The sequence below is a fragment of the Coturnix japonica genome, chromosome 1 (genome assembly GCF_001577835.2).
Source record: "Coturnix japonica isolate 7356 chromosome 1, Coturnix japonica 2.1, whole genome shotgun sequence".
NCBI lineage: Eukaryota > Metazoa > Chordata > Aves > Galliformes > Phasianidae > Coturnix > Coturnix japonica.
Genome location: NC_029516.1, coordinates 35399824 through 35919267, shown reverse-complemented (window position 1 = coordinate 35919267; position 519444 = coordinate 35399824). Strand labels below are relative to the sequence as shown.

At 37.9% G+C, this 519444-nt stretch overlaps 2 protein-coding genes and 1 long non-coding RNA gene across 4 annotated transcripts; 1 reads left to right on the top strand and 2 right to left on the bottom strand.

Moving 5' to 3' along the window:
- Window positions 1-4515: 4515 nt before the first annotated feature.
- Window positions 4516-70656, top strand: PAWR (pro-apoptotic WT1 regulator). Its single transcript, XM_015857174.2, has 6 exons — window positions 4516-5110; window positions 40326-40454; window positions 53267-53301; window positions 60206-60353; window positions 61733-61837; window positions 65898-70656. Exons 1-6 carry the CDS (start codon window positions 4643-4645, stop codon window positions 65982-65984), a joined length of 972 nt encoding a protein of 323 aa, XP_015712660.1. The 5' UTR covers window positions 4516-4642; the 3' UTR covers window positions 65985-70656.
- A 20414-nt stretch (window positions 70657-91070) lies between these two features.
- On the bottom strand, window positions 91071-422415 carry SYT1 (synaptotagmin 1). 2 transcript variants are annotated; one of them, XM_015857161.2, is made up of 11 exons: window positions 422116-422415; window positions 346235-346345; window positions 304759-304820; window positions 210850-211041; window positions 178546-178730; window positions 166485-166598; window positions 164053-164220; window positions 160781-160948; window positions 142500-142617; window positions 98990-99123; window positions 91071-94207 (listed from the first exon to the last, which is right to left on the bottom strand). In XM_015857161.2, the coding sequence occupies exons 4-11, from the start codon at window positions 211019-211021 to the stop codon at window positions 94001-94003; spliced, it is 1266 nt and encodes a 421-aa protein (XP_015712647.1). In that variant the 5' UTR covers window positions 211022-211041; window positions 304759-304820; window positions 346235-346345; window positions 422116-422415; the 3' UTR covers window positions 91071-94000. The 2 variants fall into 2 exon arrangements, with proteins under 2 accessions (XP_015712647.1, XP_015712628.1); XM_015857142.2 differs by having other exon boundaries at window positions 166485-166607; window positions 422116-422414.
- A 489-nt stretch (window positions 422416-422904) lies between these two features.
- LOC116653187 lies at window positions 422905-444788 on the bottom strand. The gene is made up of 2 exons (XR_004306652.1): window positions 444163-444788; window positions 422905-425477 (listed from the first exon to the last, which is right to left on the bottom strand). It is a non-coding gene; the product is annotated as an uncharacterized LOC116653187 (long non-coding RNA).
- Window positions 444789-519444: the final 74656 nt, after the last annotated feature.

The window sequence follows — 519444 nt, the reverse complement described above, 5'->3', positions numbered from 1 at the left end:
ATAGAAAAAAGAGGGAGTGTTGCTCCTCAACAAACTGCTTCAAAGCTCTGCTGGCTGAACTCTATCACAAACAGCGAGGAGCTGTAGATAAGCAGAGTCATAAGGTCTCCTTTCCTCTGAAAGCACACGGTACAGAACATGAGGAGCAGCAACAAAACATCTTGCAGAGTGAGACTGCGAACTGGGGCAGAAAATGTTCTTTCCCAATACACCTTTGAAGTCATCTCTACTGTCATTCTTATCCACAGCTGCACGCTGGAGGCAGATGGCAATCTCTGCCTGCATTTCTCATAGTATGTGCTGAAAAATAAAGCTGACTTCCTTCCGTAAGGTTTTATTTTCCTTTCCATACTGCACTCCTCCATCAGTTTGATTAACAAACTTGGCTGCAAGAGACAATACCACATAGCCTGTAGAAACCATTAGTTTATTTATGGTCGAATGATAGCAGAAGTTCAAGAAGAGTAGAAACACAGACAGAAACCAGACTAGAAGGTGTGCCCCTGGGTCTGATCTCCAGCGCTAACACCTGCTGATAAATCCAGCTATTACACAAAGCTCTGTTATTATCACTTGCAACATCCCACATCCGGACCTAGCACCTAAAAAATGGTCTAAGCAATTCGGTAACGCAGCAAATAGTATAAAGCTGATACTTCAGCAGAGAAGAGACTGTCAGGTTTGTATGAGTTTCCAGGCTGACCCACTGACCACAGTGACTCAAAAGATCACCATTAGCTGTCAGCGCATTACAGAGGTGCACCTTGCCAGCAGGTTAGCACTGCAGCACTAAGATCCACGGAGGGGAAAATAGGAATAATTTAATTAAATCCTGGAAGAAATAAGAAAATAAGAATAATGCTAAGGCAGCATGAGTGATCTGAGACGGGAAAGAGAGAATTGCTGCCAGGTGATGTGCAAGAAGAGGTTATAAGGAAGAGTCAAGAGGGACAACAGTGCTACGGTAGAGGATTATTTTGCTTTTACAAGGAGATTTGGCCTCAGAAATATCTTGGAGCGTAGATGGGATTTTATAGAAAGATTAAAGAGGAGCTGCAAGAAAGTGGCTTGATGGGAAAGGTTTAAAGAGAAGGCTCTTGAAATTCAATGGATAAAAAGTAGAGCGGGTATTTCTGTGTAAAGGTGGTGGTAAGACTTGACAGAATTAAAGAAGTTTTAAGCAATGGCTTCTGTGGAAGAGCAGCATGTAAAGAGGCAGTAGTGAGATGGTGTACTACGAGGTGCGAGTGAGGATTATCCAGTGGGTGAAAGGCAAAGCATTGGAGTGAGTTGAATACATTTTGCAAGAGTGATAGAGCAAGTAGAGCAAGCGTGGGGCTGAGCAAATTTGCACCGGGAGAAGAAAGATGAAGAATGTTGGCTTCCAAGGGAGGGGAGAGCAGCAGGTAGTGCTTTGAGTGGGAGTTTCAGGGAAGCTCAGGTATGACATACACAGTTGGGGTGAAGTCAGATGCTGACATCAAAGAATGGGTGCCATTTTTTTCTGCCTGGAGTAATTCTACAACACACCTTTGCTTCATACACACTTCCATGTCAGATGCCATTCTATCAGACTGCCCCTCTGCTGCCATCTGTCAAATAGTGACAGCATGTAATGGAACACTGGTGGGAAGGTTCAGCCTCTACTGTCATACCACCAGCATCTGCCTCTGATGTTGTGGGCCAACATAATAAAACAGGAGGCATTACTTTCGGAGCAGCCCTTGTACATTACTGCATTCACTACTTTATTTTCCAGCCCTTGCAAAGGTCCGCTTCATAAAAGATTGTGGCTGCAATAAAGTTGTATGCAGAACCTTAATAAGACTGGGCAACTGGTTGGAATCTAGAGCAAGAACCATGATAAGCTGAAGCAACTTGCAGCCAAAGGAAGCAGCTTTAACGTGCTCAGTCCTAAAATGAACTTCATTTCCTCAAGATTTCGGGAATAAATGTTGGTTTCTATTCTAAACTGAAAAGATGAAATGTTTGCGCTCTGCCTGGCAAAGGAGACCGCGATCGTCCCACCATGTCCTGGTGGTAATTTTACCTCAAGGGGAAAATCTCATCCCATAATAATGAATAGATAAAAAACAATATTTTAAGGCTTACGGACCCTCATCGCTATGCCAGCCTGAAACGTAGCTAATAACACCAACTGTACCTCCAGGCCTTAAGAATGTCCCCGAGATGGTTTTATGTAAGAAAAGGGAAAACTGCAGCTCTGAAAACCGTTTGCAGCTCACTCAGCTGTTCTGAGTTGTGGCTGAGGAAAACATGCAGTGCAATACTTCAACTATTTGGGACTTTATCCCTGAAAGCTCTCCAGCGCACACAGCTTATTGAGATGCAAACATCTGACAGTCAGCGTTTTCGCATTGGGCACACTCGGGTCCGGCCCCGCTCACCGCAACATAACTTCTGTTAATGTATAACAGACTGCGAGGAACGCAGCCTTTATTTATTTCTTTATTTATTGGGGCACACACACACACAAAAGCCAACACAAAACAATCAAACAAAAAACCACCACAATGTTTTAACAGATTAAATACTAAGAAATGTGGCAGCAGCAGCCCTGGCTGTACACCCCAGGTCCTACAGGGAGGTGGGCAGATGAGAGGCTGCATGAGGTCAGCACCGATCGATACCTGGGAATGGAGAAGGGGCTGCCCTGAGAGCTGCAATCCTGGCTGTGCTTCTCCACAGACACATCATGATACAAAGAACAGCTCTGGAATGTGATTTTTACACACTGATAGCCAGGTGTGCAGGGGTGAAGCACCGGCATTGTCACACCAGTGTGATTCTCTCAATCTTCATCAGGTTGAGTATTAGGAAACATTTCTACTCAGACAAAGTGGGAGGCAGTGGCACAGGGTGCCCAGGGAGGTGGTGCAGTCAGCATCCCTGGAGGCGTTGGAGAATGTGTGTGTGTATGTTTGGTGGCCCTGCCAGGCAGGGGGTTGGAACTACATGATCCTTGAGGTCCCTTCCAACCCGGGTCATTCTGTGATTCTGTGAGAACTGTGTGGATATGGCAGGGAGGGATGTGGGCACGGCGGGGCATGGTGATGGCTGGACTTGTGATCTGGGCAGCCTTTCCTAACCTTAATGGTTCTGTGGTTGATCGTATTGAGAACTGACACGATGGGTCCTTTCACCTAAGTTGCTTTTTCTGCAAACAGAGCTCCGTGCTTTTGTAACTGTGAAGGTAAAGTGAAGGTTAAAAGGTTTTTCTGAGGATAGGGGGGAGCTCAATCAGAACTTCTCTTAAATCAGCCTTTTGTTAATCAATCTGTTAGAGTGAAATACAACCAACTTGGCTCTGCCAAGTCATCCTTTCCACCTGCTGATGGCTTCCTGGTGTCACACAGAACAACAACCTGCTCTGTTTGGGCCATGCTGTCAGCCAGCAAGGCTAGAGGTGTCTTCTGCATGGAAAAGCCCAGCATCCCAGGTGCTCCAGGCACTGAGCAATGCTTTAGAACAAAACTGCTGCACCCAGAGAAGCCCTAAGCACCAACCAGAGCAGAAATGAGACAGAAGCAGAAAGTCCAAGCGAAGGAGCCATCAGCAGAGGGGCACTGAAGGTCGGTGGGGTGAGCACAGGGCAGAGAGGCGCAGGGCTAAAGCAGCCCTGGCCATGGATAGCACGGCAGGTTGCAGGAGCCTCCCATCAGGCGCTTGGGGCTGTTGTGCCGCTGCAAATTCAAGTGAAAGCAGAGCTTTGCAGACAGGTTTTACCGTGTCTTCGCCCATATAACGAATACTTTCAGACTTCAGCCCCACTCCTTCTTTACACGCGTTCTCGCCGTTTCCAACCCAGCGACATTTGTGAGCCGAGGGCTGCAGCGTCACCAACCGAGATCCCTCCCGGACCCCCCCTCCCCATGTCCTCGTTCCAAGCCACAAAACGAAGACGCGGAGCCGCTCCGTTCCCATCCTCCTGCCTTCAGACGGGGACCCCGAGTGCAGACGTGTGGGGAGAAGCGCGTACAGCGGGGGGCAGCGGGGAGGTGCGGCCGGACTCAGGTGCAGCGCGGCCCCGGCCGAGAGCCGGGGGGCAGGTGACGGGCCCGGCCGCGGGTCACCTCGGCACTTTCCGCCCTCGCTTCGGCTCCGTCCGCTCCGCGATGGAGAAATGGGAGGGCGAACGGGGGGGAGCCCGTGGCTCGGCGCCGCTCCTTCCGGGCGGGCGGGGGGTGGTGCCGCTCACCTGGTGCCGCCGGCGCTGGGGATCGGCCGCCTCGGGCCGGGCGGGAGGTGAGCGCCCCCCGGACCCGCCTCGCCCCCCCCGCCGCGCCGACCGGCCCCGGCAGCGGCGTCGGGCGGGCACGGCAGCGGGCGGCGCGGTGAGGGCGGGCGCGGGGGGAGCCGGGGCGGCGGTGATGGGGAGCGGAGCCCCGGGCGGGGAGGGGGGGCTCGGCGGGAGGCAGGGCGGGACGGGCGGCGCGGCGGGACGCCTGACGGCCCCTTTTGTCTCTGCCCAGGGTGTTCGCGTCGCTCCCGGCCTCTCTCCCCGCCCCCGTCTCGTCCGCCCCGCCGGGAGCGCTCCTCCGCGGGCAGCGGCACGGCCGCCTCGGGGCGGGCGGCGGCGGAGGCGCTGCGGGGCGCTCCCGCCATCCACCCCGCCGCGAACATGGCGACCGGCGGCTACCGGAGCGGCAGCACCACGGACTTTCTGGAGGAGTGGAAAGCCAAGCGGGAGAAGATGCGGGCCAAGCAGGCGCCCACGGGACCCGGCGCTGCTGCTGCTGCGGCGGCGGGGGCCGAGGCCAGGCCGGCGGCGGGTCCTACCACGGCCGAGCCGCACCAACACCTGCCCGCCGCTCTAACGCCCCCCGCCGGCGGGGCCAACAACTGCCTCGGGCCGGGCCGCGCCGTGCCCGGCAAGGAGCCGCCGCCACAGGGCCCCGCTGCCGGCAGGGAGCCCGCCAAGCTACCGCCCGCCGCCGGAGCGCCCGGCTCCCCCGAGGGAGAGGAGAAGCCGGCGGCCAAGGGGAAGAGCTCCGGCCCCAGCGCCAGGAAAGGGAAGGGGCAGATCGAGAAGAGAAAGCTGCGGGAGAAAAGGAGATCCACGGGGGTGGTGAACATCCCGGCTGCCGAGGTGAGCGGGGCGGGGAGTGAGACCCGAGCGGGAACGGGGCGCTGCGGGGCAGCCCAGGTGTGCGGCGGAGTCAGGGCTCCGAGTGGGTGCTCAGGTGTGAACAGCCCGTTGGAACCCCAAAATATTCCCTTCTCTGGAAATAATGTGGTTGAAGGAGCGTTTTTTGAGGGCAGAGGAAGGTATTTTTTATCAGCCAACACCGCTGTCCTCTGCGGCTCGCTACTGGCGCTGAGCTATAATGCTCCTAGAGGAATTCGGAAGAATGATAACCGAGCCGTCAGCTTTTCTTTTGCTTCCCCCCCCCCCCCTCAGTTAATAGGAAAACTTGAAACAAAGTTGTGTTTTACTCGCAGTGTTGCGTTAATTCTGGTGGTTTATCTCACTGTAGGGAAAACCGTGCAATCTGTTTTCTCTGGTTAATGGTACAGATGGTCGGAACGGCAGTAAAAGTGCTCCTGCAGCAGTAGCAGGGGGTGGAGTTGTGTTCTGCAGCCCCGGAGTCATTAACACTTGTTTCAATCCCATAAACGCGCTCGTGGCGATCGCTTCAATGCAGGGAGGTGCTGGGAGATGAACAGTGAGTGGTACGAGCAGTGGCAGTGTTTGGAGCTGTGTTTCGCAGGGGTTGGTCCTGCACTTGCAGAGCCTACTCTGGGATGTGTGGGTGTGGGTCTTCCTGCTTTGGGAAGGAGTGTGGTGAGTTTCTCAGCTCTCTGGCTTCAGAACCTGCCAGCTGCCCAGGCTCAGATGGTTGATGTGCTCTGTGTGCTCCCCTCTACCCACCTTGTGCTCCTAACTAGCCCTGCTCTATTTCGTAGGGGCTTTGCACACTGCAGCCCCTTCTAGGGCCTCTTCTGCACCCCCAAACTCCAGTCACGGCCTTTCCCCTTTTCCCCTCTCCCCGTGACTGGTGTGTCCTGCTGCTTTGAACTTGTGTTCTGAGCTGCTGTTCTGTGGCTGCGGGTGGTGCGGTTTGGGGTGTGCTGGTGGTTGGGTTTCATGTTTGTTTGTTGGGTTTGTTTTGTTTTGTTTGAATGTTGCTCTGAGGATTCATTGCTTTCCAGGAATGCACGTTCCTTGCTCAGCAACCATTGGAATCATCCGTGTCAGTTTGTTGCTGTAGCTGCTGCTGCCTTGTTAGGATGGCTGTCGTGGTTGAGGTACTTGGGCACTGAGAAGCCCAACTCTCCTCAGCCTTGTGTTTCTGAGGCCTGACTCCTTGCAAACTTCTCTCCATATCGCTGCTGTCTGAAACCAGAGATTAACATCCCCATGGCCTTTGTAGGGTCCCGTGTCAATAAATGCAGCTGGTTGTCACACAGGGTGTTACTGGAGAGACTCGCTGCTACTAAGTGCTGTGCCTTGACAGGCATGGCTTTACACAAAGCTCCTTCTTTTAAGTATTTTACATTTATTAGATGTTTTTAATCATTACTGCCTGCATTCCTGAGCGTTATTTAACTATGGACACCAAGTCATTCCCAATGGTACATAACTTCAGAAGCCCACTGTCAAATATGAATAACTACTTAGCAATGAATGTCTTATTTGCACTGTCTTTCTGTTTAGTCACAGAGGGAATGCTCTAAAGCACTGATTCACTACGCTCAGTTTACGTTCACTGGACATTCTGATGGTGACACTGAATTTGGACAAAAGAAGGCTGTGGTGTAGATGATGACTTGGAATAACTGAGCATGCAGTCTACAGCACTCCAGTTTCATAGAGTCATAGGACGGTTTGGGTTGGAAGGGACCATAAAACCCATCCAGTTCCAACCCTCTTCTGTGGGCAGGGCTGCCACCCAGCAGCTCAGGCTCCATCCAGCCTGGCCTTAAGTGCTTCCAAGGATGGGGCATCCACACCTCCTCTGGGCAGCTGTGTCACTGCCCACTGAATAAAGATTCTTCTTCTAACACCTGACCTAAATCTCCTTTATTTAATTTAAAACCATTCCCCATTGCCTCATCACTATCAGACTATGTAAAAAGTCGGCTTCTCTTGTGATTTTAAAGCTCCCTTCAGGTACTGGAAGGCCGCTTGTGGGAGATGCTTATTGCCCGGGAGCTTCTTGGCCTGGAAAAGAATACAAGAGTGGTTTTCACCACTAATGAAACAGAACCTAATTTCTGTTGTAATACATTTGGAAACTTGAACGTTATGAAAAGTGATGGAAAGTTAAAGTTTAGGTTGTCTTGTATTGTTGAAATAGGCATTAAAAATGTTAGTTCTTCATTAATGATGAATTTCTGTTCAATAGGAAGGTAGAGTAGGTAGAAAATAGGTAGAGCTGGGTCTTAAACAGTTCCAGGTCTTAAAGTTCTTTTGTATTGAAGTCATTGGAGGTCAGAAATCGAAGGGGAAGCTGTGAAAACAAATGGCGACAGGTTGGGAGCAGGGGCAGTGCCGTGTGTTTGGAAGCTGTGGTGGTAGAAGTAAAGAATGGTTCCTATTTTCACAGCACTGGTGCTTATCTAAGTCCAGACGGCTTTGGAAGTTGGCTTCTGAAGTATTTGCAGCCCATTGCCTTCTTGGTGACTGTGAGGAGTTTCTTGGTAGCTGGTTGAAACTTAGTAATTTGATTTGACTCTGTGGGATTTGGGCCTCGGTGCCTTGCAGTAGGTTGTGAAAGGTAACTCAATTGCATCTAATGATCATTACTACTAGTTTAGCTCTCTAAATACCGAGCTTAACAGCGTGCCCCAAACAAAGTGTTTTGTTCAGTATGTAGGTGTTCAGTTGGTGCAGGTGCGAAGTTCTGTGTGTAACGTTCTTCTCACTTGGAGCAGTGCTCCTGTCTGAGACACACACAGAGTTCCTGTAGTGCTACGCTCTGCCTATACAATGAAAGTGGTGTTTCCTATTGTAACTTTGCTGTCCTGCTGTGCTGCTGAAGGTGCAGCTCTGCTTCTGAATGTGTTTACACTGGGGGATTCTGCTGGCAGAGCTGTTTCTGAATCCCAACCAGACCAACAAGTGCTGTTGGTCCATCAGGAGAGGGGTGGTCAGCAGGGATAGGGAGGTGATTGTCCCTCTCTACTCTGCTCTTGTGAGGCCCCATCTGTTGTACTGTGTCCAGGTGTGGAGCCCTCAGTACAAAAAAGACATGGAGATTTTGGAAAGGGTCCAGAGGAGGGACAGGAAGATGATCAGGGGGCTGGAGCACCTCCCCTATGAGGACAGGCTGAGGGAGTTGGGTTTGTTCAGCCTGGAGAAGAGAAGGTTGCGGGGTGACCTCATTGCAGCCTTTCAGTACCTGAAGGGAACTTACTCCCAGGAGGGGAGTAAACTCTTCGAAAGGGCTGATAATAGCAGGACTAGGGGAAATGGTTTTAAGTTGAAGGAGGGAAGATTTAGGTTGGATGTTAGGGGGAAGTTCTTCACTAGGAGAGTGGTTAGGCCCTGGAACAGGCTGCCCAGGGAGGTTGTGGATGCCCCGTCCTTGGAGGTGTTCAAGACCAGGTTGGACAGGGCCCTGGGCAACCTGATCTAGTAAATGTGTATGTTTGGTGGCCCTGCTTGGCAGGGGGGTTGGAACTACATGATCCTTGAGGTCCCTTCCAACTCGGGTCATTCTGTGATTCTGTGTGATTCTGTGCTGTTGTGGTCACCTTTGTAAGAAGGGGTGCATGTGCAGTCAGCATCGTGGCTGTTCTAGCGGGGCAGTTCTGTGGTTGGTTTTGGTGTAGTGTGCTTATGGCTGAAGTTTACATTTCTCACTTAACCAGCTGCAAGTCATCTACATTCAGAAGTGTTCTTCTGTAAATAACGGGGTGATAAATGTTTTAACAAGGTGTAAAGAACTTGGATCTGCGTATTTTGCAGGTGGAGCTGCCATACTTAAGACACAACAGTCTCCTGACCTGTTTTGTAGGAAGTATTAATACAGTAAAAGACCTATGCTGTTTCCAGTGTAAGCTGTACATCTTATGCTGAACAGAAGCAGCTCCTGCTACTGGGGGAGCCCAGCGCTGAGCTGTGCCACTGACAGAGGCTGCTGCGTTCCAGTTGGAAGAACCAAAGGAAACTTTAAATGCCAAATGTGTCAAGCGTAGCGATTACTGAGTAGGTTGTAAAGCAACTGAAAGCCTTCTCTGAAAGGCTGGAAACTAGAGAAGAGTGCGGAGTCCCGTGCTGGTGATTGGAGCCTTGTGAACAGAAGTTTCCCTTCAGTAGAATCCTTTGCAGCAATTCCCTACCTAAGGATTAAGTTAAGTGGAAGAACAGTTCTTGCCCTAATGGGAAAGCATCTTTGTATTGGCCAGCGTCTCTGAGCATTTTCCTTTAAAGCAGCTTGCTTCTTTTTCACATATGTTGGGAGAAAAATGTCTTAATAAGACACGTTCAGGAAAAGACTGGGGGGAAATGCATATTTCCCAACCACTGATCCCATCAATGCAGAATATTAACGTTGTGGCAGAAGTCTGTAATGTATTTATTTGACCTGGATGACCTTCCACCACCATCCTCCCACTTGCTTTGTCTAGTGAGCACATTCATTTTACTGCTGTTCTATTTGCGGTTCTTCCTTCAGACGTGGATGGGTAAAAGAGGCATTACAAACATTTTCAGACTCTTCTGTGAAGATTATTTACATCCATTCTGCTTCTTCATCAATACCTTTGTGAATTCTGATTTTAACTTTGCTTCTAGGCAGCCTGTGCAAAGGGCACATTCTTTATCTTTTTCCCTCTCTTTTTTAGCTTTAATTCTTTTATATATTTATTTTTTTTGCTTGTGTTTATAGGCATTTAATATCCTGTCTCTTAGCTATGCAAGGGGAGGTTTTTGCTCAAGTCAGTCATGTCATGAACATAGAAAAACCTTCCAGATTTCTATCAAGAGCCCTTCCCACTCACTGTTCATACATTACTTTGGGATAAGGCTGGACAGTGCAGTGGTTTTCCATCTGAAAATATACCCAGAAATAGCTTGATTCCTTTTTGTATGATAGGAATAACTTTATTCTTGCTATTTTCATAGAAGGTCAGACCATAGGCCAGTGTCTACAGCTGGAAATCACAGGACTTAACCGGAAAGAACTGATTCTTTTATGCATATAGTTCATAATTCCAGCGCCTGTTCCTGCTGGAGTGGGGAAGAGTGATGGAACACATTCAGAAGCCACCAGTTTCCCCTCTGATTCTCTTGTCTGCATTTATCTTTTAAATGCAATTTTGGGAAGGCTGGTTTGTGAAATGACCCTTTAATAAGTAGGTGTATTTGGAAAACGTTATTGTACTCTCAGCTTTTTTTCGCTTTCCTGGTTTTGGGATGAATCATCTGAAATGATACCGTTATTAGGTGGAAATTAAACGTAGAATAAGTAAAGAATTCTTCAGGAAGTAAGAAGAGTGCTTAGCTTGGGTTGTAATTGATGGTTGAAGGCATCTTACTTATCTGCCTTGCCAGTTACTGCCTTTCCTTGCCAGTCTGTCAATAGTCCTAAATAAATGTCGATGTTGACTGGTTGAAGAGAAATATTCCTCTGTGTTCTTTCTAGGCTGTTTCTCTTGTACTCAAGGCTGAAATGTCCTGTCCAATTGTTGCTTGTTCCTAAAGCCTGCTTACAAGACAAGATACATCTGGAGCAAAAAAAATTGTAGGGCAGAGAGGAAACAGCCCATCAGCTGTGGGTTTGTCCACTTCTGCCCTGACATAAACATAGGAGCATCTTGCTTTTCAGTGGAAATAGGCTGACTTCAGTCTCATTGCGTAGCAGAGGCAGAGAAATGCAGGTATGATCAGTTACATCACGCCAAAGCAAACATGCAGTTGGCAGTCAGCCCTTAAATGAGGTCTAAGAGAGGTGCAGCCAGGCTCCATCCCTTCCAGTAGCACAGGTGAGTTGCATTCATCTACGCTCCCAAGGCTGACCGGGTCTTTTGAACACTTAGGTGCTCAGTCAGTGGTTCAGGCCGTGGTGCAACAGTTCCCATACAGTAGCAAAGATGTTTTCCAGCATTTGTATGTAATACTAATGGGCACAGAATCACAGACAGTTATATCAGCTGGAAGGCGTCTCTGAAAAAGTCATCTTGTTCTAATGCCCTGCTCTTAGTGGGGCCAGTTCTTGTCAGGTTGGTTAAGATTTGCCTCATTGAATTTCGAGTATCTCCAGCATATTGAGGTCTGTGGTGTGAGCAGTTCTGCTTACCAGCCTCTCTACCACTCTCCACCTGTTCTGTATCCACTGCAAACATCTTGGGAGTACCGTCCATCCCATTTTCAGATCGTTAATAATGATACTGTACGCTATTGGCCCAGATGCCAACTCCTGAAGGATGCTGTTTTCCCCAGCTGCCAGATGAACCTTATAGTACTGCTTAAAACCTGCCAAGTCTAAAGATGCAGCCAGTTTTCTGCCATTTTTTTGTTCACTTATGTGGCCAATATTTAACCAGTTTGGCTTTAAGGGTGCTGTTGGACACCTGAGTCAAAGCCTTCCTTCTCTCCTAAGTATTTGAAGGAAACGTTCAACATTTCTGGAATGGTTGGTGTAGAACTTTTTATGAGAGCTGCTGTTACCGATACAGCCAAGTTGTTGCAATTGCTGAGTGAGAGAAACTGCTTAACATTTTCTAGTTTTTAGTGACCGCACAAGAGATGAGTATATCGTGTAGCTTTGTTGCGTTGTCTCAGGCAGATGAGTTACTTGGAAGAGTAACTTGAGATAGAATATCATGTCATATAATGGGAGCTGGGATTCTTCGGTCTGGAGAAGAGGAGGCTCAGGGGTGACCTTATAGCTTTCTACAACTGCCTGAAGGGAGGCTGTAGTGAGCTGGGGTTGGGCCTCTTCTCCCACGTAGCTTGCAATAGGTCTAGAGGGAATGGCCTCATATTCCACCAGGGGAGATTAAGGTTGGATGTCAGGAAATACTTCTTCAATGAGAGAGTGGTCAGGTGCTGGAATGGGCTGCCCAGGGAGGTGGTGGAGTCAGCATCCCTGGAGGTGTTCAAGAAATGTTAAATGCTGTACTGAGGACTGTGGGATGTATTGGTGATAGGTGGATGGTTGGACTGGGTTATCTTAGAGGTCTTTTCCAACCTTGGTCATTTTATGACTATGGTCATATGTTTTCCACAGAAAATCTCATATATAATTAAGGAGCAATATTATAAACCCAACTAAAATTGAGAGTATTCTAACACAGCCATCCTGAGTGAGGAAAAATGGGATTCAAGTAGAATCCAGCTTTGCCATCTCATCTCTCTCATATACCTCAGTCAGCTGGGGTGATGGGTTCCTTTTAGTACCAGAAGGAACAAATTAGAAATCTGAAATACATATCATCCATACGCTGTGGCTTGGCTACTTGTAGTGAAACTACACTAATTCTACTTGTTAATTCCCAAAGCTGTAAGTAAATTATAATTAATTCTTTATTTTTTCTACCGTAGGTTCGGTTGACTGGAAAATATTCCTCTCAAAAGAGGGCTGCTGGTGTTTTTTTAATAAGAGTCGGATTTGCCTGAATTGGAAAGTGTGGTTTATTGGTGATTTATATATTTATAGCTGTATATAAATGTATATATGTATAAACACACGTACTTATGAGAACTACTTTAATATATTACATTTTTCCAGCACTTTTAGTTAATTTCTCTTAAAAAAAAGTACGACCCTTCTTCCTTTGTTTTGTAGATGGAGTTTTTTGTGAGGGTACAGAGCAGTAAAAAGAATGAATGGATTAATTTCAGCAGTCACCAATAAATCACCAGAAGTCTTGTGAATTAGTTTATGATTTCTCCAGACTTGTGTTACTCTTTTCCTTTCCAGCAGCGTTTCTATACTTTGAACATCCTATATCCCAGATGTATTACTTTCTAAAGAGCCAAGGTGAACAAACCAAACAGCCCTCAGACCAACTAAACTCAACTCCTCCTGCTCCAGGCAAGAAACAAAATGCTTCCTGCACCTCCCAGCTGCTCATCTCAACTCAAAATTCAACTTGTAGATGGGGCAGACTGTCTTGTTTCATTTTTTGCTTTTCGTGTTGCAAATGCTCATGCTTCTTTGATGACAGTTGAGTTTGAGCACATCTTTCTTATGTTACTTTACCTTTTGGTGGGATTTTTTAATTATTATTTTTATTTTATTTTATTTTATTTTATTTTATTTTATTTTATTTTATTTTATTTTATTTTATTTTATTTTATTTTATTATTTTTTATGTCCCAGTAAGAGTTGGTGGGTAATAGATCCCTTTTGCAAAAGAAGAGATTAAAACAATCTCCCCTCACCCCCAAATCTTAAGTTAAATACGATAATGTGAACTGATGCAAAATTGGCTCAAACTTCACTTTTATTTCTCAATTGCCTCTTTAAAACCTACATATTTTCTGCATCTTTCTGCAGCTCCAAGCGTGCAGGGGATTTACTGAAAGGTCGCTGTCAAGTGTTCAGTTCCGAGGAAGTTTGCACTGATTCCTTAACACTGCCTTTGTGTTGTCTGGTTTGTTACATCTATGCGAACTTTTTATGGTGAATGTTTTTCTCTGCTGCTTTTTTCTTTAAGTTGGAGCTGTGTATTTAAAGACTTCTCAAATGGAGGACCGTAGGTGGATGACTGTTTGCAGTGCTTTACAAGGTCATGGGAAATGAAAAGAAAAACCACAACTCTAATGTTTTGTTTGGGGATTTCACTGTGTCTGATCTGAATGCATGTCCTTTTTGGAAAGGATTCGTGGAACTTTCAAGTCTCACTCTAGGCCTGCAAATGCCATACACAGCTCTGTCTTGTAGCTGTTCTGTACAGCAGTGGCATCACCTTATAGCTGCCAGGTTTTGTGCTCCTCGGAGGAGGTGTGCTTTAAGAAAAACAACCATCAACAAATACACTGAAGTAAGAAACCTGTAGTGAGGCAAAATACGAGTCAAGAGCATATTTTACCTGTCTCAGCTCTTGCCTGTTTTCAAACCAAACCACGAAGCAGACATGTAGTAGCATAGGCTTTATGCAGTATTTGCTATGCAGTCCTTTGTCATCAATGAGACAGAATACTTTTTCTTATCTGAAGGGCTCTGTACATTATGTTCTGAACATCTCGAAGCCACAGACTTGTTAGTAGATGAGAGACTTGCAGAAGTGTGGATTGGGGCAGCACTGTGTGCCTCCTGCCTGTAGACAGTGAAGCTCTGTTGAGGTTGGGAGGAGCCTCAGGAGGTCCTGTCAGACCTGGTTGCTCAAGTCTTAATCCAGTCAGACCTTGAAAACCTTCCAGGGTGAAGACAGCACGGCGTCCTTGGACTACCCTTCCAGTGCCTCACTGTCCTGATGGTGCAAATACTTTCTCTTCTGTTTGATCAGAACCTCTCATGTTTCAGTGTACGTCCATTGACTCTCGTTCCCTGCCACGCATGGAGCCTAGTTCTCTGCTCACCGGCTGCCTGAGATGACTGGAAAAAAAAGATGCTTTTGTTTTTTTTTCAGAGCACAACTTATTCTGCTTTATTCTGTGGGAATAACAGGTGCTAATGGGATTTGAGGCACAGAGGTAGGATAGCAGGGTAAAGTGCTCAGATATGGAAAAACTGTTGTGAATAACTACTCTCTGTATGGCAGCTCAGCCAAATACATTGATCACCAGAGACCAGAGTGGTAGGCAGCGGAAACTTGAGATGACTTCTAACTGTTCATCTTCACAGTCACAGGAACCTCTGTGTGTCCTGCCTGTCTGCTGCTTTTATGTGTGAATTACATTGCGTGCAATTTGTAATTCAGTGTTTGTAAGAACATGGAGTTTCAATCGATACCTGTGGTCATCTGGATCAGCCTCTTCCCACTGAGGTTCACATAGTCGCTTTTTAAAGCTTCAGATTGATTCTTTCAGTACACTGCAGGAAGCAGTACTGATTATAGTGGGTCTGACCAAGGAGCTGCTTAGCTCAGTGTCCTGCCCCTACAACATATAGATAGGTAGTAAGGAAAAATATTGCAGAAATGTTGGAATTTCCCATGAATTCGTGTCCTACCTTCTTGACGGTTTTCATCTTGAAGACTTGGAGCATCTGATTCAGATCACTAAATAGACAGAAATTCTCTACCAAGTACTTTTCAGTCTTCCTTTAGTGCATGAACTGTTAGTATATTCAGTACATGTTTGGGCAGGGAGGTCCACATTTCTAGTAGCCAGTACTTATGATGAGCCATGCTTTTATGATTATTATTTCACTGTCATGCCCCTAAAACCCAGCACATTATCTGCTACCCTCATTTCGTGACCTTTGCACACTGGTTACTTCTACAGCAAGGTGAAGAGTTGTTTTTTCTGATGTATTTATTTAGGATTGCTGGGATTTCAGATCTATTCCTGTGTTCCTATTTGACAAGCTGTTATTCACTGTTTGTTTTTTGTTTTGTGCTTTTTTTTTGTTGTTGTTTGCTGTTTTTTGTTTTGTTTAGTTTTAGTATGTGGTTCATCATTAAGGAGTGTGCACTATCTGATACATCTCATGCTCTGCCAGAACTTCGGATTAGCTGAAGGTGCTAGTGAAAGCATACATGGGGATGAGTTTTCACCCTGCAGATCAGCTCACATGCACGTTCCCTTCTAAGACTTACTTTTGGAAGTATTAATTTGGGTAGATTTAGAGGTTTTTTGTATCTTCTTCTGGTTTGTTTGTTGTTTTTTTTCTTTTTGGAGACGCATGCCCCAACTCTCATAGCACTTTGAATGAGAAGTTTACAATCCTCATCATACAAGTTCTCGCACAGCCAAGTTCATGCTTTACTGACCTTATCCTTATCAGAATTTGTGCTTTTGAATTAGCTATGTTGTTAAAGACCTCCTTTAAAATGGAAACCTAGTTATCTTTCTAACTGGATCAACTTGTGGTGCTTTAATACAGACGTCTTTTTCAGTTACCAAAATCCAACATCCCAGTTGTTTAGTGATTTGGTTAACAAGTCTGTGTACTAAAGCATCCAGAAGTACCTGGGTTGTTTTTTTAAATCACGTAAGCGATTAGCTTGTGCTTTAAACTGTCAACACCCTTTTTCCTTGTGTATTTTACCTTTTACTTTCTGTGTTGTGTTCTGGGCAGAGCAAGAGAAAATTGACATAAGCATTTGCTGATTACTGATGGATTTTTTTTTTTTGCTTGCTTCTATGTAAAAAAAATAAAATGCTAAGCATAGAGACTGAGGGTTCTGCGTTTACAAACTGTATGTGTGTAAAAGCTGTGTAAGAAGTCAGTTCCTAATGACTGAGGTAGTAGCAAAATAAGCGATTGCAATATTCATCCTTGAATGGGTCATTAATTTTAAATAGCTTTTTAATTGTTTACATAGCGCTTCTTGTCTTGTTCTACTCCCTTCTTTAAGCCAGCAGTACCAAAGGAAACTCAGCTGACCTACATCTCTTCTAATTGGTAAATATTATGGGTGTATTTTTTACTTGTGCTGCTGTGCAAGTTTTGTCTGTTAAATCCTGTCTAAAGTAAATGTTGTGACTTCAATCTGTGTTCTTTGTGAAGCTGGTATCTATCAGAATTGCCTCTAGAGCAGAAAGTCAAGAACGTGTCTTCCTCTTATTTTCCAGGAGCGTGGTAGGCTTTTGTGTAAATAGTAATGTTAACCTCTTACATACTGAAATTAAAGTTTTCTGTGAAGCCTGATTTGAATGCAGCCCCTCTGTACTTTAGAATGTGGGAGGAAGTGTGGAACGTGGCAGATCTTGGTCCTGCTGCAGGTTGTGTTCTAGGCCCAGCACTAAGTGGGGCTGCTCAACCTCTGCTTTGATCAAAGCCTGTTGTACAGCCAGGTGTTGCGTCTAAAAGTTCTTAGATCCAAATGTGCGGAAGCGCTGTGTAAATTGGACTGCTGACTCCAAGATGAAAGATTTAGTTTTTAATGTGTGCGATGTTGTGCTTCAAAGAAAATGGTATGACATTGTCATTTCAATTAGACCAAAGCTACAGATATCTGTAACGTAGTGTGACGTGCTGAGTGATTTAAAGTGTGAAAGAACAGAGAGATTTTGTGGAGAAGTCTTTTGGGTCCATCCCTAAAGGAAAGCAGTGAAGCTGTGGTTGGATTGAGATGCTGTACGTTAATACCTGATGCTAAAAACTTTATTTGAAACAAATAAAAAAACTAAAAACCGACAACATTAATTTCTGATATATAGTGCTGCAATGAGATAAATGAATGTTTGGGGCTTACCCCATCAGTTTGCAGGCTTGTAATTTTTATTCATGGTTTGAATAAAAACCATGAGCACACAGAATAGTGAAAAGCAGTGCTGGAAGTCCAGCTGTGAGGTGCAACGTGAATGAGGCATTGTAGGCAGGTTTCTTTCATGAAGTTATTAAATGCTATTAGAAAACTCAGAAATGTGGTAAATTGTCAGATTTGGGAAACTACAGCTGGATGTGTAAGGAGTTTGATGTGCTAAGTGCTGTAACGAAGCCTTCCAGCAACGTGTACTAGGACCGAATGTTTTGACATGCTTGGCAATTAAATCATATACATAGGAGCCTGCATTTCTGGATCAGCATAGCTGGAGTCCTCGCATATCTGAGAGGATTTCCCATTCACTCAATTTCTCTACTCTTCATTTGTTACTAATCGAGAGAGCCTTCAATCCCACATAATGAACTCTGTCTAGAAATGCATAGAAACCCTAAAGGTAATTCTTTGTCAAAAAGAAGGTAAACTAAAAATGAGGAACACTCGTACAGTAAGTGCACATAAACTTGTAGCCTGATGAAAATGGGGTGCATCGTAATTATCCTGCATGAAAGAATGGCACCCAGGGCAGCTAAGTTTTACAGCAAAACATAGCGCTTGTTTTAGCCGGAGGCAGAAGCCCATTATCTGTCAGTTTACAGACAGTGTGCACAGTCTAAAACATAAGTAGGTGTTTTAATATAATCTCATTTTGCGGGTTCGCTTCTTTCAATTAGGAAAAAAAAAAATTGGGCTCGTCAGATGTCAGATCAGTTTTTGTCAAACCTGGCCAGAGGCAATTTGAACGCAGGTGTTGCTAAGCAGCTAAACACTAGAAACCACTGCTGTTAGCATGTTACATTTTTTATAAGATGCAAGAATGTTTGTGAATCAAAGCAAAAGGGATTATAAGGGGTATGTTAATGTACTTATGCATGCATGAACTGTTCCCTGCTGTCATTCTGCTTCCCTTTTTGATTCTTCATGAACTTCTCTGTGTTCTGTTTATTGAGAAAGATTCGGGGGTTGTTTGTATGTTCTAAGGCTTTCAGTGCTGTTAGCTGGCTCACAGGGACTGGAAACTGAAATGTGAAGCCTCAATTCTTTATGTGGTAAGCTTTCAGTTTAGTTGTCTGTTTTACTGTGATGGGGGAGTAGACATCCCTATCGCTTTTTGTAAGTTGGTACAGCTTATTAATTTAGATTGAAGCTTGTTCTGCTTTGGGATCCCAACTGCGTGGATCTGGGAGGACTGTGGTGGTGTTCATGCACTGCTGAACCTCAGGGCTGCTAAATCCCTCTGACCTGACCTGGCTCCATCTGGAAGGTCTGGGAAATGGGATGCACTGATGTTCAAGCTGACTGTCAGATCTTTGGATGCCAGCATTGCTTCTCATTTCCAAGAGAGTTTAGTGCACTTGCTATTTGATTGCATGAATATAGTGATGTTTTTAAATCTGTGCAGGTTTTTCATTGAGTCGTGCACCTGAGGAAGTAACCATGGACTTCACCTTGGAAGAACAGTGTTAAGAAGAGTAGGTTTTGTATCACCAAATGGTGATAAGGAACAGTAGCTGACTGTAGCTTGACAAATAAGAAGCATTTCTCATTTGTTTCCAAGTACAGCTCTGATCTTGCCAATAGCAGTGTTAAAATAAGAACTTTAGGACACTGCAAATGTATTCTACGGTAGCAGGTAGCTTTTAGTCATTGATACAGAAGTAGGCTTGTGAAAACTCTAATGAAATATGAGAGGGGTATCTGACAGGGGAGGCATGATGTGTTTGCTAATTAGCCTTGCATTTGTAGGAAAGACTGGACTTTTCCCCCTTTAAATCAAGCTCAGTACTCAGATGTTTCAAATGTCTTACTGGGATCTTCTAGTTGCTGAAAGCTCAAAGCTTGTTTGACTTCATGTGATGGTGAAAGAAAGGCCGATCTTGCATTTTAGATGCACCTAAATGAATTGCATGGGAGTAGCTCGTGTTGTAGCACCTTAAAGAGGTTGCCATGAAAGGACCCAGCCTTTATCTGTAATTTAGGCTGGAGAGTATTTTGTTGATTTTTTTTTTTTCCTTTTGTGTGAACTTCCTTTTGTGTTTTTAAGTCAGCATTGCTCTTATCCTAGAAGATGAGGAGAGCCGTGTAAGGATGGGGTTGCTGTGGAGAACCCAGTGTGCTGAGGGATTAGGGGCCTGTGTGGGATGAGATGCGGCCTGTGATGCAAGGGAGCTCTAGGAATGCAGTGCTAGGCCATGGGTGTTTGTGCACAGAAACCTGCCTCTGAAATCTGCTCTGCAGCTTCACCTAAGTGAAGGTGATTCAGTGTGGAAGGGCCCAGGCTTTGAGTCACCCGTGGGTACATGCCATAGGTAGTTCCCCCCCAAAAAAGGCTTTAAGTAATAGGTTCTGTCTGCTCCTTTTTGATACAGAAGCAATTCATTTGAAAGCAGAGTTTCTGCAGTTCACTTGGTAGTTACAGAAATCTGCTCCCTAAGGCCTACTGGCCTTACAGACACTGGGACAGATTACCCAGAGGCTGTAGTTGCCCCTCTGTGGAAGCATTCAAGGCCAGGCTGGATGGGGCAGTTGGCTGGAACCAGGTGATCTTAAAGGTCCCTTCCAACCCAAACCATTCAATGATTCTGCCTCTGTAAGAGGACATTCCCATCATCAGTTGTAGCTGCAGGTTTCATTTAGAGTGATCTCAGAGTGGCATGTTCAGTCATGCCATAACTGTATGACAAACAAAATGCCTGAAGCTGATAGCAGTGACAGCAAATGGGGACTATCTCCTAGCAAAGAGGCGCTGGCTCGTAAAACAATCATGTTTCACCCTTTTGTCTCCCATTCTTTTGTTTTCTTTCTTTCCTCAGCATTCTGGCACGGTGAGATACAGGCACTGGTATGCACTGGTAATTAAGAGGAGAAGGGATGCGAAGCCTATATGCCCAAACAAGTTCACTTGAGCAGGTTCTTTATGCAGAACTGGCTTATTTTTTAATTATTATTTCTGATTTGTCTCCCAACCTGTTCATCCAATTCTGTAAGCAATTTGTTTCTGACTAATTTTTCATAGCCTGTTAGTGACAGCGTCTACTTCTCTAATCAATGCATGATTTGTTGTTGTTTGTTCTCAACTATAGCATCCAGTTTAATTAAATGAAGCTGATTGTTTTCATTAGTATGTTAGCAATTTAATAATTAAATTCATTGTGAGTCTTGAGTTTATACTTGAGATTTATTTCTTATTTGTTGCTTCAGGCCTTCATTCTTAGCACGAGTTCGTAATGTTTTGGAAAACTATGCTTGTTAGTGAAATTTAATATTAATTACCTCTTGAGGTTTTAATGGATTGGGGTTGGTTGGCTTTTTTGAGGTTTGTTTTTTAAAAGACCGTGCCCTGGGAACTTTGAAATCTGAAATAAAGCATCCTTTCAGACTGTGAATGCATATTGCGTGCCTTTTACTTTTTTTTTTTTTTTTGTCTCCAGGTATGTCTGAGGTAGAGCAAAGGTCAAATGTTAACCATCTCCTCAAGTTACGCTTCAGATTAAGAAGACGTGAATGTCAGGAATTTGGAGGATTGAGTTTAGTGAGGCCAGTAATGTCAAAGTATTAGCTGCAAATGTGAGGAGGGGAGAAGGGAATGTAGCGGGAGGGGGGAAGTGGATGTTTTAGTGGTATTTAAATACATTTCACTCAGAACAGGCAGTGCATAACAAGGGAACGCAGACCTACAAGTGTTGGGATGAAATTATGTGTTTGGATTTTGCTTTTAAAGAAAATATCATTAATTGGGAAATGTTTTCAGCGTGAACTAAAACGTTTGCTGTTGTTCAGTGCTTCTTTTTTTTTTTTTTTTTTTTGTGGTTGCTCTTATTTTTGCTCAGATGTCTTAACACCTCTGAAATTCTGCAGATTGAATAGTGGAACTGTGATTGAGGTTTACTAATTTTTTTTGTTTAATTGGGAAGCTTCCCAAGAATGTGCTTATTTTCTGCCTAAATGCATTTGCTGCTTATAATTTTAATGAGTTTATAGATGAGTGAGTTTTACTTTCAAGACCAATCTTCTTCAAAAGATGGAACCATCCTTGAAAGGTAGATTTATTTCCAAGAGCTTTGTAAAAAGCCATTTATCTCTAGAAGCCTCTTTTCATTGTTCAGAACGTAATCCTCTCCTTTAAATACTTCATCTGTCAGTCAGATTGTTTTATACGCAGCAGTTAGACTGAATCCCTTGGTTTTTAGGGAGCGCTGTATTTGAAGGTATTACTGTGGCTGAGTCAAGTTTTGCTGCAGTGTGACTAGATGTCTACTGCTGCTGTCAGCTGATGTCCAACAAGAACTTATCAAGAATTCAGTCTGTGCAGTTTTTACGTTAAGTTTCCTCCTTTGTTGGAATGACTTATGTGGATGATTCCCACTCCTGTAGTCTTTAGGAGAACTGCATAGCCCCTTGATAGTATGTAGTGAAGAGGAAGGTGCTGTGAAGCCTGTGCTTTTTTTACTTGAGCTTAATATTTGAAGGCAGTCACTATTCCCAAGAGAGACTTCAGTGGTTTTATATGTTGCTCTGTGTTGGCCAGATTTAGTCTTAGTTCCAATTTATTTATATATTTATTTTTTTGAGGGGGGTGGGGGGGAAAGAAAGGCTGTATCAGTTAATTTCTGGCATAGATCTTACTGTGTCCATATGCACTGCCCACTGTAGTTATTGACTCCAGGTGTATTTGTTTTAAGCAAACAGTTCTTTCCTATCTAAGTGGAGCTTTGGGGAAAATGATCTTGAGAATAACCTTGAGAAGTTACTTTTTAATGAAAATAAAGTTGGCTTCATATGCCTTGTTGGATATCCAGGCATTGTGGAAAATAACTTACTTTACTGGCGATAGGTGAGTTTGTACTTCAGTAATCAACGTTTTGTAGACAAATACAAATCCAGTTTATTAAACTCAGTAAAATTCGTATTTGTGTTGCTCTTATTTGTATCATACTTCATCAGAAGTCCTGCCCTAGTAAAACATACTTCTCAGAACTGGGGAGAAATAGGTTTGAAATCGCTGCAACTGCGTGTTGGTCAGTTACAGAGCTGGGTTTTACACCTGTGCCAGAAAGGCAGTTGGACGTCATCATAGGTACTGTGTAACTTTCCAAATGGCCTTCATTGGACTTCAGTGCAATGTAGAATGAACAGTTAAAAGCTTCACTCATGTCTGTTGTCTTCTTGCTAAGATAGTTCACTTTGTCTGTTATCTGCATGAAAAGCATGCATGTTTTCTCTGTTTTCCTTACAAGATGAGTGTCCTGATAGCTTCTGGTTTTTTGTTGTTATAGGGAAGGAGTGCTAAAAGTAATCTGTTATCAACATTTTTCTTCTGCAGCTTTTAATTTGTGTTCATTTCTTCATTTCTGTAATTTAGGGAAGTAGTGAGTTGTGACTTGGCTGTATTGCGCATACAGGTGCTTGTAAATATACGTGTGTGTGTGTAGTCAGCAGAGTAAGAATTGAAAAAAATCAAAGCAGGAAAGAAAACTATAATAGAGCAGCTCTCTCTTCAGAGCTTGCTAATTTATAAAGCAGATTTTACGGGAAGAAGCATACATTTATTAAATATGTACATTTTAAACAGTCTGTCTTTCTCCGTTCTCCTAGTGAATTATAGACTATCAACTTGCTGTGTCAGAACCATAAAACGTGAGCTTTCACAAGCTTTTCCTTTTGTGTATTCAGGACCATTTTCCTACGTGTTCTTGTTAATAAATGTGTCTGATCACATTTGCTTTGATTTTCTTTGTTTTTCCACTTTTTAGATACTTTTTTGGATTTGTGCCTGAGTTCTCTGTACAGAGCTTTGAATTGCAGAAGGTATTTTTCTGGAATTAACTTAAGAAGGAGACATTCATATACACTGTGTCCAATTCTGGACTCTCCAGTTCAAAGAAGACAGGGATCTCCAAGAAGGAGTCCTGCCTTGTACCACAGAGATTGTGAAGAGCCTGGAGCATCTCGCATGTGAGGAAAGGCTGAATAACCTGTGTCTGTTCAGCCTGGGGAAAAGAAGACTGGTAGGAGAATCTGATTAATGTTTGCAAATATCTGCAGGGAAGTGGGAGGCAAGTGGATGAAGCCATGCTCTTGGTGGTGTACAGCAACAGGACAAGGAGCAATGGCTTAAAACTTGAGCATAGGAAGTTCCATAAAATATGAAGAACTTCTTTATGGTAAGGTGATGGAGCACTGGAATGGGTTGTCTGAAGGGGTTATAGAGTTTCCTTCTATGGAGATTTTCAAGACCTATCAGGATTCCTACCTATGTGACCAGTTGTAGTTGGACTTGATGATCTCTTGAGGTCCCTTCCAACTCCTGGAATTCTGTGATTTTGATCTCTTTTGAGTCCATTGTCCATAGTTAGTCATCTGCTGCCTGCAAGAGGAGCCTGAATCATTGTCTGTAACTAACCTTCATGTAGGTCTAGGTTGCTGTTAAATTGCTCTTTGACTCGCTCATCTGCAGATTCAGCAAGCCCATCTCCTCATCTTCCCCCATAGGCCATGTGTCTTGTTTTGTAAGCCACTTTAGTTTCTTCTCATGGTCTCTTGGTTCTTACTTCAGAAATTCTTCTCATTGCATACTTAAGCCATCTTTTAGTTTGAGTAAGGGGAGTATAAAACATTATTTATTATTTTTGTTGTTCCTCCCTACCATCAGTTGGCTGAAGCATATCTGAGAGAATCTTCATTGTTTGCTCTCCTTGCTCAAGCAGCCAGCAAACAGAAGCGTATCCGAGGAAGAGATTTGTGGTTGTGGTTGTTGTTTTGATTTCCTTAAAAATAAAATACATTGAAAGAAAAGTGATTCTTTATCAGAAGTTAAGGTTTCTGTGTTTCTCAAATTCATTTTTCTCTCCAGAACCTAAAAGGTCCTTTATCTGTTCTTTTGTGGTTTAGCAAGCAGCTCAGCACCACACAGCAGCAACTGAAATGTGCTATCAATATTATTCTCATCCTAAATCACAGAATCGTATGATATCCAAACAGAGCGTCATAACAGCTACAAGGAAGAAGAGTCACTCTAACAACTGAAATCAGAACATCTTCCAGTGATGCAATCAAAATGGAACCCAAAAGGATATTTCCAGTACAGTAATTCTAAGGAAATATTTTTTTAGGTCATACTTCGTTCTTCAAACTGAAGCATTTTAATTGATACCAGAACTGAGAGTATTTCTAGTAACAAAAGTAGACAATGTTTATTTGGATAGATATGTATTCACATATTTCTAGTATTTTAAAGAGCTCTGCTGTTGCTTACAGCAACCAATAAAGAGACTCAATCTTAGTGAAGGGAGGAATGCAAATATAAATATGTCTGTTCTCCGGTTACAAATAGCTTATGTTCAAATTTGAATGTGAAACAGCATTAACTGTTTATTCTGACTGGTAGAAAAATGTTGTTATTTTTTCAGGTCCATCCCAACATCTTAATCATTCCAATGGTGTTTGTCTCCCAAAATATTATTTGCCTTCTTTGTGCTGATGAGATGAGGGGGAAAAAAAAAGAATGTGGAATTTTGAAATGAGCATTTGTTCTTTCTTGAAAGTTCTAAGACATTTTAGAGATACTATGCACTGCATATTGTTTCTTTACAGGGCAGTTTTGAGGTCCGAATCCCACTTCTGTTTGTGAAGCTTCGCTTACCCTGGTGTTTTCAAGGATCATTTTATTTCCTTGGTTTCCTCTCAGAAAGCCAAAGTCGAAGTAATGTGTCCAAATAAATTATTCCTGCTACTTTTTGGCTTTCTGTAGTGGACAGCATGAATCCTGAAATATGTATTTCCTGTTGCTGAAGTCCTTCGCTCTTAAGTTGAGAAAAACCTCCATCTTCTGGTTATGACTCCTCAATTGTGCTAATAATAAACTTTTACTTGGGCAGCACAAAAATGAAATCTGCTCGTGCTCTGTTAATAAGACTGATGTGGAGTGACTTGTTGATGTACAAAGTGCTTGATCTCTGCATAGTTGTGAAGCCAAAGAGCAGCTTGGGGAAAGTTCACAAAGCCATTTTGTCATCCTAGTACTTGTCAGTGTTACGTTTTTATTTATCACTAAAGCACGTGCTAGGGAACAAGAGCATAAACGTGAGATGCCTACAAGTCATTTTCGTTTACAGATTGAGGGGGTTTCTCCAAAGGTGTAATCACATTGGTTGACTATCTTCCCCTAATGAATGTTTGAATTATTTGTTGGTGCATAAGTATGATTTGGCATTCTGTAAGGGATAAGCATTGAGAGTAGCGTTCAATTATAATAGTAGAATGGTCATAAAATCCATAGGATTAGGTCTCCTTTTTGAATAATACTAAATAAGTCGTTACCCCTCCCCTGCCATCACCTCCTTTTCTTTCTTTATGGCTTGGTGCATAAGAAGAGTTGTTTGATTTTTAACTCCTTTGCTTTTCAACTAAAGGTCATGTGAGAATCCGCAGGAATCGGCCATTTTCCAAGAATGTGACTCCTGGAAGATGGCCTATGCCAGCACGCTGCTCCTGTAAGGCATGGTGTGCAGCGTGTCGGGGTAAATTAGCGCTCAGCTTATTCATTCTGCGGTTGCTTCGCAGGAGCTGGATTTTGCATACCCATTCCTCTTTATTCTTCAGACTTCATTAATGGTTTCGGTGCACGAGTAAAGTTCTAGGTCAGTGGCCCTTTCCCCGTTAGTGTTAATGGAGGCCTTTTTAAGTCTCCTGGAATGCTAAGAATGAAGTTTTACTTCCTTTTTTGGGAACTCCTAATTTTTGCCAGTTGTATGATTACTTCAGGCTTCTATGTTGCTTTAAGCAATAAAACAGAATCGCTAATTTATTTACTATGAATAATTAGAATTTACAACACAAAGACGTGACATTTAAGCCTTACCCTTTCAGTAAACTAATTATCATGTATGTGAAGATTCCCTGGAAGATGGGAACTGAATACTGAGATTTAATGAGGTTGTTTCCAGTTTCCTTTTTTTTTAATGTTAAGGGCTTTTTTTTTTTTTACTCTGGTGTCCTACTGATGGGCTGAGGGGAATAATCAGATTGGAGTGAACAAATAAGAAATGATTTTAAGACAAGTGTGTCTTAAATGCTAGAAAAAATGACTCAGGAATTGCAGTTAAAGTCAGAATGTACAATTGAAGTCCTTAATGCCAACTTATCCTATTGCACTTCAGTTTAAACTGTCTGCTTCAGCTTTAAATAGTGGGGGTTCCGCAAAGTTAGGTTCAGTTGTAGGAGCTTTAAGAAGTACAAACGTATTTTATTTATCTTAGAAGCAGTGTTGCAATAAGTATTTTTCACTTACCAAAAAAAAAAAAACACCAACCCCTCTTGTTATCTTGTTAAAACAGACTTTGCATATTGATGGTTGTGTTTTTCAAGGAAAAAGATCAGGAGGAATGAGAACTCTCTCTTTTTTGTGTGTGTGACTGTATCCAAGTTACTATCTGTAACCCAGGTTTTGTTCGGCAGCAAACTCATTTAAATCCTCCCAGGAATGCACAGGATCCTTGCCAAAGGGTTTCACAGAGCAATTGAAAGCTGTGTTTCAAAATAGGCATTCTTTACAAATACTTCAATTAAAATTTTGTCTTTCAGAATAGACTATAGTAGTGCACGCACTTTGTAGCAAATAGAGGTAAATGTTTAGTCTGCATTGATGAATAGCTCAAAGCTCAGCATGTTGGCTTTGCCTGTAGTGCGGCTCAGTGGAGGGTGGCATGTGAAGAAAACCACAAATTAAATCACTGTAGGAATGTAATAAATAAATTAAAAGAAACTATTGAGTAGATTTAAAAAACAAAAAATGCCAAAAAAACATCAACAAAAAAACCTAAACCAACCAACCTTGTCATTACAACTCTAATCTCTCTCTTTTTCTTTTAAAAAATCATAAGTAATGCATCGAAACCAGTGTAGTCAAATAAATCCCCCACATTCTCCAATGTCTGTCTCAGTGTATGGATGGTTTGGTTGGTGACTTCCAGATTTCCCTCTGGATGAGCATCGTTCCTAGAGCTGTGAGTACTGTGCATTGGGTTGGACTTAAGGCACTTCCAATAGCGTCTGCATTCATCTGCATGAGGGACCCATGAGCGACTGCTTCAGACCTGAGGCTGTGGTAAGCCATCATCTGTGGTGGCGATTGTATTCTTGGTGCCTGACGTTGCTCACCTTTCCAGCACAAGGTAGTGTGTGTGCTGGTAACCATGCAAAATAAGGAGTATATGTCAAACAAACAGTCGGTTTGGGTACTTGAAGGGAATCTTATCAGTTCGCCAGTCTGGTAACATGGCTGCAGCCTAGTGCTATGTTTTACTTGGAGGATCTGACCTCATTTAGATGTTCTTGTCCTCAAACAATTATTTGGTCATAATCTAAGTCGTGTTGTTTTGTCTTTCTTCTTAGGTGAGTGTTATCATGATATATTATCAGATGTTTGCCATTAGCAGTATAAGAAATATTTGTTTTCTGCCCGGAGAAAACAGGATAATGTATTCATGTTAAAAAGGGATTTTCTGGGGAGTTCATCTCTGGTAAGAATAAACATTTGGAACTGAGCATGTCCAAATAAATTTCCCCCAACTGACCAAAGCAGTGTGTGCTATAAATACTGATTTTTAAGAAGCCTTGGGATAGTGGGAAAACATTCAGAAAATTTGAATATAAGGTTAGGGTTATAATTAAAAAGAGCCAATCAAGGAGCATAAATCTACATCAACAGACAGCAGCTGGATAAATGATAGTCCAGGTAAAATACTGGGAGATTTATTTTAATTCTCTTTTGTGTTTAATTCATCTTTTTCCTACAACTTTATCTGAATCGGAGAGCTTATTCTCAGAAGTCTGTTGTAGTCTGTAAGTCTGTAAGTTAATAGCTTAAGTTAATAGGTTGTAAGAAAGATTGTAATTTTGACTAAAAGAATCAGGTAAAAGTGGATGTGGATCTCAGCTTCTTCACTGGATAGGACAGGCTATTACTTGTTGGAGACAATTTGATCAAGAAGGGAAAAACTGTAATTTAAGATCTGGTTTTCTGTGCTTTTTAAAAAATAATATACATATATATATATATATATATATATATATATATATATACATACATAAAAAATAATATATACATAAAAAATAATATACATATATATATATATATACATATATATATATGTATATTTACCCTGCAATGACAGAAGATGGAAGATGGAACAGTCATCATGCTCATTCAGGGATATGGGTCCAACCATCTCACCATACTTTTTTTTGCTGCGATATGCAGCAAGTGTGTAAGGGCAAAGCAGGTACAGGACAATTTTCTTCAAGACCGGGTTGGACAGGGCCCTGGGCAACCTGATCTAGTAAAGGTGTATGTTTGGTGGCCCTGCCAGGCAGGGGGGTTGGAACTACATGATCCTTGAGGTCCCTTCCAACCCGGGTCATTCTGTGATTCTGTGAGTTCATCCAGTGTGGGCTGTTGTAGCTGGTTCGTTCTTTAAGATACCCAGTGATGAAGATTACTTTCCTACTCTGCCTTGTGAGTGTGTGTGTTTAACTTTATGTGCAATGTATTTGTTTTTGCAGCAAAAATTTTGTGTGGTTCTCTGCGAGGCACAGAATTGAAGTTTGATGTGACACTGCATAGATGTGCTTAAATTTTCTTTCTCTCTACACATTGTAAGAACAGCCTTCAAAGACAAACCATTATTTGAAAAGCAGGTGTCAAAGAGAGCCAAAGCCTTTTATTATTGCAAAACCCAATAAATGTACTGTTTTTTTTTATAAAGAAAGATGGCCAGTTATTCTTACTTTCAGACTCACCACTGGAAAAGATCCTAAAACAGGTTTATAACTTCAGGCATAAATTACTACAGCTTAAATTTAGAATATTTTATTTTTAGCTTATTAGTTCCTTGTCAAAAGTATAATAAAATATAATGGAACTGTATATGGAACTCCAATTGTTTTAATAAAGGGGAGTTCCACTTAGCACAGTGGAAAATGTTGCTTAAAGTAGTAATAAGGGAATACTGGAACCATAGAACTTAGAGTAATGGCTGTGTTAGCATCTCTGTGGTCTTGATTTAATTAGATATTTCTTTCCTACAGTTGCCTGCATACATTAACAGGGGAAATTACTAATGTGAGGAACAGCATGTATACAAGATATATGAATGTTAATAACAGTTTTTAGTATCTGTGCTGAGAGGATACTTCAGTACAAATTTCACGAGGGCTGAGGCCAAGTTCAGCGGTTCCTGACCTTGTTCCATCCCTTTTGTTGAGCTTGGACACCTATTATCACGTAGGAGAAGCGGCAGGTCTGAAAGTTTTTGGTTTCTGATGGGTTATTTTTTAGGAGGATCAGCTTCTGTCCATTCGAACCAGCACAAACAGAATGGGCAATGTAGATTCCAGAGTGAGCAGAGGATGAGGCTGGGCTGTTTGACTACCCTCTGTGGGTATTTTCAAGTTCGTGCTGTTTGTGGTGGAAAAGCTGGGTTGAGGAATCCATCTTATCCTGTCTTTATATTCTGGTTATTTGTACCTGCATTGCAGCTTACTTTTTTTTCAGTTGTAATGACTCAACTGCATTGGAGCACAGGCCGTAAGATGGATGTTAATCCACTGCCTGTGACTCTTGATGGGCGTTTCTACCTCTGGAATCCTAGGTACTGTGACTTAATGTGAAAACTCACAGCAGCTGGGTGAGTTCTGTCATAGACCTCCTGCTGAGTTTTCCAGGGGTAGCAGCTGTGCAGGTTACAAGGAGCAAAGTGTTGGGCAGGTCTCGCAGACTGTAGATTGAAGAAGTCACCATGATCCATGTCCACGGGAGAGGAGTTTCAGGTATTTTTTAATACTTTGATATAGATAGACTTTACCATTAGCAGGGACACCACTCAAATCACAAAGTAGTTGATTTGAGTATGTGAGTGTGGGCTTTAGATGAATAATTCAGCAGTTCTTTGGTTTGAATTGCTGAGATCTCAGTCCTGTGAGAGTTAAGAGCTTCCGTGTCAGGGCTGCTGTGGATACGTGCTCCCACCTGCCTCACCCCTACTGACTCCAGCTGTGTTTGATCCTGTAGTTAGCTCAACCAAGATGATTGATGTTTTATAGGGTTAGCTTTCTGTTAGTGAGTTACCCTGACGTGGCTTGCCTGACATAGTAGTGGTGCAGAGGACTAGAGAAGCTCATAGAGAGAACTGGGAAAGGGGAAGACTTGGAGTGTGAGCGAGTGGATGGCGCTGCTCTGGTGCCTCAGCCCTTATCTCTCATGCTGCTGGGCATCATAGTGGAGGGAAAGCAGTCTTGCTTTCTTGGCTGGAGAAAGCAATTATGGAGTGGCATGTGAAAGAGAAAAAAAAATACAAAGTAAAAATAAAATCGAAGTAATGCAGTTATTTCAGTGTCCATATAAAGTTTGGCTCAACTTTTGGGTGAAGGTTCAGTTTTAGAGCAGTTTCCTGTCTTTAAATTGTCTGGTGCCCTCATACAGTTGATTACAGATAGGTAGAGAAACTTCTTATTTCTGCTTTATTTTTACAGTGTTTGAGAGATCAGGGGATTCCTTACATTTCAAAATCTACAGATGAAACTCATGTTCTGGGGTGGGTGGGGGGGTGAAGGGTTTGAGGTTGTTCCTAAAAATTAATGTTGTAAATGCAAAGCCTCCCACTAATTTTAGTATCTTGTAGTGCAGGTGCTGGAAGGTCAATTGCTAGCCTATCGCTTGTGGTGGGCCTGGAGGCTTTTTTCTAACCTAATGCAACGTTAATGTCCATTTAAGGAAGAATGTCTGCAGGAGCCAGTGGTATTTACTAACTGCGCCTGTGAAAACATTCCTCCTCACCCTCAGATGCTCACTCAGCCTTCTGTTCTCCAAGTGACATTATTACAGGCCTTAGCCTGTGGTCTGAGAAATTAAAAGCACGTTTTAATAACGTGAACAGCAGACTCTGCAATCTGGAGTCCACTGGTGCTTCCTCTCTTGCTCACTCCTAGTTTCCAGCGCAAGGGGCTGGGGAATTTGGGGTTTTTGTTTGTTTTTTTCTGCCTACAATGTGAGCATCCCTTCTGCAGCATTATTTTAGTTGTAGAAGTTTTCTGTCCCTGGGATTCTCAGAAACAGACTTTTCACTGGTGTAAGTCATAATCTGTCCGTGTGGCAGGTTGCTGCGGCCCCCAGCAGCTCCTCTCCCCACTTCCCACAGGACCTGCCTCAGGGGTAGGGAGGCTGCTCACCTTCCCTCTGCTGGGCATGGCCAGGCTTGGATTACCTTGTATTCACCACAGGCACAGACTGGCTTACAGAAAGCAATGCATATGAGCAGTTACCATGGAGAGGATGATGCATGTTAATTCCTGTGTCAGTCTTAACCTTTCCCTCCTGCTCTCCATGCTCAACGGGACATGGAGTGGGGAGGTAGGGCCCTTTCATTCTGCACATGGGTGACCCAGACCCTTACCAGTGCACTGCTACACTGCGCCATGCACACACAGGGGCATGTTCAGGGATCCCTGTCTGCATATAGCCAATTTTATCAACTAACTGTTGTGTTTCTGAGCAGTTCAGAGCAGAGGACTTCAGCCTTTATTCCTGATACATGGTTGAGATATGCATGCATAGTTCGTGTTTTGAATCAAAGTAACAAATGCTGTGTGTGAGACCTTAATGACTTGCTTGAGCCCTCCAGGCTGAGAGGGTAGACCTTTTGACATGGAAGGAACCTCTCAGCTCCTGAAGACCTGGCCAAGATCTACAGTGCTGCATATGACTAATAGCATAGCTGCAAAAAAACCCAACCAACCAACCAAACATAAAAACCCCAACTTGACAAATTTGAGAGAAAAAAAGGAAAGAATATATATTTTTGTACAAACTTGCAGTTACAAGAACAAACTTTATCTGTCAAGTGTTTTCCCTGCTTTCCTTGCTTCTGCCTCATTCTGGTCTGCTTTGCTGCAAAACACCATAACGAGTCAGGGTAATGTAGGGCTCCAGGGAGTGCAGTTGTTTTGAACCAGTTTTATGATGTGACTCATCCCCCCCACTATCCTACCGCACATTTCCTCACACCTAGATTGATCTGTTTTTGTGTCTGTGCATGTTCTTCGCTGTTCTGAGGTCACCATATGCAAATGCTGCTGCTGTACTGAAACGCTTGAACTTGCTTGTACTGTTTTGTGGGCTTCAAGTGTGCGTATGAAATGCTCTCAAGTGGTGAAGTCTTGCCTATCCACACACTCCAATCCTGAATCCCTAATATTCCTTATCTTCTAGAGGAAGCACACTGTTTTAGCCCTAGTAATCAAAATGTCATGATTGGAGGTGAATGCTGCGATGGAAATAAAGCAGACCACTCTAACAGTGATGGAAAGATCAAGAAAAAGCCTCAGAACAAGTGAAGCCAGTGGCGTCTTTTGCTGCTCTAGTTGCTCACATGGCCTATGGAAGGGAAGAGCTGAGCACACACACACACACACACACACACTGGGCTGGCTTCAGGCTGTGTGCAGTGCTGCTGCTGGGTGGGAGGTTTCATGCTGTCTGCTGGGTTATTGTGGCAGCTGATCTTCATCTTGCATTCATAACAGACTTGATTTTCAAAATGCCTTGTGTAAGTTTCAGATCTTCAAGATATTAAGCCAATATTAATATTCTGCTATTTATGCTATCTGGAAACGACTTCCCTTATCTGGTGACTTAATTAAAATATGGCTACAGAGGAACTGTGGTTTCTGAGCTCTGTTTCCACAAAGAAGCTGGGGCACAAATGCTGGTGGTAGAAGACCTTCATACTGTTAGGATGTGGAGTTGTACCATGAGAACCTAGGCAGGATTTCTGCCAGGAGCCTTGGGCGATGATAAGAGCATTTATACCAGAAGTTTGTTTGCGTAGCCCCTGAGGAGGAGGCCTTCCTTCCAAATAGCAGAGCTGAAGGGTGATCTCAGAAGTCCAGGTTGGGAAGCAACTTCACAGTATTGTTGCTAGGATTCGCTGTAAGGTCTTTCGTCAAGAAATAATTCCAGCACCGACTGCAGCAGCAACTTTAACTGTTTTGAACTTACCTGGGCATTGCCATCCAGCCAGATACCAGCATCGGGGATATGCTTTGTCTGCCCATATGGCTTCTATCAGTATGTTCTGTCTATTCCTGACATCACTTATGGGGGCTTCAAAAGTGATTATTTATTGTGTGGAGCACCAGATTTAACAGTTGTTACCAGATATGTGCCTGTCCTGCTTAATATGATTTTTTTCAATGTATTCTTCCCATTCTGCCATGCAGCTGAGAGTAACATCCTCATCTACCTGGTAAAACAGTTTGTGTTAAGGCGAAAGGAAACAACTGGGAGAAAAGAAAAACTGGTTGATTTTTTTATAAGTTTTTCTAAGGATTCAGAAGATCCCACTGCCAAATTAGAAATGCAGCACGAGTCTCAAAGAAGCATTGTGCTGAAGTTTTCTTTTTCCCTTGGAATTGGTTCTGGTGCTAAGTCTATTGTCACGACTTGTCCATGCGCACTTGGTTGTAAGCAGCCTCTCTGGCTTTGTTCGATTTGACCAATCCCACAGCTGCTGTCTGTAAACATTGAGTGAGGTTCAGCTGGGTGGAAAAAGCAAAATGACAATTAACCTGGTAAGCAGGGGAGCAGAAACCTGCAAAGGCATTGTGCTATGTTTTTAAAAAGCCATTCTAAATGCAACTTGACAGTCAGTATGAATTGCTACAAACCGGGTGGTTAAGAGGATAGTTAGAAACACGGTACACATTAACCTGTTTGATCTCCTTTTAGAACATTCCTCAAATACCGATCTCATCTTTATTTCTTTTTAGAAATACCGTATTTAATTGAGGGAAGAAAACAAGAATTAGATGCCTCCCACAGCACCTTTCTCATGAAAAGGAAATGTTCGTTTTGAAAATAGTGTGCTAGTCTTCTCTCAGGTTTGTTTCTCTCACTGTTTTGGCTTTAAACAGAAGAATGCTTCATCTGCTTGTTCTTCATCAACGTGGAGATAGGTCTTTTTTTTTTTTAGGGCTTTGTTTCTATTTGTTTAGTTTTGGCATTGCAGAGGAAGGCAAAACAGCGGTGTTTTTTGACTCCATTAAAGTCTTCTTTGGGTTGCTTTTGTTCAGCCATTATTGCAGTGGGAGAACAACTCTAGATCCAGACAGTTTACATTATCCATAGTACCAGTATCTCTACAATTTATATCTAATAGTAGAAGAGATTCTTTAGGAAGAATAGGGGCAGGCAGGCACTGAGTGTGTAGACTCTTGTTTTCTTTGTATCCAGAAGAAGTTCTCCTTAACTTTTGCAACCCCTGAGTGTTGTTTCCTAAAATACAGGCCATGATGTGAATTGTGAAATGCTCCTTCCACAATTGGTACATATACCCTCAGAGTTTCTCTCTTTTTCCTCACTATGACAGCCAAGGCTCGCTTTGCCAGGTTTCTTTGGCTCATTCACTGCTCTGCCATCTTCCTATTGGATAGGATGGGTCATTTTGAAATGCTGAGAGGATAAGGACATGGGTTTGGCAATTGACTCAACTTTGAAACAAAATGCCATTTTTTCTTCTGTTTTGTGTGGTTTTGGGGAACATTGCTGTGACTTGTATATGTTTATGTTCAGTGCTGTTAATGATAACTCTGTAATAGATGGAACCAGCAGCAGAGAAAAAGATGTATTTTTTTTTTTCTAATCAGCAAAATGTGGTTGGAGACAAGATTTGAAAAGGAAGGAAGATTTTGGTTTCAGTCTTCTGGTATATAAAGCTGTGCTGTATTTGAAGTTTGGGTTCTGTAGTTCTGAAGTGAGACGGGATGGATTGTGTCTGCTGGCAAGAGGAGGACAAGGATGCTTTCTTTTCTTCTAGCTCCTTTATTTTTTTTGTTCCTTTTTTCTTTTAAGAGTAGAGCATCAGTGCTTTGGATGAGCAATTATTATATTTATAATGATTTCCCCATGGAATGAGTGTCAGCAGTTTGACTTCTTTGCATATTGATCTTCTGCTTCTGTTCTGAGATGGGGATCAACCTGAGGACACTTAAGATACTAAGTCCAAGCATAGAACTAAATAGATTGGTGTTTAATTCTAATGGCTTGTCTGTCCTCATTTTTGTTACCTTTTTCTCTTTTCTAGGTTTCAAGTAATTCTAGGTGGCTTTTTCCCCCTGTTTTCTCTTGTATCCCCTGGTATTTTCCTCATTGACTTTAATATCAATATCACGTACTAAGTAGCTAAATTGAGCATTTCCACCAATCATTCATGACAAGCCTTGTGATAAAGGATTTTTTGGCGATTAGTTTAAGTTAAACATTTGACTTTTGAACTCATTCTTGTGGTATGTTTGAAGATAGTGGTGGCCAAACAGTGTATTTTGCTGAATAACAAACTGCAAACATAGCTGCTTTTTGTTATTATAATAGAGGAATAATTGACATTCTGGTTTTGATGTAGTTGATGTTTTACTTAACTTTAAAAGAATTCAAAATACTTTGTTATTGTGCGCTGATACAGACAAATAAGGTTGGGTCCGTTCTCCTCCCTCATTTCTAAGTGAGTTTTTAAAACTATCAGGTCGATACAAAGAACACAAATTGTATTTGGTCTGGAGTAGAATTGAGTGTATAAAGTGTGTACTTCAGAGTTCTTGTTTTCAGTGAGAAAGGGATAGACAGAATGTAGTCGTGACATTGAATTGTGAATACCAGGAGATCTTTGGAGCAAGATGTGCAACTCTGTCCTCTAAGCATTGCCTGTCCCTTTGCTGCTCTTTGTTGGCTGAGTGGATGGGATGAGTGCATCCCAGGGCTGCAGTCAGCTGTGTTCTGGCCCACCTGCTGTTCGCTGACCCAGTGCTGTGCTGGGGTCTCTTTTGATCTCAGATACCAAAGATTCCTGTCTTTATCCCTTCTCGGGGTTAAAAATCTATTCTTGTTATCACACTAATTGTTGATATTGGACTGCTCCATTTGGGTATGTGGTCTTTCAGAACCATGCAGAGATCATTCAGGTAAGGTGTCTGAGTCCAGTATCTTTTTTTTTGGACTCCTTTGAAAATGTGATAATTAAGGTCAAATATTCTTTTCAAATGTACACATCTTTTTCTGGGTAATCCGTACTCATAGCACTGTCTGTAGATTTTGTTGTTGTTAATTACTGTGAATAATTTTAGCTCATTGAGATGTGGAAAAAACCCAGGCAAACTGAGCCTGGTAAAAGGCTTGTGTAGTGAAAAATATGTAATTTTTCCAATTAGACTATTGTTCCAATGTAAGATTATATTACCCTAAGCCCATTTCACATAAATACTTCAGGTTCTGAAGTGTTACGTAGTCTCAAATCACTGAGATTTGGGATTGTTGCTTGTTCTGTGGGGTACATCCTGGGGGATGATGACAGTAAGGTTTGACGTGTGCAGAGATGGGATGGTGGCATTTAGCAAATACTACAGCTCTGTGTGATAAAGACAGAAAGCATTTGGTTCTCCATGCTGTGGAAGAAAAGTGATTGTAAAGAAGTGATGTGTGAAATAGCCTTGTTTGCAGAGAACTCTCAGGCTTTTCTGAATGGTCAGCTGAGGGATAAATGCTGTTGATTCCCAAAACGCACTTCATTATAGTCAATTGTCTTGTCACATTTTAGTGCGGAGTGAGAAGGAATTCTTTATCTTTTCTTGCTTTTTCACCGGGTAATGTTTTTAAGAAGTGTTTAAATTTAATAGAAACCTTGGCACTTCTCCAACATCTTGATAAGAAATTATGATCGTGTACTTCAGACTTGTACAAAACACAGAAGGTGTCTATACCTTATTTTAAATTGTTCAAAGCTGTTTTAGTGCAGTGGGAAGAAACCTAGATTTATTTCTTCTCCTAAATTGTTAGCATGCTTAAGGAGCTGAAGAAATGCCAGGGTAACTGATGGTGCTTATGTTGTGGATGTTCTGTTTATTGCCCGAATGCAAAGTTGAATGCAAACTGAGTTTTACTGACTGTATATCTCTGCTTGCACGTCTTGCTGGACTGTTTAAATACGTTACTGACTCAAGTGCTCACCATTTCTGAAAAACTGATTTATTTCAGCCATCCTGGGAGCTGGGTGAAGTAAACAGTTCGAACACACTCGCATCTGGCTCAGGGAGATTAACCTGGGCTCATTAGAACTGCTGAAACCAACCTGAGAGATTTCTAGTGAAATAAACAGGGAAGCTCGCAGAGAGGTGCTCTGCCAGCGGAACTGTGAGGCACAGCAGGGGGGGTGGGGACAGGGACATTTTGCATCAGTGCAGTTGTGATGAGAGTTGCTCTCACCCGTTCAGTAGCTGATCTCTGCATTTAGAAATGCTGCTTGTTGCTTTTGGAGAAAACCAGTTCGTGTTTGTTGCTAGCGATGTTCAAGTGTTCATAGGAAGCAACCCAGCGAACCACTTGAGATGTTTTTGTACTGCATTGCTTCGGCTGCAGCCCGGCGGTGTGCTGGAATGTAGGGCTGTCTTTGGGGCTGTTTCCTTCATCCTCCTGATCCTTTTGAAAGCATCTTATTTTGCTTGTATTTTCCATACTAGAGGTTTACAGAGAAATGTTTATACTGCAGCTTCAAACATATACCGAAATGCTAGAAAACCTAAAGAATTTCTGTGGATTCCCTATATTAAGATCAGATGTGGGAATGTCACATTGAATGTCTGCTGCATAAAACTCAGATGATTTTAATGGAAAATAAGAATCTGCGATGGTATGTGCCTAGCAGGAAAATAAAAACCGGGGGAAGGGAGCTGAAGGGGGAACTGTCTAATGGATTAGGCTTGTACCTCAGTCCATTCTCCTGCTGCTCTGGGCAAGGGACATCCGTGCTGTCATGCAGAGTACTTGGGCCCCAGCTCGTTGGGGGCCTGCTCTGATGTCAGCTGAGGTTCTCTTCTTCATCCTGTTGATTTTCTCCTTGGTTTATTAGAGGCTGATCTTCTCCAGTTCCACTCAGATTGTCTCTTTCATTTGAATTTATCTGAGATCTTAATTCTGCACAGGAACAATTTGGAGGATAGAAGAGCAGTCCAAAAGTTTGTTCTGCTTTTCAAATAGAATATTATTCTTCACCTAGTCTGAATTAGTGTGAGACCACCTTCTCTGAACCTCGTAGTTCTTTGTGAACAAGGCTGGCTTTTCAACAGCAGAAGATGGCTCAATTTCTTGTTGTGGCAGAGGCTTAGGTTTATTTTTGATACTGAGACTTCAGAATGGGCTACCAGAACTGTGGGGATAAAATAGGATACAGACTGAAGGTTCTGTTACCAAAACTTTTCATTTTTTTACTGTTTATAGAAGGTGGAGGATGTTGCTTTAAAAATCAGCTCCTAGGATGTATTATTACTGTTCTTTAAACTCTCTGTTAGTAATGGAACTGAGGCAGCAGTGTGAAATATTTGTGATTTATAATCATTTAATGTGACGAGATCACTTTTTGAAAACATTTTTGAGTGTGTGATTCAGCTGTAATAACCTTTAAAGTGCGCCTTTGCCTAGCGATAAAAATAGGCAGGTGTACAGTAATTGCATTAAGTTGTTGATTAAAAGTACACTGGTGAAACTGCATTAGGATTCTGCCTTGGGTTGCAGAGAACTTAAATGGCCATTATTTGGGTTCGCTTATGTTTGCTTTTAGAAGTGTGTGCCTTTTTAGTTTGCTTTCTAGCACTTCTGTCACTGCAATGCTTGTTTTGCAGCAGCCAAATTTACTTTGTTGTGCACTAGTGTGATTTTCAGTTACTAAATAACACCTTTTTCTTTACCAAAAAAATGCTACATTTCAGCATTCTTTGTGTAGGCTTTTGTCTACTCGTCTATCTCCTAGATAAGGTAATGTGAAAGATTGTCAGTATCTAAGCCTCAGCCTAGTGATTTATCTTTCGTGGGTGTCAGAAATTGGAATTCAAATAATTTTACATTCACCTCTGTTGCCCTCTGCTTCTCAAGCTGTGGCACATTCATCTGGGAGTTTTCTCAGAAGCCTTAGAATTGCTTATTTGCTGGGGTGGTGTTTGAACACTGAACACTAGCCAACAGTTTGTGATGTTGCGACAAATGGAGCTTCATGTCTGCCTCGAGATGGTCTTCCAAATAGTTTCTGTAAATTTGTATAAGTTAAACTAATACAGACCAATCTAGACACAGCTGACCTAGTGCAAAACTGGCTGAGCTGTTTCATCCCTGGCCTCAGCATGACTTTGAGTTAGCGCAAGGGCAGTGCTTCTGCCTTCTGTTCTCATAGTATTTTTTGGATCTCATTTATCAGCAGTCAGTGCTTTAGAAATGTAGTCCTTTTGAACTCAGCATTTCAGTAAACATGGTATGAAAATACAATTACACATTTGTGTAAATTATTAACTTATATGAATACCCAGCTGACTTTAGAATGACCATTTTCTGACAATAAATTTTCAAAGATGAACTCGAAAGTCAAGGAGAACAAAGGTAATATGGATGGTTCAGCATGATACTCATTTTGCACCATGTAAAAGAAAAGAAAATAAATAAATAAATAAAAGGAAAACACAAGCTGTTGAGTTGAGAATAGTATTAGTTCTTTATTTTTGCCTTTCTGTACTTCTTTCAGATTAGTTATGTAGAGGTAAAATTACTGCCTAGGATGAATGGGGCTGTAAAATCATAGAATCATTCATGCGGAAGGTACAGTTCGAGCTCCTGCTCAAAGCAAGAGTAACATTGAACTCAGACAATGTTGCGTAGGGTTCTGTCAAGTTGAATCTCGATTATTTCTTTTTCGTAATTAAGAAAAAGCAGTTGTCAAACTTCATTCTTGTACTGGAGATATCAAGATCCATTAAAAATTCAATTAAACTTTTTTTAGAAATTAATCTTTGAGACTGTTTCTTCACTGATGCTTGAGTTCTATGAAATATGAAAAGCATGTAAAGCAGCATAAAAGGATGATTTTATAACTGAACATTTTTGGTTCTAGAGCCTTGATGAATATGAAGATGATGAAGCAGGGCAGAAGGAGAGAAAGAAGGAGGATGCTATCACCCAACAGAATACGATACAAAATGAGAGTTCAAGTGCAGATTCCACTGGATCGTACTTAATACAGGTGAGATCCTAACACTTCAGTTTGGTATTTTACTCAGTTTTTAAACTCATGTTTGAAAGTTTTTTGTCTGACTTTAAAAAAATAATAATTATTTATTGTGCTCTGCTTTCACTTTCTCATTAAGTATTCCAAAAGTTGTCACTTTCCACTAGTGGTATTATTACATAACGTATTGGCTCTATTCCCATTTATTCATCCATATAGCCTATTCTTCTTGATCAGCAAGCTAAATTTCTGTTTACCAGGCTGTCTGCATTAATCGTATCCTACAGAGTTTCAAGTTTGTTGCCTCCACATTCAAACAGGCATTAGTTCTTCTTTGCTGACGGAGCATAGCAGGGATGTCTTGTCATTGATGATACAAAAGAATGTCCCAGTCTTTGTGTCTGGCAACGACCCAGGCTGGCACATGTACAGAACAGATGGAATATTAGAAAGTTGAAGCTGCTAAGACTTAATCAGTTTATTACTGATGCTGTCAACTTGCTTTTCACTAGAAAGCTTTTATAAATTGCCCAAATTTAACAGAATTTGTCAGCAGTATTATTTCAGCTTTGACTTAGTTTCCCTTTGATGCTGCTCTAGCGGTTGAGCCTTGTTCTCTTCTTAAATGTTGAGTTTATATTGAAGATCTAAGAACTCAGTCAATTCTAGTTGACTTTGGCTAATAATTATTATAATTCTACCTATTAGGTGAAATAAATGCATTTCTTTAGCTGAAGACATGTTCGCTACTTGTCCATTCCACTGAAAGTTGAAAATAATTACTGTAACATTTATACGGGGAGCAAGAAAGCCGATACTGGCTTTGTGTCTGAGGGAGAAATGTATTGCTGAAGAATATTCTCTTGTGTCTAGTTTTTCACCTGATCTTTCATCTTTATTTTAGTGTTGTCAGACATCTCTTTTCTCTTTATTTTGAGGAAAAATACAGTTTTTGATTACAGATTTGAGTACTTAACTGGCTGAATTTGAAGCCCTTGATACAAAACACAGAGATAAGAGATTTGTTTAAGGGTAGAGTATTTTTTCCCGAAGCAGAATTTATTTTGGCTGAAATAAACCTAGGTATTTTTGTTTATTTATTTAAAGTGTTAGAAATATGGAAAGTGATGGGTCTGGCAGCTTTATAAACATTGAAAAAAATATCACAATCAGAACTGTCAGTTAACTTTAACAAATGCAAGTGTGGAAAGCCTCACTTGGCCAGGTGAATCAACACTAAATCCACTCCCAAATACAGAACAAGTGTGTTCTGACTTCCTTGCTTTGTTTCTCTCCTATTTTTAAGGCTACAACTCTTAGCCTGTGGGTCACTGTGCTGTGGAGTGTTCACTGATATGTATGGGGGGGGGATGCAGGCTGATGTAGTGCTAAGGACAAGCAGCAATTGCAGCTGGAAACTGGCAGTCTGGCAATTAACTCAGGCCTATCTCATGTTTAGCAGAGATGGCAGAAGAAAAAGTAGTGCCGTAGTATTTGATAACAATGGCTTTCTTGATAGCTGGGCAGAAATGTTCTTAAATTCAGGGTGAACATCTCAGTTGAAGGTATTAATATAATAAGAATAAGGATAACTTGCATCAATCAATATACAAGGGTTGGCTGAAAAAATGATGTCCACGGAAGATATTAAGATATTTATTAAAGTCACTTAGAAGACTCACTGGATTCTACAGGGTGTAAAAATACAACTGATCTGTTAATACTCAAATCCAGTATATGTATACAAGGTCTTATCTTTTTACATCAAATAATCAGGTTATGCTGATACCACTGACAACTGCTTTCTGGAATTCCATTATTTGGAGAATATTTTTGGAGACTAGCTGCACAGATATGTGCCCTTTTTGGTGCAAAACTTCTTAAGAAAAATTAAAATTGTTTCTTAGTCATGATAGAAGTGATACTTGAGTGCAATACCAAGTTGTAATGTTTGTAAGGTGAAATAATACAAAAAATGGTAATAATACAAGAAGGATGGTGATAGATATGCAAAAGGTTACCTGTAGGAAAAACTCGCCAATATGGATGCCTTCAGTCTGGCTGGAAAATGCTGAGGCTGGCTATCTGATCTCCACAAAGGAGCAATCTCCAAGAGATGCTGCCTTAGTGGTGGTCAGCCCTTAAATGAAGTCTAGGAGAGGTGGAGTCAAGCTCCATCTCTTCGGGAGCACAGCTAAGTTACCCTCACCTGTGCTCCCACAGCTGACTGACACTAGCCTCAGCTGATTAATCAGAGGTTCAGGCTGTGATTACCAGTTTCCCATACAAATGTCTGTATTATAGAATGGTTTAGGTTGGAAGGGACCTTAAAGATCATTTAGTTCCAACCCCCCACCAGATCAGGCTGTCCAAGGCCCCATCCAGCCTGGCCCTGTTACACCTCCAGGGATGGGGCATCCATAACCTTTCTGGGCAGCCTTGTGCCAGGACCTGACCACTGAGTAGAAAATGACTAGCCTAAATCTCATCTCTTTTAGTTTTAAGCCATTCCACCTTGTCGTATCACTATCAGACCATGTAAAAAGTTGTTTCTCCTTCTGCTTGTATGCTCCTTTCATGTACTGGAAAGCTGCAGTGAGGTGCCTCCAGAGCATTCTCTTCTCCAAGCTAAACAAGCCCGACTCCCACAGCTCAAGTATAACTTGTGGTGTTTGTGGAATACTGGAGAGAAAACTGGGCAAGGCTGAGAAGATTAATCCAAAGTCAACAGAAAGACTTGCTGTGGTAGAGAGGCTTGGATATATGTACACATATATGTGCACACATGTATGTAAATGCACACAGGCATATATATGTGTGTGTGTCTTCATTTATTACAAAGAAAGAAGAGCGAGGGTTGATGATGGTTGTATTGACGTAGGGTTGAGATACAATAAATCTTTCTCAGGAAGAAAAATGAGATTAAAAAGTGTCCCTAAGGCAAATAAAGCTCACCTTAAAATTAAATATTATTTTTTTCACACTGTGGGCAATTTATCACCATATGAAACAGAGTGTAGATTTTCTGATTCCTTAAAACCTTCCAGTCTGTTGTGGCTGTGGGATTTTTGTTTTTGTTTTGGTTTGGGGTGGGTTGTTGGTTGGGTTTTTTTCTTGTTTTTGTGGGATTTCTTAGTCAGTGTGGTTGTTTGTTTTTGTGGAAATGATGCCATTATCATGCAAAACTGTCATTCTTAACATAGGAAGTAGTTTGAAATCCTATATTTCATATTAGCTTCCTTTCAGCTCATGTTTTATTTTGGGCGTTCTAGTGTATGTGAATGCTAGCTGTTGTGCTGAGCAATTCTGTGAACACACCACAAAAAATATCATCTGCTCTGAACAGTTTGACATTTAAGTATGGGATGTGGGGATAGTTCAGAAAATATGCATTGGAAAAAGTGCCAAGAAACAATAATGTATTTAAGATCTCCAGAATTATGTTTTTATTTTGGCATTGGGATGGGGTGTATTGTATTCTAGATACATGTTTTTCTCCCTAGTGATGACAAAAGGAGTCTGACTAGATCAGCTGTAGACATCTAAAATTACATGGGCTGAATCATTTTCTCTCTCTGACAGACTTGGACCGGGCATATCAGAAGGTTTTGATTCTAAAAGAACTATAAGTAGGTATGAAATCAGAGATAGGGTGAGATACCAGATTGTGCCTGTAAGCATGAAAAGGGTATACTTCATGTCCCTCTGTGGGGGTTAGCCTTTGGGAAATAAATACTGTGAAAGACAATGATTTGCAAAAATCAGAATGTTTTTAACATATCTTACTGTAAAATGGGAATGCTGATCTTTCTTCTGGCACGCAGAAGCACAAGTTGTCTAATTAATTTCTTAATTCCTAGTTAAGGAACAGCAGCTGTCATTTGCTTCAGATGAGACCCAGCACGTGGTGGTTTTCTGAAGCAGCTGTGCACGCCAGTGTTACAGCACTGTAAATGTTTAATAGAGGCACCTCACAAGCTATGCTGAAAGGAGTAAATAGAATTAAGTTAGGGAATAAAAGTCTCTGGTGACTTAGCTGTGTGAGAAGTGATGAGGAATGCAGGGAACAGAACTATTACATGCATCTCCATTAGGAAACAGAGCTGGAAATCTGCTTGGCACAAGTGTCCCCTGAGTTTCCTTCTTGAATCTTATGCCAAGAATATGCTGCCAAATACGTTTCTTAACTCATATCGCAGTTAATACCTGTCTATTTTGCACTTGCTGGCTTTTGCGCAACAGTGTAATGTCATGCAGCATCATCCTGTAATTACTGTTATCTGAAGTATACAGTGATGGTGTTTCTATCTATTCAGATACAAGCAGCTTTTCAGTGATGTTTTCCATCAGAGTTTCATGTCATTCTTACAAAGGAAGACATGCATTTAAAAGCCATCATTCGCCTTTTTAAAGTCTATTCTTGTGATATTGCTTTCTGTCTATTGAGACTACTCAGCTGTGCAAGGGGGAATGCCCAAATGTATTAACACATACTTCTTTATGCTGTATTTGTTCAGATGTTAGGCCAAGTACTATTTTACATGATAATTTAATCATAGTATTGCTTAAAAAAATAAAAAGAGCAAATAGGACATGTTTAAAATACAGGACATATGTAAATTGAGAGGAGCTGGTTTTGAGTAAATTACATTGCATATCGTTCTGCAAAATCAGACTGGTATTTGACAGTTGGATTACCAGATAATGTTGGAGTTTCTATTTGCAAATTAACAGCATGATCCCTCATGGAGGTGGTGCAAAGCCAGTCATTAGTTTCTGCAGAGCACTTAGGCACTAATAGTGGATGCTATAGAAAGATCCATTAGGAAATTTCATTGTATTTTGAAAATGTTTCCATAAAATGGATTAAAAAATCATTGAAGTCCAATGTTTAAGTATCGAAGGGTCTGTGGTTTTAAGGTAAGTGACATCAGGTGCAGGGAGTTCGCTGCACTGCATGGTTCCTGACATGAACCAGGTGCTTCCCATGTTTAACGAAGATGCTTGGCATGATTTGGGAAATCTGTTTTATTCCTGTGATCTTTATAAGGGAAATATGAACTCAGGAATTCCACCTTTCTGTGATCATGCATCATCAGTTAATCATGCCAGTTGTAGTACAGGCACATATCCAGAGCTGTTGGAATATGCCAACTTCAAAAAATAAGTCAGAGAATGGCCAATTCTTGAATATTTAGCACATGCAGAGCACTGAGCAGTACTCACAGAAAGCTGCTGTTTGTGTTCCATGGAAGAATACATGGAAAAATATGACAAGGCACGGTATCATAAGAGGCAGTGTCATGGAGCGTGTAGCTGTAAGGATTTGAATGAAAGCTGCCTGAGTTACCAGCATTCTGGCATTTCTGAACTGGTTGACATTGCAGTCTTAATATTTTTCTTCTATTGCTTTTTATCTGTGATATGGGAGATAGTAGGAAAAAAACCCTCAAAAAGGCATTCTAACCATAAATTATTCTACAGTTTCTCTGAGTTTAGGAGTAATAATGTTGTGCAGTGGTCTTGGCTGGTATAATTGAAGTCCCTGAACAATATTGAAGTCCTTAAGCAAAAATGAAGTTACATTTTAATTAAATTGTCTGATTGTTGGGTGTTTTTTTTAACGGAAGCTCCATTTAAAAACAGTGAAATCCTTAGCAGGATGGACTGCATCACAGTGACTGCTGTACCAGCTACAGGCTTCTCTGCTAAAATCTTCCTCCTGTCCTTTCCTGCAAGCACATTTTGTGTGGGGGGCTGATCCACAGCAGTTCAGTAAATGCTGTCTTCCCAGAGGATCTGCATGCTCTCAGCAGATCTGGTTCAACTGCATTGCTTGTGTGCTCTCTGACGCAGCTGCTTGCAACAAACATTTTAGACATCTGTGCTCAGTAATGTTTAATTTCATGAAGGAGTTGTTTAAACTTAAAATCCTGTTTCAGGAATGTGTTTCATGCCTGGTAAATAGAGTCTGTGTTTTATAATTGAGTACATGTTTCGATGTGCCCATGCACCTGCACAAGAGTGCATTGTAAGACCTGCATGAAAACAGCATGAGGAATCAATCAAGCCTAAGGTCAGGCAAGGCAGAGTGGGGCTCCTTGTTCCTGCTTCAGGTTGTCCCTGCGAGCAGCTCCAGGCACATCAGCACAGCTTGTGGGACAGCACTGCTTAATCACAATATCACAAAATTATTTGGGTTGGAAGAAACCTTAAAGCCCAACCAGTTCCAACCACCTGTCTTGGATAGGGAAACCTCCCATTGAATCAGGCTGCCTGGAGCCTCATCCAGCCTGGCCTAGAATGCTTCCAGAGATGGGGCATCCACAGGTTCCTCAGGCAGCGTGTTCCAGTGCCTCATCACCCGCTGGGTAAAGAATTTCCTTGTAACATCTAATATAAATCTCCTCTCCTTTAGTTTAAAACCGTTCCTCCTTGTCCCGTCACTACCAGACCATGTAAAAATTCAATCCATCTCCTGTCCTTCTGGCCACAGTGAGGCCTCCCAGGAGTCTTCTCAAGGCTGAACAAGCACAGCGCTCTCAGCCTTTCTTCATAGGACGGGTGCTCCAGCCCTCTTTAGTCCTTTGGCAGATGGAATGGGAAGCAAAGTGTGTGCAATATGGTTACTTTATTGTAGCTTATGTTACACTTGTTGCCATTCCCTCCACTACCTTTTTTTTGCTTTGTTTACTTTTTTTCCTCTTACCTGTTGCTGCCATGTACTCAACTTCTAGGAGCAGGGCTTTTTTCATTGTTGCTCTGTTTGTTTCTTACACTTCTGACTTCATGAAGTTGTGTTCCAAAATTGCATAAGCTCGTGTTGTGCCAGTTCAGAGCCTTTATACACTGACGGAAGCAATTCCTGCCTAATGTTTGGAGCTGTCAGCAGGGGCCTCCTGTCAAGGAATTCATTTTTCTGCCACGTGCTTTCTTTTTTGGATTGGCATCGCTTTTAACTCAGATAATTGAATGTTTATTTGGAAAATGTTATTCCCAGAAGAGTTGGTATGGAGATTCTGTTCGGCTGTTGAAAATGGTCGTGCCTAAATGGGTATTTCCTCCTAATCTTCTTTTAGGACTTCTTGAATAAAAATGGTCATCACACAGTATGCTCTCCAGCTGAGGCCTCTGTGGGAAGAAGAGTCCTCTGCTAAATATAGACTTACTGAGAAGTGCAGGACTTCCTACCATATCTGCTTGTGGAAATAAATGGCCCAGCATGACTGATGGCAAAAGCGCCTGTAAGATAAAGACTCATATAATCTTTTGAGCTGGAAGGGTCCCTCGTCACCTTTGTTCTCTGTTTTGTGTGCCCAACTGCTTCTCCTGAGCTCTTTGGAGTTGAACTCTGCATGGGTATAGACATGGAGAAAAAAGATTAAAGAAAAAAACTCCGTTCATGCATTTTAGTATGTAAAATTTCCTTATTTAGAAGCTGTTTTCTTCTTGATGGCTCTTGACATGCCCAGTAGTTAACTGATTACCTGCAGGTGTCTCTTTTAATTTTTTCCCTTAATGCCCTTGGTACTTTGCCGGTGGTAAGAACTGAGGGTACTCACCTCCCATTACACATCTGATTGGATGCACTAGACATTCTTGCAGCATTTCTCAGTGGCCTCCTGGCTCTGTGCAAGTAAAGAGATGACTCAGAACTCTTTCAGCTTCATGACAACAATCCCTATTACTCGCACCTAGGTGTTCCAGCATGTTAGTTCTTGTTTGAAGTCTCTTTTAGTTATGTAGTAATTAAAAGTAATAGTTACGGGTGTAAAATTAATTAAATAAATAAAATACAATCATTTTAGTGTAAATTCCTATCCAGAAGTGAGGAAATTTAACTTTTCCCTGACTTAAATTGTTTTTTTCCAAGCAGTTTCTTTCTCCCCACTCCTTGTTCAGGTACACTGTACCTGAAGTAATCTCTTCTCTTTGGATCTTGTTCCATATTACTCCATGCATGTATCAATATATGTATGTATAATACATACACATATGTATACTACAGATATATACACATGTATGTGTATGGAAAAGATTATATATATGCATAAAGGAAATGTATGCAAGTAAAGATGCTTGAAGGCTGATGTTCTACTATTATACTCTATTTACATATCGAACTTAGCTTTATATTTTCTTTCAAAGGTTCATTCCTAAAGAAAGCATTATCCTTGTATAGATCTATAATGTCAGTATCTTTCCACTTTTATAAATAACAGCCTAAATAATAGAATCATAGAACTGCTTAGACTGGAAGGAGGAACCTTAAAACACAATCAACTGTTTTGGGCAAGGCTGCCCCCCACCAGCTCAGGCTTCCCATGGCCCCATCCAGCCTGGCTGTGAGCTCCTCCAGCTTCTTTGGGCAGCTGTGCCATGGCCTCACCACCCTCTGAAAGCAGAATTTCATCCTCACATCAAATCAGTCAGACAATATTTAAGAAATATGTGGGTAAAATTTTATTAACTTTATTTTTTTCTATTCAGCATAGATAAAAAAAATAATGTATTCCTCTTCTTCTCTCTGACATTTTTGTTAGGTCTCTATCAGCTGCCTCACAGGGAAGAGACTGTTCATTATTGCTGACCTGGGATTAAGTTCCTGGGTGCTTCATGATCAAAACTGAATTTTCATTTCCAGAATACAGAAACGTCCTTGTCCTGCTCATAGATTCATTAAACTTGTGGCATGTTTTTAAAAGATAATTTGAGTGTAAATAAAAGAAAGCTCTTCTGAACTGTATTGGGTCCCATTTTACAGTACAAATCAAAGGAAGATTAAAATGCGATGTCAGGCTACATAAGAATAGCAGGTTAACTTTTATTTCCACTTGATCCTACCAGGTTCCTGTTTCAGTTTATTCTGTAGATGATTAATAAGAGATGATAACATCACACTTTCTTAACAGTTCTAGAAATAAAAGCTCGTTTTTAGAATGGCTGCTTATAAAAAAGGTTTACTGGGTGTGTAAGGATTGTATAAGGTCATCCAAACCAGGAAGAAATATAATGCAGTGAATGTAAGCAATAGATGTAAACTCTTGGCAGCTAGGAGAATAATGGGAGGGGAGGAAGCCTGGGCTGTTGTTGGATGTATAATCTTCTGTCCAAGCAGAGATCTGGAAGTCACACAGCAACGGGGGTGCAAGTAGCTTAGTAACGTAACTTGCTACTTTAAGAAGCTTGGAAGCACGTTAGGATGCTTCTAAAAGGAATGGTTTCAGTGGGAAAAAATGAATGGTGATGATTTTTCCTCTGAGAGGTGAATTGGTAGCTGTGTTCTGTGGAAAAGTTCTAGAAATTCTGAAATTGTTTAGACTCAGGAATGGAAGGTAAATGGTACCTTCATGACTCATCAGCAGTCAGATGGTATCTCACTCCTGATATCTGAATGAAACTTAGGCTGCACTGCAGCAAATGTGCAACTGTTGTTTCAGTGGCGATGGTACTGTACAACTGAACCTATAGAGAAAAGAGATGGAGTTAAGATGTGATTCCAGTAGGTTCATAAAGATTTGAAGTAACTTGATAGATCAGGTGAAGATAGAATCCACTTGTTCCTTGGTACATAAAGAAGCCCCAGAGCTCAGTAGCAGACCTGCCTTCTCCAAGCAATGTAGTTGATCTACCTGCATCTGGGGGAACATACAGGGTTCTTGTTTGGATTGCACATCAAAACCTAAATTGTTTTGATGGTTTGTTTTCAGTCAAAATGTTACCTTGCATGTTGCAGGAATATCATTACATGGTCATAACTTGAGTTAGCACCAGTGTTAAACAAGTTCTAATCAATCAAATTCTAATACACTGTACATATTGCGCATACTGGGGTTTATACCAGCATACCCCAGCAGTCTGTTTTAATCGAGGCAATTATCTTTGATTGTGAAACTTTCAAGTAGGGGTTTCCAGTGAAGAATTTTCATACTCTGGTTGACTCCAGAGCTTGTAAGTCTTTTGAAGTAATGTTTGTTAATGCATTTTTAGCTAACAGATTTGGTTTAACCTCTGGAAATCTTTATCAGACACTTGTAAACACAGAGAACTCTATTTATTTAAGCCTTGATGACCAGCTTTCTTATGCCCTCTGCACTGTCCGCCTGAAATGCCAAGATGAACCAGGAAGGGAATTAGCAGAGTTACTTACATCCTAGTTGAACAGAAATTCAATCGGCAGTAAGAGGTATATTCATAGGAAGTACAGTTGTTGTGTATTTTTAACTTTTTCTTCATTGTTATTCTTAACTATAAAAGTAATAAAACCTACTGTAGAAGGATCTGTTACAAAGAATTTTTAAGTTTTAGCAGCTGCCATTTGTGGCAAATGAGAGTATTTGCTGTGAACTTTGTTCCTAAGCATGTATTTTCCTACCTCTCTTTTTCCTGAAGGGCTGGCAGATCTGAATAGTACTGGCAAGCTTTTAGATGCCTTTCATTGAGGTGCATGCACAAGTCTATGTATTTAAGTTGCTTAACAGCCTATATTTGCACTTACTATATGAAAATGTCTCAGGAAATTTGTGCATATAAGATGTATCCATTGCATCCTTTTGGTATCTAGTGTAGGGTGCAGGCACCCAAAGTCCAGGGATATCTTTGTACAAGGAAATGTTCTTCTCTACAGTGTAGCATGATGTGCAAACTTTCCCTTTGTTTTTGAATTTTCCCTTTTCTAGTGTGTTCACTGGGGAGTATGGCCATGACCTTGAGGCTTCAGCATCTTCTTAGAAAAGAAGCTGTTTCAAAATAAGTAGAACATGGCTGAATCTCCCCTAGCACAACTTGAGGCCATTCCCTCAAATAACTATTGCTAGTTATTTGGGAAAAGAGGCTGATCCCTACCTCACCACAACCTCCCTTCGGGTAGTTAAAGAGAGCGATAAGGTCACCCCTGAGCCGCCTCTTCTTTGGACTAAACAATCCCTGCTCCCTCAGCCTCTCCAGACCCCTCACCAGCTTCATTGCCCTTCTCCGAATGTGCTCTGGGGCCTCAATGTCATTCTTGTAGTGAGGAGAACTTGACCCAGCACTGCAGCTGTGGTCCCACTAGGGCTGAATAGGGAGAGGGGAAGGATCACCTGCCTCATTCTGCTGGCAGTACTCTTCCTGCTTCTTGATGCAGCTCAGGATTCTGTTGCTCTTGCTTCAAGGGCTCACTGCTATTTATGTTCCACTTGGTGCCCACCAGGACCCCCAGACTATTTTCTGCAAAGCTGCTGTCCGGCGCATCGGGCACATCTTGATGCTTGAGTTTATTCCTCCCCAGGTGCGGTTTGCATTTTCCTTTTTGGAACACCATGAGATTTCTGTTAGTCCATTTCTCCAGCCTGCCAATGTCCTTCTGCATGGCAGCATAGCCTGCCCTTATAGAGGCAAAATTAAAGGCACTGTTGCTTTGTGTATGTAAATGGCAGCTTTTCAGATGCTATTATCAATCATAAGTTATCCTTGTTAAAACAGCAATTTTGCACCACTTTATGGAATTCTTTAAATAATTCCCGTGTTTTTTAACAGCTTTGTTCTGGCTTATAGGAGGGAAAGTGTGGCATATGTTGCAGAAGTTGAAAATGTTTTACAAATTGAAATGGACTTTAAGATTAAGTTTTGTTTCTGTAAAACATATTATTTACCAACTTTATTTTCTCTCATAAAGAAAGTCTCATTGTCCTCGTTCTTAGCTAGTTTATTTTTGCTTACAAAAGCATCATGACACTGACTGTTAAAGGCAGTGTAATGATTCATAGAATGTTTGGAGTGGAAGAAAAAGTCTCCTGCATCTTGTTTTGAAATCTCATTTCTACATTTCTCTGTAATTAGTGTCATAAACAGAGAGAATTTCATGTTCTGCTGTTATTTTTGGTTTTTTTCCACTAAAGGCAATTGTTCAGTTCCTTAACTACTTAAATATTATTTTCTGCCTTTTTACCTAACATTTACTGATGCTGGGGGGAGTTCTGTGTATGACTAATAAAATAATTGGTTCACATCCTTCTTACAACATCCTAAAAAATGTTTGTGGATTTACTGTCTAATCTGAGCTATCTTTTAACCAGCTGAAACATGTCTTATTTTTTCTTTGTGATCAGGCAGTTACTGAAACTACAAGTGTAGTGTTATGCTGAAAATAAATTGCTTCAGCTTTTCTATTCCTTATTTGTACATTTGAGGGCACAAAACATCTGTGTCAGGACTTTTGGCCTACCTTTTTTAACAGCAAATGCCAAGAGAATACCACTTCAGTGAATCTGAGGTGAGCCAGGTTGCAGCACCTGGGTTAGCATGACGAAGGGTGTACCTGTAGATAGTCACCATCACACAGCTGGTAATGCAGTAACTTGATTTGGGTCTCAACCCGTCACTACTTGCCTGTTTCCATTTTCTTTCTGTTCAGGACAGCAGTGGTTCCAGGAGAATCAGAGCACTTTTCCTCTGTTACTTCCAGATGAAAAAATTAACAAATAGCTGATTAACAGGTATCAAAATGCACAAATGTTTTCTAATAGTAGTTATAGTTACAATGTACACTGTTACAGTAATATTTGAGACACTGTAGGGCATGGCGAGTGCATCACATTTTAAAAAATAACCAGAGATTGTCATTAAGGCTTCAGAGCTGGTGTTGAAAAGCCATAATACAGTGACAGTAATACTAATATTCTGTCTGTCCTGACAGCAGAACAGTGCAAAACTGAGTTGTACAGGAGCTGGTTCAGGCTTGGGCCTTCTCTTAACTGCAGGGTTCATTTTCTTTTGGGTGATGAAGTGTTACCAAAATACAAAAAATAAAATGTTATTGATGAGTTTTTACCTTCTGTTTCTTTCAGGACTCCTCCAGGATGGTTTCAAGCAGATATAAAAGGTATGAAATCTTTGTACTCAACACAGTTATTCACATACATAGTTGTCCCAGAAATAGGCTTTGACCACCAAGTCAAATGTGAGCTACTGATGAGTTCTTGCCACTAAGGGTGCTAATGGTGTTCTGAGCTGCATTAGGGAGAGTATTGCCATCAGGTCAGGGGAGGTAATCCTAACTATCTGTTCAGCATTGGTGAGGCCATACTACTAAAGAGCTCATTGAAGGATCACCAAGATGATTGAGACTAGAGTAACCTCGTTATTACAGAACTGCTCTGCCTATGGAAGAGTTATATTGAGCATGTCTCACTAATGTCTATAAATACATGAAGACCACAGAAAGGTTGGAGCCAGACTCTCTTCAGTGGTGCCCAGTGCTAGGACAAAACTCAGTGGGCACAAGCAGGAGCCCACGAGGTTCCCTCTGATCACTGGGAAGCTCTTCTGTGCTGTGTGGCTGACAGAGCACTGGCACAAATTACCTCAGAGAGGCTGTGGTTCTTCTGCTTGTGTATCTTCAAAAGCTGCCTGGGTATGGTCCTGGACACCCTGCTTTAGGTGTCCCTGCATGAGCAGATGTTGGAGCAGATGGACCCAGTGGGCCCTGCCTACGTGAATCCTATTGTGAAAGCTAATGAAATATGTTTTTTGAAAGCATAGGCCATTGTACTACTGCTGCAGATATGTAGCCTGATTTGGGGTAAGGACTGGAGTGATGGACCAAACTTACAAAACCCTTCCTGGTATATCACTATTTAAAAACAAACAAACAAACTCAGGTAATATTTTATTGGGTCTTACTAGTGCTGAGCAGTGTTCCAAGTCAGTATTTGCATATTTTAGTCTATGCATAACCTAGGAGCCAGCAGTTTAACAGTTGAGTTATGAATCTGAAGTTTAATACAGGTAATTTTGTTGCTTTCCGCAGTACCACTGAAGGTACTTATATTTAGGTTACTGGATTTTGGTAAACATGGCAAAATGGTGCTTTTCATTGCTCTAGGTTTTTGGTTTTTTTAAAATCACTTTGTTATAGCAGAATGGGTGGACTTACTTTCACAGCAGTTTTGTTCATACTTAGGTTTTCAAAGTGTACCAAGAGAGCAACAAGTTATAACTTCTGGACAACCACTCTGAGATCCCATTTGAAGCTATTCCTTGCACTGCTGTAACCACAGGTGGTCAGTACTTCCTGGACAAGGAAGAGAGAGGCTGTGCTAGCAGACTTTACAGGCAACTGACAGCAAAAGTTGAAACACAGTATTTTCTTGTATTTTCCTTGCTCTGTTATAGACCCCCATGGGAAGAATATATTATTTGTCAGAAATTTTCCAGTTGTTTTCCCCCATCTTTATTGCACATACTCTCTTGCTTTCTCCATCTTTTCCAGTTGTTCCTCACCAGAACTGATATCTCAGCATTTTTGTTCACTTTACTCATTTCCATTACCTGGCCCAGCTAGACAAAGACAGCCTTTCCCCTCTCTCCCTTTTTCCTGTTTAAGGGAAAGGTGCTAGACTTCTCTTTGTCTCCATCTTCTGGCCTCTAATCTTGGATTGCTGATACCATCTCAGACCTCCAGTATGTTCCTTTTCCCTTCCCTTGTAGCTGTTTTCAAGTCTACTGAAATATTCATCCTCCTGGATCTAAAAAGACAAGAGAAGTATCAGCAGCAGAGAAGGAAGGGTGTGTGCTGGTCTGTTCTGTTGGAGTTCCTGGTCTCATCGTTTGTTCTAGGGCTCAAGGAAGTGCACACATTTTACTACCTATTTAATCAGGCATACTGAGTACTTTGCCTTGTATGGATGCAGTGATACGTGGTGAAACATTTATATGGTATTCCTGAGAAACCCATTTCACTGAGTGCCCCTTGATGGGGAGACATGTTTACAAATGAAGTCTGCTGGCTGCTCTGTTATTCTACTTATGTTCTGGCTGACTTGGACAAACTGAGCCTGTCTCCTTATACAATAAAGTAAATAAACGCTTGGGATGAGAATCTTAATCTGTAACTGTAGTCAGTCTACTGAGTTTGCTTTAAAATCTTCTACACTCCCACCCTGGAAATTTGTATTTGGGTTCCTTTGTAGTTGTATGAGTTAACCACAGAAAATATTTTCAGAATGAAGTGGTGGTTCTGTTGTGATTTGGAATGGTACTGTAGGATGTATTCAAAAACAGGACCTGTATCTTCAGCATTGTGCTTACACGAAGGCCACAGGACACGTTCCTAAACATATTTGGGAGTTGTGACCAGTCAGCTGTGCTGATCATCAGCTACATGTGATTTAAACAACCAGGTGTCCTTTTCTGGCCCATATCTATTTCCTCATCTTTAGTTTTTCCCGAAGCTTTTCTTGACATGAAGTGCTTCATCTTGACCATTCCACCTACTATTACTATAGCTGAGTATACCACACTTAAAGGTTTCGTGTGTTGTTCTTTTAAACCAGGAGGAACATTGCCATTATTAAGCATGGTTTTCCAAGTCAGTTCTGATGATATCAGGTCAAGGGAGGTGACTCTGTCCCTCTGTTCTGTACTGCTGAGACCTCACCTGGAGCACTGCGTCCAGATATGGAGTGCTCAGTACAGGATAAACATGGACCTGTTAGAGCACAAAAACAATTAAAGGGATGGGGTCTTCTACTTTGTAAGTGGTGAGGCACTGGCACAGGTTGCCCATAGAGGTGATGGATGCCCCATTCTTGGAGGCAATGAAGGCCAGGCTGGACCATGCTCTGAGCAACCTGGTCTACCTGTACATGTCTCTGTTTATTAAAGGGGATTTAAAGGTCCCTTCCAACTCTTAAGATTCTATGAATGACAAAACATATTCTGTTTCTTGAATTAAGTGCAATCTACACGTAAGCATGAATTATGTTTCTCTTGTATTATGTGAATGACTAAGTTTGCAAGTAACAGCAAAGCAGGGTGTGTATGTGGACATCGGATTTTTTTGAGAAATACAGAGGGCTTGTCTTAATGGCTTATTTTAAAGACATATCTTAAATTAAAACTGAGACTTTGCAGGGTAGGGTTAGAAAGTAATTCATAAATTTTGTATGGTTCATGCAGATCAGGCTGGATCAGTTTACAGAAAGAGATTAAAATCTCTTAGCGGTTCAGGGGTGTGTTCCCCTTATAAGTTAGTTTATTAGTGGAAATGAGTACAATATGGTGTGGCTTTATTGCTATCAGGGAGATGTCAGAGGGTTTTTCTCCTTGCTTGGGGCTGCACTGCACACTGACATGGAATCCGGTAGGTGCAGACCCTGCCTTCTGATGCCTACAGATTGCGTTGTGCTCTGGTTCAGCATTCCTGCAAGAGCAGGAAAATAGTTGAATTGTAAGAGATCACGCATTCCTACATGGACATGCAGTGAAAGAGACGTTAAAGCCCTGCTGAGATTCTCTTGTTCAGTGTTTTTTTGATTACTAAAAAAAAACTGAAACTACACTGAAAACATAGTAACTCTATCAGTTTACAGCTTGATCTCATTAATTGAGTAAGAACGCAGCTGCAACATGTTCTCCTAACAGTGTGCCCAGACTTGCCTACTTGCCTGTACCTGGGATCAATATGGCTGGGCCTGTCCAGCTCAGGGTGCTCACTGAGCTGTCTCACCCAGCCTGCCACATGCGGTGCAGCAACCAGCTCTTAAGAAGGCTGGGGAAGGGGAGGGCGGTCACTTGAGGTGCTTTTCTTTGCTATGACAGCTGTCTTTTTTTTTGCTCAGATTGATGTTATAAAGCAGCTGAAGCATTTTGGGTTTGTTTCTACAGAAGCTTAGGATGGCGTGAGTTGATTGTGCCGGAGTTCCTCCCTGTCCCTGGTGCCTCAGGCAGCCACTGTAGGTCACGGTCAGGACTTTGCTGCTCTGTCATCTCTGGCCAGGGCCAGGGAGGTGGCTGGGAGCTGCAGCGGTAGGGGCCAGGCCTGCTCTTCTCTAGCTCAGCTCTGACAGGTGCCGACATGGCCCCATAGACCTGAGTAGCAGCAGTCCAAGGTAGCCCATTTAGAAACATTGTCTGCCTCTCATTCTTCCAAAGAAGCTGTTAGCAGCTGGCTGGATTCCAAAGTGACACAATTAATCACAGATTTCCAAATTAAGTGCAGCTACAAGGTGCTGGAAATCAAAATAAATGTGTTATAGTTGAAATCAATCACATTTGGTTTTGACTAGGTGATACTAATTGGATGAAATTGCCATTTGGATGGTGCTTAAGGAAAATATTCGAACAACCAAGAGACACTGGAAGGAACAAGACTTATTCCACCTTTCTGCAATAATGCTGTTAAAGCTGACCCTGTCTGAATAGCAGGTTGTATTTTCTTTTAAAGGAAATGAGTAGGTTGTCATTCTAAAACAGGGCTATTATTTCATATAAGACCTGTCAGAAACTGTGGTGTGGGTTAATTTCTTTGCTGTTTTGTTATAACAAGCAAAATTACAAACTTCATTTCTGTTACTTCCCTTGTATTAGGTTAAGCAAGGAAATAAGCAAGGAAATTTTTTAGTGTGATTTGGGGAAAATACAGAACATGTCTTAATTTCTAGTATTAATGAAGCCTTTCTTATCTAGTTATTATTTCTCTTAGCTTTCCTTTAGGAGCACCTTCCAAGAGCAGTCGGTGGAGATATTCCACTGTTGTCAAAAGGGGTCATTTCTGAGTGACAAAAAATGGAGTCTTTTTTCACTTGGTCAGTTCTTCTGACATTAACTGCATGACACAACACATCTTTCAAATGGCGAAATAATCTAGAATTTATAGAGTTAAGCTAAAATATTTCTCTTATGTTGTGTTGCAACATGCGTATCCGGTCCTAGAAATGCTTTCAAAAAAATCTTCTAGATGGAGAATAAACAGTTCTAAATATGGTAATAACATTAAGCTACAAAATTCCTTACAATTGTGTCAGTGTGCCTTGGAAACTTCACACGTACCGGGGCAGAGCAGTATTTGTATCCACGAGAAGACATTCTTTTGCCAGATATGCCTGCTTTTGATTTGCACTGAATCCATCTAGATTTGCACATTGTCAGCAGGGGTTTTCTAGAATTATGAAATGCAAAACTGTTAAACAAAAATATTAATCATCTGATTCCTGTGTTTTAAAGGAGATGTTGTAAGGATATTTGAGGTGCTTTTATTCTTTCCGTGAACTAAAAATGCTAATCAGTTAAGAATCCATTGCTGTGCTTTTAAGAAATACATACATGATCTGAAGCAGAAATCACCTTTTAGTCTGTCTATCACTTCAAATGATAAATAGGCTATAAAATACATGCATTTTTAATCGGAGGAACTTTACTCCAAATATTTTGTGCTTTTTTTCCCCCATGGTGTTTGTAACCTGCTGTACTTGGTCTGGCTGGAATGCAGCTGACTTTCTCCATAGCAGTCAGTATCCCACTGTGTTTCTCCTGTGAATGAAGATTGAGAGAATTGGGCTTGTTCAGAAAAATGTGCTCTGGGGAGACCTTATTGCAATATTTTGATATATAAAGGGAGAAATACTTTTTAGCCTTTGCCTTTACTAGACAGGATAAAGGGCAACCATCTTAAACTGAAAGAGGATAGATTTAGATTGGATATAAAGAAGGGATTTTCTGCTCTGAAGGCAGTAAGGCACTGGCAAGGGCTGCCCAGAGAAGCTATGTGTGCTCCATGCCTACAGGTCTTCAAGGCTGGGCTGGGTGGGACTTTGGGTAACCCTATCTATCCCTAGATGTCCCTTCCACCAGATGGTTTTTGGTCCCTTCCAGTCCAAACCAGTAATTGCACAGTATCAAGAGCTTTTCTCCTGTACCTTCACATCTACCACAGTGGGTGTGAAAGTGAGAGTGGACATGGATGGGACATTCTTATCATACAGAGTCTTGCTCAGTGATAAAATTGGAGTAGCAGAAAAAGAACTGCTGGGGGTTTCTGTTGTCCTCCAAAGCGGGCTTGGCACTTGTCTGGATGTGATGAGTGATTGCCTTTGCATTGCTTGTTTTTTACCCCCACCTCCATCTTGACTTCATTTACCAAACTGCATCTTGCCCCATTTTGTCCTCATCTGGACAATGGAGCGTATGGATAGGGAGCTAGGAGATATGGTTTAGGGGTTTTTCTGTAGGTATGGTAAAGGGAGGATGGTTGGACTAGAGGATCTTATAGGTCCTTTCCAACCTTGTGATTCTATGATTCTATGATCTTGCTGTGGGGGCAGTGAATGAGTAACTGGGTTACGTAGCTGCTGGCTGGGTCCCCCACCACACCTGGCTTTGCTCGAGTTCTGTTGAGCTATTTTGTTTGTTTGCTTTCAAAGGGTTAATGAAAAAGATTAAAAATTGCCAGTAAAAAAAAACCAAAGAAGCAAGTCAGTACCCTCTCCTGGATTCTTAAAGGGTACTAAAGAGCTATTTGCTGTACAGATGTTTTGCTGTAAGGATTCAGGCTATATGCATCGTGAATTTTTAAACTGAAATGAAATAATTTTGAGGCAAACGAGTTCCATTTCACAGGAATACAGCTTTAGAAAAGATCAAAAAGTTCTCTTCAGTAAACTGGCATTTGCTGCTGAAGTTACTGTGCTCAGAGAAGAAGATATTGCATAGTAATCGAATCAGACAGACTACTGTAAAATGTTAATCTAAGAAAGTTGGGAACAACATCATTTTATGATAAGGAGATACACCCAAGTTTCTTAATACAGATTGTATCTTGAGACATTCTTGTGTGTGATTCCCCAAGGCAATGAAGTTAGTGAGTTCTCACCAACACAAAGCTGTGAAATGTGCTCTGCAATTTATTGTACTGACCTCTTAAGAGCTTTGGAAAGCACTTTGTTGCTCTACCTTTTCTATTTTGTTAAATCTGTAAATAAGTGTCTGCTTTGCTCTATGCCTTTTAGTACAGGTAATGCTCCAGAAGATGATGCTGTAAACAGGTATTCCCGAACGGAGAGGACAACTTACAGCAGATACAGCAGGGATGCAAACTCTTCTGGGAGTTCTGTACCAAGTAATGTTTTGGAAAAGAGGATTGAGGAACTTGAAAGGGTGAGTACCAAGTAACATCTGCATGGTATACATCTGAAATAAAGAACCTTTGAAACCCTGTGGGGAAATCAGAAATGAGTTAATATAAAAATGATGATTGATGCTTGAAGTGCAGCTGCTTGTGCCTAGAAATATATGTAAAGAATCAAGCAGACAGAAGGAATGTGAGCTTTCTAATCATCATAAATGTTTAGTTTTCATTTGGTGTGGATGTGCAGAATAGCTGAGGTAAAACTAAAGCAGTCAGAGAGCCACCTGTGCTGTGTGAATTTGTCCTGGGTACCTCATGACACACAAACACAGGGCAAATAACCCGGGGGGAGATGGGGCTCACTGGCTGTTCAGAAAATAAGCAATGTTCCATCTGATTTACTTCTTGTTTTGGATGTGCTGAAGTGTTATAAAACTTAATTATTACCTTGTTGTTCATTGAATTCTTCAGCACCTAAAATATATATTTCAAACAAAGTTTTCTTTATTCCAGCCATTTTTAGTACAAACATTTTTGAAAGAACATAGCAATGTTAAAGCTGTATTTTTCACTTAAAACTTATTTGGCTGAGTATGTCATCTGTGTACCTTATTATGAGCTTCTGTTTCTTCTTCTGTAGTGGACTTTTATGGGTAACTAGCCAAAGTTTTTTGAGTTTCTATGGAAAAAGTTATTATGGCCTGCCCTGCAGAAGTTGACTGAGTAAATGCAACTTGAATAAGCTTTTAGGTTTTTTTAAATGATGAAAATGGAAAATTTGCTGCTTTGTTGTTTTTTCTTCTAAAGAATTAAGGAAGCCAGATTTGAGTGAAATATGCTGTAATCTTCCAAATTCAAATCCTTTTTCTTCTAAGATAATTCGATTACAAATAACAGAAAATAGACGAAGATTTAAGGATCGCTTTTCAGAGTCTCAGTCTCTGATTTGGTGAATTTCTAATGGACATTTTCATTTTAATTTTCTTGAAGCCCACATATCTCATGAGATCTCTGTTCCCACATTAACTGGTGTCAAACAAAAAAGAAAGGAAATATATATATATATAAAATGTGGAAACCGAGACTTTACATTAACACATTTGTCTCTTAGACTCCCGCCCAATTTTGGACTGATGTGTAAGTGAGATATTAATTAAGCATCTCTAGAATAGGAGATATCACACAGGTTTGATGCGAGTAAAATATTTTCTTAGATGTGATTCATTAGCTCCTTGCAACGTAAAGGCTTGAAGGCTTTTGGGTTTGACTTGCTGTAGAAGCGGAATTACAGGTATGTGTGTGGTTTATGTATGTGTGTGTGTAGTGAGGGTGTGGTATTTGAATGGCAATAACATAAAACTCTGTCTTTAAAACAATTATATTTGACACCAGCATATTCTATTTTTAGGAACTTGCAAAGGAGAGACAGGAAAATGTAAGATTAATGAAGATCACACAGGACAAAGAGGAAGTAATTGGAAAACTGAAGGAAGAAATTGATTTATTGAACAGAGTAAGCACATACTCTCTTACCTGGTGCTTTATAAAGAGGGGATAAAATCCTCTGCATTCTCAGTGCTTTTCTTCAGGTTCTTGTAACCACTTGGCAGGGTCACAAGAAAATTAAGTGTTTTTAGGTTTTTCTGTTTTTGAAGCTGTGTAATTTTCAACAATCTTGTTAGTAAGTTATATTTTCCCAGGTGGCTTCTGTTTGTCGTAATTAACTTCCAGAACTTTTTAACTGTTGAGATACCTTCTTATTGCTGTTTTGTTGTTGCTGGTTTGTTGTACAGTGAGGTTACAAAAGCATGTGTTCCTTAAACAAAATGGCCCTGGTGAATCCAGCAGTAGAGGGAGGCAATAACTTCATGTGCATTGTGGTAGACTCTGATTTTGTGGCATTTGCTTAAAACAGTGGAGATCAACATACACAAAAGATAGCAAACTAATCTACAGGACTAAAGCAGCTGTCTGTTACTTCTTTTTATAAAGAAAGATGGAATGTATAGGACTAATGAAATATTGTCTGTTTTGGAGAGATTTGTTGACCAATTGAGGAATTGGTCTTCATGCCATTTTTACGTCTGACAAGGAATCTCTTACATCTAAGCTGACCACTTCAGTATTAATCAAGGAGTCTGTTCACTTCAATGTAATGGGTGGCAGAGCTACTTCATACTGCTGGTCATGTCTGATCTTTCTCAGAGATTAGAAAGCAGAAAACACAGAAGCACCCAAATCACTGCAGTCCTGTGCTTTAAGACCTGTTTTGACAGTTTCTAAGGCCTACTGACCCAGAAGCAATGATATTTTCTTTTCCTACTGTATTTGAAGGATAATGTCCTAAATTAAATCTATAATGTGTCTGATTAGAAATCACCTTTAAACATTCATAGTAAAGTCAAATAGGCCTCATGTACTGCCTGCATTTAGGTATGATGACAATTTCTGTTTGTTGTGTGAGAAAAAAAAAATCAAAACATAGTAATTCCAAAAACCTCTTTAGTACAGAACGACTAAAACTGCAATGTTCAATGAGAATTGTGTACATGGAACTCCCTAGACAGTCTCCATTAAATGTAGGAGATAATATATAGAGAGATTTTTCTCTGCCAGGGCTGCATTTATAATAGCTATAACATGATGTATTGGCTTTATTGCAGTGCAGCTATTAATGCTTGAGTCCCACAGGTTTTTCTTAACATTGAAATAGCTGCCTTTTGACTTTCAGACCATCTTAATAATTTGTTTTACAAAAATTGAAACCAGCACGTGTCAAGTGATACTTCCATTAAAGCAGATACAATTTCACTTTCTTTTTTATTAGCTTTTGGATTTTTGAATGCTCTTCTATTAGCAATCCATGTGAATTTAGAAAAGGGAAAGCTTTAGAATAGTAAAAAACCAAAAAAATTACAGAAGTATTACATCATTCCCATGACAGAAGGGCATGAAAGTTAATGTGGCAGTCATATTTGCCTAAGGCTTATGTTTGCAACTGCGATCATGAGAGCGAGCGCTTAAACACCCATCTGTTCTTCATAGAACGTGGCTCTGCAGACCTGGCATCAGGATTACATGCTTTACGTGGAGGATAAGAGAAGGTCTGATGACTTAGTGAGCTTATGCAGTGATCTTTTTAAAAGGTTTTGCTTGTAGAGAACCTAAATGGAAGTCTTGAAATTTGACCATCTATGCATTTGTGGTATTGCTCTGTCTTTCCTGTTAATCAAAAAATGCTGTTATTGCATGTTAGATTGCAGTGACGTGGAAAGAATTTCAGGTCAGATAGCCTAAATGCCATTTTATTGCCTGGCTTCCTGACTTCTCAGCCCTCACGTTTAGAGAAATGCTCTTTCTAGAAGTTTTGGTCAGCTTGTGACTACAGATGCATCCTTCATTGGCAGAGACCTTGTGTTACACCTAAAAACTATTTTTACAAGAATCCCAAAAGCTTGTTGGCAGACTTTCTTTTCTCCTTTTTAGTAAATACATTTATTTAATGTGAAAATGTGATTTTACTGAGAACAGTCAGTACAAAGATGCTTAAAGAATGTTAGCAGCATTTATACTGAGAACCAGAGAAGTCTTTCTGCCTTAAATAACATATTTTCATTCCAGTAGATTAACTACTAAAGTGTGCCTGCCACCTTTCCATAAGAAAGGAGTAATTGCTTCATGAGCACCTCAAGGGAAAGGCATCTCAGGATACTTAATTTAAATGTTTGTATGCTATGTTCAGCTGTCAATTAGATCACACTCATTCATTTCTGGCCTTACTGTCTCTAGAGTTAAAAACATGGATTTGGATATAGTCTGTCAGTGAGAGTTCACAATCCAGTTAGTGTCAATGCTGTGCGGTTATTGGTTCCTTCTATAGTCCGGGCTTTCCTACTATGACATCTTATTTACTAATAAATGTAAATTAGCATTGCAGTTATTAATTTCGAATAAGAAGCCTTAAATTGCAGAGCAGCATAAACCACTTTCTTCTCTCAGTCCACTATTTCCTTAGACACTTAAACTGATTTAGTTATTTTTCCTGGGTCATATTCAAGAACTTCTTTGGAATGTTATTTTATCATCATAAAATTTCAAAAACTATTTATATTCTATTTTGAGCAAATAACAGGTATTTTTCTATGGAAAGCTGTTAGGTGAGCTTTAATTGAGCTACCTCATGGCTCTGCTAAAAGTGTGATCAAGCACGGTATTACGTTCCCCAAACTAAAAAATACAATCGTACTGATAATAATATTTTCCCTTCCACCTTATTATTTATCTGTACAAGAGATAAAACAAATTGTGTTTTCTAAAATTACATAGAAAACTGTATTTATGGTAGCTGTTCGTCAAAACTTTTGCACATGTAGATGTTCAGCAGTTGCATGTGTTACAGCAGGCAGCTGCTTTTCCAGGAAGTCATTCCCGTGTGACACAGTATTACCTCTGTTGATACAACAAGGAATCTCTGCTTGTGATTTTCAGTTCTGCGCTACAAAAACAAAAGATTAATTGGAAAGGTATTGGATTTGGGTTTGGCAAATTGAAGAGGCTTTTAAAAATCACAGAACTGATCAGCGCAGTCTCTAGAATGCACTTCTGGAGTGATCCCACTGAAAAAAAAAGATAAGAAAATAGGTTCCTTATGTTAAACAGCACTTAGCATCTAAAAGGAATAAGAGAAAAACATCTTTTCTCTATTACTGTTTTATTTTTAATCTAGCCTGACAACACCAGGGATTTGCAGAGAGATCAAAGGACATCTAATTGCTGGTCAAGGTCCTGGTTCTTCCCGCTTCTGCCCGCTTTTCATTTTTCTTCTCAAAGAAGAAATGTCACTATGGCCTCAGTTTTTTTGTTCTTATTCTGTTTGTTCCTTACTATTTTTGCAGTACAATTATTTTTACAGAACTAATGCTTACAGCAACAGCCAAGCTCATCATTTTCTCACTATAAAGACCTGGGAGAATTTGGTAGGAAATCAAGCACCGAGATTGGAAACTAGTTAAATACATTAGGTGGTGCAAGAGGGATGGACACTTGTGGTAGGAGCAATCTATTTTAAGGACACATTTTTAATGTGCATCCTTTTTTTTTTTTTTTTTTTTCAGTAGGAATTTAGGTAGAAGTTGTAATATACCTTTTAATAAAATACAGCAAGGATACTTAATTTAAAATATACAAACTGACTTTACTGCAGTAATAACCAGCGATGTGTATGTATGTATGTGGGATACACGAGCACAGTCTAGGGAGCAAGGGTGTTGTAGCTAATGTATAAACTCCATGCCAAGTAATCACACCCATTTTGTTTTGTTTTCCTGTTGCATTAATTCGTGCTGTAGCTTCGGTTTTGCTCATACGTTCCCATTTCAAGGTACTTGTTGTGTATGTGAATGCAACTCTAAAGTTTTTTAATTACCCTAACTCTTGGAGTTTAACAGATTGAATTACAGCGACACTAATTCATCCCAACCCCAACTTCTTGGCTTTATAGATAAGATGTTAAATTCCCGCTGCTGCTAATTGTGTTTATGTCCACAGAAATGTTTCTCATTCTTCTTTCACAGGACCTAGATGATATAGAAGATGAAAATGAACAATTGAAGCAAGAAAATAAAACCCTCTTAAAAGTTGTTGGACAGCTGACAAGGTAGAAGATTCAAGCCTCAATGAGGAAAGATTTAAAAACTACTGATTGAACGTTAAGGTCAATATAGTAATACTTCCTGTGTTGCAGTATGTTATAATAACTGTCTTTATATTTATTATTAGGAAACCAGATGAATGTTTATTTTCGTAGTACTTTCTTCTTGCAATGAATGGCATCAAAACCGGGGTTATATCTTTCGATTTCATTTCACAGAAGAATGATTAAAATTTTTGTCATATCACAAAATCCTAAATGCAAAAATTTGGGGGTGTTCTGTCTTCAGATGGCATCGGTTTATACTGGGTAATTTAAAACTCATAGCACCAAGATCACTTTCAGTCCACATGGGTGTATATTTTTGAAACGAATGAAAGCAATACAAAGAAGCTTTGTTTACACAGATCCAAAATATATTTTTTGTGAAATATTTCCTTTTTTTGTTTCAACAGCTGTAAAGTGGATGCCTTATTACTGATGTGTAACATTTTGCAGATTGATTACTTGCTCTAAAAGCTCTTGTAATGCTGAGGGTTTTTTTTACTGTATCTGAAAGACTGACGTTAGTAGAGTAGTAGCGATACTTTTCTGTATAGCAGTATTTTGTCAGGAGGGGGAGTTTTTATTAATAAAATAAATCACCTGTGGTATCAGCATTAATGAGTTCTTAGAATCATATTGAAGTTGTGCACTGCAGTTTATTTTAAAGCTTTTTGCTTTAGCAATGGAATGCAATTTTGCTATCAAACAGTAAATTTGTGTGCTGTGAGAATACAAGCAAAGCCTGGAGCTTTCATTTTCCCAAAGGCACTTTTGCAACACGTTTCTATTCAAAAGCTGTTGTTTTAAGATTTGTAGTGATCATTACCAATGTGAGGTTTTTCCTGTTTCCATTTCGAGGCTGGGTCAGATTTTTTGTACATACGTAATAAAGTAGAAAGGAATACAGGTGGTTCGCACCCTTCTGAAACATCAAATAGTTTTATAAAAAAAGCCTTTTATACTTGATTTTAGACTAACAGAGTGTTTAAGAAGTGCCTGTTTTAAATGTTACAGTCCACTTACAACTGCATACTGATTCTCCTATAATCTGACAGTAAATTTTCATTTTATATAAAACACAGATTTAATTAGCGGTTTACTTCTTAAAATTCTTTTTAAGCTGAAACTTGATGTACTTTATTTCATTTTAGTACAACATTTATTTCATTTTTCATCAGAATTAGTATTTCATTTGAGTCTGAAGACCTGAAAGAAAAGCATTTCAAAGAGCCAAGGCTTTTTCTTGCCAATTTTGAAGTTTGGTGCATGCAGGTAGCTTTTGTTACATTAAAACTTAAAGGCAACTTTAATACATTTCAGATTTGCCAATTCTTTCCATGCAATAAATAGCTGTAAGAGATTCTTGAACTTCAGATTCAGGAATTACTGTTATGCCTTGGATTGTTTTGACTGCGGGATTTTACATTTGAGTAATCTAATGAGGAAGAACTTTTTAGAACCTTAAAGGATTTTTCAAGAAGTATTTTTGAAGATCTTCCAGGTTACCTTCAAGTTTTTTCTTTATAAAGGAAGAGATATCCCATGGGACATAATTTAAAACGTTATCTAAAGTTTTTGTATGGAATGGAGGGGGGAGGTGTATTGGCCCTCTAAACTATGATATTCAGCAGTGAATATTTGTCTTAATATTAGCCAAGGAGTAAGAAGTCCCTTCCTTTATCACTTCCATGAAGTTAATTGAAAGTCATATAATCATTTGAGTTGTATGCCTTCTGAATAAATACAGAACTTTCTCTGGAAGAATATTTGATTTCCTTCTGCATGTGCTGAGTAGGAAATACACATACAGGTCTAAGCTGTGGGATGTGTAACTTGTTGAAAAATCTTTGAGGTCTTAATTCAGAAAGATAGATGGTATTCTGAAGTTGTAAATCAGGTATTTCATAAACTTCACATACATTTTAAACCAAAGAACAATGATGACAAAGAATACAAACAAGAACTGTCATCATATTTACCTCTTTATGGTTTGCATGTGTATTGAATGAAACTTAGCAGCAGAAACCCCAAAATCAGTGTTTCTTTTTTAACCTGGACACGCTGATGGTGTTATTTGGCCGAAGACTTACAATACCATACCTTGAAGGTGCAAGGGAAGTGTCCAGATATTTGAAAGCTGTAGTCCTTCAGGCAGGAAGTGGTAACAGTGGAACTGTTGGGAACTCACACCTCAAGTTACTTCAGGACATCGTTGTTTGATTTGTATACAGATGTTCTGTATACAAATATAAAATGCTTCATAGTAGTGAAAATACCAACAAATTGTATCTTTAATCATAACATTTATGCTGATCTTTGTGAAGAGCTGATGGCTTCTTGAAAGGCCTGTGACAACAATAATTTCTTACTGCTTGTGTTATCAGTCTCTTGGGAGAAGTTTAGTAGACTCTAGAATTAAACGGTGTCTTACTTAGAACATTATTAACCACCTAGTCATTGCTTGCCATTGTAGTTTTATTTCAGTAGGGTGTCTTTGTTATCAAGTTCAACCATAGAATAAGTTTTTATCCTAGGTGATTGAAATATGTTAACTTGGCTACTTTGCCAGCAATTCAGTAACGAGCGTCCCCACGCTCTCCAAACCAACACCTCAGCTGTTCTCAGCAGATACGCTGCTGCAAGCGGGAATCCATCTCATGTGGGAAAGCTGTATGATTCCTGGATCATACCTAGTCTAAATTAACATACCTAATGTCAATTAGGGCTTTTGTTTTTGTTTTTGGAAGGGGCATTACTATGCAATATTTACTGGATGGATGACTTTCTTGGAGATTTCAAAACTTTCCTATCTTACAATTTGTACCAGACTTGCCTAGGTCTAGCATCTGTATTTCTAGGTACTTGAATCATCTAGGAAATCCCTGTTGACTAAAAGAAAGGACAGAAAATGATTTACTAACAAACAGCACACAACACCTGTTTAAAAAATGCGAGATTGTACTCTTTGTATGGTCATGTACTGTTATACAGAAGACAGACGCTGTGAGAGCTGAAGGTTAAAATTCTGCAAAAAGATACTTTTATTGTTGATTAAACACTCCAATTGGTGTGGGATTTGTTCTTATAAAAGAAGATTAAGTATATATAAATGTTGATTTTTACAAGGAAATTCAACATTGTGCATTTTTTTCATTTTAAAATAATTAAGTGGCCATGTTTAAGTTTAATGTTACTTGCTATAAATGTTAACCAAAAGAGTACAATATTTGCAAATCAGTGTCTTTTTCTGTCTTAAAAGCAAAAATTGTGTGCTAATTACCCGATTCTGAGTTTAATATATTTCTCTTGGCTCTGAATCTGAAAGAGTGAAAAAAAGAGGGTTACGAGAATCCAATGAGGGAATTCCAAGGTATGGAGCAGAACCAAACGATTTGGTGTTTTATTATTCAGCTGTACTGAGAATTAGCTGAGGAAGGACCTGTGATTGGCATAAGTGCTACAGAGACAGGGATTTGAGTACATTGGAAAATGAGGGATTAATCTGCATCAGAGTTTTTTTCCTATGTGTCACATAACATTACAACTTGGAAACTTGCTACTGTAAGACCAGAAGGAATACTGGAGGTCAGATTACTTTTTAACCCTTTGCTAGGAGAGCAGAGTTACGCTGACTCCAGGTATTTCCTATCTTTATGATTTTTGTGTCAATTTCCAGCTTGAATTCAAACAAATCAGTATTAGTAGCCAAGAGAAAGGGTAATTATTGGCAAAACAAACAGACTATACACACATATGACTGGTCAGTATTTCTTGAGTTTAAACCCTTTATGAAGATGTCAGTTCAATTCGTCCATTTTCATCAGTATTAATCATTATAAACATCTGTCAGTTGTAGTAACAGCCATTTTAGTTAAACAGCCATTGCAAGCCATGACTTCCACGTACACAATGAAATAAATCTGTGCTACTACCTTAGTGCTCAGACAAAGGAGCTAAGACTGTATTTAAAAAATCTGTTAAGACAAGCAAGAAAATGAGTTATACATCTTGTAGATGTAGAATATCTACACAATGTGATATGGATCCTCTTTGCTGAAAGTTCACTACAGATCTGTTTCAAGTCAATCATTCCAGTTTCAGTACTTCCATATGGAGCATTTCTGCTTGTATTATTAAGCATTTCTATGTCATATGTCCAAGGTATAAAGGACTTTGATATGTGTTTTCTATACCATTCCTGATCTTCCAAGTATGGTGACTTACTGTATAATTCTCCACCTACCATTTTTCCTTGTACTGCAGCACGTTTACATTACACTGTTAATTTAATCCTTTTGTTTTTATTTCTGGACTTGTGGTGTAACTGTTCTTGTTCAAGGTTTTGGCTTAGTTGTAATTTTCCTGTTCTGAAAAAATTGTGATAGTTGACTTTTCCTCTGAAAATAATCTCATAATGCAGAGTCATTTTTATAAATATCCTTTTTATGCATTTAAGACGTTGAAGCACCGTTAAATAACTGAACACCCGTTTTAGTTTCGAATACTGACTAGTTGTAATATCTGTGGTATCAGATGAAATTTGATGTTGAGATTTACTATTGCAGGTAAAAGATAAGCATTTAATCTAACAATAAAGACTGTGTGCCTTTGTCCAAATAAAAGAAAATTCTTTTTAATCCTGGCTGACTATTTGTTGTGTTTACAGGAGAATTAATGGTATCTGACTGGAATTCTAACTGAATTTGTCATCAGTGTCAGGAAGCACCTGAAGTGAGAATTTTTTCTAACATTCAGATGAAATTATTCAAGCGTGCATGTCTACATACATGAGAGAAATCTGCTTTTACTATACTAACTTCCTGCTCTCACTCTGCCTTCAGAAATGCCGTGAGTGCATCCTATAATCAATTAGAGGGACCTGACTGTTTCCCATGCTTCAGAAGTTAAGCGTAGTTTATCCCAGGAAAAGTTTATGATGCTACTCCTGTAGAAACAAACTGAATTGATTTCACAATAGATTTATTTTCTGTTTGAATACACGTTCACTTCTTCACAGGCAGAACCATTAAAGACAACCTCCTTCTTATTACTTGCTGTAGGTAATAGGTGAATAGTACTATGGATCATCAGTGAGCACTGAGTAGATTAAAAAAATATTATATATATGTTATATATTACAAATTATTCTTAAAGTTTATAATGTTGCCTGGCCAAAAACAAAGAAACAGTTTAAAAATAGAAGCATGAACATTGCAAGAAACCATGCATCCAACACTGTAATTTCTGAATAAGCCCTAATGAGCATTTGCACAGTTAGTTTCAGAATACGTTGAACCAGTTTTAAAATTGGGTTCAAGATCGTTACTCCCATGATCTGCATTCTTTGTGAAGGCCTACTAGTTTGGCTTTAAAATACAGAAGTGTGTCCTTCCTCAGTTTTTGTCTTGGGCATTTTAGGTTCTTCAGTCTTGTTGGGAAATGGTAAATCCAGGTACAAAAGTTTGCATTCTTTTCTTCAGTTGCTGGATGTGTCACACAGTGTCTACCTTCATACCACTTGGTATGCTTTTCTTTGGATGTTCCAGTCTTTTTCTTACAGCCCATCTCTTCATTTTCCTTCTGCCATTTTGCTATCTTGTATTTTCCTTTTTCTGCCGGAAACCTGAAGAGGTATTTATTAAGTGTAACAAAGTCCATGAATTGTCCACAGATATATATATATATTTCCTAGGCAGCTGTTTTCCTTTATTGCTGTGTACATGACTGCTGCAGTCAAAGATGTTGCCACCCCACTACCATTGCTGTACTTTCCGTTGTGTTATAGCATTTCAGCTCACTGAGGATTGAGTATCTGTATAGATATGAGAAGATTCATTATTCTAACGATACCATAAGAAGCTCTATTAAAACAGAAATCTTGGAGGAGTATCACATGTAAGAACAGTGAATGATGATAGCATACGGAAAGCATTTGGGCAGAAATCAGTGAGAGGGACATTCTGATGTAAACCTAGTAGTTTCAACAGTGGTAGTTCCATATGAAGGTCTAGTGTTTCTTTCACCTACGCTAACGTGTTTAAAACAGTTTCACTCTAGCAGCTGGCAGCCTTTCAAGTATGGAAAATGATGCTCTAATTTTACTTATCAGTACATGAGCAGGAAGGTATCCATAGTCTCTTGCTAATATCTCAGTTGGGTTTTCTGTTTAAGCATAAGTGACAGAACTTCTAGATCACTGAAGACATCTGAAATAATAATGAACAGTTGACCTGCTAGACCATTCAGTTAGGAAATAGACTGAGTCTTAGGCCACATGAAAGGATGACACTTCATTTTCTTAGGCAGTGTCAAGTCTCCTAGGCCTTTTATTTAAGCAAAAGTTGTTACCTTCATAGAAGACTTAAATCTTCTCAAAGATTCTTAAAAACGCAATTAAATAGAACTCGTTTTACAGTCTGATCAGGATACTTGCTTTGATGAAGCCAAAAGTTCCAGTCCTTTTAATGAGAACTAGAAGTTTATACTGGAAGTTTTCTAGGAGCAGAATTGAGATTTTAAGCACTTCAGTATCACGGGAAGTCTGTAAGTCTTTGTTTCCTTCATCAAAGAAATCTTGCTGAAGACAGAGACCAGCAGTGTTTCCGAGGGATTACCTCGGTAAGAATGGATGTCTTCTGTGGAAATCAGTTTCTTCTGCACATTAGAGACCTGCAAGTGCCATGATGTATAAAGTAGTAACAACAAAGTTCAAGAAATGAATGACTTGCTTTTTTAACTAGTTTGGGTCTAATTATGCAAAACGCGGTTAGTAACCTGCAAAAGAGCTGTAGCTGGTGTTGCTAGTGGAGAAGGAAAAAATGAGATTGTCTCACTTTTTAAGTTATGTTTTTTCAGTTTTCTTTGGGAGTGTTTTTTACTTTCATTGCTGAGTAATTTAACAGTAAACATGGGTAGTAATTGTGTCGGTCCTTGAAGTAGGAGCTGCTGTCTTAGGAGACTTTAATATCTTTGACCTTTAGGTATTTGATACATTATAAAGCTTGATTACAGACAGTAAGAGAGAAAACCTATAACTATAGGTTACAAACATAGACATCAATTTGTTATGAGATCTGGAATTCCTTCAAAAGGGAGGTAATGAAAATGCACACATCAGGGCTAATTCTCTGCCTTTTTTTTTCTTGTAAACAGAAGATGGTCATGTTTTGTAATTAATCTGCTCATTGTTGACTTCATGTTATGACTAAGAAACATCTGAGCTTTGTGAAACAGCAGAAGGACACACTTCGAATCTAGTGACAGCACAAATGAAAACTCTTCTTTGTACCAGCATATCTTCTAAAAACCCAAAGCATGATTATAAAGAAAAATGGTGTTTTTTCTCATGCATGAGGTTGTGTATCAGAAAAGCGCAGCCTGATAATTGGCATCTTGGCACAAGCTCCGTAAGTATTTATCTCTGGAAGTCAGGTTTTGTAGACCAAGAACGTGTGGAATGAACCTCCTCTCTCTTCCCCCCCTCCCCCACCTTAGAAATGTTAATCTCTGTGTTTGCCTGAAGGCTTCTTATAACAGTGATGCATTTTAGAGAGTTTAAAATGTTGATTGCTACAGTGTGAGTGTGGTTACAGCCAGCTACCAAATATATTTAATGGGTGGGGACAATAAAACCACTGAGGCTCTGCAAGTTGAGACTGTCTAGAAATAACTCTCATATTTCTCTCTGAAGCAATTATTTAGAAAATGTTAATTGTTCCCAACTGAGTCACTCTTTCTACCCGTTTAACTGCTTCTGTTCACTACAGCTTGTCTAAAACATCACTCACAAAACTCCATAGTGTGTTACTCTGGCTTCATACAGAGCCGTGACATTTAAAAAAAGACTGACTACTTTCAATTCTTATTCAATGGATGACAGGATTTATCAAGATGGCTACAACAAGGGAGGAAGTTGTGAGGAACTGCATGGGGTGAGACTGTATGGGAATGAATACCAGGGAGAGGAACAGGTGTTTAGGAATGAAGAAAACATACAATATCTCCAATAATTTTTCATGCAGTTCATAACACAGAAATGATGACAAATTGGGTACCGGGCTGTGAATGAGGAGGCAGTAATTTTGCACCTTACTTTCTGCATGTTACCTAATTTGTGGTAATCAGCTAGTATATCTGATGCATATGGGAATGTGTAGGGCTGTCCCACGTATTTAGATCTCTAGCAGAAACATGGAACAGCTTAGCATAGGGCTGCAAGTCCCTTGCTAAAGCCCAAAGACTTTATGGAGGACTTCTGATTTGCTTCTGAGCTCCCTTTTCGTTGCATCCTGCAGATTTAAATATTACAAAGCCCCATCCAATAACTGAGATTAGTGAAAAACAAATGACACAGCTGCTTTTTCGTTATACCAGATAGCAGAACGCAGGTGTTACAGAACAAAACAAAAAGCTTTTAAAAAGCACTCTGAATATTATGTTAGCGGGTAGTGTCATTAAGTACATTCTAATGTACGCTATGCCTATTCTAATGTTGCGGTGCTCGTGCAATGTTTAATAGAATCATTAGAAATATAGGCTTACTTTGCACATTTAGAATGACATTTTATGTATCAAGGACTGTTTTCAGATGCTTCCTGAAGTACAACCATTTAACAGCTGTACTTATTTGAAAAATTCTGCTATAGGAAAGGCTACCTGGCATTGGCAGCTACCTGCTGCTGTAAGAAGCAGTTACTTTTATTTTTAATGTATTAAAAATTGCAACCCTAAAATTGATGCCTTGAAAGTCAAGCTCCTGCAAGAAGTGCAATCGTTAATAAGTTTATTATAAGTAATACGTAAGACTATGGAAAACTTGAGGTTAAAAAAATAATTCTCCTATTGGACTTCATTTAATATTCAGCATCATCCGTTACTTACCTTCTCAACTTCATCTATTTCTCTGAGATTTTGTATGTATACTTTTGGCCCATCTACATAGCAGCAGGAGAAAAACACTTCTCCAGATGCACCTGACTGTAAGAGCCCAGAACTGGTGAGAATCTCAAGAAAGGTACTTCTTATTATGAATAAAAAGGCTGGTATGGCTCAGTAGTAAGGGTGTTCTTTATTCCTATTCCTTTTAAGCAGCTGTCAGCAGTCTCTCGAGAAACTGTCTACTTAGTACTCAAATCCCTTTTATTTTACAACCTGCCCACTGAGTTTATGAGGCTTTCTGAATGCTGTTAATATTTTAGCTGGGACAGTTTTGAGTAGTTAGAAATGCATTGGCTGCCTTCTGTGGGATTGTGTTCCAATACTTGGAACCCATTACTGGCAGTAATGAACTCACTTCATTATAGAAAGACTGGTGCATTGCTATGTGGAAATGTTCATTGATGCAGAGGCGTTGGTGGCTGGCTACAGGGCTCATAGGGCTACAGAGCAATATTCTGAATTTTGTTAAAAGAAGTCTGCAGAAAGGTTGTAAATACTGTGTTAGCTCAATGACAGATTCATAGAATCACAGAAAGGCCTGTGTTGAAAAGGATCATAATGATCATGTAGTTTCAACCCCCCTGCTAATGTGCAGGGCTGCCAACCATCACACCAGGCTGCCCAGAGCCACATCCAACATCCAGCCTGGCCTTGAATGTCTCCAAGGATGGGGCATCCACAACCTCCTTGGGCAACTTGTTCCAGTGCATCACCCCCCTCTTTGTGGAAAAACTTCTTCCTAATGTCTAAGCTAAAGAGATGTATGAGGATTCTACATAAGAAGAATGTAACTGTATTTCCATAATTTCATTTCCCTCTTTTGTCTTGTTTCATCTTGCTGAGACACCTCTAGCAATTTTTACTGATGAAGCTGAAATACAATGCAGTTTACACACTAAATCAAAGGAAGGTCATCCCAGAAGATTACTGTTTTCCATTGAAACTGGATTGTTCTGTTTATTGTGCTGGATTTTTTTATGCCACACGCTGCAGTCAGAGCTGTGTGATTACAGAAATGAAGCAACTGAAAGTACCTACACAGGGGGCAAGTTGCAGGTAAGTGCTTTCTGCTGGGTTTTTTTTTTTTTCCTCCCTTAGTCTGTGCACCAGGCTGTACAGTGTTGTCCACTAAGCTGCTGTGACCAGGCAGCTGAACCAATGTATTTCAGGGCAGTGTCATTTACCAAGTGCTGATAGGGAAACCTACTGGACAGCACAAATCAGCTTCCATTTCTTTGCAAATTGGCAGAATGTCACATTTCTCCTCAATACTTCCTCTATGAAATCCGTGCCTGCTTTTCCCGCTGTTCTTTTGCAAATAACAGCCTGTTCTGATACCAAGAAACAGGGAGGTTTAAAGCAAGTCTCCTCTTGATTTGTCAGCCGCCCTGCTCGGCGTCGAGGCGCTGAGACACAGGATGCAGTTTACGAGGCGTTGGCACTACAGAGAATTTTCCTCCGTGTAATGTGGCAAAGTGCCATATCTCCTCACCAAAGGGGCCGAAGCAGAACACATTTCTCCTCATAATTATGCAAGAACTACAATAATAAACTGGTTTGTGGTCTTGGCAAGTGGTGCTCTGGATTTAAATGAAGTTTAATCACCTCTTGTGAGAAGTGATAATTAAACTACTATGTATAACGCATCCTAATTTGAAATCATGGGCAGAGCTTTCTTCTTCCTGTTCTGTCCCCTGCACAATGTTACATTATTTTGCTTGTTACACATTCTTGGCACTTATGAGAAGAGATAAAATGACTTTCTGAAGGTTAATTTTTTTTTCAGTGCTTAAGAAGTCAGATCTCTAAAAGTAGCCTAATGAGCACAGAACTCAGCTAAATATTAGGCCTTTATCCAAAGAGGAGATATCTTTATTTAGTGTTAGTTTTTAGCAGTCTGTGTTCTGCTTGGTGACCTGTAAGGACTGAATGTATGTGTATGGGAATGCTCTGGGTGGTTTACCTCTGTTAAATGTGTCCGAAATGCATTACCCTGAGCGACTGGCCAAGGCAACTACACAAGTGCACATTAAGCATGTAGGGGGCTTTTCCTGCTCACATGGCTACTTGCTTGCAGGCCTGGGGTGGGAAGCTACAAGGCCTTTGCTTAGCCGTACAGCTGAGGGAAAGGCTGGCTGTAGTTTGTAGCCTTTTGGCTTCTATCTAATGACACTTCTTGTGCTGCCTGCCTTCATTGTGGCTCAGCTGCTGGTTTTTGCTGTTTGAATGTCACAGAAATGTGGGTGTGTCAGTCGGAGCTCGAGCAAAGGTCGCGCTGGAGAGCAGGTAGGGGCTGAGGAGTGGCAAGCACACCCACAAGGAGTGCTTGTGTGAGGTGATGGTGTTTGGCTTGGGAGGGGAAAAGACAGCACTGTTTGCTTGGCATGTTGGCATGGAAATATTTATCAGGGCAGCTAGGCCATGCTGGGCCTGTGGAAAGTATTATTTACACTTTCTAATTTGAAAATAAGTCCTTGCGCATGCTGGTTTTTTGTATTCCCTCTTATTTATTCAGTGCAAAGCAGAACAATAGCTCTGGGATGCAGGGGAAGTAGAAAGGAACAGGCGAGGGTCAGAGTGTGAAAGAACTGAATGCAGCAGAAAGGCTTTAAAGCAAACAGGCAGGGTGAGGCAAATGTGAGGGAGGGTGGTGGCGGCGCTTTTGCCAGCAGACAGCCTGTCCCAGCACTCAGCAAAATAACAGCAGTCAACCAGAAAGGCATCCCGTCAACTTAGAAAGGCATCCAGACTATGGGCTGTGAAAGGTGAGAGCCGGAAGGTTCTTCCTTTTGGGGCTTTTGGTCTTCTTAAGGCTGCAGCTTTAGTCAGCTTGCACCTGCGAGTGTTATTAAGCCTGTGTGTTCCTCAATAAACAATGCAGTATGAAGCTGAACACATACATTTGCAGATATCTTTTGAAAGCATATTTGGGAGCTGTAATTAAAACAATGATCTCGATGTGCAATGAAAGGAGAAATGAGAGAATACTCACAGGCAGTGAAGGCAGTCTAGCAAAAGCAATAGCAAATTCTGAACAACAGCTGTGCACGTGCTTTATGCTCTTAGTTCTTTTCTTGAAATTAATGTGTGGGTGAATCTCTGCTGTCAGCAAACTTAGTTTGGTGGATTACAGAGAAATCTGAGAGTTTCCAAACTCTGCAAGAGGAAGTCAGGATATAAAATACAGTTTATGAAGAGAGGACAAAGTGGTGGGAATGTGACTATTTCCCCATGCACTGAAGGGGAATTTTGGCAACAGGTAACATAAGGGCAGCAGTCTGCACACTCTACACACCTGTGTCACCAGCAGTAATCTGTGCTTTTGAAACAGCTGAAGTAAGAACTGCAAGGGAAGGTGAAGGAGAGCAGAGGGTGATAGCGTGGGTTGGTTTATTTATGTTAAGAAATGGAGCAGCATCAAGTCCTTAGAAATTTTAGAAGGAAGAAGAAATAACACTGTTTCATTTGTAGGGCCAAGTGCATCTGAAGGAAGAAGAGCTTACCTTTCATAACTCTCTGCTCTGCTACAGGAGTCTGATTTAATGGGTTTTTGTGTTACCGGAGAGCTGGATGTTTTGGAAAGTGTGCCAGGCAGGACTTAGGATGGCCACTCCGGAGTCTGTTTTTAATATATTCCCAAATTAGGAATTAGATTACAGCACAAGATTAACTTCTCCCTGTACCTTCCCTTGTCACCGTGCAGACTTTCTGTGAGTGCTGTATGCCGGAAAGCCAGGAAGAAGGCAGTCTTACCACAAGTAATTTCATTGTACAGGAACAAAAACTATTTCCCAAGTTTCCTCTCAAGTATAACCATGTTAAATAGACGATGTTCAGAGTTGCCTAACTACTCTAGCAATTACAGAAAATGCCTATGTGGAAAATGTGTTTCCAGCTTGTCTGTGTAAGGCTTTATTTCCTTTTCTGTTAATATAATACAGATACAACTGCAGAACCCATTTTTCTCTTCAGTGCTTTTTTTTTTCTCATTTGTTGTTTCTCTTAGAAAGAGAAATGACTAGAGTCAGCTTGACAGAGCTGGCCAGCTTTCTGTAAACCAGGGGCATGTGATTTGTGGCCCATCGTTGGGAAACCACTGGTATTAAGTTGTTTATGAAAACTACTTCTGCAGCACGATGACTGGAGAGGCACGTCAGCCCTTAGGAGGGACCAGACTTGATGCAGTGCTAAAGACAGGGGCATATCCTGCTTGCCCACATGCTAGCACTCAAACTTCAGTTGAAACATCAACCTCTCTGCACAATTAGTAGTAATCCCCTTCCAATGACTCTCTCTACTTTGCTCTTTGACTTGCTTTTGAGGAAACAGGGTCTCTGTCTTGTTTGTTATTATGCACGCTATATTATATACAAACTCCATCCTAAATCAGCATTTTTGCCTTCAATACCCTAGTTACTCTTTAGGCACACACCTCTTTAGTCTCATCTTTTTCTTTTTCCTTTCATTCAACTGTTTGCTTCCTAGAGACTTTGCTGTATGTGTCTTCAGTCCTGGCTGAGTTAAATGATCTGACCAAAACTGGCTACACTTGAGACAATGAAGGATAAAAATGGAGCTGTGTACAAAGACTAACCCACCGTGACATGTTAAGAGACCGAAGGAACTGGTACATGACAGATGTCGAGCTCTATCTGTATTGATGTCTTCTGTTTGAATTCTCATTGTGAAATGAAGACTTTTGCTGAGACCAGGTCATTTAACAAGAACTGAAGAGACCAAAATACTCTGAATAAAAACTTTTAGGTAGTAGCAGCAGGTCTTGGAAAGTATGACTTCCTTTCCTACTATTTATATTAAAAAATCTCTTTACACTGCTTTTCAGGAACATTTGTTCTATATGTCATCTGTATTTTTGCAGGTGTAAGAGCTGTTCTAATTCCAGCGTCAGACATACAGAACTACCGAGGCTACATAAAAACAAAAAACTACCAAAACAGAGCCATTAAAAGAACCTAATGTTATCTTCATGGAAAAGTAGAAGGGACTTTAACTGGAGGACATGGCAGGTTTTTCTCAAAAGGAAGAGGTGGGGCTTATGTTGTTTTGCCTGGATGATGACTCACATGCCAATTTAATTCAAAGGACAATAAAAATTCATAGTCTTCCTTTCCCCTCATACAGAACGTTTTAGTGCAATGCCATTTTTTTCAGAACATATTCCATAAAGTTCAAGTTTAACCTCATTCTTACAAGTGGATCCCTGAAGGTGTGTGATAACTCAAAGTGCTGCTCTCCCAACCGTTAAATTCCAAGGTTTTGATGAAGTCATGTCTCTTGGCCAGTCTGTTTACTGTCTCCCATTTTCAACATTCTTCTCTTGACCTGCACTGTTAGCTTATGAACTCTATTAAAAATTCTAATACTCCAGGTCAGTAGCTGAGTAGAGGTTTTAAATAATTCAAGGCTGGTTTGGCATGAAGTAGATAAGGGTGTGTGATTGAATCAAACTCAAGTTATGTGCAGTTTATCATGATTTTACTCAATTGAAACAAAATGACAAGGAAAAAAATCCTGATACAATGGTGATCAACTTCTGCAAGGAATGGACAGTAAGTGTCTACATCAGTGTTGCAGCTGCAGGAAACTAGAAGATATATGAAATGAAGTATTAGGGCTCTGTCTGCTCTTGCCTTGAAGTGTCCAATACTTTGCAAGATAGCTGAATAAGTACACCACCTCCCTGGGCAGCCATTCCTATGTCTGAGGGAGAAAGTTTTTCCTTGTTTAAAATCTATAGGGGGCTAAGCTTGCTCAGGCTCTTTCTGCAGGTCACTTACATTAATTAATTAATACATAAGTAAGTAAAAATTTGCAACCTGGTATCTAGATGTTGTCAAATTCATTGGGATTTCTCTTCAGTTATACTGCCAGTTGCTACCCACCTAGCATCAGCCACCGGGCTGAAATGAATCCATATGAGCGTTTTTATTGCTCCATTTGTCATCACTGTACTCAGTAAAGATTATAGATGGCTGTAAGGAAATAGAAAAGAAGTCACAAAATGTTTTCTAGTGAGATCAAAAGCCAAAACTGTACTCTTATATGTCGTAAACCTTTAGGTCTGCAATATGCTGAACTCTGTTCTATTCTTAGTAGTTCGTATCTCCCCAACACTAAAAGAGAATTTGCATGACGAAAAGGTGCGCTGCTCAAACACGTTTCTCCCTGCATCAAACCGTTTTGTCTCCCGTGTTTCCCGATTTGATGCTGTCTCACGACTCGCGATCACACCCCGTGTATCTCGGCTTTCATCGGGCCCTTCCGAGCCGCTGCTCAGCCGGAGCCGTTCTCAGTCCGCGCCTGACACCTGCCGGCGGCATCTCACTTACCTCTTTGGGACATCTGTCATGTAGCCGCAATACTTAACAGCAATACAGGCTATGGAAGGTCAGAAATTTAATTTCCTTAAGTAGAACTGAACTTAGAGCAATATTTTCTTGCCTCTGTCACTTCCCAGGACTTTACTGAGCTGCTGTGCATATATGAAGCAGTGGGAAGATAGGTATGTGTTTAATTTTAAAAAGGCTGATGGCTGTGTTTACAGGAATTACATTCTAGTCCTTCATCTTCATTCCTTTCTGCATTCCTTTCATTCAGAGGCTCAGACTGTTTACATGGTCCTCTTCCCTGGAGTTATGCTAAACCCTAAAGGACAGCATTTTGAATTATAATGAAGTTTCCTTGGGAAACTTTTCCCATATGAAGGGTTGGTGTAGTCAGCATCAGCACAAAATGTATTTCAGTAGTCCAGAATGCCGTTCCAGCCTCAGCTTTGGCACTGATTTCTTCTCTTTCACCAAGAGCAACTGCTGTGCCCATGTGCAGCCATCAGTGGGAAGGCTTTAGGCCTTGTCTTTGCTATCCCTCAAGACCTTTCCCTAGGTTGTACACATACAAGTGAGGTGCACAGGGCATCACCCAGCGTTCTCACGTTTTTCCTTCAGACCATTGTTGATTTTTCAGTGCTCTCCCTGCATTTGTTAGGGTTAATGCATAGAGCTGTATGCTGTTTTGCTGCTGTGTCCCCCATACTGATGCTACTAGCAGGCTTCAGAGCTCCGCAGGCAGTAGATGTTGAACTGCCTTTCTCAGCACTTTCAGTATCACGTAAAATATCTTGAAACTTGTTTGCCGTTCTGGAAAGACCTGAATCTGTTTATGAACATTCTTCAGACCATGTCTGTCAGTCTCCTGCTCCTCACATAGACCTGGGCCTTTCCTCAGACAAGGTCATCCCCAGGATGACATTTCTGATCAAACACTCACAAGGGTCCATTTAAAAGTGCTCTAGCTGCTTTCACTTCCTTTGCAGGGTCTGAATCGAGTGCGCATGCGGCCTAAAGAACTTTAAAGGCACTGGCCCCTGCCATCCAAAACTGAGACAGTGCTCTCACCTACTAAAAGGATAGTCCAGTTCCTCTCTCTTCCTGCTATTTTGATACAGCCTGTGGTTTTGATCACATTGCTGTGATCAGAATTTAGGAAAGCTTTACAGTTCTGTCAGATCAGCATGATCTGACATGACACGCACTTGCAATTAAGAGCACATGCTCTGCTGAAGCTCAGAATGGGGCCTGTGGTGAGAAGGGGTTCCTAAAGCACTTCAAAAATCTCTTCAAAGCTAAGTGCCAGAATGCTTTATTCTATGCAGAGCCAAATTGTGAGAGGGCAGCTCTGGATGTATTAGAAGGAATTTATTTTGACACTGACATTAAATTGAGATGCCTACTTACACTCTACATGAGCACTGGGCATCTGAACTTCCACAGTAGTCACTGGAGCTCAGAGAGCAATGGCATTCCCCATGCACACACTAATATATAACCTGCTCCATCTGTGGTGGCCACTTGGGATAGCACATCAGGTGTATTTAATATACACCTGTGCGTGAATACCTATAGTCAGGTGTTTTAAACTGAATGTCCACACTCATTACAAACTGAACTTGAAAACTCACTTCAGTTCTATGCCATCAATAATTAGCCATGTCAGAAAGCCAGTCCTCTTCCACTGTACGAAAAACACTTAAGATAGTATCACAGAATAGTTTGAGTTGGAAGGGACCTTTGAGATCACCTGGTTCCAACCCCCTGCATTTGGAGGGGAAACCTCCATCTAGGCCAGGTTGCTCACAGCCCCATCCATCCTGGCCTTGAGTGCTTCCAGGGGGAGGCATCCAGCCATTCTAGAGAAGGTTTTAACTTTTTTAAAGATTTTTTTTAGTAATTAGTTTAATACTGTTGGGAGCATTCATGACTGTAGCATCTGGACACTCACCAGCTCCAGATTAAACTAAAAAGTGGAGAACTTCCAGAGAGATGCAACACAATGAGCTCTATCAGAACATCCAGGCTGAAATACCTTCCTTTTTTATTAGCAAAAATGAATCTGTGGTCAGGCAGTTTCCACAGCTCCATATCTAGATATATAGGAAAGACATTTGCATTCAGTTTTTAGTCTGTTGCATTCTATAGTTGATTTTGTTTTATTGCAGCCGGGTAGAAGAAAGAAACATAGCAAAGTGTTTGGAAATATTTGAGTGCCCTTCATGCTGACAAAGAATAAGAAACATTCTTATTGCTTGGTAGTCTTTGCTGGCTGATTTGGAAGACCCGCATCTCTTCTACATCTGCTTCCCACAGAAATCCTCCCCACAGTCCTGCAGTCAATACACCTGGCTCACTCTCTGCTTTCTTCATCTTCCACAAAGTGGAGCTACAGCTGCACTGAGAGGAAGGGATGTGGTAAAGCGACTGAAGCATAAGGAAACAGCGCTCTGTAAAGTTGAAACTTGACAGTTGCATATGAAGGAGAGCTAATTCACTAACCCAGCTCCGCAGTGCTCTAGGCCCAGAAATTAGGCTTCTCAATCCATCTTGATTGAGAGGGAAGTGTTTGCACATGGCACACCTCTTCCTTACCTTGGCACAAATCTGTTCTGAGTCTGACTGGGATATGTTTCTAAGGAAAACATCTGTTATTTTTCAATCAGTGGTTACACTTACAGGTAGAAAACAACCAAGATGATGCTCATCTCTAGAGTGGAAGTTCATGGCAGTTTTAGTCTCCTCCCTGGGCACATTCAGATGTACTTTCATAGTTTTGTCAAGTTCTCTGAGAAAGATATAAATGTGTGGTGGTGTGTGAGGGAGGTGAGTAGCTTCAATGTGATGCCCCACGGTTCTGCACAAGTTCTGTGTAATCTCTGAAGGCTATTTAGTGGTTCCTTACTGCTGAGTGAAAACATACAGATGGTCCTGGGGCTGGAGCTGGGCTGGGACCAAAACTCTAAGCACTGCTGCAGTCCTGTGTGGATTATAACTCATCTGAAGTCAAATTAGTAGCGTTCGCTTTCTGCCTGCAGGAGAGGAGTAATACTGCTTGCTGACTCCTGGCTGACTCAATCCTTGAGTCACAACGGTGAGGATTTATACGGTGCCTTGAAAAACCAAGGAGTCATATAAATCTTAATTAGGCTTTAATGGTGTTGTTATTGTGTAACTATGTAACATGCTACCTACAACACTTTTTTCTTCAACTTCTTATTGTTTGCTTATAACGTTGTATGTGGAAATAGAGGTAGTAGAAACATAAAGTAAATTATATGAGATTCCCTGTTGAAAAAAAATCTATTTGTCAGAGTTAGGAGTAAAACCTGATCATCCCAGTGTAGCATTCTGCCCATCAGGCCAGCCATTAATTAGCCCCTAAACACATAAGAACATATTAACTAGGATAGTGAGTCTGACAGAAAAAAGCAACAGCTGCAGCTGTGGTTGGAATCAGAGAAGGTTTGGGAAATGCAGCCCTGGGTTGCTGAGTACAAAAGAAAACAGTGTACATGCAGCTGCAGGGTAGCAATACTGCCAGTGCTGTGATTCGGGAACATATATAAAGGCAGTGATTCACCCAGTTTCTATCTTCAGGATCAGTGCGGTTCAGAAGATGGATCAGCCACGTCTGTGTCTGAACAGACTCCCATTGATCTGAAGGTGAGAAGCTTGTGGAGGTTAAGCTAACACTTTGGCACAGCCATCGGTTGAGAGACAGTGGCTGATGGGTTGTTGGCCTAATGGGACTGATGCTGGACATCCCAGAGGTACAGATAGCCTGGCTCCTTGCTGTTGCGATTAGTTGTAAACCTGCACACCAGCACCTCTGTATGTGTGGGAAAGGGGAATCCAAGAGAGCTGATGCAAAGTCCAGTTCTGCCCAACCTGAAGAACTTAAGTGATCCTCAGCATTGTCTCCCTGGATTCATTCTGTTCTAGTGGAGGGGACGCCTGACCTAAGGTCTTTGCTGTGTGCCCCTCTACTTATTAAACAGAGGGAAACTGCCTGCCTGGCTGCATCCACAAGATAAACAAGCAGCTTACTCCTTGATTTCTTTTAGAGCTAATATTGGGCTGTCTTCTTCAGACGGTCTCCAGGAGCCATGTGTTAGGAATGGGTTATTTCATGGTATTTTCCAGATCAATAGTCTCCAAAGTGTTTGTTTTTTTTTCTCTTGACGAGTGCCCTGTGGCTGTGTTATGAGACATGTGCTGAATCATATTGCGTAGCGAAGAAGGGGCCGTGTTGCTGCTAATAAGACCAAATGCACTTCATGGATAGCTGTTTTAGATAATTAACAGGATCAGATGTTTTCGTACATTCTGCTAAGTAGATCAGATGAAAAGGATACAATTCTTGCAGGATTTTAAAAACTGATTTGGCTCTGAAAAGCCATGTCACAGTAAGTGGCTGTTCTACAATATAGACATATATTGTTAATGAGATGATCAGAACATGATTTCTCTTTTCTTTTCCTTCTTTTTACTCTGTTGATAAGGAAGAATACAGAGATCCAGGGGACTTTTTATTAAGATGATTTGATTGACAGTAACGTGATTGTTTAGCAGATTGTGTCAGTGGTGATTTCAGATCTCTGAAGTTAAAAGCCAGGGATCTTGAAGGCCTTGACTACAAGTCTTACATATCTAACATTTGTTGCATAGTAAAACTCTGCTGCCCAAAATGTGGACCATCATTCTGCGTGGGGCGCATTATAGGAAAAGAAAAACATGGCAGTGATGTGAGCGTAAACGAAGTTGGAAGATGTTGTGTATGCCATGAATACACTCAGCAGGGAATGGTGTGTTGCTTCTTACTTGTGGAGGAGGCCTACTGTTTTAGGGGTGCTGAGGAAAACAATGTGCCAGTGCATATTTGTATTTTAACAGCTGCTAGTCAGGGAACATGCTGTGTAACTCTGTGGGGACATGAAATAGTCTGTCGTGAAGGAGCTCCTCATCAATCCTCGGACGTACCAAGAGCGTGGGAGGATTTATGGAGCTGTCAACCAGGCAATAACTAATGCACATGCATACTGAAGAAAGAGAAGATGCTATAAAACAGATAGCCTGGCTACCAGGAAAATGAAAAGAGTTCCCCTTTGATTTGCTAATTCTATCAAAACGTTTCAAAGTTTAGATTCCAGTGTACTACTGTTTTGACATTCTGTTCTGTGTCTGTGCTGTTCTGTATCATGTATGTTTTGCTTTATTCGAAAACTGGAAGTGGACATGGACGGAGACGTGACCAAAAGTTTGCTCCTCTTGAAATGCCCTAAAGGGTGGACTCAAATCAAAGCTTCTGAAGTCATCTCAAAAGCAGAGATAGTCCCCTTAGAATGTGTTCAGAGGAGAAGTATTTGTGCTGCCAACGTCAAGCAAGGCTGGAAGGAGATGAGTTGAGGCTAATGTACAGTTCATATTGATTGTTCATCAGCCTTGGATATAATGAAATGCACGTGTATTATGTTGCTAAGCAGAGTGTTTGCTCTCTCTTAAGGAGAGGGTTACAGGAGATTTGATGAAGGCACTTGAGATGATGGACGTCTTGGTGGGAAATGGTTTAGAATTTCTGGTGCGGGGAAAAGAGCCCTCAGTATCACCCAGTCCATCTCATTTCTTCTCCATCAAAAGTGCCACTGTGCTTCTTTGAAGTGCTGGTATGACTCATCATTGCTAATGAGGTATATAATAAGATAATGGAGAAAGCATGCTTTACACTGCACATGTACAGAAAGGTTTTATTTTGTGGGAAGGATTACAGGTTGTAGTGTCTTCATACCTGGATACTTTGAAGCACAGACGAACTGGCTGTGAAGGCTTTTGTGGCTCAGTGTTTTTTCCTTAATCCGTGTTCCTAAGAGATTGTTAGTTGCCTATTGTCGCAGGGTGAGCAGTTCAATAAACTGTAGAAAGGAAGGAAAAGTTGGCTAAGCAGAGGTAGAACACGAGAAGGAAAGCCAGAAGACAGTCAACAGTCAAAGAGTTTGTGCTCAGCTAGAAGAAGAAATGCAGTAACTGCAACACAAAGGGAGCAAACATGGGATCAGTTGAATTTAGTTGAATAGATCTTGTCGCTCTTTTGAGATAACAGGGACATGGGAACAGAGTGTGGATAGAGACAAAGATATGGGCTCCTGATCTGCAAATTATTTATTTTTCTTCCTGCATTTTTTTACCCATGTATTCCCCTGTATTATCTGTACTTAAAATGTCAACTGGAGAAGCTAGCAGCTTTTCTTGCTTGCTGTTTTTAATGCATTAATAATTACTGCAGATTTAATTATTGTCACGGTGCTCAAACCTTTTGGGCAGCTGTTTGTTTGTTTGTGTTAAATCCAAAATGAAAGTAGTAAGCAGTTCTCCTTATCACTGGGCTGGAGTGGGAGATGTCATTCTTTGTGTTAGGAAATAAACAGACTCTTTTCTGAAGCATGGAGCAAATTAATGACTGTAACCTGAATCTTTCCAGCATTTAATCTGAGAGACTTGGGAGGCTTAAGCACAAAGTGATATGTGTCCTAAATAGGAATCATCTTAACTCTGGTACAAATCTATAACCAGGTGCTCTTTCTCTACTTCTGGTATGGTTGAGGTCTGCTGTAAGAACACATACCTATTCATGAGCTGATTAAACAATTTCAGTTGCTTATTATTGACTTTGAAGAGGTACCTTAGAAATTCTGAGTTAAACACTAGAGGTAACCTTTCATATGAAGGAAAGAAAATAAAGAAATTTGACTCTGGAATATCACAGAAAATATTCCCCTGTCAAAAGTTTGATAACATTGCCAGTTTTATGATGAAAACATACATCCTGAGCAGGATGCAAGTTACTGAGCCTCAGAGCTCACCAGGATGATAATGCTTCTGACTAGGTGCGAGTTAACTGACTTCTGTGTCACAATCCATGCTACAACCTGACAGGCTTTCCATCAGGATTTGCAGACAGAGGTCTTCTTGTGATGAATGGTCCAAGGGAGTAGACAAATACAGCCTAAGGCCAACCTGGAATTCTTCAATGACAGATTCGTGTCACTGTTCTGGAACAACCATTTAGTGGGTGCTGCTGCTTCTTAGGAAGAGCCTCGAAATCTGAAGCACAATGATATCAGTACAATTAAGTACAAAAACTGAAGTGTCTCTGGACTTTGAGAGAATACAAGCAAAATTTGAGGTATCTGTGAAGGATTGTGGGACAATCTTTACTGTCAGATCAAGGAATATTTTGCTGCAGAGAACATTCTGTGCACTGTTCATCTATTTTTGAGAAAAACTGACATTGGTTCTGTATGGTGTGTAGCATCAGTGCATTGCGTATGGAGTGCTCTCCTTGTTGTAAGTAATAAGAGTATACAAAGATATGAAACATCTGACGGAAATTAAATGTCAGCTGTCAAGATGGTGAGCCTGATTCTGTCAGAAGATGAAATTTATTAACTTTTTTCTTCTTTTTCTTTCTTTTTTTTTTTTTTTTGTCTAAATGATTGTTTAGACTCTTGGTCTGTTATTGCGTGGTGCATGTCTAGAGGAAGAATACTAAACCACCTGCCCCTTTGTTCCTTAGCCCAAAAGGTTGGAAGAACTGTCTTTTGCCTCCCCAACCTTTATGCCCTCCTCATAAGCAATATCGTGCAGGTACAGATCATTCTCTTGCTCAGAAAACATTTTTTTTAAGTGTTGAAGAAGCCTCTTAGTGTGGCTTTTGTGTTTCAAAGTGCTGCTGCAGGTAACAGTAACACAGCACCACTGATTCTTCTCTGGACTCATACTGGCTCTGTCTCATACTACTTTTTGGCAAGACATTAAAACTATTCTCTCTACTGATAATAGGAAGATTTACTGCATGCAAAGTAAATATAAATAAGACCAAGTAACAGTTCCTGTGGTACATACAGAAACCCCTTTTCCCATGCTTTCTTTAATACCCAGGTGAGCAAGTGTCCGAACTGACAATGAAAATAGACTTTGGTAGATGTGCATTATGAAAAGCAGGGCAGCATGTGTACCAGAAACCAAACTGGAAGCCTGGAGTGAAAATAGTAGTGCATAAATAAATAAAGAAATTGACTGTTAGGGTTATCAGAAAATACAATGTTCTAATCCTTGCTTTGCATAACTAACAGGCAATTAACTTTCATCAACTCATGATGTGAAAAGTGATCAAGAGATGTGAATCTTTTGCTTTGGTAACAGACTGTCAGTTGGGAAGAATGTTTTTCTTGACAGCTGATTAGGGGTTAAATGAACTGAATATAATTGGTAATTTTTGCTGCTTTTCCCACTTAGTATAACAGCTATTATGCAAAGCATTTTTCCTTACATTAGTTGTAATAACTGTCTTTAACTGATCAGCCCTGTTGGAAGAACTGGTCTTGATTGACAAAGTTGTTATTTTGTTATTCTCAAGAGCAGCCAAAAGGGCTGATACATATGGAGCCAGGATCAAAGTATTTTTACTGCCTTCAATACATTTAGGTCTGTTCAGAAGCAAACTGATGCTCTTAGGGAAAGTACATGCTTGGTCTGAGCAATGCCACAGCTTAGAATGTGAGGAAAGGAGCAGCTGCACCTCACGCCTCCACAACATGGCACCAGGACACACTGCTAGCTCATATTCAGCTGACTCTCCATCAGTATCCCAAGGTCCCTTTCCATCAGGCAGCTTTCCAGCCACTCCCCCCCAAGCCTGTAGGGTTGCCTGGGGTTGTTGTGATCAAAATGCAGGACCCAACACTTGGCCCTGTTGAAACTCATACAGTTTTCTTTGGCCCACTGATCCAGTCTATCCACGTCTCTCTGTAGTGCCCTTCTCCCCTCCCAGCTTGGTGTTGTCTGCAGACTTACTGAGGGTGCACTCAGTCCCCTGGTCAAGATCATTAATAAAGAACACACTGACAATAGAAGCAGCACCAGGCCCTTTGGTGCTCCTTGACTCAAGGTGAAAAAACAGCTGGGAGAAAAGAGCAGCTTCTGAGCAATGGGAAGAGGGAAATGGGTGAACTGAAAGTTATTCCAGTGAGCTCCTGATGCAGCAACAACTGTGGTTAAAGTGGTACATATCAGTAATTGTTGTGGTTCCTGAAAGGAATGGGTAAATTTCTTTGGAGACGGGGAGAAAAAGCAGTAGCAGAAAGGGTTAATGTGGAAAATGTTACATGTTTAAAACAAACGTGGCTATGGGTTTTTTGTGTTGTTGCTGTGTTTTGTTTCGAATGGATTCTCTCATTAAGCTCAGGATATTCAGTCATTTTGAAGTACAGTGCTGTTCAGTCATTTGTGGATTCAACTCCTCACAGAACATTTTTTCCACTTTTTAGTCCCTTAGTTTTAGTCCCTTCTCTAATGACTTCTAGTCTACAAGAGGCTTGATTTTTATGGCCAGCTTGGAAGTAGCTCTCAGATATAAGTTATAAGGCACCATCTTTCTCCAAACAACAACTGCAGTTGTCTGGAGGAGTACTGATTGCACAGGCAACTGCTTGGTGTTTTTGTCATGGTATTGAAAATACTCAGTGTTTTGTTAGAAAATCATGTTTGGAAGGCAAATAATCAGCCTCCTTGGGAAAGCAGAGGAATACTTAATCTGTAGGGCAGGCAGAGTTTGCCTACTGGAGAAGCACTGGCTGTGACTGCCTTGTGACAGACCCCATAAAGGCCTGGTGACAAGGCACTTGCACTACTACTAAGTTTGTGGTTGTACTAAGGTCTATGAGAAATGTTTTTTAAGTTTTAGATCGAAAAAGAAAAACACGGAAACATCAACAGGAAATAAAACATTTTTATTGAATATCTGTGTAATATGTATGTTAATTTAACGACAATTGGAAAACTCTACTGTGGGAAGTCACTACACAAAGTGAAACAAAATATAAACCACCTCATCAAAAATGAAGGTAAAATACGGCTAAAGTTGTCAGCTCGCGGGCCACGAGCGATATGGCAGGATAAAACACCCCAAACATTTCTACAAGATACAGAGAAAACCCACACAGAGAAACACTCAAGCAGGCAGTAAATATACACAAAGGCAACTAGGATCTTTCTACAGCATCAGATTCTAATACTTCACACAGCTTTGTCAGAAAGGTACATGTGGCTTCTTTGAGGATGAAAATGTCATCTTGGTCAAATAGCAGGTTCAGTCTCTGAGAATCGTAGTACCTTACAAACCAATTCTACGGTGACATTCAGTCTGGCAGTGTAGGAAGAAAAAGCATTAAGAATACCTTAACACAATGAATCAGTTCTGGCAGTTTGAACCTGCAGCTATCCCGAATGAACAACTGAAAGCTAAAGACCATGAAGCTGAATATCCGCTCTTATGCTGGAAAGCTGACTGTCTCGGTCTTTTCTTTGGTGGGGTTTGGTCCTCAAGGTTAAGATTTTAAAGCATTCCAGCTTGATGCTTTGCATGTATGTGCCTGTTTCTATCAGATGTCTCACTTGTGTATTTTCCATGTTTCATGTAAAAAAGAAAGAAAATGGGCCTTGCTACTTACTTTTGGAGGTGAGGAGAGATCCATATTTTTAGTCTCCTCTCACTTTGCTGCTCCTTTTTCCCACTATGCACTGAAAATGGTGGCGTGTGGCCATCACCACACTGACCTCAGGCTGTCACAGCTCTCTCAGCAGCAGAGCCTTGAGGGAGGGTATAGAATTTCATCTTCAATCCACAGTTCTCTGACCACATTCATCGTTTTATCTTTTTTTTACAATAATTTCTTTTAGGTACAACTGAGAAAAGCGTTAGTAGTCTCAGGTCTCCCTCCAAAAGGTATAGCATTTCCACATTTCTGGGGTAGTTCGCATGGATGAAAATAATTCACTTTTCAAAGCGTTATAAATATATTCACAGCATGGAAAGACAAGCGAGGGGCTTCAAAGGACTTCAAAGGACGGTACATGGGATAGAAGTGATGCCCTAAATGACTTGATGAGATGGTACAAGCCGAGATGACATGCTGGCTAGCTGGAAGATGGCTATCTACAGTAAAGCAGCAGGGGGGCAAGGGTGAGGGAGGTTGGGAATGTGAAATATTGCACAGGGTTTGACAAAATGCTGCGTGGTCAACCCATTCAATATAGCCTCCTTGTCTCCTGCATAGCTCTCCAGTTCTAAATTGGTCCGTCATAACTAGAACTGCTTGTGCTATGCATTCCTTCGGCAGTGCAGTAGAAGGGAATGGCAGTATTATTACAATATCACTACGGAATAAATTGATTGCTATCCACTGAGAAAACTACATTTCTAAGCACACACGGCAGTCACAGTGATACACAGAGCAGTCTTTCAAGACTCTTATGGAATGACTAATAGCTTCATAATAGTGCCATTTACTACATAATAACATTGAAAACATTTAAAAACTCCTCCTGAAACGAGCATCTAGTATACAGAAGAGGTTGCTTCAGTTTTCTAGAACTTGTTCTTTGTTTTCACTTTTTTTTTTTTTCTTTTTAAAGGACAAATTAAAACTTAAGTATAAATAGTATATAAAAGGTCACTAGCTGTTCTCTTTTGGCTTACTTTGAAGTGCATTTAGAACTATGGCTAAATTTTGTCATCTTCTGATGGGATTACAATACTGTCCATTTACCATGAAACTATTTTGTATAATAAACTCACACGGCTGTGTCTAAAAAATATTCTGCATTCCTTCTAATCTGAGTTAGTATAATAAAATATTTTGTTACAAAGTCTAATGTGCAAACTCATTATAACGTGAAATCGTGGATGGAATTCACAGTATGCAAATTTTGTATAAAGGTGATAACGGAGAGCTACTCTTGATTTCATGGCAGCATTTTGCGACTGCCGCGTCTCCCCCCTCCCGTCCCCCCCTCCCCGCATAACCACTGCAATGTTCTTACTTTTACGTGAGATGAAACTGTTTCCTCCTATGGAACTGCTTCCTCAACTTTCAATCGAAAACCATTTCGGTCTGTAACGTTTGCGTTTTGGAATATATACATAAAAATGATCTCATGGCTTCTGGCTACATCTCCTTGAGGTCAGCCATGGAGCTGCTCAGATCATGCTAAGTTGCCTGTCAAAGAAGTCTACCAAATTGGATGTGCCCCTCCAAGATTCACTGTGTACACGTAGCTTGTTATCAGGATGGTCCAGTTGAAAGCTCAGATTTAAGTTGTCCTTTAAGATGTCAGTGTAACACTACTAGTGCCTTACAAGTTGGAATTTTTTTTTTCTGGAATGCAGACGATACAATAGTTACCCTATAATATATTATCAGCTCTCCTATATCTCAGTCAATTTACATAATTTAAAATAGAACATCTTATTAAAAACATCTAGATATACACAGATTAGGAAACGCTTACAACATACAAATACACAAACTAGAAATAAATTCTCAGCATACTGGTGTATATATACAACTGTGTGATACAATAAATAATTTCTGTCATGCTCTATCTACACATCATATTGCTTAAAAGAAGAGTAGATCTGGGGGGCAGTGGTGAAATGAAGCGCCGTTAGAGGGCTCTCTACGTTTAAGGTTGTGCAAATTAAAACAGGAATTAATTTAAAAGTACAACTGATCTGTGACAGGAACACATGGCTGGAAATGAAAGGACCCATATTACTGAGGTATTTACAGATACTGGCTAAAGAGCACTATGTGGGCAAATGCAGAAAGGCTTCTTCTTCTTCGTACTTTAATTTAATTTACTTCTTGACTGCCAGCATGGCATCTACCTCCTCCTCGGGCTGTAGGGTGTGCCACTGTGCGATGGGCCGCCTGGGGTTGGCCAACATGTCTGACCAATGCCGCAGCTCTGCTCCAGTGCTGTTGTAGCCCACAAAGACTTTCCCGATGGCATCGTTCTTGCCAATCTTGTCATAGTCCAAAACAGTCACAACAATTTGCACTTTCTACAATGAGACAGAGAAAGACCAGTGAGGGGAGGAGGGCAGAGAGGAATTTCAGCACACACAGTTACAACTGAGTCTCCATAGACACAAATTGAGCAGATGCGTGACTGCCAGAGGAGGCTCCCCCAAACATAAGCAAATTCAAACATTTGTCTTTGCTTCTTGTGAGCCTTCAAGATGTATTTCTACTTAGAACCTCACAGTTAACCTGAAATTCACCCCCTCACATCAAAGAGCTTCATGTGGGAATTAAAGTTGATTTTTTTCCCTTAACAGGTTAACAACGTATATATATATTTTTGTTGCTACTGGAGAAGCAGGCTACTTGAAGTCTGCAGGGCTAATGGTAAGATCTTCAGAGAAACTAAGTAAAAAGTAGTTAAATCAAACACATCATTATTGTATAAATAAATGTTAAAAGGTAGAATTCAGAAATGGCTCTACACCAACTTATCATCTCCAATGTTGCACTCAGTTCTTTCTACTTTGAAGCAACTCCTTATTATCTGTCCTGCATGCAAATCTGCTGTTTTCAAAAATAATTCAGAAGACAGCACACAGAGAGCATTGGTGCTCTGGCACAGGTTGCCCAAGGAGGCTGTGGATGCCCCACCCATGAGACATTCATGACCAGACTGGATGTGGCTCTGGGCAGCCTGGTCTGGTGGTTGGTGACCCTGCACATAGCAGGGGGGTTGAAACTACATGAACATTGTGGTCGCTTTCAACGCAGGCCATTCGATGATTCTATAATTCTTTAACAGCCCTTAAAGCTGCTGTCTACAGATATGTGTACATAACTGTGTGTACAGACACACATACACACACTCATATGTATGTGTACATTATAGGTTTATACAACAATAAAGCAGCCAGGAAAAGAGACTGTAACCCAAGGGAGCCGGAAAAAAGAAGAAGCTGTGGTGTCTTGGGGCTCTGGCACAGCATCTCTATTAGGCACAGGGAGGTCTGGCCTGCAGCCACACTGGTGCTGCAGTCACTTGGCTGTAGGAGCAGTAAGCTCTGGCACACAGAATTGTGAGAGCCCATCTCTCAGAGCTCACACACCAGTTCCTGCTCACTTGGGCTGGGGCACGTTTAGAGGCAGAGTTCAAGGCAGGTGTTTGTGTATGCGTGCACATGTTCCCCTCCATCAGGTTGTTAAGATTTAATGAAACAGTACAAACAGCTTTGTCTTCAGTGGGATGATATTCTTAACTGTATCTGAGACATTAAACAGCCTTGGGCTGATTTTATTTAACTGTAAATGCTTCTCCTTAGGGATTTGCCAGTTAAAGTTGAACATACAGTTCTTTTCCTGACTTCTTCTATCCCCTGATAAATATATATGGTTCCCTACATGAATGTGAGCTTCCTGAACTCACTGAAGAAATGCACTGTAACAGATTTCTTTAATAAACAATCAAACAAACAAACAAATAAATTCTCAAATATCATGTTTTTTAAATTTCAGGTTTTAAATATGTGAATAGTCTGGATTTCTCAGTAGCACAATTAATTTTATTGCTTGCAATAGGATTTATCTTTTTAAAGTAACCCTTAAGCATCTCTGCAAGACCGGACTCACGTGGTCTGTTTTATAGGGTCCATTCACTTACACGACTCTGCAGTTCACTGAGCCAGAGAAAGAAATAATTCCAGCAAGCACTAAAGTATTTATATAGTTGCTGATGACAAAAGGGTGCATCAAACTCAAGATTCTGTCTCCCCAGAGCACTCATGATATATAGCAATATCCTGAAGCAAGTATTCCTAGATGCCAAAATGATGTTTCATTTTTGCTGCTTGCAATACACTCACTTTAATGTTGATGGTACCTCCCCAAATGAACATTTATGTTTTAGATGTATGATACAATCACAGATCTAAAACATAGGCATGAGTACTATTTTTCGGTACAAAAAAAGTTGCCTGCTGCACCTAGAAGCTCGGGGCTAGTTATTATTTGGTTTTTCCTTTGTTAATCATAATGCAACAGTGAGCACTGAAAGGACACTTTTTTGATCTATAAAGATGGAAGAAAATGTAGCTCAGATGGTTAATGCCAAAACGATTTTCACTGTATGGTTTTTGACTTAGACCCGCAGAGAAATGTACTTTTCATCACAGTACTTTTGTACCACATATTAAAGGAACAGCACTGCAAAATCCAACAGGTGCAGCGGAACTCACCACCTCTGTTACTACATACTTGGATTAGCAGTTTCCTTGGCATGATTAGGCATTCTTTGTAATGAATGGGAATGGAGACTTTGGTACCTCTGGATGTGGTCTTCCTTGAAGGTGGTGAAACGTACTTAATTTGACTGAAGGAACAGGATTTGACTTCCCAGTGGTATTCTCCCATTGCCTTTCAACATACCACCTTTTCCTTGTCTGCCCATTTCACTTGAGACCCTAAATCCATTCTTACTGTAACTTAAGTCTAAACAATATTTAAAACACATTTTTTTTTTCTGATGATGAAATTACTACAGTGACTTTAATGAAATCTCTTCTAAATAGTCTTTCATAACTAATTCCAAAATACGCTGGCACAGTACCACAGTCCCTAACTACCGATCATTAAATTGAGGCTATATCCTGAGGTAAACAGCTATAAGTTGCTCTAATAAACTTATCATAAAAGCAGTAAAATTTTAGACAGCTAAACCACAACACTTTTTAAAATGCCTGTGTCCACCTCACTAAGCTGCTTTAGGATTAGAAGGCAAAATGGCCAAGCACCCACAGAATAAGTGTTAAAATGCCAAAGCTCAGATTTGATAACTTGGAGGTATCCATTCAGGTTCCCCACTCCTGTCCCTACTCAGAAATCAAGATGCTTCAGAGAGGCTTTATATGATAGAACTTCTTTAGCTTCTGGTCCTTTGATGCTTGTTCTGAGGTGTTTCACCAGCACAATGAACAGCTTTCGTTAAAATCACTGTGAATTCGCCCCTGTTGGATTTCCTCTTTAGGTCCCGTCCATAGACATTTGTATCTATGCTGTGGGGTATCATAAAGCTCCTAGGAGGGCCAGTCCTGCACTCTAATCACTATTCCTATTGCCTCATCTTATTTAGCTTAGTTATCTTTGTCAGAACCAAGCCAATAAAAGGCAAGCACACAGCCTTTGTTGAAAGGCAGGCCTTAGCTTCTGGACTTCTTTCCAGTTCAGCTGTTATCAGAATGGAAGATGCAGATTCCCAAAGCCCTTACCATTCTCTCTCCTAATCAAGAGGAGTCTGCCTTGCAGTCTCTACTGCCTTGCAGTTTTCCCTAACAATGTCAGCTAGCTGCACATCTAACTAGTGCCATTTCAACCCCCATTGCAACAAGGAATCTGATCTGTGGTGTAAGACCTCTCTTACAATCTAAAAAAGCACATAATCCCAGACTTTTAATTATTGTCTTTCAAACTGAGAAGTCCTTAGAAGTACACTTTCCATACTGAGATCTATCCAGAAAAGAATTTATCTTGCTTAACGTCTGCAGGGTCACAGAGCCTCCTGGGAGGCCAGGAAGTTGACTTACATGCAGCTCTTTTTTTTGGGGATATTTAAACCCATGCATCTTGCCCTGGCAATGAATACTCTAACAAATGAGCAAAAGAAGAAAAACGACTTAACGCTAATGGTTAAGGCTTAACAAAAATGGAGGCAGTTTGTAACAACTGATCTTTACGTGACTTACATTACATAGATCAGATCAGAGATCCAAGTCACGCCTTTTCCAAGTGATTCGTTCCACAAACAGGTGAACTGATACTCTCTGGTCTATCATATACTTGGCTTTTTATGGAACAATGAGTGTTGCACTCGCAGAACAAGTCATAGTCACAAGTGACAAGAATACTTGTGAAAACATTGAAGATCAGGTTTCAAATTCAGTTAGAGATGGCAGTAAACTCACTGCACGTTTCCCATATGCCTCCTGAGATGGTTAAGAGGACCATCAATCTTGTGAGAAAACCGTTAGCTAACATGAAGAAAAGTTAAATCTCATTCACATGAACAAGAGACGATTCGCCTCCCAGTAGCCCAAAGGTAGGTACTCAAGTCCCTGAGGAACACTGATGTGGTCACTTGTTATTTTCCATGCCTGGGGGAGGCAACTCCCAGCTCAGTGAGCTGGTTTCTGAGCCTCCTAGTTTTAGGAACTGAGCTCCTCAGGAACTGCTGGAGCTGCACTGAGCCACCAAGAAAACAGATACCCCTAACATCCTCAAGTGTGTTTTTCAAAGAGAAGTGGGAACTGCTGAAAAGGTTTTCATGGTAAGATGGGTAAGTATGAAAAAAAAGAATTAAATAATGTATTTTACTTGACAGGGATGCTGCAGTACTTTCAACAAACAGTTCCTAAATACACATAGGGAACACAACTGTGATCAATGATACTGATCTAGTATTTTCAATAATGTGGGGGAAATTATATTATACAACATTTCTTTTGTCCCTATACTTATTTTTTGCCAGCACATTCCTTTGCTATCTCCCTGTAGATGTTTTTTTTTTTTTTTTTTTTTCCCCTCCAGAATCCATTTCTGTTAACATAAAATGTCAGTTATCCATTTCTCACTGATGAATCAAAGCTTCATAAGTACTGTGCATTTTCTCATTTCCCTCTTGAAGCAGTCACACTCATCTCCTGCAGCACAGGCCTGGCACCTAGGTGCTAATGAAGGCATGCACACGTGATAATTAACATGATTCCTGTTAAATATTTATAAGGGCTGAGAAATAGAATGCAGAGAGAAGACAAAACACTGTTTGACATTACCTGAATTTGCTCAAATGGTACTTCAAAGCTGAAAGACTCGTTGTAATAGGGATTCAGAGTATTCTTCTTAATTGTTGTCTTTTTCTTCTTCAGCCTCTTACCATTCTGCATCAGATGGATTTTCACATAGGGATCTAGGTAATCAAGAGAAGAGGTAGAGGTAAGAGAGGTAATTCACTGTGTTTTCTGTAGAATTTAATCTCACAAATTCAGGACTCAAGAGAAAAAAAAGAAAAATCTTCAACAACAACCCGCTTGTAATTAAACAGTCTTAGTTTCCACCATAGGAAAACTCCTACACAACTGCAAAGTGCTTGCGATGGAAAAGGTACAATATATTTGTTTCCACCTAACTTTGTTCTGCAGTTCATTAAGCATCCTGTAAACAATCCTGTTGTTAATTAGCAGTACCTTTGCTGAGCTCTGTTGTATTCTTCTGTTTACCATAAAACACAATTTGAAATCTCAGGCTCCTCTTTTTCAACAGCCTGTATGGTACTGTCACAAAAAATTGGGCAGGTATCTTCTTTGGCTTTAGGCAGATATACTGTGATGAAGAGTGAGGCAAACCATCCCTCTAGGGAGTTGTATGGAACTACGGAAAACGTAAGTCAAGTGTTGCGTAAATTAAGAGAACCTGGCTGTAAGCTGTCTCTGGAGAGGGCTTCTCATGTCCCTCCTAAGAAAAGGATGGAGCTACAGAAGAATGGTAAATACTGAAACTAAATATTATCATTATGAACAAATCATGCTTTACTCTCCAATGAAATTCTTCGTTGAAGGGCCTGAGAACAATAACTGCATTCTGCTACAGTCAGATATGTGCCTAGGAACATAGGAGTTGGAGACAGTTAAGTTTTGAAGAAACATGATTACAACCTTCAATATGTCTGAAGAGAAAATAATTCCACTAGTGGACTCTTCCAGACAGCGGACAAGGGCCTAATAACATCCAATGTGAGAAGAAACTAGATAAATTTTAGCTTAGAAATACACACATGCTTTAGTAGTGAGGCTACTGATCAAGCTGGAATAGCTTCTCAAGATTTTGCGGTGAACTCTGTCACAGAGGGTTAAGATTCTTTCTCCCTCAAACGACACAAATACAAATACAAACTAAATCTGGGTAGTTTTATGCCCTAGGCTAGATAAGGAATTGCAAGGGTTCCTTTTCACTGCACAGTGTATGAATTAAGGGCAGAGCAGAAATGTGAAGAACAGAAATGCTAGCAAAAAGACAACAACATTCTTTATTATTATTATTTTTTTAATACTGTTTTCGACATCATGGTGTGCACTGTTTCGAATGTGGACAACTGGCAAACATGGACTCCTTTAAATTAGTTGATACTTGAGAAAAGGCTCATCTACCTGACTGCTTTTGCAGAGGCTCCATGCTGAATGCATAACAGTTTTGACATGCAAAAATATGATGTTTTAGGTATAGCTAATATATTTATACTAAGAAAGTTTAGTAGTCAAGGAGCCAGCAACAGTGCATTAAGACACAGAAATGATAAGTACTGCTGTTGAAGTATAATCTGAGTAACTAAGGCAGGCTGGGAGGCTAAGTAGTGCAGTAATTGATCATTATTGAGGGGATTAGAACTGAAGAAGTCTATTAAAATAAATGTAATCAATATAAGCCAATCATTTAGTGACTTGTGCTTGTACAAAGACAGCATAAACAGATTTGATGATTATTCATATGTCCATACGGAACTCTATTGTAATGATTTATATAGCAATGCAGATACATTGTGATCTACAAAAACATTCCATATTTTTGGGGGCAAATACTTAAACCTAGAATTCAAGTGTGTCTTCAATGTTTGAAGACTATGCACATTCAATTTAAATTACTTGCTTTGCATTTAACAGATTTTCTATCTTCCTGCTGGTACTAGAACAAAATTTGACCCCAGATAACTCATGCCCATGGACAAGACAAGATAAATAAGCCTAGATCTTTGTGGCTTCTTTTTCACATCCTATCAGTTTCTTATGCTTATCTGTCAGAGTATATGAGTTTGGCTGAGGCAAATGCCAGTTTTTTTCAGTAGGAAAGATCCAAGTGGTACCATCTTACCACTGTTGTGCAGAAATGTCAGTGGCAGAGGTCCCAAACGAAGCACAGAAAGGTACATACCATGTGATTCAATAGCCTCAGTTTTTTCATCATATAGTGAAACTGCCAAGCCAAACTAAATATGAATTTAAAAAGTCACCTAACTGAAGTCATGTTCCTTCTTTTCCAGTTTTAGAAGAATGCATTAAATAACTTTACTAATCACAAAAACAGCACAGATCAGAATAGGGTGTCCAACTCACATACACGAATGAGAGACTTTAGCTAAGTTCATCCTCATTAGATTGCACGTCCACTTTCTGTTTCTTGAAGCACCCTGGCCTTACGTGATTCTCCTCTCTCTTTGTTCTTCTGAGTCCAATCCATGACCCCTTCAGTTAGACTGTCCCGTAACCCACCTCACCAGCCCTACCACCATCAGCTCTCCAAGATTCTATTTGCATGCCACCTACACAGAACTCCTTGCAACTTCACAAGGAAGTGTCTCAAAAAGATGGGTTCTTTTCCACCAAATAACAGAAGCTAAAATGCTCGGAATCAATTACTGGAAGAAGGGAGGATGATCAAAAGCAAGCAGAACCTCTGAGAAGTTACAGTATCCAGTGAGATAAGGCACAGTGCTAATGGAAACCTCTCTTCTATCTACTTGCAGCATAACCTCAGTGCTGGCACCATTACTCATGCTGAGCAATGCTTTAATATGTAAATAATCTCACAGAATAACTAAGACTAGAAAGAATGACAGCACTGATATTAAAACCCATCAGTGATAAACTATAGATAAGTGCATAGCGTGGGCACAGAGAGCAGAATTCTTTGGACCACATGTAAATGTCTACATCCAATGCCAATGAAAATGAGAAAGCTTTTCCCTTTGTGTACTCTGGATAGTTATCTAATTCCAGAGTAGATACCTGTCTTTTGTCAAGTAGACTGTATCCCAAAAGGCAAGGTAGCCTATTAGCTTGGATGTGAACTGTTATACTGCAGAAAGCTACAGTTAGAAGAGGTGCACATCACTCTGTTTTTTTCCACCTGACCATCTGGAAAAAGGGATGTTGCATCCAGGGTGCTGCAGATGTCTATCAGCTAAAGAAGACAGAATAGTTGCGTGTCCATTGCTTAATAATTCATACTGAGCAACGTGTGGGATTTAAAAAAAAAAAATTATGTTATTTATTCACTCATTAACAATCATCCACAAATGCTAAAAAGCTGTAAAATTCATAATGAATCGTGCACTATAGATTTTACAACATCTCAAGGGAGAGCGGCTGAACAGCTTTTAAAGTGCTGGGTGACAAGCTGACAAATTTTGTCTTCCTGAAGTTTGCAGCAAGATGCCAATATGTTATTTAAAGGATAACTGAAATGGCATGCGATATCAGGTAAACATGTCTTGATTCATGTGGACTGTGAAGCATACATAAACAATTAGAACCCTCTTAATATAATGACTATTTCATCATCATCATGCCGTAGACAAGATGCTCTTATTTATCAGGGCTTTAGAAAAAGCAAACTTGGCAGTTAAAAGAAAATACTACATTGCAAAAGAAGAAAATTGTGACTAATGACCATATCTAAGGAAAAAGTGCAACTCAAGAACGACTGTTTGACAGTGAGTTTTAAGATGAAAATTGTTTTACACGGATCAGTAGTTAATGAAAAAATCATTTTCCAGGTAGAATGCAGCACACAGATTTCCACTTGTATGGATCTTCAGCAGAATAATGTCAACAAAGTACTCAGCATGGCATGGCTTTACTACAGTGGCTTATTCTGAATGCAAACATAAGGATGGTGCTGATCTTTGGTAAATATTTGTAAGGCTTCTGTAATATGAAAAGCAAGCAGCCAGAAAGTTGACAAATTTGAAATATGCTTCAGGGGAAACACTGGACTTGATTAGGTGTGCAATTATAGTGCAGAACCCATGTGTGGGGAGAGTAACAGTTGGAAGAAAAAAATCCCACACAGCCCTGTGTGCTGGGATCAGAGAAAACCCTCCTCAAGCCTCAAGGAATCCTAACATGATTAAGAGGAAAAAGCTGAGCCAGAACAAACTAGTCACGGATACAGCTGAGTAATGTTTCATATGACAAACACTTTAATATGAAGATGTACTCAAATAAAATGTAGAAACTGAAAAGAAATAGAGTGCCAGAACTGCCTCTGGCTGTATTTTTGTCTTCAGACTGTTCAGGCTGAGTGCTAATTAGCACTCACATTTTCCCCCACCAGAAGAAAAGCTATGCCAAGCCCATGCCAAAACACACATCACTGACATTTAGAGCAAAGGTGTCAGCAGACAGTGGTGTTTCCATCTTGGGAAGTAGAAGACATTCTTGAAGAACTCAGAAATTGATTCAATAAGAAAATCAGATTTGGAAATGTAGCCTCAGAAATGGCTCTGCACTCACAGTTAGGGCCGAGGTGACTTGCGGGGAGGGCTGTCAGTTCCACTATAAAGAGCCAAGATCACTCGCATCCTACAGCAACCAGCAGGGTGGGAACACAAGGCCAGTGCCTCTGAGCAAGGCAGGAGGAGGGCTGGACTCAGTACGGCACGCACAGAGCACAGCGGGACAAACTTCACCAGTAGTTCCCACAGGTTTGCTGATTCCTCCCTCTGTGGGCCTATAAACCCTTCTCTCCCAGGAGAGCGATGATGCACATTATTCCTGTGGCTTTCAGGCCATGGTTAATTTGCCTCAACTTTTACTTCTTCTGTGTATGAGATGAGTGGGAATAATTAAAGTCTGTGACACAATGAGCTTGTGGTGATGCTGTGCCTGGACTGTCTAAGTCAATATTTTTCAGATGAAGTGTAAGCCAGAGGAGGAAAATGTGTTATCTTGAGAAGAAGCAATGTAAGATACCACTACTAAAAAAGAGTGCAAGTCCTGTGGTACATTCTATACTGGCTTATATTCATTGATACAAGCTACTGGACATTCTATTTTCCTCCACAAATAAGCACACAGAAAGTGGAATGTTATTTTTAAGCAGCAACTGACATCCCAAGAGAAACAATGAAAAACATTCTCATCAGGAGGAATTCACTTGGCATAAAATATAGGTTTTGTGGTTTTCTTTTTTTTTCTTTTCTTTCTTTCTTAACCACAGCATTTCAATGGAAATGGGATTGTTGAGTCTTCCTTAAAGTGCTACTTAATGTCCAGTTCTCAGCTAGCATTCCCATTTAGTCACCAGGGACATTATTGGAGTTTCCATAACCCCACTGGGTTGTAGAGCACTTGATGTTATCAGCCAGATCTTGAGCTGCAGCCAGTACTTGATCAATGCACAAGGGAAATGTGGGTAGTAAAAGTCTTTTGCTGCAGTTTCCGGTGGTGGCATCTGCCCCAGTTCCAATCCCAGCAAAGCACTTATAAAAATCACTTTATTAAGTGGGCTGAGGATTCAGCTGCTTGCCTGGGAAGTTCTCCCAGCACCACCCCATGGCCATGAACTGAGTTCAGAAACTGCAACCAGCCCAGGCAGGGTGACAGATGCCACCGATAGCTGTAACCAATTTAGTCAGAAAGACTGATACTACATGTGCTAACTTCCATCTATTTGTGCCCTCTGGGTGGACTGCTCCAGATGCAGCTCAAGGCCCTTTTTTAATCCTACTTTGTGTCATGGTGAAGCAGGTTAGATGATTTTGGTTAATGTATTTCCATAAGCATCTTTAACAGAATAGTGCATAGTTTATATAGCTTATCCAACGAGTGGATAATTTATACATGAAAACATCTGTCCATTCATGTTCAGTAACAGATTGATTCTCATAGGAATAATGGATTCCATTTAAAGTTGGGGAAGAGGGATCAGTATTTGGAAGAACTAACAGTAGCTCCCTGTTATAACGAAAAAGATGAATGGCCGTGTAGCAAAGCTGTCTCGGAATAACAGCTGTGCAGTTAAATGAGCATCAAATTGTTACTGAAATTCTGAGTTCAGAGAAGCAAAGAGCTCTGGGAGGATCGGGGTGTTGTAAAACTGACAGCGGAGCGAGCAATTCCCTCATCTGAGAATCCCAAACTAAGACGGCTGAGCATGTAGAGCTGACAGTAGAAACAGAAATGTTCACAAAGGCCTAAGGGCTATTCAGCCATCAGATGAGTCTGTAATTCCACCCACAGTGCTTCCAACTGGAAAACAACAAATGTTACAACTCCAGATGGGGGAAGTAGTATAACACTGAAAAAATGAAGAAGCCAAAAGTCTTATTTAAAAACAGTGCAAATTAGAGCTTATGAGATTATGATTAAGTTTGCTGCCAGAGTAAGGGCAGTTGAACTGTCTCTCTTGCATCCAAGCAGCTCACTTCAACATAGCAGCAGAGGCAAAACACATAGTTTTATGAAGCGCACCGAGTGTGTGTTGAACCAACAGAAAAAAGCTCCTTAAGATTTGGCTGTATGTAAACACATAATGCCCTGGTGAAAAAGCAAAGCAACTTAACCAGGCACTCTGTAAATGCGATTACATGCAAACTACAAGCATCAAAGCAGTCAGTCTCATTCCCCTGTATTTGCACCAGAAAGGGAGGAGCTGACTGTTCATAGAGCTTGAATTTAGCAAGCAAATACAGTGTGGCACTGTAGAGCTTTTAGCACACTGGGAAAGGGTAACAGATATTAAATAAAAAGGCATACAGTAATATGAAAAATGTTGCCATGAGTATCATTGTATATGACAAAATATACAGATGGAAAGAACACAATAACAACAAAGATGTTGCTGGCATTAACATCAAATGGTCAAAAGCTATTAAGTGGGATTGCTGATGCAGGCAGACTGTCCAGTAAATGAATTCAGATAGAAACCAAAGCTAACTGGCAATACTTCAGGCAGCACATTCCTGCAAACTGCTGAGTCTGAGTTTATGTAACGCATTTGGATGATACAGAGAAAAAATTAATTACATTTATATTTATTAAGTTGGCGGTACTGGAAACAGCAGAAAGAGGATAATATGTAGAAGCTTAGAGAGATTCAAAGTACTACCCTGAAGTGGGCTGAAGAGGAGGGAGGGGGAAATACACCCTGACTGAGAAATAATGGCGTACAGAGGAGCAGATAGAGAAGCAGAAGCACCTTATACAGAAAACAAAATGAAACTGAGAATAAAGAACAGGTCATATAAGATGCTTTATCAGAAAAAGACAGAAACTGGGTGAATAATGGTGTGTCTATCTGGGCCACTTGTGAGTGTCTGGGGGCCCTGCAGAACTGGGCTGCCTGTCTATCCATGTCATCAGCAATTTTGGGATGGGGGGACAAAGTGCATTTCCTCCCTCTGAGGCACACACTGCCCCTTGTACCTACAATTCAAGCATCACAATGCAAAAGCGAGGTTAAACTCCTAACATGATTGAGGAGATGTTCCTCAGCTCTCTCTGTTGGCTGAAACCATCTGAACACACACACAGATGTCTCGAGGTTGAGACAAGGCTAAAAGACACAACAAATAGGTTCTCAATCTGCACCATTGAGCAGAACACTGCATTTTGAGTACTACTGTCATTTAGCAGAGCCAAAGCTGGTGCTGTGCCTCCTGCCTTTGATGGAAGTGCCTTTGCCCACCTTATTTGTGTGATCCTCACCTTTGGGCTTCTGTCAGATCAACTATCTGCTCCTGTGAGTATTTGCTGCAAATAGCTTCTTGCTTGTGCACTGGATGATAATGTGACTGGCAAGATTTTAGGGGACTTACTTGATTGAAAGAAACCTAGAGGGATTTACCAATTTTTGTTAGCCAAGAATTTCCATTTCCCTGGTGATGTTTCTTTGTGCTTCCAGGCTTAAATGTGTGGGATGAAAGACTCGAGGAAGACCGCTGTGCTAGACAGAGACAAGAGTGAGGAAAGGCACCTGGAAATAACTGGGTGGAAGCAAAGAAAGCCATTTCTTTCATGTAGTGGAATGTTGTGCTCATGCTAAGAGCTAACTGAAAGGTAATGCCAATCAGAATGAAGTTTAGATAATAATCCAAAAGAATATGTTGCCAGAGCCAAGTGCTGAAATACCCCTACTTAGGACTAAAGTCCTAAGTGACTGCAACGGGGTAGGAAACAGCCTTCCATTTCCATTTTCTTCCTCTGAAAACAGTGGATACAGATTTCCCTTTAATGTCTGTGCGCTTCCAGCAATGCGCTGACTGAAAGCAAATGCCTTTTTTGGTTGTTTCTCCAACCCCCACAGCAAAACAAGCAAATAAATAAGTCAAAAAACAAACATTAAAAACCCAAACCCTGTAGCTATGAAGCAAAACAAGTCCTAATCTCAAATTGCACAGAGGACAGATAGGAGTTCCAGTATTACTGGATAATAAAGAAAACTGCACTGAAGTGAGTGACAGTATTCACTGAAAGGAATTAATCAACCCTGAAATAGAGAGAAACTCTATTAAAAGCAAAAAATGTTCTAACTGGTTTATTAACGATTTATTGTAGCAGGGACAGACATTTCTGTGGTTCAGACTCTTCATGTCAGCATTTCCACAGTAAGGATTCATGGCGTGACTGCTTATCAGCAGCTTGTATATAGAGGGAGCCCACAAACACCTGTTTTTCAACCTCAATTTGAAATAAACTTCCTACCACCTTTTCAGCCTGAGAAGTTTCTATCTGTATGAAGTCCAATCTTCATTTTGTCTCCATTATTTTTTCCTATTAGATTTAAGCATTAAGAAAAAAGTGTAAATGTAAGTAAGGAGCTACATGATTGCAGTATGCTTTTAGCCTACAAATATTCATTTAGAATAACTAAGAGAAAATAGATGTCTCTCTTTCTCCTCCTCCTTGTCTCTCCTACTCTCCAAGAGATGAGCTGTCTTTTCAGCAGGGTTTTGCAGTGTTTTCTTGTATATTCTAACAGGCCATTTTTGGTACCTAATTTTAGTGTGATTCACAAGATCAAAGTCTTTGCTGCCTCAACCGATGTACGACCAATCCTCTACAAGAAACCTAAAGCAACCCATGATACAGACAATTGTTTGTACTCTTTTAGACACTAAACCTTTCCCTCTTGTCTGCCCAAGACAAACAGTAACGACAGCTCCAGTCAATTTGCTTTTCAGTGGTGAGAAGGAGACTCCTGGAACACTGCAAGGCAAGAACTGTGTCTGCTAAAGGTGTGAGCACGGCCATTCTGAATGGTGCTCCCCACTGGAAGACTGTCTTTGTCTTGGATTAAATTTAACAACAGTTAGGAAAAGAAGATCAAAAGCAGATATTCTTGGGACAGGAAACATCTTCATCTCAGCCTCAACAAGAGAAATTACAATGTAGGCTAAACTTCCCAGCAGTTTCAATTGAGCTCAACCAAGTTACATCTGTTGAGCAAAGAATGACAACTGAGTGAAAACCTATTTTGCAGTACAACAAAACCACAAAGCTTTGAAAAGCCTGAAGGTCAGTTTTTGAACATGGGTTTTTACAGAGCAAGGGCTGGGGGGCTCCACATAATGAAAAGCAGTGACCTGGAACTCAAGGCAAATTTTTGCATAAGCAAAAGTAACATCAGGATTATGCCCAGAATTATGGGAGTGCTGAAGACCTTGGCAGAAAAACAATTTACCTTTCTAATGTGCCACAGACAACTCACAGAAAAAAATTCAAGACCTGGAGATCACCATGTCGCAAACACAATACAGTGGGCTAATGTTCAAAATCAAACTACAGAACAAGCATTCAAGGCCAACAGCATTGGCAGTAAGAACACTCTGCTGCCAAGAATATTATTCCTGTTCGAAGACGAGATAAGACAACTTGACAAATGGCATCATTAGATGAAAGACAGAAGTATTTCTGAGAACATGACCAATAACCCATGCCTCAATGTACCCCAAGCTTCTTCAAATTCCCCAAGCCATTTAATGGTAGAAATGGATATTTGACTGACATGTTATGATTTCATTGCCTACTGTACACCACTTTAGCTTAAAAGTCAGTCAAATGTGACACAAACGATCAGAAATCCAAAGGTACATGATAGTTTTCAGCTTGGATACCTGCTACAATTTTATACAGCTGCTATCCAATTTGGTACAAAAGTGGTGGAGCAATCTGATCTTGTACTTCACTGACAAACCAGATTGCATCTGCGCACCTCGGCATAACTTTGTGTGCTGCTCCATTGAGACAAGAACTTGATGTAGTCTAGTCAAGGATCGTGTTCGGTAATAAAATCAAACAAACCAAGAATCCAGAAAGCACATATGAATTTCAGAAATCCTTTAGCTTTCAGAATTGAAAGTAGGCATATTTGAAAAGACAAGCCTGGGTGTTTGAGGTTATTAGAAGATGAGGAAGAGGATGACACAGTAGTGAAATAGGTAAGTGTTGCTATTTGGAATCAATAGACTGATACGATAATAAGGGAAAGGTGGATGACACTGCTTCCAAGCCTAGGCAATGTTTTATAATTGAGAATATAAATAATTCCAGCAAAACTAAGATGGTAAAGCAAAACTGTTTCCAGTAAATGTTCACAAAATATAGATTTTCTAAGGCACTAAGTTTTTTAAGATGCCGATGGGTCCATTTTCAAAGGCACCTAGCTCCTGCTAAGAAATGCTGCTAGGAATGCAAAGCGATTGATTCCCCAGAGCTTCTGGCTTCAGGTTTCTTCTGGAAACTCCTACTGAACACTTTCCTGAAATAGTCAATACCTATGTGACAAAAGGCCTTTTATGTGCCTCTGTGAATAATAACAGCCAAGGCAGTCACTCAACAGCGATAATAAGAAATAGTTAAAATTCCTTCTTTTACATGTGCATAGCAGTAATAACAACTAGCAAGCAAGTTCATGCATTTCAGAAAGACAAAATATTCTGCCGTCAGAAAAGGAGATCACAAACGTTAAACAGACTGACCTAAGGAGAACTGTGGTTTTAATTAAAAAAGCCAGGTTTAGCAAACAATAAACTTGCCTTTAGGATACCCTCAGAGGAGATAAACAGGGAGAGAGAAAGGGAGTGCCTCCAGCTAGCGTGCCATTAGCACAAAGGAAAACAATTGCAGGGCTTAGGGAGGATTTAGCTCTAACAAGTGCTTATCACAGAGTAATGTCATTGCACACCATTGTCCTGTATTAAGAATGAAATTAATTTCCAACTCTATATTAACCTTTTAGATACCCTGCTTGATGGAGGAATAAAATCCTTTGGATTTTACTACATTACCAGAAAAGGCCATTTTGAGATTTGGTGAATTTGACAGCCCGTTTCCTGTAGAAAGCTATTGAAATGAAAAAGAAATATATAGAAAATCGGTTTCCTCCTATAAGGGACAGCAGGTATTTCAGAGCATTGAAAACTTGAGCATCCAGAATCAGTTCAATAAGGAAAATAAAACAAAGGGGAAAATCTTAAGTTCATTTTTTTTTTTTTTTTTTTTTTTAATTTCCAGGCCATTTTATTCCTGTGTTATAATTAACGCACTAACACTGTGACACACACCGTGCTTTCAAGCCAAACAGCAGTATAATGAAAACTCCATTGTGATGGAGTAGGTGTTTTCCACAAGAAAGCCTGTTCAGCGAGGTAACAGGAAACAATTTGTTGCCTTACCATAAAGTAAGACAAAAGCGGTGAATTAGAGAGTAGTGAAAGCAGAAATTTTAGCACATGTGGGGAAGCCCATTTTCTGCTCTTTATTAGTATTAGCTCAACAACTGTCGTCGTTCATCTCTGCAGGGCTCCTTTCTCGCTGCATTCCCCAAGCTGAGAGGAGCCCTCTGGAAGTCGCACAAAATTGGCTTATGCTACCATATTAGGAATCAAACGGAGCAGCAAAAGCCCCTGGCTGAGTGGGGATAAATCAACAGGGAACGCATTTGCCTTCCAGTCAAGTGAGTACAGCAAAGTGATTCAGGAAACAAAATAAATAATAATTAAAAAATGAATCCCAAGCAGTAAGCAGTAGGACTTAAAGCTTCTTTATCTGTTTGACTTTCACCATACTTCCTACTGAAGTGTAGAAAGAAAGCAGATTTCCAGATACAAGAAAACCCTGTGCCTTAAATTTCTTTTTGCTGCAGAGTGAAATAATACCAAGACACATATCAGTGCTCAGCAGTAAATGTTTTTTACACAATATTTTGTGCTGGACAGCCGTCATACCACAGTGCAGCCATTGTACTCGAAGTACAAGCTTTGCTGGTGATTCAACAATGTGTGTGTGGAGGCATGGCAGTATGTGTGCATTGCCATATTCTGAAGAACCTTTAATAGAGAGGGTCTGTAAAATATTTAATCCATTTTTCAGTTGGTGAAAGGATGAAGTTCCATGTAGATGTGATCAAAATCTATAGGTCCTGTGTAAACAAGGCAAAGCCAAATAACATAGCCAGCAAAATATGGTAAACACATACTTCTGTTGTAACACATTTTACTTCTATCGTAACACATTTTGGGAAGACAAACGGTAAAATGAACTCATCCATACTTTGTTCTACCCCACAGCTTGTCTCACACAATCAAAATGAAAGAGGTCATTACCCCACGGAATTTAATCAAAGGGTTATGAAGATAACAGCAGAAATCCTATTTTGCCCATGGAAATGTCAGCACCTCTTCTGAGAGGGGTGGCTTGTGGAAGGAGGTAACGATAAAAAAGGAGATTGTATGTATGCCTAGCATTTGTTCAGAGGAAGGAAATCAGCAGGATTCTGTCATCCAGCATGTTGTCACAGTACAAAAATAAGCAATGACTGAGGGACTGCAGAAAAAGGATGGCACTCGTGGCTTTCTATGGCTTTAGAAACAAGAAAAAAGCTGCTGTTTTCTAATTACATAGTATTCCTCCTCCAGCACATTGATTTCAATGCTATCTTTTATCCTTTCCTGCTCAGGCTTTGTAGCTGCATGTTGTTGTCTCCTCTGAGTGCACTGATTTTCCGAAAGCCAGTCCTAGTCAGTCAAGTAGCCACAAAACATCTGAACATTAGCAAACAAGACTTGTATATATTTACACTTTTGCTTTTCCTTTGCTCCATAATTACCAAAACTGACATTTTTTCCCCTGCTCACACTCTGAATCCTCAACTTGTGAACCAACAGGAAGGTCAGAAACATGCCGGGTGTCACAACACTGAGCCCTCGTCTAACCTGGGGTTTGGGACAGCCCTGTGGTTAAGGCTGAATTCAGGCTGATTGAAGGGCAGTACAGTGACACCCAGTGTATGCAGTCAGATAACAGCCTACAACAGTGCTGAGAGGGAATTCAGTAGGAACAGGGGATAGTGGGGCTTAAAGTCTTGTTCCCTTCCAGTCCAGGTTAGGGGATTTGAATCTATACTGTTGATTGAAAAGAGCAGAGCAGGGTAGAATATAGGGCAGAGAATTTATAGAAGATTCAACTTCACATCAAGTTGATTTGGTTCTCCTTTGCAGGACAGTTAGAACATCTTCTGTAGTAAGCAATATTGTTCAATTAAGAGCTAAATTCCTCAAATCAACTAGAAATGAAAGAAGAATGGATGGGATATACTCTGAGTCTTTCCAGCACGTGTTTGGTAATTCAATTAGATTTTCACAAAATAAAGGCTTAAGGTGCCTTTAAACCTTCAAAGTGAGCTCTGATGTACAAATTTGCCTACAACAAGTCCCCCACTATACTGCACCACAGCATTTCAGGTTTGTTTCTCACAGCATCGCTCTCACTCTAACCATGGCGAATTTGAGACAGGGCTGTAAGCAGAGCCCACAGAAGCTTTTGAAAGGCTCAGTATCTTTCTGCTTCTCCTGGAATTATCAGTACCTTTGTTTCATAAACTTTTGAACTGGCCATAAACACATCCCAGCATGTTAAAGGACTGTCCTTCACCCAATGCCATACATTGAAATTACAGCAGATTACAAAAGATGTGACATTTATTTACAAAATACCCACATACCACAACTTCAAACATTTTACTTTTTGTAAGTAAAGAGGTGACTTTGCCAACCATTTCTAAAGGATTAAAAAGCCTGCTGTGTCATCTCATATATCTTCGTTCAGTCTCTAATGCAACCAGAGAGCACAAAGGCTGAGAGAAAACCTTTTATCATTCACAGTTATTGACTGGTCCAGAATACAGTATTAGGAACCTCAGGAAACTTTTAGCTAGAACTTGCTTGCTTTGAGAAATGTTTGACCTCGTAAGTGAATGAAAGCAAGCATTCTCATGTCAAAGAGGTCACTCTCATCCAGAAATCCAACACATTTTAGGGGAAAATTGTTGGGGGTACCTGAAATAACAACATATTTTCTACTACATTGCTACAAGAGTCCAAAAGTTTTTGCATGTTCTAAATCACTTCATACACTTGGCTGAAAGTTGCTTTGGGAGAACTTTAGCTTCAACTGCAAGGTCTTTTCTATAAAATATATATATATATACTTCAGAAGGAAAAGGCACTTCAAAAAAAATGCTGCTTCATTGGGGAGAAAGGCAGCCTTTTGTTCTACAGCTTTTTGTTTGAGGTGCAGCTGATCTTAATGTTATGGGTCTCCAGCAAAATGTTGGCAGAAGCTTCTCTCCTGCCTTCATTAGATCAGCAGTGCTGGCGCATCTTGGCATTCACAAGCTAGAAGTTGATATTAAACACTGGAGCAACAGTCTATTTAAGAAGTCATTTAAAATTATATATCTTTACATATAAATGTGTAACTCTTACAGATAAACTTTAAATACTTTTCTTTTTGCTTATGGTTCTAGCAGGTAGGTCCACTTTTGCATCTGACTTCAGTAGAGATCAGAACCAGGACATGTCTATTTACTGACCAGAGACAATGTACTGAAAGCTCTGGCATTGATATTCACGCCATCAACCAGCTCCTGTAAGTACTGTATCATTAAAGAAGGTAGGCTATAAAATCATCTGTATGCAAACTTTACAAATATTGCACCCCCACCAACTCCCATGATTTTATTACAGTCCCTGAGGTATACAGTGTATTTCTTGAAGCTTTTGTTTCTCTGCTTTAATTTCAAATCAGAAATAACATCTGTAACCCTTGTGGCTAGAAATCAGATCTGAAAGCGCAAGAATCCAAAGCTTCAAGTCAGGAATCATTCATTCATTACTACTTCAAATGCATTTATTTTTAAGCAGAGAGAAATAATTTTGATGCTGCAGTCCTCTGATCACCAACAACATACCATAATACTAAGCTCCTTCTGACCTCTTTTCCTCACATCTTCTTATAGTTCCCATGTCAGCCACCATCAATATACAGTGCTAAAAGCTTTAAAAGCATAGTTAGGAAGACCTTTTCCCTGCAGTTTTTCCCGACATTTCACCCAGAACACTTTCAGAATGGAGTGAAGTCAGAATCAGTCAAAAGGAAGGCTTCAGAAAATTCCTCCCAGTGTCCTCTGACGTAGGATGCTGACTCCCCTAACTGATGCCTGCACAGAAACAGGAAGAGATTTAATACGGAAGGAAAACAACCAGAGCTACACTGGTTACTCGCTGTTGGGTCAGCAGGAACTCCCTAACACAGGTGTTCTCACAATTTTGGTCAATATTTGTCTAGCTGCTGCAGTCAGTGTTACAACCGTATTTACCGTTGGGAAAACATTTATCACTAAATTTCTTGTAGCCTTCTTCCAGCTGTAAGTGTGATAGAAAGCTCCTTTGTCAATGATTATTTATGTTTCCTCCTGGGGAGAAAATAAAGCAATTTAGAAGACTAATCAGACAAAAGTAGGGTTTTGAAATGCCGGACTGAAGAAATCTCCATACAGTTTTCACAGCAAACTGGCTGTGCTGTGTAATTCTCAGGTGGTACTTTGTTTGGATCTAGTTTTGTTAAAACCCAACTTGGAGCTCTGGTGAGTGTGAAAGCAGGGTGCTAAGCACGGAGAATGGATATGGAGGAGCAACCGCTCCTACCTTGAGGCTCCTTGGGCAGCTGCTCCCATCAGCCAGAAGCAGAGCAGCACTTGGGCTGTGCTCCTACTCAGAATCAGTTCTCTGCTAGTCAGAAAGGGAGGTAAGGGGGAAAAAAAGACTTTCTACTGATCAATAGTTATCCTAAAGATTCCTGACTCTCCCTCATCCCAATGTACAGTGCTCATGGGACCTCTACAGTTTATTGTGCTCAACGAAGAACACCAGGTCCCTTGCCCCAGTCTACTGAAGGTTTGGATCAGCTTAGCCATGTTTCTCATGCTTTATATTTATGTCCTGACTATAGATGGTAGCTATCATCTCCTATCTGTTTGCATTGTGCTCAATACAATCAGATCCACCTCTGAAAGTGACTTTGATTGTAGATTAAATATAATTTCATTTCCTTGGTTTATAGCATGGGGCAACTGACTTCCACCGACAGTGGCCAATGACTGAATCAAGGCATTTCCATCCACAGTTCATTGCACAGCGTACCTTGTTTATTCTTCATCAGAATTTATTTATACATTTAAAGCAAAGCAGGAACACACAAAGCAGCCAATCTGGTCTTTAGCTTACATGTGCACTATTTCACCAAATGATTATTTCATCAAGTTTGTATCTCTTGGGATGACTCTCTTATTGCCTACATTATCAACTCCCCACACTGCTCTGAGGTGCTCTGATAGAATTTAAAAGAACGAGTGAACTCAGAAACCTCACAGTAGCTGCAAATATCTCTCATATCTATCTATCTATCTATCTATCTATCTATCTATCTATCTATCTATCTATCTATCTATCTATCTATCATCTATCTATCTATCTATCTATCTATCTTTCTATCTGTCTGTCTGTCTCTGTCTGTCTATCTATCTATCCATCTATCTATCTGTCTGTCTGTCTATCTCTCTCTCTCTCTCTCTATCTATCTTATGCTCTATTCCTATCATCTACTCTTATCCTATCCTTCTCTATCTCTATCTCTATCTCTATCTCTATCTATCTCTATCTCTATCTATCTGTACCTATATCTATTTCTCTATCTGTATCTACTTATCTATCTCTATCTCTATCTCTATCTCTATCTATCTCTATCTATCTCTATCTATCTCTATCTATCTCTTTCTCTATCTCTATCTCTATCTCTATCTCTATCTCTCTATCTCTATCTCTATCTCTATCTCTATCTCTATCTCTATCTCTATCTCTATCTCTATCTCTATCTCTATCTCTATCTCTATCTCTATCTATCTACCTATCTCTATCTATATCTATTTCTCTATCTGTATCTACTTATCTATCTCTATCTACCTGTCTATCTCTAGCTATCGAATTATTCATATCTATCTACCTACTTATCTATTTTTTCTCTTCTGAATTAACTCTGGAAGTTTTAGCTCATCTGGTAGCACTCACTAATGATTTGGCATTCACCACCTCATGTTAGGAACTGAAAACAGTACAATAGCACAGCTACTGCTGAATACAAAAAAATCAGCTATACATTACATAAAGTAATGCCTTATAGAAGTCTTGCAGCTATTATAAACTAGATGAAAACTTGATTTAAGTACTGGAAGAATTAACCAAATAGAATTGGAAAAGAACAGCGACCCATTAACATCCAGGCCTAGAGTAAATAAAACCAGCTGACTGAATTTACATGTGACACTTCAGGACTGTAAGAGGCTAGCCAGCAAGTCTTCATATCGTTTTTTCAGTAGTGTAAAGAAAAGGGGTTGTGGAGATGGCTGTCACAACGTATTTTGTCTTTTCTTATGATAAACAGAGTGAGAAAGCAGAGGTAGGAAAGGAACACTGAACACAGCGGTTAAATGTACCTGAAAGGTGACTACCCTACTCTAAGTGAAGTTTGCATCCTCCAAATGCTGAATTTGAAAATCCTTCTGTCTGCATTTGTTCCAGGGAATAGAAGCTTTTGTACCCATAAGGTGGGAAGCTTGTAAGTCAAGTTTTGAGGAACTCAGAGGAGCCAAGAAGTAAATTGCTGTCTTGATTTCTTAAAAGCTTCACTGCAAACACTTTATTTTTTCATGCTACTCTTTTCTATAATGGATACAGAAATTTCCTTTCCTCAGGCAGTGTTTAACTATCCTCCACTGGCATGATAAAATAAGTCTGTGTTTTGCACAAACAAGACATCCCAGATTGGATTTACTGGCAATTAAAAATACTGCATACAAAACCTTGGTTAAACCGAGAAACAAGAATTGGCTGAGACTGTTGCAGACTGTGGAATAACAGCAGAACAAACATGGGTGAGCTCTGAGGAATCTGTGAGAGGTGAGTCAGTGGAACTTTTGTTTGTCTAACATCTCTGTATGACACACATAAAGTAAAGACAGGACACGTTTATAGCTTTTCCAGTCACGGAAGCACAATTCTCCAGCTAGTGCTCAATAGACAAAGACTTCTGATCAGTGAAAACTATGTGGTGCTCACTACCAAGAGAAGTGAAGAACATTGTGTTTCATATTCAGATACTAACCAGCACCCTGCTAACTCCCCATTGCAAACTCAGTTCCCTGGAAGTCCCTGAACCACAAAAAACAAATGTGCTGCCCCAAACTGCCTTTGAAGCAACCCCAATGAGAAAAGAGTGAGAAACTGATTCTAACAAAACAAAGACAAAAAGGCACTTCAAACTACATCAGATAACTTAAAATTGTGCAGAGCTCCCTGACAGAATAAATGGGAACATCACCATCTTTGGAAGAATTTTATCTGTTCAGATAAGCAGAGAATTGGGCTGATAATGCCCTACCAGATAAAATTACGTAACCACTTATCTGTAAAGGTTACCTTGGTTTTCTTTATAATGGAAATATCTCCACAAAAACAATTATTTAGCCGCTTAGTTATAAAGCCATGTGGGAACATCACAATTGCTATCATCAGTTTATGATTCTCTTTCATTATTATTAATTCCAATAGTGCTATATAGTGATAATGAATCACAATGGGGGCACTGCTCCAGTTATTGTAGCACAGCACAGCCACCAGACCTGAACAACCTCCTGCTACTGCAAGATAATTCTGACACACTCTGTCTTGTTTTCCTCTAATGCTTTTGCTCTCTCTTTTATTTTCTGGGCTCTCAGCTTCCTAATCTGAGCAAAACCAATGATAATATTTTCCTCTTTGATAAATGCCCTAGTGACGTCTCAATTTTTATTCATATCAGTCTGCCTGTTTCAATTCAGATCAATAGTCAGATCCACCAGACATGCTGAGACCAGCATGTAAAAAGGTATACTTATAGAAGCTTAGAAAGTCAGCCCTAAACACACCATCCAATAACTTAAATATTGGGAATGATGTGTGAACAAGCAACACAGTGTGCCCAGTTGTTCAAAATAACAGGATTACATTATCTTAGACCCGATCTCACTGCTTTGCATCTTGCTAAATTATTTACACCTGTGCTGAATGGGCATAGAGTTGTGCCTTTACAGTTTGGTTGCACTTTACTTCATCTTTCAGATACAGCTACAAGATTGAACAAGTCTTTTGTTGAACTAGAAAATCAGGCTCATGCTCAACCCTACACAAATTCCTTGACAATGATTTTCCATCTTGCAATCTGAAGTTCAATTCAAGGACAGGCAGGAGATGAAAACTGACTTTTTCCTCATGAGAATATGCCCAGTTCAGATCTGAACATCAACAAAATGTATACTAAGAATGCACTGTTTTCATTCATACGTGAATAACTGTTTACATGCTCTCTCTTTATTTCTTGAGGATGGACTGTGTTTCTTTCCTGTATCTGAAATCCCTGCTATTCTCTTGCACCAGATAAGTATTTACTGTTGACAGTAACCTCTTTTTTTTTTGTAGTCTACTGATCAGGCATATTAGGCACAATAGATTCTGCAAACACTTTTCACACCCTGACAGCATCACTCTCAAATCTATAATAAGTCTGCCTAGGTCTAAAGCTGATTGATTTTCAGAAGGATACATTGCTAACTTCCACACGCTCCTAATTTTCTTAGCACATATTCTGTAAGAATAATGCTCATTTGACTAGGATCATAAAATGCTAAATTAACTTAATATGCTCTAAGAACCTTATGTTTCATTTCTTTTCAATTTGAATACTTGACAATATTGAAATCAAGTTTTACCACAATATTCAAAAGACAACCTAGTGGCTGTTTTCTGTATCTCCACAATATTTTGATTACAGCCAAATGAGCATTTCCGTAGCTGTTTTATTAAAGCCTGAGTGGGGCAGAGTATGACATCCTTTTCAGAACGGTTAAGATACTTGTTAGTTCCTGAGGGATCTCAGTGCTAGAGCATATTAATCCAAAGACTGTTGTTACCTCAGATGTTCTTGTCATTCTTTTCCTATCTTCAGATAACTGCCATATGTAGCCTCATCTTGCTGCCTGGTATTTTCTCAGATATTTTGCACTCCCAAGAGGGCAGTCTAGAATATGCTTGGCACAACCAGCAGAGCAGCCTGAACAAAAGGAATCTTCAGCTATTTCCTAATCTCATTTCTCTTAGTCGTGTCATAATAAGAAATTCTTATTCTCTATACTCAGAGGTTAAGTAAAGATTGTTACAATTCTCAAAGATGATGTATTTCTCTTTTCTTGGAAATCTTACCCATGTACATAGAATGTAATGAAAAGAGCCCATTTTAGCTGATGGCCATCTTCTTGACATACATATCAGAACAAATGACTGTGGATTTTGTCTTCTGTTTTTTTTCCCTGTTCAGATTGCAGCCCTAAGCTCTCAAGTATTCTTTATTAGGAATAAAAGAAATGGTTTTTTTTCCTTGTTTTCAAAATTCTTTTGTGGTACATGATAAGCTTGAACAATGCTCTTTTCAAATGATGTTCAGAAATCTGCTCGGAGGCTCATTTTGAGACTAATACAATTCTAGAAGGGGACTGTGTATATTTTAGCTTTAGTCATTCACATACAGAAATGTCCTTTTCATCAAATTTCTTTCAATAGGTTTCATTTTCTATGCACATACGATCAGAATAATAGATGATCTTTGCCCCAGTCAGGCAGCAATACAAACACAGCCTAAGACTATGAACACTTTTATGTGTATACCACTTCTCTTCCATCTCACAGACTACAATCAGAATATCAATTTAACTGATTTCTCTGAAAATATTCAGTGGTATTCTGTCTTTTATTCAGTAATGAAATTAATAAAATCTAGTAGTTAGCAGCACTCTGCCACGAGTGAAACAACAGAAGTATTTATTACTTAATCTGGGAAGATACTTCAGTACTGAATGTACTTACAGGCAGAAAGAACAATTTGAGGTAAGTAACCCTCTTTCCTTCTGCCAAAACTGTCATCCGATGGATCCTTCAATTAGCATGGCAATATTTACATGACATGAAAGTCAGAAATTACTCCCTGCTGGAGGCTAGTGTACAGAACACTGCTAGCTTACCATCATTAATTGTCTCTTTACACAGTTTAACAGAGTTGGATTCTGATCCATGACCAAGACTACTGTGCACAAATAAACAGTAACAACATGATGGTTGCATTGAAGAATTATAGGCTAAGCTGTCAGGATAGTCTCAACTGCTATTGCATTGTAGATTTTATTTTCTGTATAATGAAGATGAGATGTTTTTATTTTGCAGTCCTGGGCTAAGGCATTCATTAGAAGCTCTCAGAGCTATGCTGAGCTTAGTCCAAGTTGGGTATGCAATGTTGGCATTTCAGACTTTCCATAAATAACTCTCTGAGGATAATAATAAGTTGTAAAAGGAGATCAACCAAGCAATGTTTCAGAATTGTGGCATTAAACACCTTCTATACAAACAAAGCAAGAAAAATAGTGTGTCTACTTCAGGAGAGTGCCATTGAAGTGTATGAGATAAGAAGTTACACACTTCTTTCACACATGCCATGAAAACAGAATGGATGTGATAAAAATGTTTGTTGCTTTTCCAATTCTGTATTGGTTCAGTACAGTAAGGTGTGTTAAATTAGCACCACAAAAGGTGGATACAGAGTTATTCAACATCAAAGCATGTTTATACTAAAACTTGTTTTCATTCTTTCACTCACAAGGTAGTTTTTAAAGTGATAAGAATTCATCCAGAATAATTGAATCGTGTATAAACTGCCATAATTACTGGAGAATATACAAGAAAGAGACAAGGAGGGAAATAAATACATAAAAGCATTAAAAATGGTTTGTATTATTCTTTTGTAAGCCACCCCTAGCCAAAATAAATGAGAAAGCATTTGCAATTACTGGAATTAGGAATGATGGATTTGACCACTGAATTAAATACTTACTATTTAGTCCTCTTGAGCAGGGAAACCACTGCCAGCCACAGCTGCATGTAGAGGTGTCACTGTGGAAGTGTTCAGCCACCAAAGAGTGCAGCCTGCACACCTCCACAGAGCACAGTCCCCATAGCACCCTGAACAATACCTGCAATCAGCCACAATTCCTGCCAGTTGCAAGCTGCTGTTGCTCAGAGAAGCAGCAGGTTTCCAACATACACCTAACAATATACTGAGCCACAGAGCTGCTTCATTTTCCCTAACTGCGATGCAATCATGTTGTTTACCACACAAGAGGCCACCATGTGGAACCATTTTTTTTTGTTAGATAATAGTATGGTATGATACCAAGTACGTGGGCATAGATGACTTTTTTCCCCCAAATAATGAGTCCCAAGCATTCACGGACCAGTGAAATACTGTGGATTTCTAACTATATTGTAAATCATGATACAAATCTCGCATAAATCTTATAGCACTTTGGTAATATGCTTACAGTCTTCCTTTTATTTCATTTTTTAATCCTAATTCAGAAATTTCCAGTTCTTTTGCTGAGATACCATCCAGACTTTAAGACTGAAAGACTCTTATTTACAAAAAACCTCTGCATCCATGTTTAGTAATCCTATGTATGCATATACGTATTCTATACACATGCATATGCCTTGTCAGGTTGGCCATAGATGATTTGGAATGCTGTTTTCATGTTATATGGAGGGAATGTTTATTCACTTCTTCCAGGCTGCCTTGGTTATAAGAACCACAAATTATTCTGGTTTGGAAACAGCGTGGGAGTGGGGGAGAACACCACCTGTTCACTGTTCACACTCCTGCAGGAGCATTACTCCCACACAGAGGATTTGCATAGTAATGAAAAGCAGCACTTACGGGTTTTTATTTACTACATAAATAGCTGCACACTGTAGATTATTGACCAAATCACTGACAGTAACGAACTGGGACCCATCTTTCTCCTCACATCTTCATTTGTCATGATGATGAATTCCAGTTGTCATTCCTCTTGGGTTTTTTTTTCTACCATACTCACTCTTTTACTTTCACCTGTTACTACAATAACAAGGAGTATGCTGTAAGGTACATGTACCAAAAAACCTTACATATGACAGGATTGGTCATTTAAAACATGAAATGAATAGCATTACAGGATTATGCTCGCAGATATGATTTAGCAGAGGGTTATTAGAGTTAGGCTGCCACTGGACTTGATGTCAACTTTAAGGTCTTTCCCAACCTGAGTAATTCTATGATTCTATGATTATCCCTATTTCCTATGTGAAGTTGTATGTATACTCAGAGAGGCACAGTGAACCAAAACTGCCTCAGAAGGGCTAGTTTTCTAGATTAGGGCTGCTACGAAAGTAATGCCTCCTGTTTTATTATGCCGGCCCATAACGTCAGAGGCAGATGTTGGTGGTATGGCAGTAGAGGCTGAACCTTCCCACCAGTATTCCATTGCATTTTGTTGCTGTGTGACAGATGGCAGCAGAGCCTGATATAATGGTGTCTGACATGGAGGTGTGTATGAAGCAAAGATTTGTCACTGAATTCCTCCATGCAAAAAAAAGTGGCCCAAATCGCTGAATGTTTATAAATACCACAGGGTGCACATGAGCACAGTGAAGCAATGGGTGGTGTGTCAGCAGCACTGACTGCAACATGAAAGACAATCCACATTCCAGACAGCCATGCAGATTTTTATGAGCATGGCATGCAGGCTCTTGTTCATCACTGGTGAAAATGCACAGCTAATGGTGGTGACAATGTTGGAAAATAGATTTTCGTATTTGAGACTTTTCTCTGTCAAACAGTATTAGTGTGCTTTTTGAATTTGTTGTAGTTTCCATGGAAATAAATAGGAGGCATTACTTTCAGAGCAACCTCTGCAATTCAGCAGCATTTGTTCTACTGAAATGTCTTTGAAGAATATTTTCTTGTCAGTTTGCTAGATGCCTGTTTGGCATCTTTACCACTACTATGGGATCCAAAATTTCCTACCTCTGAGAACCAACTCACTAGAACCTGCTGTTCCTTTTCTATATCAGAGACAGGACTGCAACTGATTTCTCAGGAAGAAAACAAACCCAATTAACACAGTTTTAAAAAGCATCAGCTCTTCAAACGTTAGTTATCTAAACTTAACCTAAAGCAAAGCACTTCCTACCCGAAATAAATGACCATCTTGCATACTCAGATCAGTAACAGCACCGATGCTTCCAGTTCAACCCAGTCAAAGTCTTCAGACTGTTCTGTGTGGAATAAAATCTACCAGAAAGACAGAAAGTCATCCTGCAGTATGGGGAGAGTCTGACAGCAGCTTCTAGAAGGTCACAGAATCACAGAATCACAGAATGACCCAGGTTGGAAGGGACCTCAAGGATCATGTAGTTCCAACCCCCCTGCCTGGCAAGGCCACCAAACATACACCTTTACTAGATCAGGTTGCCCAGAGCCCTGTCCAACCTGGTCTTGAACACCTCCAAGGACGGGGCATCCACAACCTCTCTGGGCAGCCTGTTCCAGGGCCTAACCACTCTCCTAGTGAAGAACTTCCCCCTAACATCCAACCTAAATCTTCCCTCTTTTAATTTAAAACCATTTCCCCGTGTCCTGCTATTGTCAGCCCTTTTGAAGAGTTTACTCCCCTCCTGGGAGTAAGTTCCCTTCAGGTATTGAAAGGCTGCAATGAGGTCACCCCGCAACCTTCTCTTCTCTAGGCTGAACAAACCCAACTCCCTCAGCCTGTCCTCATAGGGGAGGTGCTCCAGCCCCCAAGGTCCTCATGTCTATGCCCTCTGTGGGAAGGGAGTCGGGCAAAGGCTGCAAAAGTTCATACCATCCTTCTTGCTAGTAGTGATCTTGCAGGTCTGCACGGCTTCTTGTATAGCCTGACTACAAGCACATTCATCCTATGGCTGGGATATTTTCTGTCCACAGCATGAAAAGAGGTGATAGGAAGGAGATACTGGCACTTTGGCCATGTGGTGAGCATATTTTCAACTGCATGACAGGAGAAAGATTGCAGAATTTAAGCCCTGCTGTGCTAGCTGAATAGGTCTTCATTGCTGCTTTAAATTACCTTTTCAGCTTTTTGGGAGAACTGTGAATATATGAAAGTTTCAATGCAGCTGTTTTTTGGTTTTCCAGACATTTTGTATTTCACTTTCTAACTTACCTTGTTACATAAACTGAGCCTATCCTCACCCACCATTCAGATTCTAACTTTGGGCTATTTTATGTCTGGGACCTTCAAATATATTATTGAGACTGTGAACAATTTCAGTCACCTTTAAAACTTTCACAGGTTGTTTCATTTGGTTTAGGTATGTTGGCTAATAACTAATTATTTTCATTAATAACAAACTGCTGCTACTGAATGAAGTATTATTTGCCATACATGTGCACGAGTTTGCTCCATGCTTACACGTAACTAATAACACAAGTCTTAATTGCATGGATTTGAAATAGTCAAACCATCAATGTGAGCCAATCAATTTGTTAATGTTTGAATCTGTTTGTATATTGTTATGGCATTTGGGTATCTCCTATAAGTAAAATCTAGCAGTAAATTAATGATACCCACAGAGGTTTGTCAGGCCCAATTGTTTGTGTGCTGCTGCTGTCACTAAACTGAGTAAATAGCCTGTGTTGCAGTACAGACAGTGGAGATGATGCATTGTAATGCGTATTCCAGCTCTGTGCATTAGCACAGCGGCTCAGTGTACGAAGCATTTATACTGTGCTAACTTAAAGAATCATCTTCATTCCCGTGTAATACACAACTAATAATTACACTGAAAAGCCTCCAATTAAGCTCTATCTGAAAGCTTTCCAGACCCGCTGAATCCCAAACAAGAAATGGTCAATGTCAAGTAAAAATTAAATTAAAAAGCATTTGATAAAAACCTTAATTAAAAGTGTGTCAGAACAAATACACCTCACTTTATGTCCTGAAGCACATTAAATTTCAATATGACAAAGTGCCACTAGGCGTGAATGTCAGAGATTCAGTGTTGTTAAAGAGATTCAGTGCTGTTTTCCCCAAAGCCCTTATTGGCCTGAAAACTTCCTCCCTTTCCCCAGGAATGTGCATCTCAGGAAACTTATCTCTGTTTCAGCCAGCCTCAGGGAGGCGGTGGGGAATGGACACAGGTATTAAGTGTTCCAGCTCCTGGCATGCAGCATGATACCAATGTTATTTGCATCAGCTTCTGGGGAGCTGGCAAAGACAAATAGCAATAACAGTATTGGCCTTCACTCCTTTCTGCATTGAGATGCTGTGTGCGCGTGAGCAAACAGACATAGCTGGCTGTGCCTCCCAGTTCTGGCCCTGAGCTGAAGGACAGAAGCCTTAAGAGCCTACATAACTTTAACCAGCAGCAACCAGGACAATTCCAAACTGTTTTCCAAAGAGCAGGCATTATACCCTATGGTCAGCAGAGGTAATCAAAATAAACCCCTGCAAAATACTCTACAAATTTCACCCTACTTTTCTTGTCTCAGCCTAATCTTACATGGGTCACACCTTTTTGAGACCTATATTTTGGATACTGAAGAGGAAGGCAGGATGATCACAGAGGCTAATTGTAAAATACATGTTGCAAAATATTAGGTGAGTTTTCAGGCCATCACAGCCAGAAATTTAAAAACAAACAAAAAAAGAAAACACGTGATTAAGCAAAGTATTTTCTATTACAGGTAAAGAACAGATAGCTTTTATTCAGTTATTTCTCAGAATTAATAGACTAATGCAATTGAAAATCAATGCAATTTCCATACATTACCATTTTTGCAAACAAGGGGTATCTTGACAATTTTTTGATAACCAGATGTTGAATACTGAAGTTCCCTATTATAAAAGCTATGGGAGACATAATCTCCAGACCAGTGGCAAAGCCCTCAGCGAAGAAACACAATAATCACCATAACACTATATAATTACCTTATGATTTTATCAGTGTGTGTGTTGGCAGGAGCAAGTAAGAGACTGCTCTTCACAGAGACAATTCTATCACAACAAGGCTTACAAAGATATTAATGTAAAAGCTTCTCATTGTCTGAAAATCCTTTGCCATGGCAACTTAAAATCAGCTGCTTCCAAGTGATTTTAAAGCTTAACCGTCCCTTCATAACCCTTGAGTTGCAGACCTGATATTTCAGCCACAACTATTAAATCTTCCTAACAGGTGTATATATTATCTCTACAAAGACCTGCATGATGAGCAGGTCCATTTACCCTATAGGGACAAGTAATGATTATGGGTCTCATTCGTGACAGAAATCCCGTATTCAAATCACTCAAACTCTTGCACACATGCTCCCAGGATGGCTAAGGCTTGGAGATGGTTTTTGCATTACAATTAGGCTCCTTTTTGCAGAGCTGTATTTTTGTTCTGCTCTGCACTTGCTGACAGCACTGATCCTCTTATCATCTTCAGGGATATCTGATAAGAATTATCTGATTCGCTGGGAACTTGAGACAGTTTCAGCTACAGATGTACCAACATTTACTTTGGAATTTACAGATGTTCCTCCATTCAATTGGTGAGACTGAATACACAGATAAGTAAAAAATAAATAAAAAATCTGTTGCAAATTTGAACTACAGAATCTTATATCTCAATTTCTGTGAATATAAAAATCACAAAGAGTACATTTTCAGAAGCTGTAAGTTTTTAAACTGTATTGGGCTAATGGTTCTCAGGCTTGTGTATCACAAACAGTGAATGTAAACAAGTTAACTCCCCTGATAAAACACCCAACTCACGCATTTCATAAGGGGTGCTTATAATTCCTCATGCTTCCTGTTCATCCATTATGTTCCTGATCTATGTTCATGTGATGGTAAAAAAGAATAAGATCTAAAATTCTGCTACGTAGTGCTTTTTGGGTTATTTAGCATTATCAGACTGACTGGAGGTCTTAATTAAATACAGTCATGATACAAGGTGCATGTAGGCTCATAGGCCTTGTAATCTCAGGGATCTGCATAAAGACTGAAGAAGCAGGGAGAATCTCAGAGCTGTAGATAATAGAAGCAGTGAATTTACTTATGGAATTAAAGACTTATTACTGTTACTCAGTAGCACTCAGAGGCCACCTTCAGTCAGAAACTTGCTATATAAGATAAGAGGCAATCCTGTCCCACACTGGAGATGGTATCAGTGAAAAAAAAAAGACATAAAGAAATGCTCTTCAAGGTCAAACCTAGCCACATACCTTCTCTATGGTCAAACAACAACTTACTAGTAAAGAACAACACTGATGTACCTTCGGTACTAAAAAGATTATATGTAAAAATGCCTTACACAGACATGGGAAAGGAAATAGCAGTGCTTTCTGAAAAAATATTTCTTTTTTCTCCTAGGCATCCAACCCCCCAGTATCGTACCTCCCACAAAACAGAACTGCTTGGTGGTGCAGTTTTGAGATGCTCTCACTGTCCTGAAATGTTTAGGGTTACGGAAAACGGCACTTAGATCCTTCTGGGATATGCTCTGATTGGCATGCTCAGCTCATGCTTTGCACAGAGACAGACTGAGAGCTTAAAACTGAGCTCTGAAGAAAGCACAGCCTTCACACGCTTGGTAAAACATGTAATTGCCTGTGGAAACTGGAGGCAGTTCTGAGAACTAGCTTTTCATGAACAGAACCTGTATTAGGGAATCGGGAACCCTGGTTGCACCCCTTCTCATTGCAAAGGAATTCAGTCCTCTACGTTCTCTGACCATTTCCTATCTACCTTGGTTGGTGGTTAGCAAAACACATTCTTCTTTCAAATCTGAACACAAGTAGAGGAAGGGACACAAGAGAAAGAAAAGTTCCCAAGAGAAGAAAGACATCTGTTAGGAAACGTCTTGAAACCACTAAGAATGAGAAATGTTTTAAACCGCCAATTAAGATGGTGATTTAAACACACTTTGAAGGATGAAGAGATATGAAGGTCTATAGTCGATAAGATTTTACTTTGATAGGTTCATGAAAATATTTTACAGTAAGCAATTATGAATTAAATCTCCCCCACAAAGCAAGAAACAGATACCAAATTTTCCTAGACAGTTTAGAGCTCAAATTACAACTAGATAGTCATGCTCCCAAGCCACCTACTTTATACTCCCTGCAGAGTTACAGGGAATATCAGTGTGTACAGACTCACAGAGAAATTCCAAAGATATTTCTAAGACAAAGTTGAAAATTTTCTCTTTTGGTTTCATTTTGACGCCATAGAAAACAAGAGTACTTACTCTCTTTTAAATAATATTTTTATTAGGTTTTGGACAAAAGAGCTAAAGAGAGTGAGCAAAGTGAACATTTTTCTTCTAAGTGTTCCTACTCAGAATTGGCTGCCCAAGTAATCTGATGGATGGTTAAATTGATAGGCACTCTGTATTTCCCTATTGCTTGCACATCTAACAGACCCAGGTAAGCATTCATGAAAGCTCTGAAATAGCTGTGAAGCGTCAAGTATTAGAAAATATTTGTCGAACTTGTCATCTAATTAATCATTAAAAAGTAGCAACTTTGCTATTCTGTTTTAGTATGACTGAAAAACCAGCCTTCTTTTCAACTTATCAAGGTTTGGCCCTGAAATGCTGAAGCAGTGAATATCTGGTCACAGTCACCAAGTGGTAAACGTTGGTTTACAGTGTATTTAAAGACAAAATACGAGTGGGTTTTTCAAATGCACATAGCTAGGCAACTTTCAGAGAAGTATGGAAAATCCCACCTGACCTCCAGTTCTTCATCTCGGCACAAAAATTACTTAACAATTGTGGCCAAATGTCTACACTCTTGTTTTTAAAATTCTCTCTTTAAAATTCATTATTTTATCCTAAAAAATTTCTTCCCTAGATAAATGTGAAGTTGCTTTGTTTATTTAAAATCATCTCTCATGTAAGGAATCAAATGCTACTTTATTTTTGTGTATGCAAGCGTAAAGATGCATCACTGGCCTAAACATTTGTGTAATGTAAAGAAATTCCAAATTCCAAGGAACCACTGAAGCTCAAATTCATGGACAATTCCTGTTTGCTATAAAAATGTTAGAAAAAGTTCCTGGTTTCTTCAGTAAGACTTGCATGCCCTTTACTGCCTTTAATTTATTAGCATGTTATCTATTGAGCTTCATGCTCATAACTACAGAGTAGATCTGGATGTCTGATGTCAGCACGTTCTCTGTCAAATGTGATGATGTAAAGCTTGAAAATACACGTGTGAACCTATGTCAGTGCTTTAGTTTATCAGGACTTCAGGGAGGAAAAGGCAAGGTTTACGTGGATTTAGTATGGCTGTTGAAAAGCTTGTGCTGTTCTACAGCAGTAGTGTTTTATGTCGATAGTTAAAGCCATGATGCAACCGTGTTTTAGCTTGTCTGGTCTTTGGTGATTCATAGATGGCAACTCTGCGCCTTTTATGAACCTAGACTTTCTGCCTTACTGGATGTAATTTGTTTCAAATACTTTTAACTGAAATTTATTACTTTTTTCCTTCCATTTCTCCAAGTATCATTATTTACGATGATATCTGATTAACTATCATGCTAACCTGATTATGTCATTAAGTGATTTCCTGTTTCTTATTTGCATTCTTTCTTTCATTCTGATTAGCTTGTGAGACAATCACTTATCACTGTGCTTTTTCTCTTTAATGTGGCTTTCCGATTGTTTAGGAATATGTGCAATTGAGACCTTTTTATTAATTCCATTTAAAAAATTTGCAGTGTAATGGTTGACAAGAAATAAAAAAACACAGAAAATGATGGGCAGTATTCCTTGTTGCCTACAGGCAAACGGTGGCATTCATTTATGAAAAAGCAGAACAAACATCCAGTTAACAAAGAATAGTCCAGCAACAGTTCACACCTTTATGAATCCTGTGGTCACTTATATGTTTATACAAAACAACGTATGTCAGTGACAAAACAGAAACTTCACCTGATCAAAATCAGTAGGGCAATTTGTGAATGTATCTTATTGGTTTGATCTGGAATGGCAGAATCCGTGTTTCTGCCAGTCTTCTCTTCTTAAAATTTGTATGCAATTTGACATGCAATGAGGAAAATAAACATTTACTATATATGGAAGGATTACACTGACAGATGGAGAAAGATGGCTTTTGTACTTTTGAGAATAAATAAAAATTAACAGAGAAAAGCAAAGGCAAAATGTAAAATCAAGCATGAAAGTTTTGCATATGACCAGAATGATGTCTTTCAATGAAACAGCATTGGAATTAATACAGAACACTATTGTAGCATATGGATGTTTGGATCTCTGCCAGAAAAATGGCACCATCTGTCCTTTTACCACAAACTGGACTGAAATGCAGTAAGACTGTATGTATGTATGTATTGCAGTAAGACTACGATTCTTTTTGGTGTACCAGGAATAATACTGACTGAGAAAATATACTTATCAGTCTACTGAAATCAGTTATGGTCTTGACACTGTGATTCCAACCAAGGCCAACACAAAGATTCTGAAGGAATTACAGTGTCATGCTTGAGACATACAGGCCAGTGACATAAAATTTAAACATACTGATAAGAAACCTGGAGTTTTTCTATATTCTTTTAGGTTTAATACGACATTATTAGAAAAAAATTAGACAAGAAGTCCAAGCTCCCCCACTTTTCTCATCATGCTGTGAGTACAATAACCCTCTGCTGTCTACAGATGGCAGTACTACCAATTCACGTTTCACTCTTCTAAAACACATAACAGCCATATATTGCTAACGCAACACATTCTTATACAAAGAATCCCGTTTACTATGTCTGACTGTTATAATGTAAGTCAAGCAAACAAAAGAAAAATTACATTCCCCTAGGGTTCTTTGCATTTGAAGCAGATTTCATGGAAATTTAACTTGATTTCAGGAATATAATTGAACTAACAATCTGTTCTTTCAGACAGGGTGTCCCCCGCTTGATATTGTGCAGGGTTGGACAAATGCCAAAACAGATCTGAATGTACCTCAAAATGCTCGTGAAAATGACTGGGCTTTTCTAAAAGCAAGATGTGTGCGCTGGGTAGGTCAGACAGCAGCACTGTGGATGATGTGAGTCTTCCATTTAACCTATCAGGATTCAAATGCGCTAGAATTGTAAACAAAGGGAAAATGCGGCAAACAGAATGTAAACAAGAAAAGTCAAAGTGCTTATCCTGTGAATGCTCTGCAGAAAGCAAACCTGTATGCAAATTCACAGTGATGGAATGCTTAGGGACTGTGTTTTGTGCTGAAATATGAAGCCAGCAGCCAACAGAGCCGAAATGTTTTCCAAAATCAGTGAATGATTTAGGTTATTCAGATTTGGGGTCTCCTACACACAGAAAGCAACTAAAACTAGAGAGGAAGTAATGGAATGATTTGGAGCAGATACATACAGTTTTAATAAAAGTATTAATTTCCATTATCCAAAGAGAGAAACAGACTCACTGCAAGAAAATGAGAATAGATTTAAACACAAATTGCCAGAGCATGGTTGTGAATCTGCAGCAAAACAAAGTACTTGTTTGCGTGTTTGTTTGTTGCTTTGTGTTCCCAAGGAAACACAGCATAGATGATCATCCTGTCCTCCCTGTGTACATGTACCAGACTGATGATTGACTGCTCTCTTTCCATACCCTTTTAGTATATTGGCCAGTGTCAATCAAACTTGATAGGCTCACAGGCCTTGAAAGGATATTAAATTCCTACTGTGTGAATGTAGGCAGGCAGGTAGAATAGAGAAAGCTTACTAAGTACCCCTCCATGAGGTGAAAGCTGCAGCATGGTCTGACCTCTTACTAAGTTCCAGAAAATACATGTGTGAAAGATATTATGGATGTTCAGACTGGACAAAAGATTCAGTTGAAGCATGTATTCTTTTAGACATCAGAATAACCAGTCACACTCCAAAATTTAAATGAAATCATGCCCTATAATTCCTGTGCTCACAGAACTATATTTTAAATTACTAGAGGATTGGCCTTGGGTTGTAGCCAACTCTTAATGCCACAGAACATTCCATTAGTGCAAAACTTAAATTTGAAAAGCTGTGAAGTCCTTGTACCCTCCTACCTCGTGGAATCTTTGAGGGCAATAATTCCTAAAGACTGCTGTAACTGGCATTTTATAGATATCAGATTAGACATATTAGCTGCATAAAGAAAAGTATGCACTGCTGGATGTGGAAGATATGCTTGTCTGAATGATCTTCATTTATAAAACAAAAATGATTGGCAGTGCTTTGGGATGGATTCTCTTTGACTGCTCCATTTTGCTGAGAGGAATCCATACCCTGATCAAAAAGAAGCAATTCAAGTTCTGATTAGACAAAAGCAACATCTGTCCCACACTTGGGTCTGTTTTTTGATTACTTAAGGTGAAATAACTTGTCAGTTTAGGAAATCACTGACTTGCTCTTCTGTAGTTACTACCAGACTCAAAGAATGAGCAGAGCTGCTGATGGAAAGATTGTTCTTGTCAAGTGATGTTTTCTGACTCAAAGCCAGGCAGCAGCTTCCTGAAGTAGATGTCCTTCAGCAATAGTGCACTGTGGATGGTCTCCAGGAATGTCTGAGCCAGTCCTCAACTTCCATTGCCAGTGGAGGAACATGATCTGATACCCTTTAATCTTGCCTAAACCCAGTGAAAGTGACTCTGAATGACAACAGCAAGAAACCTCTCCCAGAAAAAACTTTGTCCACCCCCCACCTGGCCTTGCCTTCCAGACTGAAATCCCAAATACTCGTGCAGTTTCTTTTTAATTAAACATTCTCCTCTATTTTTTAGCCATGAGGGAGCAGCCTGAATTAACTTAGCTGCCAACCAGCTGAAACAATCTGCAGTGCAAGACTTGCTGATGCTGTCAGATAGTTACATAAGCATTTCTTCACATCCCACATAGCCAGGGCTTCTGAACTTAAAAAACCCATCGTCTTGCATAATCAACACTTTTAGCATCCTTCAAATGTTGACAAGCATGTGATAGCTTGCTGATGGGAAACAACTGATATAGCTGAGTACTCCAACAGCTTCCTGGAACTTGCTGCAGAAACACAGCACCCCACAGCAATATGATAATGATAAAGGCACTGGAGCCAGCTGTACTGCACAGACTTCTGGAGAGACTCAAACAAAAATTAAGATGCTTTCTCTGTAGGGCTAAATGGGGACATTATCATATTCTTTTCATTGGAAAGGTGGATTTAACCCATAGACCCATACATATGAAGTGGTCTATGATACCACCAGGAATCAGAAGAAAAAATGGTACCACAAAGCAGGTTTGATAGCAGAGATTAAACAAAACCCTTATTTCTCTGACATGAAGCAATTCCTACAGAGATGCTGTTGAGCTGCAGAGATTATCTTTGGGTCCTGAAATCCTTGGGCGCCATTATTTAAAAGATAGAAATTACTAGTATATCATGAATATATTTAAATATGTATCTGTATTGATACTTGTTTTTGGACAAACTTAGATCTGAGAGATGTTATGTTTTGACAAAGCTCACAGTACACAGCTTACAAATAAATCCTCCATTCTACATTCACAAGTAGAAAACCACTCAGCTTTCCAGTGGGTGGGATTTCTTATGACAGATTTCCTTTTAGGCATTTTTTGCAAGAAAAAAATCTAGATATTATTGACCGGGCATTGGTCAGCTGTGTTAGATAACATCTGAATTTTACAGTCAAGTAAACAAGTTTATATCTGTTGACATACATACTAGACAGATTCTATGTGATCTATTTGTGTCCTTCCTTAATAAGCACTCTATATTTTACTATTCATTTATTACATTAATATCTAAAGTGATGGGATGCCACAAGAAAACTCTGCACATAAATTATTTTGATTTATAGACAGTAAAAAATATCTGTGAACTCGAACAGCTTGCTAGAAACAAAAAGAATTCAAGTACATAATGAGCAATTGCATATTCTTCTGGAAGACAGCAAAAACGAAGCATAACAATCAATAGAAAAAAAATCCTTATTTCCTCCTATGAGCTAAAACTCCTGGGCTAATGACTACAAAATGTCAGGAGATGTTCCCTCCATATTGCATGTTTTACTATTGCATTGCATCAGTGACATGCATCAGCTGAGAGAAGCAGCAATCTTATTCAACAACATTTCTATAATGTAGAAGAAACAGATTTTAGCTAAAAAACTAGATATTGTTGAGAGATTCCTCAGATTCCTCTCACCTGTAGCCTTGCAAAACAGTTGTCTAGCACTTCAGCTGTCCTAAACAAACTGAATTGTGTAGACAGTTCACTCATACCCAGCCTTGTCTTCCTCTTCAATACACGTGAAAGTTTTTACAATAATATGCCTGAAAAGCTCAATTGTTCTTCCATTTTTTTTTTTTTTTAATTCCCAAATAAGATGTAAAGAGCTCTTTATCATCATACAGAAGATCCTTGTGAAGACAAAAACACTTGCTGTGCTGACTTCAACAGCTAATAAATAAAAGCACAACAGTAGCTAGGAAATAAACCCAGATAAATTCCACCCTAAACCACACAGAGATATCTTTACAGAGCTGAGGGGAGTAGAGTTGGGGGGAAATAGAATTTCTAGTCTTCAGTTTTCCACCTTGTCAGAAGGTAGTCAAAGTTCTCTGACTGCTAACTCTAAGACAGAGGGGTCTGTGCTGGCAGGCTGGAGAAAGCCCCAAATGTTGGCTTTTCTACCTCACCACTAGGGTCATAGAATGAAAGTGGGGGATAAAAATTTTGGAAAGAATTGAGATTCATTTGACTCTCCTGAGGTGCATGAAAGATGAGAAAAACTGAACGTTGGCACGTCAATATCAGTCAGCAACAAGGCTATATTTATCTGTTACCTAGAGAAGGGTAATGGGAACTTTTGGGGGAGTTTGTCTCAATAGAAGAAATAGCAGAATTTGACTTCTGCCTCCTGTTAGGAAGCTTCTGGAAACTGAATTTTGGAAATGGCAAAAATTCTTTTTCATTTTTGTTGAAGTGACATCTCGTTGCTGCCAGTGAAGAGCTTCATTTAGCAAATGTGTGAGCAGATCTGAAAAACCAGCACAGATAAAGCATACATGTATTTAAGGATACTGACAAAGAAGCAGAAACACTATTTTTCCTCTCTCTCACTGCATTAATGTAAACACTTCCTCTGTCTTCACTGATGTATTTCCAGCACAGTGTACCAGAGAAGAAATACAGCTCTCTTCTCAGTATGTAATCTCTGCTCACATCAGTCATAATTCAGGATTGGGACCTAATCTTTGAAATGTTTCTTTCTGTCAAGATGCACACACAAAGGAGCTACACTTCAGAAACTGAATCAGAAGGCATATAGGAAGTAACCACCATGGGGGCCTAGCAAAAACTAAATGTCTTTCTCACCTGCATGGGATTAATCAAACAAATAAATGCATGTGTATTTATGCAATACATAAACATATTTGCAAAGTTGTCTCTTTTTCTTCAGAAAATCCTAGAAACTTCAGTGAGAATGTATAGCTCACACAAACCTGTATGATCTTATATGGTTCTAAAAAAGAATCCCCATCAATCATATTCTTCCCACTTCCTGTGAACATTTAAGTACTCATCTAAACTGCATTGACAGAGATAAAGGGCTTTTTCTTTTTGAGTTCATCTTTTAATTTTTTTCTTCTAATCCATTAAAAAAAGAAATAGGCTGCCATTTTCAGAGAGTAAAAATAAATTAAACTTACTTGTAAGAGAACTGGCTAATTTCCCCAAGGATGCCTGAATCCATCTACACTATTCCTACATCTATTTTACAGTGCTCATATTGCTATGGAATTCTTGTAGAGTCTGCAAACCTGAAGTATTAACCATCTTATTTTTGTATAAGTAATTAACACATTTTCACATCTGCTCTGAGACTGCATAAGCAAATACAAACATACTATAACCCGAAAGAAGCACACACACAATGCATCATTTAGATGTGGATATTCTAACAAAAGAGTAAGAAGATCTCAGTCTTTCTGTTTCAAGGACTGGGGGAAGAGAATCAATAGCAGTGCTAGAAAATTCTGCCCAGTGACTGACAGTCCTCACAGCTGGGTGCTGATCTCCTGTACCTTTGGTCAGGGTGAATGATTAAGGAGATGTACACATACAATAAGCTTTCTTTCCTTTCTCATACGAAGAAGCTGTTTAAACACCTTCTGAACCCAGGCACTTTTGTGGCATGGCGTTTGTCCTAAGATTACTACGGCTCTTCAGAGCAGTGCCTAGAGGTTTGGTACAGCTTCAGTGATAATCAGCTAGCACAATCTCTTTTTCTTCATTTGAGACATAAAAGGAAAAAAGGAGGTGAACAATTTGATGTTGCTTCTTTGTAGGAACTGCTGCAGTTGATGGTTCATCTAATACAATGTATTATTGTGTGAAATAGCCTGTAGCAAATGATTCAGTGGAAATTGTGTACTTGCTCCAAAATGGACAATTAATTAGCACATTCTTTATAAGAACCTGCAAAATGCACTGAAATATGGGAGTTAATTTATCCATTAATGTATCCATTAACACATCTTCTATGATGGAGATGTTGTAATTTTTACTGTCTTTTGATATTGGAACTACCTTCTTCAGCTCATCACTTCAGGCAATTTGATATCAAAGGTCTGAGTTGCAATTAGAAGAAACAACTCCCCAAGACTTTATTAACCCACTGAAAGAGAACCATTTTAGACAAGACCCCTTACCCCTGCTGCTGCTCAGACCTATGGAAGATGTCACCAACAGGAATGTCACTCTGTGTAGGAGAGAAAGAGTCTAATATGACAGAGACTGATACTTTTCCCACTGTTGAAACCCTAAGGGAATTTACTGTAATGCTGTGTGACTGTTTTGCAAGTGTTAGAGAGATGTATTGCTGCAGCCGTCTACTGCTGGAAGTTCTGCCAGTTACAGTATTCTAGTAAAGGTGCTATAGAAATCCCCACTGTAAGTAGACATCATAACATGCTTGTTGGTACTGATCTCTGCTGGATTCTTTGGGATTAGGCTAGCTGCAAATGCAGCTGTTGTGATGGTGTTTGTTTTTTTATTGTTGTCTTTTATTAACATTCTTTTCCTCTTCCCTAATACTCAAAGAATCACGTTACAATATGGATTATAGAAATGCCATGGCACTAATAGAGTATTTCTCTACCCACAATATTACATTTATGTTAGATGGCTTTTAAGCTTTCTTACGTTTTAATGAAGTTATTAAAGTGAATGCTCTGCCTGCATAATTCATGAGCCTTCACTCTGTCTTCAAAGAACCGGTCTCTAAACAATATTTTTATTTTTCAAATCTTCTATAAGACATTCAAAGCCTTTTGAATTTGAATGTAGTATTTAAAACAAATGTATAGATGTAGAAACCCAGCTTTATTCTGATGTAGTACCATTTGGTCCCCTGAGATGGTTCTGATTTATAATATTTCCATGACAGATACAAAGAGGTGCTATGTATTTTCTATTTATAGCTCATAAATATTGAGATTAGCTTTCACACATGATGGACTGGATTATGAGCTGATTTTTCTGCTGTGTCTATATCTGCAGCTTCCTGCAGAAGGAAGATCACACCGATCCAATCACAGCCTTTGAATTTCTTCCTAAACATTAATTTGGCATAAATGGATACAGATTAGGGGTTTCTATAATCTGTGAACCATGCTATGACAATTCCTAAGTGGTAGCTGAGACTTTTCTAGTTGGTTCCTCGTCTCCATCAGTAACCTGTGTCTGACCTTGGGGATGGTGAGAGGCAGCAGGGCAAAGAAGATAAGGGAAGGAAAAAGCTTCGTAACAGGATACATTCCTGGTATCTAGAATGACTAAAATCTAAGCATACTAAAATAATAGATAAGACAAAAATGCCATATATTTCAAAGTTTTTAAGAAAAAAAGAACCTTGTTGAAATGAATCCCAAAACCAAGATAAGCTGTGTTAAAGCTTGAAATTATTATCAGCTACTAAGAAATGATACTTCTTAGAAATAAAATGTTTTTGGTCATTAATACATAGACCCTGAACTTCTTAAGAAAAGGCATTTAAACCAAAGGACCTGGGTAGCAAAACAGACATAACAACAGTCTGTTCAGGTGCCAGCACTCGTCTCAGGTAATTTATTTCAAAGATTGGCTCAGTCAAAGCAAGGAAAGCTGCTGGAAACTGAACTGAAAGCTTTTATTTTGTCTCAGGAACAAAAATGAACATAAATGCCAGCTACAGCTAAACACGCTGAAATCTACAGAACTGCCTACATAAATATGTGTTGGTATTGGGAATCCTTCTGTGTAATAAAAAGCACTGTGTTTACTGCATTTATCTGCTAGTCAGATGTGCTAAGGGTTTAAACAGTGCCTTTCTCTTTAGAAAATAAGAAAAAAACCCAACAAATACAACACAAGATTAAAATGACTTCAGATAAAAGCTTTATGCTTATTTAAATTAGTAACTGAAATCACTACCGCTGATTTAAATGAATATCTCACAGGGGAGCTGCAGATAATTTCTTTTCTTTCTGGAAGAGAATGTAAACCTGAATAATGCATCATAGGTCATAGACAGCCCTTGTAAACTGAAAGGCACTGATGAGCTGCATTGTGTCCTTCTCAAGGAATTAGTTGGACGATGTCTTAATGGGCTTTTTGGAGAGATTAAACCACAAGTTGGCTTTAAAATCTTCTAAATCATCTAAAGGCAACTAAAAAACCAAACACAGTGACTTGACAGTCTAAGTTCACTTGATTTTCATAAAGACAGGAGCTTCTAGGTCTCTTAGACATTTGGGGTCAAGTATGCCTGTAATTCCACATAACCCCAGTTTAACAAATTCAGACAAATATAAACGATCTCTTCATAGTTAACATTCCTACATTTCACCTGCCAGATGTCAGATTCATTAAAAATACATTTGAATATAATTTAAATAATTAAAATGCAGTTTTAAAACATGCATAATTGTTTGCCAGAGGCCCTTGCTCACCAGAAGTATTAATTTCTACTTGTTGCAGAGACGTGATGAACTCAGGCTGAACAGTTCCAGTGCTTAAGCCAAGGTTTGCTTTAGCCACACCCTGATGTTGCAATTAAGTTTAAGACCTCAGAGTTTATTGCTCAGCTGGGTGATCTGGTTTTGTTAGAAGGAGTCTAATAAAGTTGATGATTAGTTTGTTGTCTTTTATAGTCTGTTTGAAGTAATTTATGCCTGGCTTTTGACTGTCTATAAAATTTATGGGAAAGTTCAAAATGTTGGAGATAAAGACTTTCTTTGCAACTGTAGTAACCATTCAATGGGACAGGTAGATTGACTAGTGGCATTAAAGTATCACCAGCTGAGCAATGCTAAGAAAGCTACTTTGTTTTATACACAATATAGGTACTTTATTAGCTGCGCTCTATTTCTAGACAGTCTAAATAAATATGTAGAAAATCAAGCATATTTTAAAATACAATTCACCACAGTTATGGACGCACTCCAATGTTAGACAAATTCAAGTTCAGAAGACTGCTGAGCCACAGTGGCTGATTTGCTCTTTGTATTGGGACAACAGATATATAATTGCTAAAGTTTTCCCCATCAGTGAAGAGCAAAGCAGATATTCAGTAGAAGAAGTAATATTCAAGATGCTCAGGGCAGCAGCCAGAAGAAAACTGCAGAGCTGCCTGCTGTTTGCTGTGAATGCTTGGCAGACCTCCTGCGGAAACCAGGGCCTTGTTCCTCCTTCACGAAATGCGGATAAACTCCACTTAGAGGCAAAAACGCTACATGCAAGAGAAAGAGGGGCCATTTCCAATTGCCTATTTTCTGCTTTTCCAGTATATTCTCCAAAACAAGAGAGAATAACAGAAAGGAACCTGAACTCTAAACATGCTAAGCTAAAAAATGAGAGACTTTTTGGTGATTTTTGTCAAAGTTCTAATTTATTTTTTTCCATCTGTGACACCTACATAATTTTCCCCTCTTGCTAATGGTCTTCCTTTGGTGACAGTAAGTGCTGTTGAGCATATAAGTAGCATTCAGACTGAGATAACATTTGATTGTTAGCGTTTTCCCACCTCCACTGCAATGTAAAACTTTCAGTTTTTCAAAACGAAAAGCAATTTTAGTGTCTAGAGAAAATAACAAAGTATGGGGAAAGTGTTCCCTAATTGAGATAAAACCCTGTCACCTTCACTAGCACTTAACAGTACCACACTCTGAAAGCAGGTATTATTTAGCGTGAATAATGACAACAGAATCTCAGCTGGATTTTAAAAGTTATTTCTGCATAATTTATTCAAAAGATAAATTCCCTAATGAAAGATACTGGATCCATTTTAAGCCATTTATAATTACTGCCTCAGGAATGCCATACTAGCTGCTGTTTATCACTGTCAGGGACTTCTGAATTCCTATTACAACCACAGTATCCCATTGGGTTTGTTTGTCTCTGAGGGAACACAGTGTTTCAAGTGTGGTATGGCCCTACAAAGGAGAACAAAACCTGTAATTCCCCAGAAGTGCATTTGTATGTCCTTTACTCTGTTTTGGCACTTTAGCATTTAGCACAATCATTTCCTCATGGTTATTTCCAACACAATGAGTTATGCTTTTCACCAGAAGTTTGTAGAAAATTTCCAGTTCATTAGTACCTCCCCTGATCCTTTCTTTTCTTATGAGTTTTGTAGCCATTACCCATCACACTTCCTTCAAATTTTGGAAAAGAATATATATGCTTGGACTCTTAGATCTCCAGAGAAAAAAATAAAGAAATCACATTTCCATGCTATGAAGATGTAATTTTTCATTAGGAAACATTCAGAAAAGTGCTTCAGAACTTTAATTGGTTCAGTGTAAGCATTAAAGAAACAAATACTGGTGTGTTCACATTTTAGAGTGGGTGTTCAAATGTTAGATTTGATTCAGGTAACAACTGCAACAATATTTTCATGTCTTCATGATGTCTATTGCTGTACAGCAGAAGACTTCAGAAGCAAGAAAAATAAAAGAAAGGTAACCTGTAAGAGACCTCATCTCCTTTCACTTTGTGTAGGCCCTCGTGTTACTGTTTATCAAAGGTGGTAAATAAAACCAACAGGCTTACTGTGAGCAGGCCCCTATTCCTATATATACTTTAGATATACCTCTTACCTTGTGCTAAGACTACGAGAAAATGAAAGCCAAACACTTCGTACGTCACTTGCTACTTCAAGATGAACAAGTACATCAGCTGCGTGTTAATCACAGCTGTAAAAGTGTTCAGTTCTAGAGCTGTGATAGAAGTATCCTCATTCTCAACTGTCTGTAAAAACCGTGTCTTTTTAACAGAAGGTACATAAAATAAGCTTCTCCTCTAAAGACCTCTCCTTATGAAGCATCTTGTTATTTAATTTGATCTCAGCTAATTGGCAATTCAGGCAGTAATCTGTGTCCAAGAATTCCAGACACAGTGGAGAGCAGAATCCTGTACAGAGCTTCAGTGGGACCCAGGATACAGCCCCAGTGCCCTGAGCTGACGGCAGCCTCCTTTGGGGATGGCATACATCATGCCACTCACTGCCTGTGTGGCCTTACGATGAGGGAAGGCTGCAAGGACCATCTGTAGGTGGGAGGTACCAACCTCACTGACTCTCAGAAGTGCAAGACTGTCACTGTGACTGCTGTTGTACATATTAATGCAGAATACTACCAAATCTGCTCAAGGGAGCAATAACACCTAAGCCCTTCAAATGCAGAAACAATTATCCTAGCACCTCAACCAATAGTCTGCAGTGACCTGTGTTGAGTTTGCCTATTATGTATTATCAGGAACACTGTAGGGAAATGTTCATATTTTATGAGATTAAACAGACAATAGGAGTAGTAGTCAGGATTTTGTTTTTTATTTTTTCTTTTTTTTCCTTCTTGTCTGAATAATCCATATTTAACTCCAGGTAACAGGAGAAAAAGAAATTATAGAGACCATTATTTTCTGCTTAACTTTTCAGACCTTGTCTTGGACTGGAATGCTTTGTATAGTGAAATTTCTCTTTTTAAGCTAGAATGAGTTTTGATATACTCAGTCATGCCCTAAGTTTCAGAAAACACAAAATGCATTTTTCAGACAGTGAACAAGAGCCCTTACTCTCTCAACAAAGAGCTCTCCAATGGAAAATGAGTTGTTTTTCTGCCTTACGATCCTGAAAAATTCTACATTCATGCATGTACCTGACAGACCACCGACATCCATCTTCTTCAGGTTCTTTGCCTCCAGAATGACAACAGTCAGCTTGCCGGCAGTAGGCACGTAACGGAGGGAGAAGCAGATATCACCCAGCTTTTCTTGCTGTGAAAGCAAACAAGGCATAGTGTTATTCTTCATAAAGCATTTTGAATCTTTAAAAATATAATTCTGAAAACCCTACAGAAAATAAACAGGATTATGTTTCAAACTTCTGTTGTAAAATAGAACATTCAAGGTTTGAATAAATATCTGCCATACTGAAGAATGCATGTGAGATTATCTGCTGTACTTCAAAGTTTACCTCCCATGTCAAAAAGGTGCATAGGTCTTTCTGAGAAGACTTCCTTGGGTATACAAAAATCTGCTCATGCCATTCTTGCTGAAGGACTGCAATCTTATATCTTAAAAACTTCTCAGCATGATGTAGTTATTATTCCTTTTAATTTTTAGAAACTTAATGCGATACCTATAAAGTGATGGATTCTGAACTGATGATTGCAAGTTGGGAATGAGACCTAGCAATTGTAATAGATTGTTCCCTGGAAAAAAAACAGCTCAATGATCACCATGGTGAGAAAGCACAGAGAACAAACACAGAGTTGTGTGTAATTAGGAAACAATCAGATGGAGTAGAACAAAACAGCTCATGATGTTAAATGTATGTATCACCCATTAAATACTGTCAGATACACATGTCCACATCTTGAATACTGGTGTTGTTATGGTATCCCACTGCCTCAAAAAGGATGTCTTATGATTGGGAAGGATTCCAAAATCAAAGCAGCATGAACGATTAAGGATAAGACACAGTTTCTGCATGAGGAACAGTGAATTAGATCATGACTCTTCAAACTCGAATGAGGATGTTGGGAAGACACCCTGATGTGGCTGAGGAGGGGCACAGTGATGTTATGATATTACTCAAAAGAAAAGATCCTGATATAAAAAAAAAATGTACATTTTTAACTCATACCTGAAATAACCCAAGATGTCTTTCACCACATGAACTACATTTTTATGAAAGGACTCACTATTCCTGTCTGTCTTCACAGGCTGCTATAAATTTCAACTCATATTCTTATCCTGGAAATACAGATTTCAGCTTTGAAATCTGCTCTAACTGAGCATGCAGTGATGGGGTGATAGCAAAGCATGCTTCTGCTCCTCTGACATTCTGTTTGGGGAGCACTGTTGGCTGGGCTAACAGTGAAGTTGATCTATCACTTGCAGCTTGTTCGGAATGGAAGAAATCAATTGCTTATTGATTTGTGTTATCATGATCACAGCTCACCCAGCCACCTTGTGTTCTCTGCATTCCTGTTCTATTACATGGTAGACTTGGTTTAAATTAGCCTTGCTGATTCATTAGCCTCTGAGTAAGACTGATATCTGAAAGCTCATCTTAGCCCCAACATCTCAGACAACTTTCTGCTCACGTATCAACTGACAGAAGGGCTCTGCCTTCACCCCCAGATTCACTGGGCAGTGTGTTGGCTGCATTCCTCTAAAATGTACTTTGCAACTGACACAATATTGGAGCATCTATTTAGGAAGGGTTTTTTAAATTAATGCTATCTTTCTAATTGGTCCTTTAAGGGTGTTTTTTTTTTGGGGGGGGGGTTGTTTGTTTTTTTTTTGTTTTCTTTTGGTACTTCTGCATTTGTTTTGAGACTGGCATGTGTTAAGGCTATTAACATTTGTTAGAAGTGTATAAGGATTGTTTTTTTTCCCCAAGCTGAATGCCTGAGTGGAGTCCAGAGGAGGTATTTTACAAACAGTTATTACCAGGAAGACCATCACCTCTCACTGGCTTTTCTCCATCTATAATCAGGTCGTGTTTTGTGGAAATGCTGCAATTGTCCAATTGTCTACACAGGAGAGTATTCTTATGAGAGTATTTAATGCATTTTTAGCCTCTTTTAAAGTAATTTTAGCTGCATGAAGCATAGAGAAGAAGCCAGCATCATGTAAACAGTTCTCTGTAGATCACCAGCAAGCTATGGGAAACAACCACAAATGATGGGCTCATTCCAGTGAATGACTTGAAGAGAAACCATAGGTACCTGCTTAAATGTGGTACGTTTTTTTGGCTGTCACTAAAATCTGTAATAACTGCATTTCTTTATTTTTATTCAATTTATTTTTTGCATTTCAACATTTTCCATTTTGCTTTGCTGCCATGTGTTTTTTTAGTCCTAAGCTGGTTTGTGTGTGTGTATGTGTTTTTTTAATATAATTTTAAAGATATTTGTCAGATAAAGTACTGCAAGTGGCAGCATTGCAATGAAGCAACAGAAAGCAATCACTAGAGGTGTGGTTTGCAGGAGATAATTACAAACCCCTGCAGGGCTATGAGGTACAGATGAGTGCTTCTGGTATGGTGATTATCTCATGGAGGTACCTTATTGTTATTATGAATTTCTTTCAGCCCTATGTATAAATAATTTATGTTAGTAAATTACTTTGATCTCTGATGGAAACTGTAAGTTAGTGTTAGAAACTTCCAACTGGGAGGTTCACAGGCATTAACCTATTCATGTATAATGCCTAAACACCAATCAATAGACTCTCTCCACCTAAGCAACTTCATAATTTCATTCCATTTAAAGAGAATGCAATGAAGCAGAACATAAATGACAGAGCTGCTAACAGTCCTTCAGCTTAGAAAAGAGGGCTTGTTGAGAACCTGGTCTTTTTAGAGAAGACTCAAAGTGTCTCCTGCTTGTCTCATGTTTCTTCTTGCATTTGTCAGTAGTCATTTTTGCCTTGACAGCACACTTTCCTAATGAGCTACTGAGAAAAATGCTGTTTATGCAGATTATTCTCATTCACACTGCAGAATCTTTAACAGTGATATCTATCTTCTTAATGTAAGCAATCTCCACATTTTTGTGTAAGATATTATGGGGAAGTTGATGCTCACAGCTCTCTTGGTAAAACAATACCAAAGTAACAAGCCACAGAACTGTATGTTTTTTTCCTAATTGGATCTATAACTCCAAAATAGTCAGTGGATACAAAGTCAAAATATAAATAGTCAGAAAGATATAAACACGGTGCAGTGTGTTTCCAGATTCAATACCCAGTTTTGATTGTAGACATTTGTCTGAGAGAAACACAATGGAATGTGGTTTTCAGTGAAGACCCAAAATATGATCTCCCACTAAATCAACATTTGTGATACCAAGCTAACAGGGTTCATTATACAGTATTCACACCAATCAAAATGTTTTAAAACTCTGTGGAGAGAACAGGGACAGCACAAAGGTGGACTATAAGCTAAATTAGCTTCTTTAAAATTCAGGAAACCCAGGTAAATAGCGATGACAGAACCTCTAATTGCAATTCCCTTATCTGCGGGCACTGGATGGTTTTGAGGCTGTTGCTATTCTGCTGACAGAAAGAGATCTCAAATCCAACACATTCTTTGCCTTGGCAAATAAACTACAAATGCATTTGGTCACAAAAGCACTGTACTACTAAGAGTATCAGTACGCCACAGATGTGGAAAGGCTTGGACTGGCCCTCACTACAGCTTCCAGAAGAGCAAGTGGGAAGAGTTAGGAATTGATGACCTAATGACATCAAGATAATTAGGCAAATGAGTGCAAAGTGAGCAGGAAGGATATGAAATCCCAAGTGCAGAAGTATGCTCAAAATAGACAGTGAAACAGGGAAAGCAAAAGGAGAACCGGAAAAAGAAACAAAAGCTGGAGCTAATCTGTCAGCCCATTATTACAGCACTTCTTGAGATTCTCACATGAATATGGATGTACTCAGAGTACCATCAGACCCAAAATGAATAAACAAATATAGAGATAAAATACTGAGAGTGAACAGAAAGGGCAGGATTCTCTTCAGCCTTTTCAGACAAAAGTCTGATTACAGAAACTGATATTTCAGACTTGTGAAATGTTAACTGTAAACACAGTCAATACAAAACTTAAGGATTTTAATAGCTAAATCATTAATTGGACAAACAGTATAATTCCCCTCCTGTCTAAAAGAATTTAATGCCCATGAATGGAGCAGCCACACTGTTATACAGCTGGAAATAAACAGGTGCAATATACCTCTGGAGACAGAGAAGACGAACTTTCTTCATGACTGCACCTACTGCACTTTTGAAGAAAATATTTCAACATAATACAAACATGAACAGACAAGTGCCCTGCAACGTGCCTCCTTATTCAAGGACCAGCCTTTGTTTGCAGGAATAACACACGTGTCTTCCAAAATGGAAGGGTAATATTTGTGATCAAAGATTTCTCCTGTTTGCTTTTACTAATGTTATTTCAGAAATGCTTTCATGGGTTATACCCCCTTCAAATGTGCTAACTTGTCCATAAAATGAAGCTCGTGTTAATGCAAGTGTTAAGTTACAAGCCACATAGCAAGTAAATTAAGAAGCAAAGCAAAGCCAAATAGGTTACAGCAGGAGATCTCAAAGAAACAGAAGGTTCTCAAGGCAAGGATCCAAAAGGCTTGCTTTGAATGCTGTTAAAAAAGGGATTAGTGGTGACAAAAGTCTAAAGAAGAGATGTAAAGGAGGCTGATGCTAGGTGAACAGTGAGCAGAAATAGAAGCAAAGGTCCAGAAAATAAGTTTTGAAAAGGAGTTTTAGAGCAGATAGGGAACATTCTTTCAAAAAAAGTGAATTTATTAAAGGCATCAGAAGGTGGCATCTGTAGGGATACAGTTCTGGTATAAAGCAGGAGTGTGGAAAGACCAAAAGAAACAGCTTTAATTGCACATTCCTCTCATACAACAGCACTATTTTTACCTTTACTAAAAGAGAACAGACCTCCCTTCCTATGGGAATGAAGGCAACCTTTTTTTTTCCCTTCCCCTCCCCCCACCCTGAACAGCACTACTTCATATACGCATTCTTCACAAATCTCTGCCTTCCTGTCTTTATCTATTTATCTAGCAGGATGTTGCATTTCTCCTACATGCCCTAGTTATGTAATACTCTCCAATGCAATGACAAATCTAGCTTGAAAGTAACTTGGGTAATTATATGAACTAGCCAATATTATTAAAAAATTAACAAGTCAAATTCTGACAGTGCTTCCAGTGCTCTTCAATATATTTTTCACTGTTTAGAGAAAGCACTTCTATTATTGCTTCTAAAAAGCAGAAAAAAAATGAGGAGAAAACACTTAATATTAAGTAGAAAATGACACTTCATGGTCAACAGCTTAAAAGCATTACAATCAGTTGTCATCTTCCCAAATGAGAAAAGCTGTGGCTAAAGGCACTTGAAATCAGATTAGCAGAAACACACACTTTCATTTCCAAATGAGAGACTGCGCTACCAGATGTACTGAGTTCTTCATTAAAGAAGACAAAAAGTAATTTCTTAAATAAACAAGAAAGGGAGGAATGAATAAAACCAAGCAAATACTGAAAACCAGCCTATGATAACTGAGTGTAACTCCCAGCTTGCCCACAAATGATTGCAGCTGGCTGCTCTGCTTTAACAACTGCATCTCGCTCCGTTTTGCCACTTGGCTTCCCCTCAGCTCTTGCCTGATCATATTTCTAAATGTCACTCACGTTTATGCAAGCCAGCGCGCAAAACAAAATTAATTTAACTGAATGGCACATTAATATTATTACTTTTGACAGCATGGAAAACTTATTAACTATAGCATGTCACGAGGCTAGCATTCTAGTGAGTCGTCTGAGTACAACACTGAAAGGAAATGAGATACAGTTGAAAGGTGGTTTTTGGCTTATCAGACACCATGAGAAGTCAAATCACAAAGCTCTTCCATAATTAACAGAAAATTACATGTGCACTGCAATCACTTTACAGAAAATCCTTGTCATCTTGTGATAGGACACTGGAAGTCACAGTACATTGCGTGATTTGAAGATATCGCTTGAAGCAAGTATGGGCACTGTAATGCTTTGTTAGTGCAGTTTCTACTACCAAGAAAGTGTCTTGTTTCCAAAAGTGACTGACTCCAATACTTTACGGTATGGGTTGAAATTAAAGCATACAACAGAACCCCCCACCCCCCCAAAAAAAAACCAAAAACAGGCTCAGGAAACAGCAGAGAACTCTAAATAAAAATCAAACCAATTATGGATTTCTTACTTGTATCCAAAATAGCATCTTTATATGAGGTACTTTTCCCCCTTAAAGTAACACATGAAGATTTTGATCAGGATGACCAAGATGACTTTATTATTTTTGTCTTTGGATCCAGCTGAAATGAGGGAATTAATGCACACCCCAAAAATTATGAGTTTGGACTTCAGCTCAGTTCAAAAATATGTGTATTCAGATCTATTGACTTACCTTTACCTGGCTCCTATTGACTTCTTATACCAAGCATTCAAGAATATACATTTACAAAGCTATTGAAATACATTCAGGTTTTGAATTAATATATACAGGTAAAAACCTTTTTTATTACTACTCTGTTTCCTCTGACTACTTCACTTTGAAAAATGCACTCTCTTAACACATTCTTTAGGAAGACAAGACAGCTCATCAGAGGTCGTTGTAGCAATCAGTACCACACACTGAATTTCATTAATCTCTTCAGTAAAAGAGGTCACCACAGTCATCTACAAAAATCTAGGGAAGAAGACTGTACTTATCATGAGATCTTTGGCTAAATAATGTTCATTTTTAATAAATTTCAAGCCACAAGGGAAATCCAGAGGATTGGAACAGTGCTAATGTTATGCCACTCTAACTCCCAAAAAAGGCCAAATGGGATGGAGGTGGTATCTATCAGCTATTTGCCTTTTATCAAACCTAGATAAAACAATGAAGAGCTCATAAAAGTTTGCATTAATGATGGTTTGGATGATACGGAATATAATTAATGTGAAGTCACATAAGGAAAATGGAACTATTTGACTAAACCCAGATTCATTCTGTGATTAGACTGCAGATTTGGCTGATGAAGAATTGTTTTCTTCAGATTGCCTGATATAGTGCTATGTTTTTGATTCTAGGAGAAAAACAATGTTGATAACACACTGATGTTTATAGTTGCTGCTAAGCAGTGTTGCACAAGGCCAAGGCCATTTGCAGCGAGGGCCCAAGGAGCTGGGAGGGTACAAAACTAGTACAACAGACTTAAACCGGCCAAAGGGATATTCCATACCATGTGACAAAGAATTACCATAATGGTAAATAATAACACAACAAATTATTCACAGAAAAAATTCTAGATCACCCAGTTAGCTGAGTCAGCCAGAACCAGTCACACAGATCGCATTATGTGCTGACAAAAGCAAAACACTCCACATCCTAGGAAGAAGAATTTGGACTATTTCTGAATATGTACTGAATCAGGAAATATATCTTAGAGAGCAGTGTTTCCTGCTGAGCATTTAGGGTCATAAGATACACTCAATGAACTGCAAGTGCAATGCCACACAAAAGGGTAAACAGTAGAGGAACAGAAGATGCAGGTACCTTTCCTTTTCTGGCAAGATCAGTTTGAATGCTGCATACAGTTTTTTGCATACATACTTCTAGAAGTAGAAAGAATGTGAAAAACCACAACACTTACAGAAAAACTGAAGAAAAAGTCTGACATAAGGAACATAAAAGATGAATTTCTGCTGCTTTTTAAAAAGATGATTGAAGGTGACTTGATTGCAGTATGTAAGTACCTCCACAGGGAGGAAGCATCATGGATTAAATGTCTTGAATTTAGTGAAGAAGGGCAAAACAAATATCAAGGACTTGACGTAGAATCCAAAAATATCCATATAAGAAATAAAGTACACATTTTAAACAGAAACTGCAGAAGCTGTTAGGGATGTCTTTCTTCATTACTGATTTGTAGAACCATTTAAGAGTTTTCCAGCAAATCTGCCTATAGCAAATACTGGTGTACTGACAGCAATTGACATTGACACTGACTACTGACATTGCCAGCAAGATCTCATGCAGAATTTTCCAGTAGAATATTCACAAAACTCTAATTAGGTAATATCAAAATGTGTCTTGCAAGACTTTGTTTTGGTGAATTTTCAATATAACCATGCAAGATAAAACTGAAGGGAAGGCTGTCTGAGCTTTCAGAGTTTGCAGTCCATGGCCATGTAGACATGACAAAATGTTATAAACTGAGAATAAGAGCGTTTCCAGCTCCATGCTTCAAAACAAAACGCCAACTTTAAAGCTTGTTAGAAGATTTCCTTGTGCTCTGTCCCTCCCAAAATGGCACAGGAGTAACAATTCTGTATTGCAGATGCGGCCTGTTTCCAACATTAAATGGGATTATAGGAGATTCCTTAAATTCTTTAAAATGTTCCTTGAAGATTTAGAAGTCCTCCAGATTTACGGCCGACAACCTCATCTCATTCTGAAAAACTATCCAATTTGATAGGAAATAGCACTATTTCTAAGTAAAATAAAGGTATTTGAAATTACAGATTTTTTTCCCCCCTCAGGAAGAAAATGTTAATGTTAGCTAGTCTAGGTCTAGTGCAAATTAAACATAACAGACTTAAAGGCCTGTAATTCTTAGTGAGTTGTAAAAGCTCGTATACTGGTGTCTTCTGGCAATAAACCCAAGGAATCACCGAACAGGTGTGTTAAAAGAATTTAAGGAGCATGTGCCAGTGTTTATGTACAAAACATTCACAGTTTTATATGTAGTGACTATGCTTGGGGCTGATAAACAGCTAGTTTTCATGATAGGGAATATATAAACAGGAAAGTTTTGAGGTCTTAAATTCTTACCTAATGTGACCAATGTTTGTGCTTGCAGGAACTTATGCCAGTTGCAGAGCACTAAAGCTGAAATCCAAGCAGGAAGCCAATATTCTCCAGTCATTCTGGCATACATGATTACTGCATTAGATTCTAGTAGAGCCTAATTAAAATCTGTTATCATTTACAATGATCATATTTCAGGCAATATTAATTATTTTTGGATTTTATGTTTTTAAATATAAAAGCTGTAACTTTCAGTCCATTGTGTGCATTTTTTTTTTTTCCTCTGGGCAAATGAATAAAACTAAAATCATACAGTTCTCCATTAAAATGAAGTAGAAGTTTGGTGGCACGGACAGATATTCTGAACAAATACTAAAAACTTTTATGAGACTTTAAAAGATTCAGTGATTTAAAGGATACGCCTTTAACCACAGTTTTTTTTCTTTAACCACTGAATTGTAATAGCTACAGCTATATTATATACAATAAGTATAAAAGGAAAAAGAAACACACCCAAGGAGTAATCAAAATTAATTCAAATGACCCCACCTCTCCTAGAAAGCCTGCTTGTTCTAAGATGTCACAGAAAATGAATGTTTGGCCTGACTAATTAATGTAGAGTCTGAATGAATGAAAACACTCAGCATAGTCCACAGTTATCTAATTCTGGGCTGGGCATGAACAGACAGGGGTCATCAGCTGCAGACTTCAGGGCGCTCACATGAAAATAAACTGCTGCCAATTCTGAAGTCAGAATTCTACTCGTCAACAGAGATCCTCCTGTTTATTTTCAATGTTTCTGAAGAAGACAGAGAATCAAAGGTGAAATAAATGGGCTCCAGACAACTCAGCACTTCAGAGGATTACCTGGAACAGTTTAAGTAATACCTAAATTTCATTAAGGATCCAGCTGGAAGCTTTGCCTACCTCCATCCACACCAGTGAGAAACTGCAGCACCATGTTCTGTCCTGGTGGCAGTAAAAGCAAAAGAAGTAATCTTCTAGGGAGTGATTTAGGTTTGCATCTTATGGCAAGGTCTGTATCTAAGAAGATGTGATTTGATCTCAAGGTTAGCCACAAGTTGAAAAGGGCACTAGGGTTCCCAAATTTTGTTGTCATTACCATTGACAGTGGAAGCAGTATTAACTTCTGTTCTGTTATAGGAGAATGCATCCAACCGATCAAGCAGCAATATCATACTGCTATAGAACTATCTTTCTTTCTTTCTTACTGCTAGTTTGGAAACTCCTGCCTTTGGCACTATTTCTATAGTAGTATATAATCCTCAGGGAAACATGACCTCCATGTTGCTGGATTCAGCTGCAGAAACTTCTCTTCACCTAGTGACTGGCCAGCAAAAGTACACACAGACTGGGTGCAGAAGCACATATGCGTTCAAAAAGGAGAGAAGAACTGAATTTCATCTGCACACTGATGACTGCAGCTGAAAACAAGCTGTATTTTGCTCTAAGTTGTAGGCAGCAGGAGTATTAATTCTGTATCAGTAAACATACTCCACAGCAAACAATTCACTTTCTGGAAATACTGCCAGTGGAAGAGACAGAACTGCTATAGTACCAATCCATCCATCTGTCAGAGAGTCATGTGAAATAAGAAGTCTCAGTTTAGGGAATTAAAGGCTGCTTACAAAACTATTAAAGTCTTCACAAAAGCTTTTCTAGTTCTATCCTAAAGATACATCATCAAAGAAAGATGTATTTCTGCTCCATCCTCAAGTCTACATCTTACACAGAATCTTAGAGTGAGAAGATGACAAGAAGTGAGGAGGCGGAGTGATTCACAGAGCTTGATCTCTGGTCAGCATAGATAATAAAAACTAACAACTTTGGGCTGTGGAGGCTAAAATGTGCAGCTTAATTAGTAACTTACTCAGGTGCATAGGATGATGGTAGAGGTCAAAATAAAATGCCTAGAAGAATGAGAAACTGAGAAATCACTCAGCATTTGATGATTTTCTCCCTTTGTGAGACCAGTGATTGAAAATCTGGAGAGAGACAGAAGTAGGAGAGAAGAGAAATGGTTTGATCTTCAGGCAACACTATCATTCTTGGAGTAAAATTCCTCACTATTAGAATTACAGATGACAGAGGTTAAAAAATTGAAACGTATAACACCAATATTGTAAATGTTTATTCTCAGATACGGTATGGAAAAGCATTTATATCTATCTTGTTTCCTTAAATCTTACCTGTGATGTAGAGTTACCTGTGAGCATTCAGGACTGATAGTACTTGCTTTGATCTGTATGAAAATGAAAGACTAGCCATAATCAACCCTTCAGAAAGAACTGTTTGTATGTGGCAGATAGCAAGATTTTAAAAATTGGAAATGTCAGCTCTCCATTAACCTACATGGTAAGAATGCATAAACTCCAAAATACAGAGATATTCTATGAAAAGGGTTCTGTTTCTTTTTTCTGCAAGTTATTATTTTGTGCAACAGCATTCTGCCCAGACTGAACTAGACACGAGCAAGAAAAAAAGGCTTTGCTATCCAAAGGTTTATAGAATCTAATTTAAATCCTCTTGTCCTGAGTGTTTCTATAGTTGTGATGATAACATTCACAGAATAAGCTGTAGAATGCCTAAAGAAAAGAAAGATGAAAGAAGTATGGGGTTGACTGCATTAAAACCATCCAGTTATCTCAACTGGACCACATCAGCACAGCAGTACATCAGCCAAGGTGAACAATTTCTTCAGCCTTTGGGATAAGGCTGAGTTTTATTATATGACCAAACAGGAAACTGCAAGAATCAGTTACTGCTCTCTGTTATCAATTTAGCCTAGAAATAAAACCTAGAAAAAATCCTACATTCACTTACTCTGCCTCTTAAACATATTAACATAAAACCAGTAAAAGCCCAGTACCACCAAAATGAAACACAGTATTAAGTCTTAGATTTTAACAGTGATTTCTTTAGAATGAGGGCATTTTGTGCTAATTCCTGTCACAACACACAGTGCTTCAAATGCTAGTTAAACTCATTATTAAACTAAACCAAAACACAACAGACTCTGAAAAGAGGCTAAATGGTTTTTATGGTAATCCCTGACATGGTCTAAATTGGTATTTTGAGAGACCACGTGAAAATAATGAATAAGATGACTAAGCCGTTTGTTTCTCAGATTGCTATTCCTAAATCTTTGTCTTTTAACCTTTTCAAAAATACATCTGATGCCTCTGGAAACCAACATCCTTTAGTTTGAAGCAGGCACAACAGCCAGAGGGCAGTGTCCCAAATTAGGCCTCAACCTTTTTCTGAAAAAGATGCCATCTTGTTGAGAACTGTCTCAGGACATATGCACAGAAGTGGCTGTGAAAGTAATGCCTCCTATATATTTCTTCGGAAACTACAACAGATACAATGAGCACAACAGCACACTTTGACAGAGTGAATTCTCGCCTACAGAACAGCGTTTTTCAACACATTCACCTGTACTAGCTGTGCATTTTTGCCAGTGATGAAAAAGAGCATGCGTGCTGCACTCCTAATAATCTACACTGGTGGAGGAGACCCACTGTCGCCATTGGTGAAATGCACCACACACCACCTCCCTGTGCTCACATCCACTGTTTGGTCTCCCTGGACACTCATCAAGCATTAGTGAATGTAAATGGGTGCCATTTTTTTTCTGCATGGAGGAATTCAATGACACATCTTTGCTGAGTATTCACTTCCAAGTCAGATGCCATTCTGTCACACTGCCCCTCTGCTGCCATCTGTCACAAGACAACAAAATACAACGGGATATTGGTGGGAATGTTCCAGCTCTACTGCCATACTAACAGCATCTGCTTCTGGTGTTGTGGGCCAACATAATAAAACAGGAGGCATTACTTTCAGAGCAGCCCACATAAAATATCATTAATATGTAAGAAACAAAACACTTTAATCGTTAATATGTTTCTGAAAACATAAAAAATTAACTTAAAAAAAAAAAAAAAAAAAAAAAAAAAAAAAAAAGCCATAAAACAAAGCCATAAAACTAGTGGGATATATGACCTTCTTTTTTTGTGGAACTAACCAATCAGGCTGATTTGAAGTCAGTGGCTGCAGCTCTTAGTGTGCTCCGAAGTTGTTCATCAGAGATTTTTAATGAAATTTTACTCTTCCTGTGCGCCATCCTTGTCAATAACTGTTAGTAGAAATGTGCATACTGCCAAAAAGCAATGGCATGAATAAGGTGCGACTGCAAAGCGAAGGATTGTGGAAGTCTGGTAAAGAGACATGATCAGATTTTTGAGTTGAATTGCAACTCTCTACACTATATTTGAAAATTTGCATGTAATGTACTTATATCTGTTGAAAAATTATCTCAAAGATAAATCAGTGATTTTTTTGGCAATCTTGAAATCTGTTCTCAGACTCGTTTATCGAAATAAAAAGCATGCCAGTGTATTCTTTGCTGTTCAGAGCACAGTGTTTAGCCAATGTATCAAAAAGCATATGATTATTTGCTGTGATGGGCTACATGCCCAATTTCCAGCACGTTGTATGATCCTTTTATATTAATCAATAGATTCTGAGCATGCTCTTATAGTCCCTCCCAGATTATAGTTTTATGACTGGGAGTTCCAGCAAGTTATGGCTGAATTCCCTGGCATTCAGTTTGCAGCTTCAGTCCAAAACATCTCTTCATGCCCTGAGGCCTTTCACTCAGGATATACTTCAGTCCATGCAAATGACAGATGCATCAATGAGCAGAATGCTTCCAGCAACTAAGCAACATACATTTTGCTTTAGCCTTTGTAAAAAGAATTCTTTTGATGATACTGTTTCCTCTTGGTATCTTTCTCAGAAGCCTATTAAAAGGCTGTCCAGAATCTTGCTTTCCAAATGCCACTTTGTGTTTAACAACCAAATCCAGTGCTTTCAAATTCCTTGGTTGGTCTCTTCCTTCTCCATTACACATTAAAAAATATCCTATACTCAAGCAACTAAAAAACAAATAAACAAAAAACAATAGCATGAAGAGGTAGAGTTGGGGAGTTATCCACTATTCCTTCCTTTGACCTTGTAGCTTTCTGCAAGGTCATCAGGAATTTACCCTGTCTAAAATCATTATTATTTTGAGTATGGATTCTTAGAAGATGGAGAGCAGCAAGTGTAGGATACGTTTTGTCAGCACAGTTTAACCTCAAGATGCTTTTCCATGCTTGAAAGTCAAGTGCTAATAAGCACATTTCTGACAATCACACCATGCAAGTTCTTCTGATCTGAGAGAACACTACCCAGAATCAATGGGCCCCAGCAAGAAGCAGAACATAATACTATCAACAAACTTCTGCTTCTTATATTCTGCCCTCTGAATCTGAATTTAATTTCTATAGAGCCAGACAGTCTGAGGTGAATCAAGACAAGTTCCCTTTTGATTTCAGGTGAGCCAATTCTTTTTGTTATAAAAAAAGAATGTCTCTGACTTCCAAAGTTAGATGCCTTTTCCAGAGAGAGAGTAAAGAAACATGATATTCAACAAATGTATACAGTGGGGTTGTCAGCAGTTTGAACATGGAAGGTGATAAAAGAAATGCAGAATTCTAATAGCCTGAAACAGTACTGCAGCTGCTCTACTTAAGTCATGTGGTTTTACCTTTAAAATCATAACATTTCAGCATCTTCAACGTAAAGATGAAAAAAGAGCTAATTAACTACTGAACGATTTCACATCAGGCTTGCTTATTCTCAAAATTAAGCTATTTTCCTCATATTAAGATCCTCTGTTTCATTCAGTCTCTCTACAAAATTCAGTTCCTCTTTAGGACAGATGTTGCACTTAGTGTATGCTTAACATTGTGCAATTACTGAATGTTATTTTGTTACAAAATTTGAAGATTAAAAAACCCTTAAATTTAACATTTTAAAGTTTAACTCCGTGTAAGATGAAGTGAATTTGAGAAAACTTGAGAACCACGCAGAAAACAAAGCAATCAAGTACAGTCTGCTGCTAAATAAAGGAGACCTCTCATTTTAAAATTTGCCTGACACTCTGACAGCATCTCCATAGTGATAACAATACTTCCTTTTGTGAAGCATTATGATATCTGCAAAGCTGTACAAGAGCTAAGTGTTATTATTAGAGGTTGGAAAAGGCCTATTAGATCTTCTGTCCATCTCTGATACAACAAAAAATGACAGTGATTTGCTGCAGTGATTTGTCAGTGACATTTGTAAAAATATCCTTTCCTCTTAACTCTCTGCAAGTTTCAGTGCTCAGGATTCACTAAGCTAGCCAGTTTATTTGTTTTGTCAGTCTTCAACTTCTATGAAGGTTACCAAAAGATGAAATAAACATGCCATTCAGGCCTACTTTTCCATCTTTCTTTCCATCTCCTTCTTTTACTTGTCAAGGAGGAAGGAAAGAATAATCCACATGAATAGTTCCTCTGTCAAGATTCACAGAAGTGGTCTTCCACTCCCTATCTGCAGATTGCCTACATCTTATCCATCTCCAAGGTAGTATTGTAGCATCTCTCTGACTAAGTTTGTGCACCAAGAGGGAGAGAAACTGTTGTCCAACTTACTGATGTTTTCCAGCAGATTCTCACCTCAGAAGCCACGTACAAAACATTCCCATCACAGTCCACTGTGAAACCAATAATTGGGTGATCTATCTGCAGTGGGTTCCTTGTCAAGTAATGCATGGAGTAATGTGATGACAGTCATTAGAGGTCTGCAGAAGTCTTGATAGTAGATAGTGTCAACTTGAAGATCTTATGGAAGGATTTTGTTTCTCAACTGCTTTCAAAAGAAAGAATTGTTTCTGTTCTTCCTTCCCCTACTTACCAAAATTTTTTTGAATGTTTGCTACAGCAGGTTTTCAATATAACAAAAATGGCCAAAGCAAAATCATTTAAGTATATGAGAGATGATTCTCAGTATGAATCATACTACGATGAGCAAAGAGCTCTGACTGGCCCTCTGTACCGGAGTGATAACAGATACTGGGTGCAGTTTGTACTCAGAAAAAGTTAATGGTAGTGATATCTGGTAGATGACAAAGAGGAGAAAACTCCTGTCATGTATTTCTTTAATGCTCTGTGCCCAAACCATTATATGACAGACTTGGTAGAAGTGACTAACCTTTCAGTATCTACCACTCTTCCCTCCTGTGCTCTCAGGCACAGGAGACTGAAGGAGTACTAGATAAATCACCATCATGTATTCACAAAGCCTTCTCTCAGCCATAACAAATGCTTATATGAAGTCTTGTACCTTCCAAGCACTTCACCAACATAAATATATTGATAAGACCTTTTCCAGAAGAGAAGGGACTATCAGAGAGATGGCATTCAAATGGCTGGACTGTGAGAAGTAGAGCTTCAAATATTTCATTAAACCTTCATCCTCTCCTATCAATTTCAAGCCCATTTAGAAAAAAAGATGGAAAGTACAGTGGAACTTTATGAGCAAACAGAGAAGTAACAGCTCGTAAAATGATTTTGCCTTCTGTGATAACAGTTAATTAAATTGTATATTCTAAGGTGTCAACAACTGAATTCTACATCAAGTGAAATGAAAATAAGATTTTTATACTGCATGCCACCTATACTGATGCCACCTATACGGTTCTTTCAAGGTGACTGTTAGCATTTGCCACTGATGTGCTTTGGCAAAAATCTTATTTTGGCATCATAATCAGGATATTAAGGATATTTTCGTATCTGATACTTAATTACCAGCATATTTAGAATTCTAATTAGCGGTAGGTAAGAACTGACAAACCTACCTATACGTTGCAAGGGCAAAAAAGGAAATAGATCATGTTATTCTTCAAATAATGCACATAACATATAGTTGCACTTTTCAGAGATGAGCTCATTATGCAACTATAAAATGTGGAAAAGATTTCTTTTTTTGTGGTAATAGAATTTCATTTATCACACAATTTTGGATGAACTCCAGTTGCTTAGGGTTTTAATTCAATTTGTATCATGTTTTCTTAAAATGAGTAATCTAGGCTGCCATATGATAACTACGAAGACATGTGCATGTTTCAGTTGCTACACGTCTGTCCTATATAAATCATATTAGTCTTTGTATGTGTAGCACTGTATTGGGTAATTCTGAAGCCAGAGTACTGCTTGTTCACAGCTATATCTGCTATGAATTCTGAAATGTCTGCTGTGTCAACCAATAACAGGTTGCTAAAAAAAGGACCTCTCCCAGCCCTCTCTGCCTCTTGCTAATTACTGCATAAAATCTATCAGAATTTGCTTGGGATCTTTGCTGCTGAGCAAAGAGGCTGGAACTTTGAAGGTGGTGAGGTACTTGGCAGTAGTTAAATGTGGAAATATGAATGACATTTCCTGTGCAACACAGCTCCCCAAACCACTGACAGATGTAACTCTCTTGGTTCTTGGTAGAGATTTCCTTTCCAAACTTCTATTTCAACTTTATCTCTAAGATTGGAAGAATGGCTACCAATGTCACATGTAATAAGAGAGCCACACACTACCACAATGAAACAATGCCATGCAGAATAGCCTCAGTGTAACAGTGGCTTTAAATCAGTAAGCAGAAGAAATCCATTCGAAAATCTTTAAAAGCAAACACTCAAAATGGCATGACTGAAATCTACCATTTTTGAAATTTTGAGAAGGTAACACGATATATTTGCTCAGTTTTCCATAACTTATAGTCTTAATTCAATATTCAATTTTTTTGTCACTTGTATTACAGTAAGATTTCATTCAGATATTGTCATTCCAATTACAGAAACTGTGGTTTGAATCCAGAACAGCTTGTTAGCTATATCATACAATGAGGAACTCAGATTCAGATTCTTTCTTCTCTCATCAGAGAATTGAAGCATGCTGTGCACTCTTATTAGAATGAGTGGGCAATCAGAACAAAAAACAATAAAATCTGCGTACAAAATAGTCTTATAATAAAAGGTGTATGTGCCAGTATGACAAACCTCACAGAATGCACAATTCAATGGTGAAATGGTCCAAAATGTGCCTTGTGTACATGTTGGACCTCCTAAATAATGAATGTACTGTATGTTGGCACAGAGAGGAAAGAAATAAAAGGTGATTAATATTTGAGTGAGATGCCATTCATTCCAAGGTCTTTGTTAAATCCACAATTCTACTCAATGGATTCTATCACATAGCAGTTCAATAAATTTTTTAATTATTTAAATGAAAACCTACCATTATTTCAGTGCACAGTAAGATGCTTTGTGATGAATACATTCAGAACTTAGGGCTACAGAAAAGCCTAAGTGCAATTATTCTTATAATTAAAATACAAATTCCACGTGCCCTAAGTACAACAAGCCAAGAAAAAGTTAAACTCATAAAAATTTCCCTTAATATGCTGCATAAAGTATCAGAAAGATTGAAAATAGGATTAGCAGAGGAGAATGCATCTTTTCAGTGAATATTGGAAAAGATGCTTATCAAAATTTATCAGGTGAAGTCTGAGAAATGCTGATAACAGATGGGAACAGTCGTGGCAAAAATAATGTTGCTAGTTTGAATGTTTCTCCAGCTGAGAATAAAAGTGTCCTGAAAAAAAGAAGCAGATTATTTTTATTACCTCTTCTTTCTCTGCGCTTTGCAAGTCCCTCCATTCCTCAGTCACATGGCCAAAGTCCACTGTGTTCATCGCAACCTTATATTCACCAATAATATCATGTTTGGAGAAGCGATCAAAGTCATAAACTGCCATCACTAAAGTTTTTCCACCCAGCTCGGAGTATGGCACCTGTAAAGAAGAGAAAATGACAAACTCAGTATCTCTGACAATAAAGATCAGTTCACTACAATGCAAATCTATTTCTTTAGTTTATCAGCTGTCATCTCAGGTAAATTGAAAAGCAGAGAAAATTATGAGGTGTATTTGTTTCAGAGTCACCAAATGCAGTATTTTTCGAGACCAGTCTATGGCACTCAATAGAACAACCTGGCAGCTCACTCATCACTCTACAGGGTTTTCTCATTCGACTTCAAATTATATTGTGGGTGATGAAACTGCAACAGGAAGCCCAATTATTTGCACTGAAGACACATGAACTTTTCACACAATGGTGTCTTTTCCCCTATAAATCAACTGTCATCACTCAGAAATGGGTAGCTCCCAGACTGATGAAAAAACAGAACTGGCTTGCTGTATCTGACACAAAGTAATTAGACACTAAATAGTTTTCATACGGTACCACTACCTATTACTTACCACAGCATATTTTTCATTATGATACCCTGCACTCTGCAGACACTAAAGTACCTGTAAGTCACAGTGCACAGTAAGAAATGGTGTGGCAGTAGGCCAATTTCTGTCTAATTCTCCAGCTGTTCTGATGTGTTTCAGACAGATGCTGTGGGTTTGAAAGTTTATGAGCCACATTTTTAATATTCAGATGAAGATGTGCAGTTCAGGTAAGCTATACTTGAGTGGCTGTCTACAAAACTCTAATTTAGGAATCCCTTGCACTTACACTGAACACATGGTCAATTTGAACATATTCTGCAAGTATTAATGGTTTCTATGGGCTTCAGTAAACATTCCTCTATTAATTGTCTATATAAAAAGAGAACTGAAAGCATAGCGTTGTTGCTGGCCTTGTTAACTGCTGTATATTCTGGTCTGCTTAAACCATAGGATTGTTGTCTTTTGTTGTTTGTTTGGCATCCACTTGTCCTTTAAAATGCTACCTAATAATGCTAGTAGTTTATTTTTTTCCTGACATTTAAGAAGCTTTTCAAGTTGAGAGCCAGCTCCAGCTTCCATTACTGAGTACAATAATTTCACTGGGTACAGGGCTGTGCATTATAGTAAAAGTACACAAATACTACTGCAAAAGCTGTTTTGAGTCTGTAAATCATTTATAGCTCCTAAAAAGCAATAGAAGGCAAATGTAGGTGGAAGGCAAAATTCTGGAAAATTTCACTTTTATTTTTATGCAGCACCAAAGACAGGAGAAGAAAAATGTTCTAAAGCTCCCTTCTCCATCAGTTTACAATTGCACCTAATGGATCCTGGTCATTTGAAATGCAGGAGAAGGCTACATTTACTGCTATGTATTTTTCATCATTAACTTGACCTCAATAAAACTTATGTTAGCTACCTTCATTTTTAAAGAAGATCTAGTAGCAGAGCTTCCTCCATTCATTATCTCTACAGCAGTCTTAGCCCACAGCTTTGTTCGGGACAACCAAAGGTGCTTCCAGCTCTTGTAAAGGACTGCTCCTGCTCCCTGCCTTCTGTTGTGCTCAGGGAGACTCAGCCTCGGAGTGCAGATGAGACCTCACTAAAGGACACACAGAGGAGCTTTTGTCCAGCACAGACACATCACCCTCCCAGACAGGAACCTTGTTCCTGCCTTCGGTCTGGTGCAGGAACCTTTCTGTAGGGATCATTTAATCACCATCATGGAACTGAGGAGGAATACTTCTGGTGCAGTCCAGCCCGGATTTCTGCTTCCTTTCAGCAGCTCAGTGCATGTATATACTTCGTACTGCTGCAGCCTGGTGAACACTTGCACTCTTTAATTGTGATACCATTGGTATTTCCCAGGGAAATTACTTATTAAATTTGCAGCACTATTTAAATGGTCACTTGTTTTCTTTTACTGTAGTCTCAGTACAATGATAGTACTTGGCAGGCTCCATGAGTTTTCTCTCGAGTACAGACCACATTACACAGGGAATGATCAGCAACATATTGATAAGCACCTAAACATTTCTGTCATGTCTTGCTTGAAAAACAAACATTTTTTCTGTGGAATAATATTTGCATATTATGATGTGACATGAAACAAGTGGACTTTATAGTTCAGGAGTGGATGCTCTGATTTATATTTTGTGTCTTCATTTTAGACGACAGCGTTATTGATTCTTTCTTTTCTTTTGTGAGCTGCATGGGAATCTGTAATTTATAACACTGTTTTCTTTTAAATAGTCTCTTAGGAAAGCTCAGGAAAAAAATAACTCCCCACAAAAGATTATGAACATCTTCAAGGGAAAACATAAGCTTATATATGCAGTAGTAGTTCTGGCCTCCAGGGATGTCTTTCTCATTGAATGATTACATAGCCTGAGTCTTTCACTGTTCCTGTTTTCAATCTGTGGCTGTCGTTATAAGACAGAAAGGCCTCCAGTAACAGCAGAGGAATGTATATTAGGAGAAGCACTTTGAAACATACTGAATAGTATTCCTTTATTTTATTTAACTGGAGTATGGATATGGCTACAGTTTTAGAAAGACACAATTGAGGGGAACCACTGGAACGACTTAAACATTACAATGTAGGGGTTAGCTACATTTATTTAATGAACATATTATTAAGCCAAGACGTGATTTCAACTCATGTAAAATAGCACGGTAAAGAATAGCTATGACAAAGTCTATTAAGATTAATCTGCCATATATTCCTTCATTCATTTACCTTCCTTGAGTTTTAATTTATTTATTTTTGAGGCAAAAAGAAATGGTATACTGAAATTCATAAATCAGGCTACAGAGATATTTAAAGCAAATGCTAGTTTAGTGAAATTCACCTGACATTTGTCGAAGTGGCACTATTTTCCTGCTTACTGGTAAGTTTAATCCAGCCATAAAATATGGATCAGATTGCCATAACTCAGGATAACTGAATTGCCTAATATCAAACTGTGCCTTTTACACTTGCTGAGATCTGTCCTTGTGTTACATCATTTTCATCATAAGATTGAATAGCAGAGGAAAAACAGGGAAAATCACTATGCTATGCTGCAGTTACCAATTATCTAGGTTATCTAACTCCAGTATGTGACTAAATAAACATAGTGACTAAATAAAAATGTTTCAATAATTATATATAAAAATAATACCTTGAACGTAAATTGCTCATTGAAAACAGGGTTAAGGGTCTTCCTGTGGACTTTTGTCTCATATTTCTTCTTCTTATCAGGCAGCAGGAACACTTTCACATAGGGATCAGATGTACCACCCATATCTAATGCAGGTAGCTCAGCTGCCTGAATAATTCCTACCAGAAGCTGAAAAGACAGAAAAAGAGCAGAATGAAATTTCAAAGGGATGTTAATTAAAAAACAAACAAACACCCAAGCAACTAAAAAAACTCACCCTGTAATGGAGAAGTACACATCCACACTCTATTTCTGGGCTATGAAAAACAGTTCCCCCCTGACCTTCAAGGAAGGCAAACGAAGCAACACTACAGACTTTTGAAAACCAATTATGGCAGATGCAGACAGTACAAAAGCTGTTTTTAAGTGGAAAAGAGGTTTTCAAAGGCCAGCTGATTACGGATAAATACAGACTTCATCTTTTTAAAGACTGCAATCAAATAACTTTCAATTGCTATTGCCTCTTATGCATTATTTTTCTATGCTGGGCACCATGAATAGAAATCGCATCATTAAACAATCAAGAATGTCTAATTTTGACTACAGAATTTGTGTTCTAAATCACCAACACTTAACCTTTCCCCTCAAAACATAAAAAGGTAATATATAAAAAGCAAATTTAAGGTAGAGCTTGACTGAAAACAAATGGGTTTTGCAGTCTTCCTTATATTTAATTTCTCTTGCTGTGTATATATGTTGATTTAGGCAGTAATCTAGGGAAAACATTTTCAAAATTAAATCCCATGAAAACTGATAGTTGTTAACTACGTCCTAATGACAATTCTTAATCTCGTTGTAAGACATAAAAGCTAGTATTTTAAATCTTTTAACACATTTTTAAAATAGGATTTAAGCACATTTGAAACATGTAAATGCCACAGCCATTTTTTAGTGTAACAGATGAAGTCATATGATATGTTGTCTAGACATCCCAGCCTACACTGGGCTGCATCAGCATAGTGAAGTTAAGAGAAAGAAAATATTTTTCATTCTTGTTTCCTGGACATGAAACTAAAGTAAATATTCAAGTGACTCTTCAAGGTAAATCTAGACACTAGTGATTAGGAGCTGGGAGAATACTTTCTTCTATATCAGTTCTTCAGTGACAACATATTGGCCCCTCTCACGAATGAACTGCTTAAAATTGGAAACAGAAGATCTAACAAATGGAATAAAGGACATTATAGTCAAAGAAGGAAAGCAGCTTCTGGCTTCTATTTTTTCCAACTTTAAATCCCCTACGTGGCCTACATGATTTCCGAAGTATGGACCTCAAAAGACCCGTGGATCATTGAATTTAGTCATAAGTAGAGAACCGATCCTCTTCTCTCACATTCGTATTCTAAATGCGTATTTCATAAATACATGGATAGGTTAAGTCATTAGCATCAAAGAGTGAAAAACAGATCTATGGTACATAGTTAACAGATTGGAAAAACAATTCAATTCCCTACTAAAATCTGTCTCTCTAAAACAGAGGCATCATGCTCTAGGAAGTATGTTAATTATCTTCCGTTCAGTTTTAACCCAGCAACAAATTAATAACCTCAATTTTGGTTTTCAGTTTCAAGCAATACCAAACCTATACTGTTCTCTCTATGAATTTAAATCACCTTTTCCACTCTTCTAAATCATCTATCCTCCAATAAATTCCAAAGTGCAGCATGTTATAGAAGAGCAAAATAAAACAGGAATCCATACCTTGAGAATTTACTATGTTAATTAAACACTACATGCATCCATGGATTTGTAGCTTTCCTACCATGTATCCTTTCATAAAACACAGTTCTCAAAATCAGCTTTTGACTGGAGATTCTTCCTGTACAGCTCTCCTATTCTGTAGGGGACAGAACTTAATTGCTTTTCATTTCCTAACTAAATTTCCTCTACCATAAATGTGTACTTTCATGTAGAACAACAGAATTTGAGATAAAAAGTTAATAAGGCAAAGTGGACATGAAGTAGTGAGAGAAGGGTACTTCTGGTAATTTTACGAACTTGTTAAAACATCTACTGATGAATCACCTCACTTTTACATCCCTCTCTTTTTCCTCAAGTCTTTTCTTTGCTTAAGTTTTAAATTCCCAGAGGCAGAAGCTATCTTTTGTTGTTCATATGTAATCTTCATAGTATAATGTGGCCTGATATTGACCGGTGACCCTTCAATACATTATTAATAATAATTAGATAAAACTGTCCTCAATTTTTATTAATGTTATGAATTAAGGGTACACCGAACACTAATTTAGTAGTACTTCTGTCATGCATCTTCAGTCTTACATTCTTCCTTTACTCAGCTAGGATTTCAGAAAATTCTGCTGTACCTACAGGTATAAATTCATTCTCCCCTTGCACATAGAGAACTGAAATGTTACAGGTTGGTTGTTTCAAACCTGATTGTTCTGGAAGTCATAATCCAAAGAATATTGGATTTTCCCTAGTTTCTCCACTTCTTTTGGTTCTTCTTTCTCTTCCCCATCGGTCAGCCCAGTCTCAGCATCATCATCCTTGAGAGCCTACAAAGAAGGAACGTAGAAGGAATAAATAAGGTTAACTCCTAAGTAGTAGTTTAAATCAGGCACTGTCCTCAAATCTATTTTGAAGCTATTAAAAGCAAGCATGACGGCCGAATCCAAATATGCAGTTTACATATATGTATTTATACTATTTATGTTGCTCAATATGTAGTAAATCAGCAAGCAAGCAATGGAAGTAGGAAGAAAGCTTCTTGGAATATTACAAGCAACAACTGTCATAAAACCTGAAAGTAGAAAGAAAATATCAGCTTCATACCAAAGAATTGTTCTGGGCTCACACCTTCTCTTAAAGAGGCACAAGGAGGCAAACATGCTATTAAATAAGCAAAGTCACGCATTCATTCAACTTAAGGATATCTTGGCGATGTGAAACCTGATTGTGCATGCTGTGAATCACTTGCAATTGGCAACACGCTTCTGTAGGATTACTATGATAAAGAGCATGTGTTGTGGATGAGTTCTTCCTACAATCATAAGCCAAACATTTTTCATGTTTATTTAGAATGAATATGGAAGCAAAGGTATCACCATGCCATTAGCAAATGCATGTTTTTCCTTTTCCCTCCCTCCCGAGACCAGTTTCCTTTTTATTCATTCTTCCTGTAAAGCATAGCTGAACCAAACTGATTGAAAACTGATTGTAGTTTGCTTGGAAAAAATAAAAAAAATAAAGAAATACTGAACTGCTTACAGTTCTGACTATTATATAAAACCTGCAAAGGAGGCAGCAGTTACACAGTGTAAATACTAAATAATGTCATCTTTTCTTTTTTTTTTTCTTTCTTTTTTTTTTTTTTTTTTTTTTTTTTTTTTTTTTTTTTTTTTTCTTTTCTGTACCAGAAAGCAGAAGTATTTGCATTATGAAAAGGGGAATTTATACAACTATTAAACCATACAAACTACACCTGTATATGCAGTTTTATACCGTTTAAGAATGGAAAATCGTCAAGTGATGAGGAATAACTGTGGAAAATGTGAAAATAAAATTTAGATTGTTAATGCAAGGAAACAATACTGAAAGCACTCAGCCAGAATTCTGTTCTGTACATGACGGTATAGAAAATGTTTATCTATAAGGGCCCTGTCTAGATGAAGTCTTTTCCAAATGGAGGTTCTGTCTGCCTTCACAAACAGACTATTGAGTGCAATAATAAGATTTGATCTGTTTTATTTTGTTCTTTTTTTTTTTTTTTCTTTTTTCTTTTTTCCCCACAATGTGATGTGGTCTGAAGAAATCCACAGCATTTATATGCAATAGGTTGCAGCTGGAGCTCTATAGCTGAAAAGACAGTGAGGCTGGGAAGAAGCAATACCTGCTGCTGATGGCAGTTTGTGAAAACAAAATAAAAACTGCAGAAAAGCATTAACATTCTCACTCAGCCATGAAGGAAGCGGGGGCCACGCAATAGTGGCGTGGGTGTGGTAAGAGGAAAGATTGATCTCTGAAGTAGAAAATGTTATTTTTCAGAAGCCAGATTTAAAATTCAAAAGGTCAGGCTGAAAACTGTATAGTATTAAGCAATTATTTTTCTACTTTTTGAAAAAAAGCTAGCAATTCAGCTGGCACAACTCAGCTGAAATCAATGCAGCAAGATTGATTGATGCAAGCTGAGGAGCTGTGTTAAATATCTGAATGTTAGTGAATGATGGACTCTTTAGTAGGAACACAAATTACAGCGTACCATGATGTTGGGATCAGTGGGAAAAGTTGACAGTGGATGAGAATCAACCCTAATGTTGGAAAAATAATTCTTTCGAAACTAAACCATTTTTGTTTGGAAGGACTGGACTACCTAATGGTATTCTGAGATACTTTAGTTGCAGAGCTGAGTTCCCTGGCCATGGCACAATGTTTGTGTTGGCACAACAACAAACGCAGCAAGAAGATAATGTTGGAGCAAAGCCAGTCTGGACACAAATCCTGCAGGACCATAGTTGGGAATTTCAGAGTATGGAGTGACATGATTATACCAAACACCTTGCTTTCACAGGTAATAAAAACAATCTCGAGATTCTGTAATCACAAATTAAAGAAAAAAAAATATAAAAATGTTACTCAGTCCAAGTGAAGCGATCACATTGATCAGAGCCTGGAGACATCATGAAGCATTGACTCAGAACGGGATGTGAACTCCAAGACACACTGAATCATCTCAGTATTGCCCTAGCAGAGGACTGTGTGATAGAAGAGTGATAAACAGCTCCAGGATATCCCTGATTCTAGGATAAGCGATGTCCTTTCTGCTATTACACCTACTTTTGACTTGGATTTGGTTTGAGCAGAACGATCCTGCAGCCATTCCTTGGGAAGAAAATGGAGACTGCAAAGGGAACCTTCTGTGATCCTTTCCAGCTATGAGGCATCTGTTACTATTGCAACAAGGCAAAAGTTACATATCCATATTCTATCCAGAAAAATTATATATTCTTCTGCATAGCTGATCACATCAGGAGATGTGAGAGGTTTGGCTATGTCATGAAAAAATTCTAACTATGCCCTCAGAAAATACAAAGGGAGGCTAAGGACTTCTTATAACTCTTGCAAGGGAGTGTTGAAGTGCAGGGACAAAACACTGCATGATTGGTAAACTCTTCTCCATAGGTTATGAGAGTCCTATTGGAAGGTGAAAGCTATTTCCCAGGAGAGAGGGAAAATGTTTCATGTTACTCACATCAGCCAAGTAGCTATATTATTCTTCTTGACCTTGACTCAGAAACACTGAAGAACTAAGAAACACTAAGAATGAGATGGCGTTCAGATTTGTCCAAGGTTTAGGAGTGGGGGGAGGAGGAGAGAAATGACAAATGGTTACTTCCAAAGCTGTCAGCGCATAACAGATTTTAAGTTCAGGAGAGGAATTTGCTTTCAGATTAGAGGACAATGCTTTAAAAAGATGGGTCAAGGGAAGCACAGAATTTTCTCATGTGTGGTGCTGCTGCTGTGTTTCAAAGAGGAAGAGGAATTGAATTGCTTCAAAGTATATGAAACATCCCACAGAGATTTTCATTTTGTATTGAGATTTTCTGAAAGATCAATAATGGAATAGCACTGCAACCTTCAATTTAGAGTGCACAACATCACACTATGCTGGTTCTTATTGCTGTATTGCTACCATCAATTAATATAAGAAGCTGTATTTTATTGGTTTTAAAATAAGTAAAATATTTTTAAACTAACTTACAACTCAAGCCACTTCAGCAGATATGACTGTGATCAGAAAGCCTGAATTACAGTGCAGAGAAATATAAGCCTCTTTGGTTTCTAAATATTCTTTTAATTCTAAGACATCTGTACTACTTTTCCTGTGAAATATGCAGCAAAGAAATCTATTATTTCATCATGCTGAAAAGCATTTATTTTTTCTAATTACGGAAGACCAAGAAGTTTACCCAGGTGGACATACAGAAATAAACTGCAAAGCAATGTCTATATCTTCTCACACATGTATGTTTGATAAACATATGCTTATATGTACGTAAGAATGCCCGGAAAAAAAAAAAAAAGAAAGAAAAAAAAATAAATAAAAAGGGTTAGTCTAATACAACCATTACAAGGTGACATATTCACATGTAATGAAGTCAACAAGTGAAAAAAGTTCTGAAGTTCTGTTGTGCCAGGGGCTGTAACAGAGCCACACAGTACACAATATGTTTCCTTAGAGCTGGAAAACGAATTCTTTTAGCAACCCCTCCTTTAATCCTTATTTGAATGAGCTGTAACTTGTCTGAACCAAGGGTACAGACATAAATTTACATATGCCATTAGGATTTTCTTTTCTGTGCCATGCTTAGTCAATTGTTCCTAAACTCATCTACTCTGCAGTGGCTTCTACAACAAATAAAGCTAAATTACAGCAGAGATCCACAGTTCAATTTACTGGTTCTTTCTCCGCCTCTGTAACATAATTAAGGGTGGCTTTACAGTCTCCTCTTCTGGGTTTATAAAGAAAATGCTTCGTTTTCAATTTTTATTTTACTTTTTTGGTAGTTTCATCCTTTGCATAAAAAAAATGGAAAGAAAACCCAAAGCAGTGTCTGCGATTGCAGTTCTGCAGACTCCATGCCCTGCACTGGGTTCTTGCATTTCCTGGGTTTGTTCCCTGCTTTACTGCAGCAGGCAGCAAAAGCAACTTGGCACTGATGCTGCCCTTCTGGTGCTGCAAACATCCTTTTCTTCCAGCTCTGCTCCACCAGTGGACCCACACCCTGTCAATAGGGTTTCACCACAGCTATCTACCACAAAGCATGATCCATATGGGATTAAAACAGCTCCATGTATCTCTTTACTTAATCTTCCCAAAGTTTTACTTAGTCTCCCCAAAGTGTACTTCACAGCCTCCTGCAAAGCGAGACAGAGGTCACGATGTCATCTGCGTCACTGTGAGGATGAAAAGACCCAAGAAGGTGCACTTTGCTCCTTGATTCTGGTCTCAGTTATCTTTGTGTCTGTTAATGCTCACTTCACAATTTATCATGGACTGCAAGCAGAGAGTCTTTAACTGTTGTAGGTACGGAAAGATTTTCATTAGCAGTGTTTAAGGGTTGATTCCATTCATGGGATGACCTATGGCCTCACTTGTAAGGAAAAAAGTCACCAGTAAGCAAGAACGAGACATGTTAGGAAGGAAAATATAATGTTGACTGCAGCCTGCAAGGTTATTTCACCACGGTGCATGCTGCAGTCTGATTTCCTTCTACACCTGCCCTGTCAAGCAGTCTTCTTGTTCACGTGGTGATGGAGGTTTTTTTAACATGTGAGTGATGTCCAGTCCTCAGGCTTGTGCAATGCCTGCTGAGCTGAATGGAAGAAAACAGTATTATTTTGTAGTGAGAATGTTCTGTGCCATGTCCAACAATGAATTTATCAGAAAGGCAATTTTTCCTCCTATTGATGTCCATACTTAGGAGTGGCTGCACCTAATGGTGGTGCGTTTCTTATCAATTTCTTTCACATTGTAAAGAATGAGTACACCACAGTTCTGATGTGGCCAATTTTTATCCTGGGGGAAAAGAAAAGCTTTTAAAAATTCCTGGCTTATTCCCTATCACAAAACAGAAAAGACTGCAATTATAACACATTTTCTACCAGAATCCCCCAGAAGGAAAGGCAACATTTCATTCTTTCAGCATCTGCTTTCTCTCCATGAATTAATTTAAAGAGCATGTTGTGCATGGGTTTCCAGTGGCTGAGCCAGGTTTTGGCCTCCGTGAAATTGACTTTGCCATTACTGCTGTAAGACTGTTGGCCTCACTCACCAGCGGTGGACCACACTGGTGCACAGAATGACCCTGCTGCGTCCAGCATGAGATGCCCTGACACTACTTCCTTGCTTGTTATCCAGGTTTTAAATAGTCTGCTGGATAATTTAAAGGCTTACTTTCTTTAGGATCTCTCTGACATGAGGCCATCATATTCAGCTTAAGAGCTCACTGAATTGTTGGAGTACAGAAATACTGTAGAGGGATGTAGCAAATTTAAAATACAGACACGTAGATTCAAGTTGGAACTTTTAACTCCTCATATTAACATTTTTTTTTTATTTCTTTTTTCTTGTTGCCAGTGTTTATTTGATGAAAAAAGATTCAGACAGTGTCAGTCTCAACCCGGCGATCTGTTCTGGAAGCTCACCCTGTGGATCATGGCTGTGCATTGACCACAGGGCCCATGTGCATGAACAAAAAGATGCAAGTGCTCTTGCAAGTAAGCTAGCATGTTCTGCCCCCACTTCCCATATGGCAATGGTTTGTTGTGCTAAGTAGCAGGCTGTGAGTAGGAGGCAGATTTAGGCTGCTTGGCCAGTGCATGCTGCTCAATCAATTGTTCCCCATCCTTCCCAAATGAATGGCAGACGGCCAGATGGAAGCATGCTTTGGGATAGAGCTGCCTCCTGGACATGGGAGGACCACTCTGAGTACTAAATTTATTTCTGTTTAAAATTTGTCATAGTATGTAATTAGTGCTACATCTATTTAACAATGCAAATTAATCTAAATATAACTGGACATGATTTATTGGGTGCTACACTGATATAAAGAAGAAAAAAAAGTTGGCCAAGAATTGTCCTTTTGGCTTCTTTACATGAAAAGAGATAAGACTTGACCATCCTTTAAACAGAACCTTATCAAGTATCTGATATTCTCATACCTCAAGGTTATTCTACAGTTCATATACATTATCTACTTTTGTGTTTGTAAAGAATACAAGCCTTTGCTTAAAAATAAAACAAATAAATATTCCCAGTAGGTTTTGAAGTTCATATCTCATTAATATGAACTGCTGTTCCTGTTGTAAGTTACTCATTTCCAATAACTTCAGGCACTTAGTGCAGGAGCTCAGCTTTCCACATAATCAGTGAGTGTACGTGAATGTCTTCAGAGTGTGATTCAAATCACTTAATTTATGGAATAATTGCATACCTCCTAGACACAACTCATTAGGAACCTGCAGACTCTGGTCTTGAATAAACAATTCAAAACCTGGCCTGTTAATCAAAAGAATGCAAGAAATAAACTTGACTATAGAAGATTCCTGTGGTAAGACCTTCAGTACAGAAACAAGACATGTAAGTCTACATCTTCATTTCATCCTTAACAGGTAGAATAGGTTACAATAAAAGTAACAGTAGTTATTTTATAGGAAAAATATTTTTGAAACCGGGGAAAAAGAAATGCAGGAACCACACATAGCAGGCTCCTCTGTCTTCTTGGGAGTGGCTGAGAGGAAGAGATAGGAATGCAAATAACCCCAGCCATGTGTGGCTCATAGATATTGCTTTCATAGTTCCAAGGCTATGAAGTCTAATATTAACATATGCTAAATATGAATTTTGCAGAAAATCTTGTAGAATGTAGTCATATATAACATTGCATCTTCATAAACATGTTGCTTTCACATTTTTCCTAAGAAGTTTTATGCATCTGGAACAGTTGGCTTCTGAGATGAATACATGAAAACTAACCATAATATTGTGATGAAGTTAGTACATAGCCCCAGTGGAAAAGGAAGGCCTACATAAATGAAAAGCAAAGATCCAAGGAAATTCATGAGTGACTGAATGCCACAGCAAGTCAGAAGTATACTCTGTATATTGCAGGGTATAGCACATATACCTGATCCCAGGTCCTCTGTTTCATTTAGCAGACGCGTCCATTGTAAAACAAAAAAGTTTCACTAGTGACAGTGTTTCAGCTCAATGCAATGAGGAACGACTGAGATATTAAATCTCCTTCTCCAAAAATGCTTTGTGATCTAATAAAAGGTTCGAATGACCACGGCAACTACTCTCCAAGCAACAGAGCTAAATTTTAGTAATTTTTCAGTGCCACTGTTCATGACTGAAATGATTATTCCTTTCCTCAGCCCATAGGCCGACCTTAAGCAAGAATTCTGCTGTACCAACGCTTACATTCAGACACAATAAAGTAGCAGCTATTACAGTGTCTCTAGGGCTGGGTGTTTGGGGCTTTTTTTCCTAAGGTAAAAAGCAGTGGAAGCCACTGGAGGGATGGCAGAGACTGGGAAGTTACAAAGATGAAAAGTGCAATGGGTAGATCTCATAAAAATGCTGGTGCCAGTGGTCACTCAGGTGCACCCAGAGAAATCTGCAGTAAGATCACATAAAAGAGTTTGGCATGGAGTATTATGAACTTAAAGCATGTGCACTATACTGAGATGATGTGACAGCCCACAGCAAGTTTCATGAGGTACCAATAATTTTACTGATGCTAAGTAAAAGACAGTAAAAAAATATTTACTGCATTTGTCTGTTGTTGATACGGTGACATTTATAGCAGAAAGAAATAACACTAACAAGTTATTTTTAGGTACCTATCGATTTCAAACTTGAGCTTTCTAGTACAGTTTGACGTAATATTTGAACTACAGAAAAAATAACAACCTCTTCTTTTTACCTCCTCTAGCCTTCCCCACCAAAAAAATACCCAATCAGTTTGGTTCAGCCTCTTGATGTGTGCACCAAAGCTACTACATATAAATCTCAGCTGAGGAGCCAGAGCTGTCAGAAGACTATATGTATCAGAGCTTTAGACTAGGTGCATCCGAATAGCAAAGTAAACCTACCGCAAGTGACAATCCAGAACAGTCATGAGACACAACACAGACAAGGAGGACATAGAAGGAAGAAATAAAAATTAAAACATCCACATACAAACATTAGCAAAAACCATGGAGAAATGACCTTTTTTTTTAGTACATTCTTATAATAATTTGCCTCCCCAGACAGAGTCTTCTCCTCCCCCTAGTTCTTGGCAGAGTTGGGTACTCTGCTTGAAAAAGTAACCATGGAGAGCCATAGAAATGTGTTTGGAGACTGAAAGCCTTGTCTTAACTTAAACTCTTCTCTCACTTCAGTGCAATCAAATTTGCTCATAATCTATATTATTTCACAGTTTCTCATTTAAAAATAAGACTAAACGTTGTGTTCAGGAAAGTGGTCATTCTGAAGCATAAGTCTAAGAGTAACAATAATTATTTCACTTTCTATAATGTCTAACTATTGTGCAGAACTTTTGATCCAACTGAGCCTCTGTATCAAAAGGATCTTCACCTATGCCAAATTATACGGCTCTGCGAGGGTTTGGCATGGACATGCAGGTCACCATGGGCACATGTAAGCCAGAAGTTCTCTTTGACAAACTAAACCCGGCTAAGCTGGAAATTACACTTCCAGAGGCTGATACTGCCAAATGCTGCTCCCTTTCAAGTTTTGTGTGCCTAGGGAACTAGGATCTTTCAAGATGCCAAGTGCCTATCAACTGCTATTATGTAACTCTCAGCTGAAGGCAGCAGGTAATTAGCACTTGTATGTTCAGGCTTAACAATGACTGAACTAAGCTTATTGTTTTTTGACAACATTTAAGATTTTTGGTACTGTACGTTGCCCTTTATAAAGGCAATAGATTAACATCCTGGTTTACAATTACTTTTGTATTTTTCACCCCTTTCTGTTTTATGACAGAAGCTCAGAAATGATTCATTCCTCTTTAGTGAAGTTTTTCACATTTAACATTGCACTGAGCTGAACTAGGTATACTAAAGCCTGCAATAATAATTCTTGATTAAAAAGCCAGAATAAAAAAATCACTCATGCTGAAAAAAACAACAACAAAAAAAGACAGCATAGTTTTGAAAAATCAGCAATTAAGTTGTTGGAAACTACTGAATGCCAAGGTCTTAAAATGTATACATTGCTGACTGGTATGAAATTAAGGGAGGTAACTCAATCAACCTGTTTTAGAAATCCCAGACAATTAGGAGTGAAAACTGTCTAGAGCGCTGATGATGCACTTATTAAGGGTCCAACATTTACATTCCTCAGCTGAGGATCTATCCTCATCAGGTTTACTGTGCAAACCAAACCACGTCAGTTAAACTGCAAAATATTTGGGCAAAATTATGTTTAAATACTTATGTGGAATACCTTGAATGGAATCATCTTGAAGTACTTAACAGTGTAACATTACAAAGTTTGAGCTACTGTTCTTGATAAGAAGCCACAAAACAGCTTTTTATCAAATTTTCCAGGGAAAAATGAAGTTATTAAATTAAATACTAATTACATAATAAAATTTTGTATTTTATATATTTATTTTCCAACAATCCATGGTCATTTATCCAGGTCCTACCAAATACAATTAAAAACACTTAATAATATATTGTCAATACAACAGCGGTCTTAAATGATATGAAACAAACTCCACATTAATATCAATAAACAAGCTGCACATTATTTATCCTGCAAGGAAGTATTAGGTTTGTTATCATTAGTAACATTCGTAGAACACAGCAAACAACATCACAAGGGATTTTTCCACAGACATAATCAGAGTTCTTCCAAATTACCCTTGTTTCAGTGGAAAGAAGCTAGCTAAAAGAAGCCCTGGGTAAACCAGCAATTGATGAAGTGACTTTCCATGTATTGCTTGCGGGGAAATAGCTCACAATTACTTAATGATAAAACCTCTAAGTACAAGGAATTCATGAATCCTAAATCTATGTGTTTAAAGTAAAAGGATTTATTTCATGTTCATCATACAGAGAAAACAAAATCACTAGAATACAAAATCTGTTTCAAAGGAAAATGCCAAATTTATGCACTGTTGTTTTCTGAGTTCAAGCTCACTTATCTTTCTAACCTTGAAACAGGTACATCTACATTAGTGACTTTGTGTGCTGCTGAGCTTGTTTGCAGATTCACATTTGCCTTGTGTCTATACTTGAAGCTTTGCAATTCAATATACTAGTGTTGTACATGAAAAGCATCTTCCCTCCTGGTGGAACCAAGGTTGAATCTGTACGCAAGAGCACCATCTGAAGTTTACTCCATTGGTATAGTGTATAGCCTAGAAAAATGAACTACAGCCTAATGCATTGACATTTCAGTAATGGCAGCTATCTAGTGAGCAACAACAACAAAAACTGTCCTTTTGGAAACTGGAAATAGTTGCAGCCAGCCAGCAAAATTACAAGATCTCCTTACCCGCTTTTGATATTCTTCCCCTGTCATGACTTACATGCTTGAAAAACTATGCTAGCCTGTAACAGGCCTCTTGAGGACTGGCTGATGAGCCCCATTGGTGGCTGTTCCATCAGGGTACAGTGACATCCCACCACTTGTGCTGGGCTGCTCCCTACAACTCTACTCTTCTCTAGGCTTTTCCTGGATCTCACTCTTGATCTGATAGCACTATTCCTCAGGCTCCCAGATTTGTCTTCTATTACTAATCAACCAGTCTGCAACCCCATCTTCCCTCACACACTAGATTCCAGCTAATGGGAGGAACTTACATTCCTTACTTTTGTCTTTTCTCATTGACTGAAAAGGCACTTCTGAATTACTCTGGCTAAATCTTACAAAAGATCTTGTAAGCACAGACACGTATAATATCTTTACAGTTACTGTCAGCTACTGAAGAGGTTTCAGATTGCAATTCTCTAAGTCTCCTCAGTACTTTCTGTTTGAAAAATAGAGCCCTTTGTCTTTGCTTAGGAAATCTGGCAATGCAGAAAGAACACACAAATTCTTTGCATTTATTTCCCTGTTCTTCTGTTTATTCTCAATAGCTTTACCTATGAATTTTTAACACCAGAACTGCAAGGAAGAAGGACAATAATAAAATCCTGATTAAAAAAAATAATATTTCAGGAACATATTACTGAAGTCTGTGGCACTGAGGATTAGGTCCTGCAACTTTTGCTTCTCTTTAATGAAGCAGATCTAAAGGACAAGTTTTTCTGCTCTCATGAAGATGATACTACTCAAAGGGCATTATGCTAATCTATTTCTCCGAGTTACTCCACTGACTTACAGCTACAAGTATATCCTGCTATTTTTAAGCTCCACCTCTTGCACAAAATAAATTCTCTTAGCATCACTGTGCCAAATGCTCTATGCAATTTCATTTTGTTTTCCTTTGTTTATATGTCTCTCATTTTCTCTTCTATGCTGTTGTTTGTTTCTCAGTTGACCTTATGCTTTTGTGTAAAAGGAGATTCAGAGTACAGATCTGTGTTTATCACCTGTGCTCAGAACTACCGCTAGAAAGATATAAATGTTATACTTGCTCTTGGTCAAAGTCCTGACAATAGACTGTTGAAAACTGCACACATTTACTACATTTCTGTCACAGCCAATATACTCTTAATAAACTTTCTCCTTTCAGATGAGTCATTACAAGTCTGTTCATTTTATTAGCAGAGGAGAGAAACTGGTTGGCTGCTTTATCAGTGATGCCATACCTGTATTCACATTTTAAGATACTATTGAGAATATGCTGACTATCAGTCCTCTCTTCACAGAGCCACTATCAAGGCGTCAAGCACATTTTTTTGTTAGACATGTCAGGCAGAATTCTGCAAATATAACTCAAGAGTTGAAGAAAAGGAGAGGTACTTTACCTGGTCTTTCATGGTTTTCCCTAAATCTTTAACATCTTTCATGTTAATAGCATTCTTCCCTCCCTTTTCCTTCCCCTTCTTCTTGTTCTTCTTTTTGAACAAGCATTTCTTACAGAGACAAAAGCAGCAGGTAAGGATTAATAGGACAGCAACTATGGCTATGGCTATTAAGGCCCAAGGTGGCACTGGAAGAGAAAAAGAAACAAAAAAGAGAAGGTGGTAAACTGTTAGTAGGGTTAAATTTAGAAACAAGCACATTTCTCTTACAGCTGAAAGTTTTGCAATGAAAATGCCTTGCAGAAATGTCTGAAATTCTTTCTAAAGCACTCTGTCATCTTTTGTATATTTCCCCCAACCGCGCTTTTGCACACACAGTGCCAATATCTATCTATTTACATGCCCGGTGACACATATCAAATTAACTCGCAGCTATTCTGAATAAATCAACCATCTGAAAACAGTATGTCCAATATATTTACACCGTGCAGACCTGCAAAATATTCGGCATACTTAGGCAGTTGTTTCCTTTTTTTAATCATTTCTACAACCCACCTGGCATTGTGGCTGAATTGGGCAGAACTGACCAGGAATTTTCTGTTTACAGAATGGCACCAGATCCAACAGCCAGTTTTGATGAACTTCTCTGCCTGCTGCTGTGTAGAATCCTCACAATACAGTGCAGGTCAAGGTCACCAGTAAACACTAACCAAGGACATACTACTGGCCAATCCAAGGGCATGTGTGCTATTAGTCATCATACCCTAATATTAGCAGACTCGCTGGACATAGCTAGATTTTCACCCCCACTTTCCTACCAAGAAAAGCATTTGTTCAATTTATTCATTCTGTCCAGGAATCTGGACACAACTGAATTATGAATAAACAATACAGAACACTTGCTGTGATAAAATGGTCTTGTAAAAGATCAGAATATTGGGAAAAAGGAGTTAAGATGATACTCAAACAGTCCAGGAGGGAATTATGTTCATACAGCTCAGTTTTAATGACCACAGATCCCAACACTGAACTGGAACACTTGATGATACTTTAAATATTTTAAACTCTCGTTTACTAAAATCTCTAAATGCACTCAGTCTGCCAGGTCTGTAAGTTACTCTGAGTGTGTAACGGAGAGGTCTCTCATACGACACAGAACAAAACTGACAAGTGAATCAAATTTGACATGTTGACGTCAGTGAATCACAGAAGGGAATGGACAGTATAAATAGAGAAAATTAATTGCTTAAAGGAACTAAGCAGAGTGTGAAGCACGGTCACAGGAAATTTGACTACAAATCATCAGTTCAGAAAGAGGACAAAGTACCTGAACTTTCCTTACTCTATGTTTAATGACCTTAATTTCTAACTTTCATTCAAAAGTCCTTGGTGACAGATACAAAAATAATGTAGAAAAATGTAAAGCGGTAATTTTTGTAATACATTTTGAGCCTCCAAATGTTCATTATATGCAGCTGCTATAAAAGAGAAGCTATACCATATGTAGAACAAATGAGAACTGATTACTAAACGAATGTTAAAAGATAAAGTGAACAGATTAACAGCTGTTTATGTGATGAATTTTATGGAGTCAGCACTAAGAATTCTGCAATAAAAGTTGTATTAGATCTGCACTTCTCACAACTTAAAATCCGTATTTCAAGCATTGCTGCTTTCATTTTTGCTTCGGATCAGGTGCAACAGCAACACTTCATAGCACACCTGACTTCTGCAAAATTTTGTCTGTTCACCCAGTGTTTGCCAATGTAAAATCACAGCCTTTCACAGGCAATGTGTCCTTTTCAAATTTAAACTTTACTGATGCACTTAAACTGCATTAAACACATAGCCTTTTATATAGTATTTATAGTATGTTACATTTTTTACCTAAGCTAATCCTTAAGATTTATGTCAATAATCAAATGAATGATGTGCTTAAACCTATCAGCTATTTGTTTTGCTGCCTTGCCAGGAATGCTCAAAGCACAACGTAACGCAACACAGGGAGCAACAAGAGCATGGGAGGGATTCTGCTGGCAGGATGGCACTGTGGGAGGAAGGAGAGGCAGAGCAGATCACATGCAGCTCAGCTGGGAGAACCAAGGAACTGAGACGGGGAATGTGCGTAGGATATATAAATATGCATGCTACAGATGAAAAAGCCTGTGTAGGTAGTGAAGTCAGGTGCCTGCATGCTGTAGCTGTTGTGCAAAGTGGTATTCTGGCACTGTTGCCGTGGTTCTCTGGAGGATGAACAACGTAGGGTGTGTTAGGGAGAATTTCAAACACTTGCAGATACCTCTTTACTTATTTATTTATTTTTATAAGGCATTGTCTGCCTTCATCTATTTGTAATTTAATTTCACCCAATAGCTCTTGTGATGCAATTAAATGATCGCCAAATTAATATCTGAGACACCAAGAATTATACAGAATCTTTCATTTATCTGCTCAAGGAAAATGTGCTCTATTTTTATTACAGAAAGCATAAGCAATAAAGAATAAAAAAAGTGAGGTAACCCAGAACCAGGACATTTTCCAAAATATCTTCAATATTCAAGTCTGAAAAAACAAAAAGGAATGGATTTTTTTTCCCCAATGAAAGTGTGCTGTCTCTGTTAAGATGTCTCAGCAGAACACTCCCACTGACAGAGGTTGCCCAATCTAATATTGCTGGCAGTGGATATACATGTTAGATTTAAGAGAAGTGAAACGTTGTAATCACTAGTTTTGAAATGATGGTTGTTGCTCTTCAAAAGCATTATCTAAATAAATGTTAATCACTAGTACATAAATTAGGCAAGATTTTCCAAAATTATTACAAACTTTGAGGGGTTTTGTATTTGTTCCTCTCAATTCATGACACTGCCAGAGGAACCTGAATTCCAGAAAAAGATATTTCTAAAAAGCAGTTTTGGATAGCCCAGAATGAAGTGACTAAAGTCACTGTAACTTTGGAAGTCTCAAAACTACAGTCTTTAATAGTTTGGCATATGAACTGTGAACAACATATACAAAAACTTCATGGACAGTATATGAACTTATTATTGTTAAGTGGCTCCCTTCTGAGATTCATAATATTTGAATCTAGTTAGACTTTCCCACACATACAACGTTCACATAATTTCGTTTTCCAGTTCATCAAGAGTAAGAATCTACTGTTTGAAGGCTACCTCCATCTATATTCAATCAGTTTGATCGGGTCCAGCAGTGTACTTTGAAACCTTGGAAGGACTTTGGACATGAGCCATTAAACAAAAGGCCTCTGTAGCAGATAAAAGGGTTTGGGAGACATAAAAAACACAGATCTTGATCAAGTGATAGAGAGGTATCAGACAGCCATAAGCTTCTTGTATAATTTGTCTTACCTAGTGCCAGCACAAGGGGGTGCTTTGAAACAAGCAATACTTAAGTAAGCTGTCAAGGAAAAGCTATAGCTTTAAGTATAATTAATATGTGCATAAGCTTTCTGGTATTTCAGTGCTATTTTCTTTGTTCTGCTCCTGTGGTCTTAAAGACACTGTCATGAATCACTACATGATTTGGTGAACCTCCAAGGCTCTTACAGACAGATCTATAGGAGAAGATCTGCTGAGGTAGCATAGTTAGTAAGCAAAGTTTTTAATTAGTATTATTGATCCAATCCAATCAGTGTATGCTCAGAAATGCAGGAGTGGAGTAAAAGGAAACTGCAGGGAAAATGAAATGTATGGCTTTTCCCTGGTCAATAGTAGGGCACTGGGAAGAACAAACTCTCCAGGATTGTGTTGGGAATGGAGACATTTTTGGGTACAAACACTGCATCCTTCACTCATGCTGAACGTCAGTTAGAAATGGAAGTTGCTAAAGGAATTGTGAGCTTTCTCTCTCTCCATGCTGTTTCCTACCATTAGGGTCAGGCAGGGTTGTGTGAGTATTGTGGGCCATTTGATGTGTCTGTATCCATTGCACAGATATAGAGCTGAGGTGCACTGACATTACCATTTCACTTTGGACTTCAGAGTGGGTTGATGAGCCAGATCTCCAGACCATCCCCACTTATCATGCTTAGACTCACAGTGTGCAAAATCTGGGAGGGAATGGATGGAAGTTGTGGCAATATGTGCTCCTAAAGCTACCCTAATGATGCTCCAGACTGCAAAAGACACTCAGCCCATGGAAACATACACAGTCTGAAGCATTACCCCTATAAAGTTTGCAGTGTGACATTGGGCCCTCGGGACAAACTGTTTCACACCACAGATTTGGTTTTATTTCATTGTACTAAATATAGTTTGTATCCCACCCTGTCATTAAATCTTGTTCTACAAAATATGCTAGATGCAAAGGAAAATATGTATTACTGAGTTACCCCATTTAAGAGCTACTAATGGTGCTCTTTATATAAACATAACCTTACTTAGCCTTACACAAAATGCTTGGAGAGATACAGGCCTTGGGTCTAAAACTGACATTCCTGTCAGACGATCTAAAATTATCAAATGCCTCAGAGGACATTTAGCTCCCGAGGAAAGACAGTAAGAGGGAAGTCACAAAATGTGTAACAGCATCAAAGTGCTGTAGTCTGTAAAAGAGAATAAAATCCTTCATCCTAATACTTTTCCTCCCTTTCTGTGTGTAATGTCAGAAGAAACCTCATTAGCTTAAAAAAGAATCCAAAGAGAAGGAAGGTCAAGAAAGAACTGAAGAGAGAAAGCTGAATTAAAAAGCAAGGATTTCCATACCAAGAAAGCTATCTAATGACAACTCCCAATTAAGCAATTAACAGCCCCATTTAAACTGTGACAGCAAAAGGCTATCAGATGATGTCAGATTCCATATTATATATTACAAAGGAGGTTCATGGTATGTTGTAACTGATAAATATTAGTAACCTAATTAGAAAGCTAAAGTTTCAGTGGGGGCACGATACTTAACAGAAAGATGCAACTGTCACGTATCTGTATGTGAAGCGCTATGTATTAAGCTAAATCTCCAGTCACTTAAGCATGAGAGTCATGGCAGTTTTCATTTATTAAATTGCAGTTTTACTGTAGATTTTTTACATTTACAGTTTCCATTCAGAAAGCAAAAATAATATATATCGCCATATTATTTCTCTGTAGCAACACCTAAGGGGCCACATTCTGGGAACCCATTTAAATTTCATTAGAGATTACTTTTAAAACAAACAAACAACAACAAACCATGTACTAAAAGTAAGGACCCAATGGATGCCACTGTTCTCAGCAGAAGGAATGCAATGGTGATCAATGTAAAGGAAAGGAGGCAGAGAAAAACTGCTTAAAAATACTAGTGATTAAATGCTAACCTTTGGGCTTACACAGCTATATAAACTCCCCAAACACTCCTATATATGAAACCTTGCTTTAACAGCCTGCTTGCAAAACACTATTTTCACATTCTTACACTTATCTCATATTTTTTACGTGTTTGAGTTAATGGCTTTGACCTATTACTAAAAGGAACCTTTACTAAGGTTCCTGTTAAAAGTAAAATGCTCTCATGCTGTATTGTCCCTCCTCTACTTCTTGAGCAATGTGCTGTTGCACAATACTCTTGCCATGAATATTTTACAGAAGTTACTGAGGCTTTAACTGAGCTAAGAGTTGTACATTCTGACAGCAAAAGTTCCTCACATCAAAACAAGTCTGTGAAACGGCACTGATTACGTGGGCTTCGCACATTGAAAATATACCTGCCTATATCTTGTTTGTAAGGTATCCTCATGTGAAATTATGCCAACTTCACATGATTGAACATTCATGTCTTTGCAAACAAACTGCTATTGAATTCAGCAGGAATCCTAGATACTGCTACAAATTTAGCTGAAGAGGTTGATCCACTCCAGAACCTGATGAATTCCCCAGGGCTGGAAGTCAAAATGCTTTAAGTGACCAAAATATTTACCTGAAAGTGAACCACATCTACTATAAGAATTTCCAGGTCTATTACATTTATTATTGTTAGTATTAATTCACCTTTTAGGATGCATGGAAGGTGTAGGTTATGGTAAAACACATCTACCCAGTAGTGCAGAGCAGAACTATTTTCATCTCTGTTGCTCTCCCTCTCTCTCTCTCTCACCTATGCATTCTGCTCCTTTCCTCCCTCAGGTCCTCACAGCTAAGTCTCAGCAGCTCCTTTCCCCTTGTCTCCTGAGATACATGGCTGAAAAGGCAGGGCTAAGGAGTCTCCAGGTGAGACTGGACAGTGAGGCAGGGAAGCTGCTGAGACGTCTCCTTGACAGAAGCACTTCAGAGAGATCTGCAGGGCTTTCAAGCTCAAGGGTCAGGTTTCATCTGAATAAATACTAAACCAAAAACAGATCCTCTGTTAACCAGCTCATCCCTTCTTGAACTCAAAATTAAACAGAATAAACGCAAAAGAGAGTTTAAAAAAACATTCCCCTCTGCTGGTTGTGTTGCTGCTACTCTGGGCTGCTGTCTCAGGCTTGCCTTCATTCAGCCGCCATCAGCCACAGTCCCTAGGAGCCACAATGCAGTACTACCAGAACTCTCATTCTCCCACTGCTCCCAGTCCTCCCATGTGCTGCTGTCTCACCCTTCCATCAGCAAGTTCAGCAGCTCCAGTATGTTTCACCACTGACTTCTACAGAGAGGTGTATCCCAACTGCTTCCAGCACATCTCTACCAGCTGGCATGCAGCAGCCCAAGGGAGAAACCAGCAGCCCAGCTCCCTGCTGCATAGCATGCCCCTTACAAAGGGCCACAATGATGGCCAGTTTGACAAATGTAGCACCTTTCCCTGTCCAACAAAACCACTAGGTCACTTACTACAGAAAATGGAGTAGAGAAGGAAAAAACTTTGGTGGAAAAAGCTTTCTAATCAAGTGGATAATATTTTTAGACTGACGCTTCCTATCAGTTCATTATATCTACTGCCATACAGCTTTTAAAATAAAATAAATGAATTCAGGCTCCAGATAATTGCCAGAGAAAGCACTGGACGCAGCGAGCAGCTGGAGAAGATGAAGCAAGCTGGAGCCTCGAACCGGATCTGGAAGCCAGACAGGTTTGCTGACGGCTTTCCAAAAACACTGTATGTATCAACAGCAGCTGAGTCCAAATACTTTCCTGAGAAGGCACAAAACAACTCATGAAGCTAATATTCAACACTGACAAACAAATCTGCAGAAGCCTGAGATGCCTGTTTTCCATCATGTGGACAATGGCAATTTGTGATTAAAGAGCATTTCACTTTTCCCATGACACATACTGTGTGTTTCACTCTGATTGATAGTATAAAGGAAGAGTACAACAAAAAGTCACAAAACTGCCTCTGACTTCAAAGTGGAATTTGAAAATGGACAAAATACTCCCATCACATCAATCTTAGGACTAAGAAATCAGGAGTCAAAAGTAATGAAATCAATGGTAAAAAAACACAATTATGCCTACGTATATTTGATTTTCTGAGCTGTTTTCATTCATTCTGTGTAATGAATGGTTTTTGTTTTATTTTACTTCTCAGTTTCTAAACACTTGGGAATATATTTTTGTCACATTTTCAAGGCTTTCCCTGCAAGTATGAGGACCAGGTTGAATTTCATTTTTCGAAAAGAAGAATCACATTCCTTACCAGAATTAGTCATTCACCGTACATGTTAAATGCTAGAACTTTTAAAATTAGATAAAAAAAATCTATTGCCAACAAAGAAAAAGCTAATTTGGCACATTCTGTTATAAAATATTATGCAGATGGAAAATCCTTTTAAAAAGGGAGTGATTTATGATTTACAACAAGATTAAATTATAGAAATGCTCCGTCTTTATGCCAGTGTTCTGTTAACATATATAAACATAACATGGGATGCAGGTTTTATAGAACCACAGAATATCCCAAGTTGGAAGGGACCCACAGTATTCATCCTGTCCAACCCTTGGCTCCACACAGATTTCCAAAACCAAACCCCATGTCTGAGAGCACTGACAATTTTGCCCCCCAGCCCCTTCTCCATCTTCATAGCCCCACTTTGGACACTCTCCAATAGTTTTATGTCCTTCTGATATTATGGCACCCAAACTGCACCCAGAGCTAGAGGTGAGGCTTCACAGTGCAAAGCAGAGCACAGCAGGACAACCCCTCCCTTTGCCCTGCTGGCAGTGCTGGGCCTGATGCACCCCAGGGTATGGTTGGCCCTTTTGGCTGCCAGGGCACACTGCTGACTCATTCAACTTGCTGCCAACCAGAACCTGCAGGCCCCTTTCTGCAGGGCTGCTCTCCAGCCCTAACTGTACCATTAGGGCACCTCTTCCACTTTGCTTCTTCCTAAGCCAGAGGAGCATTTCCAGGTTTTCTGCCCTGCTGTTTCATACAAAACTGTGGGTGTGGAACAACAGCCAGCAGGGTGACCGTTGGTCCTATTCTGGGCCCTTTTCACTTTAGACCTGAAGTATAAACTAAGAGACTCCAGTTCTATTTGTCATTATGTGCTACTTCAATAATAGTTTTCCATAACTCATTTAAAGCTTTAACATCAATAGCTTTTTTTCTAACTTCTGCCATTGTATTATCCAGATAGCAGTACTGAGCCCATACACTCAAGTAAGGGATGGTAAATAGTAAACAGATATTGCTCATTTCTCATCTATACTGAAGTGATGAATTTACCCACTGAAAGAATCCTTCTGTTCCCTAGATTTGTTGCCAGATCAGATTTTCATTGGTCTCCTCACTGAAATTTCTTAGTTAACTTTACTACCTCTCTATGTGAAAAAAGATCAAATGTCAAAATGCAAAGTATTTCTAACTTGTGAATAATCAACCTTTTTCTATTTATAAAAAGTATGACACCATTTCCTTTAGGATATGATCTTTTGCATCTACCCACTACACAGTCCAGTAGAGCTGCATTATTGACTTTGAACAGATACTAAGCAGGTTTATATATTTGCTTTTATTAGCTCCCTTAACAGGTCTGGGATTAACCTGCTTTTTTACTCTCTGATTTACAAGATCAAGACAGGTTATAGACTCATCTACAGCACAGAGGGTAGTACCTTTATATATATGTGTGTTTACATATATATTAATCTACATAAATGCATATATTTATATGTGTGTATTACATCTGCCATTAAAGTATTTAAGAAACATGCATTCTGCAGTTAAAAATCATGAAAACAGTCCTTTTCTAAAATTGATTAATATTTTCATATATATGAATGAGTCTTTGCTGTTGTCTTTCTTCTTTTTAATCATTTCAACAGGAATGCATTTGCATACATAAACATGAGAAGTAGTGAAAAAGGCTAATTTCTAATAAGTTTGAGAATGTTTTCATACCTTCAATGTCCAGAATGATTAAAAAAATTAATTTCATACCAATAGTAGTGAAAAATCAATTATAAAAACAATCAGGAAGCAAACAAAAACCAATCTCCTTCTTCCAGACAGCTTTGTTCTAAATACTTTTTTTCAGTCAACTGAAAAATGTGTACATAGGCAACAATAACAGTGAGTATGAAAAAACATGTATTTTCTGTGGTAGGAATGTATCTGTAAAAGTATACTCCGTTTTCTGGGCAATAGTGTATGCCTAATGAAATCAACTGAATGCTGCATTTCTCTGTTACTTAAAATATACAGATATAACTTTGAACAAGATTATTTAATTAAATATTATCATTATTAATAGACACTCATTTGTTTGTGGGTAGTGCCCAAAGGCACTGACTCAGAAGAAATGCCTCACCAGATTAGATACAGAGATGAAATAAAATGAGAGACTGACCTGAGAGGCTTTGCAGTGTAAGGTCCCAAGTCTTTGGCCACATATGTGGGAAACTTGGTCCAACCAATTACTCACAGGGCCAGACCCTACTCATATATCAGCATAGGAGAATGTACCAGGCTTGTTCACTACCAGCTTCAGTCCACCCAAGCACATCACCCAGCCCACTGTTGTGCACAACCTTTTCTAATAGAACTTTTTCACCTAAGAAGATCCAACTAGGATCATGTTCATTTCTGACATGAACACTCTCTTTCTTGAGGACACCCAGCTGGCCAGCTTGGCACCTTCTTAGCATACCAAAGACCAAGGTTACAGCCAAGACTAGGCCCTGAGCATAAGGCAGTGAAAACCTAGGGGCCCTTTTTGGCAGAATCCTTCAAAATAAGTGCTCAAGTCAGCTGAATTCTTGAAGCAATAGCAGTTAGCACCAGACAACCCAGCTTTCAACCGTGGCCCTTTCTGGTCTTACAGATCAAGCTCGAAATCAAAACAAAAACTGTTCCCCAGGCATTCAGGCAGCTATGAAAACAGTTGGCAGAGGGCAGCTTGTAATATGAATGCCCCAAGCAAGAATACAGTACATCAATAACTCCACACAATCTAGGCTGTGACCTCCACTCTTTCCCAGAAGGCATTTCTAACATGTGAGTTCCTGAGGCACCTCAGGAGTAGACTCATATTCAAGCTGATTTTGGAGACAATCCAATACATGTAGTATTCCACACCTGGGCTGATTCTGTTGTTCCAGGTGGGATAAGTACATCAGTGTGTCTGATCTCTCCATATAAAAACAAGTAGTGTAGGGCATGTAGGGGAGCATTCCTGACAGGTACCTCTGTCACTGGTGAGGCACTACATTCAGCTCAGCAAAGGGCAGAGAGCAAAGCACCCATGCTGCAAATGACTTGGGAATGGTATACTGGTGACACAGTGCTGTGGGACTGAGGACATGAGTAGTCTGCCAAATAGCCTGAAAGGCTGAGTGGATCCAAGCTTTCTCCACATGCTTCCTGGAATGTTTTCACATCTCTAAATATTAGCCCAGCATTGCTGATCAAGATATTTGTACCATCTTTGCCAGTGTGTGGGGGGGATGGTCCCAGCAGTACAGTCACCACAAGCCTTGGGATGAGAAGAAAGAGCCATTGCCAGTGCATACCTCACCTGGGCCACAATAAGCAAAGCAAAAGATAACTCCCATCACTCCTTTGTGGCTGAGCAAAGTTCCCAAGAAAATGCCACTGACATGAATATGCACAACAGCTGCTGTAGAAGTCTCTTCTACCAGCACATGGCTGTTAATATGAAGATATGTATCATATGATATTAGAAAGATAAAGTTTGGTGGAATTCATGCTATTTTACTGCTAAAACAAAACCAACAAAAACAATAATAATAATTAAAAAATTGCATTATTCATTGACTCTGTATAAGCCAAGTCTATTAGGCAAAATGTTGTTTTCACCTGCTGTTTAAAAAAATTGACCCTTCTTTTTTTGTATGTTCAGTTTTATTTAAAAAAACTGAAGAAAAGATTCTAAGTATGGTTTGTGCCCTTGCCAAGTATTTCAACCTCTTTTATTCTTCAAGAAGCTATCAAGGCTGCAACCCATATATCGGGAATGGCCTTCGTTGGGAGAAATCTATTTTCAAGATACAGTTAAGGTTAATAGCCATGTTGTTCTTTTTCAGAAGCTCATTTAGCAGCACTATTATGATGAGGATGATGATGATTGATTACTGACTTCTGCCTTTTTGCACAAAAAGCACCATTCCTGATTGGCTAACTAGAAATGCGGTAATGGTCATTAACTTTGTTGCAGGAACTACTGCCAAAGTGATAAATAGATTTGGTTTACATTAGCTACCAGCCTAAAAGCATCATTTGACCTCATTAATAGCTCTAATCAAATCTGGAGCTATACTCCCTAAGAAGGAAGAGTGTCCTTTTTAGAATGGCAACTCAGAGTATTTTTTTCCTGGTTCCTATAAATACAGAAGTTGAGATTTTGTTTGACTGAGCTAAGGCCAATACTATACATACATTTTGACCTTCTTTTTCATACTGGAACAATTCATAACTGTTCGTAGGAGGCATTAGAATCTATCCACGTCTCTCCTTTTTGTCAGGCCTAGGTAAGCTGCATTTCTTGGAAAAGTGCTCACTTTGATGAAGGAAACAAGAACATGTTTTTTGTTTGTACATGTTTGGAATTCCATGGTTAGCATGTTGAAATCTGCATCAAAATCATACGACTAGTGTATGGATTTAGTCCTTCAGATCAGTGAAGGGAAAAGCTGCAGGCTACATTTTGATCTCTTAATCCAGATTTCCTTCATACTATCTGCAAATTGTTTCCTGTAACCTTCATCTTTACTTCTGTAAGGTACATTCATCACTCTTGCTGTGCTTCTGACTTTGCAATCTAGAAATGTTATAACATATTAATTTAGCAAGCCTGGAATATGTTTTCTCACATGTTGTGCTTTGGTCTTCTGCTAATTAGCCAGAATAATTTACAATAATCATGCAAGTTCTAGTCAGCCCCTGTATTCGGCTTGGCCATGACTGTGTGTTACATCTGCAAACCAAAGCTGACAGTTTTGGGGATGATGTGGATCTGAAAGAAGGACTGTTTTCTAAGCACATATACTATCTTGGGAGACAGCACACAATGTTCCCATCCAATGTAGATGAAAGCAGGCAGTTTGCCTGATGCGTACTTTGTCCTGATAATATCGTAGGCTATCAGCAAAAACACAGCTACTATCAGTTTGTCTTTTAAGATAGCAAGTCTCCCTAAAATATCTGTTTGAGTATCTTTATCTGTTTTTTCTTTTTTTTCTTTTTCTTTTCTTTTCTTTTTAAACTGGACATAGAATAGAGGTGAGATATGATACTGCAAGCTTTGGCACAGAGCAGGGGCCATAAAAAGATGACTCTTTTAATCAGTTGCTGTATTCTATTTGGTGATTCTTCCTTATTTTAAGATTTAGCAATGCTGAGAGTGAGAACAAGAAAACAGTTCTCCCCTCTCACTGTGGCCTACATTCTGAATTATTCCTTACATAATGCCATGATTTCAACATAAGTTAAAAGTGCTGTCAATAATTATAGCTTCTGGCTTGATGAAGGAATTTAATCTGAGCCTCTCAGTTTCCGGAAGGAATCCTCTGACTTTCAGATTAATATATAAGAAGTGGAGAGCTGTGCTACCAGAATTGTATCAGAAAACTTGGCCTTCTTCCATATACTTCCTATACTTACCAACTCTTTCCTCTTAAAAAAAGAGCTAAAGGCATCTGTCCTTCAAAGGGGAATTTTCATTTCCCAGTGTTAGGTGGACAGACGAACCTTTCTGCTGCTCTGAGAAATGTGCTGAGGGTTTTGGATGGAAACCCTCTATCATAATTCCTACATCTGGCTTGCTGCTGGACAGCCAGCCTGCAAGGCTTTCTGTTGTTCTGAGACCCCTTGACTCTCCTACCTGTGCTGAGTTTGAAGTCCAACCATGTAATACTGAATGCAGGCTTCAAGCTATTTCAAAATATGTCAATATATAAACTTTTTTTTTTTTAACTTCCTGGATATGACAGAAAGAAATAAACCCTCTCTCAGTACCAGAGTCCACCTTTGATTATCTGCACTAGGTATCAGTTTTACCTTACAGTGCTCAGATGAAAACCAGGCACATTCTAGGCTCTTACATCCCTTGTGGGAGCTAATTGTACAAGCTCCATTGACATAAAGAGCATTACCTTCCTCTGTCTCCTTCTGTAGTGTTCTATTGATACTAAGTGTGCTTAGCACAGATTGATCCTACAGGTATGTCCAAGCCAGACTTTTTCCACTAAGTTAAGCATCCCTTTAAGGGCACACTGAAAACTCACTGCTGAAATGTTACCAACTTCTATTCACTGAAAAGAAATCTGGAAGCAGAACCTTACAGTAACTCTGAAAATCAATTATTTGACATTCTTCTTGGCTTTTACTTCAGCAAATGGTCATCAGGGGTCTGAATCAAGTTTTACATGAAACTTGGATTTTAGACCTCTGGACCAACTCCATGTTCATTGTTTTTTATCTATGAAATGCTTTCAGAATAATGAGATGCTAATTGGTATAATCAGAGATAAGTGTTATTTTCCTTTTAGAGAAAGAAAGCCAAGAGAAGATGGCCTGTGATTCACTTTAGGGGTTACTAAGAATGTCACTAAAATCTGAGAATAGTCAACCTAGCTGCTTGCTCAGAGCATGCTTCTCTCCTGAGACCAGCATCTTACCTTTTTAGCAATATTTTGTTCCAGTATTTATAGTCAATCTTAGCAGCTGCTTTACAGGGGCACATTTTTTTTAATTGCTATTTAACCACCTGTGCACACCCTTCTTGCTCAAAAGTGCATTCTCCTTGGTAGAATCATTTCATTAAAAGCCCTTTTTTCTCACCAGTTTAATTTCACTGCCTCTGATCAAAGAGGCTGAACAATTATCAAATCTTAAAGTTAAAAGTACATAGCTGAGTTCTTGCTTCTGTCCCTATTTAAATACAATTGAACCTGCAATGATTAACCTGAAGCTTGTCCAAAACAGAGAAACAAAAATTGAAAAATGAATGCAGACACTAAAAACAGGAAAATAATCTCTGCTGGAATTAGAAGTCAGGGTAAAAAAATAGTTCTGCTGAAATCAATGACTGTAGTTCTGGTGAAATCTATCCAAAAAGGATTCTGCCCCAACTTTCCAGTTTATCTTGCCAGCCTACTATCACTGGCTAAAGAAGCAGCTGCACTCTTCCTTGAGAATAAAAAGTTTGCAATAGCTAATTGAAAATTCTTTCAAACCTGCAGCATCACCAGTAATGAACGATTAATCCTCTGTCTCCTTAGTACTGAGTTAAGCTCAGAATAGAAAGGGAAAGGCAGCAAAAGAAAATGGGCTCTGTGAAGCATGAAGAAATAAAAATGAAAAGATCATAAAGAAAACAAACATTAAGGGTAAAAGAGCAATCAATAAAGTCCAAAGCTCACAAGATTGTCTTGGAAAATAAGTACTCTAAAGGAATTTAAATAAGTACAAATGGAATTCTCAGAAAGATTTAAGAGTGAATTAATTTTTCAGTGCAATTTCCTTCTCTCTTCCTTTGCATGATTTTCTCTTAGGCTACTTTGCTTTCTGTATCTGGTTCCACATAACAATAAAAACACAAGTTATATATGCTCTTCCACAGTGATTAGTCCAGCAAGCAAACAGTTAAGCAAGCGTTTAAAACACTTAAATGAATGCAAATAAGATGGTGGTTTGTTATTGGCTGAAAGTGCCTCAAAAGAGACTACAAGTGATACACAGATGCAACTTTGCATCTGTAGTCTAATTAAAACTAATCTAATTAAAAATGGTGCATCTGTAAAGCAGCTTGAGCACTGCAGATAACACACAGAATTCCTTTTATAGTTGGAAAGAGCTTCCAAGTAGCAATGTCTGCCATTCCACTTTATTTGGAACCACTTTAATAGCAGGTGAGTAATCAACAAATAAATTCTATGTAGCCTCTTTGGAATTGTTCATTCACAAAAGCAGAAGCAGCGATAATGTACCCACAGATGCATTAATACAGCAACGGAGACCACACTAACAGGGGGAGGTAATGGCCTTTCATTAGACAAAATGATACAGCTTCAAAAAAGAAAAAAGCTTCAAGCTGTAAGTCATCTTTCAGCCTTACTCACTGAGGCAGAACTCAGCTACAAAAAGACACTTTTCCAGATATGTAACATTACTGATATGAGTTGTTCACAGCAAAATCAGGCATGATCAAAACCTTGTTTTGTCAAGAGATTTATTTCAAAATATTCTTACAGCAGAATCACTTACTTTCCCTGCAAATAAACATTCCATGGGTGCTGTATTCAGTATGAAAACTTAATGCTCACAACTGAAATTCTGTCGTAAGCAACTTTAGCACTGAGAATAAAAACAGCCATGAGACAGTAAAGTCGTGTTTGCAACCCTCCACCCAGCGCATGTTCTATGGGTTCTGACAATAATATACAACAACTTCCAGTATTTCATCTTTCACTCACAAGATCCATTACAAAACTTTATGTTAGAGAACCCTCCCACAGAATGTTCTTCTTGTTGCCTGGTGTCTCCCATGGAGCTCTGCAGCAGCTTCAATGAGAAACATGAGTAATGCATTCTCCATGCAGTCTAACTTAGAACTCTTTAAGGGTGAGATATAAGGGCTTAATCTTGCTTAAGCTAAGCAAGACACAAATCATGTTCTTCCTTCTCTCATGACAGTGCCTTAATGCCTACCCCTATTGCATAATAAAATGGGTGCCAACACTATCAGCATTTCCCTTTCCTTCTTTTGCCAGTCCCACTAGAATTCCAAAAATGAAAACACAATCTTCAAGTAAAAGAGCAATAGAGAAAATAGATGAATCCCATACTGAAAATTGGGTCTGTTATTTTAAAAAATATACACAGAGGGTTGTATTATGAAAGAGAAATAAAAATGATGAAAAATTCTGAAAATTGTCCCATTAAAATAATTTTCCTTGCCGTCTGATGTTTCTGGAGAAATAGAGCATGAGTCCTTTCGATTGAAAATAGCTCCATTAATTTCAGCAAGACTATGCTGAAGAATGTAGGATTAGGCCTAAAGGTGAATTTACTAATAATATAGGAAAAAAGCACTGGATATTTTGATGGCATTACTTTAACCTAGGAAAGAAATATGAGTTGCTCATAGAAAAGGGTTATTCTGGTAAGTCACAACTAATTTTTGAAACAAATGTCAGCCTGAAATCACTTATCAGTCACTTCACAGTGTTTTTCTATATGCTGGAGTGAAATTTACTCCATTGTAGAAACAAGCAGAAGGCATCTTCTGTAATTCAAAATCTACTTTACTGTGAGGTTTATGTGCTGCATGGGCTGTCACAGTTGCCACTGCACCACGATGAATGTTCCCACATGTGAACACGTGCACTGATGGTTAACAGCATTGTGCACAACAACAAAAAGCCTGAGGTTAGCAGGGACTTCAAATAAACTTGTATTTTCCTTGTCTTAAATATGTAACATAAAGAGAAGTTTGAACAGAAAGGCACTTTACGTGAGGGGAATTTTATTCCAGTCTACATTTTCTAAATGCTATGTTTTATTTAGGTATCATATATTTACTTTAAAAAAAATAGAAGTAGACTGTAATGTGTATTGTTATTTTTACACTACATTTTGTTTTCACTACAATTTGTAGCTTTTAGAGTGTAGTATAAACATATGGCTACATATGCAGTACATCAAAGACTTTGCATTTACTTGTTTTACTCTTCCATATTTATTACTTTGTTTACTAATTAAGACACTATTTATTTATTGTTTGTGCATTTTTAGTTATTATCTTTAATATCTGCCTTGCATCTTTTTGTATTACTGCTCTCCTATGCTAGCTCAATATGCAATATCTATAACACGAACTACTTTTATTACTACTATTACTACTGCAAGTTCTGTCACTTGAGCATTTTCTTTAAATCAACACAGCCACCTTAAACGTAAAATGGTAACTTGTATTTCATAAAAAGCTGATAGTATACAAGATGCAACAAGATATAAATTAGTTTTAAAAACAACACAGTATATCCAATGCAAAGTTTCTAATATCTTGCTGTATTTTCAAAGACAAAGGAGCATATGAAAAGCAGTATTAATTTGCTCATACTCTGTCAGAAACAAGTCTGTGAATATTTCCCTCACTTTCTGATCGCTGATGCCAGCACATCACTTTGCAGTACAGCAAAATTAGGACTGATTTGGAAAAAACTCAAATGAGGTTTCCAGGAACTAAGAGATAAGCAGCTCATTCTGAATGTCAGTGTAAGTGTTTCTGACCAGACTTGTCACAAACTCGCAGATCTGCTCAGTGGTAAGGAGCCTGTCCTTGAGCTGAACAGCTTCAGAGTCATGGCTATGTGCAGGAACAACATACTGTATGAGATGTGCAGTTGGCAGAGGTAAAAGTGGGTTTTTCAATTATATTTTTATGGTGAAATAGTCCTTTAATAAAGGTAAAATTTTTGTCGCCATCACTGGCAAACGTAGTGAGGTTATTAGGTAGTATTTTTGTGCTGTGACTAGCATTCAACCCATCCTAAATCATAAATAACTTACATTCACACTGCTCTCCCAGGAGATGCTACTAAAGCCAAAGCGCATACTTATATTTATTCAGGCACATCACGGTAGAGGTGACACTTGATAAAAAAGTAAGTCTTTCCCTGGAGCAGAGCTAAATGCCATTTACCTCACTGCTGGTGGCTCAGAGATCAGGTATCTCGACAGTGGTTTCCACAAATTCAACCACTGAAAAGTTAAAATTACTGATACAACTAAAACCTGTTTAACATCTCTCTACTTAGTCAGTCAATATGTTTTAATTATAACCAATATGTAGACTATATGTCAATTGATAGCTCTTTTACTCTGTTATGAAAAAGGCATATCCCTTTTGAGTGGCTAGTAGTGACTTAACTGACCTCATATGCCTTCAAGGTAAGTCATATAATGCCAGGAAAAAGATGTTATAGAAGCCAGCACATGAACCAATTTTCCTTTGGCATCTCTCTAAACACGGCAGTGCTGAAATGTATCCTGGTTTGTCTCTTAATTTTGGTTCTCATCTGAGGTCTTTGCTGATTGCTATTAGAATTGCAGAGCCATAAATAACACTCTTTTCTGACTCTGCTTCCAAAATGTTTTTTGTCCAACTAGTAGTATAGTTAGTAGGAGCTGGAAAACACTTGGACATGGATGTGTGATTTCCAGCTCATGGGTCAGTGGAAGAATATGCCCGGCATATATTAATGAGGTAAGGAACAACTACTATCAGGAGCCTTGTTAATCCTGTGCAAAAAACCCAGCTAGTCCTACCCTCATTGCTTCTGCCATTATGACAAGAAAAACTGTATTTTACAGTACATTAGCCCTGAAGTTACCAGCAAATAAAACATCCCTATTCAGTCATCTGCTTTGATGGAAAGCTGAATTATTTTTATTCTCTCATAGTGTGTTTTATGTGAAGTAGAGGAAAAGTAGAGAGATTGGTTTATATTTACTCCTCTTCTTCAGAAGTATCCAATGGCAGACAGACAGCCTGCAGAACAGAGCAGAGACTTGCACTGGCAAGGAGCCTTATGTCTCTCTCAGCCATATGTCAAAAAAAGTTTCACAGACCCTAACTTTTTTCTGTCCCCAAGTAGATACAGAGCCAGCTGTATTCTCTAAAAGTCTCAGCATTGCAAAACTTTATTTCTGGAGAGGTAGGAAGCTGAAATGAGAGGAGAAGGTGGTGTGTGATGAGGCAACCAGCAGAAAGTAAGGAAAAGAAGCAGCTGTTTAGTTGCAAATTTGTTATTATTTACTCTCAGATCACAGATATGACCTCCTGTGCTTACAAGCCATACATTTTGCCAACATATTCTGCAATAGCAGTTCTGATAATATCAAGTATATTGATATGGAGATTGTGAAAACGCATAATGTCACTAATGGTTGTGTCTGGTGGAAGCAAATTTTGCAGTTTCTTGAGGAAGGAATTTCTAATTTCTCTTTTTTATTTTATTAAATTGGAAAAATCAGTTTTAAGTTCATCTAGTATCAGGACAAGAAGACAAATATTTTCAAGATCATCATTCTCCACTCCTCAGATGGCAGTGCAATGGTGCAAAACCTCCTTATTTTTCTTGTCTCATTAATACTGTGGGAAAGCAGACAATACCAGAACTGCTTTATTACATCACGTAGTAAATGCTTCAGTCCGACAATGGCTCCCAACCATCATTCTGACAATACTGAATGAATAACAAGCTCTTGTAACTCAACATCCTTACCATCTGGGATAGGCTCACTGAGTCAGGGAACTGAACAATAAGGCTAACAATTTCAGTCCTATGTTGTGGTAAATGTATTATAGCTTGTCTTTACCTCTTAAAAAGGAAATTAAACAAAACCAATTTTGAAACAGAGTGGCATTATCAGACTTGCTGATCTATTGAGTGATCAATCTCACAATGTATGTCTGTGATCCAGTGTATGCTCCTAGCATTTCATAGTTTACTATTTCCTGATACTGGGAGAAAAGATTAAAGCAGTCTACCAAACCAGAGAATGATCCATAGTACTGCTGGCAATCCTATACTTTGTTTTGCAAGGAATGAATGGCTGGGGTTCAGCCACTGCAAGAATTTTTGAACCCTTTGATATCCTGATGCTGACTTTAGGATGCTTCTCAGCATCAACTCTGAAGGGAAGGAAAACTTTGTGAAGCATCACATCCACTGCTTGCTTACTGCCACAGACACTCCAGTACTCTCAGTGAACAGCTGAGAAACTCTGCTCAGTGAAACTCAGTGATGTTCATGGATAACCTACACCCAGAAGAAAGCTAAACAACATCATCTGCCAGCATCCTGGGCTCCCCTCAGACACAGTATGCAGCACCATGGTGGGCTGCTTTCCCCAAGTCAGTGATGCTGAAGAACAATGGTGAGACACACTGGTGAACTGCTGTGTTTTGGAGGAAGCATAAAACCAGTGTTCTGAGCTTTTCTGGAGATGAGAGATCCCCTGGGATTTCCCCAAAAGGACTGTAATGCCTTATGGCCCCATTCAACTCTCATTAAACTAAATGGAAACAACCTCAATCACTTCTGTGGAAATTGGATGTCTGCAAGGTTGGCCCAAATCCCAAGTGAGATAATTACATCCTTCCAACAGTCTCCATTGCAAAATTTCAGTGCTCCCCCCCACCAACATTCTCAAAGTAGAACTCTACTGATCATTTAAACTTTTTCTAAATGCTGTCTTTTTTTTGTCACCAATAATGGAAATGTGTGTCACGGTGCCCTGTGACAAAATGGGGTACAACTTTCAGGAAGTAGCCTGCTAAATTGAAATGGGAGAAAACCAAATTACATTGATATTTATGAAAATACAAAATTTGCTGCAACCACTGTATGTATGTATGTATGTATGTATGTATGTGAACGTTATAAACTTTTACAGTAAAAGTAACTGAAGTAAAAATGATGTATTTTAAAGTACAAACTCACACAGCAATTCATCAGGTAAACTGCAGCATATGAAATGTATTTACAGTCTTGATCTCCCATACAGCTACACCATTTGCGTGTAACAAATTTAATTCAGTGGACTGTTTGGGAGCTTAAAGGTACATATCTAAATACTTTACTGGATTAAACTCTTTGAAATTCTGCAATCTGCTGTGTATCATTTCAGTACCTCAGCTCAGCGTACATACCCAGGTTACACTTGCAGGCTACATCAAGTGAGAATATACTTCTGTTACCTTTTCTGTTATTTAGAGGAGTGGAGTATGTCAGTCAAGAAAATGACTTGAAAACGAGAAAAAACATGTTCACCAGCTTGCACTCTACCTGCACTGCAGCGTTCAGCTAGCTGCTATGACATCAGGGATTTGGTATCACAAATTATTTTGCTTAACACTGACTCAGTTGAGGGATTTGTTTGTTTTTAAAGAGGATATATTTTCTGTTTTTTTTGTTCCTACCAGGAATTACTGGGTAAATATTCAGTTTACCAGAATGAAAGTGCTTCATGTCATTATCATTATAAAATTATACCTAGTTTTCTTATTCTAGGTGTCAGTGAGAGGCAGTAGCAGTGTTGGACAGACCCATGTACTGTGCAGAATCAAAGCACAGTCATCAGCACTTGCCTAACAAAACCAAGCTGTTGCAAATCAAGGATGTTGCATAGCTTAAACAGTTCAGTTAATGCACTAACTGAACAAAGATTTTTGTAAATAGTTTCCCACTTCTGTCTCTACTACATGCCTATATTTACATCAAAACGCAGTATCTGCAAGTATTTTTACACAATACATTGTTAAATAAATGCACGGCTACTGCAGAATAGGAGCCAGCAAAGTCATATTTGACATTTCTTCATGCTACTTTATCATAAGGGCTATTATGCCCTTAGTTCAGATAAAATTAAGCTTTCTTTTTTATTCTCTCTTCTTGACCTTGCTTCCCCTCTCAATGTTGTTTTCCTTCATCTTGGGCACCTTACTGTCCTAGGACTTAAAACCCATTAATAAATATTTCAAGATGCAAGATGGTTAAGAAATTGGTATTCTGGAACAGATTCATATGAAGTGATTACCATCACAGAGTTGTAATCTAAAATGCTACGCTAGACTGAAATTTATGAATAGTAAGCTTGTCTTATCTTCCTTCATCCTCCTTGCAAGTAAATCTGTACCCATGGCATAATACCAGCAAACAACTGGCTCCTGGACCACGACCGGATATTTCAGCTCAAAGTATATATTTGCTGAAGACTGGATACTGAGCAACCACGACAAAATAAATGTCTTGGAGGGAATGCAAGGTTTGAAACCTAAGAAGAAACAACTCTGAATATTGTGTTAGTAAGCTTGTGCTGATTTTTTCAAGTGAGTTCTGGCTAGGAGAAAATTGTTTATAAATTTATAAATGAAATAAAACAGAAAGACAACAGACAATGAATTCTGGCAAGGAGGGACTGTAGCTTTTTTTTAAAAGAAAGGAATAATTTTTTAAAATCAATTTTGTTGTGTCGGTGAAGAATGTATTACTTCTCTATAAACTGTTTTCAGTTAAAAAAAAATCTGATACCTGTCCTAGTCCTGGAAGTTTTCTCCCTGCTGGAGAACAGCCATAGGAGAGGTGGATCTGACACAGCTCCAGGGGTTGAAAGCTTCCTGCGTGGAAATAACTTTCAGTTCTACTGAAAGCAGCTCACACATTCCTTCTATCTTCTTCATCAAGGAACTGCCATCCGTTCTCTATGATGTCAAATGAGTGGTTTGTGTAGGTGCTTCAAGCTGACAACATGAGAACTGAGACTAGAAGCTGAGGACTATTAGTCTGTAGCCTATAACATCCGAATTCCTATTGTTCCTGAGACAAAAAGGGGATCAAGCTGGAAAACTAACTTTTGGTCTGACTCTTCTGCAGCAACAGCTACAAAACAGACACAGGATACATGGGGTCAGACTGTTTAGCTTAGTGCAGAACAATTATTTAAGAGTGTGGAGCCCTAAGTACTCAGTGTTATTTGCTGACATTTCACAGCAAAATGCATATACTGTCCTTCAGCCAGGTCTCTGGTCCTGCAAGACCCTATGCTCTTCACTGGATTAAGTACTCACAGAAGAGTGTAAACCTAATGTTCTAAAAGTGAGATAAAACAGGTCTGTGAGTTTTCGGGCTGTGAATCCACCTGTAATAAAAGCCTAAGGCTCTTCCTAGATGTCAAAGTCTGTCAGAGCAGTATGGTTTCAAGTATATCTCCCTCCAGTTCTTCTTTCTGGGTGAGCTGGGCTTCCTGTTGCTGAATAGTTCTCAAGAGAACTAAAGCATTTATCTTGGATGTGTGAACCTGACTCCCAGAGTCTGGCTCTTGAAAGTTCAGTGTAGAAACCCCAACCATTTCTGGGGCTCCTTTTTAGATGTGGGCTGAAATACCTTTCCCATTCAAAAGAACAAACCTCGTCTTTCATTTTGGCGGCTTTCGCTGCAATAGGGAGACACTGCCAGCTACAGTACTGAAACATGCCCCAAATGATATAGGGGCTGTGAGCAAATTAGGGAGCTCTTGCTGAAGTTGATAATTAAGATTAGAGGCAGATTCAGAAACCTGCACAGGAGTAGGCAGATGGCTCGCTCAGATGCCAGCTGGAACTCAGCCTTCCTGAGGCAGTAGCTCAAGTTCAGAAGCACAGGCTCCTTCTCTGGAGTCACAGCAAAGTGTACTCTTATCAAGAGCCACCTGAAGATTTGAGGTTATCTCCACAGCTAGTGCAAACTGTCTGCATGTTCTGGAAGGAGCAGAGATATCTCATATATCAAGATCTTACTTGAAACACAAGCAGGCCTAAAAAGTTGAAAAGAATCACAGAATTATAGAATCACAGAATCCTTAGAGTTGGAAGGGACCTTTAAAGAATGCAAAAAAGGATGCCCTACAGACCTACAGCATTCCTGCAAGCTCCTGCTGATGATGGTCAGTGCCTTAATATTTTACCCACTTCAGTGACGCAGGCTTCATATCTTAAACACTTCATACATCAGTAAAGATATTTTTGTCTCTTTAAAAAAGTTTACTTTAGAAAACACATATCAACCAAAGTAAGTAGGGATGTTAAATATTTATTATCCCTCAGTGAAGACTTTAGTTCAGATAATTCTCAGCAGCGAACCTAGTACAAAGCAGTATTGTTAACCACAACAACAAAGAATGACATTTTATTGTTAATCTGTGCCAATTTACAACAGTGCCTCAAAATAACAGAGGCTTCATTATCTACTCACGGTTTCTATAAAATTGCACCAGAATACCTCGTATCTTCCTACAATGCCTAGGCACTAGTCACGGAGCTAAGGATGGAATATCAATCTCAACAGTAATTCCTGTATTTTCATTGCCCTTTTATACCATGTATTTTTAAAACAAATCTATTAAACGTAGTCCCAAGTGCTTTTTTCCTTTTATGAAGTACATTGCTGAGAAGCAATCTTTAAATGTATCCTCAATTTAAAGATGAGAACAATTGTTCCATGAACAATTATGGAACATTTTCAGAACAAGATTACGAACTGAATTATAACAGATAATAGGTAATTTCTGTAGACACTTCATCTGCAGGTAAGTTAGAGAAAGACTAGCAAATATTGTGTTTATTTTATATGTGTAAACATAATTTTATTGTGCACTTCTCCTCACGCAATGTAATGAAACTTTAAGATACATTCCCAGTACTGAAAAAAAGCCAGTAACTGTGTTCAGTTTTCTGCTTGTAAACTGAATTCTCTACTCAATTTATAAGGCACTTCACAACTTGACATATCTATAGTGCAATAAAATCACAGGATTCAGAGTCCTTGTAACATATAAAATAATAATCACCATGATGGGCTACAGGAGACCCTTGGGGGTATTCTGCACCCCTTGTTAAAACCTGGCAGCAAACCAAAGGTAGATGCTCACCACAGTTGCTGTTTTAGATGAGTTCCATCCCCATGGATATAAAAGTTAATCTGTAAAGCTAAAGGGGGTTTTGTTTTCTTATATTTTGCTGAATGCTCTCAGCATCATGTATTTTACAGGGGACTTGCTTCTGCTTCTTTCGGATTACACTACTCAAAACCAACTACTATTTCTGAAAATGGCGTTTCAGACACGTCATCAATAATGTACAATTCTGTTTCAAGGTTATGCACCCATTACACTTCTGTTTAACAGGCAGCATTTCCTTTCAAAGAGGACAGTATGTTCTGAAGGCGCTGACCGTGGATTTAGTGTGCAACAAGTCCCCCTGTGCTGGGGATGGAGCTGGTGCTCAAGGTCAGGTTGCAGCAGTCTGCTCATGTCCCTCATGACAGAACTGGCCATTATGATACCAACAGAGTGCAACACAACAGGATCTCAGACCACACACTGCTCCTTACACACAGGGATTTTCATCACTGTTCTGCTTCATCGGATCCTCAGTTCTGCTCCTCCACCCCCTCAGCAACCATTTAAATAGATCAATTTGAAAGCTGTATTTCCAGGACTCCTAATTTCAAGCATTCAAAACATATCATGCCCCAAGTGTAAAAAATAGTATTCTCCTATCATTAATTTCTAAAATAACAAAATTGAATCGTTTTTCTTGTCTCATGATTTTTGTCTCTTCTGGATTCATGTGAGCAGTGTTCTCAGGTTTCTCTCTACCCACAGGTGCTCTAGAAACATTTTTTAATGAGGAAGAATTTTGAAGTAGTCATGTAATCACTGAACTCTGGGGCTGAGGGGTTCATGGAGAAACCAAAGTAATCTGAGATTTGCACTTAAGTTGCTATATTTAGGAGTACAGATTTTTCTCATCTGCTCTTGTACTGTTATGCCTCTTTCTTGTACCCGTACTGTGTTCCAAAATAAATCTTTACTTATAATTTTCCTTGCTCCTTCCCCAGTGTAAAGCTGCATGTATTGCCTTGGCATGAGCAACTGTTGATGATTTGATGACAGGAAAAAAACAAGAGAAATTGAATTTATGCCTTCCTGATTTCTCCAGCACTGTTCTTTAGATTAGTCTGAAGATCAGTAATCTTCTCTCTTTATTCTCCTTGAAAACTCTCCTGACATGTCCTCTTTGTCAAAACACCTAAGCAGAATTTGCCTATGTCAGGCTGTACCTAAGCTGAGATCCCTGCTTATTGTAGCAACATACCTATGTGCGTACACACATGCGTATGTGAATAATGCGAATAGACATATATGTACCAGGGGTGCTCAAAAATCACAGAATTGTAGGGTTTAGAAGGGACCTCTAGAGATCATTGAGTCCTATCTTGCTATGTTGACACACAACATCAGAGACAGATGTTGGTGGTATGGCAGTAGATGTTGAGCCTTCCCACCAGTATTCCACTGCATTTTGTTGTGGAGTGACAGATGGCAGCAGAGGGGCAGTCTGAAAGAATGACATCTGACATGGAGGTTTGTTTGAAGCAAAATCCTCTGTGCAGAAAAAAGCTGTCACCCACTGTCATTCATTGACACTTGTTGAACATGTACACAGACAAGAACTTACCATTTATATTTTAAATATTATTATCTTAATTGGTTTTGTTTTGTTTTGTTTTGTTTTTCCTAAGAAGATCTTAGGCCCTGCCTCACATTGGTATGAAAATCATAAGTATTTGCTATGGAAATGCAAATAGCTATTACTGAGAACTTCAGTCTCATTTTTGGTATTTGCCACTTTCATTCCAAGTTTAAAATCAGAAAACATTCTATTAGTGCCATTTGCTTCTTTTCTGTGAGCTTAGGTAAAAAACCTGCCCTCTCCTGTCAGTGACACCTGCATTCGAGAAATTATTGCAAGGAGCAGTGAAATGAACAGCCTGAATTTATTTTCTTGAAATGATCAATCTAAGAGCTTCATAAAAATTAATTTTCAGGAAAACACCATGCACAAAACCATTAATTTTCTAATGACAGACAAAAGCCAGTGACATCTTCACCTCAAATCTTGATGCCAAACAGGAATGAAAAACTAGGAAATTCAGTATTATTTTATTTTGCCGATTAACCTAAAAATATATGTAGGTCTGTACTTTTGATTATCAAGCAATTATTTAGAATTAACCCAGACTCGAGCCTTACAGTTATTTTTACATTTTTAATAATCTCCTCCATAGCCTCCAGTCCCATTTTGTTTTGAGAGCTATTCACAAACTCAAAGAGAGGTAAACAAACCTTCCTCTGCACAGCTGCAAACAGACTGTGAGACAAGTATGAACAGAATACCATTTTTCAGCCTGAATCATCACATCGCTTCAAGCTCCCAGTTTGGGGGACTATCAGTCCCTTATGCACAATAAATCAAATTTAGGGGTTTTGAGGCCAAATGGAGCTGCAAGCCAGATAAATATTTCAGAATATGGTTGGAATAGAAATGTAGCTTCTAATCCAATTACTATGTAGGATGCAGTAACTTCCTATTAAAGAGGTAATAATAGTATCCTGCATTGGAGGCATTCAGATATTGCAGCTATTCAGGATTATACCAGAAGCATGAACAGGGTGTTATTATTAGTCAGACACATGCTGGGATTTTATTGGTAGAGCAAAAGAGTTTTTGCTCTTTTATTTACCTCATTGGCAGAACAAGGTCTTCTGTTCATACAAGAATGTATTTTTAAGAAGTACATCAAGATTGCTTTGATTTCACAAAGATACTCATTGAGTAAATTAATATTGATTAATATTAAGTTTTATCTTCATACGGTTTCTAACAGTACCTTGACATTTAAAGCCTCCACTCAAAAGCTGTTACTGTTTTGCATTCCCATAATCTTGAAAAATCCAGAACTAACTTTTTCTAAGTATTATTTTTTTGTTGTTGTCTGTAGAGAATGGCCCAGATGGAAGGGCAGAGAGGGGGAGGAAAGAAAAAGCTGATATATGTGACTTTACCACTTTCATAGAATTACTGAATCATATAATATCCTGAGTTGGAAGGAACCCATAGGGATGACCAAATCCAACTCTGGGCTCCACATTGGACCACTCAAAATTGAACCATATGTCTGAGAGAGCTGACTAAATGCTCTGTGAACCTTAAGGCCATGTCCACCACTCTCTGGTGCAGACCCTTCCCCTGACACCCAGCTGTCTCTCCCCTGATGTTCCCTCGGGCCCTGTTGCTGTCACAGAGAGCAGAGCTCAGCACTGCCCTTCCACTACCTGTGAAGAGCTGCAGCCACCATCAGGCCTCCTCTCAGCTCCTCTGATATCAAATGTATATTGATACAAATGGTCCCTTCCTTCTACTTGGAACTTCTATTTCCTCATCTTCTTAAATTCATCATTTTTGCATAAAATAAGTCTTTGCTGGCGCATATATCACAGGAGGAAACATCAGTGTCATTTAAATTGCATAGACCCTACACTGTAGTTTTGTAGATGAAATCTTAAAAGGGATCATGATATTTTTAGTTAGTTAAATATGTCTAGCCTACTTAAGTTGTGACATTTATGTTTCTATAAAACATTATTTTTGAAAGATGACTGTCCTATTACAAGCCACATGGAAGGGATCGTTATTTATTCAGCTGGGTATACTTTGTTGTACCTTCATTTTTGTCATCTGCTACTGGATTTTTTAAAAAATATTTTATTTTATTTTATTTTATTTTATTTTATTTTATTTTATTTTATTTTATTTTATTTTATTTTATTTTATTTTATTTTATTTTATTTTNATTTTATTTTATTTTATTTTATTTTATTTTATTTTATTTTATTTTATTTTATTTTATTTTATTTTATTTTATTTTATTTTATTTTATTTTGTGTGTATAGAAGCATTACTTGGCATTACAGAATTTCCATGTAAATCCAAAAAGAGAAGACTACATTAGACCCAAAAACAGCCGGGCTTTTCATGGCTGTAACTTAATTACAGGTGCGTTTTTTCACAATATGGTAACATTATATCTTGTTAGACATCCATTAAATCATGATGGCTTATTTTTCATCTGCAGACATCTTAGGCAAAGGCTAAAACTAGAACTAAAACATGTAATTATTTCTCTCTTGCATACAGACAACAAACAGTGGAAAATCATCCTCTCAAGGTAACCAGCAAGCTTTGAAAGACACCCGTCATGTAGGGATGAACACAAAACCTTTGGAAGAGTTTAATGAGAAAGTATATGAGATGAAAAACATGCTGCTGATCCATACTTGTCTCCCACTGGCAAGTATAAGAGAACTGCTGACCATCACATTTCTCTATGAACTCTAAGACTCAATTTCAGGTATCCAGTCTGAATCTACCAGAAAAAATACTGCTCCAAAGCCTTCCACATGCCAGAAGTGTTCTTAGTTCCAAGTATCCACACTATCCTAAAGAGGCAGGTACACCATTTTTTGCTCTGTTTTAAGAGAGATTCTAAAAAAATTTACAACCAGCTGGTCTAATCATTTTTCTACCAAAAGGAATTATTCAGCTTTGAAACAGGCTAACAATACCTCATTGAAAACTACCTACTGGCATAAAAAGAAATGGTAAGGAAATGTTATAATCTTCTTATAGGAAAATGAGGTCTCCTCCCACAGATACAAGAGCTGCTGTTATCATTATGAAAGTAATGCCTTCTATTTTATTATGTTCTCCCACAACATTGGAGGTGAATGATGGTATGGCAGTAGATGCTGAACTTTCCTGCACTACTTTGTTACATGTTGTTCCTGTGTGACAGATGGCAGCAGAGGGGCAGTCTGACAGAATGACACCTGGCATAGAAGTGTGTATGAAACAATTGTGTGTGGCATAATTCTTCCATGTGGAAAAAGTGGCATCCACTGACAGTCCTTGACACTTGCTGAACATTTATGGAGACCAAACAGAGGATGTGAACACAGTGAGGCAGTAGATGTTGTGTTTCAGCAGCAACAACAGTAATAGTGGGTCATCTTCAGTGGTGCAGATGTTTATGACCGTGGCATGCAGATTCTTGCTTATTGGTGGGAAATATGCAAAGATAGTAGTGGTGACTACTATCTACTATCCACTACTACTAGTAGTAGTGTGATGAGAAATAGCATTTTGTAGCTGAGAATGTGCTCTGTCAAATAATGTTACAGTGCTTTTTGCATCTGTGGTAACTGCCATGGAAATGAACAGGAGGCATTACTTTTGGAGTGATCTACTTACATTAAAATTTGCACCAGACAGCCTTGACCATATTTATTCCTTGAAAGTAGCTGCCTATTTTAAGCAAAAACTGTATTTAAAATAAAAGTGGTGGTTTTTTGTTTTTGTTTTTGTTTTTTTGTTTGTTTTTTGTTTTTTTTCTTCCGTATTTGTCTTTGAAGAATTAAAAATAGTCATCCAAAAACTAGAAGACATTACTACCAACAGGCAGTGACAGGTAACTGCTGAAGCAACAATATTACTGAAGGAAAAAGTAAGAAGGTTGAAGGAGACAATAGGAGACATGTTGATAGTCTTAAGTTTGAAAGACTTTGGGCTTGTGTTTCAAGATGGGGATCTGGTGAAAACTTATTTAAGACACTGTTCTGGGAAAGAAAAAAAAAAAAGAAAAAAAAGAAAAAAAAGAAAAAAAAGAAAAAGAGATTCTTACAGATAGCGGAGGAAAACTAATAGGAGAAGTTAATACAAATATACAGATATTATATATACAATATACTGCATGGAAGAATGATGGAACATAGACAGCTATTTTGGATTAATTCTTCTCAGCCATGGCAGAGTTACCAACAACCTCCACAGTTCTCTAAAGAATCAGATTCCCATTTAGTTCAACGTTACATTCAGAGTACTTTTCCACAGTAGGAAAAGAAAGATGCAACATGTTCTGTTTATGCTCTTAGCAGAAAGCACCATATTTTATAATTACTAAAATGTATTTCATCATACAGTTGTATGATGTTATTTTAAAAAAGAAGGTAGGAGTGCATTCAAAATTCCTCTGTCTATTTTCCTAGACCTAACAATTACATTTGTTCATATACTGGGACCAAAGCTTACTAAGCAAAATAGTATTTACAAAAAAAGTGTAATTCACTTTAATTATATAGAATGGGGATCTGTAAATTAAAAGAATATGTCTAAAATGCTGACAATTTCTCTCTCAGTGTCTCATCTTTTTTTTTTTTTTTTCTTTTTTTTTTTTTTTCCCTCCTTTAATTCTAGCAGTTTTGTTTTTCCCATGATATCATCGAGCAATTTCATTTCAGTATGGGCTGCACTGGACTGTGCAGATTACCAAACTAATGACATATGGACTTCTTACCACTGTAACACATCTACTCCTGCAAGTGAGAATTTCGAGCGACAGAGCAAAGCTGTTTGCTATCACTTCTGCAAAAACTGCATCTGCCAGATTGCCAAGATCCATCTCAGAGATTAAAAAAAATTGATTAATATTCCTATTTGCTTCCTGCCTTTATTATTCATATAGCATTTCTTTACATAAATTATAATGTTCTAGAAATGAAAACTATATGTTAAAACATTTCATTGAAAATTTGCGTTTACATTACTCTGAAGTAAAAATTGTTAGAGATTCAGTTTCTCTGTAGTGCCTGCTATGGAAACACAGACACAGAGTTTAACCACCATTTATTCTAACTTATATAAAATGATACTTAAAGTGCTGAGTTAGTTGCATATTTGATACCAGGGGCATGTATTAAAACATACCAAACAGGCTCTAGCAGACAGTAATTATCATAAACAGCAGAAAGCTAACAGATATATGCAAACCAATGACTCAACTCTGAATCAACAATTTCTAGCAAAGACGGAAAGAACACTAATGACTTGAAACCTATCGACTTGATGGAAATATGAATTGGTACTTTTAAATTATCCAGCATGAGTTCAAGAACTCATGCCAACAAAGTTCAATGACAGAACTAAAAAAATTACAGAGAAGGAAAAGAATAACATTTTCTTGTAGCTATCTCCTTGTTAGAAAGCCACTTTCCCCCATCCATTTCTACATTTTCTAATCTCCAAAGGTACACAGTACCTTTTTCTAAAGTAGGATCAAATTTGGCTTTCAGGTAATATTACACCATTTGTAATAAACACAAAATCCTAAGCATTACTGTTAGGAGATACTTTGCTCCTTGTCTCCATTACCATTGTGAAGACCTCTGGCCTGTCCAGTTTTAATGACTCAGTAATAATTTATCAGTAAAAGTTGCAACGATGATCTGACATATCAAGAATAGTCCCAAATCACATATGAGTTTGTCTCAATATTTTCTACTACAATTAATTCGGAGCTCGCTAAACTGAGTTTATCTCCTGATTATTTTATCTTGGCTTGAAAACATTGAGAACAATCTCTAAATAAACATCAGGACGTTTCTGTTAAATCTAATCTTCCAGCAGAAGCTTTTAATCAGTCAAGTTTTACTCACGTGGAATTTTGTTCAGTTCATTCATGAACTTCTCTTTTAATTTAGAAAACGCATCTTCTTTTCCTCCCCCTCCTCCGGGAGCGGCTGGCTCGGTGACATTGCTTGGAGGAGCTGCTGCTACCGTGGTTGCTGGCGGGGCTGCCAGGGCCTCATGATGACTTTCACTCACCATTGTAACCCCTCTGGAAAATGCTGTCGGAGAAACAAAAGAAAAAAAACAAACAACAAACATGAAGAACATGTTTACATCATGAAAACAAGAGCAACAGCAAACAGAAAACATGTTTACGTTATGAAAAAGGACCTCATATCAATCAAAGACTAAATAGGCAGGATATCACTTGGTACTCATGCTTACTGAGTAAACATGACCGTGTCAATGCACTGCTTCATGTTCTTCATACAATATTTATTAGAACAGAGAGAAAAGTCTCTTGCAGGGTTAATTTCAGCCAGAATCATTTTAGTGCTTAGTGTTCCTCTTCAATCACATTGAATTCTGAACTGCTGAAATTGAAAACTCAGAATTCTTGTAAAACTCAAGCAGATTTACCTTTTGCTCTTCAATTCTGAAAGAAAAGGCACAAAGGGTAATTAGTATTCCCTATGTACAGATTTCACAATGATTTACAGAATTACTTACCTAGGAGACTGACAGGAGTGCAGATTACAGCTAGAGTTTCAATATCAAACAAATGAAGTGATAAGGATGTAGTACAAACACTTCATACTTCCCTGCCAAAGTAATAAGCTATTGTTTTATACTTAAGTAAGTTGTATATTAAACAAGAATTGATTTGCATCCATTTTTATCTTTATTTATTGAAGGCAATTTTCCTTCCAGTTATTATGTGTGACATTTGCTACTGACAATATTCTGTTAAATTATTCACATATCTCATTGGAGTATTCATGAAGCTATGACATCTGTGGGGTATCTAAACGCAGCCATATTGAAGAATCTGAAAGGCTGTCACAAGCATAACACATTGCCATATTTTTCATTTAATGGGCATTTTGCAAAGCCTCTTCTTGAGCTTATGGTATAAGGCAAAGAATCTGGGGCCAGCAGGGTGAAGGTGATTACACAGTGCAATTTCAGTACCATCAGAAGGCTGGTTGAAATGTTTACATTGGTTTGAACACACTGTTCTGAATTTCTGCTGCTTCCTAAATACCACTAATCTGACTAATCATGTTTTGTTATTCTTCAGAAAACCAGAGGGAGAAAGAGTTTGAAAGATAACAAACACTCATTATTGCTCTGAGTGTACAATTGCTCTCAGTCCCAAAAGAAACTTGGCCTTGAACCTTCTGATGAAAAAATTAAACATTATACAAAAAAGGTAACACATCAAAATTAAAGGGGCATAGGATTATCTGACTGTATGCAACATGATAGATTGTGAACTTTCCTGCCTTACATTACCACTTTAATAGATGCTGCCAAGTGTAACACTGTAGTGTGATGGAAAGCACAGCAGTAATTGTGGGGTAGCAAAATTCTGTGTTGCAGCAAGTGAGGATATGCCCAAATATAGCACCTGTAGACACTAAAGCAAAAGGAAGAACCTGCTTACCCTGGGAAGGCCTCAAGTATGCAAGGATCTCCAGCAAGATACCCTTGCCTCCAAGACCAACCCTTAAAGGTTCTCAGAAATGAAAGATCCTGACTCCACTCTCTCCAGTCACTGTGGTGCATTGCATACATCTGAACTCCTCTGTGATGGCCCTGCCTTCCCACCAGGTGCTCAGACACTGTTTCAAGCCGTGACTTAGCATTTCTGATACACTGAGAGTGCTGAAATCTCTACAACAAATGATGATTGGCAATTTGTCCTTCGGCTTTGCTTGTGTAAGCCCTCAGTTAGGAAGATCCAATGCATGCTCAACTGCAGGCAGATGAACCTTTGGAAATCACCAGTCACAGGGGTCTGCAGATAAGTGTATTCTGGAAAAGAAGTCATCCTTTAACACACCATCTGAATAAAAAGATGTTTGGCTGTGTTCTGAAGTAGCAATTTGATGGGTATTTTGCAGCAATTTTATTGAGGCGGCACTGAATGAAGCAGTATTCCCTGCCTGCCCGTTGCTTATGCCTTTGTCCTCACAGTCTCTAGCCTAATATAAAATCATGTTGATGTTGACAAAGTGTGTGTATGTGAGATAGATACATAAATATTTCATGCACATGCGGTCTTATCTATTTGCCTGTAACAACATGGGAGCAGTTCGCTATCTAAAGCAGACCAAAGCTGATGGAAAGATTCCAGTTAATATCCATGAACTTTGGCTCAAGCTTGATGTCTGCAAAGATTTCCCTCCTTGCCTCTCGCAATAACGATTGGGAAAAACATGTAGAGCATAATTTGTGAAGTATAGAATTATGTGCCAGCTCTTTCAGGCTAGGAGACTTTTTCCATATGCTCTGATGAATGCCAAATACTATGAAGAAAAACACGCAGAGCCATCAGCTGTAAACATTAATGCTGTTTTATATTATAGCGTTTTGTCAGTGAATGTCAGTTACATCAGAAGAAAAGTTGTATGATATATCATAATTAAATCAAAATTAAATTGCTTAATTATAATATATTGGTTAATTATTTCAGGCCTGGCAGTCGACTATTTTATTTTGTAACGGAAGACACAATTTGCAGTGATGACTTTCAGCTAATTAAAAATTAAGGCAAATGTAATTTATTTGCTTCTAGTTTTGGAGCTGTATTTTGAAAATATATTAGGAGAATAAATTTGAAGTGCTACACTTTCATTTATTAAAAAAAAAAGAAAGGGAGAAATACCAAACAACCGTACTTCTCTGATCTCCAGGAACAATCCTCAGTAGAGCCCTAGTGCAGATGGAGGTTACTACATCTAATGAGGCATGCACAAATGCTTTGAGACTTGCTACAGAGCCTTTGACCTTTACACGACAATGACACTGCCTGATATTTTAAATAGGTGTGAAGAAGCTGAAGAAGCATCTCCTCTCAGTAAAAGCTGTCTGCACAAAAGAATTTTCTGAAGAGCACATGCCCACTCCCTCGCGGAGATAACATCTGATAGCTTCCATTATTGTAATGCTGCAGCTTCCCACTACAATGGTATAAACACTGTTGTATTATTAGAGACTGCAAAGTACTGGATAATTAGATTTAAATTGGCCTTTTTCAAGAAAAAAAAAAGAGGTTACTTTAGTGCTGCAGTGCATTGCTAAAGGTAAAGATCTACAAAAGAAGGGCAGATTATCTGCCATTTATGAAATGGCAGTTGCAAGCAAAAATTTCTTATAGGTTAAAAAATGGAAATTCACAGAATTCAATTATGCGTCTAGTGCGGTGTTCAGTACTGTGATGATACTGCCAGTCATGAAACAATACATGTTGCGTGTGTAACATGCAGTCATAAGTAAGAGCACATTTATGGTCATAAACAAGATACCTATTTCATTTACAAGGTTCTATAAAACACAAAACAAAGCATAGTCCCTGAGCATACTAACTCTTTGGCATACATTCCCCATCCTGAATAGTGCCATAAAATCCTTATGAAACAGTTGTGAAGCAAACGAACAAACAACCAAACCCCTGAAAAAACGCATAGAATGCATGGAAATAATGCCTGTCATTTCTATAGAGAAACAGGCAAGTGTTGACTGAAAATGTAGACACGGTGATTTGAAACCTTGAGGAAGTTGGGGATTTAGAACCCTACTGTTCCCTATGCAAGAATATCCTGACAAAAATGACTATCAGCTCCAAAACTGACAGAATTTCTACATCATTTCCTCTGAAAAAGAAGCATCTGAATAATTTACAAATGCGCCCTGGAGATTCACAGAAAGGAATATATACAAAGTACTGGCTGACTGCCTGCGAATTCTGGTATGGAACTTGTTGGAAGACACCACTTGAGAGAGGAGTAAAGAAGAGAGTCAGACTTCAGATGTGGCTGATTACAGAGCATGGAGTAACCTCAGAAAAAAACACATGTTCCAGAAGCAACAACTTCTCTTTGCAAACATTCAGGCCTATCTGAAGTGGGACGTGATCTACCTGGATGGTCTAATCCCATGGGAAACTGATACTTGATTTACATGGTTCTTGAAAAATAATCTGAATAATGTGACAGCATTGATGAGAGAGATATGGAATGTTCACAGTGAATCCTATGAAATTCTTCAGGATATGGAGCAAAAGCAGAACAGAGTACCACCTTGAGCAGGCTCCCAGGGCAGTAGTCACAGCACCAAACCCACTGAAGTTCAAGAAGTATTTGAACAATGCCACCAGAAAAAGGGTTTAAATGTTGCGCGGACCTGTGTTGGGCCTGAGGTATCCTTGTGGGTACCTTCCAACCTGCGATATTCTATGATTCTGTGATCTTCTGCCAAAATAAGTGGGGAGAAAGGAAGGCTCAAATGACAGCAAAGTGAGTTTGTATGGTTCCTATGTGGTTAATTGATAGCACATACACCACAGCAGATACTGACAGAGTGAATACTTAATCCCATGATCTGAAATTTTCTGTGTGGTGTATTTCTGTCAATACAACTTTGATTTCTTCCCTTACTTGCTGAATACAAACAGGATGCAATGAGATGGTGAATAGGTCAGACATCCCACCCTGACCAGAGGAGGTATCATGAGGTATTTACTGGAGACTGTCCTTTTATTTTGCTGCTTCTCAGATGTTCTGACAAACTAAAAATTTAAATCATACAGATGTAGTGAGTAACTGTAAGTTCTCAGAGGTAACTGTCACCATTTATTCAATGCATATTGCTGTAGCTGTAACAGCTACAGTCAGTGTACCTCAGTGAGCATGCAAAGCTGTAAACTGGCATCTGGACTGCTAAATGGTATTTCCTGCACAGCTTTATCTGTTCAGCATCACACTAGTTACATAAAACTTGGAATGTGATCACGTTATCTGAGAAAAAAAGAATCACACAGAAACATCACTCACGTTACTCTGTTGTTTTCTGCTTGCCATGCACTGAGAGAAAGAAATGATTGGCTTTCAATGGTGCTATGGCCAGGGTAAGTACCAGGGAAAGATTTGACACCACAGTGAGAATTTACCCTACTCCATCAGGTTGTTTTAATGAAATTAATTCATAATTAAGAAGATGGGAACATTACTAGAATGTCTAAAGATATCTACTATAAACGATGTCTTCCTAGATTGAAGTATTCTGGGATGTTAATAATACATTTTGTACTCATTCATTTTCTTATTAATGAAATATGCTATCTTTCTAGCTTCAGTAATAGACATTTATTTTAAAAGACAAGCTCAGAAAAGAGACTTTCTTGCCTTTTTCTAAAGATGGGTCTGTAACTACATTTTCAGAAGAATGGAAGGTCATGCTAAAGATGACATATCAAAACAGTCTTCTCACCACTACCACAGAGGCTTACAATGCAATCTGTATTTAGTAGTGCTCAGGCACAACGTGTCATGGGAATAAAAGGTTTGATGAAGAATTTGGGTGGGATAATTCAGGTGTCCCACCCATGCTGCTCTGGATACACAAATACTGCTCCTCTATACCCCAAATTGCCTCTCTGCCACTCTTTCAGTAGAGGAGAACATTTCTTCTGTTGCCATATGAAAAACATTAGACCAAACTTTCTAGATTCCAGTTATGTGTTAGCTCTTTAAAACTGTTTTCTAATGCTCACTGCTAATATTGCATCAACAACTTTGTTGTCCTGACTGAAAAAAAGACAAATCACCTAAATCTCTCCTGCATTCCATGGCCAGTATCAGTCTCCAGAATAGCAACAAATATTTCAGAGTAACAGCTGAAAGAAAGTAACTTAAGTTACTTTAAGTAGGCTTAGAAGAATTTTGCTCTTCTGCTTAGACATCTATTCATTTATTTTTTTGAAGCACTTTTGACACTGTCCCGAAGTTTTGTGTGTGTAGATACGAATTTCACCTGTAGAACTTCTAACAGCCACACAATAGATTCATGTGTGTTTTACAGTACCAAGCAACACAGAATGATATTTTAATTTTTTAACATTAAACTGTTGATAAGATTGCTGTTAATTTAAGTGATAATAGTGAGGCCAGTGCTAATTATTTTCCAGCTAAAAGCCATAATTTTTCAACTGTGCTGCGAAGTTGCTTTCCTTAATGCCGGAGCCGGAGAAACCACAGCAGCTCACAAAGAAACATAAAAACAGAGAGAAAGGAGCAGTGTGGCAAGTCAAGAGTGGCAAAGCCCCATGTACACGTTCACTGTATAAAATGCCTGTTTCCCTGGCTGCATTTTAAAACTGTAATTTTCCCCTAAGTACACGATATTTCTTAGCCATGCATTTCTTCTGATTTTTAGAGGTAATGGGGCTGGAGACAGGCCTGTCTCTCTGGATGTTGACACCGTGGTAATGTTTAAGAAGCAGTGAGGTTACCAAAGCTGTCAAAGCATCAGAATATGTATAATTTAACCCCTCTGCCTTCCTCTACTGCTGCAAATGCTGCTTCAGAATGACTGAGGTCCTTGATACCAGCTAGAGTTATGAATAGGAATGAGAGAGAAACTGCAGCAATTTCCTCCCACATGATCATTCTGTCATCTTTCCCACTTGCATCTTGTTACCCGAAGCTGTAATCTGCATTTCTACTCCCCTGGTATTCACTTCCAGACTTCCCTCATACAGCAGTGTAAAATAAAAGAATTTATATAAAAATTAGTGTTCAATTGCATTTACACATGAAATTCTAATATAGTCCAGAGAGAATTCTTCTCATTCTAAAACCGTTTTAAAGTAATCCTGCAAATAATGATGCCCTTTATATCAATAAAGTCCTTGTTGTGTACACTGCATAAAATCAATTTATATTCACATATTTGGCTACTGTCCGATCAGTGTCTCTAATAAAGCCTATAGCTTGGGGAGTGTCAAAGAGATTTGCTGTGATGTGGAATATTCATAAGGAATAAAACAACAGAAATTGTAAACTAACATGGAGAGGGATGCTATTAATATTCCTGGTTTGATATCTTTGACTTTTCCTTGTGTTGAGGCTCTGTATACACCCCAATTTCTGCAGTCAGTTATAATGGGATAAGTGAAATTAATTAGGAACATGCAGGAAAGAACCTGCAGCAAAGAGCAAAATAGAGGAACCTGAGATTTGCAGTTCACTGCCACTTCACAGATTAGTTAAATCTTGGGTTTAGGTTGTGAAATAATTGGCAACTTTGAGTGTGATTCTACTTTGACAAGTTACTATAAAAAAATAGCACCTTCCTTCTGAAAAAGATCTGCTTTCCATGTATATACAGTCATGTATGCTGAATTTAATAAGTAACACATTCCAAGTTCAAATTTGAGTGCTTTTTTCCCTGTTATATCGCCAGTATAAAAAGCTGAGAGTACACGAGCAAGATTTTATTCCTCCTGTGCATCATGAATACAATTACTAACTTAATTGCAAAGGCCAGTTGATTACATCTGTGAGAACCTACTATGGATTACAGTTATACATGAAAGCATGGGATTATATTTTACAGCCAGGCACATAAAGTTTGGGCTGCATTACTGATGTTAGGTGGGAGAAGAAAGGAACTCAGCAAGCTTTTCAGACCTCAGGATAAAATTACAAAGCTGGCATTTAGAAAAATGTAAACAATTGGTATTTGGCAGTAAGGCTCCAAGATGTGTCACCTAAGTGTACTAATGGGAAAAACACTCACATGTGACTGAATTATGTATATCAAGCTTTGCAAATTCTGTGTGGTAAAGGATTGAGATTTTTCAGACACGTGCATTCTTCTCTTAAAAATCTCAGGATTCATGTAAAATACCCATGCATGTACAGATACACCTGTCTTTGTATATCTGTCATGGGTGTACATCTCTCATGTATGAACAAATGGTAGGCTTCAGTGCTTGTTGTGAGGTGACTGTTGTCATGACTAAACAGATAGCAGTTTTGTGAGGAAAATACAGACTTTTCAGAAACAGACACCAATAAAAAGACGATTTGGGCTTTCTTCAGCCACATCAGAGCAGCACTGAAATCAGGACCAACCTGGTAAAACCATCAATGAAAGCCAACTGTCTGTGATAGGTTCTGGTAACTGCAGCTACATGGAAATTACTATTTCACGAACATCATCAATCCAGGAAATGAGACCATGGGGCGCAGGAAGCATCTGCAATTAGGTTTGTTTTTAAAGTTAAAAATAAAATTAAAAAACATCCTGATATTTATGGTTAATTATTATTCTTACTCTCTGAAGGCAGTCCTATCAGCTCACAGAAAGAGAAATAGTTGAAATTGGAACTAATTGTCCCATAATGACGGATACTTTTTCCTGCTGTTGAGAATGATATGTCATCATCCAATAGCTTTCCGCACACAGCAGGAGGGGAAATTATCAATCAATTACAAGACAATTAATTCCTAACTTGTAACATTTTTCTACTGAAAAGGAAAATAAAAGATCCTAATTTGAGATTAAAAATTATGCATCCCCTATAGTGTTTTGGAAAGCTGTCTCTTTAAAAGTTGTCCTTCTAAATACCTGGAAAGATTTTTAATATTTCTAAGCCTAAATTGAGGCAGTTTATAAAATCTTAGTGTAAACACTGTTCTGTTTTTGTACAACAGTTTCCAGTTATTTCTGCAGTTATTTCTCTAGGTGAACAATTTAGCAAGGGTCCCATTCACAAGAATTTTGTATCTAACTCACATATGAACAATACTAAAGAAAACAATTTCATAATAAATGTAAGGGAATAACAAAAGTAAATGAAAAAAAAAAGAGAAGAAAAGAAAAGGAAAAGAAAAGAAAAGAAAAGAAAAGAAAAGAAAAGAAAAGAAAAGAAAAGAAAAGAAAAGAAAAGAAAAGAAAAGAAAAGAAAAGAAAAGAAAGGAGAAGAAGAAAAGGAACGAAAAAAAAGAAAAGAAAGGAAAGAAAAGAAAAGAAAAGAAAGAGAAAAGAACAAAAAAAGAAAAAGAAAAGAAAAAGAAAGAAACAAAGGAAAGAGAAGAGAAAAGAAAGAGAAAAGATAAAAAGAGACAAAAAAAAAAAAAAAAGAAAAGGAAAAGGAAAAAGAAAAAGAAAAGAAAAGAAAAGAAAAGAAAAGAAAAGAAAAGAAAAGAAAAGAAAAGAAAAGAAAAGAAAAGAAAAGAAAAGAAAAGAAAAGAATACTTGGGTTTTTAGAATCCCATTACAGTTTAGGTCTGAATACAACTAGGGATTGTCATACATTTGAAACTTTGAGTTTCTTTGCACATGCAAATTTGTGACTCATCTCTCTAGATCAGAGAAGGCCCTTTGGATAGACTTTGGCAAAAGCTTCCTTCATGAGTGAGCTCTCCCATCAATGACTCTTCCACAGAATGGTGTTGCAGCCTCTGTTTGTGCTCTGAAAGGGAAGAATAATCTCTGTTCTATCTTTTGAACAAAGAAGATTTTGTGTGCCTGCCAGGAGAGGACACTCACCTCACCTGGAAGAAGGTGGTAGAAACAGTTTGCAGAAGGAGCAGGATTTATGACTTACTCCCATTTTAGCACATCTTGCTGATCAGGCAGCTCCTAGCTCAGTGTGGTGGCTCCCATTTGGAGGTATGTACATTTTGGAAATTATACAGGAAGCTCGATCAAAAGTTATGACACAGTCCAAGGTTGTAGAGAGTAGGGGTGTTTATATGTACAGCATTGGGGTCCCTCAACCTGGATTTCCTTGCATATATGAGATGTCTAAAGCAGTCTGTAGTCTCTGGCTGTGGGTCATATCACCCATTTCTGTCTGGAAGCTCAGCACATCTTTGAAAGAAACTCTTCATCTGTCTGTATCCTCCAAGCTCTCAGTTGGACAGAGGCCAACTGAGATGCTGGGGATGAATTCTGAAAACTGTCCTTCTGTGTGCCTCATCTATGCTGGCAGGTGAAGTCCCAGAGCATCGTGCCCTTTTAGACCGAGGGATGGATCTACCCTAAATTTGGACAACAGTGTGCAGTAGCATTCTGACTGAGGCAGTGATTGATAGAGCACTCTGCCTCATTAGCCACTTACTGCTGCAGGAGGGCAACTAAGGTTAGTGCTATTGCCAAAACAACCTGGGGAGATAGAAATCCTACTTAATAGGCATGGCTGATTTATTGCTACTGTTGGCTTTCCCAATTTTGTTACGTGCTTCTTCCTTCTGCCTGGTACAGTTCTTGTTTTAAGCCACTGACTCAGTGCTTGTTGGTGGGAAAATGCTGTTAAAAGCCTGCAAGTAGGATAACTCATTTTTTTCTAGTCTGTGGATGCAAACTTGAGTAAATTTTACTTCTGCTTTCCAGAAATAATTAAACTTAGGCTCCTGGCTGCAGCGTGGTTATTTTTCAATACAATATATCAGGTTAAAAGTCTCACAGTCAAACACCCTCGTACACACTGTCACATACTCTAAGTTTTCCTGTAGATATAGCTGATTGAGCTGAATGTCCAAATGGGACATCAGAAGAAGGTCTGCATGTACACTAAGTGCTCTACAGTTAGCATTTATGCAGAAAACCAGCAGTTTTACGAGAGTAAAATGTAGAAACTGAGTTCTACTCTGTATTGGCATCTTATTTACATAATTAAAAAAATCTGTTTCAGATCTTAATTTCTTTGATGATGCTGATGACATTCACACTGTTAAACTGAACACTTCAATGTGATTATGATATATATATATTCTTTGCTTATTCATTTTTCTTTTTTCTCCTCTTCTTTGTTTATTCTGAAGCTCTACATTGTTATCACACTATAACCACATGTTGATCTGAACCTCAACTTATAAACACAGTACATTTAAAAATGAAAAGTAAAAAAAAAGAAAACCCTAAGCATACATGGGCAAGAAAACAATCTGTTGCCACAGAGCACAGAACAAAGATACTTACATAGTCAGCTCCCACTTTTCTAGGTCACCATAGCTGGTGTATTACTATGCCTCTTTATCAAACTTTTAGCTGAATATTGTGTCAACTGGGGGAGCTTCAGTACACAAGGCACAAATCCTGTGTGGTTGTGCGCTGGCCTTGTCTGACTGGTGAGCTTGGATGATGGGCAAGATAACTCCATGCTCATGCTCCCTGCTGCTCTATGTGCTCAAGAGGAGGAAGCTGCTGAGACAGAGAAGTGATAATTTTCATTTCATATCCAGCCTCTGGTAGCTATCTTTCTGCCCTTTGCAATCTGTATATCACAGTGCATTGCTCTGGAAAGGATGAGGATACTGAGCCAAAACAGAAGCAGTATTCAGGGAGGCCAGCACAATCTTTAAGACTCTTCCAGCACACACATTTCTGCACAGTTGTATGGACATTTTGTCTTCATGAAAGCAAGTAAACACAGGACTGGAATCCAATGATAATGCCAGAACTGACTTGCAAGAGCTTAGTCCTGCAGAATGAATGCAGCACTAATTATTAAAGAAATCCTTGGCTTTCTTTATCAAATTTGCAGCCAAGAGCTTTCCAGAGATTATACCTACACTACAAAAAGGGAGCACAAAAGGATTCAACATGATTGATGAAATTGTTTGCTTTCTGTTTAGCAGAGTAATAAATAAGTTAGCGTTTCAGAATTCTGTGAAGAGATATTAAAGAGAAAGCACGTGGATGCTTTGTTCTGTAGCACAGGTATCTGAGCTCCAAAAATCTCTTTGGAAGAGAAAAAATGTATTATACTGTGTGAAAAGAAGAAACCTTCAGTATCAGGCCGTTATCTAGTTGCTAAGAGCTGGTTCTCTGAAAACAGAGCAGAATAGAATGGATAGTTTAAGCACTGTGAGGTAAAAGCAGAAAATTGGACTTAGAGCACAAGGGACATTCACAATGGAATGAAAGTGGAAGCAATATAATGTTAAGAACGTGACAAGAAAAAGATTATTATAAATATGAAGAGACGAAAGTTAAAGTTTTGCCTTCACTTTGACAAAGCCCTTGGAGGAAAAAAGAGGAATTAGCCCTGCTGGAATGTACATTAGCAAAGGAAAATGAAAGATGAAAAGAATACCACTTCAAGGTCATTCTAAACCAGCATCTACCAGTCCTTTAATTATAACCCTGTATTTCTTATTTGTTTAATACAAATTGCTAGAAAATGAGAGCGAATCTTTAAACAATATATTTTAGAACTTCTTTCTGCTCATATTTTTGCAGCCAAAAGACCATAAAGAGAGTAATTTAAAATTGTTTAAACTAAGGAAAATAGACTTTATATGCTAAAGTGTATTGTCAGTTCTTTTAACACACAATAGAACAGCACTTTTTTCTCGCCATCTGCTCACTACAAAACCAACAGTTTTAAGTTCCCAGAGTACCTAAAGACCACAGGCCAAGGCATCTCCTTGGAAGTTAGCAACACTCACAGCTTCCTTGTCCTTCCCCTGTACAGCCTGACTCCTTCAAGTTTTGAAACCTGGAGTCAGTCTCCAATGGAAGTCCCCTCTTACTGAAACATGGGCTAAGGTAGCATCTGTGTTTCAGCTGCTACCAGTTATCACCACAGGAAACAGAGAAGCAGCATTTATGGCAAACAGTAGTATTTGTTTTTAATCCACGAGCAAAAGCAATGCCTGGAATTTTCATCACCTTTCCAGTCATTTGAAAACAATAATTGTTAGCTTTGTTAAATACCTTCTCTTTCTAAAGCAATACTCTCCAAATACAAATTGCCTTCACAGCTGCAAAGGAAACTTACTGCCAAAATATACCATTGGGAGAGAAGAAAATTTAGTGTCAGCTGGCTGTCTATACAAAGGAAGAGTGACATCTCTGACACGCTGCCGGCTGTTGCAAAAGAAATGCTGAAGAGCAAAGGACTGCACACATCAGCCAGGCACTGGCTGAGAGTGGGCACTGCTAACAGGAACAAATCAGAGGGTGTTAGTAAGCAGCAAAAGGAAAGATGGAGAGTGCTGGCAGAAGCACTGGGATGCCTTTGTCTGCCTGCACAGTGAAACCCTAGTCAGAACTGCGTGGTATAAAGATGCTTTTTTGCCTAATCTGGATTCAGCAATTACTTTTTACCTCTCTCATTCAGCCATTTCCTTGTGTTGCAGAATCTTCACTAAAGCTGGGGAAGCTCTTCACTTGTTATTTGTTTATGCTCCACTCCCAGGAGTTCATATTTAGCAGGGGACAATTTAAGGAACAAAACTTGGGGAGATGGTGATGGAGCCCCTCAGTGCAACTTCACAAATCAAGCTGAAATGGCACAACGTTAAAAAAAAATAATGAAAAAAACACCCCAAAACAATGTTGCCTGCAACATGGAAATAGCTCGACACAGCAACTTTTCCTCCTGACAGTCTGGAGCAGACTCAAAACAGGGAGCTGAAGAGTATGGACCACAGCTGGTGAGCACTGCCCTACAGCACCCAGTCCTGAGGTCACAGATCAAATCAAAGCTGAGATTTTGTGTTGCAGGAACACTGAAATTATAATCTCAATCTTTCAAAAGCCTTTATATTTCCGCTTTTTCATCCAACGTACCAAGAATCTCTACTTATATAATCACAACAAGTTTTCTTGTGTCTTTTGCAATACTTGAATCAAACACATGGATTTACAGAGTAGCTGAATCTCATATGTCTATCATATCTAGCCCATGTGGGAAGAGAACAGTACTTTCTTTGCCTTGTGAGACAGCAATGAAATAATAGATACTGCAGTCTCAGGTGTCTGTATTCTGCTTAAGAGAAGAGACTATTCCCTTGCATTTAAAACAGCAGTTAGAAATATGAGAGTTACGGTATGTATTTGTCTATTTACTTCTTTCTGACAAGGGAAGGAGGTACAGGGGATGGTCTGCTTTGTGTTCTGCGTTTGTGTGCAGAGAGGTTAGTCAGACACCCTCCTTATTGTCACTAGATTTCTCAGCACTATCTGCACTAAAGAGTGTTTCTTTTAACTTCGACTACTTGAACTTTTTCAAGGCCAACTTTCTGCTTCTACCTACTTGGTGCTGTCAGCTGTGTGTCGCATGTCCTCTCTCACACTCGTGGCTGTCTCTCTTTACTCCTTGTTCCCTCATCCAGTGCTGCCTCTCTTTACTCCTTGTTCCCTCATCCGGTGCTGCTCTGCTATCCCAAGGATTACATTTCTCAGAGTTTCATAACTCTTTTCAGCCTCTCTCTTTAGATCCCTTCTCCAAGCATATTCTCTCTTGTTCTCTATTCTTCCCCTCCATTTTACCTTCGTTTCTGTGTAATATTAATGAGAGAGACTTTCAAAAGCAGAAAGGAAGATTTAGACACAGCAACCATTCATGCTTTTGAACAATCTCCAAATCTCCTCCTACAGCTTCACAGACTTCTACCTCTCCTCTTTCTCATACACGATCCCTTCCTTCCCTTCTATCCTTTATTCTTTTTTGCCTACCTAGCTTAAGCCAGAGCTATGCCAGCAGATCTCTGTTGGGCAGAAACATCAGCAGAACTTGTAAGGTATGCAGCGATCTCAACAAAAGCAGCTTTTGTCAGCCTACATTACCCAATTTCAGAAGGAAGCAGGACTTCACCAGCAAACATACTACTTCTTCAGTGTAAGCTCTACCTACGCGTGCAGGAATTGCTCAGCACAGTTGCAGAAGTCCTTGATGCACAATGTCATTTTAGATTTAAGAAAAAGAAAAAAAGAAAAACCAACCCCAAACCAATAGTGAATGATAGATGTGGCTCAAAATAAATATCCGATAGAACATATTTATTGATTTTGGTGCTCTGCATCTAACTAATGGGCTAAGGACATGCTTCAGTTTGCAAAATATAGCTTCAGCTGCTCAGTGCTTCAACAGATGCAAGTAGATCTATTCATTTACCATTGCTAGAATGAATAATAACTGATTCTTCTCAGACTTATTTTTGTAAGTTACAACTGCTTAGGAGTGATGGAAATTTTAATTCAGAACATTAGAACATGGGACTGTTAAAAGATTTGTGTAAGAAAATTCATTATAATAGCCTAAAAAATAAGGGGCTTTTTAGCAAACCTGTTCATTGCACTGCACGTTGTAGCCTAATGATGCTGTACAAAATTTAATTGGCTATATTGTTATCCCACCACTGGCACTTGCAATGGAAACCAGTAGGAAACTGTGTCTTGGGCAACTATCACGAAAAATTCTTAACTTTTCTTAACAGAAATCTTTGTACACTCTTTAGGGCTTAAGTTTTAACAAGTTTATTTATTTATTTAGTATGTTCTAGGCATACACAGCTAAGAACACCGTCCTGAGATGCATAAGAGATTAAAATAATGTATTTTGTATAAAAAGAGAGACATTTCTATTTATCCTTTGGGAAGTGAATTGCGATGTGACCTAGTCTTTTCTCAAACACTGAAACCTTTCTCCTGGAACAATGTTTGCCATCCTTGGAAAGCTACAAAGCCTTGCTCCTTTGTGCACGTATCACATACTGAGTAAATGGTATGGAGTGATTTCCTGTATAACAAATTACTCCACAACAGGCTGCTTTAGGAGCTCTTGCACGTCTATTTGAAGCAGCTGATTCTAAATACTGACAGACAATTTATACTATATTGGATGGGTACTCACCTACATTAAACTTGATGGAATGCAGGTTTTATCTAGTATAGTAAATATCTATATTTCTGTATACTCATAAACACGGAACAGCACTTAGCTACATTTCAAGATCTACTACATTTCTGCTGCATACTTTACACACAAAGTATGAATCATGGTTAAACTCTGTAAATACGGGAAACTAATAGTCATCCAACTCATCTTCATTTAATTATACTAAAATGGCTATAATGCTCAAGGAGCCAACAAGTCAAACAACCCAATTCACTTCTACTGTTGGAGTAACTGCTTCTCGCATACAGTAGACATTGATTTAAAGTCATTTAAGTCGCCACCACCTAGCACCTGCTACATTCAAAGGAATCATAGGGCTTTTTTTCCTATGCTATTGTGAAGGGCTTGGAGAATATGCCCTACAAGGGACAACTGAAGGAACTGGGGCTGTTTAATCTGGGGCAAAGGAGGCTGAAAGGAGACCTTACTGCCCTCTTCAAATACCTGAAAGGTGACTGCAGCAAGAGTGGGGTTGGTCTCTTCTCACTGATGACAGGTGACAGGCGGAGGGGAAATGGCCTCAAGTTGAGTCAGAGTAAGTGTAGGCTGAATATCAGGAAAAAATCATTTACAGAAATGGTTGTTAAGCACTGGAATAGGCTCCCCAGGGAGGTGGTTGGGTCACCGTCCCTGGATGTGTTCAAAAACTGTTTGCTTGTGGTGCTAAGGGACATGATTTAGTGGAGGGCTGCTAGAGTTAGGGTAGTATGGTTGGGTTGTGGTTGGACTCGATGATCTTGAAGATCTTTTCCAACCTGAGCAATTCTGTGATTCTATGATGATCACTTCTTTTAAAAATTTCTATTCTTATTGTCTGGTGTGGATTTTTTTGTTTGTTTGTTTGTTTTGATTTTTACTTTATTTTTATTGAGTAGGGCAGGGATATAGAGCAGGTAAAAAAAGGAAGAGCCCTTCTTTTCAAAGTTCAAAAAGAATCTCTTCAAATTAAACAATAATAATCAGAAATCCCTCTTTGAATGCACAAAGACAATATTTTGTGAGCATATTTCAAACTGCAGAATGTAGTGAATGTCTAATGTTTAGAGTAGATAAGATTTAAATGCTTTTCTGTTTGGAAAGAATAAATCATAAGCAGCTAAAAATGCGATTTTTCATGTATGCAGCAGTCACCCTCCTGTTCTGGGAGGAACTTTGAGTTCTGTGAGCAAGAACTAACTAAATATTATAGCTAATATGCAGGTTCTGCAAATGAGCATAGCTCTGGACAGGCAATCATTAATCTGTTAATGAGCTGCACATAAAGCAGGGCAGTTTTTACCCAAGAAAACTTTCTTTGTTAAAAAATAAAAAGAAAAGGAATCAGATTCCATGTTGACATCTTTGTTCTATTGCACAGCTTGTAAACTGCACAGCAGGGTGTTTTTGTGCGTGCAGTTCCTAAGCACAGAAGAGGGGCTTTCTCTGGCATACTGTAAATTCATTGGAAGGGCAAACTGGTGAATCACTTTCAAATGGTGAAGCTTATGAATTCCACAAGCTGGAGGCATTGGACATAGTTCAAAGACATTACAAGCTTCACAAATTTAACAACTTCAGATTTTATCCATGAAAACAGGCAAATAAAATGTAGGACTGGAAGGTACAAAGAAGAAGATGACAAGTTTGTTTGCAAATTCTACTTCTGAGAATACATTTCTGACATTTCTATTGGTTCATCCCAAGTTGATCATGTTTCAAAATTTTCTGTAACTTTTTTGTTTGACATTGCTACCATGTAGGTAACACATTACTTTAGTTCAATAAACATAGAAGCAAAACAAGTGTCACAACAGGATCTGTAGAAATTTTTTTGAGAAGTCAAGTGAAATATTTCTAATACAAAATGTTGTTAAATCTAATAAGCACAGAGTAGCAATGTGCTGTGCTGTTTGATTTACATTTCAAATTCCTAGTTTCAATCAGTCACTTATAGGAGTTTAAACTTGTCTACCTCTGGCAGTTGAAAGTTAAAACATTTTCAGCTTTACATCAACTGTTAGTGCATTTTTGCTTGGTATGAATAAATATGTCCAATAGATTGCTATGTAATATTTATTACAAATGAATTAAGAAAAGAGTCCAATCTTGAATTTTTTCTATGCCATCACATAATACAGAAATCATTAGGCTACACCATGTTTTGTTTCTGTTTGTGTTTCAGTGAATTCTGATATATAAAACAGATCATTCTTGGACACTTCAAATCCTTGGAGATGTAGTTGGAAAGAAACAATATGCAATCATATTAAAACTATCACAAGCTGCAGTTATGTATCTCCCATCTTCCAAATGCTTGAGATTTATAAAAGGTTTTTGTTGTCTTTTTTGGTTTTTTTTGTTTGTTTGTTTTTTGTTTTTTTTTTTTTTCCCCATTCTCTAAAGACACATTAATAGCACCCTTTATATTGTCTACAATCTAGTGGTCTCATATGATTTGAATCCCAAAATATCTAATCAGAAATCTTGATTTCTAATTCAACTTTGAGGTTTGGATGCATTTTTCATAAGTTCTAAAAATAAAGAGTTCTGTCTTCTGCAGTGGCATATCATGCATATGTATGAAGGCACCGTGACAAAATTCCCAGGCATTTTAAGAAATTTAAATGCAAGGGAAAACACAGTAGCAAAATATGATGCAGCATTTTAGAGTTCTATATATGGGAATTCTTTGAATATATAAAAATAATTAAGGGCAACCCAGTGACAATCACAGACAAAATAGAGTCATGCATTGGTGTTATGGATTGGAGATTGTTACAGGTACAATCTACAACTGAAAGTACTCATTTGCTGGAACATGATATGTCACTGTAACATGTGGATAAGCTTAAGCAACATTCATCCCAATTATACCAAAAAGCAAGTGAAGAGAAAAGAATAAAGCTTCTGAAAACTGTTCATATCAAGAATAAATGTTTCATAGAGTTGTGAAAGCTTAGTTTAGTGCTCCCAAGGTAAAATAACTGAGCCTAATTGTATCAGATAGATAGGAAATATTGATGGGCAAATGTAGATTGCCATGGAAGTAATGCCTCCTACTTATTTCCATGGAAATTACAACAGATACAAACAGCACAGTAATATTGTTTGTCAATACAGTCACCACCATTAGTTGTGCATTTTCATCAGCAATGATCAAGAAATTAAATGCACCACCAACCTCTCACTGTGCTCACATATACTGCTTGGCCTCTGTAAATGTTCAGTGTTGATAGATGCCATTTTTTTGTGCATGGAAGAAATATACTTCCATGTCAGACACCATTTTCTCATACTGCCCCTCTGCTGCCATCTGTTACAGGATAACAAAATATAACCGAATATTGGCGGGAAGAGTTCAACCTCTACTGCCATACCACCACCATCTGCCTCTTAGGTTGTGGGCCAACATAATAAAAAGGAAGTATTACTTTTGGAGCAGCTCCGCTATTTTGATTTCTAGAAAAATATCTGCACATTTTTGTCTATGTTCTGAAACAATTCCAACTGATAGAACAGAACACCCCCTACTTATCCATAAGGAAAACTACAAAAAACCTAAACTCTGTGAAAATAGCAGGACATGAACATGGTTAATTGTGTGCTCTTGCAGAAAGACTTTTACAAAAAATGCTTCCTGGGAGAACCTTTGTAAAAGATGATGCACCTGTGTGGAAAAACAGCATTCCAGAAAAATGTTCTCAAGCTCCTCTATGTCTGAAGACTGTAGTCCTAACTGAACCTTAGTTGGGAGATACAGCAATTAAATGTGGATTCCAGTACTCAACTGGCTGCAGCCGAGGGTATCATACAGTCCTTTTCAGCAATCTATCAAAATTCCTCTTAAATTCACTTCTGCTTGTTTCTCTTCCTACTCTTACTGAATTTTATTGCTCTGACAGTTGGAAATTTTTAACTCCTGTTCTAAGTTTACTCATGACCAATGAGTTCATTCTCTTAGCTTCATAAGTCTTTTTCCCCTGCTAATATTTATATTATCAGTATTTTTCAATAATGTTCTTAGTCTTTTTATTAGTGCTTGTTCTTTTTGTAAAATTCAACTTACTCAGTCCCTTGTTAATTCTAGTAGACTTTCTGCTATTTTTCAGCATTTTCTTCTTAATCTTGGCACATCGTACTAGTCCTGAGAGCATCTGCTGTCATTGCCAAGAGACAACCCTGGGAGAGAAACAGAAACGCAGAAGCAGAGAGGCCCTGAACCTATAATGACACAAGTAGGCCACTACAATTACTGTGAAATGTAGTTTTGCCTTGTGCAGCTGCTACCTGCGATCTTCTTTATCTTCTCTTCATTATGCACCTACATTTAAGTGTTATTTTAGGCTCTTCTTACTGAACCCCTTCCCAGGCACCTCAGGAGCTTGGCTTTGTGAAGTACTTGTAAGGCACTGAAGAGACAGAGTAGAAAATAACCTTTAAAAGCAGAAGAATAATTCCATTACCTGAAGCTAAGTATTTTTTGTGACCAAAACACAGCTTTCTTTCTGAAGACAAGCTTTATTACAAAAATAAAAAAAGCCCATTTATGTTTGTACGTGAGGGTGGATACATCTGATGAACTGCATACAAGGGCTGATAGCATCCAGATTCCCAAGCAGTGCCTTTTCAGCCATGTCTGCTCTAGATTGTTAAATTTTTATCCATTGTTCCTGTTTCCCTTTGGAGGAGCAAGAAGAGGCACACAAAAGTTCAGATTATGTATACAAAATCAGTGAAGACTTGGATGAAGCAATGGCTTAGCTGTGGAACCTAATGCAATATTTGAATATTTGGTGCACCCCACTAGAGCAATTTTTTTCCCCACCATCTTCTGTTGTCATGTAATATTTATTAAAGGACTTCAGTTGAGAAGAGTGTAGTGTGTAGTGATAAAACACTAGAAAAAGCAAAAGCAGAAGTCAACCTCTGTTAAGAGAAATAACTAATTAAATAGTAACGGCCATGGATTCAAAAACTTGTAAGTCTGTAAATCCCTCAGCTCTGTATTTCACAGAGCTCAATAGTAAAATTTAAACTTGATGAGAATCTAAAAGGACTAGAGCTGTGTACCTCTCTGACCTTAACTGATATTTCAGAATGGCATTTCTGCCTTCTGAGGACAGCTCTGTCCCTGACACTGGGGTTACCAAATATAGGAAGAACAATGAATTCAGCTGAATTTAGATGCAGGTTTCCATCTCCTCTTCACAGGTGATGCTACCCAAGGACAAATTGCTATCCACTCACCCCCATTCCTCCTCCTGGCACAGGCAATTCAGTAGGAGAGCAGACAAACCTTCTGGGAAAATGCTAATCTAAAAATGCCTATGATATGAAGTGAAAGGAAATCATGAATGGAGTATGTATCAAGGGATAAAAACTAAAGGACTACAGGAGTAGTAGCGATAGTAGAGGACTTATGGAATAGCTAAGCACACTGATTTACTTTACTGTATAGAGATGATTATTCATTATTAGAGAGAATGTTCTCTGTTATTAACCTGGAGGCTGCTGATACATGTAATCTAACTTGCTCAGTCAATGATTTTTAGCAGGAAATGTGACTCTTAATTCAAATGCAGATTTTTCTCTGCATATTGCACTGAAGCAATATATTTGATAAGATAAACACAGAAAAAGGTATTGAAAATTAAAGACTTATTTGCAGGTATCACAAATCAGAGACACACATAACACTGATAATGTCTTCCGTGTAGATGGAGGTACCAAAAATCAAAAGCCCAGTATCACCTTCAATGTGAAAACAGCTTTATAAGACTTGAGTATAACCCATTAAAACAATGAATGGAGATGAGAAGGGGCAAATTCCTGTTTTCCTTTTTAAATGGGTTACAGCATATACTCATAGGAAAACACATTTTCAGAGATTCTGCAAAGACACAAATCACACTGAAGGCCATGAGAGAGAAGGTATTTCTAAATTTTGAAAATAAGGCTATTGAAAGGCTTTTCCAGCGATGGACTATTTTAGCTTATTAGCAGTATTGCTACAGAATGAGCTTAAGACAGATAATAATTACTGAAGCATCGGGTTTTAAGTCTCAACTTATATGTAATCAGAGAGGTGTACATAATGTTCTGATTATCGCTAATGCTGCCAGCCCTGTAGTGCCGTTTGAGGCAGACTATCCCGGTGGCAGTGTTACTTTAGTCAGTAGATGGCATTAGCTGCCTCAGTGTCATTTCTGCTGTACGGATTTATCAAGAAGTGGGTCAGCTGCAGCCCGTGGCTGTGTGGATGCTCCCAGCAGGCTGAGGAACATTAAAAAAATAAATAAATAAATAAAGAAGAAGAAAAAAAAAGATTTTGTTTTCGTTTGTCAATTACCCTTGCCATATTTTAGTTGTTTCACTGGACAATATAATTAGACTATAAGGAACAGATTCGCCAGTAGGCACATATCTTCTGATCGCAGTGTAAGGAACAGAACAAACGTTTTTGCCCAGCCAGCAATCCTTCAGCTGTAGGTACTGCTCAGGGTTACAGGGGCTTGGCACGGAGGCTACAAGGACAGCAAAACTGTTCAAAGAGATGAGAGGAAAGGCAGCTGACACAGCTCTACCCTCCTCTTACCCTCCTGCTCTGTCTGCCTCCCCATGACTTCTCTTAATGAAGAGGGAAGCACATTAGATGTCAAAACTGGATGTAAACTGATTGGCTTGACTTACTGACTTACTTTTTTTTTTTTTTTCTTTTCTTTTTTTCTTTTTTCTTTTTTCTTTCCTTTTCTTTCTTTTTTTTTTTTTTTTTACACCTAGGAGTTTTTTAAAAGCATATTTTTCAGTTTTCTTTATAAGACATATGTTGTAAAACTACATGCACGTATATATACCATGGACAAAATCATAATCCTTCATTATTCAAATATCCAATGGGAATGTTCAAATATTCCTCTGAAGTGGTGCCAACCCAAACCCTGCAGTTAAGCACCATAAAAGTGTGTTTGTGCACATTTGAGAACCACAATCTGAAATTGCCTAGTGCTGAGCAGGAAGCAATTCTCTTCTCATGTAAAAATAATTCAAGCAGATTTTTTCCCCTTCCACACTGAGATGAATTTGACAAACTTCAAAGTCCTTTCCTACAAAGTTTGAAATACTTCCACTCCCTGCTCCCTCAGCCAGCAATGAGAACTGGCCCTGGGGACATGCAAGACATCAAAGATGCGCCCGTGGGTTTCTGCACCCCAGGGTGTGTCCAATGCACTCTGGAATGTCTGCAGCTTCTTTGCAGTCTGGAAATCCCTGTTTCTTCATCAGTCCTTTTAAACCAGTGCATATATTTTATCAGAATGCTTTTAATCTACAGGTGCTATTCCTGAAATCAGTATGATGCTCATAGTTTGTGGGAAGGGGCAGTGTGCTTGGAAAACACAGGGAAGGGAAAATGGGTGGATGATATTACTGGCTTTCTACAAGTTAGAATTTTTCACACTGGTGTGAAGAACAACTGAAATTAGCTTGTTTTAAACAAGTAACAATTTCTCCCTTTTCTGATGTAGCGGGATTAATCCTCCTGCAGCCCTCTAGGCGTATGGAGCTCCATTACCTAGCAGTTCTGAATGCTCTTTTGTTGCAGTGGAGTAGAGAAATAGTATGGTAGGCAGTAGGAAAACGTTATCTTGGTTTTGTATGTAGGTAAGTGAAGCATGGGAAAACTGTGACTGCATGAGATTTCCATAGAGTAGTATGGAAAAGCTTATTCCCAAATTTCCCATTTCAGCATCTTTACCTCAAAACACTACAAATATGTTCCCATCCATAGCTCTCTTAGTGCCAATATAAAAACACAAATGTTACACTGAAAGATAAAGACATAAAAACAATAAGGAAATTCAGCAGCACAGTAAAATGGAGACAAACTGAAATGCTGCCTGATGCAGTTTCCTAGCAAGTGCATTTCTTCAACCTTCAGCATTTCTGATTTCTCAGTTTGCTGTAATGACTTGCAGAGTAGCAAAACATCTTCATAACTTGGAGGTAAATATGAATTTAACGTTTAATTGAGACATTCGCAAATGGCTAGCAAGGTAGAACTCAAGGGTGTGATACTGCTTTTTTTCAAAGTCAGTCCTCCAGATAATAATGTGAACTGGAGAAACAGGAGGATAAAAAAGCTCCAGAGTACACAGAAACCCAAGATACCATTTCATCAAGGGTAAAAGATTTTGTGTCCAGCCATTAAAAATAAACATCCAACACCAGAAACACAACACTTCTTGCCATCCTACATATGGCGCCAGACTAGGAGGTTCACAATATGGAAACTGTGTTTCTAAAAGGAATACTCGTTCAAAGACGATGAGAAATTATTGCTGAAATAAACCAAGAAAATAGAACTGAAACTCTTCAGGACTGCAACCCATCTTGTTCTGCTCTCACAAAATGCCAGATGTAAAAACCACAAATTATGTCAAGATAATTATTTAGTCTACAAGAAAGGACTTTGGCTTCAACTTTGAACACTGTATTATTTTTAACAACAAAGAAAAACAGTGACAATTTCAGTCCCAAAACACTTACTTGGCAGAAGGCCTGAGCTGCCGTTCTTAAATTCAATGACAGAAAAGCTGAAAGCTTAATAAAATGGCTTTGCCAGGCAGCTCACAATGCATAAAGAACAAATGAAGAGATTCATTTCTGAAGGGAAATGAAGAATTTAGAAAGATTCACAGGAGTGATCATTCTAGAACTATTTTTTTTTTCTTTTTTTCTTTTTTTTTTTTTTTCAGCATAGAAACCCATGTTTGATATCTTAAAAGGAAATCTGGAAGGAATGAAATTTCAAGGCAAGAAGGAGAATACCAAGTGCGCTCAGATACCAATACATGTCTAGATAAAGACAGACAATCACCTGCATATACTTTATTCCCTGCACAATGCAATGACAATAAAACCTCCACACATGAGGATGAGAGAAGAGATGATTAGATCAAACAAGCATCCTGAGTCTTTTTATAACAGAAAAAATCCTCCCACACATTTTTTTTTCAAATTCAAAATGTCATTAAGATAGATGAAGGTTATTTATTTTTTAATTGACAGTTATTCCCCTATTTGAGATTTTCAATGTCTGAAAAATCTGTTGCGAATTTAGTGCCATGTCTGAATACCACGAACATCTCATATAATGTGCAAATTAATGTTACTTTATGTTTATATATGAAGACCTATCTGTATGACCTTAACACGGAGGAAGCTACCCAGCTAATACAACTTCCTTAAATTTGTGAGCCAGACTTGAATTACCAGATGAAAGCAAGCATTTTAAACAGTGCAGGCCATTCTTCTACACAGAAGTGAGCAAAAGAATCATTTATTGTGTGAAATTATTTATTTTGTTTGTTTGCCTTGTTCTTTACCCACCTGCATCTTCCTATGAAAGCCTGGTCTAAGTGGTTCAGTCTAACATGGCTTTTTATACTAGCTGAATTTCAATGTTTTTCAAAAGTTTTTCTGTGCTTGGCTGGAGTTGTCCAGATTAACACCATAAGTACTGACTCATGTTTGGTATTTCCAGAGCTGCACAACATGATGCATACTGAGTTGATAGCCCTGGAACAATCCCGAACAGATAATGTGTGGGAGGTCCACCGCAGTATAAATTTCTAAATAAATTACAAGACTACCTCTTCCTTCAAAATCAAGCCCCTAAAACCAGAGCAGCCTAACACTATTCTAGAAAGAAGTTCTTTCATAGAAAAGGTATTTCATCCAACAAGTACTGTTGCAGCTTTCTCCATTTAGCTGAGAGAAGTGATTTACTGATCAACCCCTTACAAAAATACTGAAATAATACAGCTGGACAGAACAGCACTTAGAAGGGATAAGACTGAGCTCCCCAAGATTCTCTACTACTATCTTTTTGCTAATGAAGTTATACCTAATTTGCAGCTGCATTAATGCAACCAGAAGTACCGTCCCACAGTTAAAATGTTAGCCTTGAACTTTGGATTTAGCTCTATCACAGCACTGATCTACCAAGAAAGCTCATATGAGCTTTGACGGGACACTAAAGGATTTATTTCCTAAGTATGTCTTAGTAGATTCTGAATACCTTGGTACAGCACAGAGTTTAGATATCTATTCACTGCTGCAAGCTACTAAAATGTAGGATCAGAAAAATACTGTTTAATCACCACACACAGAAAAATAAAATAAAATAAAATTAAAGTAGGGTTTATGAACAATTGGCACAAAGCCAAGATTAAGAAATTGCCAAAAGTGGTGTCATACAATTTCTTACATAGCATTCTAGGGAACACAGAAAACACAGCACAAGGATTCAAACTGTACATTAAATTTATACTTTCCATTTGAGGTTCATTGAAATTCATTTGAGGTTCACTAAAATTCATTCAGCCTGTGTCAACCACCAGTCTTCTTCCAACCACTGGCTAGTAAGACAACTGCAAAGGCCATCTGACCATAATTGGTTTTGATTATGCAGTGAATTTCTCTCTTCCCATGGTCATTTTAATAAAGTTTTTCTTCACCTGCTCTCATATAGATTTATCTCTCTGGAAGAAAGATAGCAAAAGTTGTAGATAGTATTCAAAGTACAATTTACTTGTGTTGCTGATTGACAGATCTCCATTTTTACTGAGTATCTTGATCAATAACTCCTAGAAGTCCTTCAGTTTTGCATGATGGCTTCTCCAGTCCTCTGTGAACTGATAAATTTTCTTTTCCTTCTTTGTTGTTTTCAAGGGATGAGAACCCAGACAAGGTAAGATATTTTATAACTGATTCCCTTTCATTGTGTATTTCTATGTATTACCAGTTTCTAATTACTCTCTCTTCGATCTCACTTCCTCTTCTTGATGAGATCACATTCCTTTTACAAGCTGCCATCTCTTTCCAATTTGTATCGGGAGCAGATTTCTTTAGTTTTCTTACTGTCTGGGAACAATTGCTCAGGAAAAATAATGATCCAAGACCTATGTTCCTTTAAGAACTGTGTTGATACCATTCTGCCTGTCCCAAAATTGTAACCAAAGCTCAGCATCATGTTTCCTCTCCTTTGCTAGTTTATTAATCACGTCACTGATTTTGTACACATCCACAACACAACTAAGCCGTTCCTATATCAAATGATGTAAAATCCATATGGACAAGTTTACTGAGGTTTCTTTCTTGAAACAAAACCAAATATTTCATCAAATAACATGGTGAACTTAGTCTGACATGTGCTGTATTTGCTAATTCCAGTAGTACACAATGCTAATTCCAGTAGTACACAATCAATGTTTCTGTTAAATTATCTTCTAAATCCTTGTATATTACTGAGATCAGACTAATGATCTATTTTTGCCCAGATCACCTCTGAATATGAAAACAAAAATACGATTTTATGTATAGTAAAGTGCCTTCTCCAGGCACACTTAAACCTCAGTTTTTATAAACATTTTCTGATCTAGGACATCTTTAAATTATTAACAGATGTGGGTTTTCTAATTATTATTATTTTATTTTAAATGCAACATGGGCAATAGGAAATGAAAATAGGCATGAAAAATAATAATTAGAGAATCCAGAAAAAAACTTCAACCAAATATAATTTCTGAAAACTTGTCTTGATTATTTTTGCTCATTATTTGCATTACTTTAAAAATGTTTTAATTTTTTTTTTTTAATTATTAAAATGAATTTTGAAATATCAAAATGAAAGCTAAAATAGTTAATCCTTAATCTTGCTTTTCAGGGGAATTATTAAAGTAAACAGTAATTTTACCTCTAGAGTTTTCTAGATTGAATCAAATGTTGTATATACATATAGGTAATGAAAGTAAGTATATTTTTTCCATTAGATTTAGTCTAACTATGTCCACTCATAAAGTACTCCATATAAATAAGTGATACTGTTCTTCAGTGACAAATGAATATTGTGTTACAATTCTGTAGAAAGGTTTGCAAGGTTACAAATTATGTGGAATGGTGTGAATGTAATATTTAAAACTGCCTATGGCTTAGAGTTCAGTAAATGTTTATGTGAGAGGAATGTAAAAGCTACAGACAACAAGTCTGTAGTTCAAGTACCAGTTTATGGGTTATTTAGCTGGAAAACACAAGAGATTCGTGTGTTCTGTTTGTAGTAAGAAACTGCAAAATAGAGTAATATCACACTTCCCGATCACAGGCATTGGAACAAGCTCATTCATGTCTCTACAGTCAAGAAATTTGTACCCCAAAACCACCCAGAATGCAATTCCAGAATCTTTATTATTTAAAGGCAGTGTATAGAACTACATGCAAACTCCTGTGTTTATAATAACTCAACTAGAGTAAGTACATTGGAATGCTATTGGATGAGGACGGTATGGGGTGCAGAAGGGTAAGGACAGAGAAGAGGAAGATTCCCTAAAGCTAAATATTTACTTCTAAGACAGTTTTTTATCATCAGCTTCATTAGAAAAATTGTTTTACAAATCACTGTTAGCACTTCTGTGTCCAGCTCAGCAACCTTTCTTCCATAATATTATAATTTATATGCAAAAAAATAATGTGCCTGATTTAATATGCTTATTGGTCCTCATATTAATTAATGCATGCATATGTTTCATCAGCAGTTGAATTTAGTAACAGTAATTTTCAAAAGGTACAAACTGTCTGTCAAAGTAATCATGAACCATTTTTTTAACACACTCCAATATTCACGTTCTTGCCTGAGTACCTGGGACAGAATTCAGGCTTAGAACACAATTAAGTAGTGTTAGCATGGCAATTTAAATCATGATGTATTTGACAGGGAAGCTGAAATCTAATTACTACATATATTGGCCATCTTGGTAATAGCTCTTAACAAAGAACAGGTACTTGCTTCTTTAGAACTCTTCACAACCACAGTAAATGCAATAGAAAAGACATTGATGGAGGAAGTCTGCATCTGCTGTGATTAGACTGATCTGAAATGCCAAGGATTTAAACTGCCACCTTTGTCTGCCAGCAGGTTGCTGGAGAAAAGATTTAAAGAGCTAAAAGGACCCCAATTAAATTGACCAATTTTGTGTAAACTCTTCATGCTATTTTATCTCTTTTCTACAGTAGAACCCAATGAGTTGATGATAGCAGCTCCAGCAGTGAACCAGGACAGGGTTTTCATTTGCCTATACCAATAATACCTTTGTAAATTCATCTTGGGGAATAATTTCTTTAAATGCTGTTTAAATAGAGAATCCTAGCATAAGCAGTATTTACTTTCATTGCTGGTGTTAGTGGCATACAGGTTAAAAGCTGTACTGCTAAGATAAGACATATTCCTTGTCGCCTAAGCGCGCTTAAGAATTGTTATTTAAAATGTCGACTGGGCACCTTACAGCGCTTTTCCAAGAAGCATTCAATTTTACTTGGAAATATACTTTAAACTTTCACAGACCCTATAAAATACTATGAACTTTCACAATGCATTTCAAAGTGATAGTGACATCATTAGAAATAATCACTCTATGTCACCTGTTCTTCATTTAACTTCAATAATCTGTAGATAGATGAGCATTTTAACTGGAGCTTTTAGGGTGCAGAGGGCTTTCCTCACTTGACTTTGGATACTGAGTTTGAGCTAACAGCAGACTGGGAAGGAAAAAGAGAATGGAGAAAGCAGAGACATAGAGAGGGTATTTTATATAATTCTCTCTCTTTTTCACCATGTTTTTATGTGATGTCTAACTTTTACACACCTAAAATTAGATCAGATTAATCCAGGTTTATGAGGTGCCATGCATTAAATTGTAATTTGTTCTCCAGAAGACAGCGGCCATGGAAATAATAATGCCAGGGAAATAACGACTCACACAAATGAAGAGAGTGAGTCTTACAAGAAAATAAATGAGGAAAATGAAAAAGCATAGCACAAGTTAATATATGTCTGTCAGAAACCTGAAAGTTATTTTAAAAGCTTATAAACAGAAAAAGTAAATTTCACTTTGGCCTTAATTATTCCATGTACAGCTTTAGTATCAACTAAGAGGAAGGAAAATAGAAAGAAGCAAAAAGATGCATTTTCTTGCATTTAGACTATGACCAGTATATATATATATATAAAAAAGATCTAAAAATTCATTTTGTTTGGTTAGAAAGAGAATGAAAAGGAAGATTTTTTTCTTCATGCACTTGGCCTTCACTGTAATTGAATCCATGTGAAAAAGGTGGGTTGCTATTTACAAGTTTCATTTATATGAAAATGACCACCCGCTATGGTAATGAAAAAGTCAGTATGTTAAAACTTCAGATATCTTTTTCTGAGGTACTCCTGGAATGATATTCAAAGCAATTTTTTCATATTTTCTACTTGAAGTTTGAAAAGAATGTAAGAATTTCTAACTTAAAACAACATTTTAATAAGAATCAGAAAAAAAAAAAAGAAAAAAAAAATGAATTGACCCCAGACTCCCATCATCTCCTCAAAACAAAACACATAAGTACAATGTGTATTCAGTTACCACTAAAGTATTTCCCCATTTTGTACTCAGAGGTCGAAATGCTTTCACACTGCTCCAGATAGAAGAAACTGAGAAATCTTTAGGGAATGTACCTCACTCCCTATTATTACTTAATCCTATGTAATTATATGAAATCCTTGGTTGAATAGTATTGCTTCGGTTAGCAATCTGTCATCAGTGACTCCTTTTTCCACTTACTTGCACGCAGGTGATACGCACGTTAATAACTATTCATACTTATGCTCTAGAAGAAAGTATTTTTCACTGGAGATACTATATTCCCACATCTATGGAAATCTGTAGTGGTAGTTCAATAGAAATGGTATAACAAAAACTGTCTTAATTTGGTGTGAAGGGCCAAAGGACCATCCACAAGTATTTTACTTGTTCATTAAATTAAAAGATTGGTGGATTCTACACAGAAGACTAAACAAACAAAACAGGGTATCAGGAAGACCAAACAGCATTGCTATCAAGTTAGCAATTTCCTGCCTAGAGATTACTATAGAAGCAATGATCCTGAACAAGATTTCAACAGAGAACCAAAATATCTCTTGAAGATTTAAACTTGGAGCTTATAGCATCAAAACGGAATAATTGGCATGTGTTTTGCACATTAGTATTGAATCTCAAGTTATTTACAAAATAGCATCAAAAAGACACGGAAATAGTAGAGAAGCAAAACAAGCAATCAGTCCTCAATGTAAGGACAAAGGATGACCCTATCATGAGTTCAGGACTCATACATACAGAAAACATGTTGTGCTGTGCTCATACAACAGGTCTGCTTAAATCTGATACTACTCATACTAGAACCATTTAATTTCTTAACAGTTTGGTGGCTCAGTATAAAAATAGGTATAATTTAAGCAGTAAATCCAAATATGGCTTTTATTTTCCTGGTGACGACTTTTAGAATTTAAAACATTCCTTTGGCACTGTTTTCATTTTGTGCAGCTTTTCTACACTCTGAAGAGATATGTTAATGTGCTCACCCTTTGGAAAATAGGAGTAATCTACTTTGGTCACAATCAAGCAGATGATTTTTTTTAAAACTGGAAGAACTAGCATCACAAACTAGATAGTTCTGAAACAGCTCTTATTACAACCAGTCCCTCCTGGAAGCACATTCCAATGAGGTACCAAGGCAACCATCAGCCACCAATCTGAGAAAGCAAGTTCAAAGCCCCAGAGACGCTTGCTAGGCTGAACTTCAGGAAGCTGGAGGTCTAGACAAGGGTGTGTCTTATTTCTAACAACCTGACACTTACAAAACCTGTTCTCTAACAAGGATTTGCTGAAATAAACATAAAAGATTCCCATTGCCTTCAATTAACTTTAAATCAAGCTTTAGCTACTTCCTCTTATCCTCACCCTCCTACTCACCTTCCCAATATATCTATCTCATCCTTCTGCTCTATTTCACTGCTTCCAATTAGTTGTGCTTTCTACTCCACTGACTTTCCTCTGTTGGCTGTTCAGACCTTTTTTGCATTGCCTTTTCTTTCAAGCTTATGAAAGTGCTCCCTAGTTACATGTTAATCAGTCTGCTCTTACCAAATCCATTACTTAAAGCTCTTGATATGACCATCCGTAAAAAAAGCGGTGCTGGAGAAAACACCTGGAGGACTGCATCCAGTTCTGTGCTCCTCAATTCAAGAGAGACACAGACGAGTTCGAATGAGCCTGGAGGAGCACCACAAAGATTATTCAGGGTCTGGAACATCTGTAATATAAGGACGGACTGAGAGAGATGAGACTGTCCACAGCAAAAGCTGTGACTGCTTCACCCCAAAGAACTGGAAGTGAGGCAAGAACACCAGGAGGCCTGCATGGATGAACAAAGAGTAAAATTCAGATACAAAAAAAAAAAAAAAAAAAAAAAAAAGCCTACTGAGGGTAGAAGCAGGCAGTGTCAACCTAAGAGGAAGAAGACATCTCAAGCTTGCAAGCAGAGATGCAGTCTGGGAAATGAAACCCTTCCTGGAACTGAACCTTGCAAGGTACGTCAAAGGTAGCAAGAACAAAGGTGCCAAAAGGAAGGGAAAACTGAGGCTACACTGAGGTACTATATGCATTCTTTACCTTGATCTATACTGGCAAGACCAGCCTTTAGGAATCCCAGGTCCTGGAGACCAGTGAGAAAGGCAAGAGCAAGGAATATGTACCCTTGGCCAAAGAGGACATAAATGAGTCCATGGGCCTTGATGGGGTGCATCCACAAAGGCAGAGGAAGCTGTCTGATTTTGAAGGATACTCTTCAGAACCTTAGAATGAACACACCAATTAGGAGAACAACACAAAGACTGGGCTCCACATCAAGAAGGGCAGGAAGAAAAGCCCTCTCACCTTCGTCTCTGGGAAGGTGATGGAATGGTTGTTTCTTGAAAACACTTCTAGACTCATGAAGAACTGGAAGGTGACTGGGAGTAGTTAGCATAGATTCATCAAGGGGTAGTCATGCTTGACCAAACTGATGGCCTTCTATATGGCTTGGTAGATGATGGGAGAGAAGTGGATCTTGTCAACATTTACTTGAATAGGGTTTTCAACACAATCTATTTTAAGATCCTCATAGAAAAATGGATGAATTATGTGCTGGTGGAAAGACAGTGAGGTGGACCAAAAATTAATTGAATGCCTGAGCCCAGAGGGTGTTGTTGATTAGTGGAACAGTCTCACTGAAAGACCAATAAATAACTAGCAGTTGCACTCCAGAGGTCAATACAGGGTCCAGTCCTGTTTAACATAATCATTAACAATCTGGATGACGAGGTAGAGTGTACCCTCAGCACATGTGCATATGACATAAAACTGGGGGAGTGGTGAACACAACAGAGGTTCATACTGACATCCAGAAAGGTCTTTATTGGCTGGAGAAATGGGCTGTAAGGAACTTCATGAAATTCAGCAAAGAGAAGCAAAAATTCTGCACACGGGAAAGAAATGCAGCAAGATCTGGGGGCTGCTTTGCTGGAAAGTTCGAGCTTGCAGACTTTGTTGGATTAGAACCTGACTAAATTTCCAGTGATCATTTTCAATTTTAACTATTCTATGAATCTGTGAGAAGCAGTCATTTCAGCCTGAACAGCAGATAAACAGTGACATTATTCTTCGAAGTCTCCAACCCCGACAGCCAACTGCTATTTTTTGGGTGGGTAATTTTTGGGGGGATTTTTTTTTTTTTTTTTTTTTGCTTTATGGGCTTTTTTTGAGTAATTTTAGATTGCAAAACACTTAAGGGCATGGATGACATTTACTTGCCTAAGATCTGAACAGTAGCTATATATAAACTATATAAATGATTAATAATGATAATAGCAGCAGCAGAAGAGACGAACAGAGCTCTGCCTCTTCTTTCCATTTAATAAACCAGTAAGAAAATAAAAAATCAAGTAGTCCACAAATGAGGAAATTTTTTTTTTTTTTTTCTGTGTTTATATTTATTTCTCCTATAATCTCTATTTGGGTATACTGGACAGCATTTTCCATCTTAACAATGCTATGGAAAGATTAAAAGTAGAAGAGATCCTAAATTTCATAATCTCAAAGAAAACTTGACTTTTTCTGTACAATAAAAAGATTCTCTAATTCAAAAGGTCAGATTGAAAATGTTAATGAAAACAGAACCCAGTCAAGTCAAATAAAATAAGAAAATAAACAGGGATTTTGCTTCAGGCAGCTTGAATCTGATTTAAGCAGCACTCTTGGAAGAATCCAGCTGTTGTTTACTGAAATGTAAAATAGCATGCTTATTCTTTTATGTGACAGCACTCATGATCCTTCAAATCAGGATGTAACATATTTCTTCTCATTGACAATAATCTAAGTTCATTTTATGTGCGGTTACTAATCTGACCAATTACCTGAAAGATAATTACTCAGATTTTACAGAATGGGACAGCTAACCCAATGTATTTTAATTTTAATTACTGGTATTTAATAAGGAACACTGCCAAATACATCCATACATTAATGTTTTACAACAGAATTACAGATATTTTAATAGTGATTGAACAAGTCTATGATCATCTTTGTTTTATAGCCTCAGAGCTTAATCTAATTTTAGCTAATACAGAGTTGGGCTATGCTTTCGCAATTACAGTATATTATTCATGTTAACAATTTACTTCTTTTCTCTGAATATACACTGAAATTTCACATTTAGAATTCATAATTACCTCAAGAGAGGTGGAAAACATAGAAGGCTGAAACCAAAGCATTATTAAGAAGACACGTCCTTGTTCAGGTACATAACTTGTGGCTAGTTTGGACAGGGAGGTATTCAGCCCAGACTAAGTGAGTCCTTACAAAGCATAAGTGCATAAAGCTGCACTTCTATCTAACACATCTCAAAAAACAGCATGCAGCCATTCCCAATCTATAATTCTTAATTATTAACAGAAAATTAATGAAAGACTAATGCCACTACAGAAAATCTTTTCTTTTTTACTGGGCTACATTCTATATAATTGCACATATTATATACATTCTGTATTTTGGTGCTAAACATTCAGTGCAATTTTGCGTTGCTTAAAAGCTAAAAAAAGGTCAGAAGGGAGAGATACGCTCCCACAATCTGTGCTTAAATGTTATTTCTGTCTCGTGGTCTCCAAGCTTTCACAAGTGCTTTAAGAGGAGATTGGAAAGAATTTGCTGCCCACTCATGATGATGTCTCATAAAAGGTTCTTCAAAAACGGATCAAAGGCTGTAATTTCCATGCCATTTCTGTCCAATTTCCTTTTCTCTTAATGTTTTCATTTTTGAAATGGCTATGATTGCAATCCAATTTTGCCCACACAGCACTGCAGGTCTAAATGAACCATTTATCACAAACTTTTTGTCTTTTGGCTGCTCTTGATTTTATTTGCTTTGCAATTTTTAAATATCTTCTATTTTTTTCTTTTTTTTGCTAGTACTTATACTGCTTTGCAATTACCTTCATAATCATACCTGCAGCGATTTATATCTGTTCCCAGATGCATCATCAAGACTTCTGATCCAACCCAAATGCACTTTAATATTGACATTAATTTTTCCTCCTCCTCCTCTATCACCAATGACTTTCATACAGGCCTTTCCAATTGAAGGACTTTTTTGTCTTTCCTGCTGCATGTAGAGAATGTTGAATGTTGTTGCCTTGTATAGCTTCTGTTGAGTGAGGCTGCCTTACTTTACATATGTACCTCACTTTTTTTTTCTTTTTTTTCACATAGAGAAGAATACACGAGATAATAAAGTTTAGTCCATGTTCCACTGACTCCTGTTATCTCACTGAGCAAAATGTCATATTCTGGATGATAACTGTGTTTCTCTTTTTCAATATAAAACAGTACCAGCCATAAGCAGACACGTTCTCCATTGTTTCTCTAACTGTTTTACAGTTTCTTGCATTGAAAAAAAGAAAAAAGTATATATATATATATATAAATATATAAAAATATATATAAATATATAAAAATATATATAAATATATGTGTGTGTGTGCGCTCATATATCTCTTATTAATCAACAGTACTCTTTCAGAAAAAAGCTCATCTGTCGGCATTCAGAACTGGGAGAGAGATTTCAGGATCAGTAGCCATCTAGTCCACTATCTGAATTTCCAAAGATTGATACATTTTCCTTTAATACTTATTGTTTTCCTCCAGTTTATCTCCCTGTTCCAACACTTATCCTTTAATAATAGTGTTATTTGTAAGAGCTTATGCATGTCACAAGGTAAAATATTATTTCAAGGATAAATTTTATTGCTATGCTTTTGTTTAAATTTATGTTTCAATACAAAACAATATAATATATTAGAAAATGCAAAATAAGATTTTTTTCACATTTACCTGTCTTTAAGGGGAGAAAATTAAACATATATAATCATTAGGAGACCAGTAAGTGAGACAAGACAATAAAGCAGTAAATACTGCAATGCTCAGAAGTCCCAGCATTCTGGTGATATGTAGCTAAAACACTCCCAAGTTTTGTTGCCACAGTATTCATGATATTCCAGCTACACACAGTCATTTTCGAAGGCAAAATGATACTGTGGCTGGAAATCTGTTGTAAGAAGGCAAATAACTATTTGTGTGAGTATACGTATGTGTGTGCACATGTTCTTGTATTCATCTGTATGCCTAAACCTATATTTATATTTATTTATTTTACACAGAATAAAGCTAATAAAATTTGTGCAGTATCATAAACAACATACAAAAGTTCTCCCTGAACGTCCATGGGCAGATTTGTTTTATATATGGCAGCTCAAAACATTACGTCTCGTTTACCCAGTGAGGTACTGGAAATCACCACTGTAAATATGCTCTTGCCTTTCACATAGTTTGTAAACAAAGTCATAAGCAAATTACAATATATGACCGAAGCAAACTACAATTTAGATAGGAGTGGATGGGGAAGAATAAACATCAGATGAAATAAAATTTATGATAATTTGCTTTGCTATAGGCTTTTTCCCATAAGCACTGTTCCCTACTGTTTGATAATAGAATGAACAAAATTGTGATGGAAATTAACGTAAATACGTTAATTTGAAATGCTTTGATTTGGAGTTAGGGATTAGGAGATGTATTTTATACAGGAAATTAAGTGAAAGATTGGAAGTTATTCAGTAATGACAAATGGAAAAACAAAATTATTAATCAGTTAAAAAATAGATTCCCAAATGAGAGAATTATTCTTTAGTACTAGAAAGGAAGTCTGTAACAGGGAAAGAAGTAAACAAGCACTTTTATCAGGTTTCAGTGCTTGTAAAACCACCTTAATTGCAATGAAAGTATACACTTAAAGGAAATAAACCCCTAAATGTTCCTTTACTTAATTTAATCACTGAGATTCTGAGTAAGTAAATAGTAGATGTTGTTTCAATAGTATTTTTTTTTTTAACACTTGCCATCTAAAAATGTGAAGAAATCTCATATGAGAACACATGAACTGAGAACACATAGGAACTCAAAAAATAATTTCATTAATTACAGTAGAGCTAATCCATATTTATAGTTACATAAATATATATTTTATATAATATACATATTCATATATAATATATATGAAATCTAGTCCAGTGTATGATGTATTATCTGAAAGAAAATCAGAACTTCATCTGTAACAGTGCACTGCTTTTGTGAAGTAATTCAAATCAGTAATTGCTTCACTAGCAGTTGCTACTGTAAGACCAGAAACTGCCTCCATTCACCGTAAGAAACAATAAAAAGCACACAACAATTGATTCCAGGTGATAACATTGGATTCTTCGGGCGTCATGCAGACCAGCTTTTGTTCCAGAGAGACTGTCAAAATCTCTCTTACTACAGATGTCATTTTTTTTTGCTGCTGGAGCACGATGACCCATAGGTACAAAGGTCTTTAGGAATTCTAATATCTCCTGAATCAAGTCTTAAAAATACCTTGTGACTTTTAGCCTGAATGCATTTTCTCTCATCAGTGTAATTTTGACTTTCCTACTACTTATGATTCTAATTTTTAATGTTTATGGAAAAAGGCAAAGACAAGTGATGTTTTGCCCTGTTGATTTTGAAGAGGAACAAAGGCCATACTGGTGCTAATAGACACAGTGACAACTGGTTTGAATGCTTGCCAATGCTATTGATCATAAATAGATCACAATGGCAGAAATATTTTCTTCATTAAGACAAGGAAAATCTACAAACAGCAAATGGTTTCTGTACTACAAGAAAATAAGAAGACAAAATTAAAATGAAGTGTCATTATTTGTTTGCAAGTTTAATCTAATGTCAGCTCTTCTTTCCTTCACAGGTGAGATGCCAAGTTTTAATCAAGTAGAAATAGGGAGAACACAGCATACAAAGCAGTGTAACATGTAACAGAAAATGTTTGTTCAGTTACACATACAGGGGGGCACAAGTGTACTTACAAGTGCTGTTCCTCAGTGGGAAATAAAAAGCTCTTGGTAACATTGTTTAATGGAAAAATAATGCAACAAGTATAGCATAGAAATATCTCTATATAGTGAGATGTTATCTCAAATAAATTACATAGCAATAAGAGTTCTTTTTCAATTGAAAATTAAACGCACCTACAAACTGCATGTTTGGCTTCTTGTTTTGTGTACCTGATTCAAACACCTGCTGTCACCAGCTGGATTTGCTCCAAGTATAAAGTGGCACATGTTGATACGGACCACTGTTCCTTCTAGCTTTGCAGCCTGCCATCTTTTATTACCAAGGTTAAAGAAAAAATTTCATACTTCCGTGTGTGATGTGACTTCCATGAATTAATATATTAAAATATGGTGCGCTGTATGCACATGCAGACATTCTCAAATTTGATATACATCGGAACAAGAGCCTTCAGGCGAAGTTTGTAGGCATTTCAATGGAATTCTATTTCTCACAATAAAGCCTCGATTAAAAGTGTGATGAGAATAAAAAAAAATCTCGCAGTAGTTACACAGTTATGTTTCTTGGTATCTCTTAAATTTTTTCACCTAATTTTCACTAACACTGCTCTAATTGATTGATTACAATTTTCTCCATTCCTAAGCTTTGTGCCAAAAAGAAACACTTTGTTCTATTCATCTTAGCAGGTGACACAATGTTCCTTGGCATGTGATATTAATAAAAAGTCATGTTGCCTGTCTCTCTTAGTTGGTCACATCAAGGTTGATTGTTTCGGTAGCATTTAATGTTCAGCAAGATTGTCAGTCACATACCTACCTAAATAATACATTTCTGAAAATAAATACAAGTATGAAAAGAAGCACCAAATTTAGAAAATTCACATTGTATATTATTCCCCCAGCACATCACACCCTGCCGTCACCCTCCATATAGAAGCAGTAGAAAAACCTTAGGTTTCCTTTTCATTCCACGGAGTGAAAGAGTGAGATCAGATTAATTCCTGGCCTCCTGCACGGACCCTGCTTGAATCTCTACTAAAATGCTGTGCAAAGTGACCTCGCACCAACTTTCCGGGTGACAAACCTGCCCACTGCTGCTGCTTGCTACTCACTGAACAATGATCCTGAAGGTTTAAAGAGCTTTCCTGAGGTTTCAAAGCATGCACAGCAACACAGGATTGCTGCATACTGCTCAAAACACAGTTATACACTTTCTTTAAGCAATGCTGCTCACGTCTTACATAAGACATCTACTCAGGCACTTTCAAGGGCATTCCCAAAGAAACAATATGCTAATTCTCTGTCTCTAGTGAAGCTGGGTCCTGGTGCGCATCCAAATCTGCTAGCAAAGGAAACTAAAATCAATGACACAGACTGTTTAACCTAATGAACACTAATGGTAAGATAATATATTATTAACATGTCATAATATCACACATAATACACACACATACACATATGCAAATACGGATATGCTTTAATGATGAATAATTAAAATCAGGTTAGAAAGTACAAAACTGAAGTATAGTTGTACTACAAAATTAGGACGATCTTATCTTTGTGAATTCAGTTCTTACACATAATTTCTGCTTAAGTTATAAAACAACAGACTTTGCCATTTTAATATCTTCGAAAGTCTTAGGGAAAAAAAAGCACATTGTTCTAACGATTTTATTACACTCTTGAAGCAAATTCATCATTCCTTAGTTGGGGTAAATGAGGGGCTAAAGGAACTGGGGCTGTTCAGTTTGTGGAAGATGAGGCTGAGGGGAGACCTTATTGCTTTCTTCCAGTATCTGAAAGGCGCTGACAGTAAGAGCAGGGCTGGTCTCTTCTCACTGGTGACAGGATGAGGGGAAATGGCCTCAAGTTGCACCAGAGAGGATTAGGTTGGGTATCAGGAAAAACATCTTTACAGAAAGGGCTGTTAAGCACTGGAATAGGCTCCCCAGTGAGGTGGTTGAGTCACCATCCCTCAAGGACATGATTTGGCAGAGGGTTGTTAGAGTTAGGGTAGTATGGTTAGGCTGTGGTTGGAGTCGATGATCTTGAAGGTCTTTTCCAGTGTGAGCAATTCTGTGATTCCATGACTCTATTCTATTTTGTCTGTTCTCATTTTCTTTCGGAGTTTGTCTCTATGTTTCATCTTTAAGCTTCTCTATGATTTATATTACACTTACTGAACACTGCTGCAGTTGCATGAATTCACAAGAACATTAAGAACAGTAAAACAAGGTGTCTTATAATGGAAATGATAGATTTCCTTCAGGAAATGACGCATTCCAATCTGTAGGGATACGAACTGTAAGCAGAAGGAATAGACTAGGAAATTATGCAAGACAAGGGTAGAAAAGCACAGAGCAATGTAAGGACTTGATAAAGAACTTGTGGAGACGGAGCCTGCTCCTTTGGTGATGCAGCTCAGGTCATTTGCATGCAAAACACTCACTGTGTGGTCAAACCTAAAAAATGTACTCTGTAACTAGCAATCCCACAGCTGACATTTGAACAAGGAACAATTATTTTTGTCTGGTGAAAACTACGGCCACATATTCTTAACAATTTCATTATTTTGCAGACATCAGGCTAGGAATACTGTATAGCAAAAATAACTAATTATTGCTCAACACCACAGTGGTGTCAGTCCTGATCCCTAGTGTCTGAGCGGTAGCACCCAGGTTGTGTCTGTGCAGTTTAAGGAAATGGAAGGAGAAGCAAACTCTGCATGGAAAGGAAATAGCTTTCACAAGACAAACTGAGACACTAGAAAATAATCCATATGACTCAGGATTTGTAATCTCAAAGTGGGGAGCTGTAAGGAAGTGATAGAGAAAAGGGGAGGTACTTCCTTCATTCCTCCCATATTCTTTTCCCCATTGTTGTGTTGCCCCATTAATTCTGTATGTTCTCCTTGATGCTCACTCACACTCACTATGAAATAACTGTATTTATTATTACTCCTGTGAACCAATAGTTTTTCACTATCATCTTATCTGTTTGCTGGATGAGTAAAATGCACTATCTCACTGGAAATCCCAGTCATTAGACCTAGTGATAGCAGACAGGGAAACTAGACAGTACTGATCTTAGTAGCAGGAAGCCATTAGAGAGAAGCAAAGAAGTTCAACACTAAAGGACAAATATATAAGTAAATAACATTATGCATCAATTAATGTTCATAACATCTATATTTAGTGGAAGAAGTTTGATGGAAAGATGGGGAGAATTTTATTTATTTATTTATTTATTTATTTTTATCCGATTGTTACATAGCAATGTCAAGTCTCAGGACTCCAATTCACCCCCTACATAGTGGTCACCTGTGTAGTTAAACTGAGCAGGCAAAGCCTCTTTTCTCCCTTCAAATCTGACAGGGGGGCAAGTGAGAAGATAGGGAATGCCGACAGTGTTGGACAAAGCCATGCCTTCCCAGCGCTGTGCTGAGGTGCCTGGTTTGCAACAAGCGAAGACATTGTGCTCCTGCACTGGGATTTACCACAGGGTGACAAAGAGCTACACAGCAAACATAGCAACTAGATTTGAGAGAAGCAAGCTGCAAGGCACACTGCTGTCTGCCACCCTATTTGAAAAGAAGGCTGTGTGTTTATTCTCTCACCTGCGATGCACACTGCACTCACACCACCATTCAAATTTTATACCATTCTGCATGCTCCAAATGCTGTTCTTAGCACTCAAGGAAATTATTCACCACTGTGAATCAGACATACTCTAAATAACCCACATTCTTGTTTTCTGTGTTGAGGTTCTGTTCTATGCTTTCACTGTGTTGCATTCTGCTTCCTCCTCCATTTCATTATTTCCAGCTAGCCTTTCTTCACAAATGTTCTCATTTCTAATAGTACTTAAATAAGCAGCCAATTACTATAGTAATTGCTCCTTAAAATTAATTAATACAGTGAAATGCCACGTCTTAATTTGCATGGCACAGATATCACAAAAGTCTGGGGCTCTTTTGTGAAGGATGTTGTAGTACAAGCAAATATAAGTACTTACAGTAAGAGGAGTCAGGAAGTCAGTCTGCATTTTCTACAGATACAGAACCAAGACTGCGAATGAGGAGACTTGACCATGTTCACCCCGCAGCCAGAAGAGCTCTCATTTGAACCTCTATCTCCACAGCTGTGCAGAAAAGAGCTTCAGAGAAGGGCTCTTCCACCAGAGCTGATATGGAAAAGCTTGTTTTTTCACTGATACCCTGGTCTGTCTTTATGTTTGCTGTACATTAGATAGCTCAACCATAACAGTAGATTCAAACAGTAGTTTAGACAAAATGGCAAAGATTTCAGTATTTATCAGCATCTGTCACGTGGTCTTGAAACTTGACTTTTCTTACTGTTTTCTTCTGTTGTGTTTTATACATTGAAGATATCTAACTATATCCCCCTAGATGCTTTGTCATAGTCTTCCTGCTCAGATAAAGCTTTCACAAGACGTAATGAAAAAAAGACAAGTACTGATGAGAAAACACAGGGCCTTACATATGTCTGTAGGTTCTATAATACATCAACTATGGAAAGTCATCCTGGGTTTTATATTTCCTTCACTGGACTTGAAGCTGAGACTGGTGATGTTGACAAGAACCCCCCTACCTTTTCTCAACTGCCAACACCAGAAACTGGAATTAGTACCAGAAACATCAGAAAAACATGTTTCAAAATTTTTATGTCTCCTTCCCAAAAGAACCTCCAGCAAGAACTAAAGTACTCTTGAAGGACTAGCCTTTCAATTCTTTGAAACTAACAGCAGGACAAGGGGAAATGTTTTTAAGTCGAAGGAGGGAAGATTTAGGTTGGATGTCAGGGGGAAGTTCTTTACTATGAGAGTGGTGAGGTGCTGGCACAGGCTGCCCAGAGAGGTTGTGGATGACCCATACCTGGGGGTGTTCAAGGCCAGGTTGGATGGGGCCCTGGGCAGCCTGGTCTAGTATTAAATGTAGAGGTTGGTGGTCTTGCCTGTGATGGTGGAGTTGGAGATTCATGATCTTCAGGTCCTTTCCAACCTGGGCCATTCTGTGATTCTGAGTAAATGACTGGGAGAAAGTCTTACATGCTGCAGCTATAAATACCCAAGTCTGATTGCTACTCATATAGTCCTATTTTATATCACAATTAATTTGTCAGTTGTTGCAGACTAGGTCAGGTAAAGGGGTGAAATTGTTTATTATACTACAGATGCGTTCATGGTGATTTGCTTTTTTATTTTTTATTTTTCTTAGCAGTCAGAGAACACTATTTTCTTTGTGCATCTACATGCTAGCCTTCTGCAGATCCAAAAATCAAGGAGGGATGATTTAGTAATAATACCCATTCAAAATGCAGAATGACCTTTCAAATATTATCTTTTTATCTTCTTTTTCAGGTTCTCTCTTTTTATTTTTTCTTCCCAGTACTTCTTATTCATGAAGTCCTTGTTTGGAAAACAGGGTACATAGAAACATGTAAGAGTTGCCACAGGTCTCGCGCATGATCGTAGGTAATTTTTGTAATTGATCCAGAAACTGCCCAAGCATAAGGTCCACCTGTCTGAGCATAAAGAAAGCAGAAAAGCAACCAGATGTGGACAAACGTGAATTCCCTTCACATTTCTTGTTCTTGTATGGCTCCCACTACTTAATATCAGTAGAGCAGTCAGAGCAAACCTCACATCAGCTTGCACATATGTGATGGCATTATGGCCAGGTGGCATAAATTACCACAGTCCCCTGATGCTCAGACTGAAACTCATTTTCATCACAGCGCAGCACTGCCCAAATTGGAGTGCCGCTGTTACTCCAGTGAGATCAGCAGAGCAACGTCCAAATGTGGCAGGTTTTCATTAAAAAATGTTAATACAGATAATAAAAAGTAAAATAGCATTAACAATAATCAAGTCTGCTCACTGGGTAGATTTTCTCACCTTGAGACCAACACTAATCTGCAAAACCATAGACTTGTGCTCAAATCAAATGCTCAAACACATTTTAATTAGTATGATGCAATAATATTTTGAGTCATTTATAATTACCCTTTCTTACTTAAGAGCCAAGAAAGAGAGTGAAAATATATGGTGAAAACAAATTCAAAACTTTCTTGAGCATTTTCTTACTTCGATGCATTTACTGACTAGTCTTTTTGGCATCGTGCTCACTTAACCATGTGCAGAATGCTCACAAAGCTGTACATTGGGGCAGGGCAAAAAAAAAAAAAAGCCTAACAATACTGACTCATACCTTGGAATACACTCCGATTCTTTTAGAAGGTGCTGCAATATAAACAGGCCCAGCCAAGCTCTACACTGTGCCTTTTTATTTTTGTCATATGGTAAATTAAACAAAGTAAGTGTTAGTATAAAAGAGTATTTTTAAATGGAGGATACATGTATAATCAGTATTTTAATCTGTAGTTTAAAGCACATGATTGCAGATCTCTGTACCATGAACAGTAAACATTGTTTGCTTTTAATTTTGATGCGAATTCTTTATCTATCAGTGTTTACGCATGTATCTTAGAGATATGTGCAGATATTTGGCAATAGCTTTATTTAAAGATTATGAAAGAAAGGTGTTATAGTGGTAAGCTAAAAGTGAAACATTAAAATATTTATACTAAAGTTTGTTTATAATGCTGATCTAAAATGTTGATATAAGGAAGTAAAAAGAGTTCAGTTCTTCTCTTCTTAAAAAATATTTGGCTTTGATTTTTTTCTGTGATTTGTGAGAACTTTTGTAAGTTATTTACTAGAAGTGATGTATGTAGCTAGGACTGAAGATTACAGATTCCAATGTCCCACTGGTAACTATTTAGTGTAAGCCATTCAAACTTCTGGATTGCCTGGGCCACACTGAATGAAAAGGAGTTGTCTAAGGCTGTAAGTAATGTCTCCTAATTATTTCCATGGAAACTAAAACAGCTACAAAGGGCACAGTAACACTATTGTAGCACATTCTCAGCTAAAAAACACTATTTTGCAACAAAGTCATGACCATTAGCTTTGCATTTTCACCAGCAAAGAGTCTGCATGTTGCACTCAAGAAAATCTCTATCAGTTCCACTGCCCCACTGTTGGTTTTGACACTGCTGAAATGCACCACTCATTGCCTCACTATGCTCACATCCTCTCTTTGGTCTCCATAAACCTTCAGGAAATGTCATTTAATGTCACTGGGTTCCATTTTTTCCACACGGAGGAATTCAGTGACACACCTTTGTTTCATCTGCACTTCCATGTCAGACACCATTTTGTCAGACTGCCCCTCTGCTGCTATCACATGACAACAAAATGTAATGGAATACTGGTGGGAAGGTTCAGCCCCTACTGCCATACCACCAGCATCCACCTCTGATGCCTTTGGCCAATGTCATAAAATAGGAAATATTACTTTCAGAGCAGCCCTCATAAATATATAATATAAATAATTTATGATTTTTTTTTTCTTTTTTTCAGTCTTGATACCTATTCTCAAATTCCTTTGTCAAAATAGAAATCGTGGCTGTATATTTTTAGCTCTTCACAGGACAGTGTTTAACCAGTGTATCAAAATCCATGAACGAATTTCCCATCACTAGAGTTGGCAGTGCACTGTGCCCTTTCTGTGCCCTGGTTTCAGCCTAGACAGGATTAGTGGTGCACTGATGTTTGATTGGTGCTCAGTGATGGGTTGATCTCCAGGAACAGAGCCACCATGTGGCGCAGCAGCAGGGGTGCCCCAGTGATGGCTGGTAAAAAAGAGGGACTTAAAAAATTAGTAGAAAATGATGCAATTACCACCAGTAACTCACATTTGATGAAATATCACTGCATCAGACATCAAGAAAATTTATGTGCAAAAGCTTTAAAAATGGATAATGTCATGCAAATCATCATCAAAGCTGTGAATTTCATGAAGTCCAAGGGACTGAATCATCGCGAGTTCTAGGAGTTCATTAAAAGTAGGGATGTGATTATGGGGTCATCATTTGCTTTTCCGAAGGAGTGTGGCTAAGTTGGGGAAAATGCTAAGAAGAATTTGCAAAGTGAAATCAAGTCCTTTATGGAATCAAAAGGAAAATTTGTGCCAGAATATGAAGATTAAAAATGACTCACAGATTTAGCATTTTTGGTGGATTTGATCTCTCATATAAATGAGATAAACGTGTGTCTTCAAGGTGAAAATTACTTCATGTATCTGCGCAATCTTTCAGACAATAACAGCATTTGAAATAAAACTTACATTATAGCAAGCTCATATTGCATGCATTTTGATACACTGGTTAAACATAGTCCTGTGAACAGTGAAAAATATGCAGCCATGCTTTCAATTTTGACAAAGGAATTTGAAAGTATGTTTCAAGATTAAAAAAAAAAATCATCAATTTGTTGGTTAATTTGTGACCCCATTTTTAGTTAATTACAAGTACATTACTGGAGAATTTTCAAACTGAATGTATCGAGTTGCAATCAGACATTCAACTCAAAATCAACTTTGGTCATGACTATTCACCAGACTTTCATAAGCCCTGCCTTACTGGAGAAGGATACTCCTCACTTCACAGTCAGGCTTATTCACGTCATCACTTTCTGTCTGTACATACATTTGTGGAATAATTATTGTCAAAGATGGTACACAGGAAGAGTAATATTTCATCAAAAATCCATGACAAACACCTTGAGAACTCATTGGGAACGGCAACCTCTGCCATCAAACCAGCCTGATGTGTTAATTTCACAAAAACAAGGTCAAACATCCCACTAGTTTTATGTTTCTGTTGCTCCCTGTTTTTTATGTTTTAATAAAAATATATTAAAAATAAATTTTGTGTCTTATATACATTAAATTTATTATATATTTTATATGCAGCCCATGGCAATTCCTGTTTGCTCAGTGTGGCCCCAGCAAGCCAGAAGGTTGGACAATCACTCAGTACCTGCAAAACCTTCTCCAGTATCCCACAGATCTTTTCACATTCTTAGTTACTTTTAGATTTCTTATTTGTCTTACTCTAGGCTATTAAGCCACTGAAATCAGCACAGCCTTTGTTTTCAGTGATAAAGTAGTATGATTTTTTCAGTGCTATTCTGGTGACTAAGAGTCAATTAAGAGTATCATCACTCTGTCAGCCAATGGTTATGTGTAAAGGCATATTCTGGCAAGACCACTGAGTCCTCTGAGACCCAACTACAGCAAAGCATTAACGTCAGCACAACCCAAAGCCATACCTTCTTTGCTGACTCACAGACAGATTAGAAAGCCAGAAGGGACTATTGTTATCTTGCGGTCTGACCTGCAGGATTACAAAGGGCTTAGGGATTCCCAGAAGAAATTCCTATTTGTAGCTGAGAGTAAGTCTGAAAAAAAAATCATAACTTTGATTTATAAGCTTCCAGTCTTAAAGAGTCTACCATTGCTATTTTCATAAGTGTCCTGACAATTCTTTTTAGAATGAATGAATTCGTCTTTAAATATATCATCTGTTTATGCCTTTGAGTGCTCAGTGTTAATCCTTCTGTTTTCAGTTTTCTGCTCTCCATCTTTATAGAGTGATATGAGATCTTTAATGTTTGACTTTGTTGTTGTTGTTGTTTTTTGATTTTTAACTAACTGGGTTGAATAAAACTCCTCAAGATAATGTATCTCAGAATATTTCCAAATGAGTTTTCAGGACCTTTGAGTCCTCTTCAGGTTTCCAGCATCCTTACTGAATGGGAAATGTTTTCTGTATTCATTAGCTGGACATAGGTAAAGGGATAAAATGATCTCCTCAGTTTTATTATATGTTGCCCTGTATATACATTCACTGATTGTATTAGTTCGTGTTGGCTTTTTCTGGATGAAAGACTAATCTCTCCTCATTATTACTATCCATTATGGCAACTAAATGCTTTCCTGATAGCACTCACATTCTGTAGTTGGAGCTCCCTTCCCTACATCTTGTTGAAACACATTGTTTGCTATAGCTTAGTACAGTTTCTTATTATTCAAGTCCCACATCTGCATTTACATGATTTTGCCTGAGACTGATGCCAGACTGACAGGCATATAATTACCTAGGTTACCTTACCCATTTAAAAAAATGTTAGCATGACCTTAACCCACAGGCTTATGGAACATCCACAGTGCTTCAGTGAAAATTGATATTAAAAACCCTGAGAGTTCTTTTGACAATCCTTAAAAAAAATATTCAGATATGAGTTTGCCAGGGTATTGATTTAAGCCTTTCAGCGTTAGTAGTCTTAGTAACTGCTGAAGTAGAAAGAGCTCTGTAATGACAATATTGTATGTATGGCAACCAGCTTACTTTCACACATAGAAGAGAACATTTATGAATACTCCTGGCTTAGGCTTCTCTTTGTTACAGATTATTTTTTTGATCAGAGCCATCCATTCTGTACCATGGCTTGCACTGTTATTGCTTACTGTCCTTTAGAGATTAATAGATCAAGCTTAGTACACTGTAAACATGTATGCTTACATGAAAACATGAAAGTAAAAGGGGTTTGTTGGAGGAAACACATAATTAAAGGCATTTTTAGGGAAGAAGAATGACTCAAATGAGACAACTAATCATGATAAGAATCATTATCTGAGAGATTTTCTTCAAGAAATCTGAAGTTTAGGCAGGTATGTGTTCATTCTTTACATTTGCAAAATATTACACTTCCCAATAGTTAAACACTTGACTAATCATCTATAAAAGCATAAAGATCAAATATTGCAGGATTTTACCTAGTATAATGACAGTATATTTTCTTGCAAAGTTACAGCAAAGTAACTTTCATAGAAGGGTCAAAATAATACCTCAATCTGGACCTTTAACATCAAGAAGAGCGAAGTAAAGTGGTCCCAGAGTTAGATAAAGCAATTCTGAATTCAAGAAATCCCTAACAAAACATAGCCAGAGTGGATATATTAAAAACAGCTCCTTAAACAACAGTCTACACATTTTCCCTGTCTGCAAATTCAACCTGCATGGACAGCTAGGGATAAACAGCTAGAATGGTGATGTAGCACCATGCAAATAATTGCTTTTGTCTTGAAGTGGTAGGGTTGTTTAATAAGACCTGTGGACTATTGTTAGCCTCAGGAGGTGCAGTAAGAAGGGCAAGAATTTGGCAAGCAAACATTTACTTTTTGGTTAATATAAGTGGGAAAAAACTATTAAAAACAGGAAAAATGAACAAGCATTCCACAGAATATTTAGCTGTAATAGGCAGATCCTCAAAATTATTTTTAGCAAGATCCTGAAATCTGTCAGTTTTCACTGTAAAACAAACATAACCTTTGTGATACTGATGTTACATTATAAGCTTTTGCAGATTCCAATTTCTTTTAATACAAAAAGACTTGTATTAATACCAAAATAGTATCTTTTTACAACTGCTTGTATTAAAAAAAGCATATACTCTTTGGCAATATTAAGACATGATATTAGCTGTCAATTAATTTTGCCCCCTCAGTTTTTAGCTTGTAATAGTTTACTGACTGTAGCAAACTTAATAATGTAGTCATCAGCAAACAGGAATATGCAGATTGGAGGCTATTACAGTTGCCAGTATATTTACATGATTACTTTTGAGCTTTAAACTGCTAAATTTTTAATATCACAATGTTAATGACAACTGTTAGTGATGTGTCAGTCACATCAGTAAACACCTTTTTCTAGGTGCACCTGCTTGCTCTTGGCTTCAAGTGACATTTTGTTCCTTTGAAGGGATGTTCTGCAGAAAGATGTTTCCAATACAAACACTTGGAAGCTGCCACAGCTAGCAGTAGTTGAAACCAAACCAGGATGGATGGGAAAATATTTTGTTTTAGTTAAGAATATTGTGTAGAAATTTAAAAAAAAAAAAAAAAAAAAAAAAAAAAGAGAGAGAGAGAGAGAGAAAAGAGAAGGAAAAAAAAGGTATTACTGCCAAGAAGATTAACACTTAAAAAGGTGGTAGCTTGCCACTTTTCTGTTTCATTTAGATTTAACATTATATCACTAAATTTTATTAAAATATTCAAAAAGTCTTTCATAAGCAGAGACCTATAAGACCCATGGTGTCTTGTAGTCTTTAAGGAAACATGGAAACATTGTCCCTTTATTCTTTTCCAATATTAGATGATCTTTAAGGTCCCTTTGAACTTCTGTGATTCTGCATCATTTGAAAGTAATAACTAAAGTAAGCCCAAACAGTTCTTTTTCATTATATTTATTTGTGAAAAATTTACACTATGAATTTAGATTATATTAAATTTTCTTTAAAATAAATATTTTATATGAATAGTTACACTTGAATTACCAAATTGAAAAGGCATTCATCTAATGTATCCATATGAATGCATCAAGTGAACAAGTGAGGCAGAGTTATAAATTAAAAATAAAAGAGGGCAGAGGGAAGGACAACATTTGAAGGGCTGCAATATCTAGGATATTTTAAATATATCTTATATTGTATCTTATATCTTACAAGATATTTTAAATATATCTTATAAGTTACAGTGTGATGAAAGGTAGATTTATACAAACGGATGCACTGCTAGTCCCTGAATGCTCTGAACATAGCAGGGAGGTTGGGACTAGGTGATCTTTAAGATCTCTTCCAATCCAAGTTATTCTGTGATTTTATGATTCTGATAGTGGAGGTAATGGTAATGGTAAAAAATAGTTACACAGAAATACAAAACACTAGAACAGTTTGCCCAGAGACGTGATGGAAACTCTGTCCTTGAAGACACTCAGGGTCTGGCTGGACCAGCCTCTGAGCATCCTGTTCTAGCTGTGGATGGCAATGTTCACTGAAAGGCAGTTGGACTAGATGACCTTTAGAGGTACCTTCCAACTTGAAAGATTCTAAAATTGTTTCTGTATGAACTGAAAGCTCTGAATATTTCAAATATAAGCTGAATAGCATGGGCACAGGAATAGCTTTCAGGTTTAATAGGACCCCACACCTGTTGAATCATCACAACTCCAGTAGAGATAACAGCATTATTTAATTTTTTTAACTAAATCATCCATCTCTTTCTCCTGTAAAGCAAAATGTTTATGGCTGAGTTATACTTTGTTCTTCTCACCCATGAAACTCTGGAAGACGCTTTGCAAATTCAGGCCTCCAAAGAAAAGTAAAGATGCAAAATTCCTGTATGTCTGAGTACTTTGGGAAAATTGTGTTTGCAAAGACTATGAAATATAAGGCTTTTGGAATACTATTTTATCAGGAAAAAGTAACATGGTACATCAAGATGAAGAAAGCCTCTGTACCAAGTTAATCTATCCATCCCATAACACCGTATTTTTTTTTTTTCTCATCTACAGCTCTCTACAGATTCAAAAAGATCTCCCAGGTTGTTACGATGATAAAGTACGACCTAGCATTTGAGTGTCTAAAGGTCTTGGAGCCCCATTTCAAAGGTGAACAATTTTGAAAGCATGTCTAAATTTATCTGTTCCACTTCTTTTTTCTTTTTTCTTTTTTTTCCTTCTTTAACAATAATAATACTGCCTTATGCTTACAAAGCACTTTGGGATCTTGAGATGAAAAATGCTATTCAATTAGTGCCACAAAATTATTGTTAAAAATGAGATTCCCTATTATGCCCATTTTCTAATCAGCTCAAGAACACTAAGTTCAAAAGTTCACCTTGATTCTAACTGCATTCCAAATCTGTTTAGGAAATTGAAAAGAGAAGGCAGGGAAGGGGCAGGAGAAAAATGTCCCATGATAAGAAAACAAAGAGAAAAAAGAGCAAGTAAAATTAAAGAGACTGTAGAGTTATTGTGTGAGGGCAAGAAAAAAAATCCAATTATAAGTATGATTAATTTCATAAATAGAGTGCCTGCAATGTAAGTTTTGTCTTTATTCCTGCTATCATATATTATACACAATTTCTAATGGTTTTCTTAATTATTTAACAACCTTCCCTTATCAAAATTCTACAGAGAAGAAATGATTGAGAAACTAAATGATTTGTGAAACTGCCTGGCCACAGAATACTTTTAAAGGTTAAGATATGCCAGATTGAAGAAAGTTTTTCTCTAATTATGATGTTGATCTAATAGAGATATGAAACAATCCCATCAGACTACCGGCTTTGTGCTAACAAGTACAATCACTTTCCATGACATACAAGACTACGGTACTGTTGCATGTACTGTGGAGCCAGACTTCTTGTCAATACCAAAATCTGTAAAGAAATGTTTTAAAAGGCAATTTAAGATGTCTTTATTTGAAATTCTGAATATAAAACACTAGATGAAGATGTCATGTGTTAGCATGAAACAATATCATTTCACAATTCTCAGATATTTTCCCAAGCCTTTTTTCAGAATATTGTACATTCATGGGGCAAAGGCTTGTTTGACCGACTCATTGAACCATCTGTTCAAGTGGAGAAATTACCTTATGTCATGCTCCTTTCCTCCTTGTATAACAAAAATGCAGTGTTTGTTGGAAAAAAAAAAAAAAAAAAAAAGACAGATAATCATAAAATCTCACCATCTTTAAGCATAAATATTAACCTACAGTTTCAATTCACTACCTATGTACATACGAATCCACTGGAACATTTGCTGTTTCCATTTCTCTGAAATAAATGTGTTATTCTTATACTTATTTTGAGTTTCAGAATGATATATACGTCCAGGAGTTAAACGCAGCAAGATCATCTGCCCTGATTCAACTGACAAATACTATGTTCCTTCATAGTCGATGGCAAGAAACAGCTCCCTTAGAAGATGAGTCATCCATTCCATAATAGAAGTTGAAATAAAATATGATTAATTGCCCTTCTACTAGCTGTAAAACCAGCTGAGGTCAACACTGTAAAACAAACACCCAACTTAAGGTATCAACAACTAACTGGACAAAATGAATACTACTCCTTAGTTCTCAAATCATTGAAATTTAATCAAATTAGATGAGAGCAGCATTTACAGAAGATGACGAGTTTACCCCGCTTTAGTTTTTTTTTTTTTTTTTTTTTCCCCAGTTACAGCAACAGTAATAATCTGTTTGACTTGTACTGCTGACTGCAGTTTTCACCTTCACGCTTCATATATTGAGATATGTCAAGCCAGCACTGTTATCTGATCACATCCACGCTCTGATGTCAGAGAGCCCTCAAAGTGTGGTGAGGTACAACTGAAGCTAACTCACAGAAACAAAATGGCTGGAAATACATCACAAAAAAAAACCAAAATAAACCAACTTGAAAATATATATAAATATTCTAGAAAGCAATACTGTTGGAGAACAGAAAGAAATTTGTTGTAACACTGCACTGACAAAGATTCAGACAAGTAAAAATCAAGTATCAGTAATTAATACAGCTTTTTAAAACTGTAATAACCCACACTACATGAGAATTTTTGAGGTGAGTCAATACTCTATCCAAGCAAGGTAAACTGAGAATAAGGATATGGAGTCACACATAAAAACTGTATGCTCATAATTTGCTATTTAACATAAGCTTACCTGGGGCACTGATAAAAAGTGCATTAAAAGATGCAGGTTTTGCAGACCAGGTGCAATGGTCTGTTTTACTAATATAGTTCTCTATGTGTTATAAGTTAGGAAGTGCCAAGGTAGAAACCACAGTGAAACAAGAATCTTGTTTATGGAAACCAAGCAAAAACTTTGGAGTTTGGCCTTTATTCATTATTTTTTCATATTTATTCATATTTATTATCTATTCATATTTAGCTTTCAAGCCTTTGCAATTAATGTTAATTGCTTACATCATATAATACTGTTATAGTGCTACTCAACTGGAAAAAAAAAAAGAAAAAAAGAAGTGATTCTATTTTAAAATGAACAGAGTAAAAATATTGTGTGCATCAATGCAGTGCATTTCAGTGCAAATTTAAAAGTTCTTTTCTCCAATAAAACTGATGCAATTTTAATATCTTTTTTATGCCATTCTTCTTAGAAAGCAGTAAGTAGTCCCTATGCTGTGTGATATTATTTAATGCTATCAGGCTGTTTTGTTTTGAGGGAAGAGTAGAGAAGAATATGAGGACTGTACTTTGATGGTATAACTATGGAATTACGTGGGTTGATAGATGGATGTTTTTTTTTTCTTTTCACAAATTATATTTATAGAACCTAACTATCACATTAATTTTAAGTTACAGAACTAGAAAGAAGCTTTGTCTACATCTTCTTTGAGGCTATTTTCTCTTCTGAGTATTTGAAATATAAGTTAAAAGCTGAAAATGGGCCGACAGTTTGAAATTCTTCCCGTACTGTTAAATGCCTACACTACTTTGACATCCATTAAGAAATAAAGTGACAGCAAATCCACTTCCAGACTACTTCATTCACACTCTCACCTTCCTATCCTTCTGGTAATGTTGGCAAGACAGTTTGTTCCACGGATGCATCCTCACTTTGCTCCCAGCGCTCCACCCTTGTAATCCTTACAGTCTGGGCATGGTACCTGCTGGTAATCTCAGCCAGAGCTGCATGCAGAGGGATGCGCACAGGGACCCCAAAATAGTAGCATCCCATAGGCATGAGAGCTGTGTGGAGGCCTGAGACGTGGTGCCAGAGGAGTACATGTTGAGACAGGAGCTTGGGACCTGCGTTCAGGGGAGCAGCCAGGCTGTGGGCTTCTGAGAGTGTGCTATGAGTGAGTTAGGCATGTGCGCTTGTCTGTCTTGCTCATACAATTATTTCTAATAGCACTTGTTTAGGTAGAGGTTATTTCAGTATTATCATGTTGCTACTTTAGACATTGTCTTATTAAAATCTGATTAATAAAACAAATATTTGTGTTGATCAAGAGCTTGCCTTTGCTCCTAGCACAGCTTCAGCCACACAGTACACCATGACAAGATCAGACATTTGGGCAGAAGGCACTGAAGATAATTGAGAGCTGCAAACCCATCCCGCTGTTCCTAAATATTGCTGATATACTGCAAAGTAAAAACTTTTTAGAAACTGTTAACAGTGGACTTATCAATGAGGTTAAAGAGATTGCCTCCACATATACAAAGAGTATGCTCTGGTTCAAAGTAGAATTATATCTAGATATAATAGATATAATAGATAGATCCCTTTGTAACTTCTCGCAAGACAGAGGAAAGGTGAATAGGATGGAAGGTTCTTTGGCATCTAACTACTCTGCCACTTCAGTACACAAAAATCATGTGCTTGATCTAAACTGAGTGAACAAATAGGCAAAGAAAACCCCTTCTCTTTGTTTATACTACACGAAAGCTCTCCCCCTTAAAAGACATTGTCTAGGTTATACTGATCTATTTGTTTTCTAATTAAACTTTTGTATCAAGTACCATAGAGGCATTTCTACTACCAGAGTTGCATTTCAGTTAAAATAAAGTGGACTGAGAAAAGACTGATAGAAGTACTGACAGTATCTAAATTAGCCATTACCCAGTTTTGACAGTAGAGCTCAACTGTGATGGTCAAACATTATCCAAGAATGTATCAAAGCTTTGCAGTGGCAATAATAATAGGTTATTACCATCGGCCAAACTTTACTATTGATCTAAGATCACTGAAACACTGAAGGTAACAGGAAATTCAAAGAATTTTTTTTTTTTTTTTTTTTTAGTAATATCACAGAACAGAAAGATCCACTCCATTCTGAAAAATGTTTTCCTTGAATTGCTTGTTAGTAATCTAATTCTTCTCAAAATGAAAAATGACTATAATACGTACACTATATTAGAAGCCAAGGTAAGCTAGTGCAGATTTTTATTTATTTATTGCCAACTGCAGAAGAAAGTTCTGAAACTGCTTTTTCTTTTCCTTTCTTTTCCTTTCTTTTTCTTCTTTCCTTTTTCTCCCTCCCTTCCCTCCCTTCCCTTCCTTCCTTCCCTCCCTTCCCCTCCCTTCCTTCCCTTCCCTTCCCTTCCCTTCCCGTTCCCTTCCCTTCCCTCCCTTCCCTCCTTACACCTTCACACTCCCTCCCTCCCCTTCCCCCCCTCTCCTCCCCTCCCCTCCCCTCCCCTCCCCTCCCTCCCCTCCCCTCCCCTCCCCTCCCCTCCCCTCCCTCCTTTTCCCTTCCCTTCCGCTTCCCTTCCCTTCCCTTCCCTCCTTCCCCATACACACAACTTTTCCCCTTCCTACTCTCCTCCTTCCCTTCCCTTCCCTTCCCTTCCTTCCTTCCACTTCCCTCCCTCCCCCCCTCCCCTCCCCTCTCCTCCCCTCCCCTCCCCTCCCCTCCCCTTCCCTCCCCTCCTGTCCTCTCCCTTCCCATCCTTACCCCTCCCCCCTCCCTCCTCCCTCCCCTCCCCTCCCTCCCCTCCCTCCCCTCCCCTCCCTTCCCCTTCCCTTCCCTTCCCTTCCCTTCCTCCTTCCCTTCCCTCCCTTCCCTTCCCTCCCTTCCTTCCCTTCCCATTCGCCTTCCCTTTCTTCCCTGTTCCTCTCCTTCCCTTCCCTTCCCTTCCCTTCCTTGCCCTTCCCTCCTTCCCTTCCCTTCCCTTCCCTTCCCTTCCCTTCCCTTCCCTTTCTATTCTTTTCTATTCTTTTCTATTCTTTTCATTCATTTCTATGTGTTGGGTTGGGTTGGTTTTTTTTTTGTTTGTTTTTTTGGGTTTTTTTTGGCTTTGAAAGGTAGATGGGTAAGGATGATGATGTTTATTCTCACATTCTACTTAAGTTCATTCCTTTCCTCACTTCTGTCTATACTTTTGAAAAATTCTAAAGAAATTCTTCTGCCTAATTTATATGCCCTTATGCCTGAATGCTGCCAGTTTAGATGTCACCTGCAATAACAATGAAAAATTGCTGCGTGCCTCATGCTCTATTCTTCTCATCTGCTTTAAAAGCTCACTCCAGCTAACAGAAGGGAGTTCACTTGTGAGCAGTAACAAATCTAATTCAAACTCACTAAGTCACAGTTTTTCCATCTTAATAGCTATTCTGTACAGCCTGGAAAACTCATTAAAGGAAAGACTCTCAAGTCTAGTTCATCTCTTTATGAGAATGGACTAGATTACCAAATAGAATGCAATTCTTAAAAAGACAGATAGCTTAAAGACATCCTCGACTACAGTTGTGAGTGCTATAAAGTTATTGACACAAGCAGTACCTTTGTATTACCTCTTGTAGAATCTTAAACCATCAAGTGTACTTAACAATAGTGAGCGACATGCAGAGAAATTTAAAATGGTTACCCACTACTGTTAATATGCAAGTAAACTGTAGTTCAGCTACTTGTATTGCGTGAGGCAGTAGCTTATTCTTGTACCACACTGTCCAGATAGGTCCTCAAAAGGTGCTAGCAGTGTAATGTCACCATTTTTCTATATTAACTAAGAAGGCAATAACTCCTGCTTCCTTCTACCAGGAGAGAAAATAAATTGTCTCAGTAATGTGACCCACAGAGTAACTCACAATGAAATCTGGTTCCTCTGCCTTGCGTGAGAATCAATGCTCAATGCTTTATGAAGAAAGCAAAGATCTTTTTTTCATCTTTGCTGAAGATGAAGCCATGTGCCCTGAATGTGCTAAAGAACAGGACACCTTACTGCAACAAAAACTTAATAACACTTGCCCATTTCCTACTGCTGGTGCAGTAGAAGCAAGATTTTAAAGGAAGTCCTGGACATAGCACCACACTGTATTTTACTGAAACCAGCAAAAGTCAAGCCAAGATTGACATGAAATAAACTGCTCAGTTAAAAGTGATATAAGACTACAAATTTACAGCAATAAATATAAATACAGGAATGAAACCCCAGATTTTGAGCCATCAGTGGCTACAGGAGCCACAAAATCTTGTAGCACAAGAAGTAAGTTCAATGCTATTCTTATGAAGCCTTCCACTAAACAAATACTAGTCTTCCAACTCGCTACATTTATGAAACCCAGACTACGCTGAATCCTTCCTTTTGGATATAAACCACCCTCCAGGAGTAGAAATGGCTTACCTATTACAATAAAAATATACTGACTTCTACTAGTATCTGATTGCTATTCTATAGCAAGAAGCACTACGGTGATGAATACACATCACATTCATGTCTGCCTTGAGTAGCCTGCTTAACTTCTTAAAATATACAAAACACAGTGGAAAACTTTTCCATTGCAGAAGCTTCTGCAGGTTATGAGGTTAATATTTGAGTCCGGGAAAAATCAGCTTGTCTGATTTCTACTTAAGGCATAAATGCTGAGATACTCACTATGAAAAGAGAAACCACAGTGTACTGTGTAGTCTGGACTATCAGGTATCTCACATAGAATTCCTACAACATGGAAATCTGGTATTCTTAATAAGATTTTTTAATTTTTTTTTTCTGGGTCACCAGTTTTTAAGGTGTTTAAACTTATATTTTCTAGTTAATCAAAAAACCTCACCAACTCAACAACTTTAGTACTGTTATTATTATTATTTAAACAAAACCCTGTGTTTTGGTTAAGAAAACAGTGAAGCCCCAAATAACTGCAATTTTTTCCTTGTTCTACAAGCCTTTTTTTGTATTTTTTTTACCTTGTTTACGAACAGATAAATCTCATCTTCTTTTCTTGCCAGAATCAACCTAGAACTCTCTGCTGATATAATTCTAAATATACTGCTGTATTGATCCTTTATTTGTATACTCAGTTATTATCCCTTGATACAGTACCAACATTTTTCAGAAGCAACAGCTGTCTAAGTACTAGCTGAAGTTAGCAGTGTGCATTTTAACTGAATTTTACACATTGTTTCAAGTATTTGTGATCTTCCATAATTCTGTAGTCATTACTATTTTCTACTATAAGAGTTGATTTCCATACAAAGATCAGTAACAGTACCCTCTATGGTTTTGAATGCTTGAGAAGTTCTGACACACAGGGCTGATGTTTAGATAGACTAAATCTTACCAAAACAATCAAGATGCTGTATTGTATTACCATAAATACAGAATCAAATGCATTACATGCAACACATACAACTTTTAAACAAACACTGCTGCATTCATGCATGTGTAATAGACATTATGTAAGGCTGTCTCACAGAAATTCAACCAATAGTATGTCTACATCAAGCTAAGAGGAATAAATAACTACAGATTAAGACCAGTGGTTCTCTTTCCAGACTACTTCAAGTACCCTCAATAATTCACTTAAATCTATTTCCGGTGTCTTTATGTTATACTGTGTCTTGTAACATACACTAACCATCATGAATGTTGATCCTGACTATGGCTATTAAGAAGTATAGCAAATCAAACAGTAGTAACAGCACTCAGCAGTGTTGCAAGTCTAGGAGAGGCAAAAAAAATAACAAAAACAGGAAATAATAATGGGTACTTTGGTATGCAACATAAATCTGTCATATCCTGTAAGGAGTATTCATAAGTAGAAGACAAGATCTCTCATTCTCAGCAAAATCCATGAGATGACTTTCATATATTATTTGCATTACCAGAAATAATTTAGGCAGCTGATTTCTGTTCTGAGTGCCATGCTAACTCCCTATTTGCCAAACAGTTGAGTAACTTAATAAAATTCAATGGAAAATGCAACCTAGAAAGTCCATCAGGGATGGAAAGGCATAAAATGCAAATCACCTTAAAAATGTATCAGACTAATACATGCTGGAAAATTTTACATCACAGCTCTGTCTCAAGTTATACCAGTGCCCACTTTGTTTTAAAGAATGTACTCAATATGCAAGTCTGCAGGCTTGTGTGTTCAGTTTTAATTGAAGGAAATTCCACTAATTACTTATTAATCCAGTACAGCGATTTTTCATATGCTTTATTCATACAGAATAAAATCTGTGCCTTTAAAATTTTAATGGATGGAAGCTACACTGTGGTGAATATAAACAGATTCTTTCACACTCATATCAATGGTTCAAATCCAGATAATGTTTCTGGGGACCAAGAGAAACCATCTGTTTAGAAGCCTACTTGAAGTGAGTTGATGATCTCAAATATAACCCCTAATGGGAGAATGTTCTTTACCAGATTGATTGACACACATACTGATAGACAGCAGAGAACAAAAACTGACCTATTTTCACATCAGGAGCTGAACCTGAAGAGCAAAGATGAAATATATTACTGTGGAAAAAAAAGCAAAAACTTATATTAATACTCTTTGTATCAAAATTCTTCTGCAGACATAGAGAGATAATTTCAGTTGTGATCAATTGAGGTTGGTAAATAGGTACTAAATTACACAACAGAATTAGAGTAAGGGGATAGTCTGTTATTCTAACTGCCTGTGTAGTGTTTTTCACATGTTTTTCTAGCTCAGAACAGTCAAAGTCTCTTTAAAGTGAGTCAGAGCTGGTCAAATGTTGACACAAGGTTTAAATTAAAGTAGATTGATATAAATGCAAAGTAACTCATCCCTTCTTCACAATAAATGTATTTCTTCCAGTCCAAGTTGTTTGTCTCTCCATTTACAATATTCTCAACCGTATCTCCCTTCTTTACACTGTTCATTTCATTTACTCTCTAATTGAACCAGATATTACTCTTTCCACATGAGATTTAAGCTTACATTTCAATTTTTTATTAATTCAGACAGGCAGAACCACATTCTGAAAACAGTCCTAAAACTAATACAGAAGTCAGAAAAAGATAACTATCCTAGAAAAAACAGTATTCAAATCTACTGTATACACCATATTCCTCTCTTTTTCTACCAGTATATGCAGTTTAGTGGCCATATGCTTAAAGCTGGATAGCTGCTACCATCACTGTTTCATTAGAGATCACTTTGTCACAGGTTCTTCCACCTCATCTGTATTTTCACTAAGAAAGTGCCTTCAGCACCGAACAGTCATTGGAACAGTGGCTAAATCTAAAAAGTTATTCCTCACACCTTCCCCTCCCCTTTGTCATAATCAGCAAAAACGGAAAATGCAAATCCTCTCGTCTATTTTCTCCACAGATAGTTCAAATGAAGAAGTGATACAAGCAATAGCATCCCGTGGCTTTTTTTGTATTCAATTCCTTTTAAATTCAAAACAGTAGATTCCAGTAAGCATACATAACAGCAGCTTTTACACATCGCAGTAACACTGCAAAAGAAACCATACCTATGCTTTAACTGGTTATCTGTTTTAAAATAGCAAGAAAATAACAAAGATTCTGAAGTCAGACTGACAACAAAGGAACCAAATCCTGTTTTGTGTTACTTGTATGGGTCTAAATTATGACATCATGAATCCACAGAAGGACTGTAGTTTTGGCTTCCAAGAGTGCCAGCAAGGCACCCTTGATCCATGTAAACGAGCTGGAAATAAAGCTTCATGACCATTTTTTTGAATGATAAGTACTTTAAATCAGTTTTTGTTTTTGTTTTTGTTGTTGTTCTGGTTTTGTTTTGTTATGTTGTTGTTTGTTTGTTTGTTTGTTTGCTTTTTTAAAAAAATAATGTTAAAACATTGAACAATAAAAAATCACAGTGAAATTATCTTCATTCAGGAGATAACTTATCCGTTAATATTTAGTAAAGAGATTTTTATATTCTTAGGACTCTGAAATAATAAAAGCATGAATGCCAGGCTACCAAGTTTCTGAATAAACATGGTTGGAGATCTAATCTGTAGATTTTCTCTACTCAAAGGTAACCATGCTCTTCAATGTAGATTGAAGAATACTGCCAGCAGTGACTTTCTTCCATGCTTATTCTGTCCATGCCCTTTTTGCTTTGCTTATGATCAAGACAGATATTTATTTCCCTCTTCTAGTAATTTGTCTCAATTATCACCATTACCTTCTGGGCAAACCAGATTTAAAATTCAGTTTTTGTTCTACCTTGAACTGAGATAATTAGACCAAGAATAACATGAAAGTCCATTTTCAGCCTTTCAAGAGACCAGTCCCAGAACTATGGATGAGTCTGCAAAAGCAATCTTTCCATGTCTATTCTTTAAAGCTAGCTACTGGCAACTAAAGTACACTGCAAGGAAGCTGTTTTCATCTCAGAGGGTCTTTGTGATTACTTTATCGTGTCTACGCTAGGAATACTTTGCTGGAATAAGTGTTTTCTCTGCCAGTGACTCCTGATTGGTCTGGACAGGCAATCAAAGTTTCCCACCAGGTGATCTGTTATACAGTCATCAACACACTAAAGTGCAAACTTGAAAAACTAGCTTGATGTGTGTGGCTCCCATCACTTTGTAGCAGGGGTTCCAAGTAAATAAAGTAGCATCTTGTTTAATGAGAGCCATGTATCACATTCATCGATAACTTGCTCCAAAAGAAACACAAAAGGAAAGACAACAGAGAATAATTCAATTTTCCAAATGGATTTTGATGCATGAAAGATGCATATGAACAACTTTCAATATCAAATACTAGAAGACTGCCACAGTATTGTGGATTACAATAGTTCACTAGAAAGCACATTTTCCTCTGTACCTGTTATCTTGTCCAAGTATAATGGCAGAAACGCATGAGAAGTTCAACTACTGCTCTTGAATAATAAGAGACTGAGGATAGAATGGCTCTACCTGACTCCAAGTTGATTCCCTGCAGAACCATAACTTTGGTGTAAGGCAATTCAACTAAACTCCCTGACAGTATACAAAGCAGAGTAAATTTTGGACTAAACATATTTTTCTTTGGAAACAGTAAAATTTGCAACCTTAAACTTCCGCCTTCATCTTATTGTGGAAATGGAGTGTAATTTATAAAACTAGTTATGAAGAGTATCATCACAGGCTTAAAATGTCTACAGGTTCATTAAGACATATTTTTTATTTTATTTTATTTTATTTTCAAAAAAGCATTTTTTATTGAATGTTGCATTTTTTCTTTTTCTTCCAACAGAAATACTTCAGAATCCTTTCATTACTCTATTAAATTGTTTACTTACTGTTTCTTTTAAGTAATATTCCACTATATAGCATCATCAAAAATAAGAGTAAAAAAGGTCCCTATCCTGATCAATTCAAATAAACGCAATTTCATATATTTCAAGTTTGTCAGACTCTTCAATCTTTACTCTCAAATCCTTCGTCACTCAGCAGGTAATGTTTCTATAACTATCAATATAACTCCATCAGTACTTGACTTTTATGTAAGCACAACACCATATATTTAAAAGGGGTATCTGAGGAATACTACAGTGAATGCATCCACTGAGATATTAAATCAATTCATCAATAAAAGGCTAACATAAGAGTAGTTGCTAAATCAATAAATTGGATAAGATGCTGCAATTTTTTGTTTATACATATTTAAGGATTTATTTAAATTATTATTTAATTGATTGAGTGTTTTATGAGTCAGCTTGCTCTTAGTCTCTTTACAAATCCACCTACTACCCACATAGTAAATTTTCAATATTCTGTGGGGTTCTTTTTTCGTCTTCTTGCTCATTCATACCCCACCCCCCCAAACTTATAAATCTAATCCTCACAAGTGAGACATAAGATGCAGTAAAGGAGCTTTCCAATCCAAACAGAATTGGCACTACAAGGTTAACCCTTTCTATTATTATCACTTTCTCACCACTGTTGATTCTGGTCCCTCTTTTTAGTTTGTTACTGGATTCAGTGTTGATTATGTGACAGGTAACAAGAAGGCTATCTTGTTATCTCCAAAACATAATATTTTGGATCTGTCTAGTTTCCTTTTACAACAGATGGATGTTTTCTTGGTACTTCTAGACACCCAGCACAATCCCAAAACACATGAAGAGGATTAGGAACTCACAAGTGATAGTGATGAGGTGCTCAGTGAATCATTAGGGAAAACAAATGTAATTCTTAGAAAGAAGATCACAAGCTAGTTTTTTTTGTCTCAGAGTTCTTCTAAGTTGCAGTCAAACGTTAAGGTTCACAAAAATGAAAACATTATAAATCAGCTAATCTCATTTAGTTTCAATGATCTTTCAAGATTTAAAAATCTTAATACAATTTATAAAACTTACAGATGCATGCTTAGGCCTTTAGTGTTTATAGACATTCGATAGCTGAATGAACTCTTTGGGAATAAAAATTCTTGGAAAATATGAAAATGCCCTAATGAATATGTGAAATGATTCTTAAGTCCTGTAAATCCTCCACCTGCCCACGTTAATAGACCCTGGGGCAATGCAAGTGCAGACTACTTCAGTATTCTCCCCAGTACTTGGGTCAGCCCTGGATAACAAGAGCAAATATGATATTTGAGCTTTACAACATTTCTTCACATAATTTTTCCAACAGAATTACATTTCCTTGCTGATTTTTACACTTTTCATATACTCATATATGCATGTATTTTAATAGGAGAAAACATTACATGTTACCATGTACTACATGTTACTTTCATGTTCTTGTGTTTTAACTTTCTATTTGAGAGAAATACATACAGAAGAGAAGTTCAAACTTGCTTGATGAATGTAGAGATGAAAAAGTTTTGCAATATTCAAATGCGATAGATAGGAAATGCACCTTTTGTAATTTCATAAATACTAAAATTAATTCAGTGATGATATTAAAAATGATGTTTAATTTATCCCATTTTGTTTGGTCTGAGTTATTAAAACAAACCTCAAACTTAATCATAATAATTCATTCTTTTTTAATGTATTTCTACTTTCCTAAGAGGTATTCTATCATCATAGGAAATTTGATGGCTAAAATCCAATTAGAAAAAAAAAAGTAATTTCATACTGTTTGGAGACAGTAAATGATTTACTATAGTACATGTAACATATAACACTCATTTTCTTCAAAAAGGCATTCTTAAGTGATTATTTAAGTTTTCTGTGCATTTATAAAGGGCAACTCTATGAGGAGCTTCCAGACTTGGAAATCAGGCACTTTAACTATTGTTCCTATGCAAGGACAATCCATTAATTCCTTTTTAAGTTTTTTTTTAAGTTATTTTTCTCAAAATTCCATACTTGCAATCATAATTTTCTGATTTTTGTTTTAATACAATTTCAGTGATTTGCATGGAAGACAATACTTGAATAATGTACCATAACATTTCCCATTATGAGCTGTCTAGGGTAAACTGCTTTCATGAAATAAAAGAAAATGCATTTTCACTGTTAAAGCTTGCTTTGCTATACTCTGGTTATAACTGACAGTTGGAAAACAATGGAATTAGCTGGAGATCCTTCTCTGAAGACGTGAGCTAGACTGAATACTAACCCTGGCTTAATCTCATTGTTTTCTTGATATTAAACAAGTGTTAAACACAAGCAGACCACTGCTAAGTAGTGCACTTACACAGACAGTGGCTTCTGGTTTGTGCTTCATGCAGTTATTTCCACATTTGTACCAGCGAAGCTCCGAAGGACAAAAAAAATCAATACTAATATACTGGATCAATTGAAAATTGTTCTCCAGAATATGTTGTTTACTGTGAAGCTTGCATAGTCTGAAATCATATGTAGTAAGTCATCAATTTTCAGACCATAACAAGTCTTGTTTTTCTTAAATCAGATCCACCTTAGGAAAATGCATCTTAGGTCAGAAAAGACCAGAAGAATGCAATTACATAAAGAAATCATTTACAAGTCACCAATGACAAGCTGTAGTTCTCTACCTCAACCATAATAAATGTGCTAGATCCACAACTTCTGAGCTGATGACTGCTGGCACTATATAGCTCATGTTGAAGAGATCATATTTTTCATAGAACTAATGTTCATTGTGTACTGAAAATGATGTTCCTTTAAACCTGGAACTAGGACATTTATAAAGTACTATATTTTCTGAAAATCTTGGCAAGCATGCCTAACCTTTAAGTGAATGGAAAACAAAACAAAACAAAACAAAAAAGAAAAAAGAAAGCATCTCTGGTAAAAATCCAGCTGTAATAGCGTGAAGGCAGGCAGATGTAGGAATGAACAAAACAGGGAAAGAAATATACGAAATAGAACTGAATGTCACTCTCATTCGGAAATACAGTTTCATAGGAATGGTAGTAATGATGGTAGTTTAGGAAAGATGATGACCACTTAAATTACTTTAAGTGGTCACTTAAAGAAACTGAGTATGACCACTGGAAACAAATTTACTACTGGTAAGACTTGATCAGTCTCAAAGAAAAGTAGGACACTGGAGCTTCAACTCTATGTTGATCATTTTCAGAAATTAGGAAGCTTTAATTAAAATACGAGAGCCATGTCATGCCTAGAAAATGAAAAGTAACTTCCACTGAAATGACATATGTAGAAAGCATGATTTTTATGCTAGAATAAAAGTTAAAAACGGCTAAAAATTCTAGTATCTTCCATAATGCACCATGTCTTTCTTAGGTGAACACTGAATATGCAGTGGCATGGTTGTTATGTACCCCTATTAAACAATATCAAACCACAGTAAGTTTGAACAAGAAAACAGTTATTTCTATCTCAATATTTTTCAGGATATGTGGCATTTAAAAAGAACACTGTGTTCGTGTCTGAAATATTTTTTAGCTAATTCTAGAACTAATGTTCCAATAGTGCTATAACTGGAAAAGATTATAGGTTTCCTCCTGCGCTTCTGATCCAGCTGGTTTGTTCCCTACACTTGACAACAGCTGATGAATAATTTTTTTGACATATTCTTTCCCCTTTCCTGCCTTCCCTTCCCTCCTTTAGTCTTCATGGGAAGAAAAGAATAATGCAGCAATAAATATATTGCCTAAATTAGGAGGAGGACTCAAGCAGCAGTGGTGTTCTTGAAATTACTTTAAAAGACTAATCTTTATTTAAAGTGGTAACATATTATATACTATTGGTACATTTATGACTACCAACTTACAATAATTCAGTTCAACAAACAGTTGACAAGGTGATAAATCCTACACAGTTTGACAATATGTCCCTCCTAAAATTTGTTTTAGCTTATTAAAAAATCCACTGCATGCTACTTTAGCTGGAACTTGATTTTGAATTAAAACAAAACAGGCTAGGCTATTATCTGAGTTTAAAGATAATGCAGAGATTTGTCTTAGCAAGTTAACAACATACTGTACAGGCTTTAATAAAACTATAATTTCATAACCAAGGCTAAAAAAAAAAACATCTACAGCCAGCAGCAAGCAGGAGGTACAATGAACAAAATCTTAGTGAAAAGACAAGTCTAGGGCAAAGTAGCTCTGAGGCTTTGACCATTTTGTCCTTCTCTGTAGGGAGTTATCCCACACAAGACTAGACAGAAAGATCATTTTCACCACCAAGTTGTTATACTGTCATTACTGGGATGGTCTCTGCAGGTAGCAGTCAATGAGACACAAACGTTTCAGTATGGATTGGCAGGTGTTTTTCATCTCCATTTAAAGAGAACAGAAAAATAAAAACAGCATGCAGAAAAGATGCCACTATTATTTGGTCTAGATCAGTCAAAATTCAGCTAAAATAGAAATAATTCTTCACACCCATACCACTCATTGCTGACATCTATTTTTCACATAATTTATGGGAATAGAAGGAGACTTGTACAAAAGGCAAAATAGGAGAAGTCAACATCTATTACATTTTAAATTTACAAAGGTGTGAGTCAAAGTTATTACACCACTAAAATAATATTTTATGAATTTCAAAATGAACATTCAACAGAAGAATCCAAAAAATACAGCTTTTGTAAGGGATCAAAGTGTCATTTAAGAATGTCTGTAAAGGATCAGCTTGTTCCAAAAATAATGCCAATGTGGCATTTCCACATGATTTCCGTGTAGAGTATGTTACATAATGTAGTTGGATTTCTATTTGCATTGAGAACAGAGACAATAAATGCTGTTTATATTTCTTTATAATTAGAGGTAACAGAAAGAGTTCAGCGTTTCAGAAAAAAAACCCCAACCAAAGCAAACAAAACAAAACAAAATGTAAAGCCTTCCAGATCTGAAAGTCTTCATCCAAGAAATAAGTGAGAAAAAAAAATAACCTAAACACTAGTATGGATAAAAGCTGCTAAAATGCTAATTTTGGGTCTTTTTAATGCTTCAAAAACATATTTGTGACTGCTAAATATCATAGATGCATTGAGACTATTCAATTTGAGGATATTATTTAGGGAAAGATGCCTTGGTTTTTTCAAAGTAGATTATTAATATGAAATGAAAAGATTAAGTAGAGTAGGTGGAGGAATATTTTACTAATTCATGCAAATAACCCTGATGGATTATAAATATGTGGGTAAATCTAAAATAAAATAAATGATTTCACTGAGTGTCTGTGGTATGCAGCAAGTTATGGCCCTGGGAAAGAACCATGTCAAATACCATTTGATGCTGCTCAGCCAGGCACATATAAAGGCACATTGCACCAATAATATTTGACAACACTGGCTGTGCTTTTTCTGCTTCAGTGGCAAGCGTGTCCAAATTCCAGGCAAAGCAACACACAAATAGCATATAAGCAGCTACACTGTCAGCATCATCCATTCAAAGCAATGACCACACTGGTTTCCTAATAAACATACTTCACATTTCAGGTTTGAACTGATGAAATAACAAGCAAGGGAAGACGAGAAATCTACTAGCCTTGGGCCATCAAAAAGACATCATGTGAAAACAAAATTACTAGCACTTAGCTTGACATTCAACTTTAATGTCCAGTAAGCACTTGTTTTTTTTCAGCTGTGTTTCTGATGCACTTATTTTTTCCCCAGCAACTACAGGGTACAGCTCCTACAGCTGGTCAGGGCTTTCAATAAAATGGCTTTCCCTTCACATTCACAAGTAGAGGCATCTCAAAATACTGATTTTGGTAGCTGTATTTTCGTAACACTGGTAAGAAAAAATACCAAGCTATGTAACAACATAATAAGGAAGCTTGAGACATGAATAATTTCCTGTACGGTGTAATTTATATGCATTATGAGAATGATCTGTACTGAAGTTGGGAAGGGACAGACTCCTACAACTTCCACAGTCACAACAATGAATCACTTCGGCCTATTTTCAACAGAAGTATTTATATTCTTAAGATACAGCAACAATACAGTTTGGTTTGCACACCATCCTTTGTGTTTTCTTTTGTCAGAGGAGGAGCACGAAGATACTTGATATTTGACAGAGGTTTCAGCCCAGGGCCCTCCAAGGCTCCTCCTTGGCCTGAGATGTTTGGCCCCATTTAACCCACCTAAGAAGCTCTGATCAGCAGCAGACCACCCTATGACTCAGTCAGAGACTGAGCTCCCTCTGAAGTGGGACATCAATGCAGAGTCCCAGGAACTTCTGCAGTCCTTTGGGAAGCAATGGTTGAACTTAAAACGCTATAATGCCTCTGCTATTGTGTGGAGATAGTGACAACTTGTTAGTTCTCTTATACCAGTTCAGGGCACATCAAAAAGTGAGAAGCTTAAACTACTCTCAGTACTGATGACATCTTTCCAAAGACTTTATTGCCTTTCAGTCTCACTTCAGCAGTTGTAGCTTGGAAATGCTCCATACCCAAAAGCCTTCCTTCAAATGCACAGGAGCTCTGTCAGGCATGGCACAGGGGCACTCTACACTGAACTTTACAAGGCCAGCCTTAATTAGCAGCCAAGCTCCAAGAATTCACAAGTAATTCACTTGGGGCTTTCCCTGACTCTGCAATTGAAAGCAATGGGATGGCATGGCTTAAGGGTAACTAACCGTACAGCTGGAGAACTGGAGGATTCAAAAGACTGGTTTATATAGTTCCAGCCAGCAGCACATGCTAACACTCATGCAGTGAGTCTTACTGTTTGGATAGTACAACTCATTTGTATGTATAGTCTAAGTGAATACTGCCCTTTTCTCCCTTGCCAGTACCTAGTGTTCACCAGAGGAGTGAGGGAAGAGAGAACAAATTTTTCTATTGATGTTGTTATGTCAGACTACTATATAGCTTCTTCCCACCTCCTCCATTCCACCCCTCCTGGGAGTTCTGTTCCTAGCAGCCTTCAGCTCCAGAGAATAAAGCAGGCTCCCACATGAAAAGAGTATGGAAGAAACTCATCTCTGGTGATAGATTTGGGTAATACATGCGGAGCTGAATAAGGCCTAGCTATATTTCATGCTGTGCATCAAATTTCACATTTGATTTCCCTCTTCCTTCCTGCTCACATGTAGATATAACAGAGTGATGTACTATATGTAGCTTCTTCAAACCTGTGCTCTAATATTAAATAATCAGTGCTAAGTTACTGCACTGTTTATGTTCAAATTGACCCTGGCAATTTAATACTAAGTATATTTGTATTTTATCAAAATGGCATCAAGTAGTCAATACCATTACTAAATCAGTAAAACGTAACAGTTAGATTAAGTCACTTTCCTGCAAGGGAAACTCTTGTTCTAGGAAAGTGCTTACAGCACAAAAGGAGATATAGAAATGTAGGGCTAACTTTAGGAAAGAGAGGCCCATGACAAGTGGTTAATATTCAAGGATCATCTTCTCCAAGATCAGAAATCATGAATCCCAGCAAAGAGGAAGTAAAGCAAAAATGCCAGGAGGCCTGAATGGATGAACAAGGAGCTCCTGGACAAACTCAAACACAGAAAGGAAGCCTACAGAGGGTGGAAGCAAGGACAGGTAGCCTGGGAGGAATACAGAGAAATTGTCTGAGCAGCCAGGGATCCAATTAGGAAAGTGAAAGCCTAGAAATAATTGAATCTGGCCAAAGACATCAAGGACAACATGAAAGGCTACTCTACAAGTACCTCAATGACAAAAGAAAGACTAGACTAAGTGTAGACCCTTTTCTGAAGGAGATAGGAGGCCTGGTTACCTGGGACAGTGAAAAGGCTCAGACTGTGCTTCAGTCTTACCAGCACAACTGGCTTTCAGGGACCCCCTGTCTGAAAGGCTGGAACAAAGAAGATGTAACTTTGGTTGAAGAGGATCAGGTCAGGGACTGCTTGAGCAAACGGTATAATCATAAGTTCATGGACTCTGATGTCATGGACCCACAAGTACTAGGATGCGGTACATGTGAATGCAGGTCTACTCTCGTTGTAGAGAGATTTGCTCAATTTTGGAAAATGAGAGAAGTGTCTGAATACTGGAGAAAAGCAAATGTCAATCCTATGGTGAACCTGATGACTTTTTTTGTCGTTTAATCCTGGTAACCATTTCCAGGCGCACAAAGAAGAAAATCATTAGGAGTAACGAGCATGGATTCACCAAGGGGAAGTCATGCCTGACCAACCTTCAATAATTGTAATGTCCAGTCTGAGGGATGAGGGAAGAGCAGTGGATATTGTCTTTCTGGACTTCAGTAAGGCCTTTGACACTGTTCCCCATAAGATCCTCATAGAGAATCTGCTGATGCAAAAGCTGGGTGAGCAAACAGTGAACTGGATTAAAAACTGGACTGAAAACCGGATGAACGGCCAGGCCCACAGGATAGTGGTCAATGGTCCAAAGTCTCATTGGAAATTAGTAATGAGCAGACTATCCCAGGGGTTAGAACTAAGTCCTATCCTGTTCATTAATCATCTGGATGATAAGAGTGCCCTCAGTAAATTTGTAGATGGTACAAAACTGGCTGACTCACCATTAGGATATGCTGCCATACAAAGGAATCTTGACAAGGCTAAAGAGGTAGGCCGATGGGGACCTTATAGAATTCAACAAGAAGAGCACAGTTCTGTACTGAGGGAGAAACTATGTGCTAGGACATGCTAGGGGCCAGGCTGCTGGAAAGAAGCTCCATAGAAAAGGACCTGGGGTCTTGATGGCCACAGAGTTGAACATGAGTCAAAAGTGTGCTGCATTAGGCAAACAAGTGTCACCAGCAGATCAAGAGACGTGATCCTTCCACTCTAATTAGCAGTAGTGAGGCTGTGCCTGCAGCACTGTGTCCATTTCTGTGGTCCCCAGTACAAGAGAGACACAGAAATACTGGAAGGAGTCCAACAGAGGGCCACCAAGGTGATGAGGGGATTGGAACACCTCTCTTTTGGGAAGAGGCTGAGAGAGCTGAGACTCTGGAGGAGGCTCAGAAGGGATGTTACCAATGCCTACAAATACCCGAAGGGAGGGTTTGGTACCAATAACAGGAGAACAGGCAATGAGCACAAAGTGGAACACTCAATTCTGGTTTGCATATCAGGAAGCACTTCTTTAACATGCAGGTGCATTGGCACAGGCTGCCCAGAGAGGCTGTGAATTTTCCTCCTTGGAGATCTTCAAAAGCCACCTGAACATGGGCCTTGGCACTTTTCTCTGGGTGTCCCTGAGCTGTGTAGAAGCTGGACCAAACAGATCCAGAAGGCCCTACCAACTTCAGTTATTCCCTGTTTCCATGATTGTTCATCCAGTCTAATACCTTAGACATGCTGAGGAACAATCCAAAATAATAATAATTATTATTATTATTGTGTGTGATTACGTTGGCCAATGGTAGGGATCAAAGGTTTGGAATATTCCGGAGAAAGGTCTAATAAAACTCATCCAGCTATAGTACAGCACAAACTGACTAAAAATTTGGCCTAATAGTTAAAGGTTAAGTAAGATACACTGAAGCACAGGTTGACAAAGAATCTGGCACGAAATTGTTTAAGATCTACTTTTGTTAGCTTCCCCTAATGAAATGGCATGTACAGTTATGTGGGAGAAGAAAATAGCAGGGAGGAAGAAAGAAAAGGGATGAGACCACAAGATTTGCCTGGAAATTACTGTTGTTTGGACGGGAACTAGAAAAAGACATCTGACCTGTGCACAAGTTCTCTATTTTCTCTGAAATTTTCTTGTCTCTAACTTAAAACTGTATCCTGATTGACAGCCCAGCCTAATTCTGTCTGCCTGCTGGGGACAGACTGTACTTTCAGCTGCTGTGAGGACACTCTCAAACAGCTCTCTCTCCCAGCTTCACTGACATATACAGCAAACAGGATGCATTGTTTAAATGAAAATATGAGGTTAAGACAAAAACACTGCGCTAATTAACTCTTTGGATTTTTAGAAATATGTGGAGCTGTTCATCTTCCGTAAGAGTCCACAAACAAAGAAAACCTAAAATCACCATGACCAATTGCCAAACACGAGCCATAGGCTTTAACACAATTACAGAACTGTAGGAGTTAGAAGGGACCTCTGAAGAGATCATTAAGTCCAACCCTCTTGCTAAAGCACATTTTCATTTATAATAATTAGTTTGACCTGTCTAAGAGTTCACAGCAAGTTTTTTTTTTGGGGGGGGGAATGGTTTTTGTTTTTGTTTTCTTTTCTTAACGTTTTTACTTTTTCTCCCTAAGAATTCCAGTACAAAAGAGAGCTGGAGGGGCTGGAGGAACTGAATGCTGTCAGTTTTGTTCAAAGTCTGATATTGATTCTCCTCTAACTTCCAGTCTCCCACTGGTCTGTAATACTCAGATCAGCAATTTTGTCACTTCTCACATTTCTACACTCAGCTTTTGGGCTGCTGTAAGGATTTAAGAAAGTTAACTCCAAATTGAATTTTAGTGTATCAGACACAAACTCATGTTTGGATTTTCTTACACAACACTTTTGGCATCATACTCTCCAACCCTTCAATACAACAGCCACTGTGGGATAACATATTTTAAGTTACTTCTTAATTAATATTGTAATTTAATTTTTGAAAGTTTATAAATGAAATTAGCTTCATATTACTGCAGATCCATGATCTGTGGTCTCAGTACAGAAAATTATATAATAAAATCTTTTACAGACACCAAATAATGAATTATAGATTTCATTTCATTTAGCTCACACCTTCAAATATGCAAGGAAGAAAACCTCATGAACGTGGGCTCAAACACTTTTGCCTCGATATAAAGGACACTCTTAACAGAAAAATGACTAAAAACAAACTCAGTGTGTGTAAGAAGCCAGAACAAAATTTTCCACAACACACTTCAAAAGAATGATGAATTCTCAAGAGATTTAGAAAATAAGGAGACAAAAGATTTTTGCTTAGGATGAAGTTTTTAGAGTTAGTATCTACTATTTAAAAAAATATCTCCTAACTGTAGCCTTATCACAGTGCCTACTTGATAGTGCCATGACCTACAGTAGCTTAATATCTGCTTGTTCTGTTTCTTTTTCACATACTGCTATGATGTTCAGTAAAAGCTGTGTTAAGTTAAGCCAAGTGAGGTTTGTAATTTTATTTTCAGTTTTGGACTGAATTATATTGGCAGAATTCTATGAGAAAAACTGCATATCACTCAAGAAAAATGTTCTAGCTCTAACTAATAACACTAAGCCATCAGTTTCATCTCATTAAATTCACTCCTCTTTTTCACAATTAAAAAATTATAAGTGTAAAAATAGGAACATTTGAGTAGATCATCTATCAGTAAATTAAATGCATTTTTGCATTAATTTGCAATTCTATATTTGACCTTGATATTTTCCAAGGTTCTGACAATCAAAACAGCAAAACAGTTTGCTGTAAACAAGTACTAACCAGATTTCTTGAGAAAGGAAAATGGCACAATATTAAATGAGTTTTTGAAAATAGGCTTAACTTCTTCAATGGAAGTAAACTGTCACTTAATGAAAGTCAAACAGACTCTTTGTGCTTTCATGGCAGTCATTTAAATCTCAACACAATGCTCTATTAAATCCTATAATTGATTTTTTTCTTGCTTTGCCCTACTGCTTAATGAGTATGATTTATATACTGAATTTAATAAAGATGTAAATTCAGAATTATACTGTGAAAGATGTTTATCTCCAATCCACAGCTTATGAATTTTGTCACACAGAGAGATGCAGAAGAAACTATTTTAAACACTATGTGATAGGCAGCAATCTCAGGCCTATTCTTAAGAACTGTCAGTACTTTTGATTATGTGACTGTTTACTGCGCCAAATCTGTTTGCCACTGAAATATCCACACTGCCTATCTTCCTCAAATTGATTAAAAATATACTACTTGGGAAGAAAGACATTTTGGAGAAAAAAATCTTACAAATCTTTCACGAAGAAGTTTTGCTTTCCCACCTGTTTCCACTCTGGCAGAAGGTTCACCTTGGCACCAGAAATGTGCTGATTTTTGTGAAGTGTCTAAATTTGGCTAAACAACGAACTTCTAAATAATTCTCAGTTAATCTATTTGCAGTACAGACAAGAGATCAGCGTCTGCATTTCTATCACCAAATTTCCATCAGCCATCCACTTTTTCCAGGTAAAAACTGGAAGGGCCAAGGACTTCTACTGCACAAGAGAAAACCTGAAATTACAGTACAGAAACCTAGAGTAAAAGAATTTTGTATTTGAAACCATACAGGCAAAGAGGTTTGAAAAAGCAAGCAAGATGGACTTCATTGATTTTCACTCAGAAAGAAAGGGTTAGGTAAGTATAGAATTGTCTCCCAGGGGTACGGATGGATGTTGTGTATATGCATACATGTCCTGGCATCAACACTAGGCAAGAAGACTAGACAGGAAGAAGGGATGGAAACTGCTGGCAGTGCCAGTGGAAACAGCCAGACCGACAACCCATGATGGAAAGGTGAGTCAAAGAAGAGAAGGAACAGAAGGCAGGAAGGATCTCGGACAGAATAATGGATGGGCATACAGACTAGACAAGAGCACACAGGACTGAGTCAAGCCATTGTGAAGAATGCAGGGAAGACTGCATGTATGTAGAACTATTACAGATGGAAGAATTTCAGAGAAAAGGATCAATAATTGCTGAAATAGAAGCAAAGTGCAATGCCATACAGAAGCACTCCCCTACAAGTATCTGGCTTTGAATTCAATTTCTCTGTACTCTTCTGCTTTCCTCAAATAACTGTGAAACCTGCTAACTGCGTGTCTCACCTCCTTCCAATTTTAAATCTCTCCAAGTGAGGCTTTTAATGCATTTTACACTACAAAAAACAACAACAGTATTCTACAAGAATAAAGATGTTAAAGGTCTTGTGCTCACTGGACACACAATAAACAGACACTCTTGTGCATTATGTGCCTTGCTGATCCATTTATAAAATGGAACACAAGTCTTGTATGCTTTTCACATGCATGCTGCAAGTTTCTCAGTGTCTGAGAACCATATTACTACTCTTATGAGACTATAACGTAAAGTAACACAGGAAAAAAAAAAAAGATCTCATCTTCAGATAATGATTTGATTAGCACATGTAAATATTCCCCTAAACAATGAGGAAAAAACAAACCTCTGAGCGTCTGCTCTTTTCCTGAGTATCCTCCATTTTGCTCACATTCTGTAATGCTCGGCCTCAGTCAGTTTAGGATATGATCATACATCTAGAATAGCATATACTGAAGCTAGTGGAAAGACTTGCTTATTACTACCAATCTCCAGTTTCCAAATTTCAGATTTAAAAACTGCACTGATTTTAGTCTACATATTACATGCATTTACAACAACACTATATGAAAAATACATGAAAAATTTGTTATATCCATTCCACACTTCAGCTTGTGGCCATTAAATATTAATAACTCTTTCAGTATTTTCATCATTACACAACTATAACTTATTAGTTTGCTGTTTTAACTTCAGAACGAGAAACTGTTCACGTTGCATCCTCATGGACAGGAACTTATACAAATCTAAATACATAAATGTTAAGATACATGCATAATGTAATAGATATATACAAATTTGCATAAATAAAAATAATAAATGTACATTTTACCCCTCCTCCTTCCCTCCCTCCTTCCCCCCCAGAAAAACCCCCTTCTGCTACAACCTTGTATATCTTAGTGGAAAAACAGTCCATTTGGCTTATCACCACAGTGACAAAGCCCAAATATAATCTTTTTCTAAGTACAACATGCTGATTTTCTTTTTCTATGGAACTGAAAATGTGTTTTGTTCCCTATCTTGAAAAGAGTGTTGCCCTTTCATAAAGAATACTTATTGGATACATAATATTGAATAATAAATAATTATATGATGAAAGCAGTATTTATAATAATAAGGGAATCATCTATAGAACTTTAGTTCTGTTGTGACATGTAAGATCCAGGCTCTCCTGTTTTTAATGTCACAGCAGAATACAGGATGAATATTTAAAAATACTGCAACACAAAGAATATTCTGTTACAACTGAGCTTCCTTCTAAACCTGTTCTGGGTGTTCACACTCATTTCCTAAACACCCAATCTACTTTGTTGTTATTTGCATATGAAGAATAATACTAATACAAGTTATGACAGCACAGAATTCACTTGCATATTTTTAGGTAGTTCTGAAATCATATATTCACATCTTTTGGAGACTGTTCCATGTGTTTCATGTGTTTTCTCACCTGAAACACTCATTGCAACAGATTATTTCATTTATTCAGACATACGACATATGTCAGATATGCCATATCATTGACATAGCATTTTCAAGCCAATAAAATCATGGATTGGTAACCCACTAGTTCATTTTAAATGAATTTTCAGTGTATCCCAGTATAATTGCTTGTGCCCATTGCCCCTTGTTTTGTCACTGAACACTGCCAAAAACAACCAGGCCACATCCACTTGACACCTGTCCTTTGGATATTTTTTAGTATTGATAAGATCCCTTATCAGCCTTCTCCAGACTGAACAGCCCTAGCTCTCTCAGCCTTTCCTCTAATGGGAGATGTTCAAGGCACCTTATCATCTTTGTGTGGACTCATTCCAGTAGTTCCCTGTCTTTCTTGAACCGAGGAGCCCAGAACTGGATGGAGTACTCCAGATGTGGCCTCACCAGAGTAGAGGGGGATGATCACCTCCCTCCACCAATAGCACTGGCCTTCTTGGCCACAAGGGCACACTGCTGGCTCATTGATGACCTGTTACCCACCAGGATATCCATCTCTTTCTCTGCAGAGCTGCTTTTCTGCAGGTCAGCACCTAACCTGTACCAATGCAGTAATTCCTCCCCAGGTGTAGGACTCTACACCTGCCATTGCTGAAAATTTTAAGGTTCCTCTTTGCCCAATTCTCCAGCCTGTTCGGGTCTTCTGAATGGCAGCATGGCTTCCTGGTGTGTCAGGAATTCCTCCTAACACCCTTGTACCATCACCCCTGTTGAGGGTGCACTTTATTCCTTCATCCAGGTAATTCATGAAAATGTAAAACAAGATTGAACCTGTTGCCAACACCTGGGAAACTCACTGGCTAGAGGCCTCCAAATAGACTCTGTGCCAGTGATCAGAATCCTCTGAGCTCTGTCAGACAGCCTCAACAGGTTCTCAGTTCACCTGAATGTTCACTCACTTATCCCACACTTTCCAAGCTTAACGATGCAGATGTTATGGAAAACAGTCAAAATCCTTGCTGAAATCAAGGCAGACAACATCCACTGCTCTTCTCTCATCCACCCAGCCAGTCATGACATCACAGAAGGCTACCACCATTATTTTCCCTTAATCAACTACTACTGCATTGATAACATTTGAACAATGCCTGTGCTTTACATGCTCAGAAGCATTTTCAAGGGAGCTGATGTGGCAAGCTGTTTTTCTTTTCAGCCTCAGGTTTGATAAGTAGCAATATGCAGAGGTTATCAAGTATTTAGGTTGTGTTGTCCAGCGCAGTTTATCCTGCAACTTCATTTTGCCAAAGTAAGTTTGGCTTTTCCAGTCTCTCAACAAGAAGATTTTTCTGAGCCAGTTTATGTTCAGGAAAACTCAAGCTCTTTTTCAGCAAATCCTGCACAAATTTTGTAGGGGGTAAAACAGGTAACCTCTATCACAGAATCACAGAATTGTAGGGGTTGGAAGGGACTTCTAGAGATCATTGAGTCCAACCCCCCTGCCAAAGCAGGCTCTGTACAGCCAGGTGCATAGGTAGGCATCCATGTTCATGTTTTAGCTGGAATGTAGCAGGTGAAAGAGACTTGGTAATAAGAAACTGGAACAAAGACAAAAGAAGAAAGGAGAAAATACTGAGCACTGAAGTAAAAGGAAAAAGCAAAAGAAAAAAAAAAGAAAAAAGAAAAAAAAAACAGGAAATTATACAGAGATTACTTAATGAAATAAAATATTCCTCAATGGAAAATTTGAGAGAAAAAAAGTATTTTGAAGAAAAATAAACACAGAATAAGGAAAGTTAAATTTATTTATTTATTTTAGAGAAAACTGCCTTATCCAGCTGTTTGAATTTAATGCTTTTTAGGTATCTAGCCACTTCTAGCAACAATAATATAATAAGAATAATGATTTTTGACAATAAGAGGATGGCACATTACCCTCTATGTAACTTTGCAGCCATTCTAGTTATCCCCTATTTGAAAAATAGACATGAATTCCCTTTCAAGTTCATTAATATGACTAAAATCCAGACATATTTTACATCTTTTTTTCCAGTGATTCAGAAAGTGTTCTTTCCAAACTGTTAATAGAGCTATTGATGATAAAGAACTTTCATTTTGTTTGAATGGCAGTTTCAAATATATTTTTCATAATACAACCCAGTTTGTGCTTTCATAAAGCAGAAGTTCTGAAAAACTGTAAGGAGAGTGTCTAGACTTTAGTGTGTCTTTAGTGTAGACTAAAACTACTATGTGAAAAACAATTGTATCTGTGTTCTACTGGAAGAGTAGCCATTGTAAGTATAAAATGATTCCTATGCTTCAAAAATGAAATTACATAAAATGGTTACATAGAATATTTTATCACAGGTATTAATCACAAAAATAGTGATTTACTGTCCCAATTCTTACATTCATTGATGAAAAAGAGACAGGAAGGACACACAGAATCATGGAATAGCATCAGAATTACCAAGGTTGGAAAAGACCTGCAAGATTATCCAGTCCAACCATCCACCTATCACCAATAGTTCTCACTAAACCATGTTCCTCAGCACAACATCCAAACATTCCTTGAACACCTCCAGGGTTGGTGACTCCCCTACCTCCCTGGAATGGGTTCATTCCAGCACCTGACCACTCTTTTGGAGAAGTATTTCCTAACATCCACTAGGGCTGATAATGAAGTGATGTATCTTCTTATTCGTGCTGTAAACACGAACAAATTCACACATATTCAAACAGAAAAAAAAAAAAAAAATCACCTAAAAACAACTCTCTGTACAATTTTTATTACTAAAATAATACCTAGAAATCACAAATCAGAACTGTCAAAATCTTCTTGGAAAAAAGATCAGAACTGTGATCAGTCTAAGCTTTAAGCTATTTGCTGTGCTCCCACAATTCTGCAATGATGTTTAATGTGCAGTTAATGGCAACATAGGGCAGCAAACAAACAAAACAACGACAGAGTTTTGTTTCATTTAGAAAAATCAGGGCAGTTGAATTTAATCTGTTTTGGTTTTTTTCCACATCATGTTAATAAGCTATTACAAATATAATAATCATATTACTGCTATTATTAACAAGACAAACTTACATTTGTTATTGATGAAACAAAAAAGAACAGTAGCCTCTTATGACCAGCTTTCATGCAGGCTCTATTCTCATCACTGCAGTCTCCATGATCTGAATGATTTTAATAAAATTAGGTACATAATAAAAAAAGGCCCTGAGAGAAAAGACTAAGGCCCTTATATGTATAATTGATGCAGTTTTAGAAAACAGTAAGTGGTTCTCTAAAGGCATTCAGAGCTTAACATAAAACTTGGGGAAGTAAAAGTAAACCATGAGAGTGAGCTGAAACGATTACTCTATCCAGACAGAATTGCCTAACTTGGGAATCTAATCTTAGTGAAGCCAATAAAGATGCAGTACACAGGTGTAAAATATGTAGGCTAAGATTAATTTTGACTATCAAGGCTGCTAATTTACTTCTTACTGAGCTAATGGTAATTAACTGGTGGACACTTATCTGCCTGGAAGTAAGACTGCAAAAAAAGTTTTGTGTTTTTAAAATTGCATAATTATTTGCAAGTAACCATAGGAACCAGCTTAACCAAAATGTCTTTTTTAGCAAAGCTTTCAATTATACATATACACTTCATCTCTTCCCTTCCAAAGCCCTTTCTTTCTTCCCCAGGCCTTGACATAAAATATTAATTTAGGTATAAAGAATGAATTTAACTTTCACTATAGAATGGAAAATAACAGTGAAGGGAATAAGAACCAATCCTTTTAACAGCTGCATTCTACCCCCCACTGAAATTGAGATAATTATACACAGTCCACAAAACAACTGCAGTATACAGTGACTTTTGATATAGGGCTTTCACCTATTGTTCCCACCTCTGATAAAGTCCATTATTCACTCCCTATTATGTTCTGAAATCTCAAGAGACCACGAACATGCCCAACAGTAAACAGCATTTTAAAAACAGTCATAAAATTTAAAAATAAAATGCCAACTTTTCAAGTGTCACTTGGAGAAGTTTACAGAATTACAGAATTCAACTCTTTTATATGGAAAGGTATTTTTGATTCTCATAGAAGGTAGGTAGGATAACATCTTGGGATGAAATTTATTGTACATGTGTGAACTGTTCCTATATTTCTTCAGTATCTTTTTTACATGTAATATGACCTGGAAAGTCCAAGTAGATATCAATGTTAAAAAACATGGAAATTACCTAATGTCTTCTCCTATAATTTTGAGTATCTAAATCACTCATCTAGAGAAATCAGGCTTGACAAAACCAAATATTTATTAATAGCCAGCAAGTGACAGAATGATGAACTAAAGTAAGTTTATTAATAGAACTCCTTCTTCTAGGTTATCTCTGATATGTATCTTTAATTAAAAAGCTAAAAAAGTTACCTGTGTGTCATGACAGCTCTACTGGGACAAACAGGTGGCATTTCAGTTATATTTCAAAGGCATCACATAGCGCTTTGAATCTGACCTGAATCTTTGGCTCAGCCTCTGGGGAAGAGCCATCCTCTGGGCACTCCTTAAGTAAGCTTAGCTCAGTTTAAAGAGCAGCATTATTGTAACCTCTGGGTGAACTGACTGCCTGCCTTAATAGCATGCTATTCATTGTGAGCACCAGAGGAAACACTGTGTATGTTTCCATAACCACGCATGTAGACAAATGCTTAAGTGCCAGAAAGGTGCAGGAGCAAACATGAGTAGACTGCAATACATTACCTGACTTCCTGCCAGGTATGTGACAGCTTTAGCGGCTGTCTGTCTTCTAGGGATGACTGAGAAACAGAAAGCCAACTTCCTCAAAGTACACAGTCTCCTGGCATATACAGTGAGAATTAAAATTTCCTAAAGCTATTTTCAAGATCTAGAGGTTCTTGGTTTACAAAGGTAGGCAATATGGATACTAAAAAAGATCTGCCAACCATCTGTACATCCAAATTCAATAAGTAAACACAGAATAATGTGCTTTGTACTTCACTGAACAAGAGGAACTTCCTTGGAAAATTATATAAGAGTTTCATGAAAAGCCACCAGGGAACTGAATTGGAGTAACTAAGTCACAAATCTTCCCCATATCAGCAAGCGTTTCTCAAGTGAACGTTTCTGTAGATCTTGAGTTGCACCAAAATAAATAAATTGTGTGTGTGTGTGTGTGTGTGTGTCTGCAAATTTCAGCCCACAGTGAAAGATCACTGGTCCAGCAGCACCAGATAATGGCAAGGAAACCAAACTGCAAAGAAGTTCTCTTAAAAAAAACATAACTAAGAGACAGAAGATTATGATTACTAAGGAAAATGCATTTGTAGATATTAAATAGACAGTGAAGTCCAGCTACACAGAAATACATACACTCTCTTTTGTAGTCAAGTTATTCAAGCATGCATTCCTTAAAGGTACCGAAAATGAATGATGTGCAACTCTCCCAAACCCAAATGAGTTGTAATTGCTTATTAACAGTATACAGAAACAACATATACAAGACACATGTGAAACCACTTAATCTGTGAACGAGCATCAGTACAAGTCACAGACACCTAACTGTAAACACATTTGAGACGGCATTGTACATTATTTCAACAACAAACACTGCTTAGATATCAGACACCATTTCTCACTGCCAAATACTCATTTATTATTCCTTTAACAGGCATACTCTAAAAGAAAAAAAAAAAAAAAACATTCTAAAAGTATAAAGCATTCTGAATGGCTACTTTTATATGGGTAGAAGTGACAGACCTTCTACAGAATATGTACAGAAGGTTGAGGTAACCATAAGGGGAAAACGACAACCAGCAATTTTTCATCAGGGTATCTGAAGGAGCTTACTGATCTTACTCTCATTTTGACAAAACTTGCAGGTGTGTTCTTTTAGCTCTGTCATTGTTTTGTTTACCGATATAGCTAAACAACACAGCTATCCTTTTCATTATACTTTTTCTATATTTTTTGGAGCTTAAGAATATCATTCTCAAGCCTCCTCTTTTCTTATATGTAGTACTATTACCTCTTAACTTACATCATGAATTTGCATGTATTTATTTATCACTTTCTCAGTGTTAGTTTCCAGATGCATCTGCTCATTCCTATTTCTTTCATTTCAATCTCTTAGGCCCAGTGAGAGAAAGTAAGGGTACCAGTTTCATCAAATGTTACACCAACTAATTTCACTCAGAGAAGAGATAATAATACACTTGTTAAGGACCCTAAATAAATGCAGTTACTATGGAGATTCCTTTTTAACATACATATCTGTGATATTTCATCCTTCTTCCTCTGCAGTATCACAGGAAGTCCCTAATTCTTTCTTTTCTATCCAGATCAGTGTACCATATTTACTAACTATAAGTGGCATAGAAAATTTCTAGTCCCTGAAAAACAAATGTGCAAATAGTTTCTATTGGCACAACGCTAAGACCAAGCATGAAAACTGGACTTAAGAAGAAAGCAACATGTGAGGTGATGAGTGCTTTAATTCAGCAACATTCAAATATCTTCTGTTCTCACATTTTTTTATTTTCTTTTGGTACCGGTAATGTGTTTGTTTCCTGATTGCATTTAAAATTGTAACTGGAACCCACGGTTCACTGGCTTCTGCTGCTTAATTCTACAAGAAGTATTAATTGTATTTCAATTCAATTGTAAAAAAATGTTATACGTATAACCTTAATCTCTTGAAAATTATTTCTAAATCAACTCTTCGAGAAGACTCCCATAAGGCAGGTTGCACTGTAGTATATAATCAACTAACACAGGTCAGTTCATTTTAAATCTGTGAGTTTCAAGTTCTTAAATGAATTGCCCAATTACCTTGTTATAATTTTCATAGGCATTTTCTGTTAAAGAAGTTGTGACAGCATTTGTATCGTATCCCTAATAAACTGATGAAGCAACATTTTGGTAACCAGAATATATGTCTAGAAATACGCAAGGCTAAACAGGGACAGATGCATGCTGGTTCACCTGAAAGCCACTCATTACATTTAGTCACAGCATTGCTGAATGCTACAGAAATGCCTTTACTTAGATCTCAATCAACTTCAATCCCCAGAGAATGCTTTAATGTCTCCTAGTAGCCCTGATGTCTTAAAGCAGCAGTGATTCACAGCTGTCATATGCCTCTTATACTACGAACTGTCTTCCTTGTACCAAGCAACTTGTGACATTCTCTAACTTAGAATGTCTTTTTTGTCTTTGCTTACCAAGATATTAACTCACAAAACTGGATTATTGGTAAGTAAACAGTCTGTTCATCAGTTTTTACTGAAATCTCTCTCTGTGTACACACACACATACAAACACACGCACACTTAAAACCTCCTACTTGTATTGCATAGAAATGGATATGCTGCTTCTGGAAAAAATAGTGACTTGCTTAATTATCCATGTGCATTTTTAGTGTTGTATTTGTACCACTAAGTTGACTGATAGAGATGCTATAGCCTTGATTTAATTAATTGTAATAAATAAAAGGACATTTAGGATTAATAAAATGGAGTTTTATTTCTTTGGTTGATAGAAACAAGCAGATTATTCAAATAAACCCTCAAGGTTTCATAATATTATCAGAACATTTCTGGTCTTGTATACTAAATCTTAAAAGACCCCATTTCAGAAGCCTGTTACTATGTTTCCAGTAATATACTTTCTCTCATTTAAAACTCCTAACAATTCATTTTCTCTGAGAAAAAGAAACCTTTTCTGGGGTTTCTGGTTGATTTCTTTTGAATCAGCACAGGAGCTTCAGCTGAGAGGAAGCTATTTGACAACTAAGAACATAATGTTCCAGCGAAACAGAGAAAAATGGAGAGAGAGACAGCAAGCACAAGAGGGAGAGAGAATAAGCACTCATACACACATGCTAAAAGAAAAGAAAGAAGCATAAACTTTTTTTTTTTTTTTTCCCACTCTTACTAAAATATCTAATCAGCAAAAAAAAACCAGCAGCTCTTCAGACAGATCAAAACTAGCATGGAATATACAGATAAATTAGGGAAAGGACTATATGCTAAAGTTAAAGGTTTAACTACCAGTAAAAGGGCACCGAGATAATATATTCATGGGCCATCTCTGAGCAAAGTGTTCTGTCTGAGGCAATGTAAACTGCAGCCTCCTGCTACAGTACACAGATCAGGAAGCAGCTGCAGAAACAAAGCTACAAAGACTGTTTGCTGACTGGGATGAAGGAATGTCCATAGAACTCCAAGCTGATGTCAAAGAGAGAAACACTTGGAGCAGATACAGAAGTCTGGTTCAGTCACCGTTCTATAGCACAACAGCAAGATATCTGGGGATCAGGAGAAAGAAATATATATGCAAAAACAGATGCTCTCTCTCTACCAAGACAGAAGGCTGATGATGGGGATGGGCACTGTTCCAGTCAGAGTGCCTGTTTGCAAGGCCAGACACAGCCCCCTCACAGAACTCCAGCAGATGTGAGGTGAAAGAAGACCTACTTTATCCCTGTGGTCTTGCTTTCACAAGCATCGTTAAGAAGGACACAAAGGACAATGGAAATTTCAAGACAAGTGGGGTAACTGGGAAATGAGAGACATTTTCCAGAGGACTGCAGGTCAAGGTAGGACTAGGAGGAGAACAAAGATTTAAGCAGAGCTGCAAAAAGAGTAGTGAAGGGCAAAACAAGGGTACATAAACAAAAGTTAATGACAAAAGAACTATCAGAAACAATATAGAGCTAGATGTTATAGTATCAAGTGGCAGAGTAGGGTAATTATACCGCCAATTTCCTCTTCCCTATTCCCCATTTCATTATTCAGGCTTTATCTGTAAAGTCTACTGCATTTTCTAGAAGAATGAGTAGGGGAGGCAGGGAGAGTTTATAATAGTAAAAGAATCCAGCAAGGAACTCATTTTGATTTGTTAACAGACTTACACAGGCATTTTCAACATGAGAAAACACCGAGCAAACCAGTGATCTTTTTCTAAGTCACATTTAACAACAGATACAATCTTGGTTTCTTTAGAGGACACATTAAAAGTAACACAATGGCATCTTCTAAAAAGTATGCTCTAGCGGACAAACCAATATTGAGAACAGCCTCACATTCTGAAATGTTAAAGATAAGTAATAGCAGTACAAAGATCTGTAGCTCTTCAAGGTCTCTGCAATACTGGAATGATATTGGCTCATTCTTTTCATGCTATTAGCATTCAATTCAAAATACTACCAATGTCACTACAGAGTGAATTCCAACCCCCCTGACAGTTATTACGTGCTACCACATCCATGTTTGAAAGGAAAGTGACGGGGGCGGCTTAAGCAAGTCATTCATGTCATCCATATAACCCTGGACAATTTCACTGTTAGACATTTGGATATCTTCCATGCCACAAATCCCCCTCCCTGTTGTTTTTTTCTTTTTTCTTTTTTTCCTTTCCTGTCCACATAAGCACATCCCAAGCTGTGAAAGAAAGCGTCACAAGGAAAGAATCCCTATATTAACTGAAAGTTGGTTAACTGAATCCTTTTTGTAAAAAGCCTACTTAAATGTTAAACAAGAGAAACACATGAAGGAAAAACAGACTTCCAACAATCACATCAAAAAAAATATTGATCTATCAGTCACAAAGTACAGCACACTTGGGAAAGGGAAAGGACAGATTTCACACTCTTCCTGAATGTCAGAACGATGTGCAAGCCGTTGTGTAAGATACGTGGTGGGGAAGAACAGCATTACACAGCTTTCCACATGCTTCAAGTCAATGATTCAACTTTTGAGGCAATTAGTGTATGCTGTCATTCCATACAGTGATCCCTCTCAGCAGATTATTAATATAAAGGACAATTATTTCTTCTGGTGGAAACAATCTTTAAAATATATGTGAAAATTATACAGACAGCTCATGAAACTATTTTGTACTACTGATGGCCTTGTGTGCATTATATACTACCTACCTTTTTAAAACAACTGTTTAAAGGAATTCAGGTTTCAAATTCTTTCAGTGTTTACTGAAATTAATTACTAAATTAATTACTAAATTACTATTATTAATAAATAGATATGAAACTAATCTGTTAAAGACTAGATTGTGAACTGGTTCCAGAGTACAATTGAAGAGCCTACACTGACAGGTCATAGCTCCAGGCAGTGAGACTCTAAAAAGGCAAAATTTAGAGAAAATACAATATTGATAATGATACAGATTGGGGCATAACAATTCCTTGTTGTAAGAATAGCTTTACAGTGCAAACATTTACATCTTTCTGAAGAGCAAATGGCTTTACATATAAACAGCCACTGCTTCTATTCTCCTTAAGAAATGTCTAAGTGCATAATTATAAAGTTTAGATGTAATTCCCATTTTAAAACCTCCCTCAATGCATATTTGCCCAATAGACCATAACTCTCCAAAAGGAATCATTGTTATCTGCAGGATAAACTATTAACAGTTAAATAGCTAGTGGTTAAATAACTAATAGTTTAATGCAGTTTAAAGTCCCTAAAATTATTTTCCCTGAAGTAAAATTAGATCTTTAAATAAACTCTGTTGGTGTTAAGCATTTCATTTAATGATTCAAGCACTGAGACACACTTCTAGGAGCAAAATCCCATTAAAGATGGTTAAGGTTGTACACTCTAAATGACATCTTACTCCTTTTATTTTTTTTTTATTTTTTTAAATCTTTCTTCCTAAAAACAAATGTTTTCACTTGGCATGACAAGTTATAAGGATGAGTCAAATCAGCTTATACTCTAAGTGCAGCCAGGGCACTATTTCTGTTAGAAATGAAAAGGTATTAGGAGACCGATTATAGGAAAGATCAAAGTATACTGGCAGAGACCTCCAGGCTATCGTGCATTTAGGACTGCCAGACTACAATAAATGTTTGGAAGTTATCCCTGGAAGCTCCCACTCCTGGATCCATCTGACTGCATGAAAATCTCTAGATTTTGGAGAGACTGAAGGACAATCATTAGAATCAGATAGTGATGAGAAAAATTCAAATATATGGCTCACTTCAAAAACAATATAATGGCTGTAATGGCTTAACTAAAGCATGCTTCCAGTTGAGACTAGAAAATGGCCTATATGTTATTTGCATCACCATGTTCAAAAATAGTCACAGCATCACCAAGGTTGGAAAAGACGTATAAGATCATCCAGTCCAGCCATCCACCCATCACCAGTATTTCCCACTAAACCATATCCCTCAGTATCTAAATATTTCCTGAACACCTCCAGGGTCAGAGACTCCACCACCTCCCTGGGCAGCTCATTCCAGCACCTGGCCACTCTCTCAAGAAGAAGCATTTCCCAATGTCCAACCTGAATCTCCCCTGGTGCAAATTGAAGCCATTCTTAGACCTACTGCTAAATGTGCCTTCAGCTCAAATCACAGGTGTTACATTAATTAGCAAAGCTACAAGAGTCATGAGTAGTAAATATATTAACCAAATTTGGTAGAAAAGACCTTGTACAGAGGCTCCTCTTATGGGAAAACTGCATATTTGCTTCTTTAGCTTACTACAAACTTGAAAGTACAGCAGTAGAAGCACACAGCAGTTCCAATAACTTATATTCAATATATTCTAGAGCATTCCAAAATTCTTGCTAGTTTTCTGCAGTAAAAATACCTGAAAAAAAATCATGCTATATTATTTTCCCATAGCTGAACCAAGGAATAACATTTTATCAATTCTTCATTTTGAATTTTCCTAGTATTTATTGCAAGAAGGAAAATTTAAAGCACATTTTAGTACATTTAGGTAATCAAGATAAATTCACAAGTTTTATGTCATAAAGTATATTTCAAATCTGGTATACATTCAATTGAGTCAGTGTTGTCAATATACCAGTTGCTTAAAGATATCACTGCAAGCAGGTCAAATATGACGCATCTTTTTATTACTGGATAGAGTTACTTGAATGAGTTTCATTCACATAAGAAAAGCTGTCAAAATGTGATGTTTATGATAGCTATATGTCTTCAAAATAAGACTTACAGTGTGAAACTTTGAAAGAAAGAAATAAACAAAGCTATCACTGAAGAAGAAACTCATACTTAGAGATGATCCAAAGTGTTACTCAGCTATCACCAACTCCATATGTGGGAGTCACCTTAATCTTGATGTGTGTTATCTTTGCTATTTTTGAATTAATCATAAATGCCAAATATCCGAGTTAATAAAAAAACTGTATTCTTTCAGTTCCTAATCAAAGTTGTACCACTCCAAGAACAGTAACAGAACAGTGACAGAATTGGCTGTCTCTACTGCTTTAAGAAATGGTGGCTGGAATTCACCTATTATGAACTGGTAGTCTTTAAAAGAGGATTGTGCAAAGACAGTAAGAATTACAAACAAAAGGTAAGTATTGACTAAAGCTCTCTTTCACAAGAAAGAACACAAAAATGTTGCCCAGAAGCATGCAACATGGAAGATATCAACACTTGACTGTACTTTAAGACAGAGCTACAACAGTAGTTGTAAACATCAGCAAAGCTGCACTGTCATGATACAGTCTAATTCTTCTTAGAGAGAGATTTTAGTCACAAATATTAAGTACAACTGTTAACTTAAAATTAAAAAAAATGGAAACAAAAAATTTTAAAAAATGGAAACAAACAATCCAACTCCCCATAGATAACATAGAAGTATAATAAAAGCTGTAAGAGAAATGGAAACATAAAGGTAAAAATTCTTTGTTATGTGGACTGCAGAAGCTGTTGATTATACTAGATTCCTGAGAGTTGCCACAGTAACTGTTTAAAGTGTCCAGCCTATGCAAACAAAATACGATTTAATGCAAAATAAACCTCTTTTAAATGAAAAGCTGAATGTGACTCTGAAAGATCCTGATGATTTAAAAAAAAAAATAAAAATAAAACAGCTAAGTTGATATTCCATGTAACATCTAAAAATAGCAAATTATAGTACAAGAACACAGCACACAAGAAACCACTTATACATGAAACTTATGACTGAAACTGTCTTGTGAAATTCCAACAAACCAAGCTAGCAAAGATTGTGCATTTAAAACTCAATGTACAAAGGTGGTTTAAAGCCTACTGCAGTAGCATCAGCCAATGCTTTTGGCTTTTACACTTAAAAAGATGCTCATTTACTTTGCTATTTTTTCATAGACACTGAAGCGGTTATCAGATATGCATGTTTCATTGAAAAATGAATCATGCATCACAGATTAGAAATACAGAACTTCCAAGTAATAGACAACATACCCACCAATGATTTATTTAAATGGTTAAATTCCTAGTTGAAAAAAAAAAAAAAAGATTACATCACTTTACTGGGGCACTCAAAAAGCACATCATTTGAAAACGTGTCTAGAAAAGTATGTGTTTACCAGCTGAAGAAAAAAGTGAGAAGCTGCATAAGATAAATTAAATAGTAGAGTGTAATCACTCACAGTGCTAAAATGATAGATGACAACTAAACTGAAGCCCCAGGGAACTACATACACAGAGCCATTTTGCAAAACTAGGTTGCATAACTAGCAGATCTCAAAGCACTACAGAATCCAAATCCGTGTCAGACACCTCACATTAAAAAAATGCAAAGCTGTAGCTCTAATACACAATCAATATAAAAAGGAAAAATCAGGTTCTGAGCCACAGAATTTTAAGCAAAAGAGTCATGGACAGTATGCCACCCTGATGAATCTTAGCATCTTAACCAAAACAAAGACAAAGTTTAAGAAATCCTTACACCATGTAAATGTTACTGTGTGCTTTACCAGAAATTCATACTTCCACTGTGGAAAAAAAATAAATTAACAGAGAAGTGAAACTAATTTAGGGGAAGACCTCATTAAAGAATTCAGGTAGTGTGAATGCTCAAATGAAGTCTTTTATCCAAGCCTGCGGTATATGCACATGAATTTTAATGGGCAATGAGAAAACCTGGGAGCACAGGGAATGAAGGCACTTCCATGCTGCTTCTAGATTATTGTGCTGCAATGAAAGATTGAAATTGCAATATAAGGGAAGATTATTGTGATTAGCTGAGAACATTCAGAAACCAAAGGCTCATTTCCTTTTGAAGGCTCATAAATTCAACTTTTATAAAACTGACCCTTCCAAAACCAAGGAACCTTTCATTTAGATACTTTGTCTCTGGTACATTACATACCTCTGGAGAATTATTCTACCTCAGTAAAATAATAAAATATCAAACACAGCAGGTGTTTGAAATAGCTTTTAGGATAAACAATGGCAATACTGCATGCTTGTAAGTTAATGATAAGTGTCACGTGAGCTTAGTTCTTCACCAAGTACTGGGGTCACACCACCCAGACAAGTCATTCTCGGCAGGTCTAACCTCCAGCAGCACAACGTGGCTGGGCCATTCCCTTTGTGTTAGTTGCTCATCTGTGCAGTGTCTTAATTTGTGCCACTTTACTTGAATTTGTCTTTATTGCAAAAGAAAAACGAGAAAGCTGTCAGCCACCAAACACATCAACTATAACAAACTAAACTATATGGCAGATTAAGTTTGACTGTTGCTAACTACATTTTTGGAAAGCTTACAGCCAGATTTTTGCCTCATCCACAAGAGCTGGACTGATGTTTTGCAGTATTCAAAGTAGACAAAGACTCTTGCATTCAAAATAAAAACAAGAGCGATTCAAACCTATCAAATATATTTTGCTTAATAAGAACTTTAATAATTTTATCTTCTTTCTATACCGTGAATCCAATATTTTTGCATTTGACATTAGATATTTTATAATTTAGCTTTTAATTCAGGAAAATGGTTGAGAAAACATTTTAAAATGAGGACAATTCATCGATCCCAGTGTCAGAAGAGTGATTCATAGCTTAGTGTATGAATAACATACAGTTTACAAGGATGGTTTGAAGCAGGCTCAAAGGTAGCACACATGAACACGATGAAAGTATAGTCTCATACACGCTGGTAACATTGCTTTTCACTGATGATGGATGAAAGTTAAATGCCATTTTATTTCTGTTTTATTATTCTAATTTCCCATGTATATTCCAAAGAGAGTATTAAATAAATTACACATTACAAATGTTAAATAACCACTGTACAGTTTCATTTCTGTAATTATATATTCATTGTTAGGTCATTTGAGGTTTATAATCATAATGCCATGACTGATAAAATTAACTGATGGACACTATGAAAAGGTTCCATCAACCTATTCTGCCATCCGAAGAGAGAGAATTTGTATGTGATGGAGTACCAATAAGAGTTGATTAATTTTTTTTCCCACTGTACACAAATAAATCCACGCTATTCTGAAACAGCTGCCTGCGAGTTCTGGCCACTTGACAGAGAAATAATAGTGAAAATGTCTGAGTGTCGGCAATAATGATATTTGCTCTCTACAACAGGCCTAAAATGACCTCAGGATTTTATATATACATATGTCACTTGATTTCTATGAACTGCTTGAAATTGCTATTGTTTATACATGTTACTATCAGTAATTGGCTGCCAAAACTTCAGATCCTGGGCAACAGCATAGCTGCTTTGTTTTAAAGGTACCTCATGCATCAAAGAACTCTCCAAAGCTCCAACTTAACTTTCCACTAGTAAAAATTATTAGAGACGATGCATATTACCAAATATTGCAACCTTTCACAAAATCTTCAGATACAGTATAGGGCATTATTCAGCGCAAAATTATCTAATAACACCACTAATGTCTTGATGTGTAGACTAGAAATAACAAGCTCAACATTTTCCAAGTATCTCATTCTGCAAAAGCAGAAACATTCTGCACGGCAGTTCTGCAAACAGGAAGACGGTCCTGCATGGGAGATGTGAGGAAACACTATCAAGTTGGAGCAGGTTAGTTACGTAGGTATATAAGTGGAAAGCTATAGGGTGAAGAGAGTTTTGAGGTATGCAGGCAGTATAAACCACAAGATGTGAGGGAAGAAAGCAGAGAGTCATACATTTCCTTTCATGATGTCTGGTGAAATGGAACATCGAAACTCATCATTGATTTTGGTTGCTCAGAGAAACTCCTTCAGTTTTACTGTCAACCATATGCCCTGTAATTAGAATAGCACATATTCTCTGCATATTACATACTGTCCACTACCACCTTCAACAAAGAGGCACTGTCTATTAGTGCATAACACAGAGTAACAGTTACGTGTGAACTGCTAATAGAAATGCCTTAATACACATTCACCAGCTTTGGTTCTTGTAAGATATTGCTGCCTTTCATTAATCAGCAGCGTAGTTCAACCATACACACTACCGCTTTTCCCAGGGCAGTCTCTGAACAGTCTCTGTTCTCCACTGTATCCCAACTGATACTTCACCAGGAACCTGAGATGTTTTCCAAATGACTACATCAGTAACATCCTACGCAACACAAACACAGCTTGTTCTCATGGCACATTCTCTTCATAGCCCATGCAGACAAACATTGTAAGCTTTCAGGTGATTGTTCATACTGGGCAGTGAACAGTACAGCTCTGACCGGTGCAATTCAGAACAATTAATCAGTGATTAAGTGGATAACACAAAGCAATAAAACTATCTAGTTCGTGTATCCACACAACAGGAGATCTGACTTATACAGATCCAAAAATCTAACTACTCCTTTGCAAAATTTCACGTGTGACCAAATGTAAGTGTCATACTTCTTTATCATGGTAGCTTCTAGTATTACAATTCACTTCTACTGAGAAGAAAAAAGCACTTGCAATATTTTCAAAATGGGCAGCGATGAAGGTACAGTGCATGGATTATCTGGGCCTCTTACCTAAGATGCTTATAGGATTAATAAGAACCTACTCCTGTGACATGAAACTGAGTTGGATAAAAGGCAGAGATGCTCACTGCAGTCATTTTTTACACTTGCTAAAAGAACTGTGAATAGGAAAAACATGAAAATGGAAGTAAAGATAATGATCAGTTTCAGAGTATGTAGTCAGTTCACTTACTGTTCACAGTGCAGACTGTTTGCTCAGCTTTCTTCTCTTTGTTTACTCAGGATTCCACTCTTCTGTAAGAAAAACAAATAGATGCATTTATCACCTACAGAAAATTAATTACTTGGCTTCATTTGTAGCAAAGAAGTTAGTTGTTTTTATGTTAAGCTTTGGTTAACTCCAAGATCTGAAGACTTGGGTTTTGTGAAAGATCGCAGACAAGAAGAAAACCTATACAGCTCCATTTCCTTAAAAAAACCACAAACTTGCTACCCTAATGTAGTACAATAGAAGCAGACATAGGAAATCCACAGATTCTGGGGACAGATCCCTTTTGAAACCTCATACAAATTCTGGGCACCTTATTAGCATTTGAACACCTGTGGCTCACCCCAGTTCAGAAAAGGAGACAGGTTTTCACATTCACCATGTTGGCAATCCTCTGTTCAAAACGAATTTCTTGTACTCTATTAGACCTTAGCTGGATTACCCCATGAGACTGAGAAGGTAAGGAAGACGTAATGTGTACTTCCAAGCACAGCCAGAGCCCTCCACTGCTTATAAAGAGCAGGGAGATGGGCAGGAGAGGGGTGTTCACATCTTCACTCCCACTGCTTCATGCAGACAATTACCATCATAAGCAACGATCACAGCACACCAGATGCTGAGTCTTTGGCAACTCACAACAGCACAACAGAGATGAATTTTAAGGCAGGATTTGAAGGAACACAGCATACTGGCTCCACAGATTTTTACTATTAACAGTTTTCTTGAATAAAGGTTGCATGAGAGAAGGGAGAAAATTGGGACTGATGTGCAATAAGGGTTGCAGTAAGGGCAACAGTGATGTGAAAAAGCAGGCAGGATCAAACTGTGAAGGCACTTAAAGGCAAAGATGACTAATTTGTTCAATGTGGTTAAAAAAGGGAGGCAAATGAACAGTTCTCAAGATAGGTAAATGTATTTTCAATTTTGCATCACCTTTCTCAGAGGAGAACAGAATTGCCATTACCTGAAATTGTCGAAGTACATCACATCGACCCTTACTGTGCACTTTATAAAAGTCAAATTGTGATTTCATCCAGCAACACTCTAAATTAACTCGGCAACCATCTTTAATGACCCAAACAATAAAATATTCAGAACATAATTGATTTAAAAATCTATTTTTCCCTTCTTTTTGATAGCAAGTTAATGTTGCCCTTTGTATCATTCCTACAGTGCCCAAAATATCTCAGAAAGTACTCATTTGCATGTCGGTCTACTGAAAATACTCATTAGGCAACACGTATTTCTGCTGTGGACTGTAAGGTACATGAATCTGAAGCAGCCGGTATTACTCTGAAATTGACTTTTAAACTTTCTCAAACTATATGGATTAGCTCTTCTAAGTACCTACTTTGTTATGCCCTAGAGATCCATAAGGAGCTGTGGAGCTATCAGTGTGAAGTTAGCATGATGATGCTAAGAAATCCCTGTTTCGAAAGGGTTTTTAATAATTCAGATGCTGATGCAGAACACAGCTCTGGGATAAATTCACTTCTTTCCTAGGATTTGTAAGACATCTGGAATGTCTTAGCAGGCCTGGTGTTCCTTATCAGCTATACAAAATGAAGTGGTACAGACTGAAAAAGACCTGCTCTAGCTACTGTACTCAAATGCCTACCGAAGGGATCCAACACAAATTTTGCCTCTCCCTACCATCCATGTCCTCCCAAACTGCAGAATCTGAAATTCAGATCTATTCAGACAGAAGTTTAAATTAAAAGCTCTAATCCCAACCTTCTCCCAGTGTTCAGAGACAAGGTTTTGGTTTAGGTCCCTGTGTACATCTTGCATTTGAATAGAGGTAGCTCCAAGTGCCTTAGAGAAATTAACACAGAGAGAGTCACACCTGCTCTGTAGCACACTGTCTCAGTATTTCCCTGTTTCTCTAAGCTGTCTGTCTCAAGCTGTGTTGTATTATTACTCAGCCTTTCAGAAGATTAACTATTTCCTTCTCCTGCAAAGACAGCAAGTGTAAAGGAAAGAGAAGATGATAGATGTTTACTGGAGCATTAGGTGGAAATAACCAAACAAGAACACAGTTCAAAATCTAGATTAGAGAAGTAAACTTAAGCAAAAGCGTGAGTAACTGTAGAGGGCCACTAAGGGAGAACGTCCGGGCTGCCTGCCCTCATGAATTTAATTGGCAGAGTTTCTGAAACATACAGAAACAATAATGAAGATTGGGATCAAATGAGTAAAAACCAATCAATATCATCTAACAATAGTCATGGGGACCAAAATCAGCACTCCTTGCAAAGGATTTGCAAAGCTAAAATATACAGAGAAGTAAAGGAAACCAACGACTTATATTTGTATAGGAAGATAAAGGAAATATCACAGAAATTCAACTGTGTTTCTATTACTTCCTATTAAACACAGGCTATTTTTTATGAGATGTGTTGGAAGATTAATTCATTCACCAGCGGTAATGGACTCCTGTGGGTCTTCAGTGCAGGAGATCCCCTGCAGTGACAGCTATATTTCCAGAGCCACAAATAGAATCTATCATACTACTAGTATCTTTCAGGGCTTCCTTTTAATTTCAGTAACATTTTCAGGAGACGACTTTTCCTAATGAAAACCATAGGAAATATCAAGGGAAACACATTTTGATAAGCTTGCACATATCTTGTAATATGCCTTTGGAGCATAATCTATACTTCACAAATGCTATCTACAAAAGATACTTCAGGACATGTAATTTTAGGGTAAGTAATCATGTAAATGATCTGCAACTTTATTTTCAGTTAGTCATAAGGGTATGCAAAATCAATCAAAACAAAACCTTTCTAGTTGATTTTAAGTTCTCTGTTCCCTGTCACATTTAGTGGTAATCGCACAATTACAGCAATAGCTCCATTAAACTTGGATAGAGGAATGAGACCTCTAAAATAAACAAAGTTCAGTCAGCCACACTGAATTTAATAATATACGTGCACACTGTTGTCTGTGAAATGAAATCCCATTCCACTGCAAGGGAGACATTTGTTGTACTTTTTCTCGGGAAACTCATTTAACTCTTGTAGAAACAGTAGATTTACATTTATTACAGGTGACAAAGAACATTTTCAGTATCCCAAATGACAAAAATAAGTCATATAAGTCTATGACATGCTTCATTATTCACTGTGAGTCACATTTTGAAAGACAAAAGGGAGGCTGCCTGGTAAATAAAGTTTTCGTCAAGATCTCTTGGGCCATCTGCAGTTTTATTATTCCATTCCTAGCTTTACAGCCACAAAGAGATGTCTGACCTTTTATAAACTGTATGAAGAAACTGTTTTTTTCTGTTTAGGATTACAGACTAAAACCTCATTAGTAGAGCATATGAATATTATTTGAGCATTTTTTTCTCTCTTCTTTCAGAAACTGAGGAATAATTTTGCATACTGAATCTCTATGCTCTGGAGAGATGATATATTGGTATTATGATTTTCTGACAATTCAGAAGGACAACTGGGCAACAGGTTTTGTGATAAAAAATTAAAAGGCCTGGCAATCAGGCACTTTTGGGAGAGTTTTGGTTTTGAGAGAGCTGAAATTGAGTCCAGTTCTGCCAGGGAGTTTACTGATTGTGCTTCAGGTCTGATTACCTCCTTTCATCTGGCATTTCTGGGAGGTTTTCAATAAACCACTTGTAAGCGTTGGGTGATAAAATGAAAAATACAAGGCAAGTTTCAGACAAAAAGCAGCTGGTGTTTTGCCTACTGAGTTTAGTACTGCCGCCTCAATATTCGACTTCAGCAGTGCTAGAAATGAAAATGGGAATTTCAGTATATTTTGTCAGCCTTACAATAATTTATAAGAGAGAAAAAAAACGATTAATTGAAAGTGGATATTATACAGTATTATGAATAGACTGACATCCTGTAAGATGTAAACCTGACATCTGGGAAAATGAGGCTAGCATTTGATTATAAATTTGAGTATAAATTAGCTAATAAGCCAGTACAGAATCTGGGTAATTTCTAGTTGTATAATATGCAATAAATTAAATGTATTTGGGGAAAAAAAAAAAAAAAAAAAAAGAGTTGTGGGCATTTATTAATTGTTCCACATATTGAAACAGAAATTGTCTTGATAAACTTGATAAACTTTGAAGTCTTTGATCATATGCATATTCTAATATTTTATGAGTTTAATTTGCTCAGCATAAACTTTTTCCTGTGAGTAACATTGATTTTGTCAAAGCCTGAAATAAGACACAGAACAGATCTGAGGATTAGTTTAGAAGGGATTTAAAGCACACACTGTGAATCCCTATACAACCACCACTTAAAACACTATCCGTTCAGGCCCAGATGGATTACTATGGCAACAGAATCCCAAATACCAGGTTTGTAACTAACAAAAATGTAAATTATTGATGAACTCTCTCTCTTGGACACCCTCCTATTCAAATATCAAACCTTATGGTTAGAGTACAGAGAAAAGGTTGATATGCAATTTCCCCAGCCCAGCGAGCACTAATCCCAAAGGATTTCATTAAATCTTTTGGCTTAAATTTTTATTCTTGGAACAGCAGTCAGCAAGCAGGGATTACATCAAAACAGGCACTATTGAGGTCATTACTGGCTGAATTCAGGCCTTTAATATAGCAGAGCAGCAACTAATTTTAAATATACCTCCAAAAAAATAACAAAACAGAACTCATCTAAGCTACCATACATTACATAATATTCTCTCCATTACCTATCTCCCTTGACTGCTTGCCAGTAAGAAATGATGGACAACAGTACAGAACAATGGAAAACAACATACACGTTATTTGAAATAAATACACATATGATGGTAAAGGTGATAAAATAAAAACATTTCAATTTTCAGTACTTTGTGAGTCAAAAACATCGAGTAGAAAGTTCTCTATTAAACAGGAAAAAACGTATTTATTGTCATCTTTATAGCAAGTTTAGTGAAAAGTCTGGCAATTAACCAGGGAATAATAGTAGTGGGATAGCTAAGCACTTCTACAGAACACTTTTTTTCTGGAAAGCCTTTCAGACTGTATACAGAATAGGATTAATTCAGTGAAAACCACAAGAAATGCACTCATCAAACTGCTCTCACAACTTGGATTGCAACGGTCCAGCAGGTTTTCAAACAACCCAAGGCATTAAAAAGTTTCAGAGATGCATGCCTGCCATTAGGTGTCAGTGTACAAAGTAGGACAGCAAACTTCCTCCTGTCAGAGCCTGATACTAAATTCTATGTCCTCCCAAAACCAGGAGGACAAAACAGGACAGGGAGCAACTTTGTGGATGCAAGCTGCTGGCTTTCCTAAGGGAGTGAAAAAGGCTACTGGAGTGGGAAATAAAAGAGAGAAGACAAAAGGTAGAATGTGCTGCTTTTTCAACACAAGAGAGGAATCTAGGGCAAGAGAATGGAAAATAAAATATAATAAAAGGATAAGAAAAAAAAATTAAAAGGAAAGGACATACAAAGAGGGAGCAAAACACTTGTTGGCACTGACAGATCTCCTGTTGCTCGCCAACAGCCTTTCCCAACTTCTGCTTTATCCTCACGCTTGACTTCATGTCAAAAGAGCCATCCACTTTGATATTTCAATCAAGCACAATATTGTAACTTCATGATCAATAAACAATCTTATGAATCAGTAGGCACCAAAAGATTCTCTTTTTATGAAAGAAAACCTATTGAGTGATAATGTGGCTAGTGACAGTACAGTGACAAATCAGTATCTGGACTGACTTCAGAGACACTTCCTAGGACACCTCTTGACCATTCACAGGAATGTCAAAAGACCAACAGGATTTTGAGAGGTACTTGCATTTCTTCTGGTTCCTATGCAGGATCATATATGGCTCTTCCTCTTTTATCACCCATTTCACAGTGAAGCTACTGTAATCCTTCTGTTTAAATGGGATGTCGGATGTGGTGGAGATATGGATATGCACCAAATGTGGCACAGACACCTAGGAAATCTCTTCATTAAAGCAGATGGGCTGGATGTGTTCACACTATATAGGGATACTTCAACTACTTTGCTGCTTCTGCCACTCAGTATCTATGGAGCTGCTCTGGACAGAATCTTCACAGTACAGAGCTTGCTGTTGCTGCTTCATGACTGCTGGCTATCTCAGCCATTTTCTTCACAAAGTGTATACTGTTCAAATTTTACACAAAACACACATTCTTACATTTGAAACTATAAACAGAAGATAATACTGCTCTCATTTAAGAGTAACAAAAGGCCCTACAAAGTTTACCAAAGGGTAACTTCATTTTCCTAAATGAAACTTTTCAAGAGATCAGCAACAACCGGCACTCCTGATACAACACTTATCAAATTTAATTCCAAACATTTTCAAGCTATTGAAAAAAGATAAAGAATTGCCAGTATCTTCCAAATAATTTCAGAATAAGGAAATCCACTCTTTCACAAGTTGCTTCATAATAGTATTTACAATAGAGTTGATCAGAAAGTAGTTCCTAGTAAAAATTGATTTCAGAAATCACATTTCATTACAGCTATACACCAGGATTTATAAGTATAGTGAAGGCTATTAATCAGTCTCCCAAATCCTTCCTAGAAAGATAATATAGATTTTTATATGAATAGATGTTGTATGTTATGGAACTAACACAAGTTGTCTAATTCTAACTGCAATAACCTCAGCACCTTCAATGCACACTTGGCTGTATTTCAGTGTTTAGAGATTCACAATCAACTTGCTTTTATCCCTGGACAAAAGAACTTGCTGCAATATCCACTGCAGGAAGTGATTATGCATTACATAACATTGCTGATCTTTACATTCTGAGAGTTTGGTGTGAGGCTTTTAAATTTATTTCTCTATTCTGCTTTATAAAAATATTCTAATGTGGGCCAGCAATTCAACCATGAAACCTGATACTGAGTATGAGCACCTCAGCAGATTAAGCAATGTGAACTACGGGTGAGTTGTTTTAACAGCCATTCTACACTACCCTAAAGAGACTTAGAGTGACAACAAACTTCAATCTTTGCTACCCATTTAACGAATCCCTTAAAGGAAAACTGTGGAGAGTAAAACAGATAGCCTATATTCTGAGGTTCACTTGGATATATGCACTAATAGAGGACAGTTCAATGCTTGAATGATCTTAGCCTACATTTACTCTAATTTTTATTGATGCTGTTGTTTTAATTCTCCTAAAGAAAATTATGGAAAAGAAAATGAAATGCATGCAAAATCAAGTTACCATTTACTGCTTCCTTTAGTAATCCAAAAAGGTTTACACACTGCTCTGATTTTTTGTAAGCAACAAAACAAATCCTATGAGAAGAGGTACATCAACTCTTCAAGTTGCTACCCACCCTTTCGTGCATTCATTTTAACACTGCATGCTCTACACCCATCATGCAGCATCCTTTGTTCTACACTAACTGCTTTCTGCTCTCTTTCATCTTCCTGAAACCATGTGAGGAGTCATATCTGAAAAATACTGCTTCTAAACATGATGTGAAATTCCACTGCTCTCATGGTCATGGTTGGCAGGATACTTATGTATTTATTTATCTATTTTTACTTATTTTCTTGAAGATTTTTAATCAATTTTTTAAATAACAAGAGAATGCAGAATCATTAATTTAAATGATAATTTTCCTTTAGAAATAAGTGTTCACTTCTGCAGTCATCAGCAGCAAAGAGTGAAAAGCTCAAATTAGAAACTGAAATGGAAGCACTAATCTATTAACAACAGTATCACTAAATACACTTCCATGTTTGAAAGATTTTTTCCAGTTAGAACATATACTTTATTAAAACATCTACAAAACCAAAAAATTGCTTTTGATCATTTGCTGATTTAACATTAATTAAACAGTATTATAAGGCATACAGGCTGAGAGAGTTGAGGCTCTTCAGCCTAGAGAAGGCTCTGGGGAGAGGCCATAAGGTGGCCTTCCAGTGTCTGAAGGAGTCTATAGAAAAGCTGGGTAGAGACTTTTTACAAGGGTCTGTGGCAACAGGATAAGCGGAAATAGCTTTCAACTGAAAGAGTAGATTTAGACTAGATATCAGGAAGAAATTATTTAACGTGAGAATGGTGATAAACTGGAACAGGTTTTCCAATGGGGCTGTGGATCCCCCTCCCTGGAGGCATTCAAGGCCAGGCTGGATGGGGCTGTGAGCAACCTGGCCTAGAGGGAGGTGTCCCTGCCTATAGCAGGGGGTTTGGAACCAGGTGATCTTAAAGGTCCCTTCCAACCCAAACCATTCTATGATATTCTATGAAATAAACAGTGAAAATTTTTTACAACCCCAAGGCTCAAGAACTTGGACGATACAATCACAACCAGGCAGTTAAAAATCCAGAAATATTTGCAGCTTTCTAATTATTTATGTTAAAAATATAACTGTGCTATTTCTATCTTTGATACACTTGCTACAAGAATGGATTACTATTATGAGTCTGTTGTATTAAAAAATCAAAGACTACCGAAAAATATGAATTCATCTTGTTCCTTCTCTTTCAATTTCTTCAGCATATTGAAGTATTAGCTTTCCTTACAGTTAGTAAAAAAAAAAAAAACAACAAAACAACACACAATGTAAGAAAATGTTCTATATTACAAAAGCCTAAAGAAACAACAACAACAAAATAATAATGGATTAGCATGATAATAACACTATCTGTGGAGATGGCCCTGCATATTAGAGAACTTATGACAGCCGTGTTTTTTTCTAAATGTCTGCTATATTCACATTTGTCACAGTCTACTTCTGACACTGACAAGTGTCATTTTTGTTTATTACTGTCCGGAACACTGTTTTTCCAGCGACCATCATTGCAGCAGACAGCCCTGTCTCCTGGGGGAGGCTGCACATAGTTCCATTAGAAAAGTAACAATGAGACATGCCCATCAGTAACACTGATCTTCAAACACCAGTGACTTGATGACCAGTCTGTATGTTTCAGTACTTCAGTGCTTTTTTTTTTTTTTACTAGACATCAGTAAAAAAATCACAAAGACTTCAACCAACAAACCAAACCAAACAGAAAATGAGGTAGGCAAAAGCAAAGTCTGTGTATAAACTACATGAATTCCAAGAACGGTGCAAACTGTGGTTTACAGACAGGCTACAACTTGCTGATGAACCTTCTAACGACTGAGTGATGAGAGTAAACCCTGAGTGACAAAAACAGGTTGTGCAAAGCACTGTAATGGTCATGGTTGCAAATGTTACCTTGACATGCAGAAGCTGCAAAGATAAGCAGATACAAATTGTCATTAGCCCATTTGGTTGTGCAAATGAGGGAAGAATTTGATTTTAAGAGCTTCTAACCAAGCACAGGTGGTGTCTTGGCATTGCATGGTTGAGCCAGGGCTCGTGGCACATAGGAGGTACTACCTGCCTGCCTTGGCTTCCCTTCCTGATCAGTGATCTGAGTAGGGTTCGCCAGGGCATCTAAAGTAAAATTCATCTCCACACCTATAGAAGCAGAGTAACATCTTTAAGCAGTCTACTGCAGTAGGGATTCGGGTCTAAATTCATAATGTTATCACCTCATACAAAGGTCTCATTTCATTATCTTGAAACATTTTTTACATATTATATGCCCCTGCCTGAAAAATGCAGCTGATTTTGCACTCCTAGAGATGAAGCTTTGAAGCACCATGAGTTTTTTCATCTTGAAAAAAACACTAGAGTCGGGCGAATTCAGACAGATCTTTTAATCACAGGTGTCACCCTGGACTGTGACAGCAGAGCTTAACAGCCAATCCTTGTAGATTATATGCAAAGATACTATTACAGAAAGCAGGATAAAAGGCAAGTGCTGGTTTTGCAAGTCTACATGAAAGGAAAAGAGAAACATCAAGTCCACATTCAGCAAATCTCATAGACTAATCAGAAAGTAGCACATCACACATCCCAGAGTGTCTAGGTGCAGATGGCTAAGAACATTAAAAGAGGTAGTTATGGTTATTGTTCCTTACATAGTTGAGTAAAGAAAGACATCTTGATATTGTATTTGGCTATAAAATGAACTTCCTCAGCAAGATATTGCCAGAAGGAATCTAATGGAAATGTCTGTTTAGTGAAAATCAAATAATTACCTTGCAATTATCATCTCGTGTGTCACATTTAATGTTAGAATCTCTGAATCAAGGAAAATTCAAGAAAGGTCTATTTGAAATCCCTACAAAGCCCATATGGCAAATATTTTAATTGGGCTACTTTTGCTAATGAAGCTAAGTATTTCACACAGCAATATTTCTCCCTCTTTGTAGAGCCAAATGTTAACATAAACCACCCTTTAATTTACTCTTCCTATCCATCTTGAGGAAACTTGTTAAATTTTTGATTATTAGATTCTCTGAAATATAGCTTATTCAGAACTAACTTCAGCCACTTCATAAAACTACTGATTTGCACTCAAATAGCACACTGGAGCAGTTTGAAAGGAATAAAAAAAAAGAAAAAGAAAAAACACGTTTGTTCTGTCTCTGCTGATGTATAGAGTAATTTTCTGAGATTCTTTCATTGCAATTTGCAAACACATTAGCTTAGGCTATAAAACAAAAGTAATCTGTACTACTCATGGCCCAGAAGAAGCAGAAGCACAAAGTTAGAAAACATAACAAATGTCTGAATCATCCCGAGGCAGGGACACACTTTACCTCAAAGCAGAACAATATCCAAAATGTCTCATCTATTTTTCTAACTGACAAACCAAGCCTGGCCACTGAGAACCTCATACTGCAATATATTCTCAACACAGGCTGCGTTATGCATTTATGGAGGGGCCTGGAGATGGAAAACGTATGGCAAACTCATTCAGGGAAGCAACACTGCAGTTGCGTTAGGAGACTTCTTCTGACGCCTTGGTCCAGTTCTTTCCCTTTCTTCTTCCTCTTGCAAACCGCTACACTGCCATAGGTCCCACAATAGGCCCCCAAAAAGGAAGCTGCTTAACACAGAAATGCTGACATTTTCTACTGAATGATCCAATGCAGAATCTAACAGGTCCCACTAAACAAGTTTAGTGAGTGTGCAACTGCTTTTGTGCGTAGGAAGGGGGACAACATAATGGCCATCGCTATGGAAAGTGATTGCTTCAACACCTCTCAGTGTGGATTTTAAACAAATCGACAAAACACCACATGATGTATCTCAAATTGCATTTTGGCATCTGGCAAAAAGGAAATATCTCTTCAAGATCATCTAGTTCAAGCAAGCCCTTAATAAAAGCTTCTGTAAGAAGAAAATATGAAATTGCCTGTCAACAAATCAGTAGATGCCCTTTTTGAAGCTGACAGGTGCTTTTTGGCATTAATGTAATGACCATAAATACTTCCTTGCACAGAGTACAATCAATTGCTTTAATCAGTTTCTACTATCGCTTAATAAAGTATGCAGACAATTTTCTAATCTGTGCTTTGCAGTGAAATTAAATATGCATGTTCAACAAATGCTGGCAGAGCTGACTTTCAGCTTCTTTTTGTTCTGACAAAAATCAGCGTTTTGCCTATAAGGTTATAGTCCTGTCTTAAGAATGCGTGGGCTCTTAGGCTGAATTAATTCCCCTACAATACAGTAACACAACCCCCAGCAGTGTCAGCTGCTAGCAAAGCTCTGTGATACAAGGAGATTGTAGGGTGAAATTTGAAAAGTTGCTTCATAAAATGAAAACAGTAAAAATGAGGGTGCATTCAGGTATGTGGAGATATAGCAGTTAATTAAACATATTTGTTAATTATTTTCTTAAAGCATGCATCAAGCAATTCAAGGCAATTAGTCTGTATAAGACTAAAAACCACCAGTGAGAGTCAGAAAGAAAATAAAATAACAAATAAATCAGTCATATTCTTCTCTGGCCTTGGCTTCATTTGCTCCTTTCTGCTGTGCTCTTTCTCCTTCATCTTCTCCCTAAACTAAAATGGAAATTAGACATAGTTGCTACTTGCTTTACTTTGCGCTAGAAAGTTCCTCTAAGTATATGGTAAGAAACTTCTTTAAAGTTCTTTTATATTTTATCTTACAACAACCCTAAGAATAAGCAAAGAAGGAGAGAGAGGTTAAGTTACCCCAACTGCAAAGCAATTTCTGCTTGATGTGAAATCCATATCTACTGTCTTGTAATTTACCCAGTACTCTCTTCTAAACATGAACTTACAAAGAGATATAACAACAAAACAGACCAGTGTGCTTTTGGGACTTTCATCTGCTATCTTCCATGCTTATTACAGATAATACCCTTATCTTAGCCTGTTTAGAAAATACATCTGCTTTCTGTTTTTGCTCTGTCAATATTAAGAAGTATTTGAACGGATAACTGAAAATGATGTGAAAAGCAAAGAGGACTCTCAAAAGGGAGATATGGAAGAAACGAGGCAGGGAGGTGTGGGAAAAGAGAAAAAAAGTAAAGAGCAGAACAGAGAGTAAGAACTATTTGAAGGATTGAAACTGGGACAATATTTGGCGCACAGTCAGCACTGAAAGAAGACAGAATAAAACTAGGAACGAAAGCAGTGGCTGGGTATCAAAAAACACCCTGCTTTTTCTCCAAAACAGTCTAAGGAATATAAATAACATACTACTATGGGGGAAATTTAAAGCTGGAAAAGTAAAAGCATGATGAAGTACATAGTTGAAACCATCTTCTATTTGTTAACTAAGGAGATGTTAAACAAAATATTTATTGTTTCTATCTTTCCCCTTAGCAAATAGTTGTGGAGGCACATGAAATTACTGGAGCTAATACAGAGTGAGAAGTCAAGAATGCTAGAGCTGAAATCCCGGAGTGCTCACTGATTTGCTTTGACACCATGTTCAAGTAAGTCAGTATTCAGTTTCTCTACTAGTAACACAGACAGAACAACATCCTAGTCATGAAGGAGCTGGGAGGGCTAATTACTTAAAGTCTGTAGCATTTCAAATAAACAATGACACCTTTTAAGTTTCCTAGCATACTTACAAGTACTGCAGGACTTCATCTTAACTTGTGTTTATACAAATGTTGAGTTCAGTGGGAGAGAAACAAGGCAACCCTGACTGTTTTTAAATATGTCATCTTTGAACTACCAACCTCTTTGCCATGAGGATCAAACGTTTGCAACTTGGAGACTTTCTCCTCCAGAATGAAATCACAGGACAGCCTGAGTTCTTTGTTGACCCAAAAGATTTTAAGAATGTTGTGTGTTTTTTTAAGCATTATAAACAGTGACATTTTCATCCCTCTGTTCATCTTTTGCAACATCTTGTTTGACAAAATTCTGTGAAGCTACAAGTGCTTCTCACTGTGTGTCTGTAGAAAGCTCATCACATCTGACTCTCTCGGCGAGGCTGTATTAAAAACAAACAATATGTTTGACAATAAATTTAACATGGCTCACCTGCCACCGCTATTAATACTACATTTATCCTACTAAATCCCAAAGAGGTATGGCTTTACCAGCAGTTAAATTATTCACCTGGAAAGTAAATGTACACATGGAGTGGCTTGAGCCAATAAAGAGAAGCAGTACAGGGCCAAGGGGCTGCGAGACTGTTAACACTATTTATTGTCAGTTTACAGTACTTACAGGACTGCTTAAACACAGTAAAGTGAATCCAGTAATGATTCTGAATTGCTTTATCATTCTGTTTCAGTGTCACAGAGAATTTCTTTTTAGCTTATTGTTTCTTTTGCACGTTGCATTTACTACATCACCTAATTAAAATACTAAAATAAGTAATGTTTATCTTCAGTTGCCTTAAATGAAATTGCACTATCTTATGTATAGGCACGTAACTGTACCTGAAGATATGTATGCCTCTCTCAAGCTGTATCCATGCACACATACATACTCCCTTTCCTTACCCATCGTTGCCAGAAAACAGTGCTCCAAGTCTGCTGCTTTCAGCTTTTATGGATTTATTTGGGGATTACGGGCTATGAACTAGAGCACGCCATACAAGTATTAGATAAAGCCCAGATATATGCTTATGGCAGACATAAATTATATTCTTTTTGTAATTAAAAGATTGAGATAGAAATGTTTACTTTGTGTAACAATGCAGTTGTACCACTATGTGACTGAATGCGTGAGTAAACATCACATTAAAAATTTGTTGTGATTTCTGAATAAATAAAAATGTATAGATTATTTTTAGTCTTTAAAATACAATGCCACATGATACTAGAGAACTCAACTTAAAGGATCGAACTCAACTTAAAGGATCACCCATACCTTAGGTATTCGACTACACCACCTTGAGTTACACAAAGGAAAAGGAAGATGTACCCGATTTATGACGCCTCTGTGGTAGCAGTTAAGAGATTTATATCCCTCTGTGCAAAATCAGTGGGGCCTTTGATGTCAGGGTGGTGTAAAAACCTTCAGCTTGGTCAGTGTACCACTGTGAAATAATAACCTTAATAGATGTTACATAATTTACAGCATAAGAATAGCAGATGGAGTTGGTAAGCTCAAGCAAAGATATGACACAGAGACAATGAGACATTATGAGTGCTTTAGGTTTTTATTTTGCCTTGATTTCTTTTGAAGTCCTAAGAAGTGTGACTAAAATAAGTATTGAAATATACAATCATTTAAACTGATAATTACCTTGGCAGGAGGCAATAGGTTGTGCTGCAGGAGTACAGGAACACCTCTTTTGAAAGTCCACTAAATATTGGCACATTCTGTATCACAAGCCTGTTTATTAAAAACAGCACTTCACTTTCTCTTAATCTTCCAAACACCAGTAGAAAATGTCACTTCTAAAATTTCTGATTTAACATAATAAATACAAATAACAATTTTCTATTTTTTTCCATTACAGTACCCAGAATAAATATCGATATCTTGTTTCAAGTTAAGAAAGGTGCCAGAAACAAATTCAGTTATCAGCTTTTAGTTATTACGTGTGCACTGAAAGTCCATGGGGTTATGCTAATAATGTCCTAAACTAATCCACGAATTAAAGCTAGTCAAACTTGGGCACCACACAGCATGGTTTTCTGCCTGAAGGTAACAGGTGGTCCTGTTCCACCAAGGATTTTGGCACTTCTCCTTGAAGAAGAGGGGCAAAAGGTACGTACCATCTTAAGATAAAAAGGCAAGACAAAATGGAGTCAAGTTTAGGTGGGTCAAGGGCCTTGAAGGGAGGGTTCCCCAGGTTGCAGGGATTGCACTGAGCTGGCCAGACTGCTGGCTTTAGATGGTCCTCAGTACTGAAAATTCATCTGGTCTGAAATTCTTGTTAGAACATGGAAAAACCCTCACCTTGAGAATAAAAGCAGGAGAACTACTATGAGAAGCAGAGTGGTATTTTTTTTGACTGGGATAGTCAATTCTTCCTCCTGCTTAGTTCAGTCTACCTCATTTAAAGCAAAGCCAGAAAATTCTGTGTAACTACACAACTTCCTTCAAAATCAAATTGTTAGTACTGCTTTGAAATCATGTAGAATACAATGAGAAAGTCCCAGAACTTGCAGTACTGATCAAGGAACTGCATTAGAACTAGGAAGTGAAGCCCTTGAGGGTATGGAAGGGGTTGCCTCAGGCACTGAGTACAGCCTTCTGCCATTGCAGGCAGCCACTAAGAGATGCTTAAGCTTGCATGGCCTTAAGGAATACTCAGCACATTGCCTAGGCAACAAGGTGCAGAACACTCCCAACTACCCTGAAAGGACTAGACAATTTCCACGCCAAAAGCTACACACCACATATACAGAAGAGTCAAAAGCTACAAAAATCTCAAAATCACTGGAAGGATGAAGGAGCGCTCAGAAATACCCCAGTTTCTTAAGTCTGCAACAGCACAAGAACAGCCTACATGAAAATGTCCAGAGGGTAACATGGGGTGATGGACAGGACTTTTCTATCTTCTTTACTATTTGCAGAGCACAGGGGACAATGGAGCTCTTTGCATTGGCTTTGCCCTTCTGCAGTGCTTATGGAGTTTTTGAGAATTTTTGTTCAGCTCAGTGGAAAGCTGGAGGGCCTGGCTTGCTTCACAAGATCCTAGACAGGTTCAGCAAAATGATCTATGCAGTTTTCATGTAGTGTAATACTGCATCCCAATGCTTTTTTTCAGTCTTCCTCTCCTTGTTCCTTTCCCCAAGTAATCCCCTCCCTCACTCCTTTAAGGAGTTAGTACACTAAAAGTTTGGTCAGCTGGCTTTAAAATTTGGCAGCTTATCTTCACTTGCTGCTCAATTCTAAACATACATGACTCTTCCCAGACCAAGAAACAGCTATTTACTTTGTATAATTTAGTCAGTTTAACATGACCAAAAATTTTCTTTCCTGTGAGATGCCAAATTCCCTAAGCAATAGCTGTAGTTTGCGGAAAGATACAGACACTCAGCAAAACGCTGAAGAACATACTCAACTGCTTTCAGTATTCTGAAAACATTTGAGACTACTTCTGTGCTTAAAATTAAACATATGTTTATATAATTAAATCAATGAACAGTCAGGCTTGGAGACAGTCATAATTGTAAAATTTGGATGAAAAAGCCCTGATGCTTTCTGACAATAAATCAATCATAAAATCACAGCATTTTAATTATGGTTTGTTGTTCTGCTCAGGGGTGCCTACTGTTTTGTTTTTTGATTGCTGCATGCTAATTTAATTCTGTACATAAATCAAGTATGCCCTGAGAAAGGTAATGTATCTCACACATTAGTATACTGGAACATCAGACATAGTTTTCACACAAGACAAATACATTAGTTTCTGCGTGGTTTTGTCTCATCTTGAAATTAATACATTCCTAGTATGTGAATAAAAGGAAAATGATAAAAGTCCCATAATACTAGCATACAGCAGAAGCCAGATCATCTCCATCACCTCCCTTATGGAGACTGAATATTCCACTGTTGATCTCGTAATGGTTATGGACATCTTAGGATCAAGACAGTTTCATTGTTAACTTCACAGTCCTTGGAGTCCAAGATTGAACAAACTATCTTTAAGATGGTCTCCTGTAATTATATGAATAATAAAAAGTGCATCCTTTCAGTGCTTTTAGATTACTAAAGATACTATTCTATCACTCCAAGATGTTTTTAAAATGTAGCACAAAAAAATAAAAGCTTAACTGGATTTTCCTCAGAATGTCTTTGTCTTCCACACTGCAAAGTCAATTCTCTTTAATTTTAGGTATTTAATTTAAGTGCAAAATACTTTTTTGGAGGAGCCTAAAAGGAACTGCAGAGCAGACTCCAATGCCCTCAGCTGCTTACTGTGGTTCTTCACTTCTAAATTACCCCAATTAATCTATTTTTCTAATGACATATTACCTTGCTTTATAACCCATAGGAATTTGTCACTGAAATTAACAAAGACAAATAAAAGTATCTGATCTAATGCACTGAAAGGAAATTATGTGACTTATAAAATGCAAATAATTAACACACATCTCTTTATTAAATCATACCTGCTTTATATCCTAACAGGCTATAGAGTTTGTTTCCACACATCACAACTATATTCACTTATAGTTAATCTTCTTTTCAAGTAAATCTGTTTGTCAATCCTTTCCTCATCTATAGAGGAGCTCTAACTTTGCCTCTGCGTATTTTCCCCTGTATGCAGTGATCCTTTAAAAGACAAGTTACCAAATTTAAAGAAATCAGATAAAACTGCATTGCAACTAAAATATTTTTATCTCATACTACTTCCTCTTTGTTTTGATGTTTGGGGGAAAAGCTGAAAAGTCATTAAATGGGATCTTCTGTTCAAGAATTAAAGAAGTAAAAATTCCAAAGTTGAAAGGATTCTCAACTTACACATGGGAATGTTAAAACCCATTTCAACCTTAGTAGGATCAGATTAGGAAAATATTTTTTCTTTTAGGAAAAAAAAGTTTGGCTGGCTTTGCTACCATGTCATTTTTCATTCTCTTTTAACTAAAAATGGATATTCTGCACTATAGAACTTAATAAACTGTAAATATTTAAATGAAAGAAAATTATTTCAGGTAACTAATTTTTATATCCAAGACAGCCTTTTGATGAGCTGGACAAACTGATATAAAAAATCACTTATCATTTATTACATTTAAGAAAAATAAGTCTCTATTTAATATGAAATGGCTCCTTCACACAGTTCCTTCAGGATGACTTTTCGTATCCCACTGAAGTATATTACTTCTGTGATGCTGGAAGTACTCTTAGACAGATTCCAATTTTACTATTCTTTTTTTAATGGAAGGTTTATTATATGTATTGCTCTATGAAAGTAGTCTTTGCTTTAGATTATCTTGTATCCTTTCACTCCACAGCCACTGAAAGCCTGGGGAATGTTTCGCATTTAACTTATCACCTGAGGAGCATCTGGGTGTAAGGATTGTCTTTTCTTTCATATTGGTACATAACACAGAATCCATATAGCATAATGCTATAGCAGTAATATATGTTGAAATACAATAATATCCTCCTCATCCTGCTATCAACTGTCCTGATTTTCTTTGGATATTCCACCTTGCACATCATACAGTCTTATGAAAGAGAAATGAAATATTTATGTTCTCCTTAGGTATTATTTTTTTTTTTTTTTATTCTTAGGAAGCTGAAGCTTGTGTATGCTGTGTTAGGAAAAGAAAAGTTTGGTTTGTTTTTACTTAATGACTGCAGCTGATTTTAAAGGGAAGCTTTCAAAGTGATTTCTATTTTGACTTGTTGAAAACACATGTTTCAAGATAGATGTGTTAATAGTGCTGACAAAATGGATCAGGGACTGAAAGGACACCTCATACTGTTAGTTCCCTGATAAGTCAGTTTTTACAAGAGATTTATCTTTTGAGGTCAGGACAAAGCTGATGGGTTTCATGAAATATGAGATTCTTTTTTAAACAATATAGAACAATTTTCAGCTGAATGAACATATATTTTGCAGTCCCTATTCCTCCTCCATTCCTCTCCTGACCTATAACCTCCATGTTCCATTTCCTATTTCTGTTCATGCCGAATGCCCTTGGGTGATAAGCTGGGACCAAATCAATTTCTTTCACTACAAATCTGTTCTGTCCTCTTTCAAATCAGCTCCTCTTCTGGCCAAGAAGCAATTATTTTCCAGTTCTAATGAATTTCACACCTTCTGTTTATACATAGTTTTTGCCTCACCCCAATTCCTTCTACTGTCCTGTGATATATCAACTTCTTGAACCAGCTGAATAGAAGTCATCCTCCCTTTTTTGTCTTTCCTACCTGCTGCATGTCTTCTTTTCACTTTTCTCCCATTTCTTTTCCTCCTCCTTCTTCCAAAGTCAAATTCTTCTTACACTCTTTCCCTTCATCTCTTCCATGTCATTTTGTCTTGAATTTTCATCCCAGCAATGCAGTTGTCCTTGTTGACACTTCTGTCCAGTTTTCAACCTATCCCCAATTATTTCCCTCAGCTCAGCTCTCCTCTTATTTTTCCCTCTGCTCTTTGACCTTCTGGTCTCTTTTGCTTTTCCGAGTCACTGTTTTCAAATACTAACCAAGAATAAGGCAATTTCTAGCTTCAGTACCTTTTTCCTATGATCATACTACTGAAAATATTTCTATCATCTACTGAAGTGTACTATGGCTACTTCACCATCCTAGTTCGTTATCTGGGAGACATCTGGTCAGTGACACCAATCTATCAAAACACAAATGCTTGTAGTTCATATTTGTTGTTATCCCTGCAAGTGATGCAGCTCTCCGTAAAATAAGTACCTACATTCTTTGGGTACAAGTATTTATCACCCTGTTAGCACAAATATTTAAAAGCATGAAGTTCCTGAAGGGAACATGGTACACTGACGTTTTTAGCTCCATGCAGAAGTAAACATAACAATTCTGTAATTTTAAGTGCCTAGAGTAAGACAATAGGCTGTATAGGGACACTACAAGGCAATGTGCAAGGCAAAAATAACAGTATGGAGCATTTTTTAGATCTGCAAATAGACTTCTCCACATAGAGGTTATGCTCATACTAAATTGACCTTGTACAACAGAGACAACATAGTTAAAATTCTTTTTGCAGACACATAATATGTGACTGGGAAGAGAACAAAAATAACCAAGATGCATAACCAGGTTTTGTTCTTGGATCTTTAAGATAAAAAGTAAGCAACCCAATCCAGATTGCATATTAACAACTCTTTCATTGAGGGTTGTGTTGTAAATAGTATCATGTCTTAAAATCAGGTGCAGTTCACACTCATTGGTTTCAAGCCATCCAGAATTATTGCTCAGTTTTCTCTGCTACAGTTCAGGAGCACTTCCACTTATATCTTTCTTGTTTCCCATGTAGGAGCCTTACAGCAAAGTTTATTCTTCTTCAAGAATTTACTTAATAAAATACACTAATTTCAAATATATATATTGAAAAGATATTAAGTAGCTTTTTCTGATGTACTGTCCTATGCTTTCTACTATGACCATATCAATTTCCAGTCCCAAACTTGCAAAAAGCTATGCATATTTCAATGGGGGCATAAGAATACACTGTTCACCTGAGCATTCAGTGAAGCACACAGATTTTGCAATACAGAATAGCTGATTTTGGCAACTGGATTACAGAAAAATAACAGCAAATTTTGCTAGCCATTTTTGCACCTTTCAACATAGCTATGTTCCAGCCCTAGGTAGTACTTTGCTGTTTTCTATATGGTGTGCTGTGCTGATTCTTCCTCAAAGAAAGCTTGATTTGCAATGAGAAACGCAGAAGTTGTAACACTTTTTTTAGGCCAGAATTCCAACTGTCTGCCACGAAAGGATAGACAGAACAAGGTAGAGCCAAACACAGTTTTCCTCATTGGAAGCCTGAAAGCTCTTTACAAGAAGCTGACTGCCTTCCATGTCAGAATTGCTGATATTCTTGCAGCCTGTTCTCTGTAGAGCCAAGCAGTGAGAACAGATGCCATAGTTTGAATTCATATTGACTTCCTAAAATTACATTTCTTGATCTGCTGGTACTTGAAGAACAGCTCTTTATATCGGCATTTTGCATTTCCATATTTACCTACCTATTTTCATTCATCTTGTTGTCATTAAATAAAAGCTGTGTCATAAATAAATAAATAAATAAATAACTCCTTGGGTTAAAGGAAGAATTGTTGGAAAGAATTACCCCAATAGCTTGAATTTCTTCATAAAAAATGTGTACATCTCCCTCAGATGAGATCTTTTTCATGCACCAGATTCCACACTTAGACATTAGCTGCTGTGGAAATTTTGTCAACTGCAAATAGCCAGGAAGGCTCTTGGGCACACAAATCTGTCAGAAATTCTTCCTTTATCAGCTTAATACTACCCACTGGCATGAAGAAAATGAGTCATATCCTAGCCCTGTCCCTGGTTAAATTGATTTAGGTAGACTGAAATTACATGTTTGAAAACAACCAGAGTTCATAGAAACATAAATTAAAAAGCTGTTAATTTATCTTGATAGAGAAGGAATTTGGCAATGTGATTCATTTACATTCCAGGGCACAAACACAATTAATATGAAGGTCAATGAAGAAGAGAGTTGACCTTCCAAATAATTTGTTTTAGTTTTGAACTGTCAGATTCTATATATGAGCTATGAATGTAGAATTCTGTCTCTTGCCATGTAAAGTGACATGTGTTTTGTTTCTCAAAATGGGGTTCTGCAGAAGCTCAGAGTGTATGTAAGTGTCACTACACTGTGAATTGCGCATTCTAAAGCAATTTGTAAGGTTATTGGTGGAAAAGATTATACCATTATTTCTGTCAGTGTGGAGTTGCTGCTAGTAAAATGAAGTATAAAAAAGGAATATATTTTATACAAATAAAGAGCCAAATAACCTTTCTATATTCTTTCTCGCAATTATTCTCCTTCTATTGGAATACAAGGAAAAAGTTGTTGAAGGGAAGCTGTCGAGGGCAGACTTGGAGACAGTACTACCGCATTCTGAAAGCACTGTCAAGTTGTTTAATACAGATTCACTGATTCTGACAGATGCCAGGAACACACTGATTTGTAATCGTCATGCTGATGAGCTATGTTACGGCAGGCTCCACTCACTCTTTTAACTATTTTTTAAATTAACTACTAGACTTAGGTCAACTATTCTCAACTACAGTAATTTGTTAGTTACCTTAAAGAGACTGTATTCTATAAGATATTGGTTAGTCAATATGAAGAACTGCTTATAGACTCACCTGTATAAAAATGGTTTTGTTAAAGCTGCAAAAGCAAGCAGTTGAAAGTTTAGAAATGCACAGCCTTCATTTTGCCCCCTGGTTAATCCATCCATCACACTAAATTATTCAAACTTGACCAGAATTTCATATCTACATTATGAATTTCTCAGAGGATATGTTAGATTTTTTAAAGCAGTTCATAACAACTGCTTTATTTTTATTTTATTTTTCATAAAGTGGACAAATAAATTTGTATCAGAAGCAGAGTTTGATGTCTGAACCATCAAAGCTGCAGGGGGTATTTTTGCCATACACTTGAAGTGTTGTAAGTGGTAGCAACACAATTGAGAGATGAAAGTAGGTATTCCAGCTGCGAGGAGCTCAGGTTGAATTCTGTGCCCATATGGAAAATCCATGAGATGATAAGAGACGGGAGAAGGAAAGCATGGTTTTACAGAAGGACACAAAGCACACATAAAGAATTCATGAGGAATCCACGCTTAAGATGTATTGCTTAAACAGTATTTAGGTAGTCTCAATGAACCCATAGCATTCAGATGCAGCTCATCTCTTTCAGACTCAGTGTTGCAAATCACAAAACCCTACTACAAAAGCTCTGAGAAAGTAGACTAACCCCATGGGAATTTCTGGCCAAACTGGAAAAAAAATGCATAAGGAGAGAAAAGAAATTCAATTAAAGTTGAGCTACAAAGGAAATATTTCATTACATGTTTCCAATTCATTTTTATTTATTTATTTATTTATTTTTAGTTTAGCCGCATCTTAAGAGATTTTAAGTAAGCAGAAAAATAAGAAAAAAAAAATGTTTTCCAGATGTCTACTAATTCCACATCAGATATTACTTTTATGGTAAATTTGCATGATCTACCAAATCAGCTACTAGTATCCATGAATAATGCAAGCATCGGAATGGATGTGAATGCAGTTCAGTATTAACTACTGAATCTAAATACTTCGACTTCATCAACAGCATTCTGGATGTGCCAGGTCTTTTTCTGAACAAACAAAGAGACAAAAACATGATGCTGCAAAAAATTGAGGCTTTGACATGAAATATGACTTTATGTAATACTCAACATTCATCAAACAGTTTGAAAAAGTATGGTACTTGACTGCAACCACAGCGTGATCAAACTTGGGCTCGGAAAACTAAGTGAGTTTGGTAAATTTCCAGTTCTTCACTGTAAGCAAAATACTTAATTCTATATAGACTGCATTTTAATCAAACTTGAGAAGCATTTTGAAAGACAGAGGCAGAAGTTCTTCTCCAGGGCCTTAAGATAGTTTTATAAATAGAAGAAATAAAAGCTGAATTGCAAGAGAACAAGTGAAAGCTGTTTTGGGGGACAGGAAGAAAGAGTTTAGCTTGCAAATGTAGTAGTAGTTATGAACATGACACTTAAAAAAAAAAGACAGAAGTGAAATGTTTGACATATGACAAAGGGGAAAGACAACTCCTGAACAGGGTAAGGCGAGAGGGTGCATATGATTTCTTTTTTTTTTTTTTTTTACTTTTTATATTTCTGAGAAAAGAAAGTAATTCTGCATTTTTTGTTTTCCTCAGTTAGTGGAAAAGTAAAAGAAAGCTATTAGAGAGTCAAGACATTTGGCAGCTATTGATTACTCTTCCATTGAGTAAGAGAGGTAGTAGATTTTTCTTGTGATTATTGACTTTAAAATACCAAGAACATGGTCGAATATAAAATCTGAAAATCAATTGCAAAAGCTGCTATCAAGGAAAACAACTCAGAATAAGCACAAGACAAGATTTTACACTCTCTTTTTTTTTTTTTCCCCCCCAGTAAGCAATATTTCCAGCTCAAAATCCAGTCACGCTAACAAAGACTAATGCATCTACTCAAGAACTCATTAAGATTAGAAATGTAGTTTTTACTCTAAGTACAAGACTTTGTCACAGCCCTATGTTTTTGCAACTGCTGTTGCTGGCTAATATTTAAATTGATTCTGATTTTCAATAATCTGCCCATTTATTTTAAAAGTAGTATTATAGATTGTATCAAACAGAATGGACATATTAAACAGCACTAACAGCACTGTAATTATAAACAGCATGAAAGATACACAGCTGTTTAAGTATGGACAGAGCTACTTCAAAGGTAGATGTAATGTGGAAAAAAAAATACATGCACATATAAAAATTTAATCCCCAAACCACAGTTTTACCCCCAGTTGAAAGTTTCCCTTCAAATCAGTAACATGCATAATTGATTGGTTACCATCACAGATATTAGCACAGGGCTTGTACTGTTAAACCTAAAATGTGCTTGACAGTGGTATCAGTGAAACTTGTACAGGAACAATGCCAATAATACTTGAGGAGTAGCTAAGAAATTAAAAGAAAACTTATTTTTTCTCATAATTTTAATTATGTGTACCAAATAAATTATTCTAAGTATAAAAAAAGGAAAACAAAAAAATTACTTAAAATGATGCTGTTCCTCCTTTTTAAATGAATTTGACATGAACGATATGAAGTTACCAGCTGATAAAAGCCTCCCTTAGCACAGTCTTGGCTTTTACTAGTATTCTAACATAATGCGTGCATTTGTTTGTCATAAGACTGGGATGAAATTAATTATATAAACTTAATTAATATGATTTACATATTAAAAGAATTTTAATAAAGAAAATATCATCATAATGAAGAGGGTCAGACAGGGTAAGAATATGGACAGATGACAGCAACACGAAATTTAATGCTGGAAGTGTCACATACTTTGTGAAGATAAACCAAGACCAACACAAACCTGCACTCAGGAGACTTGGCTAAAAGCAGTAGTGGTTACTTGTACAGAGTCATGAGTAACTGCTGTTTGCAAAGGCCTTAGTGTACATAAACAAGGGGATTAGTTATCAGTTGAGGAATAATGGTTCAATTACACAAAATCCTTATGTCAGAGACTATCTAACTTCTCTGAGTTTTAACCTTTGTAACACCTGTATATATATTTTTAAAGACTCTGAGCTTTCCTTACAAAAATCAGATAAAACTGATTTAGCCACATACCTTTTCAGTGGCAAAAAATATGTGATTAAGGCAATCCTAATAGACAACATTCAATAAAAGATCAAATCTGATGGAAGAAAATTGTTTACTTGGAAAGGAAGGAGAATGTGCATGAGTTGAAATAGTCATAAGACAAAGACAGTAGTACCTATTAAAAGGAAATTAAAATTTATGTCATTATGCCATGGGTCATCATCTTTCCAAAAATTAAATATATATGTTGCAGAGAAAACCAATTAGACAAACCAAATTGCAGAGAAAACCAAATTAGACAAACCAAATTGTTCAGCCTGAAATATATAAGCACTTTTTTACCCACTCAAAACAGTACTCTCTTCGAACACAAGCTTTTCCCAAAAGTATATTCATTTAGCAGGTAAAAATAAACTCAAGTATTCTTAAAACCTTCTGTAGTTAATGCTTATCATGCCAGCTTTACTTTTGCTTGAGTTCTCATTTAAAAAAAAAAAAAAATCAAACACACCACTTTTTCTCTTGAAAAGGAAAAATACTGTCTATAGTCTAACTTCTTTCTTTCTTGATAACTACAGTCTTCTTGCCTTCTCGGCTTTTGCTCACCTTTCTCAAGTTTACCCTACTCTTTAGCCATCTACTCTTCAGATCTTGTTTCTTACACGTTCAACAAAAACAGGCATATCAAAATGTCTGAGTTCTTGATTTCACTAATTCTTTGAAGCTGCTCCCAAACAACGTGATCTATATTAGGCCCCAACATAACCATATTCAGATAATTCCTAAAGAATCCATTTTGTGAACCACAAATCCTAGTTCACGTTCTCTCTACTTCCACTGCAACATACTATAGTAATGTACAAAAAGGTAATTTTGTAATAAAAGCACTTCACACAGACATCTAAGTGCATAATTTGGCTGCAAGATCTGAAACCACAGATTGTTTTCAGTGAGCAGAGTACAAGAAAGAGCCAATACTGTCTTGTACCTCGGGTTCCAGCTTCTAATAATATGAATTTGAATGCACTGTATCTGGAAAGCACAAGCTGGGCTGATGCAGTCTACAAGAAATCTCAATAGGAAATTCCACTCATCATCTGATGATGTTCCAACATGAGCCTTTTGGGGATATTATAGAACACTATTTCAACTGCAGTGATATGAAGCCTTCTAACACTAATGGAAATAACTCATGCACATTTTTACATCTGCTTGTTCTGGAATGTATTTGGATATTTTACGCATATTCAAAGGTAAGGAAGGTAAGTGCTGACCATACAAAGAGAAAATTCAGACAGAAATATTGTCTCTATGGGGAAAAAAAAAAAAAGTATGTAGAGGATTTGGAAAGCTTTCCCTCTGGACACAGTCTAATCTTCCATAAAACTCACAGCATAAGTTGCCAGACACTAACAACGACAAAGGTGCTGCTATCTCAAATTAAAAATTACTCATGATCAGTTGAAGTGAAAGAAAAAGAATATTGCGATTGGGTGGTATCTGCACATTAGTTAACACTTCTTAGTACTTCTGCATCCACAAACTTTCCAATATATTTTGTCTGCTATTCTTATTCAACACTAGGTCTTCTGCTAAAACATTATCAATGGCTCTACACAGTACATGAAGCACCACAAAAACAAAAAACAAACAAGCAAAAATAGGCTAGAAGTCTCAGTAGATGTGAGATTATAGCCTCTTTCTTACTCCCCACTCACAGAAAATATTACTAAGCTTCCTGCTCATAAACATCCAAATAAATCTCAGTTCATAGCAGACAAAATGGGAATATTAAAAACAATATGCAAAATATTTTTTACTTCAGAAAGATCTTAATTAGCTACACATTGCTCACATTACTCATGTTTGTCATATATATATATATATAGTCAAATGTAAATTGGGTCACTATTTAATATCTCAATTTCAATCTTTAAACAGGTAAATTTAACATCTATACACTCTAAAATTCAATGTACTTTGAATGCTAGCAACATATTAGATAGCCTATCACTATCTATTCAAGTTGTGAAGCCTGCTCCAGGGAAACATGAGGCCCTAAAATGTGATGTAAAGCATTTTTATTTCACTTATTTGAAGTAGATATTTCTGTTCCTGAACTTACTTTGAAATCTATCATAAAAATGAAGAACTACCTACATTCAGTGTTATTGACTTTCTACATACAGAATGTGACACATTATGGCTGTGGTTTCAATATATAAAATTTCTAATATAATCTCAGGAATGATCTCTGCAATCTTGCAACCAAATCTATCCCCATATATACAACAGGCTGCTAAACATCACCACATGTTTACACATATACAAGGGCTGCTCAAAAGGTAATGCCTCCTATTTTATTATGTTGGACAATGACATGAACCAGCAGTGTGGACTTGTATACCAAAATGCCATCTATATCCTAGGCTGCATTAAAAAAGGGGTGGCCAGCAGGGAGAGGGAGATGACTGTTCCCTCTACTCAGCACTTGTGATGCCCCTTCTGGGGTATTGCATCCAGGCCTGGGGCCCCCAGCACAAGAAAGAAACAGAGCTCTTGGAACAGGTCCAGAAGAGGGCACTGAAATGATCAGAGGGCTGGAGCACCTCTCCTATGAGGAAAGGTTGAGGGAGCTGGGCTTCTTTAGCTTGGAGAAGAGAAGGCTCCATGGAGACATCGCTGTGGAGTTCCAATACTTGAAAGGAATGTATAAACAGGAGGAAGAATGACAGTTCACATGGGTTGATAGTGATAGGACAAGGGGGAATGGCTTTAAACTAAGACAGGGGAAGTTTAGGTTAGATATTAGGAGGAAGTTTTTCACACAGAGGGTGGTGATGCACTGGAACAGCTACCACAGAGAGGTTGTGGATGCCCCATCCCCTGAAGGCACTCAAGGCCAGACGGATATGGCTGTGGGCAGCCTGGTGTAGTGACTGGGGACCCTGCCCATGGCAGGGGGATTGAAACTAGATGATCTTTGATGTCCTTTTCAGCCAGGCCTCTGACATGGAAGTGCATATGAAGCAAAGGTGCGTTCCTGAATTTCTCCATGTGAAAAATATGGCACCCATTGACTTTCGTGAACACTTGCTGAATGTTTCTGGAGACCAAACAGTGACTGTGAGCACAGTGAGGCGGTGGGTAGCAGTGATGTGAAAGACAAGCCATGTTCTGGATGGCCATACAGACTTTTTTATGAGAGTAGCATGCAGACTTCTGTTAACCACCAGCAAAAACGCATAGCTAATCATAATGACTATGTTGAATATTAGCATTTTGTAGCTGAGAATTTGTTCTTTTAAAATATTATTATTGTGCTCTTTGTGTCCTGGTTTCCACAAAATATTATACACGTACATACATGAAGAAGTTGAAACATCTCTGTATATTCATACGAACACACACCTGAAAATCTAGAGAAAATATAACTAAGGAGATATTCAACATATACACATACAGCCATAAAAATGAAAGTAATGAACAAAATAATGATTCCCCCAAAAAATCAATTACTGTTATTCCTGCTCTCATGTTTCTTAGGATGAGCAAAGAACATCATTCTGAGATTCCTACAATAATTTAGCACCAGGGACACTGTGACCATAAAATAAATAGATTGTTTGGCAAGACTATACTACATTCACTGCTAATGTTAATATGGATTATTACTTGAATCTGCTGCAGACAAAAGCTTAGGGCAACTGAACAAATAGAGAATCAGACTGTTTACAGTTTAGTCACCTCAATTTTGTAGCCGATACTCAAAATTGTTTCAAAATCACAAAACAAAGAGGGTATAACAAAGATTATTCTAAGCATATTTTCAAGCACAGATAGAATTTGGTGGTTGAGAGTCAAGCTCAATTCTTCATCTTGAAGCTAGAAACATATTACTATTTCTTGCCCAAAATCATACCTGCAAGACAGAGTAAGTTATTCATGAAAGTAAATTATGAAGAATGAGAAGAAAGCATATGGCATGGCAAGTTTTAATTTACACTCCAACTAACCCTCTGGGGCACTGCTCTGATATGTTTTATTCCCTTATGAAACTAAACCTTTCTATAGAATTTCTTCCCAAATTTGCATCTAGAGTGACACTACTTTGAAGAGTTTTAACTTAAGCATTTTTGTAGAACAATAGGCATTGTATACACAAGATATGTTAAATAATAGTTTGAAAACTTTCTGTTTTGCATCTTAAAACTGTAAATTATTTAACTGCATAGTATATTTAAAAAGATTTAAAGAAAAACTTCAAAATATTAAAATTTTCTAATGTAAACCTGTTGGCTTATTTTATCATTTAAGTTAATCCCTGCAAATGATACATTCTTATCATTTTTAATACAGAATAAAATCATCTCAAAAACATGAAACCTTGTTTGGTTAGAAAAAAAAGTTGAAAGAAATATTGGTATGATAGACTACATATCACAGGGAAGGAAAATAATATTTTTCTATATTAAATTGTTTTTTAACATAAAAAAAAATTCCCACAGCAATTACACATTTTTTTTCATTGGTGTCTATACAAAAAGCAGACTAGAAATTGGTTGACAGGAAGTAGTGTAGAAGCACTGTCTAGACCCAACTATATCATAGAATCATCAAATCATAGAATGGGTTGACTGGAGGAGATCTCAAAGATGACTCAGTTCCAACTCCCCTGCTGTGGACCAACCACCAAAACAGTCACTAGATCAGGTTGCCCAGGGCCCTACCCAATCTGACCTTGAACACCTCCACAGTTCATGGAGCAGCCTGTTCCAGTACCTCACTACCCTCTCAGTCAGTGTTATCCCTGACATCTAAATCTCTCTAATCTAGATCTCCACTTTTTTTTATTTAAAACTGTTTCTCCTTTTCCTATCACTATCAGACCATGTAAAATGTCAGCTTCCCTCCTGATTATAAGCTCCAATTATTATGAGCCTTCCCTTCCCCTATTCTACCTAAAGTTAGATTCAGTAAGAATTATCGTCAGATAGTTTTTACTACCTTCCAGGCATGGACAACCAAAGCACTCATTGGTCAGCTCCTCCCAACTTATTTTTAACACCAGTGTACTACAGTAAACCAAAGAGAAATTAAGTCAAATGAACTGGTTGGACATGACCTCAAGGGTGAGGACACAAACTATGCCTTCTCAAGTCAACTCACTTCCATCCACTGTCAGATTTCTACATTAAAACAGTGTAATAGAAAAAGTACAACTTCTGGAAACTATTGATTAAGCTTCATCTAAGTTAAAAAAACAAGCAGGATGTAAGGCATGAAGCAACGAAATAGGAATGTTGGGAGAGCACACAATAAGAATGTTCGGCACTTCTGTTTTTTCTTCCAAAATTTATAAAGTGTAGTGTAGATTTAATCAAGAAGGCAAGCTGAGTATTTTACTTAAATCTTCATACTCATCTCTAAATATTACAACCCTTTCTCACAAAATTCCCATTTAAACAGACAAATATATGAAGAAGCCAATACTTTCACTGTTTTAATATCATATGTAATGGTGGCATTTTAAAGTAGTACAGAAGAGAACTGTTGTAACATTGGGAAACATTCAGAATATAAATAAATTAGTGGTGAACTTCAGAGTAAAGCCAATATGAACCTGTCCTTCCGTGAACGCAGCATCATGCCCAATGGTAAATCAGAAAAAATAAGATCACCTTCCAAGAAGTCTAAAAGCTTTTCTGCCTCTCCATGTTTATAGAGTGCACATAGTTGACTGGCAATTTTCTTACAACTATAAAGCAGCATAAGAAATTTGGTATGTGACCCTTTTGGGGAATATGAGTTATTTCCTACTGAGAAATTACCTATTGTTTAATGGAAAGTCATTGATCTCTGCCCACCACCTGCTTAGTCCAACTGCTTATTTAACACACTGGGTGATAGCAACACTTTATCTCAGAAATTACCCTTGCTGAAGCTAATGAACACCATGTTGCAATTTTAACTAGATTCAGATTTATCACTAGCCGTAGCCAAGCTGAGTTTAGTTAGTCGCTGACAGAGACTAGCGTGTTTGGCTAGCATTTTAATCCACAAATTCTCTCACTGAAATCAACATAATCAAACATGTAAAAGTTGGCACAACAGTTCTGGGATACAATGTCTAATTCAAGGTGTAATCCTTTCAAGAGATCTGTATACAACAGGACTTAAGAAAACAAGTTTAGGATGCCTTTATGCTACTACAAATAATTCATAGACACATATCCCTATCTGTAAATCTCAGAGTAGATCTGGCTGTGAGGCCTACATTAAATGTCTCTGCTAAGCTGTATTTCAAGAGGAAAAACAGACTCCTTGACTTTGCTCAATATTACTTATATATGAGTAAGACATTCTCCTTTCCTGTAAAAACTTTGTAATCTAAGAAACGTCTGATCAAGGAATTTACAGATTTAAAATAATACCAGCAGACAAAATTTATGTAGAAGACAGCTGCCCAAGCACTTGTACCTCTTTTAAATCCTTCTCATTTTCGAGAAATGTATTGATTTGCATTGGAAGCAGCTGACTTGCAGAAACCAAACAGACTGAGAAACTGTCTGCTCAGCATTATCTACCCAACTTCCTTGTGCTGCTCAAAGACAAACACAACAAACACTCCTAAGCAGCCATAAGAATAAGCCAGTATTATACACACAGCATTCCCATACAACATTATCCACACAAAAACATAAACTTATAAGGTTGGTAGCCTTCCATACTGCTTACTGATGAAAATAAAATGCACGTTTTAAAACACTGTTGACTGTAGCAAGATCTGAATCTTTCAGCAGCTCATACAGTGAATGCATTAATACAGAAATAACCATTTAGTTGCTAGTGCAAAAAGCAGCAGAATGCACAGCAGCAGAGATATTTTAAAAAATTCAACTTTGTATTTGTACATAACTGTGGTAAACAAGTGTTTATTTGCTGGGTGATTTCTGAGCTCAAAATTATACCAGGCGTACCCTTGTATATGAATGATGTATTGGCAGCACTGTAATGAAATTTCGAAGCCAGCACTCTACATTTATAACTAGTTTGTGCTGAAACAATTTGTCAATCTTATTTAACTGTTGTTATTTCCTGCAAAGCAAGAACACTAACTGATGCAGGTTAGAGTTCTTCTGTCAAATAAAAGCAATAACAGCTGTCTTTCACAAAGTACAGTAAGAATACCTCGCATCTTTGTTGCCAAAACTAATCCCATGTTGTAAGGATTACCACATGCTGTCATGTTTCTGTTCTGTCTCTGAAAATACAGCTATGTTCTCTGTAGCTTCTCTATAAAAACTGCAATTTTTATTTACAGAACCGAAAGGAATCCCACTTTATTTCAGCTGTCTGTCCTAACATGGAGGCAATGGACGAATACGACAAGATGGAAGTCGTATCCATCTTTACCTGTTCCCTCCATCATCTTTTTCTAGTTCTATTCCAGAACACTTTAAACCTTACATGCAAAAGCCCATATATGTCAGATGGCCTTGACTGTCCTACTTGTTTACTCTTCTCTGAATCACCACCACATCCTTCTGCCCACCCTTTCCTGTATCTGCACACTTCAAAAATCTACTGCACAGTGTGTATGACATGTCTTCTCTTGGACATCATCCAGGGGTAAATAATTGGAAAGTAACAGTTGTTTGCTGCTCAGTTTTTTTATTTTAGATAAAGCTGTACAGCCTTGTGTGCTTTGGTCAGAAGGTTCCCTATTGCCTATGCTATTACAAACCACTTGGAAGCAACAACAAAAGTTGCACCTGGTATGAGAACTGAAATGCTTAATGCCTTTGATACCCAATGTGCATTTCCTCTGTCTAAGACAAAATATATCATCTGTGATCACTGGATATACATCTTCCATATCTGTGACGAGTTTATCAAAGGCATGGTTTTCCCACAGCTGTACCCACCTAACTTTATCAGAGAGGCTATTAAATAATCATATGACGAGCTCAGAAAATCCTAGTTTCTATCTCTGCTTATCCTGAGACACAGACTGTACCACACCATGTACAGACTCTTCTGTGGCACACAGCATAGCTTAAAATTGTTTGCTGCATCTATCAAGGCCTACTGAATGCCTATCAGAAAGCCAAAACTGCTTCTACATTTCTCACACAGCAGATTGACAGCATTGTTCCATTCAGATCAGATGCCCTGCCAGTGAAACACACAGGTCTCTCCTCATGGTTTTCAGACAGCAATGAATCTGGCTGCACAAGAGCTAAAAAGTCAAAGCCTCAGAGTAAGACAAATGTGCACATATAGCAATGTAAAGTCAAAACAGATAAATATTCCCAAAAAGATATTGCAGCTTCTGAACAAATATTTTTGTTAGAAAGAATCTAATGTATCATGAAAAGTAAATTTCCTTCCATGACTTGTAATGTGATTTCAGCAACCTTAGAAATTATTTCAAATTTTGTCAATTCTATTCAAGCTTAAAATATTATCAATTTGTAGCATGCTTTTCTCCATTTATGTAGTCTTATAATGAAAGCTTTTAAAATGGAAATGGAAATGATTTCCAGTGTACTGAAGAGTAACTTTTTTAATTACGAGATTTAGAAAATTCCCATACTGAGAAGCTCTGATTATAAATACCTTGAAATTTGAATACAAACGTCTGTAAACTCAGTTTCTTCTGGCTGGTTTGAATTGGACACGGGACAAAAAAAATGCTGAAAATATTTTTAGGATTCCTATGTTAACCCAGTGCCAGACTTACTATCTTCAGTAATTTTTCTCTCTCAAATAACTGACATTTTTTTCTGATTCAAAACTAGTCTTTTACCAATGAACAATGCACTTTCTACTTTTTCAAAGCCAAATAGAGTAAAACAGGCATAATACAAATTTTTCAAAATTATGTTTATTATTCCTAACTTGTTTTTTAAATGATAGTCCAGAGAGGTAGATGTATCTTCTAGATACAAGAGCCACCACGAAAGCTCAACCAAATGAGACACATCATACAGCCTTCACTGTACACAGTGGGTTTCTGTGCCAGACAGAAATTAGTGGACAAATATATTTGAACATAAAAAACACTCTTTTTTTTTTTCTTTTTTTTTTTTTCTTTCTGTGATATGTTACTTATCTTACCCCAAAACTTCCAATATGCGCCTATATAATACATACAACAGGATGTACTTATTGTCCATTTCATTACTCACAAGTATCCCACAGAAAGTCACATATTTAAACATTTTCTACATAAAAAAAATCCATCAGTTTAAAACATTTAAATCAGAAACTATGAAGTAAGATTTCTGCCTATAGTTGCCTGTATTTATATGAACAGGTCTTTAATAATAGCGTTGTTACACAGACGAGATTGAGTTCTATGATTATAATTCTACACTTCTTCTTTTCAACTAAACACTCTTATCTATAAACACCAGATTATAAAGACTATTTTCTCTCTTTTGCGCTGGTTTCCTATTGCCATCACATCTTCTAGAGTTTGTGGAAAGGACCCAAGCCTTATGTGCCTTGAAAAGTCCAATTACTATAGCTATGAAGAGAGATAACCATGATGATTAACTATTAACAATATATTCCAAAACATGTTTGGAAAAGGGAATAATTCCATGAATGAACAAGAGAATCTGTCTTGTCTTGCTCCTTGTTTGGACAGTGATTTATTTGGGTTTGTGGACGCACTGTTTTTATGATCTCTGTTGCCTGAGATATCTGAAAAGCTAAGTCTCATGCAAAGCCTTGATGGATGTCTGTCTAACTAATGCATGTAGCTATTACTTTCTATTCTTCTTCTTTATTACATTTTCAGAATCAAACGGAGATAAGCATTACCACAAGCCACTACTATCAATATCAAGGAGACATACACACAAAAGATGTTTGAACAAAATGAAATTCTACATGTCAGTAGTAGACAAGCTGCTGTTGGAAAGTGCCAGATAATTAAATTTTACCGAGAACCACCAATTTTGGACCTCTCGTAGTGATGTGATCTGTCAGGCACAGATAAGAATTTGTATTTTAAAAATAGATAAGGTTTCCAGATGATATATATATTTTTTAAGGTGAGAACAAAATAAATCAGTCGTTTGAACAAACAGTTCCAACCAGTCTGTCGTACCACACAGGACATTGGTAGGGCCATTATGTTTCTGACACTGTGAAATATATATTATAAATAATAAAAGCAAGAATCAGTGTTAACCCAACTTTACCACAGAAATCCTGGGACAACAGCAGAGAATGAATTTCATCTCAGGAAAGTATTCTAATCAATGGTCTGGAGAACGCTCAGCAATAAAACAGCAGGTGGGCACCAGAAATGAACATGGCAGAGCTGCCTGACCCTGGTCATCCACCTGCCATGTCTTGTGATCACCTCCAGCATGCTCTGGGGTTTGCCCCCTCTGTGGCACTGAGGTCTCCTTCTTCCATACCTAGTACATCCTGCACATACAAACTTCAGATTCAATGAAAATTAAAAAGATAAATATAACTTTTGTATACATCATGAGATCTATCCTGTTTGCGCTTACCGTGGTACTTAGAAGAGCTCCCTTGCAACTGGTATTGTTATGTGAACACAAAGTAAGTGTCTGTGAGATGAGAAAAATGTTTCAAGGTTCCAATGATTAGTTAATAAGAAAAAGTTTGCCCATGATGGTGCCAGTCTTGAAAGACTGTTCTTTAAGGAAGGAGTCATGGTGGAGCAAGGAAAGGTGCGACAAGAAAGAAATGGCAGAGGAAAATTGTTAGGGACTGAGTACAGCCCCATTCCTCTACCCTCTGTGCTGCTTGGGGACAAGGAAATGGAGGAGCTAGAAGTGAAGGAATAAAGTTAAGTCTGGGAAAAAGTGGTGACTGGGGAGCTGGTGTCATAGTTTTTTCTTTCTCATCATCCAAATCCATTTTAATTGGCAATAAATTAAATTGGTCCCTGTCTTGATTCTGACCTATGAGTTTTTCCATCTTGTTCTCTCCCCCTGTCCTGCTTGAGGAGGGGCAGTAAGTGTGTCTGAGTGGGCATCTGGTGGTCAGCCAAGGTCACCTCACCACACCTAGGGATCTAATCTGAGAACTGATTTAACTAATTTGGGTAGCTCAGTTATATGAAAGTGACTGGAGCTCATTAGCCATTACAATACAGGGCATGCTGCCATTAGTGATGTGTCATTTGCTACATGGAAGGAGAATGGTGGTGTCAGCACCCACTCCCTTCTGTCCTTCTCTGTAGGTTAAGTACTGGAATGCTTTCAGGAGCTGCTTAAACAGATTTAGGGCTTTGCTGCTGCCGAGACAGATGATATTCTGCCCTAGTTCCTACATGCACATAACTATTATTTCTTGTGTGTCAGCAACACGACCTGTCTGGCTGGAAACTATCCCATTAGAGCTTAATGCTGGAACAACAAAGAAGGGTAAGACTAAAATTTCCAGCAAAAGTGCAGTTTTAGGCTATTATAAAACTACAGCCTTAGACTTCTTCAGAGTCATGATTTCCAATCTACCTCACAAAATAACTACTCAAGATAGGTTTGATCCACAGCTGTTCCCCTACCTTTACACTGGAGATGTTTCAAATGCCCTATGTATACCAGACATTAAGATTATTTTTTCTCTTTTTGAGGCAACTTGTCACAGAATTTTATGTGTATGACTTGACCAACCCTATGTTGGGACCAGAGGACATTCCAAAACACATTAAATTTATCTGCCTCATCTTTGCAACCTCTTTCTGACCTCTGACATCAGCAATTACTTCAAAAATTGGTTTAACCTCCTGCAGTAGTTACATGGAACACAACTGGGTCTATGAAAAGAATTCCTATCCACTTATTTATTTATTATGCCTTACATGTGCTTTTTCGTTTTCTCTCCTCTCCCCTCTTTTTTTTTTTTTTTCTTTTTTCCAAGTTCTTTTCAGTTTTTTTTTGCCTGACAAAAAGTGATTTCCCCCCCCCTTCCACATAAACATATGCAGGAAAATGAAGTCTATTTCCTGACCATCATTGATGCTGAGATTGACTGAGAGAAACAGCAGGGATTCCAAGTACCACCTCTGGCTCAGTGAGCTGGCTGTTTGATTGTTCTCATTTTATTTAACTGCTATGTATAATTGCTGCAGTTTTAGATTGTAGCACAATATATGCAGCACTGTGGGAAGAAAGAAACCTTTTTTGCACCAGCAATTTCATTCTCCTTAAAAGGGAGAGTAAGACCTACACTTAACTATATGGCTTTGTGAAAGTTTTATTTTTGCACAAAAAATCCCTTGGTATGTCTGATTCATTCTCCATGGCCAAAAATCAGAGATCTCATGGAAACCTGTGTTGCCTCTATAAGATGGTGGGTTATTTTCTGCCAAGAACATTATAAAATTTAATAAGTTTAAAAAGAATAAATGAAGTAAATTTTGCATGACTGTGCTATTTCTAATTGATTAATGTATCACAGATACAGATCTATGCAAAAATCAATTTTCACTGTTGCTTAAAGGTTTACCTTTAAGGTGGAAATGATTACAGAAGACAAGATACATCCATCTACAGCCTAGGGATTTTCATTTATATGTGGAAAGTTGAATCCCAGAAGAGAAATTAAGTGAAAAGTGTTAGTTCAGAAAAAGTTAACAATATTAAACATAATTAAAAAAAACCCTGTAATATGAACCTCCAAAAAGAAATACTAATACCTACTGAAAGCGTCTTGTTTGAGACAGGTCGATAAATGGTGGCATTCATCGCAACAATGCATTAGCTTTTGATTCATGAATACTGCCATGATGGCATGTGAGTGTCTTTCCAGTACATAGGACTGTCATCCAGAAAATCCAGAAACATAATATAATTATGTAAAAAAAAGAAGAAAATGGGATAAGTTGTGGAAGCACCATTTTTCTCTAACAAGTTAAAGAACATTCTCCAGTTTGTGAAGAGTTTAATATTAGTTTGTAAAACACTTTTTTTAGTGAGATATGTTGTGTATAAGTCCTATGATATTCTCCTCCAGTCAAATTTGCTGACTGAAAAGGAATTTCATTTGGAGTCCTTCTTGCTTCACCATGGTTAGCAGAGTATTACTTGCATGAGAATGAAACAGGAATTCCAGGGCTTGTTCTTATTTTCCCGAAAAGAACTCAAGAGTGCTGCTATAAACTGGAATGGGAATTTTTGGTACTAAATGGGGTCAGAGCAATGAAAGCAATTGGTCTGGGGCCTCCTTGTTTCATTTACAAACATTTCTCTCTGCTCTTTGAGGAGCACCATTCTGAATTTCTTGAATGCCTGAAACAACTACATTAGAAGTAACAACTCCTGTAACAGGGGACAGGATGCTCTTATCCTCATTCCTATCGTCACATAAAAGCAAAAAAATAACTCAAAAAGCAAAACACTAAACATATTTCTAGATGGAAATCGGTATTAAAGAGACAATACAACTAAAACACTCAAAGGAGTATTTTTAATATTTTAATGGATTTTTTAAATACAAAAATTCCTTTTAATATCTAACCACCCGCAATTATTTTGTGTCTTAGTAAAAACATTCTAATATCTCAAAAAGTCTTCGGAAGTATTTCCTAATGACTCTGCTTATTAATGTATCTCCTTTAACCCAATTTGTAACATAGTATGTAGACATCAACAATACTTAGAAGAACTTCCAAAGAAATTCTGTGAACTGGGTGAAAGATTAAGAAGCATTTCCAGTTCATATTTGCAAAGAAGATCCTCAGGTTTTGTTGCATCCTTGAGTATTTGTTGCAGATTTTTTTTTTATTACTTTTTTTAATATGTTCTTAATGTCATTCATATTCAATTTTTCTTTGGAATTGCTTTTCCTCTTCATACTTACCTTACAGACATTATTTTATTTCCCATTCCTAAGAACCTTATTGTAGGTCACAGGTATACTTGTATAATCTCTTTAGTTGCAGTCCACCTCAGGGTGTAAGACAGTCAAATGTGCACAAGTCTTTGAAGCTGTTGTTCAGACAGAAATTCAGATCTCAAAACATTTGCCTTCATTTAGATTAGTTTGAGTTATCTATGATAGCAGATATAAACATTGGTGGCATACTCCCAGACACATTCACAGACAGTATTTCATATTCTCAGAAGAAACTGCCTGTAACTGAGAGACGCAAGATGGCAAACAGAGATGGAAATTAATTTTATCACTGTGATGAATATACTACAACTTCAATAAAATTCATTTGCAAGTTTTGGTGGAACATGAACAGATGCTGGGGAATTAAAAAATAATTTATTTTTTTTTAATCTCTCTCTCACTCTCTCCCCTCTTTTTCCACAGAAGATTCAACACAGAGCTGTACTTTGTTTTATTACTGAAAATAAAAGGTACGCTTTGGGCAAAATGACAGCCACTGCAAAAGTCACACATCAAGACTTAGTCTCACAACAATCTGCTCTACAATACAAAAGAATAGCAGTATTCTCTCCAAGTGAGTTATTTTCCTTGTGGACAATTCACTTTGAGGGCATATTGCTTTGCATTTTCTTGCAGCCTTTCATTTGTTTTGTGGACTTTTGCTAAAAAGTGGACTGACATTTCATTGTCTTTATGTGTTGTTGCTTTCCATTTGACCTGTGAGTGATCTGCACTTCCACAAGCTCTCTGTGAAACATCTGCACAGACAAACAGAAAAAGTATAAAAAGTTCTAACACAAATGATGCCTTAAAGCCCTTATAAGTATAAACAATTAACTGGTATGGGAACTGTGACATGCAAAAAGAAGCCCCATAAGTATCTTCAGATTACACAGACACTGTTTTCATCTATTAAAAGGGGTGATTTCTGTGCAATGATTTACTGAAATGGCATCAAGCCTGGCATTTATAAGGAATCTTAATAGAACAAGATTGTTTCTCTTACTCTGCTCCTCCCTGGAGGAAACATGAAAGCAACCAGATGAAAACAGGCTATCAAGGCTACAGCAAGCAACTCTACTTTGATTTAACTTACTAAGAAAAGTATTCCCACAGTTTCTTAAAAACAGCTTTTTGGATTCATTTCATATAGTCACCAAGTCAAGCAGAACTGAAACAAAGTTAAATAGGGTGGTAATGTATTTTTACTGCTGACTGTTGAAACATTTTTACATGAAACAGTTGCAAAAACAAATGAATTTCCAAATTATAGAATCATAGAATTACCCAGGCTGGAAAAGACCTCAAAGATCATCAAGTCCAACCACAACCTAACCATAGTACCCTAACTCTAACAACACTCCGCTAAATCATAAACCTGAGCATTACATCCAAATGGTATAATGCATCCAAAATGTATAAGAATGTATAAGAATAGCAGTTAAGTGACCTTGGAACATCTCTAAAACAAAATAAATTCAATTTCCCATCACAACAACAGTTAAATAGATTTAGACTAGTGGGATGAAGAGGATTTTTACTTACCAATACCTATGAGTACTGTGCATTTCTACTAACAGTCTTTCAAAAAGGAATAACAGTCTCTTACCAACATGATTTCCTTACAGGAAATAAAGACTTCATTAGTAAATATATTCATGTCTGGACCCTACTGCTCGCAGTTAACATAATTATGATGTAAATTTCATTTTGTTCTCCTAAAATCAGAAAAGTCAAAATATAGGGTCTAGAATGCAAGACTGATGTTATAATCATAGCTATCACAACTGCTAATTTTAATGTGCTGTCTACATCACTGGTACAGGAGCTTATGAAATGACTACAGCAGTGATATGACTGACTGGTGGAGATGCAGTTGTACAAACATTAGCTCAAATGGAAGTCATTAGCTAAAAATGCATGGGAGACATATTACATCTACAAGCTGAAAGATCTCAGTAATGTAGTATATGCAGCTCCCATTGCTGAAGATATTCACGCACAAAAAATATATGAACACAAACTATTGAATGGATAAACCAGACAAATCTTAGTAAGAAATGATCTGTATACTGGTGCACAATGGCAGATGCCACAGCATATTTTTTTACAATGCAAGGCTGCTCAAGATCATCTATGCATAATGAACCATGACAGCTTGGGATTTGACAAAATGCAAGTTGATGTTGAAAACAGGCAAAAAATACAATTACTTTATGAACAGCCAACAAATGCATACAAACTGCTTTTTTGTCATTCATGTCATTTTGAAATAATTACATCTTCCTACAAAATTGTATGTTCACCAACCTAATAGACACTACATCTGAAAAAGCTATGACATTAAGTCATTTACTATTTCCATGTTATTTCTAGGAAAATGCCATCCATTAAAGCATTAACAGGCTACTGAAGGTAAAAGAATCCATGTTTGTTTAAAATACCTTATATGACTGGCATCAACGCAGTTTTCACAGGGAAATCTTGAAAAGCTCTCTCTATCAGTCAGTCTGCACTTTCTTCACAGCTCAGAAAAAGTCCGTTTTCTTTTCTCCCTTTAAGAGAACATTAAGACATTCCATGTAAACACTTCCTGTACCTACACAGCTGTATTTTCCATCTTTGCTCACACGCAATTGCTGCTTAACAAGTATTTTAATTATACTTGGTTTGTTCAATGCCTTTCAGCTGCTGATTGTCAGAAGTTGATTATCACGGAAGTCAAACAGGTGTTAAAATACACAGAAAAAAAAAAAAAAGACATGAACAAATTTCCTTCATCATGGACTCATTTGATTTGGTTTTTTTTTTTCTTTTTTTCCTTTTTCTTTTTTTTTTTTTTTTTTTTTTTTTTTNGTTTGTTTTGTTTTTTTGTTTTCTGCCTTTTTTTTCTTTCTTTTTTTTTTTTTTTTAAATGTGTTCCAATATTACATCAGTCTATGGATTTAATCAGTTAGCCAAGTGTGGTCAATTGCAGTGAGGGCACCTACAACATATTTTCCTGCTGCTGCATCCCCACAGGGATCCTTAAATTTACATGCTCTCTGATTTCATTCAATATCAAAAAGATCTGGAATCATACTTCTATGTTTTTGGCTTTTTTCTCCCCCTTCTTCTAGACAATCCAAAACAGTTTGCACTAAAGGGAAAGGGTGATCAAAGAAAATTCAATCTTTATATTTGAATAATTTCTGGAACTACTCAGCTTATACCATACATTATTTATTTTTTTTTTTCTACAGAGATTACAGATTCTGAGAAATGAAGAGAATTCACCTAGTTTTTTCCCCTCAGCTCAGCCTAGAAGCTCCAGCAAAGACTGAATGCATACGGTGCTGGACATTGTTTAAACAAGGCTGTTGGAGATCTTTAATATTTTAATAAATCAAATCCTTGAGATGCGCAGGGGACAGAAAAAAGTGATATCAACACATCTGTCACATAAAAGGAAGCTGAGTCACAGAATTAACTAATATGGTGAATGTCACACAAGAAATCTAGCTTAAGGAATCTTCTCAGTCTTAACTATTTTTAATCTTTCAATGACTTCATACACCACAATAGCTCATATCTCACACATGTTAATACAATTATTTTCCTTAGTATGAAATATGAACATTATTTCATTTTGCAGGTCTTGGTAACAGTTAAAACAGTAACAGTACCTAGAAATATGAATACTCCATGCATATTCCAAGTTTTATTGCACACTGTGATCTTTAATGCAAATACTTCATTGAATAATTCAGAACTTTATTGAAAGTATTTTTAAAGGTTTGAAACTCATTTTTCACTATTTGTGCTCTAAGAAATCAATATTATTGACTAAAGCAGTAAAAGCAATGGTATTTTCTATAAATATATAATTAGTTTTCTAAATTTTTTAGGGAGTCCAGCTTATATTTAAAAAGGATATTACACTGAATTTACTGTCAAAAAGTTATGGGGCAACAAGGAAATGAAGAAGGAAGAGAAAGGCAATATTTTCCAAATAGCTCCAGAAGTAAGGGCTTAAGAAATAAAGGTCAGGAACAGGTAGCTTAAAAATGTTTTGGTTTTCACAATGGACTATGATATTGTAACTTGTGCCTGTCTGGATAGAATGTAGTTATTTAACAAAACAACAAAGTGAAATTAAATTTACTAGATCCAAACCACAACATTAATAAAACAACACTGTTGCATTGTCAAACACTCAAAATTTAATTCAGCCTCTTTCTGATACTCTCTAATTCAAATAAGCAAGATATTTCAAAGTAGAGCTACGCTTATCTAGCAGTATCTTCTTTGTTCAGGGAATTTAAAGGGTCCCTCCTTCCTGCTCTTTGAGCACTTTATAATTTGTATACCAGAGAACATCCTTATGTTTTGGTTTTCATAGTGGAATTTTTTGAAGATTGAAAAGAAAACAGCAATGTTTAACACCTAATAATGGGTCCCCATTTTTTTGTTCGTTTGAGTTTTATTTCCTGAAACACATATAGCCTACACTGCATGTTCCTATACAGTAGAGCACAGTTATCTCTGAAGTCTGCTCAGTTGCCCTCCTGACTCATTTCTCAACCAGTCCCAGCTCTCTCCGGCTAGAATTAATGCCTGATGCTAATAGACATATATTGGCAGCCTTCACTACTTACACCCTGATCACCATCTCAGCTCAATACTGACTGCTTTTCTCCATTACTAGGGCTCTTCTGTTGAGCATAGCCAACAGTGACTGATACTGGATGGAGACATCTTCAGTGTTAACAGATCCCTCCTGCCTCTGTGAATCCTGATGCTTTTTAAAAGCTTTTAAATTTGTTGGTGTTCTCAGCAACATTCTATCAAAATCAGTAATCTTACTATGAGACCATAGACTTAACCCCATACATAAGGCAGTGTTCAAGTATGCTTAGTTCTGTGTAGAAATATTAACTGATATATATTAATAGAGATATTAATTAATAAAATAAAATAAAATCCTAGTTAGAAGTAAATATTTCTAAGGAGACAGCAGTTAGCCTTTGGGAGTCAGAAAGACAAAGGTAACCTAATCAATAAAGTAAGTTTCAATATGTTAATAAAGGTAGCAGGGAAATATGATACATGTTTCAACAAGAATTTTCAGGTTTTCTTGGAGGTTTCAAACTTCTTTTTACAAGTCTCTTGGGTAGCAGAATGAACCTTTCTCACGTATTGGATGAACAGTGCATAATACTTTGTGTAATGAAATTAAGCAGCCTGAAATGCATGTGAACATTACTAATGAGACTAAATGCATCACAAATGCAAGTTTGCCAGAATACTAGTATAACTGAAGAAAACCTGTATGAATCTTCCACAAAGACGCAAACTGCAAACAAAACCAACAGGAAAAGAAACCTTCAAAAAGTTTATTTTTTTGCATTTTGCATCTTACTTTTTTAGTTGCATAAGGAAGATATTTAAGATAGTCACATATTTTAAATGCACCAGTCTTTTGCCATCAAGAATCAAAATCCTCAGTAATATGAATCTTTTGGTGAAAGAAAAAAAAACAAAAAACAAAAAACATTGAAACAGAAAAAGAAAGTTGCAAGTAACAAAAGATGATGGAAAAAGGCTTTTTTTTTTTTTTTTTTGTAAATCAAGAAAGGTCAATGATCAATTTATGAAGGATGCTGCCAGAAACACAGGAACATGAAGATAAAGTCACTTTGTTCTTTTTACAACAAAAGACCTCCACAAATCAAAAGAATGATCCACAGAAAAGATTAACTGTTCATTTCTATAATTTGAGCTAAAATGAGGGTATGGTAGCTTCTCCTTAAGCAGTACTTCGTAGCTGTAAGGTTCAATTTGGCCCTGCATGCAAACCATAATAACACTGGCTGTTTACACCTGCAAACTTCTGAGAGTGCCCACAGCTACATTAGAAAGTACAAGCTGATTCAAAAAGTGAAGGTATTTCTTTGTGCAGTTTTACAACTTCTTTAATCTGCCTTCTCCACCATAAACTTTTTGGATATAATGTCTCAGATGTGTTTTTTTCTGATGGTCAAGATATTTTTGCACTATAAAACTTTATTTTATGTATTTGAAAGAAAACAAAGATACCACCTGTGATCAACAATCTAAGGACATCTTGTCAGCAAAGTAGAAAGGTCACTTTGAAAGTAATGCCTCCTATTTATTTTCTTGGAAACTGCAATACATACAAAAAGCACAATAATACCATTTGATAGAGCAAATTTTCAGCTACAAAACACTATTTTTTTTTACATAATTATCCCATTTTCTCCAGAGATTGAACAAGAGTCTGCATGTTGCACTCATAAAAATCTGTGCCAGCAGAGGTGACTTGTCACTGCTGCTGAAACTCACCACCTACCACCTCACTGTGCTCACACTGTTTGGTCTCCAGAAACATTCAGCAAATAGTGATGAATGTCAAGGGGTACCATTTTTTCTGCATGGAGGAATCCAGTCCTACACAAACACTTCCAAGTCAGTTGCCACTCTGTCAGATTGCCCCTTTGCTGCCATATCTCACATGGCAACAAAACATAATGGAACGGTGATGAGAAAGTTCAACATATACAGCCATACCACCAAGATCTGCCTCTGTTTCATGAGCCAAGAGAATAAAATAGGAGGCATTACTTTCAGAGCAGCCCCTGCATTTTAATCCACATCTGTTAGTAAATATAATAGTATGTTCCACTGCTGGTTTAATAGCACAGCTGTAGCTCATCTATCACATCTTTGACTACTACATGCCTCCATTAGCTGGTGCTTGCAATACAATTTGGTGATGCAGAACATTTTTATTACCAGCATAAATGGCAGCAACCTAAGAATTGGACATTCTTTAATGCCTTCAGCTAGTTTTCAAATTATATCTCTGGAATGCATGCATTAGTTTCCCCTTTTCAAAGTTCAAATTTGTTAGAATCATGCAAAGATACTGTACAATTTCATGGAGTTTAAATATTTAGCCAAAAATATCCAGCAAATTTAGCTCTGGAAAACAGTAAAGATATTTCATTACTATGTTTCTGCTGGCTTCTATGTTTTTATCTCCTGTACTAAAAAAAAAAATCAACCTTTTTTTTTTTTTCAGTGAAAAGTATGTTAAGGTTATCTCTGCTCTGCAACAAGCAAAGGTATCCATACAGCAGCACGTAGCTAGATGGTTATGAAAAACCCAATAGCTGACATCTTTGTGTCACCACCCTTCAAGAAAATGTGCCTGTCCCCATATGACACTATTCAAGCTTATACGTGTTTTCTAGCCTCTCTGGTCTTGGTAGGACACTTTAGACTCTCCCTCTGGGGATATTTTTCCACAGGAGAATTTGAATTTTAACTGTTGTGTTTCTATTCAAGTTATACACATTTTAGGAAGGAAATTTTGGTCACTTTTTATTTCTTTCTCAAAACCAGCGAGCTATTAACATATGCAGATACATACTTTAGTTTGCAGTGGCAAAGGCATCAGTCTTGATATTGTCAGTTAACAAATATTACCATACCTTATTGGCCTTTGTGAAAAATTCTATCATTATTACCTTCCTACTTCCACCTTGCTTACGTAAATAGGTTTCTTAGTAACACTCTCACTTTATCTCAGATAATTAACCATGAAGTTCTGTACTACAGCCTAAGCAGATTGTTACAGACATCTTGTTTTGATCTCCTAGAAACTTCTGTCCTTCACATGAAAGCTGAAGCATGCAACAGAAAGTACGAATCAATAGCTCACTGCAGTGTGAGCACTTCAAATTTATATGATTTCCTTGTATTGTGCCAAGTCCTGTCCTCAAACTTTCACTCTGACCTCTCTTACCAACACATTTCCATACAGATCAACTAATTTTCTTGCTACTATAGAACAATTTCAAGCTTAAACCATGAGTGTGTCCTTCAATTTATGAAAGGCATCAAACACAAGATCAATCTGATGATATAGATCTCACTGCAGATGGAAAATAAACTTTCTTTTCATTCTAAAGTGAAAACAATCCAATCACATAAAACTAACAAGCTGCCAAAGGGTAAGTTTCTGAGGTTTTGTTTTCCACATCTGTGCATGTGCTCAATTAGCAATTATTAAGTCAACTGATGTGACCAGCTGACAAACTGCAATGCCAAATTAACAGTTTAATGTTCTTTGCTGACATCCAGCTGATGTACAATGTTCCACTCTGAACCTATAAATTTCTGCATGTCTTTTTAGGATGTCAAAACCATCTTCACAAATTTTGGCAATAGAAGCTTACTTTTTATTAAGATTCTGTATTTTATTTCAGGTTGGGTTCTCTTCAAAACAATAGCTTATTATCCAACCAGACTGGAAATAACATTTTTCCCCTACAAACCACTATAATGTATTGATTTACCATACTTCTCACATACATAAAGAAAATAAATAATTCATTTGCAAAGTGTTGTTTCCTAACTACAGCACTTAAGAGGAAGGTTACTATTTCTTCTGGCGAAGATTTATGAACATTAAAAAATGTTGTTGCCATGAAACTATTAAAAAAATATACAATCAAATTAGAAATCTCGAAAGACACAAACCTCTCACAAGCGTCCAGGCAGAGCTATCTCACAGCCAGGGATCAGATAAAGATTTTAATTAGCTCCCTTGAAAATTGCTGTTCACATTTAGAATGAACAAAAGGTTCATCATCACTTCTTTCTCATCCACTATCCAGGTAGCTTTGTTATCTCTATCCACTCTATAAACTCAAACTATCGGCTAGATGCATACATAAGGCAGTCACATTCTGACAATGAAAAGCTTGGACTGTGAGTGCTATGGGAGTAGGAATCCTACAAGGAGAGGCTGAAAGATGTGGGACTGTTCAGAGTGGAGAAGAGGAGGCTCAGAGGGATCTCATGCAAAGTGCAAAGAGGACAGAGCTAGGCTGTTTTCAGCAGTATCCAGAGCCAGAACAGGAGGTAGTGGGCACAAACTGAATGCCAGGAAGCACTTCTGAGTTGTGCAGAGTCTCCTCCTTGGAGATCTCCCAAAGCCACATGGACATGGGCCTGGGCACCCTGCTCTGGGTGCCCCTGCTGAGCAGGGACTGGAGCAGATGGATCCTGTGGCCCTGCCAACCTAAACCATTCTGTGATTTTTTAATTCTGCTTTGCATCCTAAGCTTGAAGTTCCTGTGGCTAAAAGAGGCAATGCAGATTGTGTAACCAGTATTTAGCATGACTCTTATTTGGAAATGGGGAAACACAGGAATAGTACAGCTAGCTTACAACAATGAAACCACTTCCTGAACAAGAATGATATAAACTACAACATATACATGATTTTTAAATTAGTTCAGGAAAACAAATACACAGTACACACCTTGGGATAATTTCAGACCAGGTAGGATATAGTAGAGACACCATTTTTAATCAAGTTCATTTTTTCACTGAAGTACTACTCTCTTAAATACAAAGGAGTTCTATAAAGCACCTAGTAGGAGGTGAAAATAGTTCATATTGCCATATTACATGTGGATGAAAGTGAAATGCAATTTTATAGTCTTTCAGTCTTCTCCTTAAATGGGCATTATGAAAGATCTTATTGCAGATTGTATCTTTATTTCTCTCAAGACTGAAAACAGAGGGAAAAAAATAATCAGATAGAATTTGATTATTGTTTGATGACTTCTGAGCAGTAAAAGCACATACCCATTGATATAGCCTCCAAGTAATGAAGAAAATACCATGACCAATGGTTACATAAGCCTTCAAACCATTACCTCAAAAATACCACTCAAAATATCCATTGAAAATACATGAGAAGTCTGCTTAGTTTTCTGAGCATTTCCTGACATTTGTCCGTATCAGGTGACTAAGTTTAAAAAGTGTTAGGTAACATGCAATAAAAGCAAATGTTTTCTGTGAGCCTCCACTAGAATACTAAGTGATACAGCAGGTCTTACAGAATTAATAACACTGGCACAAAAAGTAAAACAAACAAACAAACCCTAAAAACAAAAAACCACCACTAGACCCACAAATGTCCCTTAGCACAATCAGTTTCCTTTACAACACCTGATTTAATACTACCTTTCTTTTCTTATATTTTCAATCAAATATTTATATTTTGACTGCGGTAAATTGATGCTACTGCTTTCCTTCTAGTTGTTGGCTTTTTGGTTACCTCTACAAAACAGGACTTAGAAGGACTTTCAAGTTTCAGATTTGCTGGGCTGATGCTGGCCAAAATCTAAATTTCCAAGAGCCATTCCCCTGCCCTTAGCAGGAAGCAGGAGAGAACAGGTAAAGCAAGAAAATAAAAACCTATGGGTTGAGATGCAGGCACTTTAATAATGTGAAGTAAAAAAGGGGAGGGGAAGGGGAAATAAGCAAAGGCAGTCACTTACCACCACCCATCAGACTGGTGCCCGACCAGCCTCCAAGCAATAGCTATTTTGGAAAGAATATCCCCCCTTTTATTGGTGAGTGGTAAGGACATGAACATCCCTTTGGCCAGTTTGTGTCAGCTGTCCTAGCTATATCCCCTCCAACCTCTTTCTTGCTCCCAGTCTATACAATGGGGTAAGAGCGAGAGAAGGCCTTGACTCGAGGTCTTTAGCAACACCAATAACATGGGTGTGTTAGCAGCATTAATTCAGCCACAAATCTGAAATACAGCAACACATGGGCTGCTATGAAGAAAGCCAGCTCCATCCCAGGCAGACCTAGTACCCATATTGTGATATGCATCACAGCTGTGACTCAGTTAAGACAGTATGTGGTTTAAATGCACAACTTGACCTTTTCCTGTTTGACTTCCCTTAATCGTTTCTTCTGTGGTTCTCAGGTAGATTGAGGAACCAGCAACAAGGTTCCCAAAAAGTGCTCATTGTGCAGTCTAGATATATCTATCCAGGTCACAGTCCTCAAAACAGATGGTAACTCTGTTGCCATCAGTCTAATTTCCAGCTCCTTGTCATTCTACTCTCCAAAGGCCAGTAGAACAAGAAAAAATACTTAAGCTTCCCTGCTCCAGATGGTACACTATAAACACCTCATGTCTGCAACTGTTTCACTCCTTCTTTTCCTCTCTTTTGTTTTTTCTGCTTTCCCCACTTCCACCCTCTTGATTTGCAACTCGCAAAACTTGTACAGTTCTGGATCATCTCATTCTTTGTGTATCTAATATACCTCAGCTTTCTAGTCTATACATTCCTCCAGTTTCTACAACAACTCCAAATAGCTTCCAGCCCATTAAGGAACTACTCTGTCATATCTTTTTTTGGTGCTACCAAGCAGTGACATGTTTGAATGGCAGTCATGCAGACAAGAGTTGAGTAGTGGCTCTTATTGGTTTAAAAAAAAAAAAAAACAAACAACAAACAAACACAAAAAACAACAACACAACTTCTCAAGTTTGTAATTATACACACATAAATAAAGTGAGAAGATGAGGTAATAAATAATTCTAACTTTCATACCATATCAAAGTTTCGTTCAGGAATATTAAAACATGGTCAAAATAGTATTGGAGGCAAAACTTAATTTCTACTATAAACATTGCACTGCATTGCATTCAGAAAAACAGAAGGCTGACTCACTGCAATGTTGTCAGTCTATATTGAACTGAAACAAATTGGAGAAGTAATTCATAATACAATAGCATTCTCAGCAGTCGCACATGCTGTCCAGGCTCTTTAAATATTCTATAAATAATTGCTCAGAAAAGCACAATTGACTGTGCAAAGACTGGATGATGAATCATCAGGTAGTTTAAGTAAAATTTTGCTTGATTAACTTTTTTGTTTTTAAACCACCTGCACTGTATTGTCTTATGTACCAAGACAGAGCAAATTGTTCTCAGTCTTTTTCTAAAAACTAGACAAGCTTACAAATGACAAGTTTTATTGTATTTTGAAATTGATGCCAAACTGAAGAGCTGCGTATTGTGTGATTCTAATTATCTACTTTTTGGCCAGAGATTTAATACCAGCCATTGTTAAAGATGAAGCTAATCCAGATGTATCAGACCTCTAATAGCTTTGTGTAAGTCATTTTACTTTTTGTCTCCCCATCTTCAAAATACATTTATTAGTCTTCTTGAAATGCAGGTTTTCAGTTGAGGGTGTTTTTATTTTGTTATTAGCATTATTTTTTCTTGTCAGCCAGTAAACAAATAGATTACAACCAGAAAACCTTCAGACTGAGGCACAAATGAACACAGCCCATTGATGTGATTCAAATCAAACCTGACTCCTATCACTGTAAATGCCATCAGCCCATGCAGCCCTTTGTTTGGACAAGAGGCTGAGGTATTCAGATGCCTAAAGAAGCACATAAGCACCTAGTGGAGTTTAACAAAATGTCTAAATGAGTAAATGCCTTATTTCCACGGAATTTCAAGGGAGTTAGGTGCTTCCTATGCTTAGCCACTTTCATAAAACCTATTATGCATTTCCCTTCAATTTTCATCGCCTCCAAATATTCCTTATCAATGTCCTTATTAACGTCAATCAGAAAAATGTTTTTATTCCCAAAAGGTAACCATCAAGGTGTAACATTCATAGCAATACAGAGAGTTTAAAAAACAGGTTTTGATAAGTTTATTCACTCTATCTTTCAACAAGAGAAACATTTGAGGAAACAAAACTGACTCTGTTTCTAGGTTCTGTGACTGGAAGATTATTTCTCCCAGCATAGGAGCAGTTTTGGAATGTTCTATCTGTATGATACATTACTGTGTAATGTTTATGACATAATACATTTTTTCCCCTCATTTTCATGTGATTTCAGTTTTTAAAATGAACCATACCGAGGATCATTTTTTGTAGTCAGAGGATTTACACCACAACTCACATAAAATGACACTAACAAGCCCACTAACCGTCCAGGTTTACATATTCATTTAAGGAATTAAGGACCTAAATTAATTCTTTCTGCAACCATTCCTCTAATTGCTGGTGGGCTGTTCTGAGGGGAAAGGTGGAAAGTGAGAAAATAATTGTTTACTTCATCTTACATGTTTTTATGGGAACACAGCTTCTTTTCTCTCACATTTTTTCCCAGATAATTAACACTCATTCCTTTTTAAGCTGAAGGTTCAGTTAACATCAGTCTCAATGTGCTGGAAGCTGCACATACATGCAGACAAAAGAAAGAAAAACATTACAACAATAAAACAAGGAGTTTAAACATGCTAATAACATACTGATATTGGAGAGTCAGTATATGGACATACTATATGTCAGTAATGACACACAGAATTGGAGAGTCGGCCAGTACCTGGTTACTTTCAGAAATTTCCATATCATATGTGGATATAACTCCTATTTCTACTGGAAAATGTATCAAACAGAGTCAGTTCAGTAAGAAGGCTCCCAGTATTACCCAAATGAAGGTGTAAAGACACAACACAAAGGATAGCTGGGAGAAGTCTGGAAAAAAAAAAAAAAAAAAAAAAAAGGCTTCATTTTATGCACAAAAAACCATGATCTGATAGATTGTAGTTATGATTTTGAAAGTCAAGCAAAAAGAGAACAATATTTCAGTATTTTCTGTATGCTACTTAGAAGTACTTTCAGCATTATTTCTTTTATATACTATACGAACATCCAAAACTATATTCAGTTCAAATGACACATCGAAACTACTTTCTTAGTCTATTTTAAGGCATGTATTCTAGCACATCGAATGGGAAGAGCTTAGCACAAAGAGATGCAAGGCAAAGTTCTGCTACTATTTCAGTCTGTCTCTTATGGAGAATTTTGATGACTATTATGGGCATGATATAAATACTTTAAGTTTTGCACAATCACTATTGATTAATTACAACCTACATTAGCATTCAGACAGAACCTCAGCAGTAAGACTTTGTAAGATGGTTGATAGTCATTTCAGGTGAATTACTGGTATGATACTATAGAACGCCAGTAAATAAATAGATCATGTCCCAGCTGTAATTACCGAAGAGGTATAAAAGTGAACAAACAAAAGAGCCTAGCAATGAGCCACAGTGTCATGTTTGCATAGATCTCATTTTTAAATCTATCAGTTTTAAAATATTGATCCCTTCTGTTACAGATATTCTAGTACATGTCATTCAACTTGTGAAAATAACAATCACTTAAAATCCATTTGCTTCCTTTAATATACTCACATCCTCAATTATCTCTATATGGGTATTCTTCAAAAGATATGCACAGAATGATACCAACAGTATGAAAACTGAACATCCCAGGGCAGGATCTTCCACCATCCTTGAAGAGGCAAAGTACATAGATGCACAGTAAGAAAGACCAGAGAAGATGGAACTGTGTTGCCTCAAGAATACTTTGCAGCATACAATGTCAAAAGCTTCAGTAAAGTATGGCTGACTGAAAATATAATAAACATCAGTCTCAATAATGAATTTCTGACAGTAACTGAAAACGACTCAATTATTTCTACAAAAATAGCTCTTGAATTTTTAAAGGCAAAACAGACAACTGGGTGAAAGAAAAGAGTAAAATGACCATGTAAGAAAAAACAGTAACATATGCATTGCTAATACGAAAGCAGAATATGTCTGTATTTTCTTTCATCAAAAGAAAATAATAAAACAAACTACTGTAATTGTTTTCTAAAAACAGATTTTTCCACAAACAGTATTTATGTTTTATTTTAATTGTATTGCTGAAGTTGTATAAACAGAATTTATTTCATTAGACAATTTAATTCTTCACAACTATACTGAATATTACTCATTAAACTGATGTGCCATTGATTTAAGAACATTTTTACCCTAGTTCTTTAAATCACTTTAACATCCATGTAATTCCTTAGTACTAATTTAACTACCGATACAGCTGAAAATTTAGCCAGCAGAGCATCTTCATCCCTTTCATCTAAACCTATTATCTCCAATGATTTGAGAGAGCAGTTTTGCATAAGAGTCCCACATATGCCCATACAGCTATAAGCCTTCCTATTAACATGACAGAGTTTATCATCTGTTGTTATCTTTCCTTCGGGAACATCAGCTTTGGCAAAGATTCTTCCCCCTGCATATTTTAAATAACCCTTCATAGGATTCTTTAAATACTTAATATCAGGAGAATAATAAATCACTCCTACTGAGAATTCATCCCCCTAATAAAAAGGATATTAAAAGCTCACTAATAACAGAGGCAGAGACACTGTATTTGTAAGCAGTGTAAGTCTTCATTAGCTATTTTTTGTTCCAAATGAAATTCTAAGGAAGCAATATCTCAGACTGAAACTGAAATTCACCAGGAACGGAGCCACATTTCTTGAATCCTTCTGATGGTGTAGAGGCCACTAAAACATCAAAAACTGCAACTGGTTCCTGATTCTGACTTTAGTGCCTCAAACCATAGTGCCTACAGAGAGTAGTACTTGTTAAAGTAGCCAGATGTACTGCTAGCCTGGACAAACCAGTTTAAGTTGAGAGGCTGCAAAAATTAGTTCTTTAATTCAGGCTACCATCAAAACCCACCTAAAAGTTACCCTTTCTTTAAGACAATTTTCTGGGGCTTTTACTTCTTTGGGCTGTTATATTCAGACACCTGTGTCACGTCTTGTCTTTGCATACAGTAAAAACTCCACATGATGGATCTGTGTTTCTTGACTAGGTGTTAGAAAAACCCCATAGTCACAAAATCATGAAAATCAAAGGGAGCTTCATCAGATACTTCAACAAGCACAAGACTAAGATTCTGTTTTAAAGTTTTCATCCAATTACTTATTTCTCAAAATGTTTTATATGTGGCACTGTCTGGAAGATTAAACTCTCAGTTTCATTAAGACATACTCAACTATTTTCTTTTCCTCAACTATTTTCTGCCCCTCAGAAAGACAGAAGTGAATCACCTACATAACTGTCGGGTAGCAATATGCCCATCACAGCTTCTTTGCTTTTGCTTGGAGGAATGAAATGGTACTTGAAAGTGGTTAACATGACAGTGATTGACTGCTGACTGCATGTGGTTCTGAGCAAACTAAAAACTGTTCTCAACTACATCAGAAGAGCCACTGGAGCTTTGTGAGTGCTTGGCCACCTCTGTTCTAAAACATACACCTGCATCCTTCCCTCTCATAGCAGATACTGCTCAACAGAACATTGGCAAATGCATTCACGTGCTCAACAGACCCATGCACACAAACCTACAGCAAACCAAGCAACCCATGATCATTTCCTTGGCCATACAGATGCAATTAATTAATGTTATTGTTCAGAGTTATATATATTGTTATTGTTATCATCAGTACTGATATTTCAGACAGCAAGTTTCAAACAAATTGAAACAGTGTTGCTTTATATACAAGCAAAACAATTAAAAAAATAAAAAATAGAAAATAAGTTATCCACAGTTAAATAAATAAAAAGGAAACCTCAAAAGAAACCCTACGATCTCCTGAGGTCTGAGATGCACACAAGCTTTGCCCTGTATTACTAAAGTAAGATACTGCAGAGTTCTAACACTGTATGACTACAGCAGCTATTATCAAAATACACGCAAAAGGAATAGGAATTTTTCTTAGTACTGAATTCTATCAGCAATTAAACTAGGTTGTTGTGTTGGCTTTTTTTTTTTTTTGAAACAGAAAATTGAATTATATTGGTGACACAGCATTTTTCAAATAATACAACACACTACAGATAATGTGAACTAAAGCTTGAAAAATACAATACCCTTTCAAAAGGAAGGAGTAGTCACTATGAATCATATCCTACAGATGTAGGAGGCCAAGAAAGTTAGCAGAAGTTTCCCTAACACTTTGCTGGGTAAGCAAACAGAATAACTGAATGTAAATTAAGCTTGGATGTCTCACTCTTTTGTTCTCTTTTAACCCTTTTCTGTTAACCCAAATACAGGTACAATCACACTCTGACATTTTTTCCTCTCATATGAACAGATTCTTACAATGTATTTGTATATTGCATTAATTTATAGTAGTCCTCTATTGTGTTGCATCACTGAAGCTGTGTCTACCTCCAGTGAGCATACATCTTTCTTCTCCAGACACAAAATCTTTTTCCTTTTATTTTTTTCACCTTGCCCTCTTGCATTCCTTTAAGCAGAAAATTTCATCGATCCTTCTTCTCACTGCAGAGAACCTATTTCTACTCCAATAAAATAACTATAACCCATAATCTGCCTAGCTCTCACTTCATTTTTACTGTCTATAGCTACCGAGCAGTAGCCTTGCTCATCACCTATTCTTTTTCTCCACTGGCACTAATTTCTGTGCTTTGTGTCGAAGTGAAAAGTTTTGATTCTGGAGTGCTTCTGTTTGCCATTACTGATTTCACACATTCAACTAGTCTTCAGAGAACCTTCTCACAACTACTGCTTGACTGATATTTTTCATTTCCTCCTTTCAGTCTTCATAAAACCCATATAATTTGAGTACTAACTTGACTTAACCAAGAAAAGAGAAAGAAGCCAATGATTTCTTTTAACAAAGGTCATAATATGAAGTTTTAACTGCACTTGCCTAGGTTAAAACTTGACTGAAAAAATTAAGTTTCTACTTTGAATAGCTACCTAACTCTATCTCTATGCATAATGTATAATAAGTAAAAGGTTACTTCAAAGTTCTGTGTAGGTAAACAAGAAAAATACTCCAGAGAGCTCCAAAATGTTTTTCATATATTCACGTATGTACATGAGCAAGGTGAAATTAATCACCATGGCAGTTGAAATAGTTAATTTAAAAAAAAAAAAAAAAAAAACAGCCAAAAAAAACCAAACATCTGAAGAAGCAAGTAGTAACAAAATTTTCACTTCTGTGAACAAATGCAAATAATAAAAACAAGAAAGGGATGATAATGGAGTGAGCATGGTGCAGAGTTGATAATGCAACCAGATTATGCTGAAGATACTGAATGAAGGGATGATGTTAAGATGGATAACACATGAGATATTATGAGTTATGTTCATAACTACACAGCTCAGAGAGAAGAAAAGCTCAAGATGATGCTGTCAAGCAAATTTCCAGCCCAAATTCTGAAAGAATGAGAACAAAATATTTCAAGTAGTGATATCCACGTCTCGTCTTACAGATATAGAAGAAAGTAGAATATAAAGTAGTGAAGCATGAGACAAGAGTAACGTGAACAACTGATGCCAAAGAACCTTGATCTAAAAATGTGTAGGCTTTCAGAGCATGTTTCCTGAGAAAATGTATTTAAATACATGTTAAGGAAGGTTACGAAAGGGCAGAACACCAGATCAATTGAATTGCTTTCAAGGTTCTTTGGTCACTTTTGTTTTAAACGTTAATGATGTGAGAGACCTCAGAAATCTTAAGTTCAGAAAAGCATACATTTTTCACATGGTGCCAACATGGGAAATCATTACTTAATCTAGACAAAATTATGATTAATACTAGGAATATTAAATCAATAAGAAACTAAATAAAGGAAAAATTGAAGTGATTAGCACTGAAAAGTTTCAGGCTATAAAGAAGCTATTTAAGAGAGTTTCTCAATGACCAGTCTAGAGAGCAATCTTGTTAAATATTTTCCTAATGACCTTGTATCAGCACTATACTGGTGAAATCTTATGGCAATTCTTCTCTTGGAAAATAATCAATACCGAGTAGCATTAGGATATCCATATGCAAAGGACTTGATGACCTTGAGAACATGAATAATATTAAATGAAATTAGACTATCACACTTCTGGCAAGGCAATTCCCCTAAAGACTAATAAAAACATTTCTTCCAAAAGCCAGAAGTTCATCACTTGCAAACAACTGAGGTAGGAAAAAATCAATCACAGGAATTATGTATGAGTTGTTAGAGTTATATGGACAATGCAACTCAAAGCTGTATCAGACAGGATTTTTCCAGAGAAGTAAATACTGATGCTGTTGTGCAAGATGTGGGGGAAATCTAATCACTGACAACTTGAGTACACCACAGAGTCCTGCTCACTCATGTTAAAGAATGATAAGCTTAAGATGGAAGAGGTGCAGAAAAGAACTGCAAACATGATCAGAGAAATGGAAAATCTATCTGACAAAAAGAGGCTAACAGTGCTCAAGCTTTTCTAGTCTAGTGAAATTGAAACTATGTGAAAATATGCCAGGGAACTGAGCAATGAAGGAGAAAAATAATTATTCAATCCAGGGGCCCCAGCTGGCACACAAAAAAAATGAATACTGGATGGCTACAAATAAAGTTAGGTCATAAATTAAAAAATACAAAAATCTAAACGTTAGAACAATGGAAATCTGGAACACGCTTGGAATACAGGAAACAGAGCTCCTACCCTCTCCTTAGACTGACAAGTAGCTGCATGTTGCTTTGCAAGCTTATAACATGGACCAGTCCAAAGAGATACTGAGAATGGTAAGAAGCCAGAACGGGCAACTAAAGAAGTCCCTACCAATTTCATGTTTCCAAAATTCCTTGGACAGCAACCTTTTCATTAGAGAACTTTTCATTAGAGACTGTATCTCCATACAGAGTGATACACTGCTTTCCCATTGACTAAACATATTAATTAAAATAACTTCTTCAGGAATCCACTACTGCATGCCTCTGACACATTTGTGATCTTTTCACCTCAAACATATTATTTGCTTGTGGAACAGCTAAGTGACATTTCCATACACTTGAGCATCAACTCTACCTTAAATAAGTACCTAAGAAAAATACCACCCAGCACTAGACATGAAGTATTCAATTTCTAAGACTGCAAATCAACAACTTGCCTTCTTCTCAGTATATCCCACATTCTCTCTATACATACGTTCCTGCTTTTAAAGACACAAAATAGAACAGGAAGGCATTTTTTCTGTTATTTATTTATTTTTTTATATAATTTCAGATGTAGTATAAAAGATGTACTTACTTGACAAAAACTGAATGAATAGAGAAAAAGTAGCTTTCATAACACTGCTGCATATCTGTACTGCTCTTTCATTAACAGCCACTTTCTAGAAAAGGCTCACATGTGCAATTTATTCCTAAGGAGGTAAGAACTGACAAAAGTCAAGCATTTATTTTTTGTAAAGAAAGAGTAATCTAATTGGATACATGAATTTAGACAGTTCAATTACCACAGACCCTTGTGAAAGGATATTTAAAGAGCAGTAACTTCTTCATTAGTCTGAATGGAAATGACTGAGGAGCAAGGAGATGGCTATGATGAAGAAGGAGTAAGCGTCAGTGAGACCCTGGCAGTCTTTTCTTTTATGATAAGGACAGGACTCTTTATTGGGCCAAAAAAAGAGACAAGAACTGGTTGGTAAAGCCACTGTAGAAGATACTTGATAACTAATTTTAAGGCACAGTACTTAGCAACCAAATAAAAATAGAATTAAAGGATCATAGAATGGCTTGGGTTGAGTGTGACCCCCTGCCAAGGGCAGAGTTGCAAACCCCTGTATCAGGCACTCAATCAGGCCATCCAGGGCCCCATGCAACATGGCCTTGAATACCTCCAGAGATGGGACATCCACAATTTCTCTGTGCAGTCTATTCCAGTGCCTCACCATCCTCTGACTAAAAAATTTCTTCCTAAAATCTAAACTAAATTTTTCCTCTTTTAATTTAAAGCCATTCTCCCCTTGTCCTATAACTATGAAACTACATAAAAAGTCAGTCCCCCTTCTGTTTATGAGCTCCCTTTAAGCACTGGAAGACCACAATTGCAGTCTTCCCAGAGCCTTCTTGGGGGTTGGACTTGATGATCTCTAGAGGTCCCTTCCAACCCCTACAATTCTGTGGTTCTGTGATTCTCTTTTCCATGCTCCCTCAATCATTCTTCATAGGAGATATGTTCCAGCCCTCTGATCATCTTTGTAGCCTTCCTCTGGACCCACTCCAACAGCTCCCCATTTCTTGTGCTGGAGACCTCAGATCTGGATGCAGTTCTGCAGACGGAACCACACAAGGGCAGAGTAAAGGGGGAAAAATCGCCTCCCTCTCCCTGCTGGCCACCCTTCTTTTGATGCAGCCCAGGATACAGTTGGCCCTCTAAGCCGCAAGCACACACTGCTTGATCATATTCAGTTTTTCATCCATCAAATTCCCCAAGTCCTCATCAGCAGGGCAGCTCTCAGTGAGTCCTCCCAGTCTGTACATATACCTGGGATTGTTCTGACCCAAGAACAACACCTTGAGCTTGTCTCTCTTGAACCTCATTAGGTTCTGTTGACTGAACCGCATACCTTGGCTTCCATCCCCTTCTCAGAATCTGGGTCATTACAGAACAACTCACTTTTCCATCCTGCATGTTTTTTATTGCCATGTTATTGGTGTGTTTACCAGAACATGCTACTCAGAACTTCCGGCACCTGATTGAAAAGGATGTAAACTGCTTCCAAAATTAGTTTGCAAGCTGATATGCTATCATTAGGCACTATTCTTTTAAGTCAACTGTGCACTTCCCAGCACAAGCACACGCCTTAGATTTAATTGCCTATTGCAATGATTGCTTCTTTTACTTATAATTTATTTAAACTATTTGAAATACATGAGTAAGAAACCATGCATATCAAAACACATATAGAGGGTGAGAAAACATAGCATTAGCAACTGTGATATTTAGAGCTTGTTTCTGCTCTAGAACAATGTGAGGAGAGGCAATTTAACAGCAGCATCACAGGTGCCCTATCTGTGCACAAATACAAAAGAAAAAGTAAACAACTACATACGGACTGCTTCACTCTGAAAACAACTTTCTGGTTGACCATATCTTCCATCTCCAACACTGACCTGCAACAAACATGTATTCAGAGTTGTGTCTCTGTTATTAGTATGAAAGTTATTTTTCAGTACTTCGTGACTACAGTCAAGTTGCACATATGTATTAAGGGTGAAAGAATGCAGCTCGATGCTCTCAATTTAACCTGCTCTGGACAAACAGTTGTCCAGCCTCTTTTATCACAAAACTTGCAAAAATTCATTCAGACTTGGCTTATGGAGGCCTCCTGAAGAATTTCATGTAGGAGTAGGGTGCGTGCCCTGCATTTAATGAAAAACACTCCAGTGCAGAAGGTTTCAAGGCTGTGTATCAACAGCTACACTGCAGCCATCACGCTACCTGTGAAGAGGGAGCTATAAAAACTACTGCATACACTCAGTTGGTTTCATTTCTTCCATCCACGGCGAGGCCTGCCCTGTGCCAATTGGCATAAGTGGTGTTGTGGGACTTATTGCTGTGCTTTTGCAGTACCTAACTGTTTGCACTATTACTGTTCCCAATTTCTCTTCCCTTGGGCTTTTCTGTGCCAGACTAGACAGAATCTGAGGAATTATCACTTTCGTGAGAACATCTGAGAGCTAAAAAGTACAGACCGTGATTTTAAAATCTCCAGAATTCACTTTCAGTCCATTCACTTTCCTTAATATTTGCTCTAAACTCTACCTTCAAGGTAATTCACAACTCATCTCTGACCATCTTGAATAACTGGCTTGCAAGTGCAATATATGACTTTGATCCCAGATCCCTAGAAATGTAGAATGATTAAAAAAATCACTTTGATAACAGAACATTAAATTTACATTTAAATGAGTTGCCTCTTGAAAAAAATAACTATCCCATGTTACTCTAAAAGTATTTAAATGTTCATTTTAGAGCTTGCCTTCTTTTATGTAGCTCTTGAGTATTAACTTTGATCAATGCTCAGCTGTTCTATTTATTAAAATCTGCCAAAAGATTTTACTTGGTTAGCATTGTAGCTTCATCAAGATCTCTTAAGCCTAAAAAAGGTGTTTGATTATTATAGTCTAAGGAACAATACAATGCACAGTGACTTCCTAGAAATCCCTGTATCAGCAGCACTGAGCAAAATTACTGAAGAACTGCATTTACTTCTGTTGTTATTACGTGTTCCCTCTTATTTCTGGCAGCTTCTAATCAGCTAATTGGTTTTGTCCTTATTAAGCTCTGCAATAGCAATCTACCTAGCAAACTGCACAAAGAGAGCAGCTGCTCTCATCATGTTATTGTACGTTGCTTTACTTCCTGAATGAGATCTAGCTCCCTGGTTCAATCTGTCATATAATTTTCAGGGGAAAAAATAAAAAATGATGGTTTACTAAGAAAAATGTGTAAATCATAAACGTAAAACAATTTCCAGTGAGTACGGAAACACTGTGAATGTGTTGAGCATTCACATTTTTTCTAGGATGGTAGGAAACTAATTTGTTTCCTTCCTGTGCCCGTTAAATAGATGATGTTGTTATCTCAGGTGACATGTCAGCAGAAAGCTAACATGCAGTAGAAGCAGTACACAATACTAATGAAACACTCCAGAGGCAAATCTGGTACGCTGTCACTAATTCAAAGTTTATGGTAGGTTTTCTTATCAGTGAAGCCACCTTTTCCAATTTCTCTTTCTCCACCTGCTTTATCCATATTAAGCTCAAAGGAACAAGAAAGCTCTCAGACATGGCTTGCTGAATATTGGCATGATTAATACCTGCTCCCTGACAGCTGCTTGAATTGAGGTGTTCTTTCATTGTAAACAGCCTGGACTGTGTTCATATTGAGGTTTGGCTTTTGAGGAAGGACTTCTCATACACAGAAGGGGACGGCAGGAGAGAGGAGCCACAAAACTGTTTTCCACACTTGCCCTGGTTTGTACAATAGCTTTTGTGTCACAAAAATAGTCACAGTCAGGATTATAGCATCAGGCATTTTTAAATAATGCTAATTCTGAATTAGCATTTGATGCCAACAATTTATTCCATATAAAAAAGGTGCTGTTTACTTGGCCATCAAGAGGCAGCTCCAGCTGAAACACAAATAGGGTCCCACTGATTATGTGTGAGAGCACAAATGCCAATAATTAAACCTGTTTTCAAAGGAAAAAAAAATTGCTTCAGCTAATTGCAGGCCTGTGGCCTGAGGGTCACTGAAGATTTCTAAACAAATCTAAATTGTCTTTTTAATTTAGTCATCATAGCATCTCCATGATAAAAAGGCAAATATTGCTGCCATCTTCCAGGGAAGATTGAGAGGAAAAGGTGATGGCAAGAGGGGAGAAGATAATGAATTATACTAATCCCTAGTATTTATAAGCCAGTCTGCTTCTGTTCTGTCACATCTCCCTATTCAACCAGGTAGTGGGCTCTTCTATGTCTCTTGCCAAAAGGATCATCAGTTGCCCACGATGATTAATGGCCAGGGGCCCCCTGCCAACAGGAGCTGTTGTATTGACACCATCATCCCCTTCCGTTCTCTGTAAATGGTAACTGGTTGCTGTTTACCACAAACTGAGCTTCACTCAGATTTAGATGGAGCACATATGCATTGAGGATAATGTCAGTAAACAACGCACAAGGTGGGCTGGCTGTTTGGCTCTGTTGTAACAACTGAATTTGATGTGTATTCACATCTGAACTCTTAACAATCTCCAGCTTGAAATACCAGTGCTCACCTTTAGGAGTACCACCACATAATAGAAGGAATAAAACATTTTTAAGAAAGGAAAGCTTGCATAAATTGCTGCAACTGACAGCAGTGGGCTTTAAAACGTAGCCTCATCCATGCAACCACAGATCTTCATTTTTTTTTGTTCTCAATAGCTGCTGCTGGGTGTTAGTGCCCGGCTTTCCATGATAAAAGCAAGACTGTTTTTTTTTTGTTGTTTTTTGTTTTTTTTTCTGGCTCTGAGAAGCCAAATCTCTTTAGGGAAACAACGTTTCTTCCTATCACACCTCCTTTTCCTCTCCTATCACACCTCCTTTTCCTCTCATCATAAATGTCAAGTGCACACTTCAGAAGCACAAGACACCTTCCTGTTTTGCACTGAATACAGCTCTTTTTTTTTTGCTGTTTCTAATCAACCATTTGTTTAGGGAGATGCAAAACCACACAAAGAGAGCAGCTGTTCCCTTGCTGTTGCAATCGTGCAGCTCCCTCAGCAAATGCTGTTGGAGGCACAAGCCAGAAGTGGCTGCTCACTCACACCCCTCATCCCACATCGAATGCCTCTCCTCGTCCATGATGAGCAACTGAAATCCTGACAGCAGTTGGTTTAATACAGGTTTTAACCTCAAGAAAACCCAAAACATATTCCAAAGATGCTGCTTGCTAGTAATAGTATGATGGAAAGGCACAGAGGATGCTTTTAAAAGTACAATGCGCTTTCTTTAAAATAGTCCGCGTGTTTTGTACCAGAGTTTACTTCACTATTTGCTAATTTTCACAAGTACCAAAACATTTGGTCTAACAAAACTACATATAATAACTAAGGAAGATATATCTAAAGTACAAAAATACAGTATTTTCTAAATTAAAAGTTAAACATAGATGGCATACCAAGCAGTGAACATATAAACCGGATAATCAAAATTAAAACTGAGTGTCCTGGCTGATACTCCATCTCATTACACCTTAACACTTCACCAGTTTTTAAATAGGCAATATCTGTTACATTTGATTTCCTTAATATTCTAAATCTGGAGGGGAAAAAAAAGAGGTGGAGAAACAAGGGAATCAGATGTAAATGAAAGTGCTTAAACATATATGGACCTAAAACAGGTTCTATACTGAAGTTTGTGGTGTGCTGATTTTTTAAAGTGTCACTGTTTTAAAAAAAAAAAGGTTCCCAGGGATTTTCAAATAACATAACTTCCAAGAAAGCACCTGCTTTCTCCCACTTTGTTCCAGTGAAGACCTCTTGTGTAAGCAAAGCTCTGTGACAGATACATCCACATAGATTAATTTAGGGTATCCTGGTCCAAAGCCCTACTGCTCAAGAAATGAACCGTTCATAGAGCTATTCAGTTCTCAAGGAAGACGTACAATCTTTCATTGGGAAATAAAATCCAACACACACAAAAATGAAGAAACAACAAATTAATAAAAAAAACTAATATGAAAGATAGCAATTGTGTTTATGAAACTAACACTTTTTCTACCAGAGAGAAACTACAGACTTGGATTTAAAATGAACTACTGACTGGGTCTAAAACAAATGTTTCTATTTTGGCTCACAAATAAGCTTTTTATACTCTGCATTTTAAAGGTTACCTAGAAGACCTATAACCATGTTGCCACCATGAAAACGGTTAAGAAATTATCTAATAATAGCTGTAGTTCATACTCGTAAAACAATTAATGTGAATTTAAGCATACTGTACATTATCTTTGTCATATTTTAACCTAGCCATCAAACAAAATTCTTTGAACTGTATGTAGCCTTTTTCTAATTCAGTTTATTTGATAGTGATACATCATCCAAGGTAAATATATTTAATATATGCAGGAAGAAAACAAGATAATGCATTCAGTGCAATGGCTGAAATGTTGAGTTAAATTACAATAAAATGCCACTGCAGGACTCAAATCCAGATGCATTTTGAATTTAACAAAATAACTTTACATTGTTACCTCCATAATTGCTGTTACTGGCAATTGCAGTGAATTATAAATTAAAACAACATGAGAAAACAGACTTGAGATTGTTAAAAGGAATGTTTTCTACCTAGAAAAAGCATTCACCTATACAACTGTGTATCCCTAGATATCACAGAGAGAAAGAAGTTACGCTAATTGCAATGCTTGCAGTTTCGTTATGTGTAGCAAACCCATACTTAAACACCCATTTATAGAGTAACTACAGGTGAGTAAGCTGTAATTGCACCTGCATGTTCAGTGTCTCTGGGCAACCCATATCCCACCCAGTGATGGGACAGCCCCATTCCCCCATTGCCATCAATTGGGTGCAAAGCATGGCTCCTCAGCACCTGGGGTCTCCATCACAGGTGATCATCACATGAATGGCGCAGAAGGCCTTGAGTGACACAACCAGAGCTGGCTCCAGCTGGAAAACACTTAATCTGCCCAGGAAGCCATCGTGCTGCACAGGAGCTGCAGGGATACTCTGAGAAGGGCCACGGGTGCCAACCTGGTGCTCCTAACCCAATGTCCCATAGCCCCTAGGGCTCAAAACAGATGTTCATGGCTTTGCCTATTCCTTCCTTTTCTTCTCATGACAAGGCCCTTGACTATAGGGCAAAAAACACCATTTTTATCTACATACTAAGAAGCTTTGAGTGGTTCTGTATGAGGTTAAAATTGTAATTTTTTCCCATTTATGCTAGCTGCTATAATGAAGGAGAGAATCAGACCCCTAAAGCAAATGATACTGTGCCACCTTCAGTGCAAGGTACATACCGAAAATACAAAATACTTTCTATCAGAGTGAGAATATAAATAAAATTATGCAAAATATATGCTTGTGATACAGTATAATTTTTGGTGGTAATTTCTGTGTGGGAATGTTGCCTAGGCAATAGCCTGTAGGGTAAGGACACAGAATAAAAACTCCTTCCCTGGAAAAGGTAAGAAAAAATAATGATAAATTACTGAGTTGCGTGAAGTTTACTGAGATGCTGGAAGTGTTCCTGTTGAGCTGTAATCTGGTCTGGCCATCATTCTTGCTGTGCTACACATTTTGCATGGAGACTGAAAAAAACAGCATTGTTCTCTCTGTCTCACATCATACATAAATCTTACCCAAATTTCTCTGAAAATCACAGTTCTTTGCCACGCAAAACTCATGCTTTCCATCCCCTCACCGCCCCCCCCCCCCCCCCGCCAAGAGTTTATTAAGGAAACAATAAATAAGCATTAGCTGAAATATTCTCCTTAACCCTCATATATAAACCCCTTCATAAAATGTGGTTAGCCTGAATCTGTCTCTGTTATGAGAAGCAAACCCACTGTCTGTATAACGCAGCAGGCAAACAAGCACAAGCCAGGAGCATCCACACAGACTAACAAGATTAGATGTTTGAGAGAAGCATTACTTGCTTGTTAAAGAAACTGTGCAAGTGGGTCAAGTGAGTAGATTTTTGGGGAGGCTGCAAAAGAGGTATTCCACTTCAACATCCACCTCTGTTATTCCACCAAAATAATCACTCAAGTTTCATGAAATATTTAAGCTCTTTAAAACATTTAGGACATTTCATTACTATTTAAGATGGGAAATGTTAGGGAAGAGGAACTGCTTTAATGCTGAGGACAATTATATAAGAGGTCAAGCTCTGTAATAAACAAAACTGCATGGTGATTGTTACCTAACCTTTTCTTATAACAAGTTTAACTGACATATATAATGTATTAAAATACTAATTTTATTTGTACTGTATTTCAGAAAAAGTATATAATACATTAATTAATTCTTGACATTCCTGTAGCCTATGTTGTAAAGGCTAGGTGATTCTGTTTTTGTAAAGAGGATTTCATTAATTGGAAAACCAATATAAAATAATATTTATTTAAAATAAAATATTTAAAATAAAATAACTATAATACTCCTCAGCAGTTTTATAAGTAGGAATGAGAGGTGGTAAAGAGCATGGGTCTAGACATCTGCACTTGAGGTTCCCTTAATAGTTAGAAAGGAATAAACAAGTTTACACCACGCAGTTCCTACAGGATAGGATGAAAGGACCTCAGAAGCGAATGCTTTTCTCTTCTGACCATAAAAACCTCTCAGAACACATTCTGATGGTTGTAACTGTAGATATCTAGAAAGCGGGAAAATTGAAACACATCCACTGTTTCCAGATGCTAATAAAAATATAAATAAAAATATAAATAAAAATCACAAGTTTCAATCACGTGCTTAGCTTAGAGAGCAGGACTTATGTGCAATAAAACAACACCATTTCCTGCAAAAATAAAAACAGCCAGGACAGAACATGCTTTAAACCGTAGCCATACAGACTGAGGACAAACATTCTAGCACTGTAAGGAGCCTGTGAAATCTCTACACTCCAAAGTTTCACTGAAAGTTGTGATACCTCTTGGGAATGAATTCTATTTAAAAGGTAGGTGATAGACAAGAAAATTCTTAATGATCTGTCCCCACTTTAAAAGTGGCACTTGGCTGACGGGTTCAATATCCATATGGCATATGTGTCTAACCCCAGCCACTTTTGAAACCCCACCAGTCACCAAGAATATTCGTCACACAAACTTGGTAACACCATTCTAGTTGTCCCATATCTCAGGAAAGTTGAGGGGGCAAAAGTGCACAAAACATGCAACTTTTTTTCCCTCATGTTCCGTGTCAGGAACAAAGGCAGCATGCCTAATTTCATTATGGTGTTGCAAATTAGCCTCCTTTAACCTAGCAACAGTCATTTGGCACAGTGGCTTAGTTTTCCATTAACTTCACTAATCATATTCCAAGTCCCAGTAATGATTTAATACCTTGTGTTCATTGCCAGTGCTGCTGCTGCCAGCATTTTACCTGCCTTCTCCCCCTCTCCCAACCTCTAATGCTGACATGCAGACCAAGCAAGGGGCAGCTAGGAATTACCCCCACAACATTTACTTCCTTCCCCACACCTCTCCCCCTTACAGAAGCTATCAAGTCTCCTAGTGTTGATGAGTGTGCACTCAGCTCCAAGAGCACTCAAAGTCCTTTTTTGTCTTCTCTGTGCCAGTGCATTTTCAGGAATCAAATACATTCATTGTTCTTATGCTATACTAAAACAATATATCATTTCTTACTAGAAATTCAGAAAAGCTCTGCAAGTTCCAAAAACTTTCTATTTTATCTAAAAATCTTGTAAAAAGCAGTGCTTTCCACAATACAAACAAACAAACAAATCAAAAGCACACCAGGCATTGGTATCTGCTCATTAATATTATTCTCCAGTCTAGGAGGAATTAACTGACTCTGGAATAGTCTGCCCAAAAAGGCTGTGGATGCCCCATCCCTGAATGCATTCAAGGCCAGGCTGGATGTGGCTCTGCGCAGCCTGGTCTGGTGGTTGGCAATCTTGTACATAGCAGGGGGGATGAAACTATGTGATCTTCAAGGTCCTTTTCAACCCAAACCATTATATGATTCTTCCCTTACACTGTAAGAGTGTGTCTTGCCTGTACCTCTCTATGCGGAATTTTTATACAGTGCTTATAACCAGGGGACTGGAGCTCTCATTTCTCCCTGCCCCCTTAACATTAGCAGTGTATGGTTGCTGATTTTCTCTGGGTCCCTGATGGAGATGGAAGGAACACTTAATGGCCCTTCTCCTGGCATTAGTGCTGTTACATTCAAAATGGGACCAGTGTGCAATCAATTGGTAGCAGAAGTCTTCTGTATCATGGTCAGAATTAGTCTCTGATGAGACTGAGTACCTTAAAATAAACTGTAACAACTAATCTGAATCTGTTTTAAGTGAACACCCATAGTTATTGTCCTAATTTAAGCAAATTAAGTACTACTTGCCATCTCACCAGCACACTAAGACAAGCAAAAAGAAGAATCCCAGCAGAAACTTTCTGCACATACAGAGAATAATGGAAACGGCAAATGTGTTAGAGTAATTCTGAATGCTGCACACTTCATTAAGTCTTGATAGGTCAAATTTGAAAGGGGAGAAAGGTGAAGTCTGAAAGACTCTGCACTCATGTTTGAGATCTCCTTATAAATAGGTATTCCCCTTTTTAAGTTCACATTCCTGGTAAGTAAAATTCTGTGTGCCCTGCAAGAGAAACAGTAAATGAGAACACTTGCTGTTGCTACTGGGAGGACCAGAATTCAGCTGCATCTTCTTGCCCATGCTTGAATACATAGCATGGCTATAGCAGGTCGCAGACCTCTTTACAGAATGGTGAGCACCAACCACTTCACCAGGATGAAGTCAGATATCAGCCCAGTTCATACCCAGCTATTTAAGATGCAAGTGAATAAGAAAGCAGATAAATTTATGTACATGGAAGTTTCCATCTCAAGAACAGAACTGTGAGAAAAAATAATAAAACTTGAAAAATTAAACACATACTATTGGCATACTTCTAAAAATTAGACTTTTCTATTCTTACTATATAAAAATAGCTGGACTTTCAAGATACAGCCATGTCCAGCACAGTGATTCAGAGTTCCTTTTCTTTATCTAATTTCAAGACTTGGACCAATTTTGCATCATTACACAATGGTCTTGATGAAAGACTACTCAAAAGACTGGAGAAATCAGATAATCATTTTGTGCAGTTCTCCAATGGGTTAAATTGCTTTTCAGTCAGTGGGAATTGGTTAGTCAGGTTGTATTGACTCCAAGGCTGGAATAATAGTAAGCTAATCTTAGTAGTCCTACAGTATCTGATAAATTGTAGAGCTCTGTGGTAGATGTTGTCAGGCTTTTTTCCTAGCAATACTAGTACGGACTGCGTTGTTTACAAGCAAGTCACTGGCTTCTGAAAAAGAAAGGAGGGTTGCTCCATAGGGGATTTTTCCCTGGAGGGAAGAAATAAAAACACGAGATAGAGATTTGGCAGCAGCACATGCTAGACAAGAGACCTTCAGTGGACAGCTGATATAAAGAGGCTAGCTTCAGTCTTGCAGATGTGTTTTTCAGTGCTTACTTCTGTAATCATTGTCAAGGAAAGATAACAGACAGGGGAAGCTCATGCTATTAAAAAAATATTGACTTAGGCATAAATACATGTCACAGCGAAGTCACACTTCATGAACTCATATACAAGCTTGAAGAGACGAGAAAGAGGAGAGATTCATACAACCCGCATTTCTGGAGAAATGAACCACTAAAGAAGCAATTAAAAGCCTCAGTTTGAAAGAATACTATCAAACAAACATATAGTCGTGAAAGTAATTAGAAGCATTTGATTACTTCGTAATGGGCAGAGCTAATCAAGCTTGCTCATAAACAAAGTGTGTTCTGCTCATTTTAAACATAACTATTAAAAAAGTTAAAACTAATAAAGAACAGGCTACACTGAAACATAGTTGATATAAGCCAGATAACATCCACTCAAGTGTACCATAGGCACACTGGTGCCTTGCACTCTCTATCTCCTTCATCAGTAGGATAAAAGAGCATCTGCTTGTCAACAACCCAGCTACTTATGTCCCAGGGAGGCTGTTTCAAGTAGGTCACAGATGTGAAAGAAATGTGTGAATCTGTATTTCTGTACTACTTGTGCATTTACCTACAGCAACAGCATTCCTGCCCACAGCCATCTGCAGTGTAACACACTGCCCATCAAGGTGGGGTGGGGAGCCTGCTCTGTGTTACCTTACCCAACTTGCTAGAGATCATGTCAGTCCTCAGCAAAGGAATATCATTATTAATGAGAATGAAAGCAAATTGGAGCCTTTTTGCTGCTCTCATCCCAACCCTTACTAATGCTGCAAGCAAAATAAATGCTTGTTTAATGATGGTGGGCAGAAAGAGAGAAGAAATAATACAGTTGCATAATACAGAGCAATGCACAATTTTGATAATAATTTAGATGAGTACAGGCTCATTTTGTTTGTCCAGCTTAATGCCTGTTTCATGTTACTAACTCTTCAGTGCTTCACTCCAACAAATTATATAAGCATATACATTTGTATACACATAAGAATTTATGTATATTTAAAGCTTTTTGTGTAGACAAGTAAAAATTACAGCCCTTCTGCAAGCTTCTTTGATTTTTTATTGTTTGTCTGTCACCACATTAGGATTACGATGGAATTTAAGAGCAGATAAGTTGTAGGCAAAGCCCACCCCGTAAGAGAAGTCACAATTAGCTATTTCTTCCACTCCCGATTTTTACACAGCAAGTTCTGAGCCTGTTTAGCAAAGGAAGAACAAAAGATACTTCACTTGCTCATCCTTTGCCTTTATCCCAGTACACCTAATCCAGAGAAGAAAGATGCATGGTGCCAGTCATTCTGAATCCCATATCACCCCAATCTGGTATAACATCATGCTTTCTGACAATGAAAAGCTAGTAATGACCTACATACATTTGCCGAATTAAGCAAACTTATTACTGTGCAAAGGCATGCGAATTGAAGTTGAATGAATATTGAGATTCCTCAGTGAGAGAGACACACTGAAAATTAAACCATTCCCATAAGTGTTGAGCAACCAAAGCTATGCTGGGTGAAGGGGAGCAATCCTGTGTCCTTGCCCTCCACCTGCCATGTGCTCTCTGTCCTGTCTATTTCCATAAGCTGAACTGACCTTCTAACAGGACAGTAGTGGGATTCCAGCTCTGCTGGGCTCTTTTCAGTGGGCTGAATCAGTTCTTGCTATGTGCTACATCAAGTGAAATGTTGGGAATGGGGAGGAAAGAAAAGGCAGGGATGATGAACAGAAACTTCAGTGCAGGGAATGAATTGTTTGGAATCCCACCTTAAGTCACTAAAAGGAGCTACGAGGAGAGTATTATTTCTCATCGAGCTGATGAATTGTTAACTGCTTAATCAATACAGAAAGTAACACTGTGTCTAACAAAGAGACATTTATGTCTCCAAAGGAACAGAAGGATCTTTACTGTAGTTAAGAAATACGCTGATTACAAAGGAAACTGACAAGTTCTGGGAGAAAGTATCAATCTGCATTGATCCCTTGAAGGATTTCCAGAATGAAGTTAATCAGGAAGATGGACACAGTCTGGGGTTACAAAAATACAGAATTTCTTGCCAGGCAAGGAGCCCAGAAGCCTACAGCAGGTCTGCTGTATGAACAAGGCAGGGCTGGAGGAGAGGGAACAGAGAGGGACAGGGAAAGGAGAGGAAAGAAGGGGGAAATCTGCAATTTAATTTTAGCAGTTAAGAGATCTAGCATCACATGCCTTTCATTTCTTTTATAGTTTTTATAAACAATTTATAGATATCTTATAAGCATTTCATACCAAGGCTTCCAGCTCACATTCTCCAAGCAGCCAAGGGATGCAGGAGTGTGACTACACACGTGCTGCAAAGCCAAGGTGGAGAACTGGAATCAAACTGTTCTAGAATTGTTGGTGCAGCAATGGTAACAACTTCAAGACTTGCTTGCCATGCAGAGTACCAAATCTGTGGAGGTCTCCGGGCAGTTCTCCACATACTAACTTCTGTGTCCTGCAGTCCCATCTGCAGTCTGTTATGAATTTGCAAGTGACTGAATTTACAGCAAAGGGGAACTGCTTGCTGATCCTCACAGCTTATGCAGGATGAGCAACAGGGGTACAGACCAAGACTTTAACCAAGCGTTAGCTAAACAAGCACTCTCATTTCTCTGCTTGCATAAGCTACTCAGCATCCACATTTTTTAGGAGACAAAACAGCAAACCAAGTAACAGCAAAATGAGTGCAAAAACTGAAATTCTGCAACATCAGAATACAAAATAAAACTGTTATATGCACTTGCTCTTTTCTCCTAAGCCACCCACGATACTCGTGCAGAACAAAAAGAAAAGCAACTAGATGATGTTAATGAGTCCTTTTCAACAAGCACAGACTGTTCTGTGGACCCTAAGCTTAATAAATTGCTATTTCAAAAAGAATAATGGCAGTTGCATCGACTAATATTACAGAATCCACCCTACTACAATCTGCAAAGCAGAATTCATTTGTGAGGGCATAGAAGGAATTATTAGTACTGATCTCTATTGGAATTTTACAAGTGTGAGAAAAAAAAGATGACAAACTAGGAACTTGTCAAGAGTGCTGAAATAATTATTTTACATCAATAACCTCCTCTAAAGTTCATTCATTAGAAACCTTAACTACACCTGGCCTTTGAAAATCGGAAACTTCTTAAAACCATTACTCTCCAGAGTGACATACTGTTTACACTATACTGTGTTCAGTCTGAATTCCAGACAGACTCAACTGCCTCCTACATAATGCAACTGTCCTGGAATATAAGGACTTTTTTTTTCCCTTTCCTTTCAGGCATTAAAAGTAGAAACGATAGAAGCAGGCAACGTGTCTCTAGTGCAGCATTTGGGCTCTATTAGTCAAAGTGTTGTATTCCTTAAGTATACATTAGAGGATAGATGTGCACATAAAATACCATATGTCAGTTTCAAAGCTATAATTTACATAGTTATTTAAACTTATGCAAATGAGCGCATTAAAACTGAGATACACACCAATAAAAGGAAATTATAAGTTAAAGCTGCCACTTTGTCCTTAACTTCCTGCAACTGACGAGGTATAGCAGAACATATGGCACGTTCACTCTCCCACTGCTCCTGCTGCTCTTGAGAGAAGGCCTTATGTACTGCATTACCTAGTCACAACAGGGCAAGTTATGAACACATGGTGCCTTACCTCTGTTTAACTCTTAAAAAGCTTACGCCAACCTGGATGCCTTTCTTAAGCACTGATCCCATCCATCTTATTACTCTTCCCAGTTCTTCTTACAGTGCAGAACAGACAGGGAAGAATAGCTCAAGCTAGTTCTGTAGTTTTGATAATTCAAGATTTGCAAGGAAGAGTTACAGGATCTTCTACTCTGTAAACCCACTCATGGAAAAGCTTATTTTAAGTCACCCACACCTCTGCCAATCCAAGATGGAAACAAGAAAAGCTTGTTGTCTCCTTATGACTCCTCAGTTTCCTACAACTTAACCGTGAATCAAATACTGGAAGTAAGGTTTGAGCAAATCAACAGAATCACGTGACAATACTGGCAGTGATTTGAAATCATTGTACAGTTGATGTTAACAACCAGAGATGAGATAAATCTAGGCAGTAAAAAGAAGAAAAATATCATGAGGGTTTCTTTCACAAAAGTTGCAGAGGTTCAATTTTGCCCACCTTTATAGAAAATCAGTTCTAATTAAGAGATAATTATGATTGTCTCTCCAGCTAATGGTATTTATTTTTTTTTCCCCCAAGAATCTTATTATTACAGGTTTTATTCTCCTAAATTAAAGAAAAAAAGGTCATTTGCAAATTTGGCATTTATAAAATAGTCTCCCTGAATGTTCACAACACTTTAAAATGCTTGTTTTTCTTAAAGTAATAATTTGAGATTTGCTATCATAGGGGACAAACAATTATAAAATCAGAGAGATTATTAGAGATCCATTTACTTTTCTTTTTTTCTTCCCCTAAATACAAGCAAAGCGTTGTTAAACTTCACCTCTTTTTCTATGTTTCAAACAGAAATTAAAAATAACATAAAGAAAGGTCATGATTTCTTCCAAACACGGTTCATCAGAAGTATTTTATTACTTTTGCTGAACCTCTCTACAAGAACAAGGAGCTGCTATTTACCAAAAAAATAAGGATTTGAAGATCCTGAAACTGTCTGCTTATGTCTCGCAGCATTAAACTGTCAAAAACCACAAAGCTTTACCAGACATGTTAACTCAGATCTATGAATCTTATTTGAACATGTCCACAAACAAACAGACTGACAAATGGAATTTATTACTGTCTGCTAGGAAGTTAAAGAGTTACAAGACAATGAAGGTACTTGAAATATAAGTGGCATCTTTTACATGAGATAGTCAGCATAGTCTTTATCACAGTAACTCCGAATGGCCAGATTTTATAGAAAAGGAAAAGCATGTGCATCTTTTCCATTAACCTTCTTCCATTTTCCTACACAGTAATGTGAGGATCCACTAACAGGATCACATGCATCAGGAGGAAGGGGAGGGAAGCGGTCCACAGGCACATAGTACATCAGCACACACACATTAATCAGCAACACGTGCCAGAAGCTGCAGCACTCACTCTGCAAAATGCTCTTCTGTGCTTAGAAGATCTCTGCCACTCAGTAGTGGATGCACAAAACCGCAGCCTTGCTGTGGGGGTGGTGGTGACGGGGGGGAAGTCTTGGATTAACTGAATCTCTCCCTGACAGATTGAGATTTGTGTCCCAGAATTTCATATTACACCAAGTGTCCACATGCACAACAAATGAGTACAGCATAAAAAACATAAATAAATGAAACACAAAAACCCTACAGATGTTTACTCCACATTTCAAAATGCTGCTTCTGGTGGCTCCCCAGAAAGTATGGATGTTATCTCAAGGTCACTGACAAACTCCTTGTAAGTTAATTAGACCTAAGGCTACCAGTATTTCAAATAATTGAGGCCTCGCTGATATTAGTTTCATTTATTGACTTTCGCAAAGCTTTTGTCACAGGGAGACAAAACCAAGAGGAATAAACAAATATTCCCTATCCCTTTTGCTTGCCTTAGTTTTGAAAAACATCCTTGCAGATGAAAAAAAAAAAAAAAGATAAAAAAAGGCAAGGTCGCAATTTTATTGATATCTCCAACAGGCAACGCCTTGAGAACATTTCTGCAACACTGTGCAGCTGCTTACATGGAAGAGCGTGTTCAGTGTACTTGACAGAATAGTGCCACAGGTCCGTCTCCAAATATTTCATATGACTGCACTGAGGAAAAGAAGATTCCAGATGCCACTAGAAGCTACCTGAACTTTAAAAATGTTTAAAAATGGTAAGGACCAGTATACATACATATCTCACTCAAGTACTGTAAATGACCAAAGTCATCTGTATTCTTTCCTTGAGTCATAGCTAGGAAGGTGCACCCTTCCAGTGTACAGATCCTGTTTGATTATATTTGATGTCAGCTGTAAACAGCCCAATTAATAAGTGGGGTCATTTTAACACTGCATTCTCAGTGTAGATGAAGATTTTATATTTCAATTGAAAACATGTTTCCCAAATGGCATAAGATCATTGCGTTCCACTAGACTCACTGAGAAAAACAAACCTTGGAAAACCCTTCTATCATATTTTATGATAGACTATAAAGAAAAAAGTGGGTGAAGAAAACATTTTCTTGGTGAATGTTTCTGAATGAAGTATTTCTGTAAGGTCATGAGTGGGAAAAGGTCACATGTCATTCTTTCAGCCTTCCAAATCACCTCCTATGACATGGAGACATGATGGAGAGCTGTGCCAGTGGTGACGGCAAGTAGTGAAGTAAAGAGCAAGTTTGCAGAGAGCAGGTTTACTGAGGTCTTACACCATTTCCTTTCCTCATCCAGAGTCATCAGTTTCTTCAAGCAATTGCATCCACAAAACATTCTGCCTGCTGGCACCAGCCTTTCAAATGAAGATGTGGGATGGCGAGAAGGCTTATCACAGCAAGAGATTCTGATTGGGGCCAATTAGTAAGAAAGTGAGAATGGAGCAGCCACAGAACTCAAATGGAGTGGGACACACCACAGGGAAGGTTATACTGCAATGTTCATCCTTTAGCAACCATTCTGCTGCTCAGTCATCTCCCCTTTCCTATGGCCGAAGTTAGTCACTCAGAAAAAAGAATCATGATTTGTTGAGGAAGAGAAAATTTTCTTCTCTCTCAAGCTGTGAAACATCTTAGCTGAGCAGTACTTAAATGTCAACACAAATGTGTTCTGGTGTATAGAAAAAAATGTATTATTATTAGAAATCACAGCTGCTATTGCATTTCATAGTCAGGTGGATTATGTTATCCAGAAATAGTTTTAGTGAGTAGTCTTTGAAGCTCCAGCTACATACAGCAACCGATTTAATCTGCTCTGTATGAAACTGAAACACACTATGGCCTGAATTTCTTGAATACCAGCTTCTCCCAAGTTCCAGTACACTGTGATGAGAGGTTATAGATCTGAATTCAATTAAGTCACCTTAATTTTGCCTAGGGCCATAATCACTTAAAGACAAGTTGCAACCCTTGGACTCCAGGGATTTGTCATAAAGGTGAGACTATTTGCTTTGCTTTTGTTCCCCAGTAAGGCATGTTGGGTTTTGTTGTTGTTTGGTTGAACGCTTTTTTGTGCATTTCTTTTGTTGTGTTCTTTTTGTTGTTGTTTTGTTTTTTAAAGAAAAATTCTACAGCTTTGCTCTAATAAGAAAAAAACGTTTCACAGACTTCCAATTTTATAAATAATATAGACTAAATCTGTATGCACCTCTGTAAGAGGAAGCCAGAGGCCCAGCAAGCCTCTTTTTGAGCTTGGCTCTCAAACCACCACTGACAGCAGAAAACAGGAGAGATTGTTTTAACTACTAAAAAAAGAGGGGGGAGGGGGAGCAGCAAATTTGTAGAGAAGATTTTTTGAAACAGTGTTACTTTGCACAGCTATAAATTGTCTGTTTCATTAAAGTAACAGAATAAGGCTTACATTCTTCAATCATGGCCAGCATTCCCTGCTCCTGCTTTTGATCTTTTCCCTTGAGTGTACTTTTTAAACATAGCAAGGCTGCCCCATTCCTTTGAATATTGTGGTTTATGCCTTTCTTTGCCAGATCAGATTTACAGATTGGTCAGAAACAAGAAGATAAGTCTTGTCAGTGTTAATGGTGCTAGCACTGCCTCTTAACAAGTCTTCCACCCTCACAATTTCGCTAATCCATCAGGCTAACCTATACAATAAAGTTGAACTCCATTTTGCATCCAACTAAGAACCAGCTATCTAAAACTGCTTTGAACAGGAAACATAATGGAGTTAAACTAATCTGTTCCTTAAATAATGCTAACCTATTAATGAATAACAATGCAATAACTTCACTAAAATTAAGTATTCCTGAACTGTTACAGATGGTTTCATACACATTATTGAAAGGTTTCCACTTTAGTGCACCATGAATCAGACTGTAAACATGGTATGTTGAAACTAAATTACTAATGTTTGATCAATAACTGCATTTATTGTTCTCTAGTCTCGTTGATTATTAAATGGCTTGTAAGGTCACATAAACAATTTTCCATGACTTGCAAAATAATCATATCTAGTATTTCATTATTATTTTTTCTTTTCCTATTTTTATGCAATATTATTTTAGTATTGGCTTAACTGAGTATGTCCTATTCTCTTCATTTTGACATTTGTTCTTAGAAGAAACCGGTTCCTCATCTGCTAGCCATCTGGCTAACCATATTAAAATATAGTTAATCTTATTTTATCATTGATACTACAAAGCTCATAACATCCACATTACACCTAGCTAATGTTTTTTAATTATACAGTCACTGTTTAGTTGCTTTTACCTTTCACAGACAGAAAAATCTATGCTTTATCTCCTACTCACAAGGATATTTGTGGGGGAAATGGGTTAGAGGGCAGGAGCCAAGTCAAGCTTTTAGGCTGAAACACTACCTTTGAAAAATTAAGCTGAGAAATAATTTATTTATTCATTAAGTACACTTATCCTTTCACTTCCCTCCCCCTTGTCATCCCACATGCTAATTTCCAGTATATTTGTTTTGCTTGAAATAGGAAGGAACATAGGAAAGGAGTCAAATGCAGTGGCCCATAAAAATGCATGCAGACCTGTTCAGGCTGACTCTATTAAAATTGCTACCTGTAGCTGATCACAAATCTGACCTGTTATTCTTGCTATAGAAAGCTGGCATCAAACTAATTACAACATTGACATCACATCCATTTCCTCCATTTCTCACATCAATAACGTTTTACACTTTACTGGTATCACACAGAGCAACATACCTACAATCTTAATTTCACCCTCCTGTGGGTCTTTAATTTCATATTAAGTTCTCAGTCCTCTGGCTCATATGGGCAATGAGGGCAGTAAACAACATTGATATATGGAAGAAGACTGAGGATAGTCTTTGGAGATCAAGTTAAAAAAAAAGATCTTTTCTATTCCTTAAAATAGCGGGGAAAAAGAAATACACCTTGGTGTGTAAAAATAATGGAAATAAACTCCAGCTGGTACCATAGTACCATGATCCACCTGGCACCATAGTACCACTCCAGCTGGTACTATTATTATTATTTATTTTTTTAAATTTAGTATATTTTGTATAATGTCAATTTTAGTGGGTTTTGTTGTTGTTGTTGTTGTTGTTGTTGTTGTTTTCCCTTCTCAAAAAAAAAATAAAAATTGAAGTTTGAACAGTTTTTCACAGAAATCAAGCAAAAGGCTCAAACATTCTATAAGGGCATTTGAATTGTTCCTCATGGTATTAGGAGGTATTGGCTAGACCATAATTTCTGCACATTTAAATATTTTTTGGATAACTTTTACTTTGAAGTGAAGCAACAGGAGGAGTACAGCCTCTTGTACACAATCTGAGATGAACAATATCACTTTCAACTAGAACCAAGTGACCTTAACAGTAGGGAAAATCATTACAGTAGCTATAGATTTGGGCTAGCTGGTTTTACCTTTTCTTTTAGTATTTCCATTCATGAAAACATCACCTGGAAAGATGTAGCCATTTACCATGCAAAGAATATGTAGATGCTAAAAAATGATAAAAATTACTATGTTTGTAACCTACAATCTACTTAATTTCAAAGCAAGGTTTTTGGTATTACTCAGCAAGAATAATCAAGAAGCATTACAGATTTAAGTAATAGCAGACATTGTCTCTCCCTCCTGAAGTGTCTTGAGTTAAGTTTCAACAGAGAAAATCACAGAACATGGTGCTTCAGAGAGATGTGAGTACATCACTGTAAACAGGAACATTATCGTTCACCCCTCTGGCTGTTTGAGGACAAATAACCAGGTAAATAGTACCTGTTTTAATAATAACAACACTAAAACCATTTGAGTCTAGTAGCCCATAAGTAGGTTTTGCACAGAAATCATTCCAACCACTATTTTTTCCTTTGGCTCTAGCTCCCCAGCTTCTCTTACCAGCCCAGATAGTGCACATAGCAAGGAGATGCTGGCTCTCCTACCACCAGGCCTTCTGGCCTGCCCACCACACAGCTTCTTCTCCAAGAATTCCTTCCTGTTTAAAGCTACATCTAATGTTTTCTTAAAGAGTCCTATTTTATTTTTTCCTCTCTCTGATCACTGATCACAGTCTTTACTTTGCTCCAGTCCCATGAGTGGGCCTACAGAAGTCCTTGTGCTGCACACTAGTAAGCACACAGGAATAGCACAAGCTCCACACTGAGGAGACAGCTGTTTGTTTTACTATTAAATTCTCTCAAATGTTTTTAGGATAGGCATTTTTTTTTTCATTCAAAGGCTGAAGTACAATAACCATTTTTCTAAATAAATAAAAAAAAATCACACTACTCAGCTGCTTACAGTGATCTGATACAGAAAGCAGTACCAATCACTGCAGCAGAGGAGAGCAGAAGGGATCTCAAAAGCATTCACAGAAGTTATGCATCATTAAAAGCTTTACTAATAACATTTCTAGACAATGTTTTAGAAGCAACCAAACCTGGAAAAATTCACTACTGGGAAATGGGGACATTTTACTAACAATAATTTGTATAGTTATTTTTCTGCAAATTTTCTTACAAAATCCAGTAACACATTATTTACTTTTGCATTCCACGAATAGTTTAAATTAATCACTGTTCAGTACCTGAATTCATAATGTTAAAAAATAAAAAGGATAAATATTTTCAGTACAGCTAATAGAGTAAGACACTTGCAAGTAATATTTAAATAAATGCATGTTTTAAAACGAAAGAATGAGATACTGTTAAAGAAGATGCTTTTGACAATAGATACTATAAACAGCATATGCAGTATAAAAAGCAATTTGATTCTTCCTGAACAGATTTTGTTTGAATTTAAAGAGAAAATATTCCGTAGCTCAATGTAAATGAAGTTTGTTTCTTAAAAGGAAGGGGTGATAATATGCTAGACAGAGACTATGCTCAAGCTTTATGTACTAACTATCCCTCAAGCTCTAGTTAGCCATTATCATGGAGAATTATCTGATGCTTCCACTGATGACTAATTTTGCCATCCTGCTGGTAGCTGATCAATTTATTTTGTTGCACACATGCCAAGCGCATAGCTTCCAAAACATCTGGCAAAATACTCAAGTGTTTTTCTCCTTCATAAAGCATGTTTTGTCACTGACTTGGTTGGTTTTCTTCCACCTTTTAATTTTTGCACTGTGGTATAGATGTCAGTGTAAAGTAACTGAGACAGAGTTTACAGCCTTATGTGTTTTACAGGACATAAAGAACAGCAATCACAGAGGGCCCCAGTGAAGTACCCTTGGGCACATACAGTATCTCTCAGAACCCCACCTTCTAGCAGAGCAAGAATATCTGATAGGTATATAAATACTTGTGTAGTACCTGTCAGCCTTACAGAGAAACCTCACACAATCTAAGAGATCTCAGAAGGATCAAGTGCCTTTCCATGGGCAAATGATTCAAGTTCAACATTTCTTTTTTGCAAAACAAAGAAAATGTCAGAAAGTGATAGAAAATTGTTAAAATTCAAGCTAACAAAGAAAAGAGCTACATTCAAAAGGACAAGAGAAAGTTTGAGCCCTCTTACTATGCTACAGTCTGATTACAGAAAACCTGATTTCTTCCTGCTTCCTCACACTGAAGAGCAAAAAACATCACAGAATATGTTTCTGTAACACGAAAGTAGCCATTAACGACTTAAGTTGTTACCTAGCAAACAAAGTGGAAGAGTGAGGTTATAATAGCTCTCGAATTTCCAGGGCTAGCTATGACAATATTTCCCCTTGTGGCCTTGGGCAAGTTACTTAACCTCTCTAGATGACAGTCCCTGTCTGGAAAAACTAGGATAATGATATTTACTTACCTCTCTCAGAGGAGATGTGAAAACTAATTAAAATAATTTGTGTAAAGGGCTTTGAACCTGAAAAGCACTTCACAAAATGCTAAGGAAATAATGTTTATATAAAGACTGAGGGGAAAAGATTTGAGTTACACCATAATGTATCAGTTTAAGAAACACAGTTTGGTTTTCTTTCTTCCATTTCTGTGCCCAGGCAAAACTGAGTGTCTGAGATTATATTACTACTTTCAGAATTGGTGTAGTTATAAAAGATAAGAACATTGATGCATTTTTTCTAGTACTGACCAGTCTATATAATCCTCTTGATTACACTTACTCAGATGGATGACTGCATGAAGTAATCATGCCCTTCATGTTCCAAAATTCATCATACGGATAGATTGCTAACAAAAACATATGGTCATCAAAATTGGTTAGGAATATTGATGCTTCCTTATTCATGAGTGCTGAGACATTTATTTTGGTCATTACTTGGATACTGCTTATCTTCTTGATCTGAAATCAGTGAATGGCATTGTATTCAGAGTGATTAGGTGAAGCTTTCATTATGTTAATCTATAATCGTGCTAAAAACTGTAACTGAACATCAGATAATTGCTAGAAGGAGAGATGCATTTGTTTCTATGCACTTAATTGTGCATCCAGATCTCTAGAGTGGCTAAGCATTTCATTTAGGTTGCTTGCAAAGACAGCATGGTTGTTTGGGAGCAGCAGTTTACCTACCAGGAGCAGTATGAAAGTAGGTTAAAACCACATAACCACCATAGCACAGCAGCAGAGAACTCTGGGGCATCAAGAACTCAAACACAACAGTGCTTGGTTTTTAGGAGAGAAGGAAGACTCTTTCTAAAGTCAACCAAACATGAAGTCAAAGGGCCAAATAATTTTTTTATTTTTATTTTTTTTACTGTCAGTTCAGAAAACAGGACAAAATTCAAAAAGTTTACAGCACTGCATAAATAAAACATATCTCCATTAGATATGTGAATTGTAATCGTTTGTGTTTAGTGTCTATTAATGCAATGGCATCACCAAGTCATCCTCTGTTAGGAAAAAGAATTACATCCAATGGATTAGGCTAAGTTCTGCTTTCAGAGAGCTCATAGAAAGAAGAATAAATGGAGTATGAAGTATTTACTACCATCAGAACACAGTATTATAATCAGAAACCAATATACCACATTTTACTTATACCTCTATCTCAGTGATAATAAAGGAACACATGAGAAAATAAATAATCACAATTTCTTTAAGACAAATAAATAAATAAATAAATAAAATTATTCTCTCTATTCGTACTTAATGGCCAAGTCAGCCTTTCTACATCAACATACTGAAAAACAGTTGTTCCCTGCTCCCAGGTAGGCTAGCCAGAAAGTATACTTTCACAAGCAAGCTGAACAGTAAAGACAGACATATTACTCAAGAAGAGAAACCAGTTGTAGAAGAGGCCAAGGTGACTCAAACTGCATGTTTAAACTGACTAATACAAGTTTTTAATCCTGGGTTTAATAAATAACAATATTTCATATTTATTAATAATATTTTAATTAATAAACACAATAAACATCTAGGCACCACTTTAGAAGGTTATTTCAGTATTTATAGTACAATGCAAACAACAGTGAAAAAGCCCAGAGGGCTGGTTGACACCATCTTCACTTGAGCTGCTCAATTAAAACCTGTGGTCTTGTTTCTTTCCATACACCTGAACACAACCCAAAAAATGAAATTCAATTTTTATTTTCAATATATCTGTGTTTTCTTCCGTTTTGCTCATGACTAAAAATTACTAATCAGGCAGATCAGAACACTTGATTAATGCACTTCATAATTACACACAATTCTGTAGATGGCATAATTGTTCTAAAAAGTGCTTCTTGATTAGTGTAAGAGCATGAATAAAAGTTCTTTTGTCAAAGAAGGAAAAAACAGAACTACACACATAAACAGCTCTGCAATCCTCTCAGCATCACTATACCACTCTGGTATTCTACCACCAACCCAAGTATTAGCATGCTGAACCACGGTAAAAAATAGCAACCAGAATTATCTCTAGTTTAATGTTTCCTTATGTGGATAATTCTATTATGATTTTCAGAGAGTACACTTCATCATTGGAACTGTTAGGTACTACTTCAGCTTATTGATGTTGAAATTGGAACAACTGGAACTAATCTAGAATCCTGTGTTGCTTAATCTTTTGTGCTGTAGGTTTTAATTATTCTGCTCCTTTATTACGCTTTTAAAAAGAAAAATCAGGCTTGGACAGAAAGATTAGAAGAGATGTTTATATCTCATAACACATTTTGGGTAACATTGTAGGGTGTGCATATCAAGTGTTTTATTGTAGAGCTTCCTTCCCCTCCTCCCCCGTAAATGAGCTTTGTGATGCATTTGGTACTTCTCCAAGCTGATTGCTAATCATCCACAGGCATTAATATCCTGCTGCTGTCTTTGCTTTTGAAGGGTTTTCTTCATATTTTTCTTTAAGCAAGTTGGTTGCCATTTTCAAAAACCTACATAGAAGTGAAGCCAAGAAGAATCAATGTTGTCAAAAAAGTTATTCCAATCATTAACTCTTTTAAAAGTACAATTTCAAACAATAAATGAAAACTAAAGTAGAAAAGATAAATTCTAAAGCATGCCAGATCTTCCATTAAAGGGAAAACAGCCAGTCAAGACAAATAAAGCTGTTCTCCATTAGATACATTTTCTAGAGAAATAGGCATATATTTTTTGATATACAGCTCCTAGATTATCTCCTATTTTGATTATTTGTGATACTTCAGAAATTACAAATAGTAGCATACAGTTTTTGTATTCAAGCTTAGCTTTTTTTCCAAATATTGATATAATGCTTGACCATTAAGCTACACTGTTTAAACAACTGAGTCTGTAAATCATGTCAAAAAATATAATTTGAGTTAAAAAAGCTAATTTAAATTAAAAACAAAACAAAACAAAAACCGAAAAGCAACACTTTTTCCCCTTCCCTAAATAAATCAGTCATGCATGAAAATATGATTAGGATGTATTTTTCTTTGGAATCAAGTCTTTGTTAAATCAAAGATTAAGTGATCAACATCAGGACTTTCCTGATAAACAATTCCGAGAAAAAGTGTACATTTATGAAGATTCACAGTTCTACCTTCTTACCACTCGCATTACAATCTCAAAAATTATCAGATTATAATGACTGTGTCATTATGACAATCCTTCTTCCTTTCATCAGAAGGATAAGCACATCTGAAAAGTGTTATGCCTCATATGACTTCAAGATGGAGTTGAAATATCTCAAGTATTACAAGAGAAAAACTTTCCCCTGTAGTGCAGTAAAAAAATCCTCACAGTAACCAGTCTGAACTGAGGACTTAACCAATGAACTACAACCACCCTATTTTTTCCTTTAGGGCTGAAATGTAAATTTGAGATAGAAGACTGTAGTTTCTGTAAGCGGAAACAGCATTGATACAGCCTTCCAATCTGTCTGATATATCAAAACATATCCAACCTATTTCAGTAGTGCTCATATTAAAGGTGGTATCAGCCTAACAGAGAACACCAGCATACTGAGACTGTACTCTTCAGACTTCTCATCCCTTTAACATAACAGTTTCTGGCACTTCTGTCAGGGCTAAGCCATCTACTGTTTTTTATGGCAATGGCAATAGGAAATTCCAAAGGATTTTCTTCATTCAAAAGAGGTTGGTTTTTGAGGAAACTTCTTTTTCTTTAACAAGAAAGGTCTCTTGTCTCTTCGATCCACAGGTGAGCAGCTTCCCCGATTATAAAAAGGCCCTCAAGTTACCAGTGGGGTTGGTCTCCTCTCACTGGGGACAGGATGAAGGGAAATGGCCTCAAGTTGCACTACGGGAGGTTCACGTTGGATATCAGGAAAAACTTCTTTACAGAAAGGGTTGTTAAGCACTGGAACTGGGAGGTGGTTGAGTCACCATCCCTGGTTGTGTTTAACAACTGTTTGGATGTGGTTCTCAGGGACACGATTTAGCAGAGGGTTGTTAGATTTAGGGTAGTTTAGTTAAGTTGCAGTTGGACTTGATAATCTTTAAAGTCTTTTCCAACCTGAGCTATTCTATGATTCTATGAATTCTATACAATTCTAAGCAGCTACAGTGCTGATTTTTTTATAATCTAAATCATAAATACACACATAAGCTTGCACAGTACTTAGCATAAAGTATTATAGTTGCCATAAGCAAAAGCCACCATCAAGTCAGCTCATTAAAAAAACTGACTTATTAAGATTTTAAACATTGTTCACTGAGCTAAAATTCTACAATGTGAAACCACACAGTGCCTATAAATTAGCTCTCAGGCAGTTTTACATGTTATAATAACTAATAACTGATACCAGCTATAACAACACTTGTACTTTCAACTGAACCTTGTAACTAGACCTCCCAGGACTTCATAGAGAGTGAAGACATCATTACATTTTGGCTTGGTCTTCATCTTCTTTGTGACAGAAAACAGAAGCATCAATGATAATTAGATGTTTTTAGTTACCATCTTCTCCTCTACCCATTTCAGCTCAGTGTAAGTGGAACAAAATGTTTTAACAAGCAGCACTACCATCATTATTAACTATGCTTCAGAAACCCCATTTTACCAATGAAAAGATATAAATTACAATGAAATAAGAGGATAAAAAAGAACTATGCTCTTTCCAAATCCCCTTCAAGTTTCGAAGTCTGGTCTCTGAGCCTGGTACTGCTGACGAAGTGAATAAAAGGAGGAACATAGAGACCGGAAGGGTGGTTTTAATTTTAATTATTTCTGCATATCAACCTATTCTTACAAGTCTATCAATTTTAAAACACTGCTGAAAAATAAATACATTACTAACCTCAAGGCATAAATCCTTGGGACAGAATTTATGCACTGTTTGGGTGACAGCTCTTCCGCTGCTCTGCACAGAAATAACTTCACACTCAAGGTGAAGATGAACCACCACAACATGGGATATTCAACAGTAGCTCAGTGTGCCTGATGAGGAGGGCTTTATCCTGAACCACTCCTTCAAGTCCTCCCACCAATGCCTGAAAAACTCACTTTTTGGCAAGCACAACACAAGCTCCAGTTTGGATTCACAAAGCCTGTTTCCTCCCATGTATAACATGTAGGGGGGGTACTGGTTTGGGGGTGAAGGGGAAAGGAAGGGGAGCAATCTTCAATAAATTTCTTTGTTAAACCAAAAATAGTGACACAAAAGAATTTTAAGTATTAAATCAATCACTGCCACCAGTGTAAGGTTCTCATCTGTTTTCTGAGATCTGCTGTCCAAACAGAGCAAGATAAACACAAACCATCTTCCATTAAAGAACCACTCTCAACGCAAGCACTCAGTCAAATAGCCCAAGAGATAAAAGGCACTGTAATAATAGCAAAGCCCCGAAAGCTATACAGACAAAGCAAAACCACAAGCAGTCTACAATTGCCTCTTATGCCCTGAGCCACATTACACCACACATTTCCTTTTTCAGTTTTACAAAGCCTGAAAATTTTTATTCAAAGTTTCTACGTTTCCTCCACAGATAGAAGAGAAACATTCAGCATCAAAATACTTGAGGGGGAGAGAAGGAATCATAAAACATTAAAAAACAAACAAACAAACATAAAAACCAAAAAAAAAAAAAAAAAAAAAGAACAAAAACCCAACCCACCATCTCAGTCAATCAAAGCACATTCATGCTTTCCCCTCTTTCAGACTCATCAAGTCTAAATGAGTACCTACAGTACTAGTGAAGCAAACACAAACACGATACAATGAAATAAGCAAGTATATGGAAGACTTCAAATGGCTCCTCCTAGAAGCAACACTTCTTTTGCTATTTTCCTGTTAGTTTTGTTAGAAACATTATTAGGCTCAGCTTCCACTGCCATGCAACCAATAACTGCTAGGACTCCTGATAGGTAACGTGATCAAAGTCTATCTAAGGAAGGACAAAATGCTAGTGGAAATAGGCTACAGCTCAGCTTAATAAATTACTGGGTGGCATTGTCTTAAGCCACAAATACCTGCATCACATCTGTCAGACTTGAAAAACGTTCATGATCTAAACAAAATAACTGCAGACAAAACCTGATAGCTTTTATTCAGTAATTTGCATTAATTATTCCACAAAATGTTTTAAAAGTTTAATACTTGCCTTTAATTTCAGCATAGATATTAGACAGTTGGCTGAACAGCAGGGAAAACTTTAGTAAACTATTAGTAAACTTTCGGCTTCAGAGTAATAATAGCAGCTGAAAACATCTCCATCCCAGTTTTATCAGACAAGACTTACTCAACATTGGCAAAGCTGTCTGTTCTATTAGCAAAGAGGAAATAAATACATATTCTAAGAATAGTTGTCTGCTATACCAGGGATCACATGCTCTGATAGGTGTTTGCAAAGTTTATGTCACATTTCTTGTTAAATGCTTCAAAACAGATAAATCTACATGGAACAGTCCTTGAACTGGGACTCAAATCTAAAGTCTGTTCCCAAAGCTGCAATGAATTCAGCAAACGGTCTTCAAAAGGCCATTTAATGTAGAAATAAATACAGATCAATAATGTTGCAGTGCCTCATCTGAGAGAAAACCAAGATACCTAAAGCTGGACGCAAACCAGCAGTGTGCTTTTGCTGCCCAGACGTCCAACATCATCCCAGGCTCCTTCAGAAGAGAAGAGGACAGAGAAGAGAGGGAGTGGACTGTCTCCCTCAGCTCTGTCCTTTTGAGACTCTATTTGGAGTACTGAACCAGGTCTGGGGTCCCCAGAACAGGAAGGATGCATAACTGTTGGAGCAGGTCCAGAGGAAGGACTGGAAGATGATCAGAGTACAAGAGCACCTCTCCTATGATGAAAGGTTGAAGTAGCTGGGATTGTTTAGCTTGGAGAAGGCTCCAGGGAGACCTCATTGTGGCCATCCAGTACTTGAAAGAAGCTTATGGGACCAACTTTTTATGCAGGCAGATAGTGACAGGAAAAGGGGGAATGGATTTAATCTACAAGAGATGTGGTTTTGTTTTGATGCTAGGAAGAAATGCTTCACTCAGAAAGTGATAAGGCACTGGAACATGTTGCCCAGAGAATTGTGGATGCTCCATCCCTGGAGGTATTCAAGGACAGGCTTGATGTCCAGTCTAGTGACTGGGAGCCCTGGCCATGGCAGTAGGGTTGGAACTAGATGATCTTTGAGGACACCTCCAATCCAAGCCATTCTATGATTCTACAATACATCAGTGGACTTGACTTGCAAAGGAGTTATGAACTTATAATATGGATGAAGAGATCACACCTTCAATCTGGCACATAATAGTTATGAATATTTGCCAGGCACTCAGATGTCATACAAAACTCAAGTTTCTTAGTGAAGAGCATTAGTTCCTTGCAATAACAGGTGCCCAGCTATTTTAAAGACAGCCGTGACAACAGATCTCAAAACTACAAGTTCCCTGAAGTGAAACAACAGTAGTAGGATAATCCAGTTCAGTAGGCTCAAATGATTTTCTGAATGACTTTCTAGTTTTCTCTGCCCATGGAAAAATAAAAGTCTTACACTCTAATACAGAATTACTCACTCCCATGTATAACCACACAGGTATATCTTTTGTTCTCTCTGCTCCTCCATAACATTGTTCCTTCTCTACAGTATCCAGTCCAAGACATCTGTGGTAGTTTCAAAAGTTCAATTGGAAACATAGTCCTAATCATACAGGTAATGGTTACATGCAACACAACCACAATGTTAAGAACATGATAACTGCTAAACAGTACGGTTCTGATGCAGAAGAGTATTTTAGATAAACATCTCACACTGATTTTATGCCTGTCCTGTAACAATTATTCAGGAGAAATTTCAGGTCCAACTAAAACATGGGCACAAGAGAGTTTCTGACAAGACCACTGTAATTTGTTGATATTCTTAGCAGCACAACAAACATTTGATGTTTGCAAAACAATGATGCATCCAGAAGAGGGCCACAAAAAGTGATCCAGTGAGGACAAGCTGAGAGAACTGGTGCCGTTCAGCCTAGAGAACAGAAGACTCCAGAGCTTGATAGCAACATTTCAGTATCTAAAGAGGTCTATATGGAGGAAGGGTACAGACTTTTAAGTAGGGTCTGTAGTAACAGGACAAAGGGAAATGGTCTCAAACTTAAAGAGGGTAGATTTAGGTTGCATATAAGGAAGACTTATTATAGTAAGGTGCTGAGACACTGGAATAGGTTGCCCAGAGGTGATGGATGCCTCAGTCCTGGAGACAATCAAGGTCAGGGTGGATGGCAGCTCTGAGCAACCTGATCTACCTATAGGTGTCAATACAGAGGAGTTGGACCAGATGATCTTTAAGGGTCCCATCCAAATCAAATGATTCTATGATTTAAAACAAAACAAAACAAAAATTGAATGGATTATTCAAGTTTTTTTCAGACCGGAAGCTGAAAACAAAACGTTGACAAAAAAAGGACAAAAAAAGCCATTTATTTATATACCATTTATTTATCCATCATGTTTCTCCTTTTGTGTGCTGACACAAAGGCATTAACTCCAGTTGTCAACTGCTGTATACTGAAGTAAAAGAAAGACTAGTGAACAGAAGAGACTACGAAGTAGTTGACAGACTACAGATAAGATGGTCTTCATATTGCTCCACACATTTGTGAACAGGTACTTGGGTTTATAAGAAACTGCATCGAGGAACACAACCTGAAGCTCCCTTGAAGGTTGAAAGTGTTTTGCACCAGGTAACCATGAGTTGCCACATGAGCTACACAAATGCCTGGATTGATTATATGGCCAGGATAAATTACAACATGAAACAATATGCAGAAACGTCAAATGAGTCTAAGTCAATCATGAGTCAAATGAATCTAAATGCACTGATGTAATCACTAATACATTATTAACCTCCCTAGGTTCTGTACTGAGAAAGACCTCCCAAAAGAAGAAAACTAGTCAAGATTCTTTACAGATGCAATAATACAGAGGAAGACTTCCAAGGATGTCAAGATGGCAAACTGGGATATTCTCAATGCAATACCAAAACAACTTTCCTTCCTTCAAGATAAGCATAAGTGCCAAATCACATGTTTTACCAGACAGGACTGAAAATAAAAGAATAAGCATACTCTCTTAAAAAGGGTTACATGCAGATTTACAACAAGAGAAAATTGTCTCTGTTCAAACACTTAATTCTGACTGCTTTTAGTTCAACTTGTCTAGAAGGTCACTACCTACCGCACATAGTAATACCAAAATGAAGGCTTGCAGCTTCCTGCCCCTTGGCCACACTGTCATGTTTCTTCCTTTGCATTGGCACTCACGCTCAGATGAGCATGTTATGAGCAAGTCCAGTGACCAGAGCTATCCAAAACAATTACTCTGCTTTCCTCTCCTGGATTCACTTTCTGTTGGCTCAGTTCCTTGAACTGACTTACCATCTGGTCATAAAAAAGAAAGTAATCAAATAAGAGGAGTCCAGACCACAAACTCTGGGGGAAGATGGAAAAGGGAAGTTGGAAGGGAGTGGTGTGCTATAGTTTGGCACTTCCTTACTCCAGCTGCAACATGGAGGATGACTTTTTCTGGGTACCATATCACACGAAAACTACCTGCATTCAGGTATGTGGAAATTGATTCTGCCACTGAACAAATGTATACTAATCCTACTATAATTGAGGGGAGTCGCTCCTTAAACATACATTTTTTTATACACATAATATTAATTTGTATATTCAGCATGACGTTTATTAACAATCAAACCAAATCACTTCTGTCTACAGGAGTTAAATACAGCTGACTTAATTCATATGCAAAAAAAGAGCATTCAGTATTATATCTGGATCTTCACTGGTTAAGACAATGAATTCCATAAATTTGGACCATTTAGTAAAGTACTTCCAATGACACTAAGTCAGAATGAAGTTATGAAAACAATGTTATAAATGTGTCTGGTTATTTTAAACACTCATTCATAAAACAGTAAGTACCTTCTTCAGAATATTTCTAAGAACTTCTAATGTTGGGAAAAGAAGAATTTATTAGTATAAGTATTTTAAAACCTCTTTAAATTAGGAGAAATCTTATGTATAAAGGGAATCCACATTGGTCATTTTTTAGCAGATTGATAGCATAATTTTCCATTTCTCTACTGTTCTCTGTCCTGCTTGCTGCCAACTTTCTTGAGGAAGGAGTTAAGCCAGCCTCTAACTGGGAGCTTTCTTTAGCTAACAGAAGATAAAGCAGGATTTAAAGACCATTTTCAGGTAGCTCTATAATACACTAAATGGTTCTTTGCTTGTTCAGCTAATTCTGCCAATTGATTGGCTATCTTAAAAGTATTTTGAAGATCAGAGCCTTAATCTAAAAAACAGAGAAAACAACCCTATATTTTGAAAAAAAACCAAGTAAATGCCACATTTTTTTCCAAATTATCATATTCTACAACTAATGAATGTTAATAGTTTTGTTTTTCTAAACACAGTTCAATTTTAAAATAATTTAAATTAGGTATCTTTCAATCAACATATACAGACGGGTCTTTCATGTGATAAGAAAAAAATAAAATAGGAATATCAGGAAAAAACAAAATGCTACACCTGATCTGAACACCACTTTTTCAGACCACATCAAATAATTCCTTTACTATCATTACTTAAAAAAACAGAACAGCCAATTCTAATACATCTTATTATTGTCAAGAGAACTGGATAACGCCTTAAAAATTGCGCATGATGCCTCTTTAAATTAGCAGATATAAAATTTATTTAGTATAGGAAAATTATTATGATAACTGGAGCATTAGACACAGTTTCTTAAGCAGTAACTCCATCTCTTAGGTTGTTTTATTAACCTGTAAGCACTAATAAATTTTATTTCTGCTGAGAATTCATTATTGAAAGTATAAACTTCTTTCTTCTTTAAAGGTCAACAAATTTATTTTCTCTGTTTATATAAGCTACCCACTGAAATTTCATTTGAGTTGTTGAATAGAGAGAAACGACACGAAGACTGCATCAATTCAGGAACCTGATGTTCTGGCTTATACAGCCACATATTCTAATAGCGTCAGACTCCAAAGTCTCGCTTCAGTTCCACATATTTACAGGAGTTGATTAAAGATAAATATACACAGATACCAAAATCTTATATAATACTCCTACAGCTGCACAGAATTCACATTCAAAGCAGTATGTTAATGCATTTAGTTGAGTATTTATGACCTATTTTGTTGGGTATGTTTTTACATATATAATTGGGTCATGTTCCACTAATATCATGCTTTCCTCTTCAACTCATTTTTATTCAGTTATTTTATCACATTTGAGCAGCTTCTGCTAATCCTATTCTCTGTCATATTTGGATTAGACCAGCACAGAACTTTAACATCATTTTAGCTTACAGATAGGATTTCTGACAACCCTAAAGACGTGGGTGGAAAGGCTGCAAAGTGAAATGGTTTTCTTCATGCACACCTATTAGTTACAGTACTAGGCTGCACTGAAAGACCTGCAAACAAAGCTCCATATTCAAGAATATTCTAAGAAAACCTTCAGTTCTTTTTATGATTAATATTTGTAATCCAACTATTAAATAATTCACAAAGTGTGCTTGCTTTCTCACTGCTAGGTGGGTCAGCACACCTGGAAGCAATAGCTATTTACACAATATGGATGAAAATATAGGAGATGCGTGCTAGGATTTATAAATCGTTTTCATGGTAACAGCTATTTTGCAAGTATCTCTGATCCACAGTTTACTCCTTAAGAAGCTGCCTTCCTAGATTTCTGTCTGTGAATCTTCTCTTTTTATAGTACTTTTAAAGCAAAAGTGATTAACTAATAGGCAAATTGGATCTTCAAATCAATGACACAATGAGGTCGCTAAGAGTTGTACATCCACCTGAAAAGAATATACCATGGTGAACGTTTCCTGCATACTCCACATTTGTGATAAATATAGGCAAATTATATGCAGGATCCCTTCTCCCCCTGACCTACATTAAAATAATGCTAAGGTTGCTAGGATAAGCACCCTAAAGTTAAGAAAAGACAGAATGGAGATCATTAGTACAAAGTTAATTCATACCCCTAGTACAATATAGTCTTTTTTTTTAAGGCTCTACTATTTTTCTCCATAGGATTCTGCTTCATTTATTGCCCAGGTTGCTCTAGGGATTAATTTGAGCTATAAAGTAAAGGAGACTGGCAGTAGAATTCCAGCTTCATTTCCTGCAGTAATGGGAAAATGTGTAGTAAATGAAGCAGATGAGTGCCTCTATCCCTTTCTTTCCATCACTCACTACCAGACCTATTCCCCTTTTCCTTGTTTCCCTGACTCACATTCTCTGCCTCCCGGTTGCAATGCCTTTGACCAGGCATTTCAACCAGCCAGCGCTGCCACAAAAACAAGACAGACTTCTTTCACACACTGTCTAGGCAGCTGAAGGGAAATCCTAAGATCTGAATAAAAAGTGACAGAATATTATATGGAAACTACCTAAGATATCTAAGCGAATACTACCTATTTTGGGGGGAGAGAACTATCCGATTCTGAGCATACTCCCCATGTGTTTCTTCGTATGCTTCGGCACAGAGTACATGGAGAGAGCTAACTGAATTCAGACTGCTGGACATTCTTATTAGAAATATTTCAAAGGTATAAATATGTAGATCTCTCTGAAAGTAATGCCTCCTATTTATTTCCATGGAAACTACGAATACAAAGAGCACAGTAAAGCTGCTTTGTAGAGCACATTCTGAGTTACAAAACACTGTTTTTCCTATACTGTCACCATCATTAGCCTTGCATTTTTGCCAGCTATGAATAAGAGCCTGCATGCTGCACTCAAACATTTGCATCAGAGGAGTTGACCCACTGTCACCCACTGCTGAAACACACCACCCACCACTTCACTGTGCTCACATCCACTGCTTGGTCTCCATAGATGATCAGCAAATGGCACCCATTGACATTCATTGACATTATTTTTCTCCTCCACACAGAAAAATTCAATGACACCACTTTTGCTTCATCTACACTTCCATGCCAGACTCCATTTTGTCAGACTGTCCATCTGCCATTTGTCACACTGCAACAAAATGTAACAAAAGATTGGTGGGAAGGTTCCATTTCTGCTGCCCTACCACCAACATCCACCTCTGACATAGCGGGCCAACATGCAAAATAGGAGGCATTACTTTCGGAGCTGCTAATGTATAATTAGTACTAGTAATAAAGTTATTTACATTAAAATCACCAATTACTATAATAACCATATTCATATTACAATACCTATTTCAACTTTTATTCAGCAAGGACTTCTGAACCAATAAATGCTAAGTAGTAGCTAGAGGCCAATGTCAGTTCCATACATGATCTCACCAAGATGAAAGGACAATTTTATTGACATAACTGCCTATAGAAGTAGATTAACCATTTAGGAATTGCTATTCAATATGGACCTACCATATCACAAAAATATATATATATATTTAAATATATATATATATATAATAAAATAATATATATATATATATATATATTTTCTTAATAAAGAGCTTTTTTTTTTTCTTTTCATTTTAATGGACAGATGTAATATCGAGCTTGTAAGGGTGTAGGTGACAACCACAGAAGCATGAAGTAATTATTGAACATTAGAATCACAAACAGATCGATATGCAATTGCAGGAGTTAACAGCATATATAGTAACTCCTATTAATTGAACTCAGTTTATCTGAAACTCTCATGTGACAAATTTTGGTAATAAACCTTATAGTCACATTCAGCTAGAACAGTAGGCAGAAATAGCAGCCAGCTGGATGGGAAAAAAAAAAAAAAAAAAAAAAGCACCAAACCAATTTGTTATTGTTTCCTTGCACTCAAATTTGGGTCTACCAACATCATGTGTCATTCCACCAAAAAATCCTGTTCTACATACATTTCTCAATTTCAAATTAGCAACTATCTCATTTAGTTGAAGTCTTTTTCCTGAAGCTCTTCAACTCCATGAACCATGATTATCTTACTCCTTGCTGTGCAATAGTTTCTCCAGTTTTCAAATAAGAACAGAAGCATTTTAAATAATTTTTAAAACAAAGTTTACTGACGGTTTCATATCTTATGTTTAATTCATTATTTTTAAATGCCTGTGACAGACAAGTAGCTAAAGAACTTGTGAAAATCACCTCCATTTTCTCCACAACGCTCCACACATGCTCTTACACACAGCCAACTTTTGGAAACTGAGAAATATTCATACTCAAAATTTGTGCTTCTTTGTGTCCTTTATTTATCTGTCTGTGTCCTTTTATACAATGCTTCATACCTCCCTCTTAGTTTTTCATATTTGTCTTCAATCACCTTTTTTAGCCTCCCTTTCCATTGTTTAACCAATACTTCCTCATTATCTTAAAAATAACTTCCAGTGTACAAGTTGGAAAACTCAATTTTCTTTATTAGACATGGTAACAGTGTATCTAATTCACAGTATCTAATTCATATTTTCTCAGGCCATTTCAAACAGCCTTCTTAGAAAGAATGATTCTTATGCCTCACTTCATATCACGAATTTGCAGGAGTTGGAATGAAACTTTGGAGATCACCAAACCTACTCCCAACTTCTGTGAAATTTTCATGGAAAGAAACTTTAGAGTAAACTCATAATGGGAAGAAAGAAACTGAGATAGGAAGTTAAAAGCATGCTTTTATTAGATAGAACCCTCTGGAAACTGACAGTCATATATCAAAGTATATCCAGGTTTCATAAAGCAAACGTTCTAATATGACCAATCCAAACAATTTTTCAACTTGCATCATACTGTACAAATCTCAGACACACTGAAGATGTTTATTTCTAGTGTGTGGTCTAGAGAGATTCATTAAATCTGGAGGGCTTAAGTAGCTCATAAAAACAAGACAGCAAAGATGCATATATCAAATATCTCAAATTACAAGTAACACAAGATCCAACATATGTCACCAGAACTAGAGACTGCTAAATTATGACATTCCACAATTTTCACTACTTTTATTTTGCATAGTATATCATAGACTTACACTGGCTAAAGCTTCCAAGCATTATTAAAATAAATGTAGGCTTTTAATGCACCTCTTTCTGAAGAGAAAACAGGGAATATATTGAAGTCAACCCTTCCTCGTTCACACTGTAGTTCTAAAAATTCACCTTAAATCCCAGTTCAATTTACTTCAGCCCTCTTCAGTAAGTTTCTGACAGCTCTCTTCTTTGGTCTATATGCAGAACCTGCTAAAGCTTACAGCTGCTTAGCTTCTGATGAGATTTAATCCTCCTTGCAGGAACAAACATGCACAACAGGTCCATTTTCCTTGCCTGGTATTCAGGACTTATTTTGGTCTTTTTAGAAAAATAGCCTTAAGTACACAAAGAATCTTTAATTCTTCATATGATCAGCTCAGAAACAAATGACAGTCCAGGAACATCATTCCTAATCTCCTTATCAAGGTGCTCAGCATCTGTGTTTTCCAATTAAACTCCACAGGCAACAGAATCTGTGAACACAGCAGAGCCATGTTAGTGTGCCAAAGTTAGTATTATTTGTATTACCCTGTTTGGAGCACCTGTACTAAGCATTTGCCAAAACATTCATCTGCATCCGGAAGTTACGCTAGAGCTAGGCTTTGAGCATTCACAGCATCTACCTGTAAGCAATATCTGTAATCCAAAAAACACGATCAGATGAAGAGGCAATAATCTCCTATTTCTATTTAAAAATCAGAGAAATAGCATGAATAGACAGTAGCTTATCAAAGTAAAAATAGATAAATGATTCTAAGAGACAGACTGAAAAGCCAAGTATCTTCATCACTCATCTTCTCCTGATTTGAAACAAGAAATCATCACGTAAGGAACATTCACTGCTGTCTTTTCCTTCCTCAAGGAGAAGAAAGGAAAAAGGTACTTTATGGTGTTTTTTTGTTTTTTAATTTGGTGGAAGGGATACACACAAATTTACATTCAGAAGAGGGCACAGGGCTATCAAAAAATCTTATCAAGTTGATGAGGACACGTCCAGGCAGCCTGAAGAGTTAGATGGTAGCACCAAGACAGAAGTCCCTCTTGACAACATTTTACTCTGAGAATTCGTATTCCAACTTTTACCTCGTTCTACAAGCAATTAAACTTGTAAATTTCATACTAGTTAATAAATGTCTAACAGGACTAAGTAACCTAAGCACAAAGTAAAACAAGTCAGCCTTCAACTGTTCAGATTTTTTACTATTTGTTTGGTTAAAAATAAATATCCTTATTAAAATTAGTTGTTAGGGACCAGAGTTTCATCACAGACTTTAAAAGAAAAACAAACAAACAAAACACACACACACACCAAAAAAAAAAAACAGCACCAAGAAACCCCATGCAACCCCATTGTCTTTTGTGGGGTTGATTTGTTCTTTAAATGTTTTCGTTGACCACTGAGGTATTCACTTACAGCTGTCCACTATTTTTGGAAATCATCACTTAAATCTTTTGGAACTGCCTTCTGAAGTATGATTGCTGCCACTAGGAACAACATCTGAAGACTTCTGTCTTCTCAGAACATGTGGGAAAAGAAGAACTCTTCCAAGACTACTACAAAAGTCCAAGAAGTATGTGTGCATCTGTGATTCTTCCCACCTGTTCCAAAGCTCTATCAAATAGCATCATTGAAACTACTCATCATTGAGGACAAGAGCTTCGAAATCTGTGTTTGAAAAAGAAATAAATGACAACAAATAACATTTACAGGCTTCCTGGATTTTTGGTGCTTGACATCAGCAGTGCAGGCATCAATCTGCATGTCTTGTAGCTATAGATCGTTTCATTAAAATAACATTTACTTACAAAAAAATATAATAAGAACAGTCCTAAAGCCTTTTCATCCTAGATTAGGCAATGCACCACTAACAAAGGTAGTGTGAAGAGAACAGTTATGGATTTTCACACTATCCTTAAGAATACAAAACAGCACTTGCACACTCACTGCATATTTACACTCACATCTTGAGGTCTGATTGTTTATAGAAATGTCATAATAAAAGATTTAGTTCTGATGAACTGGATAGGTGGTTTGCATACACAATACCTAAACAAATTATAGTGTAGCCACCTGTGACTTCAAATATATTCTCAAAATACCTTGACTATGAGACAGTTACTCAGCATCTCTGAGCACTCTCCTGCAAATAGGGAGCAACAGAACATGAAGGAAGGCATGGGCCTTCCAAAGAGATAAAAGAGATGCAAAGAGATGCCAAAGGCCAAAAATACCACGCTAAGCTAAAAGCATTATTGGCAGGCACATGCAAGCTGTGTGATGCCAAGTTATACCATACGTGGATGCAGTCATGTATGCACATTCATCTTGCCAGAAGTAACAAAATTATCATCAGAAAACATGTATCACAGTAATACACATGCAGTCAGAGAGAGAAAGCATAAGCAAAAGACATCTGCTTAGACTGCACATAATTTTTAGATATTTCTTTTTTAATGGCTGTTCTCTCTGGATCCCATTAAGTGACCATGTAAACCAGCAGAGTACTGAAACATACTCAACAGAAACACATTAGTAACATTTCTTGTCAGAAACAGCCTGTCTTCTCTTTGCTGCTTGAGGAGATTTACAAATGCATAACCAAAATATCAGATAAGAATCAATACCAAAATACCAGTTGGAGCATTTATTAGCCACAAGTATAAAGACAAAATTACATGAACATAACAAATACACATCCTTCTGGTCACAAAACACCATGGACATGTTTTTTATCTTTACTTAGTAGTTTTCTGTGATACTAATTCAGCAGATTTTTATTTATTTATTTATTTATTTTTTAATATCACTATGCATAAAGGATTCTTTCCCATCTACAACTAGATGAGTACATAAAAGTGCACACTAAAGTTTGGTCAGAGTAGAAAATATATATATTAGCACTGTCACACTGCTCTTAACTAATTTAATTTAATTTCCATCATTCAGTACTCAAAGCCAGCATTAGCATCACACATACACAAAATCTCTAACAGGGGCAAGAAGTCATAAAATTACCAAATCAAAGTTCTACATGCAAATTAAGTTTCCTTCATTCCTCTACATTCTTACTTTCAGTATAACTCATCACAAAACCTTTCATCATGAAAACTACCCTCAAGTAACATTTCTTTCTGAAAAGAAGTCAATGCAACATATTTGTTTTCACTGTTAAATTAAGAAAATTCTTGAAAAAAAGAACTCTTAGTAAATTCCATTCAACTTTCTTCCTTATGGTAAGAATTAATTAATCCTTTAAACTCACAAACACTGCATTCTCCTAGACCCATGACAGCCTGTTGATGTCTACTACAGGCAACGAAAAAAGAGCTCCAGCATCCATTCATCATTCTACAAGAGCTATTTAAAATGAGGACAATAAAGAATATTTTATTATAAGTCTTTTAATGAAAAAAAAAAAATCATCATTATCAGCTTAGACTGAACTACTTTTAGGATGGTTAAGTCAGGTGATAACGAGGGTGTACTAAATTTCATATACGTCTACTCAGTGTATAATAATGAGTTTGGTACCAGCCTGAGCAAGCTTTCTAAAAGCCACTACACTGTTTCAACAGTGTATGTTTGCCCTATTATTCCCTGTCCAGCAGGACAGGGCTGTAACACAGGATTGGGCTTTCAATCTAGCAACTTTTCTTCAGTCACATAAAAAACGTGTTCTAAGTACCTCCATCTCACAGCTCCTCTAATATGAAGAAAACTTGCCCTTCAGTCATGTGTGCATACAGCCTGATTTTAGCAGGATGCATGCCCAGCACATAGTGAAAACAAGGCACTTCTGAATGTGCTTCAAGCTGGGCACTGCTGACATAACCGGTCATTTACAAATTCAGACCTGCATAAACAGTAATAATAATTTAGCTAATCAGCTTTGCTGTTCACCCAAATACTTGGACAGGTATCTTTTATCAAGTATTACTTTCCATATATGCCTAAAATGAATGAGATTATTAAGCTTTTACAATGTCAACATCATTACATTCTTATTGTATCAAACTTCCCAGCATCTAGTGTAGTAAGTATCAAGCTGTTTATCACGGTACCATCTGCCCTGGATAACTCCTTTTTTTCCAGAGGAAAAAGAAAAAGAAAAAAAAAAAAAAAAAAAGGCTCTTCAGTAACAAAATAATCACAGTAGCACATTGACCACATCTTGAGTTTGGGCATATGTCCCAAGCATATCTATTCTGAGAGCAATGAAGCACAAACTAGAATTGAAAGGAATAATATGTCAGCATCTTCTACAATGGAAGCAGACTGCTGTGCAGTTCTCTCTTCTGTTCTTTATGGGGGAAAATAAACTTTGAATCTTTTACATGTTATACGATTACTACTGTATTGTATGATACTACTGGCATAAGAAAAGAAGATTCACTTCAAAAACAATTTAAGAAAGGAACAAAAAAATCCCCACAATCTACTGAAAATTGAAACAGCATCGTATTTAAAAAGTGGAAATACTGCTTGCAACAAGTTGCTATATTATTCTCAATTGTTGCAGTTTAAGCTTGCCATCACCTCAAAAAGCAAACAAACAAAAAACAACCAAAGCCAAATACCAGTTGTCAATTTTAAGGGATGTTACAGTAAAATTAGCTTAGAAGGTCAAAATAAGTAGAGAAAAGACAGTTAAAAAAAAAAAAAAAAAGAAAGAAAGAAACATCCTATTTGTGAGATACTTACACTTCTACTATATTTCTGTACTTTTCTGTTCAGTCATCCACGTAAAGTATTTAAAGACTTCACTCCCCAGTAAATATAGAAAACTCAAAATCAAATTACTCGCATAATTGACAGCTTGTATAATGCAGTTCATCACAGGCATGGAAAAGAGGAATTTAGAGGGTTATATTAGGTTCAACAACACTCAGAATTAAGAAATGACTTATCATTTTGACAAAGATTGACAAGTTCAAAGTATTCCATGTCATCAAGTGATTTCAGTAATGACTGATTTCCTGCCAATAAACAAAAGTAAATTCCTTTGCTTAAAAACTTTTATTCCAAAATGCTTTATTTTACTTAGTTTGGGCAGAGGTCTGAAAAGAGTATCAGCATTCAAAGTGTTTGGTTAATGTGACTAGTGCTTTTTGCATTGAACTTGTACTTGCTTTTGCAGCTATTTGATCTGAACTTGCACACTTTGACACAGCTATACTACATACAGCAAAGATAAACAATGTTTCCTTACAAGCAAAAGTTTCAGCACTAACACCAGAAAAATAATATCCAACAGATTTTAGCCAAATTCTTGCTGCAATAATGAACAGATAACTAAAACCACATTTTCAGAAAAACTCATTTATTAATAAACAATAATAAGAAGTACAAGGATTCACTAGAGTTGCTTATGCTAAAGCAGCAAGTATCTATTAGGGTGTAATAGAAGTTTGGGGAAAAAAAAAATCATGACCTTTTCATAGGTTATTTGAAATACTTCACCGAATTTTCTCAATCTCTGGTATACTTTTAAGAGCAGACATATCAATAACATGTCTTAGGAGATTCCCAGCTCAGATATGCCACGTTTCTCTTAAGAAAACAATTACATATTGTTATTGAAGCAGGATATCTTCACAGCAAAAATAATCCTTCACACAATAGTCATGTGATAGCAGTATCTCATGCTTTTACTTCAAAAGCTTTTTTTTTTTTCTTTTTTCTTGTTTAATAAATATGAGTACACTTTCACTAGTACGGTTTATCTTAACTTCAGAGGGATTTCCAGAGGCTCAGAGACTGACATGGACAACTGCCTTGCCATGGGGGACTTCAGCACTTATCCATCAGCCTCCACCACACTTTCCAGGAGAACAGAATTACTCAGAAAATTGGACTTCAATCATTGAAGAACAGCCAATTAAACTCCTGGATCACTGTTATAAGTCACCCTGGACAGTATCACCACATCTAGTCACATTGTCTGATGCATTAATGAGTTTTTTGTGATTGAGTACGTAACAGCTCTTTCACCCTTTCAGTATGTTTCACGCTATTCGTCTATTTACTTTTCAATGAGAGCTTACTGCTCTGTATTTCATTCTATTTCCCCACCCCTCACAATTTTAAAAGTGAGAGAAGATAAGGTATAATAGAACAAAATGCTCACTCAACTCAAACATAGGTAAAAAAAATAAAAATAAAAAAAAATAATCTGAGAATTTTTGGGCTTTCAGAGAAAAAAGTAAATGTTGCCTCAGTCCTCTGCAAATACAACATCATACCCTTAAACATAAGATACTGACTGTGTATTTCCACATAACATCTCCCTTCTGTAGGAAGGACTGTCATTAAAAGTGCCAAAAAAACACAATTACTTACGTACTGCACATGACACGTACATGATGTTACACTAAGATCTCTGCTCTGGCAGAAAAAATAATTACTCACTGAAACCAACACCTGGAACAATACATGCTTTGGTACTGTGGACACATTTAGCAACATGGATGAATTTAGTTCCATTCAAAAGGTGCTAGCTGGTTCCAGCTTTGCATTTCAGCTCTTGCAGCTGAATCTCCCTCCCACAGAAGGCTGCTGCTGTAGAGCCTGTGGGTGGGGAAATGAAAGCAGAGCTAATTGCTGCAGGAGGGGTCCATGCGCTGCCCTCCTGCAGCCACCTACCCAGCACCTCAGGCCCTGCTTGAGGAGAGGCCTGTCGCTGAACAGATTGGCCGCTGTGTGTCCCAATGTCACACGCATAGCCACCATCTGGAAACAAACAGCTCAATCATGAAAGAGAAAAGATAACAGGGAAAATTTGAGCTTGATCAAAAAATAGGAGATACTTGCTTATCTCCCTACTACTCCTGTTTTAAGCCACACTGAAGGTGCAGTCTTTATCTCTCTTTACAAGTATCCCTTTAACAACTGCATTAAAAGCATCACCACTTGAAAACAAAGTCAATTATGTGAGTTAAGGGCTAGTACACAGTTAATCTGATGTCTGCACCCCTGTAAGAGGAACCATGGACAGAGCAGGCACACAGTCCTGCATGCTTCACTGGAGATTGCTGCAAGGCTGGGGAGAGAGGCACATGGTCTGACATGCAACTAAGCTGAAGGCCACAGAGTCTCTCTCTCTCTCTCAGAATAATACTCAAGAGTAACAGTAGTTTCAGAAATCAACTTCTGCACACCATTTGAGATCAGATCACCCAGAACAGTCAGCTAACCACTTCATTAGGGCAGCTAATTGCCACCTAGCTAGGCCAATGTCACAGCAACTCCAGCAAGAGCCTGGGCCTGGCTGTACCCACAACAGCCACCAAGAGCTGGCCCAGCTACTCCCCAGCTTCAGGAGTCTACCTGTAATGAGACTGATTACTTTAAGGTAGCCTGACACTATTGAGATCCATGTTCCCAATGCTTTTCACAGAACCACGTAGTGTGATAGCCATTTTCAGTGAGCTTCGGCCACAGTGCCAGGGCACTTTTCCATCTCAGGCTGTGCTCAGCACTGACACCAGAGAGAGGGAGAGACCAGCACCTGTTCACAGGAGGCTCTTGGAAAAAACAGCAGGGAAAATACTGCAAAGTAAAATATCCAGATGGAAGACTGACCTGGGAACATATAGACACAATAAGACGTGAGGGCAAAGACTATTGCCCTCATTAAAAGGTGTTTTTATTTATTCACTACCCTACCTTTCTAACGAGTTTTCCTCTGCTACTAACAACTTCTGCATTATTTACACAATAGCCAAAGCATAATTGGCCTCTTTCACATGGGTGAATATCAACAGAGTGGGGAAAAGTAGGACAGGGAGAGAATGCACATAACTGACAGTTTCCACATTCATATAGAAAACTGTTGTACTCTGACAGCAAGAGACATTTTAGATCTACCGTTCTGTATTTATATATAGTTGATGTCTAGCTTATGAAAGGTTCATTTAGCTAAGAAAACATTGTTTTCCTTCTAATTCAAAGGAGAATAGAAATAAACATGACCAAAGATATCAACAAGACAACAATTCTGATGTGATGTAATTTTTCAGAGTATTGGATTTTTCTTTCTAGACCATTCAAATTTAACAGTTTTAGATCTAACATGAAGATAATTTCTATTATATGCAGTACTGTGAAATTAACAGTGATTTTCAAATTTGTAGGGAAAGAAATTGTGTAAGCCTAAAATATACGTCCTATTTTATTCTTCACATTGCCAGCTTCTGTTTTATATTAAGATAACAGAGCTTTTTCTGCTCTGCTTTTTCTTCATAGCACTTCATTAAAACAAATACTTTGCACCCCGAAGCTTTAACATCACAGTGCATTCCCTTGAAAAGAGATGCAATGCCATGAGTTTAAGGGGGTCAAATATTACCAGGATCATCTGAATAGATTTCTATGTAGAAATTACATACAGAATCTGTTTAAATAGATTCTGTACCTCAGTTCGGTCAAAACTGCAGCCTTAAGATATGTTAAGGGAGAAAGGAAAACAAGGAGGAATCAAGCTAGCCCCCAGAAACACATCTGATCCAGATGTGAGATGTAACACAGCTCTGAAGAGACAAAAACAAAACAAAACAAAAAAAAAAAAACCAAAAAAACACACACACAAAAACACACATGCTGTAGCAAGGACTGAGCTGATGCATGTAACATGTCTCCTTCCATGTAATCCCATTTCTACCAGTGCAGGCTGGATGAGACCCCTTTTAGCTCTCATAACTATGAGTAAACTAGTCCCAACACCTCCTCCGCAACTCAACAGACCTTTATGGCTTCACTGACAAGATGCCCATCTTACTATGGTGTTAACAGGTAGGAAAGCTTAATGACACATAAATAACGCTATTTGTGGATATAAAGTTCCTTTCCAGACAGCTCTGTGGATTCTGAAAACATTGATCTGCTATACTATACAGCAAAATAGCATGTAAGTTTTGCTCTGAATATTCTTTTTAAAATCTAGTCTCTAGCATTAAGTTGCTACACTACTGGGATTGGCATTTCTTTCCCCTCATGAATTGCAAACAGCAATACTAGAGACAGCAAAATAAATAGTTCAAACTGGATTTCAATTGGGAGCTTTCAAAATATACCCTTATTTTGGTCCAATTACTGTTCTGGTGTTTTGTTTTGTTTTTTAATTATTAATATTATTTGCAACTGTTAAAAGCAATTTTGAGTATTCATCATTTACTACTAGTTTTAAATATATCTAATTCTCCACAGACAGGATATAATCACCTAATTTTTAGAATGTCTAACATGGGCCATTTGAATCCTGAATGATATCCCTAAGACCTTGGTAGGGAGCATGGGGCAAGGCTGAAAACTGTACTCACATTTCCTAAATACAAGTTAAATAACACTAGTCACAATTGCATCTTATCTAGTCATCCACATATTCTTTATACAGGAAAAGATCAGATACCTCCAGAGAGCAGTCTATCTCACAGTAATATAAATGCCCAAATTTGGTCAAATGTATCACCTTCTGAGGGTATTTAAAGTCTCAGTCTCCCTCTGCAAAACAGCATTTAAATTTCACCACATCAACAGGATATGTATAAAACTTGTGCTACTTGTGCTCCAAGGTAATATTAACTATTATATTAAAAATATGTCTGACACACTCAGATAAGTATTTATTTACAAGAAGGCAAAGCTGAGATCTTTACCTCAAACCTTCAGCGCTATCTTTAGGACAATCTATTCAGGGTTTTGGCTTTCAGTCTGTTCCACCAATTCAGAAACGCCATACATCAGACTGATTAGTTCTTCCTCCTGTAACAACAATCTCACTGAAAGAGGGAACACAGACGCCCAAAAATTGCATCCATCTCCAGACAGAGGAACTGGCTCTTGTATTGGAGAAGCTGATGTAGCAGAACTTTGCTCTATTTAGTTTGTTTGCTGTTTTCATTTACCTTCTTTATGCCACTTAAATTCCCTCCTGTCCACACAAAATTCAGTTCCTTTGTACCATCACTCCTGCAAGTAATTCAAATCTCAGTTGTGAACATGGCATTACTCATAAAACAGCTTTCATTATGAGCAAGCCAAACAGTTTACCCAGTTTTCAGCTGGAAAGTGGCAAATCAGATTACTGGACTACAGGGAATTTCCCATTCCTCCCCTCCTCCCTCATTTAATACTTATAGATAAGCAAGTTTTTTTCAGGATGAGAAAAAAAGAGGTTGTAAAGAATAATTCAGCTTAGTTTCTAATGAAAACTCCAAACTGAGGGCCTGAGTACCCCAGTTTGAACAGCACAGGCTATATGACCAGCAAAGTATAGTAATCACAACTAGCCAAATACCTAGCAGATATATTCACTATTTAATGTATGAAACTTCTCTGATACAATTAAAATCCCCCCAAAGAGGACGGCCGATATGATAAAAGCAATGAATTGTTTGTTCAGCTCTAGGGACCTTAAACAATGTTACTTTTTTTCTACATTTTGACTAATGATTATTTGTTTTGCCCAACAGGCCACATCTTCAGTCAAAGATCTGGATCCTATTATGTCGGGCACAGTATAAATACATTACAAACTATGTCAGGCCCTGTTCTAAAGAGACTGCAAAAGCAAACACTGCTTTTTGCAAACATGGAGCAATTCCTGATGAAACAGCTGTCACTGGTTACAGACCACATTTGGAATTCACAATGTTAGGAGAGGATTTGGAGAGGTGAGCCATTACTCCTTGTGCTTTTTATTTATTCCTTAAAAGAAACAAACAAAAAAAAAAAATAAATCAACCTACTGTACATTAGGATGTTTGCAAACAAAATAAATAATAATAATAATACTAAAGTGCCCCTTTTGATTTTTCCTACACATCAAGGCAAGAAAGTAACCTACAAAACCAGAATAGATTTAAAAGCCTAAATAGCTATTTTAAGTGACAATGACAATAAGTGACCTTTTATGGAATATTCCAACTCACATGTAAGAGATTTGGGAAAAAAAAGCAAAACTAATAATATTTAGGAATTTAATTCAACCCACCTAATGAAATGAAATAAGATTTTAAAAGAAAAAGCCCTGGTCTAAGCCAGCCAGAACTGGATGCAAAGCCCTACAGCAAGTCTGATAGGAAAAAAAACACAAAAAACAATGTGGCCTAAAGGACTTGCTTCAGTGTGCCCGTAGTAGACTAGCTCTGTGTACCTCACCTAGGGGGAAAAGAACTAAATGTGTTTGCTACACTGCTGCAACTGCTTACTCTTGCTTACGCTTTGACCATATGCACATATGCAAGCATGCCGGCCATAATAAACTGCATATCTTTGACCAAGCTAAGCACTTGCTATATCTAACTATGGGCCTGTGTCCACCTTTGCAATATTCTTCCAACTTCACACTTTCACCTACTGAAAACTTCTGAAGCCAACACACTGAAAATGTTGCTGAGAGTCTGTTGTTCCTGCCCACCTCCCAACTCCTCCAAAACTAATTACTTATCTTCATCACAGGAAAGGTCACAAAACCAAGTGGGAGAAAGCCATAACACCACTGACTAAGGAATGCCAGGTGATGATTTTTTCCAGCAAATAAATTAACTTTATTCTCTGAAATCATTTAACATCTCTTCATCTGTTTTGAGATGAGTAGTTGAACATCTGAGCCATTCCTACGAGCCAAATTTCAACTCAAAGCAAAATTAAATACTCCCAATATCATCCTGATACAAAGTGCAAATTCCAAAGCCATAGCTAGAGTAACACTGACCAACAGAACTGTACTAATTATTTTTCCTTTCTTCTCTATGTAATACACACATTTTGAAATCCTGTTAAAAGGTACAAAACCTATCTGGAGAGGTAGAAGTAAGTTTTGGCTTCAGCAATACTTTGAATTCTTCAGTAACAAACAGTGTAGAAAGTCTCTACCATGCCTGCAGAAGACTGATCCACCACTTACAATGAACATTTAGCTGGGTGTTTGTATGGGAAATTGGTAATCACAGCCTGAACCTCTGATTAATCAGCTGAGGCAAGTGTCGAGTCAGCTGTGGGAGCACAAGTGAGAGTAATTCAGCTGTGCTCCCGGAAGGGGTGGAGCTTGACCCTACCTCCTCTAGACCTCATTTAAGGGCTGACCACCACTAAGGCAGCATCTCTCTTGGAGATAGCCTCAGCATTTCCCAGTGAAGTTGTCCATATTGGTGAGTTTTTCCTTATAAATAATCTTTTGAATGTCTGTTCTCATCTTTGTATCAAATTATCAGCCAGTGTACAATTTGCAAAGCCAATGATTGCATATCAAATATTAAGTCCAAGCTTTTATAAAAGCAGATGTATACTTGGAAAGTGACAAACAAACAAAATATCTATAGCCTATGGCTTAAAGTGCTTTTTGTCCCAAATGATGTTACTTGAAGTTTCCAGTTTATCCACTTTCTCATTCAGTTGAGAGTGCTCATAAAAATTAATACAGAAAACAACCTTACAGTCCTATTTTGTAGGACAGAAGTAAATACACAAGATAAGAGTGCTGAAGGACTAACACAACTACAGCATTTCATGAAACAGGAATTGGCCTCTGTCAAGGTCAAATGAGAATTCTCCTGTTGTTTCTCTGCTCTAACTAGCAGCTGAACACGCTCAGAAAGCTTGATGTAAGAAAGCTGAATCCTAAGAGTTAATGCAAAGCAACTCCTTGCTATTAGGTATATAAAGTACTTAAGTGGAAAACTATGGAAAAAATAAAACGACACCCATTGGCAGACTTCAGATGAAGAGATATTAATAAATCCCAGAGTAATCAAATACATATTAATTAAACACTTAGGTTGCTACACACACACAAAAGCACACTTTAATGTCAGGATGTGGAAGTCCTATAATTCAACCATTTTTTTCCATCTATAGTTAAGAATGCATTTATCTTGTATCTGGCAAATCAAATCACTTCTGTGAGGACACTCCAAATGCTAACTTTGTCAGTCACTTTGGTAAGACTGCATTCTTCTCATAAAGGTCACCTGTTTAGGCAATTGGTACCAACAGGTGGAAATAAGACAGGGAAGACTGCAGTCTACAGAAAGTTACCCACACCACAGTGTAAGGCAGCATGCACCACACAGAGCACTCTGGCTCAGATGCCAGGCACGAGGGCTGTCACCTGCAAAGCTAGCTCCAGAGTAGGCTTGGCAAAATGCAGTCCTTCAGGCAGCACTGTTATTTCAGGCATCTGCAAATAAAGTACTGTTACACAGGTCTGGACCAAACTGATGAGATGTAGGATATTGGTCCTCCCACACTTGAAAGAACAAAAAATATTTTCCTTCTAAAGAGATTTTCTGTTATTAAATATAGTATTTGGGGGCATGAATGAGGAAGAAGATTAATTACTGCTCTATTTATTTCAGTGGTTTTAAAGTCAGATCTCAAAGAACAAAGCCACCTAGATACATATACAGAAATTTCTCCTAAGGTGGAACAAAATAGGATTACAAAACACAAGGACTGCTTAAGAGAAGCTTAGACAGTGTATCTCCATACTACAAAAGTAATGTCACAATACCGTCTACCAAAAAAAAAAAAAAATATATATATATATATATATATATTTCTAATATTTAATATAATATTTATATATATATATATATATATATATATAATCCAAGAGACTCAACAGGAGTTAATGGCAGCAAGTTCAGCAGGTCAGCAAATCCATGGTCTCAGTGCCAGCTCACAATCTAGCCCGTTCTCACAGATTAACACAAAAACAATGTCACTTCTTCCATCAGTTTCAATTTCAGAACTGTGATGGGCTAATGGTTGGACGAGATGACCCTAGTGATCTTTTCCAACATTAATGAATCTATTCTATGATTGCAACTAAAACTTGTACTAAGTGTAGTTAAAAAGAGACAAAAGACCAATCTAGCGATTTCAAATAACAAAACATATATTCTCAGTAAGCTGCTCCATGTACTTACTATTCTAGTAAATAAAAGCTGGTATCTCCTAGTCTGAATTCCTTCAGCTTACAAGCCCAGCCAGGCTGCCACATGACACACTATATTATTACTTCTAATGGTGCTTTCGCTATGCAGGAATCAAGGAAGGTCTTGGTGCATTCTCTTTTCCAAAGAAAATGCAAAGCTTACTGGACTCCCATTAAGGTGCATGTTTGGCATATCTCAAAACATTATTGGATCTCTTCTCTTAACTAATTCTAGTTGACTAGCATCACCTTCAACATCAGGCATCTTCTCTACTTTCAACAACTGTGAGTGTTTATGGCTAAATATGGCTTCTCGGTTCTTTAAAGACAGTGACAGGTGCTGTCCCCTGGATGTAACCCCTAAGTCTTCCCACAAAGTGCCTCCCAATAACTTTTTTTAAACAAGTAGGGAAAAATACTACAGCTGACTTTGTTGAGATATACACTGAGATGTAGTAGGATGAGAAACCGAGTACAGTCTATCATGGCACTTTCTCTAATTTTAGCCTCATGAATATGGATTCTGTATCTTATTCCAGATCATTGTTAAAGATAATGAATAGAGTCAGCATAATGGAGATGGTGATTCCTCATTGCCATAGAATGCCCTGAAAGTTATGTCTCCTATTTATTCCCATGGAAACTCTAACATGTGAAAAGCACTAGAACACCATTTGACACAGCAAGTCCTCAGCTACAAAATGCTATTTGTCAACATAGCCACCATCATTAGCTGGGCATTTTTGCCAGCAATGAGAAAGTGTCTCCATGCCAATCTTGAAGAAATCTGCATGGCCACCTAGATCATGGCTTGTCTTCCACATTGCTGCTGCCACTGCTGAAACACATCACCCACTGCCCCTCTGTGCTCTATTTGATCCACTATTTGTTCTTCATCCACTGTTTGGTCTCCAAAAACATTCAGCAAGTATTGATGGTGTCAATAAGTGCTATCTTTTCCACATGGAGGAATTCAGTGCCACACATTTGCTTCACCTGCACTTCCGCATCAGACACTGTTGTCAGACTGCCCCTCTGCTGCCACCTGTCACACACCAACAAAGAATAATGGAATACTGGTGAGAAGGTTCAACCTCTACTGTCATACCACTAACAGCAACCTCTAATGTTGTGGGTCAACATAATGAAATAGGAGGCATTACTTTTGGAGCAGGCTTTATGTATTTCATCTGCATTTAATCAAGGGGGAAAAAAAAGTCACCTGTTCACATGGACAACCATTCCTTTCTACAATACTATTTCTTTACTTGAACATTAGCCTAAGCTAAATCTTATGTCTTTTTAATGTCAAAACACAAAACTTGCAACTTCAACACCAAAACTTTGTTCTGAATTTTTTAAATGAAAATTGATTTCCTTTTAAGCAGTGTGGATTGGGATGTGATATGCTAGCAACCTTCAGCCTTCAAATATTTGCCAACAAATCGCATCCTCTACAATACTGGTTTAGAATGACACTGAAGGATTTCAAGTTACAGCGTTATGCCTCTTAAGGGAAAGTAACTGTAATTGCCACACAAGCTCTTAAGATTTTTCTCTCATTTCCAACATTTTATGATAAAATCGAGTAGAAATTATAATCTCAGCAACTTTGGAAGGAAATAATAATATATAAATAGAAGAAAACACATGTAATAAGCAGTAATTAAACATTCAAAGTAAAAAAGTTATATTTAATGTCCACCTGTCAGTGATGTACACACATTTTCTAGGCAGTGCATCACTACCAGAAAGTATCCTGAACCAAGTAAACCATTTCACATGGAGCCCTTGTTTCCCCAGTGCCTTCCACAAATGCACTCCAATTGCTCCAGCTGTCGTGTCTCCATGGCTATTCAAATACCAGGAAATGAGGCAGCTTGCTGGCAGTCTTATGTCTCAAAGCCATGTTGGGTGATGCTTACCAACTTCCCCATATTGCAACTGCTGCACCGATTTTCAACAACACATGGGAACTCAATATCCTTCAGATAAAAGGCATGAAACAGAACTTGCAAATAGGCTTATAACCAGCTTCATTAAAGCATCACTGAGGAGCTCTGAGGCACATATTCTCCTGTATTTGAGGCACTATACTACCTAGTTACAATAACCTTGGCTACTTTATTCACTTAAGATACATTTTGGTATTCCCATAACACCTGACAAACTTATAGGCAGAATTATTAAATACCCACATTGGTTTTTGCTACTTCTAAATACAGTTCACTTTGCTGAAACATTGTATTAGCATAATTACCCAGAGTTACTGAAAACCAGCTAGTTTGGATAACTTTTGGTAACACTGTCTCATATTTGTATGGTCTTCCATTTCTAAATAAAGGTATAAGTAGCACATCAGACAGTAATGCTGCACTGGAGGCATTCTGGATTCATTTAGTGTTCTGACACATCTCTACCAGCATCTTCAGGGAAGGCTGGAAAAGAAGGTGACATCTTGAGTTGGCAAATCTCTCGAAATTTAGAAGATGGCAACATCACTCCTTCTAGGATGGAAAAGTGTTCAGTGCCCACAATTCTGAGAAAATACATTCAGATCAGTAACAATAAGAACACCGATTAAGAAAAATTGTTGGCTTCCTCCCAAGTACTTATAGTACATGGAAGAACATTCTGATTGGGCAGCTGTCAAAAGCAGCGCTAGGAGTTGCCCTATTGCAGCTAATCCCTTGCTTTTGGTCATTATGTCTCAAAAAAAAAAAATTATTTTGCATAACATTTTAAACCAGAAGCCTTTTTCCACACTTTGCTTGTACAAAGCATTTGCCTGCTCTGCACACCTTCTAACTAACATCACCTGTAGCTGCTCGTATCCTCTCACCAAAAGGAATCATGAAGAGATGCTGTCTGTTGTCCTCCCTCTAATCCACCTGCTTTGGTATCTGGTATTTTGCAAGAGGTACAGCAGCATAACCAGCATTTCCTAAACCCCCTCTTACCAGTGTATTAGGGAGGAGTAAAGCCTACTCCAGCAACGACGACATTTGTACATAAAGATCCTGAAAATATTTGTTAACATAATGCTTTGTTTATTCAGCCTGGAAAATGCTTTTATTTTAACCTCAAGTATCTTTAGTAAATGTCAGTGGTAAACACAAAGACATTGCTGGTTAACAAGCCTCCCTTATGTGGGTTTCCTAATTAAGCTACTTCTTAGATACAGAGTAATGTTTGAAACAAGCATTCTATAGAGAGCCAAAGGAAAACAGATGATCACGTATTTCTTCATGGAGTGGTACATGTGTATGGGCACCAGAAGCAGAGGAAAAGAGCTCCTGGGATCAGCTCATAACAACTCCTCCACGCTTTCATTCTAGAACGCACAGAAACATCATCTTGTTCTTGACAACAGCACTGCAAACTCCAACACCTCTCCTGCAGCACGTAATACGGGGCTGCATACGCTTTTAATGTGGAACTCCCTACCCAGTAAGGATTTCTGTGTATTTCAATGTGTGTCTAAACACAAAGCCACATTTGTTTATACAAATATCTTTAAAAAAATCAAAATCAGATCACTGAATGGGCAAGAAATACTGCGATATGCTTAATTTCAGTTTCATCTTCATGTCAGGATACATCAATTAACTGAGTTCTGTACAGCTGAGTGGCTTAAGAACTTCTGCCAAGACCCTGAGCTATGACTTCTTTTAAGTCTAACAGCCAACCCTGCCAAAAGACCATAAAAATTGATTTTGTGTTTCCGGTCTCTCCACGCCAGCTGGAAAAGTATAGATTTTTTTTTTCCTCCAAGGTTTCTGACAAACAGAACCTTTCCTTATCTCACACCTTCTACCCTACTGAACATTTCCCAGGTTCTTACAGCTGATCCAAGTTATGATTAAGGTAGAAGAAAGTTACAGATTGTTGCACCGAACACTGTTTCTCCCATTCAGTCATTCTGAAAAGGCTCCAGGTCTGCCACCATCACAGGGAGCACTGTGCCCCACTCGCATGGCTGTGGCACGCACTCAGCAAATGGTGACTTTCACATGTGTTCTGGGGAAGTGTTAGAATGGCATCCTCAGTCTATGAGCTACCTCTTTAAATTCCAGAATCAACCCTCAGAATGGATTTAGCATCTTTGGCATCAAACATTAATAAGGCACACTTAGGCACTCTTAATGTGAAGGAAAATTGGGCTCGTATGAAATGGCTACACTGGAACATTTCATGCTTTTGCAAGTGCGGGAGTATGATTATTTCCTACAGTATGTCATTATCTTCTGCCCTGTGGTTCTCTTTTTTAAATTATCTCTTCTCACTCAAGCTGCCTACGCTATGTTTTTAAGCTATGTAGTTTTCAATTTATGAATTGCATGCATGCAAATTTTGAGCAACTATAATATGGTCTATTACTGAGCTTCTGGTAAAGTATATTCCCCTCGGACACTGCTAATGGAACTGCAATTCCAGATGCTTGTAAGAAATATATATATTTAATATATTATAGATTTGACTCTCAAGACATAAAATCAGGTCATTTGTTTCCAAGAAATAAACAAGGAGTGAGAAAGCACTATTCCAGACACACGTGGAATTGCCTCACACTTTTTCCGAGCAGGTTTATTTAAGCATGGCAGATGTCAGTTCACATATCCACAGAGCAAGTGACTTCACTGGCCACTTGTCCTCTTGCCCCAAAGCTCCCCCATCCCAGGGCCATCCTACAACTCTCACCCCACTCTGGACACCCACCCACCAGGGAAAGGACCCCTGTCGGAGCCACAACCATCATCTCACTCTTCTCAGAAACAACGAGGCACATCGAAGCAGTTTAAACAGCAGCAATAGATTAGCGCAGCAATCAAAGCACTGCTTCAAGGATCAGCACTGCCGGTTATGATCCATAGTCTGACCATGGTCTACAACATGTATGCGCATGCAGAATGATGGTGTTCTGAACAAAGGTCAGCTTGGTATTTCAATGAGTGAAATACTATTGAATTTCAGCGTTTTGCATGGAGTTTACAAGGTCATAAACACAGAGCTCCCTCTTTTTCACTTGCAAATGGCTGTTCAATAAGGGAAATAAGAGCTGACATCCCCCTGACAATCAAAAGAAATGATTTCTTTGGATGCCAACATCTGTCTCCAGATTGCGGCCAAGTGCTTTCTGTGCTCATTTAGGACTCCGCATGGAAAGCTTTTCAGTTACATTTACCTAGAGATTTCCCTCCACCACTTCCCATCTGACAGAAATCACTCAGCTGGGTCTGATGAATAATAGCAAAAGGCAGCTTGTATCAGAGATGATTGAATTACAGATTGTTGGAAGTGCCATAAAGCCTCATTCCGATGACTACATTTAATTTACTTACTATACTGACTACCAGGAGCTGGCAGTCGGTTGATATCTTCATTTCGGAAGACTTGAAACAAAAGAAATATTAACATTCCTCTCCACTTGCTGACTACTCTACCTAGAGGAGTTTGATAAGCCAAATTAACTTTTAAACAGAGCACGGATTCCGCACCCAGACCGCGGGAGCGCACAAGGCGGACCAGAAGATATGAGAAATCAAAGCCAGCGTTATGCATAAAGGAGGGAAACAGCATCCGACAAACCAACGTGAAATCGCACGGGGGGGGGGGGAATGAATTAGCTTAAGTAATGGAGGCTTTAAATAAATTGAAAAAAAATAAATAAGCGGGTAGGCGAACAGCAACGGAGGGGAGGTCGCTGAAAGCACACACGGCCGTGCCCCGGGCCGCGCCCCGCTGCTGCCGGACAGGGCGCGGAGCCCCGGGCGAGGGCACGGCGGCGACAACGGCAGTTCCGACTTGGCTCCGCCAGCCTGACCCGAGCCGCGGGGCAACGGGCGCTCGGCGGCGGTGCGGGAGGCGACGACGGGGAAAGGAGAGGATGAAGAGGAGGAAGAAGAGGGGAGGGGGGTGGGGGGACGGGCGTGGGCGCCCCTTTGTGCGAGCCGCCCCCTCCCCCCGCGGGGAGCCCCCGCCCCCCGGCAGCGGAGCGGCCCCCGGGCGGCCGCCCCCGGAGCATGTGCCGCCGCCGCCGCCCCGCCCGCACCGCGGCCCCCAGCTCGAGGCGCCGCCGCGCGGGCGGGCGGCCCCGGGGCGCTGCCTCCTTACCTGGCAACCGGGGCGGGCGCCGCCGGCGCGTCCTTCAGCGCTCTGCCCGGGCCCCTCCCGGGGCGAGGCTGCGGCGCGGAGCGGAGCGGGGTGCGCGGCGGACCTCCCCCGCGCGCGGCTCTTCTGCTCGGCCCCCCGCGCTCAGCGAACGCTAAGTTTCGAGGACGGCCGCCGGCGGGCAGGGCAGGGCGAGGCAAAACGAAGCCGGTGGGGAGGCGGAGGCGGCACGGGGGATGCGCGGCGCCGGGAGCGCCGCCACACTGCAGCGTCTCCAGGAATCCCTCCCGCGAGAGGCAGCCCATCACCCCCGGCCCGCCGCCCTCATTGGCTGCGGGGCGGGGAGACGGCCACCGCCAACCAATAGCCCCGCGCCCATCATGGGTGGAGCCGCCGCTCCGGCCTCGCCCATCCCGCGGCCGCGCGGTCCCCGACCGCCCCGTCGGGCGGGGCCGGCAGGGGGGGGCGCGGGGGGCATCCCCGCTATACGGCGACCGCCTTCGCCGCGGGTACGGAGAGCGGGGAGCTCCTCGGAGGGGCGCGGAGCCGGCTCACGGCTGTTAGGGCGGCGGGGAGCTCGGTGCCCGGTGCCGTTGTCGAGCCAGGCGGTGCGCAGCCCTCCCGCTGCGGCGCGCCCGCTCCGCTGAGCCGCGACCGTGGCCGGCGGGGAGCGGACCGTGCGTGTGCGCAGGTAAGGGCACGGAGCGGTTAACTTCCCCGCCGCGATGCGGCCGCTGTGACCCGGAGCTTTGATTAACGCCGCTCTGCGAAATGTAACTGGGACGAATTCAATTAACGGAAGCACATTTCTTCAACTTTTAATTAGATCTGTGCTATTTATCTAATGTTTAATATAACACAAAGAGCTGCCTGGGCTCCGGAGGGAATGGAAAGAGATGTGGATGCAAGTTCAGCTTTCAAAAACACGACAGGATAAAGTTCTTTGTTCTTCAGCTTGTTTCAGTGCTGCATCCGTACCTCAAAGTAATGGGAAAGAAGGGTAAATTCATTGGCAAAACTGTAAAAATAATAGGGTGATGTTTATGGGAGGCTTTCCCATAACCTTGAGCTAGTTTCATGATACCAAATAAGCACGCGGTTCCAGCACAGCCTCGATGCACAGCAGGCTGCTGAGTTACAGCTGTTATAAGAAAACTTGAGTACATGGTAATATATTCATAACCATGGAGTTGGCTTCACTTAATATGCACCACAGTGACAGTTATCCAAATTATTCTTTAATATGATAAATAGCAAATCTTGGCAAAGAGCCCCTTCTGCGTGCTGCTGTTCACAGGTCGCAGAGTGTCAAGGAGGTCCCAGGCACATCTCAGAAATGGGCATTTACCTGTGCTGTCAGCAGAACATCACCCTGCAAGTCCCCAGCCCTACCGTGGTGGTGGTATTTGCCTTCAGCTCAGCTCAAATAATAAACATTTTCTGATCCCCTCATTGCCCTGAGGTCTGTTAGTCATGTTATTAATCGTGAGGGAGTTTTGTTGGGAGAGAGAAAAGGGAAAGAGAGGGAAAAGGAAAGTGAGTGTCATATCTGCTGGGCTGTATAGAGGAGTCGTCGCAGTGTAGATAAGAGAATAAGAATGAAGTATAAAAGTAGCCCTAAAGAGTGTTTACCATTGCTTTCTTGCTCTCTGCTTTTGCCAGACCGTACACAGACTGCTACATACAGACAGATATATGGAGAGAGAGATAAAAGGATGGGTTTGGTAGGGTCTGGTGGGTCAAGGGGAATAATGCACCTCATCTCCACTTCTGAGCTTGGTAATTTGCACTGAAAAATCAGTGCCAAAGTTTCCTTCTTCACACACCCACTTGCTTCATTTCCTCTTAGGCCCAGTAGCTTCTTCATGCAAAGAGAGGTCTCCAGTCCTGTGAGCAAGTTCTGTTTAACCACTGCATCCTCGACAAAATGGGCAGTCACCATCAAGTCATGTTGTTAAAGAAAGCTTGTGAGGCTGTGGCCCTTGAGGGACAATGAGCACATACAAAATGGGTGAGGAAATTTTGGAAAATCTAGGAGGCATTTGATGAGTGATTGGAGTGCTGGTCAAACACCACCATTCACAAAGTGCAGATCATTGTGTGTAGGTCACTCTGGAAGTAATTTCTCCTATTTATCTTTCAAACTACAACAGACACAGAGAGCACAATAATACTATTTGATAGAGCAAATTCTCACCTACACACCTATGCTATTTTTCAACATAGTCACTGCTATTAGCTATGCATTTTCATCAGCATGAACAGGAGCCTGCATGCTATGCTCATAAAAATCTGCACCAGAGGAGGTGACCCATTGTTTTACAGTGGCTATGATGGTGCCATTGCTAGGAAAATGCTGCCCACACAGTCCAGCTTTCTTCAGCTTGAATAGATGGAAGTCAAAAGGCAATAAATCCAGACTCTATGGTACTTGTGGTGGGACGGTCCAACCAAAATTGGCAATGTGCTCCACAGTCTTCCAACTGGTATGAGGCCTGGTGTTACCATGTTGCAAGAGAAAGGTTGTGTTTCTCTCTTTCCCAACTCTAGAAATTCAAGCCTTCAACTGAGACAGTGCAGTGATGTAGTTGATGGCTTGTCCAGGTCCCAGGGAAGTCAGAAAGATCACTCCTTTCCTACCCCAAAAGACAGTGAACATCACTTTATGTGCTGAGAGCTGCATATTGAACTTCTTTTGATGAGGAATTTACATCACCACCCCGTGGACTGCTGTTTTGACTCCACTCTGTAGTGGTGATGCTTCTTTTCCTCACAAGTAATGATGTAATCCAGGAAACTGCTTCAGCCTTGTGTTTCTTCATTAGGTACATATGGTGTTCTTTTTGTTCCTTTTTGAGCATTTGTGGGACCCAAGTGGCACAAGCTTAGCAATATTTCAGTGTTACCGCCATCATTTCCAGTGCAATGAAGCTCCATACACAGTTCCCTGGTTGTAATCTGCTGATTCACACAGATGAGCTGATTGAGATGCTTTGCATAGCTGCCCAGAACATGGCTTATATTTCATGTTGCTGTCCACTGCTGAAACTCACCATCCACCACCTCACTGTGCTCGCGTCCACTGTTGGGTATCCAGAAACATTCAGCAATTGTCTATGAAGGTAAATGGGCATCAGTTTTCCCACATGGAGGAATTCATCTGCACTTCCATGTCAGATGGCATTTTGTCAGACTGCTCCTCTGCTGCCATCTGTCACACAGCAACAAAATGCATTGGAATGTTGGTGGGAAGGTCTACTACCATAGCATCAGCATCTACCAACATAATAAAATAGGAGGTATTGCTTTCCGAGCAACCTTTGTGTATGTATTGTTCTTATTGTTGTCTCTTGCACAGTTGTGTTCTGTCATGAGAAAAAAATAAGAAATATGCAAAACCAGGCAAAATTACGTTCCAAAACAAAGATATAGTCCATTTTTTAATGTGCATCAAAACAGAATCTTAAATAGTATCTACCATTTAGAAATTCTATCAGGAATCCTGATAAGTCAAACAAAGAAACTGACTCTGAATCATCCTTCATATTCCTTGTTTTTAATTTAGACTTTGACTGAGCCAGAGGTATGGGAGCATCTGGGAAGAATTTGAATAAAAAAAGCAAGAGCAGAAAGGGTACAGTGTTTGACTTTGCAATTTCTATTTTCCATTCTCTGTATACTATGGCTTCAAGATAAAAGCTCAAGATTAGAAAGCAATATGAGCTGTAAAAGCTAGGTTTTGAAAGTAAAAGACTCCCATTTGCTCTATAAACAAGAAAGAAGCCTGGGCCAAAGTCAATGAAACTGAAGTAATCTCAGGCCTGTCCTGGCAAGTTTTATGGCACATAAAGAGCAGGTACTACAATGGCAGTTACTGAACGGAGGCAAATTCAGGAAGGACAGCACTAGTAGCATATCAAAGCAGCAATCAGGGCTCTGGCTTTGGGGTCAAGCTGCCATCAGTTTCCTTCTGCACATCAGCTGCGTGTGACCAAGTATCACCACTACCACAATCAGATGTACAAGCTGGGAAGCCAGGCAAATCAGGAGGGCAAATCAGCAGGAGGTGAATGAGTCAATGATATCAATGGCTGTTAGTGTACTTATCAGTCAGAATTTAGAATCATAAACTAACAGGAATTGAATTGTGTCATCGTGAGGAAATTATTCACCAAACTTGTGTTGTCCAAAATCACAGCTACCTATTTCTAACTGACAGACATTTTTACTTTCTACATCACTGTGACATTATTTTCTTCTTACTTTTACTTTGTTTTGGCCTTTTCTAAAGTTTTTCATCATAAGTCTAAAGACAAAGGAATTACTTTTTGCTTGGGGGAATGGGACAGTAGTTGGTTGCACAGATGTCTGAAACTTCTCATCTTAGCAGATGAAACACCCACTCTTTATTGTTTGTATTCCAAGTTGATGCACATCCAAGTGCTAGCATGTACAGCTGAAAATTAAAAGCTTGGAATCCGACTTTAGGATGCAGTCATCCAACAGAGTTCAGTGATATTTCCACAATGTATACTAGGTGATGCTAATGTATTTAGGAGGTACATTCTTAATCAGGAAGCCAAGTCTGCATTAGGAGAACACGAAACATGAAAGCAAAGTGAGAAGGATATCCAAGTCCCAAAGGTGAGAATTAACCTTCAATACAACAAATAAATACTGGAGTAATAAAAGCATATGTCATATGAAGCGTATTTTGAAGATGCTTTCTGGAGCAATGTGTGATATTGTGAGTTGGATATATGCAGAGAAAAGTGTTGGGTTTTTTTGCTTTGTTTTTTAATCCCAGCTGAAATTCAAAGGACAAAATTAAATCACTTGTTAGTCCATTGACAGATATTTGTTTCAGTGTGTCATTTTGATTGTATTGTTTCCCTGTGTTTGATCTGTACACATCTGCTGCTGCTTCCTCTGAGTTGTTTTAGCCAGAGATGTTCTCTTTTAATCTGCATTTCTATAGCAGCTATCACTGAAGGCTCCTGGTTTCTGCCCAGGGCTCCTGGACACTGCAGTGGTTCAAACAGAAATGGAAATATTCTCTTACAAGAGAGTTCAAGGGCAGTCAAATCAACCTGCACGTTTTGCAGAGATGTCAGCTGTGAATGCAAGGACATATCTGAGTCAGTGTCAGTATGTTCCCCTGTAGATGGTGCCCCTAGTTCAAGGATTCTGTTTTGGGTTGTCAACTATACTTCCCTAATCTTCCTCCTCATTTTGAAAATCAGTTTTCTCCCAAGTGGTGCTCAGAGGGGTACTCCAGACAAACAGTATTTTCAGTGCAGGTAGGATGAAGGGGACTGGAGTCCTGGTTTCATCTTCAGGCACAATCTACTCCATCAAATGAAGAACAACTGAACCATGACTTCCAGAGCACCGGGGCATTATTAATCTCCAATCTTACTCTATGGTGGTGAGTATTATGGCATCCCCAGTGTAAAACTTTTTTGTCACTCATGACCATATGCATCATACAGGTGACTGTGTAATAAAGTTTAAAAAAAAAAAAAAAAAAAAAGTGGGATTTCTAATTTAATTTTGAGGATTTAGCCTTCAAAAATCACACACACACACAAAAAAAGGGCTGTGTTTTCAGCCCAAATATGTGGAGGCTCAGGGGGGAACTTACTGATGTCTATAAACACCTGAATATAGGCTGAAAAGAGGATGAAGCCAGGCTATCTTCAGTGGAACCTGGTGCCAGGACAAGAGGCAGTGGGCACACTGGAACACAGGAGGTTCCCCCTAAACATCAGGAAACACTTCATATATAACAGAGCAGTGAAATATGTTACCCAGAGGCATAGAGGAATCTTGGAGATCTTAGAGAGCTTCAAAAGCTGCCATGGTCCTGGGGACCCTGCTCTGGGTTTCCCTGTCTGAGCAGGAGTTGTACCAGAGGGACCCAGAGGGCCCTGCCAACCTCAGCCATTCTGGCATTCTTTGTGATAGATATCCACATCAAGAAAGGTCTTTTCCAGTTGTTGTAATACACATCCCTGTCATTCCACAGTCTCCACTACAAAATAAGAATGATTCTGATTCAGTTTTGAAAGTCTCAGATGAGTTGCCTGTGCAAAATATGTTTAACACCATTATGAGAGTAAGGGTGAAAATGAATATTAGAAGATAGCACTGAGATGTAGATGAAAGCTTATGGATTCAGGCTTCCTGAAATTGATGTCTCTAATTTGAGATCTCCACAAGATCTGTATCATGCAGAAGACACGTGAAAAAGAATTCCAAAAGGCCAGCCCAGCTCCAAAGCATGACAAGGGTTACTGTTCAGCTGTTCAGAATTTTCTAGGAACATTAATATGATGAAAAAAATAGGAGAGCTACTAGGGTACAAAGCTAGTCAACATATTTTAAATTTCAGAAAATACATTGTGCTATCAGTGCTATCAGATAAGTAAAATCTCAGAGGAGTTTGTTTGCATTTAGTTCACACAGTCATTTCATTTGAAAGCACAGTGAAATTATCCTAGTATTTATAGTTTAAATCTTAAACTATAAAAATGTCAGGTTTTTTTTGTTTTTGTTTTTGTTTTTGTTTTTTACAGCAGTCACCATTTCATAATATTTTCTGTCCTTTTTAAAAAATGTATTTATTTCCTTTACAGAAATGCAGTCTCTTCGTAGTTCTCATGTTTAGACTACTCTTCAGCATAAAAGCTTGCAAAACACATGGATAAATGAACTGGAAATTATGTCTCATTAATACAATTAGGAAAGAAGGGTTTTTAATTTCAGTTTCTTCATAGCTATGTTTTAGCCTAAAAGCAAAGAAGTAAACTAGTTACCTCTGGCAATTCTGTCTGTCAGCGCCATTTTATTTGCAAGCTAAAATGCTTGTTTTGTTTCCCACATTGCTTTTTCTATAGCATCTGCCATAGCCTTCAAACCACAAGAGCAGAAGGGAGTAGAGCTCTCTGACTGTAATTGTGTTGTTAAGATAAAGTCAGTGGGAATGTCACTTCTGTAAACCCTGATAGATATTTATCCAAGTCAAACCTGAATTTTTAATCATTATAAAACGTTGATTTTTTTTCCCTAGAACTTCCTTGTTTTGTTTTTTTTTTAAAAAAAAAAAAGAAACTTAGGCAAAATCAAAATAAATTCTACCCAGTGAACTTAATTCTCCTCACAGTTACACAGATAAATCAGTAGCAGACCTTCTGTCTTAAAAGTATAACTGCTGTCTCCTATAAATCAAGCTATCTTAGGGACCCGAAGAAGTTAATGTAGCATGGAATAATTTTAATTCAAGTCCTGAGTTTAAATATGAAGCTTTAAGGAAACTGGCTCCAATAGCACACTGGGGACATAGTTTCATCCTTACTGAGTAGTTCTTAGTCTGTGGTAGTACCATCTTCTCCAGGGGCTATAAATTCATGAAAGAGAATCTCTTATCACCTTCCTTTCTGCTTTTGACCTTCTTAGTTACCAGTCTTCTTAGTTTCCTTCTTTTCTGTCCTTCCTGTTCACCCAAGAAGATATTTTGTGATAGCATTGCTAATCCAATGTGTGAAATGATCTGGACAGTCACCATCAGTCTCTTCACCCTTGACAATAAACCTATTTCTACAAAAAATGGGATTGGTCCTTTTATCTTAAAGATGAAGGTGAAGCAGAATTATGACTGATGACGAAGTATGACAGGACATTCTTCCCAGCTGGGTAATGGAAAACTCACTGAGCCATTGGTTTTTTTAGTTCTTGTTTGTATGTGAACACAAGTACCTAATCAGGTATGTTACTTAACAGAGAGAAGAAAAAAATAAAAAGAATTTTTGAAGACTCAAAGAAATGTAAGACAGAGATGATAAAATATAAAGTTTCTCATCACTAGGAGCTCATCCTAGCCCATAGTGGGGTCAGGCTGAGCCTGCTACTTTAAGCTTTATAATTTGATATCAGGGAAAAGTTCAGCCTGGAGGAATGTTTGGTATTAATTAGTTTAAGGATTTTGACCAATATCTTCTTGTCCTTAAGTGCAGATTTTCAAAGAAGTGATTTTTGATGCTGGAATTCTCAATTAAAATGTTCTTTCTGAAGATGAGAGCCCATTTACTGTGAGACACACAGTGCTCTCCTTCATGCCTTAACTTTTTTTCCTTCTGCTGGAACCTATAACATACTCTTTTTCCTTCCTTCCTTCCTTCCTTCCTTCCTTCCTGCCTTTCCTTCTTCCCTTCCTTCCTTCCTTCCTTCCTTCCTCTTCCTCACTTCTTCCTCCTTCTCCTTCCTTCCTTCCCTTCCTTCCTCCACTCTTCCTTCCTTCCCTTCCTTCCTTCGCTTACCTTCCTTTACCTTCCTTCCTTCCCTTTCCTTCTTCCTTCCATCTTCCTTCCTTCCTTCCTTCCTTCCTTCATCTTCCTTCCTTCCTTCCTTCCTTTCCTTCCTTCCTTTCCTTCCTTCCTTCCTCCTCCCTTCCCTTCTTCCCATCCCTCTCCTCCCTCCTTCCTTCCCCCTTCTCCTCCACCTCTCCTCCCCCCTCCCTTCACCTTCCTTCCCTCCCTCTCCTTCTCCCTTCCTCCCTTTCCTCCCTCCTTCCTTCTTCACTTCTTCCTTCCTCCTTCCTTCCTCCTTCCTTCCTTCCTTCTTCTTCCTTCCTTCCTTCCTTCCTTCCTTCCTTCTTGTCTTCCTTCGCTGCCTTACCCTTCTTGCTTCCTCTCCTGATCCTTCACCCCTGCTTCCTTCCTGTCTTCTCCTTCCTTCACCCTTCTTCTTCCGTCCCTTCCTTCCTTGCCTTCTCCTTCCTTCCCTTTCCTTCCCTTCCTTCCCTTTCCTTCCCTTCTTCCTTTCCTCCCTTCCTTTCCCTTCTTCCCGATACTTCCTTCTTCCCTTCCTTCCATATCCTTCCCTTCCTTCTTCCTTCTCTTCTTCCTTCCCTTCCCTTCCCTTCCTTCCCTTCATTCCCTCCTTCCTTCCTATCCTTTTCCCCCTTCCTTTTTCCATTCCCCCCACTTTTTCCCTTTTCCCCCCCTTCCTTCCATTCTTTCCTTCCTTCCTTCCTTCCTTCCTTGCCTTCCTGCCTGCCTTCCTGCCTCCCTCCCTTCTTCTCCCTCCTTCCTTTCTTCCTTGTAGGGGTGGCTGTTTTTGTGGGTTTGGGGGTCTTTTCTGTGTGTGTTTTCAGGTCTTCTGACCTTTTCTAACTTTTCTAACTAATTCTTCACTTTGATCATTCCCTTGAAAGTTAATAAGCTTTATGCCTGGCCAAGCTGTTTCTTTAAAGGAAAATTGTCATGCCATTTTTTGTTACACAGGTTAATAAAAAATGTTTGACTTTTTCAAAAAAGATTTCTATTGTATTCCCTTGTACTTGAATTTAAATAGAACTTGTTTGATTTTTCTTGCAGTTACTTCTAAAAAAGCTTGGCAGCTTTCTTTGAGTAAAAAAAAAAAAAAAAAAAAGGTTATTTGCTGAAGTTATTTACAGTTTAATTGCCAGTTTAATTACAATCTAATGTCTCATTTACTGTGACACACTTTACTCTGCAGGCTGAGCTGAAATAGATTACAGAAGTCACAATGGCAATAGATTCACCTCTGTCTGCAATTGGTACTCTTGTTCTACTGTCAGCAGAACAGCCCTGAAAAACAGCACTGACCCTCTAGTGGTGATCAAACATTGGAAACATTCCAGTCAAACTTACTGCATGTACTTCAATATTGTCATGCTGTTTCATGTCCAGGTTTTGCCATTGACTTTAAGTACTGCCCATCTGTTGGGGAACACATTTGGAGGCTGTCCCACAAGTGGCATCTTATAACATAGTACAGAGACTAGCTGGTACTTCCAAAGTGTTTTGGCTGGCTTCACTGTGGATGCACCATTCCATGTGTGTCCAGCTTATAGTCCTCCAAAGGGATCCCAGCAACCTATGTACCCCCGTGCAAGGACATCTAAGCCTTACCTATGCACAGCATCCATTTAGGGTTCTGTTCCTGTTTCTGGTTCTGGTTAGAGAGCTACATGAGAACAATGATTTTAGATATTTATGTGTTAATTTCAGATATGAAAATTTACTGCTAGTAAAGTGTATTCAGAATTATAAAATAACTTAGACTGGGAGGGACCTTTAGGAGTAATCTGATCTAACCACATACTCAAATCAGGCCTAAACAGGTTGTTCAGGGCTTTGTACCACCAGTTTCTGAGTGTCTTGAAGAAAGAAAGTTCCACCACCATACAGGTGGCCCTCCAACAACCTCAGTCTGGCATGTCAGTGTCTTTCTTGTACAGCAGTACTCAAAACTGATGCAGCACTCCTGAGGTAGTCATTCAAGTACTGAATAGAAAAGGAGGGCTTCTTCCTGTGACCTGATGGCTTTTCTTTAGCTGATACAGCCAAAGATGCAGTTAGACTTCTTTGCTTCAAGGACATGCTGAAAACATTTGCGTGAATTACAGCTATAAATTGAAGAACCAAAAGGCTGCATATATTCTTGCCCATCCTTATTCAGAACCAGCCAAAACTGGGGTAGCTTCCTGAAATGGGTTTCAGGGTGGCTATGAGACAACCTTTGCGGGACTGCAACCATCCCTGTTCAGTACAACAGCTCCTAACCAGCTTGCCAGAGGCTCAGCTCCATATAGCTATGTGCTGGTTTTGAAATTGCATGATGTACACTGAAGAACACAAATAAGCTGTTTTGTCCTGACAGTTACTTCTTTGGTATGACCAAGATATGTTTGCAGTCATTTCATTCAGCAGTTGCTCCCATGCAGGTCATCTGCCACTAGTTCTGCCTCAGCCTGTGACCTCACACTCACATGTCTAAGGCTGAGTCAGTATATCTCCAGCCACACTTGGGTTTTTCTGCCTTTCTGAGATGAGAGTGTCAGGGGCACAGAATAGCTGGCACTTGGACAGAATATTAAGAAGGGAACAGTATTTGTTGTTACTGGAGCTGAGGAGTTAGTATTAGGCCTGCTGAAGTCTCCATTTCTGTTACACGTATACAGATGATATCTGAGCAGCTCATTAATGGGATCCATATCCACGGCCTGTTGCTATGTTGGACAGGAGTGTTAAATGGAGGGTCCTGTACTGTGGGGCAGCAGTGGGAGTCCTTAGTCCTCAAAAAGCTGTAGAAGGCCAAAAAAGCAGGTACCTAATACAGTCAGTGTTGCTGACATATGGTAAATTGGGGTTTCTATTTTTCTCCCACGCAGTGAGTAGAAATTGCAAGTATGTAATAAAATCCTGCCATTTGTAGCTAGTTGTACAGTCTCTGTAAGTGACAAAAGGTCTACAGGATGAAAGGTATATCCTTTTCTCTTGTTTCTAAGTTGTATCTCCTAGAGTGGTGATCAGCTGGTGATAGGAGCACCCTTTATAGCTCCAAAAAGTTGAGAAACCTTGTACGTGAGGAAGATAGGGATTGGAAGCCTCTGAAACCATTCAAGTCAATTACTCTGTTATCCTGACAGCAGATTTTCCCAGTCCAAACTAATGACCAGAAATGACTAAGCCTGAAGGAGTGATGACTCAAAATAGCTTCTAGAATCAGGATCTTCAGAGGAATATGCCATACACTGGGCATATGTGATTATTCTCATCCTGAAATGCAGTGTCATCCTGACAACCTGCTTTCAACTGTTCCCAGCCTGGAAAGGGATGTAGTTCCACTAGCTGCAATTAATATCATTTGTTTGAAGTTGCCAGTCAGAAACGAATAGAACTTGCCATGACCCAATCCACCCTCTGGGCTTGCTTAACAGATTTTCTCCAGGTTCTCCTCGTGGAGGTTTGGAAATCAATGACCACTGACTGGAAATTTAGAGTGGCTGGGGCGATATGTGTCTGAGGATTTTGGGAGATATAAAGTACTCCACTGCCTGGGATAATCACAGAGTATGTCTGAAACAGCTACTGAGTTACAGTGAATGCAAAATAATGGTTTATAATGATTTGCAAGTAATAAGATTTTATAGTCAGGTGAAACTAATATGAGTCATGGCATGCTTTCTTGACACATTCTGAAGATGGCAGCAGTATGGAAGCACCAAGGTGTTGCTTCCAGCAGCAGGACAAATTTAGTCCATGTATCACCTCTACAAATACATATATATAGATGGATAACTTGTTGCAGATCTAGATTTGTACTTATTCTTTGCATGTTCATTCAAATAATCCAACCTTGAAATAGACATCACTGCATCTCTTCCTTGCTTTCTCTGTCTGCCTTATCATCGTACACTGGAATCTTCCTTTCCAAGCTGCCAGGCAAAGATTCATGCTGAAGTGAGAGAGCGGTACCTGAATTTTCTACAATGAAGTATTATGCTTTCTAATATGCTCACTTGTACTACAGAAGTAGTAAAGCTACTACTGTAGCAGTAAAGCTAGTACAGAGGTAGAAAAGTGAAAGCAGTGTAATATAAGAGTAAAATAAAAGTAGTATGTTTAGTAAAAATAGTCTATAAAATAAAATATCAAAAATAAAATAAATAAAGTAGTAAAGCTAGTATAACAGTAGTAAAGCTAGTATAGCAATGAAGAGATTCTTCTAGTAGCTTGAGAACATTCTGTGAGTTAGAAGATTGTTTCGGAGTTGAAAGGAGTTTAGTGCTGTCTGGAAAAAGATGAAAAGGTCTCTTTCCGATATTATTCTTTTTAACTTCAAGGGGTTGCTGGAATACCCTGAAGCAACCTTAAAATATGCAACAGTCTCACTTTCTGGAACTACATTTTTAATACAATTTCAGTAGCAGTTCCTTCTATAGTTCCTCTGTCTCCCAGAATCTTGTGTATATTTATTCTTCAAGTTAAAAATATAAAAATAAAAATAAATGTATTCTTCCATGAGAGGAAGTATAACAGAGTAATCTTTGTCTTTGGATCATACCATTTGAGACATAATTGGAGGGCTGACTGAATTAGGATTCACCTAATAAACCACAGAGAAGTGCCTACTGTCACGATAAACATAATCTCTGCAGCTCTTGCTGGAGCCATCAGCACTATCTGACACTGAATATTATTACTATTCGTCGATATCCTCTGCCTCAGGATGTCATTTCTAAAATGATTTTCTCATCAGTATTTTTTCAGTTTTGGTTTCTTATCTTGATTTCTGTATCCCTAACAATATTTATAATGTTCCACACAGGAACTGTAATTAAACCCTTTCTTTGCACTGTGCCTTCAGCCTCTAATGTGTTAATGCTAGAGTCTTAAAGTAGGAGACTAAGAATCCTCTACTGTAGACTTCTGGGAAGATTTTCAGCGATATATTCTGATCTGAATCATGTAATCTATTGCACTGACATGTGACTATGCTGATAACAGAGAACCAAGATCTCTCTAAAGATATGACAGGAATGTGGGACATTTGTGACTTAGAATTTATAAAATGGAGTTCTTGGTGGGAAAACCCAGATAATCTGAAACTCTTTCCAATTCTTCATAACTAACTGATCCCATATCTGTTTTTATTGGTTATGTATTTGTGGATAGAGTCATGTAAATGAAGGTATTTTTATACTTCAAGTTTTATGGCCTTTGTTCATCATAGTCTGAGAGATGTGTTTGGCTGTGAGAGTACTTTTTATTACTATCTTTTAGTTTCCATGTCTTGTTTGTATTTAACATCATTTTGTTAATTTTTTCTTTCCCTAACACTGCATGTAGTATCTATGTAGGTCAGTCCAATGGTAATGCCTACCATTTAATTCCATGGATAAATTAGGAAAGGTAGCATAACACTATTTGACAGAGCAAATTCTCAGCTACAAAACACTATTTATCAACACAGTCACCACTGTTAACTATGCATTTTCACCAGTGATGAATAAGAGCCTGCATGCTGCACTTGTAAAAATCTGCACCAGCAGAGGTGACCCACTGTCACCACTGCTGAAACACATCATACACTGCCTCATTTTGCTCACATCAACTGCTTAATCTCCAGAAATGTACAGAGAACAGCAATGAATGTCAGTAGGTCCAATTGTTTTCAGCAAGAAATGCAGAATTCAGTAGCAGACCTTTTCTTTATCTGTACTTCCATGTCAGACATCATTTTATCAGACTGCCCTTCTGCTGCCAGCTTTTGCACTAAAACAAAGGGTAATGGAATATTAGTGGGAAGGTTCAACCTCTACTACCATACTACCAACATCCACCTCTGCTGTCATGGGCCAACATAATAAAATATGAGGCATTACTTTTGGTGAAGTCCCCACAAATTGCATTTGAACTAGACTTCCTGTATATGATTCACTCTATTCAGATGGCATTATTTAGCCAAAATTTTTAACTTACTAAACTCTTCAAAAAACCTATTGCTTACAAGATGATTGGCTATTTTGGAACATACAATTGTTGTTTCCCATTTTGTCATTTTAATGGTCTTTAGACAGGCTTAATAGAATCTATACTTCTCCAATTAGAACTAATTTAGGTCTGTGAAACTATTTTGATCTTTGACTACCCTAAATTGTCAGATTCAACCCCTTTTTTAAAATGTATTAATTGGCTTCTGATTCTTTACATATTCACTTGATGGCATTGACCTCAAGAATATTGGCCCTTTACTTGTTCTAGCAACGCAATGAAATGTCAACTAATAAGTTGCTGAATCTCAGATCTTTTTCTAGAAATACTCTTATTTTTTAAAAATTATTCCCTTGACATGTTGCTGTTGATGTAACATTCAGTTTTAAAATAATGCTTATATTAAAGTTATCTTTGTGTTATTAGTGTTTGCTTTAAAGTGAATTTCCCACTTTTTCTTAAAGTCCAAACTATCCCCAGTGTAGATAAGCACAAAAACTCTGCTTGTAGTTTCTAAGCTCTTAGTTTCTAAAAACAGTTTCACTCATTTTCACATCTCAGAGAATCAGGTTGGCTGTTTCCTTGTCTGAACCAGTTTTCTGTTAAAACGAAGGAAGCTCTGGGACCTGTGCTCCAAACACAGAGGTTAGAGAAAAGTTATCATGTGCTGGGACACAGAGCTATGCTTTTACATAGGATTGAGGTCCACAGTGTTCTTATTGATGCTGAGACTGAATAATTTAAGAAAGATATCTGGAAATGGCTAATGGCCAGCGTCACTGTGCTGGAAAAGTGAGGTGTTAGAGAAGTGAAGGATGGCACTGAAGGCGCTGGATCCATGTTTTTGTGCTACAGCTGTCTGTGCCAGGACATCTTGATTGGAACTGTTGTACAGAGTTTGGGATTGTGCGCTTTAGGCAAGGCTCCAGGTAACAGAGCATCCTGCTCTTCCTGGACTTGGAAGAGCAAGCCTGACCCCACTCCAGCACTCCATGTGTTAGGTGAGTGGCTCAGAAATCTCATTCACATCAGGGCTGTGCCTGCCTCGAGCAGTATGTTGCAATCGGTATAACATGAATACCAATCAGAAAAGACTCAGTTTTAAAAACTGATTTGCATGACGCCTCTCTCAGCAGCTGTCAGGAGCATCTAGGTTGGGCTAGAACCATATAAAATCCAGCTCATATACTAACTCTCAGATGTTTTCTGTTATTAAACTGCCAGTCATATTATATCACTAGAACACGTTCAGCATAACTGTTTTGCACTGACATCCATGCATTTCTGATGCTTATTCTGCAGACCTCCTTCTCCCTGATTTCACCATGATTTCAGCCTTCTGCCATTTTTATTTTTAAACAATTCATAACTTGTTTGAAAGTCAGTCTGCTTATATTTTAAAGCAGATCTGCTTTCAAATCAGAAGAAATGGCAGAATCAGTGTAATATAGCTGACAGTTAGGCAACTGGATATTTGTTTACAAAATTCAGACACTCTTTTTCCCCGGTAAAAATCTGCAAGCCAGTTTAATAGTGGCTGTTCTCCAAAACATACTTACTATCATTTGAGAAAGTAAGTTGTATTGAAAACAAGTTTTGGGGAATGAAGCAATAAGAGATGAGTCACACAGCTTAAACTGCATTCCAAATTAAAAATAATGTACCACATTTCATTTATTTGCTATATTTCAATTTCACAGTTCTTAAAAAATGGTGCACATTGATATTATAATTTACGCGTAGCAAAAACACCAACTGAAAATCAGAATTTTACTTCACTCAACTCAATTTATCTTGACATTCAGCACTCTTCCTACAGCTCCACTCTGAGCTTCAGGATTTCAGGAACTTTACAGAATTACTTCTCACTTGTTTTACATTTATGCCTTGCTTAAAAACATTGCGCAGTAAAGCCTAAAAAACCCTCACAGACTCACTGAAGTACCAAAAAGTACAGTAACAAATATGATACACATTTTCATATTTTTTTAATATTTCATTTTAAAGCAAGTCCTTTGGAATTTAGGAGTTGATATCTTATGTTTGAATTGCTGCAATTGGCAATACTAAGGATCCTCAAATCCTGTGCAAATGAGTTGCAGTGTCAACACACAGAAGTTTACATGTACTGAACTATTAATAATTCTTCACTGGAAAGGAAATGAAAGATAAGCAAAAAATCATTTGACCTTATATGTCTGCACCAGCAAAATATAATATCTACTTAAGGTAAACAATGAGTCAGTATTCTGATATTCTATCAGAAGCTACAGCAGCTTCTAAACAAAACAGAGTGTTATCAGAAAGTACTGTAGCAGAATCTGCCTCGAACAGTCAAAAAAACATTTTTCTCTTTCCAAGATATCATCCTGTAAAAGTAAAAACTAATAGTACTGAAGAGATACCTCGGTTTTTACAGGAAAAACTGAATAAGAGGATTTCATCTGATGATCAGGATGACTGCATGTTCTGGAAATTTCCCAGCTGGCTTTCTCACGGGATGCCTTTTCCTCTACTGTAGCATCATCATCATCTATCAACCTGAATTTGTATAGGTGTGGCAGCTTTGTGCAGTTTGTCATGAATGTACCATGCATTCTGGCATATGTTGAACTGATAGATTTACTTTATGTGAAAATGTAAAGTCATTAACTCTACTGCATAACAGAAGGCTCGTTTTTATGCTTTTGTGCTATCTGTGCAATCATTTCATTTTGCCACAAGTTTTAAACTGGACCCTGACCATCACCAAGTAATATAAGAATTCTCACATTTCTTTTCTACAGTGGTAGAACATAATGACACATTTTACTGTTGGAGTAGGACATGAACAATGTCCTACACATTTCACAGGAAGCCAGTTCGGCATTCAGCCCATGAGATTCTAGAGCTCGAAGTCAAGAAAGATCAGGTGTTAACCTCATGGTTAACAAATTTAACCTCTTTATCTCTAAGACTACTTGAATGTAGTAGTCTTCTCTCAAATAAGGTGATTTTCTCAGGAAAGTACATCAGTTATTCTGAGGAAATAAACGCATTAATACACCAGCTCAAAGCAAGAGGTTTGTCTCCTTGATGAATGATTTTGAGTCTTCCAGACAAAACAATGCTAGTGCAATAAAGAAGAATCCTGTCCTGCCTGAGGGCAGTATATAAAACTAAAGGGCACTTGTATAAGGAAACTTTACTTTATAAACTATTAGAGAAAAATGGTAAGGAAAAAGCCAGAAAAGAAAGCCTTACTGGCTACAATAGGTGTCAAGGGTCTTGATTCTAAAGTGGGCTCTAGGGGTGTTTGTTTGGCTATAAGCCGAGCTTTCTAGATTCAAAATCAACTTTGATAACTTGGTGAATTAATAAAAGGATCCATCACTGAACTGATTCTCACGGGTTAGCAGGAAGTCTTTTGGCCTGTTGGTTGTAAGTAGGACAGACATCAAACCAGGACTGTTTTTGAGATATTTTTAAAATAGAAAACAAGTTTTTATTTGCCTTTCAAACAGGGCTTAATTTTGGCTTATCTACCTTTTTCTCTGATTGCCTGCCATTTTCTTCTTTTACCCTCGCTATTTGTCTTCTTTTAAATAGTTTTTTTCTAGTACAGCTCCCCAAAATATTTTTGATTCAGTGCTGTTGGCAGAAAATGTCAATCTGTTTTAAACCACATTCTATAGAAATATATTTATTTCAATGAAACTACAGCTGAAAGCAATTATGGACTCCAATTTGGAATCCCTGTAACAAAATTTAAAAAATCCTGGGAGCTCCTCTAGCTTCTAGGTTTTAAGTCACTGGTGTTCACTTGGGAACTGAGGCTGTGAGTTCAAGTCCTACTTCTGTCCAAATTGGAACTGGAATTGGAAATGAACATTGGATCTGGGTTATCTGCATTTCAGGAGAATGCCCTGCTCAGCAAGCCAAGAAGTCAGCATCCTATACTCAACTAACATTTTTCATTTAAACAAGTCCTGAATATGAGGGGTTCAGCTTCATCCATGCAACACAGGGGGCACTTGTACCTGGCCCCCACGTTCTGCCGACTGTCTTAAATTATATGGCAGTTCAATGATGCTGTTGTTTAATCCAGCAGCAGCTCAGCACCTTACACCTGCTCACCCTCTGCTCCACTGCTACTGTTGGATAGGGGAGTGGACTGGGAAAAAAAAAATGTAGAACTTGTAGGTAAAGTTAAAGACTATTTACTCAGAAAAGAAGTAATAGTAATGATAGCATGCATTTACCAAAGAAATGATGCACAACACAACTGCTCACCACCCGCTGACCAATGCCTAGACACTTCCTGAGCAGTAGTGCCCCCACACCCTGGCCAACTCCTCCAGTATTGTTGTTCAGCATGACACCATATGGTAATTGAATGTTCCTTTGGCCAGTTTAGGTCAACTGTCCTGTTTTGGTCTCCTCTCAGCTACTCGTATAGCTTCCAGTCCCTTTGCTGGCAGGACAGTACGAGAAGCTGAAATATCCTTGGCTCTGGGCAGCACTGCTCAGCATAAACTAGAACACTGGTATGTTATCAACATTGTTTTCCTCCTAAAGCCAAAACATAGGATCTTATCAGATGCTATGAAGAAAGTCAACTCAATTCCAGTTGAAACCAGAACACATGAACCATCTCTCACTTTCAATAGACACACTCTATTCTAGTAAGCAAATAACATCAAGAGCTTTTTTAAACAGCTGGCACTTCTGTGAAGCTCTGCCTCACCACTGACTGTAGCACTGCAGAGATATTAGTCTGGAGACAAGGAACTTGGAGAGGTACCCGGGGAGATGTAAGGTCTCCAATTCCCTTGTCCCAGCCCTATCCTCAGGTCCAAGGCTGGAAAGTAGTGAAGAGAATGAAAATGGAGGACTTGCCTCCAGATAAGATAGGAAACAGAACTTACCTGAAGCAGTTTTTCTTTTCTTAAGGGAAAAGGCTGGTAAATGGAAATTTAAAAGTTCGTTATGTGTTTGAAAGGCTGAACTCTGTGTTTTTTTTTCATTCTCTCCCTGGGTTTACAAGTCTGAGCTATTTTCATCCAAACTAGAATGAAAAGCACAGGCAAACTGGCATGTGTGGCAGCCAGCTTCTCCCTATCTCACATAGGCCTATTATAAAGGCCCAATTTCACTTGTCTTCTTTTCCCCAAAGAGACGTTAAACTCAGTTTTTAAAGAGTTTTACCACATAATCAAACCAGCTCAGCACAGCAGACATTCACATCTTTTTCCCATATTATTATAAAGTTTGCTTTCAAGTATGTTTGTAGCCCATTGCATTTTGGGAATTCTAGAGATTATAAATAAAAGCATCTTCTCTTCTCAAAAGAACCTCCTGGCAGGCTCTTCTAACAAATGCTTCTCTGCACAACATTAGAGAAAGCAGTATAAAGTTCACTGTTATGGGAAAAATGATCCTCCCACTTATCAAAGAATCATTTTAGGCACGTTAGTTTAAGACATACCTTTCAAAGGCTGATGTTTGTAAAGCACAACAAAACCCTTTATCTTCTTGATGTATATATTTGCTTTGTAATTTCTATGCTATAACTTCATTAGTTTGTTACTTGCTTAGCTATTTTCTATACACATATTTTCTAAAGCGCACAGATCCACATCCAGACATAATTTGTTCACCTGATAGTGTCATATGGGCATGACCTTATCACAAAGTGCCAGATGGATATGGGCAGGCAGAAGAGCTATGTGAAAAGTAAAGATTTTTATTTGAATGTCTTGACAAAGCATTCTGAGAGATAGGAAATAGTGAAGGCTAGACTCACGCATACAAGCAAGCCAATGGGAAATCCCATTAGGTCTTCCAGCTTTGTCTGTTCTATAAAACGGCAATTTTCAGTTCAAATAACATCATTAGGATTTCAGAAATAAAATAAAATGGTGGTGAGTAAAATCATTTAATTAAAAGAAAAAATTCTGCTATCCATGCAGTGTTATGCAATGCTTTGGGGAGAGCTGGTTATGTAGCACTCAGAAACACAGAGAATTCCCGGAAGAAGTTCACCCAAATGTAAACGATAATGACATATTCAAAATGTCAACTAACTGGTTATACAAGACGCTTTTATCTGAGTTTTTAAAGTGCATGACAGGTGTCTTCTCTCTTGCATTTCCACAACAGAATGAGGAAGTTCAGAAGAGAAAATGGGAATTAATCATAACTGCTGCTGAAATAAGAAGATAATGACCAACAGCCCTCTTTATTGATAAGAACATTAACATTTTCCATGGGTAAAATATGTACTTTCAGGAATGTGGCTCACAAACAGAAAATCAATATAGAGAAGTTCAAATTCTGCTGCCTGTGTACTAAATGTTTGCTGACTGAAATAAGAACTTACTAGGCAGATCTGCAATCTACTGAGTTTTGCAATGCATCTCAGAATCTGGTGTAGAAGTAGCCCAGCTGGAATCAATATTTGCGATGTCCTCCCACATGCAAACTAACAAGAGAAAATGAGTTTTTGAAAAATATGGGAAATAGTTTATAAAAAGAGTGCTTCTTTCTCTGAAGAAATGGTCTCCCAGTTGTTTCCAGAGCTGGCTGCTACAAGAAATTCAACACATCACACACATCAGCAGGGAAGAAAAAGCATGACCATGGCTGTTGTTACAAAAAAAGTTTACGAGCCCCTTCTGGAAGTTTCACCCTCAGAATCAAAATTGTAAGACAGTTTTTAGAGCACATTCCAGTTTTGTAACTGTTTACCTTTAGTACTGTCATATAGATGCATGTTTTTGCTCTTGCTAAATGCCACTGAATTAAATTAAAAATATATAGGCTGTTATTTTTCAGAATCAAAGACTTTGCATAACATTACAGTGGGAACTCAAGTACCCACTGAGTGCAGCTTTAATTTTATAATATTCTGGTTAATAATGTCCATTAAAATATCCATTAAAAGGCCATCACACTAATCTAACTGGAACATATAATAGATGCCACTGGAAATCTTCCATTAAATTAATGTTTGAAACTTAATGTCTTAAATAGATGTTGTTATTAACAATATCTTAAACAGACACTTTCTTTTTCATGAAAGTGTCTGTTTTAGATATTGTTAATAACAATAACAATATTATTTTAATTAATACATTAATTAAAACTATTAATATTAATTAAGCAAGTATTAATTAAAAGCAAGTGAAGACTTCATGGGTAAAAAGAATTTCATACATAACAGACATCAAAATATTAGCAGTAATAAAATATTTTCTTCTTTGGTCCTCCGACTTTTATGTTCCACCAATATTTTCCTCTTTAATATTAAGATTTTAACTGCACAATGTAATCACATAAAATGTCAAGTGGATATAAAATACATGCTACAAGGATAGATGTATTCTATATTTCTTTCTCATACATAATTTTTAATACAAAGTTCAAGAGAACCATTAAAATGTCCTTTATGTCCTAGTTTTATTTGATGCTAATTTCTGTGCACTTGTTGACATATATATGATTTTCATTTATTTTTTCATTCATTTTAATGAATAATTGTTTTTAAATACAAAAAGCTACTGAATAGCAAGAAAAGAAATGGCAATATTTGTATCATGATATTTCACAGCTATGAGACAGAAACATATTGTAGATCTCATCACATATACTGATGAAGAAGCTGAAGTGAAAAACAATAGAAAAGCCAAAAGACATGTCTCATTACAAACACTATGCTATTACATATCTTACAGGTAATATTCAGGTTAATACAGCTTTTCCTCACCTTGAAGTGGAAGCTCAGTACTCCCTGAACCCAAGTCATTACAGGAGATAACTTCATTTTTCAGCTTGAAAGTTGTTGCTTTCCTCTGTCATCTTAGAGCTGGAAAAAACATTGCAGAAATAAATACATGGGAAAGAAAATATCATGAAGATAATGCTAATAGTCACATCTCCGATAGGGAACAAGATTTACATCACTTTGTAGACTCATATTTCCTGACATTTGTCCTAGCATATTATGATCAAAGAACTAAAGCAGTCACTGGGAAACACTGCAGGAAGGATTAAATTAAATGATTATGTAAACTTCCAAAGGAAGACGACTTCCATTTCACATTCTGGCTGCTAGAAACCTTTTAGAGTTTATTTAGATACTGCCTCTTTTTCAATATAGCAGGCTCCTGCTCAGGGACTCCCCAGTGCTTTTAGCTCATTTTATCAGGTATTCATCACCCTACAGTTAACATCGCTTTGAAGCAAGCTAACTGCCAAACTAGCAGCTGATACTTGTAAACCCATTCACCAGTATCAGTCAGGAAGATACCACAGCTGAGCTGCAAAGGATAATGTCACATCCAGTCCACTGAAGCAATGCTAGGTTGATGGGTAATTTAAAATCTCAGGGACAACAATGAGGAGAAATGATACACTGTGTGCTAAATCCACATAGTTCTAATGAAGAATTACTCCAAGAAAATAGTAGAGTTTTGCATTTAAAAGTCAAAGAATAACTCCCTTGTTCTAATCCCTGTTGCTTTATATATTTCAGGTGGGGAATTCAATTTGGTGAAAGCTAAGTGAATAGAAAACTGAAAGGATTTTTAAAACAGATTGGACAGTTTTATAGCCTATGTAAAACAAAAATAATCAAATCTTATTCATGTACTAACCTGATTATCTTCAGCTACAACACTGCACAACACACCTGGTTGTAAGGGAATGGAAGGAAGGCTGCAAAAGTAGATGGATAATATTTAGCCCAATGCTGGCTGGGATTTTTCCTGATGCAAAGAGCAGAGAGTGAGCAAGGATGATGTTCACATTAACGGATCTTTCCTTAAATTGAAAGATTATATGGTGCTTGATGAGTTTAATTTATTTGTAACTTTCTACTTTCATTTTCATTTTATTTTTTAGAATTTGTTTGCAAAATGCCAGAAACTAATGATGAATATACACAATGCTATTTGGTAGCTGGCGACCACCAAGTTCTCTAAAGAAATCTTTGTTTCTTAACTTTCAGCATTTGAACACCTACACCAAACAAAATAATGAAGATTCAGACATCAATAATCTTGGCTTGAAATCTGTAAAATTTATTTTTTTCAGTTAAAAAGACAAGTAATGGGAAAAAGAAGTTGTCTTAGCTTTCGTAAAGTTAACTCATACTGTTTTACCTGTGCATCTTGGATTAAAAGAGGAGTAGACAGATGGTATATTAATGACTGCCAGCTAGCAAAGCTACACATTATTGTGGAGTTGAGTGGTATTTAAAATTTGCCTCACTGAGGTTCTCTGAGTTCACCCTTGTTTATCTTTAATTTAATTTATCTTTAATTTAAACTGATCTCTGAGGAAATATTTTGTTTACACCTTATTTATAGTAGTCAGTGCTTTAGAAACAAAATCATGGGTGAATGTGTGTGAACTGAAACTGATTAAAATTTTGTAGAAATGTTTGCAAGCACTAATGCAGTAACATTTTTATTAATACTTTAAATCACTGCTTTCAACCATTTATCAATTTATAACTAACAAGGCACTTTTATCAAATTAAGAAATTCAGTGGTATTTTAGAAATATTTCAGCCAACTAACCCATATGTTGTAATGAAAAATAAATTCATGAACTTTTATTAAACTTCTGGCTCTCACAAGGAGTGGAAAATATCTGCTTTCAGATTTGAAAAGCTGAAAGGATTTTAGATCTTTCAAAATAATTATTTTCACCTTTGAATCATAGAATGACATGGCTGGAAAGGACCTACAAGATCATCTAGTCCAACCATAGTTAATGCAAATAGAAAGGAAACCCCAAGTCATGCACCATCTTTCTGACAACAAAATACTTAATATGTTGTATTCTAATGGATGATTCATTACTCTTACTTTGTGGATCCCCTCAACATTAAAGCACACTGCTGAGCCATATATGAGCCAATGAACTGAACTGCCAAACTTTTCAGAACAAATATAACCACTTAGTGAATATTCCTTAATTTTGGTGGGCAAGCTGTCTGTGAATCTCTGTGCATTGGCATCAGTAAGCAGCAAGGCTATCATGGAAGAAGTGGCTGCAGAAAATAATCTTGGATTGAACGATAAAGATGATAACAATTCAATTTGTATTTGTAGAAGAATGAAATGCATTGTAAGATAACATAAATTCTGTTTTGACTGGACAAAATTGGATAAACTTTGATAAACCAAAGGAATTGTTCAGTTTTAACGATCAGGCTTAGGACTCCAGGGCTCTAATGCAGTGAAAGATTTACTTTTTTTTTTTTTTTTTTTCTCCAGTCCATAGATGCAAAACTGTCTGCTATTTATATACCATACAACATAGAGGCTATAAAACTTGCAGATTACAGCTCTGCTGACTGACCGACTGACCGACTAGGTAGAGAAAGGCATTTCAGAACAAGCAGAAAGCATATTCAGAATGCTTTAAAGACTGGTTAGTAAATAAGTACTAGCTTAAGTGCATGAAAAGTTCAGACAAGAGAGGATTTAAAAATTATTAATAAAATAATAAATGGTTCTTCAGCGATACAAGTGAAAAGATAACAAATCTACGGGTGTGTACAGCAGGAAAAAAAGATGATAAAAGCACCATATCAATCATTTGTTCTTTTCTAGTACAGGACTATGAAACAAACTAGAAGGGCAAAGCAAGAGACTAATGCAAAAAAATAGGTATAGATACTTTTCACAGTTTCCACTGATTTTTGGAGAATTATAATACAAGCTGGTGTTCAACAGCGTGTATTTTTAATGAATCTTTTCAGTAAGAAGTGCTACTATATGACTGAAGATTAGAAAAAAGTAGTAATGATACTTGCAGTAGAGAATAAACATGATTTGGGAAAGCATAAGCTTGTTATTTTGTTTGCATACTAGAAGAGGAAATTGAAGAAATATAACAAAAAATGACTGGAAGCAAATTGTGCAAGAGTAGTCTGATAATGCATTTTCTAGACAAAGTCAACACAGTAGATCTTAACTCTGTTAATATGAGAAACGCTGGACACCGAGTCAATTGAAAACCCTTGGCGAAGCTGGAGGGACCAGCCTCTAATAAAAAGCTGAATAAAATGATCTATCCACAGGAGATAGAAATCAGTAATGATGAAAGAACAGTGGTAGGTTGGTGAAAGGTTATTAGTGGTATTTCCAAAGGCCCAAGTTTATCTGATAATTTCACTAGTAAGAGTGGCACCAGCAATGGGTTAAAAATGTCTTGTGATAGAAAGGCAAAAAAGAGGAGGAACAGAGTAAGAAAGATCTAGAACAGACTTCCTGGGAAAATGGAGCTCTATGCATCCTTCATGATTAGATAAAATAATTGCTAGAAAGGCAATGATTGGATCTAATGACAAAGTACCTTTCAGATATCTTTGCATTCACCAGGATGCTTTAGAACCAGAAACTCATCTTCAGCTTTGATTTTAATTTGCATTTCACAAACCACATGCTAAACTGGCATGGATATCACTTTCCGTTTGGATGCATAAGTAGTTTACATGTTCTTTGAACAATCTGCCCACAGAATACAGATGCTCTGGAGTCAGAAAGATAGTGCTTATAAATCTGACTGGATTCACTTGCCTGTTTTACAGTGCCAAAGAAGCCCATAACATATGCACTGGGACTCAACACTCATACCAGATCAGACAGTACAGGAATAAAGATTGGTTAGATATTTTGGCAAGGCAATAAGGACATTGCTGGAGTACATGCCAACAAGACCTAATCTTTAACATTTACCATGGAATTCTAAGACTAGATTTAAATGTACTCCCTCTTCTTCCTTCCAAATTACAGAAATTTGCGTACAGAAGATATTTTACTAATAGAAACTTCCATTTACAGTTGATTATGTGCTAAAGTGTCCAGCTGGAAAGGTGAGACATGAGCTCACCTTCTCATTAAGGAAGGAAGAAAAGATCTTTTGCATGTCACCAGGATCTTCTAGAACATGCTTCCTATAATGAAGAGCAGTACAAGGAATAGGGAGAGGCTATGCTCTGTTTATCATTTAGCAGCTAGCACATTTGTGAGTGAAATCTGATGGCAAGCAGCATTTTCTGCAAACAAAAAAGCCAGTGCAGGTGGATCCGTTGTTTGTATTTGCCTGGTAGCTTCTTTAGTTGTTTGTTACATTTTGTTTTTATTCCAGGTTGATTGTTAGATTTAAACTGAGTTCAGGTATGAGTAGAATTGTACATTAAGCCCCTTTCTTTAATAGCAATTGTGTTTTTAACTTGACTTGGTTGGACTTGAGGAAACTGTCACACAACTGTTCTGCTGAAGGTATGTATGACCACTTTTTTTGCTAGCTCTTCAGTGGAAACATGCCCTAAAAGTGTATCTTTTATGCCGAATTAATGTCAGTGATAGGAATGAACTTGTTAAGAGCTAAATGGTTTCTGCAGTTCTTGTGGGCAGATATTTAACAACCATGGTCCCTCTCCTAGGCTTTAAGTTCACAATGAAGCCTTCAGAAGCTGAGATGGAAGGGCTGCCTTGCTGCTGCCTCTGGCACAAATTCCTTTACTGTAGCTTTTAAAGTGCTTCACTCTGCTCCTTTCTCCCTTGATTACATATTCATACATAAAAGTAAGTGTGGAATAAGTGACTGCCTTATAAATGCCATGTCCCAGAATGCAGAGCTACTTTCTGCAGAGAACATTTATTCACTGAGGGTCTGCAAGGCCACTGTGTAAGCAATAATATAATCTGACTGTGGCTGAATGTAACTGAGGGCAGCCATTCCACCAAGTCTTGCAGCTACTGACCTCAGTAAGGTTGTGTTTACAGCAAGTCACAGAAAGGCACCAGACACAGGAACAGGTGGCTATGAGTTGTGTGAACAGCCTACAGGGTTTTAAACAGTTCTGATTTATTCAGTGTGACAGTCCCTGTATAATAAGGTTGGGCTTGGAGATTGAAAAAAATCCGAAGTTTCCACTTTTTTATGCGTGTGAATAAGATAAGGAAAATAGGTTATAGCTTTTCGCGTAAGTGATTGGCATGTATTCCATCATCACTTTAAGGTTCTGAACAGCACTGCTTGTGCACACATCCTGTTTTCTCTATTATTCCGTGGTCTAAGCCAACAGAGCTCAGGTGGAAATTCTGATCTCATGAATGTCTGCTGCTCTTTACAATTTGCTACTTTCTGCCATGGTGGCCATATTCCTAATAAATAAATGCTAATGAAATGAATTGTTAAGCTGTCTGTCTTCTTCTGTCATACAACTTTTCTATTTATCTGGATTCTGAAAAATTTAGATCCCAGTCTTTCAGTCAAACCAATGAACTCAGTGGATTTAGAAGAGCAACACACCAGCAGAAATAAATGTCTTTACCCAATGAGCTCACTTTAACAAGAATCTTTCAAGCTTCTCTTTCCCATGCTACTAAAGAAGGCTGAAAGAAAAAGCAGCCTATTTGTATTTAATACCTTCATATTAGAAATTAGAAAGTAAAAATACAACATATATATATATATAAAACTTTGACAACTCAGCAAATGTGTATCCCTGTTGAACTGTCCTCTGCTAGAGGTTACTTTCAGAGCAGCTTCCCTTCACTGACTTGTCAACGGGGCTGTGACACAGTCATACTGGTGCAGAGTATGCCAGGCTCTTCTGCTCAAAATGATCTAAAGTGGTTCTATAAAAGCCTCTAAGTGCAGTTCTCAGTTCTTTAACAAAGATGTCTGAACTTTGCTTTCAGCAGTAAGGAATTGCTTGGTAGTACAAAAACTCTTTCAAGTTCTTCATATTTGTTCGTACATTAATTCTTTCTTACTCTTGCCTTCACACCTATGAAGCCGCATATGTGCCTCGATAATTCCTGGACCTTTCTGGATGGGCCATTGCTATGGTATCTCTGAATTTCCCCACCTTCATTACCCATCTGATTTATTCTCTCTGGCCCACAGCAGAAGATTCCTGAAATATGTACATTTACATTTATAGTCCCCACAATTATGGCTGCAGATTGTTTTCTGTACTTGCCTTCTGTTAGCCCTTCAGTCAATGGAGACATGGGAAAAATCTTTTCTTACTTGCTTGATGAGCAGCTAAGTTTACACCTCGCCTTAAAGAGTCAGCTGAAACTCACTGTACAGACAGTCTGAAACCATTCAGAAGCAGTTTCAGTGACATGAACGTTGGCCTCTTCCCAGATGAATGATCAGATGCCCTTGGGAGTGCCTGTAATTATTAGTAGCTATAGCATTTAAATATAATGATGATCAGTAAGGCTACCCAAAAATTCTACAAAGTGATTAATATCATATTAGAACAACACAATCTGTAAAAACACAACTATTCAGTGAGTGTTAACTGACTTCTGTCATGTGTCAACATGATTTTATGCTAAAGAAAGTGAAAGCTGAAGGTAGCCCAGTGATTTTCCATGTGATATATATATATATTCATTTTATTCAAAGCCCCTGTTACTTAGCCTCTTTTATCCTATCTATTTTTTATTCACTAACAACACTCTGTCACCACCTTTTAGGATCACACAAGCACTAGCAGTACTGTAAGTACCCTTATTCAGCAAAACACATATGTTCCAAAGTTTCACAAGCCCCTGCAGCAAGAATAGTTATAGAAAGATCAGGAAAATAAATAAATAAATAAATAAAATAAAATCATTTTTCTTGAAATTCTGTCTAGGAAAATATTAATCTTGCTACCGAGACTACAATAATAATAATAATATGTTTTGGCTTTTATATATTTTTTCATCATGGTAAAGAATCACTAAGAACTCTTTGTGCCCGATGAAGTGATGCCATCACACTTACATTTGATATAAGAAAGGTATATGAAAGCAGTTAGAAAAAAAAAATGATGCAATCTAAGAGTTAAGCAATCAGAACATCTCAGAAGATATATTTTTTTTAATTTGAAAAATCTACGCACATATCTAGTCAAGAGGAAGAGAAAAAATTGAACTGCACTATTTGTTCCAGCAGGATTCTATTCATCTATCTTCTTCATCCATCTTCCTTTTCCATTTAACCTGGCTGGGTTAGAGTATAGGCAATAAAAGGCAGCGAGAAAAGGAATTTTTGTTCCATAAAAACTCAGTATCATTCTTTTAAACACAGGATGCTCCAGCTTTCTGGGCTCATTCTGCACATTAAACTAAGTTGCAGAGCATATTTTCTTCCTCCATTTGCTTATTTTAAGCTCCAGCTAATTACAACTGTTTAATAGCCTTACTAAAAACACCCTGCGGAAACATTAGAAAAATAGCTTTTTGCTTAAAATTGTGACTACAAGGTACTTTTAAGGTGAATGTGGAGACTTCAGTGCTGTATGTGTATCCATAAGGCACGCACAAATGGATTTATGTCTACACATGCGTACCAGCACAAGGAAAACAACAAAGAACAATTTTCCTCTTCTTATGGTGAAGAATTTAAAGATGACAAAATATGAGTGAAGTGTGAACATAAAGACTGCTGGAAGCATGAGGCAGCTTTATTCCAGTATTGATCCCCATCCCTTTGTGGAAGAAAATTTCTGGCTTGTTTACAGTACTCCCAAATTTCAATTAACTCCCTTTGCAACTGCTTTGTGCAGTTAATTTCTCTAAGCTACTGGCTACCTTTTTGCTATGGGTTTATACAGTTCTTAGCAAAATGCATCACTGATGCTCATTATTTCTACAAGTGAACAATGAATAAGCTATGGAACAGAGTATCTTTTAACTGCTGTAAATGCATTAGGTAGCATTCATCACTGACATACTGTTTACCAACTCCTCTGTAGAAGGATGTTCCTGTTTTTCTTTCCTTCAGATTTTCTCAACTCAGAGATTCTTGAACTACTTGTCGAATTCCAAGCTGAAGTTCATGAATCACTCAGATGCTGGCCTGATTAAATAATTGTTATTTAGACCATTTCCACAGAAATGGACTCATCTTTATGCTACCTTCAATTTTTTTTTGTATGTATATATATCCTTATTTTAGGAGAGAGGTTTGAATTTTGTAGTAAGTGATCCTCTTGTAGTTAAAGAAGGTACTTAAATTGTTTCAGAATAGGAAACTGTTCTGAACTGGGATCCTGCATTGTCACTTTGTGCAACTGAGAGCCTATCATTAGAATGTGCTGCTTCTGTTACATCCTAACAGCCTGAATTTTACTTTGTAGACCTTATGGATGTACCCTACACTAAGACCAAATGCCCAATAATTGAAAAAAGATAAAAGTAGTATATAGAGCTGAAATAAAATATTTTGGTGTTTCTATATGAAAGTGTTTCATTTTCAGTTGTTTTGCTGACCCAAATACTTCAGTTTGACTCCTGCAATTCTATATCACATTACCCAGGAAACCTCACCACCAATAATAGTTGGTGTTTGATGATCCTTTCCTGCTTTTAGACTAGATTTTCTGGCAGACATGAACATACTTAGAGTTAAGAGGCATCTTAATTTATTGAAGAACTTTGGTAAAAGTATGACTGCAGTCTATTATTTTATCTGAGTAATTATTTTTTGGAAGCCACAGGTAAGTTGCAGGAGAATAATGAAGCACTGTAGTTTAAGAGACCTTTATGGAAAAATAACATTTCCATTAGCATTTTATGCATCTTTCTCTCAGCTGTGTATTTCTGTATATATAATAGGAATCAGACTGTGAAAACATGCAAATAATACTGGTTCAATGGAAGTGTCTTCTGTTTTTTTGTCTCCCTAGGAGAATACAATGTAATTCTAAAATTCTTTTGGTAGAAAGTGGAGAGGGAACTCTCTTCTGGACACATGCCTCAAGATTGTCATGTATTCAAGGCTGATACCTGTCTCCTGAGATTTATAAGGAAAACTGACCAAGAAGCTTTATAATTTTGAATGTAATTTAACAAAGATATTTGTTAGCTTAATTACGTATCACATCCTCTACAGCATGTGTGCTGTATAATTTGTATACTAGCATCAACTGTAAGTATTTATTTTTTATTAATTTATAATCTTAGATTCCTTCAACATTAATCACCATTCTCAGCTCTGCTATTAAAATTAAATTTTATCACATTTTTAGCATTAGTAGTACGACTTCCTTCTTTATTAAGAATCATCAGATAGACAATAATTTCAGTTGGCATGTCCTTTGAGTGTCAGGTGAAGTAATCTCTCAGACAGTTTTTGAGGGAAAGTAGTTCCTTCAACAGTAAATGCTACAATAATATAAAAATAATGAAATGTAAAGATACTGTTGGTTTAGCAGTCCCTTTGGGGTGTGAATATTCATAATTGCCTTAGTCACTCTCAGTTCTTTTCCTTTTTGGCTATATTCTTCTGTCTTCAAGTTGTTCATACTCTCATTTCAGAGAAAAAACACATTTCTCTTTCTCATTGCACTGAATGATTCTCTTTAAACACTCCTCTAAACAGCACAATCTCTATCAGCAGTATAATAAAGCAAAGCTTCATAAGAGATAAAGCACTGCTATTTTTGTAAATGCAAACTGGATTAAAATTCAGAGTCCTGGTATGATCCCTACTGATAAAATTTCAGGGTCTGCCAGAAGAAAATAGCTTATTAATGTATTTCAGAGCTCACTTGCACATAGTACACAGCCAATAAAAAATAGTAATTCCCATGTGAATCATAAATGAGAAGCAAACTCTTCCAAATGAAGCTACAGAAATGCTTAGTGTTCCAGGATTTAAATTTAGCTCTATCTTAGGTAAATACAAAAGAATAATCACTTTTAATCTTTTGTGGTTAGGTTTCACTAAATTTATAGGTTTCCACAGGCTTAATTTTATATTAAGAAGAAAGTTTGATCAGCAATTGCATTCTTTAACGTTGCTTTGCAGAGGTTTGTCTGACTGATTGTTTGATGAATTTTAAGCTTGTCTTTGTTCCAGGGAGAAATGAACCAAAACAAGAGGTGGTAATCTCCGTGCCTATACTGAATCCAACACTCTGGTTGCCACCTGGAGCTTGCTGGTATAATGTGTTATGCCTGTTGTGAGTGTTGTCAGTCTGGGAGAGTCTTCAGGGGTGGAAATCAGAGTATTTGGGGCTGAAGGAACTGTCTTGCTACTGAAGAGAAGGGTGCAGCTGTAGTTTCATCTCATTTATAATCTATCTAGCAAATGCAACCTCATTTATTTATAGCCTTTAATGCAATAAAATAACTAATTGGTAGGGGAAAAAAGAAGAAAAAACACAACAAATTATTGGTTTCAAAATGTCTGACTGCTGATCATAAGCTTCTCTCTTGGTGATTTCTATGCATAATTTTCACGCATATTTTAGTGACAGAGCTAACAGCCATCACAAATATCTCGAGGAAGTGAAGCAGGATAGACTTTAACAAATAAGCTTGCATTCAAACTATTTTATTGTTCCAGCAAGACTACTGAAGTGGGAACCCTGTAAATGAACTTTGAGGATTACCGCCTCTGTTCCCAATTTGATATAGTTCACAGCATTTTCAAATTAGGGTATTAGAAGGGAGGGATTTTATTTTATTTTTTTTTAAAGGACTGATTATGGCTGAGACTGAGCACTTTATCAGCAGTCATCATTTTTGTTATGGTAAAATCCAAGGGGATGTTCATGCAGAAATACTGGATGTTTACACCATAAACTTAATTGTATAGTGTTTCTGTTATTTTTTACCAACACTTCTTTAGTGTGAATCAAGCTTGTTGGATTCCACCTGTTGTCTAATCTCTATGTTGGAAAATAACAAATTTAAGTCCCAGCATGGGGGCTGGGCAGTTTACAAACTGCCTCACTGACTTGTGTCATTTTCTTGCTGTTCACTGTTTTTACATTTAATGATTTCCAGTGTCATTTGTTTCTTTGCAGAGTTCAAATAAACAAACATCACATGGGGCAGTTTATTTGCCTTATTCCTTTGAAGGCTGGAGCTTCCTTTCCTGCCCCTCAAATGTGTCTCTGTGGTCACATGATGTTCTTTGTTATTAAAAACAATGGTGGCTATATGTATTTCTTTAACAACTAATTCTCCTTAATTGGATATGGACTTTACGGAGGAAAATCTATTGTGGTATTGTGCCTTAAAGACATGCTCTCAATGTACTGAAGTCCCAGCCATATTTTTAAAAGAACCTACACACACTGGGAAATGTCTCTGGGAATGCAAATTAATATCCTCCACTGAAAATCCAGGAGCTGTGGAAGTTAGCTAATCTTCATGTAGCAGCAACACAAAACTAAACATTTTTGTACTCTTCTATGCTAGAGCTAGAATAAGAGTCTAAGAAGAAGACGAATCTGCAGAACACTTGAATCATGTGGGTTCCAGTAAACAACAGGGAAAATTAGATTACTTGTTTGGAGAGCAATAGGAATTCCAAGAAGAAAAAAGCCTCTTATTTCAAAAGGGCAAAATTTGTGAGTATGCTTGCAATTATTTTTAAAATTGCCCAAAAATAACGGGGAAACTACATTACATTTTTTTCTTGAGTATTTGAGTATTGTTACATTTCAACAGAGAGGGATTGCTTTTCTGGTTTTAGAATCATTTGTTGTGCACACTGCCAAACTGGGAAGCTGTTTTATTATTGCAGGCATCCTGGAAGCAAGACATCCTATGACTAACAAGAGTATGTCAGACCAATTTCCTTCTATCAGTCCATTTTCTTTAGGCTGAAATCTCCTACCCTGCTGTTTTAAGGAAGCAATAGGGTTTGCCTGCTTCTCTCAACAACAAAGGAATTTTATCTCAGAAAGGATCATTTACTCCAATGAATCTTTATTGGACACTGCGGTGTCCCACTTTTTTACATCATGGAGATATGACGCTTTATAGCAGCCTATTAAGAATGGCAAGTGTGGTAAAATAATATGATGTGGTTTGAGAAATATAAGGGAAGATGGAGATGCTAAGACTAAGAAAGATGCCAGGAAGGATAAGACAGAATGACAAACAGTTTCCATGGAGTAACAAATCATCATTATTCAACTTAGTTGGTCAAGGTGCAGGGTACTCCATGGTGAAGCCTATAAAAATTTGAACCTGGTACCTCTGCTAGGGCAAGGAGAAGAAATGCCATGGGGAGACTAACAGTAGCAGTTTGTTTGCTGAAAGCATCAGAGACAGCACATAAGTAGGGGCTGAGGAGAACTGCAGGCTATGAAAGTGATCAAAGTGCCAGAATTCCTGAATGGGAGCAGAAAGCTTTGTTCTATTTATTTATTTATTTATCATTTTATTGTTATTTTTATTTTTAATGTAAAATGAAGGAGGGAAGAAAGGACTAAGATTCCAGGTATGTCCCAAACTAAGGCCTAGTGATCCTCTCCTGATATCACTTGATCTCTGAGAAGATTTGATGGGTAAACAGAATGCTTCCTCCCTGCTCCTTGTCCCCTGAGCACATACTCCTGTGCTCAGTCTCTGTGGATGGCTATCCTTGGGCAGTGCAGCTGAAAATATAGCTCATCTGCCTGAAGGTGTTCATTCTCCACTTCTTTCAGCTTTGTGGCTGATATAGCCTGTCCTGAAAGCATTATTAACCCTACAAAGTATGTGGTACAATAGAAACAGCAATGTGAGAAACAAGGCTATATTCCTGTTGGTATAGTTAATTAGAAAATAAAACAAACAAATGACCTTCATCTGCCAATGGGAATCCAAGTCTTCAGTAATTTTTGGATTAAGCACTGAGTACCTTTTCAGCAAGGATATTATTTTTGACTTCTGAAAGTTAAGTGCTTCAGTGAATTATTTCCATAATGTGGTCTTGGAAAATATGTACTTTATGTATAAAAAACCTGTGAACTATACCTCTCCAAACAATTAGGGCACAAGTAACAAGATACTGAAAAGACTAATGGAAAAAGCTTTATCAAAATGACTTTTCTGTTGCTTGAAAGACAGGAAATTATAGCAAGGGCCACAAAGAAGAAAATTATATGTTGTCACTATTTATTTTACTCAGAAGTTGTGTTTTTCCATGCTTAGTGTAGCAGCAAATCCAAAGAAAAGAGCTATATACAAACACTGCATAATTCCAGATGAAGGTACATTCTGATCTTCAAAGAAAAGTCTGAAATACTGAACCTTCATGACCGCTTATTAGGACCTCAGACACAAAACAGCACTTCTGTATGGCAGATGGAAAGCGTCCACACAAACACTATTAATTTACTAAAAAGCGCTGAAAATGATGAATAGAATTTCAGAAATTATACAGTTGCTTCTCCAACTCTGTCTCTGGAAAGTTAGTAAGAACAGAACAAAATGACTGCACTTTCAGGCTGGGCATTTGAAGTGCCTGTAATATGCCCACAAAAAGAGTTGCATGTTAATGACGTATGCTCACTATGCCTGTCCTTACGTGTAGAACCAAATAGGCCTTTTCTAAAGTCATAAATTACATGGTTTAACTGGAATCTGTTTTAAAATCAATTCGGTTAACTCAGTGCCTCAGATTTCACTGACGTAAATCTAACAGGAAAAAAACAGGTTTAAACTGATTAAAGAGATGGTACACAAAGACTGGATAGAATCCCATTTTCTGTAGCTTAGGAAAATGCAGAGATTTAGTCAAGAGAAACGTATGGGTAACTATATAAAAGTTTGTTCTTCATAGAGGAGTCGGATAACTATAACTACTGGGGCAGTTTTCTCAGTCTTGCTCCTGTTTGCGTTTTAAAGAAGGTCATTTGTTCTCATGAGCATTACATTCAGAAACAGTTCCTTTAGAATTTCCAATTCAGTGCACTGTGAATCACTTTCACTTACCAAGTGGTACAGCTTGGGATTGAGTGAAATTGCTGCCAAAAGGGAGTGACACCCTGGCAAGCCTGTCTCATTTAAAATCCCTTAAATCCTCCAGAAGAAGCACTCTGAAATCTCAGAGAGATTCTCTGTTCATTATCATGTTCAGAGACTGGTATTGCAGCTTGCATGAGAAGGCCAAAGATGGCCTTAGCAGCTCTGATCTCATACAGCTTAATGGAATACTTCCTCAGGTGTACTGCCTCCAACATTCACTGTGCATCAAAATTACCAACAATCTCATAAGAGCAAGACTCTTTAGCCATAATATTATACTCCACAGTATGCAGCCACAGCCAAGGGTAATTGCTGTAGACTTTTCTGTTCTGCAGCCAGCAAACTTGTACCATGTTCATTATAGCCATTGTTTGTTATTGCTGAATTTGTCTTAAAAAAAAAAAACCCTTCTGTAAACACTGTCTCTCTTGATCTCTCTCTCAAGTTTATACCTTTTTATCTCATTTATCGTCAGGAAAGTTCTGTGCAGTGTTCATTTATGTCTGTGTCTATTTTGTGAACGTGGTTGACAAGTGGGCCCCAACAGTGTAGCTGTTGATGCCTGTATGACATTTCAGTACTGAAGGTACTAAGAACCTACAGTCCTTTCAGGATTATGACTTTCCCTCTCACCATAAATTCATAAAATCATTTAAGTTGGAAAAGATCTTTAAGATCATCAAACCCAACCATTCACCTAACACCAAAAGTTCTCTGCTAACCCATGTACCCAAGCTACACATCCATCTCTTAAAAACCTCCAGGAATGGGGAACTGACCACTTCCCTGGGCAACCCATTCCAATGTCTAACCACTTTGTGCTGTGAAGAAATTTTTCTTGATATCCAATCTGAATCTCCTGTGAAGCAACTTGAGGCCATTTCCTCATGTACTTTCATTTGTCATCTGAGAAAAGAGAACATCACAGTCTCCCTTCAGGAAGTTGTAGAGAGTGCTGAGGCGCTGTCATTATCTTTGGCCTTCTTGGCCACCCTCTATTTTCTCTAAGAGATGTAAAATTAGGAAAATATCTTCCCCATAATATTTTATTCTGTTAATGACATACAGGAAAGATCTGGAAGGACTGTGTTCATATTTAGACCCCAAATATTGTAATTCAAATCCAAGTGCTCTAAAACCTTCAGTATAGCACCTTCTTGCTGTTGTTGGTAATATCAAATCCATATTGAATTTAGCAAGAGAAAAGCAGATCTCCAGTGGAATAGCTCATGTTTTTTAAGGTCAGCAGCAATGAAATAAAAAGCATACCTGCCTTCATTGTTATCATATCAATACAATACATATCAATACTTTTTTTAAGGTCAACCTCACTGATATCAGTGTAATGGATACCAAATTACTAGTAATATAACTTGCTTCCAGCTCTTCCTATACCTGACAGTGTTTAATTACAGATGTTAGAGCTTAATTAGTATATATATAATACAAAGCCATTGTCACACATCATTTTGCCTTCCATTATTAAAATAAATTAGTGATGGTTCTTGAAACTCGGATGAAATTGTCACTTCCTGTGGTCTAAACTTATTAAGCTGTCTTCTTGGGAGAAAACAATATGGCCATATCAGCAAGGCTGACATTTATTTTAAACTTCTGCTCTAAAAACTGCAGTTAGCAAGGTCAAAAAGCTTAGGGTAAATTATGGGACAAAAATTCTTAAGATGATTTGCAACAGTGATTTGTTATGGAGCCAAAATTGTATTGTCAAGGAGAAAGCAGATATGTAGTGAATATGAGCAAAATACAGTACATCTACTTTACATGCTGTCAAGTGTTACAAATGATTCACAACTGTACAAATGTGCAATTCTGAAACTGTAGGAATTATTTCCTCTCGTATCAACCTTTGAGAAGAAATAGCTTTGCATATGGCTAGTGTGTGGAGAAAAATATATATTTTTTCCTCCTTAAAATGAGAAATATTGTCCTGACTTTAATTAAACTGCAGTGAATAACTGAGATGCATAAGAATAAATCTGTTGGAAAGGAATGTGTCTTGGAGGTGTTCAAGGCCAGGTTGGATGGGGCCCTGGGCAACCTGATCTAGTAATTGTGGAAGTTTGGTGGCCCTGCCAGGCAGGGGGGTTGGAACTTCATGATCCTTGAAGTCCCTTCCAACCCAGGTTATTCTATGATTCTATGATTCTAAGTTTTTTAAAGTATATCCTCAGTGAATCTCCTCTGAGTTTACCTCTGCTCTCTTCCAAGCAATGGAGGTTACACAGGTCTTTTTTACTTTATGCACTCTACAAGTATACAAGGTTTACTGTGTAGCTCCTCGTTACCCCTGAAAAGCTGTTGCAAAATGCATCAGGAGTAGAGGGAAGCCTGTATGGATGTGAAAATTTGGATGAGAGCCACATCCTGAACTCACAAAAAAGAAAACTGAGAAAGCTGTAAGGAAGTTCCTTTCATCTGTAGACCCTTTGAGGAGATTTGTACTTGGACCTCACATAGTGCATGTTGAACAGACAACTAAGATGCCAGCTCTAAAAATGTTCCTACCTTTTATGTATTGTAAAGCTATTGCTAAGCAATCTAGTAATTCTCCTTAAATACAGTATGCAGTACAGGAAAGCAAATTCTTTAAGTCCCTCTTTATCATTTCACCAAAGCTCAGAAGAGAGCCCCCAGGGAAGCAGGATGCCTGAGCTCTGACCCTGCTGGAGCAGAGTGGAGAGCCTGAGCTGTGGTTGAGTCACCCCATTGGAAAACCAATCTATATCTAATTAGTGAATCCTTGCAACAGCCCTGGGACATATATAAATATTGCTGCTCTGTTTTACAGGAAACTGAGATGGAAGGGGATGAATTCTTCTGTGCTAAAAAAAAGTCATTAAACCAGTAAAATGCAGGCAAATTAGCCACTAATGCACTTTGCTTGTGCCTTATAAAGTACAACTTATACCCCACCTGATTACAATTTCAGCTTACATGCTACAGAGTATTTTTTTGTATTTACTTTTTTTTTTTTTTAATCCAATATTAACATTTTTCTTTATCCAGTTCTTTACAATTTTGTTAACTTTCACAGCCTACTAACAATAGGAGTTCTCTCCATTCCTAAATAAAAGGAAAGTCTCTGACTTGCTGGCAACTAGGCATTCACTCACTCCTAATTCCTGGGAAGTAGTTAATGCAAGATGAAATAAATAGCATCTCAACATAGCACAACAGAACAAGTGAGGTGCAGATATAGCTACACTGGCAGTGTTTATGAGTGGAGGATGGACAGGGCTTTCCTTGGCTCCTCATAGAGCAGAAAATGAAAACAAAATCAATACAATGAGTAATGTGGAGGAAAAAAATTGTGCTCTGAATAATATTGTACTCATCAGTCTCTTGGCTGATTGTGAATTTGGCTGATCAACTTACTGAATGATAATTTGAGCATTTTAAAATATATTTCTTTTAGCAAGCAAAATAATCTGTTGGTGTGATTTTCTTGGGGCTATCTGGTGAATCCAGAATCAGATGTGATAAGACCCAGAATGCTTTGCTGTTAAGATGACAGTGCTGCATGTATAATCATATGAGAATACCATGTTTTGTTTTTTTTTTTGTTTTTTTTTTTGTTTTGTGTGTGTGTGTGTGTGTGTGTGTGTGTGTGCTCTTTGTCTTCATTATCTGGTAAAAAGATTTTTTTTCCCTCTGAGTGGATTTTACTTGAATGTAACCAGAAGACTCACAACTGATTTTGAACATCTTCAAGGAACCTATTAGACAAATAAAGTGCACTTTGGGGTTTCCATATTGCAGAGTTGAAAGGAAGACATTTTCAAATTGGTACATGCTTGGGAATGCTAATGAGCAGTCTTGGATATATGACTAAAGAGAGGAGTTAGAATGCTAGTGAGTAGTCATCTTCCCCTGGCTGTCTGCCTAACAATAGATAAAAAACAATATTTTATTGAGAAAGCTTCTTCATGTGTTCAGGGTTTTCCTCTTCCTTTTCCTTTTTATTTTTTATTTTTAATTTTCCTTTTGTTAACATAAAACATTTACTGTTCCTTGTCTCCTTTCTTTTCCTTTCAACTATTAATTGGGAAATAACTCCACATATTTTTAAATATTCATATATAGTATGTTTGACATCACTGAAGTTTTCTCCCATGCTTATGGTCCACTCTGTCTTATTACTGTTTATCTTTAAGATAAAGGGACCTGACGACAGCTCAGCACCACTAGTAAATCCCTGCGCTTTTCCAGTGTTATGCTGGAGGTTTTTCCAGGCCTGCAGTATTCTTTATATTTGCCTCCCTCAAAATGATGCTACCAAACTGTACGATAAAGAACACCCTAAGATGCCAACTGGAAAAGCCTAAATGTTTTCTGGCAATGTGTCTTTTTTAGAAACTTTATAGGTGAATTATATGCAGATAGAGGTTTTATTGATGCATCTATATAATCAATATTATGAAAAAATAGAGTCCAAATATGAGACTGTAAAGAGATAAAAAATGAAGATGTCAGCATGAAAAAAAATGATAGAAGGATTTAAAAATATTTATAAAACAGAAAAGAGAGGATTAATAAAGAGCATGGAGATTTTCCATTATCATTAAATCTTTAATAAAGGAGTTTGTGTTGATCAAACATTGGGAAAAATGTAAACGGACCAGAATAAATAAATAAATAAATAGATAAACAAACAAACAAATAAATAGATAGATAAATAAAATTGATACAAAGCTGCTGAGTAAATGATGAAATTACACTTTCATGGTTCTAGACCATCAAAAAGAAAACCTGTATCATCCAAGGTTAAAAGTGACGTAAAACTCCTAAGTGGCCATAACTGTCCAAATAGAAAGGAATGATGGAGTAGTTCAATTACACCGAACATAAATTAAATACATCTGTCAATGAATTCTAATGGCAGGATACGGTGACTTTTATGCAAGTGAAGTCTCCAGAAGTAACTTTTCATGTATACTGACTAGAAGTTTGAGCAGTATTCATTACATGGAGGAATCTTTCAGAAGATGGTATCACATTGTAGTTTTCCCAAAATAGGCATTATAATGAAAGCCATCAGTTCTTCTAAATATAGCATCCATACTTTGCTTTCAACAAAATGGTTATCTCATTATTTACATGAATTGCTTCCTAACTTTATTTATTTGTATAAAAATATGTATCTGTTATATATCATGTAGTTAAATATGATTTTACAGACCATTAAAGATTTTCACATCTGGTTTTGCTTTCCTGAAGCCTTTGTTTTAGTCATAATAGAAATGGTCATGTTAAACAGTCTTTTGAAAATGATCATGGTAATGCATCTAACTTTACTGAAGTTGTCTTATGAAGTTAAAATTATTTGCTAGTCTCTTTTCAGCCTCGAAAACAAGTTCCTTCTGTCATCATTCCATTACTTTTTAAAAGAGATCTGACAAGCATAGAGATTCTCCTTATCAAACTCCTGATTGAGAACCGAACCTCTGCACTGCCAGATAACTGCTTATCTTCAAGCAACATAGCATTCTAAAAAGGTAGCTGGTTGCAGTTATTAAAAATTACATCTGCTGAAGCCTCAGCCCTCAGAATATGCAATATTTTATTACAAGACCGTGTCTTCTAGAAATATATGTTATAGTTTAGAAACTGCTGTATCACTGTTCAACTGTGAGAGTGTACAGAGGACTGCATGCACTCACATACATATCCAGGACCTCTTGCCTAACTACAGTGTTTTTGTAACATGATTCTGCTGGTGACTCTTCACTGAAAGAGACAACAAGAATAAAGAATACAAATGTAGAATGTGTTGCTCTTGAATTACTATTGTTATTTATTTTATTACTCCTGTATTTATTTATTATTTACTGTTATTTCTACAGTATCACATTCTCAAATTTGACTAGACAAATTTAAAAGCATCAAATGTAATGTATTTTTGTCACTAATTCATGATAACTGCAGCTAAATCAAGGAGATTTTAAGTTCTAAGTCATAAGCATCAGGAATTATATTTAGGAACAGTAGAAAGTTCAGATTTCACCCCCTTCAAAGGTCAAAAAGGAATAAGTAAAATAAGACACAGACCTGAACTTTTATTAAAGCGAGATCTTGCCTTTTTATGGTATTTTTACCTGAGACCTGAACAAACATTAATAACACTGTAAGTTCTGTAAGCTTTACAGTCTCCATTTCACAGATAGAGGAAAAGGAATAGAAAAAGTTACTGTCTAAACTCTCAGTGGTACTACTTACATGCTACTAAGACAGCATTGCTTTGTTAGATGCATTACAGAATAGCCAAAATTCCCAACACATTTAACAGAAAAGATGAATAATCCACTGCTAATGGAGGCAGATCTGAAGTTGAAGAAGATGCACCCTTAGAAATTAACCATCATGTGCAGTCACTCACTGGCAGTAGGAGAGGGACTAGAAAGTTCTACTTCAATTTTTGTCTTAGAATTCACACTGAGGAATGATTCAGCACATAACAAACAGTGGAACAGATAGTGTACTCTCTGTATACACAAAGTAAAGATTGATTTGCAGTTTCAGTTTAGTTTGCTTAGTGCTAAAATCAGTTTAACCCAGATTATTCTGAATAGTCAGCCTCTTTGAAGCCAAGCCAATTGAGACTAACCTAGACTGTAGGTTGAGTCCAACAGCTTGTATCGGCACTTTGTAAAATGTCAGTGCATTAATTCTGCTCCTTAATTCTTTTAAAAACATATTTATATCTAGATCACTATTGTACTTGTTAGAAAGAAAGACAAAACCACATATGTCTGTACCTTGCAACAGAATATGCTGTAGGTACACTTCAGCTGTGTCAGAGCACATATGCCCATGAGTATGAATGTAAGAAACACCAACTGCATCAGATTGATGGTCTATCTAGCCTAGTATTCTGTCCGGCACAGATAAAATTACTTAGGAAGAACATGCAACCCTTACCATTTCCACTGGTGGTCTCCCAGCACCCACAATAATTCAGCAAGTGATGTTTGAAGGTATACATGTGTGCATCTTGCTTTAGTATCTGTTTCTGGATTTTTGTCCATGAATTTATTAAATTCTGTCACGAATGTTATGGGGTCACCGGAATTGTCTGGACTGGAGAAGAGGAGGCTCAAGGAAAACCTAATTGCTCTTTACAACTGAAAAGAAGTTGTGATGAGGCAGGAGTTGCCCTCTTCTCCCATATAACTAGCAATATCACTAAAGAGAATGGCCTCCAGTTGCACCAGGGAAGGTTCAGATTGGATATTAAGAAAAATTTCCTCTCCTAAAGAGTGGTCAGGTGCTGGTATGGGCTGCACAGGGAGGAGGTGGAGTCATCATCCCTGGAGGTTTTTGAGAAATGTTTAGATTTTGTACAAGGGCTAGTGGTTTAGTGGGGAAATGTTGGTGGTTGGTGGACAGTTGGGATAAATTATCTTGGAATTCTTCTCCAATCTTGGACAGAAATTACTCTTTACTTTTACCAGATCCCAGTTTAAGGTAGATAATTCCCTCAGTACTTCCATAGCCTTCCTGGACATATTCTCAAGTCTCACGTAAGTGATCAGGAGTACTTTTAAAATGGTAGAGAGGCCAAAATGCTAGTTGTGTATATTTTATTAAAGCATTGGCTTCAATGTCAGTTTACCAGTTCCTTTTTACCAAAGCTGTTGTTCACTAGAGTATAATAATTTTGATCTCTTCACACTGTCACCGCTTCTTGGTGAAGACTGAAATATCACAAGGCTAAATGAGATCTTAGTTTACCTTAAAATAGAATCAAGCATCACTAAGACAAATTTAGTTTAAATATGGAGTAGAAAAGGTCTCTTTGGAAATAATATTTGGATCTCCGCTGAAGCCACAGCAAGGTTTACCATTTCTCCATTAATTCAATATTCAAGCACAAGACTGAAAATGATTCTTGCTTTCCCTCACATGGATTACTTTAAAATGAAAATTACTCTAAATAATTTATCTCAGGGTGTCTGTTACATTTTAATCCTGTTTATGCCTCTCTTTTGTCCCATTTACACCATTCTTCAGTGGCTTTTAAATGTTTTCTTAAGATTGTTTACATCATGAAATTCCTGTGGTCTACCTGCAAGGCTAATTTATTGAAAGATAGATGAATGTGGAAAAAAAGTGTTGTCTTACCTTCCATGCCTAATGACTATAGGATTTACACAAGTTCAGGTAATTCAATTCAACCATGCTTTGGAGTCATACCACAGAATTGGTACAATGTAGCTCTTTCACAGTCATGAGAAGCAGTTGGCCATTCCTCAGCTCATAGCAGCACCTGTACTAAATAAAATAGGTTTTAACAACCTCTTAATCAGTAGAGAAAAACACCTCTCTCCAGCACAAAGAGTGTAGAAACCCAAATGTAAATGGAGGAGAGAGCCTGTGGAGTATGATGTTGAGAGTTTTCCTCTTGAAACTCTCAGGAACTGTCAACCTTACAGGCAAGCATGTAAACCCATTCATCTACTTAGCTTCAGTAGCCTCACTACCATCTTAGTCTTCAAAATGGAAGTGAGTATCCACCTATACACATACGCACAACACAAATGAGCCAAATCCTGAAAGTTGTAGATTTTTAGGACTTGACATGATGATGTAAACTTGTTAATTCCTTACATATTTTTCTCACGAGTGACATGAAAATTTCTCTTACATACTGCAGAGTGCAATACTGTTGAGAAGAGAAAGAGCAGTTCTTCAGATTTCTAGCTGATAGAAAAATTGGAGTGGAAAGATGCTATTTTCTATGAGAAAAGAAGGATCAAATCATCATTTCTACCATTCCACGGGGGAAATGGAAAAGTACAACATCAGTGAAGCATTCATTCTCTACTGAACCACAATTTATTTTGCCAGACATTCTGAAGAACTTGAAACTCAAAAGCTGGAAAAATCAGTGCCCAGCACATGCCTCCCTCCAAATTTTTTAAGGATTTTATGATAAATTTAATGTGGAAGTGCTGTTCTCAGTACTTTATTTGAGTAGGAAAATTCCCAGGGGGAAAAATATGTATAGTGAGAGTCAAATAAGAAATCTTGTTGTCAGAAGGCAGGACAGAAGTTTCAAATTGATCTACTGAAGTCTAGAGAGTTTCTTTGAGCTAAAGTTAAGGAGAAAAAAAGCAAGAAGAGGAAAAGTGCACTAAATTTATGTGGAGCCGTAGGATGTAAATCCAATCTACTTCAATAGTTTTTGCAGTCATTTGCAAGAGGGATGCTATAGCCAAGAATTCTTTAGTTTTCTGTAGCCTGTGGAAAAAGAAAATAATATACATATATATACATATAAAAGGAGCAGCATTTTTGCTGTTGTTTCTGTTTGTAGCTGTTCTTATTGTTTGTTTCTTTACCTAAACTCAGTAACATAATTGCTTCTAAAGAAAGAAATCATGTTGTAAAATCATATGAAAGCCAGGCTTATCTGGTCTGTTGTGCTTTCTTTTTAGGGACAGCTCCATACTTTTTTCCTTTCGCTCCTGCTTCATAAATATATGATGATTTAAAATGTGCAGTATGAGGACATTAATAAGAATTGTGTGTAAAATAGAAGGGGGCAACAGGGGGCAGACCTCACTCTTTAGAAACTGCTGAGCCTTAGGAATACTTGGGACCATATTTCTTTTCTGCTGTCACAGGTAACTGCTTGGAACTGTTCTCTCCTGAGGGTGCATGTAAGTCTGGCTTCATTCTTTACTTACAATCTATAGCTAGATGGGCTGGTAAAGAAAGTGTACCAATTTTCAGTTAATCACATAAAGCAAGACTGAGCCTAAGACATAAAAGTTGTGCTTAGTCTTGAATTTTTATAAAATTGATTCAATTAGTCTGACCTAAACACTGTTATTAACATAGCTGAACTCAAGGAACATATATTCAAAGCAAACTTTGATATTGAATCTAAATTAAAATTGATTTTTTAATGGGAAAATGTTGCATTCCCTCCTTAGTTAAAAAACTCACTTCATGCTAAGTAGCCTGGAATTGACAAGTCAAGGAAATAAAATCATTTATTTGTGATGGCTGGCAAGATCATAATGAAGGAGGACTGTGTGGACACAAGATTATTGATAACAATAAAAAAATGTATTACATACAATGTACCATTCTTTCCTTTGCAGTTGTGCCATTGCTAGGCAACTGAAAATGGATGAATAATAGATTTTAGCTGTATATCTATACCCTTAATTTGGAGGGACATCTGAAAAACATATTTCTGATCAGAGTCCAATATGTTTTTACTGCTACTGAGGACAAGAAAATGTGCTATTTCCAACAATACAAATTTTGTTGATAAACATCACAGTATACTTACATAACTTTTAAAACAATGTAGCTTTCTGTTTAGTAACAGAATATTTTCTTAAAAAGATTTTTGTGCTCTACTTTTTTATTCACTGTACTCTAGAATAAAAGTTATGTATCCTATACTTCATGAAATTATCAGTGGCGAGTAGAGAGCGTAGTTAATCAGCACTTATATTAGAAGTACTCATAAAATTTACTTCACTTGGGATTGTTTGTATTTCTAACAGGTGGTAACTTCTTGCTTGAGTAGGTAACTTAATGACTTCTCTGTCACTTAAGATTCACTGCCATTCAACACCCATAACCTTTAACACATGCTTTAGCAAATATTTAACTTCTTAGTTCTAACCTTGCTGCAACAGTAAGGGAAGAATGACTGCTACCATAATGTTGGTGGTTGTTGATAATTTACACTTTCCCTATAGCTTTCTACTCCTTAAAAATAAAAGAGAGAGAGAGAAAGAAAGGGAGAGAGAGAGAGAGAAAGGGAAAAAATCCAATCCCTTGATAATTAGTACCCTTTGTCAAAGCTTCAGTTACAGTTTGATGAGAAAATATTTCTAAATGTCAAGAACCATGCAGTCTGGTAAATATGGATGACATTTAGAAAGCAGAGGAGGTAGTTCTCCAAAAGCAGAAGAAGCAAACAGAAATGTAATATGTATTTATGGAAAGAAACAGTTTTTTCTACCATGTATTCTCCTCATATATTGACTACTTTGTGCTCCCAGTTCTTTTCAAGAGTACTGTGAAACCTTTGTCTCATATCAAATGCCCTATCTGCATTTCTTCATTATAAAACAGCACATTTGAACAGCCCAGGTTCTTCCACTTGTAATCACTCAGTATAATTGATTGAGAAGATAGAGTCAGAGAATCCTCCAAAATACTGTAATTCTTCAGAGATGTTTAAATTTAGCAAGAAATGACACCCTGAGAAAATGAAATGGCACGTACTCAGAAATTGCTAACTGTGATATAGATCAATCACAGCCTTTGGTGATTACTCTTTAAACAAGTCTGCCTCACAAGCAGATTCAAAGGAATTGACCTTCTGAATATTAACAAATAGAAAGCAAGATTCTCCACTTCTAACAACTTTAATATCTCTCCTGTTGAAAAAAATAAAAGACAAAGCTTTTTTTAGCAGGTGGAATTAGAAATCTACATTCTTCATATTTACCATACTCAGGGTACTAGTATTTTCATTACTAAAGCATTTGTTGGAACAAGACTCATTAAGAAAGCCATATAAGAATGAAATATTATCGTTTAATGAACACCTAATTGAAAACTAATATGCAATGAGAAAGAAATAAACTTTGTGATGATAGGCTTAGAAATGTGTCTAACTACAATGACCGTATGTGTAAGATAGGATGGTGTGAACTCATCATCTTCACTTCCATATCTATCAACCTATCAGGTCTAAGAGCATCAAGAATGTAAATGCAGTTGAACGGTAAGTCCCCATCTTAAACAACCAGCACTGAGATGGTCCAGGCACTCCACCACTGTATTACTGTATTTGCTTGGGCTTACTTGGGTGATGGTAGTAGAAAAAAAACAGATCCCATTCATGCCATTAACTGTAGAGTAGATAAACGATACTGCCTGGTGGGTGTCTGAATTCTGTGAGGTTCCCTACTCTCGGAGCTACCCAACTAAGGCTACTTTTCTCAAACTTCTGAAACTGAACAAAAACCATCCTGTAACACTGCAAAAAGTTAGTGGGAAATTTTTCCCTGAACCAGTTTCATGAAGTTGCTAACTATGTTTGACCTGTCTGTGAGAATAAAATTAAAAAAATACGTTTCTTTCATAGTTAATTTGAATGTCAAATAATGTAAAATAAATCTCACTCAGATTACTGTGTTATGGAGTCTTGACCCTTATTTTAAAGAGATACTGACATAGCTTTAAGATGAAGGTATTAGTATAAAGAACAGTAAACACAAATATCAAAATACACTTACAATTTCATGTATGATCCAACTACCAAGAGTTTACTTAATAATCCTAAAGCTGTTGTATAGCCCATTAAAATTGTTGCCCTTCAACAATCTCAAAGACCTCCACTGGTCTAAAGTGTATCCATTTCCAACACCATATAGTTGGAATTTCCAGTATTTTTCACAGGGAAATTACTGTGGTATCAATTCCAGAGTAACAAGAGACCCTCACAAAAATTAGATGGGAGATCTACTAAATGAATCATTTTTGTACTCACAAGCAGTTCAATCCACTTTTTGAGGCAATTTTTTAAAATATTATTGCAAGACAGTGTTGGTCTGCAGACTTCCCTATGGATGCACGTTGAAGGAAAGTAAGAGTTGTTGGTTGTAGCACTGCAGTGCTTCTCTGTTTTACAAGAGTGATACAGTCTGACCTCTGATAGAAAGGTACAGCTTTATTGGTAAATATCCCATGAAGGAGGAATTTGTTTATGGGCACTGAAAAAAAATGCAGAATCCTGCAAAATAAAGTGTACTTATACGTATATATATTCCTCTAACTGACAAATAAGGGAGAACATATAGAAAAGCAAAAAAGCATGTATAGCACTGAGATTTTTGAAGGAGACGGATCTTCAAGCCCTCTCACAAGTGCTGTGTCTAATCTTATTACTGTGAAAACAGATCTGCCGCTGATTTTCTGGTTTTCAGAACTGTGACTTATTTTATATCTGCTATTTCATCACTTGCATTATGAGAGTGCCCCCAGATTTAAACATAAGCCACTGGTTTCAACTCCTAACTATTATTTATTTCTATTCATGGTGAAACTATGGAGTGTCTTGCCACTCCTTCAGGAGGACAAGTATTTGGCCTTTAGTGACCAACTGTCTCTGCCCTGCAGTTAAGTAACTCATCTACACATTAAGATCAATGTTTTCATCTTCATACACTGTATGGCTAAGCTAGAGATCCTAGAACACAGAAAAATTACTTTTAGTTTATCTGTTTAAAGAATCAGAGACACATACACATTTATACATAGCTGCAGAAACTGTCCATAAGTCATGTGATTTTCTCTCTATATTGCATTTTAAATCATAACCTTATTTATTTGCTCTGCCCTTGTGTAGCTTGCTGTGTTAGTTGTGGGCTGATTTTTTTTCTTGTTGTTGATTTCTCATGTGAGTTTTCCTTCTCACACTGGACTGTTTGATATGCACAGCACAGCAGTACTTTTAAATAGAATGGTAGTTGTACAGAGGGAAACATGTTGTCATTTCTCCTCCTTCTGGGGGTGCTTTGCAAAAATTGCTTTTCCCAAAAAAATTCATTGTGTCTTCTTACGGGTGATGGAACTCAAGTAACAACAGACTAGTCAGAAGGTTATTTAAAATCAAATCCCTTTATTTAAATACTCACATCCCTAAAAAAAGAAAAAGAATACAGAAAAGTAATACATTTAAAAAAATTAATAAAATCTAAAATTTCAGAGGCAGTAGTTGCTTTTCATAAAACCATGTATTTGAGATTGAAAGCCATCTGATACTATTTTTGTAACACTGTCATCCTTTTCTATGGCAAATGTAAGAATATCTTTGTCTTCAGGAATAGCACTTCAGCATGAACTTTGAATCCCAACCCCCCGACCATCAGCTTCTTCCTAGATTAGCTGAGTGCATTGGGTCTATTTAACCATTAGCTTTTATTGAAGGATAGATGAATATCAGTCCTTGAAGAATAGTGAATTAGCTACTGCCTTGTAGCCAAGCATTTTCTCTTTTCACTCTACAATAGGTCTGCTATAAGCACAGCTTTTCATAATGCAACTAGCAAGTAAAGTGGCAGGTCTGCAGAAGAAAATGGAAATCTTTTGGAAAAAGAAAGTCTAACATGTAAGGGCTTTTACTTTCATTTTAGTAATCTTAGAAAGAGGTGATCTTTCCAGAACAGACTTTTATGATAATAGGATTTGACTGATGCTTAGCTGATCCAAAAATATTCTAGTATTAAACAACATATGCTTAATAGCATATAGAAAAGTGATAAAGTCTTTGTAGAAAAGGAAGTGAAATATAAAATACAGATACACGAATCCTCAAGCAAAGAAAAAAAAACCAAAACAACTAAAGAATATTTATGGGAGAGGGAGTTATTAATTTCTATTCATAGAATCATAGAATCACAAGGTTGGAAAGGACCCACAAGATCATCTACTCCAGTCATCCTCTCATTACCATTGCTACCACAGGCCATTAAACCAGATCTTGTAGCTCCTCATCCAGACACCTCTTGAACACTGCCAGGGATGGCGACTCTGCCACCTCCCTGGGCAGCCATTCCAGTACGTGACCACCTCTGAGAGAAGTTTTTCCTCATGCCTAATCTAAACCTCCTCTGGTACAACTTGTGGCCACTTCCTCAGGTCCTGTTTGTCGCCTGGGAGAAGCCAAACCCCTCCTCATCACAGCTTCACTTCAGGAAGTTGTAGAGTGCAGAGAGGTCTCCCTGAGCCTCCTCTTCTCCAGACAAAGATTACAAAGACACTTCTTGTCTGATAGAATTAAGTCTCCTAAGCAGTAAGTACGAAAGCGTTCAAAGTGGAAATATTTGAATAGTGTTAAACTAGTGAGAGTGGGCTGTATATGATGCTTAGCAAAATTTCACAATACTCAAGCTGTGGCCTCACCAGTGTTGAGTACAGGGGGATGATTACCTCCCTGTTCTTGCTGGCCACACTATTTCTAATGCAGGCTAGGATGGCATTGGCCTTCTTGGTCACCCGGGTACACTGTTGGCTCATGTTCTGCTTAGCATCAACCAACGCCCCACATCCCTTTCCTCTTCACAGTCATCCAGCCACTCATCCCCAATCCTATAGCGCTGTGTGGGGTTATTGTGGCCAAATTTCAGGACTCAGCACTTGGCGTTGTTGAACCTCATCCCATTCACCTCATCCCAGCAATCCAGATTATTTAGATCCCTCAGGCAGATCGACACCACCTCCTAACTTTGTGTCATCTGCAGACTTACTGAGGATACACTCATCGAGGTCATCAATAAAAATATTAAACAAGATGGGCCCCAGTACCAACCCCTGGAGGACACCACATGTGATGGGTCACCAGCTGGACTTCATTAACCACTACCTGCTGGGCATGGCCCTCTAGCCAGTTCCTTACCCAAAGAAGGGTTTACCTGTCCAGGCCACAGGCAGTCAGTTTCCCCAGGAGAATACTGTGAGAGACTATGTCAAAAGCTTTGCTGAAGCCTAGGTGGACTATATCAGCACCCTTTCCTTCATCTACCAGTCCGGTCACCCAGTCGTAGAAGGAGATGAGGTTGGTCAAGCACGACCTGCCCTTCATGAACCTGGCTGGGCCTGATCCCCTGGACACCATGCATATGTTGTGTGATCTCACCCAAGATGATTTGCTCCATAACTTTCCCTGGTACTGAGGTCAGGCTTATGGTCCTGTAGTTCCCCGAATCCTCCTTACAGCCCTTCTTGTACATGGGAGCCACATTGGCAAGCTTCCAATCCTCCAGGACCTCTCCAGATAACCAGGAATGCTGAGAGATAGTGGAGAGTGGCTTGGCAATCACCCCCTCCCCTCAACTCCCTCAACACCCTAGGATGGAGCCTGTCTGGTCCCACAGACTTGTGACAGTCCAGATGGAGGACCTCAGCCTTCTCCTTATCTTCAATGGTCACATTCCCTACTGCATCAACTGAAGGATGGAAATTTTCCTTGGTTCTTCTCTTACCATTGATATATTTGTAAAGGGGTTTCTCATTCTCTTTTACTGCAGTGGTCAATCTAAGTTCATGTTGGGCTTTTGCCTTCCTAACTTCCTCCCTGTGCACCTCAGCAACTGCCCTGTAATCCCCCCAAGTAGCCTGTCCCTTCTTCCAGAGGCCATAGGCTCCCTTTTTCTTCCGGAGTCTCTACAATAGTTCCCAGTTCACCCACACCATTCTTCTTCCCCTAAGGCATTCAGGAACAGCCTGTTCTTGTGCCTTTAAGATTTCCATCTTGAGGAATGTCCAGGCTTCCTGGACCCCTTTACCCTTAAAAAGCAATGCCCAAGGGACCCATACTACAAGTGTCCTGAACAGGTCAAAGTCCTCCCTCAGGAAGTTTAGGATAGCAGTTTTGTTAGTCACCCTTCTGACATCTCCAAGAATAGACAATTCTACAATTTCATGGTTTCTCTGCCCAAGACAGTCCCCAGCCTTCACATCTCCCACCAGTCCTTCACTGTTAGTGAAGAGCAGGCCTAGCAGGGCATCACTCCTGGTACGCACTCATACCAGCTGCATACGGAAACTATCTTCCATACACTCTGGAAACCTCTTGGACTGCTTCCTCTGCTCTGTATTATAATTCCAACATATATCAGAGAAGCTGAAGTGCTTCAAGAGAACAAGTGCTGGTGATCACATGACTTTGGCTAGTTGCTTATAGAATGCCTTGTTCATCTCTTCACCCTGATTAGGTGGCCACCAAATGTTGCTGATACAGACCTTCCCCCTGATCCTTACCCACAGTGACTCATTCTTATCAATCCCAACATCAAAACAGTCTTCAATATGAAGGGCCACACTACCACCCTTCCTTCCTCATCTATCACTTCTGAACAGCTTGTAATCATTCATCACAGCACTCCAGTCATGGGAGTGGTTCCATCATGAATAAATTTTTACATGGGGACAGGGATTTGGGGTTATAGTGGGCAGCCTCTTCACTGATAGTGATGTATTGATGTATCTGTGTTTATCCTTATGCTTATTTTACTTTATTCCTAGGGAATTAATCTTTTATTCTTTTCCTCCACATGAGGCTGACAGAAATTATATCAGTTTAAGAAGTAAGGCGAATCAAAATTACTATCTTTTTCTTCCCTTATTTGAAAATATCTGTGTTTACTTTGCCAGCATTTAAGACATATTACATTCTATTCTCATTTAAAGCTCACACAGGTCTTGGATTTCTTCCTTTTAAATTTAAAAGGATATTCCTGACAAGCCAGCAGAAATAAATCTCCATGCGTTCTTCAACACAGATCTAGAAAGAGGGAGGAAAAGACCTACAGATGCTATTACCTCGAGCTCTTAAAATCATGGTACTGAAAACCTTAGATAGTGAGCGTCACTTCCATGACATATTTTCCTCTCTGACTGTGAGGTCCTTTGGGACATGTAGTTCTTCTCTGTGCTCCACATGATGTCATGATGTGGAATACCAATAACAAAAATTGCAAAACCATGACAGTCTTCTTTATAGTTGAAAGAAATTTGAAGATATCTGCAGTACAAGACATAAAGGTAACAGCTGAATAATAGGGATAAGCAGTACTACAACTCTGGAATTAATAGTACTACATGAGAATGAGAAATCTTTGATTAAAATTAAATTAGTACTTTCCAGAATTGATTTCTGTTGCTTTGTGATTAAGATGGAAACTGATGCTGCTATTTTGGTTGTTTCTGAGTGCCAGCCTGACTTTGGCCAGAAATTTGTAGTACAGCCTTACCTTCTTAGAAGCTTCAAGGTCTATTCACTTCATCTTCATGGATAACTAAAAAGTTATTAAGCCACGAGATGTGAACACATTTGAGATAGAAAGTTTTATTTCAAACTATGGCACTGAAAGCTGAGAATATGCAGCAGTTGTGTTCAGTAATACATATTTTCATGTTTGATCAGCATCTCCACCTTGCATGTACATACATTTCATCTCGGAAAAAAAAATAAAAATAAACAAAAATTGCAAAGACACTAATACTTTCCTCAAATAGAAGTAGAAATGCAGTAGACTGATGTAGGGGCTGCTAGCTTAAGAAAATTATGACAATATGTTAACCTGTTTCCTTGCAAATTTGGTAGTAGTTGAAGGACCCAGCAGCTAAATATTGACAGTAGCATTCCTGGTGACATCTGGCTCTTTGGCAGGTTTCCCTGGCAGCTCTGGAGTTGCTTCTGAGTTTACCACATAGTGAATTTGTTGATGGGAAGTCTGCAGCCCCAGACTACTTGATATAACAGTACAGAACAACAGGGGCACATAGAATTTTTGGAGTTGTATCATATCCCTTTGTCCAGTATGGCTAACATTTCTCACTTTCTCTGCATGCTGGAAAACAGTGTTTAAGCACAGCATATTGTTCCCCTTCCTGGAGGAGTCTGAGGCCAGGCTGGATGGGACTTAGAGCAACATGGTCAAGAAAAAGGTTTATATATAAGGCTTATAGCAGGGGGGTTTGGAACTAGGTGATTTTAAAGGTTCCTTCCAACTCAAACAATTTATGATTCTATGTCCCAGATTTGTGATTAAACATATAGACAGTTCTTTTATAAGTACACCTTGGCAGTGTGCACCACTTTTCTCATCCATGAATTGCTCTGAAGGCACTACTTTTGTCTGAGAGCTCTCTGCAGAAAACACTATCTATGCATTAGGAAAAGCTTAAAGGGACTAGACTGCAGAGCATCTAGAACAATCAAAGTGGCTGCAAAGGAACTAGCTTATTATACTCATTTTGTAACTTTACAAGGTGCTGGGTTGATCAAAAGGGTAGGTACTATGGCTACTACCATAAGTAAATTTACTCTTTTCTGTATTGTATTCTTCAGCAAACACTTTCTGTGACTTTCCCATGTATTTAGATAAATAAATAAAAAATCCATTATTTTCTCATGCAGGAGCCATGGGCTAGTTTTATCACATTTTGTCTGAAATTTCTCCATTCTTTGCCAGCTTTGATGAACTTCATTCATTCTGTGGTCGGTGAGAAAGTGATCTCCTTGCAGCACTTCCTGGCTGTTTGTATGCCTGAGATTCCCTCCCAGCACTTACAAAATGCTTTGGCTTCTTTAGTGTTTTCTAGGTCAGTTGCTCTGAATGCTCGATCCCAGCCTTAGGACTGTAAAGATTAAGTACTGCAAGCTTAGAAGCAGCCAGGTAGGGATACTGGCCAATTCTGGCTCTCACTAAGGAGCTTAATTTTTTTTTTCTTCCATCTTTTATTTTCTCCTTCCTGATTGCTGTAAAAATCCTCATTTGATTATCCCTCTGCCATCAGGCAAGATACAATCATACTGATAAACACAGTGTTTGGCACAAAATACTGAAGCCCCTGAAGCCAGTGATTTGGAACAGGAACGCTAACACTACTTATGCTGTGGGCAGGTGCTGTTTTAGTACATATGTTTGTAAATCATATTTCTTTTAAATGCAGATTATCTCTCTTAGAAACTTACATAGATTCTGTTTTGTTGCTATGCAGACTGCAAGGCCTATATACTTTCAAAACATCTTCTACCCAATACATGGCTTAAAACAGTACCCCAACATACAGCAGGAGAACAATTTGAAAACAAACTCAATTGCTTTAAAAACAAAAGTTAGCGCAAGTCAGTCAAGTGAAAGCACCTTTTTTTTTTTTTTTTCTGAGTAAGACTATTGATCTGCTTACAGATTACTTCTAAGAAACAACAGATTGAATCAGTAAGTACATTTTATACTTTCTATGAGCTGTTTTTTGATGCTGAAAATCACAAAATTTGTTTATTGTGAACTGTTAGCTTATTAAATTATTTTATGAAATAGCACAAGCCCAAGTTTAATAATTAATTAAGAGAGCTTTCATGTGCTCTTAGTAACAAAAAAAACTACATGTGTAGATAGGTTTAAGTACTGTTCTTGCTAGTCATTGCATTTTACTCTCCCATTGGCTCAAGCATAGGTAAGGGGTAACACAAGGGTTTCGATTTGACTGTATGATGGCTTGACTTGATGGTAGACTTAGGACCATACTGTCCCTCCCTACACAGTATTCTGATGTTTCCTACCCAGTCCACACTGAAGCTACACACAATAAACTTGTAAAAAAACACTGTTATAATCACAAAATAATGTTAAAAATTTGCAATCTGTGTAGGGCCACTTGTGGGCCCATGGGCCATAGGTTGGACATGCCTGGCCTACAGCATGGTATTTACACACCTAATGATGCAGATTCAGGAAGCTTAGTGGCTGATATTTGTACCAACCAAAGTGGTGGCACCTTGTGAAACACAGACTGCAAAAACATGGCTAGGAAAGTTAGTTCTCATTCTGCCCTGTGAGATAAAGGCTGTAGTAAATGTTACTCATCAATCAGTGCTTGCATCGAAAAGCAGCATCTGATACAGAGCTGCCTGGTATTGTGCTCCAGAAGTTAACTTAGCAAGATAAATCCATGCATATTTGCTAGCTTTGATAAAACTCACATATCAATGAACATCTTTTAGAAGTGATAGTACAAAATTGAGACTTTACAATAGTTTAATTATATCTGCTTCCTACTCATCCCTCACATCTATGCAAAACAGTGTCATTAATTACTCTGCCCACTGAGATTACTAACAAGGTCACTGATTGATAACAGAGCCTCAGTGTAAGCCATGAAGTCTGAAACATCATTTCAAATAAGATCAGAAAGGCTTTGTCACTCAGTACTTTCAGGTCAATCTCAATCACTTTTCTTTGCCAGTGTATTTATTCTTCTTCACACCACAAAAGTTTCAGTAATGAAGGAGATTCAGAAATGTTTCAGTAATACAGAGCACTCAAATCACCCAAATCAGAAAACAGCTTCATGAGCTCTCTTTCCAAAACTCTCTTTTCACTTGGCACATTTCCAACTGTTACGCTCTGGCTTTTAGTATATAAATCAGACTTTTTTTGGAAACACATATATATATTATTCACTAACATTCTTATTGGAAACTAAAATTGAAATACATATTTAAATTTTTAATTCTAGCATACGGGAATATATTCACCTCACAGAAAACTTCAGTTATTTCACAGGTTGTGAAAACCAATAAACTGCTCTAGCTACAAACTTCACCAGATGAAAAGAATGGGAGAAACACACAAATGGAACACATCACTCTTATTTTTTATAAGGAAATGGGAGATGAGAATTAAGACTAGGACTATCCTTAAAATCCTAGCTAGATTGGCACCTTCTATTTTATAGATCCAAGGAGAATACTCTTGTTAAAGTAGCAGAGATTTACTCTGCCAAGTTTCACCCTCCACATATTTTTGGCTTTGCAAAGTTCCATGCCAAGCATGAAGAGCACTTGCAGGAATGGGAATACCAGTACGTACCACCCATGTTCATGGCCTACCCTGACAACTGTGCTCAGGCTGAACTGCTGCACAATCTCCCTTTTGATTTTTGTGGTGATTTCTTGGTGGAAGATCAGTGATATTTTTTGAGCTGAAGAAGACACCTGTAGGGTTAAACAGTATTGAGAATAGGTGGTACAAAATAACTTCTAGACTGAATCTGAGCACAGAGAGTAGATAGTACTCAAGATCTAGTCTTCAATTTTTTAGAACTGAATTTTATATTTAAGTAGTCACACTACTATAACAAGGGCAGTAATTTCAATTAAAATATAACTCTTACCAACAATCAGTATCAGGTACACATCAACAGCATCCATTGATAATCTGTAATTAGTCTTCCTGTCAGCTAATTGCCATATAGCTCTCAATCTAAAAGATAAGCAGACTCATGAGAACATGGATGTTGCAGGATGTCAGCTAACAAGCATCTAGGAAAATGGGGAAAATGTTCACTGAAGCATCTCTGTTGTGAATGTAACAATTTGTGAAAGCAATTTTATTGAAATAAGTGGGACAAGAATTGAGTATTATCAGCATAGAGTCTTCACTGGATGTTCAGCATTCTCCTTTGGTCAAGGTTTGATGACAATATCAGACAGTAAAGCATCTTAGAATGCTACATTTCTGGAATACTTTTTGACAAGATTTAAGGGTCCCTCTACCTACCATTCTGAAAGATATGCCTATGTTCCAAACCATCCATTTTACATTGATTCTGTTTAATTCTTTTCTCCATTGACTGTAGTCTCAGTGATTCATGCTAAAGAAGTGGAGTGCTTCGCAATCAAAATACAGAACCCTAAAGAGGTCAGAATCAGTTTAGCACATTACAGTAATTCCAAGATCGCATTAAAACTGCAAATCCTGATGCCCTGCTCAGTGGAAAAAAAAAAAAAAAAAAAAATTATACTAAATGTAAAATGCACAACAGGATTCCACTCTCTTGATATGAGGCCATAAAGGATTGGCAAATGATCCCATAATTACAGAGTGAAATGTAACACAGACTTTTATGTTAGAGAGCATTACATTGGGAAAGCCAGCCATTGAAAACTAAAGAAATAATGGTAGTTATGTTACTGTGTGGCCCTGGGGAAACATGCTCTAATTGACCCTGCTCCAAGCAGTGGGGGTGGACTAGTTGATCTCCAGAGTTCCCTTCTGACCTCAGCTGTTCTGAGAGTTTGTGATTCCTTCAGATATACCTCTTATACACCGATAGTATATATTCAGGCATAATTACAATGTCTTATGATATTATTTTCCACAAGAACTCTGACCTGTTCAGAGACTGATCTAAAGCTTAGTGAAAGTCACAGGAGTTTCTGCAACAGACTTCAGTGTGGTTTCGACAAAACCTAATTTCATATGGTGGACAGAATCTCCTAAATGAGAGAAAAGGACTGGCTCTTTCCTTGAATTAATGGCCATCACAGCAGCACAGAGCATGACAGCAAGGAATACAGTTGCTACTGAAACAAGTTTAATTTATGAACAGATGAAGAATTATACAAAATCTATTTACTACTTAACCAATACTTAAAAAGCTGGTTTTATTCACTGTTCAGTAAGTGAAGGCCTGCAGAGTAAAACTACAGGTATGATGTGATCTGTTTATTTTAGTCCATATTTGTTCTAAATTATTTCTGTACCCCTTTGAAACAATTTCTTTACCTTCAACTGGGCTATTCCAAATTTATGAGAATCTGAATGCAACAAAACTGGGCTCACAGTCAGAGAGAAATAGACCAGGCTTGTACCTGTCATGGCAACTGAGAATACAGTGAATATGCAATTTCTCCTTGGGAAGGAGTTTAAAGGTTTACAGTGCTTTTAGCTACCATAATACCATTCAATACTGAAAAACTTTATGAGTGACTGAAATAACTCCATGAAACTAATGAACATCAGGCATTTCTTTTTTGAAAGCTACATAGATTTTATCCCAGTTTTTGATTATTTTTGCTTACATGAAAGTTCTTTTCCACATTTTACACAACATCTGCTAAGACTTTTGAGAGCCAGATCTTCAACCAGTGAGTGGCGTTTTGTGAAATTATGTTTCTCTATCAGTTTGTCTTTCTGTAAAGCACTCCAGGAAACTAGACAACATTACTCAGTCTTAAAAAAGCAACAACACACTTTGCATTGCAGAAAGCATAGTATACATTTTGGATTCGAGTTTAGTTAACTAGGTTTCTTCTTTTGGCCATAAAAACATTTTCTAGAAAGTCTGAGAGAAGTTACTTGAATACTTGATAGAAGAAAGCACGTTAGATTGTCTCATGTTCATCTCTTTCTGTTTCCTATTATTTATTACATTTATTAATTCAGCTTATCTCAGATCAAGTGTTGAGTTCTTGGCAGAAAGACTATTAATTTGTCCTGTAACTTTACATTAAAAAACAACAGACTTTCAAACCCTCACTGTGGCTGCTACACAGAATGGATTTGTAGCAATGGTAGTAGCTGTTGGTGAGCACATCTGTGAAAAGCAAGTGTTTCCCAAGTTCATCAACCAAATAAACTGACTGTTACAAAGCTTTCATAAATACACTAAATACCACAGGGATGACACAAAAGTACTGACAAGCACAATTTTTAGATTTTTGTACTTTGAGAAAGGTCTGCACTTTCCAGTAGAGACACAAAAATCTATTCTTTCTTGAGAAAGAATGTGAGCTTCTACCTCCACAATATCAGGAATCTAGAAGTAATCAAAATTTTAAAGATAATCGTCTTTTATCTATAGGGAGTAAACTTTACTTTTGCTTTGTATGAACAGCACATAGCTATACATTATAGAGCTGAAAATTTCTGACCAGGAGTATAAAACTCAGTAGTTTATCTTTCTTCTGGGGAAAGAGGGAATGATATAAAAATGGAATTCCCTCAGTAATGAACTAAAATTGTACCACATTTTATTTTGATGACACATTGTGTTATTTCAGTTAGCTTTTCACCTTATCTTCCTAGTGGAGCAATTGTCTTTGGAAGACTGAGCCATGTAATGAAAAGCAAGGAACAAAGGAAATCAGCCAGAAGTTAGCTCAGAGTCAGAAAAAAAACAACAACTAGGGAATAGCATTTTTAATAAACAATGCACAGTGAAATGTAGTAATACATATAATATATAGGGCTTATATAATACATACATGGTAAAACATTATTATCATATTAATATATTAATACATTATATGTTTTGTATAAGTTACAGATATATATGAAAGATAAAAGGTGCGTAGATTTAACCTTGAAAGAATTCTGCCGAGAAACAGAGTTCTTCAATAAAAAGGAGGGGGAGGGCAAAAACGTGGAGCCAATGAGGCATAATAGAGCCCTACTTTCCTGCAGTGAACAGTGTTACACTGTCCTATGCTGTTTAGTCATTGGTTTGGTTAAGCAGTTGACAGAATACAATTTACATAATCCGTAGCAAAAAAGACATTACTCTGCCACATCATCTCCTTTTCACTACCAGTCAAATTCGGATGCAAGGATGACTTGTGAATTAATGGCTTACCCCCAGGAATGGTATGGATTTCTGATGATCCTGGCTGCTTGAAATTCTCTTTTTCTTCTGTTTTATGCTATATAGTTCAGGTCAGAATAAGTGCTTTTTCTAAAACAGGCTCATATATCTCATTCCTGAGTAGAAAATAACCCAGAAAGTGTAATGGGCAGACAAGGATCACAGCCTGCTATTACACAGGGACATCATATCCCTACCTTTCCCCTCCCTCACTTTTGCTTGATGAAAATATATTATGCCTGGGAAGATAGATATCTTCTTCCTGTGAAGGATTTTCATGCATTTGTTATGCTTCTCCTGGTTTTCTCCTGATAGTGCTGAGCCTCATGAGAGAATGACAGTATTCAATTGTTATCATGTATATTTGGTGTACTAATCTCTAGGCCTACTATGAGAGTGGCTGAACTAGTAACGGTATGTATAATGCTAATGAGCCTGAAATTGCTTTTCTTGAAGCTCCAGCAACTCCGTACCTTATTTTTAGAAATGTGTGGGAAGTCCTTATCTTTAGCACCATTAAAATGCAGGTCTTCCAGCTAATATATTATCTGTAACTGTTTGTTTCATGGAATGTATGGTGATGGAGGAAGACAGGATACAGAAAACAACAGGCTGTCAAAACAATTGGTCAATATTCATGCTTACTTTGTTCTTCCTGTTCCAAAGGGAGTTTTCTAAGACTGGGAGACCAGATGAATAATTGTGGGTATATTGCTCATTTCTCCCCCTCATGCCTTTCTAACATGTTTCCTTATGCAAAGAAGATAAAAAGTAATTGAATGTTTCCAATATGCAAAATCCAAAAAAATTTAAAACATTACAGAGAAGGGACTACTTTTCCCAGAGAAGAGAGAACTTATGTCAGCTTGGTTAGGTCCATACTCTGTTGAGTTCTGAATATTTCCAAAGGTGGAAAACAAAAGTTTTCTGGACAAGTTGTTGCAGTGTTTGATCAAGTCTCACTGTCATTTTTTCTTTCCCTAGCTGCTAAGCATAAACACATTTCTATTACTTATCTGTCTCTCTGTGTTTCAGCAACAGACACCACATCAGATGAAAGTTGCACTTTTTTTTATTTTTTTCCACATCAGGTCCTTCAAACATTAGAGAACTATGACTCCTTATAGGGGATATATTTAATACAGGACATATGTGAAATTACCAAAGGAAAGGTAATGTTCCCAGGACAAATGGAAATAGGGATGCCAGTAAATTGAGCTCTGTAAATTCAGGAAGAAAATATATTTTCCCTAGGGAGAAATGTGTTTTAGCAATTTTTTGCTCATGATCTTAACAGAAATACAAAATAATTCAAAATACTAAAGCTTTCATAACAAATTCAAACGTACCAAAAGTGACAATTCAGAACCAGACTGTGTCAGGTACATGACTTCAGTTTTCAACACAGTCTGCTGATTACTCAGCTTTATCTGTCACAAACCAACTGTCAGCTAAGGGAAAGGTCATTGAAAATGGTCATTGAAGATGGCTTGCCCAAGCAAATGAAGGGTCATTTATTTATTTATTTTTTCAAATAAGTAAAAACCAATTAAGACTACTTCTGTAGTTCCAGTAGAGAAAACTGACAGCAAATACGCTTTATTTTTTCTATGTCTCATTAAAACATGGCTTTGGTCTGGGTGACTCAACTGACATAAGAGGTTACAAGAACAAGGTCAAACAGACAACCTTAGCCTAGAAATGGTGCAAAAATTATTTGTTCATGGCTGAGCAAAATTAATTATAGTTTTTTTTAGGTGAGGAATTCATTCCTGTTCTTTGAAATCCTTTAATACAAATGTTTCAGTGTTATAAATACATTTGTCCACATCTTAGTTGAAGAGAAATGAATGAGTTACCCTAATCCAAATGTGGTGTTTTTAGTCATAAAATTTAAAATTGCAATACCCAACCTTCAGTCACATACAATTGGAAAACATCAGTATTTAAACCGACTGTTCTTATGACCTTGTGCAACCTTAACTCTCTTTTAGGTTTCTCCATTGAAATCCTGAGATGGCTGGGACTGTAAAAATAAAACTCTATGCAAGCAGTCTGTTTGTTATTAATTTCTTTCAAGTAGTGAATGCGTTTGTCAGAGTGTCTTGCAGGTTAAGAAGGACCATATTTACCACCACATCAAAACCATCCATCATAGGATCTAACGGTGACAGAATGACCATCTGCACATTATCCACATAACAAGAGGCTACTTGCTGAGAATAAAAGGAGAGCTCCTGACAAACAAGGAAAATAATGCAGTTAATTTTGAGAGGGATACAAGATTAATCTCTACCAATGCATACTTAGAAACTGCCTTCCAAAGCCAGAAGCTGAGCTGGAAATAAACAAACAAGAGGGATGGTTGTTTTTGTTTTATGTGTGTGTGGGTTTTTTGTTTTTGTTTGTTTTTTGGGTTTTTTTTTGTTTTTTTGTTTTTTTAAATTTATTTCTAGTGAGTTGCCATCTGCCTTGAAGATCATGGTGGACGTTAATGGATATAATTGACCTATTCATTGTAAAAGAAGCCAGATATGCTAAGCTGAGCAATGGGATGTAATATCTGCAAACTGATCAAGGATGACAACCTAAATTGTCTTAATCTTATAAGTATGCTTGGAAATTCCCACCCCAAACAATACTCTTAGTACTTGTTCACAAGTTGTCTAATTTGACTATAAATGGACTAAATAACAATTCCATATTTTTTAGGTTATTCCCTTTGGATCTACTGACTGGTCTATATCTCCACCAAAGATATTTGCCCTGGTTTGTAGGGCTCTCACAGGTTTTGTTTTGTTTTTTATATTAAAAAAAAAAAAAAAGAAAGAAAAAAAAAACCCAACAACACTAAGGGGGAAAGCCAGTGTCAAAGGACTACTTAGATGTGCAGTCACTGATGCAAGATATAACTGAGTTCCTGTCTAGGCTTCATCCTGTATGTTATCATTTTGACAAACCACTTAACAAAAGTGGAATACAGACTAGCAATTTTCCAAAGTGATGTTATAGTCATATTCTTGTCTTCTTCCACTTCGTATGCTGGAGCAAGTCATCTGAAACGAGGCTTCAAAGCAAAATTCCTTCGTTGTTGAAAAGCTTCCTTGACTTCCAGTGCATTTCCCAGGAAAGGGAGCAAAAGATAACTGATTTCTCTGTTTAGTCCACAGCAGAAATACCCAAAACAGCAAACCAAAAGGATTTCAACACTGAAAATCCCTTAGCTCCAAGATCAGTCTTAGGAAACAATCGGGAATTAAACAGTCCTATTTTATTTGAGTAGTTAGATTATATTTTGATGTTCATATTCAAAATTCTCAGAAAAGAACTGCAGATCAGGGAATTGCCAAGACTAGTTCTGACTGCTTGCTTCAAAGAAAAAAATTGGTTGCATCATTATAATGTGCAGTTTCTCATCTTCCTGTGACAAATATGTCTCATCCTCCCTTCAGACTACTAGCAAGCTAACATACCACAACAATATGCCCCAAAACCTTGCTTGAGACAAAAATTCAGTGGATTCTGTAGCTGAGAGGCTTGCACTTAACAAGTGGACTAATAATAGTCCAGTGCAAAGAACTGCAGTCTTGTAATGCTTTGAGATATCTGTTTTAACTTGAGGAATTCTCTCTAATGCTGCACTGTCATTGTAGGTGTCAGACTCCAAGCATCAAACTGATTTAAGGTTCTGTCCAAATTTTTTTAAGGTTTTGTATCTTCATCTGTGCAGAAGCAGACAGAGATTGAAGGTGAACAGGAGTTGTCTGCAAGCCCCTAACAATCACTTGTTCATGTAGAAGCACCACACAAAGTAACTGACAGCTCTGAAGGAAAAAAACAAAACAGCCAGGCCAAAGGTACTATTAACCAATCAATCAATCACCTGGCAAAACAGAACGGGGAGTTGTTTGTCAAAAGGAGATTAACTTAATTTTTTCAAGTGTTTTTGGCTAGTTGTTTCAGACAGGAGAAGTGATGGAAAGGAACAAGATGTAGGAGGAAAAAAAACCAAACCAAAAATAAACCCAACACAACTTGAGATTTTGACCGGTCCTTTTAAAGCACAGCACAAGTAACATGTAAAAAACACTCCAAACAGACAAGGAAGGTAGGAAACTGAAACAGGTAAACAAGTTTATAATGTTTTGGTGGGAAACATTAAGAAATCAGTTTTCTAATTCAGAAACATATGCCCATGTAACAGGAATGAGGAGGCTCAACCCCCTCCATTGGTCGCATGACAAGGACCAAAAGTACAGTGCACAGCATACTGAAGTCCTACCCAAACTCCTTTTCCATTCCAAACCAGAATCAACAGAACAGATGGGAGTCTCAACAGTTTCTAAGAAACATGCCACTTTCTTCTGCTTTCCCCCTGAAATGATGAGGATTTCAATTCATCTGAAACAGTGTGGTTCTGAAAGCCCAAGAGTTACCAAAGCCATTGAACTGTAACTGCAGAGAGGTACAAAACACCTCCTTGCTCCCCCCTCTAACTCATCCATGACTGTATATTAAAGTGTCAGAATGGGTTGTCCTGTGAGAAAATGAGAACCTGGAGTTTTTGGGCTGCTTCCATAATCCATGCAGCTGGAACATGCTCATCATTATCATCTCTTTGTCACTCCTTCTGTTACTTTAGAATCAATCTATTCTCATTTACCTCCTCTTCAGAAATGAGGAATGAGAAAAAAAAAAACAAAACAGTAAGCATATCTATGACAAACTCTTTCTCAGCTGCCAACACCATGAAAAAGGATTTAGCTGAGCAAACCTCAACATCTTTCTGGATTCACAGCACAGATGCAGAATTAATGTAAGCTGTTTCAAAACCTGACACTGTTTAGATAAATGTGCACCAGGTATATTATATATGTACGGCATTCCTAATGTGAGCTACTTTCTTTACATACTAACTATAAAGCAAGTCTGAGTGCAGTTCATAAAGCCTGAAATTTGGATAATCCACCTATATGTGGACAGAAACATTTAAAATATATATATATTTCTATCTCTGGTATATCTCCTGTTAAAATACTTCTCAGAGCCCTGCACAGATTCCAAAACATATCTGGACAGTTTCAGAGATTTTTCTTGCAGAGCATCAGTACAAATCCAGTTCAGACTGGTAGTAACTTGAAGTTGTTATCTTCTTGTGGCTATCTGATAGCTTTACTCCCTATAGACAAGTGTGCCCATTAAAAATATGCAACAGCTGGCATAAATCAGCTTCTTGCTGGCATTCACAACAGTGAGGCAGGGGAAGGCATGTGGCTAGAATCTAAATGATGCCTCCCTTGAGGTGGTTAGGCCAGCACAAGTGGAGGCACTTTAATTGGAAAGGGAAACTTGAACTTTGTACTTAATGGGTGAATAAATGGAAAGCGTCAGTCCACAGGACTATCAGATTGGTAGTTTTCACAAACACTCAAATCAAATACCACATCTGAGTGGAAGAAATTAAGATGTAAATATCCAGGAACAAGAGCCAAGCCCAATAAAATCAGTAAACAGATTTTCATTGCTTCAGTTCTATGCCTCAGAATGTATCAATATTCCAGAACTTAGTGCCTGTGAAGATGGTTTATTGTGTTCTAAAAATAATATTAATAGTAGCACAGGAGACTTCAATTTTTTATCTTGCAATCAGCAACCAAAATAATAGAAAAAGCCCTACAATTATTAAGAAATGGCTCTTCCTGTTAAAAATCAGGCATTTAGGTAGAGGGGGATTAATTAGACACTGCTGTTGCTATCAACAGAAATTTATCTCTGATAAATGTTGAGCTCTTCTCTGAGAATTACAAGCATCCCACTCCTGTATTAGCCATGCCTACTTACTGATGAATCATGTTAGTGAGGCAATTTATAGGGCTCTCAGAGGAAGACCGGGACAAGTCATCAAAAACAAATGTTGGTCATTCCACAAGTTTATCCTGAAATATTTTTAGATGAAATAGTTAAGACATTTATGCCAACACTATCTGAACACGAGTTAAACCTCTTAAGCTTGTAAGCAAATAAGTTCGCTGTTTGTCCTTTTCAGACATTCTGAGCCCAGCAGGTCAGCTTCCAGCACTAAGCTGGTGTGTGATCCAGGGCACATCCTGGCTTGGGAGCTGCTGATCACAGACAGCTGGTCTAGGCTAATGCATGTAGTCTATACTCCTGACTGTCAATATGCAAAGCAGCAGCTGTAAGGAAACATAAATTGTACAGTTGATTTGGTTTTGCATATCAAATGTGTGCAGCATATTATTCACAGATTCTGTTAATTAATTCTGATGAAATCATAATGAAAAGAACATTAACTCTAATAGATTTGGATGAGATGAAATTTCAGACCTTCCTGACATTCTCATTTGTGGCACATACCATATTAAAAACAACCAACCAGCTTCCCCTTTCCAATACAAGCATTAGTTTCCCCAAAGGTAAAACAGAAGGTCAGCTTAAAAGTCTCATTTTTTACAATGAACAGCAATGTTTTAAACAACTAGAACAGGATGCTAGCATTAGAGCTATTGTTTTCATAAAGCTGTTCTGCTGGTGACTATTACAGTCACCACTGGCATATGATTCCTTTCCCAAACAGTTTTCCAGTTTAGGTTTCCATAGGCTACACTTTGACTGAGGGAGCTAGAAGAATTCATGCATGTATGCTATGAAGTTTCATTACCTTGCAGGATACATTCTGTGTCTGCTCTGTGCGCAGACAGCCCTGTTTGCACTTTTTGCCTAATGAGGGTTCACCACAGAGAGGTCACAGGGCTGTGCAATGTTACACCTTCTCCTCAAGGAAGAGAGGTACCCTCTGACAGTGAACAGTTGGACCTTCATAGACATCCCCCTCCCAACACCAGTGGGGACTGTCCAGAATGCACACTAGCACTGCTCCAGGGTTTGTCCCTGACAGCCGTGAGACCCCAAGATCTCCCTGTCACTACTTCTCACAGGGTGCTGATGCAGGAAGTGACAATTACACAAACAGAATTCTTAATTTACACACCTTAACCTAGCCCATAGAACTTTTTTTTCCCTAAATTGGAAATTACGCAATAATTTCTGACTCATACTGCAATAGAATTTGTTTAATCCAGCCTTTTCAGAGTCGCTGCTACTTTGGAAATTAGTCTCATCTTTCTCTTCAATAATATATATTTCAAATTATAACGCAACTGGCAGAGCAAAAACATACCTCAAGCTTTTCAGATACACAGTTCTGATGCCATGACACCTCCAGCTCACCAGGTAAACCAATGATCACCACATCAGAACAAGTTTTCAGCAGAAAATGTAAGAGATGAAGTTTCATTAGGCAGAGGTAACGCACTGCTTATTCCTTGAAATTCTTCAGTATTACAGAAATAGGAAAAGTAATGAAGAAACCTTGGAGTAAAATACCCATATTTGTCTGCCCAAGAAGTCAACCCCCATGGTCACTTTAAACAGCTATGGCAAGGTCTCCACTTCACGCTTTCCTAAAGTGTGTATAAACAGGAGTCTTTTATCATGGTTTATCTTTCATTTTCTTGTACATTTGCACTCATGGCTTGTGAAGGCCTAAAAATGAGTACGAATAAATCCCAAGTTATATCCATCTGTCACTGGCACTAAAGGCTGCTGCATTTTAAATCACTTCAACATACTGCTTTCACAGTGACTCAGCCCTGACAGGGGCGTCCACCCTGAGGGTGAGAAAATGATTCAGTATTCATTAGTCTACCTTAATGCAGTCTCTCCTCAGCAGGAGAATAGCCAATCATATGCCTTATCTGTGGCTGTTTCTGTGATTTATCCACTGAGAACTGACCTACAATCAAGAACTTTACTTAAAACCTTTGACAGGCAGCTAGCTGCCAGTCCAGGGATAAAGCCAGACTAACTACACCCATGCTAATTTCAGACTTCACCTCCCATTCATTCTGACAGCTCAGAAGTACATGAAGGAAATAATTCTAACACACTGCTTAGATGCACCTTTCTCTTAAACACCAGTTTCTGTTTTCTGAAGCTTTCTCCCCACGCCACCCAGTACAACAAAGAGTTCGAAAGAATGGCACTGCTGTTAGCACACCACATTAGAGAGGTGTGCCACATCTAGGATTTCAGAGTAATGTAAAATTAAAACATTAAAACCTTGAGCCTGCTGGGCCAAAGCTGAATATTTTCAGTTGTGAATGCTGAAAAACAGACTCTACTTAAGCAAAGAACAGAGAAAAATGATGTGATTCCTACAGTCTCCTCAAATAAACCTGAAATTGAAACATTTCAAGCTCCCTGCACCAAGAGATAGCTTTCCAAAGGCGACCGATTTGATAACGGGACATGAAGAGAGGGGAATAGAGTGACAGACCTGTCAGTCTGCCTATATAAAGAAGTCTTCTTTCTCTTAAGTAGGCCAATATTTCCTTGTCAAACTTTTCTTGGGTTTGCACGGGGGAAGGAAGAAGAGGGAAAGCAATGTGCAGATTTTGTTTTTCTTTGCTTTGGAAACACTCCAAATATGATTTTTTCTTTTCCTGCATAAAATATGATGTAATTTCTGGAAGAATATTGACAACAAGCATTCTAAACCTCAGCAGATTTACCCCAGTATCTTCACAGAGCTGTTAACTCAGTCAATATGCCATACAGTTTCAGGCTGGAAACATCAGGTTTGAATGTCTCAGCCCAGAGCAACAGGGTAATGGGAAGGATGAACCCAGAAGTATCATTTTCAAACTGTTGTTTGACCTTTTGTAAGTTTGCTTTCAGAGAGAGGCAGAAGTTTTACATTTTTTTCCCTCTTGTCTAAGAGTGCAGTTATCAACCTCCCAAAGAAGGCCGATAGATTGAGGAGATTCAGATGCTCTCAAAGACCTAGTCAATTTATAGATAGCAGTTTCCTACGTAATCCTATGATTGAAGAATGAATGAATCTGACAGTCAGTATCTCTGAAGGCAAGGACTCAAACTGCTGTTTTTCCTTCTGTCAAAACTGTGTCATTTATTTGCAGAAAAATATGAACTCAGGTTTTTGAGGTACTTCTGGTTCCAGGAAATAGAAAAGGAGAGAGGAAGCTGACTATCCATACAAACACAAACATGTTGACTTTTTAACTCTCTCCCTGCTGTCAGCTCCAAACACCATCAGCTAAAGTTAACGTTAGACAGCAGATAAATCCCCCAGAAACCAGATGCATAAAAACCATGTAAGAACTGAAATCTTCTTCAATACATCTTTCTTAAATTCATCATTTTTCCTCCCAATTCAAAAGCAATATTTTGGTTTGGGATTTGGCATTTCTGGGTTTCTAAGAGGAACCCATGAAATAAAAGATATAGGATAATGGTAGGATCCACCCTATAAACACTACCAAATTGTCTGTTATTCAAGTTATCTTTTCTAACAGTTTACAATATCTATCTATCTAAATAGTGATTATACGAATATATATATATATAAACACACACACACACAGCATTTAGACTATTTCATCTTAACTAATAAAGCTTACATTTTAAATATCTATTTTAAAATTCCAACAGTAGAATGACATTTTTCTGTATTGCAGACCAAGGACTTCACATCCATTACATGATCCAGCATCCACTTCTAAAGCTGTAAACATCCTATAGCCTTCATTCTGCAAAGTTTCAATAATCTTGTTTAGTAAGAGTTTATTCCTCTGCAAAAGCAATAGATGATAGGTATGAACCCTAACACTGCCATTTTTAAGACTGTCAGACAAAGTCAGCGTTTGTGATTTGTATGTCTCGTACCTACTGGTATATTTGATCCTACTGCTTTTCAAATAAGCAGAAGGAAAATGGATGGATGCTGTGAAGCTGTATGGAAGGACACAAAGTGGTGTAAAATAATGTGTTTAGCTACCCTTCAGCTTTAACTCCTGTAAGCACTACAGCAAAAAGATTGCTAACATTTACTGATTAAGGCCACAAAGACAATAACAATCTATAAACTAAGACAAACTAGGTAGGACTGGGATTTGAGGGTTTTATCTTATGTTTAGAAATACCTAATTGTCAACAGCTAAAGCCTTGAAAATATTTGAGTCAAAATCCCAGAACAGAGTTAATACCAAAGTAGTTTTATGTGTTGCTTCATGCTTTGCTCTTGTTTATAAGCCTCAGCATTCCCTTCCATTCTTAATCGTGTTTAAGCAGCGTTTTGCATGTTTATTTCACCTTCGGAAGACAGAAGCTTCTGCATATTTAATTTTGTCACCCAAACTGAAGCAGACTTTCAGTTATCTTTCAAAAGTGTTTTCTACCATTACTTAATGTGAAAGTTACTCACATAATACCTCAGGAAAATCTTAAGTTACTGGCAGTGCAGGGACAACCAGGAGCAAGAAGTAAGAAATACATTTCCCCTGCTTAACCTTTATTAGTCTGGAGATTCTCTCTTGTTTACCTGGCAGAAGCAAATCAGGCTGAGCTCTTCCTACCGACACTTGAGTATTAAGGTAGAGAAGAGAACTTCAGGACAAGTTTTAAGTACTCTCAAAACTGACTTGAATATTCATACATGGGAACTAATTAAACACAAGCTTTTCCCACTGTTCTTGTTTTTTTGCCTAGAAGTTATTGTGACTATTGCTCGAGTTCTATGAATACTGCATACTTTCTGCATCTCACCAAATATCTAGCCAATCTAGCAGAACACTATAGATATTCATCTATATTGATATAATTCAAGTCATGTTTCATTTTTCTTTTTTAGGCTCTGAAATACTTCTGTCTACATTTACTAATAAACCATTTAAAACAATTTTTATTTTGGTGTGTGTTTTAGTTGCTTCTTCGGAAAGATGACAAAACTCTACCAAGACATAAAAGACAGTCTGATGTAGCCCTTCCATATTTTCTGAATCTTTCAACCCACCACCCAAATTTTTACTGTATACATCTGCCTGCATGTAACAGTAAAAGTGACCTACAAGGACTTGCTGCAATTTCACTAAGCATCATGTACAGCCCACTCTCACTAATTTAACACTATTCAAATATTTCCGCTTTGAACACTTTCATACTCACTGCTTAGGAGGTTTAATTCTATCAGACAAGAAGTGTCTTTGTAATTTTTGTCTGGAGACGATGAGGCCTGGGGTGACCTCTCTGCACTCTACAACTTTCTGAAGTGAGGTTGTGATGAGGAGAGGCTTGGCCTCTTCTCCCAGGCAACAAACAGGACCCAAGGAAACGGCCACAAGTTATACCACAGGAAGTTTAGATTAGACATAAAGAACTTTTCCTTTCAGAGAGTGGCCAGTCACTGGAATGGCTGCCCAGGGAGGTGGTGGATTCACTGTCCCTGGTAGTGTTCAGGAGGAGTCTGGATGAGGAGCTACAAGGTATGGATTAGTGACTTAGTGGGTACTAACGGTGACAGGAAGACAGTTGGACTAGATGACCTTGTAGGTTCTTTCCAACCTTGTGATTCTATGATAATCTAAAAACTGTGACAGTCAGAAGACATAGTACTATAGAATCATAAAGATGTCTTTATTCTTTTTACATTAACTTGATTTTGATGACAAAAATAAAGCCAGAAATGCAGAAATAAGGACTATAGTCAATACCTTTTCATAAAATAAACATAAAATGAAACATTACTTGATACAAACTTATTTTTTAAATAGAAAATTAAGAACGCAAAAAATTAAGGATATATATTCACAACAGGTTGCAAGACATCCTGAGTTCTCTAATTGCCCCTCATGAGTGCTGGTAGTTGATGCTGCTAACCTGCCATTTGTGAAATAATTTGCTGTGTGAAATCAACTTTTCTAAAGGGTACTCCTATCTAAAAAAGAGAAAATAATGAGTCCGTTGACACACCATGACTGCAACTTTAGATTATGCAGGTTATTCTATTTTTCCTGTGGATAGCTCACCCATTAGAGTAGGGAGCTCCAGAGTATGCAATAGGCTGCAGGCTGAAAAGGAACAATAGTTCAGTACTATTGCATTTCCCATAGTTCTAGATACAAATATAAATAGCTGTTACTAGCTCTCTTTGTTGCATGTGACTTCTTAAGAACTGTCCATGAAAAAAATCTAGCATTCAGAGTTTAACTGGCTTGATAAGATTTTCAATTTCCTCTTTACAGGAGTTTAATTTCCTTACTTATTTAATAGCTTGGATTTCCAAACTTTCAAAGCTGATCCTCCTGAAAACGGATTTGCAAAAGCAGAAGGCAATCCCTTCAGCTAATTCTGAATTATTCAGTCAGAATATAAATTTACATTTTCAAGACCATAGCAAAAAACGTATCTGCCTATAGGTACTCTATCTACTGTCTAAACATTATGTATTAACACGCATTTATAACTTAGAATTACAGATGCCCATCAGCATCAGTTTGGTATTTACAACATGAGAAACTCAGAGTCAAGTGATGCAACTGATAGACTTCTATTATATAATAAAAACAAGGCGTTTTTTTTCTCCATTTCAATTGAAAGCAGCTGAACCACCCCACACACCAAAGTTTACCTTTATTATCATTCAGGTTCCTTCACATTTTTCACTAGGAATCTAAAGTTTGTAATGTTCAGAGCTGGAAATGCCCACAAATGTCAGTGATAAAAATAATGATTCTGACAAACATTTAAGAATGTATTGTATCCTTTGCACTTAAAACACTTTCTGAAAAAGCCTTGTGATCCACTTTGCTCTTAAAAAGCCTGATTATTATCTTAAAGTTTTAAACAACATTTTTTTAATGGCTGTATTCCACTTTTTTTTTTTTTTTTTTCAAGGAAAGAAGGGCTGCAAAATTCCTTGGAAGGCTTTTGATAACATCTTCATTTAATAACAAAAAGTTTCTTCTTTTTGTCTTATTTTGGCTTCAGAAAAATAATAACAATTAAAAAAATTGCCTCCAGGCATTCTGTGCTCCACCTGGTATATCATTTATGTGTTTACAAAAGTTTCCTCTCATAATCTATGACAGTATTTCTGTATTTCACTTCTGTATAGAAAGTATTCTTCAATTGGATCCGGTGGGTATAACTTACAGCGCCAGCTGAACATGAAATTGTACAAGCTCTCAATTTTATGTTAGCTGGGAAAGCAAAGATGAAGTCCTCACTGCAAGGAAATCCTTTGGAGTTTTAAAAGAAATCTTTGAGGCATCAGATTTTATTCCCAAATTTCATGTTTATATCTAGATGAAATCAATACAGTAAGCTGGAACCTCACATCATATTGCTATCCTTGTCAACAGTATACTGTCTCAGAGACCAAGAGTCTCCATTCCAGGTTAAGCAGTGTGTAAAAAACAGATGCTCTCCTGTTTCAAAGGATGGCTGCAGGAGTCTTAGAGGTATCAGCACAGTTGCACCAGATGGATGTCATGTCAGTGCTAAAAGTTAGAGGAGGACAGTAAATTAGAAGTCACTGTGATGAACATCTCTAAAATGGAAGGATAACGCATGGGAAGAGACAGAGGTCCGAAAGTACTGCATGTGTAGAAATTACACCACGTGACCAGCAATAGCAGAGCACAAAGACAGATCAAGGATACTTCCCAAAGTTTATGAAGTGTAGTAGAGATTCATTTTGGAATGGAGTTCAGCTCTTCTCTGGGCAACTTTTGCCAGTGCTCAGTCACCCATATAGTAAAGAACTGCTTCCTCATGTTTACTCATCCTGGTACTGAGCAAAAAGTCTGTATCCATGTTTGCACAGTCCCTTCAGGTGTTTATGTGTATTTACAGGATTCACCCTGAACCTTCTCTTCTCTGGGCTCAGATCTCAGCCTCTTCTGCACAGGAAAGTTGCCCTGGCCCCTCAACATTCTTAATAATCCTCTGCTGGACTCTCTTGAGTAGCTCCATGTCCCTCTTGCACTGGGGATCCCAGACTTGTACATAGCACTCCAGATGTGGCTCACTGGTGCTGAAGGGAAGGATCAGCTCCTTCAGCCTGCTGGGAGCCCTCTTCCTGTTGCGCCCCAGAACACCACCAGCTTTCTTTGTCATACAAAAACATTGCTTGCATATGCTCAATCTTTGGCAATCTAGAGAAAATGTAGTATTTAAGAAATGGGCTTTAAAATTCGATTTGGTTTAAATATATATATATATATATATATATATATGTATTATTTTTATTAAAGAGCTTGTCAAAGAAAGCTTTTAAATCTTTCCCAGATAAAGAGGAACCCAAGGTCATTAGCTGTGCGACTATAAACCTGTCCTTTAAGGGGCCATTTCATAGCAAACTGCAAGTCTGTAATAGGATTTTATAAAAAGTTAAACTATAGCAAAGCCAGATAAACAAAATCTTTCATTTGTGGTCGTCTACACTGCTTTTGTTCTCAGCTATACTAAGCACTTATCATTACATTCATCTACTGTAGAAGGCTCTGTGCTGTCTGTAGATAACCATCATGTTAAAGGGTCAAGTGGATTTTTCTTTCTGATACTGATACTTTCTGCAAGCGTGTTGAAATGGCAACTACCTTTCACAGCTCCCTGACCACATATTTTCCAAATAAAACCAGTGGCTCGTAGGTTGTATGAATTAATATACAATAGTAGTTTTTATGAGTTGTTCTATTCTGCCAAACTTCTCTATATCCAAATCATTACAAAAGTTAACACGCTCAGTTGTAAATGTTGATCCTCTGTTTAGTCAGAATGATTAAGTGATGGTCATTGTAGCATGACTCATTGCTTCTGGATAGGAACATTTACACAATATTATCTTTGTTATGAATCTCAGTTATGATTCACATTAGTCCAAGCCTTGTACAAGTGAGGACAGCAATGACTGAATTTGGAATACTTCATTCTCCTTGGTGATTTACTGGTAAGTGAGCTCAGCTTATGTTGGTACTTTGTAAAGGAGAAAAAAAAAAAAAAGAAAAAGACTGCATTCCTTCAAGAATGTTGCTGCCAAAACCGTATGTTCTCATTAGGAGAAAATCATCCTTCTTAGAGGAAAATTGTTGAATAAATCCTGTATTAGAACCTTCCCGCAGAGAACAGGAGGTTGCTGACTCATTGTACAGGGTACTGACAGTGACAAAGGGTAAAGCTGTAGACTGAGCTTGTCTCTTCTGTGAAGCCCAGCTTGTATTCTGAGACTGATATTCGGGTCTGTGTCATTGCATTTGTGCATGATCTAACCTAGGCACTTCCACACTACAAAGCTAGCTCAATAGCTGATTTAGCATGAGAATTGTCTTATAAAAATGATAGTGATATTCTTATGTTAAATAGAAGCAGAAAGTTTCTGTCTTTTTTTTTTAATATTAACTTATAGGGACAACAGTATCTACTAAACTACGCAGTTAAGATGAATCTGTAGTTTTCCTTTCAGTAGTCTTCTAAGTTAATAGATAAATGTAAACATATTTTCTCTGTTGGAGTATACAGACTTACTGTTTTATATTTTTTACAGTAGAGTAAGAATGTGAACCTTGAAACAATCAAAACATTCTTGGTAACCTCAAAAAGAAAAGGTTTTAACCTTACCAAAAAGCAGCATTTCATCTTTTTTTTTTATTTTCCCCCAAACAAAGAGACACACTGACAGCCATCAAGGGAATGGCTGAATTTTAAAGATGCTGTATTCTCTGAGAGAAAAACAACATATCTGACTGCAAGTTTTGACTGCTGCTCCTTCACATCTCTCACTCTGCACATCTAAAAGGCACAGAGATGCCTCTACTGGCTTCATGCAGGGCATGCCTAATATACGAGTTATCTATGCATTAGTTCTGCCTTCTTCTACATAATAAGTCAATCAAGAAAGAGTTGCATTTGTCATTTACACGAGTCCCAGAATGTGTGACTGAATGTCTTCCTTTCACATGTTCACATTTACTACAGTCTCACATCACTTAGACTGTAACCATGGCTTTTTACAAAATGTTTCGCACAGGGGACATCTTGCTTAACCTAAGCCAAGCAAAAGGTAGGTGCCTAATTTGTTTAGCTGCATCAGATGTCCACAGAAGTGGAAAGATTGGGTTTCTTCTGCTCTTTCAATTAATTAAAATGAAAGAAAGGTTTAAACTAATATCCCACCTTTGAACCTTTGTGTGTGTGAGAGAGAGACCTTGTAGTAGTGTTGAAACAATTAAGGAGTGCTTTTCCAATGCTGTTTGGTAGCATAAAGTCCACAGCTTTCTAAACTGCATTAAATCTACAGTGGGTATTTCATCTATGTAAGATGATAAATACAACTACACCTGCAGCAGTTCTGGACATCTCATTACAGGGAGACGGTGACAGATTGGAAGAAATCCAGTATAGCAAAACAGAAGTGATAATTCACTCTCAAGGCAGCTTTGTGAAAATATTAGTTGGACAAAAACCATACCAGATAAGCTAAAGATTAACTAAAAGGAGACAGAATTCTACAGCTATTTGAATAACAAAATGAAAGGGTACAGAGATACATTCTTTTTTGTTTTGTTTTGCTGATCTTAACTTTCCTATAATGAGTTTTCACTGAGTTTGTACCCTTGTAGGTAAGATTTTGAACCTCACCAGCCCAAATATTAGCCCTACTGGGAAAAAAAAACCTCCACTTAATATGCAGACACTAAGAAAAAATATTTAATAAGGAGGTATCAGACATCACTCCATGCAAACAATTTATTTAGGAGTCTTTCAGGATACTGAATGATTCTTCTGTTTTCTTTTCCAGAATTCTGGAAATTTATCATTCTAAAAACTTTGTTGTGTATGAAATCTTTGTTTAGTATGTTCAGTACAAGAGCAATGAGAGGACCATTTGCTACAAGAAGTTCTGAGTTGTTTTGTAACAATTGCCATTACTTAAAAAGAATCCTATCACCATGAGGACTGATTCATTCCTTCTACAATATCGCTCTGGGAAGAACTCATAATTTCATGTTTCTGTTCAGGCAACCTGGAAGAAGGAGAGCTAAGTCCTTCTGATCTTAGAATAATCAGAGAACAACCATGGGACCAGATGCACTGGGATGATAATAATTTGACTGTAATCTGATCAGTAATGGTACATATTTCTTCAAATACTTTTTATTTTGAAGGATGTACCAAAGATAATCAATGTATATTGCAGTGATCCTAGATGAGTTTTATTTATTGAGCCCATTACAGAATTACAAGAATTCTCATGAAACTGAATTACATTTACAAATTCAAGCAATGCTCAAATACTGTAGAATGGAATTTATACAAAGTATACAGGAACTGGTTCTCCTCGATGAGAAGTCCTGATTTAAAGCTTGCTTATATCAGAACAGGAAGTTCAGCTTAGATAAAAAAAAAAACAACACAAAAGCTAAACTCAAACATTTGACGAAAATAAGAATATTTTTCTGTCATTTTTTAAATAAAAAAGACTATAGGATGTGAGATATTACTATCTTATCCAAATCCTGCAAATAAACTTGTTACTGGCTCATAGAGAGGAATTAAAGAGGAGGTAGTATTCACTTCAAAGGCTTGAATGACCAACAGCGGAAAGAAAGGAATTAAATTTAAAAGAATTAGACAGAAGTTAAGATATTTGCTAGGCAATATCCTTAAAAGTTTCACGTGCAATGCCATAATGATAAGAGAATTGCATTTCAGAGGGAAGAGGCCCGGCATGAGGGCAGTTCATCAGGATGTGCAAGTCCTGCTTGCACAGCCTGAGCAGCCATGCCTGACAGCTCAAATCTGTCATTCCAGAAAGGAGACCCTCAGCTAATGCAAGCTGCTGCCAACAACAGTCTACACAAACCCATTTGGCTGCCAAACTGCAGCAATATCAGGCTGTGAAGCTGTTTTTCCCTTTGTTGCCAGACTTCTGAAGGGATAGTCACTTTGATGCCTTTTTTTTAATCTTATGATTTTAAAACTTTCATAACAACAAATTAGCAAATATATATATTATTCAATATGATGGGACCCCTCGGGGGCACCAGAGTTAACTGCATATAGAGCTCTATACCCATACTTTGATTTTATGGAGGAAAAGGAACCAAACAAAAGTGAGAATGTGTGAATATATATTTTTCAGTTAGCAGCTAGTTTGGCAGCTGTTTGGTCTGCTATGACAAGCCTTTGTGAACAGGCAAGAGAGACAGCTGTGCTCAGAGTTGTGCACCTGTAGCATAAATCCTCTCTCCCAGATGATAGGGGGCTAAAAGTTTTGAAGAAGAAAAAAATATTGGCAAGGGCTTATAATTCTGTAGAAAAATAATAGAAACATTAAACATGCTGAGTGCTGTCACACAGTGTATTGGAAAGAGTTATCAGCCTGAAAGCAGTTTAGAGGCAGACATCATATACAGTGCATTCATTGACAGCAAGCCATCATCCTGCCTTGGACTGAGAAATCACTGAAGTGAAGAAAAACAGTAAAGAAATTAAGCCAGCAAGAGCCAGGGTGGAGAAGGTGGAGAGTCTAAGCCAGTTTACAGCCCTTTTAGACAAACATCTTCCTCAAAGTGTAAGGTGGTCTAACACAAATGCCATAGGTCTTTAGCCTAAATTTCTGTGGAATCTTTCTCTATATATCTGGCAGAACAATCCCTGTTACTCCGGAGTCCGATGCTTCACAGCACAAATATGCCTCTGTGGATGTGGGATGCATATATTTTTTCTCCAGAAATTCTATTTTTGAAGTTCATTTTGGGGGAAAATAAATAAATAAATACATATATAAGTATATATATATATATTCTGAAAAAGCTGCTTGTTTTAAAGGGCCCTAGTACAAGTATTTGCAGTTCTAACTATCTTGGAGAACATATAGCCTGTTGTAAAAAAAATGACTCCTTCTTCAGTCATCAGGCTCCTGCAGAGCTTCCTTTCTGCCTCCCAACCACTCTGTTAGTATTTTCATTCTCCAGACCTCGCCAGCTTGGCCTTTCTTAAAGCTGTCTAAAACATGAGCTTTCTGCATACTGAATGTCAAATAAGGTCCTTCCACATGATGTTCATGTATGTCTCCTGCCAGGTAAGCCAGATGTGAGCAGCACAAAGGGCAGGTAACTGTGCTAGTGGTATGATGCCCCTAAACTTGCCTATCCAACCAAGCAGCAGAGTACTTGGTCTTTTCTTCCTTTTTTTGTGTGTGTGCACAGTTGAAAGACTGACAGTGTGCAACGGCCCCATATAAAGAGCTAGAGAATGCTCTGACTTAAAGAGGGGTGGCCAGCAGGGAGAGAGAGGTGATTGTCCCCCACTGCTCAGCTCTTGTGAGGCCCCATCTGGAGTACTGTGTCCAGGCCCAGGGCCCCCAGCACAAGAAAGATGCAGAGCTCTTGGAATTGTTCCAGAGGAGAGCCACTGATATGATCAGAGTGCTGGAGCACCTCTCCTATGAAGAAAGATTGAAGGAACTGGGCTTGTTTAGCTTGGAGAAGAGAAGGCTCTGGGGAGACCTCATTGTGACATTCCGGTACTTGAAGGGAGAGTATAAACAGGAGGAAGAACGACTGCTTACAAGGGTGGTTTGTGATAGGACAAGGGGAATGGTTTTAAACTGAGACGGGGCAGGTTTAGGTTAGATATTAGGAGGAAGTTTTTCACATAGAAGGTGGTAATGCACTGGAACAGGTTGCCCAAGGAGGCTGTGGATGCCCCATCCCTGAAGGCATTCAAGGCCAGGCTGGATGTGGCTCTAGGCAGCCTGGTCTGGTGGCTGGCAACCTTGCACATAGCAGGGGGCTTGAAACTGCATGATTGTGGTGGTCCTTTTCAACCCAGGCCATGCTATGTTTCTATGACTTACACAGCTTTGCAGGCATGTGTGGGTCTAGTGCTCACAGTTCATGATGTCCAACACTCAAACTGGTCAAAGCTAAAAACTGTAGTTGTTTCTCACAGCAACTTAGTAAGTAAGGATTCAGGAAAGAAAGAAGGGGACAGACTCTTCAGCAGGGCTTGTTGAGATGGGACAAGGAGAAGTGGTTTCAAACTAGTAGAGTTGAGATTTAGATTGGTTAAGAGGGAGAAGTTTTTTACAATAAGGGTGGTGAGGCACTGGAAAAAGGTTGTCCAGAGAGGCAGTGGAAGCCCCGGTCCTGGAGGCGAGGTCCAAAGACAGGCTGGGAGGTCTCTGGGCAGCCTGATCTAGCTGTAGGTGTCCCTGTTCATTGCAGGGCAGTTGGACTGGGTGACCTTTAAGGGTCCCTTCCAACTCAAATAATTCTATGATTGTATGATTCAGCAGGTCTTGTTTTGATGCTGCATGATTCTCAGGTAACAAAAAATGTCGCTAACAGGCACAGCAATGCCCTGCAGTCCTGTGTGCAATGAGGGGTGAATAAACACTTTTATGTACATAATAGAATTTTAAACTGTTACCTTTCCTCACTGGAGATTTTCTGAACAGCAGCGCTGGAAGATCTTTACAGTGGAATCACACTTCCACAACGTATGCTCAGCTGTGGCCGCTGCATTGCTGCACGCCATCTGTCAGGAAGGCAGCCCAGCGGAGCGGTGCGAGAGCAGCCTGGGCTCGTTCTGGCAACATTGGCAGCGGCTGTGTGGCGGAATGACTGGGAGCCTCCTGGGGAGGTGATGGCTTCCTGCTGCAGCCTCCTGATGAACCCTGGGCAGAGCTGTTGCACACGGCAGCTCTGGGGTCTTGCGGGCCTAAAGGCAGCAGTGGCTTGTCCAGACAGAGGTGGCTGCAGGCAGTGCACTGCTTTTGTTGAGTGAGACTTCTGATCTGCTTCTGTGAGTGAAGGCTGAGCCTATGCTTTGCAGAGCTTTTTCTTCCGTCTTTCTCTTACGTGCTCCAATTAATGAGAATGTCAGTATTTGGCTAATGCGAAGTCTGTCGGCACACAGAATGTGCTTGTGAGCAACAGTAACATGCTCAACTGCATTTAGTGGTAATGGAATACAGGGGAAATCGAGTGTGCATCAAAAAAAAGAGAAATGATAAGGATTCACGAGAGATGTGAGCCCTATCTGCTCAGCAATCAGAGACAAGGAGCTGCGAATTTACAGTGAATTTCTGCCTTCATTTAGTATGCTTTAGAGAGCTGAATTCAAATCTCACGTGCTGTGGGGTACTGCGCCAGATTTCATTATGTATGGAATTTGAAATTAGCAGCAGTTACTTGGTGCCCAGCAGAGCGTTTGACAGCTGTTTGAACCAGAAGCTGATCGTCAAGTTCAGAGGGGGAGAACTGATGATAAAAGAGGGAAGTCTGGGAAAATCCTAGAGGGTCACAGTGCAAGTAGAAGACTTACTTCAGAGCCTTGTGAACTTTCCCATTAATTTGGCACTGGATTGCATAAGACCTTTATTAAAGAATTGTATGATTTAATTAGAGACTGTTAGGAGGAGAGAGGTGTGTATGAACACTGCAAGATTAGGCAAAAGTCCTCTTGCAGTGACAAAAGGAATCAGCTGGAGAGGTTTTGGAGTTTTGCAGGGCTTTAAGTAACAGCTGGAATCCTCTCAAGATTCACCAGATGCCGGTAACTTTACAAATAGGATTGATTTTGCAAAACTTTCTCTAGCAAAAGATAAAAAATGTACTGGACAGTCAGAGATTGTTGTCTAGGATTTATCTATAGTCAGCGGAGAGACAGGAGCAGCCACAAAGTAATTCTCTCCATCTGTTTCTTTCTGCTGACAACAAAGGGAGCCACGATGACTATCTTGTGCTGCACCAAAGCACATTTTAAAGGACTAAATTTATGAACAGAGAATGCAACTCAGTTGGTATTAAGCAGTGTCATTTGAAAGCATGCTTTGAAGAACCCAAAAGATAATCCAGTCTCTAATTCTTGGAACTGGTTGAACATTGTCTTTTTAAGGACTGAGTTGTAATTTTGTAATTGTATCTCTCTTGGAGAATAGTTTACTTAAAAGGATAAAATTACATTCAACTGCATTTCTATTAAATAAAAGACATTCTCTGCAAAAGTGCCTATTCAGAAAACTTTGACACGGTAATCTTCATTGTTTATTCTCTGTGCAAAGCTCAAATGCGTGTTCCTGGCACTACTGGCTGTGATTAGAATTTCTGCATACTTTAGGAAGTTCCAGCAGCTTTACACTGTTTCTCCCATTTGCACTGATCTGGGAAGATGTACAGGGAAAAAAACCAACCAAACAAACAAAAAAAAAAACCAACAAAAATTGCAGGTGAGGTATTGGGCTGCATATTTGTGGTGGGATAAGGTGGAAACTAAATTTAACAAAAGGTAAAAAATGAAAAAGATTTCTTGTAGAAGTTATCAAGCTATCAGCATCAGAGATTTTTTGAAATTACATATGGTAAATGCAGTTAATCTTAACTTCGGACAGACAGACATCTGTGAGTATCATGTACCTTCTATTAGGAAAGAGCATTTTGAACTCAGAATGCTTCAGTGGGTTAAAGCTGTATAGCCTTGATTAATTTTCCAAATATCAACTAAAAAGATATTATGCAGTTGAGTATTCAGATAAGCATTATGTTGTATTACACGTAGTTCTTGGGTAGCAACCAGAATTAAGTCACAGTCAGTCTTGGATAAACCATGGCTTGCCTTGCCAGAACAGTTTCAGAGCCCTCCACCACACTGAGCAAATGCTCATGATGAGAAACATATGAGCTTCTTCTCAGCCCCCTCAATTTCTCCTATATCTATTTCAGCATTTCCTTAATAATCACAATTTATTTTTTAATGTCATAAGTACAAATCAGTTTGGTATTCTCTCTGGAGATCATTGAAACAACAGAAAAGATCTGTCAGCAGAAATGATACACGCGTCAATAACTGTCTGGTACTCATACATCTTTCAGGTGATCTTTTAAATATGTTCTTGAATTGCTGACCTTGAGTGCGTGGGGCATATTGCAGCATCTTAATATCAAAAGAAAAAAATCCCTAACACTTCAATGCATTCAGCAAAAAATAACTGTGTCGTGTTAAAAGAGTTTTACTAGTTTCCATGGTTGAGAGAGAAAATGGAAAATTTTGCTTAAATCTGAAGAAGAAAACAGTGTAGAAGTTGGAATTTAAATTAAGTTTTAAAAATTCTATGAATTTGAAATGGCTTGTAAAGCTAAAAATGGAAAGTTTAAGTGTTCCCAGTAAGATCAGAGCAAGTATGAGTAGGGAAATGAGAGAGGGAAAAGGTTAGGAATTAAAAAATCACATAAAATAGAAACTATCTCCTCCCAGTGTGATGATGTAAAGCTCTGCAAGATACAAGGCTCTGTGAAAAACCCAATTTAATCCAATTTATGTTCCATTATTTGTGTATTTTCTTTCTTTACATGCTCATAACAATCATTAATATAGATAAAGAACTATTTTCGTGATGTGTTGTGTCACGATCAGAAAAGAGAACACTGTTAATGAAGTTCCAGAACTAAAATTAGAATTCTATCAGATAATGTACTTTCTTCATTTTCCCACATGAGCTGTAGCATCAAAGGTGTTGATGCAGTATGTCTTCTTAACACATCCTGCTAAACATATAGTCACTTGAGCTATAACGCACACTTAAGGATAACATTTTGAAAATGTTACATAAAAGGCAACTTCAGAATTCTGAGGACAGAGTTTGTCATAAAAAAAGTATAAATTAGAAGTTTTGTTTCATCACAACAAAATATTCAATCACCTATTTCAGAAAAAAAAAAGTCATATCTTTTTTTTTCACCATCATAATAAATCTTCATGCAAATACTTCAGTGTGACCATCAGAAAATTGAAGGCATGTGTATCTGCTATACTGCAAAATGAAGAGCTAATTGGGCTAAGTCATTGGAAAACTGAACACTTGCCAGTTTCTGAACTTCAAGCCTGCATTTTTCATGTCTTGCTGGCTGCAGTGCTGGATGTTCGCTTTATCAACTTGATAGATCTAATGGAAAAACTCAAACCTGAGTCTCACAACATGAGGCAGTTGATTGTGCCATGCCTTTAAAAAGGGAATGGAAAGTCAATGCAAAACCAGTATTGTGTTGTACAATGCACTTCATGATTTTTTTACTTTTTTTTAAATGCAGTTTATTTTACTTTTTAGTAAGGTAAGAAGCAAACTGCGTTTTGGTAATGCCTTTGTAAGTTCAAAAACTGGAATTAAAGTGAGGCAAATTTACTCAGGAGCATAATACAAAACTATAGGCTCTTGCTCAAATACATAGAAAACTGGAACTGTTTTCTTCATGCAATGTTATTGTATTAAAATGTTAAAAATAATAATAAAAAAAATCTTGTAAATGTATATCTCTTGATCAATTGTACTTGGTAGTAAAACTCTGACAAAAATACCTCTTGAATCCAATCAATCCTCAATATGCAGGGTGCTCTAAAAGCAATGCCTCCTCTTTATTTCCATAGAAAATACAACAGATAGAAAGAACACAATAATAGTGTTTGATAGAGAAAATTCTCATCTGCAGAACAATATTTTACAACATTGTCATCATGATCAGCTATGCATTTTCTCCAGAGATGAACTAGAGCCTACATGTTGTGATTGTAAACATCTGCACCAGTGGAGGTGTTTCACAGCTGCTATGATGGCATCATTGCTAGGAAAATGTTGCCCACACAGTCCATCTTTCATCAAATCAAACAGACAGAAGTCAGAAAGCACTCAATCTGGACTATACAGTGGATGTGGTGTTACAATCTATACAAGATTGGTGGTGTGCTCAATGGTCTTCAGACTGTTTTGAGGCTTGGCATTATCAAGTTGCAAGAGAAAAGTCGTCTCTGGCATGACTCTGAAAGTTTGAGCATTCAGCTGAGGCAGAGTTGGTGATTTGTCCGGGTTTTTGGAAATCCAGAAGGATTGCCCCTTATCTACCTCAAAAGACACTGCACACCACTTTACCCTCAGAGGGCTGCATCTTGAATATTTTCTTCAGTGAGGAATACATGTTGCCACTCCATGGACTGCTGTTTTGACTTTGGCTCCTGGTGGTGACACTGCATTTTGTTACTAGTAATGATGCAACCTGGGAAACCACCAGGCCACCTTCAGCCTTGTATTGTATTGGTTCAATTGTATTGGTTCAATTGGTCCTCACAAACTTGCATACAGTGTTCTTTCTGTTCCTATATGATCATTTGTGGGAGCCACCTGGTGCAAACTGTGATGTTTCATTATTGCCATCATTGTCTCCAACTCATTGAAGCTGATATTCATATCCATAACATTTCCATGGTCATAATCTGCCAATTCATATGGATGAGCTGATCAACACTGTTCATTTCATTTCTTTCACATTGCTGTCACCACTGCTGAAACACATTACCCTGTACCTCACTAACTGATATCCATAAACGTTCAGCAAGCAGCATCAGTGGTACCATTTCTTCTGCATGTGGCACACCTTCACTTCATACATGCTTCCATGTTGATACCATTTTATAAGACTGCACCTCTGCTGCCATCTGTCACATGGCAATACAGTATAATGGAATACTGGTGGGAAGGCTCACCCTCCACTTCCATGTCACCAGTATTAGCCTCTCATGTTATGGGTCAACAAAATAAAATAGGATGCATTACTCCTGGAGCAGCCCTTGCATAAGCTTTTCATATTTCTGCTTTTATAAGCAAGATATTGACACAAACAGGTTAAGCATGCATATTTTCAGGCCAAGATTTACACCTCCAAGGTAAGAGGTGGCCTCATCTTGAACTGTGCAAAGGCATAGGTGAGATAAGAGCCTACACATTGTACTCCGAGTGGTACTTTTGGTAATTTAGGACATGTTATAGCATAGAAGCAAAGTTGAAGTGTATAAAAATCCTAGAAACTAAACTGATCTGTTTTCTTCTGAGAAATCATTACATAAAAGATCTTGTGTGTAATATGCTTACTTCAGTAGTGATCTAGATCTCCTCCTCCAGAGTGGGAAATACTGATATTCATATACATGACAAGGACAAGTTACTGCAGGATTTTGATCATGTAAAATTTACTCCATGGCAATTTATTATTAGTTTGTCTATTTTTCTCCTCCACTGCTAGTTAAAATCTAGTTAAGGTCAGCCACGAGTTTCAGTGTTTAGACTGGCCACATGTACGTCTCATGACGCATGCTTAAATCAGCTTATTCCACAGAAACTCATTTCTCTATGTATGCTACAGGCACTTACAGGATGTTGTTTAAATGCTAAAGATGCTAAAGAGAGTCTCACACATGATATTTGGGACAGTGACCTGCTTGCTATTTATATATCAAACTGAGTCAAGCTAAATGGATTTTTGAAAGCCTCTTAATGAAGGTTTAAAGGGAGAAGCACAATTGAAGAGTGGAGTAAATAGTGCAAAAGATTTTTTGTTCCTGAATATTTATGTTCCTCCAACAATATTCAACTGACCAAAAGCATGCAAATGTTCACAAGTAAGCACAACCAAGGATAGCACACACTATTCCAGACCACTGAAATTCATTTGTCTGTCACATCTTCCTTTGGACAAAGCTGAACACTGCACGCTGCTGGTCACCAGGTTAATTGTTTCTGTTTATGAGAAAGCAGAATGACGGGTGGCAGGGACGAAGCCTTATTACAGTGTCAGCTCCATTTGTCACGAGAAGGGATGTACTGAGAGTCTGCAGGAGAACAAGATGTAGTGAACTGTCTTCCCTTGAAAAGGGTGAACAATAATCCCAGGAGTTTAAGTCTTTAATGTGGCCAGTTAAATACAAGCCACCTGAGACTTGCTGAAAAGATACGCAGGTACTCAGTTTGAAGAATGTTACTGTCATACACATGTTTTCAGAACCCAAATATCAAATATATGTTAAAGCAGCATCTCTTGAAAAGTCCTTGAAAAACTGTTGGAAGAAAAGTAAATTCATTTACATCTGTAATTGCTTGACATTTTCAATCCTGCATATTGTACCACTGAATTTTTTTATGCTTTATACAAAAAAAAAGGTTTATACATGGTTGAATTCACACTTCTTAAAATTTAATTATGTAATATTTAGTATATCTAGAATATCCCTCCATTATTTACCTGTATTATTACTTCAAATATATATTTTTAAGTATTGTGAAACAATTTCTGTGTGAGATAAAACAGGAAATGATACTTAACTGATGTTTCAGTACCTGAGCACTCAGGCAAGAATTCCCTAAAAAATAAATATATATCATAAGGACACAGTAACTAATCAATAATGCAAAGCATTTCTGTTCCTTGGTGACTTTATGACTGCAAATGACATACAAGTGCAAGGTCAGAATTTACATTTTTTTGTTACTTACTCCAGAAGACTGTCTATAAGCTTTGCTGTAATCACTGATTCCTCTGTGTCAATTCCACTTCTTGAAGAGATTCAAGTTCCCTCAGAACATTTAGCTTATTTATATGATGCTTAAATCTCATCCACCCACCAATCACCTTTTTTCCTAAATTTTTAGGAAAGCATGATTTTGAAGGGTTTTTTTCCACTGCTCCTTTTACAGAAGTGCGCAATATGCATTTAACATTATCATCACTTAGCCTCAGGTTTGCTGAAGCACAGCTTCTGTCTGCTGAAGCGTACACAACCTTTAAAGTTCATCTACTGGTTTTTAGATGTTGTTAAAGAGCCAATCTACTTAGAAACAATTTTGCTTAACATCTCACAATATTCCTCATTTCTTTCACTAGCACTTCTACTGCTGAATTTCATGGAAATATAATCGTAGAAACATAGAATATCCTGAGTTGGAAAGGACACATGAAGAACACTAAGTTCAACTCCTATCTGGCCTCTGAGAAACCTATGAGCATTTACCTAAAAACATTGTCCAAATGCTTCTTGATCACTGACAACATTGGCATTGTTGTCAGACAACCTTCTTGGAGAGCTTGTTCCACTACCTGATCACCATCTTGCTGAAGAACTTTTTCCTAATATCCAACTTGAACTTCATCTGATGCAGCTTAAATCTATTCCTTTGCTTCCAAATACTGGTCACCAGAAATAAGAGATCAGTGCTTGCACCAATCCTCTCTTCGTGAGGTCACCATGGGGCCTCCTCTCGGCATTCTTTTCTCTAGAATGAACTGAACAACCCTCAAAATCCTCAGCTGTTGCCTCACAAGTCATGGCCTCTAGTTCCTTCACCATCTTAGTATTACATATCTATATTTGAGACAGACTTATCACAAAACCACTGTTAAGGCTTTAGATAAAGAATAAGTAAGTAGCAAGTTGCTTTCCTTTGTTTGAGAAGGAGGAAAGTTTCATTGAGTATGTGTATTGTTCAACCAGAAGTATTATGTAGAGAATGTTACTTTTGTTTTAAAGTAAAACTGTCAGTCATTTTACAAGTTATACTGAAAGCACAGAATTTCTACTGATAGCTCAGGTTTAAATTTCTGAGTATCACCCACCATGTGAACCAAAAAAATAATTCAGCAACATCTGAAATTAATGATCTGACTTCCTATGGGTCAGTGCCTTGTGTCTGATTGTCTTTGCTATGTTAGAAGGTATAAGATAATCCACAGCTTAAGGAGGACATTTCTAAGGTGTTTCTCCAGGTGAATTCTCCATTGCTTAGTGAACTAAAAGCAGCATTTCCTTTACCAGGGCTACTGGAAAGATGCATAAGACTTGACAAAGTTAATTAACCCTGAGACCTTTAGTTTTCCACTAAATGTGGTTGAAATAAAGGGAAGTTGAGATTTCTTTTCATCATGAAAGTAGGCATGAAAGACAAAGCACCGAATCACATCCAATGTTCCAGAGGAAATTTAAGTCCTTTCTTCCCCACTTGCTGACCACCCACCAATGACTTACACTCTCTCCTGACCAAACCATTATTACAGTTAATGCCACTGATTTTAGGGCTGTTAATGCTCATGAAGACTACAGCTACTTTCTCCTCATACAGTTTGATTTCCTTTAGCACACTATTTTTTTTTTCCTTTCATCAGGCTGTTCCCAACAGAAGGTGCTGAAATCTCTCACAGTAATTCCTCATAATTTTGGCTCATATAGAAATAAGAATGCGTCTCCCAGGTGAAGGAGTATATCCCATATCCCAAGTATCTTGCCAAGCACCATATTAATTTTCAGTTGGCCTAAATACAGTATGTCTTCAACTAAAATGCAATTATTTGCTAGTACACTTGGAAAGTAAGTGCTGCAGACTTTCCTATCTATTTCACTTCATGCAATGTACTTCATCTTCGTCTTCCCAAATTAAAATACAATCTCACAATATGCTTCAAGCTCTCAAACCAACATTTCATTAATTTTCATAGACAGATGAGCATATTTTAAATGCTAGCTTTGTGCATAGTGAATTTTCATTTTCCCGGTAATTTTTTTTATTTGTAAATTTCTTCTCTTAGAGAATGTAATGTCATGGGGGCTGCACTGCTGAATCACCTTTGATTATGAAACACTACTTCCCTGCTCACCTCTTGTAATCTCTGCTGGTGTGGTACACAGCACACAAAACATGCTTCTCCCCTCAGTGTAAGAAAAGGTATATTTCTGCCAAAAAGTGCAGATCATTTTTCTAAGAATCACAGAATCACAGAATGACCCGGGTTGGAAGGGACCTCAAGGATCATGTAGTTCCAACCCCCCTGCCTGGCAGGGCCACCAAACATACACCTTTACTAGATCAGGTTGCCCAGAGCCCTGTCCAACCTGGTCTTGAACACCTCGAAGGATGGGGCATCCACAACCTCCCTGGGCAGCCTGTTCCAGGGCCTAACCACTCTCCTAGTGAAGAACTTCCCCCTAACATCCAACCTAAATCTTCCCTCTTTTAACTTAAAACCATTTCCCCTAGTCCTGCTATTGTCAGCCCTTTCAAAGAGTTTACTCCCCTCCTGGGAGTAAGTTCCCTTCAGGTATTGAAAGGCTGCAATGAGGTCACCCCGCAACCTTCTCTTCTCTAGGCTGAACAATCCCAACTCCCTCAGCCTGTCCTCATAGGGGAGGTGCTCCAGCCCCCTGATCATCTTCGTGGCCCTCCTCTGGACCCTTTCCAAAATCTCCATGTCTTTTTTGTACTGAGGGCTCCACACCTGGACACAGTACTCCAGATGGGTCCTCACAGAAGGTCAGTAATGAAATGACATGTGCATAGTTTAGGGTCTCAAGACTCAAAAAAGGAGCTCCTAGAAACACGCCTGCACACACCTCAGGAAAAACAAAGAGGAGAGCAAAATAAAACCAAGGAACAGAGGGAGATCCAATGAGCAGCACCACATCTGAGGCCAGAATGGCCAGTGGTGCTAACATCCCTGTGCTGAAGCTTGCCATACTTGCTGTAACAAGTGCTGTCACTGGCCTGGCTTACACAGGCTGATCGCTCACCCAATCCACATGAAAGGATATGCAGAAGCAGTCAGTCATGGCTGCTGGGGTGGCTCCAGCTGGGCTCTGGTTATGCCCGAGCAGCTCAGCTGAGCAGCTGAAGCACTGCTCTACATCCACATGCCCATGGGCAAGGCTCCAAAAATGCCTTGTAAGTGGCAGCCGCCTCTGTCAGAAAGAATTAATCTGCTAATGGCAGGAGATATTGCAAGCTAATAGGTGCCTTTTTGTAACAAGTACCTCGCTGTACCATGTTCCCAGACCGAAGGAGAGAGATTATTCTCCACCAATAATGGAGAATATACACCAATACTGTACTTGTGTCTAGGGTATGTACAGCTACATTCTGATGCCCTAGACACCTCTGAAATAGGCCTTCTGGCTGGCACAAGCAACTCCAGCCACCCAGCAAATGTCATCTCCAATCTGTAGAAGCAACAAGACTTAGGCCTTCTGAAGAAAATGACTGATCTACAGAAATTCTCCAAGGGAGAATTTAGAGAAGGGGACAAACCAGGAACAACCCTGTGTGTGTGTGAGGGGCCTGTCATACTCAGTTCAGAGTTGGGCACAGAGCTGAACAGAATTTTTTCTTTACTCTGTTTCTCTTGTCTCCTTATTGCTGTGTTAGAAGTTACGTGGCATGGTCAGAACGGTGTGTTTTATCTCAAAACTTGATTCAGCAAGAAAAGTGATGGTTGAGAACCTGGCAGATCTATGTTTTCCTGCTATAACAGAACTTATGAAAAAAACAAAACAAAAACAAAACCAACAATCCCAGCACTTCACTTATATATCTCTGTCATTCTTTATTTAAAAATTTAAATTAGCATTTCTAAAATTCAATTGCAATTGTAAAGAGGCAATGTAAAAATGTCAGTTTCCCAAAGATGATTTTATTCCGTAGACATATTACATGGAGGTGCTGTGCTTTATGACAGCTCCCCTTAGTACTTACTATACACAGTAAGCTTGGGGGAAAAACACCAGGTTCATGATTCAGTCTCGGTGTTCCATATGAACATAGTTTATTTTTCTGTGTGTCTAGCTAGTATCAGTCTTTAACTCATTAAATGCCTATTTCTGTAACAAATCAAGAATGAAAATACATTTAATTGCATCATGCATCAGAAATTAATTAAGTACACAGAAGTTTGTCATGAAAGCCCTTATAGAACCTAAGCATGACTTTCCTAGAAGTAGTCAGCTCCAGAAAGTAAATGAATAATAGTCATTTTATCCCAAGATTAAGGAATATCCACCTATTTTTTAAAGAAGTCATAAATTGATTAAAGTAGGCTGTATTCACACAATGCTATATTTTCAATCATTAAAACACACAAACCACAAAGGAGTTATGGACTAACTGCAAAACATTCAAAATCTAGTTTTTTAAAGAGACAATAAAATTTGTTAAGAACTGCAGCACCTTTTTACCCCTCCTTTTTGACCACTGCCTTACTGTCTTTTAGGATCTTTTTTGCAAAATGTTTCAGCACCTAGACTATCAAGAACTGGAAAAGTATTTAAGTGGTACAAGGATGTATAAATTTAAGGCCAGCACTGTCTACAAGAAGCACATATATTTCTACCTAGTACACCTAAAATGTGACCTTACCTCATTCGGCTGAGAAAATCTGCTGTACTTCATATGCAGACTTGCATATGAATGGCTAAAAGTTCAAGGGAAAGGCATCTTCCATATTGATTTTATTACAAAATGGTAATAAACTTATCTGTCTTTAAACAAGAGCAGATTTAAGTATTATGACATTTTCCTCTCATGTGCTCTTTTACAAGACTGACATACAGATCTTTGGAGGTAAGTCAACTGATCTGGAAAGCTTTCTCTTCACACTGCTGTAATGAGTTCTGTCAGCCACAGCCCTTCAGTCACCCTCAGTGAACCAACATACACCCTGAAGAGAATGACACAAGACTGTGCTTCCACATCCTTACACTGCAGATTTCTCAGTGACAGTTTGCTTCTTTGATCTGCAAAATCCATGTGTTTTAAAAATCCTTCCATATGTTTTAGGAGCTTTGAACACAAACAACCCTATCTTTCTTCCATGCATTCATAGAGTTGCATCATGCAACAACACAAATTAAGTTAGCATAAACAACAACAGGGAATGGCTGTGATGATAGGAATGTGTGTGTATTCAGTGGATGGACATAGACTGTGAAGGAGCATGAGAGATGGATGCACCTGTTTAGATCATTCCAGAAGAATCATTCCTCTCATCATGTCCTACCCAAATACAGTAAAACCAAAAATCACAAGGAACACAAATGCAGGTTGCCGCTCTCATCTTTGTTGACAGGAAGATAAATAGTTAACGATTATTACTTTTCCTTTGCAAATCATGAGTAGCTTGCAGACTCAGAGAAGAAGTTAAAACTGGTTTACTATGAAAGCAAAATGTGGCTGCAGTACTGCTTTCTCCACCTACGCAATGACAAGAACAGGACAGAGTTGCAATGCTTAAAGGCAAAGTGGATTCTAAGTAGGAGGGGAAAAGAATAAAGAACAAAAAGAAATCTTGAGAGAAAGCTGTACATGTAACTTTAGCTTTTTATCAGGACACTGGCAGCACAGAAGCTTTTAATGGCACTGCATTGTCTGAAATCCTTGAATTTAAATATGAGAAAATACATTAAGGATGATGTGTGGTAGCCAGAAAAAGCAAACTGTTCCTTCCTGGCTGCTGATGAATCATGTGAATGATGCAGTAGAACAGATAGTGCACTGATGGTCAATGCTTTATGGAAGGCTGCCTTGAGATGACACCTCCACTACATAATGTTTGTATTACTGTTCAGAAAATCTGGGGGGAATGCAAGGGATTTAAAAACAAAAAAACAAAAACAAAACAACAACAACAACAACAACAACAACAAAACATCACAATGAGCACAAGATGGTGTTTCTAATCTCATTCCCAAAGAGCTATGATTCTCAGTCAGAGCTTCACAAAAACACAAATCAAAACAGGAAAAATAAAAGGAGGAAACAATTACAAACATGAAGAGAAATGCAGCTTAGAATCTAAGGAAATGAGGACCCAAATAAACTCACATAATAAAATCACATGGGTGTTTTGCAAGAGAACTGCATGCATGGTAATGAAGTTAGGGCAGTTCTGTGGGAATATAGCTGATATATCAAAGTAATTTATAAAATATTAAATACAATGTAATATTAGCAATTACGTAGATTATAATAGAGCGTATAATAGATAGTGATTTACCTGTAGGGCTGTTAGCATACTGTTGAGATTTGTCTCTGCATACTCTGGGCTACCAAGCAGTGGTCTATTTATTTATTCTTTTTTAAAACATCATGATTAAAATGACTCCTAATCAGGATTTAAGGACCATGCCTATACTCTCATTTTTAATTACAAACTGAGGTTTGAAGGACTTTAACCTGATTTGAGTGGCCTTGAAGTATGCCACTCACAATTCATTAATAGTAGCCCACCAATTATTCCATTGCCCCTTGGGAGAGAAAGTAACTTTTCTTTTTGTAGAGAACACAGTCACTAATATACGTCATTCTTGAAATCACAGTATCTTAAAGTTCTACATTACATAATGTGATGTTTTTAGAACAAGTTAAAGCAACAAATAATTTCAACTAGATCTTCAAGTCAGTGTATCTGATAGAGACAAATTTTCTTTAATGAGAAATGTTCTGCTGATTAAGAAACCTCTCTTTAACCCAATTTCCAAGATAGGCTGCCTGACAATTAGCTGTAAGCTAAATCTTTCCAGGAGCTGTACACTGCTGACATTGAATTTGGAAGTCATGGGACTGAATCACAAAACAATAGGATTGTTTAGGTTGTAAAGACCTTCAAGCCCAACTGTAGACCTGACCTAGCAAGTCCCACCACTCTCTCCAGGAAGAAATCCTTCCTAATATCCAGTCTAAACCTCCCCTGGCACAACTTAAGACAATTTCCTTGAGTCCTGTTACTTGTCACCTCAGAGAAGAGATTGGTATACCTCCTTGTTGCTACCACCTTTCAGGTTGCTGTGGAGACTGGTGCAGTCTCACTCAGCCTCCTCCTCTCAAGACCGAACAGCCATAGTTCCTTCAGCTGATCTTCATTTATCTTGTTTTCTAGTCCCTTCATCAGCTTCATTGCTCTTCTCTGCACATGCTTGGGTGACTCAGTACACTTCTTGTAGTTGGGGGCCACAAACTCCAAGTGTGCTCTCACTAATACCAAGTACAGAGGGATAATAATTTCCCTAATCACATTAACACTCCACAGAAAATCTTGGGCAGTAAGTGGATATAGAAGGAAGACTACTGTTTTCAAAATACAATTTATTGATGTACCATCATTTCAGCTTTCATGGGCCCTTTGCCCAAACACATGGTTGTCAGCAAATCACAAGCGGGACCACTCCCTCCGTACTGGTGGAGGTGTCCTGTTCACCTAAGCAGAGCAGGAATACAGCACATTTGACACTTTTCTGAAAATTAGGATATTCAAGACATCTGAAATTTAACCTGGCTTCTTCTGAAGCAGTGTTTTGTATGCAAGTCAGCTAATAAAACTCTCCAAAGGAGTACTATTTCTTTTTTCCCCTTTTTCCACTCTCCAAATATACTTTTCAAGTTATGCCTTTGATCAGCTGAACAAGAAATTCCTGAGTCTGGGGAAAAACTTCCAAAACTCAGATCTTTGGAACTGACTTAAAATCATAACAAAAACTGCAGTGGTCCTGACTTCCTTCTCACATCATTAGAAAACAAACTGAATTGGAAAGTCCATATAAAGAAGACAGAGTTGTTCCAAGACATGTCTCCTGCTGGTGAGTGATTAATATGTAAAGTCAGCTGAAAAACATTTTTTTCCTGGCAGGTGAAAACAGAGATACCAGGACCATATTCATCTCTAGCGACAATTCATTAGCCTCAACAGAATTACACTAGGGCAGCTTTTAACACTGTTTCAAAACCAAAACACAACTGAAACTTCCCTGTTAAATATTGAACAGCTATTTCCATCTTCATTTACCTTGACTGCTTTAAAGGAAATAATTTGCAAAACTGTGAGATGCGTCTGTTTTTTTGTTTTTTTTTTCCAGACAAACACTGCTTTCATCCTTACACACCTGTGATTCTGAGAAGATAAATCAGCTATGTTCTCCAAAAGAGAAAGTATGTTTTTAACTAATTATTCTAAATGCTCTAGAAAACTGTTTCTGAATACACGGGCTCATTTACTATGAGAATCAACAGAAGCATCAATTAGTGTCACATGCTGTAGAAAGCCCTTGGAGTACCTCTCCTGCTCTGCAGGACTGGGGATCAGGGCACTGTTTTTTTTTGTCCCTTGAAGAAACTCTTCTCACTTCCTAATCGGATAAAGCTGTCTGCATGAGCTGTTGTGAAGCTTAACTAGTAAGAACCTTACTTCAACCCTTGGACAGCCCAGTCATCTGTGAGCAAACTGAAAACATCAAAAAGATTTGGGTGGGGAGTGACACACTTAACACTGCTCTAAATTTAAAAAAAAAATCTCAACTGTTACTATATCTGTGTTAACATATCTCTGCGTTATGTTGGTTCCCACTGGCTCAGATTACCTTTCTTCTAAGACGCAGGGGAGCCATAAGTTTTAATGGCATTCCAGGTGAAAATCCCAGCCTAGTGCCTCAAATAGAGACATGTCACTGTGAACAGCTCCAACTTTGTTATTCCCAAAAGCACCCAGGGTAGTTCTTTCAGGATACTCCTCACTAGTGCTGTGCTCTAGGGGTAGGGATAACATGGGATTTTTCTCTTCTTCTTTCCCGAAGGCAAACAATTCAACTGAGCAAAGAAAGTGAATATGCTTGCTGAAGCCTCACTTTGCATCAGCTGCCCTTCACCATCTAGACATTCAAAATGCACTAAGAATTCTTCAGTTCACATTAATCTGCAGTGAGGATTTAGTAAAGAAAAACTGGAGCATTTTACAACTCATACTCTCAACTGTTCACCTTCATTT

What these genes read in the sequence shown, in the direction of transcription:
- PAWR (XM_015857174.2), top strand. Translation starts at nt 4,643, where the DNA reads ATGGCGACCGGCGGCTACCGGAGCGGCAGCACCACGGACTTTCTGGAG. An exon ending in GGATTGAGGAACTTGAAAGG is followed by an intron (nt 60,354 to 61,732) that starts GTGAGTACCAAG and finishes TTCTATTTTTAG; the next exon opens with GAACTTGCAAAGGAGAGACA. An exon ending in AAATTGATTTATTGAACAGA is followed by an intron (nt 61,838 to 65,897) that starts GTAAGCACATAC and finishes CTTCTTTCACAG; the next exon opens with GACCTAGATGATATAGAAGA.
- SYT1 (XM_015857142.2), bottom strand. Translation starts at nt 211,021, where the DNA reads ATGGTGAGTGAAAGTCATCATGAGGCCCTGGCAGCCCCGCCAGCAACC. An exon ending in AAAGCGCAGAGAAAGAAGAG is followed by an intron (nt 142,618 to 160,780) that starts GTAATAAAAATA and finishes TTGCTTTCACAG; the next exon opens with CAAGAAAAGCTGGGTGATAT. An exon ending in GGATGTCGGTGGTCTGTCAG is followed by an intron (nt 99,124 to 142,499) that starts GTACATGCATGA and finishes TTGATTACCTAG; the next exon opens with ATCCCTATGTGAAAATCCAT.